The sequence below is a fragment of the Bufo bufo genome, chromosome 1 (genome assembly GCF_905171765.1).
Source record: "Bufo bufo chromosome 1, aBufBuf1.1, whole genome shotgun sequence".
Taxonomy (NCBI): domain Eukaryota; kingdom Metazoa; phylum Chordata; class Amphibia; order Anura; family Bufonidae; genus Bufo; species Bufo bufo.
Window position 1 is genome coordinate 381,849,633 of NC_053389.1, and position 576,716 is coordinate 382,426,348.

At 44.7% G+C, this 576,716-nt stretch overlaps 2 protein-coding genes and 1 long non-coding RNA gene across 6 annotated transcripts; 1 reads left to right on the forward strand and 2 right to left on the reverse strand.

The window, feature by feature from the left end:
• The first annotated feature begins 103,789 nt into the window (after positions 1 to 103,789).
• On the forward strand, positions 103,790 to 466,699 carry RAD50 (RAD50 double strand break repair protein). Of its 4 annotated transcripts, none has more exons than XM_040405264.1 (26): positions 103,790 to 103,839; positions 124,598 to 124,750; positions 142,862 to 142,945; positions 143,234 to 143,385; positions 143,668 to 143,853; positions 185,980 to 186,184; positions 186,819 to 186,947; positions 187,744 to 187,909; positions 189,232 to 189,425; positions 206,570 to 206,776; positions 250,996 to 251,178; positions 251,336 to 251,493; positions 253,875 to 254,050; positions 278,812 to 279,049; positions 319,346 to 319,535; positions 326,158 to 326,284; positions 350,922 to 351,115; positions 364,391 to 364,501; positions 369,992 to 370,084; positions 370,172 to 370,285; positions 391,004 to 391,131; positions 391,565 to 391,789; positions 404,326 to 404,411; positions 446,033 to 446,175; positions 446,337 to 446,470; positions 466,413 to 466,699. In XM_040405264.1, exons 2-26 carry the CDS (start codon positions 124,622 to 124,624, stop codon positions 466,597 to 466,599), a joined length of 3,939 nt encoding a protein of 1,312 aa, XP_040261198.1. In that variant the 5' UTR covers positions 103,790 to 103,839; positions 124,598 to 124,621; the 3' UTR covers positions 466,600 to 466,699. The 4 variants fall into 4 exon arrangements, with proteins under 4 accessions (XP_040261198.1, XP_040261192.1, XP_040261215.1 ...); XM_040405258.1 differs by having other exon boundaries at positions 103,798 to 103,879; XM_040405272.1 differs by lacking the exon at positions 103,790 to 103,839 and adding an exon at positions 105,922 to 105,950.
• LOC120977363 (E3 SUMO-protein ligase ZBED1-like) lies at positions 219,910 to 220,886 on the reverse strand. The gene is made up of 2 exons (XM_040405290.1): positions 220,662 to 220,886; positions 219,910 to 220,455 (listed from the first exon to the last, which is right to left on the reverse strand). The coding sequence occupies exons 1-2, from the start codon at positions 220,875 to 220,877 to the stop codon at positions 219,973 to 219,975; spliced, it is 699 nt and encodes a 232-aa protein (XP_040261224.1). The 5' UTR covers positions 220,878 to 220,886; the 3' UTR covers positions 219,910 to 219,972.
• LOC120977370 lies at positions 347,990 to 350,041 on the reverse strand. The gene is made up of 3 exons (XR_005773886.1): positions 349,937 to 350,041; positions 348,719 to 348,722; positions 347,990 to 348,339 (listed from the first exon to the last, which is right to left on the reverse strand). It is a non-coding gene; the product is annotated as an uncharacterized LOC120977370 (long non-coding RNA).
• Positions 466,700 to 576,716: the final 110,017 nt, after the last annotated feature.

Below are 576,716 nucleotides of genomic sequence, written 5' to 3' on the forward strand. Positions count from 1 at the left end.
AAGAATCCTAGGAGAGAGCAGACAGCTGGCAGTGAAGGGGGGCGTGGCCAGCACAGTGACATCGTCTCGTTTACAGTCTTTTTTTAGAGCAGGGAGAGAAGCTGACATCACAGGTCATGTGACACTCAGTGAAATCTGAGAAACCAGGCACTGCAGAAAAAGTGAGTTAATTGGAAAGCTGTTACATTTGCCCAGTTAGGAACATAGAAAGAACAAAAATATAACTCAGACAACCCCTTTAATAATTTTAAAGGGTGTGTATGATGCCCTCCTTTATGTGTAATAAAAGGTGCATTGGAGTGCCTATTCCTTGTAATTTTTGGCAGGCCTTTTACTTAGTGCATTGTTTCCTAACAATTTTTCCTCTAAAAAGGATTATTTTTTTTTGTTTTGGGCATTTTTTTTGTCAGTCTGTAAAAGTGGCGTACAACTTGGACAACATGGTTCCCAGCAGCGACATTGGTGTCCAAGATGCATCCAGACATGGTCCCCCTGCCTGGTCGCCTCCCATTGACTTCCATTATACTCGGATGCTCGGCCGAGCGCAAGAATATTGCAATGTGTTCGGACCAAACACCCGAACACTTTGGTGCTCGCTCATCACTAATCATTATCTATAACATACAATAGACAACATATAACAGACAATCACACAAATGCTGTATGCTAAAAACTGGGTATGTGCAAGCCAACAACCTATCCTTGAAACGGGTACAGTCAGCATACCTTACAATGGCAGCCTTGTGTGCAATGAGACATTCAAGACCATCATCTGGCTGACAGCCAATAACCTCAAAGTTGCTTGATTTGAGTTGGATGTAGTGATGTCCGGTTCATGAACGAATCGTTCTTCTGAATCGATTCAGTTCACTGAACCGGAGGAGTCAATTCCTCTGAGTGAGCAGATCCGTGTGAAACAGCTCAGTCAGATAGCAGAGCAGAGAGACGCTGGCAGCAGGGAGGGAGGGGTGTAATCTGATCCTAGAGTGGAAGCAGGCTTCTGCCAGCCCCTCCCCTCCCCGCCCACCAACCAATCAGAGCTGAGGCAAGCAGCTCTGAGTCACACAGGTCACACAGTGCAGGGAGTCTAAGAATCGAATGAGTCTACTACGAGTTAAAGGGTTTCTACCACCAGAAATACTGTTATGTAGCTGACTGACATTAGCGATGCGCTAATGTCAGCACTACATAACAGTATGTTTCTAACATTAGTCCCTGCAGTCGTTTTTGTAAAAAATGCACTTTTATTATATGCTAATGAGACTCTAGGTGCTATGTGGGCGTAAAATCAGCACCTAGAGGCTCCATCCACTCACCCATTATCCCGCCCAGGTCCCCTGTTCTGCCCGCCCCGCTCCTGTTGATTGATGCCACGGTTCACTGCATCATTGATGAAATCCCGCGCCTGCGCCGTTCACTTCTGTCTTTGGCGCAGGCGCAGTGAGTGAAGGCCGCTCTCCTGATGCCGGCTTCCTCACTGTGATGTAGTCGGCGCAGGCGCAGTGAGGAGTCATCGCACCGCCTGAGCCGTACAGTGCAGGACACAGGCCAGAAGAGGCCTGCATCGCATCGCTGCTAAGTAGGTAAGTATACGTTTTTTTGTTTTTTTTTAAATACCGGACTTTACTGGGACATGAGGAGGCACTTGATACTGGAAAATGAGCGGGGGGGAGGTTGGCACTTGATACTGGAAAATGGGGGGGAAGGTTGGCACTTGATACTGGAAAATGAGGGGGGGAAGGTTGGCACTCGATACTGGAAAATGGGAGGGGGGTGGGAAGGTTGGCACGTGATACTGGAAAATGGGGGAGAAGGTTGGCACTTGATACTGGAAAATGGGGGGAAAGGTTGGCACTTGATACTGGAAAATGAGGGGGGGAAGGTTGGCACTTGATACTGAAAAATGGGGGGGAAGGTTGGCACTTGATACTGGAAAATGGGGGGGTGGGAAGGTTGGCACTTGATACTGGAAAATGGGGGGGTGGGAAGTTTGGCACTTGATACTGGAAAATGGGGGTTTGGCAAGGTTGGCACTTGATACTGGAAAATGGGGGCGGGGGAAGGTTGGCACTTGATACTGGAAAATGGGGGGGGGAAGGTTGGCACTTGATACTGGAAAATGAGGGGGGGAAGTTGGCACTTGATACTGGAAAATGAGGGGGGGGAGTTGGCACTTGATACTGGAAAATGAGGGGGGGGAGTTGGCACTTGATACTGTAAAATGAGGGGGGGAAGGTTGGCACTTGATACTGGAAAATGAGGGGGGGAGTTGGCACTTGATACTGGAAAATGAGGGGGGGAAGGTTGGCACTTGTTGATACTGAAAAATGAGGGGGGGAGTTGGCACTTGATACTGGAAAATGAGGGGGGGAGTTGGCACTCGATACTGGAAAATGAGGGGGCGGGAAGGCTGGCACTTGATACTGGAAAATGGGGGGGGAAGGTTTGGCACTTGATACTGGAAAATGAGGGGGGGGAGTTGGCACTTGATACTGGAAAATGAGGGGGGGAGTTGGCACTTGATACTGGGAAATGAGGGGGGGAGTTGGCACTTGATACTGGAAAAGGAGGGGGGGAGTTGGCACTTGATACTGGAAAATGAGGGAGGGGGAAGGTTGGCACTTGATACTGGAAAATGAGGGGGGTAGTTGGCACTTGATACTGGAAAATGAGGGGGGGGAAGGTTGGCACTTGTTGATACTGGAAAATGAGGGGGGAGGGTTGGCACTTGATACTGGAAAATGAGGGGGGGGTTGGCAATTGATACTGGAAAATGAGGGGGGAGTTGGCACTCGATACTGGAAAATGAGGGGGCGGGAAGGCTGGCACTTGATACTGGAAAATGGGGGGGAAGGTTTGGCACTTGATACTGGAAAATGAGTGGGGGAGTTGGCACTTGATACTGGAAAATGAGGGGGGGTGGTTGGCACTTGATACTGGCACACGGGGCGGTTGGCGCTTGATACTGGCACACGGGGCGGTTGGCACTTAATACTGGCACAATATTGGGGGCACTATTGGGGACCACAGGGCACAGTATTGGGGTAGTAGGATGTTTTGTCCAGAAGATGGTAGGATGATGGAAAAGTAGTAAACTAAGATTTTTTTTTGTCAAACTGCAGAGATTAAAAACGGCGTAAAAATGGCGGTCTGGTCTGAAAGGAGAAGACGAGGACAGAGAACATCTACATCGAAGGAGACGTCACTGGATGTAAGAGGTACGGGTGCGATTTATGGGTGGGGCTGTGTGTGGGTGTGGTTTGAGGGTGGGTGGGGACACAGGGGCCCCATAATCTCCTATTGCCTGGGGAAATGCCCCTCCCGAGACCGGGGGGAGGCCCCATGGATTGTGTGTACGCCTCTGACTGTCAGACTGTCACTGTGGGTGACAATGCATTTCACAACAATGCACACCAGGGCTTCTGTCCTGAGTCCTGTCCGCTTCCCTTCACTTCCTCACTCAGTCAGAGCTCAGACCAAGTGCCAACTCAGCGAGTGAATCAAATTATCCGCACATGCGCACCACCTAAGCTCTTTAGTTCACTTGCGTCTCAGCTCAGCAGTCAGTGAGTGAACTGAAGATTCAATTCATTAATCAGTTCATTTGAATGATTCAAATGAACTGATTCAAATGAACCGATTTATGTGAAAGATCCAAACTTCCCATCTCTAGTTGGATGGCTTGGGGGACCTGCGAACCTAGATCATTATCATTAGGGTGACAAAAATTGTAAAAAAAATATTTGGGATGCCAGCTAACTCTCCTTCACTGCTTAGGAAGGCTGCATACACATTTTCAGTTTTCTAATTGTCCTAACATTTATATTCAATAACGTTTCTATACTGTTTTGTCATGTAAACTCATTTGCATAAACATGGGCATATGGGAAAGACATGCAAATAGTGTTTCAGCTGAAAAACAAGGCAGATTCTGCTAATTTGCATTTCTTTCCCATATGCCCATGTTTATGTAAATTAGTTTAAATGACAAAACAGTATAGAAAGGTTATTGAATATAAATGTTAGGACAATTAGAAAACCTTCCATTTTTATGCAGCCCTCCTAAGCAGTGAGAGAAGAGTTAGCTGGCATCCCAAAAAAAATTACATTTTTGTCACCCTAATGATAATGATCTAGGTTCGCAGGTCCCCCAAGCCATCCAACTCAAATCAAGCAAGGTATGCTGACTGTATATGTCTCATGGATAGATTGTTGGCATATAGCTTTTGTGTGATAGTTTGTTATAGGTAATTAAATTGAGCATGTATATTGCATTGCCAATTTCTGTAATTGTGAGATTCTGAATTTGCTAATTTATTGCAAATATTGCCTGTGCTGCTCATCACTAGTGCTCAGGTGAAAATCTTTGAAGATCTTTCCTGGCGTTCACTTAAACAACAACCAGGGACTGAAATATAGTATATCCTACTCCTGATGCCATTCAGCATCACAGGGATAATTTTAAGTTGCTAAGTAGAAACTCCCAAAAAGTGATACCATATTGGTACTATTTTGGGGTACATATGATTTTTGATCACTCAATATTACGTTTTTGAGAGGCAAGGTGACCAAAAAAATTGCTGTTTTGGCACAGTTTTTATTTTATTCTTGTATGCCATTAACCTGAGGGGTTAGAGCAATACCTAATATGTCTATTTTTTATTTATTTATTCCAGTTTTACACAATAAAAGCATTAAAAAATCATGTTTTGTGCCCCCATTTTCTGAAAGCCATATCTTTTTTACATTTTTCTGTCGGTCATCTTGTGTAGGGGCTCGTTTTTTTGCGGTAAAGTTGGTGTTTTTATTGTTACCATTTTTGGTTACATATGTTTCTTCGATCATTCAGTATTAGGCCTATAGCTTGTTGTTAACTCTGGATCCTTACCCGGTTTAGGCAAAACTACTATATGAGCCTCCAATGATTGTTTGTTGCGCTGAAATATTGTACATGGTGCGGTCCCAAAATAGGGGAGAAATTTTTATAATAAGCGACGGGAAGCCCGTCTGGGCCTGGGCTTTTACCAGAAGGGGTGGAATATAATGCAGATTTTATTTCTCCCAATTAAATCGGGGACATAAGAGCTTTAGCGTCTTCCTTTCCCAAAGTAGGAAGGTTTAGAGATTCTAAAAATGTTTTAATTTGAGAGGATCTTTCTGATAGATCCACCTGTGTTTACCCTTTCCTCAGATTATATAAAGTGTGATAATATATGGAGAAAGCCGATGCTATATCCGTTGTGTCAGTTAATAATCTGTTATTCGACATTCTGATAGCTTTAATGTGAGGTTAGTGAGAGGGCTGACATAATTTTGTTTCCCTTCTCGCCATGTGCGTAGTGTTTGTGTTTTATACGCATATAGGCTTTGGCTGCTCTAACATTTAGTAGATCTCTGAGGGAATTGCGTAGTTTGACTAATTCTTCGTGGTCTCTCACCGCTAGGGATCTTTTCTGTGCTTTCTCCAAAATGGCTATTTTCTGTAGAAGAGAGGTTAATTGAGTTGCACGCAACGTTTTCAAATGAGAGCCTAGCGCAATAAACTCGCCTCGTATTACAGCTTTATGAGCTTCCCATATAGATGATTGTTGTATTGAAGGGGACAAATTTTCTGTGAAGTACTTATACAGTTTTTCAGAAAATGTTTGATCTGTGTCAGTGGATTGTAATATAGTAGGATTAAGTTTCCATGTCCACGTCCTATTAGGCGAGTCCGGAAATTCCAGAGTGAGCATAATAGGCGCCTGATCTGAAATTGTGATACATTGTATATCAGCTTTCACCACCTGGGGGAGACATCCACTGCTAGCCAAAAAGTAGTCTAATCTTTGGTAAGATCTATGGGCATTAGAATAAAAAGTATAGTCTCTGACATTAGCATTGAGGGTCCGCCATATATCGCATAGATGAAGATCTTGTAATTGGCGATGGAACCCTCTCAGGGCCTTATAAGAGATTGCAGATTTTTGTGAAGAAGAGTCCACAATGGGGTTCAGTGTTAGATTGAGATCTCCGCCCAAAATAATAAGACCTGTGGCAAAGAGAGACACAACATGCAGTGTCTCCCTCAGCCATGTTACAGTACATACATTAGGGGCGTATATATTGCATATGGTGACATCCCTATTGCCTAGTTGACCTTTGAGCAGCAGGTATCTTCCCTCAGGATCAACAAGTTTATCCGACAGTGAGAAAGGAAAATTTTTGTGAAGACCGACGCTGACACCTCTGGAAGAAGAACTATCATGACAAGCATGGAACCACTGTTTATAATGAGAATGAGAGAGGTTAGGGGTGTGACCTGACCTGAAGTGAGTTTTTTGCAGCATGACGATGTCAGCACCAGTCTTTTTCAGCAATTGGAAAACACGACTTCTCTTCACTGGTGAATTAAGTCCCTTAACATTAAAGGAAGCAAAGGCAACTTGTAGCTTAGCCATATAAGGTTACAGAAAGACATACATATAAGTCGGACCTCATTCCTACAGAACAACAGAGAAATACAGTTAATGCAAACATTAACCTAGAACTGAATAGGTGTAAAACACCATAAAATGAACATATTCTTTGATCTAAGTAACAAAGGCTCCAAAAGGAGCTTAGTGGGTGGAAGGTATGATGGATCATGTATAGCCTGATCGATCAGACCATCATCCCTTCAGCCCAGCAACTAAAAGCATAGTAGAGATCTCCCCTTATAAATGTATAATCAGGGAGTAATTGGTAAGTATGGTGGGCCACAAAGGCCAAATCACCACAGGTGCAACCGAGGAGAGTCACATTAAAGTTATCAGGAGACAGCATCCCTTGGTGGGTTTCTTCTGATTTTCGGCGATTTCAACTTCTTAGCCATATCCCAAGTAGAGGTCGATGGAAGTTGTCGAAGGATATGATCTTCAGATAGTGGCAACCATGAGGGGAAGGTCTTCTGGGGACCTGATCGTTATTCTTTTATTGCCCTGAACAATAAGGATTCCAAAAGGAAATAGCCACCTGTACAGAATTTGGGCAATTTTGAGCTTGTCCATGAGGGACTTCAGATTCTCCTCTTCTGCAATGTAGATGACGCGAGGTTGTGGAAGATTTGTACATTTATTCCATCCAGCTAGATTTCGCCAAGCTCCCTTGCTTTAGCTAGTATATCTGCTGTGTCGCAGAAAGATAAAAGGCTGCATATTATGTCCCTGGGCTTCTCAGGAGGTGTAGGCTTGGAGCGCAGGGCTCTGTGGGCCCTTTCAATTACAATGACGTCCGCTCTTTCTACTCCCAGCATCTCAGCAAACAGGAGCCGTGCTACCGTCAAGACATCCTATTTATCTGGGGCCTCAGGTAAGCCACGTATACGAACGTTTTTCCTGCGGCTTCTGTTCTCCTGATCTTCTTACAGGCAGAGATGGACTGGGACAATAAAGTGGCCCTGGACTTCAGCCAGACCGGCCCACTTTATTTTTCCCAAACACACTCAAAAAAAAACATAAGTAAAAACATTCCACTGTAAGTATAAACAGGTTTTACTTATGGGGGGATCTGTGGATGACACTTATGGGGGGGGTCTGTGGATGACACTTATGGGGGGGGGGTCTGTGGATGACACTTATGGGGGGGGTCTGTGGATGACACTTATGGGGGGTCGTCTGTGAATGGCGCTGTTATGGAGGGGATCTGTGAATGGCACTGTTATGGAGGGGATCTGTGAATGGCACTTTTATGGAGGGGATCTGTGGATGGCACTGTTATGGAGGGGATCTGTGAATGGCACTTTTATGGAGGGGATCTGTGGATGGCACTGTTATGGAGGGGATCTGTGGATGGCACTGTTATGGAGGGGATCTGTGGATGGCACTGTTATGGAGAGGATCTGTGGATGGCACTGTTATGGAGGGGATCTGTGGATGGCACTGTTATGGGGGGATCTGTGGATGGCACTGTTATAGAGGGGGATCTGTGGATGACACATACCGTATATAGCATCTTATGCTATGTGTCATCCACAGCTACCCCTCCATAACAGTGCCATTCACAGATACCCTCCATAACAGTGCCATCCACAGATCCCCCCCATAACAGTCATCCACAGATCCCCCCATAATAGTGTCATCCACAGATCCCCCCATAACAGTGTCATCCACAGATCCCCTCCATAACAGTGTCATCCACAGATCCCCCTCCATAATGGTGCCATCCACAGATCCCCCCCATAAGTGTCATCCACAGACCCCCCCCCCCATAAGTGTCATCCACATGACAGACCCCCCCCCATAACAGTGCCATCCACGGATCCCCCTCCCTATAACAGTGCCGTCATCCATAGATCCCCCTCCCCGCCACTCACAGTAGTATACATTAATAAATCGGTATCCTGCAGGCTGCAGACAGTAACTTTAATTTTAACACAGCGCTCATCTCTTTACTACCTTACATTCAGCTCCCGCCTCCAGCCTCCAGTAACAAGTGCGGGCGGCAGCGCTCACTCACTGACGTCACGCGCCTGCGCCGCCTAGTGGGAGGAGCAGGCGTGTGACGTCAGTGAGTGAGCGCCGCCCCCACACTGCCTGCTTTTACTGGAGCTTTACCCCCCTGATGGCGGCCCTGGCCGGCCCATAATTCGATCGGCCCACCGGGATTCTCCCGGTACTCCCGATGGCCAGTCCATCGCTGCTTACAGGAGCATAGATTTGTTAATATGATTTGCTTGTGCTGCCGGATTCTTCTTAACAGCAGCGTTAAAAGCTACGAGCATATGTTGCAAATTTTCCAGAGTTTCCTATGTGGCGGACATCTGCTTTTATATCTGCCAAATCTGAGGCAATCGGGGCTAGTGCACGTTTGAGGTCTCTTTGTAGAAAGCCTCGGGTGATTGTTAGGGACTCACCCGTCTCCGGCAGCTCTGGGACACTGTTTACATCTGAGGTTTCAATGTGTTGTTTCTCCTCATGCTGTGTCGGCGCCATCTTGGAAGGCTGAGTTGAAGATCTGCACGCTGGCTTCTGGAGGTATTTCTTCATTTCAGATTGCGAGCGCTGCCCCTTCGGAGTGCTGTGTGAGTCCCGATGTCTGTCTCTGCTGTTTGTTCTCACCATTGTGTGGGAGATCGCTATTATTAGGGCTTAATGAGAGTCTGTTGGCGGGAGAGCTCTCCTCAAGCAGCCACCATTGAGCTCGGTCAGGCTCCGCCCCCCTGCCCAATCATCTTGACATTATAGCATGTCAATTTGCAGGAAGCCACTTCCCGCTGTGATGTACTAGTACACTGACGAGCAAAAGGGTAACAATGTTTTGAACTTTTGACTTTCTGACTCCATATCTCACCCTCCAGTCATCTTGGCTATCTTATACATAAATTAGACTTGCATTTATTCAGCATATGATTAGTTATGCAGACACGTTGTCATGTAACTGCATTGTCACTGTTTTGCTACTGGTCGTGGAACAATATTTTTCTTCTTGTATACTACAAATTAAAACCTGTTCTCACATTCCCTAATAGCTCAGTGTGTTATTGGTGGTGGCTCATATGCTTTGTAATAGTGACATCACAGATGTCTATGGATGCACTGTGTGACGCACATTACACAAGTTTGAAATGATGGCCTGAAAAAAGGTGAATTAGCATTGACATCAATATTGTCATAATAAGCGTTGGCTCGAGTTTGCAAAAAAGTATGAACAGTGGACAGTAGAAGATTGGAAACAAGTGATTTGAAGCGATGAGACAAAAGTCAATAGACTGGGCTCTGATGGGTGCAAATGGGTCTGGAAGAAACAAGGTAAAAGCTGGCTAATGGATCGAGAAATTGAAGGAACTGTCAAGTTCGGTGGAAAAAGCCTGATGATATGGGGTTGTTTCACAGCCAAAGGTGTTGGATACTTGACCAGGATCAATGGTGATCTCAATGCTGAGCTATATGTAAGTATCCTACAAGACGAGTTATTTCGTACACTAAAGTACTATGTGTATGAAAAGGATGACACAGTGTTCCAGCAGGACAATGACCCAAAACATACATCGAGATTGGCGAAGTAATGGTTCAGTGACAATGAAGCAGAGGTGCTGGATTGGCCCCCACAGTGCAGAGACCTCAACTCCATTGGAACACTTGTGGGTAGAGTTGAAGAAAAGGCTATATTTGTACCCAAGTGAGTCAAGCAGTATGCACCAACATTGGAAACATGTAGAAGAGACCTGGGAACAGATTTTGGTCGAGACATGAATCTGATTGAGCATGCGCAGAAGGATTCAGACAGTGTTGAAAGCCAAAGGTGGAATTACAAAATACAAACAAAATAATAAAAATAAAAATTTAGAATTTTTCTGAGCAAAACAGTAACAATGCAGTTGCATGACAAGAATCTGCATAACTAATCATATGCTAAATAGTTGCAAATCTAATTTATGTATGAGATAGCCAAGATGATTGTCTGTAAAATGATGGTAGTCTCGCGTTTGAAGCTGTAGTGGATGGTGAGATATGGAGCCTGAAAGTCAAAAGTTCAATACATTTGTTACCTTTTTGCTCATTAATGTACAACACATGTCGGCAAGGTGTTGAAGGGAATCTGTCACCTGCTTTTACCATTTTAAGCTGGCACCATCGCTATGTTGACTAAAGTACCTTATTTTCAGCAGTCTTCTTTTTACTTTATTTCGTTTTGTAGTTTTGATATAAAAGCGCTTTTTATATTATGCTAATTAGGGTCCAAGGTGCCCAGAGGGGCGTTTTTTTCACTCTCTGGTGCCCAGTGACGCCCCCCTGCAGTGTCCAAGAACGCCTCCTGATCATCAAATAACCTCCCACAGCCCGGCAAACAGTTACGCCCCCTCCCCACGTCATAGTCTACCTTCTAGAAATGCCCCGTCCTTCTTCCTGTCTGCGGTCAGAAAACTCGCGCAGGCGCATTACCGCCTGCGGCCTGCACCTGTGCCTGCCATCAACCTCCTGAGGGCAACAGCCTCAAAAGTCTCACTGGGCATGCGCCGAGCCCAGTGATGTGACCTGAGCGCTGTTGCCCTCAGGACGTTGACGATCGCGCAGGCCGCAGGCGGTACTGCGCCTGCGCGAGTTTCCTGGCCGCAGACAGGAAGAAGGACGGGGCATTTCTAGAAGGTAGACTATGACGTGGGTAGGGCGGAACTGTTTGCCGGGCTGTGGGAGGTTATTTGATGATCAGGAGGCGTTCTTGGGCACTGCAGGGGGGCATCACTGGGCACCGGGAGAGTGAAAAAAAACGCCCCTCTGGGCACCTTGGACCCTAATTAGCATAACATAAAAAGCGCTTTTATATCAAAACTACAAAACGAAATAAAGTAAAAAGAAGACTGCTGGAAATAAGGTACTTTAGTCAACATAGCGATGGTGCCAGCTTAAAATGGTAAAAGCAGGTGACAGATTCCCTTTAAAGTTCCCGCTGTTAGAGACAGTTGGAGACCCAAGGAGAAGACAGAAGCTGTTTTTTATCGCTTCTGCTTTTTCCTCTGATAGGTGCATAGCGGGCAATGCAGTGACTAGAGGAAAGTGGCTATGCCTTGAGAGCAGAGATGTAGGTTCTTGGCAAACTGTGATCAGCTCTGCCTTGTACAAATCCCCCCAAGGGACTATGCAAATGGGTCAGTGTCCGCAGAGGTTTTCCAGTGACCTCTTTGGGGACATATTATTTCGCACAAATGTATGTTAAAAATAAGTTTAAAAAAAATGATAAAAAAAATAAAAGTGTAATAAAACAAAAATAAAATTTAAAAAGTGCAAAGTTAACAAAAATGTGTCAATGTCCCCCAGAGGTCTTTAAATCACCTATTGGGGGACATACTACCTGTATGTGGCAAAAATACATAAAAAAATAAGTACAAAAAATAAGTAATAATAACATTGATATTCTAGAATAACAAGGAAACATATTAGATATAAAAATGACTGACAAAAAACTTATTTTAATAATTTTATTTTGGTTAGTTTGCATATTTAAAGAATAAATATCTATAGTTTGCAAAGAATGACTTTTTAAAAATGTTTTACATTTTCCCCCCAAATAAACAAAAAAATAAGAAGAAATTAAAAAGCCCTATGTGTCATAAAAAAAATGTTGCAAAAATTATTTTAGTAGTCTAACAATCAATAAAAAAAAGTTAAACCATTAAGCCACCATGTTGTCTAAATCACAAAAAAGTGTCTGATCATTAAAGCCTTTTCAGTCCTGGTCATTAAAGGGAACCTGTCACCTCCAAAAACCATCTGAAGCCACAAGCAGTACCTGAGAGTAGCCAGCAGTGTGTTTCTGATGATTGTTTTATTCCTGAAGGCAGATGAGGCAAAAGCTCTGAAAACGTTCCTTTATACCCTTCCGGCGCGCTTCTCTAGACATGCTTGAAGTCAAGGGGGCAGCGGCCTCCTTGCTTCAAGTCAAGGTAACCATGCCCCCTTCCCTGCCCCTTCGCTGTCATTGACAGCGCTTATGCAGAGAGTTCGGCAAAGCCAGCTGAACTGCCAGCTGTCAGTCACAGCGCAGGGCCAGGAAAGGGGGCGTTGTTACCTTTACTTGAAGCAAGGAGGCCACTGCCCCCTTGACTTCAAGCACGTCTAGAGAAGCGCTCCGGCAAGGCATAAACAAACGTTTTCAGAGCTTTTGCTGCATCTGCCATCAGGAACAAAACAATTGTCAGAAACACACTGCTGGCTACTCTCAGGTTCTGTTGAGTGTCCTTAACCCCTTAAGGACACATGACGTACCGATACGGCATGTTTCCCGAGTCCTTAAGGACACATGATGTACTGGTACGTCATGCCTTTAAATCGCGATTCCGGCGCCGCAGGGTTTAATCGGAACAGGATGCCGGCTGAAATAGGTCAGCCGGCATCCTGTAAAAATGCCAGGGGGGGTCATTTGACCCCCCCGTATTGGCAATCGCAGAAAACCGCAGGTCAATTCAGACCTGCGGTTTGCTGCATTTCCGGTCCATTCGGGTCTCCGGTGACCCGATGAACCGGAAAAAGACTGCGATCGGTGGCATGATTATACACCACCAATCGCAGTATGAAGATTTGAAGAGGCGGTGCTGGCCCTGGTGCTAAATGCTGTTGAATGAATGCACCACTAATCAGCTTTCAGACCCTAGACCCCCCCTGCCACTTGCCGCCCCCCCATCCCCCCCACCACCATTTTTGGATAGACCCGGTGGCTGGACGCCGGTCAGTGCAGCCGAGATGAGGACATTTTGGGGCCTCGTGCTGCATATGGGTCTAGTGCAAAAACCCAGTGTCAGGCAATACTGGAGTGGGGACATCCTCTACCAGACCCCACTCTACAGTATGGCCATGACACGCTCCCGGTTTGAGGCCATCCGGAAATGTCTGCATTATTCAGATAATGCAGCATGTACCCCCCGAGATGATCCTGCCTATGACCGTCTGTATAAGATACGGCCGGTCATCGATCACTTTGGGGCCAAATTTGAGCAGGCCTACGTACCTGGAAGGGAGGTCGCGGTTGATGAGTCTCTCGTTGCGTTCAAGGGGAGACTCAGTTTCCGCCAATACATTCCCACTAAGCTGGCGAGGTATGGCGTGAAGCTGTACAAAATTTGTGAGAGTGCCTCAGGGTACACTTACAAATTTCGTGTGTACGAGGGGCGAGATTCCCGTATTCAACCCCCAGAATGTCCCCCCACTCTGGGTGTTAGCGGGAAACTCGTGTTGGACCTTATGTACCCACTGCTAGATAAGGGTTACCACTTGTAAGTTAACAACTTTTATACTAGCATTCCCTTGTTCAGGTCCCTTGCCGCCAGATCCACGTTCGCTTGTGGGACCGTGCGGAAAAATCAGCGCGGCCTCCCTGCCCACCCCCTCCAGGTACCTATCCCCAGGGGTGAGACCCGTGCACTTACCAGTGAAAACCTGTTGCTGGTCAGGTATAAGGACAAGAGGAATGTCCTTATGCTGTCCACAATCCACGGTAATGACATCACCCCTGTCCCTGTGCGAGGTTCCGCGGCAACGGTCCTCAAGCCCAATTGTATCATCGACTACAATCGGTATATGGGAGGAGTTGATCTCTCTGATCAAGTCCTCAAGCCATATAACGCCATGCGCAAAACCCGGGCATGGTACAAAAAAGTTGCGGTCTACTTGGTACAGGTTGCCATGTACAACTCTTTTGTACTATCCCAAAGCGCTGGCAGCACAGGGACATTCCTCCAATTCTATGAGGCAGTCCTCAAGGACCTGATCTTTTCAGACCGGGAAAGAGCAGGCCGGAGTACCTCGGGAACTGGAGGCACCCGGATCGTCCCTGGCCAACATTTTGCAGGTGTGGTCCCCCATACTGGAAAGAAGGGACGAACCCAAAAAAGATGCAGAGTGTGTCACAAGAGGGGGATACGGAAGGACACCACCACTCAATGTGACACTTGCCCCGATCATCCCGGCCTCTGCGTTATCGATTGCTTCAGGGAGTATCACACTTCCATGGAGTACTAATATTTATAATCCCAACAGTCCACTAGAGAACATAAAAAACTATGTCTCTCAGACTTTGGAGACACGGAAACAAATTTTTTTTTGCAAAAAATATTAGTTTTAGTGCAGGCATCCTCAAACTGCGGCCCTCCAGATGTTGTAAAACTATAACTCCCAGCATGCCCAGACAACCTACAGCCATCAGCAGGGCGTGGTGGGAATTGTAGTTTTACAACATCTGGAGGGCCGCAGTTTTAGGATGCCTGCTTATTGTTTCCAAAGTCTGAGAGCCATACATATTTGGCATCGCCGCGTCCATAAAAATCTTCTCTATAAAAAGTAACATGTAACCCAACCCCCCCCGGATGAACAGCGTTAAAAAAAATAATAAAAAAGTGTAAAAAAAGCCATTTTGGACACCCTAACATTACAAAAGTGTAATAGCGAGCGATCAAAAATGTCATTTCATCGCCATTTGCCAATAACTCTTGTGCAACACCTAAAGGGTTAACGACTGTATGTAAAATCAGTTTTGAATACCTTGAGGGGTGTAGTTTCTTAGATGGGGTCACTTTTAGGGAGTTTCTCCTCTAGGGGTGCATCAGGGGGGCTTCAAATGGGACATGGTGTCAAAAAAAAGTCCATAAAAATCAGCCTTCCAAAAAACCAAACGGCGCACCTTTCACTCTACGCCCGCTGTGTGGCCGTACAGTAGTTTACGGGCCACATATTGGGTGTTTCTGTAAACGGCAGAGTCAGGGCAATAAAGATACAGTCTTGTTTGGCTGTTAACCCTTGCTTTGTTAGTGGAAAAAAATGGGTTAAAATGAAAAATTAGACAAAAAAATGAAATTCTCAAATTTCCTCCCCATTTGCCAATAACTCTTGTGCAACACCTAAAGGGTTAACAACGTATGCAAAATCAGTTTTTGAATACCTTGAGGGGTGTAGTTTTCTTAGATGGGGTCATTTTTGGGTGGTTTCTATTATGTAAGCCTCGCAAAGTGACTTGAGACCTGAACTGGTCCTAAAAATTGAGTTTTTGTAAATTTCTGAAAAATTTCAAGATTTGCTTCTAAACTTCTAAGCCTTATAACATCCCCCAAAAAATAAAATATCATTCCCAAAACAATTCAAACATGAAGTAGACATATGGGGAATGTAAAGTCATCACAATTTTTGGGGGGGTATTACTATGTATTACAGAAGTAGAGAAACTGAAACTTTGAAATTTGCTAATTTTTCCAAATTTTTGTTAAATTAGGTATTTTTTGGTGCAAAAAAAAAAGTTTTTTGGCTTTTTTTTACCAGTGTCATGAAGTACAATATGTGACGAAAGAACTATCTCAGAACGGCCTGGATAAGTCAAAGCGTTTTAAAGTTATCAGCACTTAAAGGGACTCTGGTCAGATCGACTGGTGGAGTTACACATACCGAATTGAGATTGAAATTTTTTGGGCTTTTCAATAAGAGAGACTTTTCGCCACATAGTAATTCACTGCACTTGACATGTTTAGGAAGGCTGTCTCTGTGGATATAGCCTCTCTGCGTGATGAGGTCATGAATATGCCTTTAAAATATCCCAATATGACTACTTCTGATGTTATCACACTGGAGGGATTGTGCCATGACAGCAGCCTCACTATCAAACCAGCCGATAAGGGTGGTGCGGTTGTTGTCATGGACACCTCTAAATATATCCAGGAGATCAGGAGGCAACTGGGTGACCAGAGTGTATACAGGGTATTGGCTGGTGATCCGAGGTTTGACATTGCTCGATGCATCAAGAAGATCCTTGACGCAGCCTTGTGTCAGGACATTATTGATGGTGAGCTTTATTCGTTTTTAACTATGTCACAACCACGTACACCGGTCATATACGTGCTACCGAAAATTAACAAATCAATGGTTGACCCGCCAGGTCGTCCCATTGTTGCAGGCACCGGATCCATTTTTTCTAACATTTCGATTTTTTTGGATCGATTACTCCGCCAATATGCAGTCAGTGCCAGGTCCTACATTAGAGACACCGGGGATTTTCTTGATAAGATCTCCGATGTTACGTTGCCGGTTGGTTGTCTCTTGGCTTCTTTTGACGTTACGAGTCTGTACACCTCAATTGACCACAACAGGGGGTGGCTGCGGTCCGGAGACATCTAATCTGGCAGCAATCATTCTCCTCATTGTCAGGATTTCATCATTCAACTGTTGGACCTGGTACTGAGAAATAATTATTTTTTGTTTATGGAGAGTTTTTATCTTCAGTTACGAGGGACCGCCATGGGGTCTAATGTGGCGCCCACCTACGCCAATGTCTTCATGGCGACCCTCGAGGAGGACCTTATCTATGTATCCCACTACTTCAGTAATGTTCTGGGGGTGGTGGAGATACATAGATGACGTCTTCCTGATCTGGCACGGTGACTCCATTTCTTTGGAGATTTTTCATGATTTTCTGAATAATTTGGACCCTGACATCAGCTTTACCCTGGTACATTCAGCCACCCATGTTACAATTTCTTGACACTACTGTAACTATTGTGGGTAATCAATTATCTACTGACATTTTTACTAAGCCCACTGACTGTAATACTCTGTTACATTATAAAAGCTGTCACCCTAGGTCAATTATCAATTCGGTACCATATAGTCAACTGCTTAGGGTAAAAAGGGTGGTACAGGATTCAGGTATACTACCCACTCGATTCACACAGATGGTACATAAGTTTAAAGAACGCGGTTACCCTACTCGGGTGATCAATAAACATCTCACTAAGGTGAAAGGCTTACAACATGTGCCACTAGATACTACATGCAATAAAGTGGAAAGGATACCATTCATATCTACATATTCTGAACAGAGTGTTAAAATTGCTCGTATTGTCCGCAAACACTGGTCCATACTTAAAAGTAATCTTCCCAATATTACAGCATTTACGGTGCCGCCCCTGCTTTCCTACAGGCGTTCCACCAATTTTCGTGATAAATTGGTTCGGGCAGACATTCCAGCTAAAGCTTTGGTGCAAACCCATATTGGCTCTCGGAGGAGAGGTTCCTATCCTTGTCTTGGGTGTGTTTATTGTTCATACATGACCAAGGGGGAGAGGTTTACTCATCCTGTTACGGGGAGCCAGTATGATATTGGTCACTTCCTAAAATGTAACAGCTCATATGTTGTTTATGTGCTTTCCTGTCCCTGTGGTCTCCTATATGTTGGGGAGACCACTTGTGACATGAAGACACGTTTAAACAATCATCGGTTCTCAATTAGACAAAAAAGGAAAGATCTGCCAGTCCCTAAACACTTTGTGGAGGCCAATCATAAGGAGAGGGACCTGAAATTCATGATAGTGGATCAGATCACTCCGTCTAGAAGGGGAGGTGATAGGACATTGGCTCTCAAACAGAGAGAGCTTAGATGGATCCATCGCCTCAATACTTTGAGACCGGGTGGTCTTAATGTTGATTTTAAGTGGAGTGTGATATAGGATGGGGTTCTTTATTGTTCCCGTTTGATCCTCTCCTTGTTGTGCCCTGGGATATGTGAACTCGATTGGTGTCATCTATTATATAATTAACTATGATGACTGGATTTACAGTTAATTTTAGATTCATTGTTCTAAAAAATATATTTTTGTTTTCTTTCTCTAGATTTCTGTCATCTATGCTCTAATGGCATTGTTTATGGATGGCGGTAGCTTTTTTCTATGTTCCTCCGCTGAGAATTTGGTGATGGGGGAGATCCATGTGCCGCAAAAGTATTCTTTATACTATACATCATGTGGGTCGACTGTATAGGGTTGTTTGTTCTATGAGTGGTGGTTTCTCTAATTATTTTACTCTATATGCCCAGGGGACGGTTTTGGGTTTGGGGTTCTTGGGCATGGACGTGTCCTTGACCCCGCACCCGTTATGGACCTGTGGTCATGGTCGTGAGAATGACAGGACCACTGGCCCCTGTTCCCCTGCTCTGTATCAGTATGGCACATATCTTGAAGGTGTTCCTTCTTAGTGCCGATATACTTATATACTACGTTCACTCTATTCTCTAAACCTGTATACAGTGACCGTATGGGGGTGCTTATATGCTCCCGTCTGTTTGTTTTTCTGAATTTTTCAGATTACTGTGCCCCTCGTTTCTCTCCCGTCTCCTCCTGTTCTAATCTGGCTGCGCCGGCCCCTTTCTCTCTAGCATGGGCTTGTCATTGCCTGCAGTGTTTGGCTTGCGGTTCCCGGGGCAACGACGCTAGTAATGCTGGCGTCGTTGGCCGGGCGACGCTTGCCTCGCGTCGCTGGCGTGACCTGGCCGGACGCCTCCCCTGGACTGGTCACGTGATCGTCTGGTAGGTCATGTGTCTGTTCACGTGTCCGTGGTGACGTCGTAGGGCTGCGTCTGTGTGGGTGACGTTGCTGGGATTCTGGGCATGCGCGGTCTGATTGTGAGGACGCGGACCTTTGGCGCCCCTGTCCATGCACCGCCGTGGGAGTTTTTTAACTTTATTGATTATGATCACTTTCAATATGGATACACAGGTGATATCACATTGTAATGATGTGTCTTATTGTCACTAATTAATGCACTGTTATGTTTGTATTATGATTATCACTTTTGTATATGATGTACTATATCATGTAAATCACTATTGATGTAACTTTCACAATTCTGAGGTGCTTATTGTATTTTATACGTGGTTTTTTTATTCTTAGAATACTTTTAATTGAATTATTGTCACTTTATTTGTTGCTATGCATTGTGGGTATATATACCCTTGTATGACACCATGTTGTATGCTTGAGAAAGACCGCATTGAGCGGTTGAAACGTTGCAGAGGGGAATAAAAGATCCACCATTTTTTCACTTCATTTGGAGTGCTGCCTCATCCTTTTGATGCTATATCTATCTATGTATCTATCTATCCTATCTATAGAACTTTCCATCTACCGTATCTATCTATGTATCTATCCTATCTATAGAACTTTCCATCTACCGTATCTATCTATCTATGAATCTATCTATCCTATCTATAGAACTTTCCATCTACTGTATCTATCTATGTATCTATCTATCTATCCTATCTATAGAACTTTCCATCTACTGTATCTATCTATCTATGCATCCACTTTATCTATCTAAAATAGTGTGAAAAATGGTTGTAATATGTAATAGCTATATGGTTGTATTAACGGCTTATAACGCCCGACTATTTTTACATACATGTATAATTTTGTTATTTCACAACGACTATTGCACCACTATATACCACGCATTATTTGGACCGTATATTATTTTGTTATTTATACAATAATTTACAATATTCAAATTGTTTTTAGATGTCAGCTTACCAAGATACTTTATGGGGCGATGATATCATCCCCGGTTTATCGCCATAGTACCCTTCTTTTTACTATTTTTAACATGCCTGTTTTAAATTCTTTATTGATGCAATATAACACGCAACATTTGACTATTTGACTAATTTCTCTGCGATTATTACGCCTGGGCGTGTCATGCATTTTTCTATGTATCTATCTATCTATCTATCTATCTATCCTATCTATAGAACTTTCCATCTACTGTATATATCTATCTATGTATCTATCTATCTATCCTAGCTATAGAACTTTCCATCTACTGTATCTATCTATCTATCTATCTATATAACTTAATTACTATGTTTGAAATTCTTAATAGTTAGAGCTTAATGTTATCTCTTTTAAATTTTAGCCAAAAGAAAAGAAAGCGCAAAATTTTGTTCTGTTAAAGAGAAACGACGAACAAGCGCAAAGCAGCCGGAACTGTTAACGCCGATTACCGAAATTCTAACAACCCCACAGCCGGTTCCGCAGAGTGGTGAGCCAACATGCGTAATAAATGATGTTACAGATTTTTGCGACATATCGCCGGCGTTCAACACACAAGGTGCAACGTCTTTTAAAAGGTGCATCACATTTGAGATGCCAGATTCGCCCTATGACGTACAACAGACGCACCTAGGGCAGACGCACGATGACCAACAGGCACACACGCACCTTATGCTTGTTCTTGCATTTGTTGGGACGAGAATACGTACGACGTGTTGAGATCTCTCTTAATATGCAATTTTTGCGGTTTTTGTTACAGATATATAGACTGGGGCGCTGAGCACAAGTGTCGCGGTCTAAAATGCAGCGTCTGCGGCGGGCTGATTGGCAAAATTGACGACCACGTCTGTTACATGCAGCCTTACAACCCCAAACAAGCGACTGACAAGTACATCTTTTACGACTTTGAGTGCATGCAAGAAACAGGCATACATATACCCAATTACATTTACGCGACTACATTATACGGCCCTAATTCCTGGCAATTTTGCGGTAAATCCTGTACACGCGATTTTGTACGCTTTTTTATCGACGGAAAGTTTTCCGGCTACAAGTTCATAGCACAGAATGCCGGTCGTTTACGACACTTATTTTGTTATACAGGAGGTGATCAACGAAAATTTTTAAATTGACATTATAAGCCAAGGCGGACGGTTAATGTGCGGTACCCTGACTGATTTTAAAAATTTGATTCATAGAGTCGTTGAATTTCATACCGATGAAGCTCAGTAAGATGCCCGAAGCTATGGGCTTTTCAGGCGCCAAGGGTCACTTCCCGCATTTTTTCAATACGGAAGAAAATCAAAATTACATAGGCGTCGTCCAGGATGCGCGGTATTACAGCTGTGATTACATGATGGCCCGGCGAGAAAAAAGAATTCAACAGACGTGGTTGTCAAATTTGCCAACCAGCCCGCCGCAGACGAGGTCACGACTAAGAACATGTTTGTTCAAAACGCATAGACGTTCACTTGGAACACTTAGGTGTTGCTGTCACTGTATGGATCTGTACTATACTGAATAAAGGAACCCACAACATTTGCTAACTTCGATGCTGGATTCATCGCTTTATTTCTACTATTATACGGTCTTACCAAGGTCTCCGTGCATCAAGGAAGTTGATACAAGGGATAGAGGCAGCAGGTGAGCTGGACATTGTTTACAATACGAAGGATAGATAGATACATAGATAAATGCATGACACGACCATGCCTAATAATCGCTGAGAAATTAGTCAAATGTTGCGTGTTATATTGCATCAATAAAGAAATTTAAACAAGCATGTTAAAAATAATAAAAAAGAATTGTAATATGGTGATACTCGATCGATCAAAGTAGGAGTGGACAAAAATGATGGCTCACTCACCAGACCCTGTAAAATCCTCTCCTCGTCCGCCCTGGTATACGTAAAAACATCGGGGAGATCCATGATGGAGAACCGGTAGACACAATGGGGTAAGGTGCAAGCTGGGCGAGTCCAGCTAGATAGATAGATAGATACAGTAGATGGAAAGTTCTATAGATAGGATAGATAGATACATAGATAGATAGATACAGTAGATGGAAAGTTCTATAGATAGGATTGATAGATACATTGATAAATGCATGACATGACCAGGCGTAATAATCGCTGAGAAATTTGTCAAATGTTGCGTGTTATATTGCACCAATAAAGAATTTAAAACAGGCATGTTAAAAATAGTAAAAAAGAAGGGTAATATGGCGATACTCTTACCTTGAAATAAGTTTTCTTGCAGAGCCTCAATGTCAAATGATTATACCCTGTGGTGATCTGCCCACATGTATATATACAGATACTGCGTGGGTTTTCTTAACATTAGCATCTGCAATAGGTGGTGGCTGTGATAAAACCAATCACAATCATTTTGTTTCCTGAAAAGAGATGCTATACAAATATGGATAGATACTGCATAGTGTTTGCCTCAGCTGTTGAAATGATACCAGTAGTTTCTGTGTTAACTCTGCTATAGACAGATCCCAAGAAAATTAACACCTCTAAGGTTGACACAGCTGCTGGCCTGATACTCACGTGTGTGGTCTTGTAGGAAATGAAAAGTTTCAATCTACTGTAAGCTTGTGGATCTGTGGGAAAATGTACATTTATAGCAGGAGTGTGACATTTCAGGTTTTTTATTCAAATTCTGTGTAGACTCAAATCACAAAATGACATAAAAGTTGTATAAAACTGTATCAAAAGGGCATTCCAATATATAAAAGGCATATCAAAATTATATCAAAGTGATATCAAATCACAAAATGACATAAAAGTGGTATAAAACCGTATCAAAATGTTATAAATGGGATATAAAGTGTTAATAAAAGCTTATCATTTGATAAGGATTTATAAAGTGATATAAAAAGCTTATCATTTGATACAAAATTTATATTAAACCATATAAAATGATAGGAAAATCATATCAAAGTTGGAGGCATTTAGGCGTGGTTTGGGGCGGCGAGGGGAGAGAAATGGGCGGATCTGGGTGGGGTTAGGGCATTTCTGGGAGGGGTTATGGTGTGAAAAAGGGGCGGGCACCTGTCACTTTGAGTTTGACGAGACATGGGTTCCTATACTACTGAGATGCCTGGCATTTAGGGCCTAACAAAACTCCCCAGGTCTGTCATGTTCTGTATATGAGCCTATTAGGTTTTTCCTGCCAGTATAGGGTCACCTATCTGACATTTGCGGCATACCCTAGTGAGGTGCCATAAATGTTGAGATGGAACAACCCCTTTAAATTTTATACATTGGATGCTGGAATATATTTTCTGAACTATGTGTGCTGCCTCACACCTCCATGCTTTCTGAGAGCGGTGATAGGTGAGCTGGACTGCTTTTTTTCACACAATATTTCATAATCTATACGGCAGACAAGAAAAGCGAGATCACAAAGTCACTACAAGACGATGATGTGACAGATTCATACTCTTGTGGGTTGTCTAAAGAGGAAGCTTCCTTAAGAAGTTTAGACATTTTGTAATTCTTGTTGCGACTGATTAATTTAGAATTTTTTTTGTTGACTTCCTGCATAACTTTGACTTGGGAGTCACAAAAGGTTAATTTTAGGGTCCATTCACACGTCCATAGAATGGAACAAATCCAGACCCATTCATTCTCTATGGGGCCGGAAGAGATGCGGACAGCACACAGTGTGAGGTCCGCATCTGCATTTCCGGACCGTGGCCCCGATCTTCCAGTCCGCGGCTCCTGAAAAAAATAGAACATGTTCTATTCTTGTCTGCAATTGCGGACAAGAATAGGCAGTTCTATGGGGGTGCCGGCCGGGTGTATTGCGGATTCGCAATTTGGGGATCCGCAATACACTACGGACGTGTGAATGGACCCTTACCCTTCAATTTTCCGAATGGTACTAAAATGTGTGTTTTACTGTGTCATTAATTACAATTCTTTGTTGCAATATTTCTAATCATTTGTACATATGAGCCTATCCCCCATTCCTGATCAAGTGAGAGTTTTTGCGCATTGAATCAGTGTTTACTATGTGTCATTTGTGTTTTTGTTGCTACCTTTTCAATTATTTTTCATATTAGACTGTTTACTGTTGATCGAAAAAAATCACTTGGGTGAAATGTTCTGGGTGAAATGTTGCCATGGAAGTCATTTATGACATCCATTTTTAACTAACATACATGGCATAAAACACTGATTAGTGGCATTTCAACTGCTGAGACCCATAGGCCCCTTTCACACGGGCGAGCTTTCCGCGCGGTGCAATGCGTGAGGTGAACGCATTGCACCCGCACTGAATCCGGACCCATTCATTTCTATGGGGCTGTGCACATGAGCGGTGATTTTCACGCATCACTTGTGCGTTGCGTGAAAATCGCAGCATGCTCTATTTTGTGCTTTTTTCACAGCCTTGAACCCAAACCTGAACTTCTGTGAACCACATTCAGTTTTTTATCACGCGCGTGCAAAACGCATTGCACCCGCGCGATAAAAACTGAACAACGGAATGCAATCGCAGTCAAAACTGACTGCAATTGGGTACCTACTCGCGCGGGTTTGCCGCAAGGCATCCGGACCCTATCCGGACACGCTCGTGTGAAAGAGGCCTTACTGATCCTGAGAATATGGTGGAATACATGTAGAAGGATCTTTAAATCTGAGGCATTCCAATCCTGTTGTGCAAATGTTGCCGTTTTTTACAGCGGAAAAGTCATTGCATAGAGTGAATTTGCATATAGCATTTGCATATTTTGCCATCAATTTCTGGCACAGTCTGTGATTCAAACCCTGCCCATGGCCAGATCCGCGGTGCTGACAATATATGCTTGGTCCCCGCCAGCGGTTTCCTTCCCGATCGCTCCATGGCAGTCTCTGCATCTCCCCTGTGTGCAGAAAACAACATCCGTCAACAATATCCAGCCACAGCAGAGACCTTTTACACTTGCGTCACACGTGACATTTTTCATTTTTTAATGGGACCTAAATACGTCTTTGGATCATGTGCTGTCGAACATATCTAAAACTTTACTTTTATTTAGTTTCTTTTAAAATGCTACTTTAATTAACATAGACCACACATTGGAGTAATTTCTGTATAGACAACTTTCTCGGCGCGTCACTTTCTGTGGTATTCACTAAGGTGTTACCCCCGTTTCTTTCTGATGTATTCTCTGAGGGTGGAGATCAAGAGTTACCCCCTAACCGAGAGTATGATTATCCGGTCAACCTAATTCCCGGAGCTAAATTTCCAAAGTCTCGGTTGTATAATTTTTCCCAACCCGAAAGAGTAGCTATGCGAAAGTATATTACCAAGAGTTTGGCAAACGGACACATTAGATCATATAAGTCACCGGTGGTTGCCGGCTTCTTTTTTGTTAAAAAAAAAGATGGGACCCTTAGACCGTGTTTAGACTTCCGGGAGCTAAATCGTATTACTGTCCGTGATCCTTATCCCCTTCCCTTGATCCCGGATTTATTCGATCAGTTTGTCGGAGCCAAAGTGTTTTCCAAGTTGGATTTAAGAGGGGCTTATAACTTGATAAGAATCAGGGAGGGGGACGAATGAAAGACAGACTTTAATACTCCTGAAGGCCACTTCGAGAACTTGGTCATGCCCTTTGGGTAGACTAATGCCCTGGCAGTCTTTCAGCAATTTATCAATGACATTTTTTCATCACTTGGTGGGGAGGTTTGTTGTTATTTACCTCAATGACATACTAATTTACTCACCTGATATGGAAACTCATCGGGATCATTTAAGACAAATATTACTGATACTCCAGGAGAATAAGTTATATGCTAAGTTAGAAAAATGTGTGTTTGCTGTTCAGGAGCTGCAGTTCCTGGGTTACCTGCTTTCTTCCTCAGGTTTTTGTATAGATCCCGAAAAGGTCTGTGCAGTATTGGACTGGGATCGACCTAAGAATCAGAAAGCGCTGATGCGGTTTTTGGAGTTTACTAATTACTACAGAAAATTGATCCTGAATTATTCTACTGTTGTCAAGCCTTTGACCGATATGACCAAGAAAGGTACTTGCACGATCCCCTGAAGACGCTGAATGTCCAGCGAAACATGTCGGGATGCAGGGCATATGAGTGTTTATGTTCTTAATTCAGTGGTAGCAAGGGAGCTCCGCAAAAGGAGTAAATTTCAGCTAGTACAGTTGACAAGAGGAAATAGTTGCAAGCAACATACAAGCTGCAACTAATAGTGTAGAAATACGAGCTGTGAATCAACAGCAATAATACTGTCCTGAAAGTTGGAGCTACCCGCACCACTGGTAGTTTTAACCTGTCTATGTGTGGTCTATGTTAAATAAAGTAGCATTTTAAAAGAAACTAAATAAAAGTAAAGTTTTAGATATGTTCGACAGCACATGATCCAAAGACGTATTTAGGTCCCATTGGACCATCTGTTAGCTTGCTAAAATAGTAAACGTTGACATATAGGTTGGTACTTGCCCACCGCAGAACTTTCTTTAACCCCTTAAGGACACAGCCTTTTTACATCTTAGGACCAGGCCATTTTTTGAAAATCTGACCAGAGTCCCTTTAAGTGCTGATAACTTTAAAACGCTTTGACTTATCCAGGCCGTTCTGAGATTGTTTTTTTGTCACATATTGTACTTCATGACACTGGTAAAATGGAGTCAAAAAAATATTATTTTTTGCACCAAAAAATACCTAATTTAACAAAAATTTGGAAAAATTTGCAAATTTCAAAGTTTCAGTTTCTCTACTTCTGTAATACATAGTAATACCCCCAAAAATTGTGATGACTTTACATTCCCCATATGTCTACTTCATGTTTGAATTGTTTTGGGAATGATATTTTATTTTTTGGGGATGTTATAAGGCTTAGAAGTTTAGAAGCAAATCTTGAAATTTTTCAGAAATTTACAAAAACTCAATTTTTAGGGACCAGTTCAGGTCTCAAGTCACTTTGCGAGGCTTACATTATAGAAACCACCCAAAAATGACCCCATCTAAGAAACTACACCCCTCAAGGTATTCAAAACTGATTTTGCATACATTGTTAACCCTTTAGGTGTTGCACAAGAGTTATTGGCAAATGGGGAGGAAATTTGAGAATTTCATTTTTTTGTCTAATTTTTCATTTTAACCCATTTTTTCCACTAACAAACCAAGGGTTAACAGCCAAACAAGACTGTATCTTTATTGCCCTGACTCTGCCGTTTACAGAAACACCCAATATGTGGCCGTAAACTACTGTACGGCCACACAGCGGGGCGTAGAGGGAAAGGTGCGCCGTATGGTTTTTGGAAGGCTGATTTTTATGGACCGGTTTATTTACACCATGTCCCATTTGAAGCCCCCTGATGCACCCCTAGAGGAGAAACTCCCTAAAAGTGACCCCATCTAAGAAACTACACCCCTCAAGGTATTCAAAACTGATTTTACATACGTCGTTAACCCTTTAGGTGTTGCACAAGAGTTATTGGCAAATGGCGATGAAATTTGAGAATTTCATTTTTTTGCCTAATTTTCCATTTTAACCCATTTTTTCCACTAACAAAGCAAGGGTTAACAGCCAAACAAGACTGTATCTTTATTGCCCTGACTCTGCTGTTTACAGAAACACCCAATATGTGGCCGTAAACTACTGTACGGGCACACAGCGGGGCGTAGAGTGAAAGGTGCGCCGTTTGGTTTTTGGAGGGCTGATTTTGCTGGACTGTTTTTTTGGCACCATGTCCCATTTGAAGCCCCCCTGATGCACCCCTAGATTATAAACTCCATAAAAGTGACCCCATCTAAGAAACTACACCCCTCAAGGTATTCAAAACTGATTTTACAAACTTTGTTAACCCTTTAGGTGTTGCACAAGATTTAATGGAAAATAGAGATACAATTTCAAAATTTCACTTTTTTGGCAGATTTTCCATTTTAATATTTTTTTTTCCAGTTACAAAGCAAGGGTTAACAGCCAAACAAAACTCATTATTTATGGCCCTAATTCTGTAGTTTACAGAAACACCCCATATGTGGTCGTAAACCGCTGTACGGGCACACGGCAGGGCGCAGAAGGAAAGGAACACCATATGGTTTTTGGAAGGCAGGTTTTGCTGGACTGTTTTTTTTTACACCATGTCCCATTTGAAGCCCCCCTGATGCACCCCTAGAGTAGAAACTCCAAAAAAGTGACCCCATTTTAGAAACTACGGGATAGGGTGGCAGTTTTGTTGGTACTAGTTTAGGGTACATATGATTTTTGGTTGCTCTATATTACACTTTTTGTGCGGCAAGGTAACAAGAAATATTTTTTTTTTTTGTTATTTACAACATTCATCTGACAGGTTAGATCATGTGGTAATTTTATAGAGCAGGTTGTCACGGACGCGGCAATACCTAATATGTATACAATTTTTTTTATTTATGTAAGTTTTACACAATGATTTCATTTTTAAAACCAAAAAAATGTTTTAGTGTCTCCATAGTCTAAGAGCCATAGTTTTTTCAGTTTTTGGGCGATTATCTTAAGTAGGGTCTCATTTTTTGCGGGATGAGATGACGGTTTGATTGGCATCTATTTTGGGGTGCATATGACTTTTTGATTGCTTGCTATTACACTTTTTGTGACGTAAGATGACAAAAAATGGCTTTTTTTACACCGTTTTTATTTTTATTTTTTTACGGTGGTCATCTGAGGGGTTAGATCATGTGATATTTTTATAGAGCCGGGCGATACGGACGCGGGCGATACCTAATATGTATACTTTTTTTTTATTTATGTAAGTTTTACACAATGATTTCATTTTTGAAACAAAAAAAATCATGTTTTAGTGTCTCCATAGTCTAAGAGCCATAGTTTTTTTCAGTTTTTGGGCGATTATCTTGGGTAGGGTATGATTTTTGCAGGATGAGATGACGGTTTGATTGTTACAATTTTGGCGTACATGCGACTTTTTTGATCACTTTTATTACCTTTTTTGGGAAGTAAGGTGGGCAAAATTTCAATTTCATCATAGTTTTTTATTTTTTATTTTTATGGTGTTCACCGTTCGGGTAAAGTAACATGACCGTTTTATAGATCAGGTCGTTACGGACGCGGCGATACCAAACATGTGTAGGGAATTTTATTTTTTTCATTTTTTATCAGTGATAAATGTGTTTTTTGATTTTTACTTTTTTTTCACTTTTTTTATCACTTTTTTTGGACCCAGACCCACTTGGTTCTTGAAGATCCAGTGGGTCTGATGTCTGTATAATACAGTACAGAACAATATATATTGTACTGCACTGTATTTTACTTACACTGAACAGATCTATGCCTTTCAGCACAGATCTGTTCAGCACCATGGACAGCAGGACGCCTGAGAGGCGTCCTGTTGCCATGGGAACCTTCCCCGTCTGCTCAGAACTTCGCAGACGGGGAAGGGTAAGGAGGGGATCTCTCGGGGGGCTGTCTGGGGGCTCTCTCCCTCTCCATCGGGGGGCTGCAAAGGCACAGCAGCCCCCCGATGGGAGAGGGAGGGAGCTCCCTGCGCTGTTAACCTTTTCCATACAGCGGTCCGTACGGACCGCTGTATGGAAAGGGTTAAACGGCTGACATCGCATCGCAGATGTCAGCCGTTTATACCAGGGTGCCAGCAATGTGCTGGCACCCTGGTATACCCACTGAACACCAATGAATTTTCAAGGGGAGGCGGGCGGGGGATCGCGATCTCGCCTGCCGCACCGCCCGCCTCCCGCACCGCCCACACCGCCCGCAACCCTCCCCCTGCACCTCCCGCCACCATAAAAATCATTCGGGGGTGCAGGGGGGGGGTGAATAAAACTTTTTTTAGGCATATAAAGTTTCTGATCCCCGCAGTCAGGGACCGCGGGGACCAGAAACTGCAGAAATCGCAGCAAACCGCAGGTCTGAATTGACCTGCGGTTTGCCGCGATCGCCGACATGGGGGGTCACGGGACCCCCCCGCGCATTTAGCCTAGGTGCCTGCTCAATGATTTGAGCAGGCACAGGGTTCCGATCACTGCCGGCCGGGCGGCAGTGATCGGAACAACACATGACGTACCGGTACGTCATGTGTCCTTAAGTACCAGGACATCATGACGTACCGGTACGTCATGTGTCCTTAAGAGGTTAAATTTAAATTTTTTTATATTTTTTTGGAACGACCCTAATAATAAAATGATTAAAAAAATTAATCCGACAGGAGCCATAATCCCCCCAAGTGCCATAAACACCCCCAGAGACAGCAGCCCCCCATAGTGCCAGCAGCCCCCCACAGTGACATCAGCCCCCCAGTTCCAAACAACCTACCCACAGTGCCCTCAGCCCCCCCAATGCCAGCAGCCCCCACAGTTCCAGCTACACATACCCCCGCAGTACCGGAAGCACTGCACAGTTCCAGCTACAAACACCCCCGCAGTGCCAGCAGCAACCAGTTTCAGTCACAAACACCCCCGCAGTGCCAGCAGCACCCACAGTTCCAGCCACATAAACCCCGCCTGTGCCAGAAGCATCGCACAGTTCCAGCCACAAACATCATCGCAGTGCCAGCAGACCCCCAATTCCAGCCACACACACCACCGCAGTGCAAGCAGCAACCACAGTTTCAGCCACAAACACCCCCGCAGTGCCAGCAGCACCCACAGTTCCAGCCACATAAACCCCGCCAGTGCCAGAACCACCGCACAGTTCCAGCCACAAACATAATCGCAGTGCCAGCAGACCCCCCCAGTTCCAGCCCCCCCCCGCAGTGCCATCAGCCCCCCCAGTGCCAGAAGCCCCCCATAAAGGCAGCCCCCACCACCAGTGCCAGCAGCCCTCACTGTTCCAGACACACACACCCCTTCCCAAGTGCCAGCAGCCCCCCCCCCCTACAAATAGATAGATAGATTGATAGATAGATAGATAGATAGATAGATAGATAGATAGATAGATAGATAGATAGAAAAAAAAGAAAGATAGACAAACAGACAAAACTTCATATACTTACCAGTCTCATCAAGTCAATAATCCAAAATGACCGACGATGAGGGGGAGGGACAGGAAGTTACTGGGCATGCGCAGAGACGTGAACGGTTTAGAAACATAGAATGTGTCGGCAGATAAGAACCATTTGGCCCATCTAGTCTGCCCAATATATCTGAATCCTATGAATAGTCCCTGGCCCTATCTTATATGAAGGATAGCCTTATGCCTATCCCATGCATGCTTAAACCCCTTCACTGTATTTGCAGCTACCACTTCTGCAGGAAGGCTATTCCATGCATCCACTACTCTCTCAGTAAAGTAATACTTCCTTATATTACTTTTAAACCTTTGCCCCTCTAATTTAAAACTGTGTCCTCTTGTGGTAGTTTTTCTTCTTTTAAATATGCTCTCCTCCTTTACCGAGTTGATTCCCTTTATGTATTTAAAAGTTTCTATCATATCCCCTCTGTCTCTTCTTTCTTCCAAGCTATACATATTAAGGTCCTTTAACCTTTCCTGGTAAGTTTTATCCTGCAATCCATGTACTAGTTTAGTAGCTCTTCTCTGAACTCTCTCTAGAGTATCTATATCCTTCTGGAGATATGGCCTCAAGTACTGCGCACAATACTCCAAGTGAGGTCTCACCAGTGTTCTGTACAGCGGCATAAGCACTTCACTCTTTCTACTGCTTATACCTCTCCCTATACATCCAAGCATTCTGCTGGCATTTCGTGCTGCTCTATTACATTGTCTTCCCACCTTTAAGTCTTCTGAAATAATTACTCCTAAATCCCTTTCCTCAGATACTGAGGTCAGGACTGTGTCAAATATTCTATATTCTGCCCTTGGGTTTTTACGCCCCAGGTGCATTATCTTGCACTTATCCACATTAAATTTCAGTTGCCAGAGTTCTGACCATTCTTCTAGTTTTCCTAAATCCTTTTCCATTTGTCGTTTCCCTCCAGGAACTACGGTTTCTAACGGATCTGTGTCAAAGCGGAGCCAGGACAAACGGATCCGCCCCCATTGACTTTCATTGTAAGTCTGGACGGATCCGTTTGGCTCCGCACGGCCAGGCGGACACGAAAATGCTGCAAGCTGCGTTCGGGTGTCCGCCTGCTGAGCGGAACGGAGGCCAAGCGGAGCCCGACTGAGGCATTCTGAGCAGATCCGCATCCACTCAGAATGCATTGGGGCCGTACGGATGCGTTCGGGGCCGCTTGTGAGAGCCTTCAAACGGAGCTCACAAGCGGAACCCCGAACGCAAGTGTGAAAGTAGCCTAAACTGCTTTTAGATCTTTGTTTCAGTTGTTTCTGTGATGTAGTGAAATATAATTACACGCACTTCATACGTTTCAAAGGCTTTTATCGACAATTACATGACATTTATGCAAAGAGTCAGTATTTGCAGTGTTGGCCCTTCTTTTTCAGGACCCCTGCAATTCGACTGGGCATGCTCTCAATCAACTTTTGGGCCAATTCCTGACTGATAGCAACCCATTCTTTCATAATCACTTCTTGGAGTTTGTCAGAATTAGTGGGTTTTTGTTTGTCCACCCGCCTCTTGAGGATTGACCACAAGTTCTCAATGGGATTAAGACCTGGGAAGTTTCCAGGCCATGGACCCAAAATGTCAACGTTTTGGTCCCCGAGCCACTTAGTTATCACTTTTGCCTTATGGCACGGTGCTCCATCGTGCTGGAAAATGCATTGTTCTTCACCAAACTGTTGTTGGATTGTTGGAAGAAGTTGCTGTTGGAGGGTGTTTTGGTACCATTCTTTATTCATGGCTGTGTTTTTGGGCAAAATTGTGAGTGAGCCCACTCCCTTGGATGAGAAGCAACCCCACACATGAATGGTCTCAGGATGCTTTACTGTTGGCATGACACAGGACTGATGGTAGCGCTCACCTTTTCTTCTCCCGACAAGCCTTTTTCCAGATGCCCCAAACAATCGGAAAGAGGCTTCATCGGAGAATATGACTTTGCCCCAGTCCTCAGCAGTCCATTCAGCATAATTTCTGCAGAAGATCAATCTGTCCCTGATGTTTTTTTTGGAGAGAAGTGGCTTCTTTGCTGCCCTTCTTGACACCAGCCATCTTCCAAAAGTCTTCACCTCACTGTGCGTGCAGATGCGCTCACACCTGCCTGCTGCCATTCCTGAGCAAGCTCTGCACTGGTGGCACTCTGATCCCGCAGCTGAATCCTCTTTAGGAGACGATCCTGGCGCTTGCTGGACTTTCTTGGACGCCCTGAAGCCTTCTTAACAAGAATTGAACCTCTTTCCTTGAAGTTCTTGATGATCCTATAAATTGTTGATTGAGGTGCAATCTTAGTAGCCACAATATCCTTGCCTGTGAAGCAATTTTTATGCAACGCAATGATGGCTGCACGCATTTCTTTGCAGGTCACCATGGTTAGCAATGGAAGAACAATGATTTCAAGCATTACCCTCCTTTTAACATGTCAAGTCTGCCATTTTAACCCAATCAGCCTGACATAATGATCTCCAGCCTGTGCTCGTCAACATTCTCACCTGAGTTAACAAGACCATTACTGAAATGATCTCAGCAGGTCCTTTAATGACAGCAATGAAATGCAGTGGAAAGGTTTTTTGGGGATTAAGTTAATTTTCATGGCAAAGAAGGACTATGCAATTCATCTGATCACTCTTCATAACATTCTAGAGTATATGCAAATTGCTATTATAAAAACTTAAGCAGCAACTTTTCCAATTTCCAATATTTATGTAATTCTTAAAACTTTTGGCCACGACTGTACATCACAACCTAATTTAGCTGTCTAATAATGAGAAGTACCTCGATGAAGACCATGGTGTCCAATTTTTTGTGTATTAATATTTTTTTTTTATTTAAATAATTTTTATTTAAAAAACAACAAGATTATAACAAATACATAATTAAACAATGACATCCTCCATTATCATCCCTCTTTTTATTCCTCCCCAACCCATTCAACCCAACCCTACCCTTCCTCTTTAGTGATGTGTCTCTATAATAATAATAATAATAATAATAAAAATAATAAAGATGGACAATAGGGGGGGGGGAGGGATCAAGAGGAAAGCTATCACTTCTACAGCCCCCATACCCTAGACCATTTTTCCTCAGATCTCTCTGGGTATATACTTGACCTTATTCACGAGATATAACGACTCCTTACAGTTTGGAATATTATGTGACATCCAGACTCGAGTGATCAGAAGTCTAGCTAAAAACATAATTCTTATCAAAAGGATCTTTTTATACTTATGACAGTTTACCTTGGATAGATCGCCCAGTATCTAGCACTCAGCTGTAAACGGAAGTGCTAGCCTCAGTTTTTGAGTAATAAACTTATGAATTATACCCCAATAGACTTTTAAGTCTGAACACAACCAAAACATTTGCAAAAAATCCGTCATCTGTGAATCCCACCGTGGACAATTCGCAGACTCTCGTAAACCACATTTATTAAGCCATATCGGCGTGATATACACTCTGTGTAAAATCTTAAACTGTACTAAGATATGATTCAAATTGTGTGATACTAATCTTAAATCACCCAATATATTTCCCCAATTCTCTACCAAAACCATTGGGCAATCAGTTCCCCAAGCCCTTTGGCCCAGAGAAACAACCTTATTAAATAGTGCCTTTACTAATAATTTATATAGTTGTGAAATCTTTCACTTCAAGCCTAAATTCCCTATTGAAATCATTCAAAGGTGAGAAAGTGTCTATCTCCAACAGTAAAGTTTCTTTTACATTAGCAATTGCTGAACGTATCTGAAAATACCTAAACCAACTTAGATTCTTCCACATTTGTGCTAAACAAGAGAAGGGTAGTATCTCTCCATTTCTCAACACCTGTTAAACATACTGTCACTGCCTGCCCTGTGAGAGATCTGAGAAGATCTGATAGACTTGCAGAACGTGAGTCGATCTGACAGGTCTTTCTGTGTTTGCTTTCTGTTTGTTGTTGTGGGATGGATCCCACCTCTCCACAGGTTCTGCTTGTTAGCTGTTTAAGAGGCTCTATTTAAGTCCGCCTCTTACTGCTGACTTTGCGGTTGATATTTTCCTTCTGGAGTTCTATACTGGTTGTTTGTGGATCCTCTACTTCCCGCTCGTCTCAAGCTATGTCCACCTGTTTTCTCCTTTGTGTGTGTTTTGCTGCTAGGTCTCAGGGAGACGCTGGTCCCTTCACAGTGGAAGGTGCCAGCTGTCTCATTTCCCTCTCCCTAAGTTAGTGTTTGCTACAGTGTCAGCAGGGCTTAGGTTCCAGCATATGAGTTCGTTCACCATCAGAACTTGCTCATACTGTCAGCAGTCAGGGAGAGGCTCAGGGATTGTTAGGAGGTTACCATTCCCCCTCCCTAGCTTTGGGGCCTAGTCTGTTTACCTGTTGCTGTTTGTTTTCTTGGTGTTCCTCTTATCCCCACTTGCCGTGACATTATCAACCTCCCCTACCGTCTTTATTTTCCTTGCTTTGTACAGATATGGATACTGTTAATGCACTGGTGGATCGCATGCAGGGATTATATTTGGAGGTAGCTGACCTCCGTAACTCAGTTGCACAGTTTCGAAGTTCTCAGGCGTCTGGTTCCGTCAGTGGGAACCAGGGCAGCCTTGAACCTAAGGTAGCTCTCCCAGATAGGTTTTCTGGGGGGAGTGATAATTTTGTTCGGTTCAGAGAATCTTGTAAACTGTATTTTCGACTGTGTCCGCTCTCCTCTGGGGACGAGAGTCAAAGAGGGGGGATTATTATTTCTCTGCTGAAAGGTGATGCTCAGTCCTGGGCCTTTTCTCTACCGATCGGTTCCCAATCCCTCTGATCGGTGGATGAATTTTTCAGAGCCTTGGGCCTTATTTAGGATGACCCAGACCGGGTTTCTCTGGCCGAATCTAAGCTGCATAGTTTGAATCAGGGAGAACGTTCTGCAGAGTCATATTGTTCTGAATTTAGGAGATGGGCGACTGATTCGGAGTGGAATGACCCAGCACTCCGTAGTCAATTCTGTCAAGGGCTGTCTGAGAGATTAAAAGAGGCCCTTGCATTCCACGAAAACCCTGATTCTTTGGAGGCGGCTATGTCCCTGGCCGTACGGATTGATAGATGCCTGAGAGAGAGATGCAAGGTTCCCCCTCACTCGGGATGCACTACCACATGGGGAGACAGCCTCTTCTATCTTGCGGGGTACAGAGACACTCGAGCTCGTGTCTAGTGATAAGCCTATCCAATTGGGACAAATCTCTTCATGCCCTGGTAATAGGAACTTCAGGGTTCAGAGAAGACTTTGTTTCTTCTGTGGTAAAGAAGGACATTTTATTAACGTATGTCCTTATATTAAACCTCAAGGTGAAAAAAAAAAAAAAAGGTTGTAACTAATGGGTCTAGTTCTCTTACTCTTGGCAATGTGGGTGGGGAGTCAGAGAAGATATTTTTGTCTTTTACCGGTAGTATCCAATTTCTCCTGCTTGCCATGGTGGAGCTAAACTCCGAAAATATTGAATTGGAAGTATACAGTGGGGCAGGGGTTAACCTTGTGGACTATCAGTTCGTTCAGAGTCATGGTTTTTAAAACAAGCGCATTAAACAAGGGGATATCTATGTTTGCTATTGATTCTGCCCCTCTCTCACAGGGTCCTCCTCCTGGCAAAAGTGTCTGACTCATATGGTGCATGATATTCATTTGAGGGTGGGTGATTCCCATGTTGAGTCCATTTCTTGTTTTGTACTGAAGGGTTTGCCTGCCCCTCTAGTGCTATGTTTACCATTGTTGACCAGACATAATCCTACCATAGATTGGCAGGCAAGACAGATCAGTAATTGGAGTAATTTCTGTATAGACAACTGTCTCGGTGCGTCACTTTCTGTGGTATTGTCACAACCAGACAGCTGAGAAGCTCTGACAGAAGCCTTTCAGAACCTCCTCCTTGAGTTTTCTTTGTTTTGGTTTTCAGTTCCTCATCTCGTTAGTCTCTCTCAGCTGTCATGTAGTTGGACTGATTGCATCCCTTTAAATTCCTCCCCATAATGCATTAGTGTGCGGCTTATACAACTTCCTGGAGTGTGTGTGCATGCTGTTCCTATTTCCCAGTCTTCTACAAGATAAGTGCTGTACATTCATTTGTGATTTTCTGTTTGCTGGATCCCAGATGACCCTGACTCCCTCCGTGTCTAGTGTAGGGAGCCGGTGGTCGTGTCCCCTCACTATTGTAGGGTGTTCAGGTATTATATAGTCGAGGTACGGGGATATGCGATCATCCACCTTTGGGGTGTTCGCATAGGCTGAGCAGTCAGGGAGAGTGCCAGGTCTCATGCAGGGGTCTCCCTTTTGTTCCTTAGTTTTGGATCCAGTGAGTCATAGATTCTTTTGCATTGTCTTGTTTCCTGTACACCTTCCGTGACATTATAAGCCGCCAAAACTGTCTCAAGCATGGATCCGGTTTCACTTTTGGCTGAACGCTTCCAGGTTCTTTCATTGGAGGTAGCTGATCTCCGTAAGACTTTTTCTCAGTTTCAAGTGACCGGTTCAGCTTGGGTTCATGGAGTTTGTTCTGAGCCTAAGATCTCGCTCCCGGATACGTTCTTCGGGGGTAGTGAGTATTTTGTGCGTTTTAGAGAGGCTTGCAAACTCCATTTTCGCCTTCTTCCCCATTCCTCTGGTGATGAGGAACGGAGGGTGGGGATCATTATATCGCTGCTCAGGGGTAACGCTCAGTCCTGGGCCTTTTCGCTGCCGGAGGGGGCACGGCCCCTCCGTTCAGTGGATGAATTCTTTTTAGCCCTGGGTCAGATATATGATGATCCGGATCGTATTGCTCTGGCTGAGGCTAGACTACGTCTGTTATGCCAGGGTAAACAATCCGCAGAGATATACTGCTCAGAATTTCGGAGATGGGCAGCTGATACTGGTTGGAATGATGCTGCACTCCGAAGTCAATTTTGCCATGGTCTTTCAGAGGGATTGAAAGATGCATTTGCCTTTCATGAGAGGCCTATCTCCTTGGACTCTGCTATGTCTCAGGCCGTTCGTATTGACAGGCGTCTTAGAGAGAGAGGAGAGATCTGTCCTTCCTGTCATACTCAGTCCCGGGACAGTGCAGCGGTCTCATTCTGTGCGCAGGGGTCTCAGTCGCTGTCAGCCCCTTCTGAGCAGGAGCCCATGCAGCTGGGGTTGATTGCCTCTGACAATAGAAGATTCAGCCCGCATGGGAGGGTTTGTTTTTGTTGTGGAGGTATAAATCATTTGGCAAATGTTTGTCCCTCTAGGAGATTCAGGCAGTTTTCTGGGAGTAATAAAGAAACAAAAAGGAAAAAATCTTTTAAAAATGTTCCGTCTGTTACTATTGGCAGGGATGAGGCGGAAATTGAAGGTTTTCAGTTTGCTTGTAGTTCCCGTTTTGTCCTGCCTGCTAGGGTGGCGCTAGAGAGCAAGAGCATTTTTTTGTGAGATTTTTGTGGATAGTGGAGCAGCTGTCAATCTCATTGATAATCAATTTGCAATAACTCATGGTTTCCAGGTATGCACTTTGGGAAAGGATATTCCTGTTTTTGCTATTGATTCAGCTCCACTTTCTCAGAAATCGTTCACAATATCCGTTTGATTGTGAGTGATACTTATGTTTAGGATGTGTCATGTTTCGTCCTAAACGGGTTGCCTACTCCTCTAGTGTTGGGGCTACCCTGGCTCACTAAACATAACCCCACCATTGATTGGCAAGCGAGGCAAATAAATGGTTGGAGTGACTTTTGCAGAGAGAATTGTCTCACAACATCTGTTTCTGAGGTTTCTACTAAGACTGTACCACCTTTCCTCTCTGAATTTTCGGATGTCTTCTCTGAGAGTGGAGTTCAGGATTTGCCCCCGCACAGGGAGTACGATTGCCCTATTAATCTCATCCCAGACGCCAAACTGCCTAAATCTCGTTTATACAATCTTTCCCAACCTGAGAGGGTCGCTATGCGTGCTTATATCTCTGAGAGTCTGAGAAAAGGACACATACGACCCTCGAAGTCACCTGTTGCCGCTGGTTTTTTCTTTGTTAAGAAAAAAGTTGGTTCTTTAAGACCTTGTCTGGATTTCAGGGAGCTGAACAGTATCACTATTCGTGACCCTTATCCGCTTCCTCTGATCCCGGACCTGTTTAACCAGGTTGTTGGGGCTAAAGTCTTTTCCAAATTAGACCTAAGAGGGGCATACAACCTGGTCAGGGTCAGAGAAGGAGACAAATGGAAGACGGCCTTCAATACCCCTGAGGGCCATTTTGAGAATTTGGTTATGCCTTTTGGTTTGATGAATGCCCCAGCCGTTTTTCAGCATTTCGTGAACAGCATTTTTTATCATTTAATGGGAAAATTTGTATTAGTGTATTTGGATGACATTTTGATTTTTTCTCCTGATTTCAAAACTCATAAGGAACACTTACGTCAGGTCTTGCTCATCCTGCGGGAGAATAAATTATACGCGAAACTGGAAAAATGTGTGTTTGCGGTTCCAGAAATTCAATTTCTGGGGTTTCTTCTCTCCGCTTCTGGTTTTCGCATGGACCCCGAGAAGGTCCGCGCTGTGCTTGAGTGGGAGCTTCCTGAGAATCAGAAGGCGCTGATGCGTTTTTTGGGCTTTGCCAATTATTACAGGAAGTTTATTTTGAATTATTCCTCTGTTGTTAAACCACTCACTGATATGACCAGAAAGGGGGTAGATTTTTCTTCCTGGTCGGTAGAGGCGCGTAAGGCCTTTTCTAATATCAAGGAGAGTTTTGCTTCCGCTCCCATCCTGGTACAACCTGATATTTCTTTACCCTTCATAGTTGAGGTTGATGCTTCTGAGGTGGGTGTGGGTGCGGTCTTGTCTCAGGGTTCCTCTCCTGCCAAATGGCGACCGTGTGCCTTTTTCTCGAAGAAACTCTCCTCCGCAGAGAGAAATTACGATGTGGGAGATAGGGAATTGTTGGCCATCAAGTTGGCTTTTGAGGAATAGCGCCATTGGCTAGAGGGAGCCAGACACCCTATCACCGTGTTTACTGACCATAAAAATCTGGCCTACTTGGAGTCAGCCAAGCATCTGAACCCGAGACAGGCCAGATGGTCTTTGTTCTTTTCAAGGTTTAATTTTGTTGTCACGTTCCGCCCTGGGGTTAAGAATGTGAAGGCAGATGCCCTGTCACGTTGTTTTCCGGGAGGTGGGAATTTTGAAGACCCGGGTCCCATTTTGGCTGAAGGTGTGGTGGTCTCTGCTCTTTTTCCTGAATTGGAGGCAGAGGTGCAGGCAGCCCAGTCGGAGGCTCCTGATTTTTGTCCTCCTGGGAGGTTGTTTGTGCCTCTCGCTTTAAGACACAAGATTTTTAAGGAACACCACGATACGGTCCTTGCTGGGCACCCGGGGGCATAAGCCACACTGGATCTCATCGCTCGGAGAGTCTGGTGGCCTGCGCTTCGTAAGTCGGTTGAGGGTTTTGTGGCAGCCTGCGAGACTTGCGCTCGTGCCAAAGTCCCTCATTCACGGCCATCAGGTCCTCTCCTTCCCTTACCCATTCCTTCCCGTCCTTGGACACATCTGTCCATGGACTTCATAACGGACCTGCCTCGTTCCTCGGGGAAGACTGTGATTCTGGTGGTGGTGGACCGTTTTAGCAAAATGGTGCATTTCATCCCTTTTCCTGGTTTGCCCAATGCTAAGATGCTGGCGCAGGCATTTATTGATCACATTGTCAAATTGCATGGTATTCCTTCAGACATAGTCTCTGATAGGGGCACGCAGTTTGTTTCCAGATTCTGGAAGGCTTTCTGTTCTCGCTTGGGGGTTCGGTTGTCATTCTCTTCTGCTTTCCACCCGCAGTCGAATGGCCAGACAGAGCGCGTCAATCAGAATCTGGAGACATATCTGCGCTGTTTTGTGGCGGAGAATCAGGAGGACTTTTTGTCCCTTGCTGAGTTTGCTTTAAATAACCGTCGTCAGGAGTCCTCTGATAAGTCACCATTTTTTGGTGCATATGGGTTTCATCCGCAGTTTGGGACTTTCTCGGGAGAGGGGTCTTCTGGTTTACCTGATGAGGACAGATTCTCCTCGTCTTTGTCATCTATTTGGCAAAAGATTCAGGATAATCTAAAGAGCATGAGTGAGAGATATAAGCGTGTGGCAGATAAGAGACGTGTGCCTGGTCCGGACCTGAATGTTGGTGATCTGGTGTGGTTGTCTACCAAGAATATCAAATTGAAGGTTCCCTCCTGGAAGTTGGGTCCTAGGTTTATTGGGCCTTACAAGATCCTGTCTGTCATCAATCCTGTTGCCTACCGTCTTGATCTTCCTCAGACTTGGAAGATCCATAATGTTTTTCATAAGTCCTTATTGAAACCTTATGTTCAACCCATTGTACCCTCGCCTTTGCCTCCTCCTCCGATTATGGTTGATGGGAATCTTGAATTTCAGGTCTCTAGGATTGTGTATTCTCGTCTTGTCCGCAGTTCTCTCCAGTACCTCGTTCATTGGGAGGGTTATGGTCCTGAGGAGAGGATGTGGGTCCCAGTGATGGACATTAAGGCCACTCGTCTCATCAGAGCTTTCCATAGGTCCCATCCTGAGAAGGTGGGCTCTGAGTGTCCGGAGTCCCCTCGTAGAGGGAGGGGTACTGTCACAACCAGACAGCGGAGAAGCTCTGACAGAAGCCTTTCAGAACCTCCTCCTTGAGTTTTCTTTGTTTTGGTTTTCAGTTCCTCATCTCGTTAGTCTCTCTCAGCTGTCATGTAGTTGGACTGATTGCATCCCTTTAAATTCCTCCCCATAATGCATTAGTGTGCGACTTATACAACTTCCTGGAGTGTGTGTGCATGCTGTTCCTATTTCCCAGTCTTCTACAAGATAAGTGCTGTACATTCATTTGTGATTTTCTATTTGCTGGATCCCAGATGACCCTGACTTCCTCCGTGTCTAGTGTAGGGAGCCGGTGGTCGTGTCCCCTCACTATTGTAGGGTGTTCAGGTATTATATAGTCGAGGTACGGGGATATGCGATCATCCACCTTTGGGGTGTTCGCATAGGCTGAGCAGTCAGGGAGAGTGCCAGGTCTCATGCAGGGGTCTCCCTTTTGTTCCTTAGTTTTGAATCCAGTGAGTCATAGATTCTTTTGCATTGTCTTGTTTCCTGTACACCTTCCGTGACAGGTATTCACTAAGGTGTTACCCCCATTTCTTTCAGATTTTTCTGATGTATTCTCTGAGGGTGGAGATCAAGAGTTACCCCCTAACCGAGAGTATGATTATCCGGTCAACCTAATTCCCGGAGCTAAATTTCCAAAGTCTCGGTTGTATCATTTTTCCCAACCCGAAAGAGTAGCTATGCGAAAGTATATTACCAAGAGTTTGGCAAACGGACACATTAGACCATCTAAGTCACCGGTGGTTGCCGGCTTCCTTTTTGTTAAAAAAAAAGATGGGACCCTTAGACCGTGTTTAGACTTCCGGGAGCTAAATCGTATTACTGTCCGTGATCCTTATCCCCTTCCCTTGATCCCGGATTTATTCGATCAGTTTGTCGGAGCCAAAGTGTTTTCCAAGTTGGATTTAAGAGGGGCTTATAATTTGATAAGAATCAGGAAGGGGGACGAATGAAAGACAGACTTTAATACTCCTGAAGGCCACTTCAAGAACTTGGTCATGACCTTTGGGTAGACTAATGCCCTGGCAGTCTTTTAGCACTTTATCAATGACATTTTTCATCACTTGGTGGGAAGGTTTGTTGTTATCTACCTCAATGACATACTCATTTACTCACCCGATATGGAAACTCATTGGGATCATTTAAGACAAGTATTACTGATCCTCCAGGAGAATAAGTTATATGCTAAGTTAGAAAAATGTGTGTTTGCTGTTCAGGAGCTGCAGTTCCTGGGTTACCTGCTTTCTTCCTCAGGTTTTGTCACCGCCAGATCTCTGAGAAGTTCTGACAGACGTTCTTCAGTACCTCCTGCATGATGTTCTTTTGTTTTGGTTTTGCTTTGACATCTCTTCTCCCTCTCCCAGCTGTCATCTATTAGCAGTGATTGCCTCCCCTTTATATCCCCTCCCATACTGCCTCACTTTGCGGTTTATACTACTTCCTGGATTGTGCTCACTGCTAGAAGTTGCTACTGCTGGTTCCTCAGATAAGTCTATCCCTTTATTTGTGTTTTCCTGTTGGCTTGATTCTAGGTGACCCTGACTCCCTCTGTATTTAGTGCAGGGAGCTGGTGGTCGTGTCCCCTCACTATTATAGGGTTTTCAGGTGTCACTCAGTCAAGGTACATGGACATGCAACTTTCTATCATTGAGATCTTTGCATGGGCTGAGCAGTCAGGGAGAGCTCTAGGGCTTTAATAGGGCTCGCCCTTTTGTTCCTTAGTTTGGGATCAAGTCAGTCGGATCTTTATTTGTTACTTCTTGTTTTCTGCAACACCATCCGTAACAGGTTGTCGTATAGATCCCGAAAAGGTCTGTGCAGTATTGGACTGGGATCGACCCAAAAATCAGAAAGCGCTGATGTGGTTTTTGGAGTTTACTAATTACTACAGAAAATTGATCCTGAATTATTCTACTGTCAAGCCTTTCACCGATATGACCAAGAAAGGTGTGGATTTCTCAGTCTGGTCTGAAGAGGCATTACATGCTTTTTCTGCAATAAAGAAATGTTTCGCTTCTGCTCCCATTCTGGTGCAACCTGATGTGTCTCAGCCTTTCATTGTGGAGGTTGACACATCAGAAGTGGGAGTCGGAGCAGTTTTGTCGCAGGGTCCTTCTCCTGGCAAATAGCGCCCCTGTGCTTTTTAAAAAAAAAAACTCTCTTCTGCCGAAAGAAATTATGATGTTGGTACTAGAGAGTTGCTGGCCATTAAATTGGCCTTTAAAGAATAGCGTCATTGGTTAGAAGGAGCGATTCATCCCATTACGGTAATTACTGATCATAAGAATCTGGCTTACCTGCAATCGGCGAAGCGTCTAAACCCAAGGCAGGCCAGATGGTCATTGTTTTTTACCAGATTAAATTTTGTAGTCACTTATCGCCCTGGGGTCAAAAACGTCAAGGCGGATGCTTTGTCGCGTAGCTGTCCTGGGGGGAGGAAGATTCGGAGGATCGTGCTCCGATTTTGGCTGATGGGGTGGTGGTTTCTGCCCTTTATCCCGAACTTGAGGCGGAGGTGTTGGAAGCTCAAGGTGAGGCACCTGATTCCTGTCCTCCAGGGAGGTTGTTTGTTCCTTCTGGGCTTCGGCACAAGGTGTTCAAGGAACATCATGATACTGTCCTTGCGGAACACCCTTGAAGCAGATCCACTGTGGATCTAATTTCCCGGAGATTCTGGTGGCCAGGTTTACGTTAAGGTGTGGAGGGTTATGTGGCAGCCTGTGAGACATTTGCACGGGCCAAGGTGACTCATGCTCGGCCTTCAGGATTTCTTCTTCCTTTGTCCATCCCGTCTTTGAACACATTTGTTCATGGACTTCATCACTGATTTGCCTAGTTCCTCTGGGAAGACGGTGATTTTGGTGGTGGTGGACCGCTTCAGTAAGATGGCGCACTTTATACGATTATTTAGTTTGCCCAATGCCAAAACTCTCGCTCAAGTGTTTATTATTAACATTGTGAAATTACACAGCATTCCCTCTGATGTTGTGTCTGATAGGGGGAGCCAATTTGTTTCCAGGTTCTGGAGGGCATTCTGTACTCGTCTGGGAGTTCAGTTGTCCTTCTCTTCGGCTTTCCACCCTCAGTTGAACGGACAAACTGAGCGTACTAACCAGAATCTGGAAACTTATTTGAGGTGTTTTGTCTCAGAGAATCAGGAAGAGTGGTCTTCATTTTTGTCTTTGGCTGAGTTTGCCTTAAATAACTGTAGACAAGAGTCCACTGATAAGTCACAATTTTTTGGTGCATATGATTTTCACCCTAAGTTTGGTACCTTTTCTGGGACTGAGTCCTCTGGTATACCCGAAGAGGAAAGATTCTCTTCTTCATTGTCATCTATCTGGCGGACGATTCAAATCAATTTGAAAAAAATGGTCGAAAGATATAAACGTATGGCTGACAAGAGAGAGACGTATGACTGGTCCAGACCTGTGTGTGGGTGATTTGGTGTGGTTGTCCACTAAGAACATTAAGTTGAAGGTACCCTCTTGGAAGTTGGGCTTAAGATCTATTGGTCCTTACAAGATCTCTGCCATTATTTATCCGGTTGCGTTTCGTCTCGAACTTCCACAGTCTTTGAAGATCCATAATGTGTTTCACAGGTCTTTGTTGAAAAACTATGTGGAACCTGCTGAACCATCTCCTTTGCTACCTCCTCCTGTCTTGGTAGATGGTAATCTGGAGTTTCAGATCTCCAGAATAATTAACTTGCGTATTCTTCGTGGTTCCCTTCAGTACCTCGTACATTGGAAGGGTTACGGGCCAGAAGAAAGAATGTGGGTTCCGGCGACTGATGTCAGTGCTAGTCACCTTCTGAAGGCTTTTCTCAGGGTGCACCTGGATAAGGTCGGTCCTGGGTGCCCGGAGGTCACCCGTAGAAGGGGGGTACTGTCACTGCCTGCACTGTGAGAGATCTGAGAAGATCAGATAGACTTGCAGCACATGAGTCTATCTGACAGGTCTTTCTGTGTTTCCTTTCTGTTTGTTGTTGTGGGCTGGATCCCACCTCTCCACAGGTGCTGCTCATAAGCGGTTTAAGAGGCTCTATTTAAGTCCACCTATTACTGCTGACTTTGCGGTTGATATTTTCCTTCTGGAGTTCTATACTGGTTGTTTGTGGATCCTCTACTTCCTGCTCGTCTCAAGCTAAGTCCACCTGTTTTCTCCTTTGTGCGTGTTTTTCTGCTAGGTCTCAGGGAGACACTGATCCCTTCACAGTGGAAGGTACTGGCTGTCTCATTTCCCTCTCCCTAAGTTAGGGTTTACTACAGTGTCAGCAGGGCTTAGGTTCCAGAGTATGAATTTGTTCACCATCAGGACTTGCTCATACTGTCAGCAGTCAGGGAGAGGCTCAGGGATTGGTAGGAGGTTACAATTCCCCCTCCCTAGCTTTGGGGCCTAGTCTGTTTACCTGTTGCTGTTTGTTTTATTGGTGTTCCTCTCATCCCCACTTGCCGTGACACATACACAATATAACTTTTTTGCCAAAACTTATCCCCAGCTAATTTATCAAAATCCTGCAAATAAAAATTATACCAAAGAGGAGTGCACAAAAGAGAACCCTTAATTCCCAATCATCTTATAATGGTGGTCCAAGATCTAGAAAATAACTTTCCAGTCCCTCTATACTCTTGTTCAACATTAATTAATCGACCAGATTCCAATAGAGTGAATATATTATCATATGGAGATCGTCTCACCAGCATCTTACACAGAGCACTTTTCTCCCATTGAGAGAATAACCATAGCTGTCCAGCTATAAAATAGCCCTTGAAGCAGGGGAGATTAAACCCTCCCGGCTCCAATGGCTTATAAAAATAGCTCGACTTTAGTCTCACTTGCTTTTTTCCCCAAAGTAGATCTTTAATCATCCTCTCAGTGAGTTTGAAAAACTTCTCGTCGATCCAAGTTGGAGAGTTTCTGAGGATATATAGAAGTTGGGGTAAAATCACCATCTTAACCAAAGATATTCTATCAGCTCTAGATAGGGGTAAACAAAGCCATATCGCCAGGTTGAGGTGAATAAAGTCATCGATCCTGGGCGATACTGTCATGGCCAGATATTTTAAATCAACAGCTTTTAACATCCCCAGGATCCCCTTGCTAATATATTCAAATCTATCTAAAAACATAAGGGTAGTTTTTGACCAATTAATATCTAGTCCAGAGACTTCCTCAAAAGAGTTAACTGTACAAAAAAATTCTTGAGAGAGTTATATTAGTGTGATTTATAAAAAATAACACATCATTCGCATACAAAGAAATCCGATCCTCTAGACCCAGTACTCCAAACCCCTCAATCATTGTATCTTGCCTAACCCTAAGAGCCAGGGGCTCCATATAAATATCGAACAATAATGGAGAAAGCGTACAGCCTTGACGAGTATCTCTAGTCAACATAAAGCTGGGGGTCAAACTACCATTAAAATTCAGTCTTGTAGTAGGGGAATTATACAAAAGCGTAACCATACTTATAAAATTCGTACCAAATCCCATCCTTCCCAACACCTTCCATAGGAACCCACACTTCACTCTATGAAACGCCTTGGAGGCATCTAATGACAGAATGGAGCAGGAATCCCCCTTGGAAGACTGTAAAGTTGCAAAAAGTCGATGAAGGTTAAGATGTGTACCTTTATCAGGGATGAACCCATTCTGATCTGGATGTATAATCGCGGAAATAACCCTAGAGAGTCTTGTGGCCAGCATACTTGATAGGAGCTTAACATCTGTATTAAGGAGCGATATCGGTCTGTATGATTCCACATCTAAGGGGTCCTTTCCTTTTTTCGGGATTAATATAATTACCGCTTCTGTCATTGACTCGGGTAGGCTACCATCCTCCAATGACTCAACCATTACCCTCAAAAGGCGTGGAAAAATAACCTCACCGAACTTGCGATAAAACTCATATGGAAAACCATCCGATCCAGGAGTGGAATTTCCCAAACATGCCTTTATTGCTGCCTCTAACTCCTAAAGGGAGAATTCTACAGTACTTCAAGGGATTCTCTCCAAAAGGCATTCATCTTTTCATCCGAGATATTATTATTAGAGCTATATAATTCCAAAAAATGTTTTAGGAATGCCCCCTTTATTTTATCTGGCTCTTCAGTAATTATGCCCTCAGGTAAATGAATACTGAGTATTTCTTTTTTTTTTTTGGTCCTGATTAGATATCACTTTAGCCAGCAATTTTCCAGGACGGCCGGATTCCCTGAAAAAAAACCTCTGATGGGCCTTTTCCAGTAGAAAATCGGAATACTCTGAGCTTGCATTCTGCATTGCCCTTCTATTCTCCTCTGTTTTATTCCTGGAGAACTGATTCATTCCACATAGCGCAGCTGCTTTCAAAGCCCTCTCTTTCTTCCCATACCCCTTCTTAAATTGGTGAAATTGCTAACAAGTAGACCCCTCAGAAAAGCCTTAAACACATCCCACACCTGTTGGATTTTAGCAGATTTAAAATTAACATCCCAGAAGTATACCATCTCCTGTTTCATCCAGACATGATTATCTATTAGGGACAGCCAGTAAGGATTTAATCTGAAGGGGGTACTACCCCTTCCCTATCATCAGTCATACAAAGCTCAAGGGATACTGGCACATGGTCCGAGAGTAATCTGGCTTCATATTTCATAAATTTAATATGTTTCAAATATTTTTCATTAATTAACGCCAGGTCAATCCTGGACATACAGTTCCCAGATTTGGATACACAAGAGTAAGCTCTCCTCCCCGATCCATGAAAACCCCAGGCATCCACAAAACCCGACTCCTGACTCCAGAATCCCTGATTAGATACAGCAATATGACTCCACCCATAGAAGTCCGGTCTATCTTGAGATTAATAATACAATTAAAATCCCCATTTATTAAAGTAAGACAGTACGGACGTTGCTCCATAATTGTTAATAAGCAATTAAGTACGTAAAAAGAAAAAGGAGAAGGAATATAAAGGAAATCTAGAATACATAGTCTTCCAGCAAGTTTCCCATAAAGGAAAACATATCTAAACTCCTAAACTTATCAATAGAGGATGCCTCGCAAACAAAATTATTTTTTTTATGTATAAACACCGTCACTCCTCTAGAGTAACTGGTGAAAGTTGAATTAAATGCCTGCGATACCCATCCTTTACTAATCCGCGCCCATTGTCTCTTCAGTAAAATGGGTTTCTGATAGACAGACAACCGCTAGTAAATGTCTGAACTAGGTCAAACACTGCCTGTCTTTTTAGCTTATTCCCAAGTCCCGTACATTCCATTTTAAAATTCTTACAGACATATATATAGTCAACTAGGCAAATTCAAAAGTTAAAAATCCCCTTAAAACCCAACCCCTCCCATTATCCATCCTAAGAGACACATCACTACCCAGCCACAAAACCTCTATCCTCCCCCCAAAACCCCATGATCTGCCACTATCAAGAAGCAGACCTCTCTACTCAGAACATCCCTCCCCCTCCCCACTAATTCTGCCTCCGCCGAAAAAGCATTCACAAAAAGATAGGAAAACAAGAAAAATACAGCACTACTCAAACATTGCTCCGGTCTAGCCAATCAGTGACAAGGTCTGGAGTATCAAAAAGATGAGTTGCTCCATTAAATATTATCCGAAATTTGGCTGGATACAAAAAAGAATACTTAATGTCTTTGGCCTGTAGATGTTTTGTAACAGCCAAAAAACTGCGTCTCTTTTCTTGAATCTCTTTCGAGAAGTCTGGAAAAAAGGACAGTTTACTACCATTATATATAATAGGGGGGCACTCCCTGGCCCTCTTTAAAATCATGTCTCTATCCCGGGAAACAAGAATCTTTGCCGGGAGTATCCGAGGCTGCATTCCAGGAGTTGGTTTACCACCGGGGATCCGATGGGCCCTCTCCACTAAGAATAAGGGTCCATTCAGATGTCCGTAATTTGGGTCCGCATTCGTTCCGCAATTTGCGGACCCATTCACTTTCAATGGGGCTGGACCGGATGCAAATCCGCATTTCCGGGATCCGCATCTGCATTTTTGGGATCCGCATCCGCTTTTTCGGGATCCGCAATTCCGTTCCTGAAAAAAATAGAACATGTCCTATTCTTGTCCGCAATTGCGGACCAGAAAAGGCATTTTCTATTGTAGTTTTTGTGATGTGCGGTCCGCAAATTGCGGATCGCACATTGCAGGTGTCCGTGTTTTGCGGATCCGCAAAACACTTACGTACATGTGAATGGACCCTAAAGAAGAGAAGTGTTCCTTTCCAAAATTTTCAAGGATCAGAGACTGTATCATTTCAACAGGATTATTTTCCTCTGCACCCTTTAGGAAGCCCCAGAATTCTCACATTGGATCGTCTCGACCTGTCTTCCAGATCCACAAGTTTTTGGTAGATTATTATATTCCGTTCTTAACGTGGCGATTTCAGAATTTAATATTTTCCCTTCATACTCCAGGGAGCCAACGGTCTTTTCTATGATGGTGACTCGTATCTTTGTTACATCGTCTCTAATTAAAGACACGTCTGGAATGCCCCCAGCTGCATTGCAATATCTTGTATTATTATTTTTGACCGTGGCTAAAATGTCATCTAATGGAGAGAGCTCCCCCATAGGAGTGTCCATTTCATCTGCCCTCTGTCCTTCTCCATTCTGGAAAAAATCATCCACTGCCTCCTCCGATCTTGATGCAGCAATGTTTTTTTTTTCAACGTTAGATCCTGCTTCCCTTTTTGTAAAGTTCTTGTATTTATATTTGCCGATTTTAAAAACTGGTCAATTTTTACAGCCTCTGCCGATCTCTGTCCTGTTTTAGACAACGATAAGTTTATTGACCGCCTGTTTTGCTTAGGATCCATGTTTTTTATTTCTTTTTTCCTTCTTTTCTTTTTTTTCTTTCCTTTCTTTCTCTCTTCCTTCTTCCTCATCCCCTCTCTCTTTTTCCTCTTCTTTTTTCTTTTTTGCCCTTTCCTCCCTTCCCTTTCCTTCTTTCTTTCCTTTCTTTCCTTTTTTTAAGAGTAGAAAGTTGTTTTTTTCCTCCTCCTTGTTTTTCTCTTTCCTCTTTTCTTCTCTTTTTTTTCACCTCCAAAACTCCCCTCCCTTCTCTCCCACCTCTCCCACCCTCCCGGTTCTTATATTAATATCTCAAAATAATCTAAAAAAAACACCAGGGGAAGTAAAGGGCAGGAGAGGAAAAAAGCAAAAACCCAATATGGGTAGATCTCCCAAGGAAGCAGAAGGGGCTTGAGATCTTTACAAACTTCTTTTAACGGCTGAGGAGTCACGTCCCAGGGAGAGCAGAGGGGCCTTGAGCTTATACAAAGTTTCTTCCAGGGCTGAGAAAGCAGGAGGGGGGCAGACACATCCAAAAAAAAAAGAAGAGAACACACAGGCAGTCAGCGTGGATTCAGGACAGAAGCTTAAACCAGAGCAACATGAACACTGGATGCAGCAAGGCATACAAACCAGGCGTCCCACCAGGCCCCACAGGGCCCCAAACAGCCACACTCAACATGGGGCCGACGCCCAACGGAGGAAACCAAACCGCCGCGTCCGAGACACAAGTCAGAGCACGGGTCGCTGCAGGAGCAGGAACACTAGGAGAGAAGACGGAACACAAACAGCGAAGGGGAGCGGAGTAAGGGCAAGAGAAGCAGGTGATTTTAGATAAAAGGTTTTTATCCCTTTCAATTATTTATTTATTTGATTATTCAATAATACATATACTTGGAGAGCGATTTTAGGGGGTGAGAACTCGTTTTTATTCAGGAAGGTACATATTTGGAGATATTTATATAAATTGGATTTATCTAGTCTATATTTATTGCTCAAGAATAGAAAATTATGACGTATTGGGCCTTTGTAAATATCTTGGATGGTCTTAATACCTGGTTGTATCCATGAGGAGACTGATATTTCCAGGATGACAATATCTAGCACTTGTAAGGGAATTTCTATTGTTTTAAGGAATGGTAGATTTGAGCATATTTTGATGTAAGATTTCCATATTTGGAGAGTGGATTTGACTGTAGGCAGTAAGTTGATATTTTTTATATTGCCCACTTTAGAGGCCAGTAAGAGAATGTCTAGTCTTTCAGTCTGACTATTATGTTTCCCTATGATTACCCAGAGTTTGTCAGATTGGAGAGTCCACCATGCCATCAGGTAGCAAAGCAATCTGATATGAGTTAATGTCTGGGAGGCCCAGACCGCCCCAGTTGCGATTCTAGGGTGTTTGACCAAATAAATCTGTTGAGTTGAGACTGAAATTTTTGGATTATTGGTATTGGGATAGCTAGGGGAATTGAGTGGAATTGGTATAGGATCTTGGGTAGTATTAGCATTTTATATAATGATATCCTTCCCCACCATGATATTTCAGAGGAGTTTAATATCTGATAAGGAGTTAATATCTGATTGGAGTTTGAGTAGTAGTGGTTTAAAGTTCTCCTTTACAATATTTGAAATCGGATAATTGAATACCTAGATAAGGAATACGATGTTCTTGCCAATTATAGGGAAAACTTGACTGTATTATCATTTTATTAGTATAAGATACAATCATGCCTAGAAGTTGGGATTTTGTACTGTTCACTTTATAATATGATATGGAGCTAAAGGTTTTGATAATAGAGCATATTTTTTCTAATGATCTGAGGGGGTCGCCTGAGCTGATAATGATATCATCTGTGAATAAGCCAAGTTTATTCGTATATATCTCCGATTTTTATTCCTGAAATTTCCAGGGAAGATCTAATTTTCTCTGCAAATGGTTCTAAGGCCAAAAGAGTATGGGGGGAGAGCGGGCAACCTTGCCTAGTCCCGTTTGTTATAAAAAATGGTTTGGATAATAATCCGTTGGAGTAAACTCTAGCTGTAGGGTTGAGGTATAAAGCTTTAATACTTTTTAGGATAGGGCCAGTGAAACTGAATTTTTCAAGCGTGTTGAACATATAAACCCAAAGTATTCTGTCAAATGCCTTCTCTGCGTACAAAGATAGTGTGGCGAAACCAACCTCGCCACTGGGTTTTGGAGGGGCCTGGCTACTAGCCTCTTGCCTCAGGATTATGGGCCCTCTCATCAGCCAGGCCTCATTTGTTCACAAAGGACTTGGACTAACTTGAACTCTCACCCCCACGAATTAGACCAGGGTTCAAGTTAGTCCATTACGTTTGGTAATTGTATTTTGTGGATTGCGTCTCAGATAATGCTCATTGTATTTTGTTTATTGCGTTACAGACAGAGAGAAGGGGATTTTGTGTACAATTGCTGGGGAGGTTTGAATACTGTAAATGCATGTGATTGGCTGTTTTTACAAAACCCTGTGGGTGGTGGCCTTGTTGGAAGATGTGTATAAAATGCTTGTGTGTTAGAATAAAGTGGTTGCTTTTATACCTTCATGAAGTTTTGGCTCATGTTTGGGGAATGCGATAACTACACTCTTGGGGATTGCTATATCACAATACTCCCCTGAGTATAAGCTCTTGTAAGAGCTTGTTCATGGTTCCTGCTCTCTGGATGTAGGAGAGGTTCACCCACTGGAGCCTGGAGCCTTGTCGAAGGTCCAGGGTGGGTAGGAGACGGCGAGACCTCCACCAAGCTTCGGCGGTTCGTGGGGTCTGCAGTGCTGACGGTGTCAAGTGGAGTGCTTGGAGTCCTCTGGAAGCACTAGGAGCTTCTATCGACGGAGGTACCCGGTCGGGGTGCTAGGCGTTCCGTTACATTGGTGGCAAGCAGTGGGATGGCGTCCTAGTGTGAGGAGAAGCAGCTCGGAGACACCGTTCGTGGAGTGTATTGAGGGCAACGCTAGTATCCGTACAGCGCCCCTGGCTACAGCAATATGGATGCCGTTAGTTCCTGCACAGCATTCCATGAGGAAGATCACCCGGATTACAGGGATGCCGAGCGGAAAGGCGAATGGCACCAGGCCCTGGAGGACGTGCAGCGTCGGAGGGGTGAGAGTCTTCCCAGTGAGGAGCAGAGATTGCGAATGCGATTGGCGCTGCGACTACCTCTACTGGGAGAGCAACCATTGATGGAGTGGGTGTCAGAGCTTGAGACACTGGTATGGCAGGAAACCTGGCTGGATGACGCTTACCAAGCACTATGGTGGGACACAGTACGACAGGCTCCATGGATGGAGGAGTACGCCAAGCCCGAAGGTGAGGAATATAATTGCCCTGGTTTATTGTGGGAGTCTTTTGAAGACATTGACTTTGGAAGCACAGAAGAGTCTAGATTTTGGGACATTACTGACAACAGGTGGGACTTGCACAATTGGCCTACAACTAGTGGGGTGAGGGCAGATCTGACCTTTCTGGTCCAAAGGGAGTGGGAACTGGAGCAAGATTATCAACAGTTGTTTCGCTCCATTCAAGCCCAGCGCAAGATACAAGACAGTTGGATACCAGGCCCAGACCTGCAGCCCTACCCCTGGCAAGTCACAGCTGAGGTATCCCCTACTTCCTCACCAACTGTGGAGGTAGGGGACTTCATAGACTGGTACTGGGAGGAACCCCAGTCAGCAGGTGCAGATGGGACCGCAGTCTCTGCACCAGGCCTACCGGGATGTTGGACGGCCGGTACGGATCCCCCACCAACCCTGCAGGAATGCCAGGAGGAGGTAAACGATCCCTCCTCTCCACAGCTGATCCGCAACAAGGTCCTGGGGGCAGGATTCCCTGACCCCATCCCAGCGGAAGAGCTGGCATCTGGGCAGAGCGTAGTCGGCCTCTGCCCTCCCCTATCCTCTTCTCCAGAGCCAGACTTCCCACAGGCTACCCCAGCGGAAGAGCTGGCATCTGGGCAGAGCGCAGTCGGCCTCTGCCCTCCCCTATCCTCTTCTCCAGAGCCGGACTTCCCACAGGCTACCCCAGCGGAAGAGCTGGCATCTGGGCAGAGCGCAGTCGGCCTCTGCCCTCCCCTATCCTCTTCTCCAGAGCCGGACTTCCCACAGGCTACCCCAGCGGAAGAGCTGGCATCTGGGCAGAGCGCAGTCGGCCTCTGCCCTCCCCTATCCTCAAGTCCAGAGGCTGACTCCCCACTGGCTACCCCAGCGGAAGAGTCGGCCTCTGCCCACCAAGTACCTACAGCTCCAAGGTAGAGAACCACAAGGAATCAAGGAGTCGCAGATGCCCACTCAACAGCTGGGGACATACAGAACAGAGCCAGGCCCCAAAATTCAACAGGTCCAGTATTGGGTTGTGTGTGGTTGGACTGCCAGACTAACTCAGGTACTGACCGTGAGGTCAGGTATCTGGTTAGTCTTCCCTGGGAGGGGGAGATGTGTAGCGAAACCAACCTCGCCACTGGGTTTTGGAGGGGCCTGGCTACTAGCCTCTGGCCTCAGGATTATGGGCCCTCTCATCAGCCAGGCCTCACTTGTTCACAAAGGACTTGGACTAACTTGAACTCTCACCCCAACGAATTAGACCAGGGTTCAAGTTAGTCCATTACGTTTGGTAATTGTATTTTGTGGATTGCGTCTCAGACAATGCTCATTGTGTTAGTTAATTGCGTCCTTGACAATGCTCATTGTATTTTGTTTATTGCGTTACAGACAGAGGGAAGGGGATTTTGTGTACAATTGCTGGGGAGGTTTGAATACTGTAAATGCATGTGATTGGCTGTTTTTACAAAACCCTGTGGGTGGTGGCCTTGTTGGAAGATGTGTATAAAATGCTTGTGTGTTAGAATAAAGTGGTTGCTTTTATACCTTCATGAAGTTTTGGCTCATGTTTGGGGAATGTGATAACTACACTCTTGGGGATTGCTATATCACAATACTCCCCTGAGTATAAGCTCTTGTAAGAGCTTGTTCATGGTTCCTGCTCTCTGGATGTAGGAGAGGTTCACCCACTGGAGCCTGGAGCCTTGTCGTAGGTCCAGGGTGGGTAGGAGACGGCGAGACCTCCACCAAGCTTCGGCGGTTCGTGGGGTCTGCAGTGCTGACGATGTCAAGTGGAGTGCTTGGAGTCCTCTGGAAGCACTAGGAGCTTCTATCGACGGAGGTACCCGGTCGGGGTGCTAGGCGTTCCGTTACAGATAGTAACAGGGAAGGCATTTTCTTCTATCCATTTTAAGATATTTATAAATCTACGTGTGCTATCAGGGCCTTGCCTTCTGGTGAAGAACCCAACCTGATCTGGTTTTACAACAAGCGGGATGATATTTTCTAATCTGCGAGAATAGACCATATAATAAAATTAAGAGACAAAATTAGGTCACTACTCGTAGATGACTATGAACCCAACCTTGTAAAACTTAAACTACACTACTATAGCTAAAACAATAAGGCCTCATCCCTCACGAGAACTAAAATCACTCACCTCACAGATATAACAACCAATAGTAAATTAGTGAACCTCCTACACATAACAAACCACTTAAGGGATTATTATAACTCATTATATAACTTAAAAGATGACAATTCAACAACACAACCCAAACAAGATGCAATAAAAGCTTCCTTAGAATCCATCAACTTCCCTACTTTATCCCCTATTCAACTAGAAACTCTCAATGCACCTTTCTCTACTAAGGAAATTCAACAGGTCCAGTATTGGGTTGTGTGTGGTTGGACTGCCAGACTAACTCAGGTATTGACCGTGAGGTCAGGTATCTGGTTAGTCTTCCCTGGGAGGGGGAGTTGTGTAGCGAAACCAACCTCGCCACTGGGTTTTGGAGGGGCCTGGCTACTAGCCTCTGGCCTCAGGATTATGGGCCCTCTCATCAGCCAGGCCTCACTTGTTCACAAAGGACTTGGACTAACTTGAACTCTCACCCCAACGAATTAGACCAGGGTTCAAGTTAGTCCATTACGTTTGGTAATTGTATTTTGTGGATTGCGTCTCAGACAATGCTCATTGTGTTAGTTAATTGCGTCCCAGACAATGCTCATTGTATTTTGTTTATTGCGTTACAGACAGAGGGAAGGGGATTTTGTGTACAATTGCTGGGGAGGTTTGAATACTGTAAATGCATGTGATTGGCTGTTTTTACAAAACCCTGTGGGTGGTGGCCTTGTTGGAAGATGTGTATAAAATGCTTGTGTGTTAGAATAAAGTGGTTGCTTTTATACCTTCATGAAGTTTTGGCTCATGTTTGGGGAATGTGATAACTACACTCTTGGGGATTGCTATATCACAATACTCCCCTGAGTATAAGCTCTTGTAAGAGCTTGTTCATGGTTCCTGCTCTCTGGATGTAGGAGAGGTTCACCCACTGGAGCCTTGTCGTAGGTCCAGGGTGGGTAGGAGACGGCGAGACCTCCACCAAGCTTCGGCGGTTCGTGGGGTCTGCAGTGCTGACGATGTCAAGTGGAGTGCTTGGAGTCCTCTGGAAGCACTAGGAGCTTCTATCGACGGAGGTACCCGGTCGGGGTGCTAGGCGTTCCGTTACAGATAGTAACAGGGAAGGCATTTTCTTCTATCCATTTTAAGATATTTATAAATCTACGTGTGCTATCAGGGCCTTGCCTTCTGGTGAAGAACCCAACCTGATCTGGTTTTACAACAAGCGGGATGATATTTTCTAATCTGCGAGAATAGACCATATAATAAAATTAAGAGACAAAATTAGGTCACTACTCGTAGATGACTATGAACCCAACCTTGTAAAACTTAAACTACACTACTATAGCTAAAACAATAAGGCCTCATCCCTCACGAGAACTAAAATCACTCACCTCACAGATATAACAACCAATAGTAAATTAGTGAACCTCCTACACATAACAAACCACTTAAGGGATTATTATAACTCATTATATAACTTAAAAGATGACAATTCAACAACACAACCCAAACAAGATGCAATAAAAGCTTCCTTAGAATCCATCAACTTCCCTACTTTATCCCCTATTCAACTAGAAACTCTCAATGCACATTTCTCTACTAAGGAAATTCAACAGGTCCAGTATTGGGTTGTGTGTGGTTGGACTGCCAGACTAACTCAGGTACTGACCGTGAGGTCAGGTATCTGGTTAGTCTTCCCTGGGAGGGGGAGATGTGTAGCGAAACCAACCTCGCCACTGGGTTTTGGAGGGGCCTGGCTACTAGCCTCTGGCCTCAGGATTATGGGCCCTCTCATCAGCCAGGCCTCACTTGTTCACAAAGGACTTGGACTAACTTGAACTCTCACCCCAACGAATTAGACCAGGGTTCAAGTTAGTCCATTACGTTTGGTAATTGTATTTTGTGGATTGCGTCTCAGACAATGCTCATTGTGTTAGTTAATTGCGTCCCAGACAATGCTCATTGTATTTTGTTTATTGCGTTACAGACAGAGGGAAGGGGATTTTGTGTACAATTGCTGGGGAGGTTTGAATACTGTAAATGCATGTGATTGGCTGTTTTTACAAAACCCTGTGGGTGGTGGCCTTGTTGGAAGATGTGTATAAAATGCTTGTGTGTTAGAATAAAGTGGTTGCTTTTATACCTTCATGAAGTTTTGGCTCATGTTTGGGGAATGTGATAACTACACTCTTGGGGATTGCTATATCACAATACTCCCCTGAGTATAAGCTCTTGTAAGAGCTTGTTCATGGTTCCTGCTCTCTGGATGTAGGAGAGGTTCACCCACTGGAGCCTTGTCGTAGGTCCAGGGTGGGTAGGAGACGGCGAGACCTCCACCAAGCTTCGGCGGTTCGTGGGGTCTGCAGTGCTGACGATGTCAAGTGGAGTGCTTGGAGTCCTCTGGAAGCACTAGGAGCTTCTATCGACGGAGGTACCCGGTCGGGGTGCTAGGCGTTCCGTTACAGATAGTAACAGGGAAGGCATTTTCTTCTATCCATTTTAAGATATTTATAAATCTACGTGTGCTATCAGGGCCTTGCCTTCTGGTGAAGAACCCAACCTGATCTGGTTTTACAACAAGCGGGATGATATTTTCTAATCTGCGAGAATAGACCATATAATAAAATTAAGAGACAAAATTAGGTCACTACTCGTAGATGACTATGAACCCAACCTTGTAAAACTTAAACTACACTACTATAGCTAAAACAATAAGGCCTCATCCCTCACGAGAACTAAAATCACTCACCTCACAGATATAACAACCAATAGTAAATTAGTGAACCTCCTACACATAACAAACCACTTAAGGGATTATTATAACTCATTATATAACTTAAAAGATGACAATTCAACAACACAACCCAAACAAGATGCAATAAAAGCTTCCTTAGAATCCATCAACTTCCCTACTTTATCCCCTATTCAACTAGAAACTCTCAATGCACCTTTCTCTACTAAGGAAATTCAACAGGTCCAGTATTGGGTTGTGTGTGGTTGGACTGCCAGACTAACTCAGGTACTGACCGTGAGGTCAGGTATCTGGTTAGTCTTCCCTGGGAGGGGGAGATGTGTAGCGAAACCAACCTCGCCACTGGGTTTTGGAGGGGCCTGGCTACTAGCCTCTGGCCTCAGGATTATGGGCCCTCTCATCAGCCAGGCCTCACTTGTTCACAAAGGACTTGGACTAACTTGAACTCTCACCCCAACGAATTAGACCAGGGTTCAAGTTAGTCCATTACGTTTGGTAATTGTATTTTGTGGATTGCGTCTCAGACAATGCTCATTGTGTTAGTTAATTGCGTCCCAGACAATGCTCATTGTATTTTGTTTATTGCGTTACAGGCAGAGGGAAGGGGATTTTGTGTACAATTGCTGGGGAGGTTTGAATACTGTAAATGCATGTGATTGGCTGTTTTTACAAAACCCTGTGGGTGGTGGCCTTGTTGGAAGATGTGTATAAAATGCTTGTGTGTTAGAATAAAGTGGTTGCTTTTATACCTTCATGAAGTTTTGGCTCATGTTTGGGGAATGTGATAACTACACTCTTGGGGATTGCTATATCACAATACTCCCCTGAGTATAAGCTCTTGTAAGAGCTTGTTCATGGTTCCTGCTCTCTGGATGTAGGAGAGGTTCACCCACTGGAGCCTGGAGCCTTGTCGTAGGTCCAGGGTGGGTAGGAGACGGCGAGACCTCCACCAAGCTTCGGCGGTTCGTGGGGTCTGCAGTGCTGACGATGTCAAGTGGAGTGCTTGGAGTCCTCTGGAAGCACTAGGAGCTTCTATCGACGGAGGTACCCGGTCGGGGTGCTAGGCGTTCCGTTACAGATAGTAACAGGGAAGGCATTTTCTTCTATCCATTTTAAGATATTTATAAATCTACGTGTGCTATCAGGGCCTTGCCTTCTGGTGAAGAACCCAACCTGATCTGGTTTTACAACAAGCGGGATGATATTTTCTAATCTGCGAGAATAGACCATATAATAAAATTAAGAGACAAAATTAGGTCACTACTCGTAGATGACTATGAACCCAACCTTGTAAAACTTAAACTACACTACTATAGCTAAAACAATAAGGCCTCATCCCTCACGAGAACTAAAATCACTCACCTCACAGATATAACAACCAATAGTAAATTAGTGAACCTCCTACACATAACAAACCACTTAAGGGATTATTATAACTCATTATATAACTTAAAAGATGACAATTCAACAACACAACCCAAACAAGATGCAATAAAAGCTTCCTTAGAATCCATCAACTTCCCTACTTTATCCCCTATTCAACTAGAAACTCTCAATGCACCTTTCTCCACTAAGGAAATAATGGAAACCATTAACTCACTTAAACTAAAAAAGCACCAGGACCAGACGGCTTCTCAAATGAATATTTTAAATATTTTTCACATATTCTAAACCCACACGTACAGAATATATTCAACCAAGCAATGGCAGACGATCATTTTCCTACAGAAATTATGCAAGCAACTATAATCACGATCCCCAGTGATGGGAAAAAACTAGATTTTTTTATTTTAGCACAAAGTTGCAACTTAACAAAATGTGAAAATGTGAAGGGGGTCTGAAACTTTCCAAATACTAAAACAGACAGAAATCGCTTACGAATTTTGGATCCTTCTCTCTTTATTTATAGCTAACTCTCCAAATAAAAATCCACCTCCTTAACCACCTCAGCCCCCCTAGCTTAAACACCCTTAATGACCAGACCACTTTTTACAATTCTGCACTACACTACTCACGGTTTATTGCTCGGTCATACAACTTACCACCCAAATAAATTTTACCTCCTTTTCTGCTCACTAATAGAGCTTTCATTTGGTGGAATTTCATTACTGCTGACATTTTAACTTTTTTTGTTATTAATCGAAATTTACCGATTTTTTTGCAAAAAAATGTCATTTTTCACTTTCAGTTGTAATATTTTTCAAATAAAACTACATTTTTATTTAATTTTTTCTCTAAATTTATTGTTCTACATGTCTTTGATAAAAAAAAAATGTTTGGGTAAAAAAAAATGGTTTGGGTAAAAGTTATAGCGTTTACAAACTATGGTACAAAAATGGGAATTTCCGCTTTTTGAAGAAGCTCTGACTTTCTGAGCACCTGTCATGTTTCCTGAGGTTCTACAATGCCCAGACAGTAGAAAAACCCCACAAATGACCCCATTTCGGAAAGTAGACACCCTAAGGTATTCACTGATGGGCATAGTGAGTTCATAGAACTTTTAATTTTTTGTCACAAGTTAGAGGAAAATTATGATTTATTTTATTTTTTTCCTTACAAAGTCTCATATTCCGCTAACTTGTGACAAAAAATAAAAAATTCTAGGAACTCGCCATGCCCCTCACGGAATACCTTGGGGTGTCTTCTTTCCAAAATGGGGTCACTTGTGGGGTAGTTATACTGCCCTGGCATTTTAGAGGCCCTAATTTGTGAGAAGTAGTTGGAAATCAAAATGTGTAAAAAATGCCCTGTAAAATCCTAAAGGTGCTCTTTGGAATGTGGGCCCCTTTGCTGCAAAATAGTGTCACACATGTGGTATCACCGTACTCAGAAGAAGTAGGACAATGTGTTTTAGGGTGTCTTTTTACATATACCCATGCTGGGTGAGAGAAATATCTCGGCAAAAGACAACATTTCCCATTTTTTATACAAAGTTGGCATTTGACCGAGATATTTATCTCACCCAGCATGGGTATATGTAAAAATACACCCCAAAACACATTGTCCTACTTCTTCTGAGTACGGTGATACCACATGTGTGACACTTTTTTGCAGCCTAGGTGGGCAAAGGGGCCCACATTCCAAAGAGCACCTTTAGGATTTCACAGGGCATTTTTTACACATTTTGATTTCAAACTACTTCTCACGCATTAGGGCCCCTAAAATGCCAGGGCAGTATAACTACCCCACAATTGACCCCATTTTGGAAAGAAGACACCCCAAGGTATTTCGTGATGGGCATAGTGAGTTCATGGAAGTTTTTATTTTTTGTCACAAGTTAGTGAAATATGAGACTTTGTAAGAAAAAAATAAAAATCATCCTCATTTTCCGCTAACTTGTGACAAAAAATAAAAAATTCTAGGAACTCACCATGCCCCTCACGGAATACCTTGGGGTGTCTTCTTTCCAAAATGGGGTCACTTGTGGGGTAGTTATACTGCCCTGGCATTTTAGGGGCCCTAATGCGTGAGAAGTAGTTTGAAATCAAAATGTGTAAAAAATGCCCTGTGAAATCCTAAAGGTGCTCTTTGGAATGTGGGCCCCTTTTCCCACCTAGGCTGCAAAAAAGTGTCACACATGTGGTATCGCCGTACTCAGGAGAAGTTGGGCAATGTGTTTTGGGGTGTCTTTTTACATATACCCATGCTGGGTGAGAGAAATATCTCGGCAAAAGACAACTTTTCCCATTTTTTTATACAAAGTTGGCATTTGACCGAGATATTTATCTCACCCAGCATGGGTATATGTAAAATGACACCCCAAAACACATTGCCCAACTTCTCCTGAGTACTGCGATACCACATGTTTGACACTTTTTTGTAGCCTAGATGCGCAAAGGGGCCCAAATTCCTTTTAGGAAGGCATTTTTTGACATTTGGATCCCAGACTTCTTCTCACGCTTTAGGGCCCCTAAAATGCCAGGGCAGTATAAATACCCCACATGTGACCCCATTTTGGAAAGAAGACACCCCAAGGTATTCCGTGAGGGGCATGGCGAGTTCATAGACGTTTTTTTTTTTTTGGCACAAGTTAGCGGAAATTGATATTTTTTTGTTTTTTCTCACAAAGTCTCCCTTTCGCCTAACTTGTGACAAAAAATAAAATTTTACATGAACTCACCATGCGCCGCACAAAATACCTTGAGGTGTCTTCTTTCCAAAATGGGGTCACATGTGGGGTATTTATACTGCCATGGCATTTTAGGGGCCCTAAAGCGTGAGAAGAAGTCTGGAATATAAATGTCTAAAAAGTTTTACGCATTTGGATTCTGTGAGGGGTATGGTGAGTTCATGTGAGATTTTATTTTTTGTCATAAGTTAGTGGAATATGAGACTTTGTAAGAAAAATAAATAAAAAATATCAATTTCCGCTAACTTGTGCCAAAAAAATGTCTGAATGGAGCCTTACAGGGGGATCAATGACAGGGGGGTGATCAGGGAGTCTATATGGGGTTATCACCCCCCTGTCATTGATCACCCCCTGTAAGGCTCCATTTAGACGTCCGTATGTGTTTTGCGGATCCGATCCATGGATCCGTGGATCCGCAAAACACATACGGACCTCTGAATGGAGCCAGCCTTACAAGGGGGTGATCAATGACAGGGGGTGATCAGGGAGTCTATATGGGGTGATCCCCCCCCCTGTAAGGCTCCATTCAGACGTCCGTATGTGTTTTGTGGATCCACGGATCCATGGATCCATGGATCGGATCCGCAAAACACATACGGACGTCTGAATGGAGCTTTACAGGGGGGTGATCAATGACAGGGGGGTGATCAGGGAGTCTATATGGGGTGATCACCCCCCTGTCATTGATCACCCCCTGTAAGGCTCCATTCAGACGTCCGTATGTGTTTTGCGGATCCGAGGATCCGCAAAACACATACGGACCTCTGAATGGAGCCAGCCTTACAAGGGGGTGATCAATGACAGGGGGTGATCAGGGAGTCTATATGGGGTGATCCCCCCCCTGTAAGGCTCCATTCAGACGTCCGTATGTGTTTTGTGGATCCACGGATCCATGGATCGGATCCGCAAAACACATACGGACGTCTGAATGGAGCTTTACAGGGGGGTGATCAATGACAGGGGGGTGATCAGGGAGTCTATATGGGGTGATCACCCCCCTGTCATTGATCACCCCCTGTAAGGCTCCATTCAGAGGTCCGTATGTGTTTTGCGGATCCGATCCATGGATCCGTGGATCCGCAAAACACATACGGACCTCTGAATGGAGCCAGCCTTACAAGGGGGTGATCAATGACAGGGGGTGATCAGGGAGTCTATATGGGGTGATCCCCCCCCTGTAAGGCTCCATTCAGACGTCCGTATGTGTTTTGTGGATCCACGGATCCATGGATCCATGGATCGGATCCGCAATACACATACGGACGTCTGAATGGAGCTTTACAGGGGGGTGATCAATGACAGGGGGGTGATCAGGGAGTCTATATGGGGTGATCACCCCCCTGTCATTGATCACCCCCTGTAAGGCTCCATTCAGACATCCGTATGTGTTTTGCTGATCCGATCCATGGATCCGTGGATCCGCAAAACACATACGGACCTCTGAATGGAGCCAGCCTTACAAGGGGGTGATCAATGACAGGGGGTGATCAGGGAGTCTATATAGGGTGATCACCCCCCTGTAAGGCTCCATTCAGACGTCCGTATGTGTTTTGCGGATCCGCGGATCCATGGATCGGATCCGCAAAACACATACGGACGTCTGAATGGAGCCTTACAGGGGGGTGATCAATGACAGGGGGGTGATCAATGACAAGGGGGTGATCAGGGAGTCTAATATGGGGTGATCAGGGGTTAATAAGGGGTTAATAAGTGTCAGGGGCGGGTGTAGTGTAGTGTGGTGTTTGGTGCTACTTATTACAGAGCTGCCTGTGTCCTCTGGTGGTCGATCCAAGCAAATGGGACCACCAGAGGACCAGGTAGCAGGTATATTAGACGCTGTTATCAAAACAGCGTCTAATATACCTTTTAGGGGTTAAAAAAAATGGCATCTACAGCCTGCCAGCGAACGATCGCCGCTGGCAGGCTGTAGATCCACTCACTTACCTTCGGTGCCTGTGTGCGCGAGTTCACAGGAAATCTCGCCTCTCGCGAGAGGACGCACCGGCGCGTCCACCCAGAACAACAGAGCCGCCGCCAGGATGCAATCCTGCGTACGGCGGTCCTGAGATGGTTAAGGACAATACATGGTCCCATGACACACCTGCATGTAATCACTGGAGTACACCAACATGGCAACTGTCAGCTACAGCTATCCCTCCCAACTCCCCCATACGCACGCATGCTTAAAGGGTTTCTATCACTTCGTATGCCATAATTAGCTCTCAGACACTAGCGATCCGCTAGTGTCTGCTCTGGCCAACCATCCTAATATAAGAGCTTTTTGGGCAGCCGTTTTGCTAAAAAAATAACTTTTATAAATATGCTAATGAGCCTCTAGGTGCTATGTGGGCGTCATTAGCACCTAGAGGCTCCGTCTACCTTGATACACAGCCACCGCCCAGCGCGTCCCCCCAGCCCGCCCATCTCCTGATGAATGCGATCCTCCGTGTGACGCAACGGACGAATTCTCGCGCATGCGCCGTGCGCGGCTGTATTCGGCGCATGCGCAGAGAATGTCTGACCGCTTCCCTGCTCAGACATCTCCACTGCGCCTGTTCCTTGGAGCACTATGACGTCATCGGCGCAGGCGCAGTGGAGATATCTGAGCAGGGAAGCGGTCAGACATTCTCTGCGCATGCGCCGAATACAGCCGCACACGGCGCATGCGCGAGAATTCGTCCGTTGCGTCACACGGAGGATCGCATTCATCAGGAGATGGGCGGGCTGGAGGGACGCGCTGGGCGGTGGCTGTGTATGAAGGTAGACGGAGCCTCTAGGTGCTAATGACGCCCACAAAGCACCTAGAGGCTCATTAGCATATTTATAAAAGTTATTTTTTTAGCAAAACGGCTGCCCAAAAAGCTCTTATATTAGGATGGTTGGCCAGAGCAGACATTAGCGGATCGCTAGTGTCTGAGAGCTAATTATGGCATACGAAGTGATAGAAACCCTTTAAAGGCGTTATCCTAGGAATGATGTAAAGAATGAAAATCGTATATCATACAGTATATACAAATTTACTTCTAGGTATATATTAAACTGGATGGGGGTCACTCTGAATTTGGCCACACATGTATTAGAATAATTGGATTGATTTATTGTCACGAATAAAAATCAGCAAAAAACAATAATGTACAATATAAAACAGTATAAACAACAATTGCAATACAAATAAAAATAAAATTGAAATGACAAATATCTATTTATTGGTTGATAGCATAAATATCAAAAAATCGCCTTAAAATATGGTGGTGTTTCTGCTGTGCAAAGTTCCAATTGACATAAGTATCGTGGTGCTTTTGTTGTATACAATTCCAATTAACATAAGATCGCAATGGATATCGATAGTACTTAGTGATATAAGTTGTCTCTTACCCCTCGTGGTCGATTATGATTTACTCACAGTGGGTAGATAAATGTCCTGTTTATTTGATCATTTGATATTGAATCGAATCGCACATATAGCGAGTTTCTCACCGCAATGCTTCAATTCAGGGTATGTTGTTGCAGGACCTGTGGCGTCCCACGTGGTCTGCAGTATCCCTGGTAATCGGTCACCTGGTTGTCACGTGACCCTGTATAAGGGCGTGTCTTTAGATATCGAATCAAACAATAGATATTTCAGCTGAAAATGAGGAATCTTGCGCTCTTTTTCTCTCAAATGGACCTTATAGTCGTATGTTCCTTTTTCTTTTCTTTTCCTTTTTGTCTTTACGACCCTCACTGTTCAGTACTAGACGCGTTTCGGGGTTAAAGGTACCCCTTCCTCAGTGGCTGAACAGTGAGTGTGAGCAATGGCCTTTTTATAAAACAACTATCAATTAAAGGGGTTGTCCGGGACCAAATGTTTTTAAAAAAAACACGTTTACTCACAATGTACATCTAAGTAAAGGCCTCCATACATTTTCAGCTATTTTTGCCACTTCTATGTGGCTCCAACGGTCCCCCACTCATTGTTTATATATCTGTTTATCTTTACCTGACTTCCGGCTGCACTGCCCTGTGGGTCCTGGGGCAGCGCAGCATCAGGTGGTTACAGCTGTCTCTCTGCTCTGCTGTAACTCCGCCCCCTCATCAATATTCACCTCAATTCCTTCTGAAACTCACCGGACTGGAGGGGCGGGGCTGAGCTGGTTAAGGGGCGGGGCTTAGCAGGATGTCGGCCAGCCGCTGTAACTCTGACCCCTCATCAATATTCACCTCAATTCATTCTGAAGCTCACCGGACTGGAGGGGCGGGGCTGAGCTGGTTGTTAAGGGGCGGGGCTAAGCGGGATGTCGGCCAGCCGCTGTAACTCCGCCCCTCATCAATATTCACCTCGATTAATTTGCTGACAGTGACGTCACCGGGCTCCCTGAGCAGCGGAAGAGGAAGCTTTGCTTGCCTGCAAGGGACCCGGTACGTCACTGAGGAGAAGAAAACAGTAACTTCCGGCCATGAATTTCAAAGATGAAAACGGGACTGCAGAAATCTGTGACAAAGGTACTACCTGCTTGTATGTAATGTGTATGCCACACTTGTACTATTAGAGCAATGTCCCCAATCCCGGACAACCCCTTTAAGTGTTGCATTCTGGGGCAGTTGCATTCTGGGACAGTGAGGGTCTTTTTGAAAAGGTGGATATTGGTTCTTAGTGTTCAGAGAATCCGGGAATAATATAAGAGATAATGTTGCCGTCTTTGAATAGAAAATATCGCATGAGGAGCGATTTCTTGCCTTATAAATGAGGTTGGGACCATCAGTTGCGTTGAGGAGAAGTCAGGTGGATATACAGCTAATAGTCCTACTGAATAGACTGTGAATCTACAGTACAATTTTCATAGTCATGAAAATAAAGAAAACTCTTTGAATGAGAAGGTGTGTCCAAACTTTTGGTCTGTACAGTATGTTTTCCAAATTTCACGTGCGTTTTCGTATTGAGAGTGATGATCATGTCCTATTTTTAAAGGGCACATTATAATCACTCATATATTTCTCAAAACGCGTCTGCATTTTTTTTAAAAACGCATGTTCGTTTTTCATGCGTTTTTCAAAAGTGCATCTGTGTTTTCCATATATTCTTTCCAAAATTACTTTTTCAACCATATAGTATCAGAAATAAAAAAATTAAAAATAAATAACAATAAAAATGATGTTATTCAAAATTTTTTTTTAACTATCCACATTTATTATACATTCCAACGGTAGTATACAGTAATAAACCAAATAATAATAAAAATAAAGTTCATTCATATATTCTATGTTGTTTTCATTAATATATTCTACTTGTTGTAATGTCACTTTCCAACATATGAAATCTCATGTGCGTTTTCCTTGCGTTTTTTTAAAACGCACTTGCGTTTTCTTTAGTATCACAGGACCATATCTATAAACATAAGAATGGGATATGTTAAAAGGTGATAAGGTTTCTGGTTAAAAAAAAAATTGTGTTAAAAACTTTTTGTATTAAAAAATCCTTTTATGTTCATGTACGCGGCGCTGCAATCTCGTAATTTCCCCCTCCCCTTCATAGCAGCAATAAAAGCAATGTATCAACATGCCTCAGCTTCAGTTAGGGTCAACGATACCCTGTCAAATTACTTTAGAATTAGTAATGGCACCCGGCAAGGCTGCCCTCTATCTCCCCTCCTGTTTGTTCTCGCCTTAGAACCTCTTCTACAGACTATTCGGATGGATGTTGATATATTGGGAATAAATCTAGGGGACCAACAGCACAAAGTAGCCGCATTCGCGGACGACTTGCTTTTAATAATAAGTAACCCCGAAATGGCTCTCCCAAAAATTTGACCATTTTGAAACATATGGATCACTTTCTAATTTCAAGGTGAATCACAATAAATCACTAATAATATCCACAGGACTTAAAAAGTCTTTGAAAAGTCATCTAGAAGCGTGTTCGCCATTTAACTGGTCCTCTCCTTATCTAACCTATCTAGGCATCAAAATGAGTACAGATCCCAATCAACTCTTTAACCTGAACTATATCCCTCTCCAAAATAAATTGGCGGAAGATTTAATTTCTCTTGATATCCCTATACTCTCGTGGTTTGGGAAGAAAAACATATTAATGTCACTCATCATCCCTAAACTTACCTACCTCCAACAAACTTTACCAATCCCCGTCCCTTCCACATATTACTCTAAACTCAAGTCCATGTTTCGTTCCTTTATATGGAATAAGAAAAAGGCCAGAACGTCTTACAAATCTTTGTCTTACCCGAGAGAGAGGGGAGGAATAGCTTTACCAGACCCTGAACTCTATGGCAGAGCTAATTTACTCACTAGAGTAGTAGACTGGTTAACGGCCCCCAAGCAGAAATCTTGGGTCCCAATGGAAGAGTCCTTGTTGGAACTTCCGTTCAGAGCAGCTCTACTGGGACGCATGTCTCCACTGCCCCCCCATCCTAATATTACTCCAGTTATGAAAGCCACTCTAAATGCGTGGTACACCTTACAAAAATCACCCTTAAGCTCCCCACTCCCATCTCCTGTCCTCAAAATAAAGGATATTTTTCACTTAGCCCCCCAGGCCTTACAGAGCAGCCTTCCCACTGAAATTGCTCAGTCTAATCTGAAACTGATAGATCTATACAAAGAAGGCAAACTACTCTCCATAAAAGAGATATGTGATCTCTTAAAAAGCCCACTCTCAAGTTTTAATGGGCTCCATTTCTTAAGAGCATACATGTCTCAAAACGTACAATTACATACATTGTTACGCCCTATTACCTGGCTTGAACATATTATCTCTCGTGATTCCACCCCACATAAACTGATCTCACAATGGTACAACAGGTTGAGAACTCCTCCTGAAGCCCTAACGCCTGCTTTCATAAGACTTTGGGAAAAATACCTAAATATAAGTCTCTCACCGGAGGATACCTGCATCATATATAACTCTTCACATAAAACCTCAAGGTGTGTCAGGATTCAGGAAAATAACTATAAAATCATCACAAGATGGTATAAAACCCCCGACAAGACATGCTTATATTCAGTTACAGCATCTGACACATGTTGGAGATGCTCAAAAGAAAGGGGCGCTTTTATCCACATATGGTGGACCTGCCCAATTTTACTTAATTGGTGGGAAAAGGTTTTTCAAATCAGTAACAGGATTTGCAATTCCAATATTACTCCGTCTCCGGAAGTTGCCCTCCTGAATCTTTATCCTCGTAACCCCTCCCCCCCTAATCTACTTCTTTTCAAACATCTAGTGAATGCTACAAAATTGCTGATCCCTACACTATGGTTATCCTCCGAGGTTCCCTCTTTGGATCAATGGTATCAGAAAATAGATCAAATTTACCGATTAGAGGAGTTATCCTCATGGGAACTGAGATCCCATCAAAAGTTTCTAAAGAACTGGAGGCAATGGATTTCCTTTAGAGGCTATTAGAGAGAGATTAGCACTATCAACATTATCCTTAGATATACAGCATCTAGGGCCCACCCCATCTATCTTCCCATCTACTTATTTCCTAACCCTTCTTAGATTGTTGGACGTTGAGTTGCTCAGACGGTGCTGCTGCTCCCGCTTGGGACCGTCTCGGATGGATCATATCACTAAAACATAAGGTAATTAACAGACATTTTAGATTAATAATTGCCACCTGGTTTTTAAATGTGCTTTTTCTAAAGTATATCTTCCATATTTTCCATGGGATATTCTATACCGATTAACCCCTTGGATGCCGTCTTATTATACTTATTGTATAATTAATATTTGACAGACCTGTATTCTGTTCTTCTTATATATAAGAGTAGAGGAGTTTGTTTACTTCTCTTCTGCTCTATTTTTGTATTGTACTAATTTATTCAATAAAACTTTTAAAACCAAAAAAAAAAAAAAAAAAAAATCCTTTTATGCAAAATTAAAAGATTGTTTGTTAAAAGGAGGAATATTCCTGTGACAAAAAATAAAAAATAAGGCTATGCAACTGCATGTGTATTATCCATGTGTCAACTGGATGCACATGCGTTTCCTACACATTATTAAATACATTTAAGTTCAATGCAAATTATCTCCTTGGTGGTTCAGAATATATTAAAGGGCTTCTGTCACTACCCCATTTAGCAATTTTCAGTATCGGACATTAGCTATTTGCTAATGTCAGTTAAGTCCATATATATCACTCTTGCCTCTCTCTGTGCTGTAATTTCTTTAAAAATCTTACTTTTATAATATGCTAATTACTTCACTACCAGCAACTTGGGCGGTTACTTGCTGGTAGCCGCCGCATCCTCACACTATAAACACGCCCCCTCCTCCACTTGATAGACAGGGCCAGCGAGCGCTCTCCTCCTCCCGTTGGCCCTGTCTGCCCATGAAATCCCGCGCCTGCACCATACCGGTCCTCATTCGGCGCAGGCACTCTGAGAGAAGGACGCTTTTCCGGGTGTAGGCTGACGTCATCGGCGTAGGCGCACTGAGGAAGGAGCGGGCAAGCGAGCGTCCTTCTCTCAGAGCGCCTGCACCGAATGAGGACCGGTACGGAGCAGGCGCGGGATTTCAAAGGTAGAATTTTTTTTTGGGGCAATTGTCTTAGGTAGGGGCTCATTTTTTGCAGGATGAGGTTACTGTTAGATTGGTACTATTTTGGGCGGCATACACCTTTTTGATCGCTTGGTGTTGCACTTTTAGTGATGTAAGGTGACAAACAAATGTTTTTTTAGCACAGTTTTTTTAATTTTTATTTTATGGTGTTAACCTGAGGGGTTAGGTCATAAAATATTTTTATAGAGCCGGTCAATACGGACGCGGCGATACCTAATATGTCTACTTTTCTTTTTTTTACCTATTTTCTACAATTTTTTTTTAACTTTATTTTGGGAAAAGGACGCTTTTTTTTTTTTACATGTACTTGAAACTTTAAATTTTTTTGTAAAACTTTTTTTTTTATCTTCTTTTTTCACTTTATTTTTTGTCCCAATCTGGGACTTCAACTTCTGGGGGTCTGAACCCCTTTACAATGCATCACAATACTTCTGTATTGTAATGCATTGGCTTTGAAGGGGTTGTCCGGGTTCAGAGCTGAACCCTGACATACCCATATTTTCCCCTAGGCAGCCCCCCTGATGTTAGCATCGGAGCATCTCATGCTCTGATGCGCTCCCTTGCCCTGCGCTAGATCGCGCAGGGCACGGGCTCTTTTGTTTACAATATCACACTGCGGTGTGTTTGGTGACGTCACCGGCTCTGATGGGCATGCTTTAGCGCTGCCCTAGCCGTTTACTGGCTAGGGCAGCGCTAAAGCCCACCCATCAGTGCCGTGACATCATCGGGCTTCCTGGCAGCCCCATGGAGAGCCCGATTTGTCACCGGAAATCCTGAAAATGTCTTTGCCCTGCGTGATTTAGCGCAGGGCAAAGGAGAGCATCGGAGCATGAACTACTCCGATGCTCAAGTCAGGGGTCTGCCTGGGTGAAAATGGAGGTATGTCCGGGTTCAGCTCTGAACCCGGACAACCCCTTTAAGTGTATTACACACTGTAATACACTTACAGCTTCCTGCCTGTAAGATCCAGGGGGCTGGATCTCACAGGCTGTCACGGAAGGCAGCCACAATGCCTAAGAAAGGTATCGGGGTGCCTTCCCTGCCATCGGGTCTGAAAGTGTTCTGCATCTGAATGTACCCTGATTCCTCCGTCACCTCCAAAGACAGGCGCCTGGAAAGCTATCAATGACACACACAATATGGTATCAGAAACAGCTCTGATTTAATCTTGACAATACAGCTTCTTATACCTACATCCATACAGGAAACAGATGTGGCTCACATATACAATGGTGCTGGGCAGAACAATTCCATATATATACATAAGGCTAAAGTAAATACATTCACCCTCTAGTATGATGTCACCCAACATCCTGTCATTCCTACAGATCATAGAGCTTATTCTATTTAACCCTTCAATCCCCTCTTAAGTCATGAATATGACTTATCTTCTTTCTCTCATAGAGCGGTAAGTAGCATATGATTGTCCAGGGTCTGTGGGTTTTGGACACATTACGCAAAACATCTGTATGAGGGAAGGGATACATTGGATAAAACAACATATGATAATCAAGGAAGCAATTATAATACTGATAAATAATGTTCTTAACCAACTCAAATCCGGCAACCAGCTCAATAACCAGTCCCACCAAGAGGATGAATCAACATCCTTCTTGATATTATTGGCAATTTCATTTAACGCTTGAATATGGGACTGGATTGATCTGGAATTGTCAGATAAATTAAAGCAACACATTCTTTTAAAATCTTGACATCCTATATTATGTTTAAGTAACAGATAATCCACAGCAAATCTAGCTTCTAGCACTGCTCCTCTTACGCCTTGTAGATCTAAAAGCAAGTAAGGATAAGGCGATGGAGGTATGATTTAGAGATTTAGCCAAGTCACATGCAATAGAATTTATAGTAAGAGTTTTATATATAGCCAGTCCAGGCACTTCTAATATAGAGGCGCCCAAACTTGTGTATTCTGTACGGCTGAGAAGGGGTAAAGTAGAGTCACAGTCTTCTGATAAAGTCTTGGTAACCGATCTGTAAGCTCTCCTGATAGGGGGTTGACTGGGAAGGGCCAAAGTCAGCCTGGATAACGCACAGGGACCTCCAATAACATTAGCAGGAATGTAATTGTAAGTGCTGTTACCACAAGACAAAAAACATCCCTTAGGGAGCATTATATTATAGATAAAACTGGGAGTCACAATGGTCTTATTACAACTCATGGAATTATTAAGGGAGCTAGCAAGCTACTATTCTTTTTACAGGTGTCATCAATATAATCATATACACTATTCTTAGGTAATCCACTTTTTATGTCTTTACTATCACAATATAAAGTCATATCCTGGGAAAAGGTAAAACAAGTCTCTGCTGCAGTCACATTAATAGTAATTATTCTAATATTATCCCTGCTATTTCTTACTGACACTCCCCACAGAAGTCATACAAGGGAATAAAAGATTGTGTATTGTTAGCCATCGACCAGACTTCAAGGAGGGATTCATCGGGTGTAGGCACAGCAATAACACATGTTTGTATAAGATCCCGTGGGCTCTGTAAGTCTTTAAGGGATTTGCCATCCTGACTATACTATTCTGTTCAGAATAAAAGGGGATGGGAGCAAAGGGATCTTGCCCCTGAGCTCTTTTATATACTGACTGATTATTTGGTGCACCGCAGAAGACACTCATCTCCTCTGGGTGATAAATACATATAGTAATAAGCTGGCAAGAAAACACAAAGATTATCATCATCTTCAGCCTGTGTTCTGGGCACCCCCGTGAGAGTCGGCACCCGGGGCGAACCGCCCCCCCCCCCCCCCCCCCTGGGCACGCCACTGCTCCTGGTATTAGCAATTGGTGGAGGTCTCACAGTTTTTTTTTACACTGATTTTCGAGCATTTCTGCCTCAAAATCAGCTCCAAAAAACGTCTGAAAACAGCCCCCCATTCATTTCAATGAGAAGCAGCATGCTCTATCTTGGGGCAGAACATGTACTGTGAAGAGGGCACATCTGGGCATAACTATTGTGAAAGGGCAAATATCTGGGCATAACTATTGTGAATGGGCACATATCTGGCCATAACTACTGTGAAAGGGCACATCTGGGCAAAACTATTGTGAAGGAGCACATATCTGGGCATTACTACTTTGAAGAGGGCACATATCTGGTAACTACTGTGAAGGGACACATATCTGGTAACTACTATGAAGGGACACATATCCGGACATGACTATTTTAACCTCTTAAGGACACAGGGCGCTGCGGGCAGTGATCGTAACAAATCATTAAGCAGGCACCCTGGGACAATGCGCGGGGGGTCCTGTGTCGGCGATCGCAGCAAACCGCAGGTCAATTCAGACCTGCGGTTTGCTGCGTTTCCGGGTTATTCGGATCTCTGGGGACCTGATAACCCGGAACAGGATGGTGATCGGTGGTGTGATAATACATCACCAATCACCATCCTGCGATCCTGAGAGGTGATGGTAATATCACCTCTCAGGATCGGCTCTGATTGGCTGCAGGGCAGGCGGGCAGTTTAAATTATTGCAGCGCTCCTTTCCTCCTCCTTTCTGTGTCCAGGAGCCGAGGAGAGAGGAGCGCTGCATCGATCTCCAGAGCCAGCACCCCCATCTGTCCCCAGCACCCCCTTCTGACCCTCCACAGTGCCATCTGGCGCTAAAAGGTATTTAGGGAAAGGTTAGGGACAGGTTAGGTTAGGCAGGGATATTCAGGGAAAGTTAGTGGGAAAAAAAAAAGAGTTTTTTGTTGCATCACCCTAATCGGGTGTCTGGGGTCCACAGCACAGCAGCTTGCCCCCCTGCCCCCACACACATTTTTTTGGGGAGCAAGCAGTTATTTTTTTTCTTTCTGCGTACGCTGACTGTGGCCGGCACTCTTAGTGTCCGGCCAATGTTAGCGCATCACACACCCCACCGCTGATCAGCTTCTTGGCGGCTGATCAGTGAGTTAGAATTTTTATTTGATTTTTTTCACATTTTTTGGCCTTTTTTTTTTTTCTGTTAGTTTTAGGGTAAGGTCCGCGAACACCCATGCCCCCACACACACGCACACTAAATAAAGATTTCCACGCATGCACACACACACTCCCCTATGGCCCGCCGGATGTTCTCGGCCGAGGAGGCATATGCTCTGAGAGCCCCAGTGAGGACGAGGATGACCCCACTTTCCATTTGTCATCCGCGTCCTCCTCATCATCTAGCGATGATGATGAGCCACCAAGGCTGCGGAGACGCCGCCAGGCAGAGCAAGGGGACCACCATTATAGGGACCCTGTGGCCCACACTAGTACGAAAAGCTCTGGGGCTCGTACTAGTTTTCCGGCCCACCAGTTAAGTCCACAGGAGCCCCCAGTGTAGCCGAGATGAGGAAGTTTTGGGGCCTCGTGCTGCACATGGGCCATGTCAAAAAAAACTAGTGTCAGGCAGAACTGGAGTGGGGACGTCCTCTACCAGACCTCAACTTTACCGTACAGCCATGACACGTACCCAGTTTGAGGCCATCCGGAAATGCCTGCCTATGACCGCCTGTACAAAATCAGGCCGGTCATCGATCGCTTTGGGGCCAAATTTGTACAGGCCTATGTACCTGCAAGGGAGGTCGCGGTTGATGAGTCTTATTGCTTTCAAGGGGAGACTCATTTTCCGCCAGTATGTTCCCTCTAAGCGGGCGAGGTATGGCGTGAAGCTGTACAAACTTTGTGAGAGTACCTCAGGGTACACTTACAAGTTTTGTGTGTACGAGGGGTGAGATTCCCGTATTGAACCCCCAGAATGCCCCCCCACTCTGGGTGTTAGCGGGAAACTTGTGTGGGACCTTATGCACCCACTGCTAGATAAAGGTTACCACCTGTACGTGGATAACTTTTATACTAGTATCCCCTTGTTCCAGTCCCTCGCCGCCATATCCACGTCCGCTTGTGGGACCGTGCGGAAAAATCAACGCGGCCTTCCAACCCACCCCCTCCAGGTACCTATCCCCAGGGGTGAGACCCGTGACCTTACCAGTGGAAACCTGTTGCTGGTCAGATATAAGGACAAGAGGGATGTCCTTGTACTGTCCACAATTCACGATAATGGCATCACCCCTGTCCCTGTGCGAGGTACCATGGCAACGGTCCTCAAGCCCGATTGTATCGCCGACTACAATCGGTATATGGGAGGAGTTGATCTCTCTGATCAAGTCCTCAAGCCATATAATGCCATGCGAAAAACCTGGGCATGGTACAAAAAAGTTGCGGTCTACTTGGTACAGGTTGCCTTGTACAACTCTTTTGTGCTGTCCCAGAGCGCTGGCAACACAGGGAAATTCCTTCAGTTCTATGAGGCAGTCCTCAAGGCCCTGATCTTTTCTGACCAGGAAAGAGCAGGCCGGAGTACCTCGGGTCCCCCATACTGGAAAGAAGGGACGGTCCCAAAAAAAGTGCAGAGTGTGTAACAGGAGGGGGATACGGAAGGACACCAGCACTCAGTGTGACACGTGCCCTGATCATCCGGGCCTCTGCATTGACGGTTGCTTCAGGGAGTACCACACTTCCATGGAGTACTAAATTGATAATCCCCTTCCCCAATTTTCATTTCATTTAGCCACTGACAATTGGAAAAAAACTATGGTTCTCAGACTTGAGACACTAAAACATATTAGGTATCGCCACGTCCGTAAAAATCTGCTCTATAAAAATACCCCATGACCTAACCCCTCAGATGAACACAATCAAAAAATAAAATAAAAACATATTTTTTTGTCACCTTACATCACAAAAATTTCATAGCAAGCGATCAAAAAGTCATATGCCCCCCAAAATAGTGCCAATGAAATCGTCCTCTCATCTTGCAAAAAATGAGCCCCCACCAAAGATAATCGGCTATAAACCTAAAAAAAATGGACTCTTAGACTAAGGAGATACTAAAATGTTTTTTTTTTGTTTATAAAAGGATAATATAGTGTAAAACATAAATATATTTAAAAAAGTAGACATATTAGGTATTAGATCCGTAAGAATCTTCTCTATAAAAATACCCCATGACCTAACCCCTCAGATGAACACAGTCAAAAAAATAAAATAAAAATGGTGCCAAAACAGCAATTTTTTGGCAATTTTTTTTTTTTTTTCGTTTTTATCCGTTTTTTTCCAGTAACAAAGCAAGGGTTAACAGCCAAACAAAACTTAATATTTATTACCCTGATTCTGCAGTTTACAGAAACACCCCATATGTGGTCGTAAACTGCTGTATGACCAAACGGCAGGGCGCAGAAGGAAAGGAACGCCGTATGGTTTCTGGAAGGCAGATTTTGATGGCCTTTTTTTTGGCACCATGTCCCATTTGAAGAACCCCTGATGCACCCCTTTACAAACTTTATTAACCCTTTAGGTGTTCCTCAACAGTTTATGGCAAATGGAGATGAAATTTCAGAATTTCTATTTTTGGTAACCTTGCCTCCCAAAAATGTAATATAGAGCAAACAAAAATCATATGTACCCTAAAAATAGTCCTAACAGAACTGCCACCTTATCACGTAGTTTCCAAAATGGGGTCACTTTTATGGAGTTTCTACTCTAGGGATGCATCAGGGGGGCTTCAAATGGGACACTGTAAATAAACCAGTCCAGCAAAATCTGCCTTCCAAAAACCACACGGCGCACATATGGGGTGTTTCTGCAAACTACAAGATCAGGGCAATAAATATAGCGTTTTGTTTGGCTGTTAACCCTTGCTTTGTTACTGGAAAAAATGGATTAAAATGGAAAATTTGCCAAAAAATTGAAATTCTCTAAAAGTCAACTTTTCCCATTTTTTTTTATACAAAGTTGTCATTTTAGAGAGATATTTCTCTCACCCAGCATGGGTATATGTAAAAAGACACCCCAAAACACATTGCCGAACTTCTCCTGAATACGGCGATACCACATGTGTGACACTTTTTTGCAGCCTAGGTGCGCAAAGGGGCCCAAATTCTAAAGAGCACCTTTAGGATTTCACAGGGCATTTTTTACGTATTTGGATTCCAAATTACTTATCACGCTTTAGGTCCCCTAAAATGCCAGGGCAGTATAAATACCCCACAAGTGACCCCATTTTGGACATTTGGATTCCAGACTTCTTCTCACGCTTTAGGGCCCCTAAAATGCCAGGGCAGTATAAATACCCCACATGTGACCCCATTTTGGAAAGAAGACACCCCAAGGTATTCCATGAGGGGCATGGCGAATTCACAGAAGATTTTTTTTTTTTGGCACAAGTTAGCGGAAATTGATTTTTTTTTTTCTCACAAAGTCTCCCTTTCCGCTAACTTGGGACAAAAAGTTCAATCTTTCATGGACTCAATATGCCCCTCAGCAAATACCTTGGGGTGTCTTCTTTCCAAAATGGGGTCAATTGTGGGGTGTTTGTACTGCCCTGGCATTTGAGGGACTCCGCAATCATTACATGTATGGCCAGCATTAGGAGTTTCTGCTATTCTCCTTAGGCCTCATGCACACGACCAGTTTTTTTTGCGGTCCGCAAAACGGATTTCCGTTGTTCCGTGACCGTTTTTTCTTCCGTGGGTCTTCCTTGATTGTGTGCATGAGGCCTTATACAGGGAGTGCAGAATTATTAGGCAAATGAGTATTTTGACCACATCATCCTCTTTATGCATGTTGTCTTACTCCAAGCTGTATAGGCTCGAAAGCCTACTACCAATTAAGCATATTAGGTGATGTGCATCTCTGTAATGAGAAGGGGTGTGGTCTAATGACATCAACACCCTATATTAGGTGTGCATAATTATTAGGCAACTTCCTTTCCTTTGGCAAAATGGGTCAAAAGAAGGACTTGACAGGCTCAGAAAAGTCAAAAATAGTGAGATATCTTGCAGAGGGATGCAGCACTCTTAAAATTGCAAAGCTTCTGAAGCGCGATCATCGAACAATCAAGCGTTTCATTCAAAATAGTCAATAGGGTCGCAAGAAGCGTGTGGAAAAACCAAGGCGCAAAATAACTGCCCATGAACTGAGAAAAGTCAAGCGTGCAGCTGCCAAGATGCCACTTGCCACCAGTTTGGCCATATTTCCGAGCTGCAACATCACTGGAGTGCCCAAAAGCACAAAGTGTGCAATACTCAGAGACATGGCCAAGGTAAGAAAGGCTGAAAGACGACCACCACTGAACAAGACACACAAGCTGAAACGTCAAGACTGGGCCAAGAAATATCTCAAGACTGATTTTTCTAAGGTTTTATGGACTGATGAAATGAGAGTGAGTCTTGATGGGCCAGATGGATGGGCCCGTGGCTGGATTGGTAAAGGGCAGAGAGCTCCAGTCCGACTCAGACGCCAGCAAGGTGGAGGTGGAGTACTGGTTTGGGCTGGTATCATCAAAGATGAGCTTGTGGGGCCTTTTCGGGTTGAGGATGGAGTCAAGCTCAACTCCCAGTCCTACTGCCAGTTTCTGGAAGACACCTTCTTCAAGCAGTGGTCCAGGAAGAAGTCTGCATCCTTCAAGAAAAACATGATTTTCATGCAGGACAATGCTCCATCACACGCGTCCAAGTACTCCACAGCGTGGCTGGCAAGAAAGGGTATAAAAGAAGAAAATCTAATGACATGGCCTCCTTGTTCACCTGATCTGAACCCCATTGAGAACCTGTGGTCCATCATCAAATGTGAGATTTACAAGGAGGGAAAACAGTACACCTCTCTGAACAGTGTCTGGGAGGCTGTGGTTGCTGCTGCACGCAATGTTGATGGTGAACAGATCAAAACACTGACAGAATCCATGGATGGCAGGCTTTTGAGTGTCCTTGCAAAGAAAGGTGGCTATATTGGTCACTGATTTGTTTTTGTTTTGTTTTTGAATGTCAGAAATGTATATTTGTGAATGTTGAGATGTTATATTGGTTTCACTGGTAAAAATAAATAATTGAAATGGGTATATATTTGTTTTTTGTTAAGTTGCCTAATAATTATGCACAGTAATAGTGACCTGCACACACAGATATCCCCCTAAAATAGCTAAAACTAAAAACAAACTAAAAACTACTTCCAAAAATATTCAGCTTTGATATTAATGAGTTTTTTGGGTTCATTGAGAACATGATTGTTGTTCAATAATAAAATTAATCCTCAAAAATACAACTTGCCTAATAATTCTGCACTCCCTGTATTGAGCATACGGGTAATGAGTTGTTTTTTTTTCGGCACAGATTTCTTCATTCGCATCGATCAATGTGGATGAAAAAATCTCTGACAAAAAAAAAGGAGGGGAAAGGCGTCTGCCAGGACATAGGAGCTCCGCCCAACATCCAAACCCACTCAGCCCGTATGCCCTGGCAAACCCGATTTCTCCATTCACATCAATCGATGTGGATGAATAAATCATTGCCGGGATTTATTTATAATTTTTTTTTTATATACAAAGTGTTTGCCAAAGCATATGAACACCGCCCCTCAGCTCATAAGCCTCGGCAAACGTATCTTTTTTACTGCAGAGGAGAAATCTCGTCTTGCAGCGCCGCATACACCGACTTTTGTGTAATCTGACAGCAGCGCAATGCTTCTGTCAGAATGCACATCAGTGCTGCAGCTGGTTCATCGGTTGGTCCACCTAGAAGGTAAAAAAACAAAAGCAAAAAAAATAAAACAGGCCGCATCGCAATAAATTTATTAACATTAACTTTATATAACATTTGAACAGAACATTAACTTTTATAAACTTTATTGAACTTTTGGAACAGAACATTAACTTTTTTGCTTACCGGTGATTTTTTATTTTTTTTTACCTTTATAGGACAAACCTCTCCTTACCCATGGGACAATGTGCAAAGCGCAAATCGCCCAGAGATGTGGCGAAGTACATTATGCACTTTGTCCCAGGTGAAAGGAGAGGTTTTCAGCAGCTGTGAGTGAAAGGGCCTTAACCCTTTCATGACCAAAGGTCATTGATGCCCCAGTGTCCAGGTCAAAATTTACAAATCTGACATGCGTCACTTTAAGTGGTAATAGCTTTGGAACACTTTTACTTATCCACGCCATTCTGAGATTGTTTTCTCGTGACACATTGTACTTCAGGACAGTCATAAATTTGAGTCAATATATATCAACTTTATTTATGAAAAAATCCCAAATTTACCAAAAATAAATAAAAATTAGCAATTTTCTAAATTTCAATTTCTCTGCTTCTAAAACAGAAAGTGAAAACCTCATAAAATATTTATTACATAACATTCCCCATATGTCTACTTTATGTTGGCATCATTTTGGAAATGTTATTTTATTTTTTTAGAACGTTACAAGGCTTAGAAGTTTAGAAGCAATTCTTAAAATTTTTAAGAAAATTTCCAAAACCCACTTTTTGAGGACTAGTTCAGGTCTGAAGTCACTTTGTGGGGCCTATATAGTAGATACGCCCATAAATGACCCCATTGTAGAAACTAGACCCCTCAAGTTACTTAAAACCAATTTTACAAACGTTATTAACCCTTTAGGTGTTCCACAGGAATTAAAGGAAAATGGAGAGGAAATTTCTAAATTTCACTTTTTTTAGCAGATTTTCTATTTTATTACATTTTTTTCTTTAACACATTAAGGGTTAACAGCCAAACAAAACTCAATATTTATTACTCTGATTCTGCGGTTTACAGAAACACCCAACATGTGGTCGTAAACTGATGTAAGGGCGCACGGCAGGGCGCAGAAGGAAAGGAGCGCCGCATGGTTTTTGGAAGGCAGATTTTGCTGGATTGGTTTTCTGAACGCCATATGTTTTTTATTTTTCTACTGATCGTCTTGTGCAGGGGCTCATTTTTTGCAGAAAGAGTTGAGGTTTTTATTGGTACCATTTTTGGGTACATAGGATTTTTTGATCATTCATTATTACACTTTATGGGACAAGGTGGCCAAAAAATTGGCTGTTTTGGAACAGTTTTTTTTTTTTTTACAGCGTTCATCTGAGGAGTTAGGTCATGTGACAGTTTTATAGAGCAGATCGTTACGGACGTGGCAATACCCAATATGTATACTTTTTCTTATTTATTTAAGTTTTACACAATAATAGCATTTCTGAAACCAAAAAAATGATGTTTTAGTGTCTCCATAGTCTGAGAGCCATAGCTTTTTTATTTTTTGGGCGATTGTCTTAAATATGTGCTTTTTTTGCGGGATGAGGTAACGGTTTGATTGGTACTATTTTGGGGTATATACGCCTTTTTTGATCGCTTGGTGTTGCACTTTTTGTGATGTAAGGTGACAAAAATGGCTTTTTTTTTTACACTGTTTTAATTTTTTATTTTTTATGGTGTTTATTGGACGGGGTTGATGATGTGATATATTTATAGAGATGGTCGCTACGGACGCGGTGACACCTAATATGTGTGGTACGTTTTTTTGTTTTCTTTTATAGGAAAAGGAAATTTATTTTTTACATTTTTATTTATTTATTTTTACTTTTATTATTTTCAATTTTTTTTTTATCAGTTCCCTCTTGGATCTTGAAGATCCAGTGGGGCTGATGGTTGTACTATACTTTGCAATGCTTTTGCATTGCAAAGTATAATACAATCAGATGCCTGTAGGTGGCAGCACCGGACGCCTATGCCATGGCAACCGGACGCCTTTGCAAAGCGTCCGGTTGCTATGGCAACAATCGGGCGCTGCGATCGCAGCAGCCCTGATGGTTGAGAGAGGGAGACCCTCCCTCTATTAACCCTATGGATGCTGCTACTGCGGCATCTATGCGGTTACAGCAGTGTCAGCATAGAGCTGACACACGCTGCTGATGGCGGCGGCTCAGGAATGGAGCCGCCGCCATCACACACAGAAGGGGGACCGATCGGGGGCAGCGCTGGAAAGGGGGGAGGTGGGGCAGCATTTCACTTATAACACATCGGGGCAGGAGGGGCGGACCGCATCGGGGGCAGGATCAGAAGAAGAAGGACAAGAAGGGGGCACAGATCGGGGCAGGAGGGGGCGGACCGCATCGGGGGCAGGATCAGAAGAAGAAGGACAAGAAGGGGGCACAGATCGGGGCAGGAGGGGGCGGACCGCATCGGGGGCAGGGTAAGAAGGACAAGAACAAGAATGGGGCACAGATCGGGGGCTTCAGGACACATTACCGATTTCAGGCTGTGATCTGCAGAGTGCAGATCAGAGCCTGAAACCGGCATTTTAACACTGCCGCAATCCGATTGGTTAGTCTGCACAGACTAACCAATCGGACCGATTGTCGGCAAGGGGCCACTCTGATTGGCCCCTTGCTGGCATTACTAGACTGTATGCTGTCCGTGACAGCAGCAGGACAGGGGCAGAAGCTTTAATCCAAGCGCTTTGCAGCGCTTGGATTAAAGAGCTGGCTTGACGTCTATACACGTGATAGCTGCACGGGGTATGTGCAGCTATCACGTATATATACAGATTGCGGTCGTGAAGAGGTTAAGAGCCCTGTGTGCCTGTCCTGTGTCACGCAATCCCTATGCTAATAGTGTACCTGTGTGTGGTACTTCTGGAAACACTCCCCTAAGCATAGGGCAGGGTGGTCAGGGCAGTCAGGACAGAAATAGCGCGTGTCACGCCTTATTCCACTCCTGCTACAGACATTTTTTTCGGGGTGGCGGTTGGTTTGAGGTACCAGCAACGACATTGGGGAAATGTCGCTCGTGTAGACGGCTCACTACACTGGTGGTTGGGGCCACGGAACCTCCTGGATACAGGAGGTTCTCGATGATCTCTTCCTGAAATTTGAGGAAGGATCTTGTTCTCCCAGCCTTACTGTAGAGAACAAAACTATTGTATATAGCCAATTGAATTAGGTATACAGACACCTTCTTATACCAGCGTCTGGTCCTGCGGGAAAGTAAATAAGGAGCCAACATCTGGTCATTGAAGTCCACCCCTCCCATGAGCGAATTATAGTCGTGGACACAGAGGGGCTTTTCAATGACACTGTGTCACAACCAGACAGCGGAGAAGCTCTGACAGGAGCTTTCCAGATCCTCCTCCTTGAGTTTCTTTGTTTTGGTTAAGTTCCTCATCTCGTTAGTCTATCTCAGCTGTCATGCAGTTGGACTGATTGCTTCCCTTTAAGTTCCTCCCCATAATGCAGTAGTGTGCGGCTTATACAACTTCCTGGAGTGTGTGTGCATGCTGTTTCTATTCCTCAGTCCTCTGCAAGATAAGTGCTGTTCCTTTATTTGTGATTTTCTGTCTGCTGGATTTTCAGGTGACCCTGACTCCCTCCGTGTCTTGTGTAGGGAGCCGGTGGTCGTGTCCCCTCACTATTGTAGGGTCTTCAGGTATTAGATAGCCGAGGTACGGGGATATGCGCCCATCCACCTTTGGGGTGTTCGCATAGGCTGAGCAATTAGGGAGAGTGGCAGGTCTTATGTAGGGCTCTCCCTTTTGTTCCTTAGTTGTGGATCCAGTGAGTCATTAATTGTATTGCATTGTCTTGTTTCCTGTACACCATCCGTGACATTATAAGCCGCCAAAACCGTCTCAAGCATGGATCCGGTTTCACTTTTGGCTGAGCGCTTCCAGGGTCTTTTATTGGAGGTAGCTGATCTCCGTAAGACTTTTTCTCAGTTTCAAGTGACCGGTTCAGCTTGCGTTCATGGAGTTTGTTCTGAGCCTAAGATCTCGCTCCCGGATACGTTCTCCGGGGGTAGTGAGTATTTTGTGCGTTTTAGAGAGGCTTGCAAACTCCATTTTCACCTTCTTCCCCATTCCTCTGGTGATGAAGAACGGAGGGTGGGGATCATTATATCGCTGCTCAGGGGTAACGCTCAATCCTGGGCCTTTTCGCTGCCGGAGGGGGCACGGCCCCTCTGTTCAGTGGATGAATTCTTTTTAGCCCTGGGTCAGATATATGATGATCCGGATCGTATTGCTCTGGCTGAGTCTAGACTACGTCTGTTATGCCAGGGTAAACAATCCGCAGAGATATACTGCTCAGAATTTTAGAGATGGGCAGTTGATACTGGTTGGAATGATGCTGCACTCCGAAGTCAATTTTGCCATGGTCTTTCAGAGGGATTGAAAGATGCATTTGCCTTTCATGAGAGACCTACCTCCTTGGATTCTGCTATGTCTCAGGCCGTTCGTATTGACAGGCGTCTTAGAGAGAGAGGAGAGATCTCTCCTTCCTGTCATACTCAGTCCCAGGACAGTGCAGCGGTCCCTTTCTGTGCGCAGGGGTCTCAGTTGCGGTCAGCCCCTTCTGAGCAGGAGCCCATGCAGCTGGGGTTGATTGCCTCTGACAATAGAAGATTCAGCCCGCATGGGAGGGTTTGTTTTTGTTGTGGAGGTATAAATCATTTGGCAAATGTTTGTCCCTCTAGGAGATTCAGGCAGTCTTCTAGGAGTAATAAAGAAACAAAAAGGAAAAAATCTTTTAAAAATGTTCCGTCTGTTACTATTGGCAGGGTTGAGGCGGAAATTAAAGGTTTTCCGTTTGCTTGTAGTTCCCGTTTTGTCCTGCCTGCTAGGGTGGCGCTAGAGAGCAAGAGCATTTTTTGTGAGATTTTTGTGGATAGTGGAGCAGCTGTCAATCTCATTGATAATCAATTTGCAATAACTCATGGTTTCCAGGTATGCACTTTGGGAAAGGATATTCCTGTTTTTGCTATTGATTCCGCTCCACTTTCTCAGAAATCATTAAAGGGCATAGTTCACAATATTCGTTTAATTGTGAGTGATGCTCATGTTGAGGATGTGTCATGTTTCGTCCTTAGCGGTTTGCCTACTCCTCTAGTGTTGGGGCTACCCTGGCTCACTAAACATAACCCCACCATTGATTGGCAAGCGAGGCAAATAAATGGTTGGAGTGACTTTTGCAGAGAGAATTGCCTCATGACATCTGTTTCTGAGGTTTCTACTAAGACTGTACCACCTTTCCTCTCTGAATTTTCGGATGTCTTCTCTGAGAGTGGAGTTCAGGATTTGCCCCCGCACAGGGAGTACGATTGCCCTATTAATCTCATCCCAGGCGCCAAACTGCCTAAATCTCGTTTATACAATCTTTCCCAACCTGAGAGGGTCGCTATGCGTGCTTATATCTCTGAGAGTCTGAGAAAAGGACACATACGACCCTCGAAGTCACCTGTTGCCGCTGGTTTTTTCTTTGTTAAGAAAAAAGATGGTTCTTTAAGACCTTGTCTGGATTTCAGGGAGCTGAACAGTATCACTATTCGTGACCCTTATCCGCTTCCTCTGATCCCGGACCTGTTTAACCAGGTTGTTGGGGCTAAAGTCTTTTCCAAATTAGACCTAAGAGGGGCATACAACCTGGTCAGGGTCAGAGAAGGAGACGAATGGAAGACGGCTTTCAATACCCCTGAGGGCCATTTTGAGAATTTGGTTATGCCTTTTGGTTTGATGAATGCCCCAGCCGTTTTTCAGCATTTCGTGAACAGCATTTTTTATCATTTAATGGGAAAATTTGTATTAGTGTATTTGGATGACATTTTGATTTTTTCTCCTGATTTCAAGACTCATAAGGAACACTTACGTCAGGTCTTGCTCATCTTGCGGGAGAATAAATTATACGCGAAACTGGAAAAATGTATGTTTGCGGTTCCAGAAATTCAATTTCTGGGGTTTCTTGTCTCCGCTTCTGGTTTTCGCATGGACCCCGAGAAGGTCCGCGCTGTGCTTGAGTGGGAGCTTCCTGAGAATCAGAAGGCGCTGATGCGTTTTGCCAATTATTACAGGAAATTTATTTTGAATTATTCCTCTGTTGTTAAACCACTCACTGATATGACCAGAAAGGGGGTAGATTTTTCTTCCTGGTCGGTAGAGGCGCGTAAGGCCTTTTCTAATATCAAGGAGAGTTTTGCTTCCGCTCCCATCCTGGTACAACCTGATATTTCGTTACCCTTCATAGTTGAGGTTGATGCTTCTGAGGTAGGGGTGGGTGCGGTCTTGTCTCAGGGTTCCTCTCCTGCCAAATGGCAACCATGTGCCTTTTTCTCGAAGAAACTCTCCTCCGCAGAGAGAAATTATGATGTGGGAGATAGGGAATTGTTGGCCATCAAGTTGGCTTTTGAGGAATGGCGCCATTGGCTAGAGAGAGCCAGACACCCTATTACCGTGTTTACTGACCATAAAAATCTGGCCTACTTGGAGTCAGCCAAGCGTCTGAACCCGAGACAGGCCAGATGGTCTTTGTTCTTTTCAAGGTTTAATTTTGTTGTCACGTTCCGCCCTGGGGTTAAGAATGTGAAGGCAGATGCCCTGTCACGTTGTTTTCCGGGAGGTGGGAATTTTGAAGACCCGGGTCCCATTTTGGCTGAAGGTGTGGTGGTCTCTGCTCTTTTTCCTGAATTGGAGGCAGAGGTGCAGGCAGCCCAGTCAGAGGCTCCTGATCTTTGTCCTCCTGGGAGGTTGTTTGTGCCTCTCACTTTGAGACACAAGATTTTTAAGGAACACCACGATACGGTCCTTGCTGGGCACCCGGGGGCAAGAGCCACACTGGATCTCATCGCTTGGAGATTCTGGTGGCCTGCGCTTCGTAAGTCGGTTGAGGGTTTTGTGGCAGCTTGCGCTCGTGCCAAAGTCCCTCATTCACGGCCATCAGGTCCTCTCCTTCCCTTACCCATTCCTTCCCGTCCTTGGACACATCTGTCCATGGACTTCATAACGGACTTGCCTCGTTCCTCGGGGAAGACTGTGATTCTGGTGGTGGTGGACCATTTTAGCAAAATGGTGCATTTCATCCCTTTTCCTGGTTTGCCCAATGCTAAGACGCTGGCGCAGGCATTTATTGACCACATTGTCAAATTGCATTGTATTCCTTCAGACATAGTCTCTGATAGGGGCACGCAGTTTGTTTCCAGATTCTGGAAGGCTTTCTGTTCTCGCTTGGGGGTTCGGTTGTCATTCTCTTCTGCTTTCCACCCGCAGTCGAATGGCCAGACAGAGCGCGTCAATCAGAATCTGGAGACATATCTGCGCTGTTTTGTGGCGGAGAATCAGGAGGATTGGTGTTCTTTTTTGTCTCTTGCTGAGTTCGCTTTAAATAACCGTCGTCAGGAGTCCTCTGATAAGTCACCATTTTTTGGTGCATATGGGTTTCATCCGCAGTTTGGGACTTTCTCGGGAGAGGGGTTTTCTGGTTTACCTGATGAGGACAGATTCTCCTCGTCTTTGTCATCTATTTGGCAAAAGATTCAGGATAATCTAAAGAGCATGAGTGAGAGATATAAGCGTGTGGCAGATAAGAGACGTGTGCCTGGTCCGGACCTGAATGTTGGTGATCTGGTGTGGTTGTCTACCAAGAATATCAAATTGAAGGTTCCCTCCTGGAAGTTGGGTCCTAGGTTTATTGGGCCTTACAAGATCCTGTCTGTCATCAATCCTGTTGCCTACCGTCTTGATCTTCCTCAGACTTGGAAGATCCATAATGTTTTTCATAAGTCCTTATTGAAACCTTATGTTCAACCTATTGTACCCTCGCCTTTGCCTCCTCCTCCGATTATGGTTGATGGAAATCTTGAATTTCAGGTCTCTAGGATTGTGGATTCTCGTCTTGTCCTTGGTTCCCTTCAGTACCTCGTTCATTGAGAGGGTTATGGTCCTGAGGAGAGGATGTGGATCCCAGTGACGGACATTAAGGCCACTCGTCTCATCAGAGCTTTCCATAGGTCCCATCCTGAGAAGGTGGGCCCTGAGTGTCCGGAGTCCACTCGTAGAGGGAGGGGTACTGTCACAACCAGACAGCGGAGAAGCTCTGACAGGAGCTTTCCAGATTCTCCTCCTTGAGTTTCTTTGTTTTGGTTAAGTTCCTCATCTCGTTAGTCTATCTCAGCTGTCATGCAGTTGGACTGATTGCTTCCCTTTAAGTTCCTCCCCATAATGCAGTAGTGTGCGGCTTATACAACTTCCTAGAGTGTGTGTGCATGCTGTTTCTATTCCTCAGTCCTCTGCAAGATAAGTGCTGTTCCTTTATTTGTGATTTTCTGTCTGCTGGATTTTCAGGTGACCCTGACTCCCTCTGTGTCTTGTGTAGGGAGCCGGTGGTCGTGTCCCCTCACTATTGTAGGGTCTTCAGGTATTAGATAGCCGAGGTACGTGGATATGCGCCCATCCACCTTTGGGGTGTTCGCATAGGCTGAGCAATTAGGGAGAGTGGCAGGTCTCATGTAGGGCTCTCCCTTTTGTTCCTTAGTTGTGGATCCAGTGAGTCATTAATTGTATTGCATTGTCTTGTTTCCTGTACACCATCCGTGACACACTGGTTGTTCGTTCAATTTCGATTGTCATGTCTGCGTGAATGGAGGAGAGCATGTAAACGTCACGCTTGTCTCTCCATTTCACCGCGAGTAGTTCTTCGTTACACAAGGCAGCCCTCTCCCCCCTTTCAAGACAGGTGGTAACGAGCCGTTGGGGGAAGCCCCGGCGACTAGGTCGCTCGGTGCCACAGCAGCCAATCTGTTCTAGAAACAAATGCCTGATGAGGGGCACACTTGTGTAGAAATTGTCCACATAAAGATGGTACCCCTTGCCAAATAAGGGTGACACCAAGTCCCAGACTGTCTTCCCACTGCTTCCCAGGTAGTCAGGGAAACCGACCGGCTCCAGGGTCTGATCTTTACCCTCATAGACTCGTAATTTGTGCGTATAGCCTGTGGCCCTTTCACAGAGCTTATACAATTTGACCCCATACCGGGCACGCTTGCTTGGGATGTATTGTTTGAAGCCATGGCGCCCGGTAAAATGTATCAGGGACTCGTCTATGCAAATGTTTTGCTCAGGGATATACAAATCTGCAAATTTGGTGTTAAAGTGGTCTATGAGGGGCCGAATTTTGTGGAGCCGGTCAAAAGCTGGGTGGCCTCTGGGACGAGAGGTGCTGTTGTCACTAAAGTGCAGGAAACACAGGATGGTCTCAAATCGTGTCCTGGACATGGCAGCAGAGAACATGGGCATGTGATGAATTGGGTTCGTGGACCAATATGACCGCAATTCATGCTTTTTTGTCAGGCCCATGTTGAGGAGAAGGCCCAGAAAAGTTTTAAATTCGGAAACTTAGACGGGTTTCCACCGGAAAGACTAGGCATAAAAGCTTCCCAGGTTGGCGGCTATAAATTGAGTGGCATACCGATTTGTTTCTGCCACGACTAAGTCCAAGAGCTCCGCAGTCAAGAACAGCTCAAAAAACGCCAGTGCCGATCCGATCTGAGCTGTCTCAACCCGAACTCCAGACTGGGCGGTGAAAGGGGGAACTACTGGTGCGGCTGAAGTTGGGGGCTGCCAATCAGGGTTTGCCAGAACCTCAGGGACTCTACGGGCCTGTCTGTGTGGTGGCTGCGATGGGGGAACGAATGCACGTGCCACCGTACCAGCTTCAACTGCCCTTCTGGTGCTCGCCACTTCACCATGTTCTACGGCAGTGCTGGTACTAGGTCCAGGATGGGCTGCGCTGCTGGTGTATGCCTCACCACGTAATCCGACAGCGCCAGCCCCACTCTGCTGACCTTGAAGCGGATCCTGCGCAACCTGTGGTCTAGCAACACGGGGCCGGGTACGCCTGGTGGTATCAAGGACCTCAACCTCATCGTCCGAACTTTGGGTCAGACTGCCACTGCTTTCTACAGGTTCGTATTCTGACCCACTGGATTCTTCAGATGAGGGTTCCCATTCCTCATCCGACTGGGTCAGAAGCCTGTAGGCCTCTTCAGAAGAATAACCCTTACTTGCCATTTGGTCAACTACAAACCGGATTCCAAAAAAGTTGGGACACTAAACAAATTGTGAATAAAAACTGAATGCAATGATGTGGAGATGGCAAATGTCAATATTTTATTTGTAATAGAACGTAGATGACAGATCAAACATTTAATCCGAGTAAATGTATCATTTTAAAGGAAAAATACGTTGATTCCAATTTTCACGGTGTCAACAAATCCCAAAAAAGTTGGGACAAGTAGCAATAAGAGGCTGGAAAAAGTCAATTTGATCATAACGAAGAGCTGGAAGACCAATTAACACCAATTAGGTCAATTGGCAACATGATTGGGTATAAAAAGAGCTTCTCAGAGTGGCAGTGTCTCTCAGAAGCCAAGATGGGTAGAGGATCACCAATTCCCACAATGTTGCGCAGAAAGATAGTGGAGCAATATCAGAAAGGTGTTACCCAGCGAAAAATTGCAAAGACTTTGCATCTATCATCATCAACTGTGCATAACATCATCCGAAGATTCAGAGAATCTGGAACAATCTCTGTGCGTAAGGGTCAAGGCCGTAAAACCATACTGGATGCTCGTGATCTCCGGGCCCTTAAACGACACTGTACCACAAACAGGAATGCTACTGTAAAGGAAATCACAGAATGGGCTTAGGAATACTTCCAGAAACCATTGTCAGTGAACACAATCCACCGTGCCATCCGCCGTTGCCAGCTGAAACTCTACAGTGCAAAGAAGAAGCCATTTCTAAGCAAGATCCACAAGCTCAGGCGTTTTCACTGGGCCAGGGATCATTTAAAATGGAGTGTGGCAAAATGGAAGACTGTTCTGTGGTCAGACGAGTCACCATTCGAAGTTCTTGTGTATCTTGGGCAGGGCATGCATTATGGGAGTCACAGGCGCATCAACGCACAGATATCTGAACTCGGTCTCATTAAATATACCCGAATCCCGGCCTTTATCTATCAGTATCATGTACTTGGTTTCATACTCCTTGAGTGCATTTCTGGCTAATGTTCTGTATGTTGATGCGTCTGATAACATATCCTGCATTTGATTATTATATGTCTTGCTGTCCAGTACAACCACCGCCCACCCCCCCCTGTCGGGCATTTTTATTACAATTTCATCACATTTTTGCAATTCCGTGAGGGCCTGGATCTGAGAGCGGGTTAAATTGTCAGAACATCTAGGATCATTTCTCTCTGATTCTAATCTTCCCAGCTCCTTTTCCAGTACCTCTTGGAACGTATTCATGCTATCCGTGTGTGACATGACTGGGTAAAATTGGGGGTTACGGGTATGCAATTTTTTACCTGGTTTAGCTATTTCCATGATTCCCTGCTCCTGCTGGAGCCCCGCAAGACAACACAGTGACACCTGCTCATTGAACAGTAAATCTTTGTATATATTTTCATCCTGGGTAAATGGCTGTGTCAGCGGGGGATCAGCAATTACGGGGATATCATGGAAGTGTCGGGAGACTGTTAAATTGCGCACAAACTTATTAATATCTAATATTGTAGAAAACATATCAAAATGTGTAGATGGCGCAAAATTCAGCCCCAATGACAAAACATATTCCTGTTCCTTGCTTAGTACAATACTAGACAAATTCAAAACATTTAAATAATCATGAGTTATTTGTGTTTTGTTTGAAGTCGGGTTGTTCTCAGATGTTGCTGCCTGGTGTTTCCGTCCGGCTCTGGTTCTGCATTTTTTGTAACACACACCGGATTTATTTTATCCTTATCTAATTTATATTTTTTATAATATGATGTTTTATTCTCTCCGGTGTCAAATGATGTAAGGGGGATGGACGCATCAGACTCAATGTCCAATGTCCTGGTTGTATTTGAATAGTCCGATATATCAGTGTCCGAAGAAAAGCTAACTCGGGATACTCTTTTTTGCAATTTTCCTTGTTTCCGATTTTTCAGGATCGATTTGGGCGTGGAATGTAGATTATCCCGCCTCCCCCATTCATAGACCTGATTGGACATGTAATCATGGAGATCCCGTTGGTACTTATTATGCTTATATTCCATAATGGAATCCTCTAGCTGATTTATGGATGCTTTCATCTGTTCTTCCATGGTAATAAAGTCAGCATTTGTGTTATATTCTGACAAGGATTCCTTACAGGATTGTATATCCAGTTGCAAGCCCAATAACTTTTCATTTTCGCATTTAATGATCAATTTCATTAGTTTTAGTGAGCAGTCCGACAGGATGACATTCCATTTAGAGACAAAGTCCTCTGAAAAAAATGGTGGTGGGAATTTTTTTAATTCTTAACCCACGTGGGATCATGCACTTTTCTGTGTATTTTGTGAGAGTAGTACAGTCCCACCAAACACGAGTTTCCTGTGACAGGAGTTTTTCCAGGTCATTCAACTTGCTCTTTAGATCCAATTCTTTGGAACCAGTCAAATCCCTTGCAGAGAAAACTGAGTCTGCTTTAGACTGTCGGTCAGGCATGGCAGAAAAGGCCATTTTAGACAGGTGTGTCTGTGTGCCACTCAGTGGCGGTCTGCTGAGTATTACTTAAGATGAAGTATAAGATGTAATACAGTCTCATCGGGGGCCAGGGGTGTAGCACGGAAACAACACTGGTTCACATAATAAGATACTTTATCCAGCTCACCTTCCTGGTCAATTGTATTCACCCGACTCCTGGAACCTGTGAGGTGTGTCCTCTTTGCAATCAGCAAAAAACTTGAAAGATTTCCAATCAGGTCTATGAATGGGGGAGGTGGGATAATCTACATTCCACGCCCAAATCGATCCTGAAAAATCGGAAAAAAGGAAAATTGCAAAAAAGAGTATCCCGAGTTAGCTTTTCTTCGGACACTGATATATCGGACTATTCAAATACAACCAGGACATTGGACATTGAGTCTGATGCGTCCGTCCCCCTTACATCATTTGACACCGGAGAGAATAAAACATCATATTATAAAAAATATAAATTAGATAAGGATAAAAGAAATCCGGTGTGTGTTACAAAAAATGCAGAACCAGAGCCGGACGGAAACACCAGGCAGCAACATCTGAGAACAACCCGACTTCAAACAAAACACAAATAACTCATGATTATTTAAACGTTTTGAATTTGTCTAGTATTGTACTAAGCAAGGAACAGGAATATGTTTTGTCATTGGGGCTGAATTTTGCGCCATCTACACATTTTGATATGTTTTCTACAATATTAGATATTAATAAGTTTGTGCGCAATTTAACAGTCTCCCGACACTTCCATGATATCTCCGTCCCTGCTGATCCCCCGCTGACACAGCCATTTACCCAGGATGAAAATATATACAAAGATTTACTGTTCAATGAGCAGGTGTCACTGTGTTGTCTTGCGGGGCTCCAGCAGGAGCAGGGAATCATGGAAATAGCTAAACCGGGTAAAAAATTGCATACCCGTAACCCCCAATTTTACCCAGTCATGTCACACACGGATAGCATGAATACGTTCCAAGAGGTACTGGAAAAGGAGCTGGGAAGATTAGAATCAGAGAGAAATGATCCTAGATGTTCTGACAATTTAACCCGCTCTCAGATCCAGGCCCTCACGGAATTGCAAAAACGTGATGAAATTGTAATAAAAATGGCCGACAAGGGGGGGGGCGGTTTATGTACTGGACAGCAGGACATATAATAATCAAATGCAGGATATGTTATCAGACGCATCAACATACAGAACATTAGCCAGAAATGCACTCAAGGAGTGTGAAACCAAGTACATGATACTGATAGATAAAGGCCGGGACTCGGGTATATTTAATGAGACCGAGTTCAGATATCTGTGCGTTGATGCGCCTGTGACTCCCATAATGCATGCCCTGCCCAAGATACACAAGGGTGTCCAGCCCCCCCCCCTTGCGCCCCATAGTGTCAGGAATGGGGTCCCTTACTGAGCGCCTGGGCAACTGGTTGGATAATCTTTTGCAGCCGTTGGTCAGGCGCACACCAGGCTTCTTAAAGGATACAGCTGATGTATTAAGAGCTATGTACAGTCTCAAATGGGAATCTAACTATAAATGGATTGCGGCGGATGTAATAGCTTTATATCCCTCTATTCATCATGGAGTCGCCCTGTTAGCCATGGAGTGTCATCTCCATAGACATACGGGATTCAGTTCTGGGTTTATAGATTATGCATGTGAGGTTGCGAATTTTTTATTAACCCCAGAATTATTTTATGTTTGATAATGCCTACTACTTACAAATACGTGGAGTGTCAATGGGGGCGAAATTCTCGCCCTCAATGGCAAATCTAACTATGGCATACTGGGAAGACAAATATGTCTACAGTGTGAACAATCCATTTTTGTCTGGATTGGTCTGGTACGGCAGATACATCGATGACCTGCTCATGATTTGGGCAGGCGATGTATCTGCCGTCCCGGACCTTCAAACTTATTTGAATGCCAATGATTATAATTTGCGTTTCACGTGCGTGGTAGGTGAATCCAGCATTGACTTCCTGGATTTGACACTCCATTGCTACCCAAATGAGACTGTGCATACTCGAACATATAGGAAAAAAGTAGCAGGGAATTCTATTCTGAACGCCAGAAGCCACCATCCTTTACACACTATAAAAGCGATCCCGGTAGGAGAATATATCCGGGCTGCGAGAAATTGCAGTTTACCAATGTACCTAGAAGAGGAATTCAGTATAGTAGATAGGAGGTTAAAAGTGAGAAACTACCCTGACTGGATGTTGTTGAGGGGTAGGAAAATTGCGCTGCAGAAAAACAGATTTGATATGCTCTTTGCACCTGGAAAGGAAGGGAGCTAATTTAAAAATCCAGGAAGGAAGGTGGGGGTACATGGGGATGGAGACCAGGACGGAGTTCCGACTTTATCCATCAAATACAGTAGGGAATTTAATAAAATCTGTTCTGTGGTCAAAGGATGCTTGCCGATACTGTATGATGATGACATCCTCTATAATGCATTGAAATATGGCTGCAGAATAGTTCCTAGGAGGGCTGCAACCCTGTCCTGCTCTCTGTCCCCATCTCTCTTCACTTCTAATAGTCGACATACAAACAAAAAGCAAAACTGGCTCAGTTATAAGGGTTTCACCAGGGGCGGGGGCAATCCATGCAAAACCTGCAACTATGTGACTCCCCTACAATCCTTTGAGAATTCTGATCACTCCTGTAGTTTTCCAATTAAAAGTTATATCAATTGAAACACTACAGGGGTGGTTTATATCATCTGCTGCACTGAATGTGACCTGCTGTATGTGGGGAGTACAGTGCGAAAATTGAAAAATCGGCTGTTGGAACATCTGAATTATATCAGTAATCCAAACGCATTGAATGTCTCCAATGCAGCAAGACACTTTGTGCAGATGCACTCCCGCAGAGTTAAAAGCTTTAATGCATATGCAATTGAAAAAGTAATTGCACCCCTAAGAGGTGGAGACCATCGTAAAAAACTCCTGCGGGAGGCATTCTGGATATTTAGACTTAATACTCGAGTCCCGGCTGGATTAAACTTAAAAAGGGAGCTAATGTATATTTATTAACAAAATTGCTGAAAGGAAGTAATGTTTTCATGTTTATATTTATCATTATTTGTATGCATATATATCTTCCTAGAGACGACTAATAGATCCCTATGCTGAGAATCCATTGGCATGAATATGGCCATTCTAGTAATGTTATTATATGTTTTTATATGTAGTACATCATTCACATTGTGCGGTTTTTCTCCTTTCCATAGTCTAGTCAAATTCAACTAGGCGCAACCCATAAGGGGTTAATGGGTTTGAGAGCTTCAGCACAATGTGAAGGACATCTACTCTGTGATTAGCAGTGTGGATGATGGGTGTTCACCACAGTGAAACAACCAATGAAAAGGTGCTCTCCTCCCCAGATAGTTGGAGGGGTGGGCTCAATATCTAGTTAAATTCTTGTGTTTCACTGTGTTGTACTGTTACGACTAAGGGTCTAGTACCCAAAACGCGTCAACTTGTCTTGTGTACCAAGTGGCTGTCTGCTGTAAATGAATATTGAATAAAGAAGGAGTTTTAACCCCTTAAGGACCCAGGGCGTACCGGTACGCCCTATTTCCCGAGTCCTTAAGGACCCAGGACGTACCGGTACGTCCTGACTTGAAATCTGTATTCCGGCGCCCCAGGGGTTAATTGGAACGGGATTTCGGCTGAAATCATTCAGCCGGCATCCCGTAACAATGCAGGGGGGGGGTCATTTGACCCCCCCGTATCGGCGATCGCAGCAAACCGCAGGTCAATTCAGACCTGCGGTTTGCTGCGCTTTTTGCAGTTTCTGATCCCCGCGGACCCTGACCGCGGGGATCAGAAGCTTTAGAGTGGCTAAAATCATTATTTTTCACCCCCCCCCTGCACCCCTGCACGATTTTATGCCGGCGGGTGGTGCGGGGGGGGGGGGGGTGTCGCAGGCGGTGGGGGCGTTGCGGGAGGCGGGCGGTGCGGCAGGTGGGATCGCGATCCCCCGCCCGCCTCCCCATGAACGATCGTTGGCTTCTAGTGGTTATACCAGGGTGCCAGCACATTGCTGGCACCCTGGTATAAACGGCTGACATCTGTGCAGATGTCAGCCGTTTAACCCTTTCCATACCGCGGTCCGTATGGACCGCTGTATGGAAAAAGTTAACTGTCATCGGTCAGGGAGCTCCCTCCCTCTCCATCGGGGGGCTGCTGTGCCTTTGCAGCCCCCCGATGGAGAGGGAGAGAGCCCCCAGAGAGCCCCCCTCAGCCCCGTGCTTACCCTTCCCCGTCTGCGAAGTTCTGAGCAGACGGGGAGGGTTCCCATGGCAACAGGACGCCTGCTCAGGCGTCCTGCTGTCCATGGTGCTGAACAGATCTGTGCTAAAAGCATAGATCTGTTCAGTGTAAGTAAAATACAGTACAGAACAATATATATTGTACTGTACTGTATTATACAGACATCAGACCCACTGGATCTTCAAGAACCAAGTGGGTCTGGGTCACAAAAATGTAAAAAAAAGTGAAAAAAGTTAAGATTAAAAAAAAAACATTTATCACTGAATAAAAATAAAAAAATAAAATACACTACACATATTAGGTATCGCCGCGTCCGTAACGACCTGATCTATAAAACAGTCATGTTACTTTCCCCGCACGGTGAACGCCATAAAAATAAAAAAATAAAAACTATGAGAAAATTGAAATTTTGCCCACCTTACTTCCCAAAAAAGGTAATAAAAGTGATCAAAAAAGTTGAATGTACGCCAAAATAGTACCAATCAAACCGTCATCTCATCCCGCAAAAAATGACACCCTACTCAAGATAATCGCCCAAAAACTGAAAAAACTATGGCTCTTAGACTATGGAAACACTAAAACATGATTTTTTTTGTTTCAAAAATGAAATCATTGTGTAAAACTTACATAAATAAAAAAAAAGTATACATATTAGGTATCGCCGCGTCCGTATCGACCGGCTCTATAAAAATATCACATGACCTAACCCCTCAGGTGTCCACCGTAAAAAAATAAAAACAAAAACGGTGTAAAAAAAGCCATTTTTTGCCATCTTACGTCACAAAAAGTGTAATAGCGAGCGATCAAAAAGTCATATGCACCCCAAAATAGTGCCAATCAAACCGTCATCTCATCCCGCAAAAAATGAAACCCTACTCAAGATAATCGCCCAAAAACTGAAAAAACTATGGCTCTTAGACTATGGAGACACAAAAACATTTTTTTGGTTTTAAAAATGAAGTTATTGTATAAAACTTCCATAAATAAAAAAAATTGTATACATATTAGGTATCGCCGCGTCTGTGACAACCTGCTCTATAAAATTACCACATGATAAAACCTGTCAGAGGAATTTTGTAAATAACAAAAAAAAAAAACGTGCCAAAAAAGCTATTTCTTGTTACCTTGCTCCACAAAAAGTGTAATATAGAGCAACCAAAAATCATATGTACCCTAAACTAGTACCAACAAAACTGCCACCCTATCCCGTAGTTTCTAAAATAGAGTCACTTTTTTGGAGTTTCTACTCTAGGGGTGCATCAGGAGGGCTTCAAATGGGACATGGTGTCAAAAAACCAGTCCAGCAAAATCTGCCTTCCAAAAACCGTATGGCATTCCTTTCCTTCTGCGCCCTGCCGTGTGCCCGTACAGCGGTTTACGGCCACATATGGGGTGTTTCTGTAAACTACAGAATAAGGGCCATAAATAATGAGTTTTGTTTGGCTGTTAACCCTTGCTTTGTAACTGGAAAAAAAATATTAAAATGGAAAATCAGCCAAAAATGTGAAATTTTGAAACTGTGTCTCTATTTTCCATTAAATCTTGTGCAACACCTAAAGGGTTAACAAAGTTTGTAAAATCAGTTTTGAATAGCTTGAGGGGTGTAGTTTCTTAGATGGGGTCACTTTTATGGAATTTCTAATCTAGGGGTGCATCAGGGGGGCTTCAAATGGGACATGGTGTCAAAAAAAACAGTCCAGTAAAATCTGTCTTCCAAAAACCAAACCGCGCACCTTTCACTCTACGCCCTACTATGTGGCCGTACAGTAGTTTACGGCCACATATTGTGTGTTTCTGTAGACAGCAGAGACAGGGCAATAACGATACAGTCTTGTTTGGCTGTTAACCCTTGCTTTGTTAATGGAAAAAATGGGTTAAAATTGAAAATTAGGCAAAAAAATTAAATTCTCAAATTTCATCCCCATTTGCCAATAACTCTTGTGCAACACCTAAAGGGTTAACGACATATGTAAAATCAGTTTTGAATACCTTGAGGGGTGTACTTTCTTAGATGGGGTCACTTTTAGGGAGTTTCTCCTCTAGGGGTGCATCAGGGGGCTTCAAATGGGACATGATGTCAAAAAACCAGTCCATAAAAATCAGCCTTCCAAAAACCAAACGGCGCACCTTTCACTCTACGCCCCGCTGTGTGGCCGTACAGTAGTTTACGGCCACATATTGGGTGTTTCTGTAGACAGCAGAGACAGGGCAATAAAGATACAGTCTTGTTTGGCTGTTAACCCTTGCTTTGTTAATGGAAAAAATGGGTTAAAATTGAAAATTAGGCAAAAAAATTAAATTCTCAAATTTCATCCCCATTTGCCAATAACTCTTGTGCAACACCTAAAGGGTTAACGACATATGTAAAATCAGTTTTGAATACCTTGAGGGGTGTACTTTCTTAGATGGGGTCACTTTTAGGGAGTTTCTCCTCTAGGGGTGCATCAGGGGGCTTCAAATGGGACATGATGTCAAAAAACCAGTCCATAAAAATCAGCCTTCCAAAAACCAAACGGCGCACCTTTCACTCTACGCCCCGCTGTGTGGCCGTACAGTAGTTTACGGCCACATATTGGGTGTTTCTGTAAACGGCAGAGTCAGGGCAATAAAGATACGGTCTTGTTTGGCTGTTAACCCTTGCTTTGGTAGTGGAAAAAATGGGTTAAAATGAAAAATTAGACAAAAAAATGAAATTCTCAAATTTCCTCCCTATTTGCCAATAACTCTTGTGCAACACCTAAAGGGTTAACAATGTATGCAAAATCAGTTTTGAATACCTTGAGGGGTGTAGTTTCTTAGATGGGGTCATTTTTGGGTGGTTTCTATTATGTAAGCCTCGCAAAGTGACTTCAGACCTGAACTGGTCCCTAAAAATTGAGTTTTTGTAAATTTCTGAAAAATGTCAAGATTTGCTTCTAAACTTCTAAGCCTTATAACATCCCCAAAAAATAAAATATCATTCCCAAAACAATTCAAACATGAAGTAGACATATGGGGAATGTAAAGTCATCACAATTTTTTGGGGTATTACTATGTATTACAGAAGTAGAGAAACTGAAACTTTGAAATTTGCAAATTTTTCCAAATTTTTGGTAAATTAGGTATTTTTTTGTGCAAAAAAAATAATTTTTTTGACTTCATTTTACCAGTGTCATGAAGTACAATATGTGACGAAAAAACAATCTCAGAATGGCCTGGATAAGTCAAAGCGTTTTAAAGTTATGAGCACTTGAGGTGACACTGGTCAGATTTGCAAAAAATGGCCTGGTCCTTAAGGTGAAAATGAGCCCGGTCCTTAAGGGGTTAAAGAGGATCTTCATTTGCATCCGGAACCATTTCTTTTCAAGTTTTTTGTCTGTTGAGTGTTGTAAGAAGAAGGGGAGATGCCACACAGTGGTGAAAATGGCCTTGTCCCAACTTTTTGGGGATTTGTTGACACCATGAAATTCTGATTCAACATATTTTTCCTTTAAAATGGTACATTTTCTCAGTTTAAACTTTTGTTCTGTGATTTATGTTCTATTCTGAATAAAATATTAGAAGTTGGCACCTCCACATCATTGCATTCAGTTTTTATTCACGATTTGTATAGTGTCCCAACTTTTTTGGAATCCGGTTTGTAAATTTAGGGGGTATTCCCTGAGACTACCCAAGAAACAAAGCAAGCCTGTCTTACAAATGGGAGGCTAGCGAAGTACCGGAGGCCGCTGCGATTGATAAAAAATATCAAAACTGATTATTTTATCGCCGCAGCGCTTGTGAAGTGATTGTGCAGTGATAAAAAAATATATATATTTTTGTCACTGCGGCAGGGCGGGCGTGGGTGAACGCACGTGTGGGCGACCGATCAGGCCTGATCGGGCAAACACTGCGTTTTGGGTGGAGGGCGAGCTAAGGTGACACTAATACTATTATAGATCTGACTGTGATCAGTTCTGATCACTTACAGATACTATAAAAGTACCAATGCTGATTAGCGATACGCTAATAAGCGAATCAGTGACTGCGGTGCGGTGGGCTGGGCGCTAACCGACGCTAACTACCTACCAAAGGGGCCTAAACTATCCTAAACCTAACAGTCAATACTGGTGAAAAAAAAATGTGACAGTTTACACTGATCACTTTTTTCCCTTTCACTAGTGATTGACAGGGGTGATCAAGGGGTTAATTGGGGTGATGGGGGGTGATCTGGGGCTAAGTGTGAAGTGTTTGGTGTACTCACAGTGATGTGTGCTCTCTGCTGGGACCAACCGACGAAAAGGACCCAACAGAGAGCACAGAAGCCATTTAACACATTATATTTATAAATATAGTGTGTTATATGGCTTCTGATTCGATTTTTCAAAAGTCACCAGCCTGCCAGCGATGATCATTGGCTGGGAGGCTGGTGACGAACTTCTCCTGCGCCGATTCCCGGCCCGCACTGCGCATGTGCGGGCCGGCTATGCTCGAAATCTCGCGAGAGGACGCATCGGCGCGTCCAGGAGCAATAACAGGGCCGCCGCCAGGACGCAATCCTGCGTTCGGTGGTCCTGAGGTGGTTAAAGAGGACCTTTCACCGATCCTGACATTGTGAACTAAGTATCATGACATATACAGCAGCGCCCAGGGATCTCACTGCGCCGCTCCGTTCTCCCGTTATGTCCTCCGGTATGTTCGGGGACTTGGTTATAGTAGGCGGAGTCTGCCCTTGTTCTGCTGGGCGTCTGCTTCTCCTAGGCTGTAGCGCTGGCCAATCGCATCGCAGAGCTCACAGCCTGGGAGAAAAAAACTCCCAGGCTGTGAGCTCTGCGCTGTGATTGGCCAGGGCTACAGCCTAGGAGAATGAGACGCCCAGCAGAACAAGGGCAGACTCCGCCTACTAAAACCAAGTCCCCTAAGTCTCTGCCTACTATAACCAAGTCCCCGAACATACCGGAGGACATAACGGGAGAACGGAGAGGCGCCCAGGGATAATAGTAAGTGCAATGAGATCCCTGGGCGCAGCTGTATATGTCATCATACTTAGTTCACAATGTCAGGATTGGTGAAAGGTCCTCTTTAAGGTGAAAATGAGCCCGGTCCTTAAGGGGTTAAAAAGGGCACATCTGGGCATAACTACTGTGAAGGGGGCACAATGTGGGCATAACTTCTGAAGGTGGCACATCTGGGCATAACTACTGTGCAGTGGCATAAAAGGAGAATAATTACTATGTGGGGGCGTTAAGGGAATTGGATTTATATAGTTATGTTTTGGGCGTGGCCTAATATGAAAAAATTTGCTGCGCCGTACATATTGTCCTTCTTTGTGCTTTTCAAACTTTCAGAGCAGGGTTGCCAACCAGAATTTTTATTTTCTCTGGACATCTTAACTCAAAATGACGGACAGCCAACATTTTTTACAGGCAAATAGGAAAACCATAATAAATGGTAAAGATTATAAGTAAAGGCCCTATTACACCAGAAGATAATCTTGAAGATCATCGCTAACACGCGTTCATAGGAGCGCTCGTTAGCAATGACCCGGCAGTGTAATACTGCTGCCGATTACCCAATGATGATTCATTGGGTAATTGGAATCTTTTAGCAGGTTTAAAAATCCTCGTTTGTCGGCAGCAGATTGTGCTGAGTAATCATGATCTGCTGCCGGCAAACAGAGATCCAGTATGGGGATGAGATCTCCACATGTAATAGCAGCTGTCTCCTCCGCTAGCGATTACTGGGAAGGAACGCTTCCTTCCCAATAATCTCCTGCTTCATCTGCAGGAGTAATAATCCATGTCTATAGCTCAATATACTGGTAGGAACTCACTGTTAGCATTTACTGTGAGGTGTAAAATGATTACCACCAAAATAATCTAGTCAAAAAAATCACTGACATATCTATTTTTTTCAGGACAGGAGAAAAAATTGGCATATTGTTATGGACTGTCCAGAAATTTCTGGACAGTTGGCAACCCTGCTTGGGAGGTAAGGCTTTAGGTAGTTGGACACACATGGCTGGGTTCATAAAGGGTTAAGGAAGGGATATGTCTTAACGTTGTGTCTCCAAATAATTTGTTCACGTTTGCTCAGTATCACGCACCAAGTCTATAACAGCTCAGGGTGTGAATACGGCCTCTGCTGACATAGCCATTACAGTCTGGAGGAATGCAGTTCTGTGGCAGTGAAGGCTGCAGGAGGCGCGTATGGTGACTTCAGACCCAGTCACACAGTCATCGCTGCTGCTCGTTCAAACTGCCATTGGCTGGCGGCGAAGGGGCGGGCTGGAGAACAGGAAGGCGACAACGAGAGAAACGAACATTACCCGGTAAGGTCGGTACGGGACTGTAGGACAGGGGCTAAATAAGGTACGCTGATAGCCCGCGCCTCCCGCCATGCTGCAGCCTACACTTATGGTGTGAGGCCCAGGGTGACAGGAAGTGGCGGGAAAGCAGAGACTGAGGCAGCAGCTTCTTGTGGCTGACTAGTCTGCTAACTTCTTACGTTATGTTTAATGTACAGCTAGTGGTTGTAAATAGAGGGTGTCTGTGTTCTCACATACACTGCAAAGAGGTTCTGTAGCAGCTGGGTGTTTAGTAAGGCGCATCATGTGCTGTGTTTGTGCAAAAGGATAAGCAGCATTGTAAAACGTGACAACTGCCACCTTCTCAGTGATGTTCTGCAGCAGCTGGGCCAATGTACATATCCTACTATAAACATTGCATTCCTGCAGAATGTCTCTGAGGTACTGCCAGTAAAAACATAATTTTAGGATCAGTTCAGACAAAATATATTGATTTCCATTGTTTTGCTCCGTTAGAGGAGCAGAACAATGAAAATATTGGACTAGCCAGATTTGGCATATGGCTCACCCCAACAGAGCCTCCAAACATATGCCATTGATTATAATGGGGTCCATTCAGGATCGTGCTGTAGGATTGTTCTCTGCTGTTTTTGACGGAATCTGTGACACAGGCCTCAAATGGACCCTTCAGCACAGATGTGAACAAGCCTTTAGTTTAGTTTAGCTGCTTGTAAAAAAAAAAAAAGGATGTAATTCACACAGCAAGTCTATTGAGGGAATCGCTCTCCACGTGCGAGTGTGATCCTCCGTTCTGGACACTGCTAGTCTTAAAGGCGTGCGCAACATTAGGCTACATGCACATGGCCGTGGTTTTGGTCCGCATCCGAGCCGCAGTTTTTGCGGCTCGGATGCGGACCCATTCACTTCAATGGGCCGCAAAAGATGCGGACAGCACTCTGTGTGGACCGCAAAAAAAAAATAACATGTCCTATTCTTGTCCGCACTTTGCGGACAAGAATAGGCAGTTATATTACAGGCTGTCCGTGCCGTTTCGCAAATTGCGGAACGCGCACGGACCCCATCCGTGTTTTGCAGATTTGCAGACCGCAAAACACACCATGGTCGTGTGCATATAGCCTTATACTGATTTATAGTGCTGTGTGTCTCTGCATGACCTTACTTCTATAGAATCATAGTGACCTAAAACTGTCACTGTGATTCTGTATCGGTAAGGTCATGCAGAAGCAGTTTTCTGCTAGGGTGTGATGAGTGAAGCAAACACATTGGGCCAGATTTATCATTAGCTCAAGTCAGAATAGTTGAGTGAAAAAGTCGCAAATTTTTGCGCAATCGCTAAAACTGCGCAAAAATTTGCGACTTTTTTCTGCTCTGCACTATGCTCGCCAGTTTTCTGAAAGTGGGCGTGTTTTCTTATATAAATGAATCTCTAGACAGATTTACTATTGCGACTATTTAAAAAGTCGCAAAAAAATGTGCAATTTCACTCCAGTGAGGACCATGCTTATCTTATGAGACTTTTTAATAGAACATGCGACTTTGACGTGTGACTTTTGTAAAGCTGCTTACTGACGGATAAACTGCTACCGTCAAACCACATTTATTAAAGTCTTAAAGGGCCGATCATAAATCTGACTTGGCTAAAACTGACTTTAGCCATATGTGAAAGTGGAGTGAGCTGTCAGAGTAATGATAAATCTGGCCCATAGCATCTGGACCATTTATTTCAATGGGTCTGTGTACTCAATCATCGCTTTTCATGCATAATTCCTGTGTTCAGGAAAAATCTCAGCACATTCTATATTCTGCATTTTTCACGCAGCTCTGGCTCCATAGAAGTGAATGGGGATTCAGTGAAAAACTGATTGCATTCGTATACAATGCAGTTTTCACTGATGGTTGTATAAATACTAATTGCATCCGCGTGCAAAAACTGAAACACTGAACACAGTCAGAGAGATAAAGTGACTGAACTTGTGTGCAAAACCATTCGTTTTTTCCTGAACAGACCCTGGGAGAATTGTGTAAAAGAGGCCTAAATCGTTATAATGCCGTGCGCTCCTGCAAGACGACCAGTATCCAGGAAGGAGGGTCATGCTCACACACTGGACACACTTGTGTGAAACAGCCCTAAAGTAGAAAATAACCAGCATCTCAAGATCCTAAATAGGCGATTTATTCAAGAAATTCCATACATAACAAATGGTTACAAACAGATCCAACCGTGCCTACGCATTTCGGACAACATCCGTGTCCATACTCATGACAGTATGAAGCAATTTTACTTTATGATGTCTTTTCCCTATGGAGGACATTCTAGTTTTGGGTTATATCCCAGGTTATTGTTCCAAGGCCTGTTTTAACCCCTTAAAGAGGACCTTTCACCAGAATAAAGTATCTAAACTGACTATACAGACGTGTAGAGCGGCGCCCAGGGATCCCCCTGCACTTACTGTTATCCCCGGGCGCCGCTCCGTTCTCCAGTTATAGCCTCCTGTATGTTCATAGTTAGGCTCCACCCAGGGGAACCTGCCGCCGTCTCCTTCTCCTATGCTGTAGCGTTGGCCAATCGCAGCGCTCAGCTCATAGCCAGGCTATGAGCTGAGCGCTGCGATTGGCCAGCGCTACAAGCATAGGAGAAAGAGACACCGGCAGTTTCCCCTGGGTGGAGCCTAACTATGAACATAGCGGAGGCTATAACCGGAGAACGGAGCGGCGCCCGGGGATAACAGTAAGTGCAGGGGGATCCCTGGGCGCTGCTCTACACGTCTGTATAGTCAGTTTAGATACTTTATTCTGGTGAAAGGTCCTCTTTAAGGACTTAGGACGTACCGGTACGCCCTAACTTTAAATCGCGATTGCGGCGCGGCGGGGGTTAATCGCAACAGGATGTCCGCTGAAATCATTTAGAGGGGGGGGGCGCGCAGGGTGGATTTGATTTAAATCAAAATGATTTAAATCATGATTTAAATCACTATTTAAATCACTAGTCAGTAAGGCTTGATTTAAATCATAGTTTTCTACATAAAGAAAATTGATTCTGTAGTCATAGGTTTGTAGAAGCTAGGATTAAGGTATTTTTCTCAACTCTGTTCATGTTATAACATTTTTGCTGTGAAGAAGAGGCATGTGATCTCTGCTGAGTCAAATTCAGTTTTGAGAACTGCAAAAGTAAACCAAGCATCTGTGATAATATCTTGTAGGCAGAGAAACTGCCCAATAATCTTACAAAAACCTCTGGAAGAGCATGACATTGTGAATGGACTAATGGAATTTATTTACCAAAAAAATTACACATATAGAAACATAGAATGTGTCGGCAGATAAGAACCATTTGGCCCATCTTGTCTGCCCAATATACTGAATACTATGAATAGCCCCTGGCCCTATCTTATATGAAGGATGGCCTTATGCCTATCCCATGCATGCTTAAACTCCTTCACTGTATTTGCAGCTACCACTTCTGCAGGAAGGCTATTCCATGCATCCACTACTCTCTCAGTAAAGTAATACTTCCTGATATTACTTTTAAACCTTTGCCCCTCTAATTTAAAACTATGTCCTCTTGTAGCAGTTTTTCTTCTTTTAAATATTCTCTCCTCTTTTACCTTGTTGTTTCCCTTTATGTATTTAAAAGTTTCTATCATATCCCTTCTGTCTCGTCTTTCTTCCAAGCTATACATGTTATGGTCCTTTAATCTTTTCTGGTAAGTTTTATCCTGCAATCCATGTACCAGTTTAGTAGCTCTTCTCTGAACTCTCTCCAAAGTATCAATATCCTTTTGGAGATATGGTCTCCAGTACTGCGCACAATACTCCAAACGAGGTCTCACTAGTGCTCTGTAGAGCGGCATGAGCACCTCCCTCTTTCTACTGGTAATGCCTCTCCCTATACACCCAAGCATTCTGCTAGCATTTCCTGCTGCTCTATGACATTGTCTGCCTACCTTTAAGTCTTCTGAAATAATGACCCCTAAATCCCTTTCCTCAGATACTGGGGTTAGGACTGTATCACTGATTGTATATTCTGCTCTTGGGTTTTTACGCCCGAGGTGCATTATGTTGCACTTATCAACATTCAATTTTAGTTGCCAGATTTTTGACCATTCCTCTAGTTTTCCTAAATCCTTTTCCATTTGGTGTATCCCTCTAGGAACATCAACCCTGTTACAAATCTTTGTGTCATCAGAAAAAAAGACCCCTTACCATCGAGGCCTTCTGCAATATATATTAAACAATATGGGTCCCAGAACAGATCCCTGAGTTACCCCACTGGTAACAAGACCATGGTCTGAATATACTCCATTGACTACAACCCTCTGTTGTCTGTCCCTCAGCCACTGCCTAATCCATTCAACAATATGGGAGTCTACGTACAGCCTTATTCTACATAATTAAAAAACTAATCTTTATTTCATGATGGAATAACCTTTGGATGGTAATATATTTTCCTCTAAAAGCCTTTTATCTAAAAAAAAAATCCGATTTAAATCAAAGAAATCAGATTTTTTTGATTTTTTAAAAAAAAATCATAGATTTTTATCCACCCTGCCCCCCCCCCCGTGTCGGCGATCGCCGCAAACCGCAGGTCAATTCAGACCTGCGGTTTGCAGCTTTTACCTTATTCTTCTGGTGGCGGTGCCATCGGGTCCCCATGCGGCTGTAGGGGGGACCCGATGGCATGGAAGGCAGCGCGATGTCTAAGGGAGGCATCGCGCTGCCTTCCGCTGACGAGCCTGTGAGATCCAGCCCCAGCCCTGGATCTCACAGGCCGGAATCTGTATGAGTAATACACACAGTATTACTCATACAGCCAATGCATTCCAATACAGAAGTATTGGAATGCATTGTAAAAGGGATTAGACCCCCAAAAGTTGAAGTCCCAAAGTGGGACTAAAAATAAAGTTTTCCCCCCCAGAAATTAAAAGTTTCAAGTAAAAATAAACAAAAACGTCATTTCCCCCAAATAAAGTTAAAAAAAATTGGTAAAAAATAGAAAAAAAAAAAAGTATACATATTAGGTATCGCCGCGTCCGTATCGACCGGCTCTATAAACATATCACATGACCTAACCCCTCAGATGAACACCATAAAAAATAAAAACTGTGCTAAATAAACAATTTATTTGTCACCTTACATCACAAAAAGTACAACAGCAAGCTATCAAAAAGTCAAATGCACCCCAAAATAGTGCCAATCAAACCGTCATCTCATCCCGCAAAAAATGAGCCCCTACCTGAGACAATCGCCCAAAAAAAAAAAAAAAACTATGGCTCAGAATATGGAGACACTAAAACATGATTTTTTTTTTGTTTCAAAAATGATATTATTGTGTAAAACTTACATAAATAAAAAAAAGTATACATATTAGGTATCGCCGCGTCCGTATCGACCGGCTCTATAAAAATATCACATGACCTAACCCCTCAGATGAACACTGTAAAAAATTAAAAATAAAAACTGTGCTAAATAAACCATTTTTTGTCACCTTACATCACAAAAAGTGTAATAGCAAGCGATCAAAAAGTCATGTGTACCCCAAAATAGTGCCAATAAAACCGTCATCTCATCCCGCAAAAATCAGACCCTACCCAAAGTAAGAGACTATGGAAACACTAAAACATGATTTTTTTTTTGTTTCAAAAATGATATATTATTGTGTAAAACTTACATAAATAAAAAAAAAAGTATATATATTAGGTATCGCCGCATCTGTGACAACCTGGTCTATAAAAATATCACATGATCTAACCTGTCAGATGAATATTGTAAATAACAAAAAATAAAAACGGTGCCAAAACAGCTATTTCTTGTTACCTTGCATCACAAAAAGTGTAATATAGAGCAACCAAAAATCATATGTACCCTAAACTAGTACCAACAAAACTGCCACCCTATCTCGTAGTTTCTAAAATGGGGTCACTTTTTTGGAGTTTCTACTCTAGGGGTGCATCAGGGGGGCTTCAAATGGGACATGGTGTCAAGAAAAACAGGCCAGCAAAACCTGCCTTCCAAAAACCGTATGGCATTCCTTTCCTTCTGCGCCCTGCCGTGTGCCAGTACAGCAGTTTAGGACCATAGGACCACATATGGGGTGTTTCTGTAAACTACAGAATCAGAGCCATAAATATTGAGTTTGGTTTGGCTGTTAACCCTTGCTTTGTAACTGGAACAAAATTATTAAAATGGAAAAACTGCCAAAAAAGTGAAATTTTGAAATTGTATCTCTATTTTCCATTAATTCTTGTGGAACACCTAAAGGGTTAACGACGTTTGTAAAATCAGTTTTGAATACCTTGAGGGGTGTAGTTTCTAGAATGGGGTCATTTTTGCGTGGTTTCGAAACTTTCTATTATGTAAGCCTCGCAAAGTGACTTCAGACCTGAACTGGTCCCTAAAAATTGGGTTTTTGAAATTTTCAGAAAAATTGTAAGATTTGCTTCTAAACTTCTAAGCCTTGTAACATCCCCAAGAAATAAAATATCATTCCCAAAGTGATCCAAACATGAAGTAGACATATGGGGAATGTAAAGTAATAACTATTTTTGGAGGTATTACTATGTATTATAAAAGTAGAGAAATTTAAACTTGGAAATTTGCAATTTTTTACAAATATTTGGTAAATTTGGTATTTTTTTTATAAATAAAAATGAATTTTTTTTACTTCATTTTACCAGTGTCATGAAGTACAATATGTGACGAAAAAACAATCTCAGAATGGCGAGGATAAGTCAAAGCGTTTTAAAGTTATCAGCACTTAAAGTGACACTGGTCAGATTTGCAAAAAATGGCCAAGTCCTTAAGGTGAAATGGGGCTGAGTCCTTAACGGGTTAAAGGTCCAGGTGGTGACTTAAAGGGTTTCTGTCAACAGAATTAACCCTATTAAACTGGCTGACATTAGCGATGTGCTAATGTCAGATGAACCTATCTAGTCTATTCCTACTTTTATCTATGCCCCTGTTATGGCAGAAATCTAACTTTTATAATATGCTAATTAGCCTCTAGGAGCGGGGGGTTGTTTGCCCTTGCTCCTAGAGGCTTCGTTCTCCCACCTCTGGCCATGCTCTGCTACACTAGATTGACAGGGCCAGGCAGCGTTGGTCATCTGCTGGCCCTGTCTGGCGTGTAAATCTCTCACCTGCACTGTCCCGTTCAGTATTCGGCGCAGGCACAGTTTAGTGAAGAGTGCTCGCCGGCTGCTCCCGGCTTCCTCACTGCGCCTGGCAGGAGGTGAACGCTGCCTGGCCCCATGGGTGTAGGAAGCGGGGGGGGACGGATCCCCCCCAGGAAATAATGCGAGGGGGACAGGTATGGTGAAATCCCCCCCAGCGGGGCAATGTGTGCGGCGGCGGTGGGGCACTGAGATGAGCGCTTCCATTGTGGGCTGATGAGAGGCACTGGGGGCTGCTATGAGGCATGGGGCTCTTATCTGAGGTCTGATTGGGGGTCATTCATATTGGGGTCTGAGCTAAGGTGTGATCTGAGGTCTTATTAACATTGGGGATCTTATTGGGGCTGTTAGCTGAGGTCTGATTAACATTGGGGGTCTGATTGGTGGTCACGTGGCCTACTACAACAATTTAGGCAAGGGAAAACTCTACTAGGTCTTCAAATCTCTCTTAGCATCATGGAGATCTTAGAATGCCTGAATGTAGCCTTGCAAGGCAGAGAACAAACCATATCAGGACTTTTAGCAAGTGTACAACGGACCCATGATGCTATACAAAAGTTACGATGTGACACGTCCTTTAAAAGAGTTCTTGCTACCACTATTAATTTAGTGGAAACATACCAGCTTACTGGTACTACTGTACCAAGGCAACCTAATATTCCTAAACGTCTTCAACATGGGCCAACTGAACAATTTCATGCAAAGACTGTGAAGGAATACTATTGTCCTCAATATTTCCAAATAATGGATATTATATCGACACAGTTAATGCAGCGCTTTGACCAAGAGGGCTTACTTGTATATGAAAAACTGGAACATTATCTGTTGACAGGACAAGCTAGTGAAGCTCTTCCCCAGTATCCAGACATTGAATATCATATTCTCTCTGCCCAGATAACCATCTTATCAAGTGTTTACAAGTACACTTCAGTCTCTGAGGTTGTAGATATTTTGCGAAAGATGCCTGCCAGAGAAAGATGCTTTTTCTCTCAAGTAGAAAAAATTGTCAGAATCCTATTAACTATTCCTGCTTCTTCCTGTGAAGCTGAGAGAAGTTTTAGTGCACTGCGTAGATTAAAAACCTGGTTGAGGTCCACAATGACCCAGAAACGTTTGAACCACGTTGCTATATGCAACATCCATAGAGACATAATGGATGAAGTAGACATCGAAGCCATAGCAAAGAAATTTGCAATGTGTTGTGATCGCCGCAAAAAAGTTTTTGGTTCAGGAAGGGCACTTTATGGAGGGTATTTATTTGTTCCATAAAAAAACACTACTAATCCATTACAAATAAATATATTTATATCCTCCACCTAAGCTTCCTGCTCACTGACATCATATGGGAAAGCCTGCATGCTCACGCCATTCACCTCAGCTTCCACTACTTGCAGGAGCTGGTCTGTCAGTGTAAACAGCACAGTTCCCCGTTCCGCTCAGAGTACCGTGTACTGAGCTGGATAGGGAACAGCCTTGTGTGAATGTGTGCACACTTACCACACATCTCCTGTAGCTTTAATGTGTGAGCTGGCAGTGGCAGGCACACATTTACAGGAACAGCTTGCACCTAGTTAGCTGAAGTATGCTGCAGTGGTTGTGGTGCTTGGAGGGTCTCACTCTGTCTGCAGTTAGAAAATAGTTTCTATTTATATAGTTATAGTATTTAATTGTATTTATACAAGATCTTTTGTTTTGTTAAAATCAGGCAAAGTGCATTACTTAAAGTATTATTACCACTAGTTTTAAGTGGAATAACTGAAATATGCCAAACGTTTGGTTAATTTCTGTGACCTGATAAACAAATAACTGTTCCTTTTGCATATTTTTTTGTTGTGAGATTTTTCACACACACACACTTAAAATTTAACGATATAAACAACTCGCAGTTTAGTGAATAAGAATATACCCGGCGAGCAAAAATGCTGTCCCCCCCCCCCCATATTTTTGGGGGTTCCTACACCCATGCCTGGCCCTGTCAATCTAGTGTAGCAGGGCAAGGCCAGAGGTGGGAGAATGGAGCCTCCAGGAGCAGGAACAACGCGCCCCCCCCCCCTTGCTCCCTAGAGGCTAATTAGCATATTATAAAAGTTAGTTTTCTGGCGTAACGGGGGCATAGATAAAAGTAGGAATAGGCTAGTTAGGTTTAGCTAACATTAGCACATCGCTAATGTCAGCTAGCTTAATAGGGTTAATCCTGGTGACAGAAACCCTTAAAGTGTAGCCTTCCTATAGGTGGCACTGGAGAGCCAGCTCTTGTCCTACTGGATAACAGTGGCTAAAATCCGCAGCAGAAAAATCAATAGCTGAAAATAGGTCAAGTTTTTTCCCCATAATAAAAAAATAAAATAAAAAAAACACAATTAGCACTGTCACATACCAAAATACCCATGTTACTAAAATATAAACATATTTATGTACGGTGAACATGGTAATGTAACAAAAATCTAAATGGCCGATATTTCCGTCTTTTCATCACTTCACCTCTTAAATAAAAAGTGATCAAAAAGTTAAAAAATTTTATCAATAAAAACTACAGATCGCCCTGCAAAAATGAACTCTGTAAATCTGAAAATGTTATAGGGGTCAGAATATGGCAACGAAAAGAGACAATTTGGCATCGCTGTAATCGTACTGACCCGCAGAATGAAGCTAAAGCTAGGTTCACATCACGTTTTTTTGTGTTCAAAATTATTCAACCCCCAATGCTGTAAAGGGTTTTAGGGAATTTAGTGTACATTTGTAATTGTGTTCAGAATGAAATCTTACAAGGACTTTTTAACCCCTTAAGGACACAGCCTTTTTACACCTTAGGACCAGGCCATTTTTTGCAAATCTGACCAGAGTCCATTTAAGTGCTGATAACTTTAAAACGCTTTGACTTATCCAGGCCGTTCTGAGATTGTTTTTTCGTCACATATTGTACTTCATGACACTGGTAAAATGAAGTCAAAAAAATTTTTTTTTTTGCACCAAAAAATACCTATTTTAACAAAAATTTGAAAAAATTTGCAAATTTCAAAGTTTCAGTTTCTCTACTTCTGTAATACATAGTAATACCCCCAAAAATTGTGATGACTTTACATTCCCCATATGTCTACTTCATGTTTGAATTGTTTTGGGAATGATATTTTATTTTTTGGGGATGTTATAAGGCTTAGAAGTTTAGAAGCAAATCTTGAAATTTTTCAGAAATTTACAAAAACTAAATTTTTAGGGACCAGTTCAGGTCTCAAGTCACTTTGCGAGGCTTACATAATAGAAACCACCCAAAAATGACCCCATCTAAGAAACTACACCCCTCAAGGTATTCAAAACTGATTTTGCATACGTTGTTAACCCTTTAGGTGTTGCACAAGAGTTATTGGCAAATGGGGAGGAAATTTGAGAATTTCATTTTTTTGTCTAATTTTTCATTTTAACCCATTTTTTCCACTAACAAATCAAGGGTTAACAGCCAAACAAGACTGTATCTTTATTGCCCTAACTCTGCCGTTTACAGAAACACCCCATATGTGGCCGTAAACTACTGTACGGCCACACAGCGGGGCGTAGAGTGAAAGGTGCGCCGTATGGTTTTTGGAAGGCTGATTTTTATGGACTGGTTTATTTACACCATGTCCCATTTGAAGCCCCCCTGATGCACCCCTAGAGGAGAAACTCCATAAAAGTGACCCCATCTAAGAAACTACACCCCTCAAGGTATTCAAAACTGATTTTACAAACTTTGTTAACCCTTTAGGTGTTGCACAAGATTTAATGGAAAATAGAGATACAATTTCAAAATTTCACTTTTTTGGCAGATTTTCCATTTTAATATTTTTTTTCCAGTTACAAAGCAAGGGTTAACAGCCAAACAAAACTCATTATTTATGGCCCTGATTCTGTAGTTTACAGAAACACCCCATATGTGGTCGTAAACTGCTGTACGGGCACACGGCAGGGCGCAGAAGGAAAGGAACGCCATACGGTTTTTGGAAGGCAGATTTTGCTGGACAGTTTTTTTTTACACCATGTCCCATTTGAAGCCCCCCTGATGCACCCCTAGAGTAGAAACTCCAAAAAAGTGACCCCATTTTAGAAACTACGGGATAGGGTGGCAGTTTTGTTGGTACTAGTTTAGGGTACATATGATTTTTGGTTGCTCTATATTACACTTTTTGTGCGGCAAGGTAACAAGAAATAGATTTTTTGGCACGTTTTTATTTTTTGTTATTTACAACATTCATCTGACAGGTTAGATCATGTGGTAATTTTATAGAGCAGGTTGTCACGGACGCGGCGATACCTAATATGTATACAATTTTTTTTATTTATGTAAGTTTTACACAATGATTTCATTTTTAAAACAAAAAAAATGTTTTAGTGTCTCCATAGTCTAAGAGCCATAGTTTTTTCAGTTTTTGGGCGATTATCTTAAGTAGGGTCTCATTTTTTGCGGGATGAAATGACGGTTTGATTGGCATCTATTTTGGGGTGCATATGACTTTTTGATTGCTTGCTATTACACTTTTTGTGAAGTAAGATGACAAAAAATGGCTTTTTTTACACCGTTTTTATTTAATTTTTTTTACGGTGGTCATCTGAGGGGTTAGATCATGTGATATTTTTATAGAGCCGGTCGATACGGACGCGGCGATACCTAATATGTATACTTTTTTTTTTATTTATGTAAGTTTTACACAATGATTTCATTTTTGAAACAAAAAAAATCATGTTTTAGTGTTTCCATAGTCTAAGAGCCATAGTTTTTTCAGTTTTTGGGCGATTATCTTGGGTAGGGTATGATTTTTGCGGGATGAGATGACGGTTTGATTGGTACTATTTTGGCGTACATGCGACTTTTTTGATCACTTTTATTACCTTTTTTGGGAAGTAAGGTGGGCAAAATTTCAATTTCATCATAGTTTTTTATTTTTTATTTTTATGGCGTTCACCGTTCGGGTAAAGTAACATAACCGTTTTATAGATCAGGTCGTTACGGACGCGGCGATACCAAACATGTGTAGGGAATTTTATTTTTTTCATTTTTAATCAGTGATAAATGTGTTTTTTGATTTTTACTTTTTTTTCACTTTTTTTTAACTTTTTTTTTGACCCAGACCCACTTGGTTCTTGAAGATCCAGTGGGTCTGATGTCTGTATAATACAGTACAGAACAATATATATTGTACTGTACTGTATTTTACTTACACTGAACAGATCTATGCTTTTAGCATAGATCTGTTCAGCACCATGGACAGCAGGACGCCTGAGAGGCGTCCTGTTGCCATGGGAACCTTCCCCGTCTGCTCAGAACTGCGCAGACGGGGAAGGGTAAGCACAGGGCTGAGGGGGGCTCTCTCCCTCTCCCATCGGGGGGCTGCAAAGGCACAGCAGCCCCCCGATGGGAGAGGGAGGGAGCTCCCTGCGCTGTTAACCTTTTCCATACAGCGGTCCGTACGGACCGCTGTATGGAAAGGGTTAACGGCTGACATCGCATCGCAGATGTCAGCCGTTTATACCAGGGTGCCAGCAATGTGCTGGCACCCTGGTATACCCACTAGAAACCAACGATTATACAAGGGGAGGCGGGCGGGGGATCGCGATCCCGCCTGCCGCACCGCCCGCCTCCCGCACCGCCCGCACTGCCCGCAACCCTCCCCCTGCACCTCCCACCGGGCTAAAATCACTCGGGGGTGCAGGGGGAGGGATACAGATCTATTTTAGGAATACTAAAGTTTCTGATCCCCGCGGTCAGGGACCGCAGGGATCAGAAACTGCAGAAATCGCAGCAAACCGCAGGTCTGAATTGACCTGCGGTTTGCCGCGATCGCCGACATGGGGGGGTCACGGGACCCCCCCGCGCATTTAGCCTAGGTGCCTGCTCGATGATTTGAGCAGGCACCGGGTTCCGATCACTGCCGGCCGGGCGGCAGTGATCGGAACAACACATGACGTACCGGTACGTCATGTGTCCTTAAGTACCAGGACATCATGACGTACCGGTACGTCATGTGTCCTTAAGAGGTTAAAGAACCAAATGCAACTAAAATGACATCAATTGTTTTTGTAATACAGTATTAATGTTTTTTTTTGTGATTTCTTCATTGACACAATTATTCAACCCCTTAAAGACTACCACTCTTAAGAACAGAGGTTCATTCAAGTGTTTTCGATCAGGTATTGAAAACACCTGTGGATGTCAAGGAGCAGCAATCAAGCATAATAAGCACCAATTAGGCAGATTTAAAATGACTGTGATACTCAGCTCCTTCTAGACATTTACTGGTGTGTTTACAAACATGGTGAAGTCAAGAGAATGGTCCAGGAAGACAAGAGAAGAGGTGATTTCTCTTCACAGGAAGGGCAATGGCTATAAGAAGATTGCAAAGATGTTAAACATACCAAGAGACACCATAGGAAGCATCATTCGCAAATTCAAGGCAAAGGGCACTGTTGAAACGCTACCTGGTCGTGGCAGAAAGAAGATGCTGACTTCGACTGCTGTGCGCTACCTGAAGCGCAAAGTGGAGAAAAGTCCCTATGTGACTGCTGAGGAACTGAAAAAAGATTTGTCAGATGTGGGTACTGAAGTTTCAGCTCAGACAATAAGGCGCACACTGCGTAATGAAGGCCTCCATGCCAGAACTCCCAGGCGCACCCCCTTGCTGTCTCCAAAGAATAAGAAGAGTCGACTGCAGTATGCCAAAAGTCATGTGGACAAACCACAAAAGTTTTGGGATAGTGTTCTGTGGACTGATGAAACAAAATTAGAACTGTTTGGGCCCATGGATCAACGCTATGTTTGGAGGAGGAAGAACAAGGCCTATGAAGAAAAGAACACCTTGCCTACTGTGAAGCATGGTGGGGGGTCAATCATGCTTTGGGGCTGTTTTGCTTCTACAGGTACAGGGAAGCTTCAGCGTGTGCAAGGTACCATGAATTCCCTTCAGTACCAGGAGATATTGGATGAAAATGTGATGCAGTCCGTCACAAACCTGAGGCTTGGGAGACGTTGGACCTTTCAACAGGACAATGATCCCAAGCATACCTCCAAGTCCACTAGAGCATGGTTGCAGATTAAAGGCTGGAACATTTTGAAGTGGCCATCGCAGTCACCAGACTTAACTCCGATTGAGAACCTCTGGTGGGACTTAAAGAAAGCAGTTGCAGCGTGCAAGCCTAAGAATGTGACTGAACTGGAGGCTTTTGCCCATGAAGAATGGGCGAAGATACCCGTAGATCGCTGCAAGACACTTGTGTCAAGCTATGCTTCACGTTTAAAAGCTGTTATAACTGGAAAAGGATGTTGTACTAAGTACTAAGATTGAATGTCACTTGGGGGTTGAATAAAACTGATAATGATGTGAGCACAGAAAAGACATTTGTGGTTATTTCATTATAAATGTTATGTTATATTTGTCTGACTTACAAGTGCCTCTTTGATTTAATTGTAAACAAGATGACTGAAATGATCAAAATCAATGTCAAACTGGCCAAAATACTCAATTTCAGTGGGGGTTGAATAATTTTGAACACAACTGTATATATTAATGGTATAACGTATAACCATTAACGTATACATTGCAACAAAAGAACGTAATCCAGCTTCCAGGATGGCAGTAGTAAACGTGATAATCTTTATTTCATGGGTGCAGAATAAAATCCAACATGTACATCAATGTATACATTAATGGTTGCCTTAGATCAGGGATACCCAACCTGTGGCCCTCCAGCTGTTGCAAAACTACAACTCCTAGCATGCCTGGACAGCCTACAGCTATTAGGGCATGCCGGGAGTTGTAGTTTTGCAACAGCTGGAGGGCCGCAGGTTGAGCATCCCTGCCTTAGATGATACCATTCGTTCAACATTGAGTTACATTATTTTAAAAAAAAAGTATGCACTAACGCAGGGATCAGCAACCTCTGGCCTTCCAGCTGTTCTGAAACTACAACTCCCAGAATCCTCCTTTCACTTCCTTGGGAGTTACAAGAACAGCCAAGAAAGTGTGCCAGCTGGGAGTGGTAGTTTCACAGCAGCTGGAGTGCCGAAGGTTGCTGATCCCTGTGCTAATGTATATATTTGTTTTACTGGACTCTGCAGGATAGAAAGCGTGGTGTGCTATGCTTTAGCATCCTTTTTTTCCTAACATATATGTTAAACGGATGGCAAAAACGTGATGTGAACCCACCCTAATTGGTCAATTTAATTTTTAATAAAAAGTGGACCTCCTTGCGCTCCTAGCGTCTGAATGTGCAAAAATCAGCCAGTCCTGGCTGATTCCGCTGCTATGTGTCTAAAAGGAGCTGTTGTCCTCCTTAAAATTGTGGTATAGATAACTGATATATCACCCGTAGGTGACATGAGACACAAGCGCTGAAGTAGCAAAACAGACCGCTATCTCCCTCTACTTATTAAATGTTTAAGTGAGTGCTAGAAAGGAAAGAGAGGATGCAAAATAAAAAATTATAAATAAAGACAATAAATGGGCAGTCTATAGCAATCGCAATCTGTGCTATAAAAATATGTTAGTACTGCGGGCACGCACGGTATAAACACAAGTCTTAGTTATACGATGCTAAAAATTACCTGATAAGTTCCTGCTTTACTAAAGTCAATGGTGCATCCTTTTCCTTCCTTTTCTTTTACCGGTTCTTTGTTATTCTAAATTTCCTAGTCCTGTAAGTATCTTTGAATAAGAGCGTTCTCTTTGCTCACCTGCAAGCACGAACGCTGCCCCGGCCGGAAGCACGCGTGGTGCGAGGGAGCTTGTTGTTACGGTCGTCCTGGAAATCGCTTCGGTGACGTCACCTCTGTGGATACTGTAGCCTCCGTGGGACAAAAAACCTCCTACGCGTTTCGGGGCCTGTCTGGCTCCTTCGTCAGGGATGGTTAGTGCATTGTCCATGGAGGTTTAAGTAGTTGGTCCGGTTTCCATGGCAACATGTATCGGCATATGTCAGACAAGTATGTGAATAAGAGAACGTCCCGTTTTCTGATCTTGTTTAGGATACTGTAGGTATAGTCTCGGCCATACATACGGGATCAGGATTATATTTCTGAACATTTCCTGAAGTTTTCCAAGGGGTGTAGTGAACACCGTTCATTTAGGTGTTATGAAAGAATTAGTAATTTCTCAATTGTTTAATTCTCCAGATCTGTTATAGATATGTTCATTATTAGTGGAAAGCAAAGAGTTCTATTTCTTGATTTAACCCATTGGGTACTAGACTGTTACATCTGAAAATCCATTTGCTTTCCATCCTTGACACAAGTTTGATATAGTCCCCTCCCCTGCTATCCTGTTTTATTCTTTCAATGCCTACAAAGGTGGATCCCTGGAATTTGCCCTGGTGGAATTCAGCATAATGGCGTGATAGTGGGTGGTGGTCTGCTTTTTTGTGAATATTATTAATGTGTTCCCTGATTCTGGTTTTCAGTTCTCTTTTAGTGCGTCCGACAGATTTTTTCACAGGGGCACCTAATGTAATAAATAACCCCTTTGGTGCTGCAAGAAATATAATCCTTAATTGTGAATTTTCCCTGTGGGGTATCAAATTCCAGTAGGGATTTAATTAAGAGTCTGGATATTTAGCAATTTTTACATAATCTGCATGGATAAAAACCTTTTTTGGTGCTTGTTTTGTTCACCACCACATTTCTTTTAATAGATGGGGCTACAAGATTTTCTAGATTAGCATTTTTTTTTTTTAAGATAAATGTGGGGTTGGGAGAGATCCTGTCCCCAATTATCTTGTCGTACTTTAGGATGTCCCAATGTTTATAAATAATTTTCTTGACGGTGTTAACCCCTGCACTATATGTGGTGATGATGGGAACTTTGATATTATATCATCGTTTATACGTTGTTTCTTTTGTATTGTTTTGTCTTTCAGTAGTATATTCCTGTCAATATCACTCACTGATTTGGTGATAGGGATCAATGATTCTTTCTTATATCCCTTTTCTATGAATTTTTTATTTAATATGTCTACTTCATTTTGATAATCTGTATTGATGGTGCAATTCCTACGGGCTCTTATATACTGGCTGTAGGGAATATTGTTGAGCCATATGGGTAAATGGCAGCTTTCCAAGGGGATAAAGCTGTTGGTGTCTGTCGGTTTATGATACGTTTTTGTGTGTAGTTTCCCGTTTTCAATGAATATAGTAAGATCAAGGAAGTTGATTTGTTTTTTATCAAAGGTTGGGGTGAGGTGTAGGTAAAATTCATTTTTATTTAAATTATTAAAAAAATTATTGAGGGATGGTACGTCCCCTCTCCATATAAAAACAACGTCGTCGATGAACCTTTTCCAGAGGACCAGACCCGCACCGAGCTCGCCATTGGGAAATATGGTTGGCTCCTCCCATCGACCCATGTACAGATTTGCGAATCGGGTCCCCATCGAGGTCCCCCACGTTTGAAGGTAAAAATCAGATCCATATTTAAAATAGTTATGTTCCAAGATAAACGTGATGCAGTCTCCAATAAAATTGATCTGTTCATCTGACATGGTTTGATCCTTTCTTAAAAAGTACTCTGTAGCTTCGCTGCCTTTTTTCTTGTCAATGACCGTATATAGAGCGGTCACATCTAATGTACCTAAGATAAAATCTGACTCCCATGGGATCCCTTCTAGGATTTGCAAAATATGTTATGTATCCCTCAGATATGCCGGTAATAATAAAACTTTTTCTTGTAGTAGGACATCCACATATTTAGATAAATTCGAGGTAAGACCGTCTATGCCCGAAATTATTGGTCTACCCGGGGGACTGGTTTGGTTTTTATGGATTTTTGGCAAATCGTAAAATATAGGGATCTTAGGACTTTGGTTGTTGATAAAAAGCATCTCCTCCTTTGAGAGGGCTCCCATGTTTTTACCTTTTTGAATTAATTGGTTCAATTTACATTTGTACATTTCGGTAGGGTCTAAAGTTAGTTTTTTGTAGGTTTTATCATCAGAGAGGAGTCTAAGAGATTCTTGATGGTAGGCACTATGGTTCAATATAACTAATACTCCAATATAACTATTCCTAATTTAATTTTTTACCTCATAGGAAACTCTGTAAAAATTGCATTTATTTTTTTCAGTATACCACTACATCATATGCAGTATTAAAGGGCTTCTACCACCAGATTTGGTCCTATTTAGCTGACTGACACTAGCGATGTGCTAGTGTCAGCAGTCCATAACAGTGTTCTTACTTATCATCTGTCTAATGCCGTTCACCTTAAAAACGTACTTTTATAGATATGCTAATGAGCCTCTAGGCGCTATGTGGGCGTCATTAGCACCTAGAGGGCTCCGTCCACTAACCATTTCAGCTGCCCATCGCTTCCCTCCAGCCCGCCCTGCTCCTGTTGATTGAAGTGAAACTTCTCAGTATCTCGTACCAATTCCCGCGCCTGTGCTTCTGTATTCGGCGCAGGCGCAGTGAGTGAATGCCGTGCTCCTGGTGCCGGCTTCCTCACTGTAACCTAGTTGGCGCAGGCGCAGTGAGGAAGCCGGCGCCGGGAGAATACAGAAGCGCAGGCGCGGGAATTGGTACAAGATACTGAGAAGTTTCATGTCAATCAACAGGAGCAGGGCGGGCTGGAGGGACGGGATGGGTGGCTGAAATGGTTAGTGGACGGAGCCCTCTAGGTGCTAATGACGCCCACATAGCACCTAGAGGCTCATTAGCATATCTATAAAAGTACGTTTTTAAGGTGAACGGCAGCAGACAGATAAGTAAGAACACTGTTTTGGCTTGCTGACACTAGCACATCGCTAGTGTCAGTCAGCTAAATAGGACCAAATCTGGTGGTAGAAGCCCTTTAAATGGTGCCATTAAAAAGTACAACTTGTCTCTCAAAAAAGAATGTGAATGGAAAATTAAAAAAAGTTATCTCTCTTGGAAGACAGGGAGTAAAAAATTAAAACAGAAAATGTCCCTGATTTACGAGAGAAAAATGCTGTACCTTTACAGAGGTTTCTTACGGAGGCTACTTTCACACTTGCGTTTTGAGCAGATCCGTCATGTATCTCCAAAAACGGATCTGTTCCAATAATACAACCGCATGCATCTGTCATGAACGGATCCAGTTGCATTATCTTTAACATAGCCAAGACGGATCTGTCATGAACTCCTTTGAAAGTCAATGGGAGACGGATCCGTTTTCTATTGTGCCAGATTGTCAGTGAAAACGGATCCGTCCCCATTGACTTATATTGTGTGCCAGGACGGATCCGTTTTCTCTGACACAATCTGGCACAATAGAAAACTGATCCGTCTCCCATTGACATTCAAAGGAGTTCATGACGGATCCTTCTTTGCAATGTTAAAGATAAAACAAACGGATCCGTTCATGACAGATGCATGCGGTTGTATTATTGTAACAGATTATCTTCTTAATCAATTGCATGACACATAGCCGCATGGAAAACACTTGTGCACACTGGTTTTCTGATGATGTAGTGTTGTGGTCCCTGGTACAACTACCCACACGTGATGATACTTTATGTAGGAGAAATAGTAGTGTGTACCCAGCATTATGTAATAAATGATAAAACGGTGATTCATTTGTTCACATTGGATGCAAGTACTAAGTGTGATGTTTAATTTCATCATCACTCTATTTTTAAGCTGTTTCATTATTACTAGCAGAAATGTGGCAGATTGACCTACTTCTTATGGTCCGACCACACAGCGCTGTCGTATGTATGAACTTCGATGAATTTGCTTTTCTTTTGAAATCCGCAGCCTGTCAGCTCTTTATGCAGGTTTCACCCTTTTCAGTGCATGCATGAGATCTGCGGCAAAACCGCACCAAAAACCACAAGTAACACATGTGGATTTTGGTGCGGGAATGCACGGAAATCCGTGCAGATTTTCTGTTTGTAAACCGGCACTCTTAGGCCACCTACCTGTACATGGGCGCGAATGAACGTACATGAGCGTTGGGCTACTTTCACACTCGCGTTTTGTGCGTTTCTGTGGCATATCGGCACCAAAATCTGCAATTTCTAACTGTGGATTCTGGTGCTGATTAGATGCAGTTTTACAGCGGATCTTGCCCTTCCATTGAAAAGGGTGAAACTTGATGGACTTATGTCTTTCCAGCCATATTAATTATTTAACGATGCAGATAAAATATAATTGACATGCTACAGATTTTTAAATCTGCACGGACACAATCTGCAAAGTGTACATGAGATTTGTGTAATCTCCTACACTTTGCTGCGTTTCACCCCCCTCCCCACAAAAATCTGTTAAGAAAAACCGTCCATATTCTGCAACTTGTGCAGGAGGCCTTACGGTGGCAGTGAACAAGCCAATGAGCGGTCTTTCAGCCCGCACCAAAAATCATCATTTCTGTTCAGCAAATCATCCTGTGCAAACAGCTCTGCTGCCCATGAACAATGATTTTCTACAGGGACCAGTGATCGCTTGTCCCCATACCGCGCAGATTATTGCAGCATGTAAATGCATCCCTCATCTCTGCTGATCCTATTGCCTGAAACATCACACCGTTTATGTATCTGTGTTTTCATCTGTAATATCATGCTAAAAATGGCTGGCATGTGTAATGCAGTAAGTACTGTTATGATTGTTTTGTTTCCAGGGTATTGAGGTCCTATTTATCAAGATGTCTAAAATAGAGAAGATGAGCATCCTGGGTGTGAGGAGTTTCGGGGTAGAAGATAAAGATAAACAAGTTATAACGTTCTTCACTCCGCTGACGATATTAGTAGGACCAAATGGAGCAGGGAAAACTGTAAGTTGAATTAGATGCTGCACATTTAGATGTGACCCAAGTACGGTACAATGGCAGAAAAAAAACTGTGCAGGTTTGTAGGGTGTTCTAATTTAATGTAAAATTTTCTAATTTAGTGTTACAGGTTTGTTGCAGAATATTTCTCCAGAGTTCATCTGCAGGAACTATTATTTCTCAGCTCTTTTTCCATATGTTTACAGCAAAATCTGGAGCAGAAGTGTTCTGCTTCATCTAAATGTTTCTGGGAATAATGGACTTTTTACTTATGCCCCGTAGCATGTGTCACACATTAAAATATTCAGAATTAAAGGGGTTGTCTCGCTTCAGAAAATGGCATTCATCATGTACAGAAAGTTAATACAAGGCGCTTGCTAATGTATTGTGATTGTCCATATTGCCTCCTTTGCTGGATTGATTGAATCATTTTTCCATCTCATCATACACTGCTTGTTTCCATGGGTTACAGCCACCGCTGCAGCGCAGATACGAGGTAGCCGGGATGAGATCTGCTTCACATGCATTCCTATCTGCTTTCCCATGGTCCTGGCCAGGCAGGCTGACACTTTTTCCTATAGTGTACAAGCACAGCCTCCACTGCTGGATTGTAGGGTGACAATAACGGCTGGAAATGAGCAGTGTATAAAAATGAAGCAAACCAGCAAATGAGGCAGTATGGGTAATAGCAATACATTAGTGAGTGCCTTGTATTAACTTTCTCTATATGATAAATGCGATTTACTGAAGTGACAAAACCCATTTAATGGCACCCGCATTCTGGCTCCCGCTCATCTATCTTTCAGTCCCTAGTTTGTTTACTTCCCGCTGGGTATGGATGTGGTCCCCTGAGATCTACAACAGATAATTCCACCATATCTTGACCTACCCTATTTTATATTAGTGTCTCGCTTGTATCATTGATGGATACAGAAGACCATGGGTAGATCTGCTGACACTAAGCTGAAAAGTGTTAGTGCCTCCTCTCAGCTCTACCCCTCCTGCAGACACGGGGCTAATAAGTTTTAGCTCAGTGTCCGTAGGATGCAGACATCTTTTTTTTTACGCAGGTTTGCAAAAGTTCTAATTTAAAGACTGGGCTACAGACTATCTTGAACCGGCTGTTTTCGCACACACAATAGGGGGACCCAAACCTGCTGCTCATTCCCCACCTCTGGAAGGCAAGGTTGAACAGCGGATCTACTGCTAACCGCCAGCGATCGGGTCACCTTAGCCGCTACTTCAAGAACTCCCCCATTACCTATGTAGCTGCCTCCCCAAGGGGCAGCACACCAATGAAGTTGACACAGCTGGAGTTAGGGTGGGCAGAAACCATCGGATAGGTAAGTATATTCCCTCTTTTTTGTTTCCTGGCCCAGGTTCTACAGAGTTAATATGTTCCCTGCTGCCCCCCCCCCCCCTTTCCCCCCAGTGAATAGCAGGGAATAGGTTTTTACAACCTCTAGTTTTCCCTTAGAGCTTGTGGCACCTTCCTCCTAGGCCTGTTGGTGCATTCCCAGCGGTCGTATCCCTCCTGGGGTGGTCGCTGTGCCGTCTCAGTCCTTCCTCTGTCCCCCGCTTGGAGGTGCATGGCCCCACTCCTACTCGAGGTCCCGGCTTTTTGTGGCCTACTAAGCTTCACCTTCCGGGCCTCTTGGGGTGGATGGGAACTGTCCTCTGGACATGAAAATTTTGCGCCCATATGTTCTCCTCCAGGAGACTGTGGGGTTGTAGGAACGTGTTCCCATGATGTCACTGCGCCCTCTGCTGGCGCCAGCTGCAATTGTTACTGGAAAACATACATTGATATATCTATTGTATATCTTCTTTTCCCCTCTGCATCTACAGTGGCTACTACTGTATGACCCCCTTCTCAGGTGGATTATTTTCACTAGCACTAGATACCATGGTTACTACTGTATGGCCCCTTTCTCAGGTGGAGTATTTAGGCTAGCACTAGATGCAGTGGCTTCTACTGTATGGCCCTCTTCTCAGGTGGAGTATTTGGGCTAGCACTAGATGTGGTGGCTTCTACTGTATGGCCCTCTTCTCAGGTGGAGTATTTGGGCTAGCACTATATGTGGTGGCTTCTACTTCATAGCCCTCTTCTCAGGTGGAGTATTTGGGCTAGCACTATATGTGGTGGCTTCTACTGCATGGCCCTCTTCTCAGGTGGAGTATTTGGGCTAGCACTAGATGTGGTGGCTTCTACTGTATGGCCCCTTTTCCGATGCAGTATTCGCACTAGCCCTACATACCATGGCTACTACTGTGTGACCCCTTCTCAGGGGGAGTATTGACACTAAAAGCATTGATGGCAATTGCATAACTTTCTTCCTCACAGGATGCATTTGCATGGGGTACTGGATCTAAAGTTTATACTACATTAACCTCTACTCCATGCGGAGTATCAGCCTTGGCATTGTATGTTGTATCTGCTACCGCATTTCCCCTTCTTATAGGTGGAGCGTTCACCCTGGTCCTAGGTGTGGTAATTGTATCTACATTTCCTTCTCAGATGGATCTCTTCCTCATTTTATGCTACCAACAGATGGCGTAGCTCTGACAGGTGTCGTCTTTATGGTGGCACTTGGTGCCATAGCTCACATGTCCACTCATTCCAGATGGCGCTGGTCATCTGCATTACATCCATCAACGGCTGTAGCTGAGGAGTCTACTCACTTCTAGTATGCACTAGTGCTGGCATAACCTACTCCTTTCTATGGCATTTATCTACCGCATTGTTCCCTGCACAAGTGGGGCATAGGTGCTAATATTTTATGCTCTGAGAGCATCAACATTGCCCCTTTTTATTGCACTGATGTGCTGCTGTAGTGGACATTCCTGTCCAGTTAGCATGCTGTGGGTCGCCTTCATTACTTCCCATTACTAGCCACTTGTTCATTCCTCTGGTTACCACATTCTCCCACTCAGGGGGAGTTGCTACATTATGGTGGTAGATAGTGTCTGACAAGTCTACAGACTTCCCATGTTTCAGGCATTGGCATCGCCTTGGCCTACCGCTAAGGTATTTTTTTCTACATCTCCCTGTTCGGTCTACCTGGTCCAGGCTGTTTTTCTGTGAAATGTCAGGAGGCTACACTCCTCCCTTGTAGTATTTACCAGATGGCTCTGCGTGCATCTGCCTACCACTTTGCCATTCTCCTTATGGAGCTCTAAGTTTTTTTCTAGCTCTCATTTTTTTGGCAAGTTTGGTCGATATGGTTTTTACCTTTTGGATATACATCTGTGAGTGTTTTCATAGTGATATCTCTAGATATTCCTGGTGACCATTTGTGATCTCTCACTTGTTGTAGGCTGCTCTCTTCTTTTTACAGTGCAGTTGCTCTGTCTCTGGTCTGTTTGCTCGACCTGACCAACTCCGGTAATGATATTGTCCTGGGTCCAGCTTCACTCACAGTCTTCCTTTTTCTCTGGGAACTGATGTTGGTGTGACTACACTCTGATGATCAATCTTCTTGACTGCATGGCTGACGGGGATGTTATTGATCCCCAGAGGCACCATTTTTTCCTACTGGGCTACTCCCCATTTTCTTGTGGTTTTAACTCAGTACAACTCATTTGTTCCCATTGTGGGTTTTTTCATCTACCTTGACGTTCACTTGTCTCTCCCTTGATGATGGACTATATTCCATCATTTTTTCTTTTTATGGTTCGGCCTACAGATGCTGTCATAATGTACCCGAGAGGGCATTCCAGGGCTGGTGAGGTTTTGTCTAGGTCCTCCTGTTGTTAGGTTTGACCAGGTCTTATTCATACCCGGATTCTATAGACCCATTTCTTTTGGTTGACCCCTCTCAAAGGTTATTTGTTCTGCAATCTGTGACATTTCCCCGCTCACGCCAGGTCTAAAAAAGTGGACATGGTGGGGAAGGGGACATGCCAGCAGGCCTGTCTCATTCATCATTTTCTATGCCTGTTTTAGGGATGGAAAATAGTCTAAATGTAAGCCAGCTGGATACGCCAAAGTTATTTAGAGGTCGGCGCCTTTTCATAACTTCAGCTGATCCACCGCCAGCCATGGGGGTTATTAAAGGGGTTTTACCATCTTGCTAATTCGTCCTCACCAGCAGCCAGCACTGCTGTTCACTTCCTGGATTCATGCTTCTAAGGGTCCATTCACACGTCCGCAAAATGGGTCCGCATCCGTCTGGCAATTTTGCGGAACAGGTGCGACCCATTCATTTTCAATGGGGCCGGAATGTGCTGTCTGGATACGCACTTCCGTTCCGCCAAATAATAGAACATGTCCTATTCTTGAACGCAATTTTTTATGAGAGTGCTGGCGATGTGCGGTCGCAAAATGCGGAACACACATTGCCGGTGTCTGTGTTTTGCGGATCCGCAAAACACATACGGAGGTGTGAATGGACCCTAAGGCTGGGCGGGATTAGGCAGTTTGAGTGAAGCCCTGCCACATCTCTTTCTGACATTACACTCCTTGCGTGTTCGTTCATGTTTTTCCTATTGCCACCGCTTCTCTCCCGAATCCCTGGGCCGCGCTTGCGCATGCAGCCCATGAATTCGAGAGGCGAGCGGTGGCTGTATCTATGGGATAGCATATGACAACAATGAGGTAGGAGGGAAAGAATTTTATCAAGAAGGGTGGGAATTTGCCAATACAATATATTTACAAAAATGATCACTGGCACATCATTAACAGATTAAACAGTGATCATTGTGATGGCAATACCCCTTTAAGACCGGTGTCTAAAACGCCGGTCTTAATAAATGACCCCCTAAGTGCTTTGAGTGTGGAGGCTTGACCTCAAGATGGAGAGGCTATTGGAAAAGTCAGTCTTTGTTAACAGGGAACAGCATACTTTACGAATGTATAGTAACTTGAGTATTTGGATATAGGTGATACAGTAAGATGATATGAAGATCTTCCCTTTATTTACAGAAGCTCTCCAGGAATTAGTTAAAATGGCTGCCAACAACATGTCCTAGAATGGAAGGAGGACTGGTTGCCACCACTTGCAGAGCTGCCTAGGGTTAATGAGGGGTGGGACCTCACTACACTGCTGTACAATAGATGGTAATGATGTGATCCTGCTTATGATATGCCATCATGGCTAAGCAACCTGACTTAATTATTGGTGAAGACTCACCAATTTGTAGTACATGTAAGGGTGGGTTCACATCACGTCTTTTCCATCCGTTTTGACGTATGGCATCAGTCTGAGGCATCTGTTAACGTATAGGTTAAACAGATGAGAAAAACGTGATGTGAACCTAGCCTAAGTGCCAGAGTGTAGTGTGTAGTGATGTCCCACCCTCTAGGGCAGCCATTTCTGCTCATTCTAGGGCAGGCTGGTGGTGGCCTTTTTCAATCGGTCCCTTCGAACCCCTTAAATCCCCTCCTGACCAGCGGCGTACATGTATGGCACTGCAGGAAGTGAGTTTCTGACAAGTGTCATAATTTTAAGGCGCTGATTGGCAGGCAAAGGAGCTGTGCTTGCCTGATCAGCTGCAGGAGCATGACTGTTACTGACAACAAGGACCCTGCTGTATCCACCAGCATTGGTATAAACACTGATGCAGGCTGATTAACCCCTTAGATGCTATGCTCAATGCTGACCACAGCATGTAAGGGGGTTTACTCTGACCCCATCAGTTCCAGGCTGGGTCTCATGGGCGAAATGTCAGTGTAATACTTGCAGTTTCAATGCATTACAATACCACATGTATTGCTTTGAAACAGGAATCATACCCTGAAAAGTTCCATAGTAGCGCAAAAATAAAAAGTAAAAAAAATTAAAAGATTCATGTAAAAATTGAAAAAAATAGTCATATTAGATATCGCCCCGTCAGTAACGACCAGCTCTATACAAATTATCTACCCTTTTTAATCGTCAGAGGACAGTAGAAGCGGGTCGCTGTTATGCAATATTCTCCTTTTAGACGCTGCCAAAGTCTTTGACCGCATGGAATGGGAATATTTGTGGGAGGTTATGGGTGCTATGGTGTTGGTCAGGGCCTTGTGACATGGGACAAATTGCTATATAGTTCACTGGTAGCTAGGATTAGAGCCAATGGGGGTATGTCGGCACAATTCGCATCAAATCGGAGTACGAAGCAGGGATGCGCTCTATCTTCCCCTACTGTTTGCAGTAGCCATTGAGCACCTGGCCTGTCTGCTACTTTCTTCATCTGATTGGAAGGGGTTCCCCTTCGGATCTCGGGAGGAGAGAGTTTCATTATATGTTGACAACATGTATGTAGGTGATCTAGAGAATTCCATACGCCTTATTATGCATGATATTATCGAATTTGGGAAACTGTCAGGATTAACAATTAACTGGGACAAATCTGTACTCCTTCCTCTTTACCTCCTTCCACCCCATGTAGACCTGTCACATACACAATTACAAGTAGCACAAAGTTTTAAGTATTTGGGAGTCGCGATTACACCGACTCTCATGGATTTTATTAAAGTTAACTTGGACCCCTTGCATACCAAATTTATTGACAAAGTCAGTATCCAGTGTAAGCTACCCTTGTCAGTTATTGCCCGGAGTAACTTAATTAAATTGATTTTGATGCCTCAACTGCTATATGTATTGCATAATTCTTTCATTTGGGTCCCGCAACGTGTATTCTACAAAATTTAGGGTTTATTCCGTTCTTAGGTATGGAAAAAGCATTAACCTAGAATACGGCTTGAAACACTCCAAAGAGGAAGGAGGTCTTTCTCTTCCCAACCCATGGCTTTACTTTATTGCGGCTCAGTTGCAACTCAAGGGGTGGGGGCAACATTCGGATCTAGGTCCCTCTGCCACAATACCTACCTCCATTATGAAGCAGAAAGCTCCTATTGCTATGGCAGAGCTGAGAAGGCCATCATCTCTCTCTGGGGGGTATCCCACCATGTCCCTGATGAATAAAACGTGTGAAAGTTTAAGATATTGCTAGGTATTAGGGGACACCACGCCCCTATGGCACAATCCCAAGTTACCAGAATTGTTTACATTGGAAGGCTTCTCCCCCTGGAAAGATAAGGGTACACCACTATCTACTCTTTCTTCATCAGAGTCAAACAGTCAGGGTTATTAAATCGTTTGCACAACTTCAGACTGAATTCAGCCTCCCTCATACAGTATTAATTCAGTTCCTACAATTGACACGCATATCAGACGGGTTGGAGCTATCGCCATCTTCTCCTCTCCTATTATACAGCAGGTGCTATGCAAGGGCAGCGCTAAGGTTTTGATATCACTGGTCTATAGACATCTTGATAGAAACACCCCGCAAGAGCCTCTGCCGATTAAGGATAAGTGGGAACATGACGTGTGTGTTCTCTGTCAGGAGCAATGGGACACTGTCCTAGCCCTAACCCATAGTCTAACCATCAGTGAAGCGCAGAGCATGTCCCAATTACTTTTACTACACAGAGTATACAAAACTCCCTTATTTCTTTATAAAATAGTTATTCTAGCTGACTCAAGTTGTCCCCGCTGTGGAGCAGAGGATGCTTCTTTGATGCATATGTTCTGGGAGTGCTCTGTGCTGGGTGCATACTGGGACGGGGTCCTGGGGATTATTGCCCAGACTTTTCAGATACAATTACCAGGAGACCCTAAAACATGCATACTAGGTCTCTTAGACCCTTCTGGAAGTGATACTACAGTATCTTTTGGCATTCAAAGAATGCTATTTCAAGCTAGTATACTAATAACCAGAGATTGGATACAACATAGTACACCTATCAAGCTTGAGTTTGTGAATACCATATGTAGGTTTGAGAGAGGGGTGTATATGAAGAGGACATGCCTAGCCAAATTCTTAACCATACAGCAGGGACATTTATCAGTACCAGGACGATCTACACAGGCACTACTGGGGCAACTACCTAATGGGGCAACTCAACGTTTTACAACACCTGGCCTGAAGTTTTTTTACTGGATGAAAGGGGTTGTCTAACTTCAGCAGATTACATTTATCATGTAGAGAAAGTTAATACAAGGCACTCACTAATGTATTGTATTACCCATATTGCCTCCTTTGCTGGCTAGACTAATTTTTCCATCACATTATACATGTCTCATTTGCAAGGTTACGACCACCCTTCAATCCAGGATTGGTGGCCGTGCTTGCACACTTTAGGAAAAAGCAATGGCCAATGTGCATTCCTATGGTCCCGGCCACCAGAGAAGCTAGTGCTTTTTTCTTTACAAGCATGACCATCTCTGCTGGATTGAAGGGTGGTCCTTACCTAGGAAGCAAGACATGTATAATGGTGGCTGTGCTTGCACACTATAGGAAAAAGCACCGGCCTATGTGCATTCCTATGTTCCCAGCCACCGGAGAGGCCATTGCTTTTTTCTTTAGTGTGCAACAAGGCCACCGATGCTGGATTGCAGGATGGTTGTAACGATGGAAACTAGAAGTGTATAATGTGGTGAAAAAATTTGAAATGAAGCAATTGGGACAATCCCAATGCATTAGTAAGTGCTTTGTATTACCTTTCTCTACATGATGAATGCCATTTACTAAAGTGAGACACCCCCTTTAAGGGATTTGCGGAGAATTGGAAGTTGCCAGGTTAGAGAAAATGGAACCCCTTTTGACTTATCTTCGGTTCCCTGGTCCACGCATTATTTCCATACCTAATTTTCCTCATGTGTACCTGCAGCAAACCCGCAGTTGTCTTCAACCATTCTGCTATACTTCTATATATCTTCTTCGCTGTGGTTGTCTCTCTGCAGGGTTGTTGGGGAGCATTTTTTGGTACCATTGGCACAAACTTTTGAAGTGAATGGGAGCAGCATTGGAGTTACACAGTGGGCTATGTTGTTCTGGTGATGACTTCTGGCATCAGAGCTACCACGAAACAGCTGATCCCAGACCCCCGCCCATCTGAAGATAGGCCATCAATATCAAAATTCTTAACCCCTATAAAGAGTTAAATATAGATGAGAAATTACTGTAATTTAAAACCAAAGAAGAAATTGTTTTCTTTAAGGGGGGATTTTCATATGTAGGATTTTTCTGACCCAATTTGTTTTCATCTACCACCAACAGTCCTGTGTTCCTGGGATGTAGTCAATACTGTCCATCATTAAGCAACTTCTGACAAGTTTACACGAGACAGAAAGTATAATCCTGTGATGTTTAGGCAACACGTGAAATGTCAAAACCTCAACAACAGTTTATAGGTTCAGTATTTATAAGCTTTTCCATTTCAAATTCTGTCAAAATCTTATCAGTGTTTACTCCGCAACAGACTACGAGCTAACCTTTAGGGCTCATGCACACAAACGTATTTTCTTTCCGTGTTTTTTTTTTTTTTTTTTTGCGGACCGTATGCGGAACCATTCATTTTAATGGAGACACAAAAAAAAAACAAAAACGGAAGTTACTCTGTGTGCATTCTGTTTCCATATATCCGTTCCGCAAAAAAATAGAACATGTCCTATTGTCCGCATTAGGGACAAGGATAGGACTGTTCTATTAGGGGCCAGCTGTTCCATTCCGCAAAATACGGAATGCACACGGACTTCATCCGTATTTTTTGGGCGGATCCGAGTTTTGCGGACTGCAAAATACATAGTCGTGTGCATATTTCACACAAGCGAACTTTCTGTCCGGATGCGATTCCTTTTGTTGAACCGCTAAGAAACCAGACTTAATCCTGACCCATTCATTTCAATGGGTCTGTGTACATGAGCGTCGTTTATCACTGATCATGTCGGTGTTCAGGAAAAATCACAGCATGTTATATTGTGCGTTTTTCACGCAACCCTGTCTCCATAGAAGTGAATGGGGGCTTGTGTGAAAAATGGATTGCATCTAGATGCACTGCGTTTTTTCCCCACGCCTCCACAACGGCACTACCTGGAGGGTACCTGCCTCTTCTGGGACAGGAAAACAACCCAGATCAGCGTATAAAAGCCCCCTCCACTTTACCTTCACCAGTTGTTTTCCTGTTCCTCAAGTGACAGGGTTTGGATCAGCGTGGTTGCGCAGGGCCTTTGGCAAGTTCTCTTGGTCTTCCGGAGCGCTCATGCCAGGGGGAAGGATCCCCGAGCGGTTGCTCCTCCTTCCCCTCTGGCATAAGTCAGGCGTGTGCTGGCTGCCCCGGGCTTCTGTTCCTGTGGTTTTGGCCGGGAATCATTGGTGCGGTGGTTGGGGGTGTTCCCAGGGCCAGGGAATGCTCCGATCTCTACTTCCAGGTGCGGCGCGCTGTGGAACACAGCGCAGGCGTGTGACATCATCATGCCCTTCCCGGAAGTGCTTGGGCCGGCAGTACCTGTGAAAAGGGAAGAATGCCAAGCGGGCCGCATTCTGCAGTACGGCATCAGGGACGTGGGAGTAGTAACGGCGCTTGCCTCCTCCGGACAGCCAGCATGTCTGCTCCTGGTGATCTGAACCCTACTAGAAAGGCCACCGACACCTCCAGGCCCTCCAGCCCGGTTAAGCCACTTCCCTGAGGACATTTTGCCTCCTCCCTGATTTTACTGATTCACCCTATATTGGACACTTCTTGGTGACTTCTCTCCTTCTAAAAAAAAAAAAAAATTATCCTCAGATTCTGTACTAACCTCCCCCCCTCCCCCTGCTGTTTTTTAGGGGAGGGAGAGCTTGCTATCTTCTGGAGAACCGTCACAAAAAAAGAAGATGCCAGATGTGTAAAAAGACGCTATCTTCTACTACCAAAACATTTGTCCCCAATGCATAAATAGAGTGGTCTCAGAGGAATCCCCATCTTTTGTGGATAGTTTAAGATCCTTAATTAAGGAAGAAATTGGAGCAGCCATTGATGTGAGATTGGCGGTAGTCTCTCCTAAACCTTCCACCTCCAGAGCAGTTCCTGCTGTGATTGATGAACATTTATCTAATCTGGATGAGGAGGAAGCTTCTTCTGATACGGATTCAACCTGTAGTATCTCTGAAGGCTCCTCGGGTCGCCCATTGTGTTCCATAGAGGAAACGGTGTCCTTACTTAAAACCATTAGGGCGACAATAAATTTAGAAGAGACTAAAGAACTGTTATCCTTCCAGGATCAGATGTTCTTAGGATTGGCGGAGAAAAAGAAAAGGGTTTTCCCAGTACACAAGATAATTTTTTTTATCCAGAATGAATGGAAGGATCCTGTGAAAAGGCATGCAGCATCTAGGATGTTTAAAAGAAAATATCCTTTTTGCAGAGGATGATTCCAGCTCCTGGGATAAAGTTGCAAGGGTCGATGCACCAGTCACTAGGATCGCCAAGAAATCTTTGTTTTTGTTGCCGTTTGAAGACTTGGGGATCCTTAAGGATCCTATGGATAAGAAATGCAAGTCCCTGCTCAAATGTTCCTGAGAGTCTTCTATGGCTATATTGCATCCTGACATGTTGGCCACTTATACAGCAAGAACCCGGTCTTTATTGCTGACTCAGCTAGAGGAACATATTCAGTCAGGCATTCCTAGAGAAGATATTCTCTGTTCTAAAGCAGGTTTCAAATTTCCCGGCAGATGTGGTGAAATTGTCGGCAAAAACTGCAGCCTTATCGAATGCCTCTTGTATAGCGGTGTGGTTAAGGTCCTGGAATGGAGATTCAGCCTCAGAAATAAGCTCTGTGCCATCCCATGTGAAGGCGATCGTTTAATCGGGAAAGCCTTAGATATCCTGGAGAAGGCTTCCGATAGGGAAAAAAAAGCTTTCCTACGGAGTCTAAGTTTTTCCATCAGAGACGTCCTGGATTTGATTGGATTTGATTTAAAAAAAGGCAGAATTCAGGGGCTTCATGGCAGTCTTCAAAGGGGAAAAATAAAGGATTCCTCTTCTCAGAAAAATCTTCCCGTCCAAGTTTTACCCAGTGACGCGAGAAGTCCGGTCGGGGGAAAGATAAAACAATTTTTTCAGGCCTGGGAACATATTCATGCCTTTCCCTGGGTGCTGTTTATAATAAAATCAGGATACAGGCTGGAACTATCCGGTACTCCCCCCGACGGGTACCTGGAAAATTTAATATTAAAGGGAGAAAAACAGGAGGCGTTAGAATCTCTGATCGCACTTTTCCTTCAAAAAGAAGCAATAATCCAAGTTCCTCCAGAAGAAGAGAAGAAAGGCTTGTATTCTTCAATTTTTCTAATCAAGAAACCGGACGGACCATTCCGGGCAATAATAAATCTGAAGAGTTTAAGCAAATTTATAACATACAAAAGATTCAAGATGGAGACAGTAAGGTCCACGATCAATCTATTATCCAGAGACTGGGTTATGGCAACAATAGAGCTCTCCGATGCCTACTATATTTAAGGATGGCGGTTTGGATTCAGGGGAGGATCAGTCATTACCAGTTCCAGGTCTATGCTCTTCCCAAAGAGTGTTTACAAAGGTCATGGCGGAGATTTCAGGTTTTTCCATCTGTCAAAAATTCTGTTGATTCCATACCTAGACGACTTATTGATTGCGGTCCCAACGGCAGAATCTCTCCTATTTCCGATGCAGATAGTAATCCAGACTTTGTCAGACCCAGGTTGGATCAATATGCAGAAGTCAAATCGGAAAGTGTTTCTAGGAGTACTTCTGGATTCTCACCTAATGTCCTTCTTACTTCCAGTAAAAAATCTGGAAGATCTGATTCAGAAGATCTCAAAATTTCGACATTTGCACAAGACCTCTGTAAGAGAAATCATGACAATTCTAGGTCTCGTGACGTCAAAAATATCTTCAGTAAAATGGTCTCAGACCCACTCAAGAACTCTACAGCCATTCCTTTTACGTTCCTGGGACCGAAGACACACCTCGTTGAACAAAAGATTCCTCAGGCTATCTCAGAGAAAGAGAAGATGTTCAATAACTTGACGTGAGAAGATGTGTCCTTCAGTATCTAGAAGTAACTAAGGCTACTTTCACGCTAGCGTTTTTGCTGGATCTGGCAGGGCTCAGCAAAAATGCTTCGGTTACTGATAGTGCAACCATCTGCATCCGTTATGAACTGATCCGGTTGTATTATCTTTAACATGGCCAAGGCGGATCCGTCATTAACTCCCACTGAAAGTTAATGGGGGACGGATCCATTTTCTATTGTGTCAGAAAAAACTGATCCGTCCCATTTGAATTGCATTGTGGGTAAAGACGCATCCGTCTTGCTCCGCATCTCAGGACGGAAAGCAATCCGCAGCATGCTGCGGTTTGCTCTCCGGCAGGAGAACTGAACGGAATGCATTTTGGAGCATTTCGTTCTGTTCAGTTACGTTTTGTCTGAATGAATGAGGACAAAATGGAACCGTTTTTTTTACGGTATTGAGATCCTATGACGGATCTCAATACCGGAAAGTATTAACCCTGGTGTGAAAGTAGCCTTGGGCTAGTTTCACACTAGCGGCAAGGAACTCCGGCAGGCTGTTCTGGCTGGTGAACAGCCTTTTGGATCCATGCTGCCGCTAGTGCATGCGTGCCCCTGGACTACCGCTCCGGCCCCATTGACTATAATGGTGGCGGGCCGGAGTTCAGGCGGCAGCACGGCAAACATGTCGAGAGGCGGCTGGAATAAAACTACGACGTGCAATAGCGGCAGCACAGATCCAACAGCCTGTTCACCCGCCGTAACAGCCAGCCGGAGTTTCTTGCCCCTAGTGTGAAAGTACCCTTAGGTTTCAGGAATTCAAATCAGTTGCTGGTCCAGTACCTGGTCGTGAATCGGATTAGAGCATCTAGCAAGACATCCATAACACGTTGGATTAAGTCCTGTATATCTCTGTGTTACAATTCAGGACTGAGGGACTATTCTACTACTTGGCTGCCTCGTGGGCAGAAGGGGCCTCTGCCTCCCTTGAGGATATTTGCCGAGCGGCTACTTGGTCAAGCCCTTCTACTTTTTATAGACACTATAAACTTGATGTACTGTCCAATAAGGACTGTGACACAATAAAGTGAATTGTATGTGGAGGCAGGTATTTTCCTCCCAGTGTGTGCTGCTGGACTAATTAACATTCAGGTAAGGCCAAACGCCGGACTGGATGGCAGGTGCCGGTCCGGGTTTTTGTTAACACCTAGCTGCCTTTAAAAGACAGCTGGGTTCATGCAGAGGGCATCTCTGTATTGGGATCTGAGGCTTGTGCCAGGGAGGAGGGCTTAGACCCATGTGAGGGGAAACAGGCCGACTAAAGCCTGCTGATGGACTCTTATTGGCAGAACAGGCCGCATGGTGTGAACTGACACCAATACTGCAAGGTGATTTTTTTTTTGCTTGAAAGTGTTTTTTTGTTCTGTGAACTTTCTAATGTGTGAATAAACACTGAACTTTTGGTTTACAAACTGGTTGGTGCCTCTATACTGCATCCGCTTATCCTGTTTACCAAAGCGAATCCCCACAGGCCCTATCCTTTGGCAGGAAGGTTTTGTCTGCTGTGGTCCCCCCCTGATTTGATTCTTTGTTATTACTCCAGGTAGTGCCGTTGTGGAGGCATGGGGAAAAGATTAAAACGACTCTTTTCCTTTAGCCTCCACAACGGCTCGGGGAATTCCTACCCTTTTTTGTTTGGATTTATTTTTGTCGGTTGGCAGTTGACCCTTTTAATTTGTATTGTTATGTTGATTAACCTTATTAAATGATGCATCTGTTTTTGAGTCCTATGCTATTAACTGGTGAAGGTAAAGGGGAGGGGGCTTTTATACGCTAATCTCGGTTGTTTTCCTGTCTGTGAAGAAGCGGGTACCCTCCAGGTAGTGCCGTTGTGGAGGCTAAAGGAAAATCCAATTACCGGTAAGAGTAATTTTACATCTTTCACTGATGGTTGCTAGGAGATGTAGATTGTTATTCTATAGTTTTTCTATAGAAAAAAACTGATTACATCCGCATGGAAAAAAACTGGAACAGTGAACGCAATCACAGACAAACCTGATTGAACTTGCGTGGAAAGCCATCAGTTTTTCCTGAAACAGAGCCTGACTTATTCTGTATCACTCATGTTAAATAAGCCTTTTATATAACAGGGAATTCATACCCCAAAATATGTTTCTTCCTTTAACCCCGCAGAGGGGAGACCAGGTATCTGTGGAGACTTAATGGCAATGCTCTATGAGAATATAATATGCAAAGAGACAGTCTCACGAGTGCCATCCCCTGAAAGTGGATATATGACTGTTTAACAAGCCTTGGAACATGACAAGGGAAAATAGATATAATCTAAGCCAGATATCATCTACAGATAGTTGTATTAGAGTGTTTGCGCTTATCAGTAGGAAGTAGGCTTCTGGTTGGCTGAATAAGATGCCTTGGACGCAACTTAGGGAGGTATTGACTCTCCTTGAATACTTGCCAGGAGTCTGACCCTGCAGATCTGACGTTGATGACCTGTACTAAGAATTGGTCATCAATAGTTTAGTCATGGAGAATTCTTTTAAGAACACGAACGGCCACTGCTGTTATTTGGATTCATATCATATATTACCCACTGATGGTGCAGATTTAAAAGGATTTTCTGGGAGTAATTTAGCATTAATTGAAAGTCCCTAGCCTGCTTCACCCCAAATAGCACATCACCACTGAAGACAGTTATTGGCTTCAGAGGCACATAACATCTTGTCCTTGCCCCGGCCTGAGGTAAACAAGCCAGAACATGGAGGAGCAGGATCCAGTGTAAAGGAACAGAACAACAAGGTGGAGATAAGTATGAATTGTTCATTAGGTGAGGCAGGCTAGTAGCCTTCAGTTAATGTTGAATTATTCCTTGAAAATCCTTTAAGGTTAACAGCTAATTTCATATAAATAACTGCTAATGTAGTATAAATTCTCTAAATAACATCCAGGACAAAATACTTTAGTAAACTATCCATCTTAGAGGGTTTTTTCCACAAAGGATATTTATCACCTTGTTGCAGGATTGGTGATACATGTACAGTACAGACCAAAAGTTTGGACACACCTTCTCATTCAAAGAGTTTTCTTTATTTTCATGACTATGAAGGCATCAAAACTATGAATTAACACATGTGAAATTATATACATAACAAACAAGTGTGAAACAACTGAAAATATGTAATATTCTAGGTTCTTCAAAGTAGCCACCTTTTGCTTTGATTACTGCTTGGTATTCTCTTGATGAGCTTCAAGAGGTAGTCCCCTGAAATGGTCTTCCAATAGTCTTGAAGGAGTTCCCAGAGATGCTTAGCACTTGTTGGCCCTTTTGCCTTCACTCTGCGGTCCAGCTCACCCCAAACCATCTCGATTGGGTTCAGGTTCGGTCACTGTGGAGGCCAGGTCATCTGGCGCAGCACCCCATCACTCTCCTTCATGGTCAAATAGCCCTTACTTTCAAAGTTTTCCCAATTTTTCGGCTGACTGACTGACCTTCATTTCTTAAAGTAATGATGGCCACTCGTTTTTCTTTACTTAGCTGCTTTTTTCTTGCCATAATACAAATTCTAACAGTCTATTCAGTAGGACTATCAGCTGTGTATCCACCTGACTTCTCCTCAACGCAACTGATGGTCCCAACCCCATTTATAAGGCAAGAAATCCCACTTATTAAACCTGACAGGGCACACCTGTGAAGTGAAAACCATTTCAGGGGACTACCTCTTGAAGCTCATCAAGAGAATGCCAAGAGTGTGCAAAGCAGTAATCAAAGCAAAAGGTGGCTACTTTGAAGAACCTAGAATATAACATATTTTCAGTTGTTTCACACTTGTTTCTTATATATATAATTCCACATGTGTTAATTCATAGTTTTGATGCCTTCAGTCTGAATCTACAATTTTCATAGTCATGAAAATAAAGAAAACTCTTTGAATGAGAAGGCATGTCCAAACTTTTGGTCTTTACTGTATATAACATGATAAATGAGAGCCCCATCGCTGGGAACAGGGTTCTGAATTCCACTTTCCTCCTCACCACACGACCCTGAGTCACCTAGACTTTGAATAGACCATCAGCTCCATTCAGACTCTGCACAACTGTGGTTACGACGAACAGGGGACGTGAGACCTTTATTTATTCTAGAGAGGGGGTCCCATCTTATTTAGCATTTATCCATACGTACTCTTTGGGAAAATAATGTTATTGTTTTAAGGTGGCATTTTAAATGGTTTGTCTACTTTTTTGTGACTTCTCTAGGAAGGAGCCGTCCCATAAAAGTGAATGAGATGGCTTAATTGTAATTATAACTGCTCACCGCTCAGGTCACAACAGCGAGCAGGTAAACAATGAGGAGAAGGCAGCACTCGTATCAGCATTGTGTTCTCTACAAACAGCTAATTGGTGGGGCTGCTGGGAGTCGGACCCCTATCCTGAGGATAGGTCATCAATATATAAAAGAAAGCGGACAACTAATTTAAATAGCCTAGAATATCAGTTGTTTCCTTACTCGCCCAGTCCAATTATTTTTGGTGGCCTATCCTTAGGATAGACCATCAATACCTGATAGCTTGGGGTCTCCATCCATTGTGTTTAGTGAACAGAGCTGGAAACCTCAGTGTAGCTACCTTTCACTTCATTGGGAGCTGTGCTGCCGTGACCAGCTCTGTCAACTACATACAATGGACTGAGCTGTAGTTTTGGTGCTAACTTCCTGCAGCAGAGCTACTGAAGAACAGCTGATAAGCAAGGATTGTGGGATGTCGGACTCCCACCAATCATGTATTGATGGCCTATTCTACTGATAGGTTATCAGTATAAAAGGACCAGAAAACCCCTTTAAGGACAATGAAGATATTTACAGAAAAGATCACATGTTGCAGGGGATTTATCATGACTGGGTTTCCCATACACTAATCTTGAACCCCCCTTTGTGCTGGAGTGAGATACACCTCATTTATTAAGAAGCAGATGCGCCAAAAACTGGTGTAGACTTGAGCTATGACTTATTGTATGCCTGTTTCTGGCATAAGGTATAGTAAATCCATTGGGATGTGGTAGGCTCCGCCATTCCTACTAAGGTCCACCCCTTTTATCGCCACTGTAAGAAAGTGGCAGGAAACTCAAAGTTGCAAATTATGGTACAGATATGGCATTTTTAATTTGAGACTTTTTAATTCCACAGTGATGGTGTAAATAGCTTGATAGATGCTCCTCCTTGAATCCATTGTGCAAAAATTAAAATTTGTCTTACAAATATATTATTTTAATGTAAATAATGAATGTTCTTTTTACAATGTTTCAGACTATTATTGAGTGTCTCAAGTATATTACAACAGGAGATTTTCCACCTGGATCAAAAAGGAATACCTTTGTGCATGATCCTAAGGTAATTTGTAAGTATTTTCATGCCAGTAGTTTAGTAACTGTCAAGAGCAATTCTAATACTACATATTCATTGAAAGTCACTATGAAACATGAGAAGATCACATTGTTCAACGCCAACCAGCACTGATTTTGGAAACTAGAGGGCCCTGTACATCAGCCATACCCCACTAAGGAAGAATATTTTACTAAATCTTTAACACCTCTTTCTAACCGTATGGTAGATGTGATTTAGTAGTTTACTGGATAATGATTGAAGTTCAAATATGGTATATTTGATTCCACGTTTTAGGTTGCTCATGAAACAGATGTCAGAGCCCAGATTCGCTTGCAGCTCCGGGATGTGAATGGAGAAATTATAGCTGTTCAGAGGTCCATGGTGTGTACACAGAAGGGGAAAAAGACTGAATTCAAAACACTGGAAGGAGTAATTACAAGAATGAAGTAAGCTGTCTAGAACTACATTTGTTTGTCCATCCACTTGTCTGAAAATGGATGTGAATCAAAAGTGGCAAGTTATTTTTAATCCTTTGGTGGGGCACATCAAGAAGGTATCCCAAAAGTTGTGTATATATAAATAAAAAAAAGGGGGGGGGTTTGCGGAAACAATTCACAAGAATCGTCATGGTGCAGATTTGATGTGTACTTAGCCTTAGCTTTCATATTTGGTTGGGAATCCTATTGCATTTTATATATGCTGATAACCATTTCCCTCTTTTTTTATAGACATGGTGAAAAAGTAAGCCTGAGTACAAAGTGTGCAGAAATGGACAAAGAGATGATAAGTGCTTTAGGAGTGTCCACCGCTGTGCTCAACAATGTTATATTCTGTCACCAGGAGGATTCTAACTGGCCTCTAAGTGAAGGGAGGCAGCTGAAGATAAAGTTTGATGAGATCTTTTCTGCCACCAGGTAAACCTTTAATTGAGGGCAATGCGTATACTGTATTTTTCACCCTATAAGACGCACCGGCCCATAAGACGCACCTAGGTTTTTGGGGAGGAAAATAAGAAAAAAAATATTTTTAACCAAAAGGTGTGCTTTTGGTGGGTTTGGAACTAATGGTGGTCTGTGGATGGCACTAATACTGGGGATCTGTGGATGGCACTGTTATGGGGGGATGTGTGGATGACGGACACTGTTATGGGGGGATGTGTGGATGACGGACACTGTTATGGGGGGGATGTGTGGATGACGGACACTGTTATGGGGGGATGTGTGGATGACGGACACTGTTATGGGGGGATCTGTGGATGACGGACACTGCTATGGGGGGGATCTGTGGATGACGGACACTGTTATGGGGGGATCTGTGGATGACGGACACTGTTATGGGGGGATCTGTGGATGACGGACACTGTTATGGGGGGGATCTGTGGATGACTGACTGTTATGGGGGGATCTGTGACGGACACGGTTATGGGGGGGATCTGTGGCTTGCACTGTAACAGGGGGAATCTGTGGCTGGCATTGTTACAGGTGGGATCTGTGGCTGGCACTGTTATATATGTGCCATCCACAGACCCCCCCACCCCATAACAGTGCCATCCACAGATCCCGCCAGCCCATAACAGTGCCATCCACAGACCCCCCCACCCCTTAACTGTGCCATCCACGGATGTTCCCCATAAAACTGTCATCCACAGATTTCCCCCCCCCACCGCTCCAGTATACAAATATAAAATGTCTTATTCAATTAAGGCCTCATGCACACGACCGTTGTGTGCATCAGTGTCCGTTGTTCAGTATTCCGTGATTTTCTGCGGACCCATTGACTTTCAATGGGTCCGTGGAAAACTCGGAAAATGCACCGTTTGTAATCCGTGTCCGTGATCCGTGTTTCCAGTTCGTCAAAAAAATAGGACCTGTCCTATTTTTTCGACGGACAACGGTACGCGGACCCATTCAAGTCAATGGGTCCGTGAAAAAACACGGAGGCACACAAGATTGTCATCCGCGTCCGTGATCCGTGTCCGTTTTTTTCCTATCCTTTTCAAAGCAAACTTGACTTAGATTTTTTTTCACTTTTCTTGTCTGGTGATCCTCCAAAAATCATGGAAGACACAAGGAAAAAAAAAAAAAACTGGCACGTATCACGGAACAACGGAACCCCGTTTTGCGGACAGTGAAAAAATACTGTCGTGTGCATGAGGCCTAAAAGTGATTAAACATGCCCCCTCACTCCTAATATTACCGTACATCCTAACAGCTTCAGTAGAATGCCGGGCGGCCGGCGCGTCACTCACTGACGTCACTTGCCTGCGCTGCCTGCTTCATTCATAAAGTAGGCGGCGCAGGCACGTGACATCAGGGAGTTACGCTGTTAGGTTGTACTGTAATATTAGGAGTGAGGGGGCATGTTTAATAACTTTTAATTGAATAAGACATTTTATATTTGTATACTGGAGCGGCGGGGCTATAGTACAGTGACTGCACCGCCCCTCCCAGTCCCTCCCCGCTCGCTCGTACATCGCATCCTGCAAAGTAAAACTGTCAGCATTCGCCCCATAAGACGCAGGGGCGTTTTCCCCCCATTTTGGGGGGGGGGGGGGGGAGAGTGCTTCTTATGGGGCGAAAAATACGGTAAATATTGCTGCCTTTTTTTATTTATTTTTTTATTTTTACTTTTGGTTTAATCCTTTGCACATTTCCACTGACTCAGCTATTTCTGGAAGTCTCCTAGTGGTGAATAGAGAGGTGGTGCATTCGTGGATCGCATATCCTAGTGATATGCCCTCAGTGTCTCAGATGGGCCAACCCCTTTAACTCTCCTTCCCAGTAATCGTGCCCAGGAAACAAGCATTTTAGAGCTGTATGTTTTTTATGGAGCTTCACACAATTCTATGCTATTCTATCCTTAAAAAAAAAATCTAATCAATGGGGTCATAACTTAGTCTACTTTCAGACTAGCGTTCAGAGAGGATCCGTCTGGTGTCTGCACAGACGGATCCTCTCCTATAATGCAGACGTTTGGATCCGTTTAGAACGGATCCGTCTGCATTATAGTTTAGAAAAAATTCTAAGTCTGAAAGTTGTTCAGACGGATCCGTCCAGACTTTACATTAAAAGTCAATGGGGGACGGATCCGTTTAAAAATTGAGCCATATTGTGTCAACTTCAAACGGATCCGTCCCCATTGACTTACATTGTAAGTCTGGACGGATCCGTTTGCCTCCGCACGGCCAGGCGGACACCCGAACGCTGCAAGCAGCGTTCAGGTGTCCGCTTGCTGAGCGGAGCGGAGGCTGAACGCTGCCAGACTAATGCATTCTAAGCGGATCCGCGTCCACTCAGAATGCATTGGTAGCTGGACGGATGCGTTCAGGGCCGCTTGTGAGATCCTTCAAACGGAGCTCACAAGCGGAGCCCCGAACGCTAGTGTGAAAGTAGCCTAAGTCTCCTTTAATCCTTTCGTTGCCAAGCATGCTTAACAAACACAATAAAAATCAGAAGTATACAATAAATAAATTGTTTAATACCCTTAAATATACATATTTTCTGAAAGTATACACCTTGCACTTTGTGAAAACCTGAGAATGGCAGTTGTGGCCAATAATACACTGTGCGAGGTGGCCTTTAGACGGCCCAATATTCTGGCAGGATGAGTGCCAGTCAGCAATAAACACATTGATGCGCACTCATTTGCATGATCCTATTACACAGGCTGATGTAAATTTAATGGTGGAGGAATGGTCGATACCACAGTCCTTCCTCCCTCATTCAGGTCTATTCATTATTGATAGAACATTCCTAATTACAGAGGGAGATGTGCTGCCTATAACTGTATCTTTCATTCTAAGGAAGTTAGTTGACAAATGAGAGCTTGTTTGTTTACAACTTATCAGCAGCACAATTATATAGGCCTAGTAACATAGTAACATAGTACATAAGGCCGAAAAAAGACATTTGTCCATCCAGTTCGGCCTGTCATCCTACAAGTTGATCCAGAGGAAGGCAAAAAAACCCTGTGAGGTAGAAGCCAATTTTCCTCACTTTAGGGGAATCAAAAATTCCTTCCCGACTCCAATCAGGCAATCAGAATAACTCCCTGGATCAACGACCCCTCTCTAGTAGCTATAGCCTGTAATATTATTACACTCCAGAAATACATCCAGGCCCCTCTTGAATTCCTTTATTGTACTCACCATCACCACCTCCTCAGGCAGAGAGTTCCATAGTCTCACTGCTCTTACCGTAAAGAACCCTTTTCTATGTTTGTGTACAAACCTTCTTTCCTCCAAACGCAGAGGATGTCCCCTCGTCACAGTCACAGTCCTGGGGATAAATAGATGATGGGATAGATCTCTGTACTGCCCCCTGATATATTTATACATAGTAATTAGATCTCCCCTCAGTCGTCTTTTTTCTAACGTGAATAACCCTAATTTTGATAATCTTTCAGGATACTGTAGTTGCCCCATTCCAGTTATTACTTTAGTTGCCCTCCTCTGGACCCTCTCCAGCTCTGCTATGTCTGCCTTGTTTACAGGAGCCCAGAACTGTACACAGTACTCCATGTGTGGTCTGACCAGTGATTTGTAAAGTAGTAGGAATATGTTCTCATCACGGGCATCTATGCCCCTTTTGATGCAACCCATTATCTTATTGGCCTTGGCAGCCGCTGCCTGACACTGTTTTTTGCAGCTTAGTTTGCTGTTTATTAAAATTCCTAGATCCTTTTCCATGTCAGTGTTACCGAGTGTTTTACCATTTAGTATGTACGGGTGACTTGCATTATTCCTTCCCATGTGCATAACTTTACATTTCTCAGTGTTAAACCTCATCTGCCACTTATCTGCCCAAGCCTCCAATCTATCCAGATCCCTCTGTAGTAGTATACTGTCCTCTTCAGTGTTAATTACTTTACACAGTTTAGTGTCATCTGCGAAAATTGATATTTTACTATGCAAGCCTTCTACAAGATCATTAATAAATATATTGAAGAGAATAGGGCCCAATACTGACCCCTGAGGTACTCCACTAGTGACAGTGACCCAATCTGAGTATGTACCGTTAATAACCACCCTCTGTTTTCTATCATTGAGCCAGTTACTTACCCACTTACAGACGTTTTCTCCGAGTCCGAGCATTCTCATTTTATATACTAACCTTTTATGAGGTACAGTATCAAATGCTTTGGAGAAGTCCAGATACACGACATCCATTGATTCGCCGCTGTCAAGTCTAGTACTTACCTCCTCATAGAAACTGATTAAATTAGTTTGACATGACCGATCCCTCACGAAGCCATGCTGATATGGCGTTATTTGCTTATTTCCCATAAGATGCTCTAACATAGCATCTCTCAGAAAACCTTCAAACAGTTTACCCACAACAGATGTTCCTGTGAACACTTGTGTCCGCTAATTGGATTGAAAATTGCTTAGTCTAATAGGGGTATTTCAGTTATATCAAGTTATCCCCTATTCCCATGGTAACTACAGTCAGGTCCATAAATATTGGGACATCGACACAATTCTAAAATTTTTGGCTCTATACACCACCACAATGGATTTGAAATGAAACAAACAAGATGTGCTTTAACTGCAGACTGTCAGCTTTAATTTAAGGGTATTTACATCGAAATCAGGTGAACCCACTACTTGGGTTCCACAATACGGGCACGACAGCCATACGTTTGTATCAATGGGCCCTTAGGATGGCTTCACATCACAAGGTTGTCATCCATTTAACATCTTACAGGCTAGAGCCGTAAGTGTACGTAGCAGCAGGACATAATTTGCCGCCCAGCGCAGTAAGGGCTCTATGATCGGGTGGTTGCAGGAGCTGTGCCCACTCGATTCATGGCAGTAGACGTAACAAAATGTATTCCTATTGTAAAAAATAGGAAATAAATTGTAAAAAATAAGCCACGTCCATAACAACCAACTGTTTAAAAATATCACATGATGTATCCCATCAGGTGAACTTCTTAAAAAAAAAAAAAAAAAAAATTGTCACTCAGCTACACCAACGGTGAGGCGGTAGGAAGCATGGGACACTTCTCAGCATCTGAACACAGCTTGACCACTGTCGGACTGTGCCTCCTATGAGTTAGGAGTTGATGTGATACTTCACTATTTAACTTCACTACTATATTCCCCTGATGAGTCCTATGATGAAGACGAAACGTGGCATGTAGGGATAAGTGAGGGCAAGCATAGGGAATAGGCCCCTAATTAGTTGTTGCTGCTCGTGTGCAACCCAGCACCCGTTCTCCATATCCTTGGCCACTACACTGAAGGATACCGTACACACCGTACATCCATCTGCAATCTACATGTCTGGAGGCGGTAGGACTGTATATTACGCTTTTCTATCTTTGGACAATTAGTTTGATGTGCATGTAGTGGTTCAGTCCATCTGCTCACTGTTTGGTGTTTTTTTTACTCGTTAATATTTTATGGCATATCTAGTAAAGGTTATATTTTAATGAACTAATATACCCAGTCAACAAAAGAAATTGAGTTATCAGAAAATGTAAAACAAAACAATCTTTTCTGATGAGAGGCATGGGGGCTGATATCGGGGCTGATGAGAGGCATGGGGGTTGATATTGGGGCTGATGAGAGGCACGGGGGCTCATACATATTATTTATCGCTGTGTCTGTAGTAGGGGTGGGCGATATAGGCGATATAAATTTGTGCCACGATATGGATTTTGTGCATATCGCCTATATCACCGGACCACGATATGATCGCGCTCTCTTGCACGCACCATGTTCTCCTGAGCCAGAACAGTGGAGAAGGAGGGAGTCCCTCCCTCCCCACTGTGTGCGGATGCCGCTGACCACCAATGAGAACAGAGTAGGAGGAGGGACTGTGGCCACTGCGCCACCAATGAATGTGCCGGCCATATCCCGGCCCCTATGACTGCATGCTGCGATCCGCCGCAATTAACCCCTCAGGGCGGATGAGAGGCTGGGGGGCACATGAGAGGCTGGCTGCCATGGTCAGCTCCCTGCTGTTGTGTGCACAAAGCACAGGGCAGTAGGGAGAGTGTTAAGTCCTATTCAACCTAATAGAGCTCTATTAGGGTGAATATGACAAGGGTTCTAGCCCTTAAGGAGGCTAATAGTTATTAAATAAAAAGTTAAAAAAATAAATAACCCCCCGCTCCCCCCCCAAATATAGAAAACAATATATCGCGATATATATCGAACATGCTTAAAATTATCGCCCACTCCTAAGACCGATCTGCTCTATAAAAATATCTCATGAACTACCCTGTCTGGTGTATTTCTTTAAAAATAAATGCAATTCAAAAGCTGAGAAAAAAAACAGAACATTTTTAATTGCCTTGCCTAAAAAAAAAAGTGTCATACCAAGCAATCCAAATTTCTTATGTACCCCAAATTAGTACTGGTCTCAAAACGTGAATTCTGCCCGCAAAAACATGCCTCCATATAATACAATCACCAGAAACATTTAAAAAATATGGTTCTCAGAACATGGCAACACAAAAACAAGATTTTTCTTTACAGAAACGATTAGTGTAAAGGTGGCAACATGTAAAAACTATATAAAATTGGTATCTCTATAATTGTACTGATCAGCAGAATAAATATAATGTTTAAGCTTTCCCGCACAGTGTATGCCGCAATATTAAAAGCTTTGAAGTGTTGGATTACTTTACCAAGCTTGGCAAAAGGCTCAATATAAAAATAATCAAAAAATTGTATGCGCCCTAAAAATTACGTAGGTTGACAGACAATAAGGGTACTTTCACACTTGCGTTGTTTGATTCCGGCAGGCAGTTCCGTTGCCTGAACTGTCTGCCTGATCAGGCAAACTTTATGCAAACGCATGTCATTTTTTCAGACTGATCAGGCATTTTTCACACTGATCAGGATCCTGATCAGTCTGAAAAATGCCTGATCGGTCTGAAAAATGCATTGCAATACCGGATCCGTTTTTCCGGTGTCATCAGGCAAAACTGATCCGGTATAATATATTTTTTTTCATTTTTAAAGGTCTGCGCATGCGTAGACCGGAAGGACGGATCCGGCATTCCGGTATTTTGAATGTTGGATCCGGCACTAATACATTCCTATGGAAAAAAATGCTGATGCATCCTGAACGGATTACTCTCCATTCAGAATGCATGATGATATGCCTGATCAGTTCTTTTCCGGTATAGAGCCCCTGTGACGGAACTCTATGCCGGAAAAGAAAAACACTAATGTGAAAGTAGCCTAAGACTATTCAGTACCAACATGGTGCCTGTAAACCAATCAATCCTAAGCCTCGCTTCAAAAGCCGTATGTCTTTCTTTCCCTTCTTAACGTATGCCTCGGAAACATATAATTTGCTGCCATCCATTCACCATAGAGTTCCATTAAAAAAAAATGTTTTTTTTTTATAACGGACTCTGTAGCATATGTAAACTTGGTGTGCCTTGTTTGTGTATTTTCTTTTTTTTTGTTTGCTACATGCGTTAAATGGATTGTAAAAAATACCTTATGTGAATCCACCTTTACTACATTGCGCTACGGTTCTATTCCATATGGTTTGTGGCAGGGTGATGTTCTTGCACTGGTCCATGCTGTAACCAATCACTGGACTCTGCATGGATGTTTTGTGCACGCAGGAAAATGAGATTTTTGTATAACTTACCTGTAAAATCTCTTTCTCGCTCTTCATTGGGGGACACAGGAACCGTGGGTATAGCTATGGTCTCTAGGAGGCGTTGACACTAGATAAAGCTGTTAGCTCCTCCCCTGGCAGCTATACCCCCTCCAGCCTGGAGGGAGAGCTTCAGTTTGTGTACAAGCAGTAGGAGAAGCAAGCCAACCAAAGAAAAACATGTGGAACACCAACCATGTCAAAGGATCCAACAGGGTTCAAACCAGCAACAGCCACAACTGTGGCCTGACAACAATACTGGGTGGTTGCTATGTCCCCCCAATGAAGAGCGAGAAAGAGATTTTACTGGAAAGTTATACAAAAATCTCCTTTTCTCGCCCCTTTTTTCGCTCAAGGGGAGAAGACTGGAACGCTGAGAGAACTATATTCAGATCCCAAGGCGGTAAGGACGGTACGGAGGAGCCGTATGTGCCACTCCCTGAAGGAAGGTTCCCCTGGGCACCAGGGGAACCAGAGGACGCTGGAAAGCTGCCCCAGGACAGAAGCGTCAACACCTGACCCATCAAGGAACTAAGGGCTAAACCAAGGTCCAACCCTGATTGTAGAAAGGATAGGACCGTGTGGAGAGAAAAAAACGGAGTGAGGGGATGTCCCGGCTTTCACAGAAGCCCAGGAAGGACCTCCAGATCCCATAATAGATTCTGGGCGATGCAGGCTTCCTGGCCTGAATCATAGTGCGGATGACATCCGCCGAAAACCCTCTCCAAATCAGAATGGCGGTTTCAATAGCCTCGCCGTCATCTAAATGCTGATGTAAGACCGGACCTTGAAAGAAGGTAGTCTCTGAGTGGCATTGACCAAGGGACGTCTCCTAAAAGGAGAACTAGGTCGGCGTACCACATGCGACGGGGTCAATCCGGAGCGACCAGGATTTGTCGGATTGTCCTCCATCTTGATCTTCCGTAGAACCCTGGGAATGAGGGGAAGAAACATGTAGGGAGGGAAAAAGGGAAAAACTCCCGCCAAGGAGAAATCGGGGCGTCCTCGTCGCATGCTTCCGGAACTCTGGCTCTGGAGAGAAAGGTTGGAAGCTTTCGTGTAGATACCGTTAGCACACCCAGACCATTGGAAGAGTCCCTGTAGAAGGAGGGATGTGAAGGGCGCCACAGCCCACCAGTCGGGACTGGAGCGTGCCTGGAATGGAAGGCCACCAAACGAATACACCGTGCAAGTGCAGATGAGGGAAGGTAGTAACGTAGGCACTACCAAGGCATGCGGGGTGGCTATGAACCATGAGCCAGAGGAGGAAAAGACAGGAGAAGACTAAGCTAGGTCTAAGCCCATTCCCCGTCTGAGACCGGCGCTATACAGAAGTAGCCAAGGATTAAGTGGCTGTACAAAAAGCTCCCGCCTGAGGAGGAAGCCAGGCAAGGGGAGTCACACTGTATTGCTAGCCCCATACCCCAGCAGAGGAGGGGGCCACCCCTAGAGGCCACCGAATTCAGTGCTAAAAGAGTCCACCGCCTGACGAAAGAGCTGTGCAGTAAGAACCCAAGTATGTAGTGGTAACGCAATACCGCTCCCACAGTAATAGCCAGCGCTTGCCCCGTCAGCGCAAACTGGGGGGAGGCCTGAGACTATCCGTAGAAGCCATGTACCATTCTGCCACAGTTAAGTAAAGCTAACCTTAAAGACTCTACCTGGAAGGGCGCTGAACAGGCGCAACTGCCAAGCTAGCGCCAGGGTAGGACCCCTACCTGAGGGGGATGTCTCACTGCAGCGACCACGAACTAGAGCATTAGCGAAAAGCTGCACCTGAGGAGGAGAACAAGCTGTAGCCGCTAAACCAGAGTGCCAGCACAACCACTTTCCCAGAGAAGGAGTGGTGGATAGAGAATACAGAGTCAGTGAACACTCGACTCGCTGGAACGTACTCACCATATATGTGCAATGGTGTACTCACTACGTATTGATGCGGACCATATCATGACCGACTGTAACAATGGAGGCCCATGGAGATGAGGGATCTCTAGGACGCATAAGTGATGCTAGGTAACCCCCTGCCCAAAACCAGCACCAAAAGGAAAAGGATACAATAAGGAATAGCCACCGTATCCACTGGCGGCACCCATATACCACTAGAGAAAGAGTACCAGGCACCCGCGGGTACTGACTGTTGCCACGCCCCTTGCGAACTAAACAAAGGCACCTAGAGCCGTGGCGCAGTTGAATTGCAGCATCCGAAGACGTTTAGTTATTCCCCTGCTAGTGGATCACTTGTGGAAGGGGGTAATGCAACAGGAAGCATGGTGATGTGCAACACTCCGCCTATGGAAGGATAGCGCAACAGTCAGACCGTATCCAATGGTGGTGCAATAACCCTACCTATGGAAGGTGGAATGCATACGGCAAGTACCTAAGCCAGTGGTAGGGAAAATATTACACTTATGAAGTGGGTTAATGCCCACGGCGAGAACTAGTGCATGTGGCGAGTCCTGTACCCCGTGGGAGTGCAATTAATGCACCTAAGTAAGGGGGTAATGCATACAGCACACATTGTAGCCAGTGATAATGTCATCGCGCCACCTAAGGAAGGGGCTAATGCATACGGCAGGTACTGAACCCAGTGGAGATGCAATTCCGCCACCTATAGAAGGGGGAAATTATACGTCCGGCACTGAAAGTGTTACTATACTTAATCCACCTGTGGCAGGGGACAATGTATAAGGCAAGTACTGCATCCCGAAGTAGTTCAAGTATTCCACCTATGGAAGGGCGACAAGTACTGCTGGCCACCGTAGACACAATCTTGGGAGATTGCTTCGGATTCATGTCGGGGTCTGAATCAGTGATTTCCCCCCCCCTTCCCCTCACACGGACACTCTCCTGTGAGGGAGGGTGTGTCTGCTGAGCGTGACCCAGGGAGGAAGGCTGGGTTTTTGTTATACGATCAACATACATAACAAATGTCATACTATGGCATCCATCACCATAGAGTTCCATTAAAAATAAAAATAAATAATATATATATATATATATATATATATATATATATATATAAATTATTATTTTTTTTTCTTTTGAAGGATTCTGCAGGATGGGAAAGTGTAGTGTACCACGTTTTTCCATCCTGCAAATACAATGGAATTCTATAGTGACGGATGCCACAGTATGGCGTCTGTCTGTGGCGTCTGTTAATGTATATAGGTTTTTTGTGTGTACATTAAATATATTGCAAAAACGTGATGTGAACCCTGCCTAACTGACAGGGAAGAAGCTGAACAGATTCCGCTGACTATGATGGAGTACGTCAATATAAATATAGGCTGGCTCACAGTATTTTTGCTTTAAAATTTATTAATACATTAAATCACAACAGGCTAACTGTGTCAGTATCAGCATACATATATAGACAAAAATGTGTAAATAGGTATATAAGTGCGGAGCTCACGCACAAAACCTAAATAGCCGGAGTACTCCTAGGAATAAGACCTAATGGCTAAAGTTGGGCTGCAAGGGGTATTCTGTTGGACCAATCATATGTCCATGCTTTCAAATATCAATTTGCCATGTAGTTGGAACTGGAGATTCTGCTTTGTCCCAATTATATTTTCTCACGGAAGGACTCTGTGTTGAGATGTTGTCTGACAAAATAGAAATCGCACTTGTTCCACTTAGTAGGGCTCCACTTACTTATTGTTAGCGGAGCAAACCATCAGAGCCGCTCTCTCAGCGTCCCACGTGTCCAGCCAGGTAGTCGATCGCTGGTTTGTGACGCAGGAGTCTGAACCGTCAGACCAGCGGAAGCTGGTACAGCTGAGTTGAACCGGTATTGTCTGAACTCGTCAGGTCAGAAAAAGTGAACAGGATTTACCTTGTATTTGCGGCAATGCCAGATATAGCAACACAATGTCAGTCCACTTGGTGAGTCCTTAGTAGATAAGATCTTTTGCAGCGGTGTGGGAAAAAATAATTGAAGAAAGTCCTCTTGCGTTTTTTTAAAAAACCGCACTAATAGCCAGGTCTTAATACACACTAGACGCGTTTCGGAACCAAGTTCCTTCCTCAGTAGATAGGTGTATAATGCTGAATACAGACACAGGTTGTTACTTTATATACCCTGTTTGGGTTTGTTAAAAAATGTGGGTCGGATGGCGGACTGGGCTGAACAGCACAGCCGTAATCTTCACCTTTAATGACAGACACAATGACTAACTGCAAATATATTGCTAAAAGCGTCCTACCATCATGTTATAATTATATATGTGTAGGATACACATTGAAAAATTAACAATAAAACAATTAATAATTTAAAATGTAATTTAAAATGTAACATATGCTGGAACGGCTGGACTTTGTTATTGAGAGGTTTGATGGAAAATATGGATCGGTTTTTGGACTGGACCAATCACAGTCTCAGTCATTACTCTACAGTACATAAATAATCAATAAATTCCAGCACGTTACTGCACAGGCTACATTATGTGGATACACATTTGTTTCATATTAAATATAAATATACATAATAGAAAAATAAAATACAATATAATAATACTAATATAAAAATAAAAATAAAAATAATACTAATGATAAAAATAATAAAAAGTGATAATGAATTACATGTTGGGATGTCTGGTATGTGGCTTTAGGGTGAGAGGGGAAGGGATGCAGGAGGGGTCAATGCGCTGAAAAACAGCCCGGCATTGACTCCCCGTGTAAACCAACCCGTCTCCCCTATAGGAACCCGAAAATTTCAATTTCTGAGTTGAGACCTAGAGGCATCAAAGACCCAAACTCGAATATTTTCTTGGACTCCTGTCTAGACATTTTGGCCACAAAGTCGCCTCCTCTCCAGTCCTGTTTGACTGTTTGGATAGCCACATAACTCATTTTGCTTGGATCACCTGCATGATATAATTTAAAATGCTCCCGGTACATCCGCCAATAGTTTATACCCGGGCCCCTAATTTGGGACTACAAGTAGCTCCCACTATAAGGAAACATCAAACTAAATCATTGATAACCCCATGGGCCAACCTAAAAGGTTTCTACAGGTGTGGATGCTGTCAAAATTGTAGACAGACACACTTTGATAGAAACATTAAACAGATAACATCAACGTCCAATAACTTCAAATGGGAGATTAAAGAAATTTTGTCATGCAATAGTAGGGCAGTCATTTACATTGTTCAGTGCCCATGCCCAAAGCAGTACATCGGCCGTACAAAAAGGGTATTTAAGACCAGAATATCTGAACACATTAATAATATTAAGAAACAATCTGAAACGCATCCTCTATCCAAGCATTTTAAATTATATCATGCAGGTGATCCAAGCAAAATGAGTTATGTGGCTATCCAAACAGTCAAACAGGACTGGAGAGGAGGCGACTTTGTGGCCAAAATGTCTAGACAGGAGTCCAAGAAAATATTCGAGTTTGGGTCTTTGATGCCTCTAGGTCTCAACTCAGAAATTGAAATTTTCGGGTTCCTATAGGGGAGACGGGTTGGTTTACACGGGGAGTCAATGCCGGGCTGTTTTTCAGCGCATTGACCCCTCCTGCATCCCTTCCCCTCTCACCCTAAAGCCACATACCAGACATCCCAACATGTAATTCATTATCACTTTTTATTATTTTTATCATTAGTATTATTTTTATTTTTATTTTTATATTAGTATTATTATATTGTATTTTATTTTTCTATTATGTATATTTATATTTAATATGAAACAAATGTGTATCCACATAATGTAGCCTGTGCAGTAACGTGCTGGAATTTATTGATTATTTATGTACTGTAGAGTAATGACTGAGACTGTGATTGGTCCAGTCCAAAAACCGATCCATATTTTCCATCAAACCTCTCAATAACAAAGTCCAGCCGTTCCAGCATATGTTACATTTTAAATTACATTTTAAATTATTAATTGTTTTATTGTTAATTTTTCAATGTGTATCCTACACATATATAATTATAACATGATGGTAGGACGCTTTTAGCAATATATTTGCAGTTAGTCATTGTGTCTGTCATTAAAGGTGAAGATTACGGCTGTGCTGTTCAGCCCAGTCCGCCATCCGACCCACATTTTTTAACAAACCCAAACAGGGTATATAAAGTAACAACCTGTGTCTGTATTCAGCATTATACACCTATCTACTGAGGAAGGAACTTGGTTCCGAAACGCGTCTAGTGTGTATTAAGACCTGGCTATTAGTGCGGTTTTTAAAAAAAACGCAAGAGGACTTTCTTCAATTATTTTTTCCCACACCGCTGCAAAAGATCTTATCTACTAAGGACTCACCAAGTGGACTGACATTGTGTTGCTATATCTGGCATTGCCGCAAATACAAGGTAAATCCTGTTCACTTTTTCTGACCTGACGAGTTCAGACAATACCGGTTCAACTCAGCTGTACCAGCTTCCGCTGGTCTGACGGTTCAGACTCCTGCGTCACAAACCAGCGATCGACTACCTGGCTGGACACGTGGGACGCTGAGAGAGCGGCTCTGATGGTTTGCTCCGCTAACAATAAGTAAGTGGAGCCCTACTAAGTGGAACAAGTGCGATTTCTATTTTGTCAGACAACATCTCAACACAGAGTCCTTCCGTGAGAAAATATAATTGGGACAAAGCAGAATCTCCAGTTCCAACTACATGGCAAATTGATATTTGAAAGCATGGACATATGATTGGTCCAACAGAATACCCCTTGCAGCCCAACTTTAGCCATTAGGTCTTATTCCTAGGAGTACTCCGGCTATTTAGGTTTTGTGCGTGAGCTCCGCACTTATATACCTATTTACACATTTTTGTCTATATATGTATGCTGATACTGACACAGTTAGCCTGTTGTGATTTAATGTATTAATAAATTTTAAAGCAAAAATACTGTGAGCCAGCCTATATTTATATTGATTTATTCCTCTTTTTCAGCTGGTAAACTGAAAGGCTGTGCTCCAGTAGGTTGCTGGTGGAGCCTTTTCTAAATATTTGTTATATGATGGAGTACGTTCAGTTTCCTTTTTACGAGCCTGTCTTTTTACCAGACCAAAAAAGTGCTGCATATAAGGCTTTTTTGTCTGGTCTTTAGACAGAATCTGCAACAGAGGCTCCAAACACCGCCTCTAACGCTCCAAAACGAGGCTCTAACGCAGAAGTGAGCAAGTGTAGGCCTATGTATTACCGTATGTATTTGAATTATTGCAAATTTCATACTCCTCGGGTAAAAATAGTCCTCAAAAATGGTCGGAGGAGTATTTTTACTCTTCTGGAAAAAATGTAGTGAGACCTCTGATTGCGAGTTTGAATTGGGGGTCGGATGGAGGGCGAATTATCAAAGTTTAACATCATAGCACCTGGAAATGTGTCACAATATATATTTTTAAAAGTCTGCTATATGGATGGATGTCAGAGAACATGTCACTCTTCAGAATAAATGATTCAACTGGGGCTATTCTCTGAGGCTGCCTTCATCAAAATTTCTTCCCAGTCACAGACAGAATTATCCAGCATCTGCCAAATTACTTGATGAACTCAGACCTGGCATGCAGGATGACACATAGGTATCAACATGCCTATGAGTATCAGGTCAGTGGGTCTCACAGTGGTATTAAGTTCTGGAATACCACTATATTACCAAGATCTATGTTATTATGTACTGCGGGGGCATAATATTGTGTGGCTTTATGGTATTAGGATATGGGGCATAACGTGCAGCACACTATACATCTACTGTATGGTGATGTTGCCCTTGTTTACGCTTGTATGGAACATGATCCGCTATTTTGTCCATCTTTTGTCTCTTCTGTTGAGCTCTACAAAAATTTAGAGACTATTACTTTTTTTTTCAAATAACGATATAATTTTAAAGTGTAAAATGAACCAAATTGATAAAATAATGGCAATTTATTTCTTCTACTGCAAAGGTGTTGTCAAATCACCGTTAGGTTATCTACACATGTTGGATACTATGCTAATATGTTCTAAACTTATTTTGAATTTGATAATCAATTATATTTTATAAAAAATATCATCTTTGTGTACGTTATGATCTGTGTTTGGTGACCAAGCATGTTGATAAATATCTCATCACTGGCGAATCTCTCAGTTTAATGTGGGATTATATTTGACTGTAACAGGTTCTGGCATAGATGACTGTTTACTAGTGATGAGCGAGCATCCTCGGCCGAGTACTGGTTCGGCTCGAGCATTGCTATGCTCGGCACGTGGCGGTACTCTGCCGAATACCACGTGTGCTCGTCACATTGCTTGAGTCTCCGCCCCGCACGTTTGGCGCCTCCTGAAGCATCCAATCAGCGTTCAGGTAAGTTATTCCCTTTAGTGTAATGCCATAGCCATGTTAGCTATAAGCCTTACACTGGTTGGCTGGCCAGAACACGTGGTACTAGTTTATATAGGAGCCGACGTCCCGCGCTCGGATCATTCAGCATCAGGGAGAGCTGACAGTAGGCAGGGACATATAGCGGTTTGACAAAATTACAACAATTGAACTCCCAAAAAGCTCTTGAAAGACAAAACAGTCCTCTTCAGGACTAAAATGTGTGTTTAAAAAACATAAAAAATGATCCCAGCAGATGTACTTGCTCTTCAAGATATGCTTTATTAAACGGTTTACAGAACGCGTTTCGGTATGTCAGCCTTCCTCAACTGCACAGTGCAAACTGACACTATCTCACATTTTATAGACATGGATCGCAGTCACATGATCATGACATCAATCAATTAGTAACACAGGAACTGACCTCACTAACTAATGGTACAAACACCTGACGTCCTGATTCGTGTCCTTCCAAGCTAACTTCGGGGCATTGCAGGCTGCGAAAAAATAACAAATGTGAAAACCGAATTAAAAACACATGACCTCATAATCCCTATTCAGCCCTTTTGGATATAACGTATCCAACGTATGAATCCAAAAGGCCTCCCTGCGTAACAGTCTCTTCAAATCACCTCCCCTCCTTGGTTGATATACCTGCTCTATGACTTGATATTTCAATTGTGCGATAGAATGATTATGGTTGTGAAAATGAGAAGGAATGGGTAACAGCAAATTTTGTTTCCGTATTGTGGATTTATGTTTAGATATGCGATCTTTCACCATTTGAATTGTCTCTCCCACATACAACAACCCACACGGGCATTTAATAAGATAAATGAAATTTTTTGTGTCACAACTGTAGTAGCCTCTAATCTTATAGGCCTTCCCAGTGCGTGGATGATAAAAATATTGTCCTTTTTGTACATTACTGCATTGCATGCAGTGGAGACAAGGAAATGTACCTCCCTTTTGGCTGACCAAAGTTCTCTGAATCTGTGTTTTTAGCATCGGGCTATAAGACTCGTGGGGTTATTGATGACAAGTTATACGAGTTTTTGATTAATCACTCACAGTGACACCGGTGTTTTACCTTTTGCCAAAGGTGCACAAAACACTTATAAGTCCGCCTGGATGGCCAATTGTGGCCTCGGTAGACTCTTGTCACGGATGGTGTTGCAGAAAGCTGGAACTTATAAATAAACATCCGACTGGCTTGATCCCAAACTAAGGAGCATATGGGTGAGCCCTAAAAAAAAACCTAGAGCTCTCCCTGACTGCTATGCCCATGCAAAGATCTTTATGGTAGACTATTGCATGCCCTCGTACCTTATACTATGTGACACCTGAAAACCCTATAATAGTGAGGGGACACGACCACCGGCTCCCTGCACTTAATACGGATGGAGTCAGGGTCACCTACAATCAAGCCAGCAAGAAACACAAATAAAGGAAACAGACTTATCTGAGGAATCAGGAGAAGCGGCCTCCAGCAGTGAACACAATCCAGGAAGAAGTATAAACCGCAAAGTGAGGCAGCATGGGAGGGAATATAAAGGGAGACAATCAGTGCAAATAGGTGACAGCTGAGGAGAAGGAAAGGAGATGAGAAAGTGAAACCAAAACAAAGAACATCATACAACAGGTAGAGAAGAACGTCTACCAGATCTTCTCACAGAGCTGGTGGTGACAACTCTGTACTGTCTTCCTTGGCGATTGTATTGGAGAAAGTGTTGACACCATTGGTGAAAAACACTGAATCATTCTTGTTGGACACGTCCCACTTTCTTACTGTTATTAAGGAGTTAAATAATATCCCAAATGACTGCTTACTTGTAACAATAGATGTGGTTAGCCTCTATACCTCTATAGAGCATTCTAAGGGTGTGGAGGCCACCACTACTTTGTTACAGTCGAGTGGCTATTCCAGTGAACAGCAATTTTTGGGGGATTTGTTACATTTAGTTGTCCATGAGAACTATTTCCTATTTGGCGACCAATTCTACTTGCAGCAATGCGGGACGGCGATGGGCGCGAATGTGGCCCCGCCCTACGCAAATATATGTCTTTCGAAAAGCACCATGTTTATACACACAAATATTTCAAGAGTTTTGTCATGGTATGGAAAATATACATTGACGACATTTTTTGCGTGTGGGCGGGGCCACTTGAGCCCCTCCTCGTTGTGCTGGAACATCTAAATAATGTCTGGGAAGAATAAAAATTTACTATGACGTATGATTGCCATACCGTTAGCTTTTTGGATGTACAAATATCCAAACAGGCGGATGGGTGTTTGGCCACAGATTTGTTTTGTAAAGAAACAGATAGAAATAGCGTACTGCATTACCAGAGTGCACATCCACTTCCCCTGAAAAAGGCTACCCCCAAGTCCCAATTTTTAAGGGTTAAAAGGATAGTGTCAATTCCTGAAACACAAACCTTGAGAATGGAAGAGATGTCTTCCAGGTTCCGGGACAGAGGGTACTCAGGGAAGCTAGGAGTGCTAGCGAAGGTATAATTACAGCAAGGGATAGGAATGCAGGTGCACGCATACCATTTGTTCATAAATATCATCCATACAACCATCTTTTTGATAATATTGTGCGCAAACACTGGCACATCTTGGGTAAATCTTATCCCATGGTAGAGGAGTTTAAAAATCCACCTCTCATATTCAATAAACGTAGTCCCAACCTGAGGGATCATCTAGTTCACTCAGATATAGGAACCAGTACGAAAACACAGATTCAGAGAACTTTGGTCAGCCAAAAGGGAGGTACATTTCCTTGTCTGCAATGCAGTAATGTACAAAAAGGACAATATTTTTATCATCCACGCACTGGGAAGGCCTATAAGATTAGAGGCTACTACAGTTGTGACACAAAAAATTTCAAATATCTTATTAAATGCCCGTGTGGGTTGTTGTATGTGGGAGAGACAATTCAAATGGTGAAAGATCGCATATCTAAACATAAATCCACAATACGGAAACAAAATTTGCTGTTACCCATTCCTTCTCATTTTCACAACCATAATCATTCTATCGCACAATTGAAATATCAAGTCATAGAGCAGGTATATCAACCAAGGAGGGGAGGTGATTTGAAGAGACTGTTGTTACGCAGGGAGGCCTTTTGGATTCTTACGTTGGATACATTATATCCAAAAGGGCTGAATAGGGATTATGAGGTCATGTGTTTTTAATTCGGTTTTCACATTTGTTATTTTTTCGCAGCCTGCAATGCCACGAAGTTAGCTTGGAAGGACACGAATCAGGACGTCAGGTGTTTGTACCATTAGTTATTGATGTCAATTCCTGTGTTACTAATTGATTGATGTCATGATCATGTGACTGCGATCCATGTCTATAAAATGTGAGATGGTGTCAGTTTGCACTGTGCAGTTGAGGAAGGCTGACATGCCGAAAAGCGTTCTGTGAACCGTTTAATAAAGCATATCTTGAAGAGCAAGTACGTCTGCTGGGATTATTTTTTATGCATCTTATGGGGATTGCTCCTTTCCCGTGCGGACATCGATACTGAGGTCGTGAGCTGTCTGATTCTGGAATTTTGTTATAAAGTGTGTGTTTGACAGCAGTGCAGCATTTTTTTATTTTTTTTAGCAAGGGTTAAATTCAGCAGTATTAGGGACTGGCGTCTGCAGGAAGGGACAGATAGTGCAGGGCTTGAAAATCGCTGTGTTCAGTACCAAAAAGCTTTCAAAAGAAAGAAATATTACATATCAGTGATCTACAGTACACCATCAGAAAGCAGTGTGTTTAGCAGAAATTCTAAAAAGGGGCTTATTCACTAGAGTGTGCCTGCTAGTGAGATAGGTAGCAGAAAGATATCAGATAGATCGATCCATAGACTATATATTGGTAGATATAAAGAGATACATTTGATAGATCTCATATAGATATCAAATAGATAACAGATAGATACTGTGGTAGATATTAGATAAATAGATGTATGAGATAGATAGTGTATAGATAGATGGATATGAGATAGATAGGTAGATAGACAGATATGAGATATATATGAGATAGATAAATATCAGATAGATATGATAGTGTATAGAGAGATATATCGATAGACTATGTATTGGTAGATATAGAGATAAAGAGATACATTTGATCTCATATAGATATATAGATAATGGATAGATAGATACTGTGCTAGATAGATATATATTAGATATGAGATGGATAGATATAATAGATCTCTATCAGGGTGAATAGGATCTTACAGTGTCCCTGCTGCTCTGTGCACTGTGCACACAGCAGCAGTGAGCCGACTATGGCAGCCAGGGCTTCAGTAGCGTCCTGGCTGCCATCGTAAACGATCGAAGCCCCAGGCTTACACTGCTGGGGCTCCGATCAGAACTGCCACTGCCACCAATGATTATAATACTTGAGGTGGGAAGGGGGGGGGCGCACTGCGCCACCAATGATTCTACTTTATAATACTGGGGGGGGGGTGCAGTGCACTGCACCACCAATGAATATAGTTATGCTTAATACAAACGCAGGCTGCGCTGCGGGTGCCGGACATATCCCATACCCGGCACCCAGCCTCTATGACTGTGCGCTGCGATCCGCCACTATTAACCCCTCAGGTGCGGCACCTGACGGGTTAATAGCGGCAGATCGCAGCGTGCAGTCATAGAGGCTGGGTGCCGGGTATGGGATATGTCCGGCACCTGCAGCCTGCGTTTGTATTAACCCCTTAAGGATTTAGAACGTACCGGTACTGCATGTTTCCCGAGTCCTTAAGTGTGGTGTTCCGATCACCGCTGCCCGGCTGGCGGTGATCGGAACCCGGTGCCTTCTCAAATCATTGAGCAGGCACCTTGGCTAAATGCGCGGGGGGATCCCGTGACCCCCCCCCCCGTGTCGGTAATTCAGACCTGCGGTTTGCGGCTTTTACCTGTGCTTGCGGCGGTGATCGGGCGTGCCATCGTGTCCCCATGCGGCTGTAGGGGGGACCCGATGGCATGGAAGGCAGCACGATGCCTAAGGAAGGCATCGCGCTGCCTTCTAGTGGAGTGCCAGGGAGATCCAGCCCCCTGGATCTCACAGGCCGGAAGCACAGTATTACTCATATAGCCAATGCATTCCAATACAGAAGTATTGGAATGCATTGTAAAGGATTAGACCCACAAAAGTTCAAGTCCCAAAGTGGGACAAAAAAAAAAAGTTGAAAAAAAAAGTTTTCCCAAATTTTTTTTTTAAGTTTCAAGTAAAATTAAACAAAAACGTCATTTTCCCCAAATAAAGTAAAAAAAAAAAATTTGGTAAAACATAGGGGGGAAAAAAAAGGATACATATTAGGTATCGGCCAGCTCTATAAACATATCACATGACCTAACCCATCAGATGAACACCGTAAAAAAAAAATAATAATTTGCTAAATAAACCATTTTTTTGTCACCTTACATCATAAAAAGTACTACAGCAAGCGATCAAAAGGCGTTTGCCCACCAAACTAGTACCAATCTAACCGTCACTTCATCCCGCAAAAAATGAGCCCCTACCTGAGACAATCGCCCAAAAAAAAAAAAAACTATGGCTCAGAATATGGAGACACTAAAACATCATTTTTTTTTGTTTAAAAAAAGCTGTTATTGTGTAAAACTTACATAAATAAAAAATAAGTATACATATTTGGTATCGTCGCGTTCGTATCGACCGGCTCTATAAAAATATCACATGACCTAACCCCTCAGATGAACACCGTAAAAAATAAAAACTGTGCTAAATAAACCATTTTTTGTCACCTTACATCACAAAAAGTAACATGGTACATAAGGCCGAAAAAAGACATTTGTCCATCCAGTTCGGCCTGTCATCCTGCAAGTTGATCCAGAGGAAGGCAAAAAAAACCCTGAGAGGTAGGAGCCAATTTTCCCCACTTTAGGGGAATAAAAAATTCCTTCCCGACTCCAATCAGGCAATCAGAATAACTCCCTGGATCAATGACCCCTCTCTAGTAGCTATAGCCTGTAATATTATTGTGCTCCAGAAATACATCCAAGCCCCTCTTGAATTCCTTTATTGTACTCCACCATCACCACCTCCTCAGGCAGAGAGTTCCATAGTCTCACTGCTCTTACCGTAAATAATCCTTTTCTATGTTTGTGTGCAAACCTTCTTTCCTCCAGACGCAGAGGATGTCCCCTCGTCACAGTCACAGTTCTGTGGATAATAATAGATGATGGGATAGATCTCTGTACTGACCCCTGATATATTTATACATATTAATTAGATCTCCCCTCATGACGGTTTTTAATAGCAAGCGATCAAAAAGTCACACGCACCCCAAAATAGTGCCAATAAAACGGTCATCTCATCCCGCAAAAATCATACCCTACCCAAGGTAATCGCCCCCAAAAACTGAAAGAATTATGGCTCTGACTATGGAGACACTAAAACATGATTTTTTTTGCTTCAAAAAAGAAATCATTGTGTAAAACTTACATAAATAAATAAAAAGTATACATATTAGGTATCCCCGCTTCCGTGACAGCCCGGTCTATAAAAATATCACATGATCTAACCTGTCAGATGAATGTTGTAAATAATAAAAAATAAAAACGGTGCCAAAACAGCTATTTCTTCTTAACTTGCCTCACAAAAAGTGTAATCTAGAGCAACCAAAAATCATATGTACCCTAAACTAGTACCAACAATACTGCCACCCTATCCCGTAGTTTCTAAAATGGGGCCACTTTTTTGGAGTTTCTACTCTAGGAGTGCATCAAGGGGGCTTCAAATGGGACATGGTGTCAAAAAACCAGTCCAGCAAATACTGCCTTCCAAAAACCGTATGGCATTCCTTTCCTTCTGCGCCCTGCCGTGTGCCCGTACAGCGGTTTACGACCACATATGGGGTGTTTCTGTAAACTACAGAATCAGGGCCATAAATATTGAGTTTGGTTTGGCTGTTAACCCTTGCTTTGTACCTGGAAAAATTTATTAAAATGTAAAATCTGCCAAAAAGTAAAGTTTTGAAATTGTATCTCTTTTTTCCATTAATTCTTGTGGAACACCTAAATGGTTAACGAAGTTTGTAAAATCTGTTTTAAATACCTTGAGGGGTGTAGTTTATAGAATGGGGTCATTTTTGGGTGGTTTCTATTATGTAAGCCTCGCAAAGTGACTTCAGACCTGAACTGGTCCCTAAAAACTGGGTTTTTGAAAATTTCAGAAAAATTTCAAGATTTGCTTCTAAGCCTTCTACCCTCCCCAAAAAATAAAATATCATTCCCAAAATGATCCATACATGAAGTAGACATATGGGGAATGTAAAGTAATAACTATTTTTGTAGGTATTACTATGTATTATAGAAGTAGAGAAATTTAAACTTTATCTTTTTGACTTCTTATTGACTTTTTGACTTCATTTTACCAATGTCATGAAGTACAATATGTGATGAAAAAACAATCTCAGAATGGACTGGATAAGTCAAAGCATTTTAAAGTTATCACCACTTAAAGTGACACTGGTCAGATTTTCAAAAAATGGCTGGGTCTTTAAGGTGAAATAGGACTGAGTCCTTAAGGGGTTAAACATAAACAATATTTATTGGTGGCGCAGTGACCACAGCCCTTCCCCTCCTCCTCCCTGCTATCAGCCCATTGGTGGCAGCAGCAGTGCAGGGGGGAGGGACTGCCTCCTTCTCCCCTAGGGTGCTGAGGAGAACATGGCACGCGCTGACAGCAGTGCGTGCCATGTCAGTTTGTGAAAGCGGCAGAGCAGCGGCGGGTCTAGGCACAAATGGCGACAAGACTACAAAGTCTTGTCGCCAATTAGCAATTCTAAGTCGCATTTGCGACCATTTTGGTCTCCATCTAGAGCCCTGTATATAGTGTATAGATTGATAGATATGTATCAGATAGATAGATACAGTTGCAAGAAAAAGTATGTGAACCCTTTGGAATTATATGGATTTCTGCACAAATTGGTCATAAAATGTGATCTGATCTTCATCTAAGTCACAACAATAGACAATCACAGTCTGCTTAAACTAATAACACACAAAGAATTAAATGTTACCATGTTTTTATTGAACACACCATGTAAACATTTACAGTGCAGGTGGAAAATGTTTGTGAACCCCTACACTAATGACAACTCCAAGAGCTAATTGGAGTGAGGTGTCAGCCAACTGGAGTCCAATCAATGAGATAAGATTGGAGGTGTTGGTTACAGCTGCCCTGCCCTATAAAAAAACTCGCACCAGTTCTGGGTTTTCTTTTCACTAGAAGCTTTTCCTGATGTGAATGATGCCTCGCACAAAAGAGCTCTCAGAAGACCTACGATTAAGAATTGTTGACTTGCATAAAGCTGGAAAGGGTTATAAAAGTATCTCCAAAAGCCTTGCTGTTCATCAGTCCACGGTAAGACAAATTGTCTAGAAATGGAGAAAGTTCAGCACTGTTGCTACTCTCCCTAGGAGTGGCCGTCCTGTAAAGATGACTGCGCAGACTGCTCAATGAGGTGAAGAAGAATCCTAGAGTGTCAGCTAAAGACTTACAAAAGTCTCCGGCATATGCTAACATCCCTGTTAGCGAATCTACGATATGTAAAACACTAAACAAGAATAGATTTCATGGGAGGATACCACAGAGGAAGCCACTGCTGTCCAAAAAAACATTGCTGCACGTTTACAGTTTGCACAAGAGCACCTGGATGTTCCACAGCAGTACTGGAAAAATATTCTGTGGACCGATGAAACTAAAGTTGAGTTGTTTGGAAGAAACACAAAACACTATGTTTGGAGAAAAAGAGGCACAGCACACAAACATCAAAACCTCATCCCGACTGTGAAGTATGGTGGTGGGGGCATCATGGTTTGGGGCTGCTTTGCTGCGTCAGGGCCGGCACGGATTGCTATCATCAAAGGAAAAGTGAATTCCTAAGTTTATCAAGACATTTTGCAGGAGAACTTAAGGCCATCTATCCATCATCTGAAGCTCAACAGAAGATGGATGTTGCAACAGGACAACGACCCAAAGCATAGAAGTAAATCAACAACAGAATGGCTTAAACAGAAGAAAATACGCCTTCTGGAGTGGCCCACTCAGAGTCCTGACCTCAACCTGATTGAGATGCTGTGGCATGACCTCAAGAAAGCGATTCACACCAGACATCCCAAGAATATTGCTGAACTGAAACCGTTCTGTAAAGAGGAATGGTCAAGAATTACTCCTGACCGTTGTGCACGTCTGATCTGCAACTACAGGAAATGTTTTGTTGAAGTTATTGCTGCCAAAGGAGGTTCAACCAGTTATTAAATCCAAGGGTTCACATACTTTTTCCACCTGCACTGTGAATGTTTACATGGTGTGTTCAATAAAAACATGGTAACATTTAACTCTTTGTGTGTTTATTAGTTTAAAGAGGACCTTTCACCGATTCTTACCCTATGAACTAACTATACAGATATGTAGAGCGGCGCCCGGGCATCTCTCTGCACTTACTGTTATCCCCGGGCGCCGCTCCGTTCTGCCGCTATGCCCTCCGGTATCTCCGCTCACTAAGTTATAGTAGGCGGAGATACCAGTCCCTAAGTTATGGTAGGCGGAGTCTGCCCTAGCGCTGGCCAATCGCAGCGCAGAGCTCACAGCCTGGGAGGTTATTTTCTCCCAGGCTGTGAGCTCTGCAATGCGATTGGCCAGCGCTAGGGCAGACTCCGCCTACCATAACTTAGGGAACGGAGATACCGGAGGACATAGCAGGAGAACGGAGCGGCGCCCGGGGATAATAGTAAGTGCAGAGAGATCCCCGGGCGCCGCTCCACATGTATGTATACTTAGTTCATAGGGTAAGAATCGGTGAAAGGTCCTCTTTAAGCAGACTGTGATTGTCTATTGTTGTGACTTAGATGAAGATCAGATCACATTTTATGACCAATTTGTGCAGAAATCCATACCATTCCAAAGGATTCACATACTTTTTCTTGCAACTGTAGATAGATGGATATCAGAGATATTAGATAGGAAGTTTAGATAGATAGCAAAAAAGAACCGGCAGCACCGCTTGTATGTATAGAGTGCCAGCGGCTGTGAGAACAATCCACCCCAAAAAATTCCACGGCACATCCAAGGCGTAAAATCCAAGTAGAAACTTTATTCACCAGACAGTGACGTTTCAGTCCACTTGCTGGGACCTTTCTCAAGCAGTGACAAAGTGCAGTAGTGCATTGTGCTTATTTATGCTTATTTATACAGGTTAACATCATTAAAGGGGTATTCCCATCTTGCTATTTTATCGTCACCTGTAGCAAGCTATCCTGTTCACTTCCTGGTTTCCTTCTGCTAAGGCTGGGTGGACCCAGTGGCGGATCCAGGGGGGGGGGGGGGGGAAGGCAACGGGGCAAGGGGGGCTGTTATTAATACTGGCACATGGGGGGCTGTTATTAATACTGGCACATGGGGGGGCAGTTATTAATACTGGCACATGGAGGGTCCTGTTATTGCTGGCACATGGGGGGGCTGTTATTGCTGGCACATGGGGGGGCTGTTATTGCTGGCACATGGGGGGGCTGTTATTGCTGGCACATGGGGGGGCTGTTATTAATACTGGCACATGGGGGGCTGTTATTAATACTGGCACATGGGGGGCTGTTAATACTGGCACATGGCGGGGGCTGTTATTAATACTGGCACATGGGGGGGCTGTTATTAATACTGGCACATGGGGGGGCTGTTATTAATACTGGCACATGGGGGGCTGTTATTAATACTGGCACATGGGGGGGCTGTTATTAATACTGGCACTTTGGAGGGGCTGTTATTACTGGCACATGATTGGGGGGGGGGTTGCTCTTGTTACTGGAACATTATTGGGGGCACTATAGGGGCATCTACTGAGGCCACAAAGAAGGGGTATTTTATATGGGGTGTTCTGTACAGTACAATTTTATACTGGGACACATGGTGGGTACTATGGGAAAGGGGGGAGAGGAGTACTATTGGGTCATCTACGGGGGGCACTAAGAAGGGGTATTTTATACTTGCAAATTATGGGGGACACTGAGGGCATCTACTGGAGCATTTTATACTGGTACATTATGGGGGGCACTAGGAGGAAGGAGGGTGTGGAGCACTATGGGGGCATTTACTGGGGGCACTATATAGGGGTATTTTATACTGGCACATTATGGGGACATTAGCTCACCTGGGGCATTACAAGGGGGTATGTTTTGGACATTATAAGGAGAATTATTTCTACTGGGGGGGCATTATGGTGGGCTTTATTACTCCCCCTAGTAGCAGCACCAGCCTCTCCCTGCTCTGCTATCCCTCTGCCCCTTCTCCAAATCCTTATTATGAAATCTTTCTCATTAGGATAAAACACATCAGCTCCGCCGAGCCCCCCGGTTAAAGTGTTGAAGTGGTGTCCGAGATCCCCAAGGGCCAAGCCAAGTAATTGTAAGTTTTCATGTGGAATATGTTTGTTATACACATATAGCATACACTGTGCCACACAATATACAGTATACCTCTACACTGTGGAGTCTGTTCTATAAGCACCATTGTTTTGTGGCGGGGGACAGAAAATAATCTGGAAGTGCCCCTCCCGAGACCAGGCTCTGGATCCGCCACTGGGCGTGCTTAGGCAGTTTGAGTGAAAGCCGGCCACGCCTCCTTATGACATCACACTGAGAACTCTGTGCTGCGTGCTCGTTCATGTGGATTGTCATCAGCAGCCTGCAGACTGCTTTTCCATGTGCCCCTCAAATGTACAATGTCCTCCTATTCCCTAAATGTGGACCCTTTGTTCTATTCACTCCATATTTGTCTTCCTGTTGATTCTCTTTTATTATCATATAGTGTTATAATGTTATATCGTTGGTGGATTTGTGGGTGCATATAGTATTTTAATTTAAAAATAATACTCACCTCTTTTGAACTTGCCTCCGATCCTTCTCCGGCACGTCCTCACGCTCCTCTGTAGTTTCGGCAGTCTTCGGGCGGCCGCGCATGCGCGGATGTGTGTTTCTTGGTGCCGCTGCTAAAGTTGAGCCGCGCACGCACAGCTCTGTTTTGGCCACGGCACTGGAGAATGGGCGCCTGCGCATGTGTGGCCGCCCTGTGCCATGCTCGTTTGCGATGACATGGAGAGGCCGGGCACTGGAGGTAGCTAGTTCTGCGAAAGCGCGGCCCATGGATGCGGCAGCCAAGAGGTGGTCGTATCCATGGGATACCAAACATATACAATGAAGTAGGAGGCAACAAATTTTAGGGGGAACGCTTGGAAATTTTTAATAGGATAGATTTACAAAAATGCTCAATGGGACATATTTATTAACTTAAACTATGATCACTGAGATGGGAATATCCCTTTAACAATCCAATCGTATAATTAATCATCTACTGCACTTTGTCACTGCTTGAGAAAGGATAGATAGATAGATAGATAGATAGATAGACATGATATAGATATAGATAGATATGATAGTGTATAGATAGATGGATTCATAGATTTATAGATAGATATGAGAGATTGGTAGCTGCTAGTTAGATAGATGATAGATAGATACAGAAAGATAGATATGAGATAGATGCATAGATATGGTAGTGTATAGATAGATAGGTAGCAAATAGATACTAGAGTCTAGACAGAGCATTGAAAGATTAGGAGCTAGGTGGTCGGATATTCAGATTATATATGTATTATATATTTCTATATATATAATATATTATATAGAATTAATATATACACTCACCTAAAGAATTATTAGGAACACCATACTAATACGGTGTTGGACTCCCTTTTGCCTTCAGAACTGCCTTAATTCTACGTGGCATTGATTTAGCAAGGTGCTGATAGCATTCTTTAGAAATGTTGGCCCATATTGATAGGATAGCATCTTGCAGTTGATGGAGATTTGAGGGATGCACATCCAGGGTACGAAGCTCCCATTCCACCACATCCCAAAGATGCTCTATTGGGTTCAGATCTGGTGACTGTGGGGGCCATTTTAGTACAGTGAACTCATTGTCATGTTCAAGAAACCAATTTGAAATGATTCGAGCTTTGTGACATGGTGCATTATCCTGCTGGAAGTAGCCATCAGAGGATGGATACATGTTCTCATTCTGTTTACGCCAAAACATTTCGGACTCTACCATTGTAATGTCTCAACAGAAATCGAGACTCATCAGACCAGGCAACATTTTTCCAGTCTTCAACAGTCCAATTTTGGTGAGCTCGTGCAAATTGTAGCCTTTTTTTCCTATTTGTAGTGGAGATGAGTGGTACCCGGTGGGGTCTTCTGCTGTTGTAGCCCATCCGCCTCAAGGTTGTGCGTGTTGTGGCTTCACAAATGCTTTGCTGCATACCTCGGTTGTAACGAGTGGTTATTTCAGTCAACGTTGCTCTTCTATCAGCTTGAATCAGTCGGCCCATTCTCCTCTGACCTCTAGCATCCACAAGGCATTTTTGCCCACAGGACTGCCGCATACTGGATGTTTTTCCCTTTTCACACCATTCTTTGTAAACCCTAGAAATGGTTGTGCGTGAAAATCCCAGTAACTGAGCAGATTGTGAAATACTCAGACTGGCTTTCCCATTCTGACATTCAGTTTGGAGTTCAGGAGATTGTCTTGACCAGGACCACACCCCTAAATGCATTGAAGGAACTGTCATGTGATTGGTTGACTAGATAATTGCATTAATGAGAAATAGAACAGGTGTTCCTAATAATTCTTTAGGGGAGTGTATATATACATACAGAGAGCGTTGGAGTAACAGACAGTGAAAGCTATTCATATTGATTGAACAGTAAGTAGTGAACCTATGTTATTACTGATTGCAGAATATCCTTTGACTTGCCATTCTTTCCTAGCCAGTAGTGCAATTTCAATTTTAGAAATAGTGCAAAGATGCCTTCCTTGATGTACTGTAACAACAGAGAACAGTAAACTTGAAAGGAGACCAAACAGGAAATAAATGTCTGTAAAATAACAGAACTTACCCTGTGTATCTGCAATGTGGAAGGAAGATCTTCTGCCTGTGTGAATGTTCATGTCACCGTGTTGTATGCAAGGATAGGTTGTGCAGAGCAAGCCCTTTAACAACTATGTAACACTTTAAATTGCAATGTATTTACTAGATATGGTTCAAACTATAGATGTGTACTTCCTTACCTTTTCTCTTGGGTCAAAACCTCCTAAAATAAGTGGTGCCATTCATCTCCAGATATTTTGAGTCAAGTGGAAACATTGCTTCAGATGGCGACCAAAATGGTCGCCAATGCGCATTAAAATTTGCAGATGGCGACAAGACTTTTTAGTCTTGTCGCCATTTGCGACTGTACCGCCGCGATCCTGCGCAGCCTAAGTTCCCTTCAGTAGCACGGTGGAGAAGGAAGGAGTCCCTCCCTCTCCACTGTGACGCGGCCGCCACTACCACCAATGGGGAGATAGGAGGGGAGGAGCTATCGCCACTGCGCCACCAATGAATGTAAAACATAAGTATAGGCAGCGGTATCACAGACCCGGCCTCAATAACAGGGCATGCGATCCGCGGCAATTAAACCCTCAGGTGCCACAGATAGCATGCCCTGTTATTGAGGCCGGGTGCCGGATCTGTGATACCGCTGCAGACAATTGTATGAAAGCGTTAAAGAGGACCTTTCGTGGGTCCAAAGAATATGAACTTAGTAGCAGGCTGCATAGAGCGGCGCCCAGGGATCTAAGTGCACTTACTATTATTCCTGGGCGCCGCTCCGTTCGTTCGCTGTGGCACCCGGTATTTTCAACATTCAGAGCAAGGAGGAGGAGACACCAGTGTCTCTCCTTCTCCCTGACAGTAGCGATGTCCAATCAGAGCGCAGAGCCCAGAGCCAGGGAGGTTTTCTTTCTCCCTGGCTCTGAGCTCTGCGCTGTGATTGGACAGCGCTGCTGTCAGGGAGAAGGAGAGACACTGGCGTCTCCTCCTCCTTCCTCTAAATGCTGAAAATACCGGGGGCCACAGAGGACGAACGGAGCGGCGCCCAGGAATAATAGTAAGTGCACTTAGATACCTGGGCGCCGCTCTATGCAGCCTGCTACTAAGTTCATATTCTTTGGACCCACGAAAGGTCCTCTTTTTAATTACATTCATTGGTGGCGCAGTGCTCCCCCCCCCCCCCCAAAGCCTCTCCCCCCCCCCATTATCACTTGCCACAAGTCGTCGCCCCCCCACCCCTTCATTGTTATATGGTGGCCACAGGGTCCCATCCCCTTCATTGGTGGCAGTGGCAGATTATACTGCTGGGGCTCAGATCGTTACCATGGCAGCCAGGACGCTACTGAAGCCCTGGCTGCCATGTTCAGCTCCCTGCTGCTGTGTGCACAGAGCACAGAGCAGCAGGGAGATGTGTGAAGTCCTATTCACCCTAATTGAGCTCTATCAGGGTGAATAGCACAAGGGATGAAAAGATCCAGTTTCCTGTCCCTAAGGGAAGAAATGGTTATTAAATAAAAAGTAAAAAAAACACCAAAATACTAAAAGTTTAAATGGCCCCCTTCCCAGTTTTACATATAAAATTTACAAACAATAAAGAATAAACATATTACATATCACCACGTCCCAAAAAATGTGAGCCATTAAAATATTAAAAAATATTCCCGCTCGGTGAAGGCCGTAACAGAAAAAAAACTGTAAACCACGCAATTCGCCATTTTTAGTCACCTTGTCCCCCAGAAGATGTCCCTGGATGTGAGAGGCATGTGGTGCCGTTTTTTCCTATATGTAGTGCTGGCTCACTACTGTGACCTGCGTCTCATCTTCTCAAAGTCCTTTTTTTTAAATTATATACATTTTAAATTTGGCGACTAAAAAATTTAATTTGGCTCCTAAATTTTTTAGTTTAGGAGCCAATGGCTCCTGGTCATTTTTTTTTGTCTGGAGCACTGTGGAAAGGTAAGGAAGGACAAATCTGTATCAAGGTCAGTGCAAATTGAAATACATGGTCCTATTAATTTAGGCAGTGTCTGTGCTTTATACACCTTAGATAGACAGAAATTGCTGTGAACAAGGATTATTTCCATGACCTGATACTGGATATGTTTTGCAAATTATTTTAGTGTGGTGGTTGCAGTAACAGGAGCACATCACTCGAATATTCTACAAGTGCTAATATACATTACGTGCCTGTTTCCAATGTCCTATGAAAACTCTCTATTATATACACTGTATATTATGACTGTTAATCAGAGATCATCACAGGGTGGCACTTCAGTACTCAATGACGTACCTCATTCATCCTTGCTACTGATGGCTGTATCTCAGGCTGCATAGGCTAGCCTTGTTCAAAAGCAGACAATCTAATCTTTAAAACAAGACCATGATGGTGCTAGCCGCGATAGAACCCGAGATACCGCTATTAGAAATGTCTCTCAGTGAAAGCTACATATACCTGCAGCTCTCACTCCTGTCCAATATCTAAAGTCTGTATTATTATTATTTTTTAATCACATCATTTTTATTTGTCTGGATGCATGCTTGTGCTAACACTCAGCAGTACCTTTTACTGTAGACTGCAATTTATTTGTAAACTTCTAGCAGGAATGATACAACATAGTCAATAGATGTTCCAGAATTGTTATTACATGGGGAATGCAAGTAGTTACTAAAACTGACATGTCAGCAGAGATAACAGGTCCTCTGGTTAGATAACAGGCTAGGTTAGAACAGCTCAGTTGGGCTCTGCATTATGCACATTATACACACACAGCTTGGCAATACGCATATTATACACACACAGCACTGCTACATGCACATTATACATACACAGCTCTGCTACACACACAGCTCTGAAGTACGCATATTATACACACTTGGCTCTACTGCATACACAGCTCTGCTGCATATGCATGTATACACACACACAGTATTGCTACACAGACACACACAGCACTGCTGCATATACATGCATGAAAATCAAACCACGGTCACCTGACCAAAAACTCCTTTTAGGGGTCCTATCTATATGTTAAAACTTTAACCTTTTATTTTTTACTTTTAAAACAAAAATACTCAGAGAAACCAATACTACAAAGTATTTAAAAAATATCAGGTTGCAGTTTCGGGCTAAGTCAGTTAATTTATGTCTTTTTTGGGCCACTGTTGCTCGCTCTACATTGTATTTAAAGAGGACCTTTCACCTTGAAAAACATTGTGAACTAAGTATGCTGACATGGAGAGCGGCGCCCGGGGATCTCACTGAACTTACTATTATCCCTGGGCGCCGCTCCGTTCTCCCGTTGTTCCCTCCGGTATCTTTACTCACTAAGTTATAGTAGGCGGTGTCTGCCCTTGTCCTGTGGGAGTCTCCCCCTCCTAGGCTGCAGCGCTGGCCAATCGCAGCGCACAGCTCACAGCCTGGGAGGTTTTTTTCTCACAGGCTGTGAGCTGTGCGCTGCGATTGGCCAGCGCTACAGCCTAGGAGAAGGAGACGCCCACAGGACAAGGGCAGACACCGCCTACTATAACTTACTGAGAGAAGATACCGGAGGGTTAACCTCATGGATACTCTGTGGCCATGTATCACCGCATGTTAGCAGGTGTGTTTTCAGTGGTGAGTTGTTTGGTGTCCCTATAGGTCCTAAGTATAGGAGTTTCTATTGTAAATAGATGAGATGTATTCCTATATCCCTATGCGACAGACATCCATAATTCATTCACATATCTCACACGCTGGGAGATCAGGCAGTTTGCCTCCGAACATTTGCACAATATGTATTGAGCTGGACAATGATTGCGACCCTACTGGTTGTGGATCTTGCCCTATACTGCAACCTGTCTAAAAATTGTAGATTGTCACTACCCCACTCGACATGTTTTGCCGCGATGCGGCTTCATCAGGTCAGTTGGGGTGATGTACATGCATGCATACCCATGAATGTGTACCAGTACGTCACGGTGGTTTAGATAATGTATGGAGTGGGCTGCTGTGGTGAGCCCACTCCATATGCAGCAGGTGCCGGCTGTATAATCCAGCAGCCACCCCACCACACTGACAGGGAATGGAGATTGCGCCGAACCCCGTCATTTAACTCCAGGTTAGGCAGAGGGCTGCGGCTTCCTCTGCCTTCCAATCAGAGCCCCTGCAGTGAAATCTTGGGGCTCCGATCAGTTACCATAGCAGCCTGGATGCTTCTGAAGCTTTCCAGGCCTGCCATGGTTAGCTCCCTACTGAACTGTGCATGAAGCACATGACAGCAGGGAGCGTGTCAAAAACACTGACGTCTGAATGAGGCTTAACAGGTTGAACTGGACAGATGCCTTTTTTTCTGGTTTGCCTCACTGATTAGCGTTTTTTTTACGGCTACACAGCTGTTCAGTCCCAATCCCTTGAGTTCCCTTCACATTGTGCGTGTGGAAATGCTCTTACTTTCATTATTAAACATAGCCCTGATTTCCACCTCATCACCACGACGGCTACAAGGAGATTGACCCCTGACCTCTGTAGGGGCAGGAACAGAGAGAGGGTTTAAATCCCCCCCTCCCACCACCAACACCAGTGTTTCCTGTCCCTACAGAGGACAGGGGCAGAGAGAGTCTCCCTGCGGGGAGATGAAGATGGTAATAATTTCCTGGCACCTACCGGTGTTCCCCCTGCCCTCCTGCGGTCGGTGTACTAATGCTGGGCAGGGGTGAGGAGGGAGGCCTCGCTCCATTATTAGATGTGAGCCTGCTCCCGGCTGCGATCTCCCGCCGACGCCGAGTCTGGGGCGTTCGCCGGGTGCGCACCAAAGCACTTCTGGGGCGGCCGACGTCACTTCCGGTGGACGGAGGGAAGTGACGTCATCCAGGAAGCGTCTCCAGATTCAAATTTTCGGCGTCAGCAAGCGCTGAACGCCCGATCTGTGCGGTGTACCTGGAGCTGTGTTGGTCATGTCGGCTGAACCCCGCTCCCCTGGAGACCCTCCTGTGCTGCCTACAGTAAGTCCCCTGTGGGGAAGCCTCGTTGCTCTGCTACTTGTTTTGAAAACACTGTACCAGGTTGCATACTTCTTCTCCTCCACTTCTCAGGCTTGGGGCTTTTTTTCTCTCCTCGACTTTTACCTATGGTTGATAGGGATTATTTCCCCCAGGTTCCTAAGGAGGTCCAGAAAAGGATCAAGAAACAGGCCAAATGCGTGTCCTGCCTCAAACGGCTTCCGGACGAGTATCGCAAAAAGCTCTGCAAGGACTGTATCTCTAGCGTCATTGCAGAAGAACAGCCTTCCTTCCTTGAGGAACTGAGGTCCATGATTCGTAATGAAGTAAAGACCTCCTTATCCCAAATTTCCCCCCCTCCCCGGGATTCGCCTCCACCGAAAAGGCGAAGGGAACCATCTCCCTCCTTATCTGACCCGGAGGTAACAGGGGAAGATGCGTCTACATCTAGAGCCTGGGAAGACGAGGAGCTTCTCTCTGATACCGATATGGCTGAGTCAGAGAGGAAGTTTTGCTTTTCGCTAGAGGAGATGCCAGACCTTCTAAGGGCTGTCCGGGCTACGATGGGTATAGAAGACACCCCAAAAGCCCACTCAATACAAGATGAGATGTTTGGGAGACTCCGGGTTAAGAAAACCCGTGTATTTCCAATCAATGAAAATATCCGAGATATGGTTTTGGACGAATGGTCCAACCCCGAAAAACGGTTGGGGGTTTCCAAATCCTTCAAGAACCGTTTATTATTTGATTCAAATGAGGTGAAGATCTTCAATGAGACTCCCAAAGTGGACATTCAGGTCGCCAAGGTCAATAAAAAGACTGCCTTGCCCTTTGAAGATACCTCGCAATTACGTGATCCTATGGATAGGAAGGCAGATAGTCTCCTGAAAAAATCATGGGAGGCGGCCATGATTAATCTGAAAACTAACATCGCGGCCACCTTGGTAGCCAGGTCCATGAGGATATGGCTAGACGAGTTAGGAAATCATATTAGGGATAATACCCCTAGGGAAGAGCTACTCAGGTCCCTTCCCTTATTGAAATCAGCCACAGCTTTTATGGCAGACGCCTCGGCCGAATCTGTTAGATTCGCCGCAAAGGATGCGGGGCTTTCCAACGCTGCCCGCCGCGCCTTGTGGATGAAAAGCTGGTCGGGCGACAACACTTCAAAGATGAAGCTGTGTGCTATCCCGTTTTCGGGGGAATATGTATTTGGCCCGGTCTTGGACCGTATCCTAGAAAAGACCGCAGATAAGAAGAAGGGCTTTCCTGAGGAAAAATCTTTTAAAAGGAAATATCCCTTTCGGGCCCCCTCTAGCCAGAATAAACCCTTTAGGGATAAGGGAAAGTCAGGGCGTTGGAGCTATTCCAAAGGGGGCAGGGGTAGAGGTAATCCCTCTTCTGCCCAAAATAAATCCGATAAACAATGACGCCAGCGTAGGGGGGAGATTGAGGAGATTTCTGACTCCGTGGGAGTCCATCTCCCCGAATCCTTGGGTCCGGGACATCGTAAAATCCGGCAATCGGATCGAACTTTCCTCATTTCCCCCAAACCGCTTCGTCATTACGAATCCAGGCTCCCCCAACACTCGTCTAAAAATTCTACAAGGAGTTCAGAGCCTTCTGGCTATGGACGTGATAGTACGGGTCCCCCCTTCTCAACTGGGGCAGGGCTTTTATTCAAGCCTTTTCCTAGTGGAGAAGAAAGAGGGGTCTTTCCGTACAATTATAAACTTGAAAGCCCTAAACAAGTTTATAACTTATCGAAAGTTCAGGATGGAATCCCTAAAATCCCTGATCCCCTTAATAGGGAAGAACGCCCTAATGTGCTCAGTAGATCTTCAGGATGCCTACTATCATGTCCCAATTCATCCAGAATCCCAGAGGCTCCTAAGATTTGCTATTCAGGATCACAAGGGGATAACCAACCACTTCCAGTTTACGGCCCTCCCCTTTGGGATATCGTCTGCGCCCAGAATCTTTACGAAGCTGGTGGTCGAGATGGTAGCCTTCCTGAGACACAAAGGACTAGTGATCGTTCCATACCTGGACGACTTCCTCCTAGTCGGGAACTCAGAGGACGATCTAAAATCGGACTTACTAACCTTCCTATCTCTCATCCAAGATCTGGGATGGTTGGTGAACCAGAAAAAGTCACATCTGGTACCGTCCAGCACTATCCAGTTTCTGGGGGTCATCCTGGACTCCCGGGCTCAGCGTACCTTCCTTCCACCAGACAAAATCAAAGGCCTCCAACTGAAGATCCGTCGGTTTCAGAGCAGAAGGTCTTGTCCCATAAGAGAGGCTATGAGCCTCCTGGGCCTTCTTTCATCCTGCATCCCATCCGTTCCCTGGAGCCAGTCTCACTTTCGATCACTTCAGCTATGGATCCTCAGATCTTGGGACAGGCGACAGTCCTCACTGAACCACAAGGTTCTGATTCCCACCGCGGTGAAGGTCTCCCTAAACTGGTGGAGACACTCAGCCAACCTGTCCTTGGGAGTCGCCTGGGAGAAGACCCCCTACATCCAAGTTCTCACGGACGCGAGCGAGAAAGGATGGGGTGCGAAAGTGGGAGATCACTTCTTTCAAGGCTCCTGGGTTTCGGTAACCCGCTCCCAATCTTCCAATTTCAGGGAGCTAGAAGCGGTCCGGAAAGCCCTGAAGGCGGCAGAAGCCCTCCTTGTGGGTCACCACATAAAAATTCTCTCCGACAATACGACGACAGTGGCGTACCTTTCTCATCAGGGAGGCACAAGGTCAGAGAAACTGATGTCAATCTCAAGAAAAATCTTCGACTGGGCAGAGTCCCGCGTGAAGTCCATCTCCGCAATCCATCTAAAAGGGATCCTAAACGTGGAGGCAGACTATCTCAGTCGTCAGTGGATAGACCATACCGAGTGGTCCCTGAATCAGGACGTGTTCCAGACTCTCGTAGAGAAGTGGGGTGTCCCACAGGTGGACCTGTTTGCGTCCAAGAAAAACGCAAAAGTACCAACATTCTGCTCCTTGAACCCTCGGGACAACCCTTGGGCTCTGGACGCGCTGACGATTCCCTGGGACTGGGATCTCGGCTACGCATTCCCACCCTTGCCTCTGCTTCCCAGAGTAATTCAAAAGCTCAACTCAGAAAACTTGACTTTGATCCTAATAGCCCCCTATTGGCCGAAAAGGAGCTGGTTCACTTCACTAAAGAACCTATCGATAGAAGATCCATGGCCTCTTCCCTCCAGGAGGGACCTTCTTCATCAGGGGCCGATACTGCACCCAAATTCGAGTTTTCTCAAGCTATCGGCCTGGATCCTGAAGTCCAGAGGTTGAGATCTCAAGGACTTTCTGATCAAGTGATTTCAACCCTTAAAGCAAGTAGGAAGAAAGTCACCTTTTCGATATACCTAAAAATTTGGAAGCGTTTTTGTTCTTGGAGCGGCAATCCTGCCCCAAATCTAGAGCCACCCAACTTACAGAGGATCTTAGATTTCCTCCAGCAGGGACTTGAATTGGGTCTCAGGCCTTCCACCCTGAAGGTACAGGTCTCGGCCCTAGCCTGTTTTTTTGATCTAGACCTAGCCAATCATCGCTGGATCAAAAGGTTTATGAGAGCCGCTTCCCGACTTCGTCCTTCCCTGAAAACTAGGATCCCCAATTGGGACCTCAATACGGTACTCACAGGCCTGACCCTCGCCCCGTTTGAGCCCTTGGATAGCTGTTCTATCAAACATCTCTCTCTAAAAACAGCCTTTTTAGTGGCCATCACGTCCGCAAGAAGGTTAGGCGAGATTCAGGCCCTATCCATTCAGGAGCCCTACCTCCGCATCACCGATGACCGAATTATCCTAAGATTAGATCCAGGTTTTCTACCTAAGGTAGTATCAGATTTCCACCGGAACCAGGAGATAATCCTTCCTTCCTTCTGCAGTAATCCCTCTAATGATGGAGAGGCTAGCTTCCATTCCATGGACGTGAGACGTTCAGTACTACGTTATCTTGAGGTATCTAAAGGTTTCCGTAGATCTAACAACCTATTCATCCTCTTCTCCGGTAAGAATAAGGGCCTAAAAGCCTCCAGGTCCTCCTTAGCTCGATGGATCAGGGATTCCATTTCCTTTTCTTATGAGTCTCAGGGTCTTCCTTGCCCCACAAATTTGAGAGCCCACTCTACTCGAGCTATGTCCTCTTCCCAAGCCGAGCGAGCAGGAGCTTCCCTGGAGGATATCTGTAAAGCTGCCACTTGGTCTAACATTCACACCTTCACTAAACATTATAGGTTAGACCTATCCAGTTCAGACCTGTCTTTTGGACGTAAGGTCCTTCAGGCGGTCGTCCCCCCCTAGGCGATAATTTTGTATATCTCCTTGTAGCCGTCGTGGTGATGAGGTGGAAAGCCGGAATTAGACTTACCGGTAATTCAGTTTCCACGAGATCACCACGACGGCACGTATTTTCCCTACCCCTTACTTATTTTCTATGAGGTTATGAAGTAATACCCTCTTGATTTACTATGTTTGTTCTCACCACCTTTTTTGTTTGATTGTCTCTGTAATTTTGGACACACTGGTGTTGGTGGTGGGAGGGGGGGATTTAAACCCTCTCTCTGTTCCTGCCCCTACAGAGGTCAGGGGTCAATCTCCTTGTAGCCGTCGTGGTGATCTCGTGGAAACTGAATTACCGGTAAGTCTAATTCCGGCTTTTTACTGTTGTTTTTCTTCGATTTGATTTCATCAAACGTTTAAGTGATCGCCGATCACGATCATTCTGGATTTTTCTCCCGACACATTTCTTCCTCGAATACGATGGGTCTTCACTATCCTTCCAGTTTTTAATAATGCGTTGTACAGTTCTTAACCCAATTTTTGTAGTTTCTGCAGTCTCCTTAGATGTTTTCTCTGCTTGATGCATGCCAATGATTTGACCCTTTCTTAAGCAGACTAACCACTTTTCCGCGCCCACGAGATGTGTCTTTCGACATGGTTGTTTAAGAAATGAGAGGCAACTCATTGCACCAGTTGGGGTTAAATAACTTGTTGCCAGCAAAGATGTTCGCCCATGCAGTAATTATCCAATAGGAGGCTCATAACTATTTGCTTAGTTAAATCCAGGTGGCGACTTTTTTTTTGGACAGGTAGTGTGTTACTACAAAAGGTCCTTCAGCTGCACTTAATAGGAGCTTTCATCTCCTTTTCTGCAGTAGGTAGACCTTCAGGATGGAGAGGGCTGTGTCCTCTCCATGTACTGTACAATTATCAGCATTCTCTCCTACCTGCACTGATAATACATAATGGTGTCAGGCGGGGAAAGAGAAGCGTGCAGATGTACATCTCTCTCATTAATCCAACAAAGTGCCACACCATTAAGAAAGCAGTCATTGTAGGACTACCTTGACTGTGAACTATAAGACACAGACACTTTTTTCCCAAGAGTTTTTCTTGCTTAAAATAGCATCTTGTAGTCCAAAAAATACAGTAATTTCCTGCACTTGCATGCAAAAGTTGGTTGAGGCATTCAGTTTTTGAATTTCTTTAAAACATGCAGCATTTAATGTATGTGAGGCATGTATGAATTTCTCACATCTTGGGGTACTTTCACACTAGCGGCAGGATGGATCCGACAGGCTGTTCACCGTGTCGGATTCGTCGTGCCGCTGGACCGCCACTCCGTCCCCATTGACTCTAATGGGGACGGGGGGAGGAGCTCCGGCGCAGCACGGCGAGAGGCCGTTGGACTTAAAAGTCGGACATGTCGTAGTTTTAGTCCGGCGGCCTTTCGCCGTGCACTGCCGTGCTGCGCTGGAGCTCTGCCCCCGTCCACATTATAGTCAATGGGGGACGGAGCTGAGGTCCGGTGGCACGGCGAAATAGCGGCAGGACGGATCCGACAGGGTGAACGGCCTGTCAGATCCGTCCTGCCGCTAGTGTGAAAGTACCCTTGCAGTTCTTACAGATTATATTTAAGTTGCTTAAGTACTCTTCTAGACCCAATTTATGTTTATAATAAAACATTTTTAGGCCTAATTGGAATGTATGAACTCTGCCCATGTTGACCTTTGAGGTGCATATAAGGCTACTTTCACACTGGCGTTTCTGGGTCCGCTTGTGAGATCCGTTTCAGGGCTCTCACAAGCGGCCCAAAACAGATCAGTTCAGCCCCAATACATTCTGAATGGATAAGGATCCATTCAGAATGCATCAATTTGGCTGCATTTGGTCTCCGTTGCGTTTTTTAGACGGTCACTAAAACGCAGCTTGCAGCAAAATGCTGCAAGCTGCGTTTTAGTGACCGTCTGCCAATGCAGAGCCAAACAGATCCGTCCTGACTTACAATGTAAGTCAATGGGGACGGATCCGTTTTTCACTGACACAATATGGTGCAATTGAAAACGGATCCGTCCCCCATTGACTTCTTTTTGAATGAATAATGCAAACGGATCCGTTATGAACGGATACAAGCATTTGCATTATTGGTGCAGATACAAGACGGATCCGCACCAAACACTTTCATGCAGTTTTTATGAAAAATGTTATCCAATTTTAAGAAAATGTACACTTTGACACAAAATAGCATGAAGGTGTCTTTGTGTATAAAGTGCTGAGTAGCATTTAGGAAATGTGCTTGGTCTCTGGCTTCCGAAAAAAATATGGGTATCGGGAGTTTATGATTTTTTTATTTTGTCGTTTAAAGTTTTATTTGTACCTGTCAAAACTGAAATTTGTCTAGGCTTGAAGAGGTGCAAATTGTCCAAAAAACCCTGGCAGCAAAAGAGTTAAAGCACTGCATACTCCCTCTCTGTGGGTACTAACTTAGAAGGGGAGAGCAGACTCTTGATATAACTGACAGATACTGGGAGAAGTGTACTATCGACATCTGTATAAGTAGCGTCACATACTGCTAGTTTTAAACTTCTACTTGAGCACCATTTGAATTCGTGGTATGCAACCATTTAGTACTGCTCCTCTGCAGACTTCATGTGTTTGTGCACTGCCACTAGTAAGGTGCCCTATGCACCATTTATGTGTGCATGTGTATTTGTTAAACAAGATGTGTGCATCTAGTGGGTATGTTGTTTGTGTTAATGAGCATAGGCACTACGAAAATAGTGTGTTTTAGTTATAACATTATGGCAAAACATATACAACTATGGAAAACATGCAGTCAATTTTATTTTGTATTTTAGATACATTAAAGCCCTAGAGACTTTGAGGCAAGTGAGGTTGAAGCAGGCTCAACGTGTAAAAGAATGTCAGGCAGAACTTAAATATCTTAAACAGAACAAGGAGAAAGCCCAGGAAATCCGAGACAACCTCCACAGTAAAGAAACACAGCTAGCAGCTTCCAGAGAGAATGTGAAGTCTATTGATAATCAACTCGAACCTCTCAAGGTATTATTCAGTCGGGCTCCTTATCATTTTTGGTATATGGCATGTCAAATTATCAAATAGTCATTTTCACTGAATTGTCAGTGTCAAAAGTCAAACTTCTCTGGTTGCTTATAAGATACTTGGCAGTAATGACATTGTCTGGTTTGAACAAATCCAGTTCAGGTTATAGGTATTGGGAGTCTCCACATGATCTGTTTGCAAGGAATGAGCCAAAGTTTTTGTCCGTTGTTGAGGGACATCAAGGCATAAGTACTGTACCCATGACATGAGCAGACATGGTGTTCTTTTTTCAATATGTGATCTGGCTTCAGCTAACAAACGGATACAATGCTGGCATTTCTTGCTGTGATCAGGTGATAAATTGTGATTGCCAGGACCCTATATGCGCTATAATTGCTGAGGGCCCACTCATGGTGGATTTTGAAGTGGTTTCTGCGATTGTTAAAGGGGTTCTCCAGAAATTAAAGAAAATGAAAATACTTAAATATTACTTTATTAAAAATATATTCCCAAATACATTTCATTAGTTATAATGGCTCATTTTGTTTAGAGAGCAATGATACTTTATCATTTAAACCTAGTCCTTTTTTTTGTTTATAGATAATGTAATCAGAATGTATTTTTTTTATTTTAGAGTCGTCTATCGGACATTCAGAGAAACCTTTCTAAAGTGATGAAGTATGACAATGACATCAAATCTTTGGAAAGCAGGAAAAGAACTATGGAAAAAGATAATCAGGACCTGGAAGAGAAAATTGAGAAGGTATTACAATACAATATTACTTGCTAGTATATCATACTTTACCACCTATTAAAGAGGGCCTGCCACCATTTTTTTAAAGGGGTTGTCCAAGTTATTTTTTTGTTCTTTGTATGTTTGTAACTAATCAAATGTAAGGGGTTTACAATTCACTTACTTTATCTGCAGTGGCCCCTTTCTTAGATTTTAGTGTCACATGACCTGTGATGTCAGCCTCTCTCCCTGCTCTGATGAAGTTTTGTGCACAAGCCTGAGGAGCACGTCTGTGTCTGTGCACGAGGCATCACTGTGCTGGCCACACACCCCTGCACTGCTGTCTGCCCTGAATCTCCCTCCCACTGGATTCTTCAGGAAAGTTTAACCCCTTCTACCATCAGCAGCACAGACTTTACATAATTCGGACAGCCCCTTTAACTTTTCTGTACAATGCCAAGGACCGTTTTGTAGTCTCTAACATATTGTATATGTTAAAAACTATCGTAATCCTGGAAAACCCCTTTAGATGGAATCTGTCAGCTCCGAAACACCCCCCAAACTAGAGTGGTCTATAGTGTGAGTTCAATTATGTAATTTTTATCTTCATACTTTCATTTCGACACCGGGCGCCAACAAACCAGCAGTAAGGTGCATTGAGAGGACTCCTCTTTGAGTCCTCACCATTATGTGACAGATTCCCTTTAAGGATTCACATTAGTAAAGAAGAATTTATGAGACGTGGAAACATTTTGGAGATACTTTATAGGTACTGAATAATTGTGTGTATGTCTGTAATTGTGTGTAATTACTCTTGTAATTGTAGGTCTTTCAAGGAAGTGATGAAGAATTAAATGAGATGTATCAAAATCACCAGAGAACCGTGAGAGAGAAGGAGCGAAAACTTAATGACTACCAGCGTGAAATTGATAGAGCTGTTAAAGACTATCAGAGATTCAACCGAGAGAAAGGAGAACTGCTGGTGCAGCAAGGTCTTTTGCATATTTTTTTTTTCTTTGAAACTTTTCATTTCAACAGTACATTATTCACAGTTATAATGGACATTGCACGACTAGGGCAGAATTGTCCTGGAAGTAACTCTGTATTTAGGAAATGCTTGTATTTCCCTTAAAGAGGACCTTTCACCACTCCTGACATGCCTGTTTTAATAGCTACACACATTCCCCATGTAATATCAATTCTGGAGCATCTAGTCTTGTGACTTTATTTTGTGCCATTCCTTTATTTTTTCTACTAGAAGTTATGAATTGCTTGCGGTCTGTAGTAATGGTACAGAGGGGTCCAATCTGAGTCTGACTGGGATCTGATCATAGGCTGACAGGGGTGCGATCGTAGGCTGACGGAGGATGGAGGGGTTCTGATCTGAGTATGATGGAGCTTGGGGGTCTGATTTGATGCTGATGGGGCTTGGGGGTCTGAGGGAGCTTGTGGGTCTGATGGAGCTTGTTGGTCTGATATGAGGTCTGATGGATCTTGTGGGTCTGATATGAGGTCTGATGGAGCTTTTGGTTCTGGTTTTGAGGGCTGATATGAGGTCTGATTAAGATTGGGGGTCTGATCATAATCACAGTAACTCATAATTATGAATTAACCAAACAACACTACACAACTGCCACTGCATGTTTCACTACAGGTGGTTCATAGTCCATAGTTGTTGTACAGGCTTATTGCATCATTTCATTACATCTACTTAAGTTACTTTCACACTAGCGTTAAAATTTTACGGTATTGAGTTCCATCACAGGGGCTCAATACCAGAAAAAAAGCTTCAGTTTTATCCTAATACATTATGAATGGAAAGCATTCCGTTTAGTATGCATCAGGATGTCTTCAGTTCAGTCCCTCTTACGGTATTTGGCCAGAGAAAATACTGCAGCATGCTGCTGTATTTTCTCTGGCCAAAATTCCGGAACACATGCCGGATCTGTCATTAATTTCCATTGAAATGTATAAATGCCAGATCCGGTACTGTGCGCAGACTATTAAACCTGTGAAAAAAATAAATACCAGATCCGTTTTTTCTGGATGACACCGGAGAGACTGATCCGGTATTTCAATGCATTTGTCAGCTGGATCCAGAAACAAATGCTATCCGTTTGCATACGGACTTCTGGATCTGGCAGGCAGTTCCGGCAACGGAACTGCCTGCCGGAATCCTCAAACGCAAGTGTGAAAGTAGCCTTAGTATCCATTTTTCACAGCAATTCCTTTTTGTATTATGCAGTGATGTTGCTTTATTTTTATATTCAGTGTTAATGTTTGGATTGATTATATCGCCATTTTTGTTGTTCAGGACGTCTGCAGATGGAGGCTGACCAGCATCAACAACATATCAGAACACGAGACTCTCTGATAAAGTCCTTGGCAGCACAATTGGAATTTGATGGATTTGAGCGGATGCCATTTAACAACAGACAGACATCTAGTTTCCAGAGGCTGATCAAAGAGAGACAAGAAAAGGATGAAGCAGATTTGAAGCAAATGATGGTAAGGATAGAAAGAAGATGGATATAGGTTCATTAGATTCTTTCTTTGCCAGAAAACTTCTAGCAAATGTGCTCTTTATGAAAGAGTCATTCCCTAATTGAAAATGTCTTTAAAGTATACAATAATGAATCAGTATCATTGTTTAAGGGCTACGGAAACTTTTGTACATGTTCTAAAATGCAGCAGAAAATAAAATTGCACTTATTTGTTTTTTGGATTCAGCTTTACTTTTTATGCACTCCACAATGCTCATGCCTGCTGTTCAAGCACTTCTTTATTCTCACTCCAGTCTGTGTGGGCCTTCCTTCAGCACAACAGCTCTGTTCCCCTTCCCTGCAGTGAGTTTGTTTACACTATTACACAGCACATACTCCCCCTGCCTCCCTGTGAACAGCTACTTAGAATCCTCCTACATATTGACTGTGCTGTAAGCTACCTGGATTTCATCATTGTAGTACATATAATGCCCCCCTGTAGTGTCCTCAGTAGAAATAATGCCTGCTGTAGTGCCCCCTGTAGTGCCACTAGTAGTTATAATGCCCTTCTGTAGTGCCCCCATATATATATATATATTGCTCCTCGGTAGTCCCCCTGGTATACATTATGCCTCCTTGCTGTGCCCTTAGTAGATATAATGCCACCATGTAGTGCCCTCAGTATAGTGCTCCTTGTAGTGCCTCCACTTTACCTTCCTGCCTGCTGCCTATTCACAGCGCTGCTTAGTTAAAATGCACAGTGGCGTTGCAAGGGGGGTGCAGAGAGTGCGGACCGCATCGGGTGACACCATTGATGGGGTGACACCAGCAGGGCCGGCATTTACGAGTCATTTGTATTGCCGTCCTCAGGAGAGGGAAAGGTGTCTGGGATTTGAACCCACGACCTTCTGTCAGCGATGCAGCCTCTTCCTGTGTCCCGCCTTGTATGTCCATATATGGAGTCAGTGCTTGTGTATTCTAATTTAGACTGTATTTCAGAAAAGTTTCTGCTGGGATTCGAACCCACGACCTTCTGTATCAGAGGCAAAGCATTTACCCACACAGCCATAAGATCTGCCTTGCTACTGACTGAAAAAATATGAGACTTCTACTGTTATAGCTGGCATCTATACACATGACAGCTCCCCCAACACACCCAGCACTGCTATATCTCTATATGACAGCTGTCCCAGCACACTCAGCACTGCTATATCTCTATATATGATAGCTGCCCCAGCACACCCAGCTCTGCTACATCTAATACACATGACAGCTGGACCAGCACACCTAGCACTGCTATATCTCTATATGACAGCTGTCCCAGCACACTCAGCTCTACTATATCTCTATATATGACAGCTGCCCCAGCAAACCCAGCTCTGCTACATGCTGTCATGTGTATAGATGTAGCAGAGCTGGGTGTGTTTGGGCAGCTGTCATGTGTATTAGATGTAGCAGAGCTGGGTGTGCTGGGGCAGCTATCATATATAGCGATATAGCAGAGCTGGGTGTGTTTGGGCAGCTGTCATGTATATAGATGTTGCAGAGCTGAGTTTGCTGGGGCAGCTGTCATATATAGAGATATAGTAGAGATATAGCACTTTTTTTTTGGGGGGGGGAGGAGAGAGGCACTTGATACTGGCACTTTTGGGGGGGGATGGCACTATGACAGCTGTCCCAGCACACTCGGCTCTGCTATATCTCTATATATGATAGCTGCCCCAGCACACCCAGCTCTGCTACATCTAATACACATGACAGCTGCACCAGCACACTCAGCTCTACTATAGCTCTACTATATCTCTATATATGACCGCTGCCCCAGCAAACCCAGCTCTGCTACATCTATACACATGACAGCTGCCCAAACACACCCAGCTCTGCTACATCTATCTATACACATGACAGCTGCCCCAGCACACTCAGCTCTGCTATATCTCTATATATCTATCTACTGTATAGCAATACTTAGAGATATATAGATGTAGCAGAGCTGGGTGTGCTGGGGAAGCTGACATATATAGAGATATATTAGAGCTGAGTGTGCTGGTGCAGCTGTCATATGTATTAGATTTAGCAGAGCTGGGTGTGCTGGGGCAGCTATCATATATATAGATATAGCAGAGCTGGGTGTGTTAGGGCAGCTGTCATGTGTATAGATGTACACTTAGCCAGCTATAACAGTAGAAGTCTCATATTTTTTCAGTCAGTATCCAGGCAGATCTTATGGCTGTGAGGTTAAGTGCTTTGCCTCTGATACAGAAAGTCGTGGGTTCGAATCCCAGCAGAAACTTTTCTGAATTAGAATACATAAGCACTGACTCCATATATGGACATACTGGGCGGGACACAGGAAGAGGCTGCATCGCATCGCTGACATGGAGGTAAGTAGAAGTGTTTTTTTTTTAATACCCGACTGTTACTTCCATGGGGGGAGCGGGAGGCACTTGATACTGGCACATGGGGGGAGGGGGGTTGGCACCTGATACTGGCACATGGGGGGGGGGGGGGGGGGAGATGGCACTCTGTGCCCCCTTCATTGTAGTAATGCCCTCTGGCTCTGTGCCTCCTCCATAGTAGAGAGGCATGGGGGGGAAGCGAGAGGCACTTGATACTGGCACATGAGGGGGGTTTGGCACTATGATACTGGCACATGGGGGGTGGGAAGGAGAGAGGCACTTGATACTGGCACATTGGGGGGTAGAGATGGCACTATGATACTGGCACATGGGGGGAAGGAGAGAGGCACTTGATACTGGCACATGGGGGAGGAGAGAGGCACTTGATACTGGCACTTTTGGGGGGGGAGATGGCATGGCACTATGATACTGGCACATGGGGGGGAAGGAGAGAGGCACTTGATACTGGAACTTTTTTGGGGGGAGGAGAGAGGCCCTTGATACTGGCACTTTTGGGGGGGGGGTGGCATGGCACTATGATACTGGCACATGGGGGGGAGAGAGGCACTTGATACTGGCACTTTTTGGGGGGGAGGAGATGGCTTGGCACTATGATACTGGCACATGGGGGGAGGAGAGAGGCACTTGATACTGGCACTTTTTTTGGGGGGGAGGAGAGAGGCACTTGATACTGGCACTTTTGGGGGGGGGGGGTGGCATGGCACTATGATACTGGCACATGGGGGGGAGAGAGGCACTTGATACTGGCACTTTGGGGGGGGGGGAGGAGAGAGGCACTTGATACTGGCACTTTTGGGGAAGGAGATGGCACTATGATACTGGGACATGGGGGTGGAGGAGAGAGGCTCTTGATACTGGCACGTGGGGGGGGTTGGCACTTGATAATGGCACATGGGTCTGTTTTGCACTATGATACTGGCACATGGGGGGGAGAGAGGCACTATGATACTGGCACATGGCGGGGAGAGAGGCACTATGATACTGGGACATGGGGGGGAGAGAGGCACTATTATACTGGGACGGGGGGGAGAGAGGCACTATGATAATGGGACATGGGGGGAAGAGAGAGGCACTTGATACTGCTACACTGTGCCCCACAATATACAGTATACCGCCACACTGTGTAGTCTGTGCTATAAGCACCATTGTTTTGTGGCAGCGGACAGAAAATAATTTGGAAGTGCCCCTCCCGAGACCAGGCTCTGACTGCTAGGGGGGGGGTCTGCTGAGCTAACGGATGCCCCCTATGGCAGTAGCACCACCATAGCCCCCATATATGGCTAAAAAATTATTGCTTCGGGGAGGGGGGGGGGGGATGACACCATTTTCTACCGCACTGGGTGACACCAGCCCTAGCAACGCCACTGATAATGCACAGTCCTGGAGCAGCTCTGCTTGTCACCATGAGTGTGCTGCCAAGCCGATCTCTGCTCCATGATGAACCGCTGAGCTATCGTAATTGACTACCATGCATTTAAAGAACACTGAAGCACTGTGGATAGCCCAGTGTTTCATTATGGAACAGAGTTTAGCATGGCAGCGCGCACAGTGCCATTGCAGTGCCGCAAAGGAGCAGCAGGCAGGACCGCAAAATTATAGAGAAAGAAGGCCAGTCTGACGCTGAGCTCAAGATTAGGATTCCATTGTCTCTGTTGGATAAATGTTGTGCACTTGCTCAGAACACAGTGCTTCATCATGAAACAGAGATGAGTAAGAATCCATTTGTTTTTGCCTGTTTTCATGTGATATTCTCAGTGCATGCTCTATGACAGGGGTGGCCAACCTTAGAGACACAAAGAGCCAGAAAAAAAAAAACGTATGACTGCCAGGAGCCACAAGCTATACATTTAGACAAATATGCGTGCACACAACAGTATTACTGCAATTAAGTTTTCAAACATTTAAAAGTGTATTTAAACCACCTTTCCTACCTATAATGTAGACCGCTTTAGTGAGTCTTCTGGCCATCTTTGTTTTTCACAATGTGTTTCAAATCTGGCTCGTATTCAGTCCGCCCCGTGCTCAGATGACGGCCCCGTGCTCAGATGACACCCTCATGTTCGAATGACCCTCTCACCCCCATTCTGAGATCGTGTGTGTGTGTGGTGATTTGACATAGCGGGGATGTGAGCATGGGGTGTATGATTTTAGGTGTCTTATGTGGGCACTGGGGGGGGGGGGGCTTATTTTGTGGGTCTGATGAGGATTTGGGGGTCTTATCTGAGCTGGCACCCCCCCCCCCCCCAATACTTTAAAAAAAAATTGTACCCCCTCACAGTAATATTGCCCTTATTGTACAACCTTCACAGTAGTTTTGTACAGATGTGTGCCCCCTCACAGTAATTATGCCCACATTGTGCCCTCTCACAGTAGTTATTCCCACATTGTGCCCTCTCACAGTAGTTATGCCCTCTATGCCCCTTTCACAGTTGTAATGCCCTCTTTGTGCCCCCTTCACAGTAATAATCCCCATTGTGCCGCCTTCATAGTAATAGTGCCTATTGTGCCCCCTTCACAGTAATAATGCCCATTCTGGCCCACTTCACAGTAATAATGCCCTCTGTGCCCCCTTCATTGTAGTAATACCCTCTGGCTCTTTGCCTCCTCCATAGTAGAAATGCCAATTGTGCCCCCTCCATAGTAGTAATGCCCATTGTGCCCCCTTCACAGTAATGCCCTCTGTGCCCCTTCACAGTAATAATGCCCTCTGTGCCCCCTTCATTGTAGTAATGCCCTCTGGCTCTGTGCCTCCTCCTTAGTAGAAATGCCCATTGTGCCCCCTTCACAGTAATGCCCTCTGTGCCCCTTCACAGTATTAATGCCCTCTGTGCCCCCTTCATTGTAGTAATGCCCTCTGGCTCTGTGCTAGTAATGCCCTCTGTGCCCCCTCCATAGTAGAAATCCCCATTGTGCTCCCTTCACAGTAATGCCCGCTGTGCCCCTTCACAGTAATAATGCCCTCTGTGCCCCCTTCATTGTAGTAATGCCCTCTGGCTCTGTGCCTCCTCCATAGTAGAAATGCCAATTGTGCCCCCTTCACATTAGTAATGCCCTCTGTGCCCCCTCCATTGTAGTAATGCCCATTGTGCCCCTTCACAGTAATGCCCTCTGTGCCCCTTCACAGTAATAATGCCCTCTTGTGCCCCCTTCATTGTAGTAATGCCCTCTGGCTCTGTGCCTCCTCCATAGTAGAAATCCCCATTGTTCCCCTTCACATTAGTAATGCCCTCTGTGCCCCTTAACCACCTCAGCCCCCATAGCTTAAACACCCTTAATGACCAGGCCACTTTTTACACTTCTGCACTACACTACTTTCACCGTTTATTGCTCGGTCATGCAACTTACCACCCAAATGAATTTTACCTCCTTTTCTTCTCACTAATAGAGCTTTCATTTGGTGGTATTTCATTTTACTTTTTTTTGTTATTAATCGAAATTTAACGATTTTTTTTGCACAAAAATTACATTTTTCACTTTCAGTTGTAAAATTTTTCAAAAAAAACGACATCCATATATAATTTTTTCTCTAAATTTATTGTTCTACATGTCTTTGATAAAAAAAAAATGTTTGGGTAAAAAAAAAAAATGGTTTGGGTAAAAGTTATAGCGTTTACAAACTATGGTACAAAAATGTGAATTTCCGCTTTTTGAAGCAGCTCTGACTTTCTGAGCACCTGTCATGTTTCCTGAGGTTCTACAATGGCCAGACAGTACAAACACCCCACAAATGACCCCATTTCGGAAAGTAGACACCCTAAGGTATTTGCTGATGGGCATAGTGAGTTCATAGAACTTTTTATTTTTTGTCACAAGTTAGCGGAACATGATGATTTTTCATTTTTTTTTTTCTTACAAAGTCTCATATTCCACTAACTTGTGACAAAATAAAAACTTCCATGAACTCACTATGCCCATCACGAAATACCTTGGGGTGTCTTCTTTCCAAAATGGGGTCACTTGTGGGGTAGTTATACTGCCCTGGCATTTTAGGGACCCAAATGCGTGCGAAGTAGTTTGAAATCAAAATGTGTAAAAAATGGCCGGTGAAATCCGAAAGGTGCTCTTTGGAATGTGGGCCCCTTTGCCCACCTAGGCTGCAAAAAAGTGTCACACATGTGGTATTGCCGTACTCAGGAGAAGTTGGGAAATGTTTTTTGGGGTGTCTTTTTACATATACTCATGCTGGGTGAGAGAAATATCTCGGCAAAAGACAACTTTTCCCATTTTTTATACAAAGTTGGCATTTGACCAAGATATTTATCTCACCCAGCATGGGTATATGTAAAATGACACCCCAAAACACATTGCCCAACTTCTCCTGAGTACGGCGATACCAGATGTGTGACACTTTTTTGCAGCCTAGATGCGCAAAGGGGCCCACATTCCTTTTATGAGGGCATTTTTAGACATTTGGATCCCAGACTTCTTCTCACGCTTTAGGGCCCCTAAAATGCCAGGGCAGTATAAATACCCCACATGTGACCCCATTTTGGAAAGAAGACACCCCAAGGTATTCAATGAGGGGCATGGCGAGTTCATAGAAAAAAAAAAAATTGATTTAAATGATTTTTTTTTTTTGTTTTTTCTCACAAAGTCTCCCTTTCCGCTAACTTGGGACAAAAATTTCAATCTTTCATGGACTCAATATGCCCCTCACGGAATACCTTGGGGTGTCTTCTTTCCGAAATGGGGTCACATGTGGGGTATTTATACTGCCCTGGCATTCTAGGGGCCCTAAAGCGTGAGAAGAAGTCTGGAATATAAATGTCTAAAAAATTTTACGCATTTGGATTCCGTGAGGGGTATGGTGAGTTCATGTGAGATTTAATTTTTTGACACAAGTTAGTGGAATCTGAGACCTTGTAAGGAAAAAAAAATAAATTTCCGCTAACTTGGACCAAAAAAATGTCTGAATGGAGCCTTACAGGGGGGTGATCAATAACAGGGGGGTGATCAGGGAGTCTATATGGGGTGATCACCCCCTGTCATTGATCACCCCCCTGTAAGGCTCCATTCAGACGTCCGTATGTGTTTTGCGGATCCAATCCATGTATCCGTGGATCCGTAAAAAACATACGGACGTCTGAATGGAGCCTTACAAGGGGGTGATCAATGACAGGGGGGTGATCAGGGGTTAATAAGTGACAGGGGGGGTGGTGTAGTGTAGTGGTGTTTGGTGCTACTTATTACTGAGCTGCCTGTGTCCTCTGGTGGTCGATCCAAACAAAAGGGACCACCAGAGGACCAGGTAGCAGGTATATTAGACGCTGTTATCAAAACAGCGTCTAATATACCTGTTAGGGGTTAAAAAAATCGCATCTCCAGCCTGCCAGCGAACGATCGCCGCTGGCAGGCTGGAGATCCACTCGCTTACCTTCCGATCCTGTGAACGCGCGCGCCTGTGTGCGCGCGTTCACAGGAAATCTCGCGTCTCGCGAGATGACGCATATATGCTAGACTGTGCGCAGGGCTGCCGCCCCCGGAACGCGATCCTGCGTTAGGCGGTCCGGAGGCGTTTAACAGTAATAATGCCCTCTGTGCCCCCTTCATTGTAGTAATGCCCTCTGGCTCTGTGCCTCCTCCATAGTAGAAATGCCAATTGTGCCCCCTTCACATTAGTAATGCCCTCTGTGCCCTCTCCATAGTAGTAGTGCCCTCTGTGCCCCCTTCATAGTAGTAATGCCCTCTGTGCCCCCTCCATAGTAATTAAGTCCTCTGTGTCCCCTCTGTTTTAAAAACAAAAAAACACAGTAACTTCTCACCTTGTCCCGCTCCTGAAGCTCACAGTCCTCTTTCCCCTGCAGGCACAGATCGCTCTGCAGCAATGTTTGGCGGAGCTTATGCAGATTACGGGCTACAGGCTCCACCCACATATGCCGGCAGGGTGATCCGTGTCTGCAGGCTGAATGGTGGAGTTAGGAGAAGTCTTCCTGCTCCACCATTCACAGTGCCGCCAGCCTGAGGGAGGGGAGGAGCGGGGAGCTGAGCGGTAAGTGAGACCCAGCTGCCTGCGCTCCAGCAATGAGCGCTTCCATCTGTATTGATGGGAAGCGCTCATTACTTCTGAGTTCGGGCACCTCCTGAGAGCGGCACCCAGGGCGGACCCCCCTCCCCCACGCCTCTTCCCCCCCCTCCCCCACGCCTCTTCCCCCCCCTCCCCCCCCCCTCTCCCATGCCTCACCCCCCCTCCCCCGGCACGCCACTGGAGAGCGCTGCTAAGACAAGCGCAAATGAGCCGCATATGTAGACAGAGAAGAGTAAGAGCTGGCCGGACCGCTCCCCTGCGAGCCGCAAATAAAAATGCATGGGCCACCCCTGCTCTATGATGTAGCACTGTGTTCTGATCACAGAGCACTAGGAGGAGAGCATAGGCCTTCTGGTGATGGGCGAGTTTACAGGCAACCCGTCATCTGACAGATTTTCTGTAAAAGCATAGGACGCACATTCTGGCTGCAGAAGAAAAAATATCAAAAATTAAATATAACAAATTGGAGAAATTATGTTTATTTATATTATGCACAAATATAGCGCTGTTATATTCCGCTGCGCTTTACAGACATTAGCATCACACTTTCAACAATGGGCTCCCATTGTTCTCTATAAGTATGTCTTTGGCGTGTGGGAGGAAACTGGAGTCCTTGGAGGAAACCTACACAAGCACGGGGAGAACATTGACTCCATGCAGATGTTGTCCCTGGTCCCCAGTGCTTAACCACTGAGCCACTGTGCTGCCCTCCCTATATTCTCCTCATAATAAGGCCTCATGCACACGACTGTTGTGTGTTTTGCGGTCCTTAAACCGCGGATCCACAAAACACAAATGGCGTCTGTGTGCGTTCCGCAATTTGCGGAACGGCACGGACAGCCTTTAACCACCTCCGGACCGCTGTACGCACAGACGCGTCCTGGAGGTGGTTGTTTAATTCCTCCTGGACGCGCCGGCGCGTCCTCTCGCGAGACGCGAGATTTCGGTCACAGCCGGCCCGCGCATGCGCATCGCGGGCCGGCAAAAGTTCGAGGAGTATTTCATCAGCAACCTGCCAGCCAATGATCGTCGCTGGCAGGTTGCTGATTTTTAAAAAATCGAATCACAAGCCAGATAACAAATCATATTAGTAAATATGATCTGTTATATGGCTTCTCTGCTCCTCTGCTGGTCCTTTTCGTCGGTTGGATCCAGCAGAGAAGCAGACATCACTGTGAGTACACACCAAACACTGCTCTTAGCCCCTGATCACCATCCATCACCCCCATCATCCAAATTAACCCCTTGATCGCCCCCTGTCAATCACTTAGTGAAAGACAAAAAGTGATCAGTGTAAACTGACACTTTTTTTTTTCACTAGTATTGGCTGTTAGGTTTTAGGGATAGTTTAGGCCCCTTGGTTAGGTAGTTAGCGTCAGTTAGCGCCCACCCCACCGCACCGCAGTCACTTTTATTCGCTGTTTAGCGTATCGCTAATCAGCATTTGTACTTTTATAGTATCTGTAAGTGATCAAAACTGATCACGGTCAGATCTATAATAGTATTAGTGTCACTTTAGTTCGCCCTCCACCCAAAACGCAGTGTTTGCCCGATCAGGCCTGATCGGTCGCCCACACGTGCGTTCACCCACGCCCGCCCCACCGCAGTGACAAAAAATTATTATTTTTTGATCACTGCACATTCACTTTACACGCTCTGCGGCGATAAAAAAATCAGTTTTGATATTTTTTATCAACCGCAGCGGCCTCCGGTACTTCGCTAGCCTCCCCTTTGTAAGACAGGCTTGCTTTTTTTCTTGGGTAGTCTCAGGGAATACCCCTAAATTTAGTAGTCCAAATGTCAAACAGGGGGTATTCTTCTGAAGAGGCCTACAGGATTCTGACCCAGTCGGATGAGGAGTGGGAACCCTCATCTGACGAATCTAGCGGGTCAGAATATGAACCTGTAGAAAGCAGTGGCTCTCTGACCCAAAGTTCGGACGAGGAGGTTGAGGTCCCTGGCAGCACCAGGCGTACCCGACCCCGTGTCGCTAGACCACAGGTTACGCAGGATCCGTTTCAAGAGCAGCAGAGTGGGGCTGTCGCTGCCGGATCACGTGGTGAGACATACACCAGCAGCGCAGCCCTTCCTAGACCTAGTACCAGCACTGCCGTACAACATGGTGAAGTAGCGAGCACCAGAAGGGCAGTTGAAGCTGGTACGGTGGCACGTGCACTAGTTACCCCTTCGCAGCCACCGCACAGACAGGCCCGTAGAGCCCCTAGAATCCCTGAGGTGCTGGCAAATCCTGATTGGCAGTCACCAACTTCAGCCGCACCAGTAGTTCCCCCTTTCACCGCCCAGTCTGGAGTTCGGGTTGAGACGGCTCAGATCAGTACGGCCCTGGGATTTTTTGAGCTGTTCTTGACTGCGGAGCTCTTGGACTTAGTCGTGGCAGAGACCAACCAATATGCCACACAATTTATAACCGCAAACCCGGGAAGCTTTTATGCCCAGCCTTTCCGGTGGAAACCAGTCCAAGTTTCCGAACTTAAAATTTTTCTGGGCCTTCTCCTCAACATGGGCCTGACAAAAAAGCATGAATTGCGGTCATATTGGTCAACGCACCCAATTCATCACATGCCCATGTTCTCTGCTGCTATGTCCAGGACACGATTTGAGGCCATCCTGCGTTTCCTGCACTTTAGCGACAACACCACCTCCCGTCCCAGAGGCCACCCAGCTTTTGACCGGCTCCACAAAATTCGGCCCCTCATAGACCATTTCAACCAGAAATTTGCAGATTTGTATACCCCTGAGCAAAACATCTGCGTAGACGAGTCCCTAATACATTTTACCGGGCGCCTTGGCTTCAAACAATACATCCCAAGCAAGCGTGCCCGGTATGGGGTCAAATTGTATAAGCTCTGTGAAAGGGCCACAGGCTATACCCACAAATTTCGGATCTATGAGGGAAAAGATCAGACCCTGGAGCCGGTCGGTTGCCCTGACTACCTGGGGAGCAGTGGGAAGACAGTCTGGGACTTGGTGTCACCCTTATTCGGCAAGGGGTACCATCTTTATGTGGACAATTTTTACACAAGTGTGGCCCTCTTTAGGCATTTGTTTCTAGAACGGATTTGCGCCTGTGGCACAGCGCGAACTAGTCGCGTGGGCTTCCCCCAACGGCTTGTAACCACCCGTCTTGCAAGGGGGGAGAGGGCTGCCTTGTGTAACGAAGAACTGCTCGCGGTGAAATGGAGAGACAAGCGTGACATTTACATGCTCTCCTCCATTCACGCAGACACGACAATACAAATTCAAAGGGCAACCCGTGTCATTGAAAAGCCCCTCTCAGTCCACGACTATAATGCGCTCATGGGAAGGGTGGACTTCAATGACCAGATGTTGGCTCCCTATTTAGTTTCCCGCAGAACCAGACGCTGGTATAAGAAGGTGTCTGTATATTTAATTCAATTGGCGCTCTACAATAGTTTTGTTCTCTACAGTAAGGCTGGGAGAACACGATCCTTCCTCAAATTCCAGGAAGAGATCATCGAGAACCTCCTTTACCCAGGAGGTTCCGTGGCCCCATCCACCAGTGTAGTTAGCCGTCTACACGAGCGACATTTCCCCAGTGTCGTTGCTGGTACCTCAACCCAACCGCCACCCCGAAAAAAATGTCGTGTCTGTAGCAGGAGTGGAATAAGGCGTGACACCCGCTATTTCTGTCCTGACTGTCCGGACCACCCTGCCCTATGCTTAGGAGAGTGTTTCCGGAAGTACCACACACAGGTACACCTAGCATAGGGATCACATCTCACCAGGACAGGCACACAGGGCTATTAGGGCCCTTTCTCTCACAGCTGCTGCAAACCTCTCCTTTCACCTGGGATAAAGTGCATAACGTACTTCGCCACAACTTTGGGCGATTTGCGCTTTGCACATTGTCCCATGGGGAAGGAGAGGTTTGTTCTATAAAGGTAAAAATAACTAAACAAAAAAAAAATTACCGGTAAGTAAAAAAGTTAAAAAAGTTTAAAAAGTTAATATGTTCTGTTCTAAAGTTAATAAAGTTATTGCTTTGCGGCCTGGTTTTTTCTTTTTTGTTTTGTTTTTTTTTACCTTCCAGGTGGACCATCCGATCGACCAGCTGCAGCACTGATGTGCATTCGGACAGAAGCATTGCGCTGCTGTCAGATTACACGCAAGTCGGTGTATGTGGCGCTGCAAGACGAGATTTCTCCTCTGCAGTAAAAGATATGTTTGCCGAGGCATATGAGCTGAGGAGGTGGCGGTGTTCATATACTTTGGCAAACACTTTGTATATATAAAAAAAAAATCCCGGCAATGATTTATTCATCCACATCGATTGATGTGAATGGAGAAATCTGGTTTGCCAGGGCATACGAGCTGAAGTGGGTATGGATGTTGGGCGGAGCTCCTATGTCCTGGCAGACGCCTTTCCCCTCCTTTTTATTTTTTTGGCAGAGATTTTTTCATCCACATTGATCGATGCAAATGAAGAAATCTGTGCCGTTCATTTTTTTCTTTCAGCCCAGAGGCTGAACGGAAAAAAAAAAATCTCATTACCCGTATGCTCAATATAAGGAGAATAGCAGAAACTCCTAATGCTGGCCATACATGTAATGATTGCGGAGACCCTCAAATGCCAGGGCAGTACAAACACCCCACAAATAACACCATTTTGGAAAGAAGACACCCCCAGGTATTCCGTGAGGGGCATATTGTGTCCATGAAAGATTGAAATTTTTGTCCCAAGTTAGCGGAAAGGGAGACTTTGTGAGAACAAAATCAAAAAAATCAATTTCCGCTAACTTGTGCCCAAAAATTTTTTTTTCAATGAACTCGCCATGCCCCTCATTGAATACCTTGGGGTGTCTTCTTTCCAAAATGGGGTCACATGTGGGGTATTTATACTGCCCTGGCATTTTAGGGGCCCCAAAGCGTAAGAAGAATGCTGGTATCCAAATGTCTAAAAATGCCCTCCTAAAAGGAATTTGGGCCCCTTTGCCCACCTAGGCTGCAAAAAAGTGTCACACATCTGGTATCTCCGTACTCAGGAGAAGTTGAGGAATGTGTTTTGGGGTGTCTTTTTACATATACCCATGCTGGGTGAGAGAAATATCTTGGTCAAATGCAAACTTTGTATAACAAAAATGGGAAAAGTTGTCTTTGCCAAGATATTTCTCTCACCCAGCATGGGTATATGTAAAATGACACCCCAAAACACATTCCCCACCTTCTCCTGAGTACGGAGATACCAGATGTGTGACACTTTTTTGCAGCCTAGGTGGGCAAAGGGGCCCACATTCCAAAGAGCACCTTTCGGATTTCACAGGTCATTTACCTACTTACCACACATTAGGGCCCCTGTAAAATGCCAGGGCAGTATAACTACCCCACAAGTGACCCCATTTTGGAAAGAAGACACCCCAAGGTATTCCGTGAGGGGCATGGCAAGTTCCTAGAATTTTTAATTTTTAGTCACAAGTTAGTGGAAAATGATGATTTTTTTTTTTTTTTTTTCCATACAAAGTCTCATATTCCACTAACTTGTGACAAAAAATAAAAACTTCCATGAACTCACTATGCCCATCAGCGAATACCTTGGGCTCTCTTCTTTCCAAAATGGGGTCACTTGTGGGGTAGTTATACTGCCCTGGCATTCTAGGGGCCCAAATGTGTGGTAAGGAGTTTGAAATCAAATTCTGTAAAAAATGACCTGTGAAATCCGAAAGGTGCTCTTTGGAATATGGGCCCCTTTGCCCACCTAGGCTGCAAAAAAGTGTCACACATCTGGTATCTCCGTACTCAGGAGAAGGTGGGGAATGTGTTTTGGGGTGTCATTTTATATATACCCATGCTGGGTGAGATAAATATCTTGGCAAAAGACAACTTTTCCCATTTTTTTTATACAAAGTTGGCATTTGACCAAGATATTTATCTCACCCAGCATGGGTATATGTAAAAAGACACCCCAAAACACATTCCTCAACTTCTCCTGAGTACGGAGATACCAGATGTGTGACACTTTTTTGCAGCCTAGGTGGGCAAAGGGGCCCATATTCCAAAGAGCACCTTTCGGATTTCACAGGTCATTTTTTACTGAATTTGATTTCAAACTCCTTACCACACATTTGGGCCCCTAGAATGCCAGGGCAGTATAACTACCCCACAAGTGACCCCATTATGGAAAGAAGACACCCCAAGGTATTCCGTGAGGGGCATGGCGAGTTCCTAGAATTTTTTATTTTTTGTCACAAGTTAGTGGAAAATGATTATTATTTTTTTTTTTTTTTTTTCATACAAAGTCTCATATTCCACTAACTTGTGACAAAAAATAAAAACTTCCATGAACTCACTATGCCCATCAGCGAATACCTTGGGGTCTCTTCTTTCCAAAATGGGGTCACTTGTTGGGTAGTTATACTGCCCTGGCATTCTAGGGGCCCAAATGTGTGGTAAGGAGTTTGAAATCAAATTCTGTAAAAAATGACCTGTGAAATCCGAAAGGTGCTCTTTGGAATATGGGCCCCTTTGCCCACCTAGGCTGCAAAAAAGTGTCACACATCTGGTATCTCCGTACTCAGGAGAAGGTGGGGAATGTGTTTTGGGGTGTCATTTTACATATACCCATGCTGGGTGAGAGAAATATCTTGGCAAAAGACAACTTTTCCCATTTTTTTATACAAAGTTGGCATTTGACCAAGATATTTATCTCACCCAGCATGGGTATATGTAAAAAGACACCCCAAAACACATTCCTCAACTTCTCCTGAGTACGGAGATACCAGATGTGTGACACTTTTTTGCAGCCTAGGTGGGCAAAGGGGCCCACATTCCAAAGAGCACCTTTCGGATTTCACAGGTCATTTTTTACTGAATTTGATTTCAAACTCCTTACCACACATTTGGGCCCCTAGAATGCCAGGGCAGTATAACTACCCCACAAGTGACCCCATTTTGGAAAGAAGAGAGCCCAAGGTATTCGCTGATGGGCATAGTGAGTTCATGGAAGTTTTTATTTTTTGTCACAAGTTAGTGGAATATGAGACTTTGTATGAAAAAAAAAAAAAAAATCATCATTTTCCACTAACTTGTGACAAAAAATAAAAAATTCTAGGAACTCGCCATGCCCCTCACGGAATACCTTGGGGTGTCTTCTTTCCAAAATGGGGTCACTTGTGGGGTAGTTATACTGCCCTGGCATTCTAGGGGCCCAAATGTGTGGTAAGGAGTTTGAAATCAAATTCAGTAAAAAATGACCTGTGAAATCCGAAAGGTGCTCTTTGGAATATGGGCCCCTTTGCCCACCTAGGCTGCAAAAAAGTGTCACACATCTGGTATCTCCGTACTCAGGAGAAGTTGAGGAATGTGTTTTGGGGTGTCTTTTTACATATACCCATGCTGGGTGAGATAAATATCTTGGTCAAATGCCAACTTTGTATAAAAAAATGGGAAAAGTTGTCTTTTGCCAAGATATTTATCTCACCCAGCATGGGTATATATAAAATGACACCCCAAAACACATTCCCCACCTTCTCCTGAGTACGGAGATACCAGATGTGTGACACTTTTTTGCAGCCTAGGTGGGCAAAGGGGCCCATATTCCAAAGAGCACCTTTCGGATTTCACAGGTCATTTTTTACAGAATTTGATTTCAAACTCCTTACCACACATTTGGGCCCCTAGAATGCCAGGGCAGTATAACTACCCCACAAGTGACCCCATTTTGGAAAGTAGAGACCCCAAGGTATTCGCTGATGGGCATAGTGAGTTCATAGAACTTTTTATTTTTTGTCACAAGTTAGTGGAATATGAGACTTTGTAAGAAAAAAAAATAATAAAAAAAAAATCATCATTTTCCGCTAACTTGTGACAAAAAATAAAAAGTTCTATGAACTCACTATGCCCATCAGCGAATACCTTAGGGTGTGTACTTTCCGAAATGGGGTCATTTGTGGGGTGTTTGTACTGTCTGGGCATTGTAGAACCTCAGGAAACACGACAGGTGCTCAGAAAGTCAGAGCTGCTTCAAAAAGCGGAAATTCACATTTTTGTACCATAGTTTGTAAACGCTATAACTTTTACCCAAACCATTTTTTTTTACCCAAACATTTTTTTTTTATCAAAGACATGTAGAACAATAAATTTAGAGCAAAATTTATATATGGATCTCGTTTTTTTTGCAAAATTTTACAACTGAAAGTGAAAAATGGCATTTTTTTGCAAAAAAATCGTTAAATTTCGATTAATAACAAAAAAAGTAAAAATGTCAGCAGCAATGAAATACCACCAAATGAAAGCTCTATTAGTGAGAAGAAAAGGAGGTAAAATTCATTTGGGTGGTAAGTTGCATGACCGAGCAATAAACGGTGAAAGTAGTGTAGGTCAGAAGTGTAAAAAGTGGCCTGGTCTTTCAGGGTGTTTAAGCACTGGGGGCTGAGGTGGTTAATATAACTGCCTATTATTGTCCGAAAAGCTCGGACCAGAATAGGACACGTTATATTTTTTTGGCAGACTACGGAACGGAGCAACGGATGTGGACTGCACACGGAGTGCTGTCCGCATCTTTTGCGGCCCCATTGAAGTGAATGGGTCCGCATCCGAGCCGCCACAATTGCAGCTCGGATGCGGACCAAAACAACGGCTGTGTGCATGAGGCCTAAAATAAAGAGCAGGGGGGGCAAAAGTGTATATAGCGTTTTTTTTTTTTTTTTATTGCTACATACTAATACACAATTGTTTTCTGCATTGAAGAAAGAATTTTCAGATAAGGAAACAATGAAGCAGAGACAGATAGATGAAATAAGAGACAGAAAGACCGGCCTTGAACGTACAATTGAGCTCAAAATAACTATGCAAAGCAAAAAGCAAGCCGACCTAAAGAACATTAAGTTAGAACTCCAGCAGCTTGAAGGCTCCTCAGACAGACTACAAGATCTTGACGAGGAACTTATAAAGACGGTGAGTTTTATCTGTGTGTCCGTTTTACTATACCAATAAGTCTAATAAAATATACCTTTTATACTTTTCTAATATCTTTACCAGCATAAATAGTGTATGTGATTGTTTACCTTTGTTAAGATAGATTTGCGCTGTAAAAATAACTGTTGTAGAGATGCACTTCATGATACATTAACCCTGAGAGCTGTCAGCAGGGATCTGATTGGTGATGATGTCATCCTGTAGTTCACAGATGTAATTCACAGAGTTCCTGTTTACACATTAGATCAGAGATGCCCAACCTGCGGCCCTCCAGCTGTTGTAAAACGACAATTCCCAACACGCCATAATAGCTGGTAGGCTGTCTGAGCATGCTGAGGGTTGTAGTTTGGCAACAGCTAGAGGGCCGCTGGTTGGGCATCCCTGCATTAGAGGAAGGAGTCAAAATTGAGATCACATGACTAAGTTCCCAGATTCCCATTATGAAAAGGTCTAAAATGTATGGATGCAACTGAGTTAGGCCTCATGCACACCACCTTTTTATTCCTTGTCTGTTGTTCCGTTTTTCGTGATTTTCTGCGGACCCATTGACTTTCAATGGGTCCGTTGAAAACTCGGCTAATGCACCGTTTGTCATCCGCGTCCGTGATCTGTGGTTCCAGTCTGTCAAAAAAATATAACCTGTCCTATTTTTTTTCACGGAAAACGGTTTGCGGACCCATTCAAGTCAATGGGACCAGGAAAAAACGCGGAGGCACACAAGATTGTCATCCCCGTCCGCGTCCGTTTTTTTCCTATCATTTGCATGGCAAACTTGACTTAGACTTTTTTTTTCACTTTCCTTCATGTCTGGTGATCCTCTAAAAATCAAGGAGGACACACGGAAACAAAAACGGAAACGGATCACGGAACAACGGAACCCCATTTTGCGGAACGGAACACAACAACGGTCGTGTGCATGAGGCCTTAGGCCTCATGCACACGGTCCCATTGACTTGAATGGGTCCGCAAACCGTTTTCCGTGAAAAAAAATAGGACAGGTTATATTTTTTTGACTGACTGGAACCACGGATCACGGACGCGGATGACAAACGGTGCATTAGCCGAGTTTTCAACTGACCCATTGAAAGTCAATGGGTCCGCAGAAAATCACGAAAAACGGAACAACGGACACTGAATAAAACAACGGTCGTGTGCATGAGGCCTTAGGGTGTAACAAATTACACTGCTAGTGTTGGTGGTGAGTTAGTAATATATGTAAAAAAAAAAAAACAGAGGGCTTCTTTATGGACAGGATGCAGCATTTTAGTTTTTTCTTTCATTGGTATGTGCATAACTGCATTCTGGTGCCATACTATATCATTTTTTCTTAGCTATAGCTGTATGAGAGGTTGTTTTTTGCGGGATGAGTTGTATTTTTAATGGTGCCATTTTGTGGCACATATTAATTTATTACCAGTTACTAAATCATTTTTGGGGAGGGGGTGGGAAAATTTAAGATTTTGTTTTTATACTGTTCTGTATAATTTATCTGTTAACTTTATAATGCAGGTTATTATGATTCAATACCAAATCTGTATAGTTTTTTTCCCCTTTTTACTACCTTTTCCACAATAAGGGTGCGTCTAAACTGTGATTTTGGCCACGACAAAAAATTGCAGTGTAGCGGGGGCTGCCATAGGAATGAATGAGGCCATAGCGCAACTTGCACTTTTCCTGAATTGCAAAAAATTCAACATAGTTGCAGCAAACTTGCTAGCCATGCTGCTACCCAATTCATTTGGGCCACACTGCGATACTTGTGCTTAACACACATACCTGCTATGTACACATACCGTAAAAGCACATCTCCACCTTCTGAGAGACATAAGTGAGTCCTTGGTTGTCAGACACCGGAGACATGCGAGATTGCAGGAGCGTTAATGCAGCGATGCCAGAAAACAACACTGTAGATTATGGACCTGTACATTTTATTTAAAAGGGGTTGTATCATGACTATAGTATAGGGCAGGGTTGGTGAACCTATGGCACGGGTGCCAGAGGCGGCACTCAGATCCCTCTCTGTGGGCACCGTTCCCTGGAAAAAGTCCATGGTGTACCAATTTGCCTTAGACTTTTCCTGCCATTCACCAGCACGGGCTATTATAGCTAAGTGATAAAGTGCATGGAAGATACTATATTGGACTGTAGTATTCAGGTTAAATTGCCGTGTTGGCACTTTGCGATAGTGTGTAAATAATAAATAAATAATAAAGTGCGTTTTGGGTTGCAGTTTGGGCACTTTGTCTGTTAAAGGTTCGCCATCACTGGGATAGGGGATAAGTGTCTGGTGTCAGCTGCTTAAATAAAAATTTTAAACAGCAGGCATCCAGGACTAATGTATGTGATCAACGATAGGATCGCATACATTGAACCCCACAGATGCCGTGGTCAAATGTGACCAAGGCATCTGGGAGGTAAAGAACTGGCAGCTGTGCACCGACTCCTACTAACAAGGATCAGGGGAGCTGGAGTGTGTGTGTGCGGCAGTCTTTGAGTGATATGAGCCTACCAAACATTAGTTCCTATGGAGAGCGTGCCTGTGGCAGGGCTTCATAGAAACATAGTATGTTTCTCATAGACTCCAATCTAATGATTACTTGTTATAGTACCCTGTGGGAATTATTAAAAAGTGTTTTAAAAAAAAAAGTTTTTAAAAATATATATATAAAAAAATTAAAATCATTCCCCTTTCCCCAAAATAAAAATACATAAACAATTAAAAACATAAACATCAAGGGCATTGCCGTGTGCAAAAACTCCCGTACTATATTTAGCCATATGGCAAATGGTAAAAAGGAAGAAAAAAAAAGTCAGAATGGCCGATTCGCATTTTTTTTTTTTTTTCACAATTCTTTATTGATTTTACATTATTTTTTCCTTATGTATGACATCATTGACATATCAATAATCATGTAAATTTTACATCAATATTTGACACTTGTATCAAGGAATTCAATAAACAGGTAACAAGCATATTTATGCTTTAAGTACAATTGTCAATGTAACAATATTAAAACATCCAATTACATGACCCCACCCTCTAATCCACCATAACCTATCACCTCCCCCCTCCCGACCCTCCCTGACCTCAGCCCAATACGAAGGATTCTACCTTGAAAAACAAGCCTAACTACCCTAAATACTCAGCCTAATTTAGTCTACCTTCAAGTGACCTAGACCCCCCTTTAAATCTTCCGTCAGGTACCAGGAGGTTAATTTGAATGGAGACATGATTCGAGGATATTCTGAAACAGGGATGTAAGCAGTCAGAAACTTCCTCCACCCCTGATAAAGTTTTCTACCTAGAAGTTCCATGTTATTTAGTGCTTCAAGCCATTCTAGGTGAAATACATGTTTTAATTGAGAGACTACCATATCCCGTGATGGGACTGTCGATTCCAGCCATAACTTCGATATGCAACGCTTTGCTACCATCAAAAGTTTATGACCCAACAAAGCTAGATGAGAGATTCCACCTTCTCTGCTATCTCCCGTGGTTACAGTGGGCTGGACAATTGTGTGTGTGAAGGCCAACATTGGAGAGATTTTCCCTTTGACGCCGCTGACGTCACCTAAGATCTTACTCATCTGTGACCAAAACTCAACCAGTGAAGGACATGCCCAGAGCCCATGAAACAAGTCTGACCCCACTAATTTACACTTGGGGCAAGCCAACAACCTGCCTGTATTACCTTGTTTGGCTGGGATGCTAAAGCCATAAGTTGCATGGTGCAGTATTTTGATCTGCGTCTCACGCCATTGCTCATTAGTAACCGCCCGGTACAGGTCAGCCAAACCTGAACATATGTGTGGATATATATCCTCCTCACCCAACAGAGCTTTCCATTTGTCAAATATCTTTTTCCTATCCTTAGCTCTCCATTTGTCCCTTAGCAGATGATATAGTGAGGAGATTGTGGGCCTGACCGAAGTTTTAAGGAATACATCAAACTCATTCCTGTTCCACTCCCTGGACAAATCACTAACAAGACTTTCGCTATAGCTCCTAATCTGCATATAAGGTAGGAAGTTTAGTTTCTGCAAACCCCACTTCTCTTCTAATTCCTGTAAGGTAGCCCAACGGTTCTCCCCTTCCTTGAACAGGAAGCCTTAGTTATCCCTTTCTGAATCCACATATCTAATAACCTACTGTTATCACTCGCTTGAAATCCTGGGTTATGAGATAGCGGGAGATGCTTGGAAAATTGATAAGACAATTTAAACTGTTTCCTCAAAATTTTCCATGTGAGGATCGTGTCTCTCAACATTAGCGACTTCTTGACAAATGCAGGAAGCTTGGGTATACTTGTGTGCACCAACGCCATGAGATCCCAGGGTGAAGCCAGTTGCATTTCTAATTTCAAATTGGAATAATAGGATGTTTTGTTAGCCCAATTGAGCAGATGACGACTCATGCACGTTAAGTTATAGCCCCTAACATCGGGAAAATTCAGTCCCCCATGCTCCCTTCTCAGCTTTAACTTGTCTAGGGAAATATGTGGCCTCTTTCCTCTCCACAAGAATCTTGAGAAGCCCCTTTCTAATCGTTGTATATCAGCATGTCTAAGCAAAAGAGGGATGGTTTGCAGCGGGTATAGTAATCTGGACATCCCCATCATTTTTATAAGATGACAACGCCCTACCAAAGAAAGCGGGAGGTTGATCCATCTATCCAGGTCTGTTAATATCTTAGTTATCAATGATGGAAAGTTAAGCTGATACAAAGAGTGAGGCTGCTTTCCTGCTTTGATGCCTAAGTATGTAATATGTGACTTGTCCCTGGTGACAGGAAGTGTTGCTACCCAGTGCCGTGAACCCTTGGTATCCGGAAACAACGTTAACAGCTCACATTTTGCCATATTGACTCGATACCCCGAATATGCGCCAAACACCTTCAGTTCTTCAAAAATTTTCATTACATGCTCCTGTGGTCTGTTTAAAAAAAGAATAATGTCATCTGCGAATAAAGCTGCCTTCAGACATTTTTTCCCCACCCTAATCCCCTCAAAGAGGTCGGACTGGCTCAATCTCCTGGCCAGCGGCTCTAAAGCCAAATTAAAAAGGAGAGGCGATAAGGGGCACCCCTGACGTGTGCCTTTCTGTAGAGAAAAAGGATTCGAAAGAAAACCCTGCGTATAAACTCTAGCTTTGGGGTTTTCGTAGAGCTTGGATAAGAAGTTCCTAAAATGCCCAAAAAATCCCATTCTGTCCAATACCGCCTCCAGCCATGCCCACCTGACATTGTCAAAAGCCTTTTCTGCATCAATGGTGAGCATGGCTGGCGTCTCTCCCTTCCCCAAATCCTGACTAACCCTATCTAAGACTGTCAACACAGTTCGTAAATTTGTGACTGCAGATCTCCCTTGCACAAATCCCACTTGTTCAGGGGAAATCAGGGTAGGTAACATGGTCGCCAAGTGATCTGCCATCACCTTGGATAGTATTTTTGTGTCCACATTAATGAGGGAGATGGGCCTGTACGACCCTGGATCCAGTGGATCTTTCCCTGCCTTTGGTAGCAGTTTAATATAGGACATGTTCTCTCTATCAGGGAGCTCTTTTCTCTCTAACACCGTGTTATAAAGATTTAAAAGAACTGGAGATACCTGGGCGAGCAACGCTTTGTAGTACTCCCCTGTGTAGCCATCAGGGCCTGGAGCTTTGGAATTACCCAGGCTACGGATAACTGCCTGAAGTTCTTCTATGGATATTTTCGCATTCAACTGCGTTACCTGTTCTTGTGTGACTGATGGTAGTAGTACCTTATCTAAAAGGGTATCAATCAAACTAGGATTAGTCTGATCCACATACAAAGATTTATAATATTCTCCCACTATTCTACTAATTTTTTCCGGGTCAGTAATCACTTTATTGTCAGAGTTTTTAAGGGCCGAAATGAACTGTGGGCGCCTCTTCCCCTTTGCCAGGTTTGCTAAAAGTCGACCCGCCTTATTGCCAAACTTATGTAAGATGGCTTCAAAAGCCGTGAATCGTAAAGATTCCCTCTCTTTAGTGAGCATGTCAAAGTCACGCCGCGCCTCCACCCAATTGTTCTTATTTGCTTCAGTGGGGTTCCCTATGAAAATTGTGTATGAGGTCCTAACTCTCATGCTAGCATTCTACTGTTGACTCATTATCTTCTTTTTCATCCCAAACATATAATTCATTACCCTTCCCCTTATCACTGCCTTAGAAGCGTGCCAAAACAAACCTGGATCCTCCATATGTTCCTGATTAGCCTCCCGGTACTCCTCCCACCACCCTACTAGCTGATTCAGGAAGTCCTCACGGGATAATAACTGGGAAGGGAATCTCCACAAGTAGTCCGGGCCCCTTGGATAATCCTCACTTAGCAGACCATGCGCCTGTTGAATTAGTCCTATCACCAAATCTCCCACACTCTCCTGCTCTACCTTCCCTCTCAGGGAATTGTGCACTAGAATATAGTCTATTCGTTACCACGAGTCCCTCACATGAGAATAAAAGGAGTAGCATCTTTCATCAGGGTGGAGTTGTCGCCAGGGATCTACCATCCCAGTAGTCTGCAGCAATTTTGACATCACTCCATCCCGAGGACCGCTGCCTAGCCTTCCATTGACATTGCTCTTCCTGTCTTCCAGTGTATTGAGGACCGTGTTGAAGTCTCCTCCTACAATGTTATTGGGGCAATCATCTCTCAATATACGTTCCTCCAGCTCCCTGTAAAATCGTGTATTGCTATGATTCAGACCATAGATATTATATAAGCTATATTGAGTTTCCTGAACCTTCAACAACACATGAGCCCATCTGCCCTGATTATCTGACTCAGAATTCAGAACCTGGCAATTGAACTGTCCATTAATAAGGATCAACACCCCCGCTTTCTTGTTAATCGCCGGTGAACCCAGCACCTCCATGACCCATAGTTTTTTCATCCTGAAAAAATCCTCTTGACCTTGATGTGATTCCTGTATTAAGACTATATCGGGTTTCATCTTTTTGAGGTGCCTAAGCACTCTCCACCGTTTCTGCGGTGAACGTAGGCCATTCATGTTCCACGACACCACCTTCATTGTATCTGGCTGAAGTAATTAGGGTAATAAATCTAGACTGAGCACCGCTTAATCTGTTCTACTAAACTAAAATGAGTTTCCCCTAACCTCTGAATATCAAAATAACACAAGTGTAAAATTATAGCACAGTTATAACCAATGCTTCTTCCCCCCGCACAACTATAACTTACAACTCCCTTTTTTCTGTGCTGCAGGATCATAACTGCCACCTCTCAGCAGCGTCTCGACACTGGGCTATACCCCAACACCAATATTCCCAACAAGAGCCGGTTGAGTCTAGCCTGGTCTCCCAGACCTCTGTCTCTGTATTTTCCCGCCTCCCTTCCCTTCAACTCCAACACCCATGTAACTTATAACACAATACTGCATATTATCAGCAACCACAGATCATAATTATGCACTTATGAGAAACCTTGATCTTTGAGCTGTTAAGTCCCTCCATCACATCATAAAGCTCTGGACATCACGGCGGCATGTTGTATCACACTACAAAGCTTCTCATACGTAGCACTAGCAGGTATGATTAGCTCTTCCTCGCCGCCATTTTGCGACCTCCCGGGGGTCTCTGATCCCTTGGTAGGTTTGCCCCCTCTTGTGAGTCCCAATTCTGATCAGGGGATGAGCCGTCCTCCTGCTTGCCCATGGAGTCTTTTGGAGATCCAGATCTAATAGACTCTACCCCCCGCTGATAGTCCCGACTCTCCTTGGAACGTAATAACATCTGTCTGCCTCCTTCCCCCTTTCCCCCCAGTATTAAAAACTCAAGACAAACTATACATATTGGTATCGCAGTAATCGTACTGACCCGGAGAATGAAAGTCACACGGTTGTAAAAACAAAACCCATAAAACTGTGGCGGAATTGTGTTTTCTCGCTCGTATCATTGGGGGACACGGCCCACGGGTATAGCTGCTTGCTGCCACTAGGAGGCGACACTAGGCTGAAAAGTAATAACTCCTCCCCTGCCGGCTATACCCCCTCCAGCCTGGAGAGAGCATATCAGTTTTTAGCTTAGTGTCGTAGAAGGCAGACCTCCCTGCTTATGCAGGGCGACTTACTTTATTATTTTTTCTTTTCCCTTTTAGGTTTTGGGAAACAGAGTTGCTTAGTCACTCTGTCTACTCCGGGAGCAAGGCCGGTGTCTGAATCCCTCACTGCCTGACCTCCCCAAGAAGAAAAGGTGGACCAGGGCAGCCCAGCTCCCCTGCTTCCCGCCAGCAAAGCAGTCACCTGAATCCGGTGAGACCCCCACTATTCCAGTCTCCTGCCACTTCGTGTGCCAGCTGCTGAGGAGGTGACCCTGCTGGTAAGCTGAGGAGGGGTAAAGAGAAAAGGATGAAGATGGAGTGAGTAATCTGGATTAGGTGAGTATTCTCGGTCCCCTCCCCACCCCCCTCCACTACGGTTCTGGGCCCCTGGAGACCATGCTGGGGGGGAGAAAACACAGGGCCTTCGCCCAGGAATAGTTAACGCCAGACCGCCCCCTCTTGCTCCTTAGGCCCTGTGGCCTGCGCCGATTCTTCCCAGCCCGCGGGGTGGGCTCCCGCGGGCGGTAACTACAAGCAGGCGCCTTCTGACCTCATTCCGGGGCCCCCCGTTCTCCGACCGACCGGGCGTGCTCCCCGGTCGGCCAAGCGCTGCACTTATTCGACCCGCGGCCGGCATACACACCCGGGCGCCTGCTAGCGCCGTTCTGGGTTCCTCCGGCGTCGGAACGGACATCCCAGTCGGCCGGGCGCCGCAAAATCTAGGCCCCGGCTTCATTTCGGGCCTACCGTTTTTTGTTTCTCCAGCCCGCGCTGTTTGCTTCCATGACCACGGTCCAGGTCCCTCTGTTCTCCGGCCGGTGGTGATTCCCGGTCGGCCTGCACCAAAACTTTAGTTCCCGGCTTTGCAGCCTACTAGGCCGCAACTTTCATCCCCAGGTATGGGAGGGGGGCGGGTTCATCTTTCTGGCGCGAATTCTTCCCGCTGAGCTGTCCCACTCCCCCAGGAGCCCGCTGGCTTCACCCCCGGTCCTCAAGGCAGTTTTAACCCTTCCTGGCCAGCCACCTCTTTGAGGCTGGCACCAGATTATCCTGGGTTTCTATCTACTGGCAATATGCCTTGATATTGAACTTTTCAGCCCTTCCTGCCTCTTGTCCATTTGAGGCTGGTTCATCAAAAAAAAAAAAAAAAGTGCGCCCATACAGGTCCTGCCCTCCTCAGCCCACATCACCGCAGGACCTCCCTGACTGTGTGTACCATACTGGGCCCGTGCCCTATCCCAGACAGTGGAGGTTTTCTCACAGTTTTCCAATCCGCCCTCCGGGGCCGTTTGGAGGGCGGATTATCGCATATCCAGTGGAGGACATCTGAAGGATTTCCATTCCACCCTCTGGGGCTGTTAGGTTGATATTTCTCCTCCTGTGAAAATCCAGTGGGGGACATCTGAACGATTCCCAATCCGCCCTCCGGGGCTGTTTGGTTGATAATGCTCCACCTGTGAAAATCCAGTGGAGGACATCTGATGGATTCCCAATCCACCCTCCTGGGTCGTTTGGTTGATAAAGCACCGCCTGCGCAACCCGGTGAGTGGACCTGTAGAAGTTCTGATTCCTCCCCCGGGTTAGTTTGGTTGTTATATCACCACCGGCACAGCCTGCAACTGCCATGGGCTAGATGCTGAGAGGCAGAACTGCGCACGAGCGGGCCAGAGCAGGACATATTCCTCTTTGCTCTCCTCCGCACCCCACCCTTCCTCCCTAGGGTCACGTCAGAACCCTCCCTCCCTGGAGGGGTTGGTTCCAAGGGGGATGGGGGGGGGGGGAGATCAGTTATTCGGACTCTGATATGAATCCGGTTCAATCTTCCAAGATTGCGTCCATGCTAGCCAGCAGTACTGGTTGTATGCATTACCCCCTTTCTTAGGCGGCATTTGCACTACTACTGGAGACAGTACTTACCTTATGTGTTACCTCCTTCTATAGGTGGACTAACCGCGCTAGCATTGGTCTCAGTGCCAGCCATAGGCGTTCCCCCTTCCATAGGTGGCGGAATTGCAATTCCATTGGGTACATTACTGTCCATATGCATTAGCACTAGTTGCAGTGTTTACCGTATGCATTACCCCCTTACTTAGGTGAAGTAATTGCACTTCACTCCGGGTACAGGACTCGTCGTATGCATTACCCCCTTCCATAGGTGGTGTACTTGCACTACCTCGGGATACAGTACTTGCCGTATATGTTACTCCCCTTGATAGATGGAGTAATTGCACTACCACTGAGTACTGCGCTTACCATAGGCATTACCCCCCTCCATAGGTGTGGTAATTACACTACCGTTGAATACGGTTCTGACTATCCCGCTACCCCCTTCATTAACTGGAGGATTGCACTACCACTGAATGCTATTACATCAGCCGTTTGCCTTCACCATGTTTCCATGGCATTGCCCCCTTCCACAAGTGATCCGTTAATGGGGGAATCACTAAGCATCTTTGCATGCTATAATTCAACTACGCCACAACACTAGATGCCTTGGCTTCCTTCACAGGTGGGCCGTGGCAACAGTTGATACCGCTGGTGCCTTGTACTCCCCATCTAGTGGTATATGGATACTGCCACTGGATGCTGTGGCTACTTCCATATTGTATCCTTCTTTTCTTCCAGCGTTGGTTCGGGGCGCAAACATGCCGCCTTTTGTGCTCTCTGGGGGGTCACCCGGCAAAATGTATGTGTCCTAGACCCCCCCATCCCCATGGGCCTCCACCGTTCAGGTCGGTCAGGGTATTAGTCCTCGACAACGTGTACTGCGCACACCATTACACAGAATATGGTGATTACGATCCAGCGAGCAGAATGTTGCACTGACTCTGTATTCTTTGTCCAACACTCTTCCTTATCTAGGTGAGAGTGTTATGCTGGCACTCTGCAGTGGCTACTACAGCGTGTTCTCCTCCGCAAGGGAAGTTTTCACGCTAGGGATAGATATTGTAGTCGCTGCAGTGGGGGTTCTACCCTGGCATTGCTTCGGCGGTTGCTCCTGTTCAGCGCCCTTTTCAGGTGGAGTGTTTAAAGGGATTCTGTCATGAGATTTGAGCCCTATAAGCTAAACATATGGCCAGGTCCGTACTAATAACATGAATCCTAAACTGCCCTTATTAAACCTGCTTGTGGCTCTATTAGCCCAAAAAACTGGTTTTTATAAGCTGTCACTCACCTACCTAAGGTGCTCAAGGGGTTTTACGTTAACCCAGGGTGCCCGCCCGCACCCCTCGCCGTCTGGTGCCCAGCGCCGCCTTCCTCACCTCAGCCCCGCCTCCGCAATCCTCCCGTCCCTCTGCTAGATCCGGCGCCTGCAAGATCCGCCTCTGCTAGATCCGGCGCCTGCGCACTAGGCTCAGCCTGATGCGCCGCGGACTCCTGGCAGCGGCTTCGTGGAGCGAAGTGCGCATGCGCATCAGGCGGCGCATACGCACTTCGCTCAACGAAGCCGCTGCCAGGAGTCCGCGGCGCATCTTGCTGCTCTCCTGCATGGGGCGCTCTGAACAGCTCCTGGGGTCTTGTAGGCAGCCTGTGGCTGATTTGCTCATGCTGGCTCCCCCCCCTCCCCCTTCTCTCAATTGTCTCATTCTCCTGCAGCCCTGATAGGGCTGCGCATCTTCACTCGTCTCACGATTCGATGCGATTACGATTATCAAGTCCACGATTCGATTCAATTCGGCGATGCATCACGATGCATCAAGATTATTACCCAAGTCCCCTTGTTTTTCAATTTTACATCAAAAAATTAATTCAATCAGTCAGAAATTGCACAAAAATATTTATTTGTATCTGCTATTTAAACAAATCATACCAAGTTCCCTGCATATCATATAGCAAAGTCTGAATGAACAAAACAGTGCAGCAGACAACAGTATTTATTTAAAACAGTACTGTCAGTGTCTCTGTAACATTAAACTGTTGTGCTGGCCTAGCTGGTGCAGTTAGTTTATACGTTTTACAATAGTTTTACCATATAATATATATTATATAATATTAAACAGTACCTACAAAAAAAGGAGCACTTCAGTTCCTGACTGTAAAACATCACAGTGAGTCAGTGAACCTATAACACAGTCAGTGACTGTGTTATAGGTTCACTCACTGTGATGTTTGCCAGTCAGGAACTGTCTGTCACACAGTGTGTTCAAGTTGTCTGTGTTGCAGAACTTCCTGGTTCACCGTGATTGTTTTGGCAGCAGGAGCGCACCACCACCAGCACCACCACCAGCACCACCACCAGCACCAGATGGGTAGTACGTCTAGATCAGTGCTATAAGCTCTGAGTTGTCACTTTACAGAAAACGTTACCTGCACTGAGCACTCAGCAAGCACTCTACCACGATACATCAACTGAAGCCAAGCCATGCCACCATTAGAGGAAGCTGGAAAATCCTTGACAGAATACATTTTCAACTGAATCTGAAAACCTTGGACAAATCTTTATGGGATCACAAACACACACCACAGAATACCAGAAAAAAAATAAACACACATCCTCCTCACTGAATCATAATGGTAAAGGGCAGGCCACAGGACGGGCAATGTGGCACAGCCACCATAGTCAGACATGATGTCAGAAGGTCGGTGTGTGTTTTTTTTGGTTTGTGTGAATGTGTATTTGTGTGATCCAATAAAGATTTACTCCAGGTTTTAAGTTTCAATTTATTCTTTCAAGGATTTGCCTTCCTCTGGTGGCTTGGCGGGCGTCAGTTGTCTGGAATTAAATACAGAATTCTTTTGGTTGAAGGTTAAACCCCTAAACCGAGTCAGAAATTCACAGAGCATGACAGACACATTGGGAAAACACCAAAAAACACGTCAGTGTAAAAATACAAAATGGATCGGACGGACAGTCGCATAATAGAAAACCATTGTCCATCTCCTCTCCACTCCAGTGCTGCTAAAAGCTAGAATAATATCATATATTCTGATTAATCAGAATAATCAGGGGAGGGGAAGGGAAAAGGGAAGGGGAAGGGGGAAAAGGGGAGGGGAAGGGAAAAGGGGAGTCTGGCATGGGAGACAGAGAAATAAAAAATTTCAGTGGCAGAGACAATGCTATAAACAAAATCTATAAAATTAAAAACACTGCTCAGCATTTGGGAACATGTAGATTTTTCTGTAAGAACACCAATTGATCTACATGGTCTGGTTTGAGGGCGCTTCTTTTTGCAGTTACCACATCTCCTGCAGTGGAGAAAACCCGCTCTGCAGACACGCTTGTACCTGGGATACACAAGTATTGCTTTGACAGCCGAGAAAGGAGGGGAAATATGACCTCATGCTCACGCCACCAGTTCAAAGGGTCCTCAGTGAGAGGCAGAGGTGGGGCTTTACAATAGTTTTCCATTTCCTCTTCAGCCTTGGCATAGGGGGTCTTTTTGGGTTCTATTGTACCTTCAGTGTCAGTGAAAGACTGTCCCAGCAAACTCACGAGCAGCGATCTGGCCTTTTTGGGAGGAGATGGTGGAGAATGGTTGTCTTCGATGGGTGAACTGTCCTCTTCTTCCAGAGTTTGTTTTCTTCTAGGCACTTGATGATCCTCTTGTGTCCTCTCACTCTCATCTGATGTAATCTGTGTTTGAACAAAAAAGAAACGGAAAAAAAACAATAAGTAAAAACATAAATGTCAATGCCTTTGATTCTGATGGGGTGATGAAAAAGCACAGGAAACGGACAGTACAGTTCCCGCACCGCATCAGATTCAGAAGCGTGGTAGTGCTTGTGCTACTGTCGTTTCAAGAAGAAACATGATGGAATTCTTCAAATTAATTTAATTACCTCCAAGGATGCAGCTTCCTCAGTGACTCCTTTAAATATCTCCAATCTTTCTTCATCTGTGAGGATGAAAGGCAGTCCCTTAAAGCGAGGATCCAGTGCAGAGGCTGTATGAAGGATCTTCTTCTCGGCCTCACTGCTGTACCTCTTCTGGAGATCTGTTCTAATAGAATTCTTGATCTCATGGATCATGGGTGTGTCTCCCATCGTGTCTGTCATGCTCTGGAGAAGTTGTGCATTTATAGGTGCAATGAGAGAAACTGTTGGATTGCGCTCTTCTGACATCAGCATGGTTGCATCCTTCATTGGCTTTAATGCACTCACGGCGTCCTCTGCATTTGACACATCTGTTTCGTTTAGAGTGCAGAGATCGGACTCTCCTCTTCTGACTTCTGGAGACAGCAAGGTGGCACAGACTGCAGGTTGTTGTTCCAAGAACCTCTCGACCATGTCGTATGCACTGTTCCATCTTGTTGCCACATCAGTTATCAGCTTATGATTATTGAGGCCAAGACATTTCTGTTTCTCTTTTAGACAGTGGCTTGCTCTAGTGCTGCGGTGAAAGAATGTGGATATCCGACGTACTCTGCCAAGAAGCCTAGAGAGAGTGGCCACTTTCAACGCTCGCTGGGATGCAAGATTCAGTGTATGGGCGAAGCATTTCACATGGGGGAATTTTCCAACTTGAGCTGCAACTATCATGTTTGACACGTTGTCGGTCACAAGCACTACAGATTTATCGGACAGCTGCCATTCTTCCACAACATGAGAAAGTAGCTCTGCCAGATGAGCACCCGTGTGAGACTCATAAATGGCTCTCGTTTGCAGTACATGCGACAAAATCTGCCAGTCCTTACTAACGTAATGTGCTGTTATTGTAACATAAGACTCTGTCGTGACTGAAGTCCAGGAATCACACGTTATTGCGACTCGACTTGCTTGGCTCATTGATGCAATTATCTTAGCTTTGGTTTCGTGGTAGAGTGCAGGTATGACGTTTTCTGTAAAGTGACTTCGTGACGGGATCTTGTAACGCGGCTCTATTGTCTTCAAAAGGTAGCGAAACCCACTGTTTTCCACAACAGAGTAAGGGCGCAGGTCCTTCGCTATGAAAGCTGCCACAGCTTTTGTTATTCTCTTTACCTTTTCAGAGTTGGGCGGCAAAGTTGACTGTAACATTGCATCAATTCTTGGCTGATCTGGGTTCATTTCCTTGGTGGTGGTGGTAGGTTTTAGCATTTCTGGGTGAAAACGGCTGACGTGGTTTCTCAGATTAGTAGTATTCCCTAGAGATTTAATTTTTGTGTGACAGATTTTACACACAGCGTATGACTTGTCCAATTCGTGCTTCCTACTTTTTTCATAAAAGCCAAAATGTTCCCAGATGTTTGCTTTTAAAAAGCTAGGTGCATTTTTTATCTCTTGTTCCTTTTGTTCTACTTCTGCCATTTTTATTTACTAGCAAATGCAATGCATGCCAGGCATCTATGTGAATTTGTGAGTAGGGATGACACAAGTCTTGACGTGACGATGATGTTGTCAAACTCTGTCAGTTTAAAAAAAAAAAAAATTTGAGTGACTAAGCCTAAAGCCTGCCACGAGATCAACAGAAAAAGTAACACGTTTCTTTCTAGTATGTATGTAATTGTATGATATGTAAAATCCTCATTTATTATTCTACCCCCCACACACGCAGTTAGTCGCAGTCGCTGTCAAGTGTCAACTATCATTATTCATCATGTGTAAAAGAAAAAATGCGCCCTGGCCCCTCATCTCGTCTGCCGCCGGTGGTTGGTCAACTCAACTGGTGGTCATGGTCATTGGTCAATGCATTGGCATTGCAATGGTCACAGTCTCAGAGAGTCAGCGACAGCCGGTCACGTTATATCGCACTCTCTCTCCTTCTCCAATCTGGTACACTGGCATTATTTGAGATCACAAACTGGCTGCTACAACACAACAACAACATGTCCCGCCAACATCCCCCCCCCCCCAATGACATAATGCCAGTGCCACCCATTTCATTAATTCTGGTTTTATGCATCATTTGAATGTCTTGTCTTGGTGATTGATTCACAATTCACAAGTTCATACTTACCTTGTTTGTATTTGTATTGTAATATGATGCTTTTTGGTTTTGCTCATCATTACTGCCCCACACACAATGCACTTGCCTTGCAGTGCAGCTGCAGCATGTGTGGGGCTGGGGCAGTGATGAGCAAAACCATAAATCAAAAAGTATCAATAAAGTTGTGATCAAACAATCATCATTCATCACTAAGACAAGACAGTCACACTGGACAAGTGGACAAATGGTCAGGACAGAACATTCATTTCAATGGATTAGAGATAGAGATAGACCAGCACCAGCAGACCTACAGTCATAAACGTAACCATAATTAATTAAATGGCAATGGTATGGTCTGGTGATTGTCACTTAAACTCATTAAACCTTTCATGACATAGTTATTTAATATAATGTGAAAGATGATGTTTATTAGTTTTCCTACCTGATTAATGATGATACGATGATAACGACGACGGTGGTGCTGGTGGTGGTGGTGGTGGCACTGCTGGCTGCTGGTGGTGGAGCGATTCTCCTCCTGCCTGTGGTGGACTGGACTGAGCCTGAGGAGTGAGGAAAAACGGACAGGTGAGGTGACACAAGTGACAATTTTTTTTTTTTAGGTACGGTAAGGTAACAGGCAGTGACCAGCTGCAGTCTCTGTGAGTGGTGTATCTGTGTGATGGTCACCTACCTGTCACAACAAGGTGGCAGAGTCTGGCTGGCACGTGGCACCTGCGGGTCTCCTCTCCTGCTGCCTGTGATGATGAAGGGACTCGGAGTGTGTGGCACTGGCAGCTGCGGCCTAGCTCCCTGTCCTGCGAGCCGGGTAACGGATGGGCTGGTCTCCCTCTCCTAAAAAGAAAGATAGCAATTGATTGATTGATTGCATCACGAAACTGGAAAGTGAAAAGGGGGGTAAAATTAAAAATTGTAAAATACCCAGTTCAAGATGTATGGGACAGAACAAAGAACAGTCAAAATGTTTTATTTTTTAAGTAACCAAACAGGCAGGCAGGCATGTTATATTGTTAAATAGTTGTGCTTTAAACCACATGACAATCCCAAGAACAGCAGTATTGCACAGTTGCAGACAGTGTTGTCTGGCATATCTTTGTAAATGATGTGATCAGTGATCACTCACTAAGACCTCTAACTTTACAGCATTGCAAAAAGCTGCCACTGACTGTAGTGTATTCAATACACATAGTGTATTTGACTTGCAGCTTTTTGCAATGCTGTAAACTAAGTTAGAGGTCTTAGTGAGTGATCACTGATCACATGCATCACAGTAATACAAAGATATGCCAGACAGTCAGACACACAGTGTGCAATTGTGCAGAAGCAGATCATCATCTCCCCCCCAAAAATAATAAAAATCCCCCCAAAAAATGCAGAAGGGTAACTTACTAACTTACTGTGTGCTGCTGCAGTCACTGCGTGCTGCTGTTGTCTGTGTGGCACTGGCGATTGCGGCCTAGCTCGGGTCACTCTCCACTGGGTCTCCTCCTCCTCTGTCCCCCCGCAAGACAGCCTGTTTTTTTTCTTTTGTGCACAGCACAGTTAGCCGACCGAGGAGAAAGTTCTGAGCGCTCTTGGGGGTACGAGGACTGGTCCGCTGTGCTCAGTGCTGCTGCATGCTGCACGTCCGTCTCCTCTCCAGTCCTCCTCACGAGTCGACTCACGCGTGCGACACAGGGGGGGGGGGGGTGTCACTGTCGTCAGCGGGAGGCGGGAAAGAAGGCGCCAAAAAACTTTTTTTTCCGACTCGGCTCTGCACGGCGGACGCGACGCTGACGTCATCAACATGCATCGATTATTTAAAGCAACCGCATCGATGCAGAATCGCCGGGGGTCGAATCGCGATGCATCGCTGCATCGATTATATTCGACAGCCCTAAGCCCTGACCACCTGATCTATAGCTGCTGCAGCACCTCTTGGGAACGTAGATAGGACAGCCCTGCTGACTCTATAAGGGCCTCCTCTCCCAGCCTCCCTATCGGATCGGATAGTCACGTATTTCACGTGCGTTCGTTGTCTACAGAGGTTTCCATGTGGTCGGCTTGTCGTCCCCCCTGTCACCCTTTTGTGTAGGTCCCCCCTGAATGGGCTCCCTCCCTGTCGAACCATGGGAACCTTGCCTGACTCTCCCAATCCCTGGCGGAGTCGCTGGACCGCTACCTTTCAAATTGCGGTCTCCTCCCCCTCAGGGTCCTCCCTGCTGATGGGGCACGCTCACGCTCAGATACAGGGTCACGCAAGGAGTAGCCCACAGACCAACCTCGGGTGGTCTCAGTTAGCTCCACCCCTCCTCGGCATCCTCGGGTCGCCCCTTAGGACTGGCCTGAGGCTGGTGACGAAGCCTTCTCTGTCAGTTGCCTCTGGGGACACCTCTGCACTGATTCCCTCGGAACATAGCATCAGGCGGTCTTCCACCATACAGAATCCCTCTGTGAGGTCAAGACAAACGTGCACATACCCTACCCAGGTTTGGTGCCCCTCTAGTGGACTTTTGGATGGCGCTCTCCTGCCTGTACAGGTAATTACCGCACAGGTAAGGCAGCCGTCACCGTGCTTAGCAACTGGGACACCTACGTGGTGTCTCTGGTACGTACGCCCTTGTAGGCTGTACACGTCAGACCTTCCAGGTTCCCCTATACCAGGGGCTATGTTCTAAGCAAGCTGATACAGGCAAACGCCTCTTGTAGGGTTGGTAACCCTTCTCAGCCTCTAAAGGTTATTTTGTAGTGCCTGTACCAGAGATATACAGGCCGACTTCTATTGTCGTGGCGATTATACTTTCATGGGTAGAGTTCCTACACCTACTCCAGATGCTGTAGCCATTACTCCTGGCTGGCTCTATGGTGTTCCATGCGGCACTATTTCCCCCTTCCGGGCGAGATATACAGGCCGCCTTCAATTGCCGTAGCAATTGCACCTGTCTGTTTCCAGCCACCTTGCTCCCTTCATAGGTAGAGTACCTACACAATCTCCTGATGCTGTATCCAATATCCCTGGCGGGCTCTATTGTGTTCCGTGCGGCACTATTTCTCCCTTCCGGGCGAGATATAGAGGCCACTCTCAATTGCTGTAGCAATTGCTCCTGTTTGGTTCTAGTGGGCACCAAGCTGCCACCTTTCTCCCTTCATAGTTAGAGTTCCTACACTATCTGCAGAGGCTGTAGCCGTTGCTCCTATCTGGCCTTATGGTGCCACCTTGTATTGCCGTGGCCACTGCACCTACCTCATCATAGTGTGCACCAAACAGCCATCTTATTTCCTTCATAGCTGAAGTTCCTGCACCATCTCCAGATCTGTTGATGCGGCCCTGTTTCCCTCTTTTCAGGTGAAATAGGGGCCTCCTTCAGTTGCCATTGCACCTACCTAATTGTGGTGTGCACCTGTTGTTCTTTGTGGCACCGTGCGGCCCTATTTTCCCCTTCCCGTGTGGAATATAGGTACCATTGCTAACGCGGTAGCTGTTGCACTTCTCCGGTCCTAGGGTGCACCATGCGGCCACATCGATCTAATCTTAAATCTAGTACCTCTACCATCTCCAGATGCTGTACCCACGGCACCTGTTTGGTCATATCTCTGCACTACACTGCCGTATTTCTACCTTACAGGTTGAGGACCTGTACCCTCCAAATGCGGTCGCATTCTCGGATGCTGTGGCTTTGTTTCCACTCTCCTTAAAGTGCAACATGCAGCCACTTTACCTCGGTTTTTAGGCGATTATTTTTAGTATCCCACGTGCTGGACCCTATGGTGCAATCCGTGGCCCATACTGTTTCTGTATTACTGGGTGCTTTCCTCCCTGTGCTCTAATCTGTGCTGCGGATGTTGGTTACTCCCCTTTTTGGTTCTTCCATACATCTGCCACTCCGTTACTGTCGTGCTCTATGGTCTCCTTGTACATTCTCAAGGCACTGTCCATAACAGGCCATCCTGGTTCAGCATGTACAGTCGTGGCCAAAAGTTTTAAAAATTACATAAATTTTGGAAATTGGAAAAGTTGCTGCTTAAGTTTTTATAATAGCAATTTGCATATACTCCAGAATGTTATGAAGAGTGATCAGATGAATTGCATAGTCCTTCTTTGCCATGAAAATTAACTTTCCACTGCATTTCATTGCTGTTATTAAAGGACCTGCTGAGATCATTTCAGTAATCGTGTTGTTAACTCAGGTGAGAATGTTGACGAGCACAAGGCTGGAGATCATTATGTCAGGCTGATTGGGTTAAAATGGCAGACTTGACATGTTAAAAGGAGGGTGATGCTTGAAATCATTGTTCTTCCATTGTTAACCATGGTGACCTGCAAAGAAACGCTTGCAGCCATCATTGCGTTGCATAAAAATGGCTTCACAGGCAAGGATATTGTGGCTACTAAGATTGCACCTCAATCAACAATTTATAGGATCATGAAGAACTTCAAGGAAAGAGGTTCAATTCTTGTTAAGAAGGCTTCAGGGTGTCCAAGAAAGTCCAGCAAGCGCCAGGATCGTCTCCTAAAGAGGATTCAGCTGCGGGATCGGAGTGCCACCAGTGCAGAGCTTGCTCAGGAATGGCAGCAGGCAGGTGTGAGCGCATCTGCACGCACAGTGAGTCGAAGACTTTTGGAAGATGGCCTGGTGTCAAGAAGGGCAGCAAAGAAGCCACTTCTCTCCAAAAAAAACATCAGGGACAGATTGATCTTTTGCAGAAAGTATGGTGAATGGACTGCTGAGGACTGGGGCAAAGTCATATTCTCCGATGAAGCCTCTTTCCGATTGTTTGGGGCATCTGGAAAAAGGCTTGTCCGGAGAAGAAAAGGTGAGCGCTACCATCAGTCCTGTGTCATGCCAACAGTAAAGCATCCTGAGACCATTCATGTGTGGGGTTGCTTCTCATCAAAGGGAGTGGGCTCACTCACAATTTTGCCCAAAAACGCAGCCATGAATAAAGAATGGTACCAAAACACCCTCCAACAGCAACTTCTTCCAACCATCCAACAACAGTTTGGTGAAGAACAATGCATTTTCCAGCACGATGAAGCACCGTGCCATAAGGCAAAAGTGATAACTAAGTGGCTCGGGGACCAAAACGTTGACATTTTGGGCCCATGGCCTGGAAACTCCCCAGATCTTAATCCCATTGAGAACTTGTGGTCAATCCTCAAGAGGCGGGTGGACAAACAAAAACCCACTAATTCTGACAAACTCCAAGAAGTGATTATGAAAGAATGGGTTGCTATCAGTCAGGAATTGGCCCAGAAGTTGATTGAGAGAATGCCCAGTCGAATTGCAGAGGTCTTGAAAAAGAAGGGCCAACACTGAAAATACTGACTCTTTGCATAAATGTCATGTAATTGTCGATAAAAGCCTTTAAAACGTATGAAGTGTGTGTAATTATATTTCACTACATCACAGAAACAACTGAAACAAAGATCTAAAAGCAGTTTAGCAGCAAACTTTGTGAAAACTAATATTTTTGTCATTCTCAAAACTTTTGGCCACGACTGTACATGGTAACCATATCTGGCAGGGGTGGGCCAGCCCAACCCCCACCTCCACCTTGTCGGTCTAGTGCTACTTCTGCTGTACCCAGTATATGGCTGATCTTATCTGGTGGGTGGTCCACATACAACCACGCTCCTTACACCATGGCCAGGTGGTTGTTGGCCTTTGTGCTAGGGTTGCTTTTGCCGTCCCTATAAAATACTACTGTCTGCGGCACTCCGTTACCCCATATTATAAAGGAGTACTCGCGTTGTTTTCTATTACAGGGCGGACCATTCCTGGTGGGGTTCACTGATCTCCACTGGATCTTCTCCTTGTTGGGGTACGTAGCTTGGTGAGCACCGACCGCTGCAGCAGTTTTTCAGCCATCACTGGATGTCCTCCGCCACATGGAATCCTTCTGGGGTCAGCAACATTTTCCTCGCTGGACGTCCTTCCTGCTGAGTCAGGGACAGAACCACTGGGCGCCACACACCTGCCTGGTAGGTGAATTTTCTGCTGATTGCTCTGACATCGGACAGGGTTCCGTAGTTCCTTCTGGGTCCGGGTGTTCCCTTATATTCTCTGCTTAGTTGTACTATATGACAGAGGGCAGTTCCCTTGGACCTTGCTATTGTCTGCGGCTGTCAGGTGCTTTCTCCCCCGGGGAGTCTTCTGTATGTTGGTCGCAGCTGGTTTCTACATTTCGTGTAGTCACACCCAGTTTCTTTCATAGCGACTTCACCATTCCTTATGTATATGGGTGTCTGTCGATTTAGTGGTACAACCCAAGCCGCTGTACTTGCCCTTCCCGGGACAATGTATGCAGATTGCTAGCCACTATTTTTGGAATGGTTAGTTGTCCATGACCAATTCCTTCCCATATGGTGGTTCTTTTCATTTTTTTTCTTGGATATTCTGGCTTTTGTTGTCCTCTGGTGGTTCAGTTCCTGGTTCCTTGTGAGCCCATACCGGGTACTCCTTTCTGGATTCCCTGTCCCCGTTAATTTGACCACACAGATTCTGTATGATAATCATTGTTGGGGGGGGGGGGCGGGGCTGGGTTGATTGTTCCCCTTGTAGGTTCCAATAGCCTTGTGGACCTCTTGGGATTCGTGTCTATCTTCCCATCCTCCCACGTCAAGTATCTGGTATTGAGTGGTTTAGTGCTACGGTTTGCATTTCCACCTTATGGTCTCCTTCGGTAGGGACTCCTCCTGTTGGTAGAACCTTCCTCCTTAGACTGTTGGGAGTGCTCTCCTTCTCCTCCCATGTGCTCTCGGTCCAATGTATCCCTGCTGAGATTTCCTGGGCCTGCTTCTGGTCCCCTTTTTTCCCTGATACTTCATTTGGCCAGAGTTTCTCCGGTCTTGCGCTTCTCAGCGATATTTTGTTTTCCGAGGCTCGTTCCTCGTCTCCTGATTTTCGGATGCCGGTCTTATCTTTTTTCTTTTCCTGGCATTTACTTACAACCCCCTCCCTTTCCAAGGGTTGGCGGTTTCCCTTGGCGTCTTTGAAGTTTTCTCCTTTCAATAGGGCGCTTAACTTCATCACCTGCCTTGCGGTGAGGGGAGACCTGCTCCCTTCACATGTGAACCTTGCTATGGCTTCCCTCACTCGTTTGGCTTTCAGTGATTCCATGTTTCATTGTTCCCCTGGCCTGTCAAGGGTTGGCCACAGGGTGTTTGTGCTTTAGCCTGAGACAATTACAATGTTAGGTAGCTCCATTACGTGGTGCTGTCCTACTTTCTCTCCAGCCTTTGGCTGAGCTGGGTGTTCCCCTTTGCCGCCTTCTTGCATTTGGGACTTTCTCCCAGGCATTTGTCCTGGGGTGCTGGCAGTGTTCGCTGTTGCTTCCTTGGGGTTTCTCCCTTATGAGGCTTATTGCCTATTCCGTGCATTTCTCCTGTTGGGTCACATGGTTCTCCTGCACCTGTATGCCCAACCGGTGACATGGCTGTTCATTTCCCACCCTCGGGGACTGCTTTGGGATGTCCTATGGTGCTGTGTCCCCCAATGCCATGCACGAGAAAATTAGATTTTTTTTCTAATCACCGTAAAATCCTTTTCTCGTAGTATGCATTGGGGGACACAGATCCCACCCTATGTTTTTTACTTCCGCTTCTCCGGGCTGGTCTCTTGATCTTTCCCGGTACGGGAGTTGTTGGTTCCTTGCCTTTCTTCTCTCTCCTACTGCTTTTGGTACAAACTGATTAGCCTAGTGCCTGTGGATAGGGTATAGCCCAACGGGGAGGAGCCAACACTTTTTATGTCTAGTGTCGCCTCCTAGAGGTAGTTGGACATATACCCATGGTGCTGTGTCCCCCAATGCCTACTACGAGAAAAGGATTTTACGGTGAGTACAAAAAATCCAATTTTTAGCCTAGTGTCACCTCCTAGTGGCAGCAAGCAGCTATACCCACGGTCCTGTGTCCCCCAATGAACTAAGCGAGAAAGAGATTTTACAGGTGAGTTCACAAAAGTATCGTTTTATAATTCCACCCCATTTTCATTTTTTTTCCCTGCTTCCCACCACATTGTATTCAACCATAAATGGTGCCATTAGAAGTACAACTTGTGTATTTGAGATACTGCGCTGAAGGACAATTTTTAGAGATTTATATTACTATACAGTTATTGCAGCTGGGTGCAGGCTGGCATACGAGGATGTATCACTATACAGGTATTTAAGCTGGTTTGAAGACCGCTTACCTGTAGCGAAGACCTCAGTTGGAGTGCTTCTGTCTGCGTCCCTGTAGTTTCGGAAAAACGGCTTTTTTCTCTTTTCTTTTTCTTTTCTCCGCTTTTTTGCTGGTTTATTGCTTTGGATGTAAGTTCATTTTTCTTTCTTCTTTATCGATGCTTTGGGTTAGGATGGGGTAATCCAGCTGCAGGATGGGTCAGCGTGCTGTCTCGTGCCCCGGCCGGTGGCACGCTGCTGCCGCAGGTGGAGGTGTGTGTGGGGGAGTGGTTGGCGCTCACTTGGAGTTTGTTAGTGACGTCACTAAAGCGGTCAGGCAATGACCGACAGGTGCCAGGTATCCTCCAACGCGTTTCGAACAGACCGCTGTTCTTCCTCAGGGAGTGCTGCCTGGCTGTTTATGCACCCTTTATATAGGTACTTCTCCAGCGCTTTAACCTCTTCCCTGCCAATCCTGCATGAATTCAGTGTTATTTGCCTATTCAAAAGCGAACAGTTCCAGCTCTGCATTTAGTCCGTTTGGTATTAGGCTATCCATATTAAATATCCATTTGGATTCTTTTTTTGACATCTCTTTGATGTAGTCCCCCCCCCTCTTGTTAGATGGTATTATTTCCACCCCGCAAAATCGGGATCCAGCAAAGTTTCCCCCATGCTTTATACTGTAGTGACGTGATAAACCCCTTACAGGAATACTCCTCAGCCTTAAACAGTTTTATGAACCAAGTCACAAGGGACATAAGGAAAATTAAATACCCAAAAAATCCTCAGTACATGCGCAATATCTCGGAAGAAGAAAAGAAAGCCATCTTCAGCATGCAAAAAGATCACAACATCATACGCCCAGCTGACAAAGGGGGGGGGCATTGTCCTACTTAACACCGAGAATTACAAAAAGGAAACCGAAAATATTCTAAGTGATACAAGAACATACAAAAAATTAAAAAGTGACCCCACTGAACTGTTCAAAAAACAACTAAAAGGGCTAGTCCAAAAAGGGAGAGATACAGGCATTTTTAATAAAAAAGAAGCAATTTTTATAAACAACATCCATCCAAAAATTGCTGTACTATACCATAATCCCAAAATACACAAGAACATGGAAAACCCACCGGGGAGACCTATTGTGTCAGGCATAGACTGTCTCACCAGCTCACTATCCAAATATATTGACCAGCAACTACAACCCTACGTGCAGGTACTACCAACCTATCTTAAAGACACCCAACACACTCTACAAATCCTTAAAGATGTGGAATGGAAAGATAACTACATAATTGGCACACTGGATGTAAAATCATTATACACCGTGATAGAAAACAAGAAAGGAGTGGACGCTGTTCAATATTTTTTAACAAAAAAAGGAGAAATGCCTGAAACACAAATCAACTTTTTGGGAGAATGCATTATGTTCATCTTAAATAAAAATTATTTTTTATACAATGAACAATTTTACCTACAGACGTGGGGTACCGCGATGGGGACGAGATTCGCACCGGGGTTCGCTAACCTATATGTCGGGTGGTGGGAGGAGTTAACCATCCACCCAGGTGGCGCCCCCCGTGCGGGTCTCGTCCTCTGGCGACGTTTTATCGACGACATTGTTTTTATATGGGATGGGGGGGAAACAAAACTGCTGGAATTTTTAAATGAGATCAATAAAAATGATTTTTACTTGGAATTTAGTTCTATATACAGCAGCAAAGAAATCAACTTTTTGGATCTAACCATCTACATAGAGGGAAACAAATTACTTACCAAAACCTATAGCAAACCGACGGATGGGAATAGCTTCATATCGATGAATAGCTGCCACCTTCCCAAATGGCTGGAAAATATCCCGCGGAGTCAATTTATGAGGCTAAGACGAAACTGCACAGAAATAGAGGAATATGAAAAGGAAGCAGACACCCTACAGAAAAAATTGGAACATAAGGGATATGACACAATAAAATTGCTGGAGCAAAAGATAGAAATAAACCAACTAAACAGACAAACTCTACTAACAGCAAAAAAGGAAAATAATAATAATAATAAAAATCTGGACATTGAAATCAACACAATAATTCCACCTATCATAACACCGTACAGTGACCAGGTCCCAATGTTCAAAAAAATAGTAAAAAGACACTGGGACATTCTCAAGGAAGACAAAATAATAGGAGAACTTATCCCGAAAGATCCAAAATTTGTATTCAGAAGGGCACAAAATATAGGTAACATGATTGCCTCAACAGGTAGATGTACAGGAACCAATGTAGGGGAAAAAAAATCAGAAACCAAAAGAAGAAGGATTAGGAGGGTTCCATCCATGTAGAACCTGTAGAGCATGCAAAATATCGAAAAATAACAAAACCATAACAGAAATCACCAATTCAGAAGGATCCTATAAACACACCATAAAACAGTTCATTACCTGCAACAGTAAAGGGGTCATATATACCTTAACATGCCCCTGTAATAAAATCTACGTGGGCCGCACCAAGAGAACCCTAAAGAAAAGAATGGGAGAACATGTATACAACATAACCAGAAAATATGATGGACATCCATTATCACGTCACTACAGTATAAAGCATGGGGGAAACTTTGCTGGATCCCGATTTTGCGGGGTGGAAATAATACCATCTAACAAGAGGGGGGGGGACTACATGAAAGAGATGTCAAAAAAAGAATCCAAATGGATATTTAATATGGATAGCCTAATACCAAACGGACTAAATGCAGAGCTGGAACTGTTCGCTTTTGAATAGGCAAATAACACTGAATTCATGCAGGATTGGCAGGGAAGAGGTTAAAGCGCTGGAGAAGTACCTATAAAAAGGGTGCATAAACAGCCAGGCAGCACTCCCTGAGGAAGAACAGCGGTCTGTTCGAAACGCGTTGGAGGATACCTGGCACCTGTCGGTCATTGCCTGACCGCTTTAGTGACGTCACTAACAAACTCCAAGTGAGCGCCAACCACTCCCCCACACACACCTCCACCTGCGGCAGCAGCGTGCCACCGGCCGGGGCACGAGACAGCACGCCGACCCATCCTGCAGCTGGATTACCCCATCCTAACCCAAAGCATCGATAAAGAAGAAAGAAAAATGAACTTACATCCAAAGCAATAAACCAGCAAAAAAGCGGAGAAAAGAAAAAGAAAAGAGAAAAAAGCCGTTTTTCCGAAACTACAGGGACGCAGACAGAAGCACGCCAACTGAGGTCTTCGCTACAGGTAAGCGGTCTTCAAACCAGCTTAAATACCTGTATAGTGATACATCCTCGTATGCCAGCTGCAATAACTGTATAGTAATATAAATCTCTAAAAATTGTCCTTCAGCGCAGTATCTCAAATACACTTCATTGCCTTTCCAGTGCGGCAGTTTTGTGTGGTTCTTGCCGCGATACCGCTGCTTTTTGCAGACAGCATCAACTGAGCGCCACCCCTGCAATTCTTCTGTCCTAGAAGTACAACTTGTGTTGCCATATTCTGAAAGCCATATCTTTATGTGTGAGGGCTTTTTTTCAGGCATTTTTTTTTCCTTGGTACCATTTTGGAGTATACACAGTGTCTTTTTGATAACTTTTTTTCTCGCCCAGTTTCCTTGGGGGACACAGAAGACCTTGGGTATAGCTCATCTCCATAGGAGGCGTGACACTAAGTGAAAACTGTTAAGCCCCTCCTCCACAGCTATACCCTCAGCCTGGAGAGAGAGACTCCCAGTTTTTGCTTAGTGTCCAAGGAGGCAAGACACTCCCTGCTCTGCAGGGCTGTTTTCTCCTGGTTTAAATTTTGATTTTTACCTTTTTCTTTTCTTTTTGTTCCAGATCATCAGGGACAACAGAGACGCACTAGACCTCTCTGTTCTCCCGGGGTTGAGCTGCGCCAGTGCCGGTCACCCGCACTGCTGCCTCCCCCACAGAAGGCAAGGTGGATCAGGGCAGCCTAGCTCCCCTACATCCCGCCAGCGCAAGGGTCGCCCGCACGCCAAGTCCCTCTTCCAGCGTCCTGCCACTGCGGTGCCAGTAGCTGAAGGGGCGACCCTGCTGGAACGGACCGAGGGTGAAGACGGCTGTGGTAAGAGAGAGGCTTCTCCAGCCCTATGTCCCCGTCCCCCCCGGTCTCCTGCGTGCCTGACCCTATACTGGGCCTATGGACCCTTCTGTCCCTGCTAGACCTAGGCTGGCCCCTGGGCTGCCGCAGGGCGACATTCTGCTCCCTCTCTCCTGGCCTCTATAGGTCATTGGCACCCTTCTCCCTACAAGAAGAATGCCTGGGGAGCTGCAGAGGTCCGCAACTAGCTGCCCCTGACAGAGGGGTTATGCAGGCGTCCCACCCTCACAGGCACCCGGTCTCAGGGTCCCCCTCCCTCTTACCGGCTACTGCTTTAGGGCCAGAGCCTTGCTGCCCCTGACCCTCCTCTGCCCTCACGGGCATCGGCCCAAGGGCAAGGTGGTTGTGGCTGTCGGCCACATGGTGCGCTCCATGGGTGAATTGGCTGCCGAGCCAGGGCCCGCTGCATGGGTGAATTGGCTGCCGAGCCAGGGCCCGCTCCATGGATGAATTGGCTGCCGAGCGCAGGGTCCTCGCTTCCGGGCAGCGGGTTGGGCACCCGCGGCCTGCAATATGAGCGCTATGCTTCAACAGCCCCCGGCCGACCGTCGGAACATTCCGGTCGGCCGGGCACCGCAGGCTTCGCGGCCGCAATCCCGGCGCTCTATCCGGGTCCCCGGCTCTTCCGGCCCGCGGGGTGGGCACCCGCGGCCGGCATGTGCATGCGCCGGCCGGTACTTGAATACTGTGCGGCCCCGGTCAGCCAGGCGCCGCTAAAAATTTAGGCCCCGGCTTCACGGCCTACTAGGCCGCAAAATTCCGGCCTCTGTTGCAGGGGGCTGGAACTTCTCCAGGCGCAAATTCTTCCCGCCGGGAGGTGCCCCCGCCCCCAGGGGATCGCAGCGCCGCCCTCCAGGCCGGATCCCTGTTAACCCTTTGGGTACAGGCCGGCTTCAGATGGGCCTGTATGGCTGCCAACCCCCCCCCCCCACCTGTAGGTGGCTCCCCTTTCTGCCTCAGTGAGGCTGTGTTATATATATATATATATATATATATATATAAGAAAAAGAAAAAAAATTTTTTTTATTATATATATATATATATATATATATATATATATATATATATATATCTCTTGTGGGCTGCGCAGGACGCTGCAGCCTCATCTCAGTACATGCCCCCCTTCCGTAGGCGGCATGTTGCGCTCCCCGGCTGCGGCGCTGCCAGGGTCATTTTCCCCTTCTAGGCGGTTACTTGCCCTCTCCCACGATACGGCGCCGGTCAAGTGCATGCGGCCCTTTCTGTAGGCAGCATTAGTCACCCTCTCCAGTTATGGTGCCTGCCATGGCAGGACACCCCTCCTGGGCGGGATACTGTACTCTCCCTGGCTGCGGGTTGGCCTTGTGCATGATCCCCATTTCATTGGCGGACTACTGCAGTTTCACCGGATACGGTGCTGGCCATGTGCACGACCTCCTTCCATAGGCGGAACACTACACTCTCGCTAGATTCGTTGCGATCTGTGCATGACCCCCTTTCTTAGGCGGAATACTGCACTCTCACCCGATACGGTGCTGGCCATGTGCACGACCCCCTTCCATAGGTGGAACGCTGCACTCTCACTGGATTCGTTGCCGATTATGTGCGTGACCCCCTTCCATAGGCGGAACGCTGCACTCTCTGGATTCGCTGACGCCCATAGGCATGACTCCCTTCCGTGGACGGCATTCGGCACTCTCACTGGATTCACTGCCAGCCATGTGCATGACCACTTTCCATAGGTGGTATGATGCACTCTCATTGGATTCGCTGCCGGCCTTGGGCATGCCTCCCTGTGGCGGCATACATACATTCCCTCGGTCGGTGATGTTCTCTCGCCGGTACGTTGTTGGCCATGTGCATGAACCCCATACATGGCGAGGTGCTTGCACTCTCACTGGATCCGCTGCCGGCCATATGCATGACCCCTCTTCCGTGGGCGGTGTACGCACTCTCACTGGATTCGCTGCCGGCCATGGGCATGACTCCTTCAGGTGACATACACACATTCTCACCGACTGATCGCACTCTCCCTGGATGCGATGCTGGTCATGTGCATGCCCCCCCCCCCCCCTTTTCTGGGCGGCATACTACACTCTCACCAGATACGTTGCTGGCCTTGAACATGGCCCTCTAACATGGGTGGAACGCTTGCGCTCCCATTGGATACGGTGCTGGCCTTGTGCGTGACCACCCCTCATTCCATGGGCGGAATTTTGCACGCTCACGAGATTCAAGGCTGTCCTTGTATGTGCCGTATTGGACTTGCACATGTTCCCCTTCATTGGCGGAGTAGTTACAATCTCACGAAATTTCGGTGTTGGGTGAATTGTTGCACACTCACTTAATGCTAGGATAGCCCTGTGCATGTCCCCCTTTAACTAGGTGGACCTCCTGCATTCCTGCTGGATACTGTGTGGCCATGTGCATGGCGCCCTTCGGGGCGAAGTATGCCTTGGGCATTCCCCCCTTTTTTGGGGCGGGCCTTGGCACCCTTGCCGACTGCAGTTTGCCAGGTACATTTCCCCCCTTTCGGGGCGGTCAGTTTTGCGTTCCATCGCATACCATACTAGTCTTGTGCATAATTCCCTTTCAGTTTGCACTTTGCACTTCCGTAGATACTGTGGCACTCTGTGGCTGGCCCTCTTCGCTGAGTGATATTTTTGCAGTGAGCGGACGTTCTTGTGCGTTATTTGGGCCGTGTATACCTTCTCGTCCCGTAGGTGGTTTGGCCTTCTCACTGCTTACGGGGCTACTCGTACGTATGCCTCTTTTCCTCCTGCGACATATTTTTTCTCTTGGGAGACAGTGTTTGCAGCAAGCCTTGCACTATTCTCTAAAGAGATCATTCTGTCCACCTGTGTAAGCCTAAGGTGTTGTCCAACAAACAACAAATGAATGCCTTATATATAAGTAGACTGGCTCTACCTGCTCGCTACTGCACCGAGCTGGGCGGTGCTCATTCATTTCGTTGGCCCTTCCGCCGTGGGAGTGTTCGTGGTTCCTAAATACGTACCCATTCGTCTTCCCGCAGCATTGTTTCCCTGCGCTAGTGGTCACATGGTCGAGCGTGCTGTCTGCAGCGCCCTTCGCATTCTATGTTGGCTCTGGCGGGACTACTGTTGCCTCGCCTACTACTATTTCCTCCTACCAGGTTCGGGCCGCTCTTCTTGGGAAGGTCACCCAACTTCTCTTGGGTGCTCGCTTACCCAGGTCCGGAGGACCTCCACCTTGGGTTCTTCAGGGTATTCGCCTTCTGCGAGGCGGTGAACCGGGCGTCTCAGTGTAGCGGGGTTCTGCTTTTGAGCTGTCCTATGGCTTCTCTGTTGCCCACTCCTCCTTTCTTTTGGAGGGTGTTATGCCGGCCTCTGTCTCGACTGCCTTTTCTCGCCGGTTCTGTTTGGCTCCCACTCGGTACGGATCTCTCCGATGTGGCTTCTGTTCCGGCCACGCTTCAGAGGCTGTTCCTTCTCTGCCCTCCCCTCTGGGGAGAGCATGGTTGTTCATGTGGATGGTTCTGGTGTTCCTTTTGGCCTCGTACTGTCCCCCTTGTCCACACTGACTGTACTAGCCGTGTGCCTATTTACCGGGTCTACCGCGTTCTGTCCTCCCGCTGGGTGCAGATTGCGTTTTTTCCATTCTAGGCAATGTTTCTGCTATGGATTTACCTTCTCGGTAACTTGGGAGGACTACCATTTAGTCCGTCTTCCTGTGGTGGCTACATCGGCTTGGGCTTTGGCCTGTCTTGTCCTGGCATCAGGCTGTTGCTGGGCGGACCCTTCGGTTCCTGTCTGTCTGCTCCCCCACTCCGGGTGGATACGGGACAACTTTGCTCGGGGCCGACGGGACCAGTTCTACCGACCGTTCTGCCCGTGTTACTGATCATTGGGTTTTCACCCGCTTGCCCAGGCGACTCTAGTGGTCTCGCTAGTTTTCGCTTCTAGCCGAGTTTTCGTCCAGGATCTGTGGTAGGACTTAGGGCTTTACCTGGGGTTCTGTGGGAACCTGGGGGTTCCCCCACTCTGCCTTTCTCTCTCCATGGTTCTGTCTTTATCCAGTCCGGCCTGGACCTGGGGCTGGGACTCTGTTGCTTGAAGTATCAAGTGTCGTTCCTGTCCTTCCTCTTTCAGCGTTCCCCGACCCTCTGGGCCTGTCAGGACCTTCTTCCATGGAGCGGCTCTTGGGTTCCTTTGTACTGCCCTCCGGTACCGTCCTGGGAACTACATACTGGGCTCTTGGCGCTCCAATTTTTCCTTGGAGCCGTTACAGAAGTTCTCTCTACTCCTTCTGTCCTGTGTTGGTTGTGTTTCTGTAGCCATCGTGTCTCTGACGGGTGCCTGAGTAGCGGCCCTTCTTGTTCCGAGCCTTCTGTCTTCCCCCAGGACAGGGCTGTTCTCCATTCCGTCTCTTCCTTCCTTCGGAAGGTGGTGTTTGTCCTTCATTTCATTGAGGCAGTAGTCCTCCCCTTCCCACCCCCGGGAACGGACACTTCACCGTTTTGGACTTTGTTTGGGCCTTGCAGTTTTTGCTTGGAGATCTCCGACTCTTGTCGACGTTCGGTCTCTTGTGTTTCCAGGAGGTCCGCGGAAAAGGTTGACGGCCTCCAGGGTGGCTTTCCTCCGCTTTCTCAGAGTGGCTCTTGCTGTGGTTGCCGCACCAAGGGCAGGGTTCTGCTTTTGGTGTCACCATTCATTTTGCCAGAGCTGTCGGTTTTTTCCTGGGCCGGAGGCATTGGGCTACGGCCATGCATTTGTGCGAGGCGGTCACTGGTCTTCCTTGCATACCTTACAGAGTTCTACAGGGTGCATACTCGGGCTTCGGCGTATGCTGCCTTGGGCCGCCTGGTCTGCAGGCGGCGGTTTTTTGATGCCTTCGGGTGCTTCGCCTTGGTGCTGTGGTCCCTCCCCTTTTGGACTGCTTTTGAACGTCCCAAGGTCTTCTGTGTCCCCCAAGGAAACTGGGCGAGAAAACGAGATTTTTGTATAACTTACCAGTAAAATCTCTTTCTCGCTCTTTCCTTGGGGGACACAGCACCCACCCATTCTTTGTTTTTCTCTGACGGTTTCCGAGTTTGTTTTACCCTTTGGGTAGTTGGCTTGTTGGTTCCACTTTTTGGACTTTGCCTTTTCTCACTACTTGGACACGCAACTGGCAGTCTCTCTCTCCAGGCTGAGGGTATAGCTGTGGAGGAGGGGCTTAACAGTTTTCACTTAGTGTCACGCCTCCTATGGAGATGAGCTATACCCAAGGTCTTCTGTGTCCCCCAAGGAAAGAGCGAGAAAGAGATTTTACTGGTAAGTTATACAAAAATCTCGTTATTTAATTTTTTGGGAGGACCAAAAGAACATATCTTTCAGCTTTTTTTTTTTTTTTTTTTTAACCTTCACCATGTGGGTTAACATCTTACGTACGTACCTGTACGTCATGATGTCCTGGTACTTAAGGACGCATGACTTACCGGTACATCATGTGTAGTTCTGATCAGCGGCGGGCGGTGATCGGAAATGGGTGCCTGCTGAAATCAATCAGCAGGCACCCTGGGACAACGCCCGTGACACCCCCCACCTCCCCCCGTATTGGCGATCGCCGCAAACTGCAGGTCAATTCAGACCGGCGGTGATCGGAGGTGCCATCGGGTCCCCGTGCTGCTGTAATTGGGACCCGATGGCATGGAAGGCAGCGCGATGCCTTCCGGTGAAGAGCCTGTGAGATCCAGCCCCCTGGATCTCACAGGCAGGAAGCTGTATGAGTAATACACACTGTATTACTCATACAGCCAATGCATTCCAATACAGAAGTATTGGAATGCTTTGTAAAGGGGATGAGACCCCCTAAAGTTGAAGTCCCAAAGTGGGAAAAAAAAAAGTTGAAAAAATAAAGTTTCCCCCCCAAAAATTAAAAGTTTAAAGTAAAATTTTGTCCCCCCCAAATAAAGTAAAAAAAAAAAAAAAGAAGAAGTTTACATATTAGGTATCACCGCGTCCGTATCGACTGGCTCTATAAACATATCACATGACCTAACCCCTCAGATGAACACCGTAAATAAATAACTAAAAAATATAAACTGCTAAATAAACAATTTTTTTTGTCACCTTACATCACAAAAAGTGTAATAGCAAGCGATCAAAAAGTCATATGCACCCCAAAATAGTGCCAATCAAACCGTCATCTCATCCCGCATATTATTGTGTAAAACTTACATAAATAAAAAAAAAGTATACATATTAGTTATCGCCGCGTACGTAATAACCTGCTCTATAAAAATATCACATGACCTAACCCCTCAGGTGAATACCGTAAAAAAAGCAATTTTTGTTTGTCACCTTACATCACAAAAAGTGTGATAGCAAGGGATCAAAAAGTCATACGCACCCCAAAATAGTGCCAATCAAACCGTGATCTCATCCCGCAAAAATCTTGCCCTACCCAAGATAATCGCCCAAAAACTGAAAAAACTATGGCTCTCAGACTATGGAGACACTAAAACATGATTTTTTTTGTTTCAAAAATGAAATCATTGTGTAAAACTTACATAAATAAAAAAAAAGTATACATATTAGGTATTGCCACGTTCGTGACAACCTGCTCTACAAAAATACCACATGATCTAACCTGTCAGATGAATGTTGTAAATAACAAAAAATAAAAACGTTGCCAAAACAGCTATTTCTTGTTACTTTGCCTCACAAAAAGTGTAATATAGAGCAACCAAAAATCATATGTACCCTAAAATAGTACCAACAAAACTGCCACCCTATCCCGTAGTTTCTAAATTGGGGTCACTTTTTTTGACGTTTCTACTCTAGGGGTGCATTAGGGGGGCTTCAAATGGGACATGGTGTCAAAAAACCAATCCAGCAAAATCTGCCTTCCAAAAACCGTATGGCATTCCTTTCCTTCTGCGCTCTGCCGTGTGCCTGTACAGCAGTTTATGACCACATATGGGGTGTTTCTGTAAACTACAGAATCAGGGCCATAAATATTGAGTTTTGTTTGGCTGTTAACCCTTGCTTTGTAACTGGAAAAAAAATATAAAATGGAAAATCTGCCAAAAAAGTGAAATTTTGAAATGTTATCTCTATTTTCCATAAATTCTTGTGGAACACCTAAAGGGTTCACAAAGTTTGTAAAATCAGTTTTGAATACCTTGAGGGGTGTAGTTTCTAAAATGGGGTCATTTTGGGTGGTTTCTATTATGTAAACCTCACAAAGTGACTTCAGACCTGAACTGGTCCTTAAAAAGTGGGTTTTTGAAAATTTATGAAAAATTTCAAGATTTGCTTCTAAACTTCTAAGCCTTGTAACATCCCCAAAAAAATTCAATGTCATTCCCAAAATGATCCAAACATGAAGTAGACATATGGTGAATGTAAACTAATAACTATTTTTTGAGGTATTACTATGTATTATAGAAGTAGAGAAATTGAAATGTGGAAATTTGCTCATTTTTTATTTTTTTTTTGTAAATTTTGGTATTTTTTTATAAATAAAAATGAATTTTTTTGACTCCATTTTACCAGTGTCATAAAGTACAATATGTGACGAAAAATCTTAGAATGGACTGGATAAGTTAAAGGGATTCTGTCATCAGATTTTACCCCTATAACCTAAAGATATCCTCATGTCCGGACTAATAAGAAGAATCCTAAGCTGGCCTTATTAAACCTCACTGTGGCTCTATTTGTCCAAAAAACAGGTTTTTATAACCTGCCAATCACTTACTTAAGGTGCCCAAGGGGAGGTCCGTTAATACAGGGTGCCCGGCTGCACCCCTCACCGTCCGGTGCCCAGCGTCGCCTTCCGGCTTCATCGCCGCCTTCCCTGTCTTCAGCGCCGCCTTCTACAGCTCAGCGCCGCATCTGCAATCCTCCCGTCCCTTTGCCAGATCCCGCGCCTGCGCACTAGGCTCAGCCTGATGCGCCCGTGCGGACTCCTTGCAGCGGCTTCATTGAGCGAAGTGCGCATGCGCCGGCCTGATGCGCACTTCGCTCAACCCTAATATGACCTGCAGATTGGCTCAGCTTAGTGCGCAGGCGCGGGATCTGGCAGAGGGACGGGGAGGGTTGCGGAGGCGGTGCTGAGCAGTAGAAGGCGATGAAGACGGAAGGCGGCGCTAGGCACCGGACGGCGAGGGGTGCGGCCGGGCCCCCTGTATTAACGGACCTCCCCTTGGGCACCCTAAGTAAGTGATTGGCAGGTTATAAAAAACAGTTTTTTGGACAAATAGAGCCACAGTGAGGTTTAATAAGGCCAGCTTAGGATTCTTCTTATTAGTCCGGACATGAGGATATCTTTAGGTTATAGGGGTAAAATCTGATGACAGAATCCCTTTAAAGCGTTTTAAAGTTATCACCACATAAAGTGACACTGGTCAGATTTGCAAAAAAAAGCCTGTTCCTTAAGGTGAAAATTAGCCCGGTCCCTAAGGGGTTAAAGGACATCTGTCAGCAGATTTGTACCTATGAAAGTGGCTGACCTGTTGCATGTGCGATTGGCAGGTGAAGGCATTTGTGTTGGTCCATATGTGCCTGCCTTGCTTAGAAAAATGAAGTTTTAATATATGCAAATGAGTGTTGCTATTACTCCTAGAGGCTTAGCTCTCTCTGCAACTGCCACATCCACTGCACATTGATTGACAGGGCCATGTGTGATGATATTTTCAGTGACTGGACCTGTCAATCAAAGTGCAGAGGATGCAGCAGTTGCAGAGAGAGCAGAGCCTTTAGGAGTAATGGCAACCCCCCATTGCTCCTAGAGGCTTATTTGTAGATATTTAACATAATTTTTCTCACCAATGCAGGCACATATGAACACGGGACCAACACAGGTGCCTTCAGCTGTCAAGCGCACATGTAACATGTCGGCTACAAATCTGCTGATAGATGCCCTTTAAATAATGTGATAATTGAATAGGTCGGATCAGTTTTATTTTGTGACATGAATTTTAACCCCTTAAGGACCCAGGATGAGAATGCTCGTCCTAAATGGCCGGTACTTTGTGCACCAGGACGAGCAGTCTCGTCCTGCGATCCTTGAGCTGACCGCGGCATATGGGAGGTTTGCGCTCCCTCTCCTCATCCATCGGGTCCCTGCGCTGCAGTCGCAGGGACCCGATGGTTGCCATGGCAGCCCCAAGCTATTCAAAGGCCTTGGGGCCCAACATGTACAGAGGCCTATGAGGCCCAGCCCCCAGGCTGGGTGTCGTAGGCAAACTATCAGTGTATTACACAGTGTCAATGCAGTACAATATAGATGTATTGTGCTGCATTGAAACAGGGATCAGACCCTGTAATGTTCAAGTCCCATAGTGGGACAAAAATTTAAAATAATAAAAGTGAAATACGTGTTTTTGACAATAAAAAAATTACACGTAGGGCTGCAATTTCTTTAAAGGGGTAACAACTTGCGGCTGAGATACGCCACCGGATGCTCCTTCCCGTCTTCGCCAACTTGACTTAGTACGGCTCCCAGTCCGAACATGGAGGCGTCTGTATGTACGACAAAGCGTTTGTTAGGATCTGGTGCCGCCAGTATGGGAGCTTGTGTTAGGGTGGTTTTCAACTGTTGAAATGTTGTTTCGCACTCCGGGGACCACAGGACCTGTCTAGGGAGATTCTTTTTGGTCAGGTCCATCAGTGGTTTGGCTATGTCACTATAGTGGGGTACAAACTTTCTGTAGTACCCGGCTGTCCCTAAAAATGCAAGTACCTGGGCCTTGGTTCTGGGAACCGGCCAGTTTAGGATGGCCTCGATTTTTGCAGGCTCCGGCCTCTGCTTCCCACATCCCACTCTATGTCCCAAATATTGTACCTCAGACATCCCGATATTACACTTGTCTAGCTTCAGGGTCAGGCCTGCAACTCTGATTCTGTCTAGCATTATGCCCAGGTGTCTGAGATGCTCCTCCCATGTCTGGCTATAGATTGCGATGTCATCAAGATATGCGCATGCAAAATCCTGCAGACCACCGAGGAGTTTATCTATTATTCGTTGGAAGGTAGCCTGAGCATTTTTCATCCCGAATGGCATTACCCGGAACTGGTAAAGGCCAAACGGGGTGATGAAGGCCGACTTTGGAATGGCATCCGCCTCCAGGGGAATCTGCCAGTAGCCCTTACACAGGTCAATAGTCGTCAGATAATGTCCCTGAGCTATTTTGTCCAACAATTCGTCCACTCGGGGCATGGGGTAGGCGTCTGTCACAGTACAGTCATTCAGTCGCCTATAGTCCACACAAAATCGGGTCGTGCCATCCCGTTTTGGGACTAATACTACAGGGGAAGCCCAGGGGCTTGCTGATCGTTCGATCACCCCTAACTCAAGCATCTCCCTAATCTCTGCTCTCATCCCTTCTTGCACAGCTCCGGGAATCCTTTAGGCTGATTGTCTCAGGGGCTTCTGCCCGAGGGTCTCCACCTTGTGCACTGCCAAGTGAGTGTATCCAGGGAGTGTTGAGAACATCTCTTTCCGGTCCTGGAGTAATTCCCTTATCTGTTCTTGTTCCTGGGGTCCTAACCCATCTCCTAACTGAACATCTTCCACCCCCCCAGAACGGTTACTGATTGCAGGAAGCTCCAGCATCGGCAGGTATTCAGAGTCCCCGGTGGCAGGAGTGCATATGGTGGCTACTGCCTCAGCCCTCTCGTGATAGGCCTTCATCATATTGATGTGGAATGTCCTCTTAATTCTTGTGTCTGCACAGCTGGCGACTACGTAGGTGGTGTCGCACAGCTGTTTTACCACCTGATAGGGGCCCTGCCAGGAGGCCTGTAATTTATTTTGCTTCAAGGGTTTTAGTACTAGGTCCTTCTGTCCGACACAAAAAGTGCGATTCTGAGCAGATCGATCATACCAAACCTTCTGCTGACTCTGGGCTGATTGCATATTCTCATGGACTAGCTCGGTAAGTTCCCGCAGTCGATTGAGTTCCAAGACGTAGCTAAGGATGGGGAGGCCTTCCGGATCCTCTCCCTCTTCCCACTGGGCCCTCACTAAGTCTAAGGGTCCCCTAAACCTTCGCCCATACAACAGCTCAAATGGTGAAAACCCTGTGGACTCTTGAGGTACCTCCCTGTAGGTGAACAGTAGGTGGGGAAGATATTTTTCCCAATCCTTCCTACTCTCCACGAAGGCCCGAAGTAGCTGTTTTAGGGTCCCGTTAAATATCTCGCACAGCCTGTTCGTTTAGGGGTGGTAGGGTGCGCTCTGGAGGGTTTTAATACCACAGAGGCGCCAGAGCTGCTAAGTCAGCTCGGCGGTGAACTGATTTCCTTGATCAGACAATATCTCCTGGGGAAATCCTACCCTAGTAAACACCCGCAGTAAGGCATCAGCTACCGTGTCAGCCTGGATATTGGATAGGGGAATAGCTTCCGGGTAGTGGGTGGCGTAATCCACCACTGTAAGAATATACTTCTTCCCAGTGGCACTGGGGCGGGCCAGTGGGCCAATAATGTCTACTGCTATCCGGCTAAAGGGTTCCCTAATTATCGGCATGGAGTGCAGAGAGGCTTTTGGATGATCCCCCGCCTTTCCTACCCTCTGGCAAGTCTCACAGGTCCGGCAGTATTCTCATACCTCTGCATGTAACCTAGGCCAGAAGAAAGCACGAGACAACCGACTCCGGGTCTTTGCTATCCCTAAATGTCCGGCCAAGGCGATATCTCGAGCCAGCCTCAATAGCTCCTGTCTGTACTTCTGGGGTACGACTAGCTGTTTGTGGCGGCCCTTGCGCTTCCCGTTGCCCACCCCTTCAGTGTAGCGATTAAGAAGCCCTCCCTCCCACTCTATTCTGTCTTCCCCTAACCCCCCTGGATCTTTGCCCGCCCTGTCCCGATAGCACGCTAAAGTATGGTCTCTCCGGGTTTCTTGCCTAACGTCAGAAGGAGAATCCCAGGACATGGGGTTGTCAAGTCGGGGTAACGTGGGAGGATTTGGTCTTACCTGGGTCCCCATAGGAGTGGAGTTGCCTTGTAGGTGGCTTTGTTGTCGGGTGGTCACGGCCATGGTGGTCTCTGGTGCAAATGAAGAAGTCAAATGCCCCAAGTCGTTCCCCAAAAGTACTTCCGCGGGTAACTCACGGAGTATCCCTACTCGCACTTGTCGCTTCCCTGAGCCCCAATCCAGGTGAACTCTGGCGGTGGATAAACGCAGCACATTGCCCCCTGCTACCCTGACTGCCACAGTCTGGCCAGTTCGGGCCGACTGAGGAACCATGTGAGGCTGAATAAGGGTAATCGTAGCCCCGGAATCACGAAGTCCCTGGGCCGGCTGCCCATTAACCCATACCGCCTGACGATTATCTTCAGCTGCGGCCTGGACGGGATCAGCCTCGAACAGCTCACCAAACTCTTCCTGAACATCTAGAGGGTTGGCCTCTTTCTGGAGGCAATAAGTCGCCGACCTGGATAACTGGGCAGTCTCTTGGTACCTCTGGGATCGGTTAGAGCAATAACGCTGCAGATGACCCGTCTGATTACATGTATAGCACTTAGGCCCGGTAGAAGGCTTTGATCGGGCTAAGGGTCTAGAGGCAGCCCACTGAAATACTGGAGTTGGGCTCGAGGTCGGTACACTGGGCCGCGGTAGTGGATAGCGCTGGCCTCCAATGGATTTTCGAGAGTCCAGATATTCATCGGCTAAAGTCGCTGCTTACTGTACCGTCTGTGGCCGCTTATCTCGCACCCAATCCCGTACTATCGGAGGGGTGTGGTCAAAGAACTGCTCTAAGAGAACTAGCTGGGTGATGTCCTCTATGGTATGAGCATGGCTTCCCTGGAACCAGCTCTTGAGGTTCCGCTGCAGACTATGTGATTGCTTTGTTTCCGGGATTCTCGAAACTTAATCCGGCTGGCTTCAGGGGTAATGGCAAATCGGGCTAGCAGGGCTTCTTTTACCCGGTCATAATCCATGGCGTCCTCATCCTCCATGGCCCGATATGCATCCGCAGCTTTGCCAGTTAGGTTACTCGCCAGTAAGACGATACGATCTTGGGACGGCACTTTATGTATCTGGCACAGTCTCTCAAAGTCCTGGAGGAACTCTACTATTTCCTCCTCTCCTTCCTTAAATAATTTGAATGCACGAAAGGGCAACTTACGGACAGGTGCTGTCTCTGATCACCGTATTTCCGCCATTCTCCACTCATGTCGCTCCAATTCTCTCTCTTGTCGCTCTAGTTCTCTCTCTTGCCGCTCATCCTGCAGCTGGATGTCTCTGATGGCATTCTGTATGGCGGTCTCGGATGGGTTGGCACCATATAATGCCAACCGCTCTCTAACTCGTTGCTGAAACAAGTCTTCCACGGACCGAGGACCCGCATCACCATCCCTCTGATCGATCTCAGCTAACTCACTGATCAAGGTGACTTTGTTCTTTGTCCCAGCGATCCCTCCTCGGCTCTCAAGTAAATCTTTCAGCGTGTCTCTCCTGCAGGCTGCGTAGCTGGTCATTCCTAGTTGTGATTTGGAGTGTCCCAGTAACTGGAGAGCCAATCCCACCGCTGCCACCAATGTAACGAGCCCCTGCTCACTCTATTCTGCTCTCACGGCACTCCCTGATGTGACCACAATATCTGCTGGTTCCGCCGTTGATGATCCGGCCTTAAACGACCGCTTGTGTCATTTTAATTCTCACAGAACTAACACCAGTCAGGCTGTATGTGAGTTCAAACTGACAAAATTATTTATTGAATGCATCACATATATTTATATTGACAGTTGGAACACCTCTTTCAATTGGTAAATTGTAAAACGCCCTCTGATTGGCTATGCAAATGAGGTAAGCAGGGATTAGTTCAAGAGCTTGGCTGGGAGGCAGATGGGTGTGGCCATTGTCACAGAGAGATTCAAACCATGACATACAGTATTTGGTATTGTCGTGTCCATAACAACCTGCTCTATAAAAAAAATAGCACATGATCTAACCTGTCAGATGGACCTCTTAAAAAAACAAAAAATAAAAACTGTGCCAGAACAGCCAATTTGCGGACCGCACATCACAGACACTATAATGGAAAATGCCTCTTCTGGTCCGCAATTGCGGACAAGAATAGGACATGTTCTATTTTTTTCAGGAACGGAATTGCGGATCCCGGAAATGCGGATTTGCATCCGTTACAGCCCCATTGAAAGTGAATGGGTCTGCAAATTGCGGAACAAATGCAGACCCAAATTACGAACGTGTGAATGGGGCCTAATACCAATAAAAGTGTCCACTTATCCTATAATTTCCAAAATGGGGTAACTTTTTTGGAGTTTCTACTCTAGGGGTGCATCAGGGGGTCCTCAAATGTCATATGGCAACTTAAAATTATCCCTCCAAAATCCATATGGCGCTCCTTTCCTTCTGCACCCTGCCGTGTGCCCGTACAGCAGTTTACGACCACTGTAAACTCCAGAATTGGGGTAATAAATATTGAGTTTTATTTGGCTGTTAACCCTTGATGTGTTACAGGAAAAAATGAATTAAAATGAAAAATCTCAAACTCACTGAAAAAAGTGGCCTAAACGGGTGAAAATGCTCCAAACCCATACACTGTGGCGTGTCTATAATCGGGGGAGCAATTGCTCCACATGCGGTCCGCAGACAACGGCAATCCCCAGCAAAAAATGCGTACAATGGAGGATGCCGGTGCGGACCGCATGCACCACAAGAACATCTTACACAAAACGATACATTGTGCAGATGAAAAAATATACATACACAATTCACTGCAAAAAATGCACCACAATGATACGCAACTGACAATACTAGCCAATTCCTCAGGCCGATGTTACAATGTGAGAATTTTGCCAATATCTTCCAGTCAGGAACATATCGGAGCCCCTCATGCACCATGTCACGGTGTCTCAGCACGCATGGGGTACTACCACAAACCTGCCCGTGGTGTGTGAACAGTGCAATTAACTCACAGCCAGACTCTCACATGCCTCCATAGTGGTATCACCAATGCATTGTGAGGTAAAATAAAGCTGTGAGCCGCACCCACAACAGACCATGTGACACAGAAGCTACCAGGTGCAAAAGTATGTTACCAACAATATAAAGTGGCACATTCCATACACATAAAGACAAAAACTCACTGAAAAAAGTGGCCTTAACGGGTGAAAATGCTCCAAACCCATACACTGTGGCGTGTCTATAATCGGGGGAGCAATTCCTCCGCATGCGGTCCGCAGACAACGGCAATCCCCAGCAAAAAATGCGTACAATGGAGGATGCCGGGGCGGACCGCATGCACCACAAGAACATCTTACACAAAACGATACATTGTGCAGATAAAAAAATATACATACACAATTCACTGCAAAAAATGCACCAAAATGATACGCAACTGACAATACTAGCCATCTCCTCAGGCCGATGTTAAAAGCTGAGAACTTTGCCAATATCTTCTAGTCAGGAACATATCGGAGCCCCTCAAAAATGGAAAATCTGCCAAAAAAGTTACATTTAAAAATGTAATCTCCTTTTTCCTTGTGGAACACCTAAAGGGTTAACAAAGTTTGTAAAATCAGTTTTGAATAACTTGAGGGGTGTAGTTTCTACAACGTAATCATTAATGGGTGGTTTCCCTCTCTATGCAAGCCCCACAAAGTGACTTTAGAATTGAAGTGGTCATTAAAAAAAGTGGGTTTTGGAAATTTTCTCCGTACAGTATTCTAATGAAGTTTTATGTGATTTGACTTTGGATGTTTCATCCAAAGTCGATTCGCTCATCCCTAGTCATTACTTTTAGAACACCATCAGTATACAATTTTAACCTTGGATACATACTGTGCCACATCTGTAGGAGTTAGTCACACAGTTAGGAACTGTGAGAAACACCAGTCTTCGACACCCTCCATGTCTTTTATATTTTTTATGTGCCCCGTTTGAAGATACCTCTATTTAGAACATGACAAGTTAAGTTTGTGGGGAAAAACTTATGAATAGAATAACATTGATTCATGATTTTAAGCCTTTGTCTGGCATTGCACTTGTAACAAAATTTGATTTTTGATTTCTGTCAGGAACGTGAGCTGGAGAGTGTAGAGAAAAGTTGCAATGTAGACGCCCTAAAAAGTGAAGTTATGCAGCTGCAGAGTCAGAGATGTGAGTTGGATAGAACAATCCGTAAGCTGGATCAGGAAATGGAGCAAATGAACATGCATACAATGACACGCACACAGATGGAGATGCTGAAGAAGGATAAGGTACATCTTTAAAATGTAATCTATCCATAATTATGCTTGCAGACTACAATAAAAGCAGTTGCCGTTGTTTCCTGGTGTCCTTATTTGAGATTATTAGCTTACACTTATATTAAATACAGTATTTTCACTGTATATTTTTTACTGCATTCTCATTAAGGGTGAAAAAGATGAACATATTCGAAAAATAAAGTCTAGACACAGTGATGAGTTAACTTCATTGCTGGGGTATTTTCCAAATAAGAAGCAACTTGAAGATTGGTTGTATACAAAGCATAAGGATATCAATCAGACCCGGGACAAACTGGCCAGGCTAACGTAAGTATTGTTTGCAGTGGTGCAATACTTTTCTGGTCATCAAGGGGGTTTTTTGTCTTCAGCAAACAGACTGGTGTGAGTCATCATTCAGAAGGCAGTGTACTTACTCAATGCTCTTCCTCTTTAGTTTTTTTGCTTGCACTTTAATAAGGTTAGTTATTTTTAAAGGAGCTTTGGACACCTATTCTTTATCTGCTCCATTCACACGTTTTTGGTTTGGTTTATTTCATTATTTCTTTTTCAATGTCAAACTGTGCTAATTGCAACAAATTGTAGTGCATGATATATAAATTTTTTATGAATATTTAGTGTGTTTAAAAATTACCATCAATTACTTAAAAAAAACATTCTTTAACGATAAAACATGGGCTTAAAGAATAACTGAATTTTTATTACATTTTATTTAATAATGTTCTAAATGGCCTAAATGGCCAAAAAGAATCATTTTTGTAAAATACTTTATTAATTGATTTTGCTGTTGCTAGTCCTGGGTTCCTGTCGCACTTTAGAATCAGTGCGACAGCAGTGTACAGCATCCTCTGTAACTGGTGGAATATGGGCTGCAGTGAACGCTCCGCAGACAGGAGCACACATCGCTGCTCCTGCCTGTGCACCCTATTATTGGCTAAACCTTGGTGTAGCAGATCACCCCGTGTGCACAGGAAAGTGCTGCCATCAATAATAAAACTGTTTATGAATGAAGAATTTCATTAACAATCATTTGGTTGCATACAGTCAATGGAAACAAGCTCTGATCAATTTGCTGTATGGTTAATCAGCACTCATTACTGACAGAACATTGGCCTGTGTAACTGAACCCTTATATTGAATAGTGTATTATGTGCTGACATCTCAGTGAGAGATAGCACTTGTTGGCTGGTCCTGTCTATCAAAACAGTGTGCAGGTATTGGACCAAAGTGCTGCAAGTAAGGCTGCATTCACACTCGCGTTTTGTGCAGTTCCGTCATGGACGGATCCGTTCAGATACTACAACCGCCTGCATCCGTTCAGAACGGATCAGTTTGTATTATCTTTAACATAAAGACGGATCCATCTTGAACACCATTGAAAGTAAAAGGAGGACGGATCTGTTTTCTATTGTGCCAGATTGTGTTATAGAAAACGGTTTGGCTCAGTTTCATCAGACGGACACCAAAACGCTGCAAGCAGCGTTTTGGTGTCCGTCTCCAAAGCGGAATGGAGACTGAACTGATGCATTCTGAGCGGATCCTTTTCCATTCAGAATGCATTAGAATGCAAACTGATCCGTTTTGGACCGCTTGTGAGAGCCCTGAACGGATCTCACAAACGGAAAGCCAAAACTCGAGTGTGAAAGTAGACTAAGCAGTCACTGAGCCACCATGCTATATATTCCTATGTGATAACTTTATTGCAGCAAGTCAGTGTGCAAATCCTGTTCATATGTGATCTGGGCATGTTCAGCATGTTACTAAGTAACCACTAAAGTGTGAAAGCTGCACATTACAGCTTGGATTGTGTTAGCTAGGTATCAACATGTTGTGTGTCACTGAAGTATTTTCCATTCCAATCATTAAAGGGGTTATCCCACTTTGCATTTTCACACTTACCTGCTTCCTGCGCGCCATTCACTTCCTGGATTCTGGCTGGGGGCGGGCTTCATCTTGATTGAAGTCTTCTCCCAGCCGGGCCGTGCGCTGCCGCGCATGCGCCATAATGACTTATTCCTAGCCAATATAGTACAGAGCCGCCGTGCGCGTTCGCGGCTCTGTACTATTCTGGCCAGGAAGAAGTCACCATCGCGCATGTGCGGCGGCGTGCACGTTCAGGACAGAGAGCGGCCCTGGCGGGAGAAAAGAAGGAGTCTTCTGTGCAAGCGCGGCCACCGGGATTCCGGAGAAGAACGGTGGCCGTAACCAGGGGAGACCGAATGACAACAATGAGGTAAGTGGGGATGAATTTTCTCGTAAACGGTGGAAATGGGTTAATCAAATATATTTACAAAAATGATCACTGTCAAATCATTAACAGATTTAACAGTGATCATTATGATGGGATAACCCCTTTAATGTATGTAATTTCTAGAGTACTTTAAAGGCCTATTCTGTAATGCATTAGAATTTCCAAGTTGCCTACACAGAATCATTTCCATCATAATGTTCCTAAAATTTCTGCCGAAAAACCAGAGTCCTGATATAAATCCTGTGTGGGTGACTGATGCTTTGCGTAACCACAATAATTCTTCCACGTCTGTGGTTTTGAATTGTGCCTTTGCATCACGGATACTCTGAATTGTAATATTGAATTTTAATATAATTTCCTCATTTTTGCCTACTTAAAAAAATTCAAGTTGAAAAATTGCCTCTGTAATTTTAAATTTTTTTTTTTTTTTTTTTTAAAGCAAGGAGCTGGTTTCAGCTGAACAAAATAAAAACCATATGGGCAATGAACTGCGTAAAAAAGAAGAACAGTGTGCATCTTATGAAGAAAAGATATTTGATGTTTGTGGTAGTCAAGACTTTGACAGTGATTTGACACGTCTGCAAGACGATATAGAAAAAACTTCTAAACAGAGAGGTAAGGTACTTTTTTGGGGCCAATTCAGTTCAGGGCTTCAGAATACTTGTTAGCATGTTATTTTTGGCTTCTTCTTTGTTTTCTATGAATTCTTGTGTAAAAGCTTACCGTATTTTTCGCCCCATAAGACGCATTCCCCCCCCCCCCCCAAAAGTGCGTCTTATGGTGTGAATACTAATGAGCGCTTCCATTATGGAAGTGCTCATTAGTACCCGAGGACCAGGAAGCGGGGAAGGCTCTGTACTAACCGCTTCCTGGTCGTCGACTGTGCAGTGGCTGCGCACAACGTGAGGGCGCTCTGTGACCTCCCGCTGTGCGCCAGTTCCAAGCACAGCCAGCAGCAGGAGGAAGCAGATCGTGGGCGGAGAGAAGCGGCGGCTTCCAGAAACAGGAGAGGTAAGTGGGTTTTTTATTTTATAAAACGTGTCGGCGATCGCCGCAAACCGCAGGTCAAATCAGACCTGCGGTTTGTGGCTTTTACCTTATGCGGCGGCGGTGATCGGAGGTGCCATCGGGTCCCCATGCGGCTGTAGGGGGGACCCGATGGCATGGAAGGCAGCGCGATGCCTTCCGGTGAAGAGCCTGTTAGATCCCGCCCCCTGGATCTCACAGGCCGGAAGCTGTATGAGTAATACTCACAGTATTACTCATACAGCCAATGCATTCCAATACAGAAGTATTGGAATGCATTGTAAAAAGGATTAGACCCCCAAAAGTTGAAGTCCCAAAGTGGGACAAAAAAGAAAGTGAAAAAAAAAGTTGAAAAAATAGTTTCCCCCCCAAAAAAATTAAAAGTTTCAAGTAAAAACAAACAAAACCTTCATTTTCCCCAAATAAAGTTAAAAAAAAATTGCTAAAAAATAGGAAAGAAAAAAAAGTTTACATATTAGGTATCGCCGCGTCCGTATCGACCGGCTCTATAAACATATCACATGACCTAACCCCTCAGATGAACACCGTAAAAAATAAAACTGTGCTAAATAAACAATTTTTTGGTCACCTTACATCACAAAAAGTACAGCAGAAAGCGATCAAAAAGGCGTTTGCCCACCAAAATAGTACCAATCTAACCGTCACCTCATCCCGCAAAAAATGAGCCCCTAGCTGAGACAATCGCCCAAAAAAAAAAAAAAAACTATGGCTCAGAATATGGAGATACAGTGGGGGAAATAATTATTTGACCCCTCACTGATTTTGTAAGTTTGTCCAATGACAAAGAAATGAAAAGTCTCAGAACAGTATCATTTCAATGGTAGGTTTATTGTAACAGTGGCAGATAGCACATCAAAAGGAAAATCGAAAAAATAACTTTAAATAAAAGATAGCAACTGATTTGCATTTCATTGAGTGAAATAAGTATTTGAACCCCTACCAACCATTAAGAGTTCTGGCTCCCACAGAGTGGTTAGACACTTCTACTCAATTAGTCACCCTCATTAAGGACACCTGTCTTAACTAGTCACCTGTATAAAAGACACCTGTCCACAGAATCAATCAATCAAGCAGACTCCAAACTCTCCAACATGGGAAAGACCAAAGAGCTGTCCAAGGATGTCAGAGACAAAATTGTAGACCTGCACAAGGCTGGAATGGGCTACAAAACCATTAGCAAGAAGCTGGGAGAGAAGGTGACAACTGTTGGTGTGATTGTTCGAAAATGGAAGGAGCACAAAATGAACATCAATCGACCTCGCTCTGGGGCTCCACGCAAGATCTCACCTCGTGGGGTGTCAATGGTTCTGAGAAAGGTGAAAAAGCATCCTAGAACTACACGGGAGGAGTTAGTTAATGACCTCAAATTAGCAGGGACCACAGTCACCAAGAAAACCATTGGAAACACATTACACCGCAATGGATTAAAATCCTGCAGGGCTCGCAAGGTCCCCCTGCTCAGGAAGGCACATGTGCAGGCCCGTCTGAAGTTTGCCAATGAACACCTGAATGATTCAGAGAGTGACTGGGAGAAGGTGCTGTGGTCTGATGAGACCAAAATAGAGCTCTTTGGCATTAACTCAACTCGCTGTGTTTGGAGGAAGAAAAATGCTGCCTATGACCCCCAAAACACCGTCCCCACCGTCAAGCATGGGGGTGGAAACATTTTGCTTTGGGGGTGTTTTTCTGCTAAGGGCACAGGACAACTTATTCGCATAAACGGGAAAATGGACGGAGCCATGGATCGTGAAATCCTGAGCGACAACCTCCTTCCCTCTGCCAGGAAACTGAAAATGGGTCGTGGATGGGTGTTCCAGCACGACAATGACCCAAAACATACAGCAAAGGCAACAAAGGAGTGGCTCAAGAAGAAGCACATTAAGGTCATGGAGTGGCCTAGTCAGTCTCCGGACCTTAATCCAATCGAAAACCTATGGAGGGAGCTCAAGCTCAGAGTTGCACAGAGACAGCCTCGAAACCTTAGGGATTTAGAGATGATCTGCAAAGAGGAGTGGACCAACATTCCTCCTAAAATGTGCGCAAACTTGGTCATCAATTACAAGAAACGTTTGACCTCTGTGCTTGCAAACAAGGGTTTTTCCACCAAGTATTAAGTCTTTTTTTGTTAGAGGGTTCAAATACTTATTTCACTCAATGAAATGCAAATCAGTTGCTATCTTTTATTTAAAGTTATTTTTTCGATTTTCCTTTTGATGTGCTATCTGCCACTGTTACAATAAACCTACCATTGAAATGATACTGTTCTGAGACTTTTCATTTCTTTGTCATTGGACAAACTTACAAAATCAGTGAGGGGTCAAATAATTATTTCCCCCACTGTACTAAAACATAATTTTTTTTGTTTCAAAAATGATATTATTGTGTAACACTTACATAAATAAAAAAAAGTATACATATTGGGTATCGCCGCGTCCGTATCGACCGGCTCTATAAAAATATCACATGAGCTAACCCCTCAGATAAACACCGTAAAAAAAAAAAAAAAAAAAATGTGCTAAATAAACCATTTTTTGTCACCTTACATCACAAAAAGTGTAATAACAAGCGATCAAAAAGTCATGCACCGCAAAATAGTGCCAATCAAACCGTCCTCTCATCCATCAAAAAATGAGACCCTACTTAACCACCTCCGGACCGCTGTACGCAGATTCGCGTTCCGGAGGTGGCAGCGCTGCGCACAGTCACGCATATACGCGTCATCTCGCGAGACGCGAGATTTCGCTCCAAGCCGGCCCGCGCATGCGCATCGCGGGCCGGCAAAAGTTAAAGAACAAGTTCGTCACCAGCCTGCCAGCAATGATCATTGGCTGGCAGGCTGGCGATTTTTAAAAAATCCAATCACAAGCCATATAACAGATCATATTAGTAAATATGATCTGTTATATGGCTTCTCTGCTCCTCTGCTGGTCCTTTTCGTCGGTTGGATCCAGCAGAGAAGCAGACATCACTGTGAGTACACCAAACACTTCACTGTAGCCCCTGATCACCCCCCTGCACCCCAATTAACCCTTTGATCACCCCTTTGATCGCCCCTGTCAATCACCAGTGAAAAGAAAAAAAGTGATCAGTGTAAACTGTCACTTTTTTTTTTTCACTAGTATTGGCTGTTAGGTTTTAGGGATAGTTTAGGCCCCTTGGTTAGGTAGTTAGCGTCAGTTAGCGCCCACCCTACCGCACCGCAGTCACTTTTATTCGCTGAATAGCGTATCGCTAATCAGCATTTGTACTTTTATAGTATCTGTAAGTGATCAAAACTGATCACGGTCAGATCTATAATAGTATTAGTGTCACTTTAGTTCGCCCTCCACCCAAAACGCAGTGTTTGCCCGATCAGGCCTGATCGGTCGCCCACACGTGCGTTCACCCACGCACGCCCCACCGCAGTGACAAAAAATATATATTTTTTGATCACTGCACATTCATTTTACACGCACTGCGGCGATAAAAAAATCTGTTTTGATATTTTTTATCAACCGCAGCGGCCTCCGGTACTTCGCTAGCCTCCCCTTTGTAAGACAGGTTTGCTTTTTTTCTTGAGTAGTCTCAGGGAATACCCCTAAATTTAGTAGTCCAAAATGTCAAACAGGGGGTATTCTTCTGAAGAGGCCTACAGGATTCTGACCCAGTCGGATGAGGATTGGGAACCCTCATCTGACGAATCTAGCGGGTCAGAATATGAACCTGTGGAAAGCAGTGGCTCTCTGACCCAAAGTTCGGACGAGGAGGTGGAGGTCCCTGGCAGCACCAGGCGTACCCGGCCCCGTGTCGCTAGACCACAGGTTATGCAGGATCCGTTTCAAGAGCAGCAGAGTGGGGCTGTCGCTGCCGGATCACGTGGTGAGGCATACACCAGCAGCGCAGCCCTCCCTGGACCTAGTACCAGCACTGCCGTACAACATGGTGACGTGGCGAGCACCAGAAGGGCAGTTGAAGCTGGTACGGTGGCACGTGCAGTAGTTACCCCGTCGCAGCCACCGCACAGACAGGCCCGTAGAGCCCCTAGAATCCCTGAGGTGCTGGCAAACCCTGATTGGCAGTCACCAACTTCAGCCGCACCTGTAGTTCCCCCTTTCACCACCCAGTCTGGAGTTCGGGTTGAGACGGCTCAAATCGGTTCGGCCCTGGGATTTTTTGAGCTGTTCTTGACTGCGGAGCTCTTGGACTTAGTCGTGGCAGAGACCAACCAGTATGCCACACAATTTATATCCGCCAACCCGGGAAGCTTTTATGCCCAGCCTTTCCGGTGGAAACCAGTCCAAGTTTCCGAAATTAAAATTTTTTTGGGCCTTCTCCTCAACATGGGCCTGACAAAAAAGCATGAATTGCGGTCATATTGGTCAACGCACCCGATTCATCACATGCCCATGTTCTCTGCTGCTATGTCCAGGGCACGATTTGAGGCCATCCTCCGTTTCCTGCATTTTAGCGACAACACCACCTCCCGTCCCAGAGGCCACCCAGCTTTTGACTGGCTCCACAAAATTCGGCCCCTCATAGACCATTTCAACCAGAAATTTGCAGATTTGTATACCCCCGAGCAAAACATCTGCGTAGACGAGTCCCTAATACATTTTACCGGGCGCCTTGGCTTCAAACAGTACATCCCAAGCAAGCGTGCCCGGTATGGGGTCAAATTGTATAAGCTCTGTGAAAGGGCCACAGGCTATACCCACAAATTTCGGATCTATGAGGGAAAAGATCAGACCCTGGAGCCGGTCGGTTGCCCTGACTACCTGGGGAGCTGTGGGAAGACAGTCTGGGACTTGGTGTCACCCTTATTCGGCAAGGGGTACCATCTTTATGTGGACAATTTTTACACAAGTGTGGCCCTCTTTAGGCATTTGTTTCTAGAACGGATTTGCGCCTGTGGCACAGCGCGAACTAGTCGCGTGGGCTTCCCCCAACGGCTTGTAACCACCCGTCTTGCAAGGGGGGAGAGGGCTGCCTTGTGTAACGAAGAACTGCTCGCGGTGAAATGGAGAGACAAGCGTGACGTTTACATGCTCTCCTCCATTCACGCAGACACGACAATCCAAATTGAGCGAGCAACCCGTGTCATTGAAAAGCCCCTCTGTGTCCACGACTATAATGCGCTCATGGGAGGGGTGGACTTCAATGACCAGATGTTGTCTCCGTATTTAGTTTCCCGCAGAACCAGACGCTGGTATAAGAAGGTGTCTGTATATTTAATTCAATTGGCGCTCTACAATAGTTTTGTTCTCTACAGTAAGGCTGGGAGAACACGATCTTTCCTCAAATTCCAGGAAGAGATCATCGAGAACCTCCTTTACCCAGGAGGTTCCGTGGCCCCATCCCCCAGTGTAGTTAGCCGTCTACACGAGCGACATTTCCCCAGTGTCGTTCCTGGTACCTCAACCCAACCGTCACCCCGAAAAAGATGTCGTGTCTGTAGCAGGAGTGGAATAAGGCGTGACACCCGCTATTTCTGTCCTGACTGTCCGGACCACCCTGCCCTATGCTATGGAGAGTGTTTCCGGAAGTACCACACACAGGTACACTTAGCATAGGGATTGCATCTCACAGGACAGGCACACAGGGCTATTAGGGCCCTTTTACTCTCAGCTGCTGCAAACCTCTCCTTTCACCTGGGATAAAGTGCATAACGTACTTCGCCACATCTTTGGGTGATTTGCGCTTTGCACATTGTCCCATGGGGAAGGAGAGGTTTGTTCTATAAAGGTAAAAATAACTAAACAAAAAAAAAATTACCGGTAAGTAAAAAAGTTAAAAAAGTTTAAAAAAGTTAATATGTTCTGTTCTAAAGTTAATAAAGTTATTGCTTTGCGGCCTGGTTTTTTCTTTTTTGTTTTGTTTTTTTTACCTTCCAGGTGGACCAACCGATCGACCAGCTGCAGCACTGATGTGCATTCGGACAGAAGCATTGCGCTGCTGTCAGATTACACGCAAGTCGGTGTATGCGGCGCTGCAAGACGAGATTTCTCCTCTGCAGTAAAAGATATGTTTGCCGAGGCATATGAGCTGAGGAGGTGGCGGTGTTCATATACTTTGGCAAACACTTTGTATATATATATAAAAAAAAAAAAAATCCCGGCAATGATTTATTCATCCACATCGATTGATGTGAATGGAGAAATCGGGTTTGCCAGGGCATACGAGCTGAAGTGGGTATGGATGTTGGGCGGAGCTCCTATGTCCTGGCAGACGCCTTTCCCCTCCTTTTTATTTTTTTGGCAGAGATTTTTTCATCCACATTGATCGATGCGAATGAAGAAATCTGTGCCGTTCATTTTTTTCTTTCAGCCCAGAGGCTGAACGGAAAAAAAAAATCTCATTACCCGTATGCTCAATATAAGGAGAATAGCAGAAACTCCTAATGCTGGGCATACATGTAATGATTGCGGAGACCCTCAAATGCCAGGGCAGTACAAACACCCCACAAATAACACCATTTTGGAAAGAAGACACCCCAAGGTATTCGCTGAGGGGCATATTGAATCCATGAAAGATTGAAATTTTTGTCCCAAGTTAGCGGAAAGGGAGACTTTGTGAGAACAAAATCCAAAAAATCAATTTCCGCTAACTTGTGCCAAAATTTTTTTTTTCAATGAACTCGCCATGCCCCTCATTGAATACCTTGGGGTGTCTTCTTTCCAAAATGGGGTCACATGTGGGGTATTTATACTGCCCTGGCATTTTAGGGGCCCCAAAGCGTGAGAAGAAGTCTGGTATCCAAATGTCTAAAAATGCCCTCCTAAAAGGAATTTGGGCACCTTTGCCCACCTAGGCTGCAAAAAAGTGTCACACATGTGGTATCTCCGTATTCAGCAGAAGTTGGGGAATATGTTTTGGGGTGTCATTTTACATATACCCATGCTGGGTGAGATAAATATCTTGGTCAAATGCCAACTTTGTATAAAAAAAATGGGAAAAGTTGTCTTTTGCCAAGATATTTCTCTCACCCAGCATGGGTATATGTAAAATGACACCCCAAAACACATTCCCCACCTTCTCCTGAGTACGGAGATACCAGATGTGTGACACTTTTTTGCAGCCTAGGTGGGCAAAGGGGCCCACATTCCAAAGAGCACCTTTCGGATTTCACAGGTCATTTACCTACTTACTACACATTAGGGCCCCTGGAAAATGCCAGGGCAGTATAACTACCCCACAAGTGACCCCATTTTGGAAAGAAGACACCCCAAGGTATTCCGTGAGGGGCATGGCAAGTTCCTAGAATTTTTTATTTTTTGTCACAAGTTAGTGGAAAATGATGATTTTTTATTTTTATTTTTTTTTTCATACAAAGTCTCCTATTCCACTAACTTGTGACAAAAAAAAAAAATTTCCATGAACTCACTATGCCCATCAGCGAATACCTTGGGGTCTCTTCTTTCCAAAATGGGGTCACTTGTGGGGTAGTTATACTGCCCTGGCATTCTAGGGGCCCAAATGTGTGGTAAGGAGTTTGAAATCAAATTCTGTAAAAAATGACCTGTGAAATCCGAAAGGTGCTCTTTGGAATATGGGCCCCTTTGCCCACCTAGGCTGCAAAAAAGTGTCACACATCTGGTATCTCCGTACTCAGGAGAAGGTGGGGAATGTGTTTTGGGGTGTCATTTTATATATACCCATGCTGGGTGAGAGAAATATCTTGGCAAAAGACAACTTTTCCCATTTTTTTTATACAAAGTTGTCATTTGACCAAGATATTTATCTCACCCAGCATGGGTATATGTAAAAAGACACCCCAAAACACATTCCTCAACTTCTCCTGAGTACGGGGATACCAGATGTGTGACACTTTTTTGCAGCCTAGGTGGGCAAAGGGGCCCATATTCCAAAGAGCACCTTTCGGATTTCACTCGTCATTTTTTACAGAATTTGATTTCAAACTCCTTACCACACATTTGGGCCCCTAGAATGCCAGGGCAGTATAACTACCCCACAAGTGACCCCATTTTGGAAAGAAGAGACCCCAAGGTATTCGCTGATGGGCATAGTGAGTTCATGGAAATTTTTTTTTTTTGTCACAAGTTAGTGGAATAGGAGACTTTGTATGAAAAAAAAAATAAAAATAAAAAATCATCATTTTCCACTAACTTGTGACAAAAAATAAAAAATTCTAGGAACTCGCCATGCCCCTCACGGAATACCTTGGGGTGTCTTCTTTCCAAAATGGGGTCACTTGTGGGGTGGTTATACTGCCCTGGCATTCTAGGGGCCCAAATGTGTGGAAAGGAGTTTGAAATCAAATTCTGTAAAAAATGACCTGTGAAATCCGAAAGGTGCTCTTTGGAATATGGGCCCCTTTGCCCACCTAGGCTGCAAAAAAGTGTCACACATCTGGTATCTCCGTACTCAGGAGAAGGTGGGGAATGTGTTTTGGGGTGTCATTTTATATATACCCATGCTGGGTGAGAGAAATATCTTGGCAAAAGACAACTTTTCCCATTTTTTTATACAAAGTTGTCATTTGACCAAGATATTTATCTCACCCAGCATGGGTATATGTAAAAAGACACCCCAAAACACATTCCTCAACTTCTCCTGAGTACGGGGATACCAGATGTGTGACACTTTTTTGCAGCCTAGGTGGGCAAAGGGGGCCATATTCCAAAGAGCACCTTTCGGATTTCACTGGTCATTTTTTACTGAATTTGATTTCAAACTCCTTACCACACATTTGGGCCCCTAGAATACCAGGGCAGTATAACTACCCCACAAGTGACCCCATTTTGGAAAGAAGACACCCCAAGGTATTCCGTGAGGGGCATGGCGAGTTCCTAGAATTTTTTATTTTTTGTCACAAGTTAGTGGAAAATGATGATTTTTTTTTTTTTGATTTTTTTTCATACAAAGTCTCATATTCCACAAACTTGTGACAAAAAATAAAAACTTCCATGAACTCACTATGCCCATCAGCAAATACCTTGGGGTCTCTTCTTTCCAAAATGGGGTCACTTGTGGGGTAGTTATACTGCCCTGGCATTCTAGGGGCCCAAATGTGTGGTAAGGAGTTTGAAATCAAATTCTGTAAAAAATGACCTGTGAAATCCGAAAGGTGCTCTTTGGAATATGGGCCCCTTTGCCCACCTAGGCTGCAAAAAAGTGTCACACATCTGGTATCCCCGTACTCAGGAGAAGTTGAGGAATGTGTTTTGGGGTGTCTTTTTACATATACCCATGCTGGGTGAGATAAATGTATTGGTCAAATGACAACTTTGTATAAAAAAATGGGAAAAGTTGTCTTTTGCCAAGATATTTCTCTCACCCAGCATGGGTATATATAAAATGACACCCCAAAACACATTCCCCACCTTCTCCTGAGTACGGAGATACCAGATGTGTGACACTTTTTTGCAGCCTAGGTGGGCAAAGGGGCCCATATTCCAAAGAGCACCTTTCGGATTTCACAGGTCATTTTTTACAGAATTTGATTTCAAACTCCTTACCACACATTTGGGCCCCTAGAATGCCAGGGCAGTATAACTACCCCACAAGTGACCCCATTTTGGAAAGAAGAGACCCCAAGGTATTCGCTGATGGGCATAGTGAGTTCATAGAACTTTTTATTTTTTGTCACAAGTTAGTGGAATATGAGACTTTGTAAGAAAAAAAAAAATAAATCATCATTTTCCGCTAACTTGTGACAAAAAATAAAAAGTTCTCTGAACTCACTATGCCCATCAGTGAATACCTTAGGGTGTCTACTTTCAGAAATGGGGTCATTTGTGGGGTGTTTGTACTGTCTGGGCATTGTAGAACCTCAGGAAACATGACAGGTGCTCAGAAAGTCAGAGCTGCTTCAAAAAGCGGAAATTCACATTTTTGTACCATAGTTTGTAAACGCTATAACTTTTACCCAAACCATTTTTTTTTTACCCAAACATTTTTTTTTTATCAAAGACATGTAGAACTATAAATTTAGAGCAAAATTTCTATATGGATCTCGTTTTTTTTGCAAAATTTTACAACTGAAAGTGAAAAATGTCATTTTTTTTGCAAAAAAATCGTTAAATTTCGATTAATAACAAAAAAAGTAAAAATGTCAGCAGCAATGAAATACCACCAAATGAAAGCTCTATTAGTGAGAAGAAAAGGAGGTAAAATTCATTTGGGTGGTAAGTTGCATGACCGAGCAATAAACGGTGAAAGTAGTGTAGGTCAGAAGTGTAAAAAGTGGCCTGGTCTTTCAGGGTGTTTAAGCACTGGGGGCTGAGGTGGTTAAAGGGCTTCTGTCAGCCCACTAAACCGTTTTTTTTTTTATTGTTTACTAATAATCCCTACACTGCGATTTATGCATACATATGTTAAATAATCATTTCTGTTCAGTAGAATTTGCTAAAAAGAGATTTTTAAAATATGCAAATTACCTTGCTACCAGCAAGTAGGGCCCTGCCTGTTAGCATTCAAAATCTGGCGCCTGCGCTGCGGCCGTACGTATCTTCAATCTGCGCAGGCGCACTGAGAGGCGGCCGCTCTCTCCTCAATGCGCCTGCGCCGGGTGTAGATGTGACGTCATCGGCGCAGGCGCATTGAGGATGGAGCTGCCGAGCGAGTGGCCGTCTCTCAGTGCGCCTGTGCAGATTGAAGATAGGTACGGCCGCGGCGCAGGCGCCAGATTTTGAATGCTAACAGGCAGGGCCAGCAGAGAACGATTCCGTTCCCTGGCCCTGTCAATCACAATGCGGAGGGGGCGTCATTAGGGTCGGAGGATGCGGCTGCTACCAGCAAGTAGCCACCCTACTTGCTGGTAGCAAGGTAATTTGCATATTTTAAAAATTGCTTTTTAGCAAATTCTACTGAACAGAAATGATTATTTAACTTATGTATGCATAAATCGCAGTGTAGGGATTATTAGTAAACAAAACAAAAAAAAACGGTTTAGTGGGCTGACAGAAGCCCTTTAAGATAATCGCCCAAAAACTGAAAAAACTATGGCTCTCAGACTATGGAAACACTAAAACATGATTTTCTTTTTGCTTCAAAAATGAAATCATTGTGTAAAACTTACATAAATTAAAAAAATGTATACATATTAGGTATCGCAGCGTCCGTAATAACTTGCTCTATAAAAATATCTCATGACCTAACCCCTCAGGTGAATACCGTAAAAAAATAAAAATAAAAACTGTGTAAAAAATGCCATTTTTTGTCACCTTACATCACAAAAAGTGTAATAGCAAGCGATCAAAAAGTCACAAGCACCCCAAAATAGTGCCAATAAAACCGTCATCTCATCCCGCAAAAATCATACCCTACCCAAGGTAATCGCCCAAAAACTTAAAAAATTATGGCTCTCAGACTATGGAAACACTAAAACATGATTTTTTCTATTTAAAAAAAAAAATCATTGTGTAAAACTTACATACCGTATTTATCGGCGTATAACACGCACTTTTTCCCCCTGAAAATAGGGGGCAAATGATGTATGCGTGTTATACGCCGATATTCATTGCGGCCCGGCAAAGATGCAGCATCACAGACTGCGCTGTATGAGCCGGGAGAGAGGAGGGGCTGGAGTCCGTAACTAGGGGCGGGGCCCGGTGCAGTCACTGTACTCTTACACCGGGCCCTGCCGCTCACCAAAGTATTTATAAACGTGAATCCTTATCCTGTTATTAAGTTGAACTAACGCTGCCCTCTCCCATGTTCCCATGTCCCCCCTGTATCCCCATAGCACTTACTTAAGCTTCAATACCAGGCAGAGCAGACGGCAGCAGTAACGTCACTCACTGACGTCGAGCGCCTGCTCCGCCCCCTTTATGAATGAAGCAGGCGGAGCAGACGCGCGACGTCAGTGAGTGACGTTACTGGTGCCGTCCGCTCTGCCTGTTATGGAAGCGTGTGAATCGTAAGTGCTGTGGGGATACAGGGGAACATGGGAACATGGGAGAGCGCAGCGTTAGTTCAACTTAATAACAGGATAAGGATTCACGTTTATAAATACTTCGGTGAGCAGAGGGCCGGTGTATTGGGGGACACTGTTATGAGGGGGATCTGTGGATGACATATAGCAGTGTCATCCACAGATCCCCCCATAACAGTTCCATCCACAGATCCCCCCACCCCATAGCAGTACCATCCACAGATCTCCCACCCCATAACAATGCCATCCACAGATCTCCCACCCCATAACAATGCTATCCACAGATCCCCCATAACAGCACCATCCACAGATCCCCCACCCCATAACAGTGCCATCCACAGATCAACAGTTGCTTTTACTGTCCTTTTACATTATTTACCTTATAAGTGGTAATAATATTAATAAAAAAAAGTTCTGAGCTACCCTTATTTTGCTTCAAAGTTCTTTATTTGAAATTAAATTTTTTTCCCTGAAATTTCCCTTAAAATGAAGGTGCGTGTTATACGCCGATAAATACGGTAAATAAATAAAAAAGTATACATATTAGGTATATTAGGTTATCTCTATTTTCCATTAATTCTTGTGGAACACCTAAAGGGTTAACAAAGTTTGTAAAATCTGTTTTGAATACCTTGATGGGTGTAGTTTATAGAATGGGGTAATTTTTGGGTGGTTTCTATTATGTACGCCTCGCAAAGTGACTTCAGACCTGAACTGGTCCCTAAAAATTGGGTTTTTTAAAATTTCAGAAAAATTTCAAGATTTGCTTCTAAACTTCCAAGCCTTGTAACATCCCCAAAAAATAAAATTTCATTCCCAAAATGATCCAAACATGAAGTAGACATATGGGGAATGTAAAGTAACTTTTACTATTTTTGGAGGTATTACTATGTATTATAGAAGTAGAGAAATTGAAACTTGGAAGTTTGCAATTTTTTTACACATTTTTGGTAAATTTGGTATTTTTTTTATAAATAAAAATGAATTTTTTTTTTACTTCATTTTACCAGTGTCATGAAGTACAATATGTGACGAAAAAACCATTTCAGAATGGCCTGTATAAGGCAACGCGTTGTAAAGTTATCAGCACTTAAAGTGACACTGTTCAGATTTGCAAAAAATGGCCAAGTCCTTAAGGTGAAATAGGGCTGAGTCCTTAAGGGGTTAAAAGATATATCCCTTTAAAATTAATGAAAGATCAAATGTGAATACAATTTTCTATGATCCCACACTCAGGGGACTCCTTGGAAACAGAAACAACCGTGTCCACACTTATACATTCAGTGTAGGACACTAAAAGGCAACAAGAGCCAATTTGCACTAGCACCTTAAAGGGTTTCTACCACCTCATTTTAACCTAATTAGCTCTCAGACACTAGCGATCTGCTAGTGTCTGATCTACCTAACAATGCTATTCTCAGACCTGTGTGTGGATCAGTTTCACTAAAAAACAAACTTTTATTAATATGCTAATGAGCCTCTAGGTGCTGAAAAAGACGCCCCCATAGCACCTAGAGGCTCATTAGCATATTAATAAAAGTTCGTTTTTTTGTGAAACGGATCCACACACAGGTCTGAGAATAGCATTGTTAGGCTCGATCTACTCACATTGTATGCCGCCCCGCTCGTCCGTTTAGCCCGCCCATCTCCTCTTGAATGCCATCCTCCATCTGAGCCAGTGGACGAATTCTCGCGCCTGCGCCGTGCGCGTCTGTATTCTGCGCAGGCGCAGTGAATGTCTGACCGCTCCCCGCACAGACATCTTCACTGCGCCTGCGCGGATGACCGAGATGTCTGTGCAGGCAGCGGTTAGACATTCACTGCGCCTGCGCCGAATACAGACGCGCACGGCGCAGGCGCGAGAATTTGTCCGCTGGCTCAGATGGAGGATGGCATTCAAGAGGAGATGGGCAGGCTTAACGGACGAGCGGGGCGGCATACAATGTGAGTAGACCGAGCCTCTAGGTGCTGAAAAGACGCCCCCATAGCACCTAGTGGCTCATTAGCATATTAATAAAAGTTCGTTTTTTTTGTGAAACGGATCCACACACAGGTCTAAGATTAGCATTGTTGGGTAGATCAGACACTAGCAGATCGGTAGTGTCTGAGAGCTAATTAGGTCAAAATGAGGTGGTAGAAACCCTTTAAGTGCACAAATATAAGGTAGCAATGGCCGGTATGTACTGGCACCTTAAGTACACAATTAGGCAATGATGTTGGAGACGACCTATAACAGTATATGCATAATGCACGGCAGCACCAATGAAACCCAGTGTCCTAACCTACAGATGATGGACTCTTCAGACACCTTTGTTTCACAGTTTCTTGGCAGGGTGGTCCAGTTCGATGGTGGGAGGTCCTTGAAATATGAGGGAGTCACAGGAAGATGATCCTATATGTCCCTGGATGACCCTATAGGACCCTACAATAGCCCTACTGGTCTATCCACGAAGTGTCCCACTAGTTGGGCCCCCGTCCGGAACCTAACCCTGGAATTGCGTTCCCTATTTTGCCCTGAAAAGATCCCGACATGCATGTTTCTGAGGCAGGAACAATCCTCTCATCAGGGGAACATGAAAAGTGGGCTATAAGTAATTCACTTAGTCAAAACCGGAGAGGGGGAGGGGTCTGCCTTTATGTAAAGTCCTGTCTAAAGCCCACACTCCGTGAAGATATAAGTGAGGGACATGAACATGTGGAGTCACTGTGGGTAGAGATACATGGAGCTAAAAACAATAATAAATTACTAATAGGAGTTTACTATAAACCACCTAATATACCAGAGTCCACAGAAAATTTGCTACTAAATGAGATAGACAAGGCGGCAAATCATAATGAGGTGGTTATTATGGGGGACTTCAACTACCCAACTATATATAGACTGGGAAACTGAAACTTGTATATCTCATAAAGGAAGCAGGTTCTTGGCAATAACCAAAGACAATTACCTCTCCCAACTGGTTCAGGACCCGACTAGAGGGATGGCCATACTGGACTTAGTATTAACCAATAGGCCTGACAGAACAACAGACGTGCAGGTTGGGGGACACCTGGTAAATAGTGACCATAAAGTAATAATCTTCCAATTATCATTCAAAAGAGCGTTTCTACAGGGAGGAACAAAAATACCAAACTTCAAAAAAGCTAAATTTAGCCTAACTAACTGGAACAAAGTCCTCAAAAATAAAAATACAGCCACAAAATGGGATATCTTTAAAAGCATCCTAAAATCTCATTGTGAGAGGTACATACCGTATGGGAATAAAAGGTTAAGGAACAAAAATAAACCAATGTGGATAAACAGAACTGTAAAGAAAGCAATAAATGACAAAAAGAAAGCATATAAAACACTAAAATAGGAGTGTAGCACGGAAGCACTGAAAAACGATAAGGAAAAAAAATAGAACATGTAAAAAACAAATAAAAGCGGCCAAACTATATAAATGTTAAAAAGTATAAATCTGAAGGTGTTGGCCCTTTAAAAAGTAATGAGGGGGGGGAGTCGCAGAGAGCGAGGGGGAGAAAGCAAAGCTGTTAAATATTTTTTTCTCCAATGTGTTCACTGAGGAAAATAAACTGTCAGATGAAATGCTGAATGTAAAAATAAATTCCCCATTAAAAGTGTCCTGTCTGACCCAGGAAGAAGTACAACAGCGACTTAAAAAGATTAAAATGGACAAATCGCCAGGACTGGATGGCATACACCCCCGTATCCTAAGGGAATTAAGTAATGTCATAGCCAGACCCTTATTTCTGATATTTGCAGACTCTATACTGACAGGGAATGTCCCACAGGATTGGCGCATAGCAAATGTGGTGCCAATATTCAAAAAGGGTCCAAAAACAGAGCCTGGGAACTATAGACCGGTAAGTTTAACATCTGTTGTGGGTAAACTGTTTGAAGGTTTTCTGAGAGATGCTATGTTAGAGCATCTCAACGGAAATAAGCAAATGACGCATTATCAGCATGGCTTCATGAGGGATCGGTCATGCCAAACTAATTTAATCAGTTTCTATGAGGAGGTAAGTTCTAGACTTGACAGCGGCGAATCAATGGATGTCGTATATCTGGATTTCTCCAAAGCATTTGACACTGTACCACATAAAAGGTTAGTATATAAAATGAGAATGCTCGGACTGGGAGAAAACGTCTGTATGTGGGAGAAAACGTTGCTCGGACTTGGAGTAAACGTTGTAACTGGCTCAATGATAGAAAACAGAGGGTGGTTATTAACGGTACACACTCAGATTGGGTCACTGTCACTAGTGGGGTACCTCAGGGGTCAGTATTGGGCCCTATTCTCTTCAATATATTTCTTAATGATCTTGTAGAAGGCTTGCATAGTAAAATATCAATTTTCGCAGATGACACTAAACTGTGTAAAGTAATTTACACTGAAGAGGACAGTATACTACTACAGAGGGATCTGGATTGACTGGAGGCTTGGGCAGATAAGTGGCAGATGAGGTTTAAAACTGACAAATGTAAAGTTATGCACATGGGAAGGAATAATGCTAGTCACCTGTACATACTAAATGGTAAAACACTCGGTAACACTGACATGGAAAAGGATCTAGGAATTTTAATAAACAGCAAACTAAGCTGCAAAAACCAGTGTCAGGCAGCTGCTGCCAAGGCCGATAAGATAATGGGTTGCATCAAAAGGGGCATAGAAGCCCGTGATAAGAACATAGTCCGACCACTTTACAAATCGCTAGTCAGACCACACATGGAGTACTGTGTACAGTTCTGGGCTCCTGTAAACAAGGCAGACATAGCAGAGCTGGAGAGGGTCCAGAGGAGGGCAACTAAAGTAATAACTGGAATGGGGCAACTACAGTACCCTGAAAGATGATCAAAATTAGGGTTATTCACTTTAGAAAAAAGACGACTGAGGGGAGATCTAATTACTATGTATAAATATATCAGGGGTCAGTACAGAGATCTATCCCATCATCTATTTATCCCCAGGACTGTGACTGTGACGAGGGGACATCCTCTGCGTCTGGAGGAAAGAAGGTTTGTACACAAACAAAGAAGAGGATTCTTTACGGTAAGAGCAGTGAGACTAGGGAACTCTCTGGCTGAGGAGGTGGTGATGGTGAGTACAATAAAGAAATTCAAGAGGGGCCTGGATGTATTTCTGGAGTGTAATAATATTACAGGCTATAGCTACTAGAGAGGGGACGTTGAACCAGAACTGGATGGACAAATGTCTGCGTTCATCACATGGTCCATCACATGATCCATCACCATGGTGATGGATCATGTGATGAGCGTAGTGACGTCATCAAAGGTCCTATTGCTCACAGATGAAGACAGAATAGATGCCGGCTGCGCGAACAAGTGGATTAAGGTGAGTTAAATTATTTTTATTTATTTTTTAACCCCTCCAGCCCCATTTCACTATGCATTCTGTATTCAGAATGCTATTATTTTCCCTTATAACCAAGATATAAGGGGAAGTAATAATGATCGGGTCCCCGTCCCGATCGTCTCCTAGCAACCGTGCGTAAAAATCGCACGCCATCTTCACTTGCTTGCGGATGCTTGCGATTTTCACGCATCCCCATTCATTTCTATGGGGCCTGTGTTACGTGAAAAACGCACAAAGAGGAGCATGCTGCGATTTTCACGCAACACACAAGTGATGCGTGAAAATCACCGCTCGTGTGCACGGCCCCATAGAAATGAATGGGTCCGGATTCAGTGCGGGTGCAAAGCGTTCACCTCACGCATTGCACCCGTGCGAAATACTCGCCCGTGTGAAAGGGGCCTAACAGATGGGTCTGTGGAGATGCCATCATTGGTGTACAGTGAGTAGAGCAGTGGGGAAAGCACACAGCCCTGGGGAGCTCCAGTACTGACAGTCAAAGAGCTTGAGGTGTGTTTCCCAAGTCTAACCTGCTGTCTCCTGTCGGTTTCCCAAGTCTAACCTGTGGTCTCCTGTCGGTTTCCCAAGTCTAACCTGCTGTCTCCTGTCGGTTTCCCAAGTCTAACCTGCGGTCTCCTGTCGGTTTCCCAAGTCTAACCTGCTGTCTCCTGTTGGTTATTCATTCGCAGATGGATTCAAGTTTGCGTAGGTGGGAGAGCTTGCTGTGTAGCAGCGATGGTATTAAATGCAGAACTGAAATCCACAAGGGGGCAGTTTATCATGACAGTTGTGTTATTTGATAATAGACAGTTGGATGTAACAGTTAAAATAATACCTGGTAAGGGTCCATTCACACGTCCGTGTGTGTTTTGCGTATCCACGGATCCGTGTATCCGCTAAACACGGACATCGGCGATGTGCGATCCGCATTTTGCGGACTGCACATCGCCGGCATTCTCATAGAAAATGCCTTTTCTCAGGGCGTGGCTTGTGAGTGCATGGAGTAAGACGCACTGTTCACTGCTCCTGCTAGAATCCTGCTCATTTACACTGGAAGCGCACTCAAACTGCCTGAAAATACTTTATCTGGGGAGAGGAAGGTGTCCGGTGACTGTGGTGACAAAATCGGGAGCCTAAAAATGCAGAGGAAATCGTCCAAGCTGGCGAAACATGACCGCCTGGAGAAGGGCCAAGATGGCGCCGGAGGTGGAGAGGTGTCGGCGCTGCAGGAGATGGTGAGCCAGAGCGCGGCTGCTAAACTCAGCAAATATGCCAGACTGGACGGTGGAGGGGGCGATTCGGCTAGTGATAAAGGGACTGATATACCTACCTCCTCTGATCAGGAGGACGGATCCATGGACGGCGACGATCCGGTTTCGGCCGGTCAGCCGGTACTCAAGTCTGCAGCCCCAGCAATAGTTCCAGAAGACCTGCGGGTTGATTCTACAAGGGAGCCCACATTGAAAGATATGGTGGCTGTGGCAAGCTGCAACAGTACCCTTAAAGTGCTCACAGTACAAGTTGGCAGCCTGCGATCAGATGTGTCCATAATCAGGCACGACCTGCACAAGATTTCTGAGCGCACTTCTGATTTGGAAAAGAGTGTGTCCTCACTGGAAGACGTTATTCAACCTCTGCAAATGGCGTCAAAAATGAATGGGAAAGATATAGCTGCCTTATACGCCAAAGCGGATGATTTAGAGAACAGATCGCGGAGAAATAATCTGCGAATTGTTGGAATGCCAGAAAAAACAGAAGGGGCCAATGCTACAGAGTTTGTGGAGAAATGGTTGCACCAGTTATTCCATGAGAAGGGCCTATCTTCCCTGTACGCGGTTGAGCGGGCGCACAGAGTCCCTTTGCGGCCGCTCCCGCCAGGCAGGCCTCCCCGCCCCATACTGGCGAAGATTTTACACTTTAAAGATCGGGACACTATCCTACGCCAGTCAAGGGACAATGATGAGATGGTCCTGAATGGGGTCAGAGTGTCCATTTTTCCGGATTATTCCAATGAGGTGCAGCGGAGGAGGAGCAGATTTATAGATATAAAGAAAAGGCTCAGAGTGCTACAAGTTCCGTACGCCATGTTGTTCCCGGCTAGATTGCGAGTGGTAGCGTTGGGATCCACCAGATTTTTTGAGGACCCTGATGAAGCAACACAGTGGCTGGACGTCCATGAGCGGCAACTGAGAAGTGGAGCCCTGGACACTTGAAGGAAATAGTTTGCAGTTTGTGTTCACTTTATATGCATAGGATTGCACCCTATTGTAGCTTTAATGTTATACCAGTTATAAAGTGTATTGAGTGTTGCTACCACATGGTAGATCCTGATGCAGGAGTAGGAAGTTGGGATAAGAAATGTATTTCCCAGTTGTGGAGAGGATTCTCTACCTGAGGGAGAGTGTTGGAATCAGAAATGATTTTTGTTCAGCATTGGGCATGGTGCTTACAGATTGCCCTGAGTTAGAGTTGGATGTTTGGGAGGGGGGGGGGGGTTGGGGTTACTGTTCAAAGTAGCCTGATCACTGGGGAGGGGGAGGGATGGGGGGGAGGGTGACGGGTCAGAGATGGGTGAGGGGCGTGAATTATGAGAGAGTGACATTGGTATGGGGTGTGAGATTCAAACATGCTGTAATCTTTCATCATGACACAGGTGATTAAAGTGTTGAGCTGGAATGTGAGGGGAATGGCTGATGCACGAAAACGACAATGTATATTTCAATATTTGGGTCGGTTTCAGACAGCTATCTGCTGCCTGCAGGAAACGCATTTGTCCAATGATAATGTGCAGTGGCTGAACAAAAATTGGGTAGGACATGTGGTACATGTAATCCATTCCTCTCACTCCAGGGGCGTAAGTGTGATTGTGCATAAAAGTATAAGGTATGAACATCTGAAGCAATGTGTGGATGCTGAGGGCAGGTATGTATGTGTAGTGTGCAAGATTGATGGGATCCAGGTGGTGTTGGTGTCAGTGTATGTGCCTCCACCGTTTGCTTCTCCCTTGATACGGGATATTATGACCTTTGTGGCGGACTTCCCTGGACTGCCGTGGGTGCTAGTGGGGGACTTCAATTGTACATTGAATGACTCCATGGATAGATGTCGGGTAGAAGGTGCCAGTGGATCACCGGGGAGTGTGGCTCTTAAGAATATTATGAGGGAAACTGGTTTACTTGATGCTTGGAGGCTGCGTAACCCGGATAAGCGGGTGTTTTCATGTAGATCTGCTACGCATCATTCACTATCACGCATAGATCTGGCTTTGGTTAATGATGTCATGCTGCCACTGATAAAAGATGTTATTTATCACCCTCGGTCGTTGTCTGACCATTCCTTGGTGCAGGTTGATTTGTGCCTGGGCGTGCTTGGGCAGGGACCGAGGTTGTGGAAATGTAACCCGCATTGGTTCAATGTACTTGGTGATTTGTCTGAGATTACTCTGGAGGTCAGGGAGTACTTTTCTATTAATGGAGGGACGGCTTCAATACACGGAGTCTGGGATGCCATGAAAGCGTTTTTGAGAGGGGTACTGATCAAAGAAATTAGTAAGCATAAATCTAAATCCAGAGAGGCAGATGTTAAAGCTCATGTACAAGTAACAGAAGCTGAAAGGGAGTTTGGTAGAATCCCCACCATGGCTAATAGTGAGGCGCTGGAGGTAGCTCAGGAACAACTGAGGTGTCATCTACTACAGGCTGCAGAGAGGAAACGTAGTTTTTACCGCCAAAGATCTTTTGAGGATGGAGAGAAAGTTGGGCATCTGCTTTCAGTGGTTTCTCAGGCACAGAGGGGTTCTTCTTGTATACAAGAGCTAATGGATGGAAATGGGAATAGTAGCCAGGATACAAAAGGGATATTAGATATTCTAAAAGGTTTTTATGTCTCTCTCTATGCTTCCAAGGCGTCTAGCTCGGAGGAGGCCTTGTCCGCCTTTCTGGCTGAGGCTCAGCTATCAGTGTTATCAGAGGAGGATAGAGAGAGACTGGAAGAGCCGATCACGCTGGAGGAGTTAGAGGTAGCTCTTGGGGGGATGGCGAACGGTAAGGCGCCGGGGGCAGACGGCATACCAGTGGAGGTGTATAAAAAGTTGCAGGGGGTACTTCTTCCTGAATTACTTAAGGTTCTTGAACATTCTCTGGAGACGGGTTCGCTACCACATTCTATGCAGGAGGCTATCATAGTAGTTATTCCTAAGCCTGGGAAAGATCCCAAAGTTCCTGATTCCTATAGACCAATTTCGCTATTAACAGCAGATGTGAAGCTCCTGGCGAAGGTGCTGGCGAACAGGCTGTCCAGGGTAATCCTAACTATAGTGCACCCAGATCAAACGGGCTTTATGCCTGGGAAATCGACTGCTATAAATATCCGTAGAGTATATGCTAGTCTGAATATTCCAGCTGATAATGGAGGAGATAGGGCCTTACTTGCGTTAGACGCCGCTAAGGCGTTCGACAGTGTTGAATGGAACTACCTATGGGAAACCTTGAGAGTCATGGGCTTTGGTGCTCGATTTATTCAGTGGGTGAAAGTGTTGTATTCAAGTTCAAAGGCACGGATCAGAGCTAATGGGGGGCTGTCAGATAGCTTTTCTTTGACCAGAGGCACCAGACAGGGGTGCCCATTGTCACCCTTGTTGTTTGCTTTAGCAATTGAACCACTTGCAGCCCTTATCCGCCTGTCACCTCATATTGTGGGGTTTAGATATGGTGAGACGCAAAATAAAGTGGCAATGTATGCTGATGACACTATGTTATTTTTGGGTGACACTGGGGGCTCTTTGGATGCGGCCAGGGCTTTAATTGATAGATTTGGGGGCTTCTCTGGGCTTCGGATAAATTGGCAGAAGTCTGCCTTGATGCCGGTAGACGGACAGGCACTCTCTGGTGTGCAGGCAGATAGTTTGATACCCTGGGTGGGCAAGTTTAAATATTTGGGGCTATATATAACACCTAGACTGCTGGATTTTGAGGAACTTAATTTAACTCCTTTACTAAATACTTTTAGGTTGATGGCAAGGACATGGGGTAGACTCTTTTTGTCGGTGGTGGGCAGAGTGAATCTCCTAAAAATGGTAATGATGCCTCAGTTACTATACATATTGAATAATGCCCCTGTATGGATCCCAGTGGAAAGATTTAGGAAAATACATTCGATATTCAGAGAACTTATCTGGAAATATGGTCAAGCTAGGATTAAGCTGGAGACGCTGCAATATCCCAAGTCTGAAGGTGGCTTGGCTGTCCCTAACGCCTGGATTTATTTCTTAGCCTCTCAGTGTCAACATTTTAAGGGTTGGATGGAATTTCAGTTACCAGATGTGACGGGGAAGATACTGCAACACTGGTTGGGTAGTAGGGATCTTATGGGTATTCTGGAGGGTGCAGGGATGCATGGGGGGAGAGAGAAAGTAACGCTTATAGAGCTTATGAAAAAAGTGTGGGCAAAGGTGAAATTGATCAGGGGTGTTGGTGGGGTAGGTGAGCTTTCCCCAATATGGAACAATAACTTGATGCCAGAGTTCATTTCTCTATCAGGAGTCCGAAATTGGGAATCCCATGGAGTAATGAGGATAGGTCAATTGATCGAGACTAATGTATTTAAATCATTTCAAGGCCTACAGCAAGAATTCAACATTCCTAAAGTGTGGTTCTATCAATATTTGCAACTGAGACACGCCTATGATGTCACGATGAGGAAGGGTTGCATTATTGCAAAACTGGATGTGGTCCATAAACTGGTTCTTCCAGCTGGAGGAAAGAGAGGTCTGATATCACAGGTGTATACTCTGCTTTTAGACAAGTTTTTGATGGGATTCCCTCTTACAAGGATGAGGAAATGGGAAAAGGATCTGGGGGACATCCCTAAGGAACAGTGGGAAGATATATTGGAGGCAGTCCCGAGAGTGTCTGTAAGTGAACAGGGTAAGTTGTCACAATTGTTTATCATCCACAGAGTCTACAAAACTCCAGTGTTTCTACGGAAAATTGGGGTTAGAACTGATGACAATTGTCCAAAATGTATGGTGGAAGGTGCAGATCTGTTTCATATGCTTTGGTCTTGTCCAGTGCTAAGTAGTTTTTGGGATGAGGTGTTGACTTTGATTAATCGTAACCTGGAGTTGAGGGTGCAGAAGGACCCAAAGATCTGTGTGCTGGGATATGTGAAGGAGATTGGTGGGGGAGAGGCGGTCAAGGTGGCAGTTGGGAGACTATTGTATGTGGCCAGGAAGTTGATTGCTTTTAGGTGGATCCAGGGGAGTCCGCCAACGATGGAAGAATTAGTGAGAAAGGTGCATGATATGTTGACTTTAGAGAGGGGAGTGTTTGTTAGGAGAGGATGTCCTCAGAAATTTGAAAAGTTGTGGAGTGTATGGTTGTCTCACACTCATGTCATAATTTAAATAGGTCTTGAAAATTCATGCTCTGATCTGGGGGGGGGGGGGTTTGGTAGTTGGGGGAGGGGGAGGGGGGGATTGTTGGGTGTTAACAGTCAAATAATCCTGTAACTGTTAATTTTTTCTTTTTTCTTTTTATTGGTATATACATTATGTACAATAACTGTGGGAGTTGTATCAAATATCTGGATATGTGATAATGTTTTATACAATTCTTTGTATATGAGACGTGGAGGGGGGAAAATAACAGAAAAATTGTAGACACAAACTGTCTTGTAATATGCCAATTTTATTTGAATAATAAAAACGATTTGATTGAAAAAAAAAAAAGAAAATGCCTTTTCTTGTCCGCAATTGCGGACAAGAATAGGACATGTTCTATTTTTTTCGGGATCGGAATTGTGGACCCGGAAGTGCGGATCCACAATTCCGGATCCGGGCAGCACATCGTGCTGCCCCATAGAAATAAATGGGTCCGCAATTCCGTTCCGCAAAATTGCGGCCGTGTGAATGGACCCTAATACTGTGTACCACTGACTGACTGACCATATTGCTAGCATAGAATGATCTAGATGTGCAGCCTGCTCATTCTCCCTCAATCTTTCCTGCATATTATGGTAGTTTTTCATGTTAGACTACCTTAGACCTGTTGTCTTAAAACTACACTATTTATACACTTTCACAGCAATGTTGGCTGGAGCAACTGCAGTATACACACAATTCATCACTCAACTGACTGAGGAGAATCAGCCCTGCTGTCCAGTTTGCCAGAGAATTTTTCCTTCAGAAGCAGAGCTGCAAGATGTAATTAATGACATGCAGTCCAAGCTCAGACTGGTCCCAGATAAGCTGAAAACCACTGAAACAGAGTTAAAACGAAGAGAGAGAAGAAAGGATGAAATGATGGAACTGAAACCGATGAGGCAAGTGCACCATAATCTGCTTTTTTCATCTGTTATACTTGTAAGGGTGTATTTACACATGCAGATTTCTTTTCAGTTACTTTCTAGACTAATATCAATTTAAAGGGGTTGTGCAGTCAGTTTTCATTTCCTTTCTAAACTAATATCAATTTCAATGGGTTGTGCAGTCAGTTGCAGAATAATGAAAGTGCCCTCATGAAACAATTACCCAGTAATTACATACACTGCGTGCAGAATTATTAGGCAAATGAGTATTTTGACCACATCATCCTCTTTACGCATGTTGTCTTACTCCAAGCTGTATAGGCTCGAAAGCCTACTACCAATTAAGCATATTAGGTGATGTGCATTTCTGTAATGAGAAGGGGTGTGGTCTAATGACATCAACACCCTATATTAGGTGTGCATAATTATTAGGCAACTTCCTTTCCTTTGGCAAAATGGGTCAAAAGAAGGACTTGACAGGCTCAGAAAAGTCAAAAATAGTGAGATATCTTGCAGAGGAATGCAGCACTCTTAAAATTGCAAAGCTTCTGAAGCGTGATCATCGAACAATCAAGCGTTTCATTCAAAATAGTCAACAGGGTCGCAAGAAGCGTGTGGAAAAACCAAGGCGCAAAATAACTGCCCATGAACTGAGAAAAGTCAAGCGTGCAGCTGCCAAGATGCCACTTGCCACCAGTTTGGCCATATTTCAGAGCTGCAACATCACTGGATTGCCCAAAAGCACAAGGTGTGCAATACTCAGAGACATGGCCAAGGTAAGAAAGGCTGAAAAACGACCACCACTGAACAAGACACACAAGCTGAAACGTCAAGACTGGGCCAAGAAATATCTCAAGACTGATTTTTCTAAGGTTTTATGGACTGATGAAATGAGAGTGAGTCTTGATGGGCCAGATGGATGGGCCCGTGGCTGGATTGGTAAAGGGCAGAGAGCTCCAGTCCGACTCAGACGCCAGCAAGGTGGAGGTGGAGTACTGGTTTGGGCTGGTATCATCAAAGATGAGCTTGTGGGGCCTTTTCGGGTTGAGGATGGAGTCAAGCTCAACTCCCAGTCCTACTGCCAGTTTCTGGAAGACACCTTCTTCAAGCAGTGGTACAGGAAGAAGTCTGCATCCTTCAAGAAAAACATGATTTTCATGCAGGACAATGCTCCATCACACGCGTCCAAGTACTCCACAGCGTGGCTGGCAAGAAAGGGTATAAAAGAAGAAAATCTAATGACATGGCCTCCTTGTTCACCTGATCTGAACCCCATTGAGAACCTGTGGTCCATCATCAAATGTGATATTTACAAGGAGGGAAAACAGTACACCTCTCTGAACAGTGTCTGGGAGGCTGTGGTTGCTGCTGCACGCAATGTTGATGGTGAACAGATCAAAACACTGACAGAATCCATGGATGGCAGGCTTTTGAGTGTCCTTGCAAAGAAAGGTGGCTATATTGGTCACTGATTTGTTTTTGTTTTGTTTTTGAATGTCAGAAATGTATATTTGTGAATGTTGAGATGTTATATTGGTTTCACTGGTAAAAATAAATAATTGAAATGGGTATATATTTGTTTTTTGTTAAGTTGCCTAATAATTATGCACAGTAATAGTCACCTGCACACACAGATATCCCCCTAAAATAGCTAAAACTAAAAACAAACTAAAAACTACTTCCAAAAATATTCAGCTTTGATATTAATGAGTTTTTTGGGTTCATTGAAAACATGGTTGTTGTTCAATAATAAAATTAATCCTCAAAAATACAACTTGCCTAATAATTCTGCACTCCCTGTACAGCTTTCTATTTGGGCTCCGACCCCATTCTGTCCTGCGGTCACTCTACCACAGGGCAGAATGGTGTTGAATGGTGTCTGTCAAGTCATGTGATGTCCCTTTCCCGTTGCTCTTAACCCTTAGAAGGAGCGCGCAGTAGTTTGTTTAAACTGCCTTTTTTTTACACAGCAGGAACACATACACTGACGAGCAAAAGGGTAACAATGTTTTGAACTTTTGACTTTCAGGCTCCATATCTCACCATCCACTAGAGCAGTGGTTCTCAACCTTTCTAAAGCCGTGACCCCTTAATACAGTTCCTCATGTTGTGGTGACCCCCAACCATTACATTTTTTTTCCTTGCTACGTCATAACTATTTTTGCTACTGTTATGATGACCCACCAAAAACACACACAGACACCAATACACCAAATGTTAATTCAAATACACAAGTATTCATTCATAACCACAGAACTTTAGCATAAATACTAAATATTTGTAAACCAAATAAATAACTTTAAAATAAATAATAAACAACAAATACCCCCTAAAAAATAAATCAGTGGTGCGCACAGTACCCTTCAAATAAATAACTCAGTGGTGCTCACAGTATCCCCCCCAAAAAAAAAAAAAAATCAGTGGTGCTCAGGGTACCCCTCAAATAAATAAATCAGTGGTGCTTCAAGTCCCCCCCAAATAAATAAATCAGAAGTGCTCAGGGTCCCCCAAATAAATAAATCAGCGGGGCTTCAGGTCTCCCCCAAATAAATAAATCAGCGGTGCTCAGGGTACCCCCAAATAAATAAATCAGTGGTGCATCAGGTTTCCCCCAAATAAATCAATCAATGGTGCTCAGGGTCCCCCAAATAAATAAATCAGAAGTGCTTAGGGTCCCCCAAATAAATAAATCAGCGGTGCTTCAGGTCCCCTCCCAAATAAATTAAATCAATGGTGCTCAGGGTCCCCCAAATAAATAAATCAGAAGTGCTCAGGGTCCCCCAAATAAATAAATCAGCGGTGCTTCATGTCCCCCCAAATAAATTAAGCCTTGCTCAGCCAAATAATTAAAATAAAATTAGCCAGGCTCAGCCAGGCTCAATTAAATCATTGGTGGCAGTGGTGCTCAGCGGAGGCGTCATTAACGAAAAAACTCGGACCTCAGCAGACAGGCGGCCCGACTTACCCGTCCAGACGTCAGGCTCCTTCAAGCACAGGCAGTGATGGGACATCACTTCCTGTGCGCGAGGATAAGGGGCCGCTGCCGTTGTGCGGGCGACCCACAATAGGAAGCCTCAGGCGACCACCCGGAAAGGGCCGATCGACCCCCAAAGGGGTCGCGACCCCTAGGTTGAGAACCGCTGCACTAGAGCTTTGAATGTGAGACTGCCATAATTTTATAAACAATCATCTTGGCTATCTCATACATAAATTGGACTTGCAACTATTTAGCATATGATTAGTTATGCAGATTCTTTACATGTTACTGTTTTGCTCCTAAAATTCTAAATTTAAATTTTTTATTATTTTGTAAATCCACCTTTGGCTTTCAACACTGCCTGAATCCTTCTGGGTATGCTCTCAATCAGATTCAAGCATTTCTCAACCAAAATCTGTTCACAGGTCTCTTCTACACGTTCCCAATGTTGGTGCACACTGGTCGACTCACTTGGGTACAAATACAGCTTTGTCTTCAACTCCAACCACAAGCGTTTAATTGGGTTGAGGTTTTAGGACTGTGAAGGCAAATCCAGCACCTCTTCATTGTCACTGAACCAATTATTTGCCAATCTTGACGTATGCTTCATCTTGTAGGATGCTCATTTATAGCTCAGCATAGAGATCACCATTGATTCTGGTCAAGCATCCAACACCTTTGGCTGTGAAACAACCCCATATCATCAGACTTTCTCTACTGACAGTTCCTTCAATTTCTCGATCCGTTAGCCCCCTTTTCCCTTGTTTCTAACAGACCCATTTGCACCCATCAGAGTCCAGTCTATGGAAACCACCTGTTTTTAATCTGCTACTGTCCACTGTTCTTACTTTTTTGCAAACTCGAGCCGACGCTTCTAATGACAATATTAAAGTCAAGGCTTCTTCACCTTTTTTCAGGCCACCATTTCAGACTTGTGTAATGCACTCCGCACAGTGCTTGCATGGACGTCTGTGATCTCACTATTATGAAGCATACAAGCCACCTCCACTGCCGTGTTTGTCGTGCCAGAACTGATAGACCTTGTGATGAGCCGACTTTTTGACTCTAATATTTTGCCTGGATGTCCACCTCTTGGCTTTGCAATGGATGGACGTACTTCATGTCATATTCTTCCAACGGTCATGGCACTCACATGATTCAGTTTGGCAATTTTCTTGGCCCAGATACCGCTATCAATGATGAGCTGGATGATGCTGTTTCTCTGTTCTTGGGAAATCTACTTAATGGCAGCTATTGGATTCGAACCAGTGACCTTTCGCTTGGTAATCAACCTAATAACACACTGAGCTATTAAGGAATGTGAGAACAGGTTGTGATGTGCAGTACACAAGAAGAAAAAGACTGTTCCACCACCAGGAGCAAAACCGTAACAATGCAGTTACATGACAAGAATCTGCATAACTAATCATATGCTAAATAGATGCAAGTCCAATTTATGTATGAGATAGTCAAGATGATTGTCTATAAAATTATGGTAGTACCGCGTTCCAAGCTGTAGTGGATGGTGAGATATGGAGCCTGAAAGTCAGAAGTTAAAAACATTGTTACCCTTTTGCCCGGTGAATATTAGTGCTCCTTCACACCAATAAACATGAATATGTAGAAAATAGGCATTTTGATCCTTCTTTACCTCAAAATCTGCCTTCAGGGAAGGGTTGGGACATACCTGTATACATTAGATGGTGGGTCTGCAGGTTTAGCCAAAAATTAATGTAATGTGTGACCAACTTTAGTTGTTAACCACTTAAGGACCACAGGTTTATACCCCCTTAGTGACCAGGCCCTTTTTTACAAATCGTAAATATTGCTCGGTCATGCAACTTACCACCCAAATGAATTTTACCTCCTTTTCTTCTCACTAATAGAGCTTTCATTTGGTTGTATTTCATTGCTGCTGACATTTTTACTTTTTTTGTTATTAACCACCTCCGGACCGCCTAACGCAGGAGGTGGCAGCCCTGCGGACCGCCTAACGCGTTCCGGAGGTGGCAGCCCTGCGCACAGTCACGCATATATGCGTCATCTCGCGAGACGCGAGATTTCCTGTGAACGCGCGCACACAGGAACGGAAGGTAAGAGAGTCGATCTCCAGCCTGCCAGCGGCGATCGTTCGCTGGCAGGCTGGAGATGTGTTTTTTTTAACCCCTAACAGGTATATTAGACGCTGTTTTGATAACAGCGTCTAATATACCTGCTACCTGGTCCTCTGGTGGTCCCCTTTGTTTGGATCGACCACCAGAGGACACAGGTAGCTCAGTAAAGTCCCACCAAGCACCACTACACTACACTACACCCCCCCCCCCGTCACTTATTAGCCCCTGATCACCCCTGATCACCCCATATAGACTCCCTGATCACCCCCCTGTCATTGATTACCCCCCTGTCATTGATCAACCCCCTGTAAAGCTCCATAAGACGTCCGCATGATTTTTACGGATCCACTGATAGATGGATCGGATCCGCAAAACGCATCCGGACGTCTGAATGAAGCCTTACAGGGGCATGATCAATGACTGTGGTTATCACCCCATATAGACTCCCTGATCACCCCCCTGTCATTGATTACTCCCCTGTAAAGCTCCATTCAGATGTCCGCATGATTTTTACGGATGCACTGATAGATGGATCGGATCCGCAAAACGCATCCGGACGTCTGAATGAAACCTTACAGGGGCATGATCAATGACTGTGGTTATCACCCCATATAGACTCCCTGATCACCCCCCTGTCATTGATTACACCCCTGTCATTGATTACCCCCCTGTAAAGCTCCATTCAGACGTCCGCATGATTTTTACGGATCCACTGATAGATGGATCGGATCCGCAAAACGCATCCGGACGTCTGAATGAAGCCTTACAGGGGCATGATCAATGACTGTGGTTATCACCCCATATAGACTCCCTGATCACCCCCCTGTCATTGATCAACCCCCTGTAAAGCTCCATTCAGATGTCCGCATGATTTTTACGGATCCACTGATAGATGGATCGGATCTGCAAAACACATACAGGCGTCTCCCTGGAGCCTTCCAGGGGGGGTGATCAATGACTGTGGTGATCACCCCATATAGACTCCCTGATCACCCCCCCTGTCATTGAGAGAAATATCTTGGCAAAAGACAACTTTTCCCATTTTTTTTATACAAAGTTGGCATTTGACCAAGATATTTATCTCACCCAGCATCGGTATATGTAAAATGACACCCCAAAACACATTCCTCAACTTCTCCTGAATACAGAGATACCAGATGTGTGACACTTTTTTGCAGCCTAGGTGGGCAAAGGGGCCCATATTCCAAAGAGCACCTTTCGGATTTCACTCGTCATTTTTTACAGAATTTGATTTCTAACTCCTTACCACAAATTTGGGCCCCTAGAATGCCAGGGCAGTATAACTACCCCAAAAGTGACCCCATTTTGGAAAGAAGAGACCCCAAGGTATTTCGTGATGGGCATAGTGAGTTCATAGAAGTTTTTATTTTTTGTCACAAGTTAGTGGAATATGAGACTTTGTAAGAAAAAAAAAACAAAAAAAAAAAATCATCATTTTCCGCTAACTTGTGACAAAAAATAAAAAGTTCTATGAACTCACTATGCCCATCAGCGAATACCTTAGGGTGTGTACTTTCCGAAATGGGGTCATTTGTGGGGTGTTTGTACTGTCTGGCCATTGTAGAACCTCAGGAAACATGACAGGTGCTCAGAAAGTCAGAGCTGCTTCAAAAAGCGGAAATTCACATTTTTGTACCATAGTTTGTAAACGCTATAACTTTTACCCAAAGCATTTTTTTTTTTACCCAAACATTTTTTTTTTATCAAAGACATGTAGAACAATAAATTTAGAGCAAAATTTATATATGGATGTAGTTTTTTTTGCAAAATTTTACAACTGAAAGTGAAAAATGTCATTTTTTTGCAAAAAAAATCGTTAAATTTCAATTAATAACAAAAAAAGTAAAAATGTCAGCAGCAATGAAATACCACCAAATGAAAGCTCTATTAGTGAGAAGAAAAGGAGGTAAAATTCATTTGGGTGGTAAGTTGCATGACCGAGCAATAATCGGTGAAAGTAGTGTAGGTCAGAAGTGTAAAAAGTGGCCTGGTCTTTCAGGGTGTTTAAGCACTGGGGGCTGAGGTGGTTAATCGAAATTTACCGATTTTTTTTTTTTTTTTGCAAAAAAATTACATTTTTCACTTTCAGTTGTAAAATTTTGCAAAAAAAACGACATCCATATATAAATTTTTCTCAAAATTTATTGTTCTACATGTCTTTGATAAAAAAAAAATGTTTGGGTAAAAAAAAAAAATGGTTTGGGTAAAAATTATAGCGTTTACAAACTATGGTACAAAAATGTGAATTTCCTCTTTTTGAAGCAGCTCTGACTTTCTGAGAACCTGTCATGTTTCCTGAGGTTCTACAATGCCCAGACAGTACAAACACCCTAAGGTATTCGCTGATGGGCATAGTGAGTTCATAGAACTTTTTATTTTTTGTCACAAGTTAGCGGAAAATGCAGATTTTTTTTTTTGATTTTTTTTTCTTACAAAGTCTCATATTCCACTAACTTGTGACAAAAAATAAAAACTTCCATGAACTCACTATGCCCATTACAAAATACCTTGGGGTGTCTTCTTTCCAAAATGTGGTCACTTGTGGGGTAGTTATACTGCCCTGGCATTCTAGGGGCCCTAATGTGTGGTAAGTAGTTTGAAATCAAAATCTGTAAAAAATGGCCGGTGAAACCCGAAAGGTGCTCTTTGGAATGTGGGCCCCTTTGCCCACCTAGGCTGCAAAAAAGTGTCACACATGTGGTATTGCCGTACTCAGGAGAAGTTGGGCAATGTTTTTTCGGGTGTCATTTTACATATACCCATGCTGGGTGAGAGAAATATCTTGGCAAAAGACAACTTTTCCCATTTTTTTATACAAAGTTGGCATTTGACCAAGATATTTATCTCACCCAGCATGGGTATATGTAAAATGACACCCCAAAACACATTGCCCAACTTCTCCTGAGTACGACAATACCACATGTGTGACACTTTTTTGCAGCCTAGGTGGGCAAAGGACATTCCAAAGAGCACCTTTAGGATTTCACAGGTCATTTTTTACACATTTTGATTTCAAACTACTTACCACACATTAGGGCCCCTAGAATGCCAGGGCAGTATAACTACCCCACAAGTGACCCCATTTTGGAAAGAAGACACCCCAAGGTATTCCGTGAGGGGCATGGCGAGTTCCTAGAATATTTTATTTTTTGTCACAAGTTAGCGGAAAATGATGATTTTTTCTTTTTCTTTTTTTTTCTTACAAAGTCTCATATTCCACTAACTTGTGACAAAAAATAAAAACTTCCATGAACTCACTATGCCCATCACGAAATACCTGGGGGTGTCTTCTTTCCAAAATGGGGTCACTTGTGGGGTAGTTATACTGCCCTGGCATTTTAGGGGCCCGAATGCGTGAGAAGTAGTTTGAAATCAAAATCTGTAAAAAATGGCCGGTGAAATCCGAAAGGTGCTCTTTGGAATGTGGGCCCCTTTGCCCACCTAGGCTGCAAAAAAGTGTCACACATGTGGTATCGCCGTACTCAGGAGAAGTTGGGCAATGTGTTTTGGGGTGTCATTTTACATATACCCATGCTGGGTGAGATAAATATCTCGGCAAAAGACAACTTTTCCCATTTTTTTATACAAAGTTGGCATTTGACCGAGATATTTCTCTCACCCAGCATGGGTATATGTAAAATGACACCCCAAAACACATTCCCCAACTTCTCCTGAGTACGGCTATACCAGATGTGTGACACTTTTTTGCAGCCTAGATGCGCAAAGGGGCCCACATTCCTTTTAGAAGGGCATTTTTAGACATTTGGATCCCAGACTTCTTCTCACGCTTTAGGGCCCCTAAAATGCCAGGGCAGTATAAATACCCCACATGTGACCCCATTTTGGAAAGAAAACACCCCAAGGTATTCAATGAGGGGCATGGCGAGTTCATAGAAAAAAAAAATTTTTGCCACAAGTTAGCGGAAATAGATTTTTTTTTTTCTCACAAAGTCTCTCTTTCCGCTAACTTGGGACAAAAATTTCAATCTTTCATGGACTCAATATGCCCATCAGCGAATACCTTGGGGTGTCTACTTTCCGAAATGGTCTCACATGTGGGGTATTTATACTACCCTGGCATTCTAGGGGCCCTAAAGCGTGAGAAGAAGTCTGGAATATAAATGTCTAAAAATTTTTACGCATTTGGATTCCGTGAGGGGTATGGTGAGTTCATGTGAGATTTTATTTTTTGACACAAGTTAGTGGAATATGAGACTTTGTAAGAAAAAAAATAAATAAAAAATTTCCGCTAACTTGGGCCAAAAAAATGTCTGAATGGAGCCTTACAGGGGGGTGAGCAATGACAGGGGGGTGATCAGGGAGTCTATATGGGGTGATCACCCCCCTGTCATTGATCACCCCCCCTGTATGATTTTTACGGATCCACTGATACATGGATCGGATCCGCAAAACACATACGGACATCTGAATGGAGCCTTACAGGGGGGTGATCAATGACAGGGGGGTGATCAGGGAGTCTATATGGGGTGATCACCCCCCTGTCATTAAACACCACCCTGTCATTGATCACCCCCCTGTAAGGCTCCATTCAGATGTCCGTATGTGTTTTGCGGATCCGATCCATGTATCAGTGGATCCGTAAAAATCATACGGACGTCTGAATGGAGCCTTACAGGGGGGTGATCAATGACAGGGGGGTGATTAGGGAGTCTATATGGGGTGATCACCCCCTGTAAGGCTCCATTCAGACGTCCGTATGTGTTTTGCGGATCCGATCCATGTATTAGTGGATCCGTAAAAATCATACGGACGTCTGAATGGAGCCTTACAAGGGGGTGATCAATGACGGGGGTGATCAGGGAGTCTATATGGGGTGATCACGGGTGATCAGGGGTTAATAAGTGACAGGGGGGGGTGTAGTGTAGTGGTGTTTGGTGCTACTTATTACTGACCTACCTGTGTCCTCTGGTGGTCGATCCAAGCAAAAGGGACCACCAGAGGACCAGGTAGCAGGTATATTAGACGCTGTTATTAAAACAGCGTCTAATATACCTGTTAGGGGTTAAAAAAAATCGCATCTCCAGCCTGCCAGCGAACGATCGCCGCTGGCAGGCTGGAGATCCACTCGCTTACCTTTCGATCCTGTGTGCGTGCGTTCACAGAAAATCTCGGTTCACGCGAGATGACGCCAATCGGCGTTAGTGTGACCTGGGAGTGCCGCAGCAATGACTCCTTTCGGCGTTAGCGTGGCGGGAAGTGGTTAAAGGGGTTGTGCCATAAAGTAGTTTTCACTCTAAAGCTCCCAATTTTCCTTAGGCCCCTTTCACACGGGTGAGATTTCCGCGCGGGGGCAATGCGTGAGGTGAACGCATTGCACCCGCACTGAATCCGGACCTATTCATTTCTATGGGGCTGCGCACATGAAGATAGCAGCATGCTCCTCTTTGTGCTTTTTTCACGTAAAGCAGGCCCCATAGAAATGAATGTGGGTTGCGTGAAAATCGCAAGCATCCGCAAGCAAGTGCGGATGGCGTGCGATTTTTCACGCACGGTTGCTAGGTGACGATCGGGATGGGGACCCGATCATTATTACTTCCCCTTATAACATGGTTATAAGGGAAAATAATAGCATTCTAAATACAGAATGCATAGTAAAATAGGGCTGGAGGGGTTAAAAAAAAAAATATATATTTTAATAATAATAATCCACTTGTTCGCGCAGCCGGCATCTCTTCTGTCTTCTTTTGTGAGGAATAGGACCTTTTTCATCACATGGTCCGTCACATGATCCATCGCCATGGTTATAAGGGAAAATAATACAATCTACACAACCTTGAGCCCAAACCTGAACTTCTGTGAAGAAGTTCGGGTCTGGGTACCACATTCCGTTTTTTATCACGCGTGTGCAAAACGCATTGCACGCATTGCACCGCGATAAAAACTGAACAACGGAACGCAATCGCAGTCAAAACTGACTGCAATTGCGTACCTACTCGCGCGGGTTTGCCGCAATGCATCGGGACGCATCCGGACACGCTCGTCTGCAAGGGGCCTTAGATTTATCTCCCATTCTTGAATCCTACTTCAAGGTTTGTCATGTGTCTGCTGTCCCATCATGCCTTTCGGCAGTGAGATGTGTCCTGACATCAGCAGGACATGTGACACTAACCACCCCACTTGTTCTTACCAATGATGCTTGCGTTTCCTATATTACAAGGCTCCAATGCAGGATGTAACCTACATCAACTGAATATCAAAACAGATTTACCACCAGGTGTAGGCTAATAACTTTAGAATAAGGCATGTTTGATAAATGGTAGTATTTGGGGAAAGTGATAAAACAGTGATATCTGTTGGGTGGGATACATGTATATTAGTGGCACAAACCCTTTGACTCATCCAGTATCTAAAATGTGTTTGGCTGACTTAACTTTTTTAGGGTCCATTTACATGTCCGCAAGTGTTTTGCGGTCTGCAAAACAGGGACACCGGCCATGTGCGCTCCGCATTTGGCGGACCGCACATGGCCGGCACTATAATAGAAATGCCTTTTCTTGTCCGTGGTTGCAGACAAGAATAGGACATATTCTATTTTCTCGCTGGTATCATTGGGGGACACCGGACCGTGGCTATAGCTTGCTGTGGCAACTAGGAGGCTTAGCTCCTCCCCTGCAGGCTATACCCCCTCCAGCCTGGAGAGAGCATGTCAGTTTTTAGCTTAGTGTCGTAGGAGGCAGACCTCCCTGCCTTATGCAGGGCGCCTTTCTTAGTTGATTCTTTTTTTTATTTTATATTTTTCCTTTTCGGTTGGGAAACAGAGTTGCCTAGCCTCTCTGTTATCCCAGGGAGCAAGACCGGTGAGAAAAATCCACCGCTTACCTCCCTACAGAAGAAAAATGTGGACCAGGGCAGCCTCGCTCCCCTGCTTCCCGCCAGCCAAGGAGTCACCTAGGTCCTCCAAAGAAGAAGTCCCTCCCGCCATGCCAGACTCCTGCCACTCCTGTGCCAGCAGCTGAGGAGGTGACCCTGCTGGAAAAGCTGACCTGCCGGTCCACTAGGGAGGGTGAAGAGAAGAGGAGGAAGATTGGGTGAGTACACGGGACTAGGTAAGTAGGTTTAACCCTCTCCCTGCCTCCCTCCCTCTTTGGACAATTTCCGGACTCCCTCTTTTCTCTCTCTCTTCGGCCAGGACACCACTCTCCCCCCACTTTTTCTTTGGCAGACACCGGGCTCCAATTTTTGTGCCCAGGATTTCTGAGGGTATCCCTCCACTACACCTCACGGCGCATAGGGGGTTAATGACCACGTCCCACAGACTCTGTCCGGACACAGCGGGCGGCAGTCCAAGCTGCTGCGGTCCGGACCTTTACTGCCAGCGGTCATGCAGGGAGGGTTGCGGAGGAGGCTTCCCGCTTCCCAGAGCTATTATCCACCCTTCTAGGCAGCAGGCGCCATGCACGCTGCTCCGTAAGGGTTATGGCCCGCACAGGACGACCGGACCCTGGCTTCACTTGAGCCTACCTCCCTTCCATTTCTGGTCCCAGCAGCTCCAAGTCGCTCTGTACTCCGGCCGGCCGGCAGTGACATCCCGGTCTGCCGTGCTCCACAACTTTAGGCCCCGACTTCGCGGCCTACTAGGCCGCAGCTCTCGTCTGGTTATGTGGGTGGGGGAGGAGGCGCGCGGTCTGGCGCGAATCCTTCCCGCCTAGCCTCCCCCTTCCCCAGTAGCTCGCTGAGCCCCGCCCCCGGTCTTCCAGGAGGTTAACCCTTCCTGGCCAGCCACCGCTTTGAGGCTGGCACAGTATTATACTATCTGCTGTGCAAGGGGTTTTATTGCTGCGCATTTTAACCCCTCCCTGCCTCTTGCCCACTTGAGGCTGGGCATCCATTTTAAAATAAATAAATAAAATAAAAACTAAAGTGCATCCCGGATAGAGGAGGACCTCTGTGGTTTCCCAATCCACCATCCTGAGTTGCTTGATTGATGAGCACCGACTGCGCAGGACCTTCCCACTCACCCTCCGGGGTCGTTTGGTTGATAAGACACCGCCTACACAGTCCGGTGAGTGAACCTCTGGAAGTTCCCATTTCACCCCCCCAGGTAATTTGGATGATAAATCCCACCAGGGCAGTCTGCGGCTGCCAGGGACAAGACTCTGAGAGTCAAGATTGCACGCAAGCGGACCAGAGCAGGACGTATTCCTCCTCTGTCACTTCCGCACCCCCAAGCTTTCTCCCCGGGGTCATGCTCAGATGCACCCTTCCTCCCTGGAGAGGTTCTGTCCGAGAAGGGGGGGGGATCACTGATTCGGACTCTGTCATTGCCCAGCGCAATCTTCCAAGTTTGCATTCACGGTAGGCAGCAGTATTTGTCGTATGCATTGCTCCCTTCCTTAGGTGGAGTATTTGCACTATTACTGGCTACAGTACTTGCCTTAGACATTACCTCCTTCCATAGGTGGACTAACGGCGCTAGCACGGGCTTCAACGCCGGCGGTAGGCGTTCCCCCTTCTGTAGGTTGCGGAATTGCATTTCCATGGGTACAATACTTACCGTATGCATTAGCCTCTTCCATAGGTGGCGTTATGGCGCGGTGTTTCCTGTATGCATTACCCCTCTCTAGGTGGGGTAATTGCACTCTCACCGGATATAGGACTCGCGATGTGCATACCCTTTTCCTTAAGTGGCATAATCTCTCTGCCATTGGATTCAGTTCCTGCAGTATGCATCACCCCTTTCCTTAGGTGGGGTGCTTTCACTTCCTCGGGATACAGTTCTTGCCGTATGTGTTTTTCCCCCTTTAGGGCGGAACTTTTGCACTACCACTGAGGTGTGCTCAATGTACGCATTGTCAAACTCCATTGATGGGTTACATCCAGTACCGTTGTATACGTTTCTGACGGTTGCGCTACCCCCTTCCTTAAACGGAATATTGCACTACCTCTGGAGGCTATTTCATCAGTCACATCACATCTCCATGCTTACTGTTATTTTACCCTTTCGTTAGTGATAGCTAACGGATGGATAACTAAGCATCTTGAGATGCTGCACCTCCACTGTGCCAGGGCTCTAGTTTGCCTTAGCTTCTGGTAACTATGGATGCCTACAGTGGATACCGTGGCTATTTCCTCGTTGCGGCCCCTTTTTCTTGCCGGTACTGGTTTGGGACTTGAATATGTCACCCCCTGTACTCTCAGGGAGTTAACCGGCAACACTTCAGTATCCTAGAGACCCACATCTCATTTGGTCATGGTATTTGTTCTCAACAAGGTGAAGGGCGTTCGCTGTGGCACATAATATTCTGATTCTGCTCCAGCGAGTCGCACTGACTCTGTATTCTCTAGCTCCACTCCTCCTTATCTGGGAAAGTGGTTATGCTGGCACTCTAGTTTAAGTTTTACAGTGTGTTCTCCTCCGCATGTGCACCTTTTACGCTGGTGCTAAGGGTCGTAGCTGTTGCAGTGGGGCTTCCCCCCTCAGGTAGAGGTTCCTTCCTGACGATAGCTTGGCGGTTGCTCCTTCTCGGCGCCCTTGTCTGGTGGGGTGTTTTAGGCTAGCTCTACTTCACTGGGGCAGTAGGGTTTCATGACTTATACTGCAAGTCCTCAGACCTTCCCCTCAGCATTGAAGGGACATGCTGTGACTACAGTGACCCGAGGGGTCTTTACGTTGTCACGACATACTAGGGTTCTTCCTCCACAGCTCCTTCGTTTGGTGGCGGATTCTTCTAGCGCCGCATTCGGTGGCCTCTGCCGTGTGGCCCCCTTCTCAGCTGGAATATGATGCTAGCAATACACTTGTGGTTCCCCTTCAAGCAAACCTCTGAATTCGAATTCATTCTGATGGAGAGCTCACTCTCTCGAGTGCGAGGGAGAAGGAAAAAGAAGGGAAAACAATGTCCTGTCGACGTGGAAGGCGGCGACTACCTTCAGCAAAAAAAAGGTAATGGGCAGAGCACTGCCTTATGCGAGTACACGACAAGAAAAACGTATGTACAAGAAAGGCGCTCCCAACTCCCAAATTCGTTGGGTGGAAAAGACCGCCCCCAGGAATGCTACCTTCCCAGAAATAAAAAGAGGGGAAGAAGATTAGCAGAGAGGGGTCATGTTCCTCAATGAAACACCACCAAACGACCCATCGGTCGTCTGGACGAAACCAGGTACCTAGCCCTAACTCTGGATGCAGAACCAAAATCCCAGACCAAAGGATACACCTCTGCAAGAGAGACGCTCCACAGAAGCAGTTGATTGGCAGACCGATGCCCCCAGAGCCGAAAAGGCTTGCAGGGAGACTGAAAAGCTGGTTGATAACCCATAGAGAAAAATGCCTGAATCAGACACACCCCACCGCAGGCCAAGGAACCAATACATGTGAGATAGGTAGAATAAAGCCGGTGCGAGAACCGCCGACGGTGAGGAGCTCGTTTACTCTACCTTAGCCTTGCCTAAATTTCTTGGAGGTATAGGAGCTCCATACCATATCTCTATAAGGCTACTTTCACATTGGCGTTTTGGCTTTCCGCTTGTGAGATCCGTTTCAGGGCTCTCACAAGCGGTCCAAAATGGATCAGTTTTTCCCTAATGCATTCTGAATGGAAAAGGATCCACTTAGAATGTATCAGTTTTATTCCTACTTACATTTAGGAATGAGGTAATAGGGGTCTCTTAACTAATATGCTCTTTACCAACACTTCCATCTCTTAACTAGTTTTCCTCAACTGGATTGAATCTAAACGGCTATTTCAGTTGAATTTTAGCTACTCTAAGGGTCCATTCACATGTCCGCAAAATGGGTCCGCATCCATTCCACAATTTTCATTTTCAATGGGGAACTGTGTGCTTTCCGCATCCGCACTTCCGTTCCGCGGCCCCGCAAAAAAACGAGATTTTTGTGAAACTCATCTATAAAATCTCTTTCTCGCATGGTTCATTGGGGGACACAGGACCGTGGGTATAGCTTGCTGCTGCCACTAGGAGGCGACACTAGGCTGAAAAAACACTTATATATATGTCCCCATAAACACATATACTATTGCTCAAGGTCATATAGAACTTAGCTGATTGTTTGTTCAAAATGTCTTTCAGTGCTTGTCATTTCTGTATTGTGTGAAGGATGTCAGGGGAAGAACATGATTTATGGTTTGGTTCTAGTTTGAATGGTAAAGGGAATTTATTCTGGCTTGTCTAATTTTGTTCAAATAGGAGGCTATAGAGATAAATTCACTCCATGTTACTGTTTTATGTGCTACCCATATAACCATGAAAGGGATGTCCTCTGAGGACTTAGTGTGGAAATAAGCCTGAATTCCGGTGGTGATGCAGACTTTATACTGAGTGTTTGAAAGCAGAGTTTCATTCAACCGCCAAGTCTTTTATAGATGTACGAAGCACTAAAATAGAGTGATTTGAATGAACATTAGCTAAGATATTAACATCACGTATGAATGCTAGTGCCGATAGAGGCAAAAATAAGTAGTACAGTGGAAGTGCCACCATGTATAAATGAGATGAACATTATGGACTGTTTTTATGTATACGCCAAAGAGCCTTTTTAAATAAAGTGGAACGTCCAGAGGAAGTGTCCATAACCGGATTAAGAGAAGCGTTCAGATCTTCACCTAGTAGAAGTGTTACCTCCACAAAATTGCGATTTTTGTCGTGATTTTCTGGTTAACGTTACGGGCATAAAGATTAGCAATTGTAACTAAAGTATTGGCTAATTTCCCTTTTATAAAAATGTAACGACCAGCAGTGTCACTAAGCTTATCTATATGTTTAAAGCGGACATGTTTAGCAAACACTATAGTAACTCCTCTAGATTTCTGTGAAGTGGAATAAAACTGGTTTTATGGATTATTAAAAGTCCTATCAAAGTTGGGGAATTTAGTCTGTATAAAATGAGTTTCTTGAAATAGTACTATGTCAATATGTTATTTTTTATGGTGTGTTAGCACCTGTGAATATTTGATTGGGGGAATTGATACCTCTAAGGCTACTTTCACACTTGCGTTAGGAGCGGATCCGTCTGGTGTCTGCACAGACGGATCCGCTCCTATAATGCAAACTCCTATAATGCAACCATGAACAAAAAAAATAAATATTATTATTTTTTTTTTGTTCATGATAATGCAAACGGATCCGTTTTGACTTTACATTGAAAGTCAATGGGGGACGGATCCGTTTGAAAATTGAGCCATACTGTGTCATCTTCAAACGGATCCGTCCCCATTGACTTACATTGTAAGTCTGGACGGATCCGTTTGCCTCCGCACGGCCAGGCGGACACCCGAACGCTGCAAGCTGCGTTCAGGTGTCTGCCTGCTGAGCGGAGCGGAGGCTGAACGCTGCCAGACTGATGCATTCTGAGCGGATCCGCATCCACTCAGAATGCATTAGGGCAGTACGGATCCGTTCGGGGCCGATTGTGAGAGCCTTCAAATGGAACTCACAAGCGGAGCCCCGAACGCTAGTGTGAAAGTAGCCTAACATTGTATAAGACGAAAGTCATAGAGGTTTAACACTGATAAATGTAAGGTTATGCACATGGGAAGGAAAAATGCAAGTCACCCGTACATACTAAATGGTAAAACACTCGGTAAAACTGACATGGAAAAGGATCTAGGAATTTTAATAAACAGCAAACTAAGCAGCAAAAACCAGTGTCAGGCAGCTGCTGCCAAGGCCAACAAGATAATGGGTTGCATCAAAAGGGGCATAGATTCCCGTGATATGAACATAGTCCTACCACTTTACAAATCGCTATTCAGACCACACATGGAGTACTGTGTACAGTTCTGGGCTCCTGTAAACAAGGCAGACATAGCAGAGCTGGAGAGGGTCCAGAGGAGGGCAACTAAAGTAATAACTGGAATGGGGCAACTACAGTACCCTGAAAGATTATCAAAATTAGGGTTATTCACTTTAGAAAAAAGACGACTGAGGGGAGATCTAATTAATATGTATAAATATATCAGGGGTCAGTACATAGATCTATCCCATCAGCTATTTATCCCCAGGACTGTGACTGTGACGAGGGGACATCCTCTGCGTCTGGAGGAAAGAAGGTTTGTACACAAACATAGAAGAGGATTCTTTACGGTAAGAGCAGTGAGACTATGGAACTCTCTGCCTGAGGAGATGGTGAGTACAATAAAGGAATTCAAGAGGGGCCTGGACGTATTTCTGGAGCTTAATAATATTACAGGCTATAGCTACTAGAGAGGGGTCGTTGATCCAGGGAGTTATTCTGATTGCATGATTGGAGTCGGGAAGGAATTTTTTATTCCCCTAAAGTGGAGAAAATTGGCTTCTACCTCACAGGGTTTTTTGCCTTCCTCTGGATCAACTTGCAGGATAACAGGCCGAACTGGATGGACAAATGTCTTTTTTCGGCCTTATGTACTATGTTACTACTATGTTACTATGATGTGTGCTTAAAAAATACTCTAGGCCACTTTCACATCTGCGTTTTCCTTTCTGGTATTGAGGATCTCAAAACCAGAGGAAAACGCTTCAGCTTTGTCCCCGTTCATTGTCAATGGGGACAAAACTGAACTGAACGGAGTGCACCAGAATTCATTCTGTTCCTTTGGTTACATTCCCGTGCCGGACAGCATGCAAGCAGCATTTTTTGTGTGCATCATGGGATACTGATCAAGACAGATCCGGCCTGAAACACAATGTAAGTCAATGGTGCCGGATCCGTTTTCTTGGACACGAATGGAAACTGATCTGGAGTCCATTGACGTACAGTAGTTTTATTGGAGGATCCATCTTGTTCATTTTAGAGATAATACGACCGGATCCGTTCTGAGCAGATGCAGACGGTAGTATTATCATAATGGAAGTGTTTTTGCTGATCTAGCTGATCCAGCAAAAACACAATTGTGAAAGTAGCCTTAAAAGAACAAGATAAGGGTGTTGGGCATGTCTCAGGTCAACAGAAATACATTGTTTCAGTGTATAGTTATTATGAAAATGACCAAAAAATACTGAAATGTAGGACATATACAGTCAGGTCCATAAATATTGGGACATCAACACAATTCTAAAGTTTTTCGCTCTATACACCACCACAATGGATTTGAAATGAAACAAACAAGATGTGCTTTAACTGCAGACTGTCAGCTTTAATTTGAGGGTATTTACATCCAAATCAGGTGAACGGTGTAGGAATTACAACAGCATACGCGCCCCCCACTTGTTGAGGGACCAAAAGTAATGGGACAATTGGCTTCTCAGCTGTTCCATGGCCAGGTGTGTGTGTTATTCCCTCATTATCCCAATTACAATGAGCAGATAAAAGGTCCAGAGTTCATTTCAAGTGTGCCATTTGCATTCGGAATCTGTTGCTGTCAACTCTCAAGATGAGATCCAAAGAGCTGTCACTATCAGTGAAGCAAGCCATCATTAGGCTGAAAAAACAAAACAAACCCATCAGAGAAATAGCAAAAACATTAGGCGTGGCCAAAACAACTGTTTGGAACATTCTTAAAAAGAAGGAATGCACCGGAGAGCTCAGCAACACTAAAAGACCCGGAAGACCACGGAAAACAACTGTGGTGGATGACCGAAGAATTCTTTCACTGGTGAAGAAAAACACCCTTTACAACAGTTGGCCAGATCAAGAACACTCTCCAGGAGGTAGGTGTATGTGTGTCAAAGTCAACAATCAAGAGAAGACTTCACCAGAGTGAATACAGAGGGTTCACCACTAGATGTAAACCATTGGTGAGTCTCAAAAACAGGGAGGCCAGATTAGAGTTTGCCAAACGACATCTATAAAAGCCTTCACAGTTCTGGAACAACATCCTATGGACAGATAAGACCAATATCAACTTGTACCAGAGTGATGGGAAGAGAAGAGTATGGAGAAGGAAAGGAACTGCTCATGATCCTAAGCATACCACCTCATCAGTGAAGCATGGTGGTGGTAGTGTCATGGCATGGGCATGTATGGCTGCCAATGGAACTGGTTCTCTTGTATTTATTGATGATGTGACTGCTGACAAAAGCAGTAGGATGAATTCTGAAGTGTTTCGGGCAATATTATCTGCTCATATTCAGCCAAATGCTTCAGAACTCATTGGACGGCGCTTCACAGTGCAGATGGACAATGACCCAAAGCATACTGCAAAAGCAACCAAACTGTTTTTTAAGTGAAAGAAGTGGAATGTTATGCAATGGCCAAGTCAATCACCTGACCTGAATCTGCTGAAGACAAAACTGAAGGGAAAATGCCTCAAGAACAAGCAGGAACTGAAGACAGTTGCAGTAGAGGCCTGGCAGAGCATCACCAGGGATGAAACCCAGCGTCTGGTGATGTCTATGCGTTCCAGACATCAGGCTGTAATTGACTGCAAAGGATTTGCAACCAAGTATTAAAAAGTGAAAGTTTTATTTATGATTATTATTCTGTCCCATTACTTTTGGTCCCTCAACAAGTGGGAGGCACATATGCAAACTGTTGTAATTCCTACACCGTTCACCTGATTTGGATGTAAATACCCTCAAATTAAAGCTGACAGTCTACAGTTAAAACACATCTTGTTCGTTTAATTTCAAATACATTGTGGTGGTTTATAGAGCCAAAAATTTTAGAATTGTGTCAATGTCCCAATATTTATGGACCTGACTGTATAACATTAAAAACAGTATATAAAACATAAAAGATATAACATAAACATCAGCAAGGGGCTGGCCCATAAAATATAGAACTAGCTAATAAAACATGAATATTATCAAAAAGCACGCATACTCATCAAAAGTTCAACTGTAACATCCTGAAAGGTCAGGAGTATGGTCAATCAGCTACTGAATCTTCCAGAGGAGGAGAAGACTTCTTCGATCTGTGGTTGGCTTGTTGACTTCTGTGTCTCTCCACTGTTTCCTATGGAGTCAGAAAGGATAAAGGTAGCAAGTTGCTGGCAGTGTAGGACGTCTCCAGGGCTGGGAAAGGATTCAGTGCGATACCCAGATGTGAGGAAATCTTGGCAACTCAGAGGAGTGCACTGTACAAAATTTACCATTAGCAAAAAACAGAGATGCTAAACGGGAACAACCAGCGGAATTGGTGCTGTTTCTGGCATCTATAAAAGGTTTCAGAATGCACCTCTTGATAATGTAGAAGGGACCAAGTATTGAAAGATGCCCTATTGTTTTCAAATGTGAGATTTTTAGCTGAACGGGCATTTTGCAGGATTTTCTCTTTTGTTGCGAAAGTCCAAGCATATAGCACACTCGCGTTTTGGCTTTCCGTTTGTGAGATCTGTTCAGGGCTCTCACAAGCGGTCCAAAACGGATCAGTTTGCATTCTAATGCATTCTGAATGGAAAAGGATCCGCTCAGAATGCATCAGTTCAGTCTCTATTCCGTCTGATGAAACTGAGCCAAACGTCCTGGCACACAATGTAAGTCAATGGGGACGGATCCGTTTTATCTGGCACAATAGAAAACTGATCTGTCCCCCAATGACTTTCAATGGTGTTCAAGACGTCTTGGCTATGTTAAAGATAATACAAACGGATTCTCACAAAATGCGAGTGTGAAAGTAGCCTAAGGCTACTTTCACACTAGTGTTCAGAGAGGATCCGTCATGTCTACACAGACGGATCCTCTCCTATAATGCAGACGTTTGGATCCGTTCAGAACGGATCCGTCTGCATTATAGTTTAGAAAAAATTCTAAGTCTGAAAGTTGTTCAGACGGATCCGTCCAGACTTTACATTGAAAGTCAATGGGGGACGGATCCGTTTGAAAATTGAGCCATATTGTGTCAACTTCAAACGGATCCGTCCCCATTGACTTACATTGTAAGTCTGGACGGATCCGTTTGCCTCCGCACGGCCAGGCGGACACCCGAACGCTGCAAGCAGCGTTCGGGTGTCCGCCTGCTGAGCGGAGCGGAGTCTGAACGCTGCCAGACTGATGCATTCTGAGCGGATCCGCATCCACTCAGAATGCATTGGTAGCTGGACAGATGCGTTCGGGGCCGCTTGTGAGACCCTTCAAACGGAGCCCACAAGCGGAGCCCCGACGCTAGTGTGAAAGTAGCCTAAGAGGGTAGTCATGAATCTGTAAACAGGATTTGACACTTTCAGAATGGTTTAGGACCATTATCTGCATCTTTTCAAGAGCGTCGACCCTCTGACCCATATGTTAAAAATCTTATTTGATTTCAGCAATGTCCTTAGCGATAGGGGCTAAAGCAGATTTGATGAGGAGAGTTATGAAAGATCTAGAAATGGTCTTATCTTTGACCGCTGCCACTCCCATGCAATTACTGAATTGTTCTGAATCACATTCTTGCCCATCGGGATAATCGGATGGAGATTTCATTTTTTTTTTTTTTAAGGAACTTATCCATGTCAACTTGTGGAGCACTGGTTGTTTGGTGAAGGTCTAATCAGGGAGTTTTTTGGCCAGACTTTGACCATTATGAGGAGTATTTGTGGTAGGTCTGGGCTCAGAGTCCCCTGTTTAGAGGGCTGGAGTAATTACATTACAAACTCGGTTATTTAATGGTGAGGGAAAGCATTAGCTGAACCATGTAGATTTGCAGTTGGAAATCCGAAAACAAAATGTAGTATCACTTCTTCCAGATGTATGAGGGAATAATGATATAGCCTATCAGCAATAACAGTGCTATAAGATGTTATAGGAGTCCAAGCAGTGGGAGATCGCTGATATTGCTGCTGTTGTAGCTGTCCTCTCCTAGTAATGCAATCTTATCAACAGTATTTAATATGGCCTGTCACACACCAGATCAGGGCAGTGGTAGTGCTGCCAATATATACAGTATATATTAATTAATAAAATAGCCCTGGATGGGAAATCTTGAGGCTGCTCGGTGGGGAGGATATTTTAATTACGCCGAGGAGCGACCATACGGCTCCATGTCTGGAAATTGAGTCCACGGCTTATCTGCTGGAAGTAGGCTGTGTTGCGGCCAGATGTCTGGGGGGCAGCCGACCAAGTTGATGGTTTGTTTGCCAGCGATCTTGGTGCAGTTTGGGGGTTCAGAGTGAGGGGAGGTTGGAACTACCTCATTGTCCTGATGTGCTGCGGCACTGGATCTAGTAAATCTGGGTCACGGCTTCTCCTCGGCAGTAGGCCGAAGTATGGCAAACCTCACCTTCACTCCCAAAATCGTCCAAAAGGGTCAGATGGAGTGCCTTCAAGATACAGTTGCTGAAATGGGTGAAAGTCAGCTCATGGTTCCCATGGATGACCAGGGATTATAAAGTTAGTAGCAGGAGCCGAGATCTTTACGGCCTGTCTGTAGCGTGCCAAGCCACGCCCCCTCCATACGACTATATTTTAATGAAAAAACTAAACTAGAAATTTTATTTTGACTTCCGTATATAAAAAGAACATCTATCCCTATTTACCCATATGTAGATCATGTCAGAGACTTAATGCAAAAAGAAAGCGACCGCCTACCATCCAAGGCCTCAAGGACAGATATACACTCACCTAAAGAATTATTAGGAACACCTGTTCTATATCTCACTAATGCAATTATCTAGTCAACTAATCACATGGCAGTTGCTTCAATGCATTTAGGGGTGTGGTCCTGGTCAAGACAATCTCCTGAACTCCAAACTGAATGTCAGAATGGGAAAGAAAGGTGATTTAAGCAATTTTGAGCGTGGTATGGTTGTTTGCCAGACGGGCCGGTCTGAGTATTTCACAATCTGCTCAGTTACTGGGATTTTCACGCACAACCATTTCTAGGGTTTACAAAGAATGGTGTGAAAAGGGAAAAACATCCAGTATGCGGCAGTCCTGTGGGCAAAAATGCCTTGTGGATGCTAGAGGTCAGAGGAGAATGGGCCGACTGATTCAAGCTGATCGAAGAGCAACGTTGACTGAAATAACCCCTCGTTACAACCGAGGTATGCAGCAAAGCATTTGTGAAGCCACAACACGCACAACCTTGAGGCGGATGGGCTACAACAGCAGAAGACCCCACCGGGTACCACTCATCTCCATTACAAATAGGAAAAAGAGGCTACAATTTGCACAAGCTCACCAAAATTGGACTGTTGAAGACTGGAAAAATGTTGCCTGGTCTGATGAGTCTCGATTTCTGTTAAGTTGGGTCGGGTAAATGGTAGGGTCCGAATTTGGCGTAAACAGAATGAGATTATGTATCCATCCTCTGATGGCTACTTCCAGCAGGATAATGCACCATGTCACAAAGCTCGAATCATTTCAAATTGGTTTCTTGAACATGACAATGAGTTCACTGTACTAAAATGGCCCCCACAGTCACCAGATCTCAACCCAATAGAGCATCTTTGGGATGTGGTGGAACGGGAGCTTCGTGCCCTGGATGTGCATCCCTCAAATCTCCATCAACTGCAAGATGCTATCCTAACAATATGGGCTAACATTTCTAAAGAATGCTATCAGCACCTTGTTGAATCAATGCCACGTAGAATTAAGGCAGTTCTGAAGGCAAAAGGGGGTCCAACACCGTATTAGTATGGTGTTCCTAATAATTCTTTAGGTGAGTGTATATTTAGCCAAAGTAGGTTTCTAGGAGCTAACTCTGGTGTATTGAGCCATGGCACCCAGAGCTTCTGAAATTTAGTGTGAGCTCTCCTTTTTTTAAATATTGCCTTCTCATATATCAACATAGTATTTGCTTTCCCCACAAATTCTTCTTTTGTATCCATTGTAACGTAATTAGGCACATATAATAAGGACCTACTGCAATTTTTTTTACTTTGTGCATCTAGTTGTGTTCCTGCCATATATCTGAAAGTACATACCTTTTTAGTAACAGGCTAAGTGAGCAGAATATGCCAAGTTGATGACTCCCAGTTAGGCAGGTATAAATAATCCCTATAATTATATTAGTTTGTTCAATTACTTTTGAGCCTGTGAGGACTATGTAAAAATTACGCTAATTCCTAAATGCAGAATTTTGTTTCAGCCCATTGAATTAAAGCTGAACACTACACTTCAATCACATTTTGATTGTGTCCAAATACTTCTGGACAGTAGACCCAACACCCATGGCCTGCAGAACTGCTACATACTGAAGATGCCAAAGAAACCACTCCTTCCTCAGTCATGATATACTCGGAAAGGTGCCGCCTCCTGTAGTAATCCCCTAGTGTAATGAAAACGCCCATAAAACGGCTGCATTGTGACATTGTTCTATTTCGGGGGTTCAGAAAAGAAATGCTGATTGACGCTTGTTTGCATCAGGCCAATACAAAGTGGGTGGGGAAGAAATCATTGCTGCCACAGTCATTCCTCCCTCATGCAATTCTATTGATTATCAGTAGCGCATCCCTGATTACTCAAGGAGATGTGCTACCAATCGTGCATCTTTTATCCTGAAGGAAGATGCAAATCAGCCGACAAATAAGTGATTGCTCATTTGTCGGCTGATCAGCAGCACAATTTTCAGGAATGAACCACGTTCATATGAACACTTGTTCCCAATAACTGGACTGAAAATTGTTCAGCGTAATAGGGACCTAATTGACAACATTTCCTTTTCTGCTGTCCTACCTCATATTTATAAATGGTCCAATAGTTTTGTTGGGCTGCACTCTGTCCGTTTGTTAGGTGCAAAGTGGAGTGGGTATGATCCCAAGTTCAATAATAAGCAGAATACCACTGCACACTCAATTTGGGATGCAAGTAAAATATTTTTTTATTGTTTACAACAGGCATGCTCAACCTTCAGCCCTCCAGCTATTGCAAAACTAAAACTCCCAGCATGCCTGAACAGCCTACAGCTATCAGCCTACAGCAAGGCATTATGGGAGTTGTAGTTTTACAACAGCTGGAGGGCCGCAGGTTGAGCATGCCTCGTTTACAATATCCTCCAAATAAATTGGCAAAAAGGATGCCTAGGGTATATGTGACAAATGCGTCTCTGACGTTTCGGTCAATTCCACGACCTTGGTCAAAGAGTCACATAGGAGGAGATGAGCTAAATAAAAAAATATTTTACTTGCATCCCAAATTAACTGTGCAGTGGTATTTCTTGCTTATAATATTTATAAATGCGCACCATCCTTCACTGCAAATGACGACACTCATTGGTTATTACTGCCTCTTGTTCCCTGGTTATAGGTTACCGTATATATCTCTGTGACTGGTGCCCTGCAATAACCAGTGAGCACTTTCTTTGCTAGCAGGGAAAGCACTCATTGGTTAAACCAGACACTTTTTTGTGATTTAGCGCACATGGGGGTTTAACAGTTGTAACGTTTTTATTTGTTGGACTACCAGAATAATTTTTGCTACATTTTTAGGTGACATGTACAGTATGGCTTTTTTTTTTGCTCTATTTGGGGAAAATTGTGCAATATTTTTTAAAGTCATTTTTTCCCCCAAAGTATAGCATCTTATTCTTTAACCCCTTTACGACATCTGCTGTACATGTACGGTGGATGTCGGGTCTTTAAAGACAGAGCCCACTCTAGAGTGGAATGAGCGCCGTAGCTAGCTGTGCATGCTGTTTCATACAGACGACACCCGCGGCTAATGTCCAGGACCGGCGGTAATGCCGGTCGCGGACATTTAACCTCTCAGATACCGTGGTAAAATGTGACCACGGCATCTGAGAAGCCGAACCCAGAAGCATGCACTTCACGGGCCGGAACACCTCCCCGGTGGAAATCGAGGAAGGCGTTCCACTGGAGTAATGAGCCTGAGCCTGTATTAGGCATCTAAGCTCATTACTTGTAATGTAATATAGCTATTTCTGTATAGTATAATGGAGAAAATTCCATTACCCAATACAAATTGCAATCTGATGCTGATCGAATGCAGTAACTATATAATTCCTTTCATTCCTTTATCATCTAATCTCTCAGAATTCTGAACTAATGTTTTAATAAATATAATATTTTGATATAACACGTACCAGGTGTATGAGAATACCAGCTGTATTCTTTACACACTAATTTTTTATATATATTTTCTCGTGCATGGCATTGGGGGACACAGCACCATGGGTATATGTCCAACTACCACTAGGAGGCGACACTAGACATAAAAAAGTGTTGGCTCCTCCCCGTTGGGCTATACCCTCTCCACAGGCACTAGACAGATCAGTCTTGTTCTAGTGTCCGTAGGAGGCAGACCTGACCTGCCCTTTTTGCGCAGGGCATCCTGCTACTTTTTTATTTTATTTTTTCTTCAACCTTTTTTTCTCTTCTCTGCAGGTTCCGGCCTGCTGCAGGGGTGTCTCCATCGTGTTCCACTTTAGTTGCCCCCCTGGCAGCCACCCAGTACCCAAATCTGCTTCCGCAGTGGAATTCCGGCAGTCCCACGGTCCCCGTGTTGAGTCCGCCGAGGGGGTGGTTATTGCTGCGCCTGAAGAAGTCTGAGGGTGAGTATGTTCCTTTAGATTAGGGTCTCCCATCCTCCTCCCATGTTTACGGGCCTGGGCATGTTCCCCCCCTCTCCTCTCTCCCGGATACCTGCATCTGTTAGCTGTATCCTGGCCCCAGAAGCCCCCTGGCCTTCCGTTTTTTCTCCTCTGGGGGTCGCTTCTCCAGTTTTCTCCCGCACCTGGCCCCCGTTCATCGCGGCAGCTCCGGAGCACTTCCGCGGCCGTTCGTTCTCGGCCGCGCTCCACTAATCGAGGCCCCGGCTTTTAAGGCCTACTAGGCCGCAACTCCCCACCCACTTTCTGGCTTCCCGGGCTTGCTCCGTTACCTCCCCTCCGTGGAGGGAGTCTGGGAGGGGCCTCTCCTGCCTGCCCATTCCAGCTCCAGGTTCCCTGCTCTTCTCAGAGGGGCGGTTCTTCCTCCGGCTGCCGGCTCCTTCTCTGATGACATGAGGTCGCCATCTTCTGCTCTCCTGCATGGGGCGCACTGCACAGCTCCTGGGGTCTGGTAGGCAGCCTCTGGCTGATTTGCTCTTCAGGCTCCTTCCCCCCCTCTCAATTGCTGCGTTCTCCTGTAGCCCTGCACCTGTTCTATAGCTGCTGCAGCACCTCTTGGGAGCGTGGCATCCGGGGACAGATAGGACAGCCCTGCTGCTCTATGAGGGCCTCTTCTCCCTGACTCCCTATCGGATCGTCACGTATTTCACGTGCGTCCGTTGTCTACGGAGGTTTCCATATGGTCGGCTTGTCCTCCTCTCCCACCCTTTTGTGGAGGTCCCCCCTAATGGGCTCCCTCCCTGTCGAACCATGGGAACCTTGCCAGAGTCGCTGGAGCGCTACCTACAAATTGCGGTGTCCCCCCCCCTTCCCAGGGTCCTCCCTGCAGATGGGCCACGCTCACGCTCAGATACAGGGTCACGTAAGGAATAACCCACGGACCTTCCTTGGGTGGTCTCAACTAGCTTCCACCCCTCCTCGGCATCCTCGGGTCACCCAGGACAGGCCTGAGGCTGGTGACGAAGCCTTCTCTGTCAGTTGCCTCTGGGGACACCTCTGCACCGATTCCCTCGGAACAGAGCATCAGGCGGACTTCCACCATGCAGAATCCCTCTGTGAGGTCTAGACAAACGTGCACGGTGGTACCTACCCTACCCAGGTTTGGTGCCCCTCTAGTGGAGGGGGAGACCTCTTTCGGATGGCGCTCTCCTGCCTGCACAGGTAATTACCGCACAGGTAAGGCAGCCGTCACCGTGCTTAGCAACTGGGACACCTACTCGGTGTCTCTGGTACGTGCGTCCTCGTAGGCTGTACACGACAGACCTTCCTGGTTCCCCTATCCAGGGGCTATGTTCTAGGCAAACGCCTCTTGTAGGGTTGGTAACCCTTCTCGGCCTCTAAAGGTTCTTTTGTAGTGCCTGTACCAGAGAATATAGGCCGGCTTCTATTGCCGTGGCGATTACACCTGTCTATTTCCAGCCACCTTGTTACTTCCATAGGTACTGTAGCCATTACTCCTAGCTGGCTCTATGGTGTTCCATGCGGCACTATTTCCCCCTACCGGGCGAGATATACAGGCCGCCTTCAATTGCCGTAGCAATTGCACCTGTCTGTTTCCAGCCACCTTGCTCCCTTCATGGGTAGAGTACCTACACCATCTCCTGATGCTGTATCCAATATCCCTGGCGGGCTCTATTGTGTTCTGTGCGGCACTATTTCTCCCTTTCGGGCGAGATATAGAGGCCACTCTCAATTGCTGTTGCAATTGACTCTGTTTGGTTCTGGTGGGCACCAGGCTGCCACCTGGCTCCCTTCATAGGTAGAGTACCTTCACTATCTCCAGAGACTGTAGCCGTTGCTCCTAGCTGGCCTTATGGTGTACCTTGCGACACTATTTCTTGCTTACCGGACGAGATATTGAGGCCACCTTGTATTGCCGTGGCCACTGCACCTACCTCATCATAGTGTGCACCAAACAGCCATCTTATTCCCTACTTGTAAGATCCTCACCTGCTTTGCACTCCAGGGGAACCAAGAGGGGTCCTCGTGGAGTTGCGGGACAGGTTATGCGTGTCTCTGATGCACCAGCGCTGACCCCTTTGCGAGCCAGTGCGGGGATGCGTTCGCGTGGACATCGGAGGGGAGGACCGTCGGAGTCCCGGGGACAGAGTGGCCAGGCGAGTGACAAGACGCCGCGGCCAGGGTTGTCTCCGGTGTCTCCTGCGACTTCCGTTTCCGCATCTGGGTCCACGCGCTCGCATACTCGCGCTGAGTCAATCATGCGTCCGTGCGTACGCACGAGGGCAGGTTCGCAAAGGGATACACGGTCGCGAGTACGTGCTTCTTATGCGCTTCGTCGACCAGTGGCGCATAATATACTGACTCACAAGAGCAAAGTGGATTAGGGAGCCAGCCATGGGTTAATCAACTTGTGATTGCCTTAGGCCATGTACTCAGGTGCAGGGCAATTTGTTCACCTATGGTAGTGGACACTTGGCACCCTGGGATTGGTCAGCAGGCATTTAAAAGGAGGTCTCTCAGGGTGATCAGTGCCCACTGTTATTTTCCCTCAACCAGGTATAGGTCACAACTGCTAGTGACTGAGGACTGCCAGGAACTTTGTCCTTTGCAGCGGACCCAAGATCTGGAGTGACTCGACTGCCAAGTGCACAGCATCATTCAGCACTGGTTGGGACTATTCCTGGAATCTCCTTGCCTGGTTTTTTGTTATTATTCCTTGTTACCAGCAAGTGTCCTGGACGTTTATGTTTCTGGTGAATAAACACCTTTTTGCTTTCATCACTGGTCTGTTTGTTGGTGCCTTGCATTACAGAACAGTGGGCCAAACTAACAGTTGCCATGGACAAGATCCAGCAGCAGCTGAGTGAATTAACGGGAGCCGTTAACCTGCTGTTCCAACGACGCCCAAATATACCAGCAGCCGCTGCAGCGCAAATCCAAGAGTAACTGACAACTGTGATGGAGGAGGTTCAGCAGCTGATCCAGGGAGCCTCAGCACTACCCGTCACTATCGCAAGGCATCAAACAGAACCTAAGATCCCTCTGCCTGACCCCTTCACAGGAGAGCGACAGGAGTTCTTAAACTTCAGGGACTCCTGTTTCCTTTATTTCCAGTTGCGTCCGATGGCTTCTGGCACTCTCAGGCAGAGAATTGGGATTGTAATGTCCCCCAACGTTGGGCATTTAATTTGCCTCAAGACCATACAGCTTTTTCGTCAGTGGACGCCTTCTTCGAGGCTATGGCTGTGATTTACGATGACTCGGATCGTACTCGCACCGCAGAGACCAATCTTGAGCATATTCAACAAGGCCGCCGCCCAGCTGAAGAATACGCTGCAGAATTCAGGCGATGGGCAGCTTTCACCACCTGGGGCGACGCAGCCCTTCGCCATCGCTTCCGTTTCGGACTTTCGGATGCGGTCCGGGATCTTCTTTTGGCCTTGCCTACCCCCTTCTCGTTGGAAATGGCTATCTCTCAGGCAATCGATGCCGACAGGCGAATCCGTGAGAGGCGAGTGGAACGGTCGTCTCGGTTTTCATCCTCTCGACCACATCCAGGGCCTCTTAAATTGGCCGAAGAGCCAATGGAGGTTGGATCCTCCCATCTCACACAGGCAGAACGAGCTCGTCGCCAACAGAAAGGCCTGTGCCTATTTTGCGGAAAGTCTGGACACCTCGTTAAAACCTGTCCCCTCCTGCCGGCGGGAAATAGAGAAGAACCCCCTAGGTGCTATTATCCCTCCTCCAAGCCGGGTGATGGTATCCATATCCTTACGGTGGCAAGACAAGGTCCATGAGTTTTCAGCACTAATCGATTCTGGGGCCGCTGGGAATTTTGTGGACTCAACCTTGGTTCGTCGACTTGGCATCCCGTTGATCCAGCCGAAAACCACCATGTCAGTGACCGCGATTGATGGTTCCCCTCTTCAAGATGGTCGTGCAGTGTGGATGACTCCGGGAATACAGGTAACGGTGGGGGCTGATCATCGGGAGACCTTAAGCCTTTTTGTCCTTGACATGCCATCCACTCCCGTGATTTTGGGTCTCCCTTGGTTAAGGCTCCATAATCCAGTAGTGGACTGGCGCTCGGGTCTTATTTGTCAGTGGAGTACGGAATGCCTTACTAAGTGCATTCGTCCCGACCTGTCACTAGCCTCCATGGAAGTATTAAGTACTTTACCACAGCAGTATCATAATTTCCGAGATGTGTTCAGTCCTCAGGGGGCTGATATGTTACCTCCCCACAGGTCATATGATTGTCCTATAGACCTGTTGCCAGGTACCATGCCACCACGAGGGCATCTTTATAATCTCACTGGGCCTGAGGTTCAGGCTCAGCGGGAGTATATTAAAGAGAACCTTGAGAAGAATTTCATTCGTCCATCCACTTCCCCTGCTGGAGCTGGATTCTTCTTTGTGTAGAAGAAGGATGGAGGCTTGAGACCTTGCATCGATTATCGTGCCCTTAATCGGATTACGGTGAAGAATCGGTATCCACTGCCTCTGATTGATGATCTGTTTTCTCAGGTGGCAGCGGCCCGAGTCTTCACCAAACTCGATTTAAGGGGTGCTTATAATTTAGTTCGCATTAGAGAGGGTGACGAATGGAAGACCGCATTTAATACCAGAGACGGGCATTACGAGTATCTCGTGATGCCTTTCGGTCTCTGTAATGCTCCCGCGGTCTTCCAGGAGTTCATCAACGATGTTCTCAGAGATTTCTTGGATAGATGTGTTGTTGTCTATTTAGATGACATACTAATCTACTCTTCGGATCTGGTCTCTCATCGGAGACACGTGTGTCAGGTTTTCCAGAAGCTGAGGGAGAACCGCCTCTATGCCAAACTTGAGAAGTGTCTGTTTGAGGTGAAGGAGTTGCCTTTCCTGGGGTACATTATCTCAGAAAAGGGATTGGCTATGGACCCATCCAAACTTTCTGCTGTCTTGGATTGGCCTCAGCCTAAGGATCTTAAGGGGTTGCAGCGTTTCTTAGGCTTTGCCAACTTCTACCGCAAGTTTATTAAGAATTTTTCTGCGATAGTAGTACCTCTCACCAACCTCACTAAGAAGGGAGCTAATCCTTCTAAGTGGACGAGAGAGGCGGTCAGAGCCTTTGAGACGCTGAAACAGGCCTTTTGCACAGCACCAATTCTTACTCATCCAGACACCTCCAGACCTTTTGTTCTCGAGGTCGATGCCTCAGAGGTCGGTGTAGGGGCAGTTCTCTCACAGTATTCTGGGGACCCTGAGAGGTTACATCCCTGTGCCTTCTTCTCTCGGAAGCTCTCTCCAGCCGAGTGTAATTATGATATCGGCAATAGAGAGCTTCTGGGAGTAAGATTGGCTTTTCAAGAGTGGAGACATTGGCTAGAGGGTGCAGAACATCCCATCACGGTTTACACTGACCACAAAAATTTGGAGTATCTAGAGAGTGCCAAAAGACTCAACTCCCGACAAGCCCGGTGGGCATTGTTTTTCACCCGCTTCAATTTCCGCCTCACTTATAAACCAGGTTCCAAAAACGTGAAGGCAGATGCCCTGTCCCGCTGCTTCCCCGAGGCTGCTTCCGCCCTGGACTCTGAGCCAGAAACCATTCTCCCAACTAAATGTTTTCTTGCTGCCCTGGGGGCCGCAGAAGTAATGGAGGACTTGTCCTCTCTTCTTGAGCCTTCACAGGCAGAGAGTCAACCTGACAAACCCGAGGGTCGATGGTTTGTACCCATTAACCTTCGATTGAAGGTCATCCAACAGCTTCATGACTCAAAGTCTGCCGGGCATTTGGGTGTTAAGAAAACACTTGCCCTTGTTAAACGTCACGTGTGGTGGCCCAACATGTCCGTGGATGTTAAGGCCTATATCCAGGCATGTACTGTTTGTGCCAGATGTAAACCGTCCCGGTCTGCCCCTTCTGGGACTTTACTCCCACTGCTAATTCCCCAGGCTCCATGGACTCACATTTCCATGGATTTCATCACAGATTTGCCAAGGTCCTCTGGAAGTACGGCAATCTGGGTAGTGGTGGACCGTTTTAGTAAGATGGCCCATTTTATCCCACTCCCTGGATTGCCCTCGGCCAGAGAATTGGCAGATCTGTTCTTGAATCATGTCTTTCGATTACACGGAGCGCCGGATGACATTGTTTCAGACAGAGGAGTGCAATTCATCTCTCGCTTCTGGCGTTCTTTCTGCTCCCGATTGGGTATTAATTTGTCTTTTTCTTCTGGTTTTCACCCAGAGACCAACGGTCAGACGGAAAGGACTAACCAGACCCTGGAGCAATATCTCCGTTGCTTCGTGTCAGACTGCCAGGAGGAATAGGCAGCGTATCTACCCTTTGCGGAGGTGGCTTATAACAACTCTGAGCATGCTTCCACTAAGATGTCTCCGTTCAGGTGCGTGGGGGGCAGGGATCCAAGACTCTCTTCTTTGGCCGGACCCTCCACTGACTCACCGGTGGTGGATCAATGGTTCGAGGATAGACATCCCATTTGGTCGTCGGCCCAGCGGAATCTCCGCAGTGCGGTGGCGCAACAGAAGAAGTTTGCTGATCGTCATCGCACCGTAGAGCAAAAGTTTAAGGTGGGAGATCAGGTGTGGGTCTCCACCCGGAACATTCCGCTGCGTCAGCCATCTTCCAAGTTGGGTCCTCGATTCATTGGCCCATACCCAGTGACACAAAAGATCAACCGAGTTACGTACAAGGTTGCTCTTCCACCGTCGATCCGAGGAGTGAACACCTTTCATGTTTCACTTCTCAAATCGGCAGCCGACTCCGCTCCCTTCATTCAGACCCCATCCCCGCTGGAGGTCCAAGGGGTACCGGAGTTCGAGGTGAACAGAATTTTGGACTCTCGTTTTGTCCAAAGGTCTCTTCAATACTTGGTGGACTGGAAGGGTTTTGGTCCAGAGGAGAGATGTTGGAGACCTGCTCGCCAGGTGCATGCGGATGAGTTGGTGGCAGCCTTTCACCGGGATAATCCGGGGAAAGCTTGCTTGGAGTCTTCAGAGCCGCCTCCTCGAGGGGGGGGGGGTAATGTAAGATCCTCACCTGCTTAGCACTCCAGGGGAACCAAGAGGGGTCCTCGTGGAGTTGCGGGACAGGTTATGCGTGTCTCTGATGCACCAGCGCTGACCCCTTTGCGAGCCAGTGCGGGGATGCGTTCGCGTGGACATCGGAGGGGAGGACCGTCGGAGTCCCGGGGACAGAGTGGCCAGGCGAGTGACAAGACGCCGCGGCCAGGGTTGTCTCCGGTGTCTCCTGCGACTTCCGTTTCCGCATCTGGGTCCACGCGCTCGCATACTCGCGCTGAGTCAATCATGCGTCCGTGCGTACGCACGAGGGCAGGTTCGCAAAGGGATACACGGTCGCGAGTACGTGCTTCTTATGCGCTTCGTCGACCAGTGGCGCATAATATACTGACTCACAAGAGCAAAGTGGATTAGGGAGCCAGCCATGGGTTAATCAACTTGTGATTGCCTTAGGCCATGTACTCAGGTGCAGGGCAATTTGTTCACCTATGGTAGTGGACACTTGGCACCCTGGGATTGGTCAGCAGGCATTTAAAAGGAGGTCTCTCAGGGTGATCAGTGCCCACTGTTATTTTCCCTCAACCAGGTATAGGTCACAACTGCTAGTGACTGAGGACTGCCAGGAACTTTGTCCTTTGCAGCGGAGCCAAGATCTGGAGTGACTCGACTGCCAAGTGCACAGCATCATTCAGCACTGGTTGGGACTATTCCTGGAATCTCCTTGCCTGGTTTTTTGTTATTATTCCTTGTTACCAGCAAGTGTCCTGGACGTTTATGTTTCTGGTGAATAAACACCTTTTTGCTTTCATCACTGGTCTGTTTGTTGGTGCCTTGCATTACACTACTTAGGTAGAGTTCCTGCACCGTCTCTGTTGCTGCAGCCGTTACACCTGTCTGGCTCTATGGTGTGCTATGCGGCCCTGTTTCCCTCTTTTCAGGTGAAATAGAGGGCCTCCTTTAGTTGCCATTGCACTTACTTAATTGTGGTGTGCTCCTGTCGTTCTTTGTGGTACCGTGCGGCACTATTTCCCCCTTCCCGAGTGGAATATAGGTCCCATTGCTAACGTGGCAGCCGTTGCACTTCTCTGGTCCTAGGGTGCACCATGCGGCCACATCGCTCTAATCTTAAATCTAGTACCTCTACCGTCTCCAGATGCTGTACCCATTGCACCTGTCTGGTCGTATCTCTACACTACACGGCCGTATTTCTACTTTACAGGTTGAGAACCGTACCCTCCAAATGTGGTCGCATTCCCGGATGCTGTGGTTTTGTTTCCACTCTCCTTAGACGTGTATTTTTTTAGTACCCACGTGCTGGGCCCTATGGTGCAATCTGTGGCTCATACAGTTTCTGTATTACTGGGTGCTTCCTTCCCCGGGCTCTAATCTGTGCTGCGGATGTTGGTTTCTTCCCTTTTTGGTTCTTCTATACATCTGCCACTCCGTTACTGTCGTGCTCTATGTTCTCCTTGTACTTTCTCAAGGCACTGTCCACAACAGGCCATCCTGGTTCAGCATGTACATGGTAACCATATTTGGCAGGGGTGGGCCAGCCCAACCCCCACCTCCACCTTGTCGGTCTAGTGCTACTTCTGGTGTACCCAGTATATGGCTGATCTGTTCTGATCTGGTGGGTGGTCCACATACAACCACGCTCCCTACACCAGGGCCAGGTGGTTGTTGGCTTTTGTGCTAGGGTTTCTATGGGCAACCCTATAAAATACTGCTGTCTGCTGCACTCCGCGTTCCCCATATTATAAGGAGTACCCGCGTTGTTTTCTATTACAAAGCGGACTATTCCTGGTGGAGTACAGTGATCGCCACTGGATCTTCTCCTTGTTGGGGTACGTAGCTTGGTGAGCACCGGCCGCTGCAGCAGTTTTCTGCCATCACTGGATGTCCACCGCCACACGGAATTCCTCTGGGGTCAGCGACATTATCCTCGCTGGACGGTCCTCCCTGATGATTCAGGGACAGAACCACTGAGTGCCACACACCTGCCTGGTGGGTGAATTTTCTGCTGATTGCTCTTGCATCGGACAGGGTTCCGTAGTTCCTTCTGGGTCCGGGTGTTCCCTTATATTCTCTGCTTAGTTGTACTATCTAACAGAGGGCAGTCCCCTTGGACCTTGCTATTGTCTGCGCCTGTCAGGTACTTTCTCCCCCGGGGAGTCTTCTGTATGTCGGTCGCAGCTGGTTTCTACATTTCGTGTAGTCACTCCCGTTTCTTTTATAGCGACTTCGCCATTCCTTATGCATATGGGTGTCTGTTGTTTTAGTGGTACAACCCAAGCCGCTGTACTTGCCCTCCCTGGGACAATGTATGCAGATCGCTAGCCACTATTCTTAGAATGGCTAGTTGACCATGGCCAATTCCTTCCCCTATGGTAGTTCTTTTAATTTTTTGGATATTCAGTTTTTTGTTGTCCTCTGGTGGTTCAGTTCCTGGTTCCTTGTGAGCCCATAGCGGGTACTCCTTTCTGGATTTCTCGTCCCCGTTCATTTCACCACACAGATTCTGTATGATCAATGTTTGGGAGGGGCCTGGGTTGATTGTTCCCCTTGTGGGTTCCAATAGCCTTGTGGACCTCTTGGGATTCGTGTCTATCTTCCCATCCTCCCACGTCAAGTACCTGGTATTGAGTGGTTTAGTGCTACGGTTTGCATTTCCACCTTATGGTCTCCTTCGGGAGGGACTTCCTCCTGTTTGTAGAACCTTCCTCCTTAGATTGTTGGGAGTACTCCCCTTCTCCTCCCATGTCCCTCAGTCCAGTGTGTCCCTGCTGAGATTTCCTGGGTCTGCATCTCCCTGATACTTCATTTGGCCGGAGTTTTCTCCGGTCTTGCGCTTCTCAGCGATATTTTGTTTTCAGAGTTCCTCGTCTCCTGGTTTTGGGATGCAGGTCTTATCTTATCTTTTTTCCTGGCCTTTACTTACAACCCCCTCCCTTTCCAAGGGTTGGCGGTTTCCTTTCGCGCCTTTGGGGTTTTCACCTTTCAATAGGGCGCTTAACTTCATCACCTGCTTCGCAGTGGGGGGAGACCTGCTCACTTCATTGTGAGCCTTGCTATGGCTTCCCTCACTCCAGTGTGTCCCTGCTTGGATTTCCTGGGCCTGCATCTGGTCCCCTTTTTTCCCCTGATACTTCGTTTGGCCAGAGTTTCTCCGGTCTTGCGCTTCTCAGCGATACTTTGTTTTTAGAGGCTCGTTCCTCGTCTCCTGGTTTGGAGATGCAGGTCTTATCTTTTCTTTTCTTCCTGGCTTTTTCTTACAACCCCCTCCCCTTCCAAGGGTTGGTGGTTTCCCTTAGCGCCTTTGGGATTTTCTCCTTTCAATAGGGCGCTTAACTTCTTCACCTGTTTTGCGGTGAGGGGAGACCTGCTCCCTTCACATGTGAGCCTTGCTATGGCTTCCCTCACTCGTTTGGCCTTCAGTGATTCCGTGTTTCCTTGCTCCCCCGGCCTGTCAGGGGTTGGCCTCAGGGTGTTTGTGCTTTCGCCTAAGACGATTAGAATGTTAGGTGCTCCAATACACGGTGCTGTCCTACTTTCTCTCCAGCCTTCGGCTGAGCTGGGTGTTCCCCTTTGCCTTCTTCGTGCATTTGGGTCGTTCTCCCAGGCATTTGTCCTGGGGTGCTGGCAGTCTTCAATGTGGCTTCCTTGGGGTTTCTCCCTTGTTATGAGGCTTCTTGCCTATTCCGTGCTTTTCTCCTGTGGGGTCACTTGGTTCTCCGCACCTGTATGCCCAACAGGTGGCGTGGCTGTTCTTTTCCCACCCTCGGGGACTGCTTTGGGACGTCCCATGGTGCTGTGTCCCGCAATGCCATGCACGAGAAAATCGGATTTTTTGTACTCACTGTAAAATCCTTTTCTCGTAGTAGGTATTGGGGAACACAGATCCCACCCTATGTTTTTTACTTCCGCTTCTCCGGGCTGGTCTCTAAGATCTTTCCCGGTACGGGAGTTGTTGGTTCCTTGCCTTTCTTCTCTCTCTGCTTTTGGTACAAACTGATCTGTCTAGTGCCTGTGGAGAGGGTATAGCCCAACAGGGAGGAGCCAACACTTTTTTATGTCTAGTGTCGCCTCCTAGTGGTAGTTGGACATATACCCATGGTGCTGTGTCCCCCAATGCCTACTACGAGAAAAGGATTTTACGGTGAGTACAAAAAAATCAGATTTTTTTGGGCACATGATATGTCCCTCATGAGCTCCTTTTGGATAAAGGCAGAGCTGATCAGGGTCTACCAAGATGTCGGCTATCATGTGATAGTCCAGTTGAGGAAACAGCATAGCCACTACCTTTATTCACTGCATAGTGTGCTCATTGTGCACTATATACCGAACACATGAAAATGCAGAAGTGTTAATAAGCTGCTTCTGTCTTCTCCTTAGGGTCCCCAGCTTTCACTGGCAGCCAGGGACCCGACCTGTTCCTGCTAGATTGCAAGAGCTTTAAAGGGCTTCTGTCACCCCACTAAAGTGATATATTTTTTTTGGGCTAGTTAAATTAGTTATATAGCGATATATGAAAATATAATTGTGTTACTTACATTGATCCAGCAGTTTATTCAAAAAATGAAGTTTTATCATATGCAAATTCGGTCTCTACCAGCAAGTAGGGCGGCTACTTGCTGGTAGCTGCTGCAGAAATCCGCCCCCTCCTCTTGTTGATTGACAGGGCCAGCCGGGATCTCCTCCTCCGGCCAGCACTGTCGGCTTTTCAAAAATCGCGCGCCTGTGTGGATTCGGCGCAGGCGCTCTGAGATGAGGAGGCTCGTCTCCTCAGAACTCCCTCAGTGCGCCTGCGCCGATGACGTCTTCTATTTCGGTGATGTCATCGGCGCAGGCGCACTGAGGGAGTTCTGAGGAGACGGGCCTCCTCATCTCAGAGCGCCTGCGCCGAATCCACACAGGCGCGCGATTTTTGAAAAGCCGACAGGGCTGGCCGAAGGAGGAGATCCTGGCTGGCCCTGTCAATCAAAAAATCACTTTAGTGGGGTGACAGAAGCCCTTTAATACAGCGCTGAGGAACACAAAAAGACAGCAGGACAGGGGCCACAAATCATTGCTTTGACGGTGATGAGTTGTACACCCCTTCCCTAAAATAACAGATCTGTGAGTAACATTTTTTCATAGCAGGACAGTCTTACTGGGGTGCTGCAGTTTCTCTTAGGCTACTTTCACACTAGCGTTCGGGGCTCCGCTTGTGAGCTCCGTTTGAAGGGGCTCACAAGCGGCCCCGAACGCATCCGTACTGCCCTAATGCATTCTGAGTGGATGCGGATCCGCTCAGAATGCATCAGTCTGGCAGCCTCCGCTCCGCTCAGCAAGCGGACACCCGAACGCTGCTTGCAGCGTTCGGGTGTCCGCCTGGCCGTGCAGAGGCAAACGGATCCGTCCAGACTTACAATGTAAGTCAATGGGGACGGATCCGTTTGAAGATGACACAATATGGCTCAATTTTCAAACGGATCCATCCCCATTGACTTTCAATGTAAAGTCTGGACGGATCCGTCTGAACTACTTTCACACTTAGAATTTTTTCTAAGCTATAATGCAGACGGATCCGTTCTGAACGGATCCAAACGTCTGCATTATAGGAGAGGATCCGTCTGTGCAGACACCAGACGGATCCTCTCTGAACACTAGTGTGAAAGTAGCCTTAGGAATACTTTATAGAGGTAAACTGCACTGTAAGAAAATAATAAATATATGTAGTGGTATCGGATGAATAACGTGATAAAATTACCTAGGATTGGTAATTGGCTAAATAGTCTAGTCTAGTGCATTGTTATAATGTGTATTTTTAAAATCCCTTTTTTTCTTAGACAAATGCTTAGTGATCTTAAAGAAAAAGACATCCCTGAACTAAGGAACAAGCTTGCAGCAATAAATAGGGAAATACAACGGCTGAAAAATGATGTGGAAGAACAGGAAACTCTCATAGCAACATTTATGTCTGAAGAGGAGAGTGCCAAGGCCTGTTTACAGGACATTTCTCTCATGGAAAGATATCAGGTAAGTTGAAAAAGGGGAAAAGGTAAATGTTTAGCTGTTACTCATTTTTACAACCTTTAAAAATGAAAACTAAATGGAAAAAAAATCAGTAAGCCCATTCAAACCATTAGGCCTCCTGCACACGACCGTAGGTGTACCGTTGCCGTATTGCGGAACGCATTTGCAGATCCGCAATACACGGGCACCATTCCGTGTGCATTCCGCATCAGGGATGCGGACCCATTGACTTCAATGGCTCTTTTCGCGCTCCTATGACGCGATCGGGGGGGCGGAGCCCAATCGGAACTCCGGCTCCTTCCTGCTGCTGCTGAGAAGCTTCTCACACTGAACGGCTTCTCCCCCGCTCCTCTCTGGATGCCTGAGCGGTAGGATTTTTTCTCTCTGTACTGATTCCAGTCACTTTTGTGAAGAGACCATCATGCCTAAGACTAAGTCCGGTAAGACCTCTTCTCAGACCCCAATGGGGTCCTGTTGGAGTGTCTGCTCCCACTTTCAGTCACTGGTGCCTGTGCCTCCTGCCCTGCCTCTGGACAGAATCACCTTTCTCCCCCTTCTCTTGCCCAGCCTGCGGCCCCGCTTGGGCATCTGCCATGTCCAGCGCGGCCGCTGATTTGGCCCTGTTCGCCAAGGCAGCCATGTCTTTCATGGAACGTATGTCCGTTTCCAATCCTGCGGCGCCAACCACTCCGTCCCCTCACAGTGGTTCCTGCAGAGGACGCCTGACTACTAAGAGGCAGCGTGAGCGACAGCATCCCTCCTTGGATGACTCCGCTTCTCCCCCTAGGCTAGAAGCTTGCTCAGACTCCTCTCCCCCCACTCCCTTAGGGAGCGCAGGTCTGAAGGGGAATTGTCCGGCTCGGACGAGGTCACGGAGCGGGACCTTCCGCCAAAGCTCTCCACCATGGTGGCTGATCTAGTAGCGGCTGTCCGTGACACTTTTAATCTCCAAGGGGATTCTCCTCCTTCCACTAGGAGGGAGTTCGCCCTTTTTCCTCCCAAAAAACCAGAGGCTGCTGTCTTTCTGGTCCATGAGGAATTTTCCGCTGTCATAGCCAGGGCATTCCGCCACAAAACGCATGGATACTCTCTATCCTTTCCCGGCGGACAGCGTGGAGAAGTGGTCTTCTCCCCCTAGGGTGGACCCCCCGGTAGCCAGGTTGGCCAAAAACACGGCCCTCCCTGTCCTGGACGGCTCCTCTCTGCAGGACGCTGTGGACAGGCGCCTAGATTCTCTGGCAAAATCCATATTCTCATTGGCGGGCACGTCCCTGCGACCTGCCTTTGCCTCGGCATGGGTGGCCAGAGCTCTCTCAATGTGGCTGCAGCACCATCACCAGGACCTGGCGGACCAAGGTGCGTCGGCGGACACGCTGGATTTGGTTCTCCAGAGGTCTCAGGCCTCCAAATTCCTCTGTGATGCTTCCATGGACATCGGTCCCCTTTTTGCCCGCATTTTGGCCCTCTCGGTCATTCAATGCAGGGAGGTCTGGTTGAAGGTATGGGATGCTGACGCTTCCTCCAAGCGTTCCCTTGCGTACCTCCCCTTTGAGGGTTCCAGACTTTTTGGGGCTCAACGGGATGAGTTCATCTCTGCCGCTACTGGGGGCAAGAGCACTCACCTTCCCCAGGCTAGGGCTAAGCGCCCCTTTCGGGCGAGGACTTCCGGTTCTCGGTACCAGTCCTTTCGCCGCTTCTCTGCGAACAAGTCGTCGCCTACTTCCTCTGCCGGAGGGTCACAGGACTCCCCCAAACAGCCCTCTTTCAAACCCCAGTCTACCTGGCGCCCGAAGACACAGACGACCTCGCCCTGCCGCTCCCAAGCAATCTTCTGCATGAAGGGGCGCCCCCACCCCTCGAGGTGGGGGGCTGCCTGCTTTCTTATCAGCAGGTTTGGACTCATGTTCAGGACGCATGGGCTCTAGAGATTGTAACGTCTGGTTACAAAATAGAGTTCGCGTCCAGACCACCGGAACGTTTTTTTCTTCTCTCGCGTTCCGGGGCATCCGATCAGAGCCTCAGACCTCTTACGGGCAGTTTTCTTCCCTTCTGGACCGGGGGGTTATTACCCCCGTTCCTCCAGAGGAACAGGGCACAGGTTTTTATTCAAACCTGTTCGTGGTCCCAACGAAAGAGGGGTCGGTACGTCCGATCCTGGACCTAAAACTGCTCAACAAATCTCTACGGGTGCAGAGATTTCGAATGGAATCCCTCCGCTCCGTTATTGTTTCTTTTCTTCCAGGGGAGTTCCTCGCGTCCGTGGACATCCAGGACGCTTATCTGCATGTTCCGATCGAAGAATCTCACCAACGATTCCTGCGCTTCGCCATTGGGGCTCGTCACTATCAGTTTGTCGCCCTTCCTTTCAGGTTGGCAACCGCCCCTCGGGTCTTTACCAAGACCCTGGCACCGATCATGGCGCTTCTTCGTACCAGGGGCATTCCTTTGCTGCCCTATCTGGACGATATCCTGATAAAAGCCCCCTCGCTTCCGCAGGCCGAGGACAGCGCCCGGATCACTGTTCAGACTCTGGAACAGTTCGGCTGGATAATCAATTTTCCAAAGTCCTCTCTGCTCCCATCCCAGAAGCGCCCCTTCCTGGGAATGATTTTGGACACCTTGTCCGCCAGAGTGTTCCTGCCACCCTCCAAGTCCTCCAGATCCAGGGGGCAGTGTCGAATCTACTGCGATCCCAGTTCCTCTCCATAAGGGAATGCATGCGGGTCCTGGGTCTTATGGTGGCCTCTTTCGAAGCCGTTCCATATGCCCAGTTTCACAATCGCTTGTTACAACAGGAGATCCTTTCCCTCTGGGACAAAACCTCTCGGGGTCTAGACGATCGCATCCGCTTGTCTCAGCGGGTTCGGGCAGCTCTCCGTTGGTGGCTATCCCCATTGAACCTGAGGTCGGGGAGATCCTTTCTCCTGGACGGTCGTCACCACCGATGCCAGCCTCCTGGGTTTGGGCGGCCAGTCTCGCACGGTTCAAGGGATTTGGTCGGCGGCAGAGTCTCTCCTTCCAATCAACATTCTGGAACTGAGAGATTTTCCGCTCTCTCTCTCCCATTGGACCCCTCTCCTTGCGGGCCTCCCAGTGAGGATTCAATCGGACAATGCCACGGCCGTGGCCTACATCAACCATCGGGGCGGGACCCGCAGCCGGATGGTGATGCAGGAGGTGACGAGAATTCTGACGTGGACGGACACGCACGTTCCGGTGTTGTCAGCAGTTTACATTCCAGGAGTGGACAACTGGACAGCGGACTTTCTAAGCCGCAACAAGGTGGATCCAGGCGAGTGGTCTCTGCATCCAGAAGTGTTCGAAGAAATCTGCCACAGATGGGGCCGTCCGGATGTGGACTTAATGGCGTCCAGGTTCAACAACAAGCTCCCAGTGTTCCTGGCTCGCGCCCGAGATCCGAAGGCGTACGAATGGACGCGCAGGTGTCTCCGTGGCAGGACTTCAGCCTCCTCTATGTTTTCCTCTCCTACCAAAGGTTGTACGCAAGATCGAGGCGGAAGGGATCCCGACCGTTCTCATCGACCCAGAGTGGCCTCGCCGCGCGTGGTTTTCGGACGTGGCTCGGATGCTGGCGGACGCCCCATGGCCTCTTCCCGACAGACAGGACCTACTGTCTCAGGGTCCGCTCTTCCACCAGAATTTACGGTCTCTTCGTTTAACAGCGTGGCTGTTGAAACCGCCATCCTGAAGAAGAGGGGGTTCTCGGATTCAGTGATTAGGACCATGATCAGAGCGAGGAAGTCTTCTTCCTCCCGTATTTACTATCGTACCTGGAAGGCCTTCCTGTCCTTTTGTGAGAGTTCGGGGTTCCCTCGCCTTCGCTTTTCCATCCCGATGGTACTGTCTTTTCTTCAGTCCGGGCTTGAGAAGGGACTGTCGCTTAGTTCCCTGAAAGGTCAGGTTTCGGCGCTGGCCGTCTTTTTTTCAGAGGTTCCTTGCTCTTATGGGTCCTGTGAAGACCTTTCTTCAGGGGGTGGCACATTCGGTTCCCCCGTATGTTCCCTCTTTGTCTCCTTGGGATCTCAATTTGGTCCTGCGCACTCTGCAGTCGGCCCCCTTCGAGCCTTTGAGGGAGGTCTCTCTGACTGTTCTCACCTGGAAAGTGGTCTTCCTTGTGGCCATAACTTCTAATACAGCTACATAGCATAGTGATTAAAGTTCTGGGCTATTATGCAGAAGCTGTGAGTTCAAATCCCATCACAAGCTTTTAAATCAGACTGGTGTTGGAGCTGGCCGCTCTTTCCTGTCGGGAGCCTTTTCTGGTTTTCCACCAGGATAAGGTTGTGCTCCGTCCGGTCCCCTCCTTTTTGCCCAAGGTGGTCTCTCCCTTCCACCTTAATGAGGATCTTGTCCTGCCTTCCTTTTGCCCTTCTCCGGCTAACCCCAAGGAACGCACTCTGCATTCCCTGGATGTCGTACGGGCCCTGAAGGTGTATCTCGCGGCTACTGCTTCCGTCCGCCGTTCATGGCGCGCTGGATCCGCTCGGCTATTTCCGCGGCTTATCGCGCTTGTGGTAGAGTTCCCCCGGCTAGGATTACCGCTCACTCCACTAGGGCGGTGGGGGCTTCCTGGGCAAGACGCAATTGTGCCTCTGCGTCTCAGCTGTGTAAGGCGGCCACCTGGTCATCCTTACATACCTTTACAAAGTTTTATCAGTTGCATCACTGGCTTCGGCTGATGTGGTCTTTGGCCGCAGGGTTTTGCAGACTGTGGTTCTTGTTTGACCGTTGGACGTTCCTCCTGGCGGTGCTGATATTTTTTCCCACCCCATGGACTGCTTTAGGACGTCCCATGGTCTGTGTCCCCCAATGGAAAAAAGTATGAGAAAAGGAGATTTTTTGTGAAACTCACCTGAAAAATCTTTTTCTCGTCTTTTCCATTGGGGGACACAGCTCCCAACCATTCTGCCTGTTGCAGGAGGGGTCTTCAATTCAGTTTCTGTTTATGGTTGGACCTTATAGCTTGGTCCGATGGTTTCGATGGTCGTCCTTGCATACCTTTACTGGTCGTCCTTACATACCTTTACAAAGTTTTATCAGTTGCATCACTGGCTTCGGCTGATGTGGTCTTTGGCCGCAGGGTTTTGCAGACTGTGGTTCCTGTTTGACCGTTGGACGTTCCTCCTGGCGGTGCTGATATTTTTTCCCACCCCATGGACTGCTTTAGGACGTCCCATGGTCTGTGTCCCCCAATGGAAAAAAGTATGAGAAAAGGAGATTTTTTGTGAAACTCACCTGAAAAATCTTTTTCTCGTCTTTTCTATTGGGGGACACAGCTCCCAACCATTCTGCCTGTTGCAGGAGGGGTCTTCAATTCAGTTTCTGTTTATGGTTGGACCTTATAGCTTGGTCCGATGGTTTCCATAATTTTTTCTTGCTCCTTCTCCTACTGCTTGTGCAACGCCTGAGTTCCTCCTGGTGGAGTCGGGGGGTATAGCCCGAGGAGGAGGAGCTCTTTTGTATTTGCATAGTGTCCCTCCTACTAATACCTCTAAGCTATACCCATGGTCTGTGTCCCCCAATGGAAAAGACGAGAAAAAGATTTTACAGGTGAGTTTCACAAAAAATCTCCTTTCCAAATGGGGTGAAATTAGAAAAAAAAAATGTTATTATTATTATTATTATTATTATTTATTTATTTTTTTTATTTATTTATTGCGTTCACTATGCAGTAGAATTGACCTGTTACCTTCATTCTCCAGGTCAGTGCAACTACAATGATACCACGCTTTTATAGTTTTTCCTGCATTTTAAAGGGGTTGTCCAGGCTTTCCTATATTGATGACCTATGCTCAGGATAGGTCATCAACATCAGATCAGCTGGGGTCTGACACCCGGCACCCCCGTCGATCAGCTGTATGAGGAGATGCCATCTCCCCTCTCTCTTCCTGTCCGCTGCTGCTGTCTGTGGTCTTTGCCATAGACAGCAGCGATGAACAAGAAGGGAGACAGCACATTCGCACAGGCCGATGATGTCAAATGGATTCTATAGGTATGTTTTGCGTATGTGTCGGGAGCCTTATTTGCATTTTTTTAATTACTATTTTGATCAGAAAATTCTGTATTGTACAAGTTGACACTGGCAAATTGTACATACTTTGCCTACTAAGTAAAATATTTTAAAGAGCCTGTGCCATCTGAGACAATGGTGGCATATCTCTAGAATATTCCATCAATGTCAGATAAGTGCGGGTCCCACCTCTGGGACCCGCTTCTGTCTAGAGAATGGGGCCTCCGAAGTGAAGGAGCACACACCACGCATGGTCTATTTTCGGAAGTCCCCTAGAAAGTGCTCCATCCACCTATGGGACTTTAAGTACTTCCATAGAAAAGAATGGGAATCCCTTTCTGGAGATAGGAGCTGGTGGGACCTGACATTGGTAGAATATACCTGGGACCTGACAGGCCGAACTGGATGGACAAATGTCTTTTTTTCGGCCTTATGTACTATGTTACTATGTTACTAGCAATATGCCACCAATGTCTGAGGTGGCACAACCACTTTAAGTTATAAAATTCACTAAATAATCATATGGCTTGTGGATAAATATTGCATCTCACTTATCCCATACCAGTCTTATTTATTTGAACATTATTATGATAGATGGAGTTGAGAGATGTAGAGAGGAAGATAGCACAGCATGCAACCAAACTGCAAGGAGTAGACCTCAGCCGCACCGTGCAACAAGTGAATCAGGAGAAGCAAGAGAAACAGCATAACTTGGATAATGGTGAGGAGATGTAGGCAAGCTCCAATTTCTGTTAAAACACTTTTTACAGGTGAAAGGCTTAATGGGATTTTTTGGTAACAAGGATCTTTTAGCAAGTGCCCGCAGCGTGCCTCCTGAAGCAGAAGCTTCATACTTATTTGCTGCCCTCTGCTGTGATCCCCCATGCTGCCTCCACTGTCTTCATTTTCCTGCTCCCGCACTTTATTTGGGTGTGGTCACAAGCACCGCTCCAGCCAGTGACTGGCTTCAGTGACGATGTGCTGCTTGTGGCCTCATCACCGCTGAAGCCAGTCATTGGCTGGAGCAGGGCATGTGACCATGCACCGCCAAGTGTAAACCGAGCAGGGACTGGAGGCATCATGGAGGACCAGAGTAGCAGGGAGCAGGTAGGTATGAAGACGGAGACATGCTGTGGGTATTTGCAAAAAAAATCTATTTTTATAGGAAAAGCCCTTTAACATCTGTGGATACATCATTTATGTTTTTTATTGTTCATGTGCAACTTTCTTAATTTTAACAGCAATATGGAGGTCTTCCTTTTTTATGATCCATTAAAATATGTTACAATATAGTCCATATTTGCCAATGACGTATAGCAAATATGGACTGCATTGTAACATATTTTATTGGATCATTAAACAAAGAGGACCTGTCATGATGAAATGCAATGCAATATGAAAGCACCATGTTATAGAGCAGGAGAAGCCGAGCGGGTTCTCCCCGCTGTGCTGCCACGGGGTTGGATGGCGTATACTGCAGATCAGAGTATGGTGAGGAAGGAAAGCATCCTAGTCTTCAAGGAGAACAGATCACAAAGTGTGTACTGTGTTGGGAGTGTAGATAGGGAAGAAGGAACACACAAGGCAGTTTGCATGGAGGTAAATCACATAGGTTTTGTATCCATATAAAGAGAGAGGAGAGTACCCATGGCAGACTCTGCGTGAGGATAGAGGGGGAAATCAATATTACAGCATCAGTGTCTGTTAGCACAAAGAGGAGAGATCCTTCATGGGCTGTAGAAAGAGAAATCATTCAAGGAATGAAGCACAGCTAATATATGCAAGCTAGCAGCATATTGGTCACATAGACCTCACATCTAGCATGTATTACTGGAAAGGGTACATTCAAATAAAAAAAGTCTGACATTAGGAGCAGATTGATTAAAGGAATGGAGATTACGGCCTGAAACTTTTTTAACTCAAGGTAAACTTTAAGGCTACTTTCACACCTGCGTTAGGTACGGATCCGTCTTGTATCTGCACAGACGGATCCGCACCGATAATGCAAACGGTAGTATCTGTTCAGAACGGATCAGTTTGCATTTTGTTCATTGTCGGGTGGTAATAATTCAATTAAGAATTATTAATTATGGTCATAAAAATAATTAACCATAAAAAAATAAAATTTATAAAAATTGTCATAAATTCTTAAAATCATGACCTGGTGAATTGTAGACAACCTTATTGATACAATTCACATCTGAGTCCGACTATTTCCTCAGATAAATAAGTTATTTTTGACGTGAGATGACGTTAATGATAAAATGTAGTTCTACATTTTACAATAATACACAGATATTATAAAAAATATGCTGATTTATTGGTTACAAGGTTATAAGCATATATAAGTAAATAAACACAATGATACATGCAAATGAATATATATATAGCGTTAATATAAAGCATTACAAGCTTAACAATACATGTGAGTGGAAATAACTTGTCACATGATAACCAAGCTATTATAAGGTTAGGATATCAAAATAGGAACATAAGTTATACATTACTTCTGTTCAGAGAAAACCTCATGATATCAGGATGGGCATGTCTAATCCTAGACATCAATATAGAATGCTAAATACATTCTGCCCCCCTAACCAACTACACATCACATGACTTCAAGATGGGCAAATCCATTCAAGGATATAACTTAGAAGAGATAACTGTATCCTTCCGCCCCATCCTGGACTATTTTCACATATATAACTTTGGTAAGACTATTAAGACAAATAACAGGGATCTAGGATCTTAAATGGGAAGGACTTGACGTCTTTCCGGTGGGAATCCATCACTTAGCTTGGCGAAGAATGTTCTATCAATATCAATATATATATAAGCAATTATTTAATGCTTTGCTAGATTATGAGTCTAGATTCTTGTGCAGGTAAAATGAAGACTCACAATATCCTAAGACTACATCTCAATATGGAGATGATCAATTTATTTAATCATTTATTTATTCGCCAATCTAGATGGTATAATTTCACCCACACTATCAAATTATACTGTGTAATGAAGTCAGGCGGCACAGCGTACTGGTTGAGGGGTGCTCGGTTTGTGTGGAGGTAATCCCAAAATCAGAAGAATGAAAGAAAACCGGCACTCCCAAAAATCTTTGCTGGTGATAGATTTATTGGTCACTCATAATGAGTGACCAATAAATCTATCACCAGCAAAGATTTTTGGGAGTGCCGGTTTTCTTTCATTCTACACTATCAAATTAGTCTTAATAAAATGAAATATCATTTTCTGTGTCTCTTACCAAGTCCTAGCAGGAATCTCACTTCTGCTCCTAGGAAAGCTCGGTGGTCCATCATAGCGCATCTCATTATGGCTTCCATCTTGATACACCTCAACTTCTCCTCTACTAGCTAGCTTTCTTTTCTCTTGAACCCCTCTCCATGCTACTCCGCACACGAATAATTATTCCCCCCCTTATCTAAGAATCATCCCCTTTAGATTAGGGATTCCCAATCAGGTAAGGTGGGTGTATTCGCATGCTAATAACCTCATGACGTTATCTCAACTCCTAATATGGTATAGGGCAAATAATGAAATAATATAATGTTGTCCATCTGCCTCCAGATGGCACTGCGGTATTGTAGATGAACATAACAACTTTTTAGCATTAAAACTAAATATCTAATAATATGTTTATATGACTTTGTTGGCCTTTCTCACTATAAATCATTGAGGAAGGTCTTTTCCTGACACTTTTAATTACCTATATCCTGGACTTGTTGGAGTTGACTGTCTTCTCCTATCTTTTTGAAATATAGGTTGACTTGATGAAAATTTTATATAGCGGCTTTGATGCTAGGCATCGGAACTTGTAGATTTCATTTATGTACTCCCATGAATAACTATTGTTTTGAAATCCAATTAACTTAAACTTACTTATTTCTGTAGTTGTTTCTTCTAAATGGTAAATACATGGTATAACATATATATAAATCGATACATTGCTACACATAGATAACACATTATATGAATTATTGATTAACATATGTTGTAAACTAAATATACCACGCAAAGATATATGTAATATAATTATGAATATATAAATTGAACCTCATACAGCAGGTGTGCTCCAAGGACATGAGTCCTTATCAAGTAACCATGTCCCCTCCAGACAGACATGTTTTAGGGAGTTGGCATACTCCTTACCAGATGGTCTCATATCTTTAGTAATAACTTTTAAATACAATGTCCATCTATGTTCACAATTATTATATTTTTTTTTTATATAGACTGAACTTGCCATGAACTCATCTTGGCCTCCTCAGCCACATAATATAATTTTGGTTCAGGCTGATCTTATTCTTAAAGGCAATGAGATGAGCGTTCATTTTGATTATAATGTCATTAGATAATATTGTATACGTATGAAAATGCCCAACATCATGATAAAGCAAACTGATCTGTTTTGACTTACACTGAAAGTCAATGGGAGGCGGATCCGTTTTCAATTGCACCATATTGTCAGTGAAAACTGATCCGTCCCCATTGACTTACATTGTAAGTCAGGACGGAACCGTTTGGCTCTGCATCGTCAGGCGGACATCAAAACGCAGCGTTTTGGTGTCCGCCTCCAGAGCGGAATGGAGGCTGAACGGAGGCAAACTGATGCATTCTGAACGTATCCTTATCCATTCAGAATGCATTGGGGGGGGGGCGTGGTCTGGCTGCCGAGGCACGCGGATGTAGTGTGCTTCAGCTCCGGGGATAGCACTACAAGCCAGCGACTTATACAACGACTAAATCTACGGTGAATCACCCAAAGCTGGAGGAATCAGCCACGGAACCTTATCTGAGCATGACGGGGCGAAAAAAAAAGAATGATGAAGCACCCGCAACTGACAAAATTTTACTTCACCAGAGAAGCGGGAAGATCTCAAGATGGCGCCGGGGACAGAAACGCCACTATACGTGACTACACAGAAGGCCCACATTCAGCTACAAGCCCAGACTCTAAGGGGTCGGATATACCGGCTTCCCCGAGATCGGCACCCGAGGAGGAGAATTTAGCTATCGGGCAGGAGGAAGACCGCGGCGCGAATGCTTCAATCCAGACAAACGGGAGAGATATGACCGCGGGACCTGCAGACCCTCCACATACTCCACAATGTACCCGATCATCTGAGGAGGAAGATCCTTATGCAGGTACTCTGGGAGCACAAGGGGGCCCTCAGGACACGGGAGAAGCGGAGATTATGGCTCTGCCAGTTAACAATATGGCCCTGACCGATACTGTTAAGAGGGACATGCTTTTAATACAGAGGCGCTCTCTTTTACATGACATGCGCTCCATAGTGGCTCCTTTACGAAGGGAGATGGAGGATATTGGGGCCAGAACAGAGCATTTAGAGTGCAAATTTGGAGAGTTTGCAGGCTCTCACAATGATCTCATTGACGCCCATTATGCCTTAGAAGCAGAAGTGGAGGGCAATTAAAAACAAGATGGCAGATTTGGAAGACCGCAGCAGGCGCAACAACATCAAGCTGCGAGGTATTCCAGAGGCTGTTGTGGCCAAAGATATCCCTTCTTATGTGAAAGCGTTGATAAAAAGTGCTTTGCCTCATTGTAGTGACAAAGATTTAGAAATTGATCGGGCACATAGAGTCCCACGCCCCAGACATCTGGAGGAAAATATCCCAAGGGACGTTCTCGCTAGAGTACACTTCTACTCCACTAAGGAGCAACTGATGTCCTTTGCTAGACAAAATGGTGTGCTGCCCGCTCCCTACCACAAAGTTTCACTGTATGCGGACTTATCGGCTGCTACACTTAGGCTACGAAGGGCCCTGCTCCCTATTACATTTGCCTTGCAATCAGACAAGATACAATACAGATGGGGGTTCCCGGTACGCCTTATGATACATCATTTGGGAGACATGCATATCATAAAGTCCATAGAAGAAGGCAGGAAAGTGCTGCAAAGATGGGACATTCCAATTGAATCGCCGAAGGAGCATAGCCGGGCCCCTCCTGACAAAATTTGAAAGGATTGGGACACCGCCCACTGAGCAGAAGAGGATGGTTCACCGGGAGAAACCAAGGCTCTTATTGCCTATATGCTAGGTTTGAGTGTCTATCGATATAAGTTACAAACCTAGGCTTCAGACGGGACTTTAATTCCCCAAGTTCTTCAGGTTCTGGAGAGCTTGTTGGTTCTTACGAATACACCTTTACGTATTCATGCTTCTAGTTCTATGTTATTATGTTTTACCACTGGTATATGATGCAAAATCCATGAATGGTGCCACAATTATGCCTGTACAATGCTCCACCACCCTCGTGATATGGATGCAGACGCGCTGGCTGGGAGGCGTCCTGCACCTTTTTTATAGTTTATTATGCAACATTTTTACCTTACGTTTTAAGTTGCTTTATTATGGTAATCACATTTGCTAGTCTTAATGTGAATGGTTTGAATAGTCCAATGCGCAGATCACACTTATGGAGAGAGGCCAAAATTCTTAAATGTGATGTCCTGGGGGCACAAGAAACCCATATACTAGCCAAAGACGCTCACAGGGTACAGCATGCACAATTCCCTCATATCTTCCAAGCCCATTCCGACTCTCTAAAACCAAAGGGGTTTTGATAGCCATAAAAAAGACTTTGGGCGTTCACACTGATCAAAAATATTAGTGACCCTACAGGGAGATTTGTGATACTAGTTTGCACTTTAAATAACGCAATTTTCACTCTCGTATCCATATATGCACCTAACACGGGACAAACTCGATTTTTCCATAGAGTATTGAAATTGATCAATAAGAAAAGGAAAGGTCAATTATTAATGTTTGGTGACTTTAACATCACTACAGACCCTGAGATGGACACATCCTCCCCTTCTGGCAGGAATGTCCCATCTCTAGCGGAGAATCTGTGGAAAGCTGAATTATTTGATATCTGGCGAATCCAGCATCCGTCAGATAGAGATTTTACTTTTCACTCAGGGGTTCATAATGTTTATTCTCGTATTGATATGTTTCTTACGGACAGGGTAGCACTATCAAAGACGGTGGATACGGAGATTAAACAGATTAAATGGTCCGACCATGCTGCAATTACCATGACGTTTTCAGAGGACAACAACTACTCCCCAAGGTATCTTTGGAGGAGTAACCCTATCCTACTATCTTGTCTACAGCATGGTCGGCGCATTGAATCAGACCTGAAAGAATTTTCACCTTAATAAAATAGACTCCACTAACCCCGTGGTTCTATGGCATGCTCACAAAGCATACATAAGAGGGTCTTTTATACAACAGGGTGCGGTGCGGAAGAGGAAACTGGAGGAAGCCACATCGCAATTGCTTGCCAAACTAAAACAATTGGAAGACAGCAATAAAATGAACCCCTCATCCTCAACTGCAGAGGCACTGAAGCAAATAAGACAGGATTTGAGGAACCACATGTTAGAATCCTTTGAAAAAGGGCTTCGCAAAAATAAAGCAGGCAAAATGTTGGCAGCTAGTCTCAAAGCAAAACGGGTAAAGAGTAGAATTCCATATCTCTTACATCCTAAGACACAAACTAAACTGTACTCCCCTTCGGACATAACAGAGGGTTTTCAGGCCTATTATCATCATGACTTGTATAACCTAAAAGACTCAATACCAACTCCCCCAAACTTGTTTGAATTGATGTATAAATACCTCAGCTCTCTAAACCTACCTACTCTAACAAATGTACAACTCCAAAAACCCTTAATGCCCAAATAACAATCGAGGAAATTGAAAAAGTAATAACCTCTTTACCCCGGCACAAAGCACCTGGCCCGGACGGGTTTGCTAGTCATTACTTTAAATGGTTTTCACACATCCTAAGTCCCTTTTTGCGTGATTTTTGTCAATCCGCCTTATCCTCTGGAACTTTTCGTAAAGAAAACTTACAGGCTATTATTATTACCTTACCTAAACCAGGTAAACCTTCTGACAGACCCCAACATTTTAGGCCCATATCTTTGCTTAATCAAGACATCAAAATATACGCTAAATTATTAGCTCTTCGGTTAGCTACAATACTCCCATCCATAATCCATTCAGATCAAATAGGTTTTGTTCCATCCCGTCAGTCTTATTTTAACACTAGGAGAATGCTGGGCATTTTTCATCAGGCCAAACAAATAAATAGCCCCCTGTTGGTCTTAGCCCTGGACGCCGAAAAGGCGTTCGACAGGATCAGATGGTCGTTCGCCTTTTCGGTGCTTTCTATTATGAGATTTAGTGGTCCTATCATGCTTGCAATAGAGGCTCTCTATAGCAACCCCACAGCCAGCGTATATGTTAATGGGGCTCTGTCAGAGGCGTTTGATTTGACAAACTGCACCAGGCAGGGTTGCCCACTGTCCCCATTCATTTTTATTATTGCCATGGAACCATTGGCTAAAGCGATTAGGTTGGATCCCCAAATTTATGGAGTTAAGGAACATAGAATCTCACTATAAGCAGATGACGTTCTCCTGTCATTGACAAAACCGGAGACATCTCTTCAAGCGGTTATGAACCAGATAAATTCTTATGGAAATATATCGTACTACCATCTTAACTCCTCCAAGACACAAGCACTCCCAATCCATATCCCGGAGGCCTTAACATTATCCTTTCGCGAAAAGTGGGACTTTGATTGGTGTGGGGATAGCATCAAATACTTGGGCACTAATATGACCCCCTCTTTGTCAAAGCTATATACACTTAACTACGAATCTTTGCTATTGGAGATTGGTAGGGATCTGGAAAATTTTCACAAACATGAAACGTCATGGTTAGGTAGAATTGCAGCTTTTAAGATGTTTATCCTCCCCCGTTTCCTCTATCTGTACCGCACTATCCCAATCCTGTTGCCAAGTAGCTTTTTTAATAAGGTGCAAAATATAATGTCTAAATATATTTGGCAGAATAAGAAACCGAGGGTAGTCTTGCAGTAGCGAATATGAAACTGTATTACATAGCCTCTTTAGTTTCTATGCTTAGAAATTGGAAGCAGGAAAGGGTGGAGATTCCCTGGGTACAGGTAGAACAAGCACAAGCATCGCCTTTTACTTTGCCAGACCTATTACATTTACCCTTTTGGGATATACCAGTCCCAAACAAACTTAATCCAGTAATACTGGCATCCATAACAGTTTGGAAACAATTTCATAGCATAGCTAATGAGGGGAACCCACCAACATTGACCTCATTGCTTTTTTCTACTATTAGAGCTTTACTCCCGCATACAGATCTATCTACGTGGCAATTAGAGGCCACGAGCACAGTGGAGCTGCTGTATGAGAGTGGGATGCTAAAGTCCTTTCAATCTTTGAAGGAACAATTGAAGCTTTCTAAGTCAGATTTTTTTAATTACCTACAAATTCGGCATCTGCTACAAACATTATGCCCTGCTAAATTAAGATATAACCAATTGGGTATGATTTACATGTCTAGCAACATTAAAGGGCTAAAATCGCTATATGAAGAATTGCTCCAACCAGCACAATTTAAGAAATCCCATCCCATGCGTAAATGGGAAAGATCTCTGAACATTTCTATATCAGACAGTGATTGGCTGAGAACAATAAAGGCAATCCACTCTCATCTACATTGTTCCACTCATGTAGAATTGGCTCTAAAAATAATTTTGCACTGGTGCTACACTCCGGAAACATTAAAATATATGTACCCAGGGGTGTCTGGAGAATGTTGGAGAGGCTGTGGGGGGACACTTATCCACATTCTTTGGCAATGTCCATTGATTAAGGACTACTGGAAAGCATGTGGGGAACTGTTGGGCCTACTACTTCCGCAGAAGTTTAGGTGGACACCGGAACTTGCCTTACTTTTAGTTGGGGCGAGTGATTTCCCAGTGGAAAGTAGGAAACTGGTATGCATATTTTGTGTCTTAGCTAAATTGATGTTATTGAGGAGATGGAAATCTCAGGAAGTGCCGCAAATAGAGGATCTGTTATCCGCCATTAACACCACCTTTGCCTATGAAAAAATCATTGCCCTAGGTAATGGTTCCTTCCAAAAATTTATGAGACAGTGGCAATTTTGGATGACATCTCCATACTGCAAAATGGTTTACATAGTAACATAGTACATAAGGCCGAAAAAAGACATTTGTCCATCCAGTTCGGCCTGTCATCCTACAAGTTGATCCAGAGGAAGGCAAAAAAAAAACCCTGTGAGGTAGAAGCCAATTTTCCTCACTTTAGGGGAATAAAAAATTCCTTCCCGACTCCAATCAGGCAATCAGAATAACTCCCTGGATCAACGACCCCTCTCTAGTAGCTATAGCCTGTAATATTATTACACTCCAGAAATACATCCAGGCCCCTCTTGAATTCCTTTATTGTAGTAACATGAAGGGATTATGTTTGTTGTATTACTCTCTAGCTATGGATGCATTTGCGCTTTGGATTAATGAAATCTCCTATTACTGAAATCTCCTATTACAACTGTATCTTAAAAATAAGGAGGAGGGGGTGGGAATTCATTATTAATTACCAGCTATGTAAGGCTTCTTGCTCTTGTTAAAGCTTATAAAAATTATACAAATGTGTGCTCCAGACGTGGATAATGATCATCAGAATCAGCGGTGTTATTTTCTGACAAAGTTATGTCAGTGTACTGTTATTTGTTTTAAATAACTCAAATACCATAGATGTTATTGAAATGCATCTTTATTGTAACATGCCGGAAATTTGAAAATCCAATAAAAATTATTGAAACAAAAAAAGAATGCATTGGGGCTAAACTGATTCGTTTTGGGCCGCTTGTGAGAGCCCTGAAACGGATCTCACAAGCGGACCCAGAAACGACAGTGTGAAAGTAGCCTAACATACAGTACAGACCAAAAGTTTGGACACACCTTCTCATTCAAAGAGTTTTCTTTATTTTCATGACTATGAAAATTGGAGATTCACACTGAAGGCATCAAAACTATAAATTAACACATGTGGAATTATATACATAAACAAGTGTGAAACAACTGAAAATATGTCATATTCTAGGTTCTTCAAAGTAGCCACCTTTTGCTTTGATTACTGCTTTGCACACTCTTGGCATTCTCTTGATGAGCTTCAAGAGGTAGTCCCCTGAAATGGTTTTCACTTCACAGGTGTGCCCTGTCAGGTTTAATAAGTGGTATTTCTTGCCTTATAAATGGGGTTGGGACCATCAGTTGCATTGAGGAGAAGTCAGGTGGATACACAGCTGATAGTCCTACTGAATAGACTGTTAGAATTTGTATTATGGCAAGAAAAAAGCAGCTAAGTAAAGAAAAACGAGTGGCCATCATTACTTTAAGAAATGAAAGTCAGTCAGCCGAAAAATTGGGAAAACTTTGAAAGTAAGGGCTATTTGACCATGAAGGAGAGGGATGGGGTGCTGCGCCAGATGACCTGGCCTCCACAGTCACCGGACCTGAACCCAATCGAGATGGTTTGGGGTGAGCTGGACCGCAGAGTGAAGGCAAAAGGGCCAACAAGTGCTAAGCATCTCTGGGAACTCCTTCAAGACTGTTGGAAGACCATTTCAGGTGACTACCTCTTGAAGCTCATCAAGAGAATGCCAAGAGTGTGCAAAGCAGTAATCAAAGCAAAAAGTGGCTACTTTGAAGAACCGAGAATGACATATTTTCAGTTGTTTCACACTTGTTTGTTATGTATATAATTCCACATGTGTTAATTCATAGTTTTGATGCCTTCATTGTCATGAAAATAAAGAAAACTCTTTGAATGAGGTGTGTCCAAACTTTTGGTCTGTACTGTATATACAATAACAGTAACTTTTAACATGTCAGGAGTTTTTTTTTACTCAATGTAATCTCTTACATGACAGCAGAGTACATAGTCCTTAAAGGGGTTTTCTGAGATTTTTATACTGATGACTCATCCTCTGGGTCCGCCCCTGGACCCTCACTAATCAGCTGTTTGAGAAGACACTGGTGTTCCCGTGAGCTCCACGGCCTTCTCTCAGCTTTCCCTAGGCCAGTGACAACATGTTTATCGGTCACGTGGTCTAAGAGCAAAGTGAATGTGGCTGAGTGCGATATCAAGCACAGCCGCTATACAATGTACGGCACTGTGTTTGGTAAGCTGCGAGAAGACAGCAGCGCTCACAGGAGCGTTGCTGCCTTCTCAAACACAATGAAACCAAAAGACAAAACACACATGAACATAAATTGCAAATATTTTATTAATACATCGCATAAAAGACGACCAAAAATACAGACAATAATTAATATAATAAGAATAATGCAGTAATGTAGTGGCGCTACAGAACAGCGCCCCACCAAGGATACACAAGGTACGTATTATACCCAGAGCTCCTGTCTCTAATTAGCCCGATTGTTAACAGGATGGATTATCTCAACACAGGCAAAAAGGAGACACGAGCTTTAGTCAAAGTGCCAGTGTTGGTATGCTTGCAGGAAATACCAACTGGTAGACGCAGTGTGTGAGTCCCACATACAAAACGGATGTCATAATGTGCCACCTGCATACACCATGTATCACATTGCCGCAAGCATAAAAACCAACCCATATGAACACCACACATACAAGTAAATTGGGGAACAGACCTTTGATCCCTGGTGAGCGGACCCCTGACGCGCGTTTCGCCAAGCTTTTTCGAAGGGGCGTGTCTTTCCTGTCAAATACTCCACCTTAAATCTAGCCACAGTTGAGAGACTAAGCCAATCAGCTGCTTCGCTGCATTAAAACAACTCCACCCCTACTCCAACCCGGATGTGAGATCATGCCCTCACTTCCGCCCATATCCTATCCTCCACTATGCCAGCACTGCGCCTACGTCACATCCGCCCACACAGAAAACAGAGGATCAATGCGCCACGTCACTTCCACCTCTGACGTGAACAGAACAACTCCTCACTGGTGAGTCATGTCTATACCTTACCACGTGATCCTGCTATGTCATGCTGAATCCAACGCGGCCAATGTTGCCATGGTAGCGGCAGCTGCGCACTAGCCTACACCTTCTTAACACATCGGCAGCCCCAGTATCCGTCACCAGAACCGAGGGCAGTTCCCCAATTATAATACAGACATAGAGGCGTACACCAATCATCTCCATACTACAATCATGTTACGTCAGGGTACAAGTACCAACATTCGGAATGAAGGCAGCAGCATTAATTGATAATAACACCATAGAATGGGGGAGAAAAAGGTCCATAACAGGTCCAGAATATTGTAATGAAATATCAGTGAACACTAAATACATAAATAAATTGATAAATCTAGGGAATAATAAATAAATAAATGCCTATCCTAACTCATCATCAAATTCATGATTATACCATAATAAATAAATTTAATAAATTATTTCATATCATCATATATCCCAAATTCATAATTAAACCATGTCTACAGGAAATAGCCCCAAATCACATCCACCCCAATAAGATTGTGTATATGTATCATAATAAAAATAATAATGATATAAAAATATAAAAAAAATCTCTGTATTCAATCATATCGTTTGTAATGCCCCTAATATTGACTAAAAAGTGAACACAATACAATTCATGAAAAACTGGGTCTGAAGCCCCTTATAATCCATGATAATACTATTATACATCATAGAGAATGTGCTAAAGTGCAAAAAAGAGGTGCTGGTGCTCAGTGCTCATGCAGTGCAAGTGAAACACAAAGAATATACAAAATATAAAATATATAAGAAGGTGACACAAAATACTTATTCATACCCTGCTTCTAAATACAGGGCAATTAAATAATAAGACTGGGAACATATCTGACCAGATAAATAGTGTACACAATACCAGATCGCTGTAAATTAATACAAAAATACAGAGATAAATAAGCAAGAATAAATAAACATCAATAATATACAATATATGCAATATATTAACTCCGTGTATGACACCCGAATTGTCCATATGAGGATGCGGCACCAGTGTCCACGACATGGTCCATCTAGTGCCCTGAATCTTAAATCGCAGGCGAGGCAAATTATAGCAGGCATAAGACATTCATCTCTCTATCTGCAACACATAAACAATATTGTGAGTATATCCAGGATAAAACACGAAATATACCAAGACCTGTTAAAATACAAAAATGAGACCATTAAAATACCAGTTAAAAACAGTAAGTCCTGAGCAGTGGACCCAGACCCGGAGGTGAGAGCAACAATGGTGCCAACTGATCTAAGCTACCAACTACATAGTACCGAGGAATGCACTACCACACGCTATATTATAATAGAAGATGGGGGGGAAAGGGGGGGAGAGAGAAGGGAAAAGGGGAGGGAGGGAAAGAAGGGAAAAAAGGGGGGAAGGGGAATAGAGAAAAAGGGAAACAAAGGAATGGGGGGGGTGCGGGCCGGGCAGAACTGAAAGTGGATTTCATCAAAGGCCACACCATCGGAATGGCGCAAAACTATTGCCCTCATTCAAACCAGACGGTGTGACTGTATTGAGTGAGAATATCCACTTGGTTTCTTTTTGAGCCAGTGTCTTCTTCCAATCACCTCCTCTGGGGGAGATGAGCACTCTATCAATTCCCCTAATCATGAGCAAGGTACCATCCGGTCGTGTTTCTCTTTAAAATGTCTCGGTAGGGTTTTCAATTGTGCGATATCTTGCTCATCTTTCGCTGCCTCAATGGAGAACACTTGTTCCCTGACCCTTCTTCTTAACTGCCGGGACGTTAGTCCCACGTAGATGAGATCAGCGGCAGACCCGGGTGTCGGACCCCCACCGATCAGATGCTGATGACCTATTCAGAGGATAGATCATCTAATCTCCATTTAAGCAAATCTACGATATAATATGAGGAGACTCTACTCGGAAGCCTGTCATTTGTATTTATTTGAACATAAAGTTTTGCTTCCACCTTTTATGCTGAATTATTTTTAGATAATATTTACATCTGTCTGCCCTATGTCCATTTCTCTCTATATAGATATATATTTTTAGTTTATTTATAATATTGGGAAGCATACAATTTTCTGGAATGCGCAATACATACAGTACCTATTATATTAGTCCATGTATTTGCCCTGTATAATGCAGACTTATTGTTCTTGATAAGAAAATAATATTGTAGTCTGGCAGTTATGATACTTTTCATGGCTATTACTGGAAGATCATAATTTTGTTTCTCTTAAGACTTTGTTCTGCTGCCTAACAATTGTAATGCATACATAATCTATTACATAAAGTTAAAGGGCTTGTGCCAAGTTTGAAAGCTAACTGATCGGTAAGGATCTGACCCCTGGGGGTCTGGAACCCCATTCTAATGGAGCAGCAGGTCGTGCATGCACCCTGCCAATCTATTCATTCTCAATCGGCCTGCCAGAGATAGCCAGAGTACAGCGCTTGGCTTTTCCAGTAGTTCAGTAGAGAAAGAATAGAACAGCATAGCGCATGCTTGACCTGATCAGGGCGAGGGAACGGCACCCTCATTCTTGAGATTGGTGGTGGTCCCAGTGGTCAGACCTTATCACCTATCCTTTCAAACTTGGCACAACCCATTGAAATTACAGAAAATCCTTTAGTTTATGTCCACAGAGGACCTAATTTGTGGAGGAAAAATTTGCCAGGGATCTGTGACAAAATCCGCAACAATGGTTAACCTCTTGGGGACACATGACGTACCGGTAGTTCATGATGTCCCGGTACTTAAGGACACATGACGTAGGCACCCTGGGACAATGCGGGGGGGGTATCGGTGATCGCGGTTTGCTGCGTTTCCGGGTTATTCGGTTCTCTGGGGACCAATCACTATCCTGCGATCTTGAGAGGTGACATCACCTCTCAGGATCGCTTCCGATTAGCTGCAGGGCGGGCGGGAGGTTCAAATTATTGCAGCGCTCCTCCCCTCCTCCTTTCTCTGTCTGGGAGCGAGGAGAGAGGAGGCTGCATCGGATCTTCAGAGCCAGCACCCCACTTTCCTTTTGTCATCCGCGTCCTCCTCATCATCTAGCGATGATAATGAGCCCCCAACTGGCGGAGCAAGGGGACCGCCATGCTAGGGGCCCTGTGGCCCACACTTGTACAAGAAGCTCTGGGGCTCGTACTAGTTTTCCAGCCCACCAGTTAAGTCCACCGGAGCCCCTTACCGGTGAACTTGCATGGTGTACCCCAGAGCATTTTGAGCCTGCGATTCTTGATTTTGTTGGCCAGTCAAAAAAAAAATACTGTGTCAGGCATTACTGGAGTGGGGAAGTCCTCCACCAGACCACACTTTACAGTACGGCCATGACACGTACCCGGTTTGAGGCCATCCAGAAATACCTGCATTATGCAGATAATGCAGCATGTCCCCCCCCCCCCCAAGGTGATCCTGCCTATGACCGCCTGGCCGGTCATCGATCACTTTGAGTCTCTCATTGCTTTCAAGGGGAGATTCATTTTCCGCCAGTATGTTCCCTCTAAGCAGGCGAGGTATGGCGTGAAGCTGTACAAACTTTATGAGATTACCTCAGGGTACACTTACAAGTTTCTTGTATACAAGGGGCGAGATTCCCGTATTGAACCCCCAGAATGTCCCCCCACTCTGGGTGTTAGTGGGAAACTTGTGTGGGACCTTATGCACCCACTGCTAGATAAGGGTTACCACCTGTACGTGGATAACTTTTATACTAGTATCCCCGCTTGTGGGACCGTGTCCGCTTGTGGGACCGTGCGGAAAAATCAACGCGGCCTCCCTACCCCCCCTCCCCCCCACCCCTCCAGGTACCTATCCCCAGGGGTGAGACCCGTGCCCTTACCAGTGGAAACTTGTTGCTGGTCAGATATAAGGACAAGAGGGATGTCCTTGTACTGTCCACAATTCACGGTAACGGCATCGCCCCTGTCCCTGTGCGAGGTACCGCGGCAACGGTCCTCAAGCCCGATTGTATTGTCCGCAAAACCTTGGCATGGTACAAAAAAGTTGCCGTCTATTTGGTACAGGTTGCCTTGTACAACTCTTTTGTGCTGTCCCGGAGCACTGGCAACACAGGAAAATTCCTCCAGTTCTATGAGGCAGTCCTCAAGGCCCTGATTTTTTCTGACCGGTAAAGAACAGGCCGGAGTACCTCAGGAACTGGAGGCGTCCGGATCGTCCCTGGCCAACACTTTCAGGTGTGGTCCCCCATACTGGAAAGAAGGGATGGACCCAAAAAATGTGCAGAGTGTGTCACAAGAGGGGGATACGGAAGGACACCACCACTCAGTGTGACACATGCCCCGATCATCCGGGCCTCTGCATTATTGGAAGCTTCAGGGAGTACCACACTTCCATGGAGTACTAAATTTATAATCCCCTTCCCCAATTTTAATTCCATTTAGCCACTGACAAACGGAAAAAAAAACTATGGTTCTCAGACTTGAGACACTAAATCAAGAACAAAAAAAATTTCAAAAATATTATTTTGTAAAACTAAAATAAAATAAAAAAAAGTAGACATATTAGCTATCGCCGCATCCATAAGAATCTGCTCTATAAAAATCGCCTAACCTAACCCCTCAGATGTACACGGTCAAAAAAATAAAAATAAAAACTGTAGGTACCGTATTTTTCGCTTTATAAGACGCACTTTTTTCCCCCAAAAGTGGGGGGGGGGAAATGTCTGTGCGTCTTATAAAACTAATATTAGTGAGTGCTTCCGTCTTATAAAGCGAAAAATACTGTATTTTTTTTTGTCACCTTACATCACAAATAGTGTAATAGCAAGCGATCAAAAAGTCATATACCCCCCAAAATAGTGCCAATAAAACCGTCCTCTCATCTCACAAAAAATGAGCCCCTACCTAAGATAATCGGCTAAAAACAAAAAAAAACAGACTCTTAGACTATGAAGTAAAATTTATTTATTTTTTGTTTATAAAAGGATAATATAGTGTAAAACCTAAATAAAAATAAAGAAAGTAGATATATTAGGTATCGTCGCATCCGTAAGAATCTGCTCTATAAAAATACCCATGACCTAACCCCTCAGATGAACACAGTCAAAAAACTAAAATAAAAACAGTGCCAAAACAGCAATTTTTTTGGCAAATTTTCCATTTTAAACCCTTTTTTCCAGTAACAAAGCAAGGGTTAACAGCCAAACAAAACTTAATATTTATTACACTGATTCTGCAGTTTAGAGAAACACCCCATATGTGGTCGTAAACTGCTGTATGACTAAACGGCAGGGCGCAGAAGGAAAGTAACGCTGTATGGTTTCAGAAGGCAGATTTTGATGGCCTTTTTTTGGGGCACCATGTGCCATTTGAAGCCCCCCTGATGCACCCCTAGAGTAGAAACTCCATAAAAGTGACCCCATCTAAGAAACTACACCCCTCAAGATATTCAAAACTGATTTTACAAACTTTATTAACCCTTTAGTTGTTCCTCAACATTTTATGGCAAATGGAGATGAAATTTCAGAATTTCAATTTTTGGTAACCTTGCCTCACATAAATGTAATATAGAGCAACCAAAAATCATATGTACCCTAAAAATAGTCCCAACAAAACTGCCAACTTATCCTGTAGTTTCCACTTTTATGGAGTTTCTACTCTAGGGGGGCTTTAAATGGGACATGGTGTAAATAAACCAGTCCAGAAAAATCTGCCTTCCAAAAACCACACGGCACACCTTTCCCTCTACGCCCTACCGTGTGCCCGTACAGTAGTTTACGGCCACATATGGGGTGTTTCTGCAAACTACAGAATCGGAGCAATAAATATTTGAGTTTTGTTTGGCTGTTAACCCTTGCTTCGTTACTGGAAAAAATGGATTAACATGGAAAATTTGCCAAAAAATCGAAATTCTAAAATTTTATCTCATTTGCCATTAACTCCTGTGGAACACCTAAAGGGTTAACGACGTTTGTAAAAATCAGTTTTGAATACCTTGAGGGGTGGTTTCTATTATCTAAGCCTCACAAAGTGACCAGACCTGAACTGGTCCTTAAAAAGTGGGTTTTTGAACATTTCTGAAAAATTTTAAGATTTGCTTCTAAACGTCTAAGCCTTGTAACGTCCCCAAAAAATTAAATATCATTCCCAAAATGATCCAAACATGAAGTAGACTAATGGGGAATGTAAAATAATAACTATTTTTGGAGGTATTACTATCTATTATAAAAGTAGAGAAATTGAAATTTGCTAATTTTTAAAATTTTTGGTTAAATTTGGTATTTTTTGTAAAAATCTTTTTATTACATTTTTTCATTTTAAACACATCACAATTGTAACATTTGAATAGGAAGAATGAAAGAAAGGACATTCTTCCAAGCAATTAGTACATAATCACTTAGTATGATTTCAGTATAGTTTCATAGTAATTACGAGAATCATGTGTGTATAATGGAATTTAACTAACAATATACTTTATTCTTTATATGCCTCATGTAATCATAATATCTTTGTTGAAAGTATTAACCCTGTAGCACCTTTTACTAGCAATACAGCTGTGAATGTTCATTAAATCTAAGGATTAGTGACAATATAAGTGTGCCTTTTATTAACATAGTGTTATATAGCATATTGAATAATGGTTCAAAAAGAATAAGTTAAATGCTCTCTCAATTAATATTAGTCATTAACATGTTCATATTTAACTATGAAAAAATGGTATTATAATTGCAATTACATACAATATTAAATTGGTATATTGTGATTAAACTAAAACAATATAAGAACATTATAACAGAAAAGTTAACATAACAGTGCAGGATCGTCCTTTAATTTTTCATAGTTGTGAACTATAGAACGTGCTATCCATCCATTTATCCCACCTGAGGTGGAAAGTGGGGACTTTATTTTGAACACAGGCAATAACCTTTTCAAATGAACAGGTGTTATTAACTATTTGCCAGACTTCCTTAATGTGGGGAATATCCTTGGATTTCCAATGTCTAGTAATAACTAATTTAGTAGCCATAACAATGTGCGCTATAATTGACTTAGAATCTTCAGGGAAATCATTCAGACCTATTAACAATAATGCAAGTTGTGGTGATAGATCAATTCGATATCTCAGGATAGATCTAATAAATGCCTTTGTTGCTTCCCATAAGGCTACTTTCACACTAGCGTTCGGGTGTCCGCTCGTGCGCACCGTTTGGAGGGGCTCACGAGCGGCCCCGAACGCATCCGTCTGGCCCCAATGCATTCTCAGTGGAGGCGGATCCACTGAGAATGCATCCGCCTGCCAGCGTTCAGCCTCCGCTCCGCTCAGTGAGGGGACGGATCCGCTTGAAGATGACACAATATGGCTCAATCTTTAAGCGGATCCGTTCCCCATTGACTTTCAATGTAAAGTCTGAACGGATCCGCTCAGACAACTTTCACACTTAGAAAATTTTCTAAGTTTTAATGCAGACGCATCCGTTCTGAACGGATGCGAACGTCTGCATTATCGGAGTGGATCCGTCTGATGAAACATCAGACGGATCCGCTCCGAACGCTAGTGTGAAAGTAGCCTAAGGGTTGTATTGTTTTACATTCCCAAGGTGTGTGTATTAATGTGCCTTTTACTCCACATTGTCTCCAGCAAGTATCTGAAGTATCTGGAAAGATTAAATGTAATTTACTAGGAGTATAATACCATCTAAGGTATGTTTTAATCAGGGCCTCTCTATAGGTAGTGCTGTTGAAATTATTGTAGGTGTTTGAGAATGCATTGTGCCATTCTTGTAAGTCTATCTTAAACAATTTAGAGATCAAGGTCATACACGGTAGTTTTTTCTTTTCTGATATTTTATGTCTATTAATAAAATCTCTTATATTTAAGAATCTGTAAAAGTCGTCATTTCCAAGTTTATATTTTGATTTGAAGTTTGAAAAAGACGTGAGTATGCCTTCCTCAAAAAAATCTTGGAGGGAATTAATACCCAAGAGCTTCCAGTTTAGTGTTGGAACAATGGCGACCTGATCTTGTATGAATTCTAGTGTGGAATCGGTCATAGGGCAATATAATTTTCCTTTCCGTTATTTAAGGAACCACTTCCAGGTTTCATCTGATGTTTTTATAACATTAATTGGGGGAGGAGTGGGAGAAAAACCCCAGATGTATGCTAATAATCTGGTTCTCATTGTAGTAAGTCTTCATAGATCTTTCTCAATCTGTACCCATAGTTTGCTGGGATTGTCAGACCACCAATGTGAGAGTTGGTCTAGTAGTGCTGAGAAATAGTAATTTTGAATATGAGGGACTCACAGGCCTCCTTTTTTATGATGTCTCGTAGTGGTTTTAAAGGCAACTCTGGGTTTTTTATCACCCCAGATGAATGTTTTAAGTTTAGCATTCACTGATGTAAAATATGACTTTGGAATGTCAATTGGTAGTAATCTGAAGAGATACAAAAGCTTTGGCAGAAGCAACATTTTATATGCCGCTATTCTGCCCAGCCAAGAGATCATATTTTTAGAGAAATCAGCTATATCTTTCTCAATCTCGGTGGCTATTCTGGGGTAGTTTGTCTCGAAGAGTTTTGAAGAGGGATGTGACACCTGAATGCCCAAATATGTGATTTCAGTCTTTTGCCAATCTAATTTGTGAATAGTCTGGAGTTTGCTTAAGAGGGTTGGGTTTATATTCAATGGTAGGGCTTGGGATTTATCCTGGTTAATTTTGTAATAGGACATGTTGCTAAAATTTAGGGTAGTGTCAAAGAAGGCTTTCAATGAAGGTTGTGGATTTGTGAGGGTTAATATAATGTCGTCTGCAAATAAAGCGAATTTGTATTCTTGCTGGCCTATTTCTACTCCTTTTATATCTGGATTCTGTCTAATGGCTGTTGCCAGGGGTTCCATTGATAATACAAAAAGCAAGGCGGAGAAAGGGCAACCTTGACGGGTGCCATTTGTGATATTAAAGTTTTCTGATCTGGAGCTGTTGACATATACATTAGCAGAAGGATTACTATACAGTGCTTCAATGCCTGAGTGTATACAGTACAGACCAAAAGTTTGGACACACCTTCTCATTCAAAGAGTTTTCTTTATTTTCATGACTATGAAAATTGTAGATTCACACTGAAGGCATCAAAACTATGAATCAACACATGTGGAATTATATACATAACAAAAAAGTGTGAAACAACTGAAAATATGTCATATTCTAGGTTCTTCAAAGTAGCCACCTTTTGCTTTAAAAACTGCTTTGCACACTCTTGGCATTCTCTTGATGAGCTTCAAGAGGTAGTCACCTGAAATGGTCTTCCAACAGTCTTGAAGGAGTTCCCAGAGATGCTTAGCACTTGTTGGCCCTTTTGCCTTCACTCTGCGGTCCAGCTCACCCCAAACCATCTCGATTGGGTTCAGGTCCGGTGACTGTGGAGGCCAGGTCATCTGGCGCAGCACCCCATCACTCTCCTTCATGGTCAAATAGCCCTTACACAGCCTGGAGGTGTGTTTGGGGTCATTGTCCTCTTGAAAAATAAATGATGGTCCAACGAAACGCAAACCGGATGGAATAGCATGCCGCTGCAAGATGCTGTGGTAGCCATGCTGGTTCAGTATGCCTTCAATTTTGAATAAATCCCCAACAGTGTCACCAGCAAAGCACCCCCACACCATCACACCTCCTCCTCCATGCTTCACGGTGGGAACCAGGCATGTAGAGTGAAGAGTCCATCTGTTCACCTTTTCTGCGTCGCACAAAGACACGGTGGTTGGAACCAAAGATCTCAAATTTGGACTCATCAGACCAAAGCACAGATTTCCACTGGTCTAATGTCCATTCCTTGTGTTCTTTAGCCCAAACAAGTCTCCTCTGCTTGTTGCCTGTCCTTAGCAGTGGTTTCCTAGCAGATATTCTACAAACCGGATTCCAAAAAAGTTGGGACACTATACAAATCGTGAATAAAAACTGAATGCAATGATGTGGAGGTGCCAACTTCTAATATTTTATTCAGAATAGAACATAAATCACGGAACAAAAGTTTAAACTGAGAAAATGTACCATTTTAAGGGAAAATTATGTTGAATCAGAATTTCATGGTGTCAACAAATCCCCAAAAAGTTGGGACAAGGCCATTTTCACCACTGTGTGGCATCTCCCCTTCTTACAACACTCAACAGACGTCTGGGGACCGAGGAGACCAGTTTCTCAAGTTTAGAAATAGGAATGCTCTCCCATTCTTGTCTAATACAGGCCTCTAACTGTTCAATCGTCTTGGGCCTTCTTTGTTGCACCTTCCTCTTTATGATGCGCCAAATGTTCTCTATAGGTGAAAGATCTGGACTGCAGACTGGCCATTTCAGTACCAGGATCCTTCTCCTACGCGGCCATGATGTTGTGATTGATGCAGAATGTGGTCTGGCATTATCTTGTTGAAAAATGCAGGGTCTTCCCTGAAAGAGATGACGTCTGGATGGGAGCATATGTTGTTCTAGAACCTGAATATATTTTTCTGCATTGATGGTGCCTTTCCAGACATGCAAGCTGCCCATGCCACACGCACTCATGCAACCCCATACCATCAGAGATGCAGGCTTCTGAACAGAGCGTTGATAACAACTTGGGTTGTCCTTGTCCTCTTTGGTCCGGATGACATGGCGTCCCAGATTTCCAAAAAGAACTTCAAATCGTGACTCGTCTGACCACAGAACAGTCTTCCATTTTGCCACATTCCATTTTAAATGATCCCTGGCCCAGTGAAAACGCCTGAGCTTGTGGATCTTGCTTAGAAATGGCTTCTTCTTTGCACTGTAGAGTTTCAGCTGGCAACGGCGGATGACACGGTGGATTGTGTTCACTGACAATGGTTTCTGGAAGTATTCCTGAGCCCATTCTGTGATTTCCTTTACAGTAGCATTCCTGTTTGTGGTGCAGTGTCGTTTAAGGGCCTGGAGATCACGGGCATCCAGTATGGTTTTACGGCCTTGACCCTTACGCACAGAGATTGTTCCAGATTCTCTGAATCTTCGGATGATGTTATGCACAGTTGATGATGATAGATGCAAAGTCTTTGCAATTTCTCGCTGGGTAACACCTTTCTGATATTGCTCCACTATCTTTCTGCGCAACATTGTGGGAATTGGTGATCCTCTACCCATCTTGGCTTCTGAGAGACACTGCCACTCTGAGAAGCTCTTTTTATACCCAATCATGTTGCCAATTGACCTAATTAGTGTTAATTGGTCTTCCAGCTCTTCGTTATGCTCAAATTAACTTTTTCCAGCCTCTTATTGCTACTTGTCCCAACTTTTTGGGGATTTGTTGACACCGTGAAAATTGGAATCAACGTATTTTTCCGTTAAAATGATACATTTACTCGGATTAAACGTTTGATCTGTCATCTACGTTCTATTACAAATAAAATATTGACATTTGCCATCTCCACATCATTGCATTCAGTTTTTATTCACAATTTGTTTAGTGTCCCAACTTTTTTGGAATCCGGTTTGTACCATGAAGGCCTGATTCACACAGTCTCCTCTTAACAGTTGTTCTAGAGATGTGTCTGCTGCTAGAACTCTGTGTGGCATTGACCTGGTCTCTAATCTGAGCTACTGTGAACCTGCGATTTCTTCTGAAGCTGGTGACTCGGATGAACTTATCCTCTGCAGCAGAGGTGACTCTTGGTCTTCCTTTCCTGGGGCGGTCAGCATGTGAGCCAGTTTCTTTGTAGCGCTTGATGGTTTTTGTGACTGCACTTGGGGACACTTTCAAAGTTTTCCCAATTTTTCGGACTGACTGACCTTCATTTCTTAAAGTAATGATGGCCACTCGGTTTTCCCTTAAATAGACATTCCCATTTTAAAATGTTATATTGGTAGGATATTTCATAACATTTCAATAAGTTGGGGTTCAAACTCTGAGGCCTCTGTCGTACCTAAAAATGGGACAAAAGTCCCTTTAAGCACTTCTGCACAGCGGCCCTCTGCACAAACTGCTGTGCAGAGAAATGCAACCCAGCTACATTCTGCTGAAAAAAGCGGCACCACTGAACTAAGGCTCCATTCACACGTCCGCAAATGGGTCCGCATTCGTGCCGCAATTTTGCGGAACGGGTGCGACCCATTCATTTTCTATGGGGACGGAATGGATGCGGACAGCACACAGTGTGCTGTCAGCATCCGCATTTGCGGAGCGCGGCCCCAATCTTCAGGTCCGCAGCTCCGCAAAAGATAGAACATGTCCTATTCTTGTCCGCAGCTTGCGGACAAGAATAGGCATTTCTATAGGGGTGCCGGGCGGGTGTGTTGCGGATCCGCAATTTGCGGGTCCGCAAAACACCACGGACATGTGAATGGAGCCTAATACTGAGACCTGTGTTATGAGGACCAGTGGGGTTCTCAGCAGCCGGACCCCACTAATGAGGAAATATACCTTTTAAGTATTTGAGATTTATATGTATGTGGAAACTAGACTATTGTTCCTTTTAACTTCCAGTTTCCGGTAGAATTGAGCTGTTACGTAAGCGAATACAAGACCAACAAGATCAAGTCCAACAGCTAAAGAGTTCCGCCAACGAACTAAGGGCAGAGAAACTTAATATTTCGAGTAAGCTCCAACGTCGACAACAACTGGAGGATCAAAATGTGGAACTCACTACTGAGCTGCAGTGTTTGGCAAGAGAGATAAAGGCAAGTTTATCTACCCGCTAAAAAAAGATGCGTATTAGAATGTAATGCTTCATCCATATACAATATCTAATGTAAATGTTTGGATACCAAGAGACAGTCAAACATTTGCTGTAAAATTCCTACAGGTTTTAGTGGTTATTATCTATGCCAAGCTTGTGTCCTTTTGCCTTACAGTATATAGGCTCACAACTGGTCACCACCTTTAAAGGGTGTATTATACTGCCAGATTTTCTGGCAGATAATTGCTAGTGAGCATTCCTATGAACACTCGTTAGCGATCATCTGACAGTCTAAGGGCTGTTTCACATGAGCAGATGCCGTGCGTGACATCCGCTCCGTGAATGACAGCCAAGACCCGATGTGGACAGCAGAAGCACGGAGCATTAACATGATTGATAATGCTCCGTGCCTCTCTGTGATCTCTTTACTACGAAATCACAGTGACAACTTTATCTCACTGTGATTTCGTAGTAAAGAGATCGCAGAGAGGCACGGAGCATTATCAATCATGTTAATGCTCCGTGCTTCTGCAGTCTGCATCGGGTCTTGGCTGTCATTCACAGAGCGGATGTCACACACGGCATCCGCTCGTGTGAAACAGCCCTAAGACCACTTGCAGACGAGCAAGTATTCCGCGCGGGTGCAATGCATGATGCGAACGCATTGCGCCCGCACGGAATCCGGGCTCATTCATTTCAATGGGGCTGTGTACATGAGCGTTGGTTTTCACGCATCACTTGTGCCTTGCGTGAAAATCGCAGCATGTTCTATATTCAGCGTTTTTTACACAACGCTGGCCCCATAGAAGTGCGGATGCGATGCTTTTTTTCTCGGATGGTTGTTTGTATACCTTCAGTTTTTTATCACATGCATGCAAAACGCATTAAATCGCATTGCACCCGCGCATTTTTCACTGAACGCATTCGCAACGCATCTGGACCTAATCTGGAAACGCTTGTTTGCAAGGGGCCTAATACTGCCTCCAAATGACTGATGAACAAGCAAACGCTCATTTATCGTGCAATTGTGATTTTTAAGCATGCTTAATAATCACAGTGGTGCTGGCAGCAGATTGCGCTGTGTAATAGCAAACAAGCAAATGCTCATTTGTGGTCAGGGCGACGGCCCGTGGACGTAGGAACTAGAGCTAGCCTCTGGCTGGTTAATGCCGGGAGCCCGTAACGAGGATAGGCCTAAAAGGGGGCCTACCCTTAGGGAAGAGCTAAGAAAAGGGGAGGGAGGGAGGGGTACCTGGCTGCACGTCCCGTCCTTTGAACTTAGTGGGGTTTATATAGTCAAGGGGCGTGGCCTCTGCCCCTCTCACAAATACAGGCTGCACGGCAGCCTTACCTACTTGTGGTCAGGGCGACGGCCCCTGGACGTAGGAACTAGAGCTAGCCTCTGGCTGGTTAATGCCGGGAGCCCGTAACGAGGATAGGCCTAAAAGGAGACACAACCATACTGTCAAACACTTTATTGCACCGTTACAGGGCAAGTGAACAGAAAGCATTACGGATCTCCGATTGAGGATTTGGAACATATCTGGAAAAGCACGACGACCTCCAACGCCCCATGCACCTGATAACATGAGGAGGTATCTGGTGCCTAGACGCCGCAGAGGCCGCCCCAATACGAAAGGAGTGGCCTGAGATGGCCTTCGGGTCCTGACCTAACCCCGCCACTAAAGAGCGTACGTGTGACATGAACTGGGGTGTGGACAACGGCCCTCCCTTGAAGGGAAGTAGAGGACTATCAGCTGCCGCCGCCTGCATCCCCACAGATAATTGTCGCAGCACCTTGACCGGGCACCAGTCGTTGTGCGAGGGGTAGAACGTCACCAGGGTTGGAGGCCCTGTTTGAGCGGTCTTGGTAGACGGAATGCTCAGTACAAAAAGGTCGTGCTGCCAGGTCAAATGCTGCTTCTGGAGATGACGGCTGTTCCGGACGGAAGCGGTGAATTCCCCCGGCCGAAGGAACCCGTAAAACCCTAGGTAAAACGGCGGCTTTAATGATGGTGCTAACCAAGGGCCGAAAAGGATGACCATCCTGAGCCAAGGACAACTGCCTAAACAAGGAGCCGGACATGGGTTGACGGACCACCGGCCTACTTGCACCGGCTTTCTCAATGCCCCGGAGCGTGGCCTTGATGGCCTGCGATGTACAGAAAGAGATCCGGCCCGGATTGTCCAACGTGAACTGATGTTGAACCCCCGCCAAATACAGGCGGATGGTATTGTGAGCGAGTCCGAGGTCGGCATGGCAATGCGCGATGAAAGCTATTATGAATGACACGTCATCCACGTTGCCCTGTGGGTGATTCTTGGCAAACTCCCTATAAAGATTCCAGCCCGTGCGATAGTTCCTGACTGTATTTTCAGACAGGCTCTGGTGCAACAGGTCCTTTGCTGTCCTGATCAATGACGTTAATCCCACACCAGGTCGCTGTATGCTGGAATGCCTGCCCCCGTTGCGTCTGCGTGTGGCATGTTCTGAAAAAAGACATTAACGTTAAACCGGGACAGCGCATCAGCAGCCGTATTCCTGGAACCCTGAATGTGGAAGCACTCAATGCAAAGATTATGCACCATGGACAACCAAACCAGCCTACGCATGAGGGCCATGATCTTAGGGGATTTTCTGCCATTGCGGATGATGTCAACCAAGTCCTGACTATCGGTGATAAACAACACCCTCGAGTCTGACCAATCGTGGCCCCATACATGGGCCGCTGCTACCAACGGATACAACTCCAAAAGGGGGGATGACCGAAGGGCCTCTCCGTCCATCATAATCTGGGACGGCCAGGCACCGGCAAGCCAGTGATTGCCAAATATGGCAGAATAGCCCTTGGCTGCGGCTGCGTCAGAATAGATCGTGGGAGAGGACAGGTCCCAGGGGAGAATGAACAACCTCACGCCATTCCATGAAGACATGAATGTGCTCCAGATGGACAGGTCTGCCATAGCCTGTTGGTCCAAACGAACAACACTGTCCTGTTCTGGGGCTGATGGCAGGAGCAGCAAGAGCCGGGACACAAAGGTGCGTCCCTGGGGCATGACCCTCATGGCGAAGTTTAGCCGGCCTAGCAACGATTGGAGGTTCGTCTTGGTCAGGAAGCAGGACTTGGAAGCCTCCTGGATGGCTAACCGGATCTGCTGTAACTTCTCCTCGGGGAGCCTTGCTACCAACCTTACAGAGTCCAGAATGACCCCCAGGAAGGTGATCGTCTTGGAAGGACCTACCGTCTTTCCTGCGGCGACAGGAACCTGAAGTGCTGAAAATAACTCCAGCAGGGAGGATAAACTGGAGGGCTGCCGGGAGGGGTGCTCCACCAGCAGGAAGTCGTCTAGGTAATGGATGCACATAGGAGCCTGCCCATGTTCGACCAGAATCCAGTGCAGGGCCTGGGCCAGACGGTCAAACAGCCATGGGCTGCTTTTTGAGCCAAACGTCAGACGATTGGCAAAGTAGTAGCTGCCTGCCCACCTGATGCCATAATATTGCCACAATTGCGGGAGGATCGGGAGCAGTTTAAAGGCATCAGCAATATCAGTTTTGGACAACCAGGCCCCCCTGCCTGCCTTGAGAATAAATTGAATGGCCTCATCGATAGAGGAGTATTTCATACCAAACTCTTCCGATGGTATGAGGGAGTTAATACTAGGTATGTGGGAAGAATGAGGAGCCGAGAGATCATAGATCAGTCTTTTTTTATTTGAGTCCTTCTTAGCCACCACTCCAATGGGGTTGACCCTCCATACCTCAAAGGGAATCGAATCAAAAGGACCGATAAGGAACCCTTTGTCCAACTCCAAGGAAATCGCAGCCTGCACCGCCTCTGGATCCTGTCTGGCAGAGAGGAGGTTCTCACACTCCCAGTTTGAATGCGGAAGGGCCGCCAACCCCGTGTGGAACCCTTGTGGCAGACCCGTAATCAAATGTAACACAACTGCTGGTCGTCATGACCTTTCATGAGCGCCTCCAGGAGGTGAACGTTGATGTCGGTCAGTCACGCCTGCTTGGAGGATTTTTTTGGACAGGTGGACCTGGGATGTGCCCGAAAGCAGACCGTGCACACGTGGAGGGCCCTGCACCCACTGAACATGCAGTGACAGAAGTTAAAATGATTGCATATCTGGCTCTTGCCCAGATACACAATCGGCCTACCAAACTTGTCCATGAGGGCCGGGCCCCTGGGGACCCCAGACGTTCCTGGAAGGGCTCTGTCTGGATGAGTGGTCTCCTCGTTGGGGCACCATTCCGTGGCATGAAAAATGGACTGGCACGTGCCACAAGTGGGGGCTCGGAGACCTGCAAAATGCCTGCAGAAAAGCTCCATATCTAGCACAGCCCAATTGGTCATAAATTGAAACTGTGCTAGGGAGGCTGCGGCTTTAGCCGCGAAGGAACGGTGATAATCATAAAACGCCGAGCCCCCATACTTGTGACCCAAATCGGTGACCTGGTACAGATAGGCGTCCAGCTCCTCCCTCCTATTTGGCTGTGCCGAGCAGATGACGTCCCTAAACAAACTGAAGGCGAGCACAAATTCAGGTATGGACAGTTTGCGATTCAAACGGGCATCTTTGGACCTCATCACCACCGATACCTCCCTGCAATCAATGGTTTTGTGCTCACTTGCATCGTGCGATGCTATAAGGATAGACGCAAGGTTAACTTCCTTGCCTACCAGTACATCCTTTCTAATATTCTCCGCCACGGGCGCCACCGACTGCGGAACGGTGGAGGCCCTGGACTCCAGCTCCATGACCCTGTGCCGGATGTCCGCTACCGAAGCAGCCAGACTCCCCATTGTGGCGTTCAACTGAGCCAACGACGACTGAATAGTTGGTACAGCCGGTTGGTTGCTGGATGGAACCGGGCTGGATACCAGTAGCCTATATAGTTCCGCTTTCCTGGCCGAAGCCGGGTGGCTGATGCCCCTTCTATTCAATTCTGCAATCAGCTTTGGAACTGTCCAGTTCCTCAGGGATCCATGGCCAGCCAGACCGGATACCTGGGACCCGGAGATGGACGAGGCATCATCAATGTCTGAGGCCTGGGACATGTTGACTGCGCCGACTGATTCTACGACCCGGGCCACCACCTGAGAACAAAACCTTTGTTACTTGTGAGGAGACCAAGCGTACCGCGGACACCCCGGTGCCCAAACCTGACCCCTATTTTGCTACAGTTTGTGCAACTCAGTCAGCCGGCTGTTCAGTATTAATGCCTATTGGCGCTGTATTATAACATTTGTAGTAGTGCAAATGGTGCGGTACTGCCTGCTGTCTATCTTGTCACCTAGGATCGTTCAGTGGCGTACGTTTGGTAGCACAGTCTCTCACTGTGCTGCCTGTTTGGCAACGCAATCACTTGCTATGCTATCAATTTACTAGTCTATGACTTGCACTCTCATATTAGGTCCACTGTGTGCTAAAAGCTTAGACGCTGCCCCCCGACATGTTTCGCCATAGATATGGCGTCCTCAGGGGATCGGGCAGTCTGTGAGGAGACTGCCAAACAGGCAGCACAGTGAGAGACTGTGCTACCAAACGTACGCCACTGAACGATCCTAGGTGACAAGATAGACAGCAGGCAGTACCGCACCATTTGCACTACTACAAATGTTATAATACAGCGCCAATAGGCATTAATACTGAACAGCCGGCTGACTGAGTTGCACAAACTGTAGCAAAATAGTGGATACATTGTTCCAATTCAGCTTACAAAGAGGCAAACAGCCAGCTGAATCTAGCTACAGTCGTCAGTGTCAAACGGCAGTCAGTAGATGAATACATCTAGTGTAGCACTGCTCAGGCCCACTAGTGAAAGTTTTAAACATATAATTTAAGTAGGCTAATAACAATTTTTTCACTAATTATTAATAAATAAAATAAAAGTTAATTTTTATTATAAACAAGATCACAAAATAAAATAAAAAAGCGCACGTCAAGAGTAGGCAGCCAATAGTCTCACGACTAAATGTAAAAAATTATTATAATAAGTGCCTCTACGTACGCTGGGTATACACCAATGTAATATCAAACCTGACCCCTGCCCGTTAGAAAAGAGGGGGGACCGACCATCTGACTATGGCCGGAGCCCCAGAGGACCAGTACTGATACTCACCTGGTTATGGAATTGGACGAGAAATGGAACAGATACCGTACCGGAGGGACGGACCCACTGACGGAGGTAGAGGCCTTGTTTTAGGAAAGCTGAAGGAACAGAATCCCGCCAACGTGCTGCCATATAAACGAAAAATAATGAATGAACCCTTAATGCACCGGAACTTTAACCCACCTGGAGGTACCAGGCCGGACAGCCTGCTACCATGGGCAACGAAAAACATGGGCCTGACCGTTCCAGGCGGACAACGATGAGGACTGACGAACAGACCAACCAGGATGACCCGGGGGTGACATGCCCCCACAGGCGCTGCCATGACACAACATGCTGCTTCGAGCGGACGTGCGACAAGACGAGTATGACCACTTGGACGTACTAGCCAGGACACCATGCCACCGGGGCGGCAGAAGTAACATTGCCTGAACGCTTCAAGCAGACGTGCAACAAGACAGACGAGTATTACAACCTGAACGTTCCAGGCAGGACCACGTGCCACCGGCGGCAGACGTAACATTGCCTGAACGCTTCAAGCAGACGTGTGACAAGATAACGAGTATGACAACCTGGACGTTCCAGGCGGGACCACGTGCCACCGGGGCGGCAGACGTAATTTGCCTGAACGCTTCAAGCAGACGTGTGACAAGATAACGAGTATGACAACCTGGACGTTCCAGGCGGGACAACATGCCACCAGGGCGGCAGACGTAAAAATTGCCTGAACGCTTCAAGCCGACGTGTAACAACATTGACGAGTATGACAACCGAGACGTTCCCGGTAGGACAACATGCCACCGTGGGTGGCAGACGTGACAATGCGCCTGAACGCTTCAGGCCCATGAGTAACGAACATAGTCGAACCAAACCTGTGGGTACCAGGCCAGACACCCTGCCACCGTAGCGGCAGACGTGCAATAGCGAATGACCGTTTTACGGCCGTGCAACGAGGACTCACGAACATGGCCCCTAAAGATAGTATCCCAACATGGTGCCACTGTGCAGGACGCCTAACCTCCACCGGTGCCATGCAAAGAACAAGCCCCCCAGGCCGAGGTGACCCTGGTCAATCATTAGCCTTAACATGACGTGCCGTATGGACAAGCTGCCTGGCCGCACCAGGTGTCAGAATCCCAATACCACCGTCCTTTGCAAGCCAACGTGAGCAGCAAGGCCTAGAACACCACTGTGATAATATCACATAACATAAAAGCATGAAAATCAGGACGTACCACCTACTGTTTGCAAAGGAAGTCCTTAGAACGGCGTGAAGCGTCAGCTATGTGACCCGAACGCAGGCACTGAAATACGACGATGTATTTATAAACACTGCAAATGTATAAGCGAGACAAATTACCACATAGGACCAGCACAAAATTTTTTTTATTTATTTTTTATTTTTTTTGGTCACCCTTATTGAGTTGCCTGCCTTACGCAGGACAGGCAAGATCCTCCAGCCGGAGCCACTGGTCTGCAACTCAACACGGCCAACCGTGGATCCAGAACGGGGACCCCCTCAACTTCTGGTGAAATATTTAACCCATGCACCATAGCTCCAGCTAACACAGACTAGCATGAAAGTGAACTGATGAATACCATGGATTAAACTGAAACCAGAAAGTGACCACGTCCCGTGTAACACCCCCAGCAACCTATTGTTATGTGTACTAGTTTAAAGAATCCCCTGCAGCACCCATTGACTTAGTGGTATCTGTAACACAGGGCATGTACACCTTGAAACTACACAGCAATAGGTGAAAAGCAAATAGGACATAATGTCATGTGGCCTTCCCACCTATATGGCGGCACATATACAAATACTTGCCGCAGCAGTATGGCCAAGCGATGCACAATGAATGGAGACGCCCTGTCCCGGGACCTCGTCTGGACATGCTTAGTAAAATCTGTACCCCCAAGCCTGAATGTATATATCTATAGGACATGAACATATGGAGGCTCATGCAGGCGATAGATGATTCAATACAGGACGCCTCTGGCTGCAGGAGGGATCCCTCTAATAGGAGCGAGCGTGGCAGGGGGGCGGAGCCGCCGAGTGTGCCTAGCAACTGGCACCCGCGGCCGCCGCTGCACCCAGAACATGTGACCGACGAGGGCGGCCCTGCGCCGTCCGGCCTGCCCTGTGATCGTGAGCTGAGGACCCGATATCCACCCTCCTGCAATGGGGTAAGTAAATGTGATGCTCGTGCGAGCAGCTGACGCGATGCCCGGCACCGGACTTCACTGTTTACCTGTGGCCGCATGAACTGATGAAACGCCGACCTGCCACGATACTCACCCAAACCTGGACGCGATGGTGCGCGACGTGCAGGGAACCAGGCATGTAGACGTAACCCGGAAGTACCTGGCTGCACGTCCCGTCCCTTGAACTTCGTGGGGTTTATATAGCCAAGGGGCGTGGCTTCTGCCCCTCCCACAAATACAGGCTGCACGGCAGCCTTACCTACTTATCGTGCAATTGTGATTTTTAAGCATGCTTAATAATCACAGTGGTGCTGGCAGCAGATTGCGCTGTGTAATAGCGATCTGCCGCCGGCACACCGCTGCCCTGCATAGGGACGAGTGATGGAATTGCGATCGCTCCTCCCCATGCCACGGAGGACATTGCTGCATGTAATAGCAGCGGTGTCCTCCACTAGCATCTAATGATTGCCGAGTGGGAACGCTTCCCTCCCGACAGTAGTCTGCGGCATTGGGGTGTCTAATACACCCTTTAGGTGGAGCCTGCTGCGCTATTTAGCACAGCAAGAATATTGAACTTTTATTAGTAATGCTTGTAAAAGACACCAGCACAGGTGTAGATTACTACTTCTATCATATTGCCACTAGAGATATGTGATTGATTTCACCATGACTACCCATTACAGACACTAGGTTTTATTATAGCTATTCTATTCTATCATTACTTTTTATATTTTAATTGCATCTACAGTAATTCTCTGGTTTTAGGTTAATAAAAGTGCCAATAGAGAATGAGAAGAGAACCAGTTCTGTCAAAACTCTGTAATTATTAGCAGTGTTGCACGCTTCATTTAATAACTTATTAATAATACCGTATTTTCCGGCGTATAAGACGACTGGGCGTATAAGACGACCCCCAACTTTTCCAATTAAAATATAGGGTTTGGGGTATACTCGCCATATAAGACTACCCCTCCAACGCTATTTACTTTGGCATCAAGATCTGCAGGTAATTGTTGTGCAATTTTCGTCTTTTGCCTCAGTACCATATTATGCCTTTGCAAGAATCTAGTACACCAGGATACAGTGGCCTTAAATCTGTTGCTGTGATCTGGGTTAGATTTGGCCCACTGAAGTGCAAACAAACGTATTTTATTTTGTGTCACTACATAACCGTTTTGGCAATGGTCATTCACCATGTCTGCACATGTTTTTCGAGTTCTGGCCAATGTGGGGTGCCTCTTCTTAATGCACACGTACCCCTTGGCATACTCTTTAATGCTTTTTCATTTGCTTTCCAGTCCCGAACCATCTTTTCTGTTACTCCATATTGTCTTGCAGCAGAGCAGTTATTATGTTCCATGGCAAAGTTTACAACTTTACCTTTGAAACTGGCTTCATATTGCTTTCTTCTTGCTGGTAGAGCCATGATGTGGTCTTGACTGTTAGCCATTTGTATACTGTACTGTATGTACTGGTGCTGTACTGTATGAACCGGTACAGATACTGGTGCTGTACTATATTCACCACCACACGTATCTGCTCCCCAGATAGACTCTGTTTTTTACCACAGATAAGATGCACACCAAACTTCATTAGAGATCCGCCGTTCCAACATTAGAATTGGCGGAAGTGCAGATGCTCCTGCTTTCCCCTGCCTTCCCTCAGAATTGCCATTCCAACCCAGTATACAACAACCAGCCAATCACGGCAAGCGATGTACCGGTATTTTCTGTGCACACTGCATAAAAAGCTCTCCCTGCCTGCCCAGCCCTCTCTGTCTTCAAGACGATCTGAGCGGTAGTACGCAATGTGATACTGCCGACATGAGAAAACCACTCAGAGCAGGAAGAGGGGGCTGCTTCAGGAGCGGCTGGCCGGGATGCAGCGCACGGTGGCTCAGCTAAAGGGCGCCTGTTCCTGAAGCTGGAGAAGGACAGCTTCTCCAGTCTGGCTAGAAAGTAAGTTTCAGCACGCCGGCTTATAAGGCTACTTTCACACTTGCGTTCGGAGCGGAACCGTCTGGTGTCTGTACAGACGGATCCGCTCCTATAATGCAAACGCTTGCATCCGTTCAGAACGGATCCGTCTGCATAACTGTTTTTTTCAGATCAGATTTTTCACTTTGTGAAAATTCTGATCCGACAGTATATTCTAACACAGAGGCGTTCCCATGGTGATGGGGACGCTTCAAGTTAGAATATACTAAAAAAAAACGTGTACATGACTGCCCCCTGCTGCCTGGCAGGTGCTGCCAGGCAGCAGGGGGCAGACCCCCCCTCCCTCCCCTGTATTTAACTCATTGGTGGCCAGTGCGGACCCCCCTCCCTCCCTCCCTCCCTCCCCTGTATTTAACTCATTGGTGGCCAGTGCGGCCGGCTCCCCCTCCCTCCCCTGTATTTAACTCATTGGTGGCCAGTGCGGTCGCCCCCCCCCCCTCCCTCCCTCCCCTGTATTTAACTCATTGGTGGCCAGTGCGGCCGGCCCCCCCTCCCTCCCTTATATTCAACTCATTTATGGCCTGTGCGGCCGGCCCCCCCTCCCTCCCCTGTATTTAACTCATTGGCGGCCAGTGCGGCCGCCCCCCCCCCCCTCCCGCCCTCCCTTATATTCAACTCATTTATGGCCTGTGCGGCCGCCCCCCCCTACCTCCCCTGTATTTAACTCATTGGTGGCCAGTGCGGCCGCCCCCCCCTCCCTCCCCTGTATTTAACTCATTGGTGGCCAGTGCGGCCGGCCCCCCCTCCCTCCCCCTAATTAAAATGACCGACTCCCATCATTGGTGGCAGCGGAGAGTTCCGATCGGAGTCCCAGTTTAATCGCTGGGACTCTGATCGGTAACCATGGCAACCAGGACGCTACTGCAGTCCTGGCTGCCATGGTTACTTAGCAATTTTAGAAGCATTATACTTACCTGCGATGTCTGTGACCGGCCGGGCGCTCCTCCTACTGGTAAGTGAAAGGTCTGTGCTATAAGCAATGCGCCGCACAGACCTTTCACTTACCAGTAGGATGAGCGCCCGGCCGGTCACAGACATCGCAGGTAAGTATAATGCTTCTAAAATTGCTAAGTAACCATGGCAGCCAGGAATGCAGTAGCGTCCTGGTTGCCATGGTTACTTATCGGAGTCCCAGCGATTAAACTGGGACTCCGATCGGAACTCTCCACTGCCACCAATGATGGGGGGTCGGTCATTTTAATTAGGGGGAGGGGGGGCCGGCCGCACTGGCCACCAATGAGTTAAATACAGGGGAGGGAGGGGGGGCCGGCCGCACTGGCCACCAATGAGTTAAATAAAAGGGAGGGAGGGGGGGCTGGCCACCAATGAGTTAAATACAGGGGAGGGAGGGGGGGCTGGCCACCAATGAGTTAAATACAGGGGAGGGAGGGGGGGCTGGCCGCACTGGCCACCAATGAGTTAAATACAAGGGAGGGGGGGCCGGCCGCACTGGCCACCAATGAGTTAAATACAGGGGTGGTAGGGAGGGGGGGCCGGCCGCACTGGCCACCAATGAGTTAAATACAGGGGAGGGAGGGGGGGGTCTGCCCCCTGCTGCCTGGCAGCACCTGCCAGGCAGCAGGGGGCAGTCATGTACACAGTTCCTTTAGTATTTTCTAACTTGAAGCGTCCCCATCACCATGGGAACGCCTCTGTGTTAGAATATACTGTCGAATCGGAGTTTCACGATCTAACTCAAATCTGATGGTATATTCTAACATAGAGGCGTTCCCATGGTGATGGGGACGCTTCAAGTTAAAATATACCATCGGATTGGAGAAAACTCCGATCTGATGGTATATTAATAGGGACTCCTGACTTTACATAGAAAGTCAATGGGGGACGGATCCGTTTGCAATTGCACCATATTGTGTCAACGTCAAATGGATCCGTCCCCATTGACTTGCTTTGTAAGTCTGGACGGATCCGTTTGGCTCCGCACGGCCAGGTGGACACCAAAACGCTGCAAGCTGCGTTCGGGTGTCCGCCTGCTGAGCGGAACGGAGGCCAAACGGTGCCAAACTGATGCATTCTGAGCGGATCCGCATCCACTCAGAATGCATTGGGGCTGTATGGATCCGTTCGGGGCCGCTTGTGACAGCCTTCAAACGGAACTTACAAGCGGAACCCCGAACACAAGTGTGAAAGTAGCCTAAGACGACCCCCGACTTTTGAGAAGGTTTTCATGTGTTAAAAAGTAGTCTTATATGCAGGAAAATACAGTATTTATAATAAGTTATTATATTAATACAGAATATTTAATTCCTGATAGTTTGTGTTATTTTCTATATTGTATCCATTTATTTAGTGACAGACTAGGGTTTTGTCTATGAAATGTAAGGTTTGAGACCACGACATCAGAAAACCTAAGAGAGGATGTGGTTTTTCTCTATTGGGAAAGGTTGCTAGTGCAGTTATCAGATAAGTGTGCAGCATTCTAAGAATAGTGACTATATTAATATTATGGCTAGATAGTAACTCTTTATTTACTTCATTAGAAGCTGCCTTGTGGTTCACAAATTACTTATAAAGATAATGCATTGCTCTTTCTATGTTTAATCAGGGCAAAGTCTGTGGCAAAAATAATTGTCATAGATTCCTTCCTACTGATATTTTTGTAGTTACTCAATAACTAGTGTATTCTTCCATCCATACTGTAGTATTTCACTTAGCCCAGCATCCATAGCAGCCGAGTGCATGACCACAAATTGGAGCAGCCCCAGCATCTCCAGCTATGGCATGGCCTCCCATGTTTGCAGATTAATAAAACTGTTATAACGTAAATGAATACCAATATCTGTATCCGAGGGTAAGTTTGTGTTTGTGTGTGTTCTCATAGTAGACTATTGTCCATAAAAATGGTTGATCAAAGCAATACCCCTGCCTATATTATTATTACCATATGCAGTGTAAGGTTTTACTTAAGTAAATGGAATTTATTTCTGGTTAGGAAGCAAAAGAGCAAGTTTTCCCATTGGAAACGACCCTTGAAAAACTACAACTGGAGAGGAAGGAAATATTGGAGAGGAAAGACTCCAGCAACCGAGCAGCGCAAGAAAGGGTAAAAAGTCATTTATTTGTGAATAGGCGATATTTGTTAAAGGATTTCTGTCACCAGAATTATCCCTATGAAACTGGCTGACATTATCGATGTGGTAATATCAGCAGAACCTAACTCTGCTATTCTTCTGTTTATTCTTGTCCACATTACTGCACAATTCTAACTTTTATAATATGCAGATTAGCCTCTAGGAGTAGGGGGTGGGGGGGCATTGCTCCTGCTCCTAGAGGCTCCGTTCTCCCACCTAATTCCACGCCATTGATTTTATAATATGCAAATTAGCCTCTAGGAGTAGGGGGCGGGGGGGGGGGGGCATTTCTCCTGCTCCTAGAGGCTCCGTTCTCCCACCTAATTCCACGCCCTTGATTGACAGGCCAGTGTCTGTCTCCTCCTGCAGACCCTGTGTGCTGGGTAAATTTTCTGCCTGTAATGTGCCAGCGATAGATCATCAGTATATAAGTCTCGGAAAACCCTTTTAACTCTACATATTAACCACCTCAGCTCCCCTAGCTTAAACCCCCTTAATGACCAGACCACTTTTTACAATTCTGCACTACACTACTTTCACGGTTTATTGCTCGGTCATACAACTTACCACCCAAATAAATTTTACCTCCTTTTCTTCTCACTAATAGAGCTTTCATTTGGTGGTATTTCATTGCTGCTGACATTTTTACTTTTTTTGTTATTAATCGAAATTGACCTAATTTTTTGCAAAAAATTTAAATTTTTCACTTTCAGTTGTAAAATTTTTCAAATAAAACTACATTTCTATATAAATTTTTCTCTAAATTTATTGTTCTACATGTCTTTGATAAAAAAAATGCATTAAGTGTATATTTATTGGTTTGCGCAAAAGCTATAGCGTTTACAAACTATGGTACAAAAATGTGAATTTCCGCATTTTGAAGCAGCTCTGACTTTCTGAGCACCTGTCATGTTTCCTGAGGTTCTACAATGCCCAGACAGTAGAAACACCCCACAAATGACCCCATTTCGGAAAGTAAACATCCTAAAGTATTCGCTGATGGGCATAGTGAGTTCATGGAAGTTTTTATTTTTTGTCACAAGTTAGCGGAAAATGATTTATTTATTTTTTCTTACAGAGTCTCATATTCCACTAACTTGTGACAAAAAATAAAAACTTCCATGAACTCACTATGCCCATCACAAAATACCTTGGGGTGTCATCTTTCCAAAATGGGGTCACTTGTGGGGTATTTATACTGCCCTGGCATTTTAGGGGACCTAAAGCGTGAGAAGAAGTCTGGAATCCAAATGCCTAAAAAATGCCCTGTGAAATCCTAAAGGTGCTCTTTAGAATTTGGGCCCCTTTGGGCACCTAGGCTGCAAAAAAGTGTCACACATGTGGTATTGCCGTACTCATAAGAAGTAGGGCAATGTGTTTTGGGGTGTATTTTTACATATACCCATGCTGGGTGAGAGAAATATCTCTCTAAAAGTCAACTTTTCCCATTTTTTTATACAAAGTTGTCATTTTACAGAGATGATTCTCTCACCCAGCATGGGTATATGTAAAAAGATACCCCAAAACACATTGCCCTACTTCTTTTGAGTACGGCGATACCACATGTGTGACACTTTTTTGCAGCCTAGGTGCGCAAAGGGGCCCAAATTCCAATGAGAATCTTTTAGGAGGGCATTTGGATTCCAGACTTCTTCTCATGCTTTAGGGCCCCTAAAATGCCAGGGCAGTATAAATACCCCACATGTGACCCCATTTTGGAAAGAAGACACCCCAAGGTATTCCGTGAGGGGCATGGCGAGTTCATAGAAAAAAAGACACGCCAAAACACATTGCCCAACTTCTCCTGAGTACGGCGATACCACATGTGTGACACTTTTTTGCAGCCTAGGTGCGCAAAGGGGCCCAAATTCTAAAGAGCACCTTTAGGATTTCACAGGGCATTTTTTACGCATTTGGATTCCAAATTACTTCTCATGCTTTAGGTCCCCTAAAATGCCAGGGCAGTATAACTACCCCACAAGTGACCCCATTTTGGAAAGAAGACACCCCAAGGTATTCCGTGAGGGGCATGGCGAGTTCCTAGAATATTTTTTTTTTGGCACAAGTTAGTGAAAAATTATGTATATTTTTATTTTATTTTTTTCTTACAAAGTCTCATATTCCACTAACTTGTGACAAAAAATAAAATTTTACATGAACTCACCATACCCCTCACGGAATACCTTGGGGTGTCTTCTTTCCAAAATGGGGTCACTTGTGGGGTATTTATACTGCCCTGGCATTTTAGGGGACCTAAAACGTGAGAAGAAGTCTGGAATTCAAATGCGTAAAAAATGCCCATGTGAAATCGGAAAGATACTCTTTGGAATTCGGGCCCCTTTGCGCACCTAGGCTACAAAAAAGTGTCACACATGTGGTATCACCGTACTCAGGAGAAGTAGGGCAATGTGTTTTGGGGTGTATTTTTACATATACCCATGCTGGGTGAGATAAATATCTCTGTAAAAGACAACTTTTCCCATTTTTTTATACAAAGTTGTCATTTTACAGAGATATTTCTCTCACCCAGCATGGGTATATGTAAAAAGACACCCCAAAACACATTGCCCTACTTCTTTTGAGTACGACGATACCACATGTGTAACACTTTTTTGCAGCCTAGGTGCGCAAAGGGCCCCAAATTCCAATGAGAATCTTTTAGGAGGGCATTTGGATTCCAGACTTCTTCTCACGCTTTAGGGCCCCTAAAATGCCAGGGCAGTATAAATACCCCACATGTGACCCCATTTTGGAAAGAAGACACCCCAAGGTATTCCGTGAGGGGCATGGCGAGTTCATAGAATTTTTTTTTTTTTTGGCACAAGTTAGCGGAAATTGATTTTTTATTTATTTTTTCTCACAAAGTCTCCCTTTCCGTTAACTTGTGACAAAAAGTTCAATCTTTCATGGACTCAATACGCCCCTCAGCGAATACCTTGGGGTGTCTACTTTCCGAAATGGGGTCATTTGTGGGGTGTTTACACTGTTCTGGCATTTTTGGCGGGGCTAAATTGTGAGCAACCCTGTAAAGCCTAAAGGTACTCGTTGGACTTTCGGCCCCTTTGCGCACCTAGGCTGCAAAAAAGTCTCAAACATGTGGTATCACCGTACTCAGGAGAAGTAGGGCAATGTGTTTTGGGGTGTGTTTTTACATATACCCATGCTGGGTTAGAGAAATATCTCTGTAAAATGACAACTTTGTATAAAAAAAATGGGAAAAGTTGTCTTTTACAGAGATATTTATCTCACACAGTATGTGTATATGTAAAAATACACCCCAAAACACATTGCCGTACTTCTCCTGAGTACGGCGATACCACATGTGTGACACTTTTTTGCAGCCTAGGTAGGCAAAGGGGCCCAAATTCCAAAGAGAATCTTTACGATTTCACAGGGCATTTTTAACGCATTTGGATTCCAAACTTCTTCTCACGCTTTAGGGCCCCTAAAATACCAAGGCAGTATAAATACCCCACAAGTGACCCCATTTTGGAAAGAAGACACCCCAAGGTATTCCGTGAGGGGCATGGCGAGTTCCTAGAATTTTTTTTTTTTTTGCACAAGTTGGCGGATTTTTTTATTTTTTTATTATTATTTTATTTATTTTTTTCTCTCACAAAGTCTCATATTCCACTAACTTGTGACAAAAAATAAAATTTTACATGAACTCGCCATGCCCCTCACGAAATACCTTGGGGTGTCTTCTTTCCAAAATGGGGTCACATGTGGGGTATTTATACTGCCCTGGCATTTTAGGGGCCCTAAAGCGTGAGAAGAAGTTTGAATCCAAATGCGTAAAAAATGCGTAAAAATTTTTCGATACAGTTCTGGCAATGTGCGGATCCGCAAAATGCGAAAGCACATTGCCGGTGTCCGTGTTTTGCGTATCCACGGTGTCCCTGTTTTGCCGATCCGCAAAACACATACGGACGTCTGAATGGAGCCTTACAGGGGGGTGATCAATGACAGGGGGTGATCAGGGAGTCTATATGGGGTGATCAGGGGTTAATAAGGGGTTAATAAGTGACAGGGGGGGGTGTAGTGTAATGGTGTTTGGTGCTACTTACAGAGCAGCCTGTGTCCTCTGCTCGTCGATCCAAGCAAAAGGGACCACCAGAGGACCAGGTAGCAGGTATATTAGACGCTGTTAACAAAACAGCGTCTAATATACCTTTTTGGGGTTAAAAAAATCGCATCTACAGCCTGCCAGCGAATGATCGCCGCTAGCAGGCTGTAGATCCACTCGTTTACCTCCGGTCCTGTGAATGTGCGCGCGTTCACAGGGAATCTCATGTCTCGAGAGAGGATGCATCGGCGCGTCCAGGAGGAATAACAGGGCCACCGCCAGGACGCAATCCTGCGTTCGGCGGTCTTGAGGCGGTTAAAGATTAAAGTGATTATCCAATTACGATAACCTTAGTGGCATACATACCAAAATAGGCAGACCACACCAACTGCCATGGATACATGAGGTGAAAAGGTGCCCGTCACAGAACTGACCATGATGCTTATTTTAACATGGTCATAGAGTTCTTCTTGCCTGCAGTCACCACTAGGAGCAGCTCGCTGCATACAGATCTGTACGTTAACTGATGCCATGCAGTGGCATCCATTCACCGTAGAGTTCCATAATTTTAAAAAAAAGTATAAGTTTCTTTTACTTGACTCTGCAGGATAGAAAAGCGTGGTGTGCTACGGTTTTGTATCCTTTTTTTTTGTTCCTAAAGTATATGTTAAACGGATGGCAAAAACGTGATGTGAACCCATGCTAACCCATATGCAGTGCACTCCACCTAGTGGAGATTGCATGTAGCCAACATTTTTATCATGTCTGTATAAGGCTACATTCACACAAACGTATTTTGTTTCTCTCTCCGTTCCTTTTTTTGCGGATTGGATGAGGACCCATTCATTTCAATGGGTCTGCAGAAAATGCGGACAGCACACAATGTGCTGTCCGCATCCATATGTCCGTTCCGTAGCCCCGCAAAAAACATAGAGCATGTCCTATTCTTGTCCGTTTTGCGGACAATAATAGGCATTGTTACAATGGATCCGAAAAAAAAAATTATGCAACACGGATGTCACACGGTCTCCATCTGTATTTTTTGCGGATCTGCATTTTGCGGATAGCAAAATACATACGGTCGTGTGAATGTAGCCTAAAGGAGAATTAAGAGACATAGTGCTGTGTATCAGTAATGGAAGCTCTGACCCCATATGTACATTGTGGGACAGACTTGTAACATAGAAACACACCCTATAGATGTATCACAGCATTAATATGCAGAAAGGTTTAATCTCAATTGGGTTCTTGTATGGATATCCACTTTCTTTAAAGAAATAGTCAGATAATGGGTAACTCATACTGCATCCAGATGTAGTTGTACCACTTTTTCTCATGGTTTTGTTAAAGTCTTAACATATTCTGCAATATATTTAACATTTTCCTTTTTTCCTAGCTCAATGACCTTAAGGAAAAAGTGAAAAAGATCACCCTGTTTATGAAAGATATTGATAAATATATAAATGATGGGAGAGAAGAATTCAAAGAGGTACTATTTACTGGATTAAAACTCAGCCATCAGTCGTTTTAATAAATGATCTGTAAGGTTATAACATGAGGCGTTTTCTTTTTACAGCAAAAGGATGCTGAACTACAGGACTTAATTGCTCGACTGAATGATTGTGAGAAGCACAAAGAAAAAATTAATAAAGAGATGATCACTGTTAGACAGGATATAGACACACAAAAAGTAAGTATGACATCACTTGGTAGCACCTAATTTACTTTATACCAATTTTGGTGTAATATTGGAGTATGTGTACTTGGCTGAGTTTGAGATGAATGCTGTTTTTTTTTCAAATGTGTTTTAGATACTGGGTCCTAAAATAACAGGAAACCTTTAAAGGGTTTCTTGTGCTAATGTAAATATACTGCAGGTTGCCATGTGTCAGCCCTTCATGTCAGGATTTCCTGGAGTTGTCCCATGCAAAATATTCCTCCTACTTAAAACGAGCACTCAGATCTGAAATTGTTATAAAATGTATCTGTATAGTGCCCCCTGCTGTTCTTTTTCCTGTGGTCAGTTTCATCCTTCAGCTGCCACTAGGGATGAGCAAATTGACTTTGGATGAAACATCCGAAGTCGATTCGCATAAAACTTCGTTTTAATACTGTACGGAGCAGGAGCTCCGTACAGTATTAGAATGTGTTGGCTCCGATGAGCCGAAGTTATTGCTTCAAAAAATCTCGTGAGACTTCGCACATTAACTTCATAAATTAATTTGTACTGTAAAAAAACATTTCCCAAACTCTGGTTCGGTTCCAGGGTACCACTTCGGGAAATGTTTTTTTTACAGTACAAATTAATTAATTTATTTATTGCGCGAAGTCTCGCTAGACTTTGCAAAGCGATAACTTCGGCTCATCAGAGCCAATACATTCTACTACTGTCCGGAGCTCCTGCTCCGTACAGTATTAGAACGAAGTTTTATGCGAATCGACTTTGGATGTTTCATCCGAAGTCGATTCACTCATCCCTAGCTGCCACCAGCCAGATAATTTTTTTAAAGCTGTAACAGTCACAGGAAAAAAGCTGAAGCAGAAAGGATAGATCCCGAGAGTTGCAGCTGAAATTACACACCCCATGAGCTGCCAGCTTGAAATTGATCTCTGGATTATTGTGAGGTACAGGACTAGTTCTAGCTTTGTTAGAAAGATTTCCATGTACTATATGATGTCTGATTTTCATTTTTATGTGAATGGGGTTAGCCACTTTTTGGCTGCTCTTGATGAATGTGTTTGTGAAATGACTATATGGCACTTATTAATATAGTCTTTTTTTATTCTATGCTATGTTGTAAATTTCATAAAGTATTCTCCATTGTTGCCCAAGTCTTTTGTGCTGTACACGGTGTGAGTGATGTGTCTGGAGTTATTTTTGCCTGGTCACATGACCCTCCATCGGATGCCATCTTATGGTCTTCTTTGTGGACAGCACAGAAGATTTGCCCTACAAGGAGACATGATTTATGAAATAAAGCAAATGGTACAGAACATCAACAAAAAATACAGTTGCAAGAAAAAGTATGTGAACCCTTTGGAATGATATGGATTTCTGCACAAATTGGTCATAAAATGTGATCTGATCTTCATCTAAGTCACAACAATAGACAATCACAGTCTGCTTTCTGCTTAAACTAATAACACACAAAGAATTTGTTACCATGTTTTTATTGAACAGTGCAGGTGGAAAAAGTATGTGAACCCTTGGATTTAATAACTGGTTGAACCTCCTTTGGCAGCAATAACTTCAACCAAACGTTTGCTGTAGTTGCATATCACACGTGCACAAGTCAGGAGTAACTCTTGACCATTCCTCTTTACAGAACTGTTTCAGTTCGGCAATATTCTTGGGATGTCTGGTGTGAATCGCTTTCTTAAGGTCATGCCACAGCATCTCAATCGGGTTGAGGTCAGGACTCTGACTGGGCCACTCCAGAAGGCGTATTTTCTTCTGTTGAAGCCATTCTGTTGTGGATTTACTTCTATGCTTTGGGTCGTTGTCCTGTTGCAACATCCATCTTCTGTTGAGCTTCAGCTGATGGATAGATGGCCTTAAGTTCTCCTGCAAAATGTCTTGATAAACTTAGGAATTCACGTTTCCTTTGATGATAGCAATCCGTCTAGGCCCTGACACAGCAAAGCAGCCCCAAACCATGATGCCCCCACCACCATACTTCACAGTTGGGATAAGGTTTTGATGATGGTGTGCTGTGCCTCTTTTTCTCCGAACATAGTGTGTGTTTCCTCCAAACAACTCAACTTTGGTTTCATCTGTCCACAGAATATTTTGCCAGTACTGCTGTGGAACATCCAAGTGCTCTTGTGCAAACTGTAAACGTGCAGCAATGTTTTTTTTGGACAGCAGTGGCTTTCTCTGTGGTATCCACCCATGAAATCCATTCTTGTTTAGTGTTTTACGTATCTTAGGTTCTCTAACAGGGATGTTAGCATATGCCAGAGACTTTTGTAAGTCTTTAGCTGACACTCTAGGATTCTTCTTCACCTCATTGAGCAGTCTGCGCTGTGCTCTTGCAGTCATCTTTACAGGACGGCCACTGCTAGGGAAAGTAACAGCAGTGCTGAACTTTATCCATTTATAGACAATTTGTCTTGCCATCGACTGATGAACAGCAAGGCTTTTGGAGATGCTTTTTATAACCCTTTCTAGCTTTATGCAAGTGAACAATTCTTAATCGTAGGTCTTCTGAGAGCTCTTTTGTGTGAGGCATCATTCACATCGGAACGGCAACATCCCCTCAAATGTGAGTTATCCCAATATTATAGAATAATAAAAGGTGGAATATTGTTCTGGCGATACTAACTATTGTGACATACGAAGTTTTGACTTGGCGACATTGACTGTGCTGTGGTTTGTGAAGTACTATACATCGGTGTGTGCAATACGGGGACTAATTGTCCGATATCGGAATTACGGACCCAAATTATTGAACCCAAGCTATTCTATCATACAGCACAGTATCGAGACTGTCGATTATATTATAAGACGCAGCCGACTACATATTGCCTTTGGGCTGTGGAGTAGAAACACCAATTGTTTTTATACAGTATTTCCATTACGCCCCATGACAGCACCTGTGAGAGATCCTCCCCCTTCCGGACAGGAAACAGGAACTTCCCAGATCTTTAAATTGGTCCCTTGCCTTCCACCGTTCAGTTCTTTCCTGTTTCCTGTCCAGGGACAGGAGGATTTCTTTCCAGGTCTATTTTTCGGCTGCTGGACCTCTAGGGTTAAAGAGAAACCTAGTGGAGGTACCTGTCGGCGTAAGTCTCCACTAGGAGCCGCTGAGAAGCCCGGCGTCTGCTGTTTTTTTCCCTTCTTCGGAAGCCATGGGGGGATGCCTGTGGCTGCCTTGTGTCCCTGCCTGCCGGCGAAGTCGCGGCATGAGGGGGGAGGTACGTCTTCTCCTCTCATTGAGGCTGGCTGTGCTGGACGTGTTCATCGCACCGGAAGTGACGCGTGCGTTCCACCGGCCGGAAGGGGAGGAGCTTAACATGGCGGGCGCTGCGCGGCCCATTTGAAAAAGGGAACGCCGGCTAGCCAGCGTGGAGGGAGTAGCAGCAGGCAGATATTGACCGGACGCCAGGCGGCACCTACAGCCCTCCATTGGCCCCCCTTGAAGCAGCATTATGATGCAAGAAGAAGGGGAAGTACAACAGCGCACCGACAGACAGGAGCAGCTTTTGGAATCCAGCATGGTACTCCTGGGGGTAAGAGGGGTTAACCCCCACCATCTCCCTTTGGGAAGTTATTATTATGGTCAGGTTAGACTGATTAGGCTGTTTTATTAAATGCAGGTTAGAGAAGCCCCAAGAAAAGCTTCCCACAAAACGAGAGCTAAGGAGTGTGGAATTTGCAAGCGGAAGTTGGATCCGTCTTACTCCAAAACATGTTGTCAACCATGTCTGGATAAGTTAGTGGCAGAGGAGTCGCCATCTTTATTGCAAAGTCTCCAAGATTTAGTAAAAAATGAAGTCTGTTCTTCTGTGGAGGAGCTTAAAAAATCCCTGCCTAGCTCATCCAGACATAAGAGGGCCCAGGCGATAGTGGAGGATACTATGGACTCTGGGTCTGAGGAGGCCGCTATTGCAGACTCAGATTCCTCCTCTGAGGAGTTGACAGGGAAGCCGTTATTTAGAGCGGAAGATAAGGATCTATTATTGAAGGCGGTTAGATCCACGATGGAGCTTGAGAAAGAAAAGGAGTCCAGGTCTAGACCAGAGCTAATGTTTGAGAGCCTAAAGCCTAAAAAGTCTAGGGTATTCCCCATTCAGGACTGTATCAAGGACCTGATTAAACGTGAATGGGAGAAGCCCGACAAAAAATTCTTTATCCCTAGAGCGGTCAAGAGAAAGTACCCCTTTGACGATCAAGAAGTATCAGCTTGGCAGGAGGTACCGAGGGTAGACGCTCCCGTAGCTAAGATAAATAAGAAGTCAGCTCTCCCGTTTGAGGATTTAGGGTCCCTTAAAGATCCCATGGACAAAAGGGCTGATGCATCCTTAAGGAAGAATTGGGAAGCTTTCACTTCTGCCTTTAAGCCAAATATACCGACTACCTCGGTGGCAAGGTCATTAAAGCTCTGGTTGGAGGAATTAGAGTCTCGTATAGAGAACAAGACTCCTAGGGATCAGCTGCTGGAGGCTATACCAACTATGTCCAGTGCAGTGGACTTTATCTCTGATGCCTCCGCTGACGCATTGAGGCTTTCCGCTAGGGCGGCTGCACTGTCCAATTCAGCCAGAAGGTCGTTATGGTTGAAGGGGTGGAAGGGTGATGTAGCTTCAAAATCTAAGCTTTGTGCCCTCCCTTGCCAAGGAGATTTTTTTTTTCGGGTCAGCCTTAGATGATATTTTAGATAAGGCATCTGATAAGAAAAAAGGATTTCCAGCACCATCCTTTCCTAAACAGGGGAAGCCATTTCGGAGTAATGAAAGAAGGAAAGCTTTTGGGGATCAAAAGAAAAGGAGGGAGTGGAGATCTGATAAATCAAAAAGTGTGCTGTTTAAATCCAGACCTCAAACATCAAATTCCACTCAACAATGATGCCAGACCCCAAGTGGGCGGCCGTCTTTCTTTATTTTTTCCAGCCTGGCGAAATATTACCGCAAGCGCCTGGGTAAAGGATATTATAAAGGAAGGCTATCGCCTAGACTTCAAGAGACTACCACCCAGGACATTCAAAATTACTTTACCAAAATTCTCCAAAACAGGTGGCACTTTCGGAGGAAATAAACAACCTCCTGGAAAAAGGCAGTCCTTTTCCAGTCCCAAAGGACGAACAAGGAGAGGGTTTTTCTATTTCTGGTCCCCAAGCCCAACGGTACGTTCAGGCTGATGATAAATCTGAAGGGTCTCAACCAGTATCTGTCCTACCAGAAATTCAGGATGGAATCCATCTCCTCCACGGTCCTCCATCTGTTCCCCAACTGCGTGATGGCATCAATAGACATAAAAGATGCCTACTATCACATGCCCATTCATCCTTTGTCCCAAAGATACCTGAGGGTAGCAGTGAAGATGGGGGAATCAATCGTCCATTTGCAGTTCAGAGCACTTCCTTTTGGGATATCACAGGCGCCGAGGCTCTTCACAAAGCTGATGGCGGAGGTAATGGAAGAAGTAAGAAGGACAGACATCATTATAATCTCATACCTGGACGACTTTCTCTTGGTAGGGCAGTCCCCAGAGCAGTTGAAATCTCAGATACAGAAGGTCCTGGGGATCCTGATGAGCCTGGGCTGGTTAATAAATTGGGACAAATCATCCCTGATTCCAACATCCAAATGCGTTTTTCTAGGCATCCTATTAGATTCTCAGACTCAGAAATCTTATCTTCCGGCAGACAAGAAGGAGGGTATTCAGCAGAAGATCAGGTCTTTCAGCAAAACCAAGGAAGTCTCCTTAAGGAAAGCTATGTCTATTCTGGGTCTGATGACGGCTTGTATTCCGGCTGTGAGGTGGGCCCAATTCAGGTCCAGAATACTTCAATGGCTCATTTTGTCCAAATGGGACGGGAGGTCGCTATCCCTGGATCACAATATTGTGGTCCCGGGGTCAGTAACCCGGTCCCTAGCTTGGTGGCTAAAAACTTCGAACCTCAGTCAGGGGGTAGAGTGGGTGAGACACGACCCCTTGATAATAACCACCGACGCAAGTCCTTGGGGATGGGGGGCCCATTCAGTTTTGGGGTTTTTCCAAGGTCCTTGGTCAGGAAACCAGAGTGCTCAGTCCCAAAATGCCAGGGAGTTAAGAGCAGTCCTGTGCGCACTAAAGGAAAGTCTCCCATTTTTGTCTCAAAAACATGTCAGGATCCTATCAGACAATGCCTCGGTGGTAGCTTATATAAACAAACAAGGGGGAACAAGATCCTATCAACTAATGCAGCTGGCATCCAGGATTTTCTTGTTAATACAGGGGAAAGCTCTTTCTCTCTCAGTGGTTCATTTGAAAGGCTCAGAGAATCACCAGGCGGACTTTCTGAGCAGACACAGATTCAGTCAGGCGAATTGGTGTCTGAATCAGGAAGTGTTTCACCAAATACAGGCCCTATGGGGATCCCCTACGATAGATCTATTCGCCTCGGTGGAAAACAAAAAGTGAAAAAAGTTCTTTTCTCTCAGCAGGGAGAATCAGTCGATAGGCACAGATGCGCTCTCACAGACATGGGGGAAGGGCCTAGTCTATGCTTTCCCTCCCATCAGCCTATTGCCCAGAGTGATCCAGAAGATCAGGGGGGAACAGGCGACAGTGATACTAATAGCACCATTCTGGCCAAGAAGAGTCTGGTTTGCTTGGTTGAGGAGACTATCAATAGCCGATCCCTGGGTGCTTCCAGAAAGACAGGACCTATTATATCAGGGCCCTCTACATCATCCGGAAGTCAAGAACCTCCACCTGACAGCTTGGATTTTGAGAGGACATTCTTCAGGTCTAGAGGCCTATCAGAACAAGTCATCGGGACTCTCCTAGCTAGTAGGAAAAAAGTCACCTCCGAAATCTATCTGAGGGTATGGAAAACCTTCCTTCGGTTTGCAGGTCCAGGCTTAGACTTGAGCTCACCCAACATCCCGTTAATTTTAAACTTTTTACAGGAAGGCCTTAACAAAAAGCTTAAACCCAGCACTCTCAAGGTACAGGTCTTGGCACTGAGTGTCCTGTTTGACTTTCGATTGGCTACTCATCCTTGGGTCAAAAGGTTCATTAAGGGATCCTCTAGACTATGTCCTATAGTTAAATCTAAGTCAGCCCCATGGGACCTTAACCTGGTTCTTTCTGCTCTAACCAAGGCTCCGTTTGAGCCTCTGGGGGACATCCCCTTAAAGATGTTGTCCTATAAGACCGTATTTTTAGTGGCCATTACATCTGCCAGACGAGTAGGAGAGCTATCCGCTTTGTCCTCTTCCCCACCATATACTCAGATTCTGGAGGATAGGATTGTTTTCAAACCGGATCCTGCATTCCTGCCCAAAGTAGTGTCGGTATTCCATAAGTCTCAGGAAATAGTTCTCCCTTCCTTTTGTCAGGACCCAAAGAATGAAGGAGAAAGATCCTTTCATACTTTAGATGTTAGAAGGTGTGTCTGTGCATATTTAGAGTCTACGAAGGGCTTTAGAAAAACCCTGCAACTCTTTGTTCAGTTTCAGGGTCAGAACAGGGGCTCAAAAGTTACAAGCCGTACCTTAACCAGAGGGATCAAGAGAGCGATAGGTCTGGCATATTCACTATCAGATTGTCAGGTCCCTTCAGATTTCTGTAGGGCTGCAATGTGGAGTTCCCCCTCTACGTTTTACAAGCACTATAGGTTGGACCTTTTATCTGTGCAGGATATGTCTTTTAGGAGAAAGGTGCTGCAGGCTGTAGTCCCTCCCTAATAGTTATCTAGTCTAGTCTTTCACAGGTGCTGTCATGGCGCGTAATGGAAATACTTCAATTACTCTTACCGGTAATATGTTTTCCATGAGCCCATGACAGCACCTACATAATTCCCTCCCTAAATAAAAATAAATATATATATATATATATATATATATATATATATATATATATATATAATGATTAAAAAAGAGAAATCTATTCTTTAGTATTGTGCCAAAGAGGAGATATGCCTGGCATATATTTGGCACAGAGTTTTTTTCTGGTATGCTTTCTCGCCTATGTTTTTAGTTTTCACTATATATAGGTGCATTGCTGGTCCCAGGAATCTTGTCAAATACTGAACGGTGGAAGGCAAGGGACCAATTTTAAAGATCTGGGAAGTTCCTGTTTCCTGTCTGGAAGGGGTAGGATCTCTCACAGGTGCTGTCATGGGCTCATGGAAAACATATTACCGGTAAGAGTAATTGAAGTATTTTTTACCATATTCTGTTTTAATTAATATATTTTATTACAACTATACATGTATTCAGATGAAAAGTGAGTGCCTCAAAAATCTCTCTATATATCATTCACATCAGGCAATGCTTATTGTGAAAAGCAAACCCAGAACTGGTGTGTGTTTTTTATAGGGCAGCTGTAACCAACACCTCCAATCTCATCTCATTGATTGGACTCCAGTTGGCTGACACCTCACTCCAATTAGCTCTTGGAGATGTCATTAGTCTAGGGGTTCACATACTTTTTCCACCTGCACTGTGAATATTTACATGGTGTGTTCAATAAAAACATGGTAACATTAAATTCTTTGTGTGTTATTAGTTTAAGCAGACTATTATTGTCTATTGTTATGACTTAGATGAAAATCAGATCACATTTTATGACCAATTTGTGCAGAAATCCATATCATTCCAAAGGGTTCACATACATTTTCTTGCAACTGTATATTAGTAAGTGCTATATAGTCATCTAACATACACATTGGTCAAAAGTAACCAGAAAGTGGCCAACCCCTTTAATCATTGGATAACCTCTTTAAAGGGAGTCTATCACCATATATGACCATATACAGCGCTTACATGGCTCTGTAGCACACCTATACATGAATGTAATGGTACTTTTGTTATTTTCTTTAGACTTGCAGAAGCAAGAAAAAAACAACATTTAATTAACCCCTTAGGGACGCATGACGTACCGGTACGGCATGTTTCCCAAGTCCTTAAGGACCCATGACGTACCGGTACGTCATGGCTTTAAATCGCTATTCCGGCGCCGCGGGGGTTAATCGGAACAGGATGCCGGCTGAAATCATTCAGCCGGCATCCTGTAACAACGCAGGGGGGGGGGTCATTTGACCCCCCCCCCCCCCCCCCCCGTATCGGCGATCGCAGAAAACCACAGGTCAATTCAGACCTGCGGTTTTCTGCGTTTCCGGTCCATTCGGGTCTCCGGTGACCCGATGAACCGGAAAAAGACTGTGATCGGTGGCGTGATTACACACCACCAATCACAGTCCGTGCATTTGGACAGGCTGTGCTGGCCCTGGTGCTGAACGCTGCTGTCCAGGGTGCTGATTGGTGCAGGGGAGAGAGGCGCGAGATTCAAACTTCCTGCGCTCCTCTCTCCCCTCCTCTTACTGTTCTGCACGAGCACCCTGCAGCACCATCCAGCACCAGCTCCTCAGTCCCCCTAATCGTAATCCATCACCCTCCTGCACCCATCGCCCTCCAGGTAGGTTAGGGTCAGTGAGGGAGAGGCACTGTTAGACAGGGAAAGAAGGGAAAAGTTAGTTAGGAAAAAAAAAAAAAGAACTTTCTTTGTTCCATCTTTCAGACCCACTGGTGAATCTGATGGTGGAGCAGACGAATCTGTACGCCCAACAGTTCGTCGCTCAAAACCCGGGCTCATTTTTGGCTAGACCCGGTGGCTGGACGCCGGTCAGTGCAGCCGAGATGAGGACATTTTGGGGCCTCGTGCTGCATATGGGTCTAGTTCAAAAACCCAGTGTCAGGCAATACTGGAGTGGGGACGTCCTATACCAGACCCCACTGTACAGTATGGTCATGACACGTCCCCGGTTTGAGGCCATCCGGAAATGTCTGCATTATTCCAATAATGCAGCATGCCCCCCCGAGGTGATCCTGCCTATGACCGGCTGTATAAGATACGGCCGGTCATCGATCAATTTGGGGCCAAATTTCAGCAGGCCTACGTACCTGGAAGGGAGGTCGCGGTTGATGAGTCTCTCGTTGCGTTCAAGGGGAGACTCAGTTTCCGCCAATACATTCCCACAAAGCGGGCGAGGTATGGCGTGAAGCTATACAAAACTTGTGAGAGTACCTCAGGGTACACTTACAAATTTCGTGTGTACGAGGGGCGAGATTCCCGTATTCAACCCCCAGAATGTCCCCCCACTCTGAGTGTTAGCGGGAACTCGTGTGGGACCTTATGTACCCACTGCTGGATAAGGGTTACCACTTGTACGTGGATAACTTTTATACCAGCTTTCCCTTGTTCAGGTCCCTTGCCGCCAGATCCACGTTCGCTTGTGGGACCGTGCGGAAAAATCAACGCGGCCTCCCTGCCCACCCCCTCCAGGTACCTATCCCAGGGGTGAGACCCGTGCACTTACCAGTGGAAACCTGTTGCTGGTCAGGTATAAGGACAAGAGGGATGTCCTTATGCTGTCCACAATCCACGGTAACAGCACCACCCCTGTCCCTGTGCGAGGTACCGTGGCAACGGTCCTCAAGCCCGATTGTATCGTCGACTACAATCGGTATATGGGAGGAGTTGATCTCTCTGATCAAGTACTCACGCCATATAATGCCATGCGCAAAACCCGGGCATGGTACAAAAAAGTTGCGGTCTACTTGGTACTATCCCGAAGCGCTGGCAGCACAGGGACATTCCTCCAATTCTATGAGGCAGTCCTCAAGGACCTGATCTTTTCGGACCGGGAAAGAGCAGGCCGGAGTACCTTGGGAATTGGAGGCGCCTGGATCGTCCCTGGCCAACATTTTCCAGGTGTGGTCCCCCATACTGGAAAGAAGGGACGAACCCAAAAAAGATGCAGAGTGTGTCACAGGAGGGGGATACGGAAGGACACCACCACTCAATGTGACACTTGCCCCGATCATCCGGGCCTCTGCGTTATCGATTGCTTCAGGGAGTATCACACTTCAATGGAGTACTAAATTTTTATAATCCCCAACAGTCCACTAGAGAACATAAAAAACTATGTCTCTCAGACTTTGGAGACACGGAAACAATTTTTTTTTTCCCCAAAAAATATTAGTTTTAGTGCAGGCATCCTCAAACTGCGGCCCTCCAGATAAAACTATAACTCCCAGCATGCCCAGACAACCTACAGCCATCAGCAGGGCATGGTGGGAATTGTAGTTTTACAACATCTGGAGGGCCGCAGTTTTAGGATGCCTGCTTAGTGTCTCCAAAGTCTGAGAGCCATACATATTGGGCATCGTCGCGTGCGTAAAAGTCGTCTCTATCAAAATAACATTTGACCAAACCCCTCGGATGAACAGCGTTAAAAATATATAATAAAAACAAATTGGGCAAAATTTCCATTTGAATCTTTTTTTCCGGTGATAAAGCAAGGGTTAACAGCCAAACAAAACTAAATATTTATTGCCCTGATTCTGTAGTTTGCAGAAACACCACATATGTGGTCGTAAATGGCTATATAGCCGCACGGCAGGGCATAGAACGAAGGGAACTCCATATGGTTTCTGGAAGGCAGATTTTGATGGACTGTTTTTTTTTTTTTACACCATGTCCCATTAGAAGCCCCCCCTGATGTAGCCTAGACTAGAAACTCCAAAAAAGTGACCCCATCTAAGAAACTACACCCTTCAAGGTATTCAAAAGTTACTTAACAAACTATGTTAACCCTTTAGGTGTTCCACAAAACTAAATTGCGATTGTAGAAACAATTTTAGAATTCAATTTTTTTTACCTTGCCTCAAAAAAGTGTAATATAGAGCAACCAAAAATCATATTTACCCCTAAAATAGTCCCAAAACAACAACCACCTTATCCCGTAGTTTCCTAGATGGGGTCACTTTTATGGAGTTTCTACTCTAGGGGTGCATCAGGAGGCTTGAAAGGGTACAACATGGTGTAAATAAACCAGTCCAGCAAAATCTGCCTTCCAAAAACCATATGGCGTTTAGCCAAATAGTAGTTTACGACCACATATGGGGTGTTTCTGCAAACTACAGAATCAGGGCAACCCATTTTGAGTTTTGTTTGGCTGTTAACCCATTTTTTCCAGTAATAAAGTAAGGGTTAAAATGGAAAATTTTCCAAAAAATAGAAATTTCGAAATTGTTTCTCCATCTGCCATTAACTCTTGTGGAACACCTAAAGGGTTAACAAAGTTTGTAAACCCAGTTTTGAATACCTTGAGTGGTGTACTTTCTTAGATGGAGTCACTTTTTTTAAATTTCTATTCTAGGGGTGCAACAGGGGGCTTCAAATGGGACATGGTATAAACAAAACCAGTCCTGCAAAATCTGCCTTGCAAAACCCATATGGTGTTCCCCTCCTTCTATGTCCTCCCGTTTGGCCAAACAGTAGTTTACGACCACATATGGGGTGTTTCTGCAAACTACAGAATCAGGGCAACCCATATTGAGTTTTGTTTGGCAGTTAACCCTTGTTTTATTCCTGGAAAAAATTATGTTGGAAAATTTTCCAAAAAATCAAAATTCTTAAATTTTATGTCCATTTGCCATGAAGTCTTGTGGAAGACCTAAAGGGTTAACAAAGTTTGTAAAAACAGTTTTGAATTCCTTGAGGGGTGTAGTTTCTAGAATGGGGTCATTTTTGGGAGGTTTCTATTATCTAAGCCTCACAATATGACTTCAAACCTGAACTGGTCCATAAAAAGTGGGATTTTGAAGATTTCTGAAAAATTTCTAAATTTGCTTCTAAACTTCTAAGCCTTGTAACATCCCTAAAAAATAAAATATCATTCCCAAAATGCTACAAACATGAAGTAGACATATGGGGAATGTAAAGTCATCACAATTTTTGGGGGTATTACTATGTATTACAGAAGTAGAGAAACAAACTTTGAAATTTGCTAATTTTTCAAAATTTTTGATAAATATGGTATTTTTTTATGCAAAAAAATTTACTTTTTTGACCCAATTTTAGCAGTGTCATGAAGTACAATATGTGACGAAAAACTATCTCAGAACGGCCTGGGTAAGTCAAAGCGTTTTAAAGTCATCAGCACTTAAAGTGACACTGGTCAGATTTGCAAAAAATGGCCAAGTCTTTAAGGTGAAATAGGGCTGAGTCCTTAAAGGTTTAATATGCAAATCAGCACTCGCGAGTGCCCAGGGGCGGCGTTTAGTGTGTAGGAGCCCAGGCTGCTCTGCCTTCTTACAGTGTTACTCCTCCCCAGCCTCTTCTTTTGCCCGATTATTATCAACTGAAAAAAATACTTAATTGGTAGTTGTGTATAGAACGCTATCACTGAAGCCAACTACCTAAAACATAACTTTTAATCAAAATATATTAAAAATACACATAGGGGTACCTCAAGTGGGGACTGGTACACATACAAACAGACAGTAAGACCCAATTTAAGGACCAGGTGGGGGAAGATGTGGTGCAGCAGGGCCAGAACCATATAGGTCCCTAATATGTCCCTAGGGTATCCCTGCCCTAGTCTCTGCCCAGAGATGCACCCAGATGGTAGGAGCACTCCGTCCCCGTACCTAGACTATCTGTACTTAAAGTGCCCTTACAACAATCAATGACCAATATGGATGTCTGGGCCCTGCAATGTAATACAATGATTTACAATGGTTGTATTTAAATTCTTAGTCCTAATTTCTTGACCCAAATAGATGCCTGGGTCAGTCAATATAAAACAATGATTAACATTAGTTGTTATAAATTTATAATCCAAGTCTCGACGCGTTTCCCCTTTGAATGACACAGTTCGTCAGGAGACCAAAAGAGTGGATAAACCAGTGCCTCGCTGCCAAAATCCAGAGGCTACATAACAACGATTTAACAGACTCCAATGAAAGTCAAAATGAAAAACCAAAAATACTGGAGCACCCCCAAGCGGTCCTCAGCTGTCAGAGGTGGAACATCCACCAATAATATTGATTCAGTTAATAAAGGATGACCAGAGGACTGCAGTCTGGGGTGCTCCAGGGGGCATGCAAGATAAGGCTCCAATTTGTACACTGACAATACGATTATTTAAACCCTGGACAGGGCGGACCTCAATTATTCCGCTCCAATCACTATGCCGCTATTTGTCATGTGACCGAATAGTCCTCAGTAGATTTAGACAAAATTGTAAAGGACAATTAAATATGGGGCATAAACCGCTGGGATACCTTTGTTTAGGGTCCATGGTGTCCCCTCATTGTGGGTGCCGGGAAGCGAGTGCTTAACCCGACATAACTAGTCCAGGGCCGTCGGTGGAACGCACGCCAAGACCTAAAGATGGCCGTGCGTTCCACCGCAGAGGAGGCAGTCCATGCCGTCCGCGTCATCAGTGGGCTGCAGACGCTGGATCAAAGGATCGCTTGCGTTCCACGGTGGCGTCCTAGGGGCGTAGTAATGCGTTCCACCCGCGGTAAGGTGTGGATCCGGCCCTCTCAACAGGTTGTCTGACAGAATGTGAGAGGTGGCGTCCCATATTACTACTGGGAGGGCCCATTAGCCATTTTTTATTATATACATGTAATAAATGTAGGTAAAGTCACCCCTGACCTATAGGTGGAATAATTGATGGTAAACATTAACGGCCGATCGCTCCTATACATTCTCATACCTAGATCACAATTTCTATCATTCCAGCCACCGGAATGTTGGACCACTTATTTGAATGTGAAACCCTGATAAAATAGTGATAACACTACTGGACAGTGGTAACCCTCTTATTAGTAGTGCATATAATGTACCCTTATACCAGGGTTCTAAATAGATGCGAAGCAGTATAATTGCCAATCCCTATTACCTTGAGGCATAATGAACGGGTGTGCAAATGAATGTAGACGGAAGAGAGGATGTGTCCTGATATAATAACGTCAACCCGCTATACATGGATACCTACGGGGCTGGGTACATCGTATCTCAGTGCATAATACTGTGAAAGTAATGGTAAACTATCAACCTAGACGGTGGACCTTACTAATGGAGATAGGTCCTAAAATATATATATACTGACACTTCGCGTGTCGATAATAATTTCTATCATATGAGGAAGAAGTTTAGGTATAGACAAAGAGGCCAGGTACATTACAGGAAGCATGAGAACGTAAGTTGTTCGTTCAGGCCCCCCGGAGATTGCGACCGGAACCGGAAGATCCACTCAGACTCTTTCTGGAGGATCCTGCGGTCCCAGTCGCCCCTCCTTGGAGAGGGTCTAATCAGTTCCAGAGCAGAGAACTTAATGAGTCGAGGGTCCCCATTATGGACTTCCCACATATGATTAGCTAGGGGCATGTCCTTTTTATTCTTTATATCATTTAAATGTTCGAGGATTCGCCTCCGAAATTCCCTGAACGTTTTGCCCACATAGTCTTTTGGGCCAGGTAAACCACCCCCTTACTACGACAGTTGATGAAATCCCGGATGTCAAATGTTTTACCCGTGACCGAACAAGTGTTAAATTTAGTATTTTTAATGTTGGTACAGGCCAGGCAAGATCCACAGCGAAATGTGCCCAGTGGTTTCCGATCAAGCCATGTTCCTTTTGGGGTAGGTCCAGAATAATGGCTGTGGACTAACCGGTCGCGGAGACATCTACCCCTTCTGAACGAAATACTCGGGCGGGAAGATAGTATGTCTGACACATCCGGGTCCATTAAGAGAATAGGCCAGTATTTATTAATAATGTCCCTAACCTCCTGGCTCATGGTGTCAAAAATCGAGATAATTCTGATATCATCTTTTTTTCCTTTTGATTCTCTCGGTACCAGAAGGGTGTTACGCTCACACATGGATGCGTTTTGAAACGCTTCCTTGAGGACACGCTGTGGGTAGCCCCTCATAGTGAATCTCTTTCACAATTTCCTTGATTCATGATGAAAGCCTTCTCGGTCCGAACAGTTTCTTCTCATGCGTAAATATTGTCCATGGGGTATACCCTTCTTTAGACTCACTGGGTGATGGCTATCCCAATGTAGTAAACTGTTTGTGGCGGTGGTCTTGCTGAAGGTGGAGGTGACAAGACCGCCTCCGGTTTTAGTGACCCTGACATCAAGGAACGTTAATGAATCAGGGTGAAATTCCGAAGTGAAGGAAAGCCCCAGTTCATTATTATTAAGGACCCTAATGAATAAATCAAATTCAGCAGAATTCCCGTTCTAAATGATAAAGACGTCATCTATATATCTGGTCCAGAAGACGATCTTGTCACCCCACCAAATATGTGTGTCAGGAAAGACCACTTTGTCCTCCCACCAGCCCAGGAGGAGATTTGCATAAGTCGGGGCACAGGGACTCCCCATTGCAGTCCCCCTGAGCTGGTGGAAGAATTGCCCATCGAAGAGAAAGAAATTATGTGTGAGTACGAATTCGAGAAGGGTCACCACAAAAGTGTTGTGCAATTTATGGCAGACTGCCCTGGTTTTGAGGAATTCTGTTGTTGCCATCAGGCCCTTATCATGGGGGATTGAACTGTAGAGTGATTCCATGTCTACACTTGCGAGGGACCACGATGGTTAAAACTCAATTTTGCGTAAGAAATCCATCGTGTCTCTTGTATAAGATGGAAGAGAAGACACAAAGCTCTTAAGAACACTGTCTATGTATATCCCGCTATTCTGTATGATTGAGCCTATCCCTGACACGATGGGGCGACCTCTAGGAGGGGACACACCCTTATGGATTTTAGGTAACCCATAGAATGTTGCTGTCTGGGTTTTGCTTGGGTCATTGATTGTTGTAATGGCACTTTAAGGACAGATAGTCTAGGTACGGGGACGGAGTGCTCCTACCATCTGGGTGCATCTCTGGGCAGAGACTAGGGCAGGGATACCCTAGGGACATGTTTCGCTGTGTAACCAGCGTCTTCAGAGGATAATGCAGGTGTCTGAAGACGCTGGTTACACAGCGAAACATGTCGGGATGCAGGGTGTCTGAGTGTTACGTTTTAGGCAGTGAACAGCGGGCAAAGCTCAAATATACGAGCAGATATACAAAGTGACACAGCTGGCAGCAGATATAGGAATAACACAGGCTAATGAATAGTAGCTGATAGAAAAGAAGAGGCGCATACAAGCAGCAGAGGCTGTGGTAACAACGAGTAGAAACATAGTAAGGCCTCCTGCACACGACCGTTTTTTTCCCCCGTTTACTGGCTGTTTTTTGCGTTCTGTATACGGTCAGTATACGGAACCATTCATTTCAATGGTTCCGCGAAAAAAACTGAATGTACTCCGTATGCATTCCGTTTCCGTATTTCCGTTTTTCCATTCCGTTTAAAGATAGAACATGTCCTATTATTGCCCGCAAATCACGTTCCGTGGCTCCATTTAAGTCAATGGGTCCGCAAAAAAACGGAACACATCCGGAAATGCATCCGTATGTCTTCCGTTTCCATTCCGCTTTTTGCAGAACCATCTATTGAAAATGTTATGCCCAGCCCAATTTTATCTATGTAATTACTGTATACTGTATATGCCATACGGAAAAACGGAACAGAAACGGAACAACGGATCCGTGATAAACGGACCGCAAAACACTGAAAAAGCCATACGGTTGTGTGCAATAGGCCTAAGGAATACATCCTCGACCCTAGAGATCAGGGTAATGGTTTAAATATAGGAGCGCCCCTTCCCTTCCCCTAAGAATTATACAAGGGATGAAAGTAGTAATATCGATATACTAATAGACCAGCAATAACTGTGACACACGCATATGTACAAAGAATAGAAAATAATATAAACAATAAGACTGAGCGGGCCCGCATCACTGATAGTTTTAAAAAGTCTATAGAATATTAGTTGACATAGTGAAAATAAAGGACAATCTGTATTACCGTAAATAAAATAATAAAAGTGAAGTTTTAAATTAAAAAACAGTACTTGATCCAAAAACGTAATTAGGTCCTTAGTGACCACCAGTTAGTAATTTATATGACCTTACAGCTCCCTTAACTAACTGATAAGAATGTGGCCTAAATAAGTATTTATGACCTCTTAGTAGTTTAGAGATAAGAGTAATTAGAGGACTGGCACAAAGTGAAAGTACCAGTCACACAGTTAGAAAAATAGTTAACCCTTTTTGATTGGCTCAATATTTTTAATAAAGGCCAATTGAAAATAAGATTTTTAGCCAAAAATGAGTAAAATGCAGTCATAAGCAAAAATTGTCTCCAAAGGTGTACATAGTCTTTAAGCCTTAGCCTGCTATTGAAGGGGCTATCTGGGCTACAGATATTTACTGCCTATCCTCAGGATAGGTCATCAATATTAGATTGTCGGGGTTCCGACACCTAGTAAGGTTGTCACGATACCACAATTTTGATTCAATTTTGATACCATAGAAAAGTATTGCGATACTCAATACCATTTGATACCACTCTTAAAAAAATAAAACCTAAAAAAAGCTGCGTGCATTTCACATTTTATGGAATGTTCGGCCCATAATAGAACAGTCCTATCTTATTTTTTCTGGGGACAAGGTGACTAAAATATGGTAAATCGAGTGATCCGTCAAACCGGATCAATAAACCCCTTAGGTTCAGCACCTGACGGGTTAGTTGACGGGGTTCGGCGCTAGCGCTGTTGCCCATTATTGAGGCCGGATGCCGGCTGTGTGATACAGCCAGCACCCGCCGCCTACATTTGTATTAAGGGGTAATTATATGCATTGGAGATGCAGTGGGCACAGCCCCTCCCCTCCTCCTCAGTATTGTCTTTTCATTGATGGCAGTGGTGGCCGCGTCACAGTGGGGAGGGAGGGACTCTCTCCTTCTCCACTGTGGCGGCTAAGGAGAACATGGTGTGTGCTGAGGGCGGCGCGTGCCATGTTCTCTAACAGATACTAGGCTGCACAGTAATGCAGCCTAGTATCGTAAAATAGCAAATCCCGGTATCGGATCGATCCGGGTACAAAAGTATTGATTGGGTATCGAAAGTTCAATACCCAGTGCAACCCCGCTGATCATCAGTTTGAAGGGGCTACAGCGCTCTTCATTGTTTAGCTACACACTGCTTCCCTTGTAGTGGCGGTGCTGTGTAATTACAGCTGTTTGTCCCATTCTAGTGAATGGGTCAGGAAGCTGTAATTACACTGCACCACTGCTACAAGGAAGATGGTGCAGGTAAACATTGAAGATTATACAGCATGAGCGCCATGGCTCATTTAACCATTTAACAGTCACATTAAAATTGAAAAGTCATCCCAAAAATGTCACTTTTTTAGACGTATATGTTAGTTTCAAAAAAGCATTTATTGGGTTTTTGTACATTGAACAAAAAAACAATTATATGAATAAAAGATAAAGCAAATAACACAAAACAAAAATGTCTCTTGGAGTTATACATGGTATGTATCATAATAAGTAATGTACCTTTAGATGAGATATAGACAATTAAATGTGGAGAGAAACGTGGATCATTTTCATACATCATAGACGTATATGTTAGATGTAGATTTTTAATGTGTTTATGAAGTAAATCTTGTTGCCACACAACTAGGGAGAAGCTAAAAAAATAATCTTACACCTATTTCAGTGCTGACCCTAAACCATGCAGCCCTATGCAAGAGCCCAGTTTCACCTGATTTGTCTTACTGGTTTGTTTTGTAAAACTATATTTTACACTCCATAAGAAGCACCTGACCATAAGATGAACTGGGTTTTAGAGTAGGAAAGTAAGAAAAAAAATATATTTCTCATCAGACCTCACATTCGACCCCCAGTCTTCATTAGACCTCACATCAGACCCCCCAATCTTCATCAGACCTCAGAACAGACCCCTAATCTTCATCAGACATAAGATAAATAAAACCACTTACCTCTCCTGCTCCGGATAGTGCGCCATTCTGTACATCAATCGCGCTTTTTCTGCTGCTCCTGCATGCACTGTGACCAGATGTTGCATAGCATCAGGTCATAGTGTGCACTACGTCCTAACGCTGCCAGGGTACAGCACAGCATGGCGCCCGAGGACCATGGAGGGCTGACTGATACCAGTGCTTCACTCCCCATTCCTACTGTACTAATGAGCACATCTATATTGGAAACTATCATTGGTATTTTCTTTGTAAGACAATGCCATTTCCCCCCACTTTTGGGGGATAAAAAGTAAGTCTTATAAAGCTAAAAATACAGTAACTGAAAACAGTGAGAGAAAATGACCCAGATTTACTAATGTGTCTGAGCCAAAAATATTTCCAAAAAAATGGCACAATTTGGCAAATCTAGTCTCTCCTAATGACATGTACAAAACACAGGAAGAAACATTCAATGTTTTTAACTCCTGCAGGCTGTCAGTATTTTCCCCCACTAGCCCCACCTCTATTTCTTTACACTGAAGGGATTGGGCTGCATTAACCCTTCGTATCTCAGTCTGTCTAAAGATGTGATCCTGGTCGTGTTTGAAAACTGGCAATTTGAGCTTTTAAGTTTGTACTGGGACCCATTTCTAAGGATTCTAACTTGCCATGTATTGAGGTTAGTGCTGCATTCTCTGTCTTGTTTTAAAGCTTAAATAGTCAGCTTTAAAACAATCACAGCCTAAAATATAGTTCTCAGAAGTGGCCCCCCTTCGGCAGCCACTCAGCTCCAAACAGTGTTCATTCAAAACAGTATTGTCCTGTACTGCATGCGTGAACAGGGATGATTGGTGGGAAGTTAATTAGAGGGATACAAGGATCTTTTGTTCTGCCTGATTATTAATATTGGCAGCATTTTTAAAAATAATTTCCTAGTAAGACAATTATCGAAAAAATGTATGATCAGTCAGCCAATTTTAGTTGGTTTAAGAAAGATTTCCATTCACTTAGATACAGGAACGATGTCTCCAAGACAATCTGACTCTTAGAAAAAGAATGGAAGAACTTAAGAAGGTTGAAGAGGAAAGAGAAAGACTATTAACAGAGATGGGACAAATGAATGCAATGCAACTTAAAAAGTAAGCGTGCACTTATGTATATACTTAATTGCTACTTTGTGTTGGGATCACATAAACTCCCAATAAAATGCATTTAAAGGGGTTTTCTCAGCTCATACATTGGGGGCATATCACTAGGATATGCCCCCAATGTCTGACGGGTGCAGGTCCCATTTCTGGGATCCTCACCTATCTTTAGAACGGAGCCCACAAAGTGAAGGAGGGCGCACCGAACATGCACGGATGCCCTCCATTCATTCCTATGGGAGCAACGAAAATACCCGAGGGCTGGCCATTTCCATCAGCCCCATAGAAGTGATTGGAGCGGTGGCCGCGCTCGCGCAATTTGCTTCCCATTCATTTCAATGGGACTGCCAAAAATAGTCGAGCATGCTGCTCCCTTTGCTGGTCACCGCTGTAGTTAATGTTAAATGCTTGTTTATTTATATTTAAGTGAATATCAAGAGCTGGAAAACAAAATTGAAACCCTGAAAACAAGCCATAGCCTGGCCCTTGGCCGACAGAAGGGGTATGAAGATGAAATAATGCGTTTTAAGAAGGAACTGCGTGAATCACAGTACAAAGATGCAGAAGAAAAGCATAGAGAGATGATGATTGTTATGAGGACTACAGAGCTGGCCAATAAAGACCTGGATATCTATTACAAGACATTAGATCAGTGAGTAGTTCAGTTTACCCTTTGAGATGGTTATACTGCAATTATGTAGAAATCACAATATGGTTGTGATGCAACAGACGTTCTACATTCCAGCCAGGGTTGTCAACTGTCTTACAATGTACTGTACCTATGACTAGTGTTAGACAGATCTGCCAGAACATATTAAAGATGTAAATTTAAAATGGCACTGTAATTTTAGAAAACTTTTCCTATGTCATAGTGACATATCAAAAGTTTTGATGAGTGTAGTTCTGAGGGCCAAAACCCCATGACAATTGCAAGAATGAGGAGACAGAATCACTCGCATAACGTACTCTTCTCCCCTTGCTGCAGGAGACAGACACGATACTGACACATAGACTATATATTGAGTCCTTATCCTGCAGAGAGGAGAGAGAGCGCTCGTCTCTCCTCGCTCTAGCTATCGGCAGGGGTTTCAATAATCAGACTCCAAATGATCGAAATATCGGCTATGTCGTCATGACATATGAAAAGGTTTCCCAAATTACAGGCACACTTTAAGTAACCATATTCTCCAGTTAATAGTTTCTAACATGTGGTTTTTCTCTGCTTTAGCATTCACCATATATTACCATGTTTCCATTCATGTAATTTGTTTCATTGATGTTGTACCTATTGTTACATTTATCACTGCTTGTTTTTCATTGCAGTCTAACCCCTTAAGGACCCCCGCCATACATGTACGGCGCTGGTGGACGTCACTTAACTCCTTAAGGACACAGCCTTATTTCACCTTAAGGACCAGGCCATTTTTTTGAAAATCTGACCAGTGTCACTTTAAGTGGTGATAAGTGAATACCAAATTTACCAAAAATTTTTAAAAATTGCAAATTTCAGTTTCAATTTCTCTACTTCTATAGTACATAGTAATACCTCTAAAAATAGTTATTACTTTACATTCCCCATATGTCTACTTCATGTTTGGATCATTTTGGGAATGATATTTAATTTTTTGGGGATTTTACAAGGCTTAGAAGTTTAGAAGCAAATCTTGAAGTCACTTTGCGAGGCTTACATAATAGAAACCACCCAAAAATGACCCCATTCTAGAAACTACACCCCTCAAGGTATTCAAAACTGATTTTACAAACGTCGTTAACCCTTTAGGTGGTCCACAAGAATTAATGGAAAATAGAGATACAATTTCAGAATTTCACTTTTTTGGCAGATTTTCCATTTTAATATTTTTTTTTACTTTTACAAAGCAAGGGTTAACAGCCAAACAAAACTCAATATTTATTGCCCGGATTCTGTAGTTTACAGAAACACCTCATATGTGGTCGTAAACTACTGTACGGGCACACGGTAGAGTGCAGAAGGAAAGGAATGCCATATGGTTTTTGGAAGGCAGATTTTGCTGGACTGTTTTTTTTGACACCATGTCCCATTTGAAGCCCCCCTGATGCACCCCTAGAGTAGAAACTACACCCCTCAAGGTATTCAAAACTGATTTTACAAACGTCGTTAACCCTTTAGGTGTTCCACAAGAGTTATTGGCAAATGGAGATGAAATTTCAGAATTAAAATTTTTTGGCAAATTTTTCCATTTGAATCCATTTTTTCCAGTAACAAAGCAAGGATTAACAGCCAAACAGAACTCAATATTTATAGCCCTGATTCTGTAGTTTACGGAAACACCCCATATGTGGTCGTAAACTGCTGTACGGGCACACGGCAGGGCGCAGAAGGAAAGGAATGCCATACGGTTTTTGGAAGGCAGATTTTGCTGGACTGTTTTTTTTTTACACCATGTCCCATTTGAAGCCCCCCTGATGCACTCCTAGAGTAGAAACTCCAAAAAAGTGACCCCATTTTAGAAACTACGGGATAGGGTAGAAGTTTTGTTGGTACTAGTTTAGGGTACATATGATTTTTAGTTGCTCTATATTATACTTTTTGTGAGGCAAGATAACAAGAAATAGCTGTTTTGGCACAGTTTTTATTTTTTGCTATTTACACCATTCATCTGACCGGTTAGATCATGTGGTATTTTTTTAGAACAGGTTGTCACGGACGCGGCGATACCTAATATGTATACTTTTTTTTTATTTATGTAAGTTTTACACAATGATATCATTTTTGAAGCAAAAAAAATCATGTTTTAGTGTTTCCATAGTCTGAGAGCCATAATTTTTTCAGTTTTTGGGTGATTACCTTGGGTAGGGTATGATTTTTGCGGGATGAGATGACGGTTTTATTGGCACTATTTTGGGGTGCTTGTGACTTTTTGATCGCTTGCTATTACACTTTTTGTGATGTAAGGTGACAAAAAATGGTTTATTTAGCGCAGTTTTTATTTTAAATTTTTTACGGTGTTCATCTGAGGGGTTAGGTCATGTGATATTTTTATAGAGCTGGTCGATACGGACGCGGCAATACCTAATATGTATACTTTTTTTTTATTTATGTAAGTTTTACACAATAACAGCTTTTTTCAAACCCAAAAAAAGATGTTTTAGTGTCTCCATATTCTGAGCCATAGTTTTTAAATTTTTTAGGCGATTGTCTCAGGTAGGGGCTCATTTTTTGCGGAATGAGGTGACTGTTAGATTGGTACTATTTTGATGGGCAAACGCCTTTTTTATTGCTTGCTGTTGTACTTTTTGTGATGTAAGGTGACCAAAAAATGGTTTATTTAGCACAGTTTTTATTTTTTACGGTGTTCATCTGAGGGGTTAGGTCATGTGATATGTTTATAGAGCCGGTCCATACGGACGCGGCGATACCTAATATGTATAATTTTTTTTTTTTTCACCTATTTTTTTTACCAATTTTTTTTTTTACTTTCATTTGGGGAAAATGATGTTTTTGTTTATTTTTACTTGAAACTTTAAATTTTTTGGGGGGGAAAACTTTATTTTTTCAACTTTTTTTTCACTTACTTTTTTGTCCCACTTTGGGACTTGAACTTTTGGGGGTCTAATCCTTTACAATGCATTCCAATACTTCTGTATTAGAATGCATTGGCTGTATGAGTAATACTGTGTGTATTACTCATACAGCTTCCGATCACCGGCACCGGCTTCCGATCACCGCCCGCTGTACAGGTACGCCCTGTGTCCTTAAGTACCAGGACATTGGGGCGTACCTGTGTCCTGAAGAGGTTAAGGACCAGCACCGTACATGTACGGCGGGCTGATTGGACGGGTGCAGGAGCTGCGCTCGCCCAATCAGCGTCACGGACCCGGCAGTGACTGACAGCCGGGCCCCTACTGCATACACCGGCATCGGTGAAAACACAGATGCCAGCGTATTAGCCCCTTGTATGCCGTGGTCAAAGCTGACTGCGGCATACACAGGGATTGCGGAAGATACGGGTGCCCTCCGCATCTCCATCGGGTCCCCGCGCTGCAGTGATCCAATGGCAGAGAAGGCAAGCCGATGCCTTCCATGGGCATCGGAGCTTGCCTACCCTGGAAGCCTGTGAGATCCAGCCCTTAGGCTGGGTCTCAAAGGCAGGCTGTCAGCATACAAGCTTTAAGTTTTAAGTAAAAAAAAAATGTTAATAAAAAAAAAAAGAATTTGCCAAAATAAAACACATAAAAAAAAAAAAGAAAAACAGAAATATTGGGTATTGCCGCGTCCGTTACACCCGGCTATATAAAACTATAACATGATTCACCCTGAACGCCATTGAAAAAAAAATATAAAAACTGTTCTAAAAGTTATTTTTTGTCACCTTACATCACAAAAAAGCGATCAAAAAGGCGTATGCCCCCCGAAAAAGTACCAATCAAACCGTCACCTCATCCCGCAAAAATGAGCCCCTACATAAAACAATCGGGGAAAAAAAATAAAAATAAAGCTATGGCTCTCAGAATATGGAGACACTAAAACATGATTTTATTTTTTTTCAAAAAAGCTTTTATTGTGTTAAAAGTGGAAGAAAAAAAAAGACATATTAGGTATCGCCGTGTCCGTAACAACCAGGTCTATTAAAATATCACGACCTAACCCCTCAGGTGTACACCGTAAAAAAAATTAAACGGTCTAAAAAAAGCCATTTTTTGACACCTTACATCACAAAAAGTGTAATACCAAGCGATCAAAAAGTCATATGCACCCTAAAATAGTACTAATGAAACAGTCATCTCATCCTGCAAAAAATTAGACCCTACATAAGACAGTCGACCAAAAAAAAAAAAAATATGGCTTTCAGAATATGGAGACACAAAAAAAATTCTTTTTTTAAAAATGCTTTATGTAAAACTGAAACAAACAACCAATAAAAGTTGTCATATTTAGTATTGTCACGTTCATAACAACCTGCTCTATAACAATAGCACATGATCTAATTTGTCAAAAAAACTGTGCCAAAACAACTATTTTTGGTACCTTACCTCACAAAAAGTGTAATTTAGAGCAACCAAAAATCCTATGTACCCTAAAATAGTAGCAACAAAACTGCCACCTTATCCAGTAGTTTCCAAAATGGGGTCACTTTTTTGGAGTTTCTACTCTAGGGGTGCATCAGGGGGGTCTTCAAATGTGACATGGCAACTTTAATTTAAAATTATCCCAGTGAAATCTGCCCTCCAAAAACCATATGGCGTTCCTTTTCTTTTGTGCTCTGCCGTGTGCCCATACAGCAGATTACGATCACAAATGAGGTGTTTCTGTAAACTACAGAATCAGGGTAATAAATATTGAGTTTTGTTTCGCTGTTAACACTTGCTTTGTTAGCAGGAAAAAAAATATTAAAATGGAAAATCTGCCAAAAAGTTAACTTCTATGTACATTTTCCTTTAACCCCTTAGGGACGAATGACGTATCGGTACGGCATGTTTCCCGAGTCCTTAAGGACCCATGAGTCCTTAAGGACCCATTGAGCAGGCACCTCGGCTAAATGCGCGGGGGGGTCCCGTGACCCCCCCATGTCGGCGATCGCAACAAACCGCAGGTCAATTCAGACCTGCGGTTTGTTGCGCTTTCTGCAGTTTCTGATCGCTGCGGTCCCTGACCGCGGCGATCAGAAACTTTAGTGTGGCAAAAATATATATTTATCACCCCCCCCTGCACCTCTGAACGATTTTAGCCCGGTGGGAGGTGCAGGGGGGGGGGGTGTTGCGGGTGGTGGGGGCGTTGCGGGCGGTGCGGCAGGCGGGATCGCGATCCCCCGCCCGCCTCCCATTGAATAATCGTTGGTGTACAGTGGATATACCAGGGTGCCAGCACATTGCTGGCACCCTGGTATAAACGGCTGACATCGGTGATGCGATGTCAGCCGTTTAACCCTTTCCATACAGCGGTCCGTACGGCTGTATGGAAAAGGTTAACAGCTCAGGGAGCTCCCTCCCTCCTCGATCGGGGGGCTGCTGTGCCTTTGCAGCCCCCCGATGGAGAGGGAGAGAGCCCCCAGACAGCCCCCCGCAGCCCGTGCTCACCCTTCCCCGTCTGCGAAGTTCTGAGCAGACGGGGAAGGTTCCCATGGCAACAGGACGCCTGCTCAGGCGTCCTGCTGTCCATGGTGCTGAACAGATCTGTGCTGAAGGCAGAGATCTGTTCAGTGTAAGTAAAATACAGTGCAGTACCCTATATAGAGTACAGTACTGTATTATACAGACATCAGACCCACTGGATCTTCAAGGACCAAGTTGGTCTGGGTAAAAAAAAAAGTAAAAAAAAAGTGAAAAAAAAAGTAAAAATCAAAAAACACATTTATCACTGATTAAAAATGAAAAAAATGAAATTCCCTACACATGTTTGGTATCGCCGCGTCCGTAACGACCTGATCTATAAAAAGGTCATGTTACTTTACCCGAACGGTGAACGCCATAAAAATAAAAAATAAAAAACTATGATGAAATTGAAATTTTGCCCACCTTACTTCCCAAAAAAAGGTAATAAAAGTGATCAAAAAAGTCGCATGTACGCCAAAATTGTAACAATCAAATCGTCATCTCATCCCGCAAAAAATTAGACCCTACTTAAGATAATCGCCCAAAAACTGAAAAAATTATGGCTCTTAGACTATGGAAACACTAAAACATTATTTTTTTGGTTTCAAAAATGAAATCATTGTGTAGAACTTACATAAATTAAAAAAAAGTATATATATTGGGTATCGCCGCGTCCGTATCGACCGGCTCTATAAAAATATCACATGACCTAACCCCTCAGGTGACCACCGTAAAAAAATCAAAATAAAAACGGTGTAAAAAAAGCAATTTTTTGTCATCTTACGTCACAAAAAGTGTAATAGCAAGCGATCAAAAAGTCATATGCACCCCAAAATAGTGCAAATCAAACCATCATCTCATCCCGCAAAAAATGAGACCCTACTTAAGATAATCGCCCAAAAACTGAAAAAACTATGGCTCTTAGACTATTGAGACACAAAAACTTTTTTTTTGTTTTAAAAATGAAATCATTGGGTAAAACTTACATAAATTAAAAAAATTGTATACATATTAGGTATCGCCGCGTCCGTGACAACCTGCTCTATAAAAATACCACATGATCTAACCTGTCAGATGAATGTTGTAAATAACAAAAAAAAAAAACGGTGCCAAAAAAGCTAATTCTTGTTACCTTGCCGCACAAAAAGTGTAATATAGAGCGACCAAAAATCATATGTACCCTAAACTAGTACCAACAATACTGCCACCCTATCCCGTAGTTTCTAAAATGGGGTCACTTTTCTGGAGTTTCTACTCTAGGGGTGCATCAGGGGGGCTTCAAATGGGACAAAAACAGTCCAGCAAAACCTGCCTTCCAAAAACAGTATGGCATTCCTTTCCTTTTGCGCCCTGCCGTGTGCCCGTACAGCGGTTTACGACCACATATGGGGTGTTTCTGTAAACTACAGAATCAGTTGCTTTGTAACTGGAAAAAAAAATATTAAAATGGAAAATCTGCCAAAAAAGTGAAATTTTGAAATTGTATCTCTATTTTCCATTAAATCTTGTGCAACACCTAAAGGGTTAACAAAGTTAGTAAAATCAGTTTTGAATACCTTGAGGGGTGTAGTTTCTTAGATGGGGTCACTTTTATGGAGTTTCTACTCTAGGGGTGCATCAGGGGGCTTCAAATGGGACATGGTGTCAAAAAAACAGTCCAGCAAAATCTGGCTTCCAAAAACCATACGGCGCACCTTTCACTGTACGCCCCGCTGTGTGGCCGTACAGTAGTTTACGGCCACATATGGGGTGTTTCTGTAAACGGCAGAGTCAGGGCAATAAAGATACAGTCTTGTTTGGCTGTTAACCCTTGCTTTGTTAGTGGAAAAAATGGGTTAAAATGGAAAATTAGACAAAAAAATGAAATTCTCAAATTTCATCCCCATTTGCCAATAACTCTTGTGCAACACCTAAAGGGTTAACGAAGTTTGTAAAATCAGTTTTGAATACCTTGAGGGGTGTAGTTTCTTAGATGGGGTCATTTTTGGGGCGTTTCTATTATGTAAGTTTCGCAAAGTGACTTCAGACCTGAACTGGTCCCTAAAAATTGAGTTTTTGTAAATTTCTGAAAAATTTCAAGATTTGCTTCTAAACTTCTAAGCCTTATAACATCCCCAAAAAATAAAATATCATTCCCAAAACAATTCAAACATGAAGTAGACATATGGGGAATGTAAAGTCATCACAATTTTTGGGGGTATTACTATGTATTACAGAAGTAGAGAAACTGAAACTTTGAAATTTGCAAATTTTTCTAATTTTTTTGTAAATTAGGTATTATTTTGAGCAAAAAAAATAAAAAATTTTGACTTCATTTTACCAGTGTCATGAAGTACAATATGTGACGAAAAAACAATCTCAGAACGGCCTGGATAAGTCAAAGCGTTTTAAAGTTATCAGCACTTAAAGTGACACTGGTCAGATTTGCAAAAAATGGCCAAGTCCTTAAGGTGAAATAGGGCTGAGTCCTTAAGGGGTTAATTCTTGCGGAATACCAAAAGGGTTAACAAAGCTTGTAAAATCAGGTTTGAATACCTTGAGGGGTGTAGTTTCTAAAATGGGGCCATTTATGGGTGGTTTCTATTATGTGTAGCCACAGAGTGACTTCAGACCTGAACTGGTCCTTACAAATTGGGTTTTGGAAACTTTCTGAAAAATGTTAAGATTTGCTTCTTCTAACGTCCCAAAAAAATAAAATGTAATTTACTAAATGATTCAAACAGGAAGTAGACATATTGTAAATTTTAATTAATAACTATTTTAGGAGGTATCACTATCTGTTTTAAAAGCAGAGACACTGAAATTTTGAAAATTGTGAATTTTTCCAAATTCTTGGTAAATTTGGTATTTTCTATAAATAAAAATTAAATATTTTGACTCAAATTTATCACTGTCATGAAGTACAATATGTGAAGAGAAAACAATCTCAGAATGGCCTGGATAAGTAAAAGCGTTTTAAAGTTATCACCACATAAAGTGACACATGTCAGATTTGCAAAAAATGGCCTGGTCCTTAAGGTGAAAAATGGTAGAGTCCTGAAGGGGTTAAAGAGACTTTGACTCTGATAAACTGCTGTGGTTTTTAACCTTGTATCTACAAGGCTGGGAATATGCTGATTCTTAAAGTTTGATTTAAATGACCTTATTGGATGATAATGCAGTTGGGGAAAACTCATTGAGGCGTTTAGTGTAATGATAAACATCTTTTTTGTCTCCAAATGTCTCTAATATTCTGACTTCTGATTCATTTCTATAGCATTCATGTCATGGGTTAGAAAATATCATCTTTGTTATTAATCATGCATTGTAAACATCTCTCATTATTAAATCTGCACGGGGTTCTGTTTCTGTCCTGGTGCTGTACATCACCCTGCCCTGTACTGTGCATGTCTTGAGAACATGCTATAAGTGTACCTGTGTTTTCAACCTCTTCCCAACATTTGCCATATTTATACGGTGGAATTTGAAAGGGAATATTGCTGAGCTCACTTTGTACACGATGTGTGTGAGCTGCGTTAGACACTCACAGGGGCAGGCTGCGAACTTAAAGTGGCCCTGGGAATTATTTTTAAAGTGGCTCCATGTTGTAGGCGGTTCCAAAATGACTGAAGGTGGGGGAATACAAGTAGGCGGGGATCATCAATACTATAGTACAAAATACTGTCCCAGCAGAATCATATACCACAGTGCAGCACAATATTTTGCCCCAAAAGCAGTCACTCTGTGGTGGCCATCAACAGATGCAATTTTCTGTCTTCCTCCTCTAGTTGTCTCTGATTTAAGATGTGGAGCAGGTGGCTTAGAAGGTGAGATGTGGGCCACAGCAGTTGAATTCAAGAAGGCAAGTACAGTTACTGGCTAGGTACATGAGTACCTGATTCTCACTGAGAGCTTTTTATGTACCTGGCCAGTGGCACAGAGGCGGGCTTGGGTATTAACCGACCAGGAAATTTCCCTGTAAGATCTATGGCCTATCTGCCCCTAGACACTCACCTGCATCCTGCTAAGAAATAACCCCAATCCCGGACATTTAACCCCTTAGAGGGAGAGAACTCCCCCTGACAACTTATCTGCCCCCTCCCCACAACACAAATGTGAGGTGCCTAGAGGTTCTCATGGCAGCTGGGGACTTAGTGAAGACTCTGTTTGCCATCGTAGTACTCCTAATACACTGTGCCATATGGGTACAGGTTGTTCTAATGAGACATTAAAGAGAATTTTCACCTAAAACATAGAAATACCTATATACTAGAAAATAAACATTTTTATAGCCAGACTTTAGTATCTGTATTTCATTTAAAGAACTTTTCCTCAGAATAGGTCAATATCAGAGTAGTGGCCCTGCGGTGACAGGGTAGCCCAATGCCTTGCAGAGACATCAGGGCCTTCCTTCTTCGGAAGCCCTTGGGTGGGTCTCCTAGGCAACTGTTAGTGTATTACACAGTGTAATACACCAACACGCAATGCATTACAATACATATATATTGTAATGCATTGCAGAGGGGATCAGACCCCCAAAAGTTGAAGTCCCGGATTTGGGCAAAAATAAAGTAAAAAAAAAGATTTAAAAAAAAAAAAGTGTTTTTAATAATAAAGTTTAAAGTAAAAACGCCCCTTTCCCCTGATTTTATAATAAAAAAAATATATGAAAAAGCACATATATTAGGTATCGCCGCATCCATAATGATCGGCTCTATGAATATATCACATAATTTACCCCATCAGAAAAACACGGTAAAAAGAAAAAAAGAAAACTGTGCCAAAAAAGCAATTTTTTGTCACCTTACACCACAAAAAGTGCAATACCAAGCGATCAAAAAGTCATATGTACCCCCAAATAGTACCAATCAAACCATCACCTCAAAAAATCATATGCACCTAAAAATGGTACCAATAAAAACGTAAACTCTTCCTGCAAAAAACGAGCCCCTGCACAAGATGATCAACAGAAAAAAAAAAAAAAATGGCGTTCAGAAACACAAAAACATCGTTTTTTCCAAAATGCCTTATTATGTAAAAATTAAACAACCAAAAAAAGTAGTCCTATTTCATATTGTCGTGTCTGTGAGAACCTGCTCTATAAAAGTAGCACATAATCTAACCTGTGAGATGAACGTACCCCAAAATTGTATCGATAAAACTGTCACCATATCCTGTAGTTTCTAAAATGGGGTCACTTTTTGGGAGTTTCTACTGTAGGATGCATCAGGGGGGCTTCAAATGTGACACTGTGTCTAAAAACCAGTCCAACAAAATCTGCCTACTCCAATTTATGACTGTCATGAAGTAATGTGTCACGAGAAAACAATCTCTGAATGGCTTGGATAAGTAAAAGTGTTCCAAAGTTATTACCACATGTCAGATTTGCAAAAAATGGCCTGGGCAGGAAGGTGAAAACAGGCCTGCGGTAGAAGGGGTTAAAAACAAAGAGATCAGAGTATTCTATTTAGTTACAGTTGTCTCTTTTGCAGAATTTCCAACAAGAAGTGTAGCCACTTTGGGTTAGCTTTTCTGCAAATGATCATTCATTTTCGAGAAACTAATTGAAACTGACAAACCACTATGATGGGCTTCACTTCTTGCTATAAATTTTTGCACAGATGGCTGCCACAATAAAGCAAAAACTATTCTGTAATTACACCAGACATACACTTTATGATCATTATTATGTTATGGGTGTAAACTGTCTTCTGTGTAAAGGAAAGCTGCCTACATACTGTAGAGATGTAGATCTCATTAGGATAGACCAGTGATGGGCAAACTGCGGCTCTCCAGCTGTTGTAAAACTACAAATCCCATCATGCCCTGCTGTAGGCTGATAGCTGTGGGCAGACTGTGCATAATGGGAGTTGTAGTTTTACAACAGCTGGAGAGCGGCAGTTTGCCCATCCCTGGGATAGACCATCGATATTACCAATTGGCTGAATTAAGGGACCACTTCAATGTTAATCAGGCATAATGCTGTATAAATAAATAAAATAGTCTCTGGTACGTTGCCTTTTTCTGCATCGCAGGTCCCAATCGTCTAGTGGGTACAGTTCACATAAATCTCAATCCTTTTTCCAGTTGGACTGCGCTGCTCCAGAAGGCAGGAAAAACACCACTTTAATAAAAAGGAGGTTGAGTGGATCCATAGGTTGGGCACACTACAACCGAGAGGTATGAATGTTGATTTTGATCTAAAATCATGCCTCGTATGAATATATGAGTTTGTTCTAGGACCTTTGAGAGGAGGAGGGAAAGGAGAGTTGATTGACTGGAAGGGGTCATGTGGTTTGTGATGCAATCGTTGTTCTGAATGAAAGTAGGTGGGACCCGTGAGATGGCGGCCTATGATTTTTTGTGACGTTTTAAGGGAGTGGATCTATATGAATGAAAATCACTACGGAGTTTTAGTACAATTTTATGATCCTATACTATTTTTATGGCTTATGATGTAATGTAGATCAACTTGTTTTATGTATCTATTGGACTTATTTGTTTTTTTTATATATATTTTGTGGCTTGAGAGGTGGAGCATACGCCCTCCTGTGATTTAAAAAGACCGCCCTGGAATGGGCGGATCAGATGCCCCTGACGAAGCTTTTCGGAATGAAACCCGGGTCGGGTGTATGCAATTTTATACTGCTTGTATTCTATTAACTTTTGTGTGTATAATAAATACTGTTATTCCGTTTGTGATGGTATTTCACTATTGTGGCTATCCTTTGGTGTCTGACAGAGGCGAATGAGTGGAGACTCTGCTGTTTTCTGTGGCCTTTTGCTTCCCTATATCCACGGATTATTGGAAGGAGTCTAAACTGGTGTTTTTCCTGCCTTGTGGAGCAGCGCGGTCCAACTGGAAAAAGGCATAATGATGTGCATGTGGTTGTGCCTGGTACTGGGAGAAAGGGTTTACATTCTTTCTCAAAATTTTAGGAACGGTGCTCTGCAATAAGGATACAAAACACTGTAACCTATCAAAATCATTTATACTGCTGCCTACATAGAAAAAAAATTATAACCGTAATTACATTCTGCCTAGCAGGCTAACTTTATGAAGCTGTAAACAATATCTGCAAGACAAACATCTTTAAAAATAAAAATATCATATTTTTTTACATTTTCTTTTCACAGAGCTATAATGAAGTTTCACAGCATGAAAATGGAAGAAATCAATAAAATTATTCGTGACCTCTGGCGCAGTACTTACAGAGGACAAGGTATTCTTGTTTTAATGTGTTTGGTGACATTAGACAATTAGATAAAATATCTGCATATGTTGGAACAGTTTTTCAAAAAGGCATTTCAAAGCTGTGAGAGGGATGTACTATACAACAGATTATATGGCACAGAATATGCAATAACGTTAGGCAAATTTATGATGAATCCAGTGTGGTTTTAAAATATATATTAACCATTGCGTAAAGGAGTTTTCTGAGATTCTTTTTTATTGATGACCTATCTGGATAGATCATCAGTATCTGATCAGTGGTGGTCCAACACCCAGGAGCTCTACTGCCTTCTCAAACAACTGATCGGTGGGGGATAGGTCATCAGTAAGAAAATCTTGGAAAACCCCTTTAAGTTAATGGTATTTTTAAAGGGGTTGTCTCACTTCAGCAAATGGCATTTATCTTGTAGAGAAAGTTAATACAAGGCACTTACTAATGTACTGTGATTGTCCATATTGCCTCCTTTGCTGGCTTGATTTATTTTTCCATCACATTATACACCTCTCATTTCCATGGTTTATTTTTTTTTTATCTTTATATTTTGGGGAATGTATATACATATCTGTTTTTTTTATATTTTTATTAATAAATAATTGATCCTATATGCAAAACTAGAAGGTGTGCACACCTGTTTTTTTCTTATTCCTTATTTATTATTTCCCACTGGCACTGGGTGACCCAGTAAGGTGGTGAACCCTTAATATCCATTATGTCCGGGTGTGAGCCCCTTTCACTTTTATTTATATTCAGATTGTGCTTCAGATTTCTACCATTGCATTAAAAATTACAAATTAGCATAACAGTTCAAACTAGATGGTGTTGTTTCTGAAGAAACCACAGGATGTTGGCTTGAAATCTGATTGGCTGTTTGTGGCTCCACCCACTGAACCCAAGTCACCCAATGACTGACTGTGCCAAATTTGAGGACCCTGCCATTAACCGTCAAAGAGCGGCAGTAATTTAAATTTTCTCATATAAAATGAATGGCTGAAATGTGATTGGCTGTTAAAGGCTTCACCCACTTTTCCTAAATTCTAACCACATTCATCCAGTGACCCATGGTGCCAGTTTGGGGACTCTGGCTTTCATATTGTAAGAATAAAAGCTTTTTACATTTTCTCATTGAAGTCAATAGGGGAAATCTGATTGGTTCTTTGTGGCTCCGCCCACTTTTTAAATTTGCATTTTCGTCACCCAGTAACCAAATATACCAAGTTTGAAGACCCTGCCATTACGGCAGCAATTTAAATATTTCCATTGAATAGCACTAGATAATATTTGATTGGCTGTTTTAAGCTCTGCCTAGTTTCCCGAATTTTAAGCCCAGTCACCCAGTCATGGTCTGTGCCAAGATTGGGGCCTCTGGCTTTAAAACTGTGAGAATGGCAGTATTTGAACGTTTTACATTGAAGTCAGTAGGTGCAATCTGATTGTTTTAGGCTACACCCACTTTTCCTAAATTTTGACTGCAGTCACCCAGTGAGTAATTGTGTTTGTTTGGGACACTTGGCATCAGGGTGGATTTGATTTAAATTAGGGATGTCTATAACTATATAACTATAACATTCCAAGGAGACATTATACTCTATGGGGGCAGCCACAAGGAGACGTTATACTGTATGGGGGCAGCCACAAGGAGACGTTTCACTGTATGGGGCGGCCACAAGGAGACGTTACACTGTATGGGGGCAGCCACAAGGAGACGTTACACTGTATGGGGGCAGCCACAAAGAGACGTTATACTGTATGGGGCGGCCACAAGGAGACGTTACACTGTATGGGGGCAGCCACAAGGAGACATTATACTGTATGGGGGCAGCCACAAGGAGACATTATACTGTATGGGGGCAGCCACAAGGAGACGTTATACTGTATGGGGGCAGCCACAAGGAGACATTATACTGTATGGGGGCAGCCACAAGGAGACATTATACTGTATGGGGGCAGCCACAAGGAGACATTATACTGTATGGGGGCAGCCACAAGGAGACGTTATACTGTATGGGGGCAGCCACAAGGAGACGTTACACTGTATGGGGGCAGCCACAAGGAGACGTTACACTGTATGGGGGCAGCCACAAGGAGACGTTACACTGTATGGGGGCAGCCACAAGGAGACGTTACACTGTATGGGGGCAGCCACAAGGAGACGTTACACTGTATGGGGGCAGCCACAAGGAGACGTTATACTGTATGGGGCGGCTACAAGGAGACGTTATACTGTATGGGGGGCCACAAGGAGACGTTATACTGTATGGGGCGGCTACAAGGAGACGTTATACTGTATGGGGCAGCCACAAGGAGACGTTATACTGTATGGGGGCAGCCACAAGGAGACGTTATACTGTATGGGGCGGCTACAAGGAGACGTTATACTGTATGGGGCAGCCACAAGGAGACGCTACTATAAGGAGTCAGGACAACAATTTTTGAAGCCCCTCCCTCCTCGGTATAATAGTCTTGTGGCCATCATACAATAATGTATATTTCTTCTTGCCCTAATGCCTGCTTTTAGAGATCAATGTGCAGCTTGCAGGCAGGAAGGGAGGGACCAGGGCCATAGAAGACAGACACTATCACCTTTAGAGGGACTCGCTCCTGGCAAACACAGTACTGCTGCAGTGAATGCAGTGGAGCAGACTGTGATGTAATTACAATGTATAGTTATCGCAGGGACTCAGAGAATCGTCTGAGAGTTTATTAGTTAAAATAATCGAATGAGTCGGAGACTGTGTCACCGAGTCCCTACCAGACTTCCTGCTCTGCTATATGCACCCTATACACACACAGCTTCACTACATGCTATACTAATAATGCCCCCCCTTCTCCCCGGACGGACTTACAGGGAGCCGCAGAGCAGGAGGCCTGGCAGGGACTCGTTGACACAGTCTCTGACTCGATCGATTCTTTTAACTAATAAACTCTCAGACGATTCTCTGAGTCCCTGCACGACTCCCCCTGTGCTGTGAGTCAGTGCTGGTTGCCTCTGATTGGTTGGAGGGCGGGGAGGGGCGGGGCTAGCTTCCACTGTAGGCCCCTATTACACTGCCTGCTGCTGCCTCTGAAGCTGTATTTGCTGTGCGAGATGCAGGGGCCGCGGACGGACACAGACACATTTAGAAGCGGCGCACAGGTATCGGCAGTGGTATCGGGGACATTTGCACGAGTACATGTACTCGTGCAAATGTCCGGTATCTGTCCCGATACCGATACTGGTATCGGTATCGGGACATCCCTAATTTAAATCAAACTGATTTAAATCACTAGTCAGTAAGGCTTGATTTAAATCATAGTTTTCTACATAAAGACTAATTCTTGCTGGTATAACTTATAATATGCAAGTAGATGAAGATTTTTAGAATAACAGCTTTTCATATTAGTTTGATTAGGTTGATTCTGTAATCATAGGTTTGTAGAAGTTAGGATCAAGGTCTTTTTCTCAACTCATGTTCATGTTATAAAATTTTTGCTTTGAAGAAGAGGCATGTGATCTCTGCTGAGTCAAATTCAGTTTTGAGAACTGCAAAAGTAAACCAAGCATCTGTGATAATATCTTGTAGGCAGAGAAACTGCCCAATAAGCCCGAAAAAAATAGAACATGTCCTATTCTTGTCCGCAATTGCGGACAAGAATAGGCATATTCTATAGTGCCGGCAATTGGCGGTCCGCAAAATGCGGAACCCACATTGCCGCTGTCCGTGTTTTGCGGATCCGCGGCTCCGTGGATCCGCAAAACATGTTGCGGACGTATGAATGGACCCTTAGGGAGAGAGCACCTTAATCAGTGTGAGGAGACTTTTAGGCCATACATGCTCCTCTGGAATTCTGGGAGGGAAGAAATGCAAATGAGCTCTTAACAAGCTTTGCCTCTAATGCCACCAGATGTAAGGCAGCTATCCTATAAGTCAAAATTCAGCTCTTAAAATAAGCCTCGAGACATGACTTGGATATTAAATAAGCTAGCACCTCATCTGCAGACAGCTGTTTCAGACACAGGCCTCCTACCCAGTTAAGCCAGTACTCTCTGCTTTGCACTGATGAGGGGCAATCACCCCGAAACAGCTGTCTGGAGATGAGGTGCTGGCTTATTTAATATCCAAGTCATGTCTCAGTGCTTATTTTAAGAGCTGAATATTGACTTATAGGATAGCTGCCTTACATCTGGTGGCATTAGAGGCAAAGCTTGTTAAGAGCTCATTTGCATTTCTTCCCTCCCATTGTGAATGGATTAATGGAATTTATTTACCCAAAACAATTTAACATATACAGCCTTATACTACATAATTATAAAACTGGTATATAACACAAAAGACTTATGGGAAGCTCACCAGAATAGAGCACGACCTGCTATCATCCCGTAGCTAATAGTACAGTCATGGCCAAAAGTTTTGAGAATTGCATAAATATTGGAATTTGGAAAAGTTGCTGCTTAAGTTTTTATAATAGCAATTTGCATATACTCCAGAATGTTATGAAGAGTGATCAGATGAATTGCATAGTCCTTCTTTGCCATGAAAATTAACTTAATCCCAAAAAAACCTTTCCACTGCATTTCATTGCTGTCATTAAAGGACCTGCTGAGATCATTTCAGCAGTCTTGTTAACTCAGGTGAGAATGTTGACGAGCACAAGGCTGGAGATCATTATGTCAGGCTGATTGGGTTAAAATGGCAGACTTGACATGTTAAAAGGAGGGTGATGCTTGAAATCATTGTTCTTCCATTGTTAACCATGGTGACCTGCAAAGAAACTCATGCAGCCATCATTGCGTTGCAAAAAAATGGCTTCACAGGCAAGGATATTGTGGCTACTAAGATTGCACCGCAATCAACAATTTATAGGATCATCAAGAACTTCAAGGAAAGAGGTTCAATTCTTGTTAAGAAGGCTTCAGGGCGTCCAAGAAAGTCCAGCAAGCGCCAGGATCGTCTCCTAAAGAGGATTCAGCTGCGGGATCGGAGTGCCACCAGTGCAGAGCTTGCTCAGGAATGGCAGCAGGCATTCAGCCTGACATAATGATCTCCAGCCTTGTGCTCGTCAACATTCTCACCTGAGTTAACAAGACTGCTGAAATGATCTCAGCAGGTCCTTTAATGACAGCAATGAAATGCAGTGGAAAGGTTTTTATGGGATTAAGTTAATTTTCATGGCAAAGAAGGACTATGCAATTCATCTGATCACTCTTCATAACATTCTGGAGTATATGCAAATTGCTATTATAAGAACTTAAGCAGCAACTTTTCCAATTTCCAATATTTATGTAATTCTCAAAACTTTTGGCCACGACTGTATATGGCAAATACAAAGAATGGTCAGCTCACAAAAAGTCAAATATAACTTATTTAATCCTCACTATTAAAATAACACTTATGGATCAAACCATATACAGACAGAAGCAATATATAATATCAATGTAGAATGACAAATAAAATAACATAAAATATCTAAAATGATCATGGTCCCTCCTTTGTAATGAGCTGCGGAGCTCTCACAGCTCACAATTTTATATGGTGACTGCAAGACTTTATAACCTTAGTTCTGATTCCCTATGTAAAGTCATCCAGATTTTAAATGAAGATGCAGACTTATGCGGCTTTCTGGTTGTATCCAGTATGATTGTGCGATTTATGTTTAGTGCGTCTGATACTTGTCAGTAACCAGCTTGATATAGTGGATGGCAGTTCACTCACTCACATATGCGCCACTCGGACATCCCATATATGTCGCTGTTGTATAAATAAAATGCACTTCTTACCGGGTCCTTGTAGCTCTATCTGCAAGGCGATACCTGTTTGTATATACGCTACACACCGGCGGCCCCACAGATGTTGTTTCACTGGTGGCGGCACTTCGCGCCTGCGCAGTGTGAGTTTCCGGACGCTGACAGCTCCACAAGTCGTTCCACTGTGGATTTTGATGGTATGAACGTATACCACAGGGTCTTTAAAGGATGCAGTCACTCTTATCACCAGACGCGTTTCGAAACCGCTAGGGTTTCTTCCTCAGTGGCAAAATAATTATGTTAACAAGGGGGACATACTGCTCTTTATATAGAGCCTGAGCTTGAATTAAGACCTGGACCGGACCGTGACTTCTAATCATATAGCATATACAATAAATAATTTTTATTGCGTATATACAAACAGGTATCGCCTTGAGGATAGAGCTACAAGGACCCGGTAAGAAGCGCATTTTATTTATATAACAGCGACATATATGGGATGTCCGAGTGGCGCATATGTGAGTGAGTGAACTTTCATCCACTATATTAAGCTGGTTACTGACAACTATCAGAGGCACTAAACCAGGGCTGTGGAGTCGGAGTCGAGGAGTCTGAGTCGGAGGCAATTTTGGGTACCTGGAGTCGGCAAAAAAAGAACCGACTCCTACTAGATTTAAATTGGAATAAAAAAAAGCAAGTTTAAATGTCCCAATTCACAAAAAGTTATAATTAATTACCGTATTTTTCGCCCTATAAGACGCACCTAGGTTTTTGAGGAGGAAAATAAGAAAAAATAAATTTTTAACCAAAAGGTGTGCTTTTGGTGGGTTTTGAACTAATGGTGGTCTGTGGATGACACTATTATGGGGGATCTGTGGGTGGCACTGTTATGGGGGCATCTGTGGGTGGCACTGTTATGGGGGCATCTGTGGATGGCACGTTTATGGGTTATCATTGTGGGGGCATCTGTGGATGACACATATATAGCATCTTATCTTATGTGTCATCCACAGATCCCCCCCCCATAACAGTGTCTCTGTGTAGTGAATGGGGGCCGGCATCTGTTTCTGTAATGGCAGCGGGGCCTGGTGCCTGCTTCATTCATAATGTGGGCGGAGCAGACGCGTGACGTAGTGAGCTACGCTACGAGCACCCACCCGGCCTCCTGACTGCCAAGAAGTTAGTAGTAAGTAGTACAGCGCTAGATTTAAGATGATTGGAATACTTTAACAATACCCACAAGTTAGATATAATTACCGTATACTACAGTGAGCGGGGCCCGGTGTAGTAGAATACAGTGACTGCAGCGGGCCCCGCTGCCATTACAGAAACAGATGCCGGCCCCCAGCCCCTCCTCCCTCTCAGCCTATTCATCGGACGGTCGGAGCATTCGCCTCTGCTACGCACTGCTATTTTTCCCCCACTTTTGTGAAAAATACAGTATTTCTCTACTGTAAGAATAAAGGCCAATGCATGCAGTGCGTCACGTTACCGCAAAACTAACACGTTAAGTGACCATAAAGAAGCATGCTTTTCATATGCTTCACTATATGGCACGCAACGCACAGTTAAGGAGCGGCAATACTTATACTTTCCATTGTGTCGTGTTCCGCTGTTACAGGGAACGCAACGCCCATGGTTAACCTAGCCTTTCACTGATAACTGATTAAGTAAATATGTTTTTTGCAGGACTAGACACTTGTATAAGTGAAGGGAATGGATAGTCAATAGCTCAAGACTGAAGCTGTAAACCATTTGAAAAACTGCTGTCATTTAGCTAAGGCTATAAAAACTTGTGAACTCAGATTGTTAGCTTAAACTTTAAACCTGACTATGGGATTCTACTAGGGAAATCATGTTTTAAAATAAATGCCCCTTCCTGGATCCTCCCATTGCCCTATCTTCAGCAGAAGATCAGCACACAAAGGAGAAGGCAGCAGCTTCCTAGCCAGTAGTTCTGTGGTAATGACATGTATGTTGCCTTTCTTTCCTTCAAGGAATATATAAAATACATTCGCTTATTAAATACAGAGGAGTCGGGGTGTCTGAGTCGAAGTATCAAAAACTGAGGAGTCGGAGTCGGACCATTTATCTACCGACTCCACAGCCCTGCACTAAACATATTCGCACAATCATATTGGATACAACCAGAAAGCTGCATAGGGAATCAGAACTAAGGTTATAAAGTCTTGCAGTCACCATATAAAATTGTGAGCTGTGAGAGCTCCGCAGCTCATTACAAAGGAGGGACCGTGATTATTTTAGATATTTTATGTTATTTTATTTGTCATTCTACATTGATATTATACACTCACCTAAAGAATTATTAGGAACACCTGTTCTATTTCTCATTAATGCAATTATCTAGTCAACCAATCACATGGCAGTTGCTTCAATGCATTTAGGGGGGTGGTCCTGGTCAAGACAATTTCCTGAACTCCAAACTGAATGTCAGAATGGGAAAGAAAGGTGATATAAGCAATTTTGAGCGTGGCATGGTTGTTGGTGCCAGACGGACTGGTCTGAGTATTTCACAATCTGCTCAGTTACTGGGATTTTCACGCACAACCATTTCTAGGGTTTACAAAGAATGGTGTGAAAAGGGAAAAACATCCAGTATGCGGCAGTCCTGTGGGCAAAAATGCCTTGTGGATGCTAGAGGTCAGAGGAGAATGGGCAGACTGATTCAAGCTGATAGAAGAGCAACGTTGACTGAAATAACCGCTCGTTACAACTGAGGTATGCAGCAAAGCATTTGTGAAGCCACAACACGCACAACGGCGGATGGGCTACAACAGCAGAAGACCCCACCGGGTACCACTCATCTCCACTACAAATAGGAAAAAGAGGCTACAATTTGCACGAGCTCACCAAAAATTGGACTGTTGAAGACTGGAAAAATGTTGCCTGGTCTGAGTCTCGATTTCTGTTGAGACATTCAAATGGTAGAGTCCGAATTTGGTGTAAACAGAATGAGAACATGTATCCATCCTCTGATGGCTACTTCCATCAGGATAATGCACCATGTCACAAAGCTCGAATCATTTCAAATTGGTTTCTTGAACATGACAATGAGTTCACTGTACTAAAATGGCCCCCACAGTCACCAGATCTCAACCCAATAGAGCATCTTTGGGATGTGGTGGAACGGGAGCTTCGTGCCCTGGATGTGCATCCCTCAAATCTCCATCAACTGCAAGATGCTATCCTATCAATATGGGCCAACATTTCTAAAGAATGCTATCAGCACCTTGTTGAATCAATGCCACGTAGAATTAAGGCAGTTCTGAAGGCAAAAGGGGGTCCAACACCATATTAGTATGGTGTTCCTAATAATTCTTTAGGTGAGTGTATATTGCTTCTGTCTGTATATGGTTTGATCCATAAGTGTCATTTTAATAGTGAGGATTAAATAAGTTATATTTGACTTCTTGTGAGCCGACCATTCTTTGTATTTGCCATAATTAAAAAACTAATCTTTTTTTCATGATGGAATAACCTTTGGATGGTAATATATTTTCCTCAAAAAGCATTTTATTTAATATACTTTCTTTCTTAAGGAACTGGGTAAAGGACCTTTTGATTACGTCACTGCGCTCATCACATGGTCCATCGCCATGGTGATGGACCACGTGATGAGCGCAGTGATGTCATCAAAGGTCCTTTACCCAGGTCCTGAAGAAAGAAGAGGAGATCCACTAGTAGATGGGGTGAGTTAAATTTGTTTATTATTTTTTAACCCCTCCATCCCTAATTTACTTAGCCTCTGTATAAAGAATGCTATTATTTTCCCTTATAACCATGTTATAAGGGAAAATAATAAAGATCGGGTCCACATCTCGATCGTCTCCTTAGTAACCACTTGATTGCGGATGCTTGCGATTTTCACGCAGCCCTATTCACTTCTATGGGGCCTGCGTTGCGTGAAAAACACACAATATAGAGCATGCTGCGATTTTTACGCAACGCACAAGTGATGCGTGAAAATCACTGCTCATGTGCACAGCCCCATAGAAATGAATGGGTCCGGATTCAATGCGGGTGCAATGCGTTCACCTCACGCATTGCACCCGCGTGGAAAACTAGCCCGTGTGAAAGAGGCCTAACAGTCTAAGAGCAGCGGCAGTTTGAAATTTTCCCATTTAAAATGGCTGACATTTGATTCCCCGTTGTAGACTCCGCCCAATTTTTTGTAAATTTTAACCCCAGTGACTCACGGTGTCAAGTTTGGGTACTCTGGCTTAAATACTGTGAGAATGACAGCAATTAAAATGTTCTCATTGAAGTCAGTAGGGAAAATCTGATTGGTTGTTTGTGGCTCCGCCCACTTTTTAGTGTCCCCATAATGTGACAGAAATTTTCAGGTTGACCCCATGACTAAGTGACCCAAGTTTGGTGAGTTTAACTTTAACCCCTTAAGGACACATGACGTATCGGTACGGCATGTTTCCCGAGTCCTTAAGGACACATGACGTACCGGTACGTCATGTGTTGTTCCGATCACTGCCGTGCGGCCGGCTGTGATCGGAACAAGGTGCCTGCTCAAATCATTGAGTAGGCACCTCGGCTAAATGCGCGGGGGGGTCCCGTGACCCCCCCATGTCCGCGATCGCAACAAGCCGCAGGTCAATTCAGACCTGTGGTTTGTTGCGCTTTCTGCAGTTTCTGATCGCTGCGGTCCCTGACCGCGGCGATCAGAAACTTTAGTGTGGCGGAAATATATATTTATCACCCCCCCCTGCACCTCTGAATAATTTTAGCCCGGTGGGAGGTGCAGGGGGGGTGTTGCGGGAGGCGGGCGGTGCGGCAGGCGGGATCGCGATCCCCCGCCCGCCTCCCATTGCATAATCGTTGGTGTAAAGTGGGTATACCAGGGTGCCAGCACATTGCTGGCACCCTGGTATAAACGGCTGACATCGGTGATGCGATGTCAGCCGTTTAACCCTTTCCATACAGCGGTCCGTACGGACCGCTGTATGGAAAAAGTTAACAGTAAGAGGGAGCTCCCTCTCCGATCGGGGGGCTGCTGTGCCTTTGCAGCCCCCCGATGGAGAGGGAGAGAGCCCCCAGACAGCCCCCCGCAGCCCCGTGCTCACCCTTCCCCGTCTGCGAAGTTCTGAGCAGACGGGGAAGGTTCCCATGGCAACAGGACGCCTGCTCTGGCGTCCTGCTGTCCATGGTGCTGAACAGATCTATGCTGAAAGCATAGATCTGTTCAGTGTAAGTAGAATACAGTACAGAACAATATATATTGTACTGTACTGTATTATACAGACATCAGACCCACTGGATCTTCAAGAACCAAGTGGGTCTGGGTCAAAAAAAAAGTAAAAAAAAGTGAAAAAATTAGTAAAAATCAAAAAACACATTTATCACTGATTAAAATTTAAAAAAATAAAATTCCCTACACATGTTTGGTATCGCCGCGTCCGTAACGACCTGATCTATAAAAAGGTCATGTTACTTTACCCGAACGGTGAACGCCATAAAAATAAAAAATAAAAAACTATGATGAAATTGAAATTTTGCCCACCTTACTTCCCAAAAAAAGGTAATAAAAGTGATCAAAAAAGTCGCATGTACGCCAAAATTGTAACAATCAAACCGTCATCTCATCCCGCAAAAAATGAGACCCTACTTAAGATAATCGCCCAAAAACTGAAAAAACTATGGCTCTTAGACTATGGAAACACTAAAACATCATTTTTTTTGTTTCAAAAATGAAATCATTGTGTAAAACTTACATAAATAAAAAAAAAGTATACATATTAGGTATCGCCGCGTCCGTATCGACCGGCTCTATAAAAATATCACATGACCTAACCCCTCAGGTGACCACCGTAAAAAAATAAAAATAAAAACGGTGTAAAAAAAGCCATTTTGTGTCATCTTACGTCACAAAAAGTGTAATAGCAAGCGATCAAAAAGTCATATGCACCCCAAAATAGTGCCAATCAAACCGTCAACTCATCCCGCAAAAAATGAGACCCTACTTAAGATAATCGCCCAAAAACTGAAAAAACTATGGCTCTTAGACTATGGAGACACTAAAACTTTTTTTTGTTTTAAAAATGAAATCATTGGGTAAAACTTAAATAAATTTAAAAAATTGTATACATATTAGGTATCGCCGTGTCCGTGACAACCTGCTCTATGAAATTACCACATGATCTAACCTGTCAGATGAATGGTGTAAATAACAAAAAAAAAAACGATGCCAAAAAAGCTATTTCTTGTTACCTTGCCGCACAAAAAGTGTAATATAGAGCAACCAAAAATCATATGTACCCTAAACTAGTACCAACAAAACTGCCACCCTATCCCGTAGTTTCTAAAATGGGGTCACTTTTCTGGAGTTTCTACTCTAGGGCTTCAAATGGGACATGGTGTCAAAAAAAACAGTCCAGCAAAATCTGCCTTCCAAAAACCGTATGGCATTCCTTTCCTTCTGCGCCCTGCCGTGTGCCCGTACAGCAGTTTACAACCACATATGGGGTGTTTCTGTAAACTACAGAATCAGGGCCATAAATAATGAGTTTTGTTTGACTGTTAACCCTTGCTTTGTAACTGGAAAAAAATATTAAAATGGAAAATCTGCCAAAAAAGTGAAATTTTGAAATTGTATCTCTATTTTCCATTAAATCTTCTGCAACACCTAAAGGGTTAACAACGTTTGTAAAATCAGTTTTGAATACCTTGAGGGGTGTAGTTTCTTAGATGGGGTCACTTTTATGGAGTTTCTACTCTAGGGGTGCATCAGGGGGCTTCAAATGGGACATGGTGCCAAAAAAACAGTCCAGCAAAATCTGCCTTCCAAAAACCAAACGGCGCACCTTTCACTCTATGCCCCGCTGTGTGGCCGTACAGTAGTTTACAGCCACATATTGGGTGTTTCTGTAAACGGCAGAGTCAGGGCAATAAAGATACAGTCTTGTTTGGCTGTTAACCCTTGCTTTGTTAGTGGAAAAAATGGGTTAAAATGGAAAATTAGACAAAAAAATGAAATTCTCAAATTTCATCCCCATTTGCCAATAACTCTTGTGCAACACCTAAAGGTTTTGAATACCTTGAGGGGTGTAGTTTCTTAGATGAGGTCATTTTTGAGTGGTTTCTATTATGTAAGCCTCGCAAAGTGACTTGAGACCTGAACTGGTCCCTAAAAATTGTGTTTTTGTAAATTTCTGAAAAATTTCAAGATTTGCTTCTAAACTTCTAAGCCTTATAACATCCCCAAAAAATAAAATATCATTCCCAAAACAATTCAAACATGAAGTAGACATATGGGGAATGTAAAGTCATCACAATTTTGGGGGGTATTACTATGTATTACAGAAGTAGAGAAACTGAAACTTTGAAATTTGCTAATTTTTCCAAATTTTTGTTAAATTAGGTATTTTTTGGTGCAAAAAAAATAATTTTTTTGACTTCATTTTACCAGTGTCATGAAGTACAATATGTGACGAAAAAACTATCTCAGAACGGCCTGGATAAGTCAAAGCGTTTTAAAGTTATCAGCACTTAAAGGGACTCTGGTTAGATTTGCAAAAAATGGCCTGGTCCTAAGGTGTAAAAAGGCTGTGTCCTTAAGGGGTTAAAGCTGTACAAGTGGCAAAAGTTTACAATTTTCCAATGAAAGTCTATGACAAAAAGTGGGGTCTTCGGTGGTCTGCCACAGGGTCCCGGAGGGTGGAATTGCTTATTAAAGCACAAGCAACTTACCTCACTATAGGTCGAAGAAGTGTGGAAAGTTTGGCGTTTGTAACCCCAAAACTGTAGGAGGAGTAGCGTATAGAAAAAGGGGGGGGGAGGGCGGAGAAGAATAATAAAACGGAATAATAAGCTGAAACAATCGAAGAACAGGATGTTACAGAAGAACAGGATGTTACAGAAGAACAGGATGTTACAGGCTTCTTCAAGCATAATAACGTGAGATGACGTTAATGATAAAGGTGTAGTTTTACATTATACAATAATACACAGGTATTATAAAAATATGCAGATTTATTGGTTACAAGGTTATAAACCTAAATAAGTAAATAAACACAATGATACATGCAAATTAATATATTCAGCGTTGATATAAAGCATTACAAGCTTAACAATACATGTGAGTGGAAATTACTTGTCACATTATGACCAAGCTATTATTAGGTTAGGATATCAAAATAGGAACATAAGTTATATACATTACTTCTGTTCAGAGGAAACCTCATGATATCAGGACGGACATGTCTAATCCTAGACTTCAATATGGAATGCTAAATACATTCCGCCCCCTTCTAACCAACTACACATCACATGACTTCCAGAATGGGCAAATCCATCCTAGGATATAACTTAGAAGAGATAACTGTATCCTTCCGCCTCATCCTGGACTATTTTCACACATACGACTTTGGTAAGAATATTAAGACAAATAACAGGGATCTAGGATCTTTGCTAGACCATATCTTAAATGGGAAGGACTTGAAACAAGTCTTTCCTGTGGGAATCCATCACTTAGCTTGGCGAAGAATATTACTATCAATATACAGTATATAGGCAATCATTTAATGCTCTGATAAGTTATGAGTCTTGATTCTTCTACAGGTAGAATGAAGCCTCACAATATCCTAAGACTACATCTCAATATGGAGATGATCGATTAATTAATACATTTATTTATTTATTCGCCAATCTAGATGGTATCATTTCACCCACACTATCTAATTAGTCTTAATAAAATGAAATATCATCATTCTTTGTGTTTCTTACCAAGTCCTAGTGGGACTCTCACTTCTGCTCCTAGGAAAGCTGGGGGGTCCATCATAGCGCATCTCACTATGGCTTTCATCTTGATAGACCCCTCTAGAGAACTCAACTTGTCTCTCCCTTTCTCCATTGTGTGCTTTCTTATCCAAAAAACTTATCAAATGATCACACCCTTCCAGATTAGGGTTTTCCAATCACATCGGATGGGTGTGCTCATATGGTAATGATCATATGAGATCATATTTTTTTATATATAAATATATTTATTTTGTTTTCTCCATGATACAAAACAGCAAATATATAAGAAAAACAGCCAATACAGGGTAGGTACTATACAACTGTAATCAACTATACTACAACATATAACAAGATCCTGCAAGGATTAAAAATAGAGCTGTAAATTCACACTACAATAATACTATATCCACCCCTCCCTTCCCACCTTATTGTCTGTCGTCTCTTCAACTCTAATAGAAACCTACACGGTTTCCCAAATAACTATATCTGATTGGTCATGCGTGCCACTTTCCGTTTCCTTTCCATATCCTCATAGACTTTGATTTGTTGGAGATAAAGACTCCATTCATTTAACGATCGTGGGGAGACAGAGCCCCAATATCTAACTAAAATAACTTTTGCCAACATCAGACCCCTCATCCAAATCTGCCTAACCTGGGTCGGAACATCCATATCTAAGGCATAATCTCCCAGCAACACTGTCACCATCCCAGGGCTATACCTCGAAGAGGCCTCCTTTTGTAGGGCTAAAAAAAACTTGTTCCCAATACCTTTTTATTTTCCTACATTCCCAAAGTAAATGCCTGAAATTCGCATTCACATACCCACATTTCGGGCAGCAGCAATCTCGGCCTTTATTTTGGGAGAATCTCGCTTGGATTTTTGGCGTATAGTACAACCGATGGAGGATCTTAAATTGGATTAATCTATGGGCGTTAGAGTGTAGCCTTTCTTACATTCCTATATATACTAGACCATTGTAAGGGTGGGCAATGCAGCTCTTGCTCCCATTTACTTGAGCTTTTAAATAGAATTACAGTTGCTAGTGCTGTTCGAAGTTTGCTATATAAACCAGCTATCTTAACTCTCTCATCTGTCTGGGCATAATAAAAATCAAAAAATACATTCTCCCGTGGGCAAATATTCCCTCTATTCCTAGAGGCTTCATACGCGTGTTTTAATCATGAATACATAAACACATCTAATAATGTACTATCGCTGAAGTTATAATCAGAAAAGGATTTAAAGTGTCCACTTACAAAAAGATGACACACATTACCCACCCCCCTACGTAACCAGTAAACAAAATCCTCTTAAGCTTATTCCAAACCCTTTGTAGGGTCCAAGGAATCAATAGAGTCTTCCTCCCCCCCCCCCCCAAATAACCGGACTCCAAACATGTAAAAATATTCTCTATTGGTTTTTTCCAAAACCTGCGACAAATATCGTGCTAAAAAACTATCTGTAAAACTACAACAACTTTGAACCTGTGCACATAAATAATATCCCTGAAAGAAAGGGAATGATAGCCCACCATCTGATTCCGACAACCATAGATATCTTTGCTTTATCCTGACCCTCTTCCTTCCCCATATTAGATCGTTAATAAGAGTCTCCAGTCGATAAAAAAAATATATATCATCGATCCACACTGGGGAAGCACACATCGGGTACATCACAATAGGCAAAATAATCATCTTAACCAACGCTATTCGATCCGTCTGTGCCAGTATCAATTTCTGCCAAACGCATATTTTAGACTTTACTTTGTTCAAGACCGGGGCTAAATTAAGCTCATAAAACCTCTTTATAGGAACACCAATCTTAATCCCCAGATAGTCCAGGGTTTAATTTGGAGCAAGAACCCTAACTCCACTCCCCTCATCTACGGCCTTGCGGTTAAGCGGGAGGAGCGATGACTTGGACCAATTAATCAGATAGCCCGAAAATTTACCAAAGTCCTATATTACTGCCATCACATAAGGGAGGACCTTCCATCCCCGGTCCAAAAACAAAATAACATCATCGACATAGAGGCTTATCTTATCGCTGACTACTGCCACCCCAAAGCCGTCTATGCTGTTATCTAAACGGAACTTACAGGTCAATGGTTCAATAAAAAGGGCAAAAAGAAGGGGAGAGAGAGGGCATCCCTGTCTCATCCCATGACACATCATAATAGGGGCAGAACAAATTCCGTTGATGTTTATACGCGCTAACGGCTGTTCATATAGCATTTGAGTCATCTCTATAAATACAGTCCCCAGTCCAAAATGAGACATAGTAGACCACAAGAAAGGCCACTCCATCCTGTCAAACGCCTTTGTGGCATCTAAAGACAGGATGGAGTGGTCTATACTGCCCCCAACCGAAAGGTTCATATACACCCTATAGAGACTCCTCTGTATTTGTCGGTCCGGAATGAATCCCGTCTGGTTCATATGTACCAGAGAGGCTATGACCCTTTTCAAACGGTTAGCCAATATTTTTGCAAAGATCTTGTAATCTGTATTTAGGAGCGATATGGGTCTATATGATCCCATATCGCATCCATCTTTATCCTTTTTCAGCACCAGGGTAATCACTGCCTCCCTAAATGATGGAGGCAAAGAACCCAGATACACAGGATTCATTCAAGACTCGCAAAAAGATTGGAAGGAGCGATTTAGCATGGAACCTATAGAGTTCAAACGGCAGACCGTCAGGGCCAGGGGATGAATTATATTTCAGTAATGGAAGTATCGATCGCAACTCCTCCAAATCTATAGGGCGATCCAACATTTCCCTTTCCTGTAGTTCTAACTGGGGGAGTCCTAGTTGTTGTAGATATTGATCCATATCTTCCCGACTAGGTGTAATATCAGACTGGTAAAGCGAAGAGTAGTATTTTGCAAACTCCTCCCTAATCATCTCTGGGGATCTCACCCTATTGCCCTTTGAATTCCTGATCTCACTTATATTGGTGGCCTCTCTCTGATTAGCAACCAACCGTGCCAAGAACTTCCCTGTTTTACCCGATTCACAAAAGCGGTTTTGCCCCTGGAAGAGAAGCTTATGTTGAGCTTTACTATATAAAAATGTCTTGAACTGTGCATTGGCCTCTTTTAACTGGGTTATATTTTGCTCACTATGATGGGCAGTCAATACCCCCTGTAGTCTCCTAATTGTCTGACAACTGTTGTTCCCTTTGACGAAGTTCAACCCTATACCGGTTAATTTTAGAGAAGTATATGCCCCTTATATGGGCCTTCAATGCATCCCACACATAATGAATATGTGTCGAGCCTACATTGATGCCCCAGAATTCCTGTATTTCATGGTCTATCTGACCCTGCTCCCCTATCACATCCAACCAGTGCGAGTTCAATTTAAAAGTTCTGCCTGAGGCTGGAGAATCCATCTCTCTGAGCGATATCAGGACTGAAAAATGATCTGATATTCCATGAGGTTCATATTTCATTTTCACAATTTGATTACACAAATCGCGACTTGCAAAAGCCAGGTCAATACGGGACATTGACCCATAGGACTGGCTAAAGCAAGAATAAATTCTCCTGTTGCCATAGAGGTGGCGCCAGATATCCACCAGCGCCAGCTCCTGGCAAACAGAGCTCAGGGGAGGTCCAATCCGGCCTCGCCCAGAAGAGGTAGAAAAACGATCCAGCCGAGGAGCAGGTACAGAGTTGAAATCTCTGGCTACTAGTAAAGGACATGGGTTTTTTGTAGCAAGATATTTAGATAATAGAGAAAAAACAGTTGATTTATATGGTGGAGGAATGTAGATGAACGCCATTATATTCTCCTGCCCTTTCCAATACCCATGCAAGAAGACAAATCTCCCTTCTTTATCAATCATGTTATCCACCGGTAGGAATTCCATCCCACCGTGAATATAAACACTGACCCCTCTTGCATAAGAGGAGAAGTAAGAATGGTATTCAAGAGAAGCCCATTTCCTCTTCAATGTATAGAGCCTGTCTACTGTTGCATGGGTTTCTAATAGTACAACAATTGCCGGCAAATGTCGGGCCACCTGATCAAACACCACAGTCTTCTTCACCCTGTCTCCCAGCCCTCTCACATTCCAGAATAGAATATTACGTGGCATAGGCAGTAACTAACTGGTAATCCTGGTCCCCCATCCAGGAGAGAGACACATAAGCCTATAGAGCGAGTGACGACAGGCAATCCCTCCCTTATACCCTTCCCCAAGATACCCCCTCCATGGTTGATAAGGAAAAGCACCTTACCCATCAACCTCTTCCAATCCACCAAACCTCCCCCCCACCACTTTTTCCCCTAACCTCCCTCCTCCCCACAGCCATATTTTCTTTATAACCCCACCGTGTCCAGCTATTGAACAGCCTCCGCCTGTGTAGGGAAAAAACGTACCAAATCGTTGTGAACCACCCTCAATTTGGCTGGGTACATCATTGAGTACTTAATATTAGCTGCCGCTAATCTTTTTTTAACATCAAAAAAACATCTTCTTTTAATTTGGGTCTCTCGTGAAAAATCTGGGTATATTGATATCAGATTACCATCAGAGTATGTGTCTAATACTTCTCTTTTGCGTCTGAGTACCCAGTCCCGGTCCTTGGAGCAAACTAGTTTCGCCAGGATTGCCCTAGCAGGAGCCCCTGGAGGAGGCTTCTTGGAGGGGATTCTGTGGGCTCTTTCCACGCAGAAAGTAGATGCATCATGATCTGGCCCTAGATTATCAACCAACCATTTTTGGATAAAATTTGCTGGGTTATCCTGTTCTGTCCCTTCCGGAAAACCTACTAATCGCAGATTATATCTACGGGACCTATCTTCCAGATCTATCAGTTTCCCTTTAAGCCAGGAGTGATCTGCATCTACCTCTTCCAATCTCTTTTTAAATATTCTGGTCTCTGCAGTCACTCTTAGTTTAGCCATCTCATCTCTGATTATCGTGATATCCCCTTGTACTGCTGAGAGGGACAAGGCCATCTTGTGTTGGTGACATTTACTACTCCCAATATATCCACAAGTTTTTTATTAATACTCTCAAAACCTTCGTTCTGGGAGATGCTAGCCTTTATAGTACCTAGCTCTGTCCGGTCCGTATTAACCACTCCCTGCTCAGCCTGTAGGACAGATCTTTGCACACCTCCCCTGGTTTTAGGTGGAGGGGACTTCAAGAATTTGTCTATGCGAGCCTGGGGGCTTCCCCCCTGACCACCTTTCGGCGAGGACATCCCTCCTGATTTACGGTATTTAGGCAGCATTTTAAAGGGCTCCGTACACACATATAAACCAATATTAAAGCCTGGCAATTTAATACACAGAGGAATCTCCAAAACCAGATCCACTGGCTGTCCAGATCAGGAAAGGGAGATTCCCCCCCCACAACTATAAGTCCCAGATACTTCAAAGTCACATAGACACGAATAGCGCCCACATAGAATAAACACAGGTGAGTATGACTCCTGGCGTCTAAAAAAAGCTGAGTACATATAGAGGAGAGGCATAAAGACAGGATATACAGTCGTGGCCAAAGGTTTTGAGAATTACATAAATATTGGAAATTGGAAAAGTTGCTGCTTAAGTTTTTATAATCGCAATTTGCATATACTCCAGAATGTTATGAAGAGTGATCAGATGAATTGCATAGTCCTTCTTTGCCATGAAAATTAACTTAATCCCAAAAAAACCTTTCCACTGCATTTCATTGCTGTCATTAACCCCTTAAGGACACATGACGTACTGGTACGGCATGTTTCCCGAGTCCTTAAGGACACATGACGTACCGGTACGTCATGGCTTTAAATCGCGATGCCGGCGCCGCGGGGGTTAATCGGAACAGGATGCCGGCTGAAATCATTCAGCCGGCATCCTGTAACAATGCAGGGGGGGGTCATTTGACCCCCCCCCCCCCGCATCGACGATCGCAGAAAACCGCAGGTCAATTCAGACCTGCGGTTTTCTGCGTTTCCGGTCCATTCGGGTGTCCTGTGACCCGATGAACCGGAAAAAGACTGCGATCGGTGGCGTAATTATACACCACCTATCGCAGTCCGAGGATTTGGAGAGGCGGTGCTGGCCCTGGTGTTGAACACTGCTGTCCAGGGTGCTGATTGGTGCAGGGGAGAGAGGCGCGAGATTCAAACTTCCTGCGCTCCTCTCTCCCCTCCTCTTCCTGTTCTGCACGAGCACCCGGCAGCATCGTCCAGCACCAGCTCCTGAGTCCCCCCTAATCGCCATCCATCACCCTCCTGCACCCATCGCCACCCAGGTAGGTTAGGGTCAGTGAGGGAGAGGCACCTTTAGGCAGGGATAGAAGGGAAAAGTTAGAAGAAAAAAAACAAGCACATTTATTCTAAACTTTTTTGTTTCAGCTTTCAGACCCCAGACCCCCCCTGCCACTTGCCCCCCCGCATGCCTCCGACTCCGAGAGCCCCAGTGAGGATGAGGATGACCCCACTTTCCTTTTGTCATCCGCATCCTCCTCATCATCATCGGATGACGATGAGCCACCAAGGCGGCGGAGACGCCGCCAGGCGGAGCCAGGGGCCCCACATGCTAGGGATCCTGTGGCCCACCCTAGTACGAGCCGCCCTGGGGTTCGTACTGGTTTCCCGGCCCACCAAATAAGCCCACCGGAGCCCCCTGCCGATGAACTTAGCTGGTGTCCCCCAGTGGACTTTGAGCCAGAGATTCCGGATTTTGCTGGCAATCCAGGAATCTAGATTCCCACAGTGGGGTTTACTGAAATTGACTTTTTTAGTTTTTTTTTCAGTAACCCACTGGTGAATCTGATGGTGGAGCAGACGAATCTGTACGCCCAACAGTTCGTCGCTCAAAACCCGGGCTCATTTTTGGCTAGACCCGGTGGCTGGACGCCAGTCAGTGCAGCCGAGATGAGGACATTTTGGGGCCTCGTGCTGCATATGGGTCTAGTGCAAAAACCCAGTGTCAGGCAATACTGGAGTGGGGACATACTCTACCAGACCCCACTGTACAGTACGGCCATGACACGCTCCCGGTTTGAGGCCATCCGGAAATGTCTGCATTATTCCGATAATGCAGCATGTCCCCCCCGAAGTGATCCTGCCTATGACCGGTTGTATAAGATACGGCCGGTCATCGATCACTTTGGGGCCACATTTCAGCAGGCCTACGTACCTGGAAGGGAGGTCGCGGTTGATGAGTCTCTCGTTGCGTTCAAGGGGAGACTCAGTTTCCGCCAATACATTCCCACAAAGCGGGCGAGGTATGGCGTGAAGCTATACAAAATTTGTGAGAGTACCTCAGGGTACACTTACAAATTTCGTGTGTACGAGGGGCGAGATTCCCGGATTCAACCCCCAGAATGTCCCCCCACTCTGGGTGTTACCGGGAAACTCGTGTGGGACCTTATGTACCCACTGCTGGATAAGGGTTACCACTTGTACGTGGACAACTTTTATACCAGCATTCCCTTGTTCAGGTCCCTTGCTGCCAGATCCACGTTCGCTTGTGCGACCGTGCGGAAAAATCAACGCGGCCTCCCTGCCCACCCCCTCCAGGTACCTATCCCCAGGGGTGCCCTTACCAGTGGAAGCCTGTTGCTGGTCAGGTATAAGGACAAGAGGGATGTCCTTATGCTGTCCACAATCCACGGTAACAGCACTACCCCCGTCTCTGTGCGAGGTACCGTGGCAACGGTCCTCAAGCCCGATTGTATCGTCGACTACAATCGGTATATGGGAGGAGTTGATCTCTCTGATCAAGTCCTCAAGCCATATAATGCCATGCGCAAAACCCGGGCATGGTACAAAAAAGTTGCGGTCTACTTGGTACAGGTTGCCATGTACAACTGTTTTGTACTATCCCGAAGCGCTGGCAGCACAGGGACATTCCTCCAATTCTATGAGGCAGTCCTCAAGGCCCTGATCTTTTCGGACCGGGAAAGAGCAGGCCAGAGTACCTCGGGAACTGGAGGCACCCGGATCGTCCCTGGCCAACACTTTCCAGGTGTGGTCCCCCATACTGGAAAGAAGGGACGAACCCAAAAAAGATGCAGAGTGTGTCACAAGAGGGGGATACGGAAGGACACCACCACTCAATATGACACTTGCCCCGATCATCCGGGCCTCTGCGTTATCGATTGCTTCAGGGAGTATCACACTTCCATGGAGTACTACATTTTTATAATCTCCAACAGTCCCCTAGAGAACATAAAAAACTATATCTCTCAGACTTTGCAGACACAGAAACAATTTTTTTTCCCCAAAAAAATATTAGTTTTAGTGCAGGCATCCTCAAACTGCGGGCCTCCAGATGTTGTAAAACTATAACTCCCAGCATGCCCAGACAACCTACAGCCATCAGCAGGGCATGGTGGGAATTGTAGTTTTACAACATCTGGAGGGCCGCAGTTTTAGGATGCCTGCTTAGTGTCTCCAAAGTCTGAGAGCCATACATATTGGGCATCGCATAAAGTCGTCGCTATAAAAATAACATTTGACCAAACCCCTCGGATGAACAGCGTTAAAAATATAAAATAAAAACGGTGCCAAAACACCCATTTTTGGGCAAAATTTCCATTTGAATCCTTTTTTTCCAGTAATAAAGCAAGTGTTAACAGCCAAAAAAACTCAATATTTATGGCCCTGATTCTGTAGTTTGCAGAAACACCCCATATGTGGTCGTAAATGGCTATATAGCCGCACGGCAGGGCATAGAACGAAGGGAACTCCATATGGTTTCTTGAAGGCAGATTTTGATGGACAGTTTTTTTTTTGACACCATGTCCCATTAGAAGCCTCCCCTGATGTAGCCTAGACTAGAAACTACAAAAAAGTGACCCCATCTAAGAAACTACACCCCTCAAGGTATTCAAAAGTTACTTTACAAACTTTGTTAACCCTTTAGGTGTTCCACAAAACTAAATAGCGAATGTAGAAAAATTTTAGAATTTTATTTTTTTGTTACCTTGCCTCAAAAAAGTGTAATATAGAGCAACCAAAAATCATATTTACCCCTAAAATAGTCCCAAAGCAACAACCACCTTATCCCGTAGTTTCCTAGATGGGGTCACTTTCATGGAGTTTCTACTCTAGGGGTGCATCAGGGGGCTTGAAAGGGGGGTACATGGTGTAAATAAACCAGTCCAGCAAAATCTGCCTTCCAAAAACCGTATGGCGTTCCCCTTCTTCTATGTCCTGCCGTTTAGCCAAATAGTAGTTTACGACCACATTTGGGGTGTTTCTGCAAACTACAGAATCAGGGCAACCCATTTTGAGTTTTGTTTGGCTGTTAACTCATTTTTTTCAGTAATAAAGTAAGGGTTAAAATGGAAAATTTTCCAAAAAATAGAAATTTCTAAATTGTTTCTCCATCTGCCATTAACTCTTGTGGAACACCTAAAGGGTTAACAAAGTTTGTAAACCCAGTTTTGAATACCTTGAGGGGTGTACTTTCTTAGATGGAGTCACTTTTTTGGAATTTCTATTCTAGGGGTGCAAGGGGGGGCTTGAAATGGGACATGGTATAAACAAAACCAGTCCTGCAAAATCTGCCTTCCAAAACCTATATGGCGTTCCCCTCTTTCTATGTCCTCCCGTTTGGCCAAACAGTAGTTTACGACCACATATGGGGTGTTTCTGCAAACTACAGAATCAGGGCAACCCATTTTGAGTTTTGTTTGGCAGTTAACCCTTGTTTTTTTCCTGGAAAAAATTGATTATATTGGAAAATTTTCCAAAAAATCTAAATTCTAAAAATTTATGTCCATTTGCCATGAAGTCTTGTGGAAGACCTAAAGGGTTAACAAAGTTTGTAAAAACAGTTTTGAATACCTTGAGGGGTGTAGTTTCTAGAATGGGGTCATTTTTGGGTGGTTTCTATTATGTAAGCCTCACAAAGTTACTTCAAACCTGAACTGGTCCATAAAAAGTGGGATTTTGAAGATTTCTGAAAAATTTCAAAATTTGCTTCTAAACTTCTAAGCCTTGTAACATCCCCAAAAAATAAAATATCATTCCCAAAATGCTACAAACATGAAGTAGACATATGGGGAATGTAAAGTCATCACAATTTTTGGGGGTATTACTATGTATTACAGAAGTAGAGAAACTGAAACTTTGAAATTTGCTAATTTTTCCAAGTTTTGGGAAAAATGGTATTTTTTTATGCAAAAAAATTAACTTTTTTGACCCAATTTTAGCAGTGTCATGAAGTACAATATGTGACGAAAAAACAATCTCAGAACGGCCTGGGTAAGTCAAAGCGTTTTAAAGTTATCAGCACTTAAAGTGACACTGGTCAGATTTGCAAAAAATGGCCTGGTCCTTAAGGTGAAATAGGGCTGTGTCCTTAAGGGGTTAAAGGACCTGCTGAGATCATTTCAGCAGTCTTGTTAACTCAGGTGAGAATGTTGACGAGCACAAGGCTGGAGATCATTATGTCAGGCTGATTGGGTTAAAATGGCCGACTTGACATGTTAAAAGGAGGGTGATGCTTGAAATCATTGTTCTTCCATTGTTAACCATGGTGACCTGCAAAGAAACGCGTGCAGCCATCATTGCGTTGCATAAAAATGGCTTCACAAGCAAGGATATTGTGGCTACTAAGATTGCACCTCAATCAACAATTTATAGGATCATCAAGAACTTCAAGGAAAGAGGTTCAATTCTTGTTAAGAAGGCTTCAGGGCGTCCAAGAAAGTCGAGCAAGCGCCAGGATCGTCTCCTAAAGAGGATTCAGCTGCGGGATCGGAGTGCCACCAGTGCAGAGCTTGCTCAGGAATGGCAGCAGGCAGGTGTGGGCGCATCTGCACGCACAGTGAGGCGAAGACTTTTGGAAGATGGCCTGGTGTCAAGAAGGCCAGCAAAGAAGCCACTTCTCCCCAAAAAAAACATCAGGGACAGATTTATCTTCTGCAGAAAGTATAGTGAATGGACTGCTGAGGACTGGGGCAAAGTCATATTCTCCGATGAAGCCTCTTTCCGATTGTTTGGGGCAACTGGAAAAAGGCTTGTCCGGAGAAGAAAAGGTGAGCGCTACCATCAGTCCTGTGTCATGCCAACAGTAAAGCATCCTGAGACCAGGAGGCTCACTCCCAATTTTGCCCAAAAACACAGCCATGAATAAAGAATGGTACCAAAACACCCTCCAACAGCAACTTCTTCCAACAATCCAACAACAGTTTGGTGAAGAACAATGCATTTTCCAGCACGATGGAGCACCGTGCCATAAGGCAAAAGTGATAACTAAGTGGCTTGGGGACCAAAACGTTGACATTTTGGGTCCATGGCCTGGAAACTCCCCAGATCTTAATCCTATTGAGAACTTGTAGTCAATCCTCAAGAGGCGGGTGGACCAACAAAAACCCACTAATTCTGACAAACTCCAAGAAGTGATTATGAAAGAATGGGTTGCTATCAGTCAGGAATTGGCCCAGAAGTTGATTGAGAGCATGCCCAGTCGAATTGCAGAGGTCCTGAAAAAGAAGGACCAACACTGCAAATACTGACTCTTTGCATAAATGTAATGTAATTGTCGATAAAAGCCTCTAAAAACGTATTAAGTGCGTGTAATTATATTTCACTACATCACAGAAACAACTGAAACAAAGATCTAAAAGCAGTTTAGCAGCAAACTTTGACAAAAATATTGGTTTTCACATTCTCCAAACTTTTGGCCACGACTGTACATTGACTGGGGCAAAGACATGTAAATATTCCGCTGTATACAAGCTCCCTCCTGCCGCTGTACAGACTTAAACTCAGACTATACAGGTATAGGGCTCCTTCAACCCCTGTTAACAATCTGATTTAAATGGCGCAGAAGGCACAGGTAAAGGCCACTGCAAGTCTAAAGATCTTGCTGCATAAGGGTATAATGAGAATAGATGAGTCTAACTCCTATATCGTCTGCGATGCACCAGGCAAGGGCCTCTTCAGACCTCACAATCCAGCCCTCAAGACAGGGCCTCCAAATAGGCCTGATCCACCCAGCCAACAAGCGGACCAAATTATCAAATCGCTCAGCAAAATTCCTTCCAGGGCCTAATATTCATTCAAAGGGCCGGTCCATGCAGGTATACACACGGAGGCACTTGAGAATCACAGGTGGTGCAGAAGGTCTTCTTCCATGTTCTCAATCCCCCGCAACCACACGCTATTCCCCCGCAAGCACTCAGTACATAGAAGGACTTCAGCTCCAGAGACCAACAGCACCCAGCCTCCGCACACGACTCCACCGACGTCCACGTCCAACCATCCCCGCTCACCATCATCCACCGCAGGGTCAGGAGGAGAAGAGGCACAGCAGCACCCACACGCTATTCCCCAGCATCCACCGCAAGGGCAGGGGGGGGAAAGAAAGCGCAACAGGGACTGAACGCCAGGGACGCCACCAGCCTTCCGCCGGTCCAACCACAGGCTCTGTATCTTTTTGCGGCTAGGCAGAATGAGGATAAGGGCACAGCAACTAAGGCAATTAGGGCAGCGTCTTCAGAGCTCACGCCGGCTCCATCTTTCAAACCAGCGCTACCACATGTCACAGAGAGCAGCTCCCGGCTTACATACAGGCGGACGCTCCCGGCAGGTCACAGGCTGGGCTCCGCGTTCACCATCACAGCGGGAGGCAGGGAGAGAGGGGGGATTGGCGGTGGGAGGAGCGCGACACGCACCCCTATGTCATGCCGCCTCTGCCAAGATCATATTTACCCACAATGCAATATTGTTGTGAATGGTGTCATGATATCCACCTGTCTCCAGATGGCACTGTTGTGTACCATATTAATATCAGAATTATACTACACATTATACCTTTTGACCTTTGCAACCTATATCAATGAGGAGGGATACTTCGACACCCTGAAACTATTTTCCCAGACTTAGTGGGACCATGAGTTTCACAGACTCTTGAATTTATGGGTTTGATAAGAAATACAATGGGCCATACACTCACACTGTGGGTTTGTATATTCTAACTGATCTCCAAACGACTGATTCATTAGGTTAGAATAATATCAGTCCCTCTGAGTAAATTAGCAGAAAACCAACGTAAATGCTTTCCATATATCCTAAGAATACATTTCCTTTTAGTGGGATAGACATGGCATCAAGTGTATATATGTATGTATATATATATATATATATATATACAGTACAGACCAAAAGTTTGGACACACCTTCTGATTCAAAGAGTTTTCTTTATTTTCATGACTATGAAGGCATCAAAACTATGAATTAATACATGTGGAATTATATACATAACAAACAAGTGTGAAACAACTGAAAATATGTCATATTCTAGGTTCTTCAAAGTAGCCACCTTTTGCTTTGATTACTGCTTTGCACACTCTTGGCATTCTCTTGATGAGCTCCAAGAGGTAGTCACCTGAAATGGTCTTCCAACAGTCTTGAAGGAGTTCCCAGAGATGCTTAGCACTTGTTGGCCCCTTTTGCCTTCACTCTGCGGTCCAGCTCACCCCAAACCATCTCGATTGGGTTCAGGTCCGGTGACTGTGGAGGCCAGGTCATCTGGCACAGCACCCCATCACTCTCCTTAATGGTCAAATAGCCCTTACTTTCAAAGTTTTCCCAATTTTTCGGCTGACTGACTGACCTTCATTTCTTAAATTAATGATGGCCACTCGTTTTTCTTTACTGCTTTTTTCTTGCCATAATACAAATTCTAACAGTCTATTCAGTAGGACTATCAGCTGTGTATCCACCTGACTTCTCCTCAACGCAACTGATGGTCCCAACCCCATTTATAAGGCAAGAAATCCCACTTATTAAACCTGACAGGGCACACCTGTGAAGTGAAAACCATTTCAGGGGACTACCTCTTGAAGCTCATCAAGAGAAGACCAAGAGTGTGCAAAGCAGTAATCAAAGCAAAAGGTGGCTACTTTTGAAGAACCTAGAATATGACATATTTTCTGTTGTTTCACACTTGTTTATTATGTATATAATTCCACATGTGTTAATTCATAGTTTTGATGCCTTCAGTGTGAATCTACAATTTTCATAGTCATGAAAATAAAGAAAACTCTTTGAATGAGAAGGTGTGTCCAAACTTTTGGTCTGTACTGTATATCAATACCTTGTTATAACATGTGCCAATATAGAATATTATATATATGATTTATCAATTTGTTTATGCTAAAACTAAATAAATCCACTATATATATACAAACGTTATATTTTCGATTGTATGAATAAACATACACAGCAGATGTCGCTCATGAAATAGTGCTACCTCCCTCATAGCCCTAATAAACCTACATCTGTGGTAATAACTTTTAATGAACAATGCTCTCTGTATTCAATATAACCCTTATACATACTGAACTTTCATGAACCTCTTTCAGCCATCTTTGAATAAATAAGAATATGGCCTTTTATAGATACATATTATGTATATAATCAAGTCCACTATAACTAGGATATATGGATTAGGCCTCATGCACACGACCGTTGTGTGCACCCGTGGCCGTTGTGCTGTTTTCCGTTTTTTTTCGCGGACCCATTGACTTTCAATGTGTCCGTGGAAAAATCGGAAAATGCACCGTTTTGCAGCCGCATCCGTGATCCGTGTTTCCTGGCCGTGAAAAAAATATGACCTGTCCTATTTTTTTCACGGCCAACGGTTCACGGACCCATTCAAGTCAATGGGTCCGTGAAAGAACACGGATGCACACAAGATTGGCATCCGTGTCCGTGGCCGTAGGTTAGTTTTTATACAGACGGATCCGAAGATCCGTCTGCATAAAAGCTTTTTCAAAGCTGAGTTTTCACTTCGTGAAAACTCAGAACCGACAGTATATTCTAACACAGAAGCGTTCCCATGGTGATGGGGACGCTTCTAGTTAGAATACACTACAAACTGTGTACAAGACTGCCCCCTGCTGCCTGGCAGCACCCGATCTCTTACAGGGGGCCGTGATCAGCACAATTAACCCCTTCAGGTGCCGCACCTGAAGGGGTTAATTGTGCTGATCACGGCCCCCTGTAAGAGATCAGGGCTGCCAGGCAGCAGGGGGCAGACCCTCCCCCCTCCCCAGTTTGAATATCATTGGTGGCCCGTGCGCCCCCCCCCCCCCTCCCTCTATTGTAATAATTCGTTGGTGGCACAGTGTGCGCCCCCCCTCCCTCCCTCTATTGTAATAATTCGTTGGTGGCACAGTGTGCGCCCCCCATCGGCCCCCCCCTCCCTCTATAGCATTAACAACATTGGTGGCCAGTGTGCGGCCTCCCATCTCCCCCCCCCCCCCCCCATCATCATTGGTGGCAGCGGAGTTCCGATCGGAGTCCCAGTTTAATCGCTGGGGCTCCGATCGGTAACCATGGCAACCAGGACGCTACTACAGTCCTGGTTGCCATGGTTACTTAGCATCCCATCCCCCCCCCGATCATTGGTGGCAGCGGGTTACTAGCAATAGTACAATAGTAAAAGATTCATACTTACCGGCTGCTGCGATGTTCGTGTCCGGCCAATGGGGACGGATCCGTTTGAAATGGCACCATATTGTGTCAACGTCAAACGGATCCGTCCCCATTGACTTGCATTGTAATTCAGGACGGATCCGTTTGGCTCCGCACGGCCAGGCGGACACCAAAACGACTTTTTTTTCATGTCCGTGGATCCTCCAAAAATCAAGGAAGACCCACGGACGAAAAAACGGTCACGGATCACGGAAAAACGGGACCCGTTTTTGCGGACTGCAAAAAAATAAGTTCGTGTGCATGAGGCCTAAATGTCTTGTCTTTAAACATAAATCTGTAGGGAAGCAAGTACTCCCTCGAACTGGTATACTTATAGAGAAAAATATAAGAATACACTTTAGGAACGTGTGGCCTTTCCATAAGCTCACACAAAATGGCGGACATATCACAAAATGGCAGATGCCACACTATTTAACATAGCAATTCATGTTTGATTAATTTCAGGCCTATAACTATTTAGAGTTATTTAGTTTGAACTGTGAATGGTATGAAAAATAAAAGGAAGTAAAGAAATTGCTTTTTTACCCTGAATCCCGCACAAAAATTGTATTGTAGGAGCACATTAAAATATGGCGTATAAAAAGATCACTGCTTCATCAAGACAAAAAACAGGCATGGCCTTTTGGTAAAATTTCTTCACAAACCTAAAACACCTTTAACCCTTTCAGGACCAGGCCATTTTTCAGCTTTCTGCCCAGGCCATTTTTAGCAAATCTGACGTGTCACTTTATGTAGTAATAACTTTAAAACGCTTTTACTTATCCAGGCCATTCTGAGATTGTTTTCTCGTCACATATTGTACTTCATGACAGTGGTAAAATTGAGTCCAAAAAAATCATTTTTATTTATTAAAGAAAATCCAAATTTACCCAAATTTTTTCAAAATTTCCAAATTTCTATTTCTCTACTTTTATAACAGATAGTAATAACTCTAAAAATAGTTATTACTTTACATTCCCCATATGTCTACTTCATGTTTGGATCATTTTGTGAATGCCATTTTATTTTTTGGGGAAGTTAGAAGGCTTAGAAGTTTAGAAGCAAATCTTTTTTTCAGAAAACTTCCAAAAGCCACTTTTTAAGGACCAGTTCAGGTCTGAAGTCACTTTGTGACCCAAAAATGACCCAATTTTAGAAACTACACCCCTCAAGCTATTCAAAACTGATTTTACAAACTTTGTTAACCCTTTAGGTGTTCCACAAGAATAAATGGAAAATGGAGATGAAATTTCAGAATTTCACTTTTATGGCAGATTTTCCATTTTAATCCATATTATTACAGTAACAAAGCAAGGGTTAACAGCCAAACAAAACTCAATATTTATTGCCCTGATTCTGTAGTTTACAGAAACACCATCTGTGGTCATAAACTGCTGTATGGGCACAATGCAGGGCGCAGAAGGAAAGGAACGCCATATGGTTTTTGGAAGGCAGATTTTGCTGTTTTGACACTGTTTTTATTTTTTGTTATTTACAATGTTCATCTGACAGGTTAGATCATGTGGTATTTTTATAGAGCATTTTGTAACGGACGCGACAATACCAAATATGTATACTTTTGGTGGTTTGTTTCAGTTTTACATAATGAAGCATCTTTAAAAAAAATCATGTTTTAGTGTCTGCATATTCTTGGGTAGGGGCCCATTATTTGCGGTATGAGATGACGGTTTGATTGGTACTATTTTAGGGTGCATATGACTTTTTGATTGCTTGGTATTACACTTTTTGTGATGTAAGGTGACAAAAAATATTTTTTTGTCACCTTACATCACAAAAAGTGTAATAGCAGGCGATCAAAAAGTCATATTCTCCCCAAAATAGTGCCAATAAAACCGTCCTCTCATCCTGCAAAAAATGAGCCCCTACCCAAGACAATCGGCTAAAAATATTTAAAAAAACGGACTCTCAGACTATGAAGATACTAAAATGTTTTTTTTTTTTTTGTTTAAAAAAGGATATTATAGTGTAAAACCTAAATACATTTTAAAAAGTAGATATATTAGGTATTACTGCATCCGTAAGAATCTGCTCTATAAAAATAACACATGACTCAACCCCTCAGATGAACCCCTCAGATAAAAAATTAAATAAAAACTGTGTAAAAAAAAGCCATTTTTATTTTATTTTCTTGACTGTGTTCATCTGAGGGGTTAGGTCATGTGGTATTTTTATAGTTCAGGTTCTTACGGACGCGGTGATACCTAATATGTATACTTTTTTTTATTTATTTTAGTTTTACAAAATATCATTTTTGAAAAAAAAAATTTGTTTTAGCGTCTCCAAAGTCTGAGAGCCATCGTTTTTTTTTTTTTTCTGGGCCACTGTCTGTGGCCAAATAGAATTAAAATTGGGGAAGGGAATTATAAATTTAGTACTCCATGGAAGTGTGGTACTCCCTGAAGCAACCGTCAATGCAGAGGCCCGGATCGTCGGGGCACGTGTCACATTGAGTGGTGGTGTCCTTCCGTATCCCCCTCCTGTGACACACACTGCACTTTTTTGGGTACCGTCCCTTCTTTCCAGTATGGGGGACCACACCTGGAAAGTGTTGGCCAGGGACGATCCGGGCGCCTCCAGTTCCCGAGGTACTCCGGCCTGCTCTTTCCTGGTCAGAAAAGATCAGGGCCTTGAGGACTGCCTCATAGAACTGCAGGAATTTCCCTGTGTTGCACAAGGCAACCTGTACCAAGTAGACCGCAACTTTTTTGTACCATGCCCGGGTTTTGCACATGGCGTTATTTGGCTTGAGAACTTGATCAGAGAGATCCACTCCTCCCATATACCGATTGTAGTCCATGATGCAATCGGGCTTGCGGACCGTTGCTGCGGTACCTCGCACAGGGACAGGGGTGATGCTGTTACCGTGAGTACAAGGACATCCCTCTTGTCCTTATATCTGACCAGCAACAGGTTTCCACAGCTGAGTGTGCTGTGGACCCCAGACACCCGATCAGGGTGAAGCCCAAAAATAAAACTTTATTTTTTTTCTCCCTAAAACTATCCCTGCCTAATCTAACCTTTCCCTGCGAACTTTGAGTGGCTCACGTGGGGGTGCTGGGCTCAGGTGGACGGACGGGCTCCCCTCTCCACGGAAGCAATGTGCAGGAGGAGAGCCAATAGGAAGCGGTCCTGAGAGGTGATGTCACTGCCCCCTCTCAGGATCTAAGGATGGTGATTGGTGGTGTATTATCACACGAATGACCCGGAAACGCAGCAAACCGCAGGTGTGAATTGACCTGCGGTTTGCTGCGATTGCCGATATGGGGGGGTCACAGGACCCCCCTCGGCATTGTCACAGAGTGCCTGCTGAATGATTTCAGCAGTCACTTTGTTCTGATCACTGCCCGCTGTGCGGCACCTGTACGCCTTGTGTCCTTAACCACCTCCTGTCTGCCCCTAGACTATAAATGTCCGGGAGGTGGTTCTCTATTTCTGAATGGACGTTCCAGAACGTCCATTCAGAAACTGCAGCTGCACGCTAATCGTGCAGCTGCTGATCCGGTTGCCCGCTGTCAGTGACAGCAGGGCAACTCTTAGAGAAGGCAGGGACAGTTCCCAGGTGTCCCTGCCTTCTGGATCGCTGCATACACAGCGCTCACCGAGCGCTGTATATGCAGAGCAGGAAGCGCTATGCGCTTCCTGTTCCGGCCCGGCGGTCATGGGACCGGAGAGTGCAGGAGCTGTGTGAGGTCTTTCAGAGACCTCGATCAGCCCTGCGCTGAGGCTGTATTGCGCTGTACAGCCTCTCTGGGGGGGTGTATTTCTCCTGTAACTGGGGCTACTATGTCAGCCCCAGTTACAGGAGAAATCAACTGTGGAAAAAAAAAAGTGAAGTAAATGTCCCCCAGAGGTCTTGTATGACCTTATGGGGGACGAAAAGTGTAAAATAAAAAATAAAGTGTTAAAAAAAAGTAAGGAATAAAAAAAAAAAAAAATTTTAATAGAAAAAATAAAATAAAATAGACATATTTGGTATTGCTGCATCCGTGACGGTCGGCTCTATAAATATATCACATTATCAACCCAGCCCGATAAAAATAATAATAATAACTGTCAAAAAAAGCCTTTTTTGTCACCTTACATCACAAAAAGTGCAACACCAAGTGATCAAAAAGGCGTATGTCCCTCAAAATGGTACCAATAAAACCGTCACCTCATCCCGCAAAAAATGAGCCCCTACATAAGAAAATCTCTCAAAAAAAAATAAAAATATAGCTCTCAGAACATGGACACATTAAAACATAATTTTGTCAGATTCAAAAATGCTATTATTGTGTAAAACTTAAATAAATAAGAAAATGTATACATATTAGGTATCGCCACATAAGTAACGATCTGCTCTATAAAAATGTCATGTGACCGAACCCCTCAGGTGAACACTGTAAAAATAAAAAAATAAAAACTGTGCTAAAACAACCAATTTTTTGGTGACCTTGACCCATAAAGTGTTATAATGAATGATCAAAAAATCATATGTACCCAAAAATAGTACCATCAAAACTGGCACCTTATCCCCTAGTTTCCAAAATGGGGTCACTTCTTGGGAGTTACTACTGTAAGGGTGCATCAGGGGGGCTTCGAATGGGACATGGCATCTAAAAACCATGTGGAGTTCCTTTTCTTCTGCGCCCTGCCGTGTGCCCATACAGCAGTTTATGACCACATGTGGAGTGTTTCTGTAAACCGCAGAATCTGGGTAATAAATATTGCGTTTTGTTTGGCTGTTAACCATCAATGTGTTAAAGAAAAAATTGGATTAAAATAGAAAATCTGCCAAAAAATTGAAATTTTAAAATTTGATCTCCATTTTCCTTTAATTCTTGTGGAACGCCTAAAGGGTTAACAAAGTTTGTAAAATCGGTTTTAAGTAACTTGATTGGTGTAGTTTCTACAATGGGGTCATTTATGGGGGTATCCACTATGTAGGCCCCACAAAGTGACTTCAGACCTGAACTGGTCCTTAAAAAGTGGGTTTTGGCAATTTTCTTAAAAATTTAAAGAATTGCTTCTAAACTTCTAAGCCTTCTAACGTCCTAAAAAAATAAAATGACATTTCCAAAATTATGCCAACATAAAGTAGACATATGGGGAATGTTAAGTAATAAATATTTTATGAGGTATCATTTTCTGTTTTAAAAGCAGAGAAATTGAAATTTAGAAAATAGTGAATTTTTTATTTTATTTTTGTAAATTTGGGATTTTTTCATAAATAAAGGTGAAATATATTGACTTAAATTTATGACTATCATGAAGTACAATGTGTCACAAGAAAACAATCTCTGAATGACTTGGATAAGTAGAGGCGTTCCAAAGTTATTACCACATAAAGTGAGATATGTCAGATTTGCAAAATTAGGCCTGGTCAGGAAGGGGGCAAATGGCCCAGATGGGAAGTGGTTAAGGACTCGGACATCAGGGCGTACAGATACGCCCTGCGTCCTTAAGAGGTTAACACAATAAAAGCATTTTTGAAACAAAAAAAAATCATGTTTTAGTGTCTCTCATTGTCTGAGAGCCATAGTTATTTATTTTTTTTGGGCGATTGTCCTAGGTAATGGCTCATTTTTTGCGGAATGAGGTGACGGTTATATTGGTATGATTTTGGGGTGACAAAAAATGTTGTTGCTTTTTTAGCACAGTTTTTATTTAATTCTTTGACTGTGTTCAACTGAGGGGTTAGGTCATGTGATATTTTTATAGAGCCTGTCGATACGGACGCCGCGATACCTGATTTCTCAACTTTTCTTTTTTCCCCTTTTTTTTTTTACTTTATTTTGGGGAAATTACCCTTTTTTTTTTTTTTACTTGAAACTTTCATTTTTTTTACTTTTTTTTTTTCTCATTTTTTGTCCCACACTGGAACTTCAACTTTTGGGGGTCTGATCCTCTTTACAATGCTTTACAATACTTCTGTATTGTAAAGCATTGGCTGTAATACACTTCAGCCTGCTTGCCTGTGAGATCCAGAGGGCTGGATCTCACAGGCTGTCACGGAAGGCAGCCACGATGCCTAAGGAAGGCATCGGGCTGCCATCGGGTCCCTGTCACAGCAGCGCCGGGACCAGATGGGTTCTCCCTCCCTGCACAGACATCGCACATGCCGCGGTCAGCCCTGATTAACCAGGGTTAATGCGCCGGCATTGGTGTTTTCACCGATGCCGGCGCATACAGCAGGGGTCCGGCTATCAGTGATTGCCGGACCCCTGCTGTTGATTGGGCGGGTGCTTCTCCTGCACCCGCCCAATCACTGCGCCGTACATGTATGGCACTGGGCATTAAGGGCATAAACTCTTCCCTTCTACCCCCTGAGGAAGCACAATGCGAAACACGTGTTGGGCTTGTTTTGAGTTGTAATACTTGTGTGTGCGGTTTTGTATATCAATTTGGATGTATGTCCTGCTTTACTTGATGCTGTTATTGTGTCATTTATGACTACGTATTTGGTGCCTCATCTGTAGTGTGTGTTTATGTGATACAGCTCCCCCGTGCGAAGATCGAGGGAGCCAGATTCAGTGTGTGGCAGCTTCTGTCTCCCTGAATGAACAGAAGCTGCTGCACTTTAATTCTCATGGAGCCCCTGTCTGTGGCAGGGCTCCATAGGAACATAGTAAAATCCTCATAGACTCCAATGCTAATGCATTAGAGTGTGTGAGAATAGCAATCTGATGATTGCTTGTTATAGTTCCCTATGGAAGCTATAAAAAAAATGTAAAAACAAAAAAAAGGTTTTTTTAAACTTTATTAACCACCTCAGCCCCCCTAGCTTAAACACCCTTAATGACCACTTTTTACAATTCTGCACTACACTACTTTCACCGTTTATTGCTCGGTCATACAACTTACCACCCAAATTAATTTTACCTCCTTTTCTTCTCACTAATAGAGTTTTCATTTGGTGGTATTTCATTGCTGCTGACATTTTTACTTTTTTTGTTATTAATCGAAATTTACTGAAATTTTTGCAAAAAAATGAATTTTTTCACTTTCAGTTGTAAAATTTTTCCAAAAAATGACATCTATATATACATTTTTCTCTAAATTTATTGTTCTACATGTCTTTGATAAAAAAAAAAATGTTTGGGTAAAAAAAAAATGGTTTGGGTAAAAGTTATAGCGTTTACAAACTATGGTACAAAAATGTGAATTTCCGCTTTTTGAATCAGCTCTGACTTTCTGAGCACCTGTCATGTTTCCTGAGGTTCTACAATGCCTACACAGTAGAAAACCCCCACAAATGACCCCATTTCGGATAGTAGACACCCTAAGGTATTCGCTGATGGGCATAGTGAGTTCATAGAACTTTTTATTTTTTGTCACAAGTTAGCGGAAAATGATGATTTTTTAAATTTTTTCTTTTTTTTCTTACAAAGTCTCCATATAACTTGTGACAAAAATAAATAAATTCCATCAACTCACTATGCCCATCACGAAATACCTTGGGGTGTCTTCTTTCCAAAATGGGGTCACTTGTGGGGTAGTTATACTGCCCTGGCATTTTAGGGGCCCTAATGCGTGAGAAGTAGTTTGAAATCAAAATGTGTAAAAAAATGCCCTGTGAAATCCTAAAGGTGCTCTTTGGAATGTGGGCCCATTTGCCCACCTAGGCTGCAAAAAAGTGTCACACATGTGGTATCGCCGTACTCAGGAGAAGTTGGGCAATGTGTTTTGGGGTGTCTTTTTACATATACCTATGCTGGGTGAGAGAAATATCTCGACAAAAGACAACTTTTCCCATTTTTTTATACAAAGTTGGCATTTGACCGAGATATTTATCTCACCCAGCATGGGTATATGTAAAATGACACCCCAAAACACATTTCCCAACTTCTCCTGAGTAGGGCGATACCACATGTGTGACACTTTTTTGCAGCCTAGGTGGGCAAAGGGGCCCACATTCCAAAGAGCACCTTTCGGATTTTACAGGGCATTTTTTACACATTTTGATTTCAAACTACTTCTCACGCATTAGGGCCCCTAAAATGCCCCACAAGTTACCCCATTTTGGAAAGAAGACACCCCAAGGTATTTCGTGATGGGCATAGTGAGTTCATGGAAGTTTTTATTTTTTGTCACAAGTTAGTGGAATATGAGACTTTGTAAGGAAAAAAAAAAATCATAATTTTCCGCTAACTTGAGACAAAAAATAAAAAATTCTAGGAACTCGCCATGCCCCTCACGGAATACCTTGGGGTGTCTTCTTTCCAAAATGGGGTCACTTGTGGGGTAGTTATACTGCCCTGGCATTTTAGGGGCCCTTATGCGTGAGAAGTAGTTTGAAATCAAAATGTGTAAAAAATGCCCTGTGAAATCCTAAAGGTGCTCTTTGGAATGTGGGCCCCTTTGCCCACCTAGGTTGCAAAAAAGTGTCACACATGTGGTATCGCCGTACTCAGGAGAAGTTGGGCAATGTGTTTTGGGGTGTCTTTTTACATATACCCATGCTGGCTGAGAGAAATATCTTGGCAAAAGACAACTTTTCCCATTTTTTTATACAAAGTTGGCATTTGACCGAGATAAATATGGGGTCACATGTGGGGTATTTATACTGCCCTGGAATTTTAGGGGCCCTAAAGCGTGAGAAGAAGTCTGGAATATAAATGTCTAAAAAATTTTACGCATTTGGATTCTGTGAGGGGTATGGTGAGTTCATGTGAGATTTTATTTTTTGTCACAAGTTAGTGGAATATGAGACTTTGTAAGAAAAAACAAAAAATAAATAAATTTAAAAATATCAATTTCCGCTAACTTATGCCAAAAAAAGGTCTGAATGGAGCCTTACAGGGGGGTGATCAATGACAGGGGGGTGATCAGGGAGTCTATATGGGGTGATCACCCCCCTGTCATTGATCACCCCCCTGTAAGGCTCCATTCAGACGTCGGTATGTGTTTTGCGGATCCACGGATCGGATCCGCAAAACACATACGGACGTCTGAATGGAGCCTTACAGGTGGGTGATCAATGACAGGGGGGTGATCAGGGAGTCTATATGGGGTGATCACCCCCCTGTCATTGATCACCCCCCTGTAAGGCTCCCTTCAGACGTTGGTATGTGTTTTGCGGATCCACGGATCGGATCCCCAAAACACATACGGACGTCTGAATGGAGCCTTACAGGGGGGTGATCAATGACAGGGGGCTGATCAGGGAGTCTATATGGGCTGATCACCCCCCTGTAAGGCTCCATTCAGAGGTCCGTATATGTTTTGCGGATCCATGGATCGGATCCGCAAAACACATTTGGACGTCTGAATGGAGCCTTACAGGGGGGTGATCAATGACGGGGGTGATCAGGGAGTCTATATGGGGTGATCACCCCCCTGTCATTGATCACCCCCCTGTAAGGCTCCATTCAGACGTCCGTATGTGTTTTGCGGATTCGATCCGTGGATCCGCAAAACACATACGGACCTCTGAATGGAGCCAGCCTTACAAGAGGGTGATCAATGACAGGGGGTGATCAGGGAGTCTATATGGGCTATATGTCATTGATCACCCCCCTGTAAGGCTCCATTCAGACGTCCGTATGTGTTTTGCGGATCCATGGATCGGATCCGCAAAACACATACGGACGTCTGAATGGAGTCTTGCAGGGGGGTGATCAGGGAGTCTAATATGGGGTGATCAGCGGTTAATAAGGGGTTAATAAGTGTCAGGGGGGGGTGTAGTGTAGTGGTGTTTGGTGCTACTTATTACAGAGCTGCCTGTGTCCTCTGGTGGTCGATCCAAGCAAAAGGGACCACCAGAGGACCAGGTAGCGGGTTTATTAGACGCTGTTATCAAAACAGCGTCTAATATACCTTTTAGGGGTTAAAAAAATCGCATCTACAGCCTGCCAGCGAACGATCGCCGCTGGCAGGCTGCAGATCCACTCGCTACCCTTCGGTTCCTGTGAACGCGCGCGCCTGTGTGCGTGCGTTCACAGGAAATCTCGCCTCTCGCGAGAGGGCGCGTATATGCGTCCACCCAGAACAACAGGGCCGCCGCCAGGACGCAATCCTGCGTACGGCGGTCCTGAGCTGGTTAAAAAATACATAAAAATTCTAATCACCCAAAATGAAAATAAAAATGCATAATTAAAAAAATATACATCATGGGCATCGCCACATGTGAAAACACCTGTACTATTGAGATCTAAAAATATTTATCCCATGCAGCAAAACGGAAAAACGTCAAAATAGCTGATTTGGCATTTTTTGGTTTGTCCCTTTGCTTCTCACAAAAAAAATTAAGTAAAAAGTAATCAAAAAGTAGTACACACCCAAAATGGTATCAATGAAAACTATATATATATATCGGACCGCGCGTGTCATAAAAAGAAGGTATACAAACATTTTTATTCTTTCTCCTTCTTCTTTTAGAAATAAACCGAGGGCTGCAAATGTCCTATTTGTGGATATCCTGCAACTAATAAAAATTATAATAGTGTAAATCCGTACGGTTGTTTTGCCCTGCAGTGCACAGATTGTACTTACACGGCACTCCACCAACAAAAAGCGTATCTACGATATCCTCCACAGCTGGTTAGATTTTTCGCTGCGAAGATCCACGTTCATACACCACCAAACGGGGTTTAAACCACGGACTTGATTCCAGCATACACCAGATGAGTCTGCTAGTATTCCCAATTTCTTTTCCTTAAAAGTTTCTGTGGATACAAGTGTCTCCTACCATAGTGAAGCTCCGATGACTGTTTTAAAAGGTTTATTAGTACATACTTACAAACATGCACTTTAAAATTTGCTTTAAAAATCCCAGCGTCTTAAGACGAGGATATCCTAGATACGCTTTTTGTTGGTGGAGTGCCGTGTAAGTACAATCTGTGCACTGCAGGGCAAAACAACCGTACGGATTTACACTATTATAATTTTTATTAGTTGCAGGATATCCACAAATAGGACATTTGCAGCCCTCGGTTTATTTCTAAAAGAAGGAGAAAGAAAAAAACTGTTTGTATACCGTCTTTTTATGACACGCGTGGTCCGAACCCTATATATATGCATGAAAGTGTGATTCATCCCACAACACTCCTCGGACCTGCAGCGGAACATTTTTGCGGACTGGTGACTAGATATTTTTCTTTTTTACTATCAATGAAAACTAAATATTGGCCCACAAAAAATGAGTCCCCATACAGCTCTGTACACATAACTACAAAAAAGTTATAGGGGTCAGAATATGGCGACAAAAAGAAAAATTGTTTTTTTTTCAATATTTAAACGCAAGAAAAACGATACATATGTGATATCTCCATAATCATCCTGACCTGTAGAATGAAAGTAACAAGTCAGTTTTGCTGCATAGTGAACGCCGAAAAAAAAAAATTTAAAACATAACTGTTGTGCGCAATTGCCTTTTTCTTTTTTCAATTTCGCCCCATTTGGAATTTTTTTTCCAGCTCCCCACTACATAGTATGCAATATTAAATGGTGGCATTAGAAAGTGCAACCTGTCCCGCAAAAAACAAGCCATCATATGGCTATTTGAACGGAAAAACTAAAATGTTATGACTCTGGAAAGGCAGGGAGTGACAAATGAAAACCTAAAGATCCTCTGTGGCTCAAAGGGTAATCATAATTAGCAGTTTATGATGTACAAGGTGTATTATGTTCAATTTTATTTGATTATTTGCTTCTTTACATTTTCTCAGACATAGAGTATATTGAGATCAGATCGGATGCTGATGAAACTGTGTCAGCTGCAGATAAAAGAAGAACTTATAACTATAGGGTAGTAATGATAAAAGGAGATGCAGCATTGGACATGAGAGGACGCTGTAGTGCAGGCCAGAAGGTACAGTTGCATTTTTTTTCTACATCTTTGTGCTAAACCTGTCTGTTAATGGGATTTTAATGTAAATTATTCTGTCAAAATAACATGGTCGTAGAATATTGGAAATGTTGGTGATCATTGTATAATTTGTCAAATGAATTAAACTTCTGATTATCATCCAGGTTCTAGCTTCTCTCATTATTCGTTTGGCACTGGCAGAGACATTTTGCCTGAACTGTGGAATACTTGCTCTGGACGAGCCTACTACTAATTTGGATCGTGAAAATATAGAATCTCTTGCCCACGCATTGGTTGAGTAAGTTGATTGGTTGCCATTGTCATTGATATTAAGCTAAAAATATCCTCCATTGGTACTTAAAAAATTAGAGTATTGCTACAACACAGATGCACTGATATGCTGTTATTAACATCTCTATAACTCTAGCATTACTGCACTTAATCGCAATATCATATTCTTCCCAGAAACATTCAATGCAGATCTGATGGAAAATAAATAAACAAAAGCTAGGTTTGGTAACATTATTGACAAGTTTACACAGCTCTGGTGCTTGGGTCAATAATCGGGAACGAATGCATGTACAAAACACTCTCGTTTTGGATAATCGACCCATGTAAAGGTCCGGCAGATCACTCAATGAACAATCAAAACGCTTGTTCATCGGATGATATGATCTTTGGTGGGACACCTCACTCATTGTTTCTTCCCAGAAACAATTTGTATGAGGATGAGCAATATTAGTAGCCATCACTCATCCCATACAGTGGAGCTGATCGCTGAATATAAATGCAACCCTTCACCTTCACTGGCGAGCAGGCAGTTATCTGGAAGGAACATTCCCTTCCCAATAATTGTCTGCTCATTGGCACAGTGTAAATGTGTCTTAAGTAATCCACTTAAAGAGGACCTTCCCCCGGTCCTGACATTACCATATACAGTTGCAAGAAAAAGTATGTGAACCCTTTGGAATCATATGGATTTCTGCACAAATTGGTCATAAAATGTGATCTGATCTTCATCTAAGTGCCAACAATAGACAATCACAGTCTGCTTAAACTAATAACACACAAAGAATTAAATGTTACCATGTTTTTATTGAACACACCATGTAAACATTCACAGTGCAGGTGGAAAAGTATGTGACCCCCTAGACTAATGACCTCTCCAAGAGCTAATTGGAGTGAGGTGTCAGCCAACTGGAGTCCAATCAATGAGATAAGATTGGAGGTGTTGGTTACAGCTGCCCTGCCCTATAAAAAACATACACCAGTTCTGGGTTTGCTTTTCACAAGAAGCATTGCCTGATGTGAATGATGCCTCACACAAAAGAGCTATCAGAAGACCTACGATTAAGAATTGTTGACTTCCATAAAGCTGGAAAGGGTTTTAAAAGTATCTCTAAAAGCCTTGCTGTTCATCAGTCCACGGTAAGACAAATAGTCTATAAATGGAGAAAGTTCAGCACTGCTGCTACTCTCCCTAGGAGTGGCCATCCTGTAAAGATGACTGCAAGAGCACGGCGCAGACTGCTCAATGAGGTGAAGAAGAATCCTAAAGTGTTAGCTAAAGACTTACAAAAGTCTCTGGCATATGCTAACATCCCTGTTAGTGAATCTACGATATGTAAAACACTAAACAAGAATGGATTTCATGGGAGGATACCACAGAGGAAGCCACTGCTGTCTTTTTACTGCACTTTTACAGTTTGCACAAGAGCACCTGGATGTTCCACAGCAGTATGGCAAAATATTCTATGGACATATGAAACCATAGTTGAGTTGTTTGTAAGAAACACACAACACTGTGTGTGGAGAAAAAGAGGCACAGCACACTAAGATCATAACCTCATCCCAACTGTGAAGTATGGTGGGAGGGGCATCATGGTTTGGGGCTGCTTTGCTGCATCAGAGCCTGGACGGATTGCTATAATCGAAGGAAAAATGAATTTCCAAGTTTATCAAGACATTTTGCAGGAGAACTTAAGGCCATCTGTCCACCAGCTGAAGCTCAACAGAAGATGGGTGTTGCAACAGGACAACGACCCAAAGCAGAGAAGTAAATCAGCAACAGACTGACTTAAACAGAAGAAAATACGCCTTCTGGAGTGGCCCAGTCAGAGTCCTGACCTCAACCTGACCTGACCTCTAATTTAATACAAGTTAGCGAGACCAATTTAGAGTCAGTTTGGGTTACGTTGCAGCTTGATAATCATAAGGTAACTCGTGTAGGTGTGATATATAGACCACGTAGCCAAGTTAAAGAATTAGATGATCTACTAGTTGAGGAAATAGCTAAAATGACATTGAAAGGGGAAGTTATCATTATGGGAGACTTTAATCTTCCTGATGTAAACTGGAAAACCAAAATAGCTAGTTCTGCCAGGAGTACAGATATTCTAAATTCCCTACTGGGATTATCTCTACAACAAGTAGTTGAGGAGCCAACCCGTAAGGAGGCCATTTTAGATTTAGTATTCAAAAATGGGAATTTGTTATCTGATATTACTGTAGGGGAAAGCTTGGGATTTAGTGATCACCAGTCAGTGTGGTTTACTATAAGTACAGTGACTGAGTAGCACCACACAAAAACAAAAGTTTCAGATTTTAGAAAACTGACTTTTCTAAAATTAGATTAGTGGTATAACGAGTCCCTATCAGATTGGAACAGTTTGAATGGAGTCCAGGAGAAATGGGACTACTTAAAAGTGGCACTATTGAAGGCAGCGGATAATTGCATTAGGCTTGTCAGTAAAAGCAAAAAAAGGAAGAGACCACTGTGGTACTCAGCAGAAGTGGCCAAAATCATTAAAAACAAAAAGATAGCCTTTAGTAATTATAAAAATAAAATAAAAACGAGAATGACAGGCAAATTTATAAGATTAGGCAGAGAGAGGCCAAGCAAGTTATAAGAGCTTCTAAAGCACAGGCAGAAGAGAAATTAGCTCAGTCAGTGAAAAAAGGCGATAAGACATTCTTCAGATACATAAATGAAAAAAGGAAACTAAAACAAGGAATTACCAAATTAAAATCAAAAGAAGTAAGGTATATGGTAGAAGATAAAGAACTAGCTGACTCCCTCAATGAATACTTCTGTTCAGTTTTTACAAAGGAAAATGAAGGAAAAGGACCTCAGTTAGGAAGGAAGACTAATAAATCTTTTGATTCATGTGTCTTTACAGAGGAAGAGGTTCTAAGTTAGCTGTCTAAAATTAATACAAATAAGTCACAGGGGCCTGATGGGATACACCCAAAGCTATTAAAAGAGCTTAGCGGTGAACTAGCAAAACAATTAACAGATTTATTTAACCAATCACTGGTAACAGGAGTCGTCCCAAAAGATTAGAAATTAGCAAATGTTGTGCCCGTTCACAAGAAAGGTAGTAGGGAGGAAACGGGCAACTATAGGCCAGTAAGCCGGACATCAATAGTGGGGAAATTAATGGAAACCATACTTAACCACCTCAGGACCGCCGTAGGCAGGATTGCGTCCTGGCGGCGGCCCTGTTGTTCTGGGTGGACGCGCCGGCGCGTCCTCTCGCGAGAGGCGAGATTTCCTGTGAACGCACACACACAGGCACCGAAGGTAAGCGAGTGGATCTACAGCCTGCCAGCGGCGATCGTTCACTGGCAGGCTGTAGATGCGATTTTTTTAACCCCTAAAAGGTATATTAGACGCTGTTTTGAGAACAGCGTCTAATATACCTGCTACCTGCTCCTCTGGTGGTCCCTTTTGCTTGGATCGACCACCAGAGGACACAGGCAGCTCTGTAATAAGTAGCAGCAAACACCACTACACTACACCCCCCCTGTCACTTATTAACCCCTGATCACCCCATATAGACTCCCTGATCACCCCCTGTCATTGATCACCCCCCTGTCATTGATCACCCCCCTGTAAGGCTCCATTCAGACGTCCGTATGTGTTTTGCGGATCCGATTCGCGGATCCGCAAAACACATACAGACGTCTGAATGGAGCCTTACAGGGGGGTGATCACCCCATATAGACTCCCTGATCACCCCCTGTCATTGATCACCCCCTTGTAAGGCTGGCTCCATTCAGAGGTCCGTATGTGTTTTGCGGATCCACGGATCCATGGATCGGATCCGCAAAACACATACGGACGTCTGAATGGAGCCTTACAGGGGGGTGATCAATGACCGGGGGGTGATCACCCCATATAGACTCCCTGATCACCCCCCTGTCATTGATCACCCCCCTGTAAGGCTCCATTCAGACGTCCGTATGTGTTTTGCGGATCCGATCCGTGGATCCGCAAAACACATACGGACGTCTGAATGGAGCCTTACAGGGGGGTGATCACCCCATATACACTCCCTGATCACCCCCTGTCATTGATCACCCCCTTGTAAGGCTGGCTCCATTCAGAGGTCCGTATGTGTTTTGCGGATCCACGGATCGGATCCGCAAAACACATACGGACGTCTGAATGGAGCATGACAGGGGGGTGATCACCCCTTATAGACTCCCTGATCACCCCCCTGTCATTGATCACCCCCCTGTAGGGATCCATTCAGACATCCATATGTGTTTTGCGGATCCGATCCGTGGATCCGCAAAACACATACGGACGTCTGAATGGAGCCTTACAGGGGGGTGATCACCCCATATAAACTCCCTGATCACCCCCCTGTCATTAATCACCCCCTGTAAGGCTCCATTCAGACGTCCGTATGTGTTTTGCGGATCCGATCCGTGGATCCGCAAAACACATACGGACCTCTGAATGGAGCCTTACAGGGGGGTGATCAATGACAGGGTGGTGATCACCCCATATAGACTCCCTGATCACCCCCCTGTCATTGATCACCCCCCTGTAAGGCTCCATTCAGACGTCCGTATGTGTTTTGCGGATCCGATCCGTGGATCCGCAAAACACATACTGACGTCTGAATGGAGCCTTACAGGGGGGTGATCACCCCATATAGACTCCCTGATCACCCCCAGTCATTGGTCACCCCCCTGTAAGGCTCCATTCAGACGTCCGTATGTGTTTTGCGGATCCGATACGTGGATCCGCAAAACACATACGGACGTCTGAATGGAGCCTTACAGCGTGGTGATCACCCCATATAAACTCCCTGATCACCCCCCTGTCATTGATCACCCCCTGTAAGGCTCCATTCAGACGTCCGTATGTGTTTTGCGGATCCAATCCGTGGATCCGCAAAACACATACGGACGTCTGAATGGAGCCTTACAGGGGGGTGATCAATGACAGGGGGTTGATCACCCCATATAGACTCCCTGATCACCCCCCTGTCATTGATCACCCCTTTAAGGCTCCATTCAGACATTTTTTTGGCACAAGTTAGCGGAACTTGATATTTTTTTTTTGTTTTGTTTTTTCTTACAAAGTCTCATATTCCACTAACTTGTGACAAAAAATAAAATCTCACATGAACTCACCATACCCCTCACAGAATCCAAATGTGTAAAAATGTTTAGACCTTTATATTCCAGACTTCGTCTCACGCTTTAGGGCCCCTAAAATGCCAGGGCAGTATAAATATCCCACATGTGACCCCATTTTGGAAAGAAGACACCTCAAGGTATTTTGTGAGGGGCATGGTGAGTTCATGTAAAATTGAAATTTTTTGTCACAAGTTAGCGGAAAGGGAGACTTTGTGAGAAAAAAATATATAAATTTCTGCTAACTTGTGCCAAAAAAAAAAAACTTCTGTGAACTCGCCATGCCCCTCACGGAATACCTTGGAGTGTCTTCTTTCCAAAATGGGGTCACTTGTGGGGTAGTTATACTGCCCTGGCATTTTAGGGGCCCTAATGCGTGAGAAGTAGTTTGAAATCAAAATGTGTAAAAAATGCCCTGTGAAATCCTAAAGGTGCTCTTTGGAATGTGGGCCCATTTGCCCACCTAGGCTGCAAAAAAGTGTCACACATGTGGTATCGCCGTACTCAGGAGAAGTTGGGCAATGTGTTTTGGGGTGTCTTTTTACATATACCCATGCTGGGTGAGAGAAATATCTCGGCAAAAGACAACTTTTCCCATTTTTTTATACAAAGTTGGCATTTGACCGAGATATTTATCTCACCCAGCATGGGTATATGTAAAATGACACCCCAAAACACATTTCCCAACTTCTCCTGAGTACGGCGATACCACATGTGTGACACTTTTTTGCAGCCTAGGTGGGCAAAGGGGCCCATATTCCAAAGAGCACCTTTCGGATTTCACAGGGCATTTTTTACACATTTTGATTTCAAACTACTTCTCACGCATTAGGGCCCCTAAAATGCCAGGGCAGTATAACTACCCCACAAGTGACCCCATTTTGGAAAGAAGACACCCCAAGGTATTCCGTGAGGGGCATGGCGAGTTCCTAGAATTTTTAATTTTTTGTCACAGGTTAGCGGAAAATGAGACTTTGCAAGGAAAAAATAAATTTAATTTAAAAAATCATCATTTTCCGCTAACTTGTGACAAAAATAAAAAGTTTTATGAACTCACTATGCCCATCAGCAAATACCTTAGGGTGTCTACTTTCCGAAATGGGGTCATTTGTGGGATTTTTCTACTGTCTGGGCATTGTAGAACCTCTGGAAACATGACAGGTACTCTGAAAGTCAGAGCTGCTTCAAAAAGCGGAAATTCACATTTTTGTAACATGGTTTGTAAACGCTATAACTTTTACCCAAACCATTTTTTTTTTTTACCCAAACATATTTTTTTTATCAAAGACATGTAGAACAATAAATTTAGAGAAAAAATTAAATAGAAATGTAGTTTTATTTGAAAAATTTTACAACTGAAAGTGAAAAATGTCATTTTTTTGCAAAAAAATCTGTAAATTTCGATTAATAACAAAAAAAGTAAAAATGTCAGCAGCAATGAAATACCACCAAATGAAAGCTCTATTAGTGAGAAGAAAAGGAGGTAAAATTCATTTGGGTGGTAAGTTGCATGACCGAGCAATAAACCGTGAAAGTAGTGTAGTGCAGAATTGTAAGAAGTGGTCTGGTCATTAAGGGTGTTTAAGCTAGGGGGGCTGAGGTGGTTAAAGGGAACCTGTCACCAGTTTTATGGTGTCCTAACTAAGGGCAACATAAATAAGTGACTGATTCTCTTAGCAAAATGCTGGGTCACTTTCTTTATTTGACCCAGTCAATCTGCCAACATCTTGTATTGAAAAGCTCCAGCTCATAATAAGGAGTCATGAATATTTATGAGCACCTGACACTCCCCGCCTACCTGCTGCTGATTGACAGTTATTTTCCATATGAATCAGCAGCAGGTGGGCGGGGGAGTGGCTATAGCTCTGAATTAAATAAACGCTGGACTCAATGACATCACGCTGGACTCAAATCAGCTCATTAGCATGTGGTATCTTTGTGTGTATATTATGAGTTAACCATCTGTCACACCAGTGAGTGAATACATCTAAGGCACTTTTTAGTAGTTAATGATTGTATATAATTAGTTAGATTATAATCAAATATCCACATGACAGGTTCCCTTTAACCGCCTCCGGACCGCCTAACGCAGGATCGGAGGCGGAGGCAGTTCCGGAGGCGGCAGTCTCAGGCAGAGGCGCGTCATCTCGCGAGACGCGAGATAACGCTCAAAGCCGGCCCGCGCATGCGCATCGCGGGCCGCCAAAAGTTAGAGGGGTATTACATCACCAGCCTGCCAGCCAATGATAGTCACTGGCAGGCTGCTGATTTTCAAAAAAACTAATCACAAGCCATATAACACCTTATATTTATAAATATAAGGTGTTAAATGGCTTCTCTGCTCCTCTGCTGGTCCTTTTGGTCGCTTGGTTCCAGCAGAGGAGCAGACATCACAGTGAGTACACCAAACAGCACACTTAGCCCCCATAACACCCCCCATCACCCCAATTAACCCCTTGATCACCCCTTGATCGCCCCTGTCAATCACCTAGTGAAAGGGAAAAAAGTGATCAGCGTAAACTGTCACTTTTTTTTCACACTGGTATTGACTGTTAGGTTTTAGGATAGTTTAGGCCCCTTGGTTAGGTAGTTAGCGATCGTTTAGCGCCCAGCCTACCGCACCGCAGTCACTGATGCGCTGATTAGCGTATCGCTAATCAGCATTTGTACTTTTATAGTGTCTATAATAGTATTAGTGTCACCTTAGCTCGCCCTCCACCCAAAACGCAGTGTTTGCCCGATCAGGCCTGATCGGTCGCCCACACGTGCGTTCACCCACGCCCGCCCCAGTGACCAAATCATTTTCTTTTTTTATCACTGCACAATCACTTTACAAGCGCTAAAATCTGTTTTGATATTTTTTATCAATCGCAGCGGCCTCCGGTACTTCGCTAGCCTCCCATTTGTAAGACAGGCTTGCTTTTTTTCTTGGGTAGTCTCAGGAAATACCCCCTAAATTTAGTAGTCCAAATGTCAAACAGGGGGTATTTTTCTGAAGAGGCCTACAGGCTTCTGACCCAGTCGGATGAGGAATGGGAACCCTCATCTGACGAATCCAGCGGGTCAGAATATGAACCTGTAGAAAGCAGTGGCAGTCTGACCCAAAGTTCGGACGAGGAGGTTGAGGTCCCTGATAGCACCAGGTGTACCCGGCCCCGTGTTGCTACACCACAGGTTGCACAGGATCCGGGCAGCAGAGTGGGGCTGGCGCTGTCGGATTACGTGGTGAGGCATACACCAGCAGCACAGCCCACCCTGGACCTAGTACCAGCACTGCCGTACAACATGGTGAAGTGGCGAGCACCAGAAGAGCAGTTGAAGGTGGCACGTGCAATAGTTACCCCGTCGCAGCCACCGCACAGACAGGCCCGTAGAGCCCCTAGAGTCCCTGAGGTGCTGGCAAACCCTGATTGGCAGCCCCCAACTTCAGCCGCACCATTAGTTTCCCCTTTCACCGCCCACTCTGGAGTTCGGGTTGAGACATCTCAGATCGGTTCGGCACTGGGATTTTTTGAGCTGTTCTTGACTGCGGAGCTCTTGGATATAGTCGTGGCAGAAACAAATCGGTATGCCACTCAATTTATAGCCGCCAACCCGGGAAGCTATTATGCCCAGCCTTTCCGGTGGAAGTTTCCGAATGAAAAAAATTTCTGGGCCTTCTCCTCACTATGGGTCTAACCAAAAAGCATGAATTGCGGTCATATTGGTCCACAAACCCAATTCATCACATGCCCATGTTCTCTGCTGCTATGTCCAGGGCACGATTTGAGGCCATCCTGCGTTTCCTGCACTTTAGCGACAACACCACCTCCCGTCCCAGAGGCCACCCAGCTTTTGACCGGCTCCACAAAATTTGGCCCCTCATAGACTACTTCAACAACAAATTTGCAGATTTGTATACCCCTGAGCAAAACATCTGCGTAGACGAGTCCCTTATACATTTTACCGGGTGCCTTGGCTTCAAACAATACATCCCAAGCAAGCGCGCCCGGTATGGGGTCAAATTGTATAAGCTCTGTGAAAGGGCCACAGGCTATACCCACAAATTTCGGATCTATGAGGGTAAATATCAGACCCTGGAGTCGGTCAGGTGCCCTGACTACCTGGGGAGCAGTGGGAAGACAGTCTGGGACTTGGTGTCACCCTTATTTGGTAAGGTATACCATCTTTATGTGGACAATTTTTACACAAGTGTTCCCCTCTTCAGGCATTTGTTCCTAGAACAGATTGGCTGCTGTGGCACCGCACGACCTAGTCGCCGGGGCTTCCCCCAACGTCTCGTTACCACCCGTCTTGCAAGGGGGGAGAGGGCTGCCTTGTGTAACGAAGAACTGCTCGCGGTGAAATGGAGAGACAAGCGTGACGTTTACATGCTCTCCTCCATTCACGCAGACACGTCAATACAAATAGAACGCGCAACCAGTGTCATTGAAAAGCCCCTCTCAGTCCACGACTATAATTCGCTCATGGGAGGGGTGGACTTCAATGACCAGATGTTGGCTCCTTATTTAGTTTCCCGACGCACCAGACGCTGGTATAAGAAGGTGTTTGTATATTTGATTCAATTGGCGATGTACAATAGTTTTGTTCTCTACAGTAAGGCTGGGAGAACAGGATCCTTCCTCAAATTTCAGGAAGAGATCATCGAGAACCTCCTGTATCCAGGAGGTTCCGTGGCCCCAACCACCAGTGTAGTGAGCCGTCTACACGAGCGACATTTCCCCAATGTCGTTGCTGGTACCTCAACCCAACCGTCACCCCGAAAAAGATATCGTGTCTGTAGCAGGAGTGGAATAAGGCGTGACACCCGCTATTTCTGTCCTGACTGCCCTGACCACCCTGCCCTATGCTTAGGGGAGTGTTTCCAGAAGTACTACACACAGGTACACTTAGCATAGGGATTGCATCTCACAGGACAGGCACACAGGGCTATTAGGGCCCTTTCACTCACAGCTGCTGCAAACCTCTCCTTTCACCTGGGACAAAGTGCATAATGTACTTCGCCACATCTTTGGGCGATTTGCGCTTTGCACATTGTCCCATGGGGAAGGAGAGGTTTGTCCTATAAAGGTTAAAAAAAAAAAAAAAAAAAAACACTGGTAAGCAAAAAAGTTAACGTTCTGTTCAGAAAGTTAAATAAAGTTTATATGTTCCGTTCAAATGTTATTATAAAGTTAATAAATTTATTGCGTTGCGGCCTGGTTTTTTCTTTTTTGTTTTGTTTTTTTTACCTTCCAGGTGGACCAACCGATAGACTAGCTGCAGCACTGATGTGCATTCTGACAGAAGCATTGCGCTGCTGTCAGATTACACAAAAGTTGGTGTATGCGGCGCTGCAAGACGAGATTTCTCCTCTGCAGTAAAAGATACGTTTGCCAAGGCATATGAGCTGAGGGGGCCCATTTGTCACAAGTTAGTGGAATATGAGACTTTGTAAGGGAAAAAAAAAAAAAATCATCATTTTCCGCTAACTTGTGACAAAAAATAAAAAGTTCTATGAACTCACTATGCCCATCAGCGAATACCTTAGGGTGTCTACTTTCCGAAATGAGGTTATTTGTGGGGGTTTTCTACTGTCTGGGCATTGTAGAACCTCAGGAAACATGACAGGTGCTCAGAAAATCAGAGCTGCTTTAAAAAGCGGAAATTCACATTTTTGTACCATAGTTTGTAAACGCTATAACTTTTACCCAAACATTTTTTTTTTATCAGACATGTAGAACAATAAATTTAGAGAAAAATGTATATATAGATGTCGTTTTTTTTGAAAAATTTTACAACTTAAAGTGAAAAATTTCTTTTTTTGCAAAAATTTTGTTAAATTTTGATTAATAGCAAAAAAAAGTTAAAATGTCAGCAGCAATGAAATACCACCAAATGAAAGCTCTAATAGTGAGAAGAAAAGGAGGTAAAATTCATTTGGGTGGTAAGTTGCATGACCGAGCAATAAACAGTGAAAGTAGTGTAGTGCAGAAGTGTAAAAAGTGGTCTGGTCATTAAGGGTGTTTTAAGCTAGGGGAGCTGAGGTGGTTAAAGAGAGGATTGTGGAACATCTAAAATCCCATGGATTGAAAGATGAAAAACAGCATGGGTTTAGTTTAGAGAGATCATGTCAAACTAATCTTATGGATTATTTTGATTGGGTGACTAAAATAATAGATGGCTGAGGTGCAGTAGACATTGCTTATCTAGACTTTAGTAAGGCTTTTGATACTGTCCTACATCGAAGGCTTATCAATAAATTGCAGTCTTGGACTCCCATATTGTTGAATGGATTAGGCAGTGCCTGAGGGACAGACAACAGAGGGTTGTAGTCAATGGAGTATATTCAGACCATGGTCTTGTTACCAGTGGGGTACCTCAGGGATCTGTTCTGGGACCCATATTGTTTAATATCTTTATCAGCGAAATTGCAGAAGGCCTCGATGGTAAGGTGTCTTTTTGCTGATGACACAAAGATTTGTAACTGGGTTGATGTTCCTGGAGGGATACACCAAATGGAAAAGGATTTAGTAAAACTAGAGGAATGGTCAAAAATCTGGCAACTAAAATTTAATGTTGATAAGTGCAAGATAATGCACCTGGGGCGTAAAAACCCAAGAGCATAATATAAAACCAGTGATACAGTCCTAACCTCAGTATCTGAGAAAAGGGATTTAAGGGTCATTATTTCAGAAGACTTAAAGGCAGGCAGACAATGTCATAGAGCAGTAGGATATGCTAGCAGAATGCTTGGGTGTATAGGGAGAGACATTAACAGTAGAAAGAGGGAGGTGCTCATGCCGCTCTACAGAGCACTAGTGAGACCTCATTTGGAGTATTGTGCGCAGTACTGGAGAACATATCTCCAGAAGGATATTGATACTTTGGAGAGATTTCAGAGAAGAGCTACTAAACTAGTAACATAGAAACATAGAAACATAGAATGTGTCGGCAGATAAGAACCATTTGGCCCATCTAGTCTGCCCAATATATCTGAATCCTATTAATAGTCCCTGGCCCTATCTTATATGAAGGATAGCCTTATGCCTATCCCATGCATGCTTAAACTCCTTCACTGTATTTGCAGCTACCACTTCTGCAGGAAGGCTATTCCATGCATCCACTACTCTCTCAGTAAAGTAATACTTCCTTATATTACTTTTAAACCTATGCCCCTCTAATTTAAAACTGTGTCCTCTTGTGGTAGTTTTTCTTCTTTTAAATATGCTCTCCTCCTTTACCGAGTTGATTCCCTTTATGTATTTAAAAGTTTCTATCATATCCCCTCTGTCTCTTCTTTCTTCCAAGCTATACATATTAAGGTCCTTTAACCTTTCCTGGTAAGTTTTATCCTGCAATCCATGTACTAGTTTAGTAGCTCTTCTCTGAACTCTCTCTAGAGTATCTATATCCTTCTGGAGATATGGCCTCCAGTACTGCGCACAATACTCCAAGTGAGGTCTCACCAGTGTTCTGTACAGCGGCATAAGCACTTCACTCTTTCTACTGCTTATACCTCTCCCTATACATCCAAGCATTCTGCTGGCATTTCGTGCTGCCCTATTACATTGTCTTCCCACCTTTAAGTCTTCTGAAATAATTACTCCTAAATCCCTTTCCTCAGATACTGAGGTCAGGACTGTGTCAAATATTCTATATTCTGCCCTTGGGTTTTTACGCCCCAGGTGCATTATCTTGCACTTATCCACATTAAATTTCAGTTGCCAGAGTTTTGACCATTCTTCTAGTTTTCCTAAATCCTTTTCCATTTGGCGTTTCCCTCCAGGAACATCAACCCTGTTACATATCTTTGTGTCATCAGCAAAAAGACAAACCTTACCATCGAGGCCTTTTGCAATATCACTTATGAAGATATTAAACAAAATTGGTCCGAGTACAGATCCCTGTGGAACCCCACTAGTAACATGACCTTGTTTTGAATGTTCTCCATTGACTGACTACAACCCTCTGCTGTCTGTCACTCAGCCACTGCCTAATCCACTCAACAATATGGGAGTCCATGCTCAATGACTGCAGTTTATTGATAAGTCTTCTATGTGGGACAGTGTCAAAAGCCTTACTAAAATCTAGATATGCGATGTCTACTGCACCTCCACCGTCTATTATTTTAGTCACCCAGTCAAAAAAATCTATAAGATTTGTTTGACATGATCTCCCTGAAGTAAACCCATGTTGTTTTTCATCTTGCAATCCATGGGATTTTAGATGTTCCACAATCCTATCCTTTAATAGGGTTTCCATTAATTTGCCTGCTATTGATGTCAGACTCACTGGTCTATAGTTGCTCGATTCCTCCCTACTACCTTTCTTGTGAATGGGCACGACATTTGCCAATTTCCAATCTTCCGGGACGACTCCTGTTACTAATGATTGGTTAAATAAATCTGTTAACGGTTTTGCCAGCTCACCACTAAGCTCTTTTAATAATTTTGGGTGTATCTCATCAGGCCCCTGTGACTTATTTGTCTTCACTTTAGACAGCAAACTTAGAACATCTTCCTCTGTAAAGACACATGCATCAAACGATTTATTAGTCATCCTTTCTAGTGGAGGTCCTTCTCCTTCTTTTTCTTTTGTAAAAACTGAACAGAAGTATTCATTAAGGCAGTCGGCTAGCCCTTTATTCTCTTCTACATACCTTCCGTCCTTTGTTTTTAATTTAGTTATTCCTTGTTTTAATTTCCTTTTTTCATTTATATATCTGAAGAATGTCTTATCCCCTTTTTTCATAGACTGAGCTAGTTTTTCTTCTGCCTGCGCTTTAGAAGTTCTTATAACTTGCTTGGCCTCTTTCTGCCTAATCTTGTAGATTTCCTTATCTTCATTGCTCTGGGTTTTTTTATAATTACAAAATGCTAGCTTTTTATTTTTAATGATTTGGGCCACTTCTGCTGAGTACCACAGTGGTCTCTTCCTTTTTTTGCTTTTACTGACAAGTCTAATGCAATTTTCTGTTGCCTTCAATAATGCACCTTTTAAGTAGTCCCATTTCTCCTGGACTCCATGTAATCCGTTCCAGTCTGATAAGGACTCATTTATGACTAATTTCATTTTTGAAAAGTCTGTTTTTCTAAAATCTAAAACTTTTGTTTTTGTGTGGTGGGACTCTTTCACAGTTCTTATATTAAACCACACTGACTGGTGATCACTAGATTCCAAGGTTTCGCCTACAATGACATCATATACCGAATCCCCATTTGTGAATACCAAATCCAAAATGGCCTCCCTCCGGGTTGGCTCCTCAACCACTTGTTGTAGAGATAACCCCAGTAGGGAATTTAGAATATCTGTACTCCTGGTAGAACTTGCTATTTTGGTTTTCCAGTTTATATCTGGAAAATTGAAATCTCCCATAATGATAACTTCTCATTTCATTGTCATTTTAGCTATCTCTTCAACTAGTAGATCATCTAGTTCTTTAACTTGACCAGGTGGTCTATATATCACACCTACACGAGTTACTGCATGGTTAGCAAACTGCAACGTAACCCAAACTGACTCTATGTTGGCCTCACCAACTTGTATTAGGTTAGATTTAATGCTATCTTTCACATACAGGGCCACTCCTCCTCCTTTCTTGCCTTCTCTGCCTCTTCTGTATAAAGAGTACCCTGGTATGGTTATGGTTAATAGTACATGGATTGCAAGATAAAACTTACCAGGAAAGATTAAAGGACCTTAACATGTATAGCATGGAAGACAGACAAGACAGAGAGGATATGATAGAAACTTTTAAATACATAAAGGGAATCAAACGGTAAAAGAGGAAAGAATATTTAAAAGAAGAAAAACTGCTACAAGAGGACATCGTTTTAAATTAGAGGGGCAAAGGTTTCAAAGTAATATCAGGAAGTATTACTTTACTGAAAGAGTAGTGGATGCATGGAATAGCCTTCCTGTAGAAGTGGTAGCTGCAAATACAGTGAAGGAGTTTAAGCATGCATGGGATAGGCATAAGGCCATCCTTCATATAAGATAGGGCCAGGGGCTATTCATAGTATTCAGTATATTGGGCAGACTAGATGGGCCAAATGGTTCTTATCTGCTGAAACATTCTATGTTTCTAACCCGATTGAGATGCTGTGGCATGACCTCAAGAAAGCGATTCACACCAGACATCCTAAGAATTTTGCTGAACTGAAACCGTTCTGTAAAGAGGAATGGTCAAGAATTACTCCTGACCGTTGTGCATGTCTGATCTGCAACTACAGGAAACGTTTGGTTGAAGTTATTGCTGCCAAAGGAGGTTCAACCAAGGGTTCACATACTTTTTCCACCTGCACTGTGAATGTTTACATGGTGTGTTCAATAAAAACATGGTAACATTTAATTATTTGTATGTTATTAGTTTAAGCAGACTCTGATTGTCTATTGTGACTTAGATGAAGATCAGATCACATTTTATGACCAATTTGTGCAGAAATCCATATCATTCCATAGGGTTCATGTACTTTTTCTTGCAACTGTAAATTACTGGTAGTGTAGGGCATAATGTTGACATGTTATATTGCGCTTTTATTTATTTTTTGTATGCCCTGCTCCGTTCCCCCACTGTCCCCCCCTGTATGTGAATCCACACCATCTGTACAGGGAGAGGAGACGGCAGTGTTTCTCAGGGGGCGTCTTCTCCTGGCTGTGAGCTGTCCAATCGCAGTGGAGAGTGTCACATCAAGAGAGAAGGTGAACTTTTTTTTCTCTCTGGCTGTGATGGAGTATGAGATTCCCCCTGAGAAACATGGCCGTCTCCTCCTCGCGTTACCGATAATATTTATATGGTAATGTTAGAACTGGTGAAAGGTCCTCCTTAATCATCTCCCTAATCCCCCGTTTCTTTCAGGCAGTCCAGGTCAGACTGTGTGGCTTCAGAAGGAGAGCTGTGTTTCAGACTAGAATGCAGCTAAAAATGCGTTCTTGGTCTTAGCTCTAGTCACAGCCTAGTCTTATTTAGAGCAGCACAATTGAGAGTTGCATACAATGTACTTGTAACTCTCAATTCAGTTTGTGTGGAGTAGAAGAGGGGACACTGGAAGGGTGCAAACAGGCAGCATACAGGGAGAGGATGTTGCTCCTGTCCCTGTATGGGTTTAATTGATCCTAAGGACTAGGGATGTCCCGATACCAGTATCGGTATCGGGACCGATACCGGGCATTTGCACGAGTACATGTACTCGTGCAAATGTCCCCGATACCACTGCCGATACCTGTGCACCGCTTCTATGTGTCCGTCCGCGGCCCCTGCATCTCCCACAGCTAACAGCTTCACAGGCAGCAGCAGGCAGTGTAATTGGAGCCTAGAGTGGAAGCTAGGCCCGCCCCTCCCCGCCCTCCAACCAATCAGAGGCAACCAGCACTGACTCACAGCACAGGGAGCGTAGAGCAGAGACTCAGAGAATCGTCTGACAGTTTATTAGTTAAAAGAATCCAATGAGTCACAGACCGTGTCATCGAGTCCCTGCCAGGCTTCCTGCTCTGCGGCTCCCTGTAAGTCCGTCCGGGGGGGAAGGGGGGGGGCATTATTAGCATAGCATGTAGTGGAGCTGTGTGTGTACAGGGTGCATGTAGCAGAGCAGGAAGTCTGGGGTGACACAGTCTCTGACTCATTCGATTCGTTTTAACTAATAAACTCTCAGACGATTCTCTGAGTCCCTGCAATAACTATAATTACATCACAGTCTGCTCCACTGCATTCACTGCAGCAGTACTGTGTTTGCCAGGAGCGAGTCCCTCTAAAGGTGATAGTGCCTGTCTTCTATGGCCCTGGTCCTTCCCTTCCTGCCTGCAAGCTGCACATTGATCTCTAAAAGCAGGCATTAGGGCAAGAAGAAATATACATTACTGTATGATGGCCACAAGACTATTATACTGAGGAGGGGGGGGCTTCAAAAATTGTTGTCCTGACTCCTTACAGTAGCGTCTCCTTGTGGCTGCCCCCATACAGTGTAACGTCTCCTTGTAGCTGCCCCCATTAAGTATAACGTCTCCTTGTGGCTGCCCCCATACAGTGTAACGTCTCCTTGTGGCCGCCCCCATACAGTATAACGTCTCCTTGTGGCTGCCCCCATACAGTGTAACGTCTCCTTGTGGCTGCCCCCCATACAGTATAACGTCTCCTTGTGGCCGCCCCCATACAGTATAACGTCTCCTTGTGGCTGCCCCCATACAGTGTAACGTCTCCTTGTGGCCGCCCCCATACAGTATAACGTCTCCTTGTGGCTGCCCCCATACAGTGTAACGTCTCCTTGTGGCTGCCCCCCATACAGTATAACGTCTCCTTGTGGCCGCCCCCATACAGTATAACGTCTCCTTGTGGCTGCCCCCATACAGTATAACGTCTCCTTGTGGCTGCCCCCATACAGTATAACGTCTCCTTGTGGCTGCCCCCATACAGTATAACGTCTCCTTGTGGCCGCCCCCATACAGTATAACGTCTCCTTGTGGCTGCCCCCATACAGTATAACGTCTCCTTGTGGCTGGCCCCATACAGTATAACGTCTCCTTGTGGCTGCCCCCCATACAGTATAACGTCTCCTTGTGGCTGCCCCCATACAGTATAACGTCTCCTTGTGGCTGCCCCCATACAGTGTAACGTCTCCTTGTGGCTGCCCCCATACAGTATAACGTCTCCTTGTGGCTGCCCCCATACAGTGTAACGTCTCCTTGTGGCTGCCCCCATACAGTATATTATCTCCTTGTGGCTGCCCCCATACAGTATAACATCTCCTTGTGGCTGCCCCCCATACAGTATAACGTCTCCTTGTGGCTGCCCCCCATACAGTATAACGTCTCCTTGTGGCTGCCCCCCATACAGTATAACGTCTCCTTGTGGCTGCCCCCATACAGTATAACGTCTCCTTGTGGCTGCCCCCATACAGTATAACGTCTCCTTGTGGCTGCCCCCATACAGTATAACGTCTCCTTGTGGCTGCCCCCATACAGTGTAACGTCTCCTTGTGGCTGCCCCCATACAGTATAACGTCTCCTTGTGGCTGCCCCCATACAGTATAACGTCTCCTTGTGGCTGCCCCCCATACAGTATAACGTCTCCTTGTGGCTGCCCCCATACAGTATAACGTCTCCTTGTGGCTGCCCCCATACAGTGTAACGTCTCCTTGTGGCTGCCCCCATACAGTGTAACGTCTCTTTGTGGCTGCCCCCATACAGTATATTATCTCCTTGTGGCTGCCCCCATACAGTGTAACGTCTCCTTGTAGCTGCCCCATACAGTATAACGTCTCCTTGTGGCTGCCCCATACAGTGTAACATCTCCTTGTGGCTGCCCCCATATAGTATAACGTCTCCTTGTGGCTGCCCCCATACAGTATAACGTCTCCTTGTAGCTGCCCCATACAGTATAACGTCTCCTTGTGGCTGCCCCATACAGTGTAACATCTCCTTGTGGCTGCCCCCATACAGTATAACGTCTCCTTGTGGCTGCCCCCATACAGTATAACGTCTCCTTGTGGCTGCCCCCATACAGTATAACGTCTCTTTGTGGCTGCCCCCATACAGTATAACGTCTCTTTGTGGCTGCCCCCATACAGTATAACGTCTCCTTGTGGCTGCCCCCATACAGTGTAACGTCTCCTTGTGGCTGCCCCCATACAGTATAACGTCTCCTTGTGGCTGCCCCCATACAGTATAATGTCTCCTTGTGGCTGCCCCCATACAGTATAACGTCTCCTTGTGGCTGCCCCCATACAGTGTAACGTCTCCTTGTGGCTGCCCCCATACAGTGTAACGTCTCCTTGTGGCTGCCCCCATACAGTGTAATGTCTCCTTGGAATGTTATAGTTCTGTTTTTGGGCCTTTTGGTTGGTCAGTGGTCAGAAAATACATGTGTGTGTATTTTATTGTTAAAATTAGTATCGGTAATTGGTATCGGTGAGTACTTAAATAAAAGTATCGGTACTCGTACTCAGTCTTAAAAAAATGGTATCGGGACATCCCTACTAAGGACCTCTCCTTAGGATCAATTAAACGCATGACTTTAACCTTTCATGTTATTCCCCACTGATCAGCTGTTTCCTACAGGCATCATAACTATGACTTTGATCGGAGCCAGGAGAATAGCTCCATTAAAAGTGTAATGGTCGTGCCAGGTTACATATGTATATGAGCTGACTTCATTAGTCTGGCCCAGCCATTATTTGACACAGAAGTGTATTATAAGAGCGATCAGAAGATCATATGTTCAGGTCCTCTACTGAGACATAGAAAAACATGTCCATAATGATCTATGCAATAAGATTATCACATTTCTTTTATCCCATATGTTGAACATTAGAAAAAAAAAAAAATGTCAATTAGTTTTTGTTCATCCTACCTCCCAAAAATGCAATGAAAATCAATAAAAACGTTGTATGTACCCCAAAATGGTAGCAATCAGGGCTACATCCGTCCAGCAAAAAACTAGCCTTCACAAGCCCTGGGTCTTTGAATGTAGAAACACAAAAAAGTAAAAAAAAAAAAAAAAGTAAAAATTAATTTTATTGTGCAAATTAAAAAAAACTGTATAAATTTGGTACTGGAGTAATCATACTGATGTCGCTTATACTATATAACACTACACAAATAAAACAATGTTTTTTCATGTCATCACCCCAGAAGTCCATACATTAGATGTATCCAAAATTATAGAAAAAAAAGTTACATCTTTGGAAATACAAAGATGAAAAAAATAAAATAAAATCTCTTTGGTCCCTATTTTGATTTTTCTTATGAGATCATTTAATTTCTTTCTTATTTTCTTTATTTAAAAAAAAAATTGTGTACAGTGTTAAATTAAATTTCGTTTATGTCTACAGAATCATTAAAAGTCGCTCCAGGCAACGAAATTTCCAGCTTCTTGTGATCACACATGATGAAGATTTTGTAGAGCTGCTTGGACGCTCTGAATATGTTGAACATTTCTATAGGATTAAAAAGAACATGGACCAATGTTCTGAGATCATTAAATGCAGTGTCAGCTCCTTGGGAAATTATGTTTATTAAATATGGCTCTTGTGGCACATGTAAAAACGCATTCTGCTATGTTTTGACATTTATTTGAGGTTGTATTTCAAAATGTAATTAAAAGTACTTTAAGTTTGCCTCTAAGCCTTCAATATGATTTGCCAGACCTTAAGGGTCGTTTCACACTATCCATTTTAAAATAGGCTTGCTAAAACTAGGAGCGGATTTAAAAAAAGTTACCATTTGCTATAATTATTCTCCTTTTACTATAGACTATTTGGTTTGGTTTCAAAAATATTATAAAAACACACAACCAAGATAAAATATGAAGACGCCAATCTGCTTGCAGTCAGGCTCCAACAACTTGGTAATGATATGCTATTCTGTGGATAGGCAATAAATATCTTGAACCCAGAAAACCACCCCACATGACTAGGTGGTATGTTTGCCCCCAGGTGCATTATCTGTGCATTCATGAAAACTGCTCTTTGAATGGATCACTGAGACAGAGCTTGCTCACATTGGTCATCCATGTTGAAGTAGTAGCATCAGGAGCACGTATAGGTCTGGAAGTGACGCCATTGGGGGCGTGGCCTGACTGGGGATGTGAGTGGACGTGCAGTGCTGAGCTCCCGGCTGAACATCCTGTAATCCATTCTTCTCCCCGTCCATCTGGGGCTGTAACGGCTCACCGATACAACGAAGTGCTTCCCCAAGGGTCCTGCTACCGTACTGCTCCGCCATGCGCCGTCAAAAGGCCGACGAGAAGGAGGAAAAGGACGGTGAAAGTGCCACCCCAGCAAGGCAAGATGGCGCCGGACAGTCAGTAAAGCTGCTGGATGTGGCAGCGCGACTGGAAAAGTTTGCTCACACCTCTGAATTTGTTCATCCTGCACCGGCCCTGAACGCATACGCTGCCGTTGTTAAGAGGAATCCTCCAGTGCCTCCATCGCAAGATGACAACATATCAGAGGACTCTGAGGTCAGTGATCTTAATGGCAGGATGGCCGCCTCAGCGCTTGAGCCTACTATCAAGGATGTCTTTTCAGCGGTGTTACAATGCAATAATGCAATCACTGCGCTTACTACCAATGTGGGTGGCCTGAAAGAGGATATAGGGCTACTAAGGCAAGATATGAGGCAAGTGAAAGAGCGTATGAGTGAAATGGAGGGCCGCTTAAGTGATTTGGAAGACCAAATGCCGCCAGTTAAAATGGACATGTAGCGGGTGATTCACAATGTCACCATGCTTATCTCCAAAACTGATGACCTGGAAAACAGGCTGCGGCGAAATAATGTGCTCATGATTGGTGTGCCAGAATGTATCGAAGAAACAGATGCTGTTACATTTGTGGAAAAGTGGCTAACAGAAAAAATAGGAAAGGAAAAGCTGTCTTCTCTGTTTGCTGTGGAACGGGCACACAGGGTGCCGTTCCCCCCCCCTTCCCCCACACCAGGGGCACCACCGCGCCCTTTATTGCTTAGAGTTTTCCATTTTCGTGACCGGGATGTCATTTTGAGAGGAGCAAGAGACTATTGATGGGAACCGGATCTCTTTGTTTCCTGACTTCTCACCTGACGTCCAAAAGAAGCGTGCACGTTTTATTGATGTTAAATGCAGACTGCGACTATTACAGCTTCCATATTTTATGCTATATCCTGCGAAACTGCGAGTCGTGGCGAAAGATAAAACGCACTTGTTTGAGAATCCGGGTGCGGCATGTCAGTGGTTGGACTCCACTGAAAAGGATTTAAGGGAGGGCACTTAATCTGCTGATTACCACAAATTATTATGCTATCACCTTCTACCTTTTGTCTATATGGACAGTTGATAAATGTGGGGTCATGTTGTTGGTTAGATGCCTGCAAATGATAGTGTGGGGGGCAGACTGAGTGCTTGAGTCAATGATTTGCCCAGTACCAGAGACGGCATTTATTAATGTTTGCACTATGTCCTTTTCATCAGTTAGGAGTGTTATACTATAAGAGGGGAGATTTGATATATGCTAGCATAGCCAGGAATGTATGCCACTTGCTAGTTTTTATTCAACGTTCCCCTTGTTTGCTATTGCATATTTGTTTGTATTCCCCAAGTTCAGGAAATTATTTTCCCCAGGGCTTCACGTGTATGTGAAATGTCTTTATTTGTTATGGTTGCGTTGGGAAGGGGGAGGGGGGTTGGGAGGGACTGTGAGACCTTATTGACTAGACACCAGTTTTTATATGTGTATGACCGGGGCGAGGCTGCTTACGGACCTGTACTGCTATCGTTTGAAAACATAAATGGGTACCCTTATGTGGCGAAACCAACCTCGCCACTGGGTTTTGGAGGGGCCTGGTTGCCAGCCTCTTGCCCCAGGATTATGGGCCCTCTAATCAGCCCATGCAAAACTCAAACCCCATGGCGATTTGACTGTGTTTGTGGCATCTGAGCGCTCAGATCCAAGCCATATGGGGACATGTGGGGTTTTGAGGTGTGTGACAGAACCATCTGTCTGTGTAATTGTATTGTATGTTATGTGATGGTACCCAGATAGCTAATTTTATTGTATTTGTGTATTCTGAGTGCTATTCACCTAATGATATGCACTCAGACTTGAGCTATCTGGGAATATGTTAAATGTCTGTGTTTGCTGTGAGGGTGTGACATTGTGTGTTTGGGTGGTGATTCCTGTCCTGTTGTTCCCACATGTGTATTGGTGATTTCCCTTTGTCCTGAGAGATAATTGAATTGCTCCTCGGGTGTCTCCAGGGCAGAGAGGAGGAAACCATGATGCATTGTGGGGATGTGTTGTGTCTGTGTATCCTGAGTGCTACGTATCTGTCCTGTGTCACAGTCTTCCTTCTGGTTCCCTAGGGGCGTGTACACCAGATGGGGACCTGCATAAATACGGGCGGGTAGCCCTCAATAAAGTGTTCCTGTTTTTACACTCAACATAGAGCCTCGTCTCATGTGTGTGGGGATTGCTATACTTGTATGCTCCCCTGGCTATTACTCCTAGCTCTTGTAAGAGCTGTTCCTTTTCCTGGTTCCTGTGGTGGTATCGGTGTCGAGCGGAGTGCTTGGAGTCCTCGGGAGGCACTGGGAGCATTTATCAACGGAGGTACCCGGTCGGGGTGCTAGGAGATCCGTTACATTGGTGGCAAGCGGCGGGATCGTTCCCACAGCCAGAAGGACAGCTACAGGAGACACCATTCCCTGGAATTACAATTTGAGGGCAACGCATGTCCCAGTACAGCAACCCTGACAGCAGCAGGATGCAACCAGCAGTGGCATACGATGAGGAAGACCTGGATGGCCGGGATGCATTAAGGAAAGGCATCTGGTACCAGGCCTTGGACAATGTACAATACCAGCGAGGTGAGAGTCTCCCCAGTGAAGAGCAGCGATTGCAGAAGCAAGTGGCCCTGCGGATGCCCTTCCTGGGAGAGCAGCCCCTGGAGGAATGGGTGAAGGAACTTGAGCACCGGGTATGGCAGGAGCTATGGCTGGAGGATGCCTACCAGGCGCTCTGGTGGTATATGGCACAGTATATACCCTGGACAGCTGAGCATGACAAGCCGGAGGGAGAGGAGTTTGATGGTCCTGGCTTGTTATGGGAGTCCTTTGCAGAGCCTGACTTCGGGAGCCCTGCACAGTCCAGACTTCAGGACATTTTCTACGAGAGGGAGGCTAGGCAGGATTGGGATGACCCCCATGAGGTAGAGAAAGACCTGGCTCACCTAGCAACCCTGGAGTGGGAACTGGAGCAGGACTACAGAGATCTCTTCCACGCCATTGGGAAGGCTCAGCAGGACAGCAAGAAGTCAGACTCCGGTCCAGAGCCCTTCAGCTGGGAGGTTATTGTGGATTTTTACTGGGAAGAACCCCAGGTGGCCAGTGGAGATGGGACCGAGGTCTCTCCACTGCTCCTGCAGGGAATTGGGAGCCCAGTCTCCATTCCCCAGCGGCAGGCTGAGTTACAGGGGGCAGAGACAGTCAGTCCTGTCCCCCAGCGGCGATCTCTCCTTCCTGTCATACTCAGTCCCGGGACAGTGCAGCGGTCTCATTCTGTGCACAGGGGTCTCAGTCGCTGTCAGCCCCTTCTGAGCAGGAGTCCATGCAGCTGGGGTTGATTGCCTCTGACAATAGAAGATTCAGCCCGCAGGGGAGGGTTTGTTTTTGTTGTGGAGGTATAAATCATCTGGCAAATGTTTGTCCCTCTAGGAGATTCAGGCAGTTTTCTGGGAGTAATAAAGAGACAAAAAGGAAAAAATCTTTTAAAAATGTTCCGTCTGTTACTATTGGCAGGGTTGAGGCGGAAATTGAAGGTTTTCCGTTTGCTTGTAGTTCCCGTTTTGTCCTGCCTGCTAGGGTGGCGCTAGAGAGCAAGAGCATTTTTTGTGAGATTTTTGTGGATAGTGGAGCAGCTGTCAACCTCATTGATAATCAGTTTGCAATAACTCATGGTTTCCAGGTATGCACTTTGGGAAAGGATATTCCTGTTTTTGCTATTGATTCAGCTCCACTTTCTCAGAAATCATTAAAGGGCATAGTTCACAATATCCGTTTAATTGTGAGTGATGCTCATGTTGAGGATGTGTCATGTTTCGTCCTTAGCGGTTTGCCTACTCCTCTAGTGTTGGGGCTACCCTGGCTCACTAAACATAACCCCACCATTGATTGGCAAGCAAGGCAAATAAATGGTTGGAGTAACTTTTGCAGAGAGAATTGCCTCATAACATCTGTTTCTGAGGTTTCTACTAAGACTGTACCACCTTTCCTCTCTGAATTTTTGGATGTCTTCTCTGAGAGTGGAGTTCAGGGTTTACCTCCGCACAGGGAGTATGATTGCCCTAATAATCTCATCCCAGGCGCCAAGCTGCCTAAATCTCGTTTATACAATCTCTCCCAACCTGAGAGGGTCGCTATGCGGGCTTATATCTCTGAGAGTCTGAGAAAAGGACACATACGACCCTCGAAGTCACCTGTTGCCGCTAGTTTTTTCTTTGTTAAGAAAAAAGATGGTTCTTTAAGAGCTTGTCTGGATTTCAGGGAGCTGAACAGTATCACTATTCGTGATCCTTATCCGCTTCCTCTGATCCCGGACCTGTTTAACCAGGTTGTTGGGGCTAAAGTCTTTTCCAAATTAGACCTAAGAGGGGCATACAACCTGGTTAGGGTCAGAGAAGGAGACGAATGGAAGACGGCTTTCAATACCCCTGAGGGCCATTTTGAGAATTTGGTTATGCCTTTTGGTTTGATGAATGCCCCAGCCGTTTTTCAGCATTTCGTCAACAGCATTTTTTATCATTTAATGGGAAAATTTGTATTAGTGTATTTGGATGACATTTTGATTTTTTCTCCTGATTTCAAGACTCATAAGGAACACTTACGTCAGGTCTTGCTCATCCTGCGGGAGAATAAATTATACGCGAAACTGGAAAAATGTGTGTTTGCGGTTCCAGAAATCCAATTTCTTGGGTTTCTTGTCTCCGCTTCTGGTTTTCGCATGGACCCCGAGAAGGTCCGCGCTGTGCTTGAGTGGAAGCTTCCTGAGAATCAGAAGGCGCTGATGCGTTTTTTGGGCTTTGCCAATTATTACAGGAAATTTATTTTGAATTATTCCTCTGTTGTTAAACCACTCACTGATATGACCAGAAAGGGGGTAGATTTTTCTTCCTGGTCGGTAGAGGCACGTAAGGCCTTTTCTAATATCAAGGAGAGTTTTGCTTCCGCTCCCATCCTAGTACAACCTGATATTTCGTTACCCTTCATAGTTGAGGTTGATGCTTCTGAGGTAGGGGTGGGTGCGGTCTTGTCTCAGGGTTCCTCTCCTGCCAAATGGCAACCGTGTGCCTTTTTCTCAAAGAAACTGTCCTCCGCAGAGAGAAATTATGATGTGGGAGATAGGGAATTGTTGGCCATCAAGTTGGCTTTTGAGGAATGGCGCCATTGGCTAGAGGGAGCCAGACACCCTATTACCGTGTTTACTGACCATAAAAATCTGGCCTACTTGGAGTCAGCCAAGCGTCTGAACCCGAGACAGGCCAGATGGTCTTTGTTCTTTTCAAGGTTTAATTTTGTTGTTACGTTCCGCCCTGGGGTTAAGAATGTGAAGGCAGATGCCCTGTCACGTTGTTTTCCGGGAGGTGGGAATTTTGAAGACCCGGGTCCCATTTTGGCTGAAGGTGTGGTGGTCTCTGCTCTTTTTCCTGAATTGGAGGCAGAGGTGCAGGCAGCCCAGTCAGAAGCTCCTGATCTTTGTCCTCCTGGGAGGTTGTTTGTGCCTCTCGCTTTGAGACACAAGATTTTTAAGGAACACCACGACACGGTCCTTGCTGGGCACCCGGGGGCAAGAGCCACACTGGATCTCATCGCTCGGAGATTCTGGTGGCCTGCGCTTCGTAAGTCGGTTGAGGGTTTTGTGGCAGCTTGCGAGACTTGCGCTCGTGCCAAGGTCCCTCATTCACGGCCATCTGGTCCTCTCCTTCCTTTGCCCATTCCTTCCCGTCCTTGGACACATCTGTCCATGGACTTCATAACGGACTTGCCTCGTTCCTCGGGGAAGTCTGTGATTCTGGTGGTGGTGGACCGTTTTAGCAAAATGGTGCATTTTATCCCTTTTCCTGGTTTGCCCAATGCTAAGACGCTGGCGCAGGCATTTATTGACCACATTGTCAAATTGCATGGGATTCCTTCAGACATAGTCTCTGATAGGGGCACGCAGTTTGTTTCCAGATTCTGGAAGGCTTTCTGTTCTCGCTTGGGGGTTCGGTTGTCATTCTCTTCTGCTTTCCATCCGCAGTCGAATGGCCAGACAGAGCGCGTCAATCAGAATCTGGAGACATATCTGCGCTGTTTTGTGGCGGAGAATCAGGAGGATTGGTGTTCTTTTTTGTCCCTTGCTAAGTTTGCTTTAAATAACCGTCGTCAGGAGTCCTCTGATAAGTCACCATTTTTTGGTGCATATGGGTTCCATCCGCAGTTTGGGACTTTCTCGGGAGAGGGCTCTTCTGGTTTGCCTGATGAGGACAGATTCTCCTCGTCTTTGTCATCTATTTGGCAAAAGATTCAGGATAATCTAAAGAGCATGAGTGAGAGATATAAGCGTGTGGCGGATAAGAGACGTGTGCCTGGTCCGGACCTGAATGTTGGTGATCTGGTGTGGTTGTCTACCAAGAATATCAAATTGAAGGTTCCCTCCTGGAAGTTGGGTCCTAGGTTTATTGGGCCTTACAAGATCCTGTCTGTCATCAATCCTGTTGCCTACCGTCTTGATCTTCCTCAGACTTGGAAGATCCATAATGTTTTTCATAAGTCCTTATTGAAACCTTATGTTCAACCTATTGTACCCTCGCCTTTGCCTCCTCCTCCGATTATGGTTGATGGAAATCTTGAATTTCAGGTCTCTAGGATTGTGGATTCTCGTCTTGTCCGCGGTTCCCTCCAGTACCTCGTTCATTGGGAGGGTTATGGTCCTGAGGAGAGGATGTGGGTCCCAGTGACGGACATTAAGGCCTCTCGTCTCATCAGGGCTTTCCATAGGTCCCATCCTGAGAAGGTGGGCTCTGAGTGTCCGGAGTCCACTCCTAGAGGGAGGGGTACTGTCACAGCCAGACAGCTGAGAAGCGCTCACAGGAGCTTCTCAGATCCTCCTCCTTGAATTTCTTTGTTTTGGTTTAGTTTCTCATCTCGTTAGTCTATCTCAGCTGTCATGCAGTTGGACTAATTGCTACCCTTTAAGTTCCTCCCCATAATGCAGTAGTGTGCGGCTGATACAACTTCCTGGAGTGTGTGTGCATGCTGTTCCCAGTCCCCAGTCCTCAGTTGTCTGCAAGTTAAGTGCTGTTTATGTATTTATGATTTTGTCTTTTCTGGATCCAGGTGACCCTGACTCCCTCCGTGTCAGTGTAGGGAGCCGGTGGTCGTGTCCCTTCACTATTGTAGGGTCTTCAGGTAATAGATAGCCAAGGAACGTGGATATGCGGCCATCCACCTTTGGGGTGTTCGCATAGGCTGAGCAGTGAGGGAGAGCGGCAGGTCTATTGCAGGGGTCTCCCTTTGTTCCTTAGTTGTGGATCCAGAGAGACATTGTTTATATGGTATTGTCTTGTTTCCTGTACACCATCCGTGACAACTGGATGTTTTTCCCTTTTCACACCATTCTTTGTAAACCCTAGAAATGGTTGTTCGTGAAAATCCCAGTAACTGAGCAGATTGTGAAATACTCAGACCGGCCCGTCTGGCACCAACAACCATGCCACGCTCAATGCAGTTGCATTAAAGCAACTGCCATGTGATTGGTTGATAATTGCATTAATGAGAAATAGAACAGGTGTTCCTAATAATTCTTTAGGTGAGTGTGTATATATATATATATATATATATATATATATATATATATATTGTGGTACTATGAACAGTGCTGGAAGGTGTGTTGTCCCACTTCAGGTACCTCAGATGGGTGAGACAGATAAAATCCAGAGAGTGGCAGTAGTCTCAGCAAAGCATAGTTTGCTGAGACATTTTTGTATACATTTTCTGGGCTGGATTTTACTTGGACTTGTGGCTTGGCTTGGTAGAGGGAGTTGCCAGTCCACACCCTTCCAGTACGGGTTTTCCTTTCTACCTGAGGTGATCGTAGGTGAGGCCTGCTGTAATCAGGCTGGCATAAAGCGCCTCAGAGTAGGTCAGTCTGGGAAGAGATACGCTGTGAGATACAGAGACCCAGAGCAGAGGCTCTGTGTGTGGTCTCAGCTTGCCAGGCTGAGAGACCAGGGCACTGTGACAGCCCAAAGTTTGGAGAACGCCGTGACGCCGGGATTTAAGGGTCAAAAGGCCGTAGTCGGGAGGACTGTTGGGCCATACTTCCCCATACAAATACAGGTACGGGACTTATTACAGCCGGAGAGGCTGGGGAACTACGGCTGAGAAAAAGCCGCATATGGGCTCCGTGTGTGAACAGGGTTATTTTGTTTTGATGTATGTGGGAACCTCATCACACCCAGTGATTATTAACTGGACTGTTCAGTGTATGAAAAATGTCCCAATAAATGCAATGTTTGGCCCGGAAAGCTGCGGTGGATGACTATTCTTGTGAGAATGACCCCCCAAGTACAGTGATCCCTTATATTTGGTGGAGGATGCGGGCAAGTTGTCCGTGGAAGAAGGGCAACAGTCGGTTGCTAGGGGCAACAACAAGACAAAGAGCAGGTGCTACTGAGTGCTGCTTTGTTGCCGTGTGATACTTAAACAGCCGGAAGCCTCTTTCGTCCAGTGCTCCACTATTGCTTGTGCTGTTCTGGACTCTTGTTACTATTTTGCTGTGCGGTGATTTAAAGGGCCAGTTGGCCAAATATAATTTTTTTTTTTTAAAAATGACCTGTGAAAATGGCAGCGGCTTGGTATCATCAGTGGGAGAAGGACTGCGAGCTAGTGATTGGGGGAATCCCGCTGGGGGTCACTCTAGATGCCCGCCAGCAGGTGTCTCGGGTCAGGCCTGAAGTGCTGGACTTTCTGGAGAGAGGGCCAGAGACTGATGCCACCGTGTCTCTGACTTTTGTGACAGAGTATGGCTCTGTGCAATGGGAGCTGTTAAAATGTGAGACCCTGGAAGTGGAATTTGTGCTGGGCAAGGACTTTCCATTGTTTGGGCAGTTGTGGAGGGGAGCTCCTGATAAAAAGCTAAGATATGCCGTTGCCAAGGGCAACCTTCGGGAAGACAAAGAGGTGGAAAGCGGTGCAGTTCTCATGAGTACATATCTTCTCTGCGACTGTGCACAAGATTCTAAAGGGTGCGGCCGGAATGACCGTCCAGGAAGAGTCTCAACTGCAGGCCAAGTTGTTTCCGGTAGCAACTGTTGGAGTAAGGAGTCTGCAGGTGATCATGGTACAAGGAATCAAGGGCAGGTCTCCAGAGGCTGGATTTTGGAGGATGGTCTCGGTAGAGATGTCCGTGGGATGTCCTCGTCTCCCGAGACTGCTGAACCCGTGACAACGAAGGGTAAGACTGTTCCTGTTATTAACTGTGTGGCAGTGTTTTGCAATTGTGATTGCTCCCTCGAGGAAATCTACAGAGGAGAATGTTTCTGTGTTACCTCAGTTGCCCATGACCAAAGCTAGTTTTGGGATGACAAGGATCCGGGATCCCATGCTAGCACGGGTAAGAGGTAGCACAATATTGAAACCTGAGACTGGTAAAACAATAAAGGCGCTGGACAGTCGTGCGGCTAAGGACTATCCGCTGATTTTTACTGAGCGTCAGACTCCAATGAGAACAAGGACTTATGAACTTGATGTTACAGATACGCTCATGCATGAGGGAGTGTTTGGGTGTAATTTTCCCTTATGCTGGGAGTTGTGGAGTAATGTAGACACTTCTGCAGAGAGCGCAAAAACTCCTGCAGAACTTGTACCTGTCCCTTTAAGTGAACGTGTAAGGGAAAGGACCATTGAAAACAGTGATGTAGTTGAAGTGAAAAATGAAAATAAGAGGTCATGTGAAGTATATGATGATGACATGCCTTTTCCCTTTCAGGATGTGGTCAGGAGAGAAGTGCCCCCTCCTGGTAAAAATATATGTTTTACAAAAATGCTGGTTAATGTTGTGAGCCCAGAGGGTGTACCACACGTACCAGAGGTGGATAGGCAGTACCCACGGGGTTTTATGGTTGCTGGGGAAGTGTCCAATGTGGGGATGAGCGCATCGGTGCCCCTAAAGGAACAGAAGTTTGGCCATACATATCGGCTCGGTATGCCGAAGAACGTGACCGAGCGGAGGCTGATGCTCGGGAGAAAGAGTCCAAGGCCCTCTCCTTGGCTAGAGCCCTTGAAGAAGTGCTCGAGGAGCAAAATGAATTAGAGAGGCTGAACAAGCAACTCAGAGCAGAGATGGAAGCTCTCATGAGCTCAAAAGATGCCATCTATGAGTTGGAGAAGCCTAAGCGTGCTCCTGCACAGCAGGTGGAAGAAAATGAGAACCCGGAAGAGGAAGATCCTCTGGAAGGCAGTGGCGGATTACAATAGGGACGTTCGGGTCGGCAGCCCCGGGCCCAGCACCGCCCCGAACGCCCACATACTGCGGCGGGGCACGGGAGCGCATAGCTCCCTGTCCCGTCGCCTATCGCCGCCATAGGCTTCAGGCCTAGTAGGCCTGAGGCCTATGCGGTAGTGAAATCCCGGCGCAGGCGTGCGTGATGATGTCATCACGCCCCTGTGCCGGGACACAGCACATTGACGTGTGCACGCCTGCCTCATCCCGCCTTGTTCTGCGAGCAAGTGCCTGGCCCTGGACGGTGAGTATGTAGCTTTTCATTTATTTTTTTATTTTTTTTCATGTGCCTACTTTGGGGGACATGTGGGGGACGACACACAGAGGAGGACATATTAGGGAAGAGACCTCGAGTACATGGGAGGGGGAATGGGGCAGTGTGGGGGCAAATTATTATTGGAGGGACTACTATGTGGGGGAAAATTACTATGTGGGGCCAAATTATTATGGGAGGGACTACTATGTGGGGGCAAATTACTATATGGGGCAGTGTGGTGGAAACTATTGTGTGGGGGCAGTGTGGGGTAATTGCTATGTGGGGACAGTGTGGGGCAAATTACTATGTGGGGGAAACTATTGTGTGGGGGCAGTGTGGGGGAAATTGCTATGTGGGGGCAGTGTGGGGTAATTTCTGTGTGGGGGCAGTGTGGGGAAATTGCTATGTGGGGACAAATTACTATGTGGGGGAAACTATTGTGTGGGGGCAGTGTGGGGTAATTGCTATGTGGGGGCAGTGTGGGGTAATTTCTATTTAGGGACAGTGTGGGGAAATTGCTATGTGGGGACAGTGTGGGAGCATGTGGTGGAAATTACTATGTGGGGGCAAATTACTATGTGGGGGAAACTATTGTGTGGGGGAAATTGCTGTGTGGGGGCAGTGTGGTGGAAATTACTATGTGGGGGCAGTGTGGGGGCAAATTACTATGTGGGGGCAGTGTGGGGGAAATTACTATGTAAGGGCAGTGTGGGGCAAATTACTATGTGGGGGAAATTACTGTGTGGGGGCAAACTACTATATGGGGGCAGTTTGGGGAAAATTACTGTGTGGGGGCAAATTACTATGGGGGGATTACTATGTGGGGGCAGTGTGGTGGAAATTACTATATGGGGGTGTTGCTATTGGGGAGGCACTGTAGGGGCAATTCTATTATTTTTGGGGACACTATACAGGGATTATTGCCTGCAGCACAATAGAGGGTGGTATTATTACTCGGGGCACTCTAGGGGACATTATAGCTGCTGTGGACACTATAGGAACATTTGGGGTAATTTATCAAACTGGTGTAAAGTAGAACTGGCTTAGTTGCCCATAGCAGCCAATCAGATTCCACCTTTCATATTTGACAGCTCTTTTGGAGAAACGGGCACATAATTAGGAGTGGCAGCAGGATGACACTGTGGGGACACCAGGATGAGGAGGTTGATGGAAAAATTGAGAAATCTAACGTGTCTGTGTTACAAACTGTAGAGACGAGATGCGACTGGAAGAATTTGCCATGGTGGTCTGGGTCAAACGGAGGAGAAGAGGAAAGAGAAGGTCTGACAGGAGATGTCACTGGATGTAAGAGGTATGTGGTGCTGTCTTTTTTATTATAATCAGGGCTTATTTTCTGGCAGAAACGCACCAGAACGGCGTTCCGCCAACTTTTGACATCGCAGCCTGCCATTCTCCAGCATCGCAAGCTGCGATATATCAGCGGGGAGGGACTGGGAGGAGGAGCTGGTGGCCGGTGCATTCACTGTGCTCCGGCCCCGCCGCTCCAGTACAGTTATAAAATGTGTAATTCAATTAATAATGATTCATGCTGCCCCCTCTGTAGTATAACATTCAATATATCCTACTCACAGGGCTACTGTTATATCGTAATGCTGGCCGGCCGGGCAGACGAGTGGCAGAGTGACTGACTGACGTCACGTGCCTGCCCGGCCTACTTTATGAATGAAGCAGGCGGCGCAGGCACGTGACGTCAGTCAGTCACTCTGCCGCTCGTCTGCCCGGTCGGCTTGCATTACGATATAACAGTAGCCCTGTGAGTAGGATATATTGAATGTTATACTACAGAGGGGGCAGCATGAATCATTATTAATTTAATTACACATTTTATAACTGTACTGGAGCGGCAATGGGGGGTCTGTGGATGGCACTGTTATGGGGTGGGGGGGGTCTGTGGATGGCACTGTTATGGGGTGGGGGGGGGTCTGTGGATGACACTGTTATGGGGTGGGGGGTCTGTGGATGGCACTGCTAAGGGGGGGGGTCTGTGGATGGCACTGTTATGGGGTGGGGGGGTCTGTGGATGGCACTATGGGGTGGGGGGGTCTGTGGATGACACTGTTATGGGGTGGGGGGGTCTGTGGATGGCACTGCTAAGGGGGTGTCTGTGGATGGCACTGTTATGGGGTGGGGGGGTCTGTGGATGGCACTGTTATGGGGTGGGGGGGTCTGTGGATGGCTGTCACGGATGGTGTACAGGAAACAAGACAATGCAATATCATCAATGACTCACTGGATCCACAACTAAGGAACAAAAGGGAGACCCCTGCATGAGACCTGCCACTCTCCCTGACTGCTCAGCCTATGCGAACACCCCAAAGGTGGATGGCCGCATATCCACGTACCTCGACTATCTAACGCCTGAAGACCCTACAATAGTGAGGGCACACGACCACCGGCTCCCTACACTAGACACGGAGGGAGTCAGGGTCTCCTGTAATTCAGCAGACAGAAAATCACAAATAAAGGAACAGTACTTATCTTGCAGAGGACTGGGAAATAGGAACAGCATGCACACACACTCCAGGAAGTTGTATAAGCCGCACACTACTGCATTATGGGGAGGAACTTAAAGGGAAGCAATCAGTCCAACCGCATGACAGCTGAGATAGACTAACGAGATGAGGAACTGAAACCAAAACAAAGAAACTCAAGGAGGAGGATCTGGAAGGCTCCTGTCAGAGCTTCTCAGCTGTCTGGTTGTGACAATGGCACTGTTATGGGGTGGGGGGGTCTGTGGATGGCACTGTTATGGGTTGGGGGGTCTGTGGATGGCACTGTTATGGGGTGGGGGGTCTGTGGATGGCACTGTTATGGGGTAGGGGGGTCTGTGGATGCACTGTTATGGGGTGGGGGTCTGTGGATGGCACTGTTATAGGATGGGGGGGTCTGTGGATGGCACTGTTATAGGATGGGGGATCTGTGGATGCCATCCACAGATACCCCCATAACAGTGCCATCCACAGATCCTCCACCCCATAACAGTGCCATTCCCAGATCCCCCATTAACAGTGCCATCCCCAGATCCCCCATTAATAGTGCCATCCCCATCTGGGGGGTTTCTTTGCTGGGCTGGACTTTTATAGCCCCCCCCCCCCCCCCCCCCCCCCAAATTTTACTTGCATCCCTGTTCTCTAACGGGGTGGTTTTAGGGGGCGGTCCTAGGGGTGGGTAGGGGCGTGGCCATGGGAGGGGGGGTGAGTTCCACCACCTTTTCTCTGAGAAAAAAAGCCCTGATTATAATTATATGTATTTTAAATTTGGCGACCAAATTTTTCAGTTTTGTCTAAAGATGTCATATGGCACTCATGAAGCACCGCAGCCTCTTCATACAAAAAAAATAACTAAACTAAAATGGAGGGCCCCGGGCCTATCATGCACTTAATCCGCCCCTGCTGGAAGGTTCCAAGAAGTCAGAGCCTGGTAAGAGTGGGTCTGGAGATGGTGGTGCCGGGGTGCTGGCCAAGGCAGAGAAGGTGGAAAAGGTATCGGCTGAACCAGTTGATGGGGCTGATGTGGATACAGAAGCCAAGAGGCTCCTGACAGTGAGCAGCCTGGGCCTGAGCATGAAAGTTGTCCCCTGCCAGAAGATGACGAGTCTGGTGAAGACCCCGATGTCCCCAATGCCTCCAACCTTGATGCAAAAGGGGAGGGGGAGTTAAGAAAGCAAGGATATGATGCCATGTCCCTGAATGGTGAGAAGGCTAATAAAATGAAGGGGGACGCCAAAGAGACAGAGGCCAAGGAAGCTAAGGCCGAGGTCTTGAAGTGGGAGAAATCCTTAGATGTTCCAGAGATGAAGGGTAAAGCCGAAGTGGGGAGAGCCAGTGGAGAGGCAGAAGACCCTGAAACTGAGGCACCATCTGAGAAAACCACTGCTGAAAAAGAAGCTAGCGGGGGCAAGCCAGCTCTGCTGACGGAGCTTCGCAAAGACAAGAAGAAAAGGCCTAAGCATCTGCAAGAGCCAGCGAAGTCAAACAGAGAGTCTGTCGTTTGCATAAAAATATATTCTGAAGGGAGTTCCAGAAGCCGAGATCGAAATTCTAAGAGTAAAGGAAAAAGAAATGTACAATCTGCTGTTAAAATAAAGAGACAAAAAGGCGAGTCGTAAGAAGCGTGCTTGGCTGAAGCAGCTGTGTAAGTCAAAGAGAGAGAAAGATAAAAAAATCAAAAGAGAGGGTCTGCCTGTCACATGGACATGGGAACCTTGTAGACAATGTCTCTTGGGCAAGATGTCAGTGTGGGTAACAAACCAAGCACTGATGGCATGGGTCTGGCAAAATAAAGGGAAGTCTCTGACACTGACCACATCTTCCAGGGGAAGGTTGAGCCTGGTGATGGCAAGATAATGCGGATGCCCTGTCACAAGCATCCGGTTGGTACAAGTGTTCACCCCCACGGGTTTGAACAGAGGGGGGGGGATATGTGGTAATACGAACAGTGCTGGAAGGTGTGTTGTCCCACTTCAGGTACCTCAGATGGGTGAGACAGATAAAATCCAGAGAGTGGCAGTATTCTCAGCAAAGCATAGTTTGCTGAGACATTTTTGTATACATTTTCTGGGCTGGATTTTACTTGGACTGGTGGCTAGGCTTGGTAGAGAGAGTTGCCAGTCCACACCCTTCCAGTACGGGTTTTCCTTTCTACCTGAGTTGATCGCAGGTGAGGCCTGCAGTAATCAGGCTGGCATAAAGCGCCTCAGAGTAGGTCAGTTTGGGAAGAGATACGCTGTGAGATACAGAGACCCAGAGCAGAGGCTCTGTGTGTGGTCTCAGCTTGCCAGGCTGAGAGACCAGGGCACTGTGACAGCCCAAAGTTTGGAGAACGCCGTGACGCCGGGATTCAAGGGTCAAAAGGCCGTAGTCGGGAGGACTGTTGGGCCATACTTCCCCATACAAATACAGGTACGGGACTTATTACAGCCGGAGAGGCTGGGGAACTACTGCTGAGAAAAAGCCGCATATGGGCTCCGTGTGTGAACAGGGTTATTTTGTTTTGATGTATGTGGGAACCTCATCACACCCAGTGATTATTAACTGGACTGTTCAGTGTATGAAAAATGTCCCAATAAATGCAATGTTTGGCCCGGAAAGCTGCGGTGGATGACTATTCTTGTGAGAATGACCCCCCAAGTACAGCGATCCCTTACATTTGGTGGAGGATGCGGGCAAGTTGTCCGTGGAAGAAGGGCAACAGTCGGTTGCTAGGGGCAACAACAAGACAAAGAGCAGGTGCTACTGAGTGCTGCTTTGTTGCCGTGTGATACTTAAACAGCCGGAAGCCTCTTTCGTCCAGTGCTCCACTATTGCTTGTGCTGTTCTGGACTCTTGTTACTATTTTGCTGTGCGGTGATTTAAAGGGCCAGTTGGCCAAATATAATTTTTTTTTTTTTAAAATGACCTGTGAAAATGGCAGCGGCTTGGTATCATCAGTGGGAGAAGGACTGCGAGCTAGTGATTGGGGGAATCCCGCTGGGGGTCACTCTAGATGCCCGCCAGCAGGTGTCTCGGGTCAGGCCTGAAGTGCTGGACTTTCTGGAGAGAGGGCCAGAGACTGATGCCACCGTGTCTCTGACTTTTGTGACAGAGTATGGCTCTGTGCAATGGGAGCTGTTAAAATGTGAGACCCTGGAAGTGGAATTTGTGCTGGGCAAGGACTTTCCATTGTTTGGGCAGTTGTGGAGGGGAGCTCCTGATAAAAAGCTAAGATATGCCGTTGCCAAGGGCAACCTTCGGGAAGACAAAGAGGTGGAAAGCGGTGCAGTTCTCATGAGTACATATCTTCTCTGCGACTGTGCACAAGATTCTAAAGGGTGCGGCCGGAATGACCGTCCAGGAAGAGTCTCAACTGCAGGCCAAGTTGTTTCCGGTAGCAACTGTTGGAGTAAGGAGTCTGCAGGTGATCATGGTACAAGGAATCAAGGGCAGGTCTCCAGAGGCTGGATTTTGGAGGATGGTCTCGGTAGAGATGTCCGTGGGATGTCCTCGTCTCCCGAGACTGCTGAACCCGTGACAACGAAGGGTAAGACTGTTCCTGTTATTAACTGTGTGGCAGTGTTTTGCAATTGTGATTGCTCCCTCGAGGAAATCTACAGAGGAGAATGTTTCTGTGTTACCTCAGTTGCCCATGACCAAAGCTAGTTTTGGGATGACAAGGATCCGGGATCCCATGCTAGCACGGGTAAGAGGTAGCACAATATTGAAACCTGAGACTGGTAAAACAATAAAGGCGCTGGACAGTCGTGCGGCTAAGGACTATCCGCTGATTTTTACTGAGCGTCAGACTCCAATGAGAACAAGGACTTATGAACTTGATGTTACAGATACGCTCATGCATGAGGGAGTGTTTGGGTGTAATTTTCCCTTATGCTGGGAGTTGTGGAGTAATGTAGACACTTCTGCAGAGAGCGCAAAAACTCCTGCAGAACTTGTACCTGTCCCTTTAAGTGAACGTGTAAGGGAAAGGACCATTGAAAACAGTGATGTAGTTGAAGTGAAAAATGAAAATAAGAGGTCATGTGAAGTATATGATGATGACATGCCTTTTCCCTTTCAGGATGTGGTCAGGAGAGAAGTGCCCCCTCCTGGTAAAAATATATGTTTTACAAAAATGCTGGTTAATGTTGTGAGCCCAGAGGGTGTACCACACGTACCAGAGGTGGATAGGCAGTACCCACGGGGTTTTATGGTTGCTGGGGAAGTGTCCAATGTGGGGATTAGCGCATCGGTGCCCCTAAAGGAACAGAAGTTTGGCCATACATATCGGCTCGGTATGCCGAAGAACGTGACCGAGCGGAGGCTGATGCTCGGGAGAAAGAGTCCAAGGCCCTCTCCTTGGCTAGAGCCCTTGAAGAAGTGCTCGAGGAGCAAAATGAATTAGAGAGGCTGAACAAGCAACTCAGAGCAGAGATGGAAGCTCTCATGAGCTCAGAAGATGCCATCTATGAGTTGGAGAAGCCTAAGCGTGCTCCTGCACAGCAGGTGGAAGAAAATGAGAACCCGGAAGAGGAAGATCCTCTGGAAGGCAGTGGCGGATTACAATAGGGACGTTCGGGTCGGCAGCCCCGGGCCCAGCACCGCTGGGGGGCCCAATGCCGACCCGAACGCCCACATACTGCGGCGGGGCACGGGAGCGCATAGCTCCCTGTCCCGTCGCCTATCGCCGCCATAGGCTTCAGGCCTAGTAGGCCTGAGGCCTATGCGGTAGTGAAATCCTGGCGCAGGTGTGCGTGATGATGTCATCACGCCCCTGTGCCGGGACACAGCACATTGACGTGTGCACGCCTGCCTCATCCCGCCTTCTTCTGCGAGCAAGTGCCTGGCCCTGGACGGTGAGTATTTAGCTTTTCATTTTTTTTTTTTTTTTTTTCATGTGCCTACTTTGGGGGACATGTGGGGGACGACACACAGAGGAGGACATATTAGGGAAGAGACCTCGAGTACATGGGAGGGGGAATGGGGCAGTGTGGGGGCAAATTATTATTGGAGGGACTACTATGTGGGGGCAAATTACTATGTGGGGCCAAATTATTATGGGAGGGACTACTATGTGGGGGCAAATTACTATATGGGGCAGTGTGGTGGAAACTATTGTGTGGGGGCAGTGTGGGGTAATTGCTATGTGGGGACAGTGTGGGGCAAATTACTATGTGGGGGCAGTGTGGGGGAAATTGCTATGTGGGGGCAGTGTGGGGTAATTTCTGTGTGGGGGCAGTGTGGGGAAATTGCTATGTGGGGACAAATTACTATGTGGGGGAAACTATTGTGTGGGGGCAGTGTGGGGTAATTGCTATGTGGGGGCAGTGTGGGGTAATTTCTATTTAGGGACAGTGTGGGGAAATTGCTATGTGGGGACAGTGTGGGAGCATGTGGTGGAAATTACTATGTGGGGGCAAATTACTATGTGGGGGAAACTATTGTGTGGGGGAAATTGCTGTGTGGGGGCAGTGTGGTGGAAATTACTATGTGGGGGCAGTGTGGGGGCAAATTACTATGTGGGGGCAGTGTGGGGGAAATTACTATGTAAGGGCAGTGTGGGGCAAATTACTATGTGGGGGAAATTACTGTGTGGGGGCAAACTACTATATGGGGCAGTTTGGGGAAAATTACTGTGTGGGGGCAAATTACTATGGGGGATTACTATGTGGGGGCAGTGTGGTGGAAATTACTATATGGGGGTGTTGCTATTGGGGAGGCACTGTAGGGGCAATTCTATTATTTTTGGGGACACTATACAGGGATTATTGCCTGCAGCACAATAGAGGGTGGTATTATTACTCGGGGCACTCTAGGGGACATTATAGCTGCTGTGGACACTATAGGAACATTTGGGGTAATTTATCAAACTGGTGTAAAGTAGAACTGGCTTAGTTGCCCATAGCAGCCAATCAGATTCCACCTTTCATATTTGACAGCTCTTTTGGAGATCCAGTTCTACTTTACACCAGTTTGATAAATGACTCCAATTATGTCTATTAGGGTCACTATTTTTTCAGCAGTATAGTACCTTGGACATTGGAGAGCAAAACGGGCACATAATTGGGAGTGGCAGCAGGATGACACTGTGGGGACACCAGGATGAGGAGGTTGATGGAAAAATTGAGAAATCTAACGTGTCTGTGTTACAAACTGTAGAGACGAGATGCGACTGAAAGAATTTGCCATGGTGGTCTGGGTCAAACGGAGGAGAAGAGGAAAGAGAAGGTCTACATGACAGGAGATGTCACTGGATATAAGAGGTATGTGGTGCTGTCTTTTTTATTATAATCAGGGCTTATTTTCTGGCAGAAACGCACCAGAACGGCGTTCCGCCACCTTTTGACATCGCAGCCTGCCATGCTCCAGCATCGCAAGCTGCGATATATCAGCGGGGAGGGACTGGGAGGAGGAGCTGGTGGCCGGTGCGTTCACTGTGCTCCGGCCCTGCCGCTCCAGTACAGTTATAAAATGTGTAATTCAATTAATAATGATTCATGCTGCCCCCTCTGTAGTATAACATTCAATATATCCTACTCACAGGGCTACTGTTATATCGTAATGCTGGCCGGCCGGGCAGACGAGCGGCAGAGTGACTGACTGACGTCACGTGCCTGCCCGGCCTACTTTATGAATGAAGCAGGCGGCGCAGGCACGTGACGTTAGTCAGTCACTCTGCCGCTCGTCTGCCCGGTCGGCTTGCATTACGATATAACAGTAGCCCTGTGAGTAGGATATATTGAATGTTATACTACAGAGGGGGCAGCATGAATCATTATTAATTTAATTACACATTTTATAACTGTACTGGAGCGGCAATGGGGGGTCTGTGGATGGCACTGTTATGGGGTGGGGGGGTCTGTGGATGGCACTGTTATGGGGTGGGGGGGTCTGTGGATGACACTATTATGGGGTGGGGGGGTCTGTGGATGGCACTGCTAAGGGGGGGGGTCTGTGGATGGCACTGTTATGGGGTGGGGGGGTCTGTGGATGGCACTATGGGGTGGGGGGGTCTGTAGATGACACTGTTATGGGGTGGGGGGGTCTGTGGATGGCACTGCTAAGGGGGGGGGTCTGTGGATGGCACTGTTATGGGGTGGGGGGTCTGTGGATGGCACTGTTATGGGGTGGGGGGGTCTGTGGATGGCTGTCACGGATGGTGTACAGGAAACAAGACAATGCAATATCATCAATGACTCACTGGATCCACAACTAAGGAACAAAAGGGAGACCCCTGCATGAGACCTGCCACTCTCCCTGACTGCTCAGCCTATGCGAACACCCCAAAGGTGGATGGCCGCATATCCACGTACCTCGACTATCTAACGCCTGAAGACCCTACAATAGTGAGGGGACACGACCACCGGCTCCCTACACTACACACGGAGGGAGTCAGGGTCTCCTGAAATCCAGCAGACAGAAAATCACAAATAAAGGAACAGTACTTATCTTGCAGAGGACTGGGAAATAGGAACAGCATGCACACACACTCCAGGAAGTTGTATAAGCCGCACACTACTGCATTATGGGGAGGAACTTAAAGGGAAACAATCAGTCCAACTGCATGACAGCTGAGATAGACTAACGAGATGAGGAACTGAAATCAAAACGAAGAAACTCAAGGAGGAGGATCTGGAAGGCTCCTGTCAGAGCTTCTCAGCTGTCTGGTTGTGACAGTACCCCTCCCTCTACGAGTGGACTCCGGACACTCAGAGCCCACCTTCTCAGGATGGGACCTATGGAAAGCCCTGATGAGACGAGTGGCCTTAATGTCCGTCACTGGGACCCACATCCTTTCCTCAGGACCAAAACCCTCCCAATGAACGAGGTACTGGAGGGAACCGCGGACAAGAAGAGAATCCACAATCCTAGAGACCTGAAATTCAAGATTTCCATCAACCATAATCGGAGGAGGAGGCAAAGGCGATGGTACAATAGGTTGAACATAAGGTTTCAATAAGGACTTATGAAAAACATTATGGATCTTCCAAGTCTGAGGAAGATTAAGACGGTAGGCAACAGGATTGATGACAGACAGGATCTTGTAAGGCCCAATAAACTTAGGACCCAACTTCCAGGAGGGAACCTTCAATTTGATATTTTTGGTAGACAACCACACCAGATCACCAACATTCAGGTCCGGACCAGGCACACGTCTCTTATCTGCCACACGCTTATATCTCTCACTCATGCTCTTTAGATTATCCTGAATCTTTTGCCAAATAGATGACAAAGACGAGGAGAATCTGTCCTCATCAGGTAAACCAGAAAACCCCTCTCCCGAGAAAGTCCCAAACTGCGGATGAAACCCATATGCACCAAAAAATGGTGACTTATCAGAGGACTCCCGACGACGGTTATTTAAAGCAAACTCAGCAAGGGACAAAAAAGAACACCAATCCTCCTGATTCTCCGCCACAAAACAGCGCAGATATGTCTCCAGATTCTGATTGACGCGCTCTGTCTGGCCATTCGACTGCGGGTGGAAAGCAGAAGAGAATGACAACCGAACCCCCAAGCGAGAACAGAAAGCCTTCCAGAATCTGGAAACAAACTGCGTACCCCTATCAGAGACTATGTCTGAAGGAATACAATGCAATTTGACAATGTGGTCAATAAATGCCTGCGCCAGCGTCTTAGCATTGGGCAAACCAGGAAAAGGGATGAAATGCACCATTTTGCTAAAACGGTCCACCACCACCAGAATCACAGTCTTCCCGAGGAACGAGGCAAGTCCGTTATGAAGTCCATGGACAGATGTGTCCAAGGACGGGAAGGAATGGGTAAAGGAAGGAGAGGACCTGATGGCCGTGAATGAGGGACTTTGGCACGAGCGCAAGTCTCGCAAGCTGCCACAAAACCCTCAACCGACTTACGAAGCGCAGGCCACCAGAATCTCCGAGCGATGAGATCCAGTGTGGCTCTTGCCCCCGGGTGCCCAGCAAGGACCGTATCGTGGTGTTCCTTAAAAATCTTGTGTCTCAAAGCGAGAGGCACAAACAACCTCCCAGGAGGACAAAGATCAGGAGCCTCTGACTGGGCTGCCTGCACCTCTGCCTCCAATTCAGGAAAAAGAGCAGAGACCACCACACCTTCAGCCAAAATGGGACCCGGGTCTTCAAAATTCCCACCTCCCGGAAAACAACGTGACAGGGCATCTGCCTTCACATTCTTAACCCCAGGGCGGAACGTGACAACAAAATTAAACCTTGAAAAGAACAAAGACCATCTGGCCTGTCTCGGGTTCAGACGCTTGGCTGACTCCAAGTAGGCCAGATTTTTATGGTTAGAAAACACGGTAATAGGGTGTCTGGCTCCCTCTAGCCAATGGCGCCATTCCTCAAAAGCCAACTTGATGGCCAACAATTCCCTATCTCCCACATCATAATTTCTCTCTGCGGGGGAGAGTTTTTTTGAGAAAAAGGCACACGGTTGCCATTTGGCAGGAGAGGAACCCTGAGACAAGACCGCACCCACCCCTACCTCAGAAGCATCAACCTCAACTATGAAGGGTAACGAAATATCAGGTTGTACCAGGATGGGAGCGGAAGCAAAACTCTCCTTGATATTAGAAAAGGCCTTACGCGCCTCTACCGACCAGGAAGAAAAATCTACCCCCTTTCTGGTCATATCAGTGAGTGGTTTAACAACAGAGGAATAATTCAAAATAAATTTCCTGTAATAATTGGCAAAGCCCAAAAAACGCATCAGCACCTTCTGATTCTCAGGAAGCTCCCACTCAAGCACAGCGCGGACCTTCTCGGGGTCCATGCGAAAACCAAAAGCGGGGAGACGACAGGTCCGCGGGCACATGATGCGTGCTGGGCGTGTTGACGCTGCGTCGATACCAACCGCTGTGACGTTTGGTCTCCACCTCCAATGACGGACGGTAGTTATGTACTGCCTAATAGGAGGGGCTAGGGTAGACACATGCGCACTAGCGAGGAACAGACGCGCAGAATCAGCTTGGAGTTACGCAAGCAAAGACGCCATCCTCTTGGTTCAATTCACACTCTCCCAGAAAGGTATAGATGTATGTCTAGTGGTTTTAATTTGCACTACGCACTTTATTACAAGCACTTTATTAGATACATTATGATTATGAATATTTGCAATTGATATCACTGTTATAATGCTATAATATATATGCGGGACGGTTGGCAGTCCCTGGTTACATTGAGATGTGGTGAAAATTGAATGATGTGTAATGGTCCCACAAAGGGGGAGTGCACTTTTTTGTATTGGTTGATGATGATTAATTGGCAACAACCTTACTATGTATTTATATCGGCACTACTGCACTTTATGTTTCACCTGACTTGAGAAAGGTTCTGTGAGAGAACCGAAATTTGTCACTTGATATGTGTGAATAAAGAGCACATTTTATCTTTCAAGGTGTGTTGCGAACTTTCATTGTCTATATATATATATATACACTCACCTAAAGAATTATTAGGAACACCATACTAATACGGTGTTGGACCCCCTTTTGCCTTCAGAACTGCCTTAATTCTACGTGGCATTGATTCAACAAGGTGCTGATAGCATTCTTTAGAAATGTTGGCCCATATTGATAGGATAGCATCTTGCAGTTGATGGAGATTTGAGGGATGCACATCCAGGGCACGAAGCTCCCGTTCCACCACATCCCAAAGATGCTCTATTGGGTTGAGATCTGGTGACTGTGGGGACCATTTTAGTACAGTGAACTCATTGTTATGTTCAAGAAACCAATTTAAAATGATTCGAGCTTTGTGACATGGTGCATTATCCTGCTGGAAGTAGCCATCAGAGGATGGATACATGTTCTCATTCTGTTTGCGCCAAATTCGGACTCTACCATTGTAATGTCTCAACAGAAATCGAGACTCATCAGACCAGGCAACATTTTTCCAGTCTTCAACAGTCCAATTTTGGTGAGCTTGTGCAAATTGTAGCCTCTTTTTCCTATTTGTAGTGGAGATGAGTGGTACCCGGTGGGGTCTTCTGCTGTTGTAGCCCATCCGCCTCAAGGTTGTGCGTGTTGTGGCTTCACAAATGCTTTGCTGCATACCTCGGTTGTAACGAGTGGTTATTTCAGTCAACGTTGCTCTTCTATCAGCTTGAATCAGTCGGCCCATTCTCCTCTGACCTCTAGCATCCACAAGGCATTTTTGCCCACAGGACTGCCGCATACTGGATGTTTTTCCCTTTTCACACCATTCTTTGTAAACCCTAGAAATGGTTGTGCGTGAAAATCCCAGTAACTGAGCAGATTGTGAAATACTCAGACCGGCCCGTCTGGTACCAACAACCATGCCACGCTCAAAATTGCTTAAATCACCTTTCTTTCCCATTCTGACATTCAGTTTGGAGTTCAGGAGATTGTCTTGACCAGGACCACACACCTAAATACATTGAAGCAACTGCCATGTGATTGGTTGACTAGATAATTGCATTAATGAGAAATAGAACAGGTGTTCCTAATAATTCTTTAGGTGAGTGTATATATATACTGATTAGAGTTGAGCGAACACCTGGATGTTCGGGTTCGAGAAGTTCGGCCGAACTTCCCGGAAATGTTCGGGTTCGGAATCCGAACCCGATCCGAACTTCGTCCCGAACCCGAACCCTATTGAAGTCAATGGGGACCCGAACTTTTGGGCACTAAAAAGGCTGTAAAACAGCCCAGGAAAGAGCTAGAGGGCTGCAAAAGGCAGCAACATGTAGGTAAATCCCCTGCAAACAAATGTGGATAGGGAAATGAATTAAAATAAAAAATTAAAATGAACCAATATCAATTGGACAGAGGTCCCATAGCAGAGAATCTGGCTTCACGTCAGCAGAGAATCAGTCTCTTCATGCCATAGCAAAGAATCTGGCTTCATGTCAGCAGAGAATCAGTCTCTTCATGCCATAGCAGAGAATCTGGCTTCATGTCAGCGCAGAATCAGTCTTCATGTCAGCGCAGAATCAGTCTTCATGTCATAGCAGAGAATCAGGCTTCACGTCACCCACCACTGGAACAGGCCACTGTCACACATTTAGGCCCCGGCACCCAGACAGAGGAGAGCGGTCCCGTAACAGAGAATCTGGCCTTATGTCAGCGCAGAATCTGTCTTCATGTCATAGCAGAGAATCAAGCTTCACGTCACCCACCACTGGAACAGGCCACTGTCACACATTTAGGCCCCGGCACCCAGACAGAGGAGAGAGGTCCTGTAACAGAGAATCTGGCCTTATGTCAGCACAGAATCTGTCTTCATGTCATAGCAGAGAATCAGGCATCAGGTCACCCACCACTGGAACAGGCCACTGTCACACATTTAGGCCCAGGCACCCAGGCAGAGGAGAGAGGTCCCGTAACAGAGAATCTGGCCTTATGTCAGCGCAGAATCTGTATTCATGTCATAGCAGAGAATCAGGCTTCACGTCACCCACCACTGGAACAGGCCACTGTCACACATTTAGGCCCTGGCACCCAGACAGAGGAGAGCGGTCCCGTAACAGAGAATCTGGCCTTATGTCAGCGCAGAATCTGTATTCATGTCATAGCAGAGAATCAGGCTTCACGTCAGCCACCACTGGAACAGGCCACTGTCACACATTTAGGCCCAGGCACCCAGGCAGAGGAGAGAGGTCCCGTAACAGAGAATCTGGCCTTATGTCAGCGCAGAATCTGTATTCATGTCATAGCAGAGAATCAGGCTTCACGTCACCCACCACTGGAACAGGCCACTGTCACACATTTAGGCCCCGGCACCCAGACAGAGGAGAGAGGTCCTGTAACAGAGAATCTGGCCTTATGTCAGCACAGAATCTGTCTTCATGTCATAGCAGAGAATCAGGCATCACGTCACCCACCACTGGAACAGGCCACTGTCACACATTTAGGCCCAGGCACCCAGGCAGAGGAGAGAGGTCCCGTAACAGAGAATCTGGCCTTATGTCAGCGCAGAATCTGTCTTCATGTCATAGCAGAGAATCAAGCTTCACGTCACCCACCACTGGAACAGGCCACTGTCACACATTTAGGCCCCGGCACCCAGGCAGAGGAGAGAGGTCCCGTAACAGAGAATCTGGCCTTATGTCAGCGCAGAATCTGTATTCATGTCATAGCAGAGAATCAGGCTTCACGTCACCCACCACTGGAACAGGCCACTGTCACACATTTAGGCCCAGGCACCCAGGCAGAGGAGAGAGGTCCCGTAACAGAGAATCTGGCCTTATGTCAGCACAGAATCTGTCTTAATGTCATAGCAGAGAATCAGGCTTCACGTCACCCACCCCTGGAACAGGCCACTGTCACACATTTAGGCCCCGGCACCCAGGCAGAGGAGAGAGGTCCCGTAACAGAGAATCTGGCCTTATGTCAGCGCAGAATCTGTATTCATGTCATAGCAGAGAATCAGGCTTCACGTCACCCACCACTGGAACAGGCCACTGTCACACATTTAGGCCCAGGCACCCAGGCAGAGGAGAGAGGTCCCGTAACAGAGAATCTGACCTTATGTCAGCGCAGAATCTGTATTCATGTCATAGCAGAGAATCAGGCTTCACGTCACCCACCACTGGAACAGGCCACTGTCACACATTTAGGCCCCGGCACCCAGACAGAGGAGAGAGGTCCGGTAACAGAGAATCTGGCCTTATGTCAGCACAGAATCTGTCTTCATGTCATAGCAGAGAATCAGGCTTCACGTCAGCCACCACTGGAACAGGCCACTGTCACACATTTAGGCCCAGGCACCCAGGCAGAGGAGAGAGGTCCCGTAACAGAGAATCTGGCCTTATGTCAGCACAGAATCTGTCTTAATGTCATAGCAGAGAATCAGGCTTCACGTCACCCACCACTGGAACAGGCCACTGTCACACATTTAGGCCCCGGCACCCAGACAGAGGAGAGCGGTCCCGTAACAGAGAATCTGGCCTTATGTCAGCGCAGAATCTGTCTTCATGTCATAGCAGAGAATCAGGCTTCACGTCAGCCACCACTGGAACAGGCCACTGTCACACATTTAGGCCCAGGCACCCAGGCAGAGGAGAGAGGTCCCGTAACAGAGAATCTGGCCTTATGTCAGCGCAGAATCTGTTTTCATGTCATAGCAGAGAATCAGGCTTCACGTCACCCACCACTGGAACAGGCCACTGTCACACATTTAGGCCCAGGCACCCAGGCAGAGGAGAGAGGTCCCGTAACAGAGAATCTGGCCTTATGTCAGCGCAGTATCTGTATTCATGTCATAGCAGAGAATCAGGCTTCACGTCACCCACCACTGGAACAGGCCACTGTCACACATTTAGGCCCCGGCACCCAGACATGGTAAAATGAAATTAAAAATAGTATTGAATGAGGAAGTGCCCTGGAGTAGAATAATATATTGTTAAGGGGAGGTAGTTAATATCTAATATGCACAAGGGATGGACAGGTCCTGACGGATCCATGCCTGGTTCATTTTTATGAACGTCAGCTTGTCCACATTGGCTGTAGACAGGCGGCTGCGTTTGTCTGTAATGACGCCCCCTGCCGTGCTGAATACACGTTCAGACAAAACGCTGGCCGCCGGGCAGGCCAGCACCTCCAAGGCATAAAAGGCTAGCTCTGGCTACGTGGACAATTTGGAGACCCAGAAGTTGAATGGGGCCGAACCATCAGTCAGTACGTGGAGGGGTGTGCACAGGTACTGTTCCACCATGTTAGTGAAATGTTGCCTCCTGCTAACACGTTCCGTATCAGGAGGTGGTGCAGTTAGCTGTGGCGTGGTGACAAAACTTTTCCACATCTCTGCCATGCTAACCCTGCCCTCAGAGGAGCTGGCCATGACACAGCTGCGTTGGCGACCTCTTGCTCCTCCTCTGCCTTCGCCTTGGGCTTCCACTGGTTCCCCTGTGACATTTGGGAATGCTCTCAGTAGCGCGTCTACCAACGTGCGCTTGTACTCGCGCATCTTCCTATCACGCTCCAGTGTAGGAAGTAAGGTGGGCACATTGTCTTTGTACCGGGGATCCAGCAGGGTGGCAACCCAGTAGTCTGCACACGTTAAAATGTGGGCAACTCTGCTGTCGTTGCGCAGGCACTGCAGCATGTAGTCGCTCATGTGTGCCAGGCTGCCCAGAGGTAAGGACAAGCTGTCCTCTGTGGGAGGCGTATCGTCATCGTCCTGTGTTTCCCCCCAGCCACGCACCAGTGATGGGCCCGAGCTGCTTTGGGTGCCACCCCGCTGTGAACATGCTTCATCCTCATCCTCCTCCACCTCATCCTCGTCCTCCTCGTCCTCCAGTAGTGGGCCCTGTCTGGCCACATTTGTACCTGGCCTCTGGTGTTGCAAAAAACCTCCCTCTGAGTCACTTTGAAGAGACTGGCCTTAAAAGTGCTACAAATGACCCCTCTTCCTCCTCTTCCTCCTGGGCCACCTCCTCTTCCATCATCGCCCTAAGTGTTTTCTCAAGGAGACAAAGAAGTGGTATTGTAACGCTGATAACGGCGTCATCGCCACTGGCCATGTTGGTGGAGTACTCGAAACAGCGCAACAGGGCACACAGGTCTCGCATGGAGGCCCAGTCATTGGTGGTGAAGTGGGTCTGATCCGCAGTGCGACTGACCCGTGCGTGCTGCAGCTGAAACTCCACTATGGCCTGCTGCTGCTCGCACAGTCTGTCCAGCATATGCAAGGTGGAGTTCCACCTGGTGGGCACGTCGCATATAAGGCGGTGAGCGGGAAGGCCGAAGTTACGCTGTAGCGCAGACAGGCGAGCAGCGGCAGGGTGTGAACGCCGGAAGCGTGAACAGACGGCCCGCACTTTATGCAGCAGCTCTGACATGTCGGGGTAGTTGTGAATGAACTTCTGCACCACCAAATTCAGCACATGCGCCAGGCAAGGGATGTGCATCAAACCGGCTAGTCCCAGAGCTGCAACGAGATTTCGCCCATTATCGCACACCACCAGGCCGGGCTTGAGGCTCACCGGCAGCAACCACTCGTCGGTCTGTTGTTCTATACCCCGCCACAACTCCTGTACGGTGTGGGGCCTGTCCCCCAAACATATGAGTTTCAGAATGGCCTGCTGACGTTTACCCCGTGCTGTGCTGAAGTTGGTGGTGAAGGTGTGTGGCTGACTGGATGAGCAGGTGGAAGAAGAGGAGGAGGAAGCTGAGTAGGAGGAGGAGGAGGAGACAGGAGGCAAAGAATGTTGCCCTGCGATCCTTGGCGGCGGAAGGACGTGCACCAAATAGCTCTCCGCCTGGGGCCCAGCCGCCACTACATTTACCCAGTGTGCAGTTAGGGAGATATAGCGTCCCTGGCCGTGCTTACTGGTCCACGTATCTGTGGTTAGGTGAACCTTGCCACAGATGGCGTTGCGCAGTGCACACTTGATTTTATCGGACACTTGTTTGTGCAGGGAAGGCACGGCTCTCTTGGAGAAGTAGTGGCGGCTGGGAACAACATACTGTAGGACAGCAAGTGACATGAGCTGTTTGAAGCTGTGTGTGTCCACCAGCCTAAATGACAGCATTTCATAGGCCAGTAGTTTAGAAATGCTGGCATTCAGGGCCAGGGATCAAGGGTGGCTAGGTGAGAATTTACGCTTTCTCTCAAATGTTTGTGAGATGGAGAGCTGAACGCTGCCGTGTGACATGGTTGAGATGCTTGGTGACGCAGGTGGTGGTGTTGGTGGTACATCCCATGTTTGCTGGGCGGCAGGTGCCAACGTTCCTCCAGAGGCGGAGGAAGAGGCCAAGGCGGCGGCAGCAGCAGCAGAAGAGGTAGCAGGGGGAGCCTGAGTGACTTCCTTGTTTTTAAGGTGTTTACTCCACTGCAGTTCATGCTTTACATGCAGGTGCCTGGTCATGCAGGTTGTGCTAAGGTTCAGAACGTTAATGCCTCGCTTCAGGCTCTGATGGCACAGCGTGCAAACCACTCGGGTCTTGTCGTCAGCACATTGTTTGAAGAAGTGCCATGCCAGGGAACTCCTTGAAGCTGCCTTTGGGGTGCTCGGTCCCAGATGGCGGCGGTCAGTAGCAGGCGGAGTCTCTTGGTGGCGGGTGTTCTGATTTTGCCCACTGCTCCCTCTTTTGCTACGCTGTTGGCTCGGTCTCACCACTGCCTCTTCCTCCGAACTGTGAAAGTCAGTGGCACGACCTTCATTCCATGTGGGGTCTAGGACCTCATCGTCCCCTGCATCGTCTTCCACCCAGTCTTGACCCCTGACCTCCTGTTCAGTCTGCACACTGCAGAAAGACGCAGCAGTTGGCACCTGTGTTTCGTCATCATCAGAGACGTGCTGAGGTGGTATTCCCATGTCCTCATCATCAGGAAACATAAGTGGTTGTGCGTTAGTGCATTCTATCTCTTTCACCCCTGGTGAAGGGCTAGGTGGATGCCCTTGGAAAACCCTGGCAGCAGAGTCTTCAAACAGCATAAGAGACTGCTGCATAACTTGAGGCTCAGACAGTTTCCCTGATATGCATGGGGGTGATGTGACAGACTGATGGGCTTGGTTTTCATGCGCCATCTGTGCGCTTTCTGCAGAAGACTGGGTGGGAGATAATGTGAACGTGCTGGATGCACTGTCGGCCACCCAATTGACTAATGCCTGTACCTGCTCAGGCCTTACCATCCTTAGAACGGCATTGGGCCCCACCAAATATCCCTGTAAATTCTGGCGGCTACTGGGACCTGAGGTAGTTGGTTCACTAGGACGTGTGGCTGTGGCAGAACGGCCACGTCCTCTCCCAGCACCAGAGGGTCCACTAACACCATCACGACCATGTCCACGTCCGCGTCCGCGTCCCTTATTAGATGTTTTCCTCATTGTTCCCGTTCACCACAATTTTGAGAATGCCAAATTTGGGAATGCTTTTTCAACCCAGAACAAAAAGTCTGCTTTGACGGTCACTACAAATAACTTGACCAGCTAAAACTGTGCAGATTTGGTTGAATAGAGATGTGAGACCTGTTTTTTTTTGCGCTGTGTGACAGTTATAGCTTTAATCACAGAATGACACTTCTATCAGCATGCTAGCGTGTGTCTTAGACTTTTCTGAATGATACTATCAATAACTTCAATGGAAGATTTTCTTTTTGGGATAGATTTCAAGTAGGCCTGAAATACCACAAACTAGTTATTTTCAAAATGGCAGATTTGGGAATGCTTTTTCAACCCAGAACAAAAAGTCTGCTTTGACGGTCACTACAAATAACATGACCAGCTAAAACTGTGCAGATTTGGTTGAATAGAGATGTGAGACCTGTTTTTTTTTGCGCTGTGTGACAGTTATAGCTTTAATCACAGAATGACACTTCTATCAGCATGCTAGCGTGTGTCTTAGGTTTTTCTGAATGATACTATCAATAACTTCAATGGAAGATTTTCTTTTTGGGATAGATTTCAAGTAGGCCTGAAATACCACAAACTAGTTATTTTCAAAATGGCAGATTTGGGAATGCTTTTTCAACCCAGAACAAAAAGTCTGCTTTGACGGTCACTACAAATAACTTGACCAGATAAAACTGTGCAGATTTGGTTGAATAGAGATGTGAGACCTGTTTTTTTTTGCGCTGTGTGACAGTTATAGCTTTAATCACAGAATGACACTTCTATCAGCATGCTAGCGTGTGTCTTAGGTTTTTCTGAATGATACTATCAATAACTTCAATGGAAGATTTTCTTTTTGGGATAGATTTCAAGTAGGCCTGAAATACCACAAACTAGTTATTTTCAAAATGGCAGATTTGGGAATGCTTTTTCAACCCAGAACAAAAAGTCTGCTTTGACGGTCACTACAAATAACTTGACCAGCTAAAACTGTGCAGATTTGGTTGAATAGAGATGTGAGACCTGTTTTTTTTTGCGCTGTGTGACAGTTATAGCTTTAATCACAGAATGACACTTCTATCAGCATGCTAGCGTGTGTCTTAGGTTTTTCTGAATGATACTATCAATAACTTCAATGGAAGATTTTCTTTTTGGGATAGATTTCAAGTAGGCCTGAAATACCACAAACTAGTTATTTTCAAAATGGCAGATTTGGGAATGCTTTTTCAACCCAGAACAAAAAGTCTGCTTTGACGGTCACTACAAATAACTTGACCAGATAAAACTGTGCAGATTTGGTTGAATAGAGATGTGAGACCTGTTTTTTTTTGCGCTGTGTGACAGTTATAGCTTTAATCACAGAATGACACTTCTATCAGCATGCTAGCGTGTGTCTTAGGTTTTTCTGAATGATACTATCAATAACTTCAATGGAAGATTTTCTTTTTGGGATAGATTTCAAGTAGGCCTGAAATACCACAAACTAGTTATTTTCAGAATGGCAAATTTGGGAATGCTTTTTCAACCCAGAACAAAAAGTCTGCTTTGACGGTCACTACAAATAACTTGACCAGCTAAAACTGTGCAGATTTGGTTGAATAGAGATGTGAGACCTGGTTTTTTTTGCGCTGTGTGACAGTTATAGGTTTAATCACAGAATGACACTTCTATCAGCACGCTAGCATGTGTCTTAGGTTTTTCTGAATGATACTATCAATAACTTCAATGGAAGATTTTCTTTTTGGGATAGATTTCAAGTAGGCCTGAAATACCACAAACTAGTTATTTTCAGAATGGCAAATTTGGGAATGCTTTTTCAACCCAGAACAAAAAGTCTGCTTTGACGGTCACTACAAATAACTTGACCAGCTAAAACTGTGCAGATTTGTTTGAATAGAGATGTGAGACCTGTTTTTTTTTGCGCTGTGTGACAGTTATAGGTTTAATCACAGAATGACACTTCTATCAGCACGCTAGCGTGTGTCTTAGGTTTTTCTGAATGATACTATCAATAACTTTAATGGAAGATTTTCTTTTTGGGATAGATTTCAAGTAGGCCTGAAATACCACAAACTAGTTATTTTCAGAATGGCAAATTTGGGAATGCTTTTTCAACCCAGAACAAAAAGTCTGCTTTGACGGTCACTACAAATAACTTGACCAGCTAAAACTGTGCAGATTTGGTTGAATAGAGATGTGAGACCTGTTTTTTTTTGCGCTGTGTGACAGTTATAGGTTTAATCACAGAATGACACTTCTATCAGCACGCTAGCGTGTGTCTTAGGTTTTTCTGAATGATACTATCAATAACTTTAATGGAAGATTTTCTTTTTGGGATAGATTTCAAGTAGGCCTGAAATACCACAAACTAGTTATTTTCAGAATGGCAAATTTGGGAATGCTTTTTCAACCCAGAACAAAAAGTCTGCTTTGACGGTCACTACAAATAACTTGACCAGCTAAAACTGTGCAGATTTGGTTGAATAGAAATGTCAGGTCTATTTTTTAGGCGCTGGGTGACAGGCTCAACTTGCCCCTGATGTAATATATGGCCAAAAAATAACCAGACTATTGATGGTTAAATGCACTTCGGTGACACAGGCTCAGCCTGCAGCTGATGTAGTATATGGCCAAAAAATAATCAGACTGTTAATGGTTAAATGCACTTCGGTGAAACAGGCTCAGCCTGCAGCTGATGTAGTATATGGCCAAAAAATAACCAGACTGTTGATGGTTAAATGCACTTCGGTGACACAGGCTCAGCCTGCAGCTGATGTAGGATATAGCACAAAATAACCACACTATCGATGGTTAAATACACTTGGTGATAGCTCGTGCTGGCGCACCACAAGTCACAAAATGGCCGCCGATCACCCCAGAAAAAAAGTGATCTAAAAACGCTCTGGGCAGCCTCAAAAAAGTAAGCAAGTCAATAATAGCACTTCAATGATCCACAGCTGCAGATCGATCACAGAATGAAGTCTTTTGGAGGAGTTAATCTGCCTAATCTCGCCCTAACGTCGCAGCTGCAACCTCTCCCTATACTGATCATAGCAGAGTGACGTGCGGCGCTACGTGACTCCAGCTTAAATAGAGGCTGGGTCACATGGTGCACTGGCCAATCACAGCCATGCCAATAGTAGGCAAGGCTGTGATGGCCTCTTGGGGCAAGTAGTATGACGCTTGTTGATTGGCTGCTTTGCAGCCTTTCAAAAAGCGCCGAACACCTAACCCGAACCCGGACTTTTACGAAAATGTTCGAGTTCGGGTCCGTGTCACGGACACCCCAAAATTCGGTACGAACCCGAACTATACAGTTCGGGTTCGCTCATCCCTAATACTGATCACAAAAAGGTAGGGATATTTGGCTTCTGGGTGAAATTTTGGGAAAACTTAAAAAGTTTATCCTACAGTGATATTATATCATGAAAGTAGGGCATTTAAGTAGAAGCATGCAGTGGTGATTTCCTCATCTCAAAGAATTTATTGAAACAAAAGCCAACAACAGTTGTGGGTATAGCCCCACAAAAAATATCTCAATGACTTGGCCTTGAGCATCAATTACAGCTTGACAATGACGTCTCATGCTGTTCACAAGTTGACTTATTGTTTGCTGAGGATGGCATCCCAGACTTCTTGAAGGGCTGCCCTTGGGTCATTGAGGTTCTGGGGTATAGAGTTATGAGCCTCTACACAGTGACTCGTGACATGGCTGATCCCATAGGTTTTCAATCTGACTCAGGTCTGGAGAAAGTGCAAGCCACTCCATTTCAGGTACCCCAGTCTCCAGCAGCCATCCCCTAATGATGTAACCTAGATGAGCTGACACATTGTCGTTCATGAAGATGAAATTAGGCCTGTTGTCGTTAATGCAGGGGCACAAAAACTAGATTAATGATGACGAGGCGGCAAATCATAAGGAGGTGGTTATTATGGAGGACTTCAACTACCCAGATATAGACTGGGAAACTGAAAGCTGTACATCTCATAAAGGAAACAGGCTCTTGGCAATAACCAAAGACAATTACCTTTCCCAACTAGTTCAGAACCCGACTAGAGGGACGGCCATACTGGACTTAGTATTAACCAATAGACCTGACAGAACAACAGATGTGCAGGTTGGGGGACACCTGGGAAATAGTGACCATAAAGTAATAACCTTCCAATTATCCTTCAAACGAGCGTTTCTACAGGGAGGAACAAAAATACCAAACTTCAAAAAACTAAATTTAGCCAACTAAGAGAGGCCATAGACGTAACTAACTGGGACAAAGTCCTCAAAAATAAAAAATACTGCCACAAAATGGGATATTTTTAAAAGCATCCTAAAATCTAATTGTGAGAGGTACATACCTTATAAGAATAAAGGGTTAAGGAACAACCCTTGTTTCTATGTGGATATATAGAACTGTAAAAGAAAGCAATAAATGACAAAAAGAAAGCATTTAAATCACCAAAACAGGGGAGCCAGGAAGCACTGAAAAACTGTAAGGAAAAAATTAGAATATGTAAAAAACAAATAAAAGCCACCAACTAGAGACCAAGAGATTAATTGCCAAAGAGAGCAAAACTAACCCTAAAATGTTCTTCAATCATATAAATGGTAAAAAGTATAAATCTGAAGGTGTCGGCCCTCTACAGAGCAATGGGAGGGAGTTGCAGAGAGCGACGAGGAGAAAGCAAAGCTATTAAATATTTTTTTCTCCACTGTATTCACTAAGGAAAATAAACTGTCAGATGAAATGCAGAATGTAAAAGTAAATTCCCCATTAAAAGTGCCCTGTCTGACCCAGGAAGAAGTACAACAGCGACTTAAAAAGAATAAAATAGACAAATCGCCAGGACCAGATGGCATACACCCCCGTATCCTAAGAGAATTAAGTAATGTCATAGCCAGACCCTTATTTCTGATATTTACAGACTCTATACTGTATAGGGGGGAGGGAAATTACATTATAGGAGGGGAAGATAGGGCAGATAGAGACCAGGGGCAATGTAGTGGGACTGGGGGAGGAATGGAAGGAGGGACTAGAACAGTTCAGAAGGAAAGTTGTAGGGTAAAAAATATACATAAACCTCTCAAATGTATATATACTAATGCCAGAAGCCTGACTAATAAAACTGGGGAGCTGGAATTAGTGATGTGTGAGGAGAACTATGACATAGTGGGAATAACTGAGACATGGCTGGATGATAGCTATGACTGGGCAGTTAATGTACAAGGTTACAGTCTGTTTAGAAAGGATCGTCAAAATCGGAGAGGGGGAGGGGTTTGCCTTTATGTAAAGTCTTGTCTAAAGCCCACACTCCGTGAAGATATAAGTGAGGGACATGAACATGTGGAGTCACTGTGGGTAGAGATACATGGAGCTAAAAACAACAATAAATTACTAATAGGAGTTTACTATAAACCACCTAATATACCAGATATTTTTTTCGCTACTTCTCAGCCTTGGTTCCGGTTCTGTGTCCGTGCTCCGTGGTGGTGTATGGTGAGGTGAGCTCCAACTTGATGTTTTTACGTTTATGTATAAAAGAACCTGTTGGTGTGCTCCCACACCTTTGGATTATATTGTGCTGTCTGAACATGAACCAAACTCCTGCTCCGTATACCTCTCTACGAGGCATTGAGGATTGTGAAGAAAGGCTCCAAAAAATGGACTTTATTTTTAATGATGATGATATAGATTCACAGCATACGTTGGATCTGAAAATCCAAATGAGCTCTCTTGAATTGCTGTTGGTTCACGAAATGCGCACATGGTGGGACTCGCCCTCTTTGAAAAAATATGTGGATAAAAAAATGATTCCACGCGGCTTGAGGTTGAAAAAATATTCAACAACTATTTATTCAGATGATTTTCTTTCTGAGTGGCAATCAATTCTATCAGAATGTTCTTTTAAACGTATGCAACTAATCAGAACTTTTACTCTCCAATTTACGGGAAGAAATAAAAGCTACACAGGAGCTTATAACACCTATGGTCAACAATGACCTGTTCCAGGATCTGGACAATAAGTTACAAAAGAACCTGTTTAAATTGGAAGAGACTTTGATTTCAGTAAAACAGGAGAAGTTCAACCGTGACCTGCAGGATTATAAAACCAATGTGGTGTATAAAACAACAGAAAATAAATCAAACATACCGCGTTCAATCATGAGGAAATCACAGCGCAATAGAAAATTCAAAGCGCCGAAAGTGGGCTTCAGTTCAACTGAACCAGATTCGTCTGATTCCGCACCTGAGGGTGCCACAAGTGATAATTCAGCCACAGCTCGGTTTACATCGATCGCCCAGAATGAATCGACAGCAAGACCTACAAAAAACGGCGAGCTGGCCGCAAACACCCAAAAAAGTATGCAGTATCCGTCACGACACAAAAAGATGTAGAATCTTTGCAAGTTGTGAATATCTCTGATAAAATTTTGTCTCAGCAGCAATTGGACTTACTTTCCAGGGGTCTGTCATTTTGACATTTATAAAACCATTCTTGACGTAAATAAATTTGCCAGAGATTTGACAGTCTAAAAACATTTTTTGAATTTGGAATGTGATGACACTGTAACTGTCAATAATCAGCTCTCATCCAGAGGGGGTTTATTACCCGAGGGTCCCTCACAGGGCAACAATAGTTTACTCCACACCATGTTCAGTTTTCAGGAACTCAGTGTCACATCCCAACTTCAAGAGTATCGCTCAAGGTGCAATGATACTGATACTCTTGTTAATTGTTCTGATGATTTTTTGACACATAATCCTGACTTTTATCCGATTTAGTCGCGCTCACCTGCATTGGATAATTTCCAAGAGTTGGTGGAGCGCGATTTGTTCCGGTTAAAGTATAATGTCAGCAATAATACAGGCAGGTACAGAAATAATTTAACTGTTGAGGAAAGACTAGCTCTATCTAAATTGGAGTCTATGCCAGATATTTCTATTAGACAGGCAGACAAAGAGGGTGCGGGGGTGGTCTTGGATCGCTCCGTGTATAGGTCCCAGAATCTCCTCATGCTGGGGGTTCCGGACACATACACGGAGCTATCCAGTGACCCCACCCCCCGCTTTCAGGAGGAACTTCTGGAGTTGTTAAGTGTTGGAGTGAGTGGAGGGTTCATTAATCAGAGACAAGCAGACTATATTTATGTTCCTTTTCCTATCACTCCGATATTTCACTCACTCCCGAAAATACATAAGCCAGTGTTTCCTCCTTTGATGCGACCAATTGTTGCAGGCATAGGCTCATACTCTGAAAAAATGTCAGAATGGGTAGATAGTCTGTTACAACCATTAGTGCAAACCTTGCCTGGTTTCTTGCTGGACACTAGGTCAGTGTTACAATCCTTTTATGACTTTAAATGGAACCTGGATTTTGTTTGGATAACAGCCGATGTCACATCACTTTATACAGTCATCCCGCATGATCAGGCTATTGCTGATACCAAATGGTTTTTAAATGTATACTCAGATTATAGCCTGGAATTCATTGCTTATATTTGTGATGTGATTCAGTTCTTGCTCAAACACAATGTGTTTATGTTCGACCAGAAGCTATACTTACAATGTACTGGAGTTTTGATGGGCGCAAAATTTTCGCCCTCACTGGCGAACATATACATGTCTTGGTGGGAGTCTCGTTTTTTGTTTTCCTATGATAACCCGTGGTCTTCCTCACTGCAGTGGTATGGCCGTTACATAGATGACCTGTTGTTCATCTGGTCGTCGGATGTGACGGCCATACCACTGTTTGAGAGATATCTCAATGATAATTAAATGAATCTGAGCTTTACGGTTGATTTTCATGTGCACACTATTTCATTTTTGGATCTTACTCTCCATGGTGATGTGGAAAAATCTGAGATAACCACTTTTTTGATTCCAGAGGGGAAACAAACCAGGCTGGTGCAGGGAGCTGCATTTATATTTATATAAGGAGATATATAACGCGAGTTTGACCGCGACATGTGGTTGATTAAGTGTGGTTGCGTAAGTGTGTGACTTAAGATTAAGTGACTTTAGATTCAGGGACTTCAGTGGGGGACTGCAATTAGCCTGTATCTTATTACTACATTGTATTGTATTTTTTGCTTTTGTGGTGTAATCCCCATTTAGTATGTGTTGCACAATTGACAACGCAGTCCAGTGCACATCTTGCATGATGTATGCAGTCCTGGAACAGCCGTTCGAGGGTGTATATCTTTGTTCAAGATGTGAGCAAATTACCCGTTTGGAATCGCTAATCGAGTCTCTAAATGGGCAAGTTGCAACACTGAGAGGCATTGACAATTTGCAAAAAAGTTTGCTTCTCACCGAGCAAGCACTCTTTGGGGTAGATGAGGGGGAGGGTGACCGAGAGGAGGCTGAGGAAAGTGAGGTAGCTAGCTGGGTAACAGTTAGAAAGCGGGGTAGAGGGAAGAGTGCCAGGGAGGCTAGCCCTGATCTGACACACCCCAACAAGTTTGCACGTTGGCAGATGAGGGGGATGTCAGTCCAGGGACGGCACTGCCGCAGCTGGACACTTCCTCTGCCAGTCAGGGGAATGTCAGCTCCGGTAAGCAGGGGACCAGTAGAGCAGGGCAGGCCAGACAGGTGCTGGTAGTGGGAGACTCAATTATTAGGGGAACAGATAGGGAAATCTGTCACAAAGACCGTGATCGCCGAACAGTGTGCTGTCTTCCTGGCGCTAGAGTTCGACACATCGCGGATCGGGTTGACAGATTACTGGGAGGGGCTGGAGAAGATCCAGCAGTCATGGTCCATATCGGAACCAATGACAAAGTTAGGGGTAGGTGGAGAGTCCTTAAAAATGATTTCAGGGATTTAGGTCAAAAGCTTAGGGCAAGGACCTCAAAGGTAGTATTTTCCGAAATACTACCTGTATCACGGGCCACACAAGAAAGGCAGCGGGAGATTAGGGAAATTAACAAGTGGCTCAAGAACTGGTGTAGGATGGAGGGGTTTGGGTTCCTGGAGAACTGGGCCGACTTCTTTGTCGGCTACAGGCTCTATCGTAGGGACGGGCTGCAACCTCAATGGGGAAGGGGCAGCTGTGTTGGGAAAGAAGATGGCTAGAAGGTTGGAGGAGTGTTTAAACTAGGGACTGGGGGGGAGGGTAATTACACTATAGAAGGGTAAGATAGTGCAGATAGAGACCGGGGGCAAGGTAGTGGGACTGGGGGAGGAATGGAAGGAGGGACTAGAACAGTTCAGAAGGAAAGGTGTAGGGTAAAAAATATACATAAACCTCTCAAATGTATGTATACTAATGCCAGAAGCCTGACTAATAAAACTGGTGAACTGGAATTAGTGATGTGTGAGGAGGACTATGACATAGTGGGAATAACGGAGACATGGCTGGATGATAGCTATGACTGGGCAGTTAATGTACAAGGTTACAGTCTGTTTAGAAAGGATCGTCAAAACCGGAGAGGGGGAGGGGTCTGCCTTTATGTAAAGTCTTGTCTAAAGCCCACACTCCGTGAAGATATAAGTGAGGGACATGAACATTGTGGGTAGAGATACATGGAGCTAAAAACAACAATAAATTACTAATAGGAGTCTACTATAAACCACCTAATATACCAGAGTCCACAGAAAATCTACTACTAAACGAGATAGACAAGGCGGCAAATCATAATGAGGTGGTTATTATGGGGGACTTCAACTACCCAGATATAGACTGGGAAACTGAAACTTGTATATCTCATAAAGGAAACAGATTCTTGGCAATAACCAAAGACAATTATATCTCCCAAGTGGTTCAGGACCCGACTAGAGGGATGGCCACACTGGACTTAATATTAACCAATAGACCTGACAGAACAACAGACGTCCAGGTTGGGGGACACCTGGGAAATAGTGACCATAAAGTAATAACCTTCCAATTATCATTTAAAAGAGCGTTTCTACAGGGAGGAACAAAAATACCAAACTTCAAAAAAGCTAAATTTAGCCAACTAAGAGAGGCCATAGGCCTAACTAACTGGGACAAAGTCCTCAAAAATAAAAATACAGCCACAAAATGGGATATCTTTAAAAACATCCTAAAATCTCATTGTGAGAGGTACATACCGTATGGGAATAAAAGGTTAAGGAACAAAAAGAAACCAATGTGGATAAACAGAACTGTAAAGAAAGCAATAAATGACAAAAAGAAAGCATATAAAACACTAAAACAGGAGGGTAGCACGGAAGCACTGAAAAACTATAAGGAAAAAAACAGAAGATGTAAAAAAACAAATAAAAGCGGCCAAACTAGAGACCGAGAGATTAATTGCCAAAGAGAGTAAAACTAACCCTAAAATGTTCTTCAATTATATAAATGTTAAAAAGTATAAATCTGAAGGTGTCGGCCCTTTAAAGAGTAATGAGGGGGGAGTCGCAGAGAGCGACGAGGAGAAAGCAAAGCTGTTAAATATTTTTTTTCCAATGTATTCACTGAGGAAAATAAACTGTCAGATGACATGCAGAATGTAAAAATAAATTCCACATTAAAAGTGTCCTGTCTGACCCAGGAAGAAGTACATCAGCGACTTAAAAAGATTAAAATAGACAAATCGCCAGGACCGGATGGCATACACCCCCGTATCCTAAGGGAATTAAGTAATGTCATAGCCAGACCCTTATTTCTGATATTTGCGGACTCTTTACTGACAGGGAGTGTCCCACAGGATTGGCGCATGGCAAATGTGGTGCCAATATTCAAAAAAGGTCCAAAAACAGAGCCTGGAAACTATAGGCCGGTAAGTTTAACATCTGTTGTGGGTAAACTGTTTGAAGGTTTTCTGAGAGATGCTATCTTGGAGGATCTCAACAGAAATAAGCAAATAACGCCATATCAGCATGGCTTCATGAGAGATCGGTCATGTTAAACTAATTTAATCAGTTTCTATGAGGAGGTAAGTTCTTGACTTGACAGCAGCAATGGATGTCGTATATCTGGACTTCTCCAAAGCATTTGACACTGTACCGCATAAAAGGTTAGTACTGTATATAAAATGAGAATGCTGGGATTGGGAGAAAAATGTCTGTATGTGGGTAAGTAACTGGCTCAATGATAGAAAACGGTGATTATTAACAATATACACTCAGATTGGGTCACTGTCACTATTGGAGTACCTCAGGGGGCCCTATTCTCTTCAATATATTTATTAATGATCTTGTAGAAGGCTTGCACAGTAAAATATCAATTTTTGCAGATGACACTAAACTGTGCAAAGTAATTAACACTGAAGAGGACAATATGCTGCTACAGATGGATCTGGATAGATTAGAGGCTTTGGCAGAGAAGGGGCAGATGAGATTTAACATTGACAAATGTAAGGTTATGCACATGGGAATAAATAATGCAAATCACCCGTACATACTAAATGGTAAAACACTCGGTAACACTGACATGGAAAAGGACCTAAGAATTTTAATAAACTGCAAACTAAGCAGTAAAAACCAGTGTCAGGCAGCTGCTGCCAAGGCCAATTAGATCATGGGTTGCATCAAAAGGGGCATAGATGCCCGTGATGAGAACATTAGAAGTTAGTAAACTTAGTAAACTTAAGCCTGAATAACGTAAACAGGCAACAGACATTAGTAATTAATTAACGTAAGCCTGAATAACGCAAACAGGCAACAGACATTAGAAGTTAGTAAACGTAAGCCTGAATAATGTAAACAGGCAACAGACATTGGTAGTTAGTAAACGTAAGCCTGAATAACGTAAACAGGCAACAGACATTAGAAGTTAGTAAACTTAAGCCTGAATAACGTAGACAGGCAACAGACATTAGTTGTTAGCAAACGTAAGCCTGAATAACGTAAACAGGCAACAGACATTAGAAGTTAGAAAATGTAAGCCTGAATAAGGTAAACAGGCAACAGACAGAAGTTAGTAAACGTAAGCCTGCATAACGTAAACAGGCAAGAGACATTAGTAGTTAGCAAACGTAAGCCTGAATAACGTAAAACAGGCGACAGTCATTGGTAGTTAGTAAACGTAAGCCTGAATAACGTAAACAGGCGACAGATATCAATCAACGTAAGCCTGAATAAAGTAGACAGGCGACAGAACAATAATGATTAATAAACGTGAGCCTGAAACGTAGCAGGCAACAGACATGATGATTGATACCTAAGGCCTGAATAACGTAAACCGGCGACAGACATTGAATAATAAACGTGAGCCTGAATGACGTAAACAGGCAACAGTAATCAATTAACGTAAGCCTGAATAATGTAAATAGGCAACAGACATTAGTAATTAATAAATGTAAGCCTGAATAACGTAAACAGGCAAAAGACATTAGAAGTTAGTGAACGTAAGCCTGAATAACGTAAACAGGCAAGAGACATTAAATAATAAACGTATGCCTGAATAGTGTAAACAGGCAAGAGATATCTATGACCAATAAACGCAGCCTGAAAGATGTAAACAGGCAACAGACATTAATGATCGATAAACGTAAACCTGAATAAACAACCGGACAACAGACATTGGACGGTGTGATAAGCGTGTGCCTGACGACGTGACAGGCGGCAACATTGATCATTTGAAAACATGAGCTGGATGAATCTACCAAGTGATGAGAACTGATAAACCGTGAGGGGAAAGAAGACGACCCTCGCCAGAAACTGCGAGTGTAAAAAAAAAATATATAATAATTATTATATATATATATATTTTTTTTTTTTTAAGGCGACTGTACTCACATTCACGGACTGCCAGACTGCTGCCCGGCAGTGGCAAAACAATGTTATTGAGCCCTAGCGCCTGCTCCAACTTAAGACTGACTGCAGACTAAGATACCTGTTATTTCTGCTGGCCAGAGGATGATGGTCACTGGCTGGACTGGAGCGGTAACCGGGGATTGCCGAAGCTGGTTGCTCCTGCAGCCCTCGTACGGATTTTTCCTCTGCCTATCACACGCAAACCAATGGGCAGGTGGAGCAAATCAATCAGGTCTTCGTTCCTTGGGCAGAGTTTTCATACTGTTCTCATACAATAATAGTGTCAGTGAGTCTTCTAACAAGACTCTGTTCTTCTTGTCCATGGCCAGCAAGTAAGAACTTCTCTTTCAGTACCTGTCTCTTACGGATTTCAGACAGCTAATTCAAATGTCAGTAATTTTTTCATATTTGGCAACAGACAAAGACTTCCCTCCTACAAAGCTCTGCTCGTATGAGGAGAGTTACAGATTGTAGTTGCAAAGTTACACCTTAGTTCTCTCCTGGGGACATGAAACCAACAGGGCAAAACGCGTTGGGCAGCGTGGTCAGAATTGTCTTCTGTCACACGATTTGTATATGTACTATACCACTGTATTTATGTTCCTGCACTAACTGTTCACAGGTGGCTTATCACCACCTCACGGGGGGGTTATCTATGCATGTTATCATTTTGTTATTTATAGTAGCCTAAGTCTCACTATAGGGACAGCATCATTGTGCTGTATCCAATACCCGTGTTAGGGCCTTCTATGGATTACTAGGAGGTACGAGACACGGGATCGCCCCTATCGGGGCGGCTATTCTGTTTGCAGGCAGGGCCACATCAATAGGGCTAGCATTAGGGCTACTGTCCCAATAGCCTATTCAATCATTTGGCCAGCCCTCCCTGGAAACATAGGCTAGTGGAATATCCTTTCCACATTTAGGTTTCTTTTTCATTTTTGGAATTTATCATTTATTTTTTGTATCTAAAGGGTCCAATGGCATTTTTTTAACAATGATTTATTAAAAGCTATGTCTTAGAATTAATGGTAATTCTGTGAAGTTGTCTATTTATGACCATTTTCTACTATATTCCCTTGAACGGGGTTATGTTCACTCTGTGAGTTTGTTTTGGAAAAATAAGTCTCTTTAAATATCGGATTATTATTACTACTCTATCTTTGGGATGGCCGGCTTTCTAAGCACGCAAAGTAACGAGGATAGATGGCTGCTGGAAGCCACTGAAATATTTTCAGACAAGGAACTTAGCTTACCCTCCATAACTAGCCCCTCGATTAAGACAACATTTAAAGATCTGTATGAAATACATAAGGATTATATTAAAACGTGGTGGGAAATCCAGTCCCTAGATAATTACATCAAGAACTCTATTGTACCGAGGGGCCTGCGGATATTTATACGTCCTGCAGCACGTATCAGCAACACAGAACTATTGCTGAAATGGGAAGCTGAAGCGACGGCAAGCTCAATCAGGTTTATGCGACTACTACTAGATCAGGAAAAAATGAATATTGAGCAACTAGAGAAACGCAAATTAAACTTAACCTATCTCGGTTAACCTATCTCGGTTAAGCTTTAAAATTTAAAGATCACACAGAATTCCCCAAAAAGGAACTTGAGCTTCAAAACAACATTGAAAAATTTAGGACAACACTGGTTGAGAGAAAACACAGACAGTTTACTAAGGATCTCACAGAGTTTAGAAACAATACGGCCTATACATACATTAGAACAGAACAGAGGGGATCAATCACAGAAATATCTGCTTCAGAGGCAGAAAGCTCTGACCCAGAATCCACCTCATATCGCCCTTTTTACCCCTACCCCAGAACACATTGGAGGGGAAGGGGCCGAACTAGGGGGCGTAACAGATATTCTGGACCTAGGTCATCCTGGAGGGGAGAACAATACACAGGCACACAATACCCGAGACAATGGGGCCCACAAAACATGGGAGGAATGGAAGACAGGGCATGGAACGACAAAACACAACAACAAGAACAGGATGGTTGTACACTGCGTGCAGAATTATTAGGCAAATGAGTATTTTGACCACATCATCCTCTTTATGCATGTTGTCTTACTCCAAGCTGTATAGGCTCGAAAGCCTACTACCAATTAAGCATATTAGGTGATGTGCATCTCTGTAATGAGAAGGGGTGTGGTCTAATGACATCAACACCCTATATTAGGTGTGCATAATTATTAGGCAACTTCCTTTCCTTTGGCAAAATGGGTCAAAAGAAGGACTTGACAGGCTCAGAAAAGTCAAAAATAGTGAGATATCTTGCAGAGGGATGCAGCACTCTTAAAATTGCAAAGCTTCTGAAGCGTGATCATCGAACAATCAAGCGTTTCATTCAAAATAGTCAACAGGGTCGCAAGAAGCGTGTGGAAAAGCCAAGGCGCAAAATAACTGCCCATGAACTGAGAAAAGTCAAGCGTGCAGCTGCCAAGATGCTACTTGCCACCAGTTTGGCCATATTTCAGAGCTGCAACATCACTGGAGTGCCCAAAAGCACAAGGTGTGCAATACTCAGAGACATGGCCAAGGTAAGAAAGGCTGAAAGACACACAAGCTGAAACGTCAAGACTGGGCCAAGAAATATCTCAAGACTGATTTTTCTAAGGTTTTATGGACTGATGAAATGAGAGTGAGTCTTGATGGGCCAGATGGATGGGCCCATGGCTGGATTGGTAAAGGGCAGAGAGCTCCAGTCCGACTTAGACGCCAGCAAGGTGGAGGTGGAGTACTGGTTTGGGCTGGTATCATCAAAGATGAGCTTGTGGGGCCTTTTCGGGTTGAGGATGGAGTCAAGCTCAACTCCCAGTCCTACTGCCAGTTTCTGGAAGACACCTTCTTCAAGCAGTGGTACAGGAAGAAGTCTGCATCCTTCAAGAAAAACATGATTTTCATGCAGGACAATGCTCCATCACACGCGTCCAAGTACTCCACAGCGTGGCTGGCAAGAAAGGGTATAAAAGAAGAAAATCTAATGACATGGCCTCCTTGTTCACCTGATCTGAACCCCATTGAGAACCTGTGGTCCATCATCAAATGTGAGATTTACAAGGAGGGAAAACAGTACACCTCTCTGAACAGTGTCTGGGAGGCTGTGGTTGCTGCTGCACGCAATGTTGATGGTGAACAGATCAAAACACTGACAGAATCCATGGATGGCAGGCTTTTGAGTGTCCTTGCAAAGAAAGGTGGCTATATTGGTCACTGATTTGTTTTTGAATGTCAGAAATGTATATTTGTGAATGTTGAGATGTTATATTGGTTTCACTGGTAAAAATAAATAATTGAAATGGGTATATATTTGTTTTTTGTTAAGTTGCCTAATAATTATGCACAGTAATAGTCACCTGCACACACAGATATCCCCCTAAAATAGCTAAAACTAAAAACAAACTAAAAACTACTTCCAAAAATATTCAGCTTTGATATTAATGAGTTTTTTGGGTTCATTGAGAACATGGTTGTTGTTCAATAATAAAATTAATCCTCAAAAATACAACTTGCCTAATAATTCTGCACTCCCTGTATGTGTGGACCCTCTGTTTGCTCTGGAGCATTAGCACCCAATCGCCAACCTTTTTTAGGCCCACCACAAGGGAATACCTACACATTAAGGGACCGTCAAAAACCCCCACAACAAAACAAGAAGTAAATGCCACCCTGTCTGATACCCTGATTATTAATTTATCAGGGGTGGCCCTGTCTACAGATAAAATGTCCATTCTGAGAAAGGGATTGACCTTTGTTCCAACTACGCGCTTTAACTGCTTTGAGTGGATCAAAGATATGAACCTTTTTACCAGAAAACTCCGCTGGCACAAGATTTTTGCTACATCAGACAAAAAAAGATGTTTGGAATTGGGTATTGATAGAGAAGACTTAGAGAGTCTAGATAATCTTACACACCTATTGGAGGAGAACGAACGACCCATAGGACATGGTCCATTCACCTCGTTGAGGAACAAAAGTACAAAAATGCCACCCAAAACACTAAATGATGCGAATATTGATATCTTCCTCAGGTCAGTTACACATGACCTGGAGAAGATAGGACATACTAGTCCCAATAAGAACTATACCCACTCTGAAATGACAGCATTACAGAACCTCAATAAAAACAAAAAAATCATAGTGAAGCCTTCAGACAAGGGGGGAAACACTGTAGTCCTCTCCCTTCAACAGTATAGGGATATGTGTCGGACCCTCCTGTCAGACACCAATAGTTATGAAGTGCTTAGGGGGGACCCCACCATGGTCTATCTCGCTGAACTATCTCAAATTGTACAAGGGGGCCTCTTAAATAAATGTATAGATCGAAAAGAACTTGAATTCCTGTTACCCATCAATCCAAAAATAGCTACTTTTTATGGACTCCCCAAAATTCATAAGGGGTTTGTCCCTCTAAAAGGACGCCCCATAGTCTCGGGTATTGATAGCCTCACCCAACATGTGGGGACCTATATCGATCATGTTCTTCGCCCCTTTGTTTCCTCTCTTCCGTCCTATCTCCGTGATACGACTGATCTACTCAAAAGACTAGAGGGCATCAACATGGAACCAGATAGTTGGTTTGCCTCGATTGATGTAGAGGCACTCTATACATCTATCCCCCATGATAAGGGCCTCTTAGCTGCAAAGTATTTTTTGGATTCCAGATCTAAAAACATGAGCCATCATAATCAGTTTGTTCTGGAACTCCTAAATTTTGTTTTAACACACAACTACTTTGTATTTGAGGATCGTTTGTACCACCAGCTCAGGGGCACTGCGATGGGTAGCCCTTGTGCACCGACTTATGCAAATTTGCTCCTGGGCTGGTGGGAAGACATGATTGTCTTCTCTGAAGCCATGACTGAATGGACCAAACATATATCTTTGTGGTCCAGATTCATTGACGATGTCCTGCTTCTGTGGTCAGGGACTGAGAGGGAATTCCAACACTTCATTGAGAAGTTGAACTCTAATCATATGAACTCTATTTTACGTCAGAAATTCATCGAAACACGATTAAGTTTTTGGACGTAGCCCTTGAGAGAGATGATAACAATTATATCAAAACCACGTTATTTCGAAAAAAGACCTCCACAAACAGCCTCCTATGATGGGAGAGCTTTCACCCTAGGTCCCTCAAAAAGGGTATCCCTAAAGGCCAGTTTTTGAGGGTACGCCGTAATTGCTCTGACCCTCAGACCTTTACACGGGAGGCCGCTAAACTATTTCACAGGTTTAGGGAAAGGGGATACCCCAGTCATTGCCTCTATGAGGCCTGGAATTGGGCTAATTCCAGAGACCGGTCCTCCCTACTACAGCCACAATTAAAAACTACAAGTCCCCATGGACCAATTAGAGTCATCGGTACTTTTGACTCTGAGTCACAACAGGTCCGCGACATCCTTAGTCGCTATTGGTCTCTAATTAAAACAGACCCAGACTTAACTAAGGTATTGCCAGATAACCCGTCTATTACCTTTAGACGAGGCAGGAGTATAGGGGACGCACTGGTACATAGTCATCTAGACCCACCCAAAACCAGTACTTGGCTGACCAACAGGCAAGTTGGCACCTTTAGGTGCGGCAAATGCAAAGCTTGCAAGTTTATTTCCCCAGGTAATACATTTGAAAATAGCTCGGGAGATAGAACCTTTTATATCCGCAACTTTGCGAATTGCAATACCACTGGAATGGTTTACCTGGCCACCTGTGTCTGCGGCATAAAATATATAGGAAAGACCAAGAGGATGTTTAAGACTAGGATTTTAGAACACGTTGGAGACATTCGAAATAAACGTGATAAACCCATCTCTCGCCATGTGTGGGCAAATCATGCAGGAGCTGCAGAAGTTGTCCGATTTTCCACTATTGATGTACTCAAACCCACAACTAGAAAGGGGGATTTAGATAAGTTCCTACGACAAAAAGAATCCAGATGGATCTTTATGCTTAATACTATAGTACCGTCTGGACTCAATGAATATATTGATTTTGCGTGTTTTCTGTGAAGAGGCTTCCCACATCCCTATATGAGATGGGGAATCATTTATCAATGGTATCATGTGTTATAATATTAATCAAAGAACATAGGGATAATTTCCCTAATACTCTATCCCCATCTCTAGTAAAATTATGCCTTTGGACCAGACCAGGGTTTACGGCTGGATTTATAGACTGGTCATCAACAACAATAATAAAAACGACATAAATAACCCCCTTGTTTTGCACTGAATTGTATTTCACTAACAGCCCAGTGGACTTATTGATACATTAACTAATTATCTCTACTGGACCAATAGAGAGATTAACTGCTACGGCTATATGCCCTTTGGTTCCACCTATATAACACCAAACCGTGTTAAAATGCAATTTTGTTTGGGTACTCCGTGCTAACAGGGGGTTAATAAATACGTCATAAATACATCCCTACCCTCCCCTTGCAGCAATGCTTATATTACTGATAGCCCAGCTGATGTGTTATATGAATAAAGCAATAAATTGTTATATAGTTTGGGGCAACATATAGCGGCCATATACACTGCTCAAAAAAAATAAAGAGAACACTTAAACAACACAATGTAACTCCAAGTCAATCACACTTCTGTGAAATCAAACTGTCCACTTAGGAAGCAACACTGAGTGACAATCAATTTCACATGCTGTTGTGCAAATGGGATAGACAACAGGTGCAAATTATAGGCAATTAGCAAGACACCCCCTATAAAGGAGTGGTTCTGCAGGTGTTCACCACAGACCACTTCTCAGTTCCTATGCTTCCTGGCTGATGTTTTGGTCACTTTTGAATGCTGGCGGTGCTTTCACTCTAGTGGTAGCATGAGACCGAGTCTACAACCCACACAAGTGGCTCAGGTAGTGCAACTTATCCAGGATGGCACATCAATGCGAGCTGTGGCAAGAAGGTTTGCTGTGTCTGTCAGCGGAGTGTCCAGAGCATGGAGGCGCTACCAGGAGACAGGCCAGTACATCAGGAGACGTGGAGGAGGCCGTAGGAGGGAAACAACCCAGCAGCAGGACCGCTACCTCCGCCTTTGTGCAAGGAGGAACAGGAGGAGCACTGCCAGAGCCCTGCAAATTGACCTCCAGCAGGCCACAAATGTGCATGTGTCTGCTCAAACGGTCAGAAACAGACTCCATGAGGGTGATATGAGGGCCCGACGTCCACAGGTGGGGGTTGTGCTTACAGCCCAACACCGTGCAGGACGTTTGGCATTTGCCAGAGAACACCAGGATTGGCAAATTCGCCACTGGCGCCCTGTGCTCTTCACAGATGAAAGCAGGTTCACACTGAGCACATGTGACAGAGTCTGGAGACGCCGTGGAGAACGTTCTGCTGCCTGCAACATCCTCCAGCATGACCGGTTTGGCATTGGGTCAGTAATGGTGTGGGGTGGCATTTCTTTGGAGGGCCGCACAGCCCTCCATGTGTTTGCCAGAGGTAGCCTGACTGCCATTGGGTACCGAGATGAGATCCTCAGACCCCTTGTGAGACCATATGCTGGTGCGGTTGGCCCTGGGTTCCTCCTAATGCAAGACAATGATAGACCTCATGTGGCTGGAGTGTGTCAGCAGTTCCTGCAAGACGAAGGCATTGATGTTATGGACTGGCCCGCCCGTTCCCCAGACCTGAATCCAATTGAGCACATCTGGGACATCATGTCTCGCTCTATCCACCAACGTCACGTTGCACCACAGACTGTCCAGGAGTTGGCAGATGCTTTAGTCCAGGTCTGGGAGGAGACCATCCGCCACCTCATCAGGAGCATGCACAGGCGTTGTCGGGAGGTCATACAGGCACGTGGAGGCCACACACACTACTGAGCCTCATTTTGACTTGTTTTAAGGACATTACATCAAAGTTGGATCAGCCTGTAGTGTGTTTTTCCACTTTAATTTTTGAGTGTGACTGCAAATCCAGACCTCCATGGGTTAAAAATTTGATTTCCATTTTTTAATTTTTGTGTGATTTTGTTGTCCGCACATTCAACTATGTAAAGAACAAAGTATTTCAGAAGAATATTTAATTAACTCAGATCTAGGATGTGTTATTTTTGTGTTCCCTTTATTTTTTTGAGCAGTGTATTATTAAATCAATCAATTTTATTGGACTATTAGGGAGATTATTCGTTATGTATACAGGTCATCAGACTCTGGCTCCATCCAATACAGCACCTAACTGTGTTAAAACGCTATTTAGTTCGGGGGCATTGTACCAGCAGGGGGTCATAGAATCGACAATAAACATGAGTGACCGGCAGGTCTAACTCATAATATTTAATCCTCATTATGTACATCTGAGCCTGGTAACCAGGGACGCCGTCAGGAAACATATTATCCTGTATGGCAGTGTGATCATGTGACCGCCAGGGAGTCACATGTCGGACCGACGTCATACCCGGAAGTAGGGTTTAAATAGCGCAGATGGTAAGCATGGGTTGCTGCCTCTCTTCTATCCTGACCGCGGGCACGCTGAGACAACACATGTCTGTATCTGGAGACCGCTCCATCCTCCTCCTGACCAGGGGACATGTGCTGGATTGAACCACATGAGATGCTGCTATGTACACCCGTTGGTGACGCAAGTACAGCTGGCAATACCAGCCTATTCCACTATCATAGAGATGAATATATCTTGTTGGCTTAAATGCAGAGGATCTCTATGTTATAAGTCTTGATTCATCTGGATATGAGCTGTGTCAATAATATAGGATAAGGTCTTCATTTTGGTTACATACCTATATTCCAACCATTTGGTTCATAATATATATATATATATATATATCAAATATATTAATCACATGATTGCGCACCCTGTATTATTGGAGTGTTATTTATGTAGCAGGGCTCCAGATGGCGACCAAAACAGTCGCCAATGCGCCTTAAAATTTGCAGATGGCGACAAGACTTTTTAGTCTTGTCGCCATTTGCGACTGTACCGCCGCGATCCTGCGCAGCCTATGTTCTCTTCACTAGCACACGGCACAGTGGAGAAGGAAAGAGTCCCTCCCCCTCCACTGCTGCCGCCACTACCACCAATGGGGAGATAGCAGGGAGGAGCTGTCGCCACTGCGCCACCAATGAATGTAAAACATAAGTGTCTGCAGCGGTATCACAGACCCGGCACCCGGCCTCAATAACAGGGCATGCGATCCGCGGCCATTAACCCCTCAGGTGCCCCAGATCGCATGCCCTGTTATTGAGGCCGGGTGCTGGATCTGTGATACCGCTGCAGACACTTGTAGGACCTTTCGTGGGTCCAAAGAATATGAACTTAGTAGCAGGCTATATAGGGCGGCGCCCAGGGATCTAAGTGCACTTACTATTATTCCTGGGCGCCACTCCGTTCACCCTCTGTGGCCCCCGATATTTTCAGCATTCAGAGCAAGGAGGAGGAGACGCCAGTGTCTCTCAGTCTCCATAACAGCAGCGCTGTCCAATCACAGCTCAGAACTCAGAGCCAGGGAGAAAAAAAAACTCCCTGTCTCTGAGCTCTGAGCTGTGATTGGACAGCGCTGCTGTTATGGAGACTGAGAGACACTGGCGTCTCCTCCTTGCTCTGAATGCTGAAAATACCGGAGGCCACAGCGGGTGACCGGAGCGGCGCCCAGGAATAATAGTAAGTGCACTTAGATCCCTGGGTGCCGCTCTATGCAGCCTGCTACTAAGTTAATATTCTTTGGACCCACGAAAGGTCCTCTTTAAACATTCATTGGTGGTGCAGTGCGCCCCCCCAAAGCCCCCCCCCCCCCCCCCATTATCAGTGGCCACAAGTCGTCGTTGCCGCCCCCCCCCCCCCATTGTTATATGGTGGCCACAGGGTCCAATCCCCTTCATTGGTGGCAGTGGCAGATTACACTGCTGGGGCTCAGATCGTTACCATGGCAGCCACGACGCTACTGAAGCCCTGGCTGCCATGGTCAGCTCCCTGCTGCTGTGTGCACAATGCCCAGGGCAGCAGGGAGAGTGTGAGGTCCTATTCACCCTAATAGATCTCTATCAGGGTGAATAGCACAAGGGAAGAAAAGATCCAGGTTCTAGTCCCTAAGGGAAGAAATGGTTATTAAATAAAAAGTTTAAAAAAAAACAAAAAAAAAAACACCAATATACTAAAAGTTTAAATGCCCCCCTGCCCAGTTTTACATATAAAATTTACAAACAATAAAGAATAAACATATTACATATCGCCACGTCCCAAAAAGTGTTAGCTACTAAAATATTAAAAAATATTTCCGCTCGGTAAAGGCTGTAACAGAAAAAAAAAAACTCTAAACCACGCAATTCGCCATTTTTAGTCACTTTGTCCCCCAGAAAATGTCCCTGGATGTGAGAGGCATGTGGTGCTGTTTTCTCCTATATGTAGTGCACCTGCGTCTCATCTACTCAAAGTCCTTTTTTTTTAAATGATATGCATTTTAAATTTGGCGACTAAAAAATGTAATTTGGCTCCTAAATTTTTTCGTTTAGGAGCCAATGACTCCTGGTCATTTTTTTTTGTCTGGAGCACTGTGTAGTGCTACTAACAGTGGGCTATACTAACAATTATCCTATAGTTGGTGTTATTTTTGTGTTGATGATTCGACTATTAACTAGTCCGTACCTGGTCTCTATAGCTATACAGCTTGAAATCAAATGTTTACTAGTGGTTTTTGGCATCAGCAACCACTTCATGAGGAGTGATTTATTATCATAGTCTCTCCAAACTCCGGTGTTATTCGTGGTGTTGGACACTGTGTTATGTCCGTTAATGTTTTTTGTCCCCTGAGGAGCCTGAAACCAACAGGGCGAAACGCGTTGGGACAGGGTGGTCAGAATTGTCTTCTGTCACACGATTTGTATATGTACTATACCACTGTATTTATGTTCCTGCACTAACTGTTCACAGGTGGCTTATCTATGCATGTTATTATTTTGATATTTATAGTAGCCTAAGTCTCACTATAGGGACAGCATCATTGTGCTGTATCCAATACCCGTGTTAGGGCCTTCTAGGGATTACTAGGAGGTACGAGACACGGGATCGCCCCTATCGGGGCGGCTATTCTGTTTGCAGGCAGGGCCACATCAATAGGGCTAGCATTAGGGCTACTGTCCCAATAGCCTATTCAATCATTTGGCCAGCCCTCCCTGCAAACATAGGCTAGTGGAATATCCTTTCCACATTTAGGTTTCTTTTTCATTTTTGGAATTTATTATTTATTTTTTGTATCTAAAGGGTCCAATGGCTTCTTTTTAACAATGATTTATTAAAAGCTATGTCTTAGAATTAATGGTAATTCTGTGAAGTTGTTCTCTCCTGGGGACATAGTCTGGCTCTCCTTGAGAAAAATCGGATTTTCATATAATTTTATACAATGTGGCACCTCACTTCATTTGTCCTTTTGAAGTGTTGAAGCAAGTGAACCCAGTGAACTCCACCTTCCTGCCTCCTTACATATTCCCAATTCCTTTCATGTGTCTCTCAAGCCTGTTTTGCTCAATCGATCCTAAACATGGTCTGTTCCTGCTTTCTCTCCTGTCAGTGCAAAGTTAAAGAGATTCTTCTTAATTGACTGGAAAAGTTTTGGTCCTGGGGAGAGATCCTGTAGGCCTCTTGAGAGCATCAATGCCCTGGCCATTCTGAAGAAGTTCTTGCAAATATCTAGTCCAAAGAAGAGAGGGTGCAAGGGCCGTTGCTGTTACGCTGGAGTCCCTTGACCACTGCTATCCAGTCCCTTCATGTTACTTACCCCGCTGCTGCTCCCCTTCCTGCAGCCTGAACCTGCCGGCCCTCCAGCAGCAGGTTTGGTTGCCAAATTCCCACGGCTGTTCTTCCTGTGCAGGCCATGGCCTGAGCTTGCTGGTCAGGTGTCTCCAGCATGTGTACCCGAGCCAGTGTGCACACGGCAAACCTTCCCCCCTCCCTGATTCTGATCCTCCGCTGCCTGTGCTGATCTGTGCCTGATTAGCATATTAACCCTTTGCTGCCTGACCTGACCTTGGCCTATTACTATGTTTTTGCCTAATCCCTCAGTGCCCCGCAATGGCATTTCTGATGCTCGTGGGTCAGCTATAAACCACACTGGGTGTCACGGTTCCGCCTGTGACAGTGACTAGAAGATCAAGGAGACTGGCTGCACGTGATTAACAGCCTCTTTGGTATCACTTTTTTGTGTTGTTGCTGGGGATGACCACACCTCTTGTCTCTGGTGTAGCTTAAGTGGTCATTCCTTCTCCTCTATTTAGTCTGGCCTCACCCATCAGGCTATGTGGTTGATAGCTCCTTGTTTGTGAAAGTCTTGGTGTTGGTTCTCTCGGAGTTCCTGCTCGCCCGCATACTTTTGGAAGTTAAGTGTCTTTTCTTCTTTGTTTGTTGTTTTCCCCTATCATCTGGTATTAGGCCTGAGGGGGTCTGTTATTCCTTCATCTGGGAAGGAATAGGCCATCCGTGTCCTGACATTATCTGCAGGGCCCTGTTAGGGTGAGATAGGGCTTTGTTTCCTGCGTATGAACATCCCTACCACCAAGGTCTGTTCTGATAGCAGTCAGGACTCAGCATAGGGACTCATTAGGGTGTGATCATCCCCCATGCCTAGTTTCCAGGCCTAGTAACTTTTCCCTTCCCTTCTGTGTTTGGTGTGGAGTGTATTCCCCACACTGCGCCGTGACACTGGGACTACGTCAGGAGCTACTGGCCTGATGACTCCATTGTAGAAAAGTCCATATCCCTGTTACAGGGTGAATACCAGGGGATTGCCAAGATAATGCCCTTAGGTTTATCCCAAAGTCAAACTTTTTTAGACCTGGCATGAGTGGGGAAAAGTCGCAGATTGCAGCACAAAGGAGCTTTGCACTGCAATCAGCGCCAGAAATACGACTAATATAAGTCATTAGTTAAGGGATGAGTAAAGATCAAGGAATTCATCAGATAGGATGGGGAATTCAATGATGCAGAGACTTCAGGAGAGAGAATGAATAAACTTAAGTGGATGGTAGCTATTGGACACATTTTTCAGAATTAAAATAGAAACCATGTTACGCATCCTATTTTGTCAGTTTCATAAATTGCTAGCTGTATTCCCCTATGTGGATTACATCTAAGAGCCTTGCAGCATTAATGTTAAAATCCACGCTGTGAAAATATAGCAGACGTGAGTGTCATTTCTTTTTTAGCAACTAAGTTTTTTCAAGAAAATTGCACCAGACATGGTATCACAAAGGTGTAGGTGTATGATAAAATCACAAGACAGCAGTATAGAAAGGGCAAGATATAAGTCACAGTTAAAAAAAATAAATGCTGACATACATAAGAAAAATTATCCTAAGCGGTAGTATCAGTTTAATGAAACATACTTATCAAAACAATTAAATAATGCTAATATAAATTTCCAGGAAATTGTACAACAGGAAGTTTGGGGTTTGTAGGTGTTTACAATATGTCACCATTTTAACTCTTTAGCATACAATTTTCATTTTATTTAGGCTGTTCACACTAATCTCATGAGGTTTTATTACAAAGTACTGACAGCTATCATATATCTTTTTTCGACAGATCCCAAAAATCCTGACAAAACCCATAAATTTTTTGAGGTCTGCCAGGTTTACATTGGGGTTCTAGTAAAACAAGGAAAACATTATTTTAGCCATCTGAACCAGAGTCCCTGATGAATCACAAATCCTCTGCACTCACAGCTTTTTCCCCAAGGCAATCAAACCTTTAAATTGAGGGCAGAAGATGAGATGATAATCCTTATGATTCTCCAACCACAGTAATCTCAGTAATCAATAACTTATTCAGCAACCTTAAAGGGAACCTGTCATCAACTTTATGCTGACCGTACTGAGGGCAGTATAAAGTAGTGACAGAAATGCTGATTTCAGTGGTGTGTCACACATCAGCTAAAAGTAAGTGGTTGCCGACAGCCAGCATCATAATCATTGCAGCCCAGGCCTTCAAAAGAGTCAAATCTACCTGAGAAGAGTCATGGTTATGATGCTGGTTCTCGGCAACCACTTACTTTTAGCTGATGTGTGACACACCGCTGAAATCAGCATTTCTGTAACTACTTTATACTGCCCTCAGTACGGTCAGCATAAAGTTGAAAACAGGTTCCCTTTAATGACTAGGCATTAAACATCTTTGTTGTTTAATGGGCGTATGATTTTGCAAGTAAACAGCAGTTTTACCAGCAAAACTGTGTGGGCCTTAACACTGATAGGTAATACTTGCATGGTTTTGCTGGTAAAACTTCTGTTTACCTGTGAGATCATGCAGCCATTTAACAGTCACTTTGAAAAACACATCTGCAGTGGTTATGTTTTTTGGCTGTGGGACCATTGCCATAGATTTCTAGCTAGCCAGGTAAAGAAGTGAATTATGTTTTAATTAATTCTAAATACTCTAATTCTCTAATAATATCTTATTGTATCAGTTAACTGTGTTTGTAGATAGATTTGACAGGATACCTGGATGTTCGGGTTCGGCCGAACTTCACAAAAAAGTCAATGAGGACCCGAACTTTTGAGCAGTAAAATGGCTCTAAAAAAGTCATGGAAATGGCTAGAGGGCTGCAAATGTTGGTTAAGAGCATGACAAGTGCTCTGCAAACAAATGTGGATAAGGAAATGAATTAAAATAACATAAAATACGTAAAAATAAAAAATAATAATCTTGATCTAGGAGGAGGAGGTTGAGAAGGCGGTGGATGTGGCGGTGTAGGTGGAAGCGGCGGAGGAGGTAGCCAACACTGTTTAAAAAAAAAAAAAAAAGTTTTTGTTTAAATTAGGGTGCACCCCAAAACATTGGGAAATATAGCCTGTGATAACCCACTCCAGCCGTGCTAGACAAATGTTCAGACAATACACTGGCTGCAGGGCAGGCCAGCACCTCCAAGGTGTAAAGGGCAAGCTCAAGCCATGTGCCCAATTTGGAGACCCAGAAGTTGAAGGGGCAGACCCATCAGTCAGTACGTGTAGGCGTGTGCACACATCCTGCTCAACTATGTCGCACGTCCCTGTGACGTCCACGATCCAATTGGATATCTTCTCTATCAACTTTCGATGTTCTTTTCTGCGCCTACCATGGTGATCACGGGTAGCAGGGAATCAGGGTTCCAGGCTGGAGAGGGAGCCTGAGAAAGGGATACCACATCCAAGGGAGGTCAATGGATAAAATTAAATGTGATCGAGCAGAAATGTGGGACAAATTATTGAAGCAGAAGCTTCCAAGTAAAGGAGGGGGCGTGCAGCAATTACCCACTCCTGACTCGGGGAGGTAGTGACGATAAATAACAATACAGGACTCTTAAGATGCCCTGTTATTGGAATGATTAATAAAAAATTACAGGGAATGTCACTGGGGTATTTTGGATTTGGAAACATTAGATAGGAGAGGCCCTGCTGCCGCTTTGTTGACTCTAGATAACTTCTGCCTGATCGCACATCCCTTTCTGCCTGATGTCCACGATCCAATTGGATATCTTCTCTATCAACTTTCTATGTTCTGTTCTGCGCCTACCATGGTGATCATGGGTAGCGGAGAATCAGGGTTCCATGCCGGAGATGTAGCATGAGAAAGGGATAACACATCCAAGGGAGGTCAATGGCTGAAATGTGATCGAGAGGAAATGTGGGACAAGTTGTTAAAGCGGAAGGATCGAATGAAAGGAGGGGGCGCGTGTCAATTAAAGACGAATTTTTGAAATTTAGGTCCCTGTCACCTATGCAGAGCAGGGGTTTATTCACGGCAAAAATGGTAAAATGTCACCCAAGAATGTAACAGACGCTTTTGCACCCTGCTCCCTCTTTTGCTGTGCTGGTGCCTCTGTGCGACCCCCGCCTCTTCCTCCGAACTAGACAGGTCACTCACATGACCTTGATTCCATGTGGGGTCTAGTACCTCATCATCCTCCACATCATCTTCCACCAACTCTTTACCAATGCCCTCCTTGTCTGTCTGCAGACTTCAGAAAGCCGCAACAGTTGGCACCTGTGTTTTGCCATCATCAGAGACGTGCTGTGGTGGTCTTCCCATGTCCTCATCCTGAAACATAAGTGGTTGGGCATCAATGCACTCAATCTCTTCCACTTCTCGTGCAGGGCTATGTGGATGGCCCAAAGAAACCCTGCCAGCAGAGTCATCAAAAAGCATAACAGACTGCTGCATGACTTGGGGCTCAGACTGCTTGCCTGATTTGCAAGGGGGTGAGTTGAAAGACAGATGGTCATGGGCTGTAGGTGCCAACTCTGATATTTCAGCAGGGGACTGGGTGGGAGACAATGCGAAGGAACTGTAGGCACTGTCAGCCCACCAATCTACTATAGTCTGTACTTGTTCTGGCCTCACCATTAGTACTGTTCTAAATGCAGTGTAGGCCGCAAATGTACTTTCTAGCGCAAAAGATGAACATTTGTCACCCAACAATGTAACAGACAAATTAGTGAAATGTATTTCCTTGTCCACTAGGTAGAGCAGGAGTATATCACAGCCAAAAATTGGGGAATTTCACCCGACAATGTAACAGTCAAATTAGTGAAATGTATTTCCCTGTCCACTAGGTAGAGCAGGGGTATATCACAGCCACAAATTGGTAAATTTCACCCGACAATGTAACAGAAAAATTAGTGAAATGTATTTCCCTGTCTACTAGGTAGAGCAGGGGTATATCACAGCCAAAAATTGGTGAATTTCACCCGACAATGTAACAGACAAATTAGTGAAATGTATTTCCCTGTCCACAATGTAGAGCAGGGGTATATCACAGCCAAAATTGGTGAATTTCACCCGAAAATGTAACAGACAAATTAGTGAAATGTATTTCCCTGTCTTCTAGGTAGAGCAGGGGTATATCACAGCCAAAAATTGGTGAATTTCACCCGACAATGTAACAGACAAATTAGTGAAATGTATTTCCCTGTCCACAATGTAGAGCAGGGGTATATCACAGCCAAAATTGGTGAATTTCACCCGAAAATGTAACAGACAAATTAGTGAAATGTATTTCCCTGTCTTCTAGGTAGAGCAGGGGTATATCACAGCCAAAAATTGGTGAATTTCACCCGACAATGTAACAGACAAATTAGTGAAATTTATTTCCCTGTCCACAATGTAGAGCAGGGGTATATCACAGCCAAAAATTTGGGAATGTTACCCAACAATGTAACAGATAAATTAGTGAAATATATTTCCATGTCTTTTAGGTAGAGCAGGGGTATATCACAGCCAAAAATTTGTGAATTTCACCCGACAATGTAACAGACAAATTAGTAAATATTTCCCTGTCCACAATGTAGACCAGTGCTATATCACAGCCAAAAATTGGTAAATTTCACCCAACAATGTAACAGACAAATTTGTGAAAGGTATTTCCCTGTCCACAATGTAGAGCAGGGGTAAATCACAGCCCAAAATTTGGGATATGTCACCCAAAAATGTAACAGATGAATTTGTGAAAGGTATTTCCCTGTCCACAATTTAGAGCAGGGGTAGATCACAGGCAAAAATTTGGGAATGTCACCCAACAATGTATCAGAAAAATTTGTGAAATGACTTAAAATAAAATACGTAAAAATTAAAAATAATAATCTTGATCTATGAGGTGGAGGTCCATATGGAGTAGGAGGTTGAGGAGGCGGTGGACATAGTGGTGTAGGTGGAAGCGGCGGTAGAGGAGAAGGAGGTAGCCAACACTGGTTTTTGGTTTTTATTCTTTATATTTTTTTTTTTTGTTTAAATTAGGGTACACCCCAAAAAAGTGGGAAATATCAAAAATACAACAATGAGCAATTGCGATGGAGTATACCAATGGCTGGGTAAGGCCGGTATACATTTCTATTCTGCACAAGGTATGGACAAGTCCTGTGGGATCCATGCCAGGTTAATTTTAATGAACGTGAGCTTGTCCACATTGGCTGTGAATAGGTGGCTGCGCTTGTCTGTGATAAAGCCCCTTGCCGTGCTAAACACACGTTCAGACAATACACTGGATGCAGGGCAGGCCAGCACCTCCAAGGCGTAAATGGCAAGCTCAGGCCATGGGCCCAATTTGGAGACCCAGAAGTTGAAGGGGCGTGGCCACACAGTAATCTGCACAAGTTAGAATGTGGCCAACTCGGCGGTCGTTGCAGAGACACTGCAGCATATAATCGCTCATGTGTGCCAGGCTGCCCAGAGGCAACGACAAGCTGTCCTCTGTGGGAGGTGTATCCTCTGTGTCCTCTGTATCCCCCCAGCCATGCACCAGTGATGGCCATGAGCTGGTTTGGGTGCCACCCTGCTGTGAACACGGTTCCTCATCCTCCACCTCGTCATCCTCCAGAACTGTGCCCTTGCTGGACAATTGTGTACCTGGAGTTTGTGGGTGCAGGAACCCACCCTCGGAGCCACTTGTAAATGACTGGTCTGAAACCCTTGTAAATGATCCCTCTTCCTCCTCCTGTGCCACATCCTCTTCCATCATCGCCCGAAGCGTTTTTTCAAGGAGGCATAGAAGTGGGATAGTAACGCTGAGAACGGCGTCATCGGCACTAGCCATGTTGGTGGAGTACTCGAAACAGCACAACAATGCACACAGGTCTTGCATGGAGGCCTAGTCATTGGTGGTAAAGTGGTGCTGTTCCGCAGAGCGACTCACCCGTGCGTGCTGCAGCTGAAACTCCACTATTGCCTGCTGCTGCTCGCACAGTCTGGCCAGCATGTGCAAGGTGGAGTTCCACCTTGTGGGCACGTTGCATATGAGGCAGTGAGCAGGAAGGCCGCAGTTACGCTGCTGCGCTGACAGGCGAGCAGCAGCAGGGTGAGAGCACAGACGGCCCGCACTTTCTCCAGCAGCTCTGACATATCATGGTAATTTTTAAGGAACCTCTGCACCACCAAATTCAGCACATGCGCCAGGCAAGGGATGTGCGTCAAACCGGCTAGGCCCAGAGCTGCTACGAGATTTCGCCCATTATCACACACCACCAGGCCGGGCTTGAGGCTCACTGGCACCAACCACTCATCGATCTGTTGTTCAAGGCCCGTCCACAGCTCCTGCGCGGTGTGGGGTTTGTCCCCCAAACAGATAAGTTTTAAAACTGCCTGCTGTGCTGAAGTTGGTGGTGAAGGTGTAAAGCTGACCGGATGAGGAGGCGGTAGCGGATGAGGAAGCGGAGTAGGAGGTGGAAGCAACAGGAGGCAAAGAGAAGTGCCCTGCAATCCTCAGCGGTGGAAGTACATGCGCCAAACTGCTATCCGCCTCAAGCCCAGCCGCCCCTGTATTTACCCAGTGTGCTGTTAGAGAGATATAATGTCTCTGACGGTGCTTACTGGTCCACATATCTGTAGTTATGTGGACCTTGCCACAGATGGCGTTGCGCAGTGCACACCTGATTTTGTCCCCCACTTTGTTGTGCAGGGAAGGGATGGCTCGCCTGAAAAAGTAGTGGCGGCTAGGCACGACGTACTGTGGGACAGCCACCACCATAAGGCTAAAACTCTCCGTCTCCACCAGACGGAATGATAGTATTTCAAAGGCCAGTAATTTTGAAATGCTGGCATTCAGGGCCAGGAATCGCGGGTGGGTAGGGGGGTACTTTCTCTTTCACTCCAGTGTTTGGGAGATAGAGAGCTGAACGCTTCCATGGGAAATTGTGGAGATGCTTAATGACCCAGTTGGTGGCATTGCTGGCAGATCCTCTGTTTGCGAGGTGGCAGGTGCCACTGTCACTCCAGAGGGGGATGAAGAGGCCGAGACTGCAGCAGAAGAGGAAGCAGGAGAAGCCAGAGACCTTTCTTTGTTTTTGAGGTGTCTACTCCACTGCAGCACGTGCTTTGCACTTAGATGCATGGTCATGCAGGTTGTGCTCAGGTTGACAATGTTTTATGCCTCGCTTCAGGCTCTGATTGCACAGCGTGCAAACCACTCGTGTCTTGTTGTCAGCACATTGTCTGAAGAACTGCCATGCCAGGGAACTCCTTGGAGCTAGCTTTGGTGTGCTCTGTCCCTTGCTGTGGTGGGCAGTAGCAGGCGTACTGTCTAGGGGATGGCCGCTCCGCTTTTGCACCGTGCTCCCTCTTCTGCTTTGCTGGTGGCTCTGTGCGACCACCGCCTCTTCCTCCGAACTACACAGGTCACTCGCATGACCTTGATTCCATGTGGGGTCGAGGACCTCATCGTCCTCCACATCATCTTCCACCCAGTCTTCACCCCTGCCCTCCTGTCACGACTATGTTCATGGTCGTGACTCTTAGAGTCGCATGCAGTTGCCAGCGGTCAGTTTGGTTGTTCACCGCAGGTGAGGGCACTGAGTTGTTTGCCTCACGTGTGGTTGCCGTTGGCAGTGTAGCAGCCTGAGCTGACTGCTGGGCTGCTCACTGTCTATGCATGCGGTTGCCTTTGACAACTTGTTTAGTGTATGTGTGCACTTTCCCTGTTTGGTGTGCACTGGGTTTAGTTGTGTGTGCATTTCCCCTTTAAGTGGCTTCACTACTCTGTCTGGTGTTGGAAGAGTTAACTCCCATCCTAGTGTGTGTGAGTGGGTGTGGCTGCTTGGGCTATTTAGCTTCCACTGGATGCCTGAACCTGAGGGGTACTCCAGCCATGCAGTATGCTCGAGTCATCCTCCTGGTCTTCTCCAGTGAGGGCCACCCTTGTGGTCATAAGTAAATGTCATGATGTTAAGTTTATGTTCCTGTGCTGTCTCACCCTTTTACAGCTATGGTGTCCTGGTTTCCTGTGTGATTTGTGATGTGTGCTGTGTCCTTTTATGTTGGTGTGGACATCAGCACTTGTGCACGGGTTCCAGTCAGTGTGTCTGTGGCAGGTAGGTGTGGAACTGGTTTCACTTACCTGCCATATCCATATGCTGTATATGTTCCCTACCATCTGGGTTGACTCATACGGTTAGGAGTCAGGGTCAGAATTAGGGACGTTTTAGGAGGTGACCTGCTCCCTGATCCTGTCGTCCTGGCCTAGCAGCTTCCTTATTCACTTAACATCGCACGGTGGGGGGTTTCCCCCACTCCTCACCGTGACACCTCCTTGTCGCTCTGCACACTTTCGAAAGCCCCAGTAGTTGGCACATGTGTTTCGTCATCATCCGAGACGTGCTGCAATGGTCCTCCTATGTACTCATCTTGAAACATAAGTGGTTGGCAATTGGTGCACTCAATCTCTTCCACTTCTGGGGCAGGGCTAGGTGGATGGCCCTGGGAAACCCTGCTAACAGAGTCATCAAAAAGCAGAAAAGACTGCTGCATGACTTGGGGCTCAGACTGCTTAGCTGATTTGCAAGGGGGTGAGGTGAAAGACTGATGGACATCGGCTGCAGGTGCCAACTCCGATCTTTCAGCTGGAGACTGGGTGGGAGACCATGTGAAGGAACTGGAGGCACTGTCAGCAACCCAATCTACTATCGCCTGTACTTGTTCTGGCCTCACCATTCGTAGAGCCACATTAGGCCTGACCAAATACAGCTGAAGGTTCTGTTGCCTACTCGCACCTAAGGAAGGTGTTTCACTTGTGCGTGTAGCTGGCAGAGATCGACCACGTCCTCTCCCTGCAACAGGAGCGTCACCAGCAGCACCACAATGGGGCCACGTCCCTTATTTGACGTTCTCCTCATATTTCTCAAATTTAGGATCTTGCCCAAAATGGGTGTTTTTTTTAATAACAGAATAGAACAACAGTATCTAACGTGTGTATCTCACAATGACAGATGCAGAAAAGGCTGCAAAATTAAGTTTTTTGCCCTAAATATATATTTTTTTTATAGCAGAATAGAACAACAGTATCTAAAGCGTGTATCTCACATGTACAGATGCAGACAAGGCCGCAAATTAAGTATTTTGCCCAAAATGGGTGTTTATTTAATACCATAATAGCACAGCAGTATGTAAAGGGTGTATCTCACAATGACAGATGCAGCAAAGGCTGCAAAATAAAGTTTTTTGCCCTAAATGTTTTTTTTTTTTATTAGCAGAATAGAACAACAGTATCTAAAGGGTGTATCTCACAATGACATATGCAGCAAAGGCTGCAAAATTATTTTTTTTGCCCTAAATGAGTGTTTTTTTTAATAGCAGAATAGTACAACAGTATCTAAAGGGTGTATCTAAAACGTACAGATGCAGACAAGGCTGCAAAATTAAGATTTTTGCCCTAAATGTGTGTTTTTTTAATACCAGAATATGACAGCAGTATATAACGCTTGAATTTCACACGTACAGATGCAGACAAGGCCGCAAATTAAGTACTTTGCGGAAATGGGTGTTTTTTTAACACCAGAATAGCACAGCAGTATCTAAAGCATGCATTTCACACTGTCAGATGCAGACAAGGCCGCAAATTAAGTATTTTGCCCTAAATGGGTGTTTTTTGAATAACAGAATATGACAGCAGTATATAACGCTTGAATTTCACATGGACAGATGCAGCAAGGGCTGTAAAATTGTGTATTTTGCCCAAAAAGGGTGTTTTTTACAACCCAGAAAATTATAGCTGTATTTCTAGCTTAAATTGCACACTGACTAATGCAGCAGAGGCGCCAGATGGAGGGTATTGCAAAAAATGGGTGTTTTTTAAAACCCAGAAAATTATTGAAGTATTTAAAGCTTGTTTTAACAATAACAGATGCAGCAAAGGCTGCAATATTAAGTACTTTGCCCAAAAAGGGTGTTTTTTTTTTAATAACAGAATATGACACCAGTATATAACGCTTGAATTTCACACAAACAGATGCAACAAGGGCTGTAAAATTGAGTATTTTGCCCAAAAAGCGTGTTTTTTAAAACCCAGAAAACTATAGCTGTATTTCTAGCTTAAAGGGAACCTGTCATGTGGATATTTGATTATAATCTAACTAATTATATAAAATCATTAACTACTAAAAAGTACCTTAGATGTATTCACTTACTGGTGTGACAGATGGTTACCTCATAATATACACACAAAGATGCCACATGTCGCATGCTAATGAGCTGATTTGAGTCCAGCGTGATGTCAGTGAGTCCATCGTTTTTTTAATTCAGAGCTATAGCCACTCCCCTGCCCACCTACTGCTGATTTATATGGAAAAAAACTGTCAATCAGCAGCAGATAAGTGGGGATAGTCAGGAGTTCATGAATATTCAGGACTCATCATTATGAGCTAGAGCTTCTCAATACAAGATGTTGGCAGATTGACTGGGTCAATTAAAGAAAGTGAGCCAGCATTTTGCTAAAAGAATCAGTCACTTATTTATGTTGCCCTTAGTTAGGACACCATAAAACTGGTGACAGGTTCCCTTTAAATTGTACACTGACTAATGCGGCAGAGGCCCCAGATAGAGGGTATTGCAAAAAATAGGTGTTTCTTAAAACACAGAAAATTATTGAAGTATTTAAAGCTTGTTTTAACAATAACAGATGCAGCAAAGGCTGCAATATTAAGTACTTTGCCCAAAAAGGGTGTTTTTTTTATAACAGAATATGACAGCAGTACTGTATATAACGCTTGAATTTCACACTGACAGATGCAGACAAGGCCGCAAATTAAGTATTTTGCCCAAAATGGGTGTTTTTTTTTACTAACAGAATATGACAGCAGTATATAACGCTTGAATTTCACACGTACAGATGCAGCAAGGGCTGTAAAATTTAGTATTTTGCCCAAAAACGGTGTTTTTTAAAACCCAGAAAATTATAGCTGTATTTCTAGCTTAAATTGCACACTGACTAATGCTGCAAAGGCACCAGATGTTGGATATTGCCAAAAATGGGTGTTTTTTTAAACCCAGATTATTATTGCAGTATTTCAAGCTTGGATTTCAATGTCACAAAAGCACATATGCAGTGCTGTTGCACTGAGCTTGCATAAAATGCCGACCGCCGCCCACCTAACTAACAGACAAATAGAAGTTTTTTTTCTCTGTCACTGGGCTCAGGGCAGGGTAAAAAGATTGTGCAATGCACCCACACAACTAAATCTATGTAGATCGCTGAGTTCAATTGCTGTTCTGATCAAAGTTTCTTTCCTATTCTCTCCCTCACAGCAGCAGCATCTTCTCCCTACACTAGTAACAGCAGAGTGACGTGCAGCGCTACGTGACTCCAGCTTATATAGAGACTGGGTCACATGCTGCACTGGCCAATCAGTAGGCATGGCTGTGATGGCTTCTAAGGGCACAGAGTTAAACGCTTGTTGATTGGCTGCTATGCAAATCGCCGAACCCCGAACCCGAACTTTTACTGAAATGTTCGGGTTCGGGTCCGGGGTTCAAAAATCCTAAAGTTCGGTATGAACCCGAACTTTACAGTTCGGGTTCGCTCAACCCTAAAAATCTGTAATGTAGCATCATTTCTCATTTTAAATTGAGACCATGTGGTACGCGAGAGTGGCAGTGGAAGATCCATTAAGCCTCACGGTTTTGCAGCAACTGCTGTCTGTCACCAGGAAGGGTTTGAGGACCCTCTCTATGCCCATGACTCTGAATGCTTTAGTTGATCTGTCATGTGCCTTAACAAAATGGCGTGATACATTAGATATATTCCTGTTTGAGTTATATTGATTAGAAATGCAATTTAAATGTTCCAGGATACAGGTTTTCAATTTTCTGGAGGTGGACCCTCCCTATGTAGCATTTCTGACCGTCCACACACATGATCATATACACTGCTCAAAAAAATAAAGGGAACACTTAAACAACACAATGTAACTCCAAGTCAATCACACTTCTGTGAAATCAAACTGGCCACTTAGGAAGCAACACTGAGTGACAATCAATTTCACATGCTGTTGTGCAAATGGGATAGACAGCAGGTGGAAATTATAGGCAATTAGCAAGACACCCCCAATAAAGGAGTGGTTCTGCAGGTGGTAACCACAGACCACTTCTCAGTTCCTATGCTTCCTGGCTGATGTTTTGGTCACTTTTGAATGCTGGCGGTGCTTTCACTCTAGTGGTAGCATGAGACGGAGTCTACAACCCACACAAGTGGCTCAGGTAGTGCAACTTATCCAGGATGGCACATCAATGCGAGCTGTGGCAAGAAGGTTTGCTGTGTCTGTCAGCGTAGTGTCCAGAGCATGGAGGCGCTACCAGGAGACAGGCCAGTACATCAGGAGACGTGTAGGAGGCCGTAGGAGGGCAACAACCCAGCAGCAGGACCGCTACCTCCACCTTTGTGCAAGGAGGAACAGGAGGAGCACTGCCAGAGCCCTGCAAAATGACCTCCAGCAGGCCACAAATGTGCATGTGTCTGCTCAAACGGTCAGAAACAGACTCCATGAGGGTGATATGAGGGCCCGATATCCACAGGTGGGGGTTGTGCTTACAGCCCAACACCGTGCAGGACGTTTGGCATTTGCCAGAGAACACCAAGATTGGCAAATTCGCCACTGGTGCCCTGTGCTCTTCACAGATGAAAGCAGGTTCACACTGAGCACATGTGACAGTCGTGACAGAGTCTGGAGAGGCCGTGGAGAACGTTCTGCCGCCTGCAACATCGACCAGCAAGACCGGTTTGGCATTGGGTCAGTAATGGTGTGGAGTGGCATTTCTTTGGAGGGCCGCACAGCCCTCCATGTGCTCGCCAGGGGTAGCCTGACTGCCATTAGGTACCGAGATGAGATCCTCAGACCCCTTGTGAGACCATATGCTGGTGCAGTTGGCCCTGGGTTCCTCCTAATGCAAGACAATGCTAGACCTCATGTGGCTGGAGTGTGTCAGCAGTTCCTGCAAGACGAAAGCATTGATGCTATGGACAGGCCCGCCCGTTCCCCAGACCTGAATCCAATTGAGCACATCTGGGACATCATGTCTCGCTCTATCCACCAACGTCACGTTGCACCACAGACTGTCCAGGAGTTGGCAGATGCTTTAGTCCAGGTCTGGGAGGAGATCCCTCAGGAGACCGTCCGCCACCTCATCAGGAGCATGCACAGGTGTTGTAGGGAGGTCATACAGGCACGTGGAGGCCACACACACTACTGAGCCTCATTTTGACTTGTTTTAAGAACATTACATCAAAGTTGGATCAGCCTGTAGTGTGTTTTTCCACTTTAATTTTGAGTGTGACTCCAAATCCAGACCTCCATGGGTTGAAAAATTAGATTTCCATTTTTTTATTTTTGTATGATTTTGTTGTCAGCACATTCAACTATGTAACATAGTACATAAGGCTGAAAAAAGACATTTGTCCATCCAGTTCGGCCTGTCATCCTACAAGTTGATCCAGAGGAAGGCAAAAAAACCCTGTGAGGTAGAAGCCAATTTTCCTCACTTTAGGGGAATAAAAAATTCCTTCCCGACTCCAATCAGGCAATCAGAATAACTCCCTGGATCAACGACCCCTCTCTAGTAGCTATAGCCTGTAATATTATTACACTCCAGAAATACATCCAGGCCCCTCTTGAATTCCTTTATTGTACTCACCATCACCACCTCCTCAGGCAGAGAGTTCCATAGTCTCACTGCTCTTACCGTAAAGAACCCTTTTCTATGTTTGTGTACAAACCTTCTTTCCTCCAAACGCAGAGGATGTCCCCTCGTCACAGTCACAGTCCTGGGGATAAATAGATGATGGGATAGATCTCTGTACTGCCCCCTGATATATTTATACATATTAATTAGATCTCCCCTCAGTCGTCTTTTTTCTAACGTGAATAACCCTAATTTTGATAATCTTTCAGGGTACTGTAGTTGCCCCATTCCAGTTATTACTTTAGTTGCCCTCCTCTGGACCCTCTCCAGCTCTGCTATGTCTGCCTTGTTTACAGGAGCCCAGAACTGTACACAGTACTCCATGTGGGGTCTGACCAGTGATTTGTAAAGTAGTAGGAATATGTTCTCATCACGGGCATCTATACCCCTTTTGATGCAACCCATCATCTTATTGGCCTTGGCAGCCGCTGCCTGACACTGTTTTTTGCAGCTTAGTTTGCTGTTTATTAAAATTCCTAGATCCTTTTCCATGTCAGTGTTACCGAGTGTTTTACCATTTAGTATGTATGGGTGACTTGCATTATTCCTTCCCATGTGCATAACTTTACATTTCTCAGAACAAAGTATTTCAGAAGAATATTTAATTAACTCAGATCTAGGATGTGTTATTTTTGTGTTTCCTTTATTTTTTTGAGCAGTGTATATCACATACTCAGAATTGCAATTGATATATGACTTTATGGGAAAAGTATATTTTCCTTCTGAATCATGAAAAAAGCGACCGATGTATGTGAAATGTCAGACTCTACACAGGTGTAAACCACACCTAAAAAAAAACTTTTTGCTTCAACCACATGACAGATCTATTGCGACTTTTATTAGGAGGGAATAGGCTGGGTGAAAGAATAATACCGAAAGATGGTGGGCGTCTGTAGACCACCTACCACCCCTTTTTTAAAATATGATACACATCATCATCCATCAATATGGATAGGTATTTGTGTATGATATTTTTTATCTGTTCACATTAGTTACTAAATTGTAAAACTACTGTTGGTCCCATATCACTGATCCTCTTTGGTTATTCTTGTAATAGTTCAGATCGTGGCTTATTAGCTACAATATTTCTAGCCCTTGACAATTGCCAATTCTTATATCACCGCTTCTGTAATCTCCTAATGGTGTTACTGGCCTCTACCTCATATGCCTCTGATGAGCTGCAGTTTCTTTTGGCTCGAATGATCTCACCCACAGGTAATGCTTTAATTGTATGTTGAGGGTGGAAATTGTCAGCATGGAGGACAGTGTTACCTGCTGTTGGCTTGCAAAAGGTGGTAGACATGATTGTCTCACCCACCGTACCCATTAATTTGAGATCTAGAAACATGATATCAGTAGGGTGGTAACAGTGGGTGACTTGCAAATTAAACAGATTGTTGTTTAAATATTCTACAAACACTGGTATGGCAGACACATCTCCCTGCCACACGATCAATGTATCTGCTCTACCAGAATATTTCACCTCCATTGATACTCTCTCTTGTTGCAGGTAAAATACCCAATTAAACGAAAAATTATTATGTTTCATGAGGAAAGAAGTCAATTGCAGTGCAAACTCACATAAATCTGTATTTCTACAATTGAAAAGTGAGGGCCTGCATGGCAACTTCATGTGGTATGGAAGTATATAGAGCATAGACATTACAGGTCAGCCATACCATGTCCTCACTACATTAGTCAAATCGCATAGCACATCTCTGCTGTCCTTTGTGTTGATTAGCATGTGACACCATGAGTCTACAATATTGAACCTTTTCACAATATACAAATTTTCTGAGATACTGAGTTTTGGGTTTTCATTAACTGTAAGCCATAATCATCAAAATCAAAAGAAATAAACATATGAAATAGATCACTCTGCGTGTAATGAATCTGTATCAAATTTTTATCGAATTACTGAAATATATTAACTTTTTGATTATATTCTAACTTATTGAAATGCACATGTAATGTCATTCACATGTCATAAGGCCACTAATAAGCTGTATCATATCTGAAAAAATATCATGTTTTTTCTTTCATATGAAATATAGGGGAAAGTTTGTAATTAATGGAAGCAGCTCATGTCTCTTCTCAGAATCTTGACTTGTCTTAATTACGACGTTTCCACATTAACTATAAACGTTCTACCTTTACTGATGACTAAGATATTCTACTATCCTTATACAGATTGAAATGTTTGTCAGGATACATAAATTCTTAAAAATGCACATTCCACCCTTGTAAAACACAATACACTGGGTGAAAGGTATTAATATAAAATGTTTGGGTCAGGAAGGCATTTTTCCCACTATATTGTAAATTAGGGCTATGCCATTTAAAAGGAACCTGTCACCACCATAATAGCCGGAGTACCTCACAACTCTGGTCGTCATGTCCTCAATGATGTTCTTGGGTAGTTTATCTAATGGATAATTTTGCCACAAAACCACTGTATTCCACCTGCAAACAGTATACAAATGGACCAATCAAAGTCAAGGTGGCAGTGGTCTTGATACTCCAAGTAAAACTATTGATTGAGTTGAGCTCTACTTCATTGCACCACTTGAGACCCAGCACAAGCGGTTGTGATGATGTCATCATTTTGTGACTACCCGTGCCATATAACTACATCGGTGTCATGCACCTGACCATCGGTCATAAGGAGGGTGTCATTTACACAGCCAGCAGCCATGGTGATGCAAAGTTTCCCAGTAGGGTCTATACCCATGGTGTTGACCTGTTGTTCTCTAGAACATAAGAGCTTTGCAACTTTATCTCTTGTGTCACCTTTGTGCCTTTGCTCTATTTGACCACGCTTGGCCACACTGTTAGTCACTTACAATGATGGGCCAACAATGTGACCTATGAAGAAAACCAAGTGGAACTAACAGGTGTTTTCCTTCTGGCAGGGTTGTTTGATTCTAGCTGTGAGCCCTGCCAATCAGACATTAGCGGCATATCCTCTACTACGGTATTAATTTCTAACTAGAAACAACTAGAGAATCTGCTTCTGCTATTGGAGCAGCACCTTTGCAAGTGCTGCCAGTGGCGCATCAAGCTGATACTCTTCAATTTGAAGCGGTGGAGCAGGCGTGACATTGGCAGGGAAGGGCAAGATGTCTAGCCCTGTCAATCATGCAGCGGGGGGCATCCTTAGCATCAGGAACCCTTCTTGATGAGACAAATATCGATTATTATGAATGGATTTGCTCATCTCTACTAGTGCCATACTTTTAATCACATTTGTAATACAATTTTTGTGTGTTTGTAGAGATTTACTTTTGGATAAATATACAATCCTGATCAAAAGGTTTAGACCACTTGAAAAATGGCAAAAAATCATATTTAGCATGGCTGGATCTTAACAAGGTTACAAGTAGAGCTTCAACATGCAACAAGATGAAATGGGAGTGAGACAAAATATTTTTTGAGCATTCAATTTAATGAAAACAACGAATAAACTGAAACAGGCTGTTTTTCATCTGATCAAAAGTTTAGGACCACACCTCCAAAAAAAAAACGAAACCCCCCAAAACAGAAATCCAACTTCCAAACATGAACTCAGTAATGAGTAGCTCCGCCGTTATTGTTTATCACTTCCAAAATTCGTTTCGGCATGCTTGATGCAAGCATTTCCATGAGGTGAGTGGGAACATTTCTCCAAGTGGTGAAGACGGCTGCACGAAGGCCATCTACTGGAACTGTTGTCCATTTTTGTAAACTTCCCTTACCATCCATCCCCAAAGGTTCTCAATTGAATTTAGATCAGGGGAACACGCAGGATGGGCCAAAAGAGTGATGTTATTCTCCTGGAAGAAGTCCCTTGTCCTGCGGGCATTGTGTACTGTAGCGTTGTCCTGTTGAAAAACCCAGTGGTTACCACACAGATGAGGGCCCTCAGTCATGAGGAATGCTCTCTGCAACATCTGGACATAGCCAGCAGCCGTTTGATGCCCCTGAACTTCCTGAAGCTCCATTGTTCCACTGAAGGAAAAAGCACCCCAGACCATTATGGCGCCCCTCCACTGTGGCGCGTAGAAAACATCTCAGGTGGGATCTGCTTGTCATGCCAGTAACGTTGGAAACCATCAGGACCATCAAGGTTAAAAAAAATTCTCATCAGAGAATAAAACTTTCTTCCACCTTTGAATGTCCCATGGTTGGTGCTCTCTTGCAAAGTGCAAACGAGCAGTTCTGTGGCGTTCAAGGAGACGAGGTCTTTGAAGACGTTTTTTGTTTTTGAAGCCCTTCAGTCTCAGATGCCGTCTGATGGTTATGGGGCTGCAGTCAGCACCAGTAAGGGCCTTAATTTGGGTCGAGGATCGTCCAGTGTCTTGACGGACAGCCAATTGGATCCTCCGGCTCAGTGCTGATTTTTTGGGGTCTTCCACTTGACTTTTTTTTTCATAACCCTCAGGATTATTTAAGAAATTCCAAATGACTGTCTTATTGCGTCCCACCTCAGCAGCGATGGCGCGCTGTGAGAGACCCTACTTATGCAGTTCAACAACCCGACCACGTTCAAAAAGGGAGAGTTTTTTTGCCTTTGCCATCACAATGTTTGACTACCTGACAGAAAATGACAATGAATCCCCGTCTTTGCACAGATTTGGCTTTTTAAAGGCATGTGGTCCTAAAATTTGGATCAGCTGAAAAACAGCCTGTTTCAGTTTAATCGTTATTTTCAATTAATTGAATGCTCAAAAAAATTTTTGTCTCACTCTCATTTCTTTTTGTTGCATGTTGAAGCTCTACTTGGAACCTTGTTAAGATCCAACAATGTAAAATATGATTTTTTTTTGCCATTTTTCAAGTGATCTTAAACTTTTGATCAGGACTGTATCATGTTTGGAAATATTTTATTACACAGAATTTACTTATTTGATTAGAGCCAGTTCATTAGTTAGTAGATGACCTACTGCTCAAGTTCCATAAAAGACTAATTCTAAACCAGGAAAAAGTGACTGAAAACAATTATATTTAAGTTTAAAGTTATGAACTGCATAGGTGTAGATTGGTGATTACATCCATTTTGGTTTTGTAATACTATATTTTTTTCCTTTTCATATATCTGCGTGTAAACACTAAAGTAACTCTAATGTTAAAAATAAGCTTGTGCAATCAGTGCTAAAGTCACACATTTATCTCCATTCCTGGAAGTTATTTTAAGTATATTTTCCTTTTGAATGTATATATTCATCATTATATTTTCAGATATGATCTATCTGATATGCAAATCTTAAGATTCAGCAAATAAATGCATCTTTATGCAATATCTCATTTCCTTTTGAGGTTTGCAATTTGAATATAAACCTCTGTCAATGATGAATATAACATTACGTCAAGAAAGGTACTCTAAACTGAACAGTTACAATATGACCATGAGCAACTTGCTGAAGATTCTCTGCCTTGCATTAAGCCTGTTTTATGTTAGTGCTGTTAGCTTACATGCTGCACAACCAAGAAGACAATTTGACCAGCTGTTAGATGCAGTTGAAAACTTGACATCTCTCAATAGCACGGTAAGAACTTACTGTATATGCTATAGTCGTCATGAAAAGTTTCTAAGTCACATACATGTATAAATACATCTGATGGTCTAGAATGTATTAGGGGTTGATGGAATTAGTCCTCTGTGTGCATTACCTGGTTTGCCAGAATTATAGATTTGACAAAACCCTTATGGATCATCCTAAAATGTACTGTACTGGCTAAGGGAATAGGTAAAGGCAGGGAAGCCTATTTTCCTTCTGATTAACAATGGGCCTCCTTACTTTAACTGATAAGCCTAGACAATTGTTTAAAGTCATGGACCTTGTATAATTTAAGGTAGAATGACTTCTTATAGTAACATTTTCTAGCTTTCTAGTTATCAGTAATCAAGGAGCATACAAATGTATTACTGTACCATTAGACAATTTGGGCTTTTGGAACAGTATACCAGAAATGTATTTATTTTTTACAAATATTACAAAATATTAATCCCAAAAATGCATTTTATTAAGGGTAAATGTGTTTTTTTCTTGTAACTAAAATATATCCTTTCTTACAGATCAAATGTCCTCTTATACCTGTAATTGGTGATACAAAGGTAATAAATACATTGCACAGTATATTATTATACTATATGCCTAATGTCTTCTTATAATACATAACCTTCTGTAGCTAATATATTAGAAGAGTTAAACAGACTTTAAAATAGCTTTCCTTTCCATAAAGGATCAATATGAGATCACTGAGGGTTTGGCTATCAGCACCCCTTTATCAATCAGCTCTTTAAAGGAAATGTGTAACCAAAAATTTTGCCCACAAGTTAAAAACATATAGTAACACATCTCCTTTTTTCTATTCTGTTTTTATTTTCTGATTGTAGATTTTTTTATTTTATTTCAAAAACAGTATTATTTGGGTGGCCATTAAAAAATTTGCTTTACGGCAGCCCCATGGGCCATGGACACAATGGTCAGGAGGGGACCTCATTGACTTATATAGGAGAGTTTTCTAGGCATGCTCTGTGACCTGTGCAGAATTGTACAAGGAAAGAATAGATAAGCTTTGACAATCACCTACTGTGAATGGTAGATCCCGTCTTCTCTATACACAGAGGTGATATAATTACAGGCAGGATTAGATTGAGTTAACTGCAGTAAAGCGATCTGTACAAACCAAGAAGTGGCGCCAATTATTAGACATAGTGGCCAGTGTAAAGAAATGCAGGATTCTTTAAAAATATGTTAAACATAAAAAAGGGATTTAAACAGCAGTTCATTTTCTGATGACACATTCCCTTTAAGGGACTACAGTACTCTGGTTAGTGCTACTTCCCCTTTCTTGTTTACCAGTTACAGCTCCATATTTTTTGTATTGGTTATGTCTGTTTTTTATAACATTTAATTCCTTAAGGCTACATGCACACGACCGTATGTGTTTTGCAGTCTGCATCTATTGTAACAATGCCTAAAATGGACAAGAATAGGACATGTTCTATTTTTTTTTTTGCGGGGCTACGGAACAGACATACTGATGCGGACAGCACATGGAGTGCTGTCTGCATTTTTTGCAAACCTATTGAAATGAATGGGTGCGTATCCTATCCGCAAAAAAAAGGAACGGACTCAGAAACAAAATACGTTTGTGTGCATGTAGCCTAATACAGATGTGTCCTACAAAAACATATACTGCAATTGTACGAGCATAAAAAGTACACATGCTTTAAGTTGCAGATTTTAGAAGGGCTGTCTTCTATGATTTAAGTTCTTGCCTAGAAGACAGTCATTCAGTATTTTGGATATTTAATATGTAATACCAATTACATGCTTACTCATAAATACCACAGATTTGTATTCTCTATTTTGACACATAGTGCATAATTAAAGGATAACTGTCGTATATTTCTTTTTTGGAGCATTGGATTGTGGTGATTAATATTACCTAGGTGGCCCTATTTCAACTGTGTATTCAATTACCCCTTAATTCCAAATTTTTGTTCCCTGTACTGCCTACTTTTACCTGTGCTTAAAATAGGGTTGCTAGGCATGTTCCGTCTATCTGTTGAAGAACTGAGCACGCTGCGTGCAAGATCACATTACTGACAGCCAGGGACTGTAAGTAAATGATTAAAGCCAGGTCCTCCCCAGCAGCTGATAACAGTGCCTGGGCTGTGTGCACTTCTCCCTGTCCCTGCGCTCGGCAGACGCTCCCTCACTCAGCAGAGCTGGAGAATGCAGAGTTGGTGCAGCGCAGACAAGGGAAGGGAGATCTGCTATCTGCTCAGTGTATACATGAAAGCAACATGTGGTAAGAGGACCCCTTTGTGCTGCAGGAGATTAACCCTTTAGGGGGAGGGCTCTGGTTACTGACACTTTTGTGGGGCTATTGTTACTGGCTAGTGAGGGCAGGCGGGATTAGCCTCAGGGTGAGGGCAGTGGCGGCCATCTTAACTGAATAGTGAAATTGCAGTTTTATGCAGACTGGTTGCCAAGGGCTGAATCTTATTAAATATGGGGTAAGTCAGTCTAATAGTAACTGATTCTGAAATATCATATTATTAGTAACTACATATATGAAATTTGAAATTAGGGTCTAAATGTGACAGTTATCCTTTAATGTACCCACCTAGAAACTGATGCATAATCAGAACAGTTGTATTTATTTTAGAACTCTACAGTTGCTGAAATTTCCTGCAGAGCTCTACAATCCTTGAAAGCTTGTAACGAAACCAACAACAACCTAATTATACTTAAGAGATCTCTGGCATATTTTCATAGGAAGGTAAGTCTTTGAAATGTACAAAAATATACATAATTCAAAATAAGATCAAATACTCAAAGTTTAAGGGCACACAGGACAGTTACGTTGTAGATTTCCTGCTGCAGCATTGCAGGCAGAAAGTCCACAGCATTTACAGTAGAAGCAAAGTGGATGTGATTTTATGAAATGTTATCCACACATCGTTTAATAAATCTGTGCTCAATCTGCAGCATTTCAATTTTTGTAGCATATGAATTTTTCTGCTGCTTTAGTGCTGTTTTTTGCACCTGTGTTTTCTGGTGCATTTTTAGTGGCAAAAATGTCAGCTCCAGAATTAGCTGAAAGCCTATAGGAAACGTGAAACACAGGACACACATATTATTCTGTTTCTGGTGCTTTTGTTTAATTAGGTGGCATTTGTTGGGTGTCTAACTTTTTTTGAAAATCACAACATATTAAAACTTTTAGTGTTTTTTAACATGGTTTTAATGTGGTTTTGTGTTTAGAAAAATGCTGCTAATAAAATGCAATAAAAACCACATGCGGTATAAAAAGAGCAGAAGCAGTTCCTATGGCATTTTCTTATTGGTAAAAAAACTAATTGTTATGTGTAGGGACTGTTACAGTAGTTTTTATTGTTAGAACAATTCTTTCTATTTAAATCAGCTTCCATACTAGAGATCCAGTCTGCTAACTGATTATGACAGATCAGTCCATCAATATATATGCCCTCCACTCTGGATGATGTAACATCGGTTAAATAATCTTACTTATACATTATATATTTATCTGCTAAATCATGATGCAATATGTGGATCACCTAAAAATTGTTATTCATACTGATTTATGCTTCATTAGGAGACGAAATGCAGTACTCATCAGGATACACAAGAAGATATATATTCTTTCCTAAACTTTCTTTATCGCTACTTTCAAAGGAAAAACGTCAACCCTTAATCTACTTCATCATGTCAAACTCAACAGAGATGTTAGATTTGAAAACTGTGATTTGTATATTGTTTAAACAATATTTCTCCATATTTATTGCTTAGATTCATATCTAAGCTGATATATTTATCTTTCATTAGTAATAACATTACATGTAAATCATAGTTCTTGTAGTCTTTTTCATGTGGCACATGTTTAGATTGTAGACATTCAGCTAAAAACTTGCTGGGGCTAATGCCCTACAGTCACTGTACAGTGACCTCGGACTGAAACTGCAGGTAGAAATAAAATAGAAAAACATGTGTGCTGTGCTATAATTTATTCATTGATACATTTATAACTATATTTATTTCCAAGAATATATAATGATATAACATACATTTAATTATGTCTTAAATAATTTATTTGGTATTATCTTATTTATGTATCTTATGTGTTGATAATGTAATCTGACCAAAAAGCAAAATATGAATATTGCAGTATCAGCTGAGCCCTTTTTAAACAATATGGAAAAAAAAAGGCTTCTAATAAACAATTTATCTAAAGTTATGTTGAAATCTTATTTTTTTGCTAACATATTTTTTATTACAGTATATACAATGTTGGTAGCTACACACAGCTTTCAATTAGGGTGGGTTCACATCACATTTTTGTCCTATGTTTAAAGTGGTTGTCCGGGTTCAGAGCTGAACCCGGACATATCCCCATTTTCACCCAGGCAGCCCCCCTCACTTAAGCATCGGAGCAGTGCATGCTAAATCACGCAGGGCAAAGGCATTTTTTGCAGATCCGGGCTCTCCATGGGGCTGCCAGGAAGCCCGGTGACATCACTGACACTGATGGGCGGGATTTAGTGCTGCCCTAGCCAGAGAAAGGGCTAGAGCAGGGCTAAAGCCCGCCCATCAGAGCCGGTGACGTCACCGAACACACTGCCGGGCGGAAGCTTCCGCCCGGCAGTGTGTTATGATAAACAAAAGAGCCCGTACCCTGCGCGATCTAGCGCAGGGCAAGGGAGTGCATCGGAGCATGAGAGGGAGGCTGCCTGGTTGAAAATGGAGGTATGTCCGGGTTCAGTTCTGAACCCGGACAACCCCTTTAACATATATGTTAGGAAAAAAGTGAAAAACACTACACTTTTTCATCTTGCAGAGTCCAACAAAAAACCTATACATTAATGTGTGTTTTTTTTTTTTTTTTTTTTTTTTACAATGGAACTCTATGGTGTCATATGCCACTGTATGGCATCAGTCTGAGGCATCTGCTTAAAATATATATTTTTTCTCTATACATTAAACATAAGTCAAAAACGTGATGTGAAACCAGCCTTAGTTTGCCATTTAAATATTCATAGTTCAAAGGATTGTGTTTTGTATTTCCTCTTTTTTATAAATGTTGGTGAAAATTAAGAATATCACTTGCATGTGGTCAGTTTGAAAATTATTCTATAACGTTGAATGGCAAAATATTTTTTTCCCTTTTTGTTCTTTCTTCTTAATTTTTTTTTTGTCACATCCAATCTTTTAATCTACCAAGAACAATATAAATAAAATGTGAACTAAACTGTAACTAATGTAATGGTAGTGCTTGTTTCTATAGTTTTCTTATGTAAATGTAAATTTTCCCAACAGTAACAAAAGCAGTAAAATGTCTCAATATCCAAATTCACATTCTTACCATATGTTCACATGTGTGTTGGAGGCTCCGCTAAAAAATTATAGATTACCATTATAGTCAATGTCAGTTTGTGTCAGTTACGTGCTAAATCTGGCACTTCTGTTATTTCTGTTCTGCTCCTATAATGGAAAATAATAGAGGTGATTTGTCCATGTGACAAGTCCTTAGCCCTTGGTAGTTAATCTTGCGGAGGTGCCTTATATTCTAATTTCATGGTACCAAAACAGCAGCATGAGTAGTATTAGATGGAATAGTTATAAGAATTGTTAGTGTGTGATCAGTGCAAGGAGTTCTCTTCAGAATGTACAGCCTGGCTTTAAAAAGGACCTGTCAGCTCTACTGGCATGTCTATTTCACTAAATATGTGTATTCCCCTTGAAAAAATAACTTAATTATAATTTCTTTATAGCTCTGTGTTGTTTTCCTCTGTTATTCCTCCAAGAAATGTAAATAGATTTACAACTGTGCATTACTATTTTTCTTGTAAAAGGGGTATGTCCATAATCCATGGGGTATGTCCCCAAGTAGTTGCTAACAATGGACAGCTAATAGACTCTGAGGTTATCATTCTGTGGGGCCCCCAAATATCTGATAACAGACAAGTCTCTCTTGTCTAGTGGCTCTTATGTATTTTATAATTAATTCTACCATTAACCTGTTCCGGACATAGGGCGTTCAGGTACACCCTGATGTCCTGGTACTTAAGGACACAGGGCGTACCTTTATGTCCTATGTATTTCCGATCACCGCCGGGCAGTGATCGGAACTGGGTGCCTGCTCAAATCATTGAGCAGGCACCCGGGGACAATGCGCCGGGGGCTCCAGTGGCCTTTCCCCCGTGTAGGCGATCGCAGCAAACCGCAGGTCAATTCAGACCTGCGGTTTGCTGCGCTTCCGGGTTATTCGGGTCTCTGGAGGCCCGGAACAGGATGGTAATCAGTGGTGTGATAATACACCACCAATCACCATCCTGCGATCCTGAGAGGTGATGGTGACATCACCTCTCAGGATCACCTCTCATTGGTCGGCTGCAGGAGCGGGCAGTTCAAATTACTGCAGCGCTCATCTCCTCCTAGGAGAGAGGAGCGCTGCACGTCGGATCTCAGAGCCAGCACCCCCATCTGTGCAGGGATCATCAGCAAGCACCCCATCTGTGCCCCAGCACCCCCATCTAGGTTAGGCAGGGATATTCAGGGAAAGTTAGTGGAAGAAAAAAAACAAATGCATAGCTGTGTGACCCGAGACCCCCCAGGGGTGCTGCAGCTTGTCCCCCTGCCCCCTCCCCCCCCCCAACTTTTTTTGGGGCGCAAGCAGTTTTTTTGACTGTGGCCGGCATTCTTAGCGTCCGGCCACTGTTAGCACATCGCACACCCCACCGCTAATCAACTTCGGACGGTTGATCAGCGATTTTGAATTATTATTTTTTTTTAGTTAGCTTTTATATTTTTTTGTCTGTTTAGGTTTAGGGTAAGTTCGCGAACACCCGTGCCCCCACACACACGCATACCAAATAAAATTTATCACGCACGCACACACACACTCCCCACACACGAGTCCAAGAGCCCCAGTGAGGACGATGATAACCCCACTTTCCTTTTGTCATTCGCGTCCTCCTCATCATCTAGCGATGATGATGAGCCCCCAAGGCGGCGGAGACACCGCCAGGCGGAGCAAGGGGACCGCCATGCTAGGGACCCTGTGGCCCACACTAGTACGAGCAGCTCTGGGGCTCGTACTAGTTTTCCAGCCCACCAGTTAAGTCCACCAGAGCCCCCTGCCGGTGAACTTGCATGGTATACCCCAGAGCGTTTTGAGCCCGTGATTCCTGATTTTGTAGGCCAACCAGGAATCCAGATTTCCACAGTGGGCTTCACTGAATACGTTTACTTTAGTCTTTTTTTCAGTGACCACTTTGTAAATCTAATGGTGGAGCAAACAAACCTGTACGTCCAACAGTTTGTTGCTCAACACCCGGGCTCCTTGTTGGCTAGGCCCGGTGGCTGGACTCCGGTCAGTGCAGCCGAGATGAGGAAGTTTTGGGGCCTCGTGCTGCACATGGGCCTAGTCAAGAAACCTAGTGTCAGGCATTAATAGAGTGGGGACGTCCTCTACCAGACGTCCTCAAACCGGCAATCACACGCTCCCGGTTTGAGGCCATCCGGCAGATTGCTTGGCAGACGCTTGGCAGATTGCAGGTAAGCCAAATTCTTATGATCAGTATATACCGTAACGGGATGAGACGCCCCCTCCAACCAGTGATGCCACTCCTCAAAGGCCAATTTGATGGCCAGCGATTCCCTATCTCCTACATCATAATTCCTCTCGGCGACCGAGAGCTTCTTGGAAAAAAAAGCACACGGAACCCATTTGCCAGGAGTTGAACCCTGCAACAACACTGCAGATTCTTGACACTCTATTAGGCCCAGATTCTTGACACTCTATTAGGCCCAGATTCTTGACACTCTATTATACCCAGATCTGCGGAAGATCCAGACGAAACGCCACTGGATTGACAACCGCAGATATTTTGTAAGGTCCAATAAATCTTGGACCCAGTTTCCAAGATGGTACTCTCAGTTTAATATTTTTTGTAGATAACCACACCAGATCACCCACACACAGGTCCGGACCAGTCATACGTCTCTTGTCAGCCATTCGCTTATACCTCTCACCCATCTTCTCCAAATTCACTTGGATCCTCCGCCAGATAGAAGACAAGGCAGAAGAAAATCTCTCCTCCTCTGGCATCCCAGAGGAACTAGTCCCAAAAAAGGTACCAAACTGAGGATGAAAACCGTATGCGCCAAAAAATGGTGACTTACCCGTGGACTTCTGCCTATGGTTATTCAAAGCAAACTCCGCTAGGGACAAGAATGAGGACCAGTCCTCCTGATTCTCAGCCACAAAGAACCTCAAGTAGGTCTCCAGGTTTTGATTAGTACGCTCTGTCTGCCCATTCGACTGCGGATGAAAAGCCAAAGAGAACGAAAGTTGAATGCCAAGCCGAGAGCAGAACGCCCTCCAAAACCTGGAAACAAACTGCGTGCCCCTATCAGAAACCATATCCGAGGGAATGCCATGTAATTTCATGATGTTATCAAAAAAAATCTGAGCGAGAGTCTTGGCATTGGGCAGACTAGCTAACGATACGAAGTGAGCCATTTTACTAAAACGGTCAACAACCACCAAAATCACAGTTTTCCCGGAGGAACTCGGCAGATCCGTAATAAAGTCCATAGACAAGTGCGTCCAAGGACGAGATGGAATAGATAAAGGAAGAAGTGAACCAGAAGGTCGAGCAACCTTTGACCGTGCACAGGTCTCACAAGCTGCTACGTAATCCTCAACACTCTTACATAACCCGAGCCACCAGAACCTCCGGGAAATAAGATCAAAGGTGGACTTGCCACCAGGATGTCCAGCAAGGACAGTATCGTGATGTTCCTTGAATACCTTGTATCGCAGTCCATCAGGAACAAACAACCTCCCTGGGAGACAAGAATCAGGAGCCCCTTCCTGGGCTCCCAACACCTCCATCTCCAATTTGGGGTACAGAGCGGAGACCACCACCCCATCAGCCAAAATCGGAGCAGGATCCTCTGAATCACCTTCCCCTGGAAAACTACGAGACAATGCATCTGCCTTGATGTTCTTAACCCCCAGGCGAAAAGTAACCACAAAATTGAACCTAGTAAAGAACAGTGACCATCTAGCCTGTCTAGGATTCAGACGCTTGGCAGATTGCAGGTAAGCCAAATTCTTATGATCAGTATATACCGTAACGGGATGAGACGCCCCCTCCAACCAGTGATGCCACTCCTCAAAGGCCAATTTGATGGCCAGCGATTCCCTATCTCCTACATCATAATTCCTCTCGGCGACCGAGAGCTTCTTGGAAAAAAAAGCACACGGAACCCATTTGCCAGGAGTTGAACCCTGCGACAACACTGCTCCAACCCCCACCTCTGATGCATCCACCTCCACCACGAATGGCTGAGACACATCGGGCTGCATCAGAATGGGAGCAGACGCAAAACATTCCTTAATAGCCGAAAAGGCCTGCAACGCCTCATCCGACCAGACAGAGAAGTCGACGCCCTTCGTAGTCATATCGGTCAAAGGTTTTACAATTGTAGAATAGTTCAAGATAAATTTTCTGTAATAATTGGTAAACCCCAAAAACCGCATCAAAGCTTTCTGATTCTCCGGTCGGTCCCATTCCAGAACCGCCCGGACCTTTTCGGGGTCCATACGAAAAACAAAATCAGAAAGCAGATATCCCAGAAACGGAAGCTCCTGCACAGAAAACACACATTTCTCCAATTTAGCATATAATTTATTCTCCCGAAGGATCAACATAACCTGTCTCACGTGATCCTGATGGAACTTCAGATCAGGAGAGTAAATTAGAATGTCATCCAAGTAAATTACCATGAACCTTCCCACAAAATGATGGAAAATGTCATTGACAAATCGCTGAAACACCGCTGGCGCGTTAGTTAACCCAAAAGGCATAACCAGATTCTCGAAATGGCCCTCGTGCGCGTTGAAGGCCGTTTTCCACTCATCCCCTTCCTTGATTCTGATCAGATTGTAGGCCCCTCTTAAATCTAACTTGGAGAACACCTTGGCTCCAACAATTTGATCAAAAAGGTCAGAGATCAAAGGAAGGGGATACAGATCACGGACCGTAATACGGTTTAATTCCCGGAAATCCAAACAAGGTCTAAACGATCCATCCTTTTTCTTTACAAAGAATAACCAAACTGCAACCAGAGACTTAGATGGCCTAATATGACCTTTTGCCAAACTCTCGGCAATATACTTCCGCATGACCTCTCTTTCAGGTTGAGAAAGATTGTAAAGCCGAGACTTTGGCAACTTAGCCCCTGGGATTAGGGCTCATTCAGACGGCCGTATGCTGTCCGCAAAAATACTGAATGCTATCCGTTTTTTTGCGGATCCGCAAAAAAAATGAAACATGTCCTATACTTGTCCGTGAAAATCAGGACATGGCCCCATTGAAGTCTATGGGTCCGCAAAAATACTGAATGCTATCCGTTTTTTTGCAGATCCGTTTTTTTGCGGATCCGCAAAAAAACGGATAGCATTCAGTATTTTTGCGGACAGCATACGGTCGTCTGAATGAGCCCTAACTGGACAATCATAGTCACGATGAGGAGGCAATTGCTGAGCCCCACCCTCCAAAAAGACATCCGCAAAATCTGAGAGATACTGAGGTAAAACCATAGTAGACACACCAGAGATAGATGTGCCAAGACAATTGTCCGAACAAAATTCCCTCCAACCAATGATCTATCTTGCCTGCCAATCTATAATTGGGTTATGTTTTGTCAACCACGGTAAACCTAAGACTATAGGAGCGGGCAAGTCCTTCATGACAAAACAAGACATGATCTCAACATGTGAATCACCCACCCATAACTGAATACCATGAGCTTACCCCAGCACCACAGTCAATGAACACTTCAACATAAAATTTTCTTGAGTCTAGCGCCACCATAGCTGGAAGAAGAAAATGAGTATTACAGGGAGCTTGCATACCTGCTTGCTCCGCCACCCCATTCACACTACCAAGAGTCAGGGAAAAAGCAAGGGCATCTTTCAATCTCTCAGACAACCCATGACAAAACTGACTACGTAGCGCGGGGTCATTCCACTCTGACTCAGTATCCCATCTCCTAAACTCAACGCAGTAGGCCTCTGCAGTATGTTCACCTTGTAATAAATTACGCAATTTAGATTCCGCCATCGAGACCCGATCTGGGTCGTCATAAATTAATCCTTCCACCAACCGGAGGGCCAGAGAACCGGACGGCAGAGAAAAGGCCCAGGATTGCGCGTCCCCTTTAAGCAGGGATATGATTATCCCTACCCTCTGACCTGCATTCCCTGGATTTCATGTGGCTGTTATGGCCCATGAACAGGTAGGAACAAGAGTTAGGGACCACTCAATTGAGACGACCTTGACGCGGTGAGTGGCTTACTATGCTTTGGCCAAAATATAAACCAATGTCTCATCCAGCATGGAGGGCAGAGTGCTGGATGTAGTGTGCGATCACATTTGCATTTTCCGTTTGTGTATGTATTTCGCCATAGTGATGTGCACCTGGAGGCAGGTTGTGCGGACTCAACCCCTTATAATTTTTTTCTTTGTAACATATATTGGAGGCGTGGCGATCTCCTTTGAGTCAAGCACACCTGACCAGTTAATCTGTCCTGGAGGCTGGTTTTAAAGTCAGTATAAAACTGAGTCTGCTTATATAGAACCTACCATTAGCCATCTGGCTCCAGGAGAAGTATATGGTGGGTTCAGCATGCATGTTGGTACTTGCATCCCTGGATCCGATGAAAGCTGTAATGGCACCGGACGGGGTTACAAGCAAAGTGTACTTGGCTTGCATGCTGACCTGCATTCCCTGGATTTCATGTGGCTGTTATGGCCCATGAACAGGTAGGAACAAGAGTTAGGGACCACTCAATTGAGACGACCTTGACGCGGTGAGTGGCTTACTATGCTTTGGCCAAAATATAAACCAATGTCTCATCCAGCATGGAGGGCAGAGTGCTGGATGTAGTGTGCGATGACATTTGCATTTTCCGTTTGTGTATGTATTTCGCCATAGTGATGTGCACCTGCAGGCAGGTTGTGCGGACTCAACCCCTTATAATTTTTTTCTTTGTAACATATATTGGAGGCGTGGCGATCTCCTTTGAGCCAAGCACACCTGACCAGTTAATCTGTCCTGGAGGCTGGTTTTAAAGTCAGTATAAAACTGAGTCTGCTTATATAGAACCTACCATTAGCCATCTGGCTCCAGGAGAAGTATATGGTGGGTTCAGCATGCATGTTTGTACTTGCATCCCTGGATCCGATGAAAGCTGTAATGGCACCGGACGGGGTAACAAGCAAAGTGTACTTGGCTTGCATGCTGACCTGCATTCCCTGGATTTCATGTGGCTGTTATGGCCCATGAACAGGTAGGAACAAGAGTTAGGGACCACTCAATTAAGACGACCTTGACGCGGTGAGTGGCTTACTATGCTTTGGCCAAAATATAAACCAATGTCTCATCCAGCATGGAGGGCAGAGTGCTGGATGTAGTGTGCGATCACATTTGCATTTTCCGTTTGTGTATGTATTTCGCCATAGTGATGTGCACCTGCAGGCAGGTTGTGCGGACTCAACCCCTTATAATTTTTTTCTTTGTAACATATATTGGAGGCGTGGCGATCTCCTTTGAGTCAAGCACACCTGACCAGTTAATCTGTCCTGGAGGCTGGTTTTAAAGTCAGTATAAAACTGAGTCTGCTTATATAGAACCTACCATTAGCCATCTGGCTCCAGGAGAAGTATATGGTGGGTTCAGCATGCATGTTTGTACTTGCATCCCTGGATCCGATGAAAGCTGTAATGGCACCGGACGGGGTTACAAGCAAAGTGTACTTGGCTTGCATGCTGACCTGCATTCCCTGGATTTCATGTGGCTGTTATGGCCCATGAACAGGTAGGAACAAGAGTTAGGGACCACTCAATTGAGACGACCTTGACGCGGTGAGTGGCTTACTATGCTTTGGCCAAAATATAAACCAATGTCTCATCCAGCATGGAGGGCAGAGTGCTGGATGTAGTGTGTGATCACATTTGCATTTTCCGTTTGTGTATGTATTTCGCCATAGTGATGTGCACCTGCAGGCAGGTTGTGCGGACTCAACCCCTTATAATTTCAATCTATAATTGGGTTATGTTTTGTCAACCACGGTAAACCTAAGACTATAGGAGCGGGCAAGTCCTTCATGACAAAACAAGACATGATCTCAACATGTGAATCACCCACCCATAACTGAATACCATGAGCTATATTAGTGAGACTCCTTTGAGAAAGAGGGGAAGAGTCAATTGCGAAATCCGGAATCTCTCTTTCTAAAGTGCAAGTACTTAGGCCCAGATTTTGAAGAAAAAGAAAATCAATAAGGTTTACCCCAGCACCACAGTCAATGAACACTTCAACATAAAATTTTCTTGAGTCTAGCGCCACCATAGCTGGAAGAAGAAAATGAGTATTACAGGGAGCTTGCATACCTGCTTGCTCCGCCACCCCATTCACACTACCAAGAGTCAGGGAAAAAGCAAGGGCATCTTTCAATCTCTCAGACAACCCATGACAAAACTGACTACGTAGCGCGGGGTCATTCAACTCTGACTCAGTATCCCATCTCCTAAAATCAACGCAGTAGGCCTCTGCAGTATGTTCACCTTGTAATAAATTACGCAATTTAGATTCCGCCATCGAGACCCGATCTGGGTCGTCATAAATTAATCCTTCCACCAACCGGAGGGCCAGAGAACCGGACGGCAGAGAAAAGGCCCAGGATTGCGCGTCCCCTTTAAGCAGGGGTATGATTATCCCTACCCTCTGACTCTCATCACCAGATGAAGATGGACGCAGCCAAAAATACAGCTTGCATGACTCTCTAAAGCGGATAAAGTCATCCACACCCCCTGCAAATCTATCAGGTAGAGCGACTCTAGGCTCCCTATAAATTAGAATTCCTCTTATTGCACCTGATGCCAGAGCATTCTGACACTGTGTGACCGAATTACGCAGATCAGCAACCTCTAGGGATAATCCCTGCATGCGATCAACTAGCGCATCAATTGACTCCATCTCAAAGCAGCTGAGAAATGGCAGTCTAAGTATCGGCGGGTTATAATGTCACGCTGGGTAGGATACAAGATGCAATAGAAACACAGAAAACCATAAAACAAGTGTCTAGGCCAGAAGCTGTGGATAAAGGTCACCTCCTGACAAATCCCTACCAACTCTCCCTGGACTTCTGTGCCTACGTTCAGACCCTGAAGGTGGGAATAAACGTGCCCCCGTGCCTAAGACTGAAGAAAAAAAAACTCCCAGGCTGTGAGCTGTGCGCTGCGATTGGCCAGCGCTACAGCCTAGGAGAAGGAGACGCCCACAGAACAAGGGCAGACACCGCCTACTATAACTTACTGAGCGAAGATACCGGAGGACATAACGGGAGAACGGAGCGGCGCCCAGGGATAATAGTAAGTGCAGTGAGATCCCTGGGCGCCGCTGTATATGTCAGGATACTTTCCCTGGGCGCCGCTGTATATGTCAGGATACTTAGTTCACAATGTTTTTCCAGGTGAAAGGTCCTCTTTAAGGCCCTGATCTTTTCTGACCGGGAAAGAGCAGGCCGGAGTACCTCGGGAACTGGAGGCGCCCGGATCGTCCCTGGCCAACACTTGCCAAGTGTGGTCCCCCATACTGGAAAGAAGGGACGGACCCAAAAAAAAAGTGCAGAGTGTGTCACAGGAGGGGGATACGGAAGGACACCACTACTCAGTGTGACACGTGCTCCGATCATCCGGGCCTCTGCATTGACGGTTGCTTCAGGGAGTACCACACTTCCATGGAGTACAAATTTTATATCCCAATTTAGCCACTGACAATCGGATAAAAAACTATGGTTCTCAGACTTGAGACACTAAAACAAAAAAAAATTTTTTCCAGAAATATTATTTTGTAAAACTAAAATAAATTAAAAAGTAGACATATTAGGTATTGCTGCGTCCGTAAGAATCTGCTCTATAAAAATACCCCATGACCTAACCCCTCAGATGAACACGGTCAAAAAAATAAAATTAAAACGGTGCAAAAAAAAGTTTTTTTTTGTCACCCTACATCACAAAAATTGTAATAGCAAGCAATCAAAAAGTCATATGCCCCCCGAAAATAGTGCCAATAAAACCATCCTCTCATCCCGCAGAAAATGAGCCCCTACCTAAGATAACCGGCTAAAAACAAAAAAAAATTCCCTCTACGCCCTACTGTGTGCCCGTACAGTAGTTTACGGCCACATATGGGGTGTTTCTGCAAACTACAGAATCGGGGCAATAAATATAGCATTTTGTTTGGCTGTTAACCCTTGCTTTGTTACTGGAAAAAATGGATTAAAATGGAAAATTTGCCCAAAAATTGAAATTCTCAAATTTCATCTCCATTTGCCAATAACTCTTGTGCAACACCTAAAGGGTTAACAAAGATTGCAAAAATTAGTTTTGAATACCTTGAGGGGTGTAGTTTCTTAGATGGGGTCACTTTTATGGAGTTTCTACTCTAGGGGTGCATCAGGGGGGCTTCAAATGGGACATGGTGTAAATAAATCAGTCCAGCAAAAGCTGCCTTCCAAAAACCACACGGCACACCTTTCCCTCTACGCCCTACCGTGTGCCTGTACAGTAGTTTACGACCACATATGAGTTGTTTCTGTAAACTACAGAATCGGGGCAATAAATATAGCATTTTGTTTGGCTGTTAATCCTTGCTTTGTTACTGGAAAAAATTTATTAAAATGGAAAATTTGCCAAAAAATCTAAATTCTGAAATGTTATCTCCATTTGCCATTAACTCTTGTGGAACAACTAAAGAATTAACGACGTTTGTAAAATCAGTTTTGAATACCTTGAGGGGTGTAGTTTCTAGAATGGGGTCATTTTTGGGTGGTTTCTATTATGTAAGCCTCACAAAGTGACTTCAGACCTGAACTGGTCCCTAAAAATTTGGTTTTTGAAAATTTCTGAAAGATTTCAAGATTTGCTTCTAAATTTCTAAGCCTTGTAACGTCCCCAAAAACTAAAATGTCATTCCCAAAATGATTCAAACATGAATGGGGAATGTAAATTAATAACTATTTTTGGAGGTATTACTATGTATTATAGAAGTAGAGAAATTGAAACTTGGAAATTTGCAATTTTTCCCAAATTTTGGTAATTTTTAATTTTTTTTTACTTCATTTTACCAGTGTCATGAAGTAGAATATGTGACAAAAAACTATCTCAGAATGGCCTGGATAAGTCAAAGCATTTTAAAGTTATCACCACTTAAAGTGACACTGGTCAGATTTGCAAAAAATGGCCTGGTCCTTAAGGTGAAATATGGCTGTGTCCTTAAGGAGTTAAATGGGAGTCCTAGAATTGTAACCAGACATTTATGGTATACGTATTTGATACAATAATCACTGAAAAAATGATCAAGAGAGGTAGGCATCTCAGTATTGGAAAAATAAATCACTGCCTGTAGAGAACGCTAAAACAAAAACAATAAATACTTTATTTGATTAACCTAATATATAAAATCTTGAACATAGTCCTATTCTTACAAAAGGCAGAAAACCTCTAAGGGTGAAACACAAACTCAGCGCAGCTGAAACTCCAGCGTGCAGTATCTGAAGTACATGATATGAGAAACACTTCCGTTGTCTGAGTGAAAATATATATACAGTATATGTCCTGCTGGTCCAAGGATTCACCCGTAAAACACACCCTTTGTTAGCTAAGGTCCCCAAATATTTGAAACTTTGCTGCACTATTATGAGGGCACTAGTACAGGCTTAATACAGCACAATTATAAGAGTAGGCACAAAGTAGTGACCACAACTGATGGTGTCCGGCTCTGATATGGCCATGGCGCACGCCCGAAAGAGCTTCCTTATATGTAAGACAAGCAGGATGGACCCCCATAGCAGCTAATCAAAACCAGGGGAGGCGGATCCGTCGGGTAAGACCTCCCCGTATGATGCTGCTTGTCAGATACCAGAATTCTCCCTCCTATTCATGGGCTCAATAATATGGTAAGGTGATGCAGGGAAACCGATAGCTACATATCAAGAGCGGGTGACATAAGGACCAATTAGGACAAAATATATTTAATAGAAACAGTATCCGATCTTATATTTGTTATTTGAGAATAATGGGTGAGAAGTCACCCGCCCGGTTCACATGAATGTATGACCAGGACAGTACATAGCTACAATAGGCAACAACGTATCCATAGATTGACACACTGTGCAGTTCTAAATAAACTTGCCTATGATTGCACAGGCCAGGGAGATTATTCAACTAAGGGGATAAGTAAACATCATGTGTGTGTGGTTCAGGACACCACCACTGACCACGGAGGGTTAACAAAATGGCGAGTGAGAAGAAATAGCTAAATGACAAGGTGGCACATATAAAGCATGTGTATGAAATCTGGTCATTAAAGCCATGTGATTTTGTGGTTTTCAAATGAAAAATCCACTGTGCTTCCCTTCTCAAGACCAGATTATCATAATTCCCACCCCTCGTTGACGTATTGTCTCAATCCCCTGAAAACGTAAGTCTATGGGATTGCCGTGATGGGTAGATTTCACATATCTAGCCACCGGGTGTCATTGTCATTGTCATTAACATGCGCCCAGATGTTCTCCAATGCGGCGCTGAAATTCCCACATACTGTAAACCACAGGTGCAGGTAATCAAATAAATGATTCCTGATGTTTTACAATTGATAAAAGATCTTATTGTAAACATTACTCCTGTCTGAGACAGTTGGAAGGTATTGCCAGCTTGAAAAGCGCTCGCAATACATTTGCCACACTTGTAAGTGCCATGTAAGGAATTCCGTAGCCATGTGTGTGTCAATAGTGTTTTAAAAAGCCTGTGGACCAACCGATCTATTAAATTGCGACCTCATCTATATGTAATGGAGGGGCCTTCCCCTACTAATGGTCCAATGTCTGTTTCCGATTGGAGGATACCCCAATATCTGTGCAGAATCTCCCTTACCTCCTTATGAGCTGCATCATACGTAGCAATAATACAAAACGTATTAACCCCCTCTACCTTGGGCCTTGGATTAAGGAGTTGATCACAATGCTGCTCATGTAGTGTTAATATGCCATTTGTAAGACTTGTTTGGGGTATTCTCGTTTAATAAACCTCAGTTCCATATCTTTAACCGCCTCAGGGTATCCATCGATGGTGGTACAGTTGCGGCGGACTCTTAGATGCTTACCCTTGGGTATCCCCTTCCAAGCGGTTATGGATGTCAACTATCCCATCTGAGAAGGGTATTGGTCGCTGTTGGTTTCTTTGAGGGATACCACGCCTTGTGCCCACTTTACGTCACCTACGTTGAGCTCACGAGATGCAGTATAGTCACTTGTTACCAAAGCATAACGTTACACCCTCCCAGAGGAGCATGTAAGGTCAGCTTGGTACAGTTTACACACAAAGCTCCTGTCCACGCGGGCACAGAGAGGCAACAAGCAGAGAGAGCCTTTTCACTGCCGCCGTGAAACAGCGATATCTCTCCCCCGGGTATCTGCCACCAGTTTTTCGTTTGATATAAGCCCGGTCTGCTAACAGGATTATATAGAGTGAGAAACCAACCCGCGGTAGCTTAGAACTAGGCCGAAACACGGACGTGGGGATTCGTGATCGAGATACAAGACAGCACAAGATTAAATTATATATTTAATTGCCTTAAGGGCACACAAGATATAACACTATACACACAGAATATATACAGTGGTCTGAGGTTACAGATACAGGTAATATGGTACAAACAGGATTACACAGAGCACAAGTCGGTAACCGGGTAGATGAATGTTCCTTTGCTGCATTCACATAGAGGGCAGTGATGTCAGCTGGTTTCCAGGTCTCTCCAAACACATTTGAACAATGTGACCCCCTTCCAGAAAAAGACACGCCGGCTTGCTGGCACAAGCCTTTTACCCTGTATCCAGTCTCTCCCCTCCCGGCCTTTGGGAGGGGTCCACCCCCCCTCTGCTGGACTGGCTGCAAATGACCCACAAAACCATTTAGTGTTCATAGCTCCAGGCCAGAAGGTCACAGGGAGATGGTTCTGGGACCAACGGATCCTCCTGGATTCCGGCTACAACTAGAGTCCAAGCATGGTATCGTTATTGGGTTTCTGTGGGGAGATATGTATATCTCCCTTCCATGGCATCCTAGCATCAAGCCAGGACCACGTGGATGTTTGGCTTAGCCCCACGATCGCAAAAAGATAACCGAATTATGCCTGGGATGGACGGACGATTCATAATTCCTTATGAAATGTCGGTGCCAACATGTCTGTGGGAAAGTGATACATCTGGTCCAGGGCTGAGGCCTCCTGCTGGGAGTTTTCCTGCTACATCCTCTTGGTGCCTGTCAGCTGGAAGAGGTATGACTTTATCCACTGGGGTGTCCTTGAAGCCTGGACCCCTGGGGGGTGTTATCCCTTGCTATCTGACAGCAGATGGCTGGGGGGTGAGAACATATTTTGCATGTACTCTGACTGTGTCCATGCAAAAGGTGAATCAAATGAAAATCAGGGCTGCCTGTGAATGATAAACCATATTCCTCACACCTCCCCCCTTTAGAGGGCGCCAGGGGGCAGCACCATCCTGTGTTCCCCCGTGCGCCCATCCGCACCCTCTCTTTGTCGGGATAGCCCGTCGGCGTTCCCGTGGTCACGGCCCTTCTTGTGGCGAATGGTCAAGTGATACTGCTAGAAAGCTAGGCTCAAGCGTAGCAGCCTTCCATTCATCCCAGATACGGTGTTTAACCAGCTGAGGGGGTTGTGGTTGGTCTCCACAGTGAAGTGGCGCCCGTATAAATACGTCTGCAACCGTTGCAGTGCCAAGACAATGGCCAGGCACTCCTTCTCCATTGTCAAGTACGCCACCACCCTCGGCAGGAGCTTTCGACTCAGGTACAGAACAGGATGTTCCTGGCCCGTAGTGTCGACCTGGCTGAGCACGGCACTGAGGCCAAAATCACTTTATGCAGTCTGTACTATAAACGGCTGCATGAAGTCGGCTGCTTGTAGGATAGGGAAGCTCGAGAGGGCGGCCTTCAGCGCCCGGAAGGCCGTCTCGCAGTCATTTGTCCAATCGACTGCGGAGGGCAGCTTCTTCTTGGTGAGGTCCGTCAAGGGCTTCGCCAGGCAACTTGTCATGGCGGGGAGTAGGGGAAACCCCCCACCGTGCGGTGTCAAAGGGAAAAAGGGGATCAGCCTGCCCAAAAGGAGTAATAAGGGAGCAGGTCACCTACTACTGCGTCCCTAATCCTCTCCCTGACTCCTCACTGTATGAGTGGACCCCGATGGTAGGACGACTCATACTCAGGATACCTAGAAACCCTAAGTCGCCCTGGTAATCCCTCACTTAGGAGCAGGAGAGAGACAACCTGTTCATCCCAGTAATGGAGGAACAGGAGTCTCTATCTGAGGGCAGGCTGCAAGGAGATGGGAACACATACAGCTATAGAGATGGCAGGTAAGCGAGACCAGTAACACACTTACCTGCCACAGACACACTAACTGGAACCTGTGCACAAGTGCTGGTGTCCACACAAACATTAGGGACACAGCACGCACCACAAACCACACAGGGACCCAGGACACCCATAGCTGCAATAAACATAAGACACCATAAAAACATCTTCTATGACCACAAGGGTGGCCCTCACTGGAAAGATGGAATATAAAGACCAGGAGCATAGCTCCAGCATACACCATGGCTGGAGTGCCCCCCAGCTTCAGGCATCCATCAGAGGCTAAATAGCCCAAGCAGCCACACCCACACCCACATAAACCCAGTGTTAAAACACTCGGAATGGAGTTAACCCTTCCAACACCAGACAAGGTGAGGAAGCCACTAAAAGGGAAGTGCACACACAAGCATGGAAAGCTACACGTTGCTGCAGGCAACAACATGCATGGCAACCATGTCACAGCAATCACCCAGAAGGCCGAGACAATGCCACCGCATGCACACACAGCAACACGTTGCCGCGGGCAACTGCAAGTGTAGCAACAGTGTCACAGCGCACACCATAGGCAGTGACACTACTATAGTGGACGAACCTCCTATAGTACTTGACAGAGGCCAGGAAGGACATAACCTGTTTCTTGGTCCTGAGGATGGGCCAGGATGCGATGGCATCCACTTTCTCGGGCTCCGGCCTCAGGGTCCCCCCGCCTACCCGATGCCACAAATAGTCAACCTCGCTCATCCCCACCTGGCACTTTTCCGGCTTGATGGTCAAGCCTGCCTGGTGAATCCGCCCGAGCACCTACATCAGGTGCTCTAGGTGATCCTCCCAGGTGGGACTGAAGATGGCAATGTCATCCAGGTACGCGGCCGCGTACCCTTCAAGTCCCTTAAGCAGCGTGTTGACCATCCGCTGAAAAGTGGCAGGGGCATTTTTCATGCCGAACAGCATTACTGTGGACTTGTACAATCCAAAGGGGGTAATAAAGGCAGAGTATTCCCGTGCCTCACGGGTCAGGGGAATCTGGAAGTACCCCGGCTCAGATCCATGATGGTCAGGTACTGGGCCCCGGCCAACTGATCGAGCAGGTCATTGATGCGTGGCATAGGGTACACATCGGTGACCGAGTCAGCGTGGAGTCCCCTGTAGTTCTCGCATAACCGGGTGGTCTGCTCCTTCTTTAGGACGAGGACCACAGGCGAAGGCCCAAGCGCTGTTGGATGCCTGGATGATCCCCAGCTTCAGCATCTCGTCAATCTCCTGGCGCATGTGCTGTTGCACCTTCAAGGAAACCCGATATGCTGAATGCCGGATTGGGGGGTAATCCCCGGTGTCCACGTGATGGATGGCTAACTCGGTCCTTCCGAGCTTGTTGCTGAACAAGTCCCAGAAGGGGTGAAGGGTGGCCCACAGCTGGGACCGTTGGTCCTTCAAGAGCTGTTGGCCCACCTCCACGTCCTCGATGGACCCACCAGCCTTCTCCTGGGCGAGCATGTCCGGGAGGGTTTCCTCCTCCCCCTCTTCTGGAAGGTTGCAGACGGGGAGGCCACATGCCTCCCTGTCATGATGCGTCTTCATCATGTTCATGTGGAAGGCTTTACGCCTTCCCCGGGCGTGGTCCAGGGTGACCAGGTACGTCACGGCATTGAGGTGCTGATGCACGAGGTACAGGCCTTCCCAGGCTGCCTGAAGCTTGTCCTGAGTTACAGGAACCAGTACCCATACCTTTTGACCCACCTGGTAGGTCCTCTCACAAGCTTCCTAGTCGTACCATCCTTGCATCTTGTTCCAGAAGCGCATGACATACTCGACGACTGACACTCCAGGGGTGGCTACATCTCCCTCCCAGGCCTCTTTCACCAGAGCCAGGGGCCCCCGCACACGTCGCCTGTACAGGAGCTCGAAGGGGAGAACCCCCGTGGAGGCCTGTGGGACCTCTTGGTAGGCAAACAGCAGATGGGGGAGGTACAGCTCCCAGTCATGCCTGTGGGAGTCGACCAACATCTTAAGCATCTGCTTTAAGGTGCCATTAAACCGTTCGCACAGGCCGTTGGTCTGTGGGTGGTACGGGTTGGTCAGCAAATGTTGCACCTGGGTTTGCCTCCAGAGGGACTCCATCAATTGCGACATGAACTGGGTCCCCCGGTAGGTGAGCATTTCCTGGGGAAAGCCCACTCTGGACAAAATCTCCATCAAGACGGTGGCCACTTTGTCGGCCCGAATGGATGACAAGGCTTCCGCCTCTGGGTACCGGGTGGCGTAGTATACTACTGTCAATATGAAGCATTTCCCGGAGCTGCTGGGAATGGACAGCGGTCCAATCAGATCCACAGCCACCCTCATGAAGGCTCTTCAATTATGGGCAGCGTTATCAGTGGGGCTTTGGGGCGCCGCCCCACCTTCCCCACCCACTCGCAGGTGTCACGTGAACGGCAGTAGGCAACCACATCGGCCCCATCTTTGGCCAGTAGAAATGCTGGGCTAATCTGGCCCTTGTCTTAGCGACCCCTAGGTGTCCAGCCATCGGAATCTCATGCGCAACCTGCAACAACTTTGTCCTGAACTGATAGGGTATCACAAGCTGTCGGTCCCTAGGCCTTGCCTCTGGTGAGCCCTGCTGGACCATGACCCAGTACAGCCATCCTTGGTCCCAGACCATCCGCTCGAGATCGGAGTCAGCGGGGGGCTGTGTCCTTGCTCCTTGAGAGAAGTCAGGCTGGAGTCAGGCACTAACACTGCCTGAAACTCCTGACTGGACGTGGCCAGACTAGACGAGACGGCCACATCCCCTGTCAGGTCCCCGGGACCTGTCTCCTGGCCTCCATCTGACTCGGCAGCCACTTGGTCGGAAGGGGGAAAGTCATCAGACCCTTGAGGGGCCCCAGCACTGCCGCTGCCACCGCTGGAAGTGCGGGCCTCCCTCGGCTTCCGACCAAGTCACCAGTCCAGACGGACTAACCTGGCCCTCTGACATCCCAGTTGTGGAGGAACCCTGCACCGAGGCTTCACCTGGCAGCCCTACTTCTCCTGGGACAGCCCTGACCTCATTTGCATCCTCCTCCCCCGCAGCTGTCTTCCCCCTGTTTGTCCCCTCAGTAGCCACACCTGAGGACAACAGGTCCCAGCATGCTTGCTGGCTACACCCTGGGGCCTCAGCACAGCTGGCTTGAATGACTCCCTTCCCCTTGAGGGGAGAGGCACACATTCCATCGCCCACCCCCACATCCCCATCAACAGGCATGTTATGACCAATAACAGTATCAACAGGGGTGGACATGACATCACAATCCGGGAGATCGGACCTCGAGGTGTCGGCGGCCACATACTTAGACACAAGCTGCCCCAGGTCAGTCCAAAGCAAAACACTGGCAGGGATATTTGAGAATACCCCCACCTCCCTTACTCCTCAACCGGCGCCCCAGTCCAAATAGACCTTGGCGACGGGCAACGCCGGTTCTACTCCTCCAATCCCAGAGACAGTAAGGGATCTCCCGGGCAATAAATCATGGGATGCCACCAGTTCAGGCCGTACCAGTGTCTCAGCACCGGTGTCTCTAAGTCCAATGGTCACGGCCTGGCCCACGGTGACCGGTTGAAAATTGTCAAGGGACCTCCCACCACCCCCACCCACACACAACACAGTGGACGGTTTCCAGGTTGATGACTGGGACGGGTCCCTCGGGCGCTGGGGACACATGGCTTTGAAGTGTCCTGGCTGCTTACACAGGTGGCAAAGTCGGGGTTCCCCCACTGACGTGGAAAGTGTAGCAGGAACTGGTGCCCACTTGGTCCTAGGGGCGGGGGTAGCAGGTGCAGCGTGCGTCTTACCCCCTCTCCAGCCGACAGGTTTCCAGGCCTCTGAAGGAGATGAGCTCCTTCAGCTGTTGGATGGTGGAGAGCTCCAAATCCGTGGTCCATTGGTGGACCACATGTGATCGGCCCAGCTCTGGGTAGAACCCCGCTGCAAACTCCTGAACTTTTTCCTGTATGTCTCAGGGGTCAAGTTATACTGCTGCACCAGAGCCTGCTTGATGTCCTCATAGCTCAGGATGGTCTCGCTGGGCAGGTACCCAAAGATTTCAAGGGCTTTTTCCCTGAGACGTGGCGTGAGGAATCTGACCCACTGGTCCTCCGGCAGCTGGTACTGATGGCAGGCCTTCTCAAATGCCAACAAGAAAGTGTCCAAATCCCCATCTTTGTCCAGCAGGGGAAAGTCCTCCGCCCGCAGTTTGGAAATCCGGATCTCTGGAGACTCACATTGGGCTGGAGAGGGCTGCTGGAGCTGGAGCACTTGTAGCTGGTGCTACATTCTTCAGCCGCTGCTTGCTCGCGTTGTTCTCGTTCTGCAGCCTCTGTTCGTTCGCGATGTTCTGCAGCTGCCATAAGGTTCTTGTAGGAAGCCTGGTCTCCGGCCTGGAGTTGGTCTAGGGCAGCCTGTAGTAGAGCGGCTGAGCCTGCCTGGCTGGGGGAGGATGGGCAGGTGGAGTGAGGCCCACAGCGGACCTCACCGCCGGCAACTGGCTCCTTGGGGAGCTTTGGCTGTGCTCCCCCTCGCCTTGAAGAAAGTCGCCTTCCACCTCCTCTCTGCCCCCTATCTGGACTGTGTCCTCCCCGCCATCATTCATAGCCTAAGCCATCTCCTTAGCCTTGCTTCTTGTAAAACTTGCCATCATTGCCACGGATGGTCACTGACACAGACTGCCACCTGATGCACACACACACCTTATTGTATTTGCACTCAGACTGTCTAGTGTTGAGCTGATCTTAAGACTCCAGCGGCAAAAGCTACAGCTGCTAGTCTTTAGTGTCTGGGAGTATGGGTCTCACATTAACATACACTAGTATCTTGATCTCACTTTGCTGCCACCAATATGTGAGGGATACTATGCCTCATGCCCGCTTGACGTCATTTACGTTGAGCTCATGAGATGCAGTATGGTCACTTGTTACCAAAACGTGACGTTATGCCCTCCCAGAGGAGCATGTAAGGTCAGCTTGGTACAGTTTACACACACACCTCCTGTCCACGCGGGCACAGAGAGGCAACAAGCTGAGAGAGCCTTTTCACTGCCGCCGTGAAACAGCGCTTTCTCGGCCCGGGTATCTGCCACCAGCTGCTTGTTTGATATAAGCCTGGTCCGCCAACGGGATTATATAGGGTGAGAAACCAACCCGCGGTAGCTTAGAACTAGGCCGAAACACGGACGTGGGGATTCGTGATCGAGATACAAGACAGCACAAGATTAAATTATATATTTAATTGCCTTAAGGGCACACTAGATATAACACTATACACACAGAATATATACAGTGGTCTGAGGTTACAGATACAGGTAATATGGTACAAACAGGATTACACAGAGCACAAGTCAGTAACCGGGTAGATGAATGTTCCTTTGCTGCATTCACATAGAGGGCAGTGATGTCAGCTGGTTTCCAGGTCTCTCCAAACACATTTGAACAATGTGACCCCCTTCCAGAAAAAGACACGCCGGCTTGCTGGCACAAGCCTTTTACCCTGTAGCCAGTCCCTCCCCTCCCGGCCTTTGGGAGGGGTCCACCCCCCCTCTGCTGGACTGGCTGGGGAAAGCCCACTCTGGACAAAATCTCCATCAAGACGGTGGCCACTTTGTCGGCCCGAATGGATGACAAGGCTTCCGCCTCTGGGTACCGGGTGGCGTAGTATACTACTGTCAATATGAAGCATTTCCCGGAGCTGCTGGGAATGGACAGCGGTCCAATCAGATCCACAGCCACCCTCATGAAGACTCTTCAATTATGGGCAGCGTTATCAGTGGGGCTTTGGGGCGCCGCCCCACCTTCCCCACCCACTCGCAGGTGTCACGTGAACGGCAGTAGGCAACCACATCGGCCCCATCTTTGGCCAGTAGAAATGCTGGGCTAATCTGGCCCTTGTCTTAGCGACCCCTAGGTGTCCAGCCATCGGAATCTCATGCGCAACCTGCAACAACTTTGTCCTGAACTGATAGGGTATCACAAGCTGTCGGTCCCTAGGCCTTGCCTCTGGTGAGCCCTGCTGGACCATGACCCAGTACAGCCATCCTTGGTCCCAGACCATCCGCTTGAGATCGGAGTCAGAGGGGGGCTGTGTCCTTGCTCCTTGAGAGAAGTCAGGCTGGAGTCAGGCACTAACACTGCCTGAAACTCCTGACTGGACGTGGCCAGACTAGACGAGACGGCCACATCCCCTGTCAGGTCCCCGGGACCTGTCTCCTGGCCTCCATCTGACTCGGCAGCCACTTGGTCGGAAGGGGGAAAGCCATCAGACCCTTGAGGGGCCCCAGCACTGCCGCTGCCACCGCTGGTAGTGCGGGCCTCCCCTCGGCTTCCGACCAAGTCACCAGTCCAGACGGACTAACCTGGCCCTCTGACATCCCAGTTGTGGAGGAACCCTGCACCGAGGCTTCACCTGGCAGCCCTACTTCTCCTGGGACAGCCCTGACCTCATTTGCATCCTCCCCCGCAGCTGTCTTCCCCCTGCTTGTCCCCTCAGTAGCCACACCTGAGGACAACAGGTCCCAGCATGCTTGCTGGCCACACCCTGGGGCCTCAGCACAGCTGGCTTGAATGACTCCCTTCCCCTTGAGGGGAGAGGCACACATTCCATCGCCCACCCCCACATCCCCATCAACAAGCATGTTATGAACAATAACAGTATCAACAGGGGTGGACATGACATCACAATCCGGGGGATCGGACCTCGAGGTGTCGGCGGCCACATACTTAGACACAAGCTGCCCCAGGTCAGTCCAAAGCAAAACACTGGCAGGGATATTTGAGAATACCCCCACCTCCCTTACTCCTCAACCGGCGCCCCAGTCCAAATAGACCTTGGCGACGGGCAACGCCGGTTCTACTCCTCCAATCCCAGAGACAGTAAGGGATCTCCCGGGCAATAAATCATGGGATGCCACCAGTTCAGGCCGTACCAGTGTCTCAGCACCGGTGTCTCTAAGTCCAATGGTCACGGCCTGGCCCACGGTGACCGGTTGAAAATTGTCAAGGGACCTCCCACCACCCCCACCCACACACAACACAGTGGACGGTTTCCAGGTTGATGACTGGGACGGGTCCCTCGGGCGCTGGGGACACATGGCTTTGAAGTGTCCTGGCTGCTTACACAGGTGGCAAAGTTTGGGTTCCCCCACTGACGTGGAAAGTGTAGCAGGAACTGGTGCCCACTTGGTCCTAGGGGCGGGGGTAGCAGGTGCAGCGTGCGTCTTACCCCCTCTCCAGCCGACAGGTTTCCAGGCCTCTGAAGGAGATGAGCTCCTTCAGCTGTTGGATGGTGGAGAGCTCCAAATCCGTGGTCCATTGGTGGACCACATGTGATCGGCCCAGCTCTGGGTAGAACCCCGCTGCAAACTCCTGAACTTTTTCCTGTATGTCTCAGGGGTCAAGTTATACTGCTGCACCAGAGCCTGCTTGATGTCCTCATAGCTCAGGATGGTCTCGCTGGGCAGGTACCCAAAGATTTCAAGGGCTTTTTCCCTGAGACGTGGCGTGAGGAATCTGACCCACTGGTCCTCCGGCAGCTGGTACTGATGGCAGGCCTTCTCAAATGCCAACAAGAAAGTGTCCAAGTCCCCATCTTTGTCCAGCAGGGGAAAGTCCTCCGCCCGCAGTTTGGAAATCCGGATCTCTGGAGACTCACATTGGGCTGGAGAGGGCTGCTGGAGCTGGAGCACTTGTAGCTGGTGCTACATTCTTCAGCCGCTGCTTGCTCGCGTTGTTCTCGTTCTGCAGCCTCTGTTCGTTCGCGATGTTCTGCAGCTGCCATAAGGTTCTTGTAGGAAGCCTGGTCTCCGGCCTGGAGTTGGTCTAGGGCAGCCTGTAGTAGAGCGGCTGAGCCTGCCTGGCTGGGGGAGGATGGGCAGGTGGAGTGAGGCCCACAGCGGACCTCACCGCCGGCAACTGGCTCCTTGGGGAGCTTTGGCTGTGCTCCCCCTCGCCTTGAAGAAAGTCGCCTTCCACCTCCTCTCTGCCCCCTATCTGGACTGTGTCCTCCCCGCCATCATTCATAGCCTAAGCCATCTCCTTAGCCTTGCTTCTTGTAAAACTTGCCATCATTGCCACGGATGGTCACTGACACAGACTGCCACCTGATGCACACACACACCTTATTGTATTTGCACTCAGACTGTCTAGTGTTGAGCTGATCTTAAGACTCCAGCGGCAAAAGCTACAGCTGCTAGTCTTTAGTGTCTGGGAGTATGGGTCTCACACTCACATACACTAGTATCTTGATCCCACTTTGCTGCCACCAATATGTGAGGGATACTATGCCTCATGCCCGCTTGACGTCATTTACGTTGAGCTCATGAGATGCAGTATGGTCACTTGTTACCAAAACGTGACGTTATGCCCTCCCAGAGGAGCATGTAAGGTCAGCTTGGTACAGTTTACACACACACCTCCTGTCCACGCGGGCACAGAGAGGCAACAAGCTGAGAGAGCCTTTTCACTGCCGCCGTGAAACAGCGCTTTCTCGGCCCGGGTATCTGCCACCAGCTGCTTGTTTGATATAAGCCTGGTCCGCCAACGGGATTATATAGGGTGAGAAACCAACCCGCGGTAGCTTAGAACTAGGCCGAAACACGGACGTGGGGATTCGTGATCGAGATACAAGACAGCACAAGATTAAATTATATATTTAATTGCCTTAAGGGCACACTAGATATAACACTATACACACAGAATATATACAGTGGTCTGAGGTTACAGATACAGGTAATATGGTACAAACAGGATTACACAGAGCACAAGTCAGTAACCGGGTAGATGAATGTTCCTTTGCTGCATTCACATAGAGGGCAGTGATGTCAGCTGGTTTCCAGGTCTCTCCAAACACATTTGAACAATGTGACCCCCTTCCAGAAAAAGACACGCCGGCTTGCTGGCACAAGCCTTTTACCCTGTAGCCAGTCCCTCCCCTCCCGGCCTTTGGGAGGGGTCCACCCCCCCTCTGCTGGACTGGCTGGGGAAAGCCCACTCTGGACAAAATCTCCATCAAGACGGTGGCCACTTTGTCGGCCCGAATGGATGACAAGGCTTCCGCCTCTGGGTACCGGGTGGCGTAGTATACTACTGTCAATATGAAGCATTTCCCGGAGCTGCTGGGAATGGACAGCGGTCCAATCAGATCCACAGCCACCCTCATGAAGACTCTTCAATTATGGGCAGCGTTATCAGTGGGGCTTTGGGGCGCCGCCCCACCTTCCCCACCCACTCGCAGGTGTCACGTGAACGGCAGTAGGCAACCACATCGGCCCCATCTTTGGCCAGTAGAAATGCTGGGCTAATCTGGCCCTTGTCTTAGCGACCCCTAGGTGTCCAGCCATCGGAATCTCATGCGCAACCTGCAACAACTTTGTCCTGAACTGATAGGGTATCACAAGCTGTCGGTCCCTAGGCCTTGCCTCTGGTGAGCCCTGCTGGACCATGACCCAGTACAGCCATCCTTGGTCCCAGACCATCCGCTTGAGATCGGAGTCAGAGGGGGGCTGTGTCCTTGCTCCTTGAGAGAAGTCAGGCTGGAGTCAGGCACTAACACTGCCTGAAACTCCTGACTGGACGTGGCCAGACTAGACGAGACGGCCACATCCCCTGTCAGGTCCCCGGGACCTGTCTCCTGGCCTCCATCTGACTCGGCAGCCACTTGGTCGGAAGGGGGAAAGCCATCAGACCCTTGAGGGGCCCCAGCACTGCCGCTGCCACCGCTGGTAGTGCGGGCCTCCCCTCGGCTTCCGACCAAGTCACCAGTCCAGACGGACTAACCTGGCCCTCTGACATCCCAGTTGTGGAGGAACCCTGCACCGAGGCTTCACCTGGCAGCCCTACTTCTCCTGGGACAGCCCTGACCTCATTTGCATCCTCCCCCGCAGCTGTCTTCCCCCTGCTTGTCCCCTCAGTAGCCACACCTGAGGACAACAGGTCCCAGCATGCTTGCTGGCCACACCCTGGGGCCTCAGCACAGCTGGCTTGAATGACTCCCTTCCCCTTGAGGGGAGAGGCACACATTCCATCGCCCACCCCCACATCCCATCAACAAGCATGTTATGAACAATAACAGTATCAACAGGGGTGGACATGACATCACAATCCGGGGGATCGGACTCGAGGTGTCGGCGGCCACATACTTAGACACAAGCTGCCCCAGGTCAGTCCAAAGCAAAACACTGGCAGGGATATTTGAGAATACCCCCACCTCCCTTACTCCTCAACCGGCGCCCCAGTCCAAATAGACCTTGGCGACGGGCAACGCCGGTTCTACTCCTCCAATCCCAGAGACAGTAAGGGATCTCCCGGGCAATAAATCATGGGATGCCACCAGTTCAGGCCGTACCAGTGTCTCAGCACCGGTGTCTCTAAGTCCAATGGTCACGGCCTGGCCCACGGTGACCGGTTGAAAATTGTCAAGGGACCTCCCACCACCCCCCACCCACACACAACACAGTGGACGGTTTCCAGGTTGATGACTGGGACGGGTCCCTCGGGCGCTGGGGACACATGGCTTTGAAGTGTCCTGGCTGCTTACACAGGTGGCAAAGTTTGGGTTCCCCCACTGACGTGGAAAGTGTAGCAGGAACTGGTGCCCACTTGTCCTAGGGGCGGGGGTAGCAGGTGCAGCGTGCGTCTTACCCCCTCTCCAGCCGACAGGTTTCCAGGCCTCTGAAGGAGATGAGCTCCTTCAGCTGTTGGATGGTGGAGAGCTCCAAATCCGTGGTCCATTGGTGGACCACATGTGATCGGCCCAGCTCTGGGTAGAACCCCCGCTGCAAACTCCTGAACTTTTTCCTGTATGTCTCAGGGGTCAAGTTATACTGCTGCACCAGAGCCTGCTTGATGTCCTCATAGCTCAGGATGGTCTCGCTGGGCAGGTACCCAAAGATTTCAAGGGCTTTTTCCCTGAGACGTGGCGTGAGGAATCTGACCCACTGGTCCTCCGGCAGCTGGTACTGATGGCAGGCCTTCTCAAATGCCAACAAGAAAGTGTCCAAGTCCCCATCTTTGTCCAGCAGGGGAAAGTCCTCCGCCCGCAGTTTGGAAATCCGGATCTCTGGAGACTCACATTGGGCTGGAGAGGGCTGCTGGAGCTGGAGCACTTGTAGCTGGTGCTACATTCTTCAGCCGCTGCTTGCTCGCGTTGTTCTCGTTCTGCAGCCTCTGTTCGTTCGCGATGTTCTGCAGCTGCCATAAGGTTCTTGTAGGAAGCCTGGTCTCCGGCCTGGAGTTGGTCTAGGGCAGCCTGTAGTAGAGCGGCTGAGCCTGCCTGGCTGGGGGAGGATGGGCAGGTGGAGTGAGGCCCACAGCGGACCTCACCGCCGGCAACTGGCTCCTTGGGGAGCTTTGGCTGTGCTCCCCCTCGCCTTGAAGAAAGTCGCCTTCCACCTCCTCTCTGCCCCCTATCTGGACTGTGTCCTCCCCGCCATCATTCATAGCCTAAGCCATCTCCTTAGCCTTGCTTCTTGTAAAAACTTGCCATCATTGCCACGGATGGTCACTGACACAGACTGCCACCTGATGCACACACACACCTTATTGTATTTGCACTCAGACTGTCTAGTGTTGAGCTGATCTTAAGACTCCAGCGGCAAAAGCTACAGCTGCTAGTCTTTAGTGTCTGGGAGTATGGGTCTCACACTCACATACACTAGTATCTTGATCCCACTTTGCTGCCACCAATATGTGAGGGATACTATGCCTCATGCCCGCTTGACGTCATTTACGTTGAGCTCATGAGATGCAGTATGGTCACTTGTTACCAAAACGTGACGTTATGCCCTCCCAGAGGAGCATGTAAGGTCAGCTTGGTACAGTTTACACACACACCTCCTGTCCACGCGGGCACAGAGAGGCAACAAGCTGAGAGAGCCTTTTCACTGCCGCCGTGAAACAGCGCTTTCTCGGCCCGGGTATCTGCCACCAGCTGCTTGTTTGATATAAGCCTGGTCCGCCAACGGGATTATATAGGGTGAGAAACCAACCCGCGGTAGCTTAGAACTAGGCCGAAACACGGACGTGGGGATTCGTGATCGAGATACAAGACAGCACAAGATTAAATTATATATTTAATTGCCTTAAGGGCACACTAGATATAACACTATACACACAGAATATATACAGTGGTCTGAGGTTACAGATACAGGTAATATGGTACAAACAGGATTACACAGAGCACAAGTCAGTAACCGGGTAGATGAATGTTCCTTTGCTGCATTCACATAGAGGGCAGTGATGTCAGCTGGTTTCCAGGTCTCTCCAAACACATTTGAACAATGTGACCCCCTTCCAGAAAAAGACACGCCGGCTTGCTGGCACAAGCCTTTTACCCTGTAGCCAGTCCCTCCCCTCCCGGCCTTTGGGAGGGGTCCACCCCCCCCTCTGCTGGACTGGCTGCAAATGACCCACAAAACCATTTAGGGTTCATAGCTCCAGGCCAGAAGGTCACAGGGAGATGGTTCTGGGACCAACGGATCCTCCTAGATTCCGGCTACAACTAGAGTCCAAGCATGGTATCGTTATTGGGTTTCTGTGGGGAGATATGTATATCTTCCTTGGCATCCTAGCATCAAGCCAGGACCACATGGATGTTTGGCTTAGCCCCACGATCGCAAAAAGATAACTGAATTATGCCTGGGATGGACCGACGATTCATAATTCCTTATGAAATGTCGGTGCCAACATGTCTGTGGGAAAGTGATAGATCTGGTCCAGGGCTGAGGCCTCCTGCCGGGAGTTTTCCTGCTACATCCTCTTGGTGCCTGTCAGCTGGAAGAGGTGTGACTTTATCCACCTGAGGTGTCCATGAAGCCTGGACCCCTTGGGGGGTGTTATCCCTTGCTATCTGACAGCAGATGGCTGGGGGGTGAGAACATATTTTGCATGTACTCTGACTGTGTCCATGCAAAAGGTGAATCAAATGAAAATCAGGGCTGCCTGTGAATGATAAACCATATTCCTCACACCTCCCCCCTTTAGAGGGCGCCAGGGGGCAGCACCATCCTGTGTTCCCCCGTGCGCCCATCCGCACCCTCTCCTTGCCGGGATTAGCCCGTCGGCTAGCTTAGAACTAGGCCGAAAACACGGACGTGGGGATTCGTGATCGAGATACAAGACAGCACAAGATTAAATTATATATTTAATCGCCTTAAGGGCACACTAGATATAACACTATACACACAGAATATATACAGTTGTCTGAGGTTACAGATACAGGTAATATGGTACAAGCAGAATTACACAGAGCACAAGTCAGTTACCAGGTAGATGAATGTTCCTTTGCTGTATTCACATGGAGGGCAGTGATGTCAGCTGGTTTCCAGGTCTCGCCAAACACATTTGCACGATGTGACCCCCTTTCAGAAAA

What these genes read in the sequence shown, in the direction of transcription:
- RAD50 (XM_040405264.1), top strand. Translation starts at nt 124,622, where the DNA reads ATGTCTAAAATAGAGAAGATGAGCATCCTGGGTGTGAGGAGTTTCGGG. An exon ending in CAAATGGAGCAGGGAAAACT is followed by an intron (nt 124,751 to 142,861) that starts GTAAGTTGAATT and finishes ACAATGTTTCAG; the next exon opens with ACTATTATTGAGTGTCTCAA. An exon ending in AGATGCTGAAGAAGGATAAG is followed by an intron (nt 251,179 to 251,335) that starts GTACATCTTTAA and finishes ATTCTCATTAAG; the next exon opens with GGTGAAAAAGATGAACATAT.
- LOC120977363 (XM_040405290.1), bottom strand. Translation starts at nt 220,877, where the DNA reads ATGACAGACACGATGGGAGACACACCCATGATCCATGAGATCAAGAAT. An exon ending in AGGAAGCTGCATCCTTGGAG is followed by an intron (nt 220,456 to 220,661) that starts GTAATTAAATTA and finishes GTTCAAACACAG; the next exon opens with ATTACATCAGATGAGAGTGA.